This window comes from Dermacentor albipictus, chromosome 1 (genome assembly GCF_038994185.2).
Source record: "Dermacentor albipictus isolate Rhodes 1998 colony chromosome 1, USDA_Dalb.pri_finalv2, whole genome shotgun sequence".
Classification (NCBI taxonomy): domain Eukaryota; kingdom Metazoa; phylum Arthropoda; class Arachnida; order Ixodida; family Ixodidae; genus Dermacentor; species Dermacentor albipictus.
In genome coordinates this window covers 136,256,376-136,828,218 of record NC_091821.1, presented here as the reverse complement: position 1 = coordinate 136,828,218, position 571,843 = coordinate 136,256,376, and the positions used below count along the sequence as shown (strand labels likewise).

Here is a 571,843-nt window from a genome sequence, read left to right as displayed (position 1 = left end):
TTGAGGTTTGCTCTTTTCTTTGTCTCGATGTTTTGATTCTCTGGCTGCGAGATTACCAAGTTGCAGTGCCTTTTCTCTGCTCTCTACTTCTGTTTTAAGAAAAGCTTGCAAACTCTTGATGCTGATCGCGTCATCTTTGCTTGCAGCGGAAAGTCCCTTATGGTATCCGACAACAAGATCGGTTGGCAGCATTCGCAGGAGTGCGGAGGAGAGCAGGGCGCTGTAACTGTCTGTTTTGACTCCGAGCGCCGTGAGGCCAGCGATATTGCGTTGCAGGTGGTCATAGAGTCGACGTAGGCCGATGTGCTCGTTTTCGTTCTGTATAGTTGGCAAGTTGAGTAACTGAGTCAGGTGTTCTTGAATCAGCACGTCTCGTCGACCAAAGCGCTCTTTTAGAAGTTCGATGACAGTGGTGTAATTTGCCCCAGTCACTTGAATGCCAGCAATGGCCGCTGCGGCTTTTCCCGAAAGCACCGATCGCAAGTACAGAAACTTCTCTGCGTTGGAGAGGCCGTCGTTTCCGTGCACCGCTTGCTCGAACTGCTCCCAGAAGGACTGCCACTCCGTGGCGGCGCCACTAAATCGTTGTAACTCGAGCTTCGGCAGTTTCACTTTGCACTTTGCCCCCGCCGGAGGGCCGTCGGTCTGCGCCCGCGTCGCCGCCATTTCTGCTTGTTTTGTTAGCAGGTCTTTTTCTGCTTCTTGGCGGAGTTTTGCCATGTGTGCGACGATACGGTCGTTGTATTCTATGGTCCGCACATAATTTAGCTCTGCGTCTTGGTCTTGTACTAAGGGCTCGATGGCGGCGTCCACCTCGTTTAGCTGTGTTTGGAGGGCGCTAAGCCTCGCAGACAATACATTAAGAGCTCCTTCGTCTGCTTGACTCTCCAAGAATAAGTCAGCTTCAGAAATCAGTTTAGTCACTTGAGTTCTCAATGCACTTCTTTTCAGTTTAAGCCGTTTTAGAGTTCGCTTACCGCGATGGGGCTAGAGTCGTGGTGTCGGTTTCGGTTGGGTGTGGCGTCGTTAGGCCTTGTTGTTGAAGGCGCGCCTCGTCGACCGTTTTCTGCCCAAGGATCGTTGCTGGTTTTTCCCGAGCTCGTTGTGGTGTCGACGTCTGTTGACCTCGTTGCCTCAATGGTAAGTTCGATCGTTTCTCCCGGGTTTCGGCACCAAATATTGAGGAAATTATGGTAGGTCTAAAAAAAAAAAAACCGACTGCTTCGTTTGAGGTGAACAAAACAACTAAACTTTATTTCGATAGGGATGCCCGTCGCCGAGCTAGTTCGGAGGAGTACAGGGTTGCCCGTTGACAAAAAGAATGAGGCTAAAGTTGGCAGTTTCTTCATCAAGGTTTAGCTTTGCGCTTGAACTCCTCCGACGGTGTTCTAACTATACGCGGGCGCGACACGTTGGAACGACGTAGCACGCAAGGCAACTCCTGCTGGGTATAGACTTTTGCATCCGCGATGTGGCAGCGGCGCGTTCGTGATCCCAGAGAACTTCCGGTCAGCCATTTTTGACAGTCCAGTTAGCCAAGAAAAAATAAGTGTTTTGTAGCATAGTATACTGTAGGCACACATCCTTGATGTTTTCAGATACAAAGAACGTGCCCCATGCGTCGAACTCATGCATGCGCTTTTCTTTTTTTGTTGCACTTAACAATACAATTCACTTGTCAGACATTCCAACTTCCCAACAAAACGTGCCAGCTGAAGGGTCCTATAAACTTACAGGATCTTGTAACGTTTTCTTGCGGAGGGCTAAACTGGAAGTCTTCCGGGAACTCTTTTTGTAAGCATGAAAATGGTCTATATAAAAGACGCCTTACTGGAAGCTACCAAACGCCTCACAATACTGGCGTGATGCGAAGCATTGCCAGTGGCGTCACAGGCGTCGCACCCTGATGGTGCACGAGACGAGACGGACGGGAAACCGTTGGCGTTATTCCGCGCCTAGCGAAATAGACAGTTTTAGTTTAGTGTTTGTAACCGAACGTAAAAGCATTACGTACGTAAAGAAATATCGTCGTCCTCACTGCGGCGCATGCTCGGAACGTTATTGGGTTTCTGCGGTTTACCTGAGCTATGATAACGTACGTTATTTGGCGAGTTTAACGACCGTAACGTTTACGGAGGCTAAGAAATAACGTTGTCGCACATGGCGGCACCCATAGCTCCCGCTTCAGCGTGAATTCTGGTGCTGGCTACGCTATCACTCTCGTTGATCGCCAGTAACTATTGTAATGAGCTTTCGCTTTCTCTAAACTCACCTGAAAGGTTAGTTATGAGCGCATAGCGCGTCCATTTTCTGAGATCGTTCGACGATTCTTAAGCCCGTACGCCTAACGAAACGTGTCCACCAAGCAACAGCAAGATGGTTGCTAATGCATCGTCTTGGTTTGGTTGCATTTGGCACGAGGCACCAAACAGCGCCTTGTTTTATAACGCTTTCTTTACGTTTATGTTTCCATAAGGTAAACTAAAAGACTTGAAAGGACACGCACCATAACGTCCCGCAAAGGTGCTTACGTTTAACGTACGTAAAGGGCCGTTTATAGTCCAACGTAACGCCCGCGCGCGCGCATGCTACGTCACGTCGGCGAAAACGACCACCGGCGCAGCCAACGTAACCGGCGGCTTCCGACGCGCCCCGACGGGCCCGGCGCCGGTATGGCTCCTGAGCCATTCGCGCGTTGGAGTACTCTCGCACCACAATGCATTGCGCGCGAAGAAAAAGGCAAAAAAGGCGCCAACACTACTCCGCAGACGGCTTTTGCGGACGGCGTGCGACTTGGCGAACGTTCTGCGCATGCTCCGAAGATAGTAGCCGACGGCGCGCGCGTTGAAGTATAGACAAGAACGGCACCGAGAGCGGCGCTGCTGCGCCGGCGTTGAGAGCGCCGCATGCGGAGCAAAATTCTATTAGCCGGTGGTACCCCTCTCCCATCTCTCGTTCGCGCCGCCTTGATTGCCTCCTGCACTGTGCGTGTTTGGGCACGTTTTGCGCCGCGCGCGGTGTGTGCGCGTGGACATTTCTTTCGAAGGGCGGTGTACAGTCTCTCTCACATTTAGGGGAAAACTCGAAGCGCATTGCATCGCGATGCGGCGAGCGCTTGAGTCAAGCGGCGGCAGCAGCTCGCGCAGATGCTCGAGGGGCGGGATCTTGAACGGCGTCGTCTGCTACGGCGACGCACGCTGGCCGCATTGTCGAGAAACGTTCTACTGTCAGGTGCAGGGCGCTGATCACATCGTTACTGCGTGAAAGGAGCCGGTATTCTTTGCTAAGCGTTGCGCGACGCCCACTGATACGCCTCGAATGTAAGTTCATCGCTGCATGGCAGTCATAGACGACGTACTCATTCCATACATTCTTGACGGCCCGTTTCTGGAAGGCGACTATATATTCTAACGCGATAGGACGCCGATCCACACTGCTCGTGCTGTGCAAGAACTGCTAGAAGAGCGCAGTCACTCTCTTGGAGCGGCCGCCTCAATCCCCGGGCGCCAACATCATTTAAAATGTCTGGGGCTCGTTGAAAGTATCGCTGGCGCAACATCCCCTCTATCAGTCGCCCGAGGATAGGCTTCGATCCACCATCGTCAGTGACTGAGATGTGCAGCGAATGAACACATCCCCAGTGGCGTAGCAACAGGGGGGGGGGGGGGGGCCGTGGGCCCCGGGTGCAAGGGGCCAGTGGGGGGAGGGGGGGTGTCATATACGTCTGAAGACACCCCTCTTTCCGCCGGCTACACCCGGGAGGGGGGGAGCTGACAGAAGACCTATGGGCCCCGGGTGCCAGACAACCTAGCTACGCCACTGCACATCCCTGATCAAGTCATTCTACACTTCACTGCCTTCCAGGATGAGCGCTGTCATCGCTGCCGCTGGGGACATGACGAGATACTAACTGAAGTTCCGAGAGTGACGTGTCCAATTCCCCACCGGCGGGCAGGGTCTGTCTGGTGTAGCGAAAGATTATCGAGAAAAATCACTTCCAGCTCATTGTCTGAACCTAAAACGTTCATTTAATCGTGTCCGTTTGTTTCACCGTGTTCGACTCCCATTGTTGAGGGCTTTGTTTTCCTTTCGAGTCAAACAAAGACTGAGCACGTTGCGCGCACATCTTGCTGCGTTTTGTCGCTGCTCATTACGGTAGCACACACAGTGAAGAAATATACGTGCACACGCTCAGTACTCCGGCCTTTCGAAAGAAGAAATGAACCATGTTGTCAAAAGAAGTTTGTGGAACTCCATTATCGCCAATGAAGGATCAGAGTGTGGCGACGCACAACGTTTAGTAAAGAATATCAGCTCAGTTCCCGCAGTACCGATGAAATCGGTGCATTGCCCCTGACAGTACCACGCTTCCCGAAAATGCGGCCAGCGCGCGCCGCCGTAGCAGACGACGCAGATCACGACACTGCCCCTCAAGCGTGTGCGCCTGCTCGAGCTGCTGCCGCCGCACGACTCCATTGCTTGCCGCATCGCGACGCAATACGTTCCGAGTTTTCCCCTTAGTGTGAAACAAACTGCACACGCTATATTTGCCTTTAAGAAGATCGGTACGCTTGACGATTATTTTTATGGCTGCAATGCGGCGAAACAGCAGCGTCTGCTTAACCATGTAAGGGACGCTGAGCAGGTAATTGGAAACGACATCGTATGTGCCGCCGGAAAAATCGTCAGCACATACGGTGCGGCACATACATACGGCACCTACGAGCTAAAGTCATTTTTGCAGCTTCTCACATTATGTTTGCTACAAATCCGTGTTGTCTCTGATGGCGACAACGGACTTCTATCGACACTGTGCGGAAATAAACAAGATATATCGCTGCATAGCACAAGTACGACATGCGCACACAACTTTAACTAGTACGTCCCCTACAATATGGAATAGAGGCAGCAATGTAGACAGCTTGGTCATTTTTTAACAGTACTCAAGAGACGGAAGTTTAAAGTATTATTAATCATTCCTGCTTCAGCAATGCCGGCGTGACCAAGACGCGGGTGTGTATCGTCCAGTAACCCGATCGATCGGTGCGGTGGTGAAGCGGGAATGAACTCCGGTCATGTTCAATGCATCATGCACATATTCAATTTCTCGGCACGCGTGAACTTCGGCCACTGCTAGCGCATACAACAGACGTGGTTTCCATTCTTAGACAGCGCACACACAAACGAAACACGAGAAAGAAGACAGGACAAGCGCTCGTTTAACTTAAAGTTTTTATATGAATAAAAGGATTATGTACCGAGTAATTATTAATTTCACGTAGGTTACATATAGAAACCGTCATACACTCAGGAGTGATCAATAAACGAGCTCGCTTCGTTTGCCAGATGTTTACTTCGCTCGGCGCATAATCATGTCTGTCGTCTGCTTCTTTCGTACCATTTTCTTGTCAATCGGCAGAATTTCACTGGTGGCATCAACCTTTTCATGTTTACATTGCTGTCGTGACAGTTAACAACACAATAATAATTTCCGGTCATCCGAAGAGGCGCCGTCGCAAACATGAGACGTTTCGCGCGCAGCGCGAACTGAACGCGGGCGCGACCGCGACGGGAAGCGGCGACGGAAACCACCGTTGGAGATGAAATCGTGCCGCCAGGGGAGAAATGAGCGCTGGCGTGTAGGATGAAACTTGGCGTGCGGTCGTCTATAGAGGGCATAGCATCTCGGCTGGCGCAGCGCAACCGACGCAGCGTGACTGACCGCGAACGACGCTCGTAGGGTGCCTCGATGCCTGCCCGCCGCGCCGCCGTTCAGGGTGGTGACAGCCTTTGTACCGCTCCGCGCCGCCGTTCGGCAGACGCGCCGCCATATTGGTTCGACGTTGCTGCCCGCTGCTCGTGTCTCCCGTGCGGTCGACGAGTTGGTGAGGCGGCATTTTCGTGCTCTCGTGAGCAACCGACATTGAAAACATTTTCGCACACGCTCTTGCAGTGTAACAGTATTCTTATCGTCCAAAAACAAGAAAGGGGCTGGCAGATGGAATGGCACACTGTGGTATAAAATTTTTTAAACAGGGTTGAAGTACCTCAGACAGGCTGGCCAACGTTTCGATAGGTGGACCTATCTTCGTCAAAGGCGGCCTCGTCATCCTCGGCGTGTTAGTTTTAAAGGGTTAGTGCAGTGACGTCACGTGCGGGTGTTGTCGCTGGCGGCTGGTTTTAAAGAGAGAGATTACAAGAGGGAACAGGCGCTGTCGTCCGACGTCTGTGAGCCTCATTCTCAAGACGAAGGGACAAGAGCGTGAGAGTGGGCACGCGGAGAGGAAAGAAAAGAAATAGAAGCAGAAAAAAGGGGAAAAAGGAAAAAAAGGAGCGGGGAGCCAGGGCCGTACCAAGACACAACAAAGGGGGGGGGGGTGAAAGAAAAAGAAAGAGAAAAATGAAATCTTTAAGCAATACGGGGGCTTGGGAGCGTGTTGGGGATGCGAAAGGTTAGGAGTAATTCAGGGGGAGTCGTTGGCGGCATGTTTTTGAGGCATTAGAACGGCCGGTCAAGCAATAGGTCGAGTAATTTTGAAATAGTTAAGGTGGCGACGAGGAGTCTGCGGTGCAATGTGTGGGGAGACTGAAAGGCAGCGGCATGGTCTTTCAAGGGGCACTGCCCCACGCGCTTAACGTAGGTGTCGTTACGGCGGCATCCAGAAGGCGATACTCTGGGTTGAGGCGCCGAAAAAGGCATATTGACTTCGGAATGTGTTGTCGAGGGGGTTTCAAAAAAAAAGGACTAAAAAAGGGGGGCAGGGGGAAGGGGGTGGCGAAATCGGTATAGCAAACAGGAGGGTGACGCGTGCAGAGGCGGGCACGGGCACGTGTACATGGAAGGAGGGGATCGTACACTTGGTATAGACGTAAAATCCTGAAAGAGTACATTAAATTGAGTAGTAGGCAGGAAATTTTTTTTCCTTTTTTTTCTTTTCCCTCCTCCCTCCCCTTTTTTCCTCCGAAATGAAAGAGTAGGTGAGGTTAAGAATTAAAGTTGGCTGGTGGCCTAATGTGTTTTGTGTATTGGTTGATGATATGAGAGTTTCAGATTTAAGTTACAGCTTTTAAAGATTCTAAGTTGCCGCGTGCCAAATTAATTCCTGTCGGGTGTAGGCAATTAAACTTGTGTATGAGGTATGATTCCTGTACTTCCTTTCGCGAGGGGAACGGAAATTTGTTTGTAGTATATAGAGCCTTGCTTTGTCAAACATATGTCTATGTTCATTAAAGTGGCTGGCTACTGCTTTGGGTAAATTGTGTTTTGTGTCCGCGCGGTGACCATTGAGTCTTGTATTGATTTGTTGTCCGGTCTCACCTATGTATTGTTTGCTACAAGCGGCGCATTCTAGACAGTAGACTACATTGCTTGATGTGCAGGTGAAAGCCGAAGTTACCTTGTGTGTGTAATTCGACGCTGTACTTTTTACTGTAGTAGTGGATTGAATGTGTTTGCATGTAGAGCACCTGGGGCGACCACAGGGATTGGTTCCCAACTTCTTCTTTTTCTGTAGTTTGGCGTGCACAAGAACATCTTTAAAATTAGTGTTGCGTCTGTGTTACGGCTGGGACTCTGTGATATAAGGCCGTGAACTGCTGTTAAACGCTGCAAACGAAACATGTGCTTCAAAGTTTCGAGGGAGCCTACCAACACGTGAACAGATAAGCGTTGTGTAATTTCTCAAACGGTTTTGTCAAAAAATTTTCCACCGTCCAAACGAAATAATATTGCGACAGTGAAAACTCAATTAACATTCCGACTCGCCAATCGCCTCTCCTTGTAACACCGCAGCGCTCTGCCAACATGACTACTGTGCTTTTTTACAACAGAATATGAGCTCTGTATTTCAGCCCGAAAGCATAATTCCACACATGCCAGAAATTTTCAGCTTCCGATGCGATTGGTGAGAATCCTGCCCTCTGCAACGATAGCTCGGCGGGCGCGCGAGGCGCTTCTTCAAACCAATATGGCGGCGCCGCGGGGCTGTCACCACCCTGAACGGCGGCGCGGCGGGCAGGCATCGAGGCACCCTAGACGCTCGCCCGCGCGCCGATAACGTCGCACTATAAACGTGTCTTAAAGGGAAGCTGAAACGGTTTTCAATTTCCATGAATTGCTGGGATTGGGAAGAACAGACCTGATAATTTACGGTTCCGAAAATTTTTTCTTCGTTTTGTTACTACAAGGGGCGGAAATCGCTTTCTAAATCACCTCCGCGGACACGCCCCCATCGCTTCCCGGAGCGCCGGGTGACGTGGTTGCCAGAGGAGAGAACCGGCGAGAGTGACGTCAGTCGCGGGGACCGAGCTGCCGGACGGGCGTGCTGGCATGTGCTGGCATTCTTTCCGTCCTGCGCTTTACTGAACGACGCTACGCGAGATCTGCCGCCGCCGCCGCTCACGTTTGTTTTCTTTTGCAATTTTCGTAAACTGTTCTGTGCTGCGTCAGTGCCTACAGCCAAGGGCGCCCAACATGCCCTCGTTCTGTGCAGCATTCGGCTGCGCAAACACAGGAGGGCGAGACGATGTGGTGTTTCACAGGTTCTTGAAGGACAAGAAGCTTGCAGCGCCGTGGGTCCGTGCGGTGAGGAGAGATAAGTTCGTGCCGACGAAATCAACTGTGCTGTGCTCGGACCATTTCCGCGAAAGTGAACATCATCGGAGCTTGACAACGATGCGGGCAATCGGTATTCCAGTTAAATCGGCGCGACTGAAGCCCGGTGTTGTTCCGTCTATATTCTCCCACAAGAGAAACACCTCGCCACCTCCAAAAGCGGCCTTCGCCAAGAGCAGAAAGCGTGAGGTAAGGGTTTTAATGTGCACACGGGCAATTTTTTAACAGATGATCACCTTAGTGTCGAACAAACGGCCTACGACGAAGCGAGGTGGAGGCACAGCCGGGAATATGCACGTGTAGTGCTTGGGCTCGTTCTCGGCGTACGACGCTTGTGAATGTCTTCAGGAAGCCGCTTCGGAACAGCTCCCAGGTAGTCAAGGTGGCTTCTCGGTTCTCGAACCACGTCCTGGCAGCGTCTTCCAATGCGAAGAAGACATGTCGCAGTTTGTCTTCGCTGTTCCAGTTGTTAAAAGCAGCGACCCTCTCGTATGCCTCAAGCCAGCTTTCTGCGTCCTCGAACGTTGAACCGCGGAACGTCGGAGGCTCCCTGGGCTGCTGCAGCACGACGGGGGATGCTGGGGCTGCCATTGGGGTGGACTTGGTGGCGATCTTCCTGCACGTCTCAGGTAGGAGTCCGTGCTCTGGGGGCAGTCCTTGCAGCCGGCGGCTAGCTCGCTGGTTTTGGGCGACGTTGGTTTTGTCCTCGGGCTTCGGGCGTGGATCGCGGCTTTGCGGGGGCGTTCGGTACATGAACGCACAAGCACCTCCACCAGATGTCACGTGGTCGTGACGTTGAATAACACAGTAGCAGTACTGTGAACGACAAAACTAACTTTTATTGGGCGAACCTGTGCCCACAAAACAGGCTACACTTATAGCGCAACGATAGCGGCGAACATGCTCGGCGATCGTCGAAAATCTCATCAGCGGGTCAAGCGTGTCGGCTTTTATACAGCAATCATCGAATGTTCCAGATTAAACGTTGGGACCCGCATGCCTTCTAAAATGTTCTACACCATTCGTGTCAAGCGATGAAATCAGATAACACAACGTTCGGCGACAACAGACAGCGGATAGAAGCATCGATAACTTTCCAGAAACTTCGGACACATGCAGGCGCGTCCCGCGCTGTGCGATAACATTTGTTAGGCGACAATACTTGTCGCCCGATAAAGACAAGTACACGTGTCACACGTACGTGCAAAGTGCTTGCCATTTTCATCCTGTTTTGCCTCTCCGCTTTTTCACGGAACACTGTACTACAGCTGTTTGTTCGGCGCTGTTTTGATACGGTGAAATAACTGGCCGGGGGTACGCTTGCTCATTCAGTGATATTTGTTATTCGTGCTACCACGCGGTGCCCGCAAATTTAGCTGTTCAGCATTCGTGTTCAAATCGCACGACATGAGGCGTTACGGTAATATTTTCATGCTTGCGTTAGAGTAGTCGAACTCGGCGTGTAAAGACTTCGTTCCGTAGATTTCGCACTGACAGCCTGCTACCAGCAGCGAAATGCCGCAAAAGCGAGCGTCGGCGCAGCCGCGCCAGTGGCAAGGCGGACGGGCTCAAATAATGAAGTAACGTTGTGAGGTATTGAAGTTATCAGCGTTCGACGTGGTCTAGCCCAATGCAGGCATCGCTCCTTGGCAAAAAAAAGTTTTCTTGCCCTTGTACCTAGGGAACTAGCTATGCATCACGCATGACAAAATTATTTGAAAGTAATTATATAACATTACTCATTACTGTCTTATTACGCTCATTGACTTGAATTACATTACCAATTACCGCCTTAAAAAAGTAATGGTATTACTTTATGATTGCTTCCAAAAAGTTTTCATGCATACAAGAAGCAAAAAGCAAAGTATAAAGGAACGCCAACCTTTCTTCAAGGTAGCATACACTTTCATGCCCTCCCCCCATGCTTCTCCACGACAGCTCACCACATTACCAACGCTCTGACGCCGTACACAGCTTACTGGTGCATATTTAACGCAATTACTAAATTACTTTAGCCATGAAATTACAGACAAAATATTTCACATTACTAAATCACTAGACAACTAATCCATCGCATAAATTACTGAAAAAGTATTTCAATTAGTGTAAGTAATCCAAATGCTGTCATGTATGCTGATATGCTGAAATTCATGACATCCATGCCTTGCACTCTTTCAGATACTAGCAGAGCTCCTTGAGAACCGAGCCCCTGGGGCCGAATCTTATAACGGTTCGGAATACGAACCGTTCACTTCGCCGCTTACGTCACTAGATGTGCCACTCCCAAGCCGGCGGTGGAAGGGGAGTACGCGACCAATAGATGAGAGGGTGCCACCTCTGAAGTGTACGTCATTATATGACGAGCTAATCGAGGAATTGCAGAATGTTTCTGCTTGCTAAATAAATGTAAAATATAAATTAAATATTATACGCCAAGTTTTGAAGTATAAACTTGTGGTGCCGGGCGTTTACGCAATGCAGAAGTAATTTATTAATGTCATTCTTTTTCATTCTCAGCCCACAGGTGGTATCGTAAGCGTAAATGAGTTGGCAGAGCTAGGGTAGCCACCCTAGCAGAGCGTAGCGCTATGTCGTCTGCTACCAGGAGCTCGCACGATGCATGCAACAGGAACACACTGCCAGCACTTCTCAAGTAGCTAGCGCGACAAAGCCGTGAACTGGTTCTTAGGGACACCTTTACTAGCCGACTATATCAATTTTCCTTCTTTTTTCGCCCTTCGTCATCGGCTCAGACATGACTTGCTCTCCGCCGCGCTGCCGCTATCGCTGCGATCTGCCCCACGGCGCGTCGCGTGAAAGAAGCAATGGAACTTAAATCGAACATTACGATACACGGGCCCTGCATTGCCTGCGCGAAGTCAAATCGAAGAGTGTGGTGCTGACGGTGCGCGCTGTGCCGTGAAATTGAGAAACAAAGTATGGCACTCCCGAGCTAGAGAAAAAAGGGCAGCCAAATAAGAGAGCTCCACAATACCTTCCCGTCCTGTCTGTATAGTTTTATCAGACGAACGAAAGAAGCGCTGAACCAGCCTAGGTTGAACCCCTCTGACTGCTCAACGGCGATCTGCGAGCTATTCACACTGGCGATAGCACTGGGAATTCGATCTCACCATGCAAATATCTCCTTGGCACTGACTTTGAAGCTGAGGTCACGGGAAAGCTGACCCAGCCCTTCAACCGGCCAACACAGTAATTGCGAGAGCAGCTTTGTGGACAATGTCGGCAGCAGATATCTAGGCAATTCCGAGGAATGCTTCGCGTCCGACTGAGCTCTGGGAGCTGCAGGCCGGTCGCAATGAACCCCAGCGCGCAATATTCCTCCCTCTGCATGGAATGGCCACTCGTACGCTTGCACCCGAGTCTTCTCCATTTGATAGCGTAGCCTGCAAAAGGTCTACTTAGAAAGCCAGCAAGGGCGGTACAACTCATTATTCGTCACTTCTTCGTAAGCGTATCGTATTTCCAGCCGTGGTCGACACCGAAAGAGCAACGCCAAGCAGACGACGAAGGCAATTAATAGCTTCCGAAGCAACCAACGCACGCGCGCGCGACGCCCGCGTGTCTCCGGGGGCGCGCGACCGGCGCGCGCGGCCAGGGTCACAAGCCAACAGCCAAACCACAGCAACGGAACCCGAAGCGGACTACCCTTTCGCCGGTTCCTACGGCCGGTTCGCTTTGAAGATGATTGACAGATGCGTGACGTATTCGAAAATTGCGATACCGCCCCGCTGCCTCTGACGACCTGTGACGTAATCAAAATTTTGGCCAATCAGGTGAGGCCAAAGGAACGGTTCCCCAACGGAACCGTTATAAGATTCGGCCCCTGATTAACCTGTTCCACTACCATCACCAATCGAAGATTTTGAAGCAGCCAGTGTGACACAGGCAGATAATGAAGAGTTTGAAGCAGCCATTGTGGCACAGGCAGCTGGTGTTGAACAGAGTTGCCCCGAAACTGCAGACAAGAGCCATAGAGAAAGGGATTGAAAAAGAGCGGACACTCGGCAAAAATTGGAAACAGGAAACACGTCACGCAATAGTATTAACATGGACGAATTGGGGCCGCGAGCATCGAAAAAAAGAAGAATGTTAAATCGTTTTGTTTTTTTATTCTTTCCCGGAAAAATTAAAAATATCTGCGTATAAATTAAATTAAACTTTGCGGCTTACTTCCGCTGCCTAGCGACAGGCGAACCGGCGAATGAAGAGCCAGATGTTTGCGTCATTCGTCAGACACGCCGCCGAAGCGAGAGAGACCGGCCGCGGATCTGAGCGTTGGACCATAGTTGGACTGTTCGGGCACTCGTCTGCCTGTTTTTCTATTTTGGGATTTAGCCTGGTTTGGTGGCCTCCCAGCGAATTATCGCGTTCATTCGGAACTTCGACATGGCAGCACTGCACTATTGGACTACGGCATGGTGACAAACTTTGTTCGACAGTCTGCGACGCACTTCAAGCAATTAGGCTTGCTGCCCGGCACCTAGGCTAGACTTGTGATGCAGTTAACGAAAAACAGCGTGGCCGTCGTGAAGCAGTTAATTTGAATTAAAGAATCGTACTGGGAGATGTTTGCGGCGCTTCCTATAAGCCCCAATATTATTTTAACTAATTTCGGTGGTTTTTGGTCACACTAGTCGCACAGGGTACTGTGACGCAGTTTCGCGTGTACTGAATTTTACTGCGACAAGTTTTGGCGCTTTCTCTGACAGCCAACATTATTGAAACTAATTTCATTACTTTTTGGGCTACCTTTCGAGCGCAGTGGGCGCGCCTGGCGCTGCGACTCGGTTAGCGAAAATCAGCTCGGCCGTGGTGCGCGGTTTCGCGCTTTAATTCACTGACAAGTTCATGGCGCTTTTCTTCCTCTGACGCCCAACATTGTAGAAAATTATTTTCGATACTTTTGTTATGAGGCCCGCTCGCCGCGCCTGTTGTGACGCAGCGAGAAGCAGCTCGGCCGTGGTGACAGTTAGTTTGGCGCGTACTGAATCTTACTGCGACAAGTTTGTGGCAATCTCTATGTCCCCGCAACAATTTAAGCCTTCTTTCGGTACCCACGCTTGTCGAAAACGCGACGAGCAATCGTCAAGAGTGATAACATGGGAGTGCGTTGCTTGCGCCTGCAGAACGCACAAGAGATAAGCCAAGGAGCTCAAACGCCAGGAACTAGTAACTCGAAAATTGTGTCTTCTGAACGGCACCCACGCATTTTGTCTTGAGTGCGAGTAGAATGAATTCTGCGAGCGTCCAGCATGCTCTGGTTGAGAGCCTGTGTTGTGGCCACCTCTGTGTATTCGTAGCGTACTATCGCGTCGGTTGTAACCAAGTTCGCGAAACGCGCCGTTGCCCGCGCATTCGTGCTATTAAAGTGCAGGAAATAAGTATTGGGAAGAGGGGAATGCTTGGAATTAAAATGTTTGTGGTATGTACGGTATTGCTTGGGATGAGTCGGGTATTTTGTACGCCGTGTGTGTAAATACGAACTTTGCTTGCAATGCCGCCCACTCGCCACTTTCGCACGCTTCGCCTCTACAGGCATTATTCTTACATGTTAATACCAAAATAACGCTTGTAATTTTTTCAGCTCACGTAGTCTGGTGGAGCTTCCTGCGGAAACTACTGCTGCTTACCTGGTGCCACAACGCTGGATGAATGCACAAAAAGCCCGCGACGAGCATTTACAAAGAATAAAATAAACGTTAATATTCCTCGTTTCACAAGGTGTCTTGCGTCTTTATGAAATTGCACGTGGCACATATTCAATGGAGGCTTGTGAAGATCATTCGCAATTAATTTTACTTAATAAAATGATTTCCAAATAAATATTTATTATATAAAAATATATACATAAATATTTGCTGCAAAAGCAAAAAAAAAAGAAAGAAAAAAGAACGGAGCCAGCGTGACGCGCACCAGCTAGTATTCAAAACGCGCGCGCACAAAACCGAAATCGGAAGTGTGCTTCAGGTTTTAACATCCACGGCTTGGGGCGCTGCAGTCAATCCGGCCGCTGGGCTCTATGGGAGCGTCCGCTCTTGTTGTATTCCTTTCTCTATGCAAGAGCCTTAGAGTTCTGATACAACCAGTAACATCTTGCACGGCGTCACAAGCACACATAAGCACGCGGCCCGTCGCGGCAGCTTCACGTGCATGCTCGCACGAGCAAACTCCACTGGCACGCTGCGAAGCATAGACGGAAACGCGCGCAGTAATCAATTTTGGTGACCGGACTTTGTGCGTAGCTTCCACAGCGTTGCACCTGAGGTATGAAATGGAGTATAGGCTTGCCTAGTGACATTCGACGTACGGTTGCAGTTATCGTGTTTACCACACGGCGGTGCTAAAACTGCCTAATATCTATGTCAACACTAGCATGGAGCACGCATACCGATACTTGATCGAGCCAAAATCGCAAATTCGTCGAACCATAGTATTGATATTGCACATATACTACCTCTGGCCATCTCTGGATGTGTATGATAAGCAACTTCCATGCCTCGCAGCACTGCATGTGCGCGCTTTGAAACGCGGCCCTTATGTTCGCGATCGTGTATCAACACTCAAAAAACCGCGGGACTTGAGGCAAGCAGCGGCAAGGTGCTTGACATCGCGTAATTGCACCCGTGTTTACAATCTAATGAGAAGTTAGTGCTTCGGCATTCTTCCAGCAGCAAGTTCGCAGTGACACTTTCGCATTTTTTCTCCCCGTCATAGGAAGGTGCAGCTACATGAAAAAAAAACATACGTACCAGCTAAGATTTCCAACGCCGGAGAAGGTGCTGTTAGGAATGGCGAGCTGGAAAGCAAGATTGCCACACAGTTACGACAGGGCGACAGGATGCGCATCTCCCCCTCACCGTCGCGGCAGCTAGGAGGCGTTCGAAGAAGCGGCCTTTGTGGTGAAAACCGCTTCCTTCCTCCAGCCCCATCGACATTGTGACGGAACTAGTTCGGTGTGTGAACAATGATTCCGGAGTTCCCCAACACGGAGCTGATTTGACACGCATGGACAAGCTGCCGCGGGAACGACGTATTTTTGTGCTTCTCACGCTTCGGCGTGGCGCAGAACAACGAGCGACCCTCGATCGGCACCGATAATTCCCGGAACGGCAACCCTCCAACGCCGTCGTTTGGGCTTCGGAATGTGTGTGCCTTTGTGTCTGTAAACTGATCTGCAGAGCAGCGGCGAGTTGGTGATGAGTAAACGAACAGTCGCCGCGTCGTATGACCGGCGGATCGAGTGTATAAAAACTGTGGTTGTGCGAATGCTGAGGACACTTCTCTTGAGCAGTCATGTTAGACTGATTCACTTCTCTCATGCAGTCATGTTGGACTGATACTCTTTTTCTCAAGCAGTCATGTTAGACTGATTTAATTTCTGTAAATAAACCCTTTTCCTCGTTCTCGATGAGAAGCAGTTCTTCACTTCATCAACGATCTCAGCGTAAATAAGTTGGACGACGGCATGGGCCAGCTACCTTCGAATTCATGCCGTACTCCAATCTTGGCAAAGGACCACGGACGATGGGATTGAGCCCCCAATCCTGACAACTGGCTGACAGCGGTGGGATGGACTTTGCGACATGGTGCTGTATCTGCGGTGAGTGCTTGGTTTTTGCTTTGACTCTCTAGGCTTCATTTTGTGGTTGTTCTGTTTAGAACAGTAGGGAAGCTAGATTGTTGTGTGTTAGCTAGGTTGTGTTTTCCTAGCTAGATTTAGAGAGCAGAATCAAGGCAGTAAAGCAGCAGTCATGGAGTTAAGGACACTGCTGAGAGACGAGTTGTTGATTGTTGGTGAGGAACTGGGCCTAGATGTACGCAAGGAAATGCTCAAATCGGAATTATTGGAGCTAATTTCCGAAAAGGCCAGTGAGGAAGAAATTGAAATGGGGTTTGAACTTCTGAAAAAGAGAGAACGAGAGAGAAAAGAACAAGAGAGAGAGGAACGCGATAAAGATCGCGAGTTAAGAAAAATGCAACTGGAACTTGAAAGCAAACGTTTGGAGTTGTCTCAAGGAAGTGAAGGCGCTCTGGGACGATCAAGTGAGGCAGAATCGTACCGCATGGACAGGCTATTAAAGCCATTTGAGGTCGGGACCGACATAGGCTTGTTCCTAAGCAATTTTGAAAGGACTTGCGAAAAGATGAACTTCGGCCCGAGTACCTAGCCACAGCGGTTGCTGTCTATGTTGCCGTGTGAGGCGGCGGAAGTAATCGCCAGACTAAGTGTGCAGGATGCATATGATTATGCAAAAGTTAAGGCTAGTCTCCTGAAGAAATACCGCCTTTCAGCCGTAGCTTTTCGGCAAAGGTTTAGGAGCACAGGCAAGAAAGATAGCGAGGGCTATCCGGAGTTTGCATATAGCTTAAAGGCCAACCTAGTCGAGTGGCTTAAAAGCGCGGAAGCGTATGACAGCAGAGACATGATTATTGAATGCATGTGTCTAGAGCAGTTTTACAAAACCATCCCCCAAGCTGTGAAACTGTGGGTGCAAGACAGAGGTAATGTAAACACTGTGGAAAGGGCGGCTGAATTAGCCGAAGAGTACGCAACCCGTAGAAAGTTGAACGCTGAGGAGGGAAACTGGGACGGTCGAAATGGACCGCGGAAACCATTTCCGTTCAAAAAGGGTGCGCAAACTAGACGATCCGAGCCTGTAGACATGGCGGAAAAGCCCGCAGAAAAGAGCGAGGAGAAACTTAACGGAGAAACCGCACAAAAAGAACAGAAAAGAAAATTCGAATCTGTTAGACCAATTCGCTGTTACAAATGCCACAAACTGGAACATATAGCTGTAAACTGCGAGAAGACTAGCGTAGTTTTTTCCTACGTGGAGGAAAAAGATGAGAATATGGAACTTTTAAGTCCATATCTCCACGACCTGCAAGTTAATGGAAAACCATGCCGAGTGCTAAGAGACAGTGCCGCCACGCTGGACATTGTCCATCCGTCTTACGTGATGGTAGATGACTTCACCGAAGTAGTAGACGCGCTTTTGACAGTGTTTGCACGAGTTGGATTTCCAGCCGAAATTCAGGCAGATCAAGGGTCAGTATTCACGAGCGCACTGACTTCCACATTCTTGCAAAAGTGCGGGGTACAGTTAATACACAGTTCTGTCTATCACCCTCAGTCAAACAGTGTAGAGAGGTGGCATTCGGTGCTTAAGCGAGTTTTGCGTGCGCTCTGTTACGAGCACAAGGAGGACTGGGAGAACTGTCTGCCGGCAACTTTGTTTGCTTTGCGAACGGTTCCACATGAGGCGACAGGGTTCTCACCAGCAGAACTAGTGTATGGGAGGACACTCCGGTCTCCACTGATCGAGAATGTTAAGAGAGATGTGGGAGGAAAGAGGGGAGAGTCCAACCGTGGTTGAATACGTGCTAAATTTACTGGAACGGCTAAGCGCAACCCAAGAACTAGTCGGAAAGAACATGGCACTAGCTCAAAAGAACGCCAAATTCTATTACGACAAGAATGCGAGGCTTCGTACGTTTAACGCCGGAGACCAGGTAATGATCCTCAAACCTTCAAGAAAGAACAAGCTTGAAGTTCACTGGGACGGGCCCGTTAAAGTGTTGCACAAACTTTCAGATACTAACTATGCTTTGAGAATGCCCGGTCGCAGGAAGGAAGTGAGGATATATCACTGTAATTTGATGAAGCCGTATGTAGAGCGGAGCGGAGTCGTTAACTATACCGTCAAAGAGCCGGATGGCACTAGTACCAAGTTTGACGAATATAGGGCGACCTCCAACTCTGAAATCGGCCTAGAAGAAGTAGTAGAACACTCGGTAAGCTCGCACGCTCTAAAACCCGAGCAGCTAGATGAGCTAAAAGGGGTGTTAGGGGAATATCTCGACAGATTCAGCGATCGGCCGGGTAGAACCGAACTGATAACGCATGAAATTGAGCTGACCTCTGCCGAACCAGTAAGATCAAAACCTTACAGGGTGTCTCCAAGACAGAGAGAGATTATGGAGGCAGAGATACGGCGCATGCTAGAGTTGGGAGTTATTGAGCCCGCTGAGAGTGACTACACGTCACCGCTAATACTCGTAGAAACCCCTAACAAGGACCCTCGTCCGTGTGTTGACTACAGGAAGTTAAATGCGATCACTAGGGATCAGCTGTACCCGATACCCAACATTGAGGAACGAATTGAAAGAGTTAGCGCTGCTAAATACATTTCAACGATAGATCTCGTGCGGGGGTACTGGCAAGTTCCCCTTTCAGAAAGTGCCAGCCGCTATGCCGCATTCATCTCGCCTGTAGGCACTTTTCGCCCTCTCGCACTCAGCTTCGGGCTGAAGAACGCGCCGTTTAGCTTCTCTAAGTTAATGGATATTGTCCTAAAGGACTTGCAGGAGTTCGCCTTACCTTATCTTGATGATGTGGCCATTTTTTCGGACAGCTGGGATCAACATGTATCGCACCTCAAACAGGTGTTCTCACGGTTGAGGGAAGCCGGCTTAACGATGAAAGCGGAAAAGTGTAGGTTTGGTTGTTCGCAGGTTACTTATCTGGGCCATGTTGTCGGTCAAGGCATGAGACAGCCGGCTGAGCTGAAAATAGCTACGATTGGAGAATTTTCTCAGCCGCGCACGAAAACGGACCTTCGTTCATTTTTGGGACTTGTGGGGTACTATCAACGGTACATTCCGAATTACTCGCAATTGGCAAGTCCATTAACAGACGCCCTCCGAAAGGGAGCACCGAGTAACGTACACTGGGATAAGGACAAAGAGAACGCTTTCCAAAGTTTGAAAACGCTATTGGTTTCTCGCCCTGTGCTTCGCGCGCCAGACTACACAAAGGAATTCATAGTTCAATGCGACGCAAGCGACAGAGGTATGGGCGTGGTACTTAGTCAGGTCGGCGACGATAACGAGGAGCATCCTATCCTCTACGCCAGCCGTAAACTAAATGTAAGAGAGGAAGCCTACAGCGCTTCAGAGAAGGAATGCGCTTGTTTGGTTTGGGCCGCCCAGAAGTTGTCGTGTTACTTGTACGGAGCGAAGTTCATCTTCGAGACCGACCACTGTCCTCTGACGTGGCTCAATCAAATGTCACACAAAAACGGCCGCTTGCTCCGATGGAGCCTCACTCTCCAAGAGTACAACTTCTCCGTTAGATATAAGAAGGGAAAGTTGCATAGCAATGCGGATGGTTTGAGCAGGCTAATTTGAATTCTGCGTTTGGGGGTCCCGCCTAAATTTTAGGGTTACTAGTGTTAATTTTATTAAACGAAGAAGATCCCCTCTCATTTGGCAGGATTCCCTCCATGATTGCTGAATGTGTCAGCAGGAATTTGCTTCGGAAATTGGCATAGCGAAATGCAGCATTTTTTTTTTCTGCACTTATGTTGTTGTTTTTTTTTTTGAAGCCTAGCGAGTCTAAAGTGAGAGCCAATGCACGTCATCTCGGCGCAGAGCCGTGTTGTGGGGTTCATTTTGCAGTTGCCTGTCCTTGTTGGATGTTTTGGGGCGGTGACATCAATGCACAAGTGGTCGCTGCGAGCCACGACATCAATCCCCCCCCCCCCCCTGACCAGCAGCCGTTCTCTTCCTGCCTAGCGGTTGTCAGCGCTAGACAGTCGAGATTTTTCGGGCCATGGAGGCGCTGTTAGGAATGGCAAGCTGGAAAGCAAGATTGCCACACAGTTACGACAGGGCGACAGGATGCGCATCTCCCCCTTACCGTCGCTGCAGCTAGGAGGCGTTCGAAGAAGCGGCCTTTGTGGTGAAAACCGCTTCCTTCCTCCAGCCCCATCGACATTGTGACGGAACTAGTTCGGTGTGTGAACAATGATTCCGGAGTTCCCCAACACGGAGCTGATTTGACACGCATGGACAAGCTGCCGCGGGAACGACGTATTTTTGTGCTTCTCACGCTTCGGCGTGGCGCAGAACAACGAGCGACCCTCGATCGGCACCGATAATTCCCGGAACGGCAACCCTCCAACGCCGTCGTTTGGGCTTCGGAATGTGTGTGCCTTTGTGTCTGTAAACTGATCTGCAGAGCAGCGGCGAGTTGGTGATGAGTAAACGAACAGTCGCCGCGTCGTATGACCGGCGGATCGAGTGTATAAAAACTGTGGTTGTGCGAATGCTGAGGACACTTCTCTTGAGCAGTCATGTTAGACTGATTCACTTCTCTCATGCAGTCATGTTGGACTGATACTCTTTTTCTCAAGCAGTCATGTTAGACTGATTTAATTTCTGTAAATAAACCCTTTTCCTCGTTCTCGATGAGAAGCAGTTCTTCACTTCATCAACGATCTCAGCGTAAATAAGTTGGACGACGGCATGGGCCAGCTACCTTCGAATTCATGCCGTACTCCAATCTTGGCAAAGGACCACGGACGATGGGATTGAGCCCCCAATCCTGACAGTGCACACATCGCTCTCGCTGTTGGCACACTGAACATCGTCGTTGCCGCCGTTGCTGCCGTTGTCGCCATCGTTCTCCGTATCGGCTGTCGGTTCGAACATGTACGGCGAAAATACAAGCTGTCCGAGACAGCGAGAATGTTCCATAATGCTTACAACTCAGCTATGAAGCCAGAACAACCCGCCGTGGTTGCTCAGTGGCTATGGTGTTGGGCTGCTGAGCACGAGGTCGCGGGATCGAATCCCGGCCGCGGCGGCCGCATTTCGATGGGGGCGAAATGCGAAAACATCCGTGTGCTTAGATTTAGGTGCACGTTAAAGAACCCCAGGTGGTCGAAATTTCCGCAGTCCTCCACTACGGCGTGCCTCATAATGAGAAAGTGGTTTTGGCAAGTAAAACCCCATAATTTAATTATGAAGCCAGAACAGGACAGCGTGCTACGCTGGCTACGCTCTGAAACGGCGGCGCCGACCGGCGAGTGCCGCGAATGATGTCACAGCGGCCCCGACCAATGACGGGCAACAGCGGCGTTCGCGCGATGCCGTGAGGCGCTGGTGCGCGTTTTCTTTAAAAAACAGCCGCTTGCGTTTGTTTCCGCCCTTTTTGAACCAGATATTCGTGTTCAGGGGACTCAAAACTGTAGAATGCCGCAGAGAACTCATTTTTTTGCGAAAAGTGTTTCAGCTTCCCTTTGAGGCGACCAACGCTTTTCTAAAACTGTCTATTAGCTCGACGCTCACCACCCGCTCGGCTAACGCCAGCGACACATCAGCTCAGAAGGAACGGAAGTGTGCTTATAGCATGGCGTAGTGTGCGCGCCTACAACGCTTTCGTCAGCAGCGGAAGTCAGAACGCTGTCGTCACCTTGTCCACTGAGCGTAGTTAGGTTCACGGTGCGTGAGCTTCGCTTCGTCAAGATAGAGGCAGCACAAATCCTCTGGACACCGGGGCACGAGTCTCTCACGGGGAACCAGGCGGCGCACGCCGCGGCTCGAGATCATGCACGCCGAGCCATCTCCGACGCGCAGAGAACGCGTACCGACGACTGTGAAGAGGATGAAGAACGCATATCCAAGAAGTACTCGGATATCTTGGCGCACTACAGGAAGCAGAGGCGTCGCTACCCGCCCGCGCATAAGACGATGAGTAGGGACCAAGAGGTAACCTGGAGAAGACTACAGGCTGGAACGTACCCACACGGAACACTGCTGCACGCCATGTACCCGGGCATCTACGGGCGAGACTGCAAGTTCTGCCCGCCGGACACGCCGAACACCTTGCGCCATATGGTGCTGGAGTGCAGAAATAACCGCGAAGTACCACCGTCATCATCGCCACCAAGCGATAACAACCAGGAAGAAGCGGATATGGAGGAAGAATCGAAAGACCAGTGGGAGGCTCTGCTGGTGACGCACGACCTTGACAGCCAGCTGCGGTTGGTGAACAGGGCTCGGGCGGCGGCAGCGAGCCATGGCTACCTGGACTGAGGAGGCCACCCACCTTTGGGCTCAAGAAGCCTGGTCTCAAAATAAAGTTTATTTCTCTCTCTCTCTTCGTCATTTTTGTAGCCGAACGCGCTCCGCACGCGAGCAGCTAGCGCATGCTCCATCAGCGGGACAGCGCGATAACGGCGGCGCGCGGTGCCGACGGCGTCAGTGCGCCTCGACCGTCCGTATAATTGTCGCAATAAGAACTAAAGGAAGAGATAGTATGCAACAGTGCAACAGGCACAAATGTTTCAGTTCCACTTTAACAGAGTCGCCTGTGTACGTACACCGTTTAATCGACAAATTTGCGTTTCGGTGGCCAGGTGTATAGGGCCCGTATATATGAGGTTGCTTGTCCGTGGCCCGATGTTGTGCGCGCGCGGCTTGTAATACACACAGTTTTGTCGCAGAACCGAGTAATTGGAAGCATTGCGCCGATGTAGAAGAGCGACATCATCGAAACAAAACTGCGACATCGTAGCTAAAGACCTTGAAGTGGCCCAGGCCGTTTTTAAAATTTTCCTCGCAGACAGGCAGTAAATGGCGATGCTTGTTGGCGGTGAAAAAGTCCAAGTTAGCAGAGCAAGGTCAACGAAGGTCATAACCGCACGACCTTCCATTATGGGAGTAAACGCGAGCATTTTCAACACCTCCTCTGGGAAGATATGGTACAAGCCTTGAGTACGGTTCTCAGACAATTGCTCCAGACGTTACGTGACGGGACCTGAACCGCAGGCGACACTGTGTAGCCACTGAGAAAGCACCGCAGATAGAATGCCTGGCAGCCGGGGGGGGGGGGGGGCAGTCTTTGCATGCAGCTCATCAGCCTAAGAAGCACACGAGCTCTTCTGCCATACCTGAAGGCGACAGATTTGATTGCCCGGCTGTAGACAAGGTGAGCCTGATCTGTGCGTGTGTTTTACCTGAACTTCTGTCTTCTTGCTATCTCTCTTTCAATCCCACATCACCTTCGCCACGTATAGGGTAAGAAACTGGATAAAGCATGGGTAACCTCCCTGCCTTTCAGTCCCTCCAGCCCCCGCTTTCTATCTCGTAGAACGCTGTCTTGGTGCAAATTATGAACCGGATCCTTTTGTGGCACCCCCATTGCGCAAATCTGAAAAACGGTCTATTATGCGTGTACCCGTCTGGAACAGATATTTACGCCCTATGCTGCACTTCATAGAGCTAACTACTTCTAGGATTTTTACTCTATAGCCTGCTAGTACTTTTTAGTGCGTGCAAGTACAATGTTAACAAACACTGTGGTCGGGCTAGTTGGTATGGCTGCTGTGCTGACGCAACCGGGTTCGAAACCAACGGTCGGACCAACTTGGGTCACTGGGGTACGTGCCATTGCGGTGTGTGCCGGACCAGATGGCGAAAAGGAAGAGAAAACCCTTTAAAATGTCTCCAATGCTGGAAACGAACGTGCGTCATGCATTTTAAGACAATCTTGCGTGAAAATATATTTGCAGGCACGCGCCACCCGAGGACTTAACGGCGGCGCCACTAGTTGCCGCAGCGTGTCCAGAGGGAAGCGCGAAAGGAGCCCGGCTGGCATACACGCCTCACACATGGCGCGTCTCTGCGGTTAGAATAGTGTGTCGCTACGTTGCTTTAATGCTAATCGCATTAACGTCGACAGCCATCCTGAGACGGTTTCTGCAGGAATCTTTTATTAGCTGTAATATTTAGTTAATGTAGATTTCATATACCGGGTGTCTTATTTTAACGTCAACAGATTTTTTTTAAAATCGCGTGTGGCATTAGCATAAATCTACATCTAAGCTGGAATACTCGAAGATGTTACGATACTTAAACTGGAAACAATTGACTAATAAACAAAATTTAACTAGCTTTCAACTAATTAGCTTAGCGTACTTATTCCAACATACGAATCGAAGCTAGTGATTTCGCAAAGCACATCCACTTGGAATGAATTTTGAAACCAGCCCTAGTTTTGAGGTAAGCGTAGTCAAAATTCGCCATAAAAAATGAACGGTTCTTCCACCTACCTTCTTAAAGGGACACTAAAGACAAATAATAAGCGAACTTCGACTATAAAATACCATTCCAGAAACTTCGCAGAGCTTGTTCCGTGGCAAGAAAATACTAAGTTTAAAGGGAAAATTGCCTCTGAAGCATCCACATACCTTTAGCGCAATTCAAATCGCTCGCCCTGGAGCGGGGAGTGATGACGTTGCATAGAGGATCGCCACCATTTACTGCTGTCCGTAAGTAAAACGGTACTCGACAGGCGGCGCTGCGGTTTTTCGCTCAAAACGCAAAAGCGCCGCGTTGGCGGAACCGAGCCAACACAGAGCGTCGGATTCGCCGTTGCAGCTGCGATTGGTCAAGTGGCGTGGACCATTCGGGCATCCCACGATATCGCACGGAAGTGGCATTCTTTGCTACTTGATGTTCGTGTCAGTTTCAGGAGCCAACAACTACCGCAGCACTATAGGCGATAACAAAACTGCTGAAACGCGAGAGCGCGGGCGCCGCTGGTACCGAGCGAAGACGAAACTTTCTGACCGTGCGGCCCGCATGTTGTCAAGGCTAAGGTCAATGGCTTCTTTTTGCTACAAATCGCATCGAACAGGAAAAGTAGCATTTTCTTCTGTCTTATTAGGCAATGCAATTATCTTTTATTACGAGTGCTTGAGTACCAGTGACAAAATTATGAGGAGTGCTTTCGTCAACCTGAATGTCGCGGGGGAGTCGCAAATCACGTGCTGCATTAACCTCAACTCGATTACTAAATCTCTGCTCACGATATTATTGACGCCTTACACCTTTTCGACCACCAATCTATCACTTTAGCTTGACTAATTATTTTTGAGTGTCCTTTTAACAAAACGCCTTGTTATCTATTGACGCTCTAAAGTTACTGGCACACCAATGCACTTCATCGCGAAACTCGAGGACATACACGCCGTGGCGTAGCCAGAAATTTTGTTACGGGGGGGGGGGGGGGCGGTTCACGTGGCAGCTCGGCCTCGTTTTTAAAGAGTTTGTCGAGGGATCAAATACCTGAATGAAAACTGCATTGCCATTGCCAAAGATGCTGCAAATGCATTCTTGAACGCTACGCACTGTCAAGGCAAGTACAATATGTATTTTTTCATTAGGAATATGCTCGTATGTCCCAAACATTGTGCCCAAACTAAGTGATGTCGATGCTTCCATGTTTTTTGTTTATTTAACAAGTAACAAAAGTATCACAAGAACTTTAGAACTGTATCAGTTCGAAACCAACAAAGCAGTGTATGTCGCTGATATGAAAGATGTAAAGGCCATGAAATGAACAAACTGAGGGCAAATATGGTAATGAAACTTTGTCATTCAAGAACCTTGTTGGAATTTTCATACATATGCAACGGCCAGAAAAAAACCTTAATGGCGCCGTCATTTCTTGCAATGTATTACGCAGGAGCAGCTGTCAACGATCTGTATGGTGAGTAATTGCACCGAAATTATAGTCGAAACAGAGAGCACATACAAAAAGCAAGAGTTCTACAAAATATACGAGGGCGAGTCAAATGAAAGTGAACCAATGGGAATATATGACAAACGGGGTATTTTATTTAAAAGTAGCCTCCATTGTCGTTTAGACATTTGTCCCATTGACTAAAGAGTCGCGTGATTCCCGTCTCACAAAATTCCTTCGGTTGCTGCTCCAAAAAGTCTGCAACTGACTCTTTCACGTCATCTTCCGACACGAATCTGGTTCCTTTGAGCTGTTTTTTCGGTTGCCCCAAAATGTGGAAGTCGCAAGGCGACAGGTCTGAGCTGTATGGCGGATGTTGAAGCGTTTCCCACTTAAACTTTACGAGTTTCGTATATACCACATCAGCGACGTGGGGTCGGCCATTGTCGTGGAGAAAGATGATCCCATTACTTTTTTTCCACGTCGTTTGTTCTTGATTGCGCCACGCAGCCGTTCCGGCGTTTCACCATATCGGAAACAATTCATAGTCTCTTCAAGATTTAGCAAATTCTATCAGAAATGGCCCCTGACGATCGAAAAAAAAAAGTCAACAACACCTTTCCGGCGGAAATGACGGCGTTTGCTTTCTTTGGCCGTGGTGAATTCGAATGTTTCCACTGTAAACGTTGCCGTCATTTTTCAGGCTTGTAGTAGTGGCACCACGATTCGTCCCCGATCACAAGTGCAGACAAGAAGTTGTCACCCTCAATGTGATACCGGATCAGATGAGTCAAGGCAGCACCAAACTTCTCCGTCTTCTGGCAGTGGTTTTTTTATATATATATATGGGGTTTTACGTGCCAAAACCACTTTCTGATTATGAGGCACGCCGTAGTGGGGGACTCCGGAAATTTTGACCACCTGGGGTTCTTTAACGTGCACCTAAATCTAAGTACACGGGTGTTTTTGCATTTCGCCCCCATCGAAATGCGGCCGCCGTGGCCGGGATTGGATCCCGCGAGCTCGTGCTCAGCAGCCCAACACCATAGCCACTGAGCAACCACGGCGGGTTCTGGTTCAAAATCTTGGGCATTCATTGCGCACACAAGAGCCGATAACCGAGAGGTTCATGAATAATGGCGTGAACCAAACCGTGACTGATGTTCACACGCTCTGCTAGTTCATCGATGCTTATCCTCCGTTCTTTTCTAATCAGTTCATCAACCTTTGCAATTGCGTTGGGGGTGATTGCACAGTGGCTTTGGCACGGTCTTGGATCGTCTTTGCAACTTTCACGTTCTTCTTTGAACCGTTTGTTCTAACGCATTACAGTGGCCAATGAAATGCAACGTTCAACGTACACGGCGGCCACACGGCGACTGATTTGTTTTTGGGAAACATCTTCAACTGTGAAAAAAACCTCACGACACCACTCTGTTCAACTTTGGGAGCGTCCATTATGTCACGCAACGATGTTCAACCCTGTGTATGAGAGCATTAAATCATTAAATAACATTTATCCTCACACCTGCGTGTCGCTTTTGTAAATGAGAGATGCCTGTGTTCTATACGCGCATGCCTCGCAGATAACGAACAGAACCATTACTGCACGGGGTTGGTTGGCTCACTTTCATTTGACTCGCCCTCGTACATTAGAAATGCGAAGATACAATGGAATGTACAATTGTGAAGATACAGCCTGACAAAGGGCAAAAAATTGTCCCTGGAAACAAAGTTCACTGCACGTATACATAAAATTTCGCAACAAGATATTTAAATATACGTATAGGTCTCCAATAAATCTACGTATCTAAGAAAAAGTAACTGTATATAATGCGTGAAACAAGGCAAATAAACATGTTGCGCAATCATCGACTTACAGAATCCTAGGGCCCGCCCACCCCCTTCCCTCCACTCCCCCCGATATATCGTGCGCGACGGAAGGCGGCGCACTTCCTCCCCGCTCTTGTCCCTTTCGCACACAAGACTGAGCCAACATCGTCGGCTCACCCATGCCATCACCACCCTACCCTTTCACTCGCACATACAGCATGCGGCGCGCGATCACGGTGTTATCGCCCTTGGACTTTATACGGAACATGACGGCGACGGCAAAGGCAGGAATGCGCCTGGAGTGTCCATATATTTACTATCGCAATAATATAATAAGAGTGTCCGGCAACTGAAGCATCCCGTGACCAATTACTTTCCGCAAAAGAAGTAACAAAATCGAATTTTTCACCTTGCGACAATTCGCTGCGCCGCAACAATGTCTTTATTTTCTTTTGTTGGGCGGGAGCACCGAAGTAAAAAAAAAAAAAACGCCAAGAAAAGCATGGCGGCCACAACCGAAAGCCTACATTGGACACCTAATGTGGCTACCGAAGGAATATCGAAGAAAACGTGAGACGCTATAGGTCTACCGAGAACCATACGCATACTGCTCGGTATCCTACACCGGCGAGACAACACTTCCTGGAGAGGTTGCGCTCAAGCAAACGCGTTGCAATCGGTCGAGTCCCCATAGTGGCGGCGGCGAGCGAGCATTGTTTCTTTTTCTTTTCTGCTATAGCCAGAAAGCGTCCGAAACTCTGCCACGCGAAAATCCACTCGGCCAAAGAAAGCCGAACACGCACCGAAGTGCGCCGCGCGGTGGTCGGGGCAACACGGAAAAAAAAAAAAGAAATGCATGCGCTCTGGCTGGCTCTGGCAGCCTGCGGGTAGCGAGAACAAGAAAATTGAAGAAGTTCAATGTGTCCTCGCGAATAAAAGTGAAAGTAGAAAAAAATAAATAAGAACGTAGCTACCTTCGATGGTTTCAGTGTCTTGACATGGATGCTTAGGCGCAGGTGAAAAAAAAAAACATTTTGAAACTTTCTTCTGTGACATGACGGCGCGAATGAAGCACCACAACGCTTCGTCTCATCGGACCTCGCTGCGTGCTTTGTGAACTTGTCTGATGGTGTGTTGATTTGTCTTGTTTCTTTGTATATAATCCGATGTACAACTTTAGAAAAGTTAATACACCTTTGCCGTCAAATGTTTATAATATTACACCCACAAAGTTCCAGAATTGAAAATCTAAAGCACAATTTTGGAAATATCAATGCACCTTTCGTATCAAAAGTTTATGACAACTTTATACTTATAAAGTTTTGGAATTTACATCCATGCACTCCTTAGATTCCGCGGCCGTCGCGAGATGCCGCGACGTGCCCGCTCGCCATCAAAACGCCCTTGAAACTTTGTGCTCGGATGCGGCCCCTTGCGTTATGTGGTTCCCGGTGCATGGGCGTTGTGGTGAAATCCAGCCCGAGTTCGCAATGTTCTCGGTGAAATGTCTTTTCGAGCGTGAAAAACACATTCTAGACAAAATCCAGGATGATTTCCGAAAGCGGGGGTTTGCTTTGATCGGCGATGCATGGACAGCACGAAAAAATTTCGGGGTGGGGGTGTGTGTGTGGTGGGGGGGGGAGCTAAAGCCCCATAAGACCTACTCCCCCCCCCCCCCCAGCTACGCCCCTGATACACGCGTATACCTCGAAACTGGTGCCACCTCAATATTTGTTCCAAGTAGACATGACGTTAACAGTCACCAGCTACATTTTGTAAATTGCAATATCTGTCGAAATTAAGGTAGTTAGTTTTAAAATTAATTAGCAAAAAGCGGTAATTAGTCAAATATTAGCTTTTATTTTTTGTGCATATAATTGCCGCCTCGGAGAGTAATGTCGATCGAAAAGTAGAATTGTGCTTCATATGACGGGCTATTTTTAAAACTTCTTTTAATTATAAAATAAAACAACCCGTATATGTCAGTTCACACTTCATTTCACAATTATAAATGACTAATTTGGTTAAATTTATTCACCTGCAAAATATTATTATTATTTAACCCTTCATCATCATCATCATCATCATCATCATCAGCCTGGTTACGCCCACTGCAGGTCAAAGGCCTCTCCCATATTTCTCCAACAACCCCGGTCATGTACTAATTGTGGCCATGCCGTCCCTGCAAATTTCTTAATCTCATCCGCCCACCTAACTTTCTGCCGTCCCCTGCTGGAGCCGCTATAGATATTTTTCAGTATTTTTACATATGGCTCGTCTACACCCTGATTCCGTAATGCCTCCATGACTGCTGAGGTTTCGACAGAATCAAATGCTTTCTCGTAATCAATGAAGGCTACATATAAGGGTTGGTTGTATTCCGCACATTTCTCTATCACCTGATTGATAGTGTGAATATGATCTATTGTTGAGTAGCCTTTACGGAATCCTGCCTGGTCCTTTGCTTGACAGAAGTCTAAGGTGTTTCTGATTCTATTTGCGATTACCTTAGTAAATAGTTTGTAGGCAACGGACAGTAAGCTGATCGGTCTATAATTTTTCAAGTCTTTGGCGTCCCCTTTCTTATGGATTAGGATTATGTTAGCGTTTTTCCAAGATTCCGGTACGCTCGATGTTATGAGGCATTGCGTATACAGGGTGGCCAGTTTCTCTAGAACAATCTGCCCACCATCCTTCAGTAAATCTGCTGTTACCTGATCCTCCCCAGCTGCCTTCCCCTTCCACCACCCTTTTAATGGCCGATCCCCCATTGTAGGTGGCGCCAACTCAAGAGGGTCAGCCCAACCAGCCAATCAACCAACCAACCAATCAGCCACTCGCTCAATCGCGATGTTTCTTTAAATGAAGACCTGCGAGTGGCGACAGTCTTGAGTTTTCTGAATATATTTTATCTATGTACGATGTCAACCAAAGGACCAGGCAGTATTTCGTAAAGGCTGCTCAACAATAGAGCATATTCACACTATCAATCAAGTGATAGAGAAATGTGCTAAATATAACCAAAATTTATATATAGCTTTCACTGATTACTAGAAAGCGTTTGATTCAGTCGAAACCTATGCAGTCAGGCTTGCATTACGGATTCAAGGTACAGACGAGCCATATGCAAAAATACTGAAAGATATCTATAGCGGCTCCACAGCCACCGTAGTCCTCCATAAAGAAAGCAACAAAATCCCAATAAAGAAGGGCGTCAGGCAGAGAGATACGATCTCTCCAACGCTATTCACAGCGTGTTTACAGGAGGTATTCAGAGACCTGGATTGGGAAGAATTGGGGAAAAGTGTTAACGGAGAATACCTTAGTAACCTGCGATTCGCTGATGATATTGTCTTGTTTAGTAACTCAGGGGACCAATTGCAATGCATGCTCACTGACCTGGACGGGCAAAGCAGAAGGGTAGGTCTAAAATTAATCTGCAGAAAACTAAAGTAATGTTTAACGAACTCGGAAGAGAACAGCAGTTTATGACAGGTAGCGGGGCACTGGAAGAGGTAAGGGAATGTATCTACTTAGGGCAGGTAGTGACCGTGGATCCGGATCATGAGACTGAAATAATCAGAAGAATAAGAATGGGCTGGGGTGCATTTGGCAGGCACTCTGAGATCATGAACAGCAGGTTTTCATTATCTCTCAAGAGAAGAGCGTATAACAGCTGTGTCTTACCAGTACTCACCTATGGCGCAGAAACCTGGATGCTTACGAAAAGGGTTCTAGTTAAATTGAGGACGATGCAACGAGGTATGTGAAGAAGAATGATGGGTTTAATGTTAAGGTGGATAAGAAGAGAGCAGATTGGGTGAGGGAACAAACGCGAGTTAATGACATATTAGTTGAAATCAAGAAAAAGAAATGGGCAGGGCATGTAATAAGGAGGGGAGTTAACCGGTGGCCATTAAGGGTTACGGACTGGATTCCAAGAGAAGGGAAATGTCTAGCAGGGGGCGGCAGAAAGTTAGGTGGGCGGATGAGATTAAGAAGTTTGCAGGGCCAACATGGACACAATTAGCACATGACCGGGGTAGTTGGAGAAGTATGGGGGAGGCCTTTGCCCTACAGTGGGCGTAGTCACGATGATGATTATGATGATGATGATGATAATGATGTACGATGTCCGAATGTTGCTCCATTCCCAACAATTGGTGACGACGGACGCCATTCCCGAACTGCAACTGAATTACAACAGACAAGCCATTTCGCAACCACAGGACGTCACTGCCTCCTCTGCTGAGCAACCACCTTTTGATGTCACCACTGTGAAGCTTCCGGATTTCTGGCCAGCGGATCCTGCTCTGTGGTTCATCATCGAGTGCCTTTTCCAGTGAAAACGTGTCCCTCGCAGAAGGCAAAGTTTGATTGCGTTCTGTGTCGCAATCCATGACGTCCGTGTTGCCATCATTGGCGGTCCCTTTTTCTGGCACTTCAAGCTACAAATTGAGAGAAGAAGGCATAGCCTCTCCAACACAGAAATTCACCTAAGCGTCCAGGGCATCTCATGTACTCACGTAATGTCCTACCTTTACAGCTTTTTCCCATCCGCTCCAGTGTTGCTCACCCTTGGTCAGCAGTACTTGCGGAGTTCCTGTACCTTCTTCAACTGCATTCTCATGACACACCCGTCGCTCATAAAGTGACGCATCACACCGTCAGGAAGGGTCCACCGGTTTTTGTGCGACTCCAGCGGCTGGCTCCAGGCCATGTCAAGATTGCTCGCCAAGAATCTGAGCACATGCTTGAACTTACCTTTGTGCTGCTTTCGTCCAGCTCATGCTCTGCGGCCTCACCTGTTGCTACTCTATTACGCTAGAAAAAGTTACTACGCTAGAATTGTTCGTGAGGGAAAGTTTCAGCCAGTTGTGATCGGCCGTTCACGCCGCGACACCCTCCAGTCACGGCTCGCGCGATTATGGGGAACGGGCTGACGGCCTCGTCAAAGTGGTTATCAAAACGGATGATTTATGACCAGCGCGGAAGTACGTCGTTCAGAAGAGCTTTGAGCAATTAATATGGATACGGCCATCACTTGTCAGCCGCCCAAATTGGCATGAGCACGCCGGGGACGGCGACAGTGTACGATCGGAGTCAGCGTATGCTCCCGCTTTCTCTTTTTGTGCCGAGTGATGTGCGTGCGTTTCCGACAAAGCTCCCTTCGGAGGGAAAGCGTAACCGACCTCCGGATTTGTGGGACCCGATGTCATTGGTCTCCTGACGCCGGATTGGGGCAAGTGATAGAATAATGACGTACGGACGGCGGGAGTGATGTACTGCTACAACTTCATCATGATTTTTTTGTATTACTTTGAATTTTCTTGTAAATATGTAAATATATACGTGTTTGTCAAATGTTTTGAATATCGGGTCCAGCCTCACCTTCACCTACTCCTCCACGAGCAAAGTGAATTCCACGTCTTCGAACCCTCAGTCGCAATAGAGTCTTGATGCTGGATATGTTATAGCGAATGCGGCCTGCCAATGGCAAATAGCAGATAGGAACGAAAGGCTTTGTGAATTCAGCCCCTTTTCTTCAGCCGCGCTTTCTTCGAACATGAGAAACACTTACATCAAGTTGTTCCCCGACTGCGACATTATGATCTAGTCACCAAAGCCACGAAGAGCAAGTTCGGCGTTTAGAGGTAGATTTTCTTGGCCATCACGTCGAGCGTCATGGAACTCGCCCGCTTTCCAGTCGTGTCACTGCAATTGGCGACTTTTCCCGTCCGACAGCAGCCAAGAAACTCCACCGGTTTTCAGAACTGGTGATTTGTTGCCGCAGATTCGCGTCACGCTGCGCGCACCATCTTGCGGCCCCTCCGCTATATATGCGGCCAGATGAGACCCAGTGCCTCCTTACCTTGAAGCGTTGAACCACAGGCCGGCGAAATAAAGGGAACACACTCAGACTCACTCAGAAATTATAATTTTTTTTTGCTTCTAGTTCTAGGTAGCCGGGCTCCGTCGGACTCAGACTCATCAAAATTTTATGCCGGACTTCTCTGCTGGCAGTTTTTACTAGCAGCAGTATCGGTCGTCACTCCAGGAAGCATTTAACTTAATAACAGCACGCGCAAAGCTAGACAACTAGGTGTTCGCACGCTTGAGCCAAGCTAGAGATGCTGATTACATTCGCTACACCCGAAGAAAATAAGCTGTGACACCTCCTGCTTGCTTACGTTAGCCGCAGCCGATGACAGCCGACCAGATGGTAGTTTCAGTTGCAACAAAGTCAACGTGTAGCGTTTATCCAAGAGCGCTCACGTTAAAGGAAACTCGCCCATGTCGTCTAACTTCGGTTCTGTTAAAGGACAGCAAGTGTGCTGTAGAGAGACGCTGTAGAAACTGGTGTATAATTTGACAAAAGATGAGTATCCAAGATGTTGACAGTGGCTCCTGCTTTCACAGTGCCATCGAGCTGAATAGTTTCGACAAAAACGTGCAGTACTTGAGTGCTTGCCACAGAACACGAAAAGAGGCGACGCGAGGGCGGTGCGACTGCCGGCAGCGCAACTGGGCGACCGGGCGATTTTGTACCTGTAGAAATTTGGCGTGCAGTGATCCAGAGGGGCTTAATTCTTCTCGTTTATGTTTCCGGGCTCGTGGCACTCACGCTCACGATCAAGAAGACTTTTGAGTGACTTCTTGTAACACCTCCGAAGATTCATTCGTGCATCGCAGCGCTCCGTGGTTTGCTGTGAAATGCTGAACTTTGTTTCCGTATGGCCAGAGCAAGAGTTCCGAGAGTTACATAACGGTAAATTTACTTGCTATGCAACGCGTCGGCGAAGACATTAGTTGTCACGAGGACAGCAGCGTTCGAAGGAGGACCCAGCAACGCCTTTCTTGCGGGGCGCTCAATTTAGGCAGTCAATGTCTGGAATTTATCACTCTCGTGTTGACGGCGTAATTGCAGACGGGCATAGCAAAGCGGCATTAGCGATCGCTCTTCGTACCGGTAACACAGGACTCCTTACAGGGATCCGTATACTACTCTAGCTGGTTCTCCAACGGGTTGAGTAAGAGAGTTGTTTGGCCATGCGGATTTGCCATAAGCACTTGCGACGGTCCCAAAAAATTTGCCGATGCGACTGCACTGAATTCGGCGCCCCCTCAGGATGTCACTTATACCACTTCTGACACTAAAATGTCACCACGGATGATTAACGCCAGCAGCACGGAATTAATCTACCGTTTCGCCAGCCATTCTACCATTTTTCATACCAGCCTTCCCTGCGTGCATTGTATAGCGATTGTAAACAGGCTGATTAATTCTTTAGAATTTAGATTTTAATTTTTAGATTCTTTCTTTAGAATATTCAAAAATGCCTTTGGCATATAGCATAATTTTTTCCTTGAGCTGGATTATTCGAAGAGGCGGACATCACAATTATCAAAAATACACTAATTAACTTCTTAATTAATTACTTTAGGCACATACTGCAATTTACGAATTGTAGCCGGTAAGCTTGCCAGACGTATCCACTTGAAATGCATTTCCAGAATGACACCAGTATCGAGATATTATTTCCCCAAATTGTGGAACGAAATACATGGGCGCTCCAATTACTTTTGTGCTTCAATGCATAAAAGAGCGTTTTGTTCAACAAGTAAATCAAGCAATAGTGCGTTTTTAGGGCAAGTTTGATGGCGCATATGCCTAAACTGGCGTCATTATGAAAATTCATTACAAGTGGATACTCCTTGCAAACTCGCCGGTTACAATTAGTAAATTGCAATATTTGCCGTAAATTAATTAATTAAGAAGGGGATTACTGCATTTATAATAAGCTGAATATGTGCTTCGATTTCTCGTGCAAGTAATGTCATAATCCAGTAGAAGGACTAGAATTATCTTATCTGCAGCAGGCTAGTTTCAAAATTCCATGAAACTTAAAAATGATCGCCTTGTATATTTAGTTTTTCTGTCAATAAAAAAACTAGTGAACAAGCGCTCGCGTCATCAACCTTCCTTGTGTCCCTGTATAGTTTAGGCAATGTTTCATTATGACAGCTTATCAACTCTTCCAGTTCACGATTATTCTGCCTTCCCCTTTTTGTCTTCTTTCTCCAGCCCCCGTTCGTATTGTTTGTCGTTTTCGTCCTCTGTCTCATGTAACAAAAAACACAGACAGACAGACAGACAGACAGACAGACAGACAGACAGACAGACAGACAGACAGACAGACAGACAGACAGACAGACAGACAGACAGACAGACAGACAGACAGACAGACAGACAGACAGACAGACAGACAGACAGACAGACAGACAGACAGACAGACAGACAGACAGACAGACAGACAGACAGACAGACAGACAGACAGACAGACAGACAGACAGACAGACAGACAGACAGACAGACAGACAGACAGACAGACAGACAGACAGACAGACAGACAGACAGACAGACAGACAGACAGACAGACAGACAGACAGACAGACAGACAGACAGACAGACAGACAGACAGACAGACAGACAGACAGACAGACAGACAGACAGACAGACAGACAGACAGACAGACAGACAGACAGACAGACAGACAGACAGACAGACAGACAGACAGACAGACAGACAGACAGACAGACAGACAGACAGACAGACAGACAGACAGACAGACAGACAGACAGACAGACAGACAGACAGACAGACAGACAGACAGACAGACAGACAGACAGACAGACAGACAGACAGACAGACAGACAGACAGACAGACAGACAGACAGACAGACAGACAGACAGACAGACAGACAGACAGACAGACAGACAGACAGACAGACAGACAGACAGACAGACAGACAGACAGACAGACAGACAGACAGACAGACAGACAGACAGACGGACGGACGGACGGACGGACGGACGGACGGACGGACGGACGGACGGACGGACGGACGGACGGACGGACGGACGGATCACAGCATTATTATGCCGACTATCAACTGGAAGGTCACACAGTGGCCGAAGAAAATGACACAGAAGAGACCTATCTATGCATCGATATATATGCATATCTATGTATGCAAAAGAACGAAGCGCCAATACGTCATTCATGGACACGCGTGAGAACTCGAACAGGTGTTATTTTGTAATTAAAATTTTCCATGAATCGAGTGTTACCTTTAGTATAGCGTTCAGTGCCTTACATGCGTTAAACGCAAGCGCCTTGCTAGACGCGTAGCGTCTAGCACAGCGCTTTAGTTTAAGTACAAAGACCTTTAGTTTAACGTGCAGGAACGCAAACGTAAATAAAACATTACTGGACAGGATATCATCTGGTGGCTCACGTCAAACCTGCCCAAGCCAAGACGAACCATTAGCACACATTCTGCCGTTCGCGCCTTTTCAAGCATACGGACGCCAGAGTCGTCGAACCATCCCACAAACTGGTCATGCTTGCCACTCATAACTTTCGATTTACATGAGTTTACTGAACGCGAAAGCTTAATCCCCAATTTATTGGTGATCAACGATAGTGCACCCACCGCAGGCATTCACACAAAAGCGAGAGCCACAGGTGCCGCTGTCCTTGACAACGATATTTCTTAGCGTATACGTCAACATTACGTACGTTTAACTCAACAGTTAACGTACTGTAACAATGTGTACGCGTCAGTGCAAAAAAAAAAAGAATACGGAGCGTGCGCACGTAGCACAACGCTGTTCTTACGCGTCATAAAGAGTAGGTTTGCTGCAGAACGGTATTATAAGATTGTGTATTAGTGGGGACAATGCTGACTGTACTTGATGTTCTTAGCAGGAAAGCGACGTTCCATTTTTATTTATTTTTTTCTGCGTGTAAACGCGCTGACCATGTGGCCACATTCTGCACTCGCCGTTTCCCATTGATTTATGCTGCTAAGCACGAGATCACGGGATCGAATCCCGGTCACGGCGGCCGCATTTCGATGGGGCGACAACACTCGGGTACTTAGATTTAGATGCACATTAAAGAACCTCAGGTGGTCGAAATTTCTGGAGTCCCCCACTACGGCGTACCTCATAATCAGAAAGTGGTTTTGGCACTTAAAACCCCATAATATTTTTTTATTCATTTATGCCACTGCAGCACATGACCAACTGAAGTCTGATTAGCTAAACCAGTGCGCTGAAAGGTCTCAAGCATTGAAAGATAAGAAGATAGCACCATAAAATGTGCTGATGGCATTGACTTGGAGGTAGTGCTCGAAGCGCAAGTAATGCGTTGATGCTTAATCAACTCTTGTAGCACATATCGTGTGCAGTTAAACCTCGTTTTCCCTACGGTGAAATTTTGGTAACCTCTTGTGACATTGCAAAATTTTTGTTAGTGACGACACTGAAAGCGCCGGATGTAGGAATGGACCTACGTGAGCAAAATACTAATCATGTGAGCTAAGACCCGGCCTCATTCGAGAGAACAGAATCTGGGGCATTCCCACGTGTCGGACGCACGCACAACCAGTATTAACGTTGCGCGTTGCGCCAGTTTATATAAACGTTACTTTGCGCGCAGGAAGCAGGCTCGTAACTATATGTGATGCACTCTTAAGACGGTTGCACCCTTTTGGGTGTACATTTGTCCCACAACAATAATCGTCATCTGCCTTGCTTGCGTTTCCTTTCTTGAAAACTAGGTGTTCGCTACTTTCCTGTCGAGAATGCTGCGTCACACTGATAACGCGCATGCCGTTCGTGACTGGGAAGGACCGGGCTCGCAGCGTTAAAGGAATGAAACGGGGGCAGGACAGATGATGATTATTGTTGTGGGACAAGATAAGCCCCAAAGGGTGTAAATTTTTCAAGAGTGTACACTCTTAGAAAAGTTTACACCCTTTGGGGCGTATCTTGTCCGACAACAATAATCGTCATCTGTCTTGCCCGCGTTTCCTTTCTTTAACGCTGCGAGCCCGGTACTTCCCAGTCACGAACGGCATGCGCGTTATCAGTGTGACGCAGCATTCTCGACAGGAAAGTAGCGAGCGCCGAGTTTCAAGAAAGGAAACGCAAGCAAGGCAGATGACGATTATTGTTGTGTGACAAATATACACCCCAAAGGGTGCAACCATTTTAAGAGTGTATAGGAAAGGTTTGCATCCTTTGGGGTGTATATTTGCCACACAACGATAATCGTCATCTGTCTTGCCCGCATTTCCTTTCTTGAAAATGCCGTGCCCGCTACTTTCCGGTCGGGAAAGCAATGTCATGCTGATAATGCGCATGCCGTTCGTTACTGGAAAGTACCAGGCTCGCAGCGTTAAAGAAAGGAAATGCGGGCAAGACAGATGACGATTATCGTTGTGTGGTAAATATACACCCCAAAGGGTGCAACTGTTTTTAGAGTGTACACTCTTAGAAAAATTTACACCCCTTGGGGCGTATCTTGTCCCACAACAATAATCGTCATCTGTCTCGCCCGCGTTTCCTTTCTTTAACTTAGGTAGGACATTAGGCAGTATATTAGCAAGAGCTTGGTGGCGGACAACCCACCGCCCCGTTCCAAAGGGGACGCTCATAACATCCGTCCGTCCATTTCTATCGTTAGGCTTTGATTCGCTCGAAACGAGAAGCGATCTCGAAAACACCGTGAGGTTATCCATAATACTCTGTCGTCGAAGCGGCCTGAGACTAAGCGAAAGCCGTTTACGCAATCATTTGCTACGAACGAAGTGCAATTTACAAAAGCAGCGCCAAATTCAATTCGAAGCGGGGCAGCCGGGACCGCCGCCATGTTTCACGCCAACTTCGCAAACCACACAAAAACGCTAACGCTAACTCGTTTGCGTTGCGTAAGCCCGCTATACCCGCTATTTCGTTTAGCGTTTAGCGCGTGCGCATTGGCGATCCGCTATTTTTTAGCGTACGCCATGGTATAGCGTACGCTATACTAAAACTGTCTAATGTTTCACGCAAACTCCGCCAACCACGCAAATACGCTAACGCTAAATCTGAGAAATAGCGTGCGTACGCTATACGCTATGGGTCGTTTAGCGTTCTGTGCATGCGCAGTGACGACCCGCTATTTTATAGCCTACGCAATGGTATAGCGTACGCTATACTAAAACTGTCTAAAAGAAACTAGAACGCGCCTCGTACAGGCAAAAACAAAAGAAAAGTAAGCGGCGCGCGCGGCATGGGGGAAAGGGAGTGGGGTGGGTCCGCATAATAGGGAGTTTTAGTGTTGGGGACGCAAGCGGCTTGCGTACGCAAGAACTAGGGGCGACGTTACTGCGCATGCGCAGAACGCTACGTCTACTTGCGTCCTTGGGTTGTTGGAGCGGCCGAAAACATCGCTGCCCCTAAGAGGTCACGTTACCCACGTGACTCTTGCGGTGTAGGAGAACTTACGAGTAGCTAGCGGGTAGATAATCTAATAAATCTTTCGCCAAGTGTCGACAGACGTCGTTTTTATGTGTATTAGAGAGGTTTAGCGTGTCTGGTATTCGGATAAACGCAGTTGGGGTATTGGGGCGGAGCCATGAACGGGAGCGCCCTGCTTGGTGCATCCACCTGGCGGCGCAAAGCTCAAATCGACAAAAGCAGCTAATATTGCTGTAACCAAGTCTATTCTACTTCGCTGCTGGTGTAAATTATCGGCACTGGCTTAATTGTGTTGCTGCCAAAAATTTATACCCGCAGCAAAGTAAAATACACTTGATTACTGCAATATTAGCTGTTTTTGTCTGTTTGAGCTTTGCGCCATCAGGTGGCAGCACCATGCAGGCCGCTCTGGTTCATGGCTCCGCCCCAACGCCCCAGCCTGCGTTTACCCGATTACCGGACGCTGTAAACCTCTCTATTAACTGCTTCTAATAAAAAGAGTTTAATGTACTTTACTTCATATGCTTCATTTCATATTTTATAACATGATAACGCAGCAACGATCAGACGTTGGTGGTGCTGCGAGTGCATGCGACCTCATTGCGGTTTGCGTTTGGGGCCGCTAACCTATAACACGTTTCTGCTTGCGTACGCAAACGCAAGCGCACCCAAGCGCTTGGGGCCCCAACGCCTTGCGTCCCCAGTACTAAAACTCTCTAATAAAAAGAAAAAAGAAACGCTAGGGAGAGGAGGCGCCGCGCGGCTGCTGCTCCTGTTACCACGACAACGTAAACAATCGTGTGCGCCGCCGTTTTGCTAGAGCATCGCCCTCCTGTTAGGGCCGTAACTGAAGGGGACCTTGGCGCTAGCGTCGAAACAATTTCTGCTTGAAAACAGCCAATGGTAGCCATGTGGAGATTCACCCCTGGGGCCGAAAGACGAAACTCGAGATTTGGTTTCAGTTTTTTTTTCAGGAGGGCTCTTCAAATATATTTTCTATATTTACTTCGTAAAACATAGGGAATGGGTTGCTTATTTGTTAAGTCACCGCTTTTAATAGCAGGATTTATTCCTTATACAACAAAGCAACAATCATGCGCATATATTTGTATTACGTAAAAAAATACTATTGTGCCCTGTAGCATGGGCATACTCAGGAATTCTGGATATTGCACCTTCACTATCCTGCGCAACTTCACGGCAATGCACATGCGTAACTCACTGGGCAAAATTTTAAACAATTTTATTTCTATATAACAGCCGAGTATCAAGAAGTTTCAACTGTCTGCGCCAAGATGGCAGTCTTTTATAGCAATATATGCATTTATGGCAGTTAGTCGGTCATTGGTGGTGCGTTAAAGCAGTGGTTTGGTCGGGGATGGCTGGTTATGTCACACGAGAGGAGCAAGTGGTCTTGCACCCTCTCAGTTAAGGGCACATTGACTTGAAATTTAAACCATAAAGCGGTTAATTACAGCTGAAGTTTTAAACGGTAATTGCAGCGCAAGTGTCGTTCAGTCTATTTGTACGCACATGTTTTTTTGAGGAAACAGGGAAGGAGAGGGAGTGTATATGGATGTGCGCACCTTGAGTGTGCGTGCGTGTGTACTTGTATTTGCGTGTGCGCGCGTGTTTGTGTCTCACTATTTGAATATGGGTGCGCACAAATGAGTGTATGCGTGTGCGAGCATACGCGTGTTTTTCTGTGCGTGCGTGCGTACACTTTTGTGCGTGTATGGATGCGTGGGTGCGTGTAAACGTGAATGCGGGTGAGCATGTGTCGTATCTCTGTGTGTGTGCGTTTGTGGGATTGTGCGCGCACGTGCGTGTGTACATATTTGAGCTTGTGTGCACGCGTGAGCGCGTGTAAATGTGAATGCGGGCGAGTATGTGTCGCATCTGCGTGTGTGTGCGTTTGTGTGAGTGTGCGCGAAAGTACGTGCGTTGGTGTGTGCGTGGGTGGTACATTTTTGGGCTTGTGTGTATGCGTGGGCGCGTGTAAATGTGAATGCGGGCGAGTATGTGTCGTTTTTCTGAGTGCGCGCGCGTGTGTGTGTGTGATTGCGTACATTTTTGGGCATGTGTGCATGCGTGGGCGCGTGTAAATGAGAATGCTGGCGAGTATCTGTCGTATCTCTGTGTGCGTGCGTTTGTGTGAGTGTGTGTGAACATGCGTGTGTGCGTGCGTGCCTACATTTTAGGCTTGTGTGCATGCGTTGGCGCGTGTAAATGTGAATGCGAACAAGCCTGTGTCGCGTGTGCATGCGTTTATGTTAGTGTGCGCGAACGTGCGTGCGTTCGTGTGTGTGTGATTGCGCACATTTTTGGGCTTGTGTGCATGCCTGGGCGCCTGTAAATATGAATTCAGGCGAGTATGTGTCGTATCTCTGTGTGCGTGCGTTTGTGTGAGTGTGCGCGAACGTGCGTGCGTGCGTCCCTTTTTTGGCATGTGTGAATTTGTGGGCGTGTGTAATCGCTAATGCGGGTGAGTATCTGTGGTATCTCCGTGTGTGTGCGTTTGTGTGTGTGCGGGAACGAATGTGCGTGCGTGTGCGCGTGCGTGAGCAGATTTTTGGGCATGTGTCCATTCGTGGGTGCGTGTAAATGTGAATGCAGGCGAGTATGCGTCGTATCTCTGTGCGTATGCGCTTGTGTGAGTATGCGCGAACGTGCCTTCGTAGATTTTTGAGTATGTGTCCATGCGTGGGCGCGTGTAAATGTGAATGCGGGCGAGTATGTGTCGTATCTCTATGTGTGTGCGTTTGTGTGTGTGTGTGCGCGAAGGTGCGTGTCTGCGTGCGTGCGTACATTATTTGGCATGTGTGCACGCGTGGGAGCGTGTAAATGTGAATGCGGGCGAGTATGTGTTGTGTCTCTATGTGTGTGCGTTTGTGTGAAGCGCGCGAACGTGCGTGCGCGCGTGTACGTGCGTGCGCAAATATTTGGGCGTATGTGCATGCGTGGGCGCGTGTAAGCGGGAATGCGGGTATGTGCCGTATCTCTGTGGGTGCGTTCGTGTGAGTGTGCGAGAACGTGCGTGCCTGCGTGCGCAAATATTTGGGCATGTATGCATGCGTGCATGGGCCCGTGTAAATGAGAATGCGGGTATGTGTCGGATATCTGTGTGTGTGCGTTTGTGTGAGTGTGCGAGAACGTGCGTGCGTGCGCAAATATTTCGGCATGTGTGCATGGGTGGGCCCGTGTGTATGGGAATGCGAGTGAGTATGTGTCGTATCTCTGTGTGTCGGCGTTTCTGTGAGTGTGCGCGAGGGTGCGTGCGCGCGTGCGTTTGTGGGAGTGAGTGAGCTAGAGAGCGAGCTAGTGAACACGTAATCTTGCATATAATTAGGACATAGAGTTTATTTAAAGCAATATATTTAGATCTACGCGAAAGAACGAATGACATTGCAATTATAGCAATATCTCTTTCTAAAAGCGAAATCAATGCAAAGAAAAAACGCAGTTTCCTCCCACTCTGTAAAGAAGTATGACCAGCGAAGCTGTGCATGTGGGCCCCTTATTAGCGAACAGCACCTCCGCCGCAAATCGGCCCGGCATTCCACTATCTTCGGGTTCAGCCCACGTATCGGGAGTGCTTAAAGCCTGTGTCACCGCTGCCACCGGCCGGTCCGGGACTTAAGCTACTATCTTCGGGATTTTGTTCTAGACGCCGACATGATAATGGAGAAAGTAGCCTTTAAGAGGAAGCTTTAGCTCGGGTGCTCCTATCTAAATACATGTAAAAGGAGAATTCGTTTTTCTCGGCAACCATTGCACGAAATTTGATGAGGTCTATTGCACTTAACAGAAAAACTTAATATGTAGTGACTGTTCGTTTCGAATTTTTTATTTGAGTATTCACGTGTTTATTAAAAATTCGGAAATATTGCAAATTTTCAGAAAACGAAATAGTCAAGTTTACAACTCGGTCTTTCGGCAATGAAAAATAATATTACAATTATCGGCATTGCCTCTAACAGTACATCTAAAGTCGACAAAATAGATATATTACATATAAATCTAAAAAAAAATTTAGTAATATGGAAATACAGCTTTTGCAGAGCCCTTGTATACAACGTAACGAATTCACGTGAGATATAAATCGACATATCGAATATGTCTGCTTTGAATAATCTAAAGGATGCCGTTTACAGAATGATATCTGTTCTTCATGCGGAGCTATTACTTTGTAAACTTCGTGCTTCTACTTTTTTCGCACTTTCGAATTTTTGAAAATTCTTTTAACAATATCCATGCCCTAAATTGAAATTCCACTTCCAACAGTCACTAGAATTTACCTTTCTCTCTCCAATCCCACAACTTTCATTAAATATGGCCCGGGAGCTATTTCAGAAAAGCGTTTCTGCGCTTCACATCTATTTCAATAGTCCGCGTCGGAGTTGGGCCGGAGCTAAAGCTTCCTCTTAGCGGCTTCACTGTAAAAAAAAATAAGAAGAAGAAAAAAAAAACGACCCAGCCGTCAACATCACCGCCCCAGATTTCGTCACCATGGCACCGTCACCATTGGCTCGGCTCCGTGAGCGGCTACCAAGGCGACAACTTTCGTTACCTTCCTTCCATCGGCGGCAGCGCATTCTCTTGATGCCAGCTGTATCGTATGGACGGGACCCAAGAATGAAAAGAACGTTTATTCCGGAAACACACCGGGTATATATGGTCGTCGGCATTCACAGGCACGTGTTGCCGTAATCTTCGTGCTGTCACTCAGTTCAGGCCGATACGTGCGACGCATGCATAGTCCGCACGATAAATCTTTCTCTGTTTAATAGTTGGATAAAGCCGAGATACACAATGCACTTGATTGAAATTGTGGTCGTACTGCAGCCGTCTTGGCTGACGAGTTATCCGCCTAGACCGTCTTGAGATCGGTGTTGTAAGTTGAGTCGGGTTTGCGGGCACTCCAGTTGGGGATGTTACCGGCTGGTCGTCCTCGCTTTCCGGCTCATCGCTGTCGAGGTCATCGTGTCGGAATGGCTCACGCGTTGTAATCAGGTGTCTCCGATTCCGACGAAGTAACAACTTTCGTTACCTTCCTTCCATCGGCGGCAGCGCATTCAGGCGCATTCTCTTGATGCCAGCGACGCGCTAAATCTGCACCATCATTGCGTCATGCATCGTTCATTGCTATATGCACACTAAAACCACTCTATGCTAAAACTGTGAACTGCTTGCCTTCGAAAAAACAGCGTGCATAAAAATCGAAAGCGGACTGGCCACAAGGAACATGCTCACGGGGCCATACTATTGATGACGGCATCCCAAAAGGCTAGGTGCGGTCAGGTTGACTTTACAGGTTTGCAAGGATTGACTGACGGGCTAGATGCTTCATTATCACAGAAAGAACAGCGCTTCAAGTTGTTGGCGCACTGTGCGTGTGGTTCCTCCTTTGTGTCCCGTCTTGAAGCGCTGTTCTTTCTGTGACTTTAACAGATGTCCTTTTTCTGCGTCAGTTACGCTTTATAACACCATTGGAAAGTTTTTGTGCGCATGGCTCTTACAGAAGCATGTTTAATCAAAATTTCTTCACTATAGTCTCGAAGACGGGCTCCAAACTGCTGATTTTCTTTAGCCACGTAAGATTAATTACTGAAAATTTAGTTAACATGGCTTTGTTAGTTACGCACACAACTTCTCAACTTACTCCGCATCCAGAGGTCCAGAGGATGTTGAGAGCCGTGGTCAAAAAGCCGCTACACGGGCTTGACTAGGACCATGACCCAGTACAAATGGCAGACACAGGCGAATACAGCAACATAAGGATGCATTAAAAAAATTGCGCGTAGTAAACCAAGCAATAATCTCATACCTATTATAAGTACAGATCCGAAAGAAACTTAATTAGATGGCATCGTGGTAATGTTAAAAGTAGTCGATGAAGACATATATTCTAATAAATGCAACATCAGCAGTAAAAAGTAGAACATATACAAAAAACACAAATAAGATGGACCGAATCACCCGGTATCAAAAAAAAGATTAGATTTTCGAATTTCGAATTTAGGTTTCTGAGCGTTGGTGGCATCAGGCTCGGTTTCCTGGCATCATATAAGGAATAAAAAAAAAGCTTCCTGGAGGAAAGCATTGAGTACTTTTTTAGTACTTTGTAACATATGGATCAGCATGGATATGTACGTTAGAACGAAAAGTAATGAAATATTAAGATGAAGGTCTCGCTGCATGTATTTTGGCTGTCCAATATTAAGATCTTAAGATTTTCTAACAACTAATGCTGACATGAAATAGGAGCTCCGACACAGTAGCCGTGCTGGAACTTGCCCCTGGACTACAGGGCTACATTGAACCACGAAATGCTGGTTTAACAAATACCAGTAATTGGAAAGTGTTTAGCTCTTGAAATTTTTGTATGTCTGCGCCGCTGTGCAGTCTTGGGGGCCATTTTTACCACGAGCACTACGTTTCTGCTAATATTCAAAGCAACTGTATACTATTTATTTTGTTGGGGGCGTATGCGTTTACACATTTACCTTAACGATTTATTTTTCATAACGTACGTCTTAATTTAGGAGGCTGCATAAGAGAGCAACTTTATATGAAGAGGAGGTCTTCGTAACACAGAAAATTTAAATGGTTATTAGTCGACTTTCACCTCATGGTAAGGAACTTCAATAAAGATATTCTTATGACAATTAAAAGCCTATATCCGCTTGACAACGTTTCATCTGAGTTCCCCCTTTGCAACGGTTACCGACTTGCAGGTGGTCCGTATCGGGGACCCTCGACATATGTCCAACCGTCAAGCAAAGAGTTATTATGAACGTTTCATTTCAGTAAGGCGTGCTACCCTTCTGCCTTTCACTCCCGTTCGCAAACACGCATAAGATGAAAGTGCTGCGTGAAGAACGTCGTTAGTCCAAACCAACGAGCTACCGTAACTCACCTTGCCTATATCGCTGTCATTTAGGCTTAGATAAGAAATGTATATTTTAAATCGACGCACCACGAATCCGAAAAAAGCTGCCTGCGACCAGCCCAGCTAGGTTTCATTCATTTCGTACTTTGCCCTAGCGGCTAATAGTACCTCACGGAGCAGAGCGCTAAGTGTGGAAGTGGCAGAGAAGGTGGTCTATACTGTCTCGTCACCCACCGAAAATTGCATGCCGCGCTGCTGGCTATGCCTAGAAAACTTTATATGCGACGCCCAGCCATTTGCAACACAGCAACATTGTTTTGCGATGGGAGAGTCCAGGTGAGAGACAGGGTGGTTATGAAGATGAAGAAACGGTATTTTGTGCAGCAACTATGGAATGAATGAATGAATGAATGAATGAATGAATGAATGAATGAATGAATGAATGAATGAATGAATGAATGAATGAATGAATGAATGAATGCCTTCATTTATTGAGAAAAGGAGGAGCAATCATCGGTGGAAGCACGTCTCAGCACATTGGGAAAGGGGCGGGGGACAAAGAGGAAGAGCTGGAGTCCGGGTGGCAGGCGAAGTCGCAGTTTAGGGTCGAGAGAATATAAGCGAGAGTTGGTGCAGCCAGTTGAATTCCAGTGTAGATGGGTGATGCGGCGAGTAAATGATTGGAGTCACCGCTCAACGTCCGTCCTTTGCGGCAGTATAAGCAACCGCCGCTCTTCATAATTTGGCAGGCTACTCTCATTGGAGCGCATATAGGCTTGCTGCTGCGTGCGTCGGTCGCCTTAGCTTTATTATAAATTTGCTTTCACCGACTCTTTTTGGTTGAAACTGAAACGCCGGACAAAATGAGACCAAGATTGGCAAGATTGCTTTACTGAAAACCAATTTTGGCAATTACTTATTCATCGGCCATACCTCGCCGTGCATTGCTTAGTGGCAGGGCCTGTGGATTACAACTACGCTAGCTGTCGCGACAAGTTACGACCATACCGTAACGCTTGCGGTTACGGTTGCCATACTCGTGACTCTTACAATTGCGCGAATACTATAAACATGTGTTCACTGCACAAGTTAGACAATAGGCATTTTAAAGCATCGTTTCTCGCCTTACATACGCTCAATGCAGGCACCATTGCAGCATGTTACGGTGCGCGTCCTTTCATGACAGAGACGCGAACGCAAACATAAGAACGCGTTAGAAGACAAGATGCCGGCCGTCTTGGGCCTCGTGCCAAACATATCCAAGCCAACAATATATTAGCAGTCATGCTGTCGTTTCTACGCAAAAACTTCTCGAGTACCAGTCCCAGCCGCCACCTACGGGAGCGAAGCCGCCGGCGGCCATATAGAGGAAAAGGAGCGCGGCTACAGTATACGTGGCCGCCGTATACGCGCGGCGATCCCTGCGCTTGCGGTTCTGCGATGAAAAATGAAGGTGGTGGTGGTGGTGGTGGTGGTGATGTTGAAGCAGGCGGGGTTAGCCTGGCATACAAAGCCGGCAATTGTTCCGCCTGATCCTCCTTCGAGTTGAGATAAGTTAATCCCCTTTAAGAAATATATAAATTTGCCGTTGTGTGATGCTGTTGTCAAAAAACTATTTGTCATGGTGGCGGGTGCCTTGTGCTCTGTGTATAATAAGTTTCGAGAACCATAAACCCTCGTATTTTCCGTTTTCATCATTCAGTACCCTGCCGCGTGCATCGGCAGGGTGATGCCCTTTCGTAGATACGTGGTGTCGGTCCGTATTGGCAGTGACATGATTTCGAAATATGGCATCATGATGCCATTTCTTTAAAAAAATCACTGTTCGCGTAAATGAGCGTTGAAGTCGCTGTTGATGAAGCTGTTGCTGCTTTAAAGTTAGGAATGAGCGTTTTTGGTTCAAACCTAGAGACTACGAAAAAATACAACGGTAGGTCTCATTTTTGTCCGGCGTTTCAGTTTCAACCGAAAAGAGTCGGTGAAAGCAAATTTACAATAAAGCTAAGGCGACCGACGATCTGCACGCCGCCGCCAGCCTACATGCGCTCCAATGAGAATAGCCTGCCAAAGTTAAGGTCATGTGTCAGCTAGCCGCTCAAGTAATCGTTACTTTTTTTGTCGTTTCTGCTTCCGTCGTGCCTGCGTCTTCGACGAAAACGAGAAGTGGGAAGGCAGATAAACAGAAAGTGGCGGGGGCAGGCGGTAGCGTGATGGTTAGCGTGTACCGCTCCCAAATGCAGAATGCTGCGAATTCGTGGGCTCGAATCCCGGTGGTTTGTTTGTGAAGACAGCCATCTGTGCTCTCTGGTGATGGCGAAGCTCAGAATGAAGCGGTAGCTTGGCGACAACGGTCAGCGTAACAGAATAATACAACAGTGACACGAGCATGCGAAAGATCCTTTGAGGTTAAGTAGCATTGAGCTTTTCGAAGGCACGTTAGTTCAAGGGATATGTGTCGGTGCTACACCGCCTCCCTGGATGTTCTCCGTTGAATCTTTTAACGGAAACCTCAAAGTATCCTGAGCGCTGCCATCGCCTCAGAAGTAATAAAAAAAATATGGCCCAAATGCGTCTTATAATAAATTCGTCGTACTTTTTTCAGCAATATTTATTTTTCCGAATACATACAAACATAATAAGAAAATGCACGCGTAGTAAAGGCATTACTTTACCAACTACAGATGTATGCATTGTAATGATGGCCACCATGTGTACCGCTTCGTACACCGCATGTTGGCGTCGATTATTCGTTGCTGCCCTTTAGCGTTCTCGCCTTGTTTGTTTGTTTTTTTCGAGGACTTCGAGCCGCCACCTGAAGGTACCAGAACAAAAAACTGCCGGACCATTCATTAATAAAGTTTCTTCTTCTTCAAAGCAACGATTGTGAAGATGAGCTACGACACAAAAGTGACGAGGGAAGAAGACGTGCAGAAAAATGCCGAGAAGACTGGGATACCCAGCAGCCGCTAACCAAAGAACCAAATCGCACATGGTACCCGTGTTGTGTCGATGTTGCTGCTGACGACAGGCCGTGTCGGCGCTTCTGTACCGGCGCGTTCATGATGGAGATTGCGGCTGTGTGGAAGTGTTTAATACTTTAGTAATAGTATTCAGTACTTATAAGCTTGTTCTAAAGAGGTAAAAATTGAACTTCCATATTTTGGAAGATTTTATTTTCTGCTGTCGGACGCCCTTTAGGCTCGAGAGTATTCCCTTACGGTTTCAAAGGATGAACGCGCATTCCTTGGACTCAAAGCTCCCTTCCAGTAGGGATCCTTTGCTGTGCCTGTGTGACAGTGTGCATTCTCCCTTGAAGTAAAGGATCTTTGGTTCAAAAGGAAGTGCCTCTCAGGCAGAACGCAGAGTCTTCCAGCTCTACTTATTTTGTGAATTTCTTAGACTTTGCTAGTGGACTGCTATTTCCTCCTTGACTGCGATGGAGATGGATTCTCACGCGCGTCCACCGGACTCGGCAGTGCCCGCGGCGGCTGCCTCCAGGAAGCGCAACGGCACCGAGAGCGACACTGACAGCGACGTCACCATGCAGTACTATGTCAGCGGTGAAGATTCTTGTGACGAAGCCTTCGAGCTGGTGCGGAGTCGTAAAGCAAAACGAAGGTTTCTCAGCGCATCCTCGAATTCGAGTGAGTCCACCGTGAGATCTTCGCGCAATACCGAGGAGCTCACCATCCTGTTCACGCCAGTTCTCGCTACTGACAACCTGAGACGCCTCAACAGGCAAGCCGTGTCTTCACATCTAGAGGCACTGGTTCCGAATGAAATCGAAGACATGAGAGTGAATACCCGTAAGAACGTCCTAGCGATTGACGTAGAACACGCGGCTGCGTTGGATTCTTTGCGCAATGTCATGGAACTTGACGGGATGAAAGTCCGCCCTCATATTCCGCTGGGCAAACACATCAGTAGTGGCGTAATTTACGATTTTGATGAGACCATTGTCGACTCCGATCTGTCAATCTTAATCAAGCCGGCTACCGAAAACACCATCATCACAAACGCGTTTCATCTCGGCACGTCACGTTGTGTCAAAATCATATTTAAAGGCGAATCCCTACCTTCGCATGTAAAAGTGGGCCACTTCCGACACGCAGTTCGCCCCTTCATACCGAAACCGCTGCAGTGCTGGAAGTGCATGAAGTTTGGGCATGTGAGTAGTATGTGCAAGAACACTACCGTCTTTTCTCGCTGCACTGGGCCCCACACCACTAACACGTGCGAAGCCAGTGTGCTGAAGTGCACAAACTGCAGCGGCCCTCACGATGCCTCCTCGAAGGAATGCCCTTTAATACGTAAGGAAATGGCAATATTAAGGAAAATGGTTAGAGACCACTCGTCTCACCGAGAAGCAGCAATTTCTATTAGGCGGCGACGATCGCGTCGCCGACGTCGATCACGAACCTCCAAAGCCTCTGCAGAGCGCCAGCCACGTACACTGCCACCCGCTCTTCCGCCCAAGCCAAACGCAGTCAGATCAAAGGACAAAGATGCAACGAACAGCCCTGCTGCTGACGCGTGGCCTGCACTCCCGAGGCTACATGCTCCTACTGAGCGAAACCAGACTTCTACAGCAAGGGACACTTCGACTGTTCCTGATAAACTGACGGACCAAGATCAACAAATTGTTGTCATGATCAGCTCTCTGGTGAGTGCTATTCGTGTTCTTCTGGACAAGATACAGACACCAACAGCTCGAAGTGCGTTGCAAGTGCTGGATGCCATCAATCCGGTTCTAGCGAGCCTTCAGAAGTCCAGTGCTTGAGAACTTCTACAGCGGAACCATGGCTCATCGACAGCAACAGCGATCATTCCGGGATGATGTCAGAAGTGCCTCCATATTCCAATGGAATGCGAGAGGCCTAAGGTCACGTATTTCGGATTTTCGACAGTTCGTGTTTGACTACCACTTTCCTATACTGGTGATCTGTGAACCGAACTTATCAGCTTCCATAAGACTATCAGGGTATGAACCTTTTGTGTCAACAACGTGTGTCCATAGTAGTAAGGTTCTGGTGTACATTCGCAAGGACCTAACGTATCTTTCGCAACCCGTAGCGCCACACGACGTTAATCAATACGTCTGTATTAGTGTGAAAAAGAAGAGGCTGTCTTTTACTATTATTGGCGTCTACCTATCCCCAACAAGCCAGTCTGACAGCAAGAGACTAGAAGATATTATGGCTGCTACTCCCGGTCCTTGGATAATAACAGGGGACTTCAACGCTCACCACCATATATGGGGAAGCCCCAGGATAAATTCGAGGGGCAGGTCACTAATATCATTTGCATCAGGCCACAACCTGTGTCTTCTAAATGACGGAAGTCCGACATTCCTGCGAGGAACAACGTACAGCAGCTGCCTTGACTTGACTTTGGTTTCACGTTGCCTGACTTCGAGCGTGCAGTGGTTCACTGATATCGAAACACATGGCAGTGATCATATTCCGACCTATGTGAGAATTGATGGACTAGACGCCGCATTACCGGATGTATCTCGCCAAATCGACTGGTCAGTCTTTCAAGATCGAGTAGAAGACACCTGCAAGAAACATATCGCACGCAGATTAGAAGACGTGATTGCAGACGCAATGCAAGATTGCACGCGTTGCTTCACACATTCGAAAAAGCGTACAGAGAATGAGATTGAATTGGAAAGGCTTCGTACAATACGACGCCGTGCTGAAAGGAGGTACAGGCGCACAAAGTCAATTCTTGACCTCAGAGAAGCTCGGCGCATGCAAAAGAAGATAAGACGCCGAATGGATAAGCTAGCGAATCAAAGATGGAAATGCTTTTGCGAGTCACTAGACCCCCGCAAGCCATTGTCCCGTGTGTGGCGTACCCTACGAGGTCTTTGCTCAAGACCCCAGCAACGACACCCTTTTAACGCCCTTGCTCTCTATCAAAACCGCCGCGAGATAGACGTTGCAGAGGAATTTTGCGCGAAAATCGCCGGCCGCACAGTTTCAGTCCCTGACATGGCTTTAAGCGACATCCCCGGTCCACGAGATACCAGTATGGAGGCTCCATTCTCTATGGAAGAGTTAGAAGCTGCTATGGCGCTCTGTAGGTGTTCGTCTTCACAAGGGCCCGATGGCATAACATATACTGCTTTGCGCCACCTAGGCCGAGAAGCACGAAGAGAACTCCTCAGCCTTTTTAATAGTTCATGGCAAGATGGTGTCGTCCCACAGGAGTGGAAACGCAGCCGCCTGGTACCTCTACTGAAAGCAGGAAAGTCGCCGCTCGAACTGGCATCGTATCGGCCTATAGCACTTGCTAGCTGCGTCGGGAAACTCATGGAACGCATGATCCTCATGCGTCTCGAATGGTACCTAGAACACCACAAGATTTACCCTGATTCTATGGCGGGAATTCGACGAGGCCGTTCATCGATTGACAGTGTCATTGATTTAGTGTCATCTGTAGAACAGCAAAAATCATGGAAACGATTATCAGTAGCGCTCTTTCTGGACGTGAAAGGCGCTTACGACAACGTTTCCCATCAACCCATTCTAGACGCACTTTTGACAATGGAACTAGGAGGGCGAGTATATCGATGGATCAGAAACTACTTGACACAAAGGTCCTTGTTCGTACGTACGGAAGATGGTCCGACTACCGACCACTACATATGCCGAGGAGTTCCCCAAGGTGGGGTCCTAAGCCCTATTCTTTTCAACGTCGCGCTTCTTGGGCTGGCAGAATCCCTACCGGAAACAGTGAGTGTCTCAATCTACGCCGACGACATCTGCATCTGGTCATCAGCGGTCACTCGTCTGCAGGTTCGCGCAAGGCTGCAGAAAGCAGCAACACAGGCATCTCACTATCTTCAGACACAAGGCCTTACCATCTCAACAGAAAAATGTGCGCTAGTCGCTTTTACAAGAAAACCAATGTCTCGTTATCCAGTATGCATTAATGGCCAGCCTATCTCCTACAAGAGAAATCATCGGTTTTTGGGTGTCATTGTGGACCGGGACCTCTCTTGGAGCCCTCATGTTGCCCAATTGAAGAAGAAGCTCACATCTATTGTTCATGTATTCAAGTTTATCGCCGGGAAAACATGGGGATCGTCTGTGGCCTCCATGCTACAGTTATATCGCGCACTTTTTATCGGATTGCTACGTTATAGTTCTCCCGTGCTTGCTAAAACATGCAAATCAAATCTTCGAGAACTACAGAGCGTACAAGCACAGGCACTACGTGTTTGCCTAGGACTTCCACGGAGCGCCTCAACAGCAGGAACCATTATAATGGCTAGAGACCATCCGATCACAACTTACATTAGCATCGACACGCTTAGGGCCCATGTTCGTCATGTTTCACACATGCAATCAAGCTCTCTTGCCTGCCTGCCAGAACGACGACCACAGGCGTCTTTCTCCAACGAGGTCAGCGTCCATCGTGCCTGTCTATCATCGGGATTCACACCCTCAGCACGTTCAACCTCAGCTTTGTGGTGTTTAGAACAACCTCAAGTGCGTCTCATGGTTCCAGGGATAAGAAAGAAGACCGACCTGCCTACCTTGGCCCTGAAGCAAGCAGCTCTGGATTGTTTGAACACTTTCTACTTTGACCGGGTTCACATATATACGGATGGCTCTTCCACTCAGACCAGCTCCACCGGCGCAGTGGTTATACCATCACGATCAATTAGCGTCCAATACAAGATTTCTCACATGACAACATCGAACGGATCGGAGCTTGTTGCCCTCCAAGGTGCCGTTGATTACATTAACAACCAACCCGCCAATCGGTGGGCAATATTCTGCGATTCGAAGGCGGCCTTGCAATGTCTTCTATCATCTCTTCGTCGCGGGTCGTGTGAACAACTAGTGTCGGAGATACGAGAAATGCACCATCGTATGATAGCGAAAGGACACGACGTCGTGTTTCAGTGGCTGCCTGGCCATTGCGGTATCTTCGGCAACGACCTCGCTGACGAGGCTGCTAGGAAAGCACACGAAGGAGCAACCCTTGTGTCTGTACCTTTATCGCGGACCGACGCAGCCCAACACCTAAGCAAGGTATCACACCGTATGACATTAGAGAAGTGGCACACACCTGAATTCACCCAAGAACGATTGCATTCCCTCGACCCCTCTATGTAACTGCGGCTGTTACCAGGACTTCTGCGAAATGAGGAAACAATGCTGTGCCGCTTACGCTTGGGCGTCGCATTCACCAATGCATATACATTTTTGATTGGAATGACTGATAGCGCCGACTGTAATGCCTGTGGTGCGGAGGAAACTATAGAACATCTCCTGTGCTACTGCCCATCTTTTCAAAACGAAAGACATGACCTCTGCACAGCTCTGAATCAGCTAGATAGAACACCGTTCACCTTGAAGAAGATCTTGGGACCATGGCCTCACATATCGCAGCTACAAAAGGCCACAAAAGCTCTGCTGCGATATTTGAAGGCTACTGGACTGAGTCAGCGTCTGTGATCCGGACTGAGTGACCGAACGATGTCCCCAGTGGACTTTCTCTTCTTTCTTTAATCTTTCCGTCCCCTTTTCCCTTTCCCCAGTGTAGGGTAGCCAACCGGGCTCAGTCCTGGTTAACCTCCCTACCTTTCCTTTATCATTTGCTCTCTGCTTGGTTCAAAAGACTTTGAAAGTGCTCGTGTGATTGGGGTATAAGCGGGCGTGCAAGGTCACACCTAAAGCCGAAAGTAGGTTCAGATCGTATGTAGTAACCCTGTGCTTCCAACTCTCAAGTCTTGCAACTACCCACCTATGGACTTTATTATTATTGAACCTCTTGGGGTGGAAAATGTAATTAAAGGTCTCAAGTTGTCATCAAGTCCTGGTGCTGATTTGGTTAACGCGAAATTCCTGAAAAATACTGTTGTTTATTCGAATGTTCTGCTTTTGAAAATTTTTCAGCAATCCTTAAATACCCATCGGCTACCTGCAGATTGGAAGGTCGGGAAAGTGGTCCCACTTCATAAATCCTGTAGCAAAGATTCGCCCCTCAACTACCGCCCCATTTCCCTCACAAGCATTCCTTGCAAGGTTCTTGAACATATTCTGTACTCACATTTAGCAAAGCACTTACACAATAATTCATTTTTTACAAAAGCACAACATGGTTTCCGAAAAAACTTGTCATGTGAAACCCAACTTCTTTCTTTTACTCAAAGCCTTCATCTTATTCTCGACAAAGGTTCTTTCGCAGACTGTGTTTTCTTTGATTTCGCCAAGGCCTTCGACAAAGTGTGTCATAAATTACTTCTATTTAAACTTAGTAAACTTAATCTTGATCCTCACCTGTTTGCATGGCTTGAACACTTTCTCTTTAATTGGTCACAGTATGTTGTGTTAAAAAATCATATGTCCCCATCTAATCCTGTAGACTCTGGTGTGCCCCAAGGATCAGTTATAGGCCCTCTTCTTTTCTTAATTTACATTAACGATTTACCCAATGACGTTTCTTCTAATATTTACCTTTTCGCAAATGACTGTGTTATCCTCCGTGAAATCTCGGACAAATCTGATCACAAATTCTTACAAGGCGACATAAACGCAATCTCTAACTGGTGTGACGTATGGTTAATGCAACTTAACGTAACTAATAGTAAATGTATGCGTGTAACTCGCAGCAATATTCCTCCACCGAACTATTACCTTAATGATACTCCCCTGGAGGTCGTGACCTCCTATAGATACCTAGGCGTCCACATAACCTCGTCACTTTCCTGGTCATTGCACATCGACAACGTAATTAACAATAATAATCGCATGCTAGGTCATCTTCGCCGAAATTTTTCTTCTGCTCCTACATCATTAAAATTAATCCTATACAAAACGTTTAATATGAGTAAAATGGAGTACGCCTCATCCATCTGGGACCCGCACCTCGAAACCCTTACTCAATCACTTGAACTAATCCAAAACAATGCCGCACGTTTCAATTATAGCAATTACAGCCGTACATCAAGCGTAACTGCCATGAAAAACTCTTTGCTGCTTGCTCCTCTCTCAGCCCGGCGTAAGTGCTTTCGCCTTGCTTTATTTCATAAACTACATTTCCACAATTCGTACCTACGCGATAATCGAATATCGTCTCCTACCTACATTTCCACTCGCATCGACCTTAGCCATAAGGTTGGAATCATTCAGTGTCGTACCAGAACCTGTAACGAATTATTTATTCCTAGGACCTCTCAGGAATGGAACCACCTTCCCGGCGCAGTTGTCGCAATCAAGGACAACTCAAAGCTTCGTTCGGCCTTATCAGACATCATTACTCCCGGATACAACTAACTAATCAAATTTGCTGTTTATTGCTGCTTTGTTTATTTACTTGTGTATGTTTTTTTTACCCACTCCCCTCTGTAATACTTCGGCCTTGAGGGTACAATAAAATAAAATAAATAAAATAAAGAGGAAATACAGTATGCTGCTGTCGACAAAAACAGTGATGAATAAGGAGCGGTATTGTTGAGCACGCTGTAGACCGATAATGTCACCAAAGACAGGACCACGCTCCTATCTCGGTGATCAGCGGAAATGTACATCGACAGCATGTCAACTAGCGTGTAATTGATGCTTCATTAAGGTTGTTGCGTGTTTGTGTTGTGTCTAGCAGGAGCGAGTAGTGTAAGAAATGACACTGGAAACAAAGCGGCGAGCGAGAGAGAAAGAGCAAATGATAAATGAAAGGTAGGGAGGTTAACCAGGTCTGAGCCCGGTTGGCGAGCGAAGTCAACGAAAAGTACTTGAGGATAGCCATATTGAACGTGAGCGCCGTGTTGAAGAAAGCCTACGACTTCAGTTGCTTGAGGGTAGGCTTGAGTGGTAGCATACCGCTGGGCGTATTTATTAACCACAGCGATAGACACATACTTTGTGGATGTAAACAAAGGAAAGGGGCCTAGTGAGTTGGCCGGCCTTTTCGAGCTCTGGCATAGTTTGAAAAATGAATGTGGCGAAGTGTGACGCACAAAATAATATATGCCAACCCAACTTGCCATTCTTCGTTCGCATTTCTCATACAGGGGGGAAGGATGGGACAGGGAAAGGACGACGTGAGAAGATACCGGAACTCTACTACTATAGGCACTACAACAGCTGCGGGTAAACTGAAGGCACGATACTGTACGTTTCTGCTATTTCTAAAATATAAACACCATGCAAATTTGTCAAGTGTACAACTGACGCAGGGCGTTCCTCGACCTTCCTCGACCTGCCAACATTCCTTACCCTCGGTAGTTGCTTAGTTTTTATTGGGTTCGACTGCTAATCACGAGGTCGCGGGATCAAATCCCAGCCACGGCAGCCGTATTTCTATGTGTGTGAAATGCGAAAACACCCGTTTACTTAGGGTTAGGCGCTCGTTAAAGAATCCCAAGTGGTCTTCGTGTGTTCTTCGAACGACAATCGTGCAGCCGCTAGCTACCAGGCGCCCATACACAAGAGAAGGTATGTGAAATAGGAGCTTCTTTCATGACACGTCTGTATGAAACATACATAGTGTGCCTAGATAATTGGTGCGCTTTCCTTGTTTTCCATCATTCCATTAATTTTCACCGCGACACCATGATGTGCTACTTAGTGTCACAATACTCCGGTGTCAGATGCCCCATACACTTATGTTGCCGTCTGTTCGCTCATGCCCAGGAACTGTAGCATCTCCACGCAGCGCTCTTAAAGAATGCGCTTTGTTTCCGTATAACGTCGGGAAGTAAACTTTGCTTTTTCGTTGCGCTCCTTGAACGCGTCATGCACGAGCTGTCAGTATCATCATCTCTTATTGTATCGTTCATCATATTCTGACACCATAAGGAACTTGTCGCAGAGCTCGCTCACAGGCTGCCAACAATCTTGTTCTATTATCTCCCGAGAGGCGCGGTTCGAGAGAAGGTGGTTGACCTAAAGTTTGCTGCGCAGACTCCGTTGTGATAATTCAGTGGGCGGGTACCTCTATTGAGGCAGTGCTTAACAACTCGCCAAGCTGCTATAGTTGCTACAAAGCCTACACAGGGCAGAAGGCACAGCACAGAAGGCGTTGAACGACGTTGTTGCGCTTTTTGAGAAAAAGTGGACTAAGTGAGAAACTTTGAGAAGTGTCGCGCGTCACATGATAATCGTTTACGCGTTTCCTTTTTATTTTCTCTCTTTTCTTGCTTGTGTCTCTTTCTGTCCTGTGTATTTCCGTTAACCCTTTACTCCAGCTCAAGGCAACCAGCGTGTCTACACTGTCTAACCATTCAGCTTTTTCTTTCTCTATCTCTATACAGGACAATTTAACCACAGATCTTCACCTATACTACGTCTCGCCAACTCCGTGCAGTGCAGCGAACGCCAAAGATCGTGTCAGCCAATCGATAACGAGAGCCGGCTGCGCGTTCTGAGAAAGAATGTGGGGGAGCCTCGCTCATTGGCCCGCACCAATGCTTCCGCGAAGTTTCCATTCAGCCGGCGTCGCGCAGAGGGAGATCGGGAGTGGACAGTGGAGGAACCGTTCTTCCGACTCTCTTCTCTGGATCGCTGACGCGGTCTATAGTGTTCTCTTCAATGCGCGGAATCGAGGCGGATGATAGGAATGCCTTACTGTGCGCCTTGAACACACTACCGCAGATATTATGCGTCAAGAATACTAGGTTTCATGTCCAATCTTATCCTGTTTGTTCACCGCAGTCACTTTCGCTTTTCCACCAGCGCAGCGCGTACTCGTAGCTAAAATCCATGAACTGAAACACTTGTTTCAAACAGCAAAAATAGAACGTGTTTTATTGAACAAGAGAAAAACTTAATGAGCTGTAATGTGAAACATTATGTACAGGTGTCCTCCGGTATATCAGATGGTTGATGTGTCGTTCGTTACCTGCAAAAAGAACAAATAACAAAGCATAAATATACAGCAGTAATAAGTAGTAGTAGTTATTATTTTGAAAAACGAATCAAGTTACGTCGATCGTTTTGTTCAAAAGTTATTGAGTGTAAATTCGCTCAAAATATTATATAGACTAATGACACATATGTCCTATTTCCGCACTGATATGTTTGTAATGACGTGTGTCATTTTTCCACTGGCGTGTTCACTACCCACGTAACAGTACGCGACGCTCTTGCCGTGCTATATTTTCACTGTGACAGTTACACAAGAACACGCTTCAATACCTCGAGAAAAGAGCATCTGGTCAGCGCACGCTTGTGAAATGACGCGTGAACCTTCTTCGCGCTTTCCTTCCCTTTTTTGCGTGTGTGTGCGTGTGCAACAGCCAGAAAGAGAGAAATGAATCACACCGTGTGTTCTATTACCGACCACCAGGAAGGTCGAGTAGCAGGAATTACCTGACAGATGTGAATGTTTTCTGATTCACGTGTAATTTAAAAAAAAAAGCTACAGAAATTTTCAGACTTGCCTACTAATAATGCATAAGCATTGTTTTGCTCGGCTGTCACGTCGTTTTTGCTTAGTTTTGCCTATTTGCTTTTCCTAGCTGATGCGCGTCTACCCATGGCAAAGAACGCTTAGGCCCCTTCAATGCAATCGTACCAGTTGAGCCGAAACTCCAGGCATGAGCGCGCCTCGACGGAGCAGAGCGGTCGGAAGGGAACGCCAGCATTATCGCGTGAGGCGCTGCGTGAGGGGAGAGTGCGTCGCCGCGATGTCATTTCGCCCTCGCTGTCGCTCTCGCAAGCCTGCGTTATGCTCGCATTCCTTGTCCGCGCAAGCTCTCGCCTGTGTTCTGACTGCGCCTCGGCAAGGCCCAATGAAAACGCGCCAAGCGTCTTAACGTGCTCACTTTGCCGCGAGGCCTTAATGACTCGAAGGACGCTCAGCAGCGTTCAAATGGACATTGGGACACTCCAAAATCTCAAGTTGGCCCACGCCCAAATTTCGAGTTGGCCCAACTGCACATTTCAGTTGTGCCAAGCCCAAATTTCAAGTAGGCCCACCCCGAAATATAGGTTGGCCCATCCCCAAATGTAAGTTGGCCCACCCCCAAATTTCATTTGGGCCACCCCTCCCCCTCCCCAAATTTAAAGTTGACCCACCCCTAAATTTAATTTGGCCCACCCCCAGATTTCAACTTGGCCCATCCCCAAATTTAAGTAGGCCCACCCCCAAATTTAACTTGGCCTACCCACAGATTTAACTTGGCCTAACCACAAATTTCAAGTTGGCCCACCCCCAAATTTAAGGCGACCCACCCCGAAATTTCAAGTTGGCCCACACCCAAATTTATGTTGGCCCACCTCCAAATTTCAAGTTGACCCAACCCCAAACTTCAGTTGGCTCACCCTTACTATAAGCTTCCCCATGTATTTTCTGAGGAGCACTATGGGTATTTAATTTTTTTTGCTTTAAATTGCTCCTTCTCGCTTACAAGTTTCCAATCATCTACATATAGACTATCATAACGATTAAATGTCTTAACTTTGCAAATTACGCATTTTTGTGCAGATATTGAGGCATTATACTTTTTGCGTGACAGGGTTGGGGAGCTCGCCAAAGAATGCTTACGCATTAAAAAGCAACAATAAATAGTCCTGCTTATGTAAGATCAAGTCCCGGAATCGGGGGCACGAATGACAGCTCACTGAAAACAGATGTGATTTAAATAGGAAAACGCAGTTTTCGCGAATAGCTGCAGTCGCACAGGTAACGAAGATGAAATTGCCACAACAATTTGCGTCTTTAGGTTGAACAGCACACCACGCATTCACAAGCTCGGTATTTTACGGTTGAATTCCCTTTCTGAGAAACATGCGAAGATCGACTTATTATGATCCATAGATCTAACGAAAATTGGGAATATTTTTGTTCACGAAAAGCAATAATTGTGGAAATAAACTTCTATGTAACTTGGCGATTCCAAAGAGCTGTATACTGTAGTTTAGGGTTTTGTCTTATGTCTATCTAAAGCGCCATGTACATCGAGAATGTGTCCGGAAATCACAGTTTTCATAACACCGTGTCAAAATCGAACATAGAAGTGTTCCTACATATAAAGGACTAAGCGTGTCCATGCTCAGAAGTGCCTATGGAAGCAGCGTATCAGCTACTGAGACTGTCAATTAAATTTTGAAGAGGAGTTTTTCTTTCTTCCTTTCTTTCTTTCTTTCTTTCTTTCTTTCTTTTACTTTTTTTTTTCGAATCCTCCCGGACTTTCCTGGCCGTGGCTGTTAGGTGCTGCTCCTGTCTTGCCCAATAGCTCACAGCTAAAAAAATGGTAGGCGACCCTAATCTTTGACTTACGTGTCTCTTAGTGGCACTCGCACCTCGGCGTTGGTGTTCTTTACGTTAACTTTAGGCGAACGCAAGGCACGAACTGAACTCGGAGGCAACTGTTTTCCATTAGTTAGTCCGTTAAGTACCATGCCACCTTATTGTGTGTGACATCATTAGTGAGGTCATTACATCCGCTTTCTACTTCCGGGTTTCCAGGAATTTCGCAAAAGTCGTGCTGACGTGACGGGTCTCTAAAGTCCGCGACTCTGTGCTTTGGAGTGCAGTAATCGGGGATTTCTAATTAATTCTAATTATTCCGGAGGCTACACTAACTCGTAACTATCCTTATATGTACTCTGGTATCATATCGATAATGAAACCCAGGAATTTTGTACTGTATCCTATTATTATTCTATTTTTGTTTTCGAATTTCGTCCCCGGTCGTCTCAGGAGGTGAACCGGAAGTGCTGCACAAGAAACAAGAGTGTCACTGGATGCCTGGGTTACCAAAAATTGAATTACGCACCCCGAGGATGGGACCTCGGTGCCCCAGCACAGCCGCCCGGTAATCGCACTTCTTCCAAAGCCAACCTCGAGATGATCGCGCGTCGCATTGCGCAGCGCGGGTGCGCCAGCTTGCGCCAAAGACGCAGAAACGAAATGGGCACATTTAGAGCATTCGAGTAACCGCTTCACGAAAACTTCGCTTCAGATAGATTCCAAAATGTGTGCGTTGGACCTGCACAATTTCTGTGATAGCAGGTGAACGCGAGTTCAGTGGCTCAATTCAGGGGTAGGTGCGCTCATCCGACCAGTCCGTCGTTGTGAGCAGCCCGTCGCCGATTAGCCAACGGATTGGTAGAACACAGTATAGTCAATGCCATTCTGCGTACTGCACCGAGAATTCCTCATATTGAAGGGTCTATCCAGCCACGTGGTGGTGAAGCGGGCGAACTGAACTAGGTGCTCCAAATTTCACGGTTATAGTGAAGATACAATCAACGCACTTGTGTTTTCACCCTCTAGTTCACAAGATTTGCTTTCCAGTTTATTCGCACGCAGTGTAGCGCTTAGGTTTCCGAACTGGAGGGTGTTCGTGAGACGTTGTATATAGAGAAAGCTGTCTCCATTTCTGCTGGCCATCAATCGTATAAAGCAGGTGCTGTACGGCGTACTGTGCAACCGACTATTACGCGCAATACGCGAGTCCGTAAACCACTCTTTAATTGAGTTTCACATCATTACATTAACAGGAAGAGGAGAAATAGACGGAGAGACAGGGAGGTTAATTGCATTAACAGATCCCCCGTACATTATGACGGGGACGACAAATAAGATAAAAGTAACAAAAGGTTTATATGCAGTCTGTTTGCAGATGAATGAATGAAAGTAGCCAATATGGCCACAGGGCATTCACTGCTCGCAGCGGTGCGCCGATCGTCGTCTTCAACCCCCTGGCAGCTGTTGCTCTCTTTGCCACAACTAAACGGCTCCTAACGATACACTTCTATCATACTTCAAATACTTTTCATTACTTAACATTTCAAAAAGCAGGAAAACTGGCTGCCATCAAAAATTTCGAAAAATAATGCAAGCGATAAGCGTATACGTTCCATGGTATATGCAAGAATAAAAAGAGTTTAGCGCGGTTTACTATTGTCAAGCGTCTTCTTCTGCGACATAAACTAGCATATGCGTGCTCCACATGCGCACACCGTGCCTGTACGAGTTTGCGTCGCAGTCAGTGCTTTATTAGAGCTGAGTTCTTATAGAAAAATTAAATGAGCGCACTAAGCAATAGCTCACTGCGTGGGTGACAGTCTCCATGCATACAAGAAAGATAGGCATGGCAACTACATCGGTTTCACTGGTCGAGTAAGCCTTCACGTCGCAGGGAGATTAGACGCAAGACAATGTAACCCACATAGAGCGACTCACGGATGTATAGCGGACTCTAAACGAGAGCATCATCATTCCATATCGTAAGTGCAGCAATTACGCACTGAGGCGTCGTGACAAGGCATCGTGGTAGATACCTAAAGCACTCTCGCGTACAAATCTTGAAAGGCGAACGAGGAAATGTTATACATAGAACATTAGAAATAACTGCTCTTGGCTTGTGATTACGTGCTAAGCCTTCTTACACGTACGGAAATATCCAAAGTGCTATCATAGGAAATATCCAAAGTGCTATCAGAATGAGCGTCACACATGCGCGAGAGCTACATCTGTCAGCACCAAACAGCGGAAACACGCGCACTTACGCCGAGGAAGTGTAGGGAGGGCCAGCTCCCGTAGTGTCAGTGCCACCCGTGGGCCAAGCTGACGGGCACGCCGACGGGAACGCCGTAGGAGCTATGGGCCAACTTGTAGGTCTTGATGGATCCGCCGCCAAAGCCGCTGCCACCACCGTAGCCGCCGCCGTGGCCCAGAAGGAAGGCACCGCCACCGCCTCCGCCACCTCCGCCACGACCCAGGCCGTGGCCCAGCATCACACTGCCACTGAACACGGGCACACTGACGGCACGGTACAGACCTGGCGAACAAGGAAAGGGAGCCAAACGACGCGCAGTGCCTGTAAGCCTCTCGCCTCGCAGCGAAGTCGCCTCACAGCGTTGGTCGACCATCCGGCCATGCGCGGCCACAGTGCCAACCATAACGCTCATTTGGCCGTATCAAAGACTGAAGGCGGTCCCCTGACAGCGTGTCACGATTGCGTCTCTTCTTTCCCGCTTTTCCTCCACGGCGTGTCATTGAAACTGGGTGTTCTAGGTTAGCATTTTCTATTTCATCCTTTCCACCCTTCGTCTTAGGCTCACACGCGGCTCGGAGGCCGTCACTCCGTCGTTATTCTCGGTATTGGCCACTCAGCGCGACGCATAATAATAATAATAACAATAATAATAAAAAAAGATAATAGAAAATTAAATGGAACCTTTCGAAATACTAATTAAACTTCCCTTCCTGATGGCATTAATGGCCCAGCACCGCTCCTACAGAATGATGCGCATCAGTGAATCTCAAGAAGGTTTCGCGTTCTGAATTAAACTCGCTAGTAGATTAGGGGCCATATTTACGACTCCTTCCCACTCACGAGTAGTTTTCTTTAGCCGGCGCTTTCACTACTGGCAGGAGCCCGTTTTGCTAACCGCTCTTGTGTACCAACGATGCCTTTGTAGGCATGTGCAAATTTGCTTACGCTAAGTTTCTGTTCACGAGTGCACGCACCTCAGCGTAGGTTAAATAAAGGGTTTTTTTTTCTTTATGCAGAAGCGCGCTCAAGCTCCAATGTCGCGCGATACATCAACAGTCGGGGCGACTACGAAGCGGCCGTCACCCGTTCGACTACCACGTGTGCCGCTGTCTTCGGGGATCCGCTTCCACCTCGGATTACGCAGGCCATACTGGCCCGTACCTTTGCCCCCTCCCCCGCCACCGCTGGGGAGTCCGTAGTGTCCGCTAAACCTCAGCAGCTGCTCGAAGACGTTGCCCGCGTAGCCGAGGTAGTGGCCTGCATTGCCCATGCTATGGAGGACGGGCTTGGAGGCCGCGACAGCCACGGCGCCTCCCCCGTAGCCGCCGCCGCCGCCGCCGGCTTCGGTGTGGGCTAGGGCCCACAGCAGGCACAAGGCAGACAGTGCCTGCGGTAGAGAATAGTGGTCGGGCCCTTAAACCAACGGCGAAAGAAGGGAATAGAAACAGAGAGACGTATGCACACACTACAAGTTGCTCGCTTCTAATGCTTTATTCAGACGACGAGCCAGTGGACGTCTCTTGGTCCATAGACCAGGAGCCATATCAGCTCGCGTTTCCGATCTCAGGGGGCCGTTTCAGGTCCGCAGTTCACGCCGTCTAGAAATATAGGCGCCTTTTTTTTCTGGCGGTGGGTCCACGTATTCATTTATTTATTTATTGACTACTGCAGGACATGGAATGTCCAAGCAGGAGAAGCAAGAAATAGAGACGGAATAAAAATATAGACAGAGCTAGAGAGTGGATTCTAAGGTTTCAAGAGAGGGACACCATTAACGTGGAAGCGCATTCGATTCTTCAATTGTTAAAGGAAATACGGAATAAAAAAAAATTGTGGGGTTTTACGTGCCAAAACCACTTTGTGATTATGAGGCACGCCGTAGGGGGGGACTCCGGAAATTTGGACCACCTGGGGTTCTTTAACGTGCACCTAAATCAAAGTACACGGGTGTTTTCGCATTTCGCCCCTATCTACGGAATAAAAGTATAGGGATGAGCGTGACGGGTTTGTCGGGTTGTTACCATGTTTATGGCGTTTTGTTTTTCTTGTTCTTACTTAGAACACTTTATTTTTTAAGAAATGCTACAAAATTTACTCGAACTACGTCAACACAGATCGATTGTATCCCCGGGCTGACATCATTTGACAGAAAAAACCTACTTATTTTGCTAATTACAATAGTTACTTACTTATTTCGCTAATTAAAATAATTACTTAACTTATTGGTATCGTTCGCAAGAGCGCGCTTTACCGTTCGGGGGCTTCCTTGGCTAACTATATGCCCGACAACTCAGTTGGCTAGAATCTTCAGCCACGAACATCATTAGCGTAAGAAATATTTTTTGTGTGTGTGTGTGTGAGTACGGGCCGCGCTCTTTTAATCCAGCGGGTGGATGCGTGCACAGGCTGAACCACGCGTCATCTGTCCGGTTGGACCGGCCCAAGTCATGGCCCACTGTCCGGGTCACCTAGGAGGGCCCGATAACATGTCTCGATTATTTTATTACAATGGCGCTCACTTCGAGATTTCACCCATTTGGACTGGAAGTATCGCACGTTCCTCTGACGAAAAAAATGGGTCGATCCCGAAGGCGGTGCAGTCTAACACAACGTCTCAAAGCGCTCGCTGCCCCGAGGTATAGGAATGCGAGCAACTGGCACGTAAGGAACATGCCAGACGATGCAACGAGCTACTTTGGCACGAGAGAAACATGCGTGCGACCTTGGCCTAGTGCCTCGATCACGGCCTAGTGGCGCTACCTGTCTGGGATGCCCATTAGGTTGTCTTTATTCGTACACACGTTCTTTTTCCTTTTTTTTTTACGTTCACGTTCTGACTTGCAGAAACCTGGAAATAAAGAGAAAAGGAAAGCCATCGTGACTTAGTGGTTAAAGCACTGAGCTGCTGTGTTAGAAGGCAGAGGTTCAACTCCACCATTGATCGCGCATTTATTTTATAACAGTATTGGCGAACTTCACCCGCTTTTGGGTTATCTATAGTAGAAAACTCAAACGTACGCGAATGCGTCACAGTGTGCACGAATTCGCGGGTTTGTAAGATATGCAAAGCATACAGAAACGTCGGTTTGATAAATGAGAGAGTGCAAGGTGACACACGCGCGCACGCCTGTATCGACACGTCAAAGAAACCGCATTATAAGCATGGCATGTACTTAGAGAGTTACGGGTGCCAAGTTCCTGGCCTATAAGTTTGTTATTTAATATTTTTTTTGCACTTGATATTGTAGTAGCCGCAAGCATGTTTCCTTCAACATCTCCATTTGATTTCTAGTTAGGGCATAGGTGGAGCAAGTGCTTGCACTGAAATGCCTCGCGAAGAGCGACGACATTTGTAATTCTCTTGTTCATAGCTTTGTATTTGATACGGCACTGTGCGCCGATGAACTGTGGACAGCACCGACCGGCAGCGACGCACGAAAGAAAAGGGTAAAGTTGTCACCTTTATGAACGTGATCACCTAAATTATCATTGGGTTGGTATAAGGCGTACCAGGGTCGCTTATTTTCACGAGGGGGTTCAAAGTATAACCAATTTAGGCAGCATCTGATATCGTATGAAAGATAGCTGCAGCCTTCTTACCAGTGAGGAGCGCTTAATACGAAAGCCTTTCACGCAGCCGATCATTTTCAAATCACCAGCGACTGTATACACATGTGTACAGTGTGTCCCAGCTAATGTTAGCCAAACTGTTCATCAAAAAAAAAGATTAAAAAAAAACAAAGTGCAAGATACAGTTATAAGACTTACGGTGTTTGGACTCCAGAATTCCGATACCCGAACTCCACTGGTCTTGAAATCGCACCTTGCACCGTGTTTTGGCTTAGAGCTTGGCTAACGTTAGCTGGAACCTAAGATACTGCTCAGCCTCCTGGCCTTCGCGAGGGAGACAAGCGTCACCCACCGTATCTAAGCCTGAGAAGGAGTCGGCTTCACTGTAAAATGTACCCTTTTTCTAATCCCCTTGTTCTCAATAAGTAAGCCAAGTGTCATCCTTATTTGAATAAACGTTCATTCATTTATTCATCATTTTCTTGCTGAGAACCGATAATTTAAACCCAACACACACACACACACACACACACATATATATATATATATATATATATATATATATATATATATATATATATATATATATATATATATATATATATATATATATATATATATATATATATATATATATATATATATATATATACTTTTTGTTTGTGTGGTTTGTTGTGGGGTGTGGTTAATGTGGTTAATGAATAACCTGTGAGAGGGGCTGATCAGTTCTGGCGAGTTAACGCTAGACCTGAATAACTTTCCTAAGTATTCGTAGTGTGTACGCAAAGCCGCCAGCATACTTGCTGCTACAGCTACCCGGTATGACAGTTTAGCTTACAGAATTTACCCTGTTTTTCTCTTTTTTTATGTGGCTTAATGCCCAAAAGCTACACCTAGGCTATGAAAAGAGACGTGAAGAGCATGATGTCCCGGAATTACTTTTATGCAATTAACGTGACATTACCATGGAGCATTTCTTGACCAAGAATTTAAAGAACAGTTCGAATCGCCGTACAATCGCCTCACGAAGTGCAACGTGCCTTCACAATAAAAATACTTTGATGTTAACAGTTGCTAAAGCATAGGTAAGAAAACTTTACATTTACATGGCCATTTCTCACATTTAGTTCGACTGTTGGCGCCCCTGTAATAGTAGCTGTTATGTTACGTCACAAGACAGCATGACTACGCAGAAGCAAATTATCTGAAATGTACTGCTTCGTGCAGAAAATGACGATCAACTGCGTCATTAGCTCATCAGTGCACATAGCTGCGTTACGTTCTCGAGCTGTTCTGATATGCCACCATTCGTCATGATGATGACGCACACGAGGAGGGCGCGGAATTTTGAATGCTCCAAGTTTTCAAACGTACAACGCCCCATTTCCATAAAACTTGCCTCAAGATGTGTGCGATGGGTTTGGCATCACGCAAGTGTTGACGTCATTAAATCTTTAACTAAATTTAACTATTTTTTCAGTCACCTAAGCTGATTATGATTACGCATGATCATTTCTATGGCATGGCACGGGTGTAGCTGCACTCTTTAGTTTGCTGATTTTCCTTGACGGGCCCTTTTTTTCTGTTGTTATGGTTGGGGGAGGGTGGGGGGTTGTTGCAAAGTTTTACAGATCGCACCAAGTACCCGTTTGACTTATGTCGTTGTTACTGTGTTCTCACGAGAGTGCCTCTTTTACGTGCTCCGGCACTCGGGCTCGTACTTAAGAATACATGCTGAATTTCAATTCCTAAGCATTTCCTTTGATGGGATGGTAACAGATATAGGTGAACGTTTGTGGCTAGTTGGTGGGTCATCCTCAATGTATCTACAGCGCAAGGCTAAACGGGGACAGACAAAACAACAGCAGAGGGAAAGGAAAATGCAAGAAAGGGAGAAGGCAGGGATGTTAACCAGAAATGTGTCTGGTTGACTATGCTACACGGGGACGGGAAAGGGGGAATAGAAAGATGAGAACGAGAGCTAGAGGAAGGAAAGACGTGGTGACAAGAAACAGCGTCAAGCAGGTTCTGCTTGAGGTGACACTTCTGCTAAGTGTGTTTACGCGGTCAGTTAGCACTGCAGCGTTGTACGCGTTCTTTCTTGTCTCTGTCCATGTTTAGCCTTGCACTGTAACTGCACTCAGGTTGTAGGTGGCCTAGTTTTTGTGCACGATCCATTCATGTGTGATAAGGTAGCGCATTGCTGGCGGAAATGCTGTTACTCCTACGTAATGTCAAGAACTGGGAAGAACGAGCACAATTTTTCTTTGTTCTTCCTTTGATTCGTTTGTATTCCGTTAAAATAACTAATGCGATGTTTAAAATTTTTTAAACAGGGTTGAAGTACCTCAGACAGGCTGGCCAACGTTTCGATAGGTGGACCTATCTTCGTCAAAGGCGGCCTCGTCATCCTCGGCGTGTTAGTTTTAAAGGGTTAGTGCAGTGACGTCACGTGCGGGTGTTGTCGCTGGCGGCTGGTTTTAAAGAGAGAGATTACAAGAGGGAACAGGCGCTGTCGTCCGACGTCTGTGAGCCTCATTCTCAAGACGAGGGGACAAGAGCGTGAGAGTGGGCACGCGGGGAGGAAAGAAAAGAAATAGAAGCAGAAAAAAGGGGAAAAAAAGGAAAAAAAGGAGGGGGGAGCCAGGGCCGTACCAAGACACCACAAAGGGGGGGGGGGTGAAAGAAAAAGAAAGAGAAAAATGAAATCTTTAAGAAATACGGGGGCTTGGGAGCGTGTTGGGGATGCGAAAGGTTAGGAGGTATTCAGGGGGAGTCGTTGGCGGCATGTTTTTGAGGCATTAGAACGGCCGGTCAAGCAATAGGTCGAGTAATTTTGAAATAGTTAAGGTGGCGACGAGGAGTCTGCGGTGCAATGTGTGGGGTGACTGAAAGGCAGCGGCATGGTCTTTCAAGGGGCACTGCCCCACGCGCTTAACGTAGGTGTCGTTACGGCGGCATCCAGAAGGCGATACTCTGGGTTGAGGCGCCGAAAAAGGCATATTGACTTCGGAATGTGTTGTCGAGGGGGTTTCAAAAAAAAACACTAAAAAAGGGGGGCAGGGGGAAGGGGGCGGGGGCGAAATCGGTATAGCAAACAGGAGGGTGACGCGTGCAGGAGCGGGCGCGGGCAAGTGTACATGGAAGAAGGGGATCGTACAGTTGGTATAGACGTAAAATCCTGAAAGAGTACATTAAATTGAGTAGTAGGCAGGAAATTTTTTTTCTTTTTTTTTCCCCTCCGAAATGAAAGAGTAGGTGAGGTTAAGAATTAAAGTTGGCTGGTGGCCTAATGTGTTTTCTGTATTGGTTGATGATATGAGAGTTTCAGATTTAAGTTACAGCTTTTAAAGATTCTAAGTTGCCGCGTGCCAAATTAATTCCTGTCGGGTTTAGGCAATTAAACTTGTGTATGAGGTATGATTCCGTGTACTTCCTTTCGCGAGGGGAACGGAAATTTGTTTGTAGTATATAGAGCCTTGCTTTGTCAAACATATGTCCATGTTCATTAAAGTGGCTGGCTACTGCTTTGGGTAAATTGTGTTTTGTGTCCGCGCGGTGGCCATTGAGTCTTGTATTGATTTGTTGTCCGGTCTCACCTATGTATTGTTTGCTACAAGAGGCGCATTCTAGACAGTAGACTACATTGCTTGATGTGCAGGTGAAAGCCGAAGTTACCTTGTGTGTGTAATTCGACGCTGTACTTTTTACTGTAGTAGTGGATTGAATGTGTTTGCATGTAGAGCACCTGGGGCGACCACAGGGATTGGTTCCCAACTTCTTCTTTTTCTGTAGTTTGGCGTGCACAAGAACATCTTTAAAATTATTGTTGCGTCTGTAGGCCACTCTGGGAGGGTCGGGAAAAATCTTCTTAAGTTTCTGGTTGCTGGTGAGAATCGGGTAGTATTTACTTAGGATGTTATTCACGTTTGGGAGTGCGTTTGATAATTTAGTAGTAAGAAGAGGCGTTGTTGTTCTTGTGATCTTCGGGCGGGGCTTGAGGACCTCGGCTCGATCAAGTTTGGTTGCAGCGATGTAAGCTGTTTGAAGGTCACTGTTTGGGTGGTTCCTGTTTGATAGCGTTTCTGATGTTTAGGCAGCTGTCAAGCCTCTCGCTACACAAACGGAAGCAGGCGAGTGCCACAAAGAGCTTTAAATGCTTTCGTCTGTTTTCACCACAAGAGAAACTGAACGGCTCACAGAGTTACACTCCCTATTTGTAACTTAGCGTAGAAAGAGAGAAGAAGAAGTGAAACAAATATCAAGAAGGTAAACAAATGGGAATGTTCAGTTTTGGTATCTCGCACGGAGAATGGAAAAATGAAGGGTAAAACAGTAAAGGAAGAAAGATAACACAACGTCACCCACGTGAATACAACACAGCAGCGAGAAGAAGAAAAGCTTAACTGTGCACTTGTTAACATTAGCCATCTGTTCGAAGAAAGCGCAGCATCTTCTGTGCTTGCAATCGACTATAGGACGAGGGGAGTGCTTCGCTATAATGAAGCACTCTTCATTCGCCATCTGATGATCACCCGAATGGATGTCAATCCCATGGTCTGTCGTAGCATTTTATAGTATACTGCTGAACTTTCAAATTCATTCTTAAAAGGTGCTTTACCGAGGCAAGTAGTGGTCAAACGCAATAATATAGATGTACGCACGGCGAAGTCATTGCGTTTGCTCGTTTTATTTTGCGTATACAAGTGTAGACATGTTTATGGTCCTAATGAATATTGGTTGCGAAGAACTGCTCTGAAGAATTATAAGTCCTTCGCAGGACCCACATTGTGGCACTGCGGCAGCATAGTCTTTGCCAGGTAATTGAGCCGCGTAAAAGAGTATATACGAACTAGTTCCTTCTGTATTAATTAACTGGTGTCACAACAATGCCAGAGTCTGTGTTACGCACTTGACGATGATGATAAGGACGGTATTTAGGAACTCGCGCCAGACGTTCTTCGACAATGACAAGCCCGTGTTGCAAGATCGTTATTGTGCACGCGTGGCAAAAAAATTATGCATTTATAGTATTGCATTTCCTGCGGCTTTCTCTCTTTATTCGTCTTCTTTTTCCGGATAAATCAGCTACAAAATTTTGCTGTGGCACTCCCGCGAAATACAATTCACGACCGTGTTCTGATCGCCGGATGCCCTGGATGCTTTTCACTTTACTTCTTTTGTGTACTTATCTGGCAAATGCGCGCCCGTTTCGTTTGATGTCGCATTCAGGGGCGCGATGGGAGATTGTTGTTGGAAACGCGCGTTCAGTTTTGCTTTCAGTTTCGCCTCACGCGATTGGACGCAAACTGAACGCGCGTTTCGAACAAGGACCTCCGATCGCGCCCCGGGCTTCCAAAGCTGCTCACGCGATCTATTCTATGGCAGGGTAAGCGAATCTCTCTGATCGAATTTCGGGACCCTGTAACAATTTTGTAGGGGCCCGAAAAGTGTAAAAATGCAATGTACCCTAAAAAGACGACAGCAAACTTCAACTTCAGTGCTAGGCTGGCACGCCAGTTATGCTCCAGTTGATCTGCTCAGGAGAACGCAAGCAGTGGAAGAGTGCCTGGACTACGGTCTACTGACAAATTCGGGCACGCGACGCGGCGTGAATGGGCTACCACGGCGGCAGCATCGCGGCCCCGGCGTGAATGGCGGCCGATTCGAGGAGAAGCGCCACGGGCAGCCATGGTCCAGCGCGGTGCGGGCCGTCGTCTACACAATAAAGCGCGTCTTGTCGGCAGCGCAATCTCTGGCCGATTGAGGCCGTGATATTCAGTCCGTTCGTGACAGGCTGTTTGCGAACGCCGTTCGGCGCGTTGCATCCCGATAGGCATAGCTCCGCATGACCGGCGATACTCCTCAATAATAGACGCCGCGGTCACGGTATCACTCTAAATGGCACATTTGGACGCCAAGCAGGCGCACCGCGAGCCATCGCTCCGCTGGGCGGCTGACAGGCTGGCGGCGATTGCCTCCACAGCTGCTTCGGAGCGGGACGCAAGGTGTGCGCTCCCACATGCTCCAAAGGGAGAACTCGTTTCGGGTTCCAGCGCGGCATCCATTGCACGGCTCGTTCGAACACCTCGCTGCCAACAGCGAGCAGTAACGAACCAACGCGAAAGGGGGAGAGGATTGGGGAGGGGAGTAGGGTGAGGGAGGCACTACTAAACAGCGAGGAGTGTATCTGCATAAGATTCGCTGGTCCACGAATAACCCAAATTCAAGACCTCGCAAAAGAGGGGAGGAAGCGAAGGCCAGGCTGTAAGGCGACGTTCAACGGCGAGAGGTTCGGAGGGGGGGGGGGGGGGGGGGGGGGGACCCGGCTGTCCAATTCCCGACTTTCCGCTACGCCCCTCTTTCACAGGCGCGCGCGTGGTAGTACGCGATGCAGGAGTCGCTGACCCTGCGTGATTGGCGTTTCGCCGGCCTTCACCTTGGCGATGCCGAAAGAGAACGCGCCACCATCATATTTTTCTATCACCGCGATCCGGCTATACCCCGGCCAATGCGCGTTGGAGAGAGGGTGGCAAACCGGCGCTTTTCTCTGGTGCGCCCGAGGCAGTGGCCGCCGCGTGGAGGTGGTTGTTGCAGCGGGAAGAGGAACAGCATCGAGCACGCGCCGGCCGTCCTTATTCCAAGACCAGAAAAGAAGAACCATGGCGCGCTTTCGTTTTTCGTTTCTCGCTGCAGGCTGCCGCGCATTCCTAACGCTTTGCGGCGGGCAATTTTCGCCGACGACCCCTCGAGGAACCTTTCAAGTCGTCTTGTTTGCTTTTTCCGCCTCCTTCTTTTTGTGCTTTTTGCTTTGCTGCTTTCTTTTGCTTGCTCCGAGATGCCCCTCGCATTGCCTGTTCAGCGGTGGCTGTTATCGCTTTTGCACTTCCTCGGCGACGAGATGCTTTTATAACAAGCCGTATTTTGCTTTTTTTTTTCGGGGAATGAGAATACCGATCTCTCTTTACTGCTCCATATATTGTTTTTTTGTTTCCTTGTTTGCTTCCAAGAGTGGCTCGTGCCCACTATGGTGGATCGGCCAAGAATCGGGTGAGTTAAGAAAATAATTAGTCGAGTCTAAAAAGAGACTCTCTAGATTGTGCCTATAGCTTCTTTCCCTTTGCCAGCTTGTTTATGAGGTAAAAGACACAAAGTGTCGGGACAGAGGGATAGAAGGGAAGGTTTTTTTCGATGCCTTTATTTTCGTCATTGTTTTTGTTTCTTATGAGCATAACCAACAGTCCCATTGCTGGTTTAACTTTACTCACGCTGACTCCTCCTCCCCCAACTTCTTTCCATCGTTCTTTTAAAGCGTGTTCAGCATCTTGTCATTGGAGCTACGCGTAAAATGCTGGCATTATCACAGGTTGTAGCGTCTTTCAGCGTGAACTTTAAATTGACTTTCTTTGGCTGCCTCCATCAAAGATCAATTGTTTAGTTCTTGAAAAGTGCTGTGAGAGCTGCAGACGTTCAGCGTTAGCTACGAAAGCGAAGTAAACTGAAGCCATATAAAAAAACAACCAGTTTTATTAATAAGAAGTGACTGTTGTCTTCCAGCTTCATATTATGAGGCTAATTGTTTGCAAAATAAAGCCTCTTCTTTGTCATTCGAGGCATCAAAGGGTCCTAGGCATAGAGTTTCATAATAGTATAACTAGAGGGAAATCTGGCGCTGCGATCGTTCAACCATCATGGGAATGATGGGAAGTACAGGCTTCGGGTTGGCATTCTGACGACTGGCGAAATTGTCTACAAGTATTTTTTTGGCAGTTTTGGTTTTGCTCCAAGCGCAATTGCTATAACCCGCAGTGGGACGGCGCGACGCAAAGCTCTCTGCCCTCGTTATGTTGCTCAAAGTGGCCATAGCGCGCTGGGCCAGCGGCTGGGACGATGTTTGTGTCGTGGTGTGGTGTCGAAGCCCTGACGAGAAAGCGACGGCATCGTAAGCGTTGAAAGAACATGTTTTGACCGTTTGGACCTTGGTTTAGTGTGTTAGGTTGGCGCATTGCTCATTTATGTGCTCATTGAAAAGGACTTTGAGAACACAAACGTACTTGTGGTAGGAAAGGTTGCTGCCTCCTGGCTGTAGTCTAGTTTCGCAAAATGTGTAAGTACAAAACCACGTCATAACGCTTCGGAAGCGGTACGTCAATATAAAATATGATGAAGCATACTCGTAGGAGGCCACTAGAGTCCTGTGCACTGTAACAGATGTGCTTAAACGTACTTGAAGTTGTTCAGCAATCGTGACAGCCGACGCAGCCTTTCGAAAGAGCGAGAGAGTTCGCAAGTGCCTGTCGTCTGCGAGAAAAGTCTCGCGTTTGCAGCGAGCAGGCATCGTAGCAGACGACACTTGTAGCATTCCTCTCAAGGGCGCAACACTTTCTCACTATACAAAAGCTTAATTTCCATAAATAATTGATGAGTATTTTTATATAAGTAAATGTACGGTTCTTATTGCTGTTGTAAAAATAAATACATAATTATTCTCTGGCGTTAAATCGGGAACAGAATCGCACAAAAATGCATACCCTGGTGTGCCCTGGTGATAAACCATAGTAAACCGTGCTTCCATCTCAAAGTCATACAAAGTTTATGTAACGTATTGTACATTATATAACATACTGCAGAAATAAAATAGGATTTTACGCGATAATATTTAAGTATAGCTTCGTTTATTGCGCCGCAAGCAAACGCCACTAGTCTAAAGATCCAAGTCAATCCGAAGCCTTTACTTCCCATCATTCCCATGTAAGTTGAGGCACGCTCATGAAAGCCCCCGTAGACACTAGCGCCACATTCCCCTCTTCGGCATTTATTTAGAAACTCTATGGTCCTAGGTCACGGACGGCGTACTATAAATTTTGAATCGTGGTGATTCGAATATTTTAGTCTTGATCTTCGAGTAGCCTTAATGCCACACCCGTAGCATTAGGCGTTCTTTACTGAAGCATCCATTTTCCTGAAGATGCGCGCACAAAACTCTGGAATCACTACGTTGCTTGGAGGGCTCGTACGGTTAGTTACGCTCCAAGAAACGTGATCTGAGCACATTTTATCAACTTGTAGACCACGACACAGCCTTACTATCAGCTTAAGTTGAAGCGCGAACAGAAAAGAGCAAGGCTGATAGCAACTACTTTTACATGCAATTACATGGGATGGCGACTTTGAAGCGCTCTGTAGTCGGCGTAGTCTTAAATGTACATTTTGGAGCCTGAATCAAGCAACTATTACAAATGTAAGCATATGTAGAAGCTCAACAATGTATATTAGTAGTTTTGGACTTATTCGCATTTGAATATAAGCTGGTAGAAGGCCAACGCTCCGGACGGCGCGGACGACACGAAACCGAGGAACGAGCTGAGAAAAGCTAACGTTTTAAATGGTAAAAATTAAAAGGACACCCAGGCAGGCAGCTGACCAGTCCAGGCGGCTAACCCTAGCTGCCTGCATGAAACACATGCAACAATTAACCAACGATATATAAAGCAGCGCATGACGAAGTTGAAAATCCCAGGATGGTGCTGGAATTACGTTTATTCATGATAACATATATATTATCTATAGCGCGTACACTGTTTAATCTGCACTGAGCACGTAGCATACGTACACACCCATGCCGTGAATAAAACCTGGCACGCACAATACAAATTCCAATACATATTAGCTCAAAATGTAAACTCTGGAGTGAATTAAGAAGATTAAAAGTTTGGGCAACTGTTATGCTATAAATGTAAGGATTGCACACCAAGAGCCGATGTTCCATTGAGAAGCAGTAAAAAAATCTGTTGAAGATAAGCACGAGAACACGCGCAGTAAAAATAAAAACCAAGAAGTTATGCAGATCCCACGCACTGTGGGAATCAACGTAATGCGAAGCGTTTTGCAGCTAGCTGGCTATCTACCATCGTTTCGGGTTCCGCAAAGTGTTACTGCATGGATGGCTCAACGTGTCCGTGTAACGCAATCGATTATGTGAGCGACGCGAGCGTGCGCGTGGCGACAACGGCAGTGTAACGGAACGACGACGGCGATGACGAATGGGGCATTGCACTGAGGCGACGACACATTACACATTGCAAGCTGTTCATTTACGGTTGATCCCGAAAGGGGTGCATCCTCCCGTGGTGTCAGCGCTGGCTGCCACAGGGGAGGATTGGGAAACTGGTGGCTGCTGTGGGACGTGTCAACGGTCTCAAGGCGTTAGCTTGCATGAGTGAATCAGCCTCTTGGGCTGGGGTATCTTGGTTCAAATCGCAACAAAATAATAATATTTGGGGTTTTACGTGCCAAAACCACTTTCTGATTATGAGGCACGCCGTAGTGGAGGACTCCGGAAATTTTGACCACCTGGGGTTCTTTAACGTGCACCTAAATCTAAACACACGGGTGTTTTCGCATTTCGCCCCCATCGAAATGCGGCCGCCGTGGCCGGGATTCGATCCCGCGACCTCGTGCTCAGCAGCCCAACACCATAGCCACTGAGCAACCACGGCGGGTCAAATCGCAACATCAGACACGTGATCCTATATTGAAGAAGATTCAGACGGGTAGAGGCAGGCACCCGCCTATACAGTGGAGTGCCTAACAAGCAAAGTATGTTTCAAATGAAAGAGCGCCCAGAAATGAATGCGAAGTATTGCGCGAGGACTAATCAAAATGTAAGTATTGCGCAGCAAAACGCTACCATAGGCTGAGACTTGACTTTTTCCCGGTTGGTGACGCTTATAATCCGCTCATTACCGCCGCTCTATGGTAGCAAGGAAAGAAAATACCGCGTGATGCATGATATATCGCAGAATACTAATGTTAAACTTATATGATCGCTGAACCAAGTAACAACAAGACGCACGGTGTCTTTATTGTCTTAATAAATGATAAATTACAGCCCTCAATTCTTTAGCTAGAAAAAGATATTCCACTTGATTTCAAATACTTGTAAATGGAAGTTGTGCACACGACACTTGACAGTGACCATGAACCTCAGGTTTATATTATCTTTAAAGCTAAGCACATGTCAAAATGCCTGTTGGTTCAGGTTGCGCTTCATCTTACCAGGCTATTCGGATACCATTTAAATCATTCGTTTTCTGAATGAACACTTTGGTTATTCTTCTCTCAAACTTAAGTTTCATGTATATTGAAATGTCCTTACGCGGGCAAGCAATGGCACTTGCTCAACTGACCGCTTAAGTTTATTATTATTATTATTATTATTATTATTATTATTATTATTATTATTATTATTATTATTATTATTATTATTATTATTATTACTATTATTATTATTATTCTTAAAACACTCGTGGACTTCGCACCAAATCGCGTGAAGTTTTTTTCCAATGTCATTTCTACTTTTGCTATTTTTTGTTATTGCCGAAATGGTTCTGAAGTGAAGTTTGCCCTTTTGACTTTTTATAACCACGCTACAACGTATTCCGCAGTGACCGGGACTTCAGTGGATCTAAAAAAAAAGGTGGTGGCGCACTTATTGCTGTTGACAGTTCACTGAGACGTGTTCGGCGCAAAGAGAAAGTGTACAGGAGTCGATCTGGCTTGAAGTCAGTCTAGCGCGCTTTGAAAAATTGTGAATTGGAACTTTCTATGTACCGCCGAATATTTCCCCTGTCTTGTTTGATGCGGTCCTCTCTTCTATTGAAATTGTCGTATCTTCCCATAGCAAGCACCGGGTACTTCTTCTTGGTGATCTTAATGCACTTGGAATTGTTTGAAACACACTCAGATATTCTCATTGCAATCACTATGTACACTCTTAAAAAATTTACACCCTTTGGGGCTTATCTTGTCCCACAACGATAATCGTCATCTGTCTTGGCCGCATTTCTTGCTTTTAACGCTGCGAGCCCGGTACTTCCTAGTCACAAACGGCTTGCACGTTATCAGCGTGACACAGCATTCTCGACAGGAAAGTAGCGAGCGCCGAGTTTTCAAGAGAGGAAACACAAGCAAGGCAGTTGGCGATTATCGTTGTGGGACAGATATTCACCCCAAAGGGTGCAATCGTTTTAAGAGTGTAGACCAAAATGCAGCCTGTTGTTGGACTTTCTGTACTTCTGTTCCCTACAGCAGCATAACTTCATCGGTAATTCCTGTGGTAACTCATTAGACCATTGTCCCTCGAATGCTCAAGTTATAGATGTCTCTCGTTCTGGCATTTCCCTTGTGCGTCCCGATAAGTTTCACTCTTCACTAAAGACAACTGCCTCTGTGTCAGACCTGAGGCAGAGCTCCTCCAATGGCATTAATGAGTCCTCTCAATTTGATTTCAAACGTGGTGATTATATTGGTTTATATGATTTCTTGTCCACCACCAATTGATGACCAAGTAGGCAATTTTGCGAAGCTTGTTTTAAGCAGTATTTGCAAATACATACTCCAGTACAGTCATAAACGCTCTAAATTTTGCCACTAGTTCTCATCAGAACTTATAACTGCCCTAAACTATAAAAATCGCGCGCAACGCAAATCCAGAAGTCTTGTGCCTGATGAGTGGACTCTCTGCAAACGCCAAACGCCGCTTACGCCGCAAACGCCGCTTATAGTGGACTCTCTGCAAACGCCACTATAAGCGGGATCACGACTGATATATTGCATTCTTGGAGAGGAGCGCCTCCGATTGGCCAGCGGAATTTTGGTAGTATATCCGCAAGCGCTATGGTAAACGTGGAGAGTGTTTTCGCCTGCTCGACTCCATAGCGGAGTAGATGTCCGAGTAGTCGAGGATTATTTTGCTGCCTATTTCTAATCCTTACGTAAAATTTCAGGTTTCAACGCTAGGGTGAGTCAGCAGCACATGACGGCTCCTAGATCTAGTGCTGTGTTGTTTGATGAAAAAACTCATCAGCGAATGCCTTAAGCGCTTGAAGCTTTCCCTATACTGCGGCCCTGATGGCATTCCCTCCGTAATTCTAAAAGCTTACGGCAGTATGTTTGCCCCAGTATTGACATCTATATTTAATAACTCTTTGAATACTTCCACTTTCCCTCACACGTCTGTAAAACCGATGTCTCAAATTATCGCCCGATTTCTCTTCTCTGTGCCACGTATAATATTTTTGAGCTTGTTTTTCACAACATATTGTCTTTTACTGTGAAGAACTCATTGATTCCGCATCAGCGTGGATTTCTCACCGGCCGCTTCACTATCACAAATCTCGCGAGTTTCATGACACAGATCACCGCGTCGGTACCTGATATGGCGAAAATTGACACCATTTAATGTCACCTCACCAAAGCTTTTGATGTAGTCGTCCACTCACTGCTTCTGATCGAGATCACGCACTTTGGTATCGACTCGTCAGTTGTCTATCTCTTGTACAGTTATCTTCTTGATAGATCATGTTGTTTTAACGTCAATGGCCAAACGTATTGTTTTTACATGGCAAATAGCGGCGTCCCTCGAACATCAGTATTAGGAACACTCCAATTTTATTTTTAACAATGACGTTCTTTCCGCGATTCGGAATTCTTCATTCCTTCTATATGCCGATGACATCAATATTTCTAAGGAAATTCATATTGTTGATGGCTATAGCATCCTGCAGTCTGACGTACTTTCTTATTATAAGCAGCGAAAAGATAATATACTCACATTGAATGCTGTTAAGGCCAAAGTCATGACCTTCACGCGAAAAACGCAAGCATTTCTATTTCTTATTCTGTAGATTCTGTACCATTGTGCAAGGTCTGTGAGATCAATGATCTCGGTGTGCATTTTTATACAACTTTGCACTTTTCAGCTAACACTAAACGCGTTGCAATGCGGGGTATGCGCTCTCTTGGCTCTGTTTGCAGACTATTGAGAGAATGCAATTTTATTACAGCATTCTGGAAGGTTTCTGTCTTCCTAAACTCGAATCCGCGTCTGTCGTCTGGAATGGCATTTGTAGAACCAACAGTGACATTACAGATCGGGCCCAGAAAACGTTTCTGAGCATATATCACCACCGCTTTGCTAACACGGCACTGGTTCTTGTTCTAGCACTGTTGGATTAATGCAGCAAGGCTGTATATGGCTAGCCGATTCGTCCGTCCGTCTGTCGCCTGTACGCCGAAAACTCCTCCGGCGCAACCCCATGCGCGTGTGCGAAAAAAGAAAAGAGAAAGAGAGGCGTGCGATTGGCTACACCAGTAGTGACGTCGTTGCTTTCCGTCGCAGCTTAGGGCGCACAGAGCAGTTTCTCTCCAGCACCGAAATGGGTAGGCCATGCGTCATACGTACTCCTGAGGAACAGGCAACTTTCGATCAGCAACGCCGCGAGCAAAACCGGGAACGAGCTCGTCTACGCCGTGCCGATGCTGCAGCCTGGGCAGAAGAACGCGCTCGCGCAGCTGAGCTGAAGCAGCAACTTCGTACCGAGGGTCCGGCAGCCTACCAAGCTGTCGTTTAATGAACCGTCGAGATTAACTCAGTCATAAACACTGGCACGATGTCGCGGGATCGAGTCCCGGCCATGGCGGCCGCATTTCGATAGGGCGAAATGCGAAAACACCCGTGTACTTAAATTTAGGTGCACGTTAAAGAACCCCAGGTGGTCAAAATTTCCGGAGTCCCCCACTACGGCGTGCCTCATAATCAGAAAGTGGTTTTGGCACGTAAAACCCCATATATTATTATTATTATTCTTGCGGAACAACAGCACCATCTACATCAGTTAACAATATTGTGTTCCATTCGGAACCCTTGACAGTTTTCCAAAATTTTTTAGTATTTTCAGTCAGCAAAGATGGAAGTGTAGTGTAAAAGAAAACGCGTTCAGCTTCTTTGACTGCGTTTTTAAACAGTGAAGAAACCTGCTGATACGCACGCCAGCTATCAGTTGTCTTTCGTTTTTTAGTTTGGCGAAACAGCCGCTTCTTCCTGTTCAAGATACGTTTTAGGGATGCATTAAACCCGGCTGCTCGATGATTACACCGGACAAATCGGAGGGGTATGCATTTTTGTACCAATTCATGAACTTTATTTTTAAAAAGCGACCAGTTCTTTTCAACGCTCTGAGTGTAAAAGTCCGGCATATTTTCTTCTACAAAAGCTTCAAGTTGTGTGTTGATTGATACGTAGTCGGCTTTACTGTAGTCTCGAATGTATTTTTGTTTGCTATTGGGAGGACGGTTGACGCTCAGTCCTCACTACGGCGTGCCTCTAATCAGATCGTGGTTTTGGCACGTAAAGCCCCATAATTTAATTTAATTTTAATAAATACCGGGGCTGCACGTTTCAGCTTCGCTGGTTCACTATCTGTGCGGAGTGCTTGGGCGGTGATTTGTCATTGTCCTTACTTTGCTGCCGACGTAATCGCGCTGACCTTCCGTTTCTTTCCAAACTCCAAGATATTCTCACGTGTCCCGAACTTCTCAGTTGTATCATGTTTCGTATCCCGCGCAAGTTTACCAGAGAACATAGACCTTTCCATGTTCCTGCCTGTCATCACCAACACTCAATCGACCTCAGAATACTGAGTCTTTAAAACGCTTAGTTTCATGATCTCGCTCTTTTTCATAACTCTGTCATTGTTCTTTTCGGAACTTTTCGTTGCTGTGTCATAGTTTCACATAATGTTCAACCACCCTTCTCCACCTTTTTCTTTTATATTCACCTTGCGCCTTGCTGTATGTAAACTGTTCTTTTCAAGATTGTTCTTTCTTCTTCATTGTTTTTTTTTACTTATATTCCCCTGCCGTTTCTTTTTATTTCATATTTTTTATTTTTGCGAGCGCCAGCACCACTAAGACCTCATGGTCATTCCTGCGCACGCTAAATAAATTATTATTATTATTATTATTATTATTATTATTATTATTATTATTATTATTATTATTATTATTATTATTATTATTATTATTATTATTATTATTATATGAGAAATATGCCTTACGGTATCTTCATCCGTGTGATAAGCTGATACTTTTATGAACCCGGCAAACTAGCGCTGTTGCAAAGATCAATGCAATTGGACGGACCCTTTTATCGATTACGACTTGTTCTTTAGGCAAATTATTGCATCAAGTATGGAAGCATACACCTATGTGCTGTTGCTGCTTGATTTCAACTCTTCATCACTTTTGTTCATCATTTAGCCGCTGGCTGCTACGTACTGACTGCTGCAAGAGTTTCATTTATAACATATCCAATGTTACGCAAATAAATAAATAAACCCACTTACTCCGGCTGTCCCAGAGCTATACATGCGCACTTTCAAGGTGACCTTATTAACAACCAGCCCGAGTCAAAGCCTCTTTGCAAGTTTAACTAACATCACAGCAAACTAACCTGCAACAGAAGATATCACCAGTGAGCACCTCAACTTCACCTCCGTATGAGGTAATATCTGCCACGTCTGTGAGCGTGCTGCTGCGCTACCAAACGGCGGGAGGACGTCATTTCGTAGCACTGCACACGGCTTGTACTTGCAGTACAAGATGTGCTTTTTCTTCGGCATGCTGCGCAGCGTATCGTAGGACGAAGCGGCGTTTCTCCACAAGATACGAGCAGCGGGCTACACCAACGAACGCACCCCGCAACGCCGTCAGCACAGGCGGCGAAAAAACGCGACATAGCGCCGCCACTGACCGCCACAAACGAGAGCACGTACTAGGTCTGGCTAGCGTGGCGCTCTTTGGCCGCACCTGGCCCTTGCGCCATTAAAACATCATATATTCATTCACTAGGTCTGGTATTCGTCGATTAAAGTGCGTCACAGCCATTTTCCTCAGCTTCGGAGTCATATAAGTCATATCCCGCCCCCGATGCCGACAACGCCGGCGCTGGCTTTTCCGAGAGGGACGTCAGTCGTGACGGAGGCGCTGGCGCGGGCCATTGAGCGAGCACGGTGAAGACCAATCAGTGCGAGTGCTCTCTCCTTCGACCTCCCGCTCACGCACGCTGCCCTTTCCCTCCCACGAGACACGTGACCCAACCATGAAAGACAGTAGCCAAAGGAAACCATTCGCTGTAACATTCCCTCTGGCATGATGTACGCGTTATGATACCGCCACGTGTCTCCTCCCTACTGTGCCACCTTACCAGGGCGGAAGATGTACTTAGGAGGCTGCGGGATGGGGTGACCCTTGGATCGGCCCGTACTTGTACTTGGAACTGGCAGCACTTTCCACTGAATGCAACCTGCCCAAAGTGTCCCCATCCATTAACAGAAGCAGTTGTTCGCCACTGCTTGTCCAGTGTGATTATGGAGTTGTCCAGCCTTGCAAGCCGAAAACTCCCGTCTCCTTCTGCCTCCGCTACAGTGCCACATTCAGCTAATATATCACAGAACACATACCGCAAGACATTACTTGAATCAATGCATAACGCAGGCCTTACCGCGTCATGGTATAACACGTATCAAACATTATGCTTTATTGCAAGCCACCATATAAATAAAAGAAAGATAAGTAAATAGGCCATATCCGAATCTTCTTGCTGAAATTGATGATCGAGACATGCTGTTGTAAAAATGCCATTTAGGATGATTTCCTTATTTGATACTACAAATGCCAATAAATATTCTGACCCATCGAAGCGATAAGCTATAAGGTGCAAAATTTGCAAAAATTAGAGCTTGTCACTTTACGCACACAAGGAATGGCTCATTGTTGCTTTTTAAATATGTTAATTGTGCATGCCCAAAAAGCTTGTTACACATGTTTTAACACGGACAGTCATATTTGTCAGATAATTTATCACTTTTTCGGATACGAACTACATGATGACAAAACGTTTACTCAGGAATGATGACGCTTGGGCCTGTATACATAATATGGTCACCTACGAATTGCGCATTTTTGCTTAGCACACAACCATGCTGTTATTGCCCTTGGAGGCTCAGAATCGTCCTTTAAAAGACGTTAACAAAGTCCGCCCTCCTGTAGAGAACATGTTCACGGGTTTTGTATTCGGCTGCGAACCAAGAACCCCTGAAGTACACTGTAAAAACTAGCCATCACTTAACTAGTCATGTTTCTTATCATTTTCGTCAAGCCATCGGTGCCATTTTGACAAGACGTTTTTGTCGCCGTCAACAAAGTAAAAAGAAGAGAGCCACGAATAGAACGTGAAAAGAATAACAAAAGAAAGAAATAGCTCGAGACAACACGATTCAATTGGCTGCCGAGTGCAGTACGCTGTGGCGCACAACTTCAAAACGACAATCTGCCGTAATTTTTACTGTTAAACACCGGGAAATGGCGCTGCCAAGATATTTCCCGTCATTTAGTACACTTTTTACCGTGTACCCGCCGCGGTTGCTCAGTGGCTATGGTGTTAGACTGCTGAGCACGAGGTCGCGGGATCGAATCCCGGCCACGGCGGCCGCATTTCGATGGGGGCGAAATGCGAAAACACCCGTGTACTTAGATTTAGGTGCACGTTAAAGAACCCCAGGTGGTCAAAATTTCCGGAGTCCCCCACTACGGCGTGCCTCATAATCAGAAAGTGGTTTTGGCACGTAAAACCCCATATATTATTATTTTTACCGTGTAACCATCACACCATTCGCCGAGAGAAGCCGTGACAACGCACAGTTACTCAGACTATTAATGCGAAAGCATCATATGCCCCATTACGCGAGAATCCGGCGTTTGTAGTCGGCGGCTTGACCGAATGATGGTGCCGAAAATGGCCGACGGGAAAGATTAAAGCCACATCGAATCGAAGTCAGATTTCTCAGGGAGGTACCGGTAAACAAAGTTAAATTAATGCCCTTGAAAAATAAATATCACGTAAATTTCGGTCTGGGCGGGAAACGAGCCCGGGCCTCCGGGATGCGAGACGAGCCCGCTTCCCCGACGCCACGGCGGCTCCGCTGTTCCGGTTGACTAAATGTGTGCCTAGTGCGTGCATCATTGCGCACGTCGCGTCGAAGCCATTTGGCTCAGCGAGGACCCTACCCCACCGCAACAAGCCATCCACCTGGCGGAAGAAGCCGCGAGGAGTCAAGACCTCTTTGCTTGTGTCATAATAGCGGAGGTCCCAGCCCCCCTCCCGTATGCCTGTGTGCCGGTGACGAGGAGTAGGGGGCCTCCTTACCTGACGGAACAATAAAGTTGTTAGGCAGGTTTAGTTGGGCGTCCGCAACCACCCACGTACGCAGCGCCCTAGCTTGTGCGTGCGTAGCGGAGCATGCACGCACGAGATGGCAATAGTTGGCCGGACGTGTAAGTTGAGGCGGGCATTGCTGACTTGCACGCGCAGGAGCCGGTAGTGTACTACTCAGCGCCGCCATTTGCCGCCTTCTGAAACTTTGTAGCCAGTATCAGGGTTCTTTATTCTATGGTATCAGCCGCCAAGAAGTGAAACCACAAGCCGGATTCATATCTTCGGCAAGAGCAATATCAAAAAATGCGCTCTCGTGGACACACGAATACACGCGAGAACGTCCTGCGAAGCCCGCTGAGCCCGCAGCGGACGCTATGCAGCTTTTGAAAAGCTGCGGGCGCACGCAAGATACCGTGTGTGCTCCTGCGTACTGCGCATGCGCACTGACGCCTCCGCAGGTTTGCTGCGTACGCAGAGCTGCTGCGGACATAGAGTTTCTCACCATAGCACCTAGAGGGTAATCTGGCGCCACCGTCTATGGGAGTTTCTTAAGGGGGCACCGTGCCGTCATGGGAATGAAGGTATATGTCTCTGCGAGGCTCGTGTTGGCTGGTGTTGTAAGAGGCTTCGTCTAAAACGTGGATATGGCTACGCAAATAACGCGTTCTCAAAGTAAAATCTTCATAAAATGTTTCCATTCACGCATATTACATCTTTACTCACCCACGATGCATGACCAAGCGAAGAAAAGCAAGAACAGACGACCAACTGTTTCAAAGCGAGCGCGAACCTTGTCGTCTGTCCTCCAACTTTAGCGGCCCGCTGATACTTCTTACGTAACATGTAGTTGTACACGCAATAACAAGTTCTCATAGTTAAACAAACCATGTTTTTGCGTAATAATAAAGCTAAAACAGCTTTTCACGTGCTGTTCTAGTAGAAAATGAATAATTGTGACAGACGAAACTGTACTTGCCAAGCGCGTCTTCAAGATGTCCTGTCTCTCCGAGAACGATGCCAATCCGAATCCACAATATACCGGCATTCCCATGCATACCACAGCGCAGCAGCGCCAGATTTCCCTTTAGGTAATGTAGTGAGAAACTCTATGGCTGCGGACGCCCAACTAAAGCTATTATTATCATTATCATTATCTGGGTGACTAAACCTGGGGCCTAGAACCTGTGTCGTTGGGCATCTGACGGCGCAGCCAATGGGCAGGTCATGAGTATATAAAATGAGTGTATGAAATAAAAAAGCAAAATGTCCAATTGAATGCCGCTGAGCGGTCTTTCGAGTTAGGAACTACTCGCGGGCAAACGAGCGAAACGCTTGGCGCGTTTTCATTTGGCCTTGCGGAGGCGCAGTTAAAACGCAGGCGAGAGCTTACGCGGCCAAGGAACGGGCAGACGAAAACATTGCACCAAAGCGACTATAATGCTTTCGCATTCCCACACGTAAGCAGTCTCGAGTGTCTTTGCCGAATTGTTATCCTCTGTGTGCTTTTTCGTTTGCTGCTACATGTGTGCAGTAATCGGTCATGGAATGTCTGCTGAAACACGAGGAGTTGTCATGCACATATTACATTATTCGTCAAAACTGCAGCTTTCTGTGGACGAAGCCGAGGTCAGAAGAGGTTGCGCACAGCAGAATAGTGCAGTTTTGAGAGTTGATTGAATTGTCAGAAGTTTAATCGGTAAACGCACTGAGATTTGTCATAAGGTCTGAGAACGGCATCTCATAGAAACTACTACTATTACTCTGTTTGCGAGTGACGTGCGCTTACTACCGTATAATGTTATAAAGCCTCTCTTTTTTATTATTGGCTATCAGACAGTCGCTAAAACTCACCGTCTATCTAATCAGGCTCTTTAATAAGGTAGGTGAAATTCCTTGAGAGTTCAAGCGATATCATCGCAATCCGTTATCTCCACGCCTGTGCGTGCCTCACAATCACATCGTGGGTTTGGCAGGTAAACCCCAGAATTAAAAGAAAAAAGAAAATCACCACGCCTGTGCAGAAGGACTTCATTTTACATTAAGCATTTTTCTTTGCACACAAGCTAAATTCACGCCCCGTATTCACAAAAAGATCTTACGCGAGAAGTAATTGTTCTCGAGAGAAAATTCCAGCCAATCCTGATGCTGGCCACCTTATTATCGGAGGTGGTCAGTCAATGGCAAAGAACACTTACCAATGACAAGCTTTGTGAATTCAGCCCCTGATCCTTCATCAAGGGCGCAATCTCACTTGCTAAAAAAAGATTAAATTGCGTAGTTTAACGTCCTCAAACTGCACGGCGGGTTCTGAGGGACATCGCAGTAGAGGGCTCCGGATTAATTTTGACCACCTGTAGTTATTTACCGTGCACATAAATTTATATCACACGAGTGTTTTCGCATCTCCCCCCCCCCCTCCCCCTCCACTGAAATGTGGCGGCCGTGGCCGGGAACCAATCCCTCGACCTTGTGCTGAGAAGCAGAACGCCATTGCCACTGAGTCCCCTCGGCGGGTTTCACAAGAAGAAGGGAAATTGAGGGTTCACTACAGGTGGATAACTTTGATACATAAACACGCGCGTTGGTCTTCACAAACAGTTAATTATTGCTAAATTCAGCTATCAGACATCCGAGAGATGAGAGTCGAAAAGTATTGCTGAGCTGCCTGTTTGCACGATTTAGCTCATCGTATCCCATGATCAATCTTCCTCATCGCGCGCCATCACAAAAACCCGCTCGAACACCGCTAAACCAGCAATGACACACTTTGACAATAATGTCGCGAATGCGTTTCGCTTGTTGTTTTGAGTGCACATTTGTCCTGTCTTTCGTTATTTCTATAACATATATATTTCGTCCGTACGCGCCTGCATAAGGGCAGTGAAGCTATGCAGTTTCGGTAGAATTTCCAGCATATCCCTTGTTGTGAACGCCAACTTTACACCACAGTGATGTTTAGCGCCAGTTAGCTTGACTGCATCCAAAGCCACTATTTTACCTCAAGAGCAAAGCCTGATCTCACTTTCGGCGTAACCGAAGAAAATTATTGTGCAAAAGCGTGAGAGTTTCACATTGGACCGCTGCTTTCAATGCGCGGGCTGTCGTTCAGTGAATGTACCGGCCCAAGATTCAACTCGCGCAGCTATCAGTTAATCGTATATAGTATAAGCTGAAAAGCATCGGTGTTGTTCCCGTAGAGACGGGAAGTTTCGCTTAGATAACGACAGCATAAAAAGCGTTATTAGAGAAACGTGAAGATCAGTATCTCTACACGAGTCCCTTGTGGGATGGTGTTAACGTCCCTTAACTACCTTCCGCTCTGTCTGATTCTAATCCTCTGTGATTTAAATGGAGTGCACTTTGAGCTTCTCACGGTGAGCCGTTCAGCAACCGGACGGCGCCTATTGTACTCGGAGGATTCCTCTAAGTTGGCCAACCATAACTTGCAGTAATTACTTATTATTATTTTAGGAAAGGTACGTGTCTGCCTTTTCTATATTGGCCGCGAGCAACAGATCAAGGAACGTGTCGTAAGTGCCATGTTTCTCTAGCTGCGGCAAATGCTTGACGTTTCGTTTGGCTTTGTCCTGGTACACACACCATCATGCTCAGGATGCCTGAAAAAGCCACACTGAGGCCCATTGCAGTGGGCAACTCCAACCATCGACTGACCGTCGACCACTTAGCAAAGGTGTTGCCGTAATATCTGCACTGTGCGCAGCGGCATGGCTTTTGTTATACTTTTTTTTTCTAGCATGGCTCGAGGCGAACTCTTTCGCATATAATCAAGCAACTGCTTTGTACCACCGGCACTGCGACGCTCAAAGAGTCCTCACGAAGCATTGTTTGCTGGTCGGATAGTTGGCGGGGATTGATAGCGTGGTGGAAGCACAAGACACGCCACATGTAGGAAACAGAAGTAGCCGGGACGTGCGTCCTGTCTGTTCATGACTGAACAGTCATTCGCGTGTCGGTTTGCGTGTGAACACAACCTGTTTGCTTTTTCAACAGGCTAAGCGCACTCTTCAATGCCTTCACACGCGACAATATATATACGAAGACGTCAAAGGCTGGACTAACGGTTCATTTGTTTCATCTCACGCGCCACGGGGAGCGTCCGCCGAAGATGCACGAGCGCGGCCGGAAGGTCCGCTATGCCGGAACGAGCGGCCGGAGGACAGGTTCCCACTCACCACGCCTCTCATGATGGTCTTGGTCGGTGTCAAGCGGTGCGCCGATAAACAACACTGGGCGACGAGTGGCTGACCTTCGGCGAGGGCCTCGAGAACACTTCGAAGGGGACGACGGACTGCACGCGCGCCACACACTGCGCTGCTACTGCTGCTATCGCTTGCGGCGGGACCCGGCAGAAGCGACTGGCACACGGCGGGGGTCGAGCGGCGCTTATATAGCGGGAGGAGGAAGCTCCTCCGGCCGGGAACTGACCTAGAGAAAACTGTAACAGAAAGGGAAAGAGCCGACCCGCCGGCGCGCCGAAATAGAAGGCAGCGAACACACCGGGTGTGCCCGTACGTCACTCCACTCCCGCGTGGGCATGCGTGTACACGCGGGGAAGAAGAGACCGCCGAGCGGTGCCGGTGCGTGTTTGTGTGTACGCGAGGCTTTTGATGTTGCTTCTGCCTCCGGTCGTCATCGTGGCTGCAGCGCGCGTGGCTCTCTCGCTGGGCAGGCGCTTAATTGCCGCGTCAGAAGGAGGAAAGGACACGGCACTGTTCGTCTTCCCAGTCTCTTTCTTGTTGTCGTTCTTCGCCCGTCATTTTGTAAAACATGACTCGCGCGACTCTCTTTCTCTTTCGCGCGTTGCTCGCGGAACAGAGGCGCTCCGCGTAGCTCCACTTCTCGATAAACGGTTATGCCGGAAAGCACGCGTTGCTTTCGACCTCCCCGCTCTCTAACGAAAACGCGAGTGTTTGTTAGCGTCCGGGTTCCGCATTCTTGCCGAGGCGCGAACCTTCTTCGCAAGCATTAAAAAGCTTGCGCACATTCGAAAAGAATCAGGAAGGCATCATTTTCCGCAGAAAAGACGCGAACGGAGTGGGTCGGGCGCCTCGTGATTACTGCGTTATTTTTTTATTATAGTCCTGCATGCTTCGCAAGATCACGCACTTTATATCTCTCTTCTTTCTTATAACCCTATACAGAAGTAACGTCGTTGGAGAGCCCCTTTGAATTTGTGCTGACAACTCATGCGGTGTGCGTGCCATATAGTAACAGACATATTTTGCTATCGACGAATATAAAGCAAAAAATAATTAAATTGATTTATTGACGCGGTTAAGGTTTTCAAGTAACAAGATGGCTATGAGAGACGTCGTACAATGGAAGGCATCGGGTTAATTCTGATACCCAGTTGTGGTTAAATGTGCACTTAACTCTCGGTGCACGAGCGTTTCTACATTTCTTCATCGTCGGAATACGACCGGGACACGCGCCCGCGACGTCGTGCCCCGGCGGGACGCCATAGACACTGAGCCGCTGTGACAGTAAGGAAGTTAAAGTTAGAGGCTGCTATAGAAACCATTATATCGTTAACCTCAGAGAAATTCCGTAACAATGTAGAGAGAGAGAGACAGAAGAAAGGGCAAAGGCAGGGAGGTTAACCAAATGGGAAGATCCGGTTTGCCACCCTACGCTGGGGAGGGAGGGGAGGGGGAGGTAAAGTGATAGCAAAGCAGAGATATAGAAAGAAAGGAGCATAGACATACAGCCACAGTCGGTCACTATCACCGCATACCGTCACCGCACAGCACAGTAGCCCTTGCAGCACAATGTAACTTGCAGTAACAATGTAAGTCTTAAATAAACTACGAGCTTCTGCGCCGCGGGATGGCAAAACTGAGCTCGCGTCAGAAACCATCGTCGATGGTCGATAACTGGGCTCAAATATGAGCAGAGGGGCCGCGGCGCTCATTGATTTGCTCTGTTTTAATTCTTTGCTAATGTCTTACGATTATATCGCTAATAGCGCAACCCGCAAAGCAGTGAAAGACAGGTTGTGCACATATCCCTGTAAAGAATTTCGGAAGATTTGTCCGCAGGCGCCTTTCACGATTTGTAATCGCTGTCAATTCAGCCTGACAGCACCAATCCTGCGCTAATACAGCATGTTTTATTTTCTTAAAGGAATGAGGAGTAGGGCGAAGGGGCTGAAAGTCGTCAGATGTACAAAATAAGAGTTCAAAAAAGTGTACAATTTTAAAGGGCTTGTATTGTATCAGAACAGTGTCTGTCCGGCTAAATGCTGTTCTACCCACGACTGCAGCTCTGGCCTCCAAGCGCACCGAAAAAAAAAAAAGAAGACAAACGCACACACAGCATCCTCGAGCTATCAGATAGTTGTGATTGCGTAAGCCAGGTTATGGAAAGAACACTCAGAGGAAAGAGGCGAAAGTACAGTATTGCTTTCCACTTAGCTAGTCATTGGGCAGTTGGCCTCGACACAACAGCGACGTTAGCCATAACGTACCACAAAGGAGCGGGAAGCAGCACGGGCTACGTGGACAGATTCTGTATAGGGTCAAACGCGCTCATTCGCAGCGATGACATATATGGCAATGATGATGACGATGATGGCATTTCAACATCTCGCGCCGCCAGACAACTGCGTACTTTTGTTACCGAGCGGGGTGCGGCTCGCTTTGAACTACAGCGGCTGCCGTTATGCGCTTCGAAAGCACAGGTTACCTGCCGAACAATTGATTCGCGAACTAAGTCGCTCGAGGCCTCGTTTTTCTCGGCGTGCGATGCAGACAGGAGGGCCGAAGTGTCCTGTTGTCAAAGTAGTGCGCGCACGACAAGAGGAGCCTGCCGGGAAACACGGACGAGCAAATGGAGAAGCGGGTCGAGAGGACTCGAAGGCGGGCGCTGCAACGAGGAGATGACAAGCAAAGCGTGCGTGGCGCCGGCAGAGTCGGTGAGACAGCGGGTGCGCACGCCTCACGGGGTGGTCATTCTTAAGCTTTCCGAAATTTTTTAAAAAATCGCCTGTGGTATATAGATACCATAGTTCTTGTTCTTGGGCTACGCGTACATTGCTTGCGCGAGAAATCGAAACACATGTTGGACTAATTAAGAAAAAACATTAATTACCGCATTAATGAATTACTTTGGGCACATGTTGGAATTTACTCATTGTAGCCGGTGAGTTAAGTAATTTATTTATAGTAATGTATGTCTAATTAATTAATCTAATTATTTAAGTTAATTAATTAATTTTCAGGGTGGCACCAGTTTCGATATATTATATCCTAAAGTGTGGGACGCAATACATGGTCGTTGCAGTGACTTTTGTGCTTCAATGCACACAAGCGCGCTTTGCTAAAAAAAAAAGTAAGTGGACCAACAGTGCATTTTTAAGGCTAGTTTGATGCCGTATACCTCCAAGCTGGTGTCATTCTGGCAATTAATTCTAAGTGGACGCCTTGCAAACTCATCAGCTACAATTTGTAAATTGCAATATGTGCTCTAAAGTAATTACTTAAGAAGATAATTAGGGAATTTTCGAATTAGTTGAAAATGTGTTTCAATTTCTTGTGCGTGTAATGTCTGCCTCTCTGAATAATCTGGCTGCAGGTCTAGGATTTATCTGCAGCAAGCGATTTTTTGAATTTCCGGAAAACTTAAAAATAATCACCCCGACGGGACCCCGTATATGGCAAATACTATTGCTTCGCGGGAAACTTCGTGTAAAATGACTTTAGACATATATTTGGCAAGCTTGATACACAATGGTAAAAACACTTATTTGGAGCGAATGCGAAGCGCAATTACGCGTATCTCTTGTGGCCTATATGAACGTGAAGGCTATCGCTGAATTTCTTCCGAAATGTGCAAAGAAGGGAAGTTCATTTTTTCACTTAAAGAAAATAAAAGTAACCAGTGCGGCGCTTCCGCCTCTTTGCTATTCTTCTATTTATTTTTTTTTATTTTTTACTGCGCGGGAAATGAGCCATGCAGCTTAACTGCCGCATGCCGTTCGACTAACCAGCCCTTAGTAGCCTCCGGGGCAATTTTCGAGATTTGCTCGCGACCAATACGATGGAAAAATAAGTAGCACCAGTGTATACGAATGTACGGAAGAAATAATATGAGATGTTTACCGCGACAATCGTAGTACAAGTGCAGAGGGCTAGGGCAACATGATTATTGCATAAATGCGAAAAGGAAAAGAAAGAGGGAGGCAGAGAAAGAAAGGAACGGGTTCTTCCAGAAAAAAAAAAAAATGCTCCGCCGTTTTTTTTTTTCTCGATGTTCCCGCGTAGGAGGATCGCACAGCTGACCCAAAGGTACCGGCGGGGAGAAAGTAGAAAACGCCAAGATGGAACACATTTGTATCTGCACCAATATAACTGCATCGTAAATGTCCCTACGCATGTAAAATTGATACAGATGTCTGTACGCATGCGCCATAGCCTTATCAGTAGCAGCCACACGAGAGTACTCAAGCTTCACAAAAGAAAAGTACCAGGTCACTTCGTTGTTTAGTTGGAGCTAGGCTGCACAGCCGCAGCTTATACGAGCCACATTCCTCAGGACGCTTGGAGGCTGCAGGATGTCCTAACAGCCACGCCTTCATCGTATTTTCGAAGATGCCTGATCATAAAATTTATTTATTTATTTATTTATTTGTTTGTTTGTTTGTTTGTTTATTCATTTCAGAGAGGGTGAAGAAAAAATTATATGAAGGTCAACCAGACGGACTTCCACTTGGCTATACCCTGTACGGGGAAAATAGGGTGACCAAATTTCGTCCACCAAATCGTTCGACAAAAATTTTCGAAACGAATTTGATGGTTACAGAATAAATATGATGGGGCCGAGTGAAAATTACTGAGGGATTACATCCTGACAAACGAAACACCGAGAAAAATAAAGTCTGTTGAAGTTGGGCGATTTCCACACATTACAGTAGTTCAAAGATAGGCACGTTTTCAAATCTTTTGCGGCACTCCGGAGAAGAAAAGAAAATACGGCGAAAGCAAAGAAAAAAAAGAAAAAAGGAAACGGTGGTAAGTCGAAGTCTGAATTCTCTGGGGCAGTGCACATGACTCCATGATACCTATAGTGGTTTCCTGCGCAACAAGCGAAAATCACGTTTTGACAAGCGTGCTTTGATGCAGACTTGAGCCTGAAAAATTATTAGATTCTTTACGAAGGAACAGAGCAAGGACATTGGACAGAGAAAAAAAGATGTTTGCATAATGAACGGCAATGTCATTGTCTATTCTGCCTGTATAGCCCTCGCCATCGCGCATTTGTCGTGAACGTAATGGTATGGTATGGTATGGTAAAACTTTATTAATTAAAGTCCTGCAGATCGTGAGTCTTCACGAAGCGGGCCGCTCCCACGTGGGAACCGGAAGGCCGAGCCTCTCGGCCGCATCGTGGGCCTGCTGGACAGCCCAGAGTTGGTCAGCCAGAAGAGGGCTGCGGAGAACCGCCTCCCATCTGGCCGAGCTGTTAGCGATGATAGAGCGTGACCGAGCACACCGCCAGAGCATATGGTCTAACGTGGCTATATCTCCACAATCGTGGCAGGTAGCGTTGGTGTAAGTATGCGGATAGATTTTATTTAAGAGCGATGGATTCGGATAGGTATTCGTTTGTAGTAGACGGAGCGTTAATGCTTGAGCTCTATTGAGGCGCGGATGAGGAACAAAGTAGGTTCTACGGCTGAGATAGTAGTGTTTAGTTATCTCGTTGTAGGTGGAGGGCGTGTCCCTGTTCTCTAGTGAGTCGGCTTCCGATTGGTCGAGGGTAGCGCGGTGGGCAAGTTCACGCGCAGACCCGTGAGCCGACTCATTGAGGTTGGGAGGAGCACCCTTTATCTGACCCTGATGTGCCGGAAACCGATGAAGTGGTGCGTGATTGCCTTGCCCCCAAGAAGTCTGAGGGCCTGTTTGGAAATGGTGCCTTTTTCAAATGCTCTGACTGCAGATCTTGAATCACTATAGATGGCATCCCGTGAGCTATCTAGCAGGGCTAGTGCAATAGCCATTTGTTCAGCTATTTCGGAGTCCCTCGTCCGAACCGAGGCAGCATTGGTGATTCCTTGGCGACCATCAACAGTGACGATGGTGAACGCCTGACGTCCCTTACAAGAAGCGGCATCCACAAAGCTGACCTGTCGCTGATCATTGTGTATTTGCCTAAGGAGGTTGGCCGCCCTTGCCCTCCTTCTACCGCGATTATGATCGGGGTGCATGTTCCTAGGTATTGGCGCGACCGTAATGTTCTCACGAATCGACGGAGGAACGTCAGAGAACTCTTCTGCTACTCTATCGGGGTGATATCCGAGTTCCTGCAAGATAGATCTCCCTGCCTTCGTTGTTGTGAGGCGAGATAGCTGTGCGCGCTCCTGGGCCTCTGCGATCTCTTCAAGAGTGTTATGAATGCCAAGCTGCATTAATCGCTCTGTACAAGTGTATACGGGTAACCCGAGAACCCGTTTGGTAATCTTCCTAAGCTGTGCATTCAGTTTATCCCTCTCTGCCCGTTTCCATCGATGCATGGCTGCCACGTATCTAAAGTAGCACAGAACGAAGGCATGCATTAGTCGAATGAGGTTATCCTCCTTGAGTCCATGATGCCGATTTGATACTCTCCTGACTAAACGAACAGCACTTTCAGTTTTAGTAATTAGCTTGCGTATAGTCTTGCCATTTGTACCCCCTGACTCAACGATCATGCCCAAGACCTTGATTGAATCGACTTTGGGTATACGACAACCGGTTTTTGTACATAAGTTAATATCTTTGTCTTCTAACGATGTCCATCCCTTGGGCCTTGGACCGCGTTTTCTGAACGTAATGTCCGCATTAATTCCTGTATTCCATTTCAAGTGATGGAAGAGCGCTGTTTGCCGCGGGCGATTCTTTTTTCTTTATCCATATAGTCTAGAAAGAAAGACGGCTAGCGTAGTAGGAGGTATATTGTAGTAGTGAGTATGTATTTTCACCAGTAAATTTGCATATTTCACGCCCACAAACTGCTTAAACAGGGCACCTCCCATTTCGAACTACAGGCGTGTCCTCTACATCATGTTCATTTGGCCACGGTGGCGAGGATTTATGCCACCCCCTCCTAGAGCGTCCTAAACACACCGCCTCGAACAAGAACTCGATGCCGTTTTATGAGCCAAGGTGGTCTGCAGCCATTAAATGCCACGCATCGCATTAGCCGTGATCGCATTGAGCGTTTATGTGACGAACAGTGATACACAGCAGCGTGTATTCTGCGTGACTCATTCGTGCGGCTTCCAACATCCGCGGACTTTTGTTCGACTGTAACTTCCTGTGGAAAATTCCTTAACTCTTTTTCTTTTTTTTCCAGGTTACTATTAGCAACAATGCATATATATTTTCGCTTTAGCCTTCTTATTTTATAACTAAACAAAATGGGGCAGCCGTCGCAATCATATGGTGACAAAAGGTGTTCTATTTAGTTTCATTTAAATAAATAAATAAATAAATCGATTTCTACACAGAGATCCTATGCTGCGGGCAGGGAAACTGATGCCTAATTTCTCTGTCTCCAATGCGCGCCACAATGAGCCACTGGGGTCCCTGTAGCGTCTACGCTGTGTTCATTGACCCGCAGAAAGCGTGTGACACAGAGCCAAGACATGTCCGGAGGTGCCTCGAAAAAAGAACACCCAGGAGAAGTGTGTCCGGCTGATCAAGGAAACGTACAAGGAAGCAAGTTCACTGGTTCGCACCGGCCTAGAAGATACTGGAAGCTTCGGCGTAGCCGATAGGAAGCGCCGAGATTTGGTGCTTCTTGTTTAACATCGCGCTGAAGGTTCCCATGGAGTATTTTAACGAAGCACCTTCCAACATTCTCTGTGCCGAGTGCATCCTACTCTATGCAAAATTGAAAGAAATTACTGAAGCGGAGTTCGACAACCGGCACAAGTCTTTAGGGGAAAGGGGTTTAAGTAACAACAGAAGCAAAACAGAGTTCATGACCTACAACGCGAACCAAGTGGAATGGACTGATTTACGACACGAACTAGCAACTCTGTGAAGAAATCAAACGATTCTAATGAGAAATGTATTATTCTCAAAGTGAACGTGGCTGAAATGGGGATGCTGAGAGAGCTTTGTCCAGTGACAAGCGAGTACAGAGATCACAACTGTAGTCGAGGAATGGTAGGAGTCTGGGACATTGCAGCGAAGCTTGAATGAGGAAGACAGGGGTTGAGGACGAGTTTTGGAAACAGAGGAAAGCTACATCGGCAAGAAATCAATGACGATTGGCTCCGCTGGCAAAAGCAAACGAGGTTGACCTAAGAAGAGGAAGGTCACAATGAGAAGCTGAGGAAAGAGCAGGAGAGTGGAAGGGCAAAGTAGGGGAAACTCGTAAAAGAACGGTAGCCCCATTAGAAATGGGATATAGCTGACGGAAGAACGAGCTCATGACGGAAATAAACATGAGCGAGTAACCCGTAAAAAAATTGTTGGACGTTCCCATAAGCACTTAAAGTATCCGTGCTATTCATGTTTATTTATTTATTTTTGTTACGTGGCATGTTAGAGCGTCATACGTAATTACTCTTGTTTTTGTGCGTCAGCGATGCGTTAAGGGCGCATGAAGACGCTGCCGGCGCTTCTCGAAGGAGACTGTTTTCGAGCTGCGGGTGTGTGTAGAGTTTGCGGAAAAGTCTGCGCGTGGCCGCGTGGTTCAATGAGCGCACGAAGACATCATCGCTGTATAGAATTGACCCGCTTCTGGCGCTGCTCGGTCAACGTATAGGCTTGGCGCACCATCGATACTCGCCTTCGAAGCCTATAATTGCGGCTGGACATGGCCTACACACCTCGATTCTTACATTACACGCCTTTAGACGCGTGTGTTGAGCTGTCGATCGTCGTACAAGACGCACGTTGCCGTGCGTGCCGTCGCTGCGCCTTAAGAACTGCTGTTTCGGCATAAGATTTTGAACCAGTTTGGAAAGCCCAAGTTTTCGTTTGCTTACATCAGAAGTGAAGACATTTGGTTCAATTGTTCGCAAGGCGTATCCTGCAAATTGGAAAATTTAAGTTGTAACGGTCAAACACCTCAGAAATAATGCTTATTAGAGTTTAACCTCCCAACACTGCCTTGGTGGCATATAAGGAACTGCAGCGGTTGGGTATTATTTTTTTGCCCGCCTGGGTTTTCAAACGCTCGCCTAAACACCAGCGCACATGGCCTTTTAGCATTCTAACGTGCTACAAATACGGCTGCCGCGCAACCAGGATTTAATACTGCAGGTTATCTAGTGCCCAACAGTGAAAGACCTCGAAGACGAAATAAATTAAAATTAAATTGTTGTTCAATTATAACGTCCCGAAACTGCAGAGCGGCTTATGAGGGACGCCGTCGTCTCCGGATTCCTTTTGACCACCTGGGGTGATGTGACATGCATCAGACGAACCCGTGACCTCCTGCTCAGAAGCGCAATGCCATAGCCACGGAGCCACCTCGGCAAGTTCTCGGCGTTCAAACGTGATAAAAAAATTTGTGCAAAATCTCGCTACATAACTCGGGGCACCAATGTGCCAAAGCATCGCCGGCGGACATGTCCCGATTTCGTCTAACAACGACAGGCGCTGAATTGATACAATTTTAGATTGACAAAGGACATGCGATTAACTGTCGAAACCTGGCGCCAGTCCCTCCAGCGAACAGGTCAAACCAGCACGATGCCAGCGTGAGCGGTTGACGAAGAGGAAGGCAGGATTGGTTTCGCCCCCGTGAATCACCCGGCAGAGCTTCGTGTTCGTCATGGTTTGGAGAACCGGAGTAAGGCAGTTCTCATCCATGGGCAGCCTACAAACGTAGTACGTCGCCTCGCTGCCTGGTCGCATCGTTATCATCACGGAAGTTGCTGCATCGCCAGCGGTGCCTTCACCACCGGGCCGTTCCCACTTAAACGGCATCTCACCTGCTGCATGCATGGCGTGCCTGTTTTAACGTGCGCGCTCGTCTGAGCTCAGGCATGCACAGCCCTGCCTGGTGATCCCCTGATGCGAAGCACCAAGGGTCGAAGACACTGGCTTTAACGTGCGCCTCTCGCAGCGTGCGAAGCGGCCGTGCGCGGCGACATGCACAGACCGCGAATTACAGAATGCGGCCGTTATCTCTTCAGAGGAAGCTTTAGCTCGGGCCCCAACACCGGTGCTTCCTATTCAGATACACGTAGAACACAGAAATGCTCTTACGAGATAACCCCTCAGCCTGTAGAAACGAAATTTGTTGCATTTGACAGAGAAAGTTGAATTCGATATACAGTGACAGTATTTTTTTTACACGAATTTGCCGAAAATCGATATGTTCGAAAAAAGTAGGAGCACGTTGTTTACAAATCCCTAACTCGGCACCAGGAACAGATATCGCAGTTGTGTAAGCTGAATCCGTTAAAACACCCAAGCCAACACATTTCATAAAGTAACTTATGTATTACGTAAATTTGTTACATGTTTATAAGGGTTTTTCAAAAGTCCTACTCACATATTAGCGGTGTATTTTAAAGCCAGGTACGATACGTCCATGTTGTCGGCTTAAGTGTACTAAAAGATGCAATTTACAGAATTGTGATGTCGTTTATCAGTGCCGTGTTACGGATTTGTAAAACCTTGTATTGAAGTTACATGTACGATGATTAAGGGCCTCAGGAAGGCTGGCAACGTTTCGATAGGTGGACCTATGTTTGCGAAAGGCTGTGCGTGGTATCAAGTTATAAACTTGATAGTTTTCTATTCTAAAATTTTGCGACTTTCACAAATGCTTGTTAAAAATCACCGACCTTAATAGAAAGTCCGCTTCCAACAGTAACTAAATTTTAAGTTTTTTTTTTTTAGATCTAAACAACCTTCTCAAACTGGGTGCGTTGGTTGCCGAGAAAAACGATTTCTACTTTTCCAGATATTTAGAAGGGAGCCCCTTAGCTAAAGCTTCCTCTTAAGGAGTGCAAATTATAGTATGGTGCTATTTACAGACATCGCTAGAAAATTGACAAAGCAATAAAAATCAGGGAATTGCTTTGTCAATGTTCAAAGCCGAGAATTACCTGAATGATGAAATATTGTCCCAGTTTTTCATAACATTTCATTTAATTTCCTTCTTCTTAACCCTTTCAATGTACGGTTTTTTCATAGGCGGCGCAACACCAACGTCAGGTTTTTCTCTCGGATGTAAAAACGACCACAATTGTTTATTTTTGGTTGTGCAGAAATAAAAAAAATGGCACCGATAAGGGCAAATGCTTTTTTTGTGTGTGTTTGTGGTCTTCACATTCCTATTTGACAAGAAGAATGCCAACAGGAACATGGCTGGGTAGAAAGACGGAAACGTACCGGTACGACAGCGGGTGCTGAAATAGTTAAATGCGTCGGGTGCAGTGACGAATGTGGGCTATAATGGTGGCATGGTGGCGTATTAGCCAATGAATAAGTCTAAAGGAATGTCAAAGGCAATGGATTGTTATAAAATGGCGGTCCCTGAAATTCGATCACCTAAATACGACTCATTTCAATTCTGATTGGCAATTATCGACGACTAACGCCTGAGACGACCGTCCTCGGGACACGGATGTCGCGGTCGCTTGCAAGGAAACGCGTCGCAAAACTGTTGCCTAAATTCAGCCTAAATTCCATACAATACAAAACATACAATACATACAATACAATACATACAATACATACAATACATATAATATACATACAATACAATACATACAATATCCATACAATACAATACCATACAATACATACAATACACATGCAATTCCATACAATATCACATTACTGAGCGTCGGGAGTCTCGGCGCCGTGGCACGCGTGCACCTAGCCTTCAGAGCCAATCTGCATCCACAAGGTTATGCTCAATGACATGCTGACTTCACTTAGAAATTAATTGGGACTGTTCTAAATGCTCCCGCTGATTTCTAGCATCCTATTACTGCACAGAGACTTTTCACGATGCATGTATACAAAGCCTTAGCTCCCTAAACCAGTCTCATTGTCTTTAGAGATGTAGTTTGAAACTCTTATACTACGCGTCCCGATTTCGAACACGACGCGCGCGAGACCGTGACGAAGTTACCGGACACGAAAACTCGTGAACTAGCGTTGGTGACAAATTTGCGAGTGTAAATTTTCACGTTACAAATCGTTACAGTCAATGTGTATATTATTTTTAATGCGAACTGGTTAAGCAGTGTATGCAATTTTCGTTCCTCATGAGCGCCAGTTTTGAAATGGATCCCTTCTCGGTGGGCGTATATATATATATTTATATATATATATATATATATATATATATATATATATATATATATATATATATATATATATATATATATATATATATATATATATATATATCAGGCTTTGAAATATTAAAAAAAAACAGCAGGAAGGGTAGCTTTGCACCTAAAGCCCGTAAGTCTTCTAAACGGACTAAATTTCTCATTTTAATAGGTAACCGGCACTAGTTGTTCTCGATAATGACAATATGTTTTAAATACTGGTGGATCACATGGATTGCGAAACATGGGAGCACATCCATGCCATTCGGTGTTTGCCGCGAGCTAAAGCTTTTCCTTGAGCTGCGGATTATCGCTATGGAAGACACCAGTGGCGTAGCCAGAAATTTCGTTCGGGGGGGGCTCACTTTCCAGCTCGGCCTGCTCCTTATAAAATTAGTCGAGGGATCAATATATATATATATATATATATATATATATATATATATATATATATATATATATATATATATATATATATATATATCTTGCAACAACCTTGTTTACATTTTTGTACACATGCAACGACCAGGGGAAAATCTCAATGACGCTTTCCTTTGTTCGAATGTATTGCGCAGGAGCAGCTGTCACCGGTTGTTCATTGCGAGTAATTGCTCCGAAATTATAGTCGCAACAGAGAGCACATATAAAAAGCAGGAGTTTTGCAACATATACGAGGGCGAGTCAAATGAAAGTGAGCCAATTCGAATATATGACAAACGGGGTACTTTACTTAAACGTAGTCACCATGAGTATTTAAACACTTGTTCTACAAACGAGTCGCGTAATTCCCGTCTCATAAAACTCCTTGGGCTGCTGCCTCAAAAATCTGTAAATGACTACACGTCATCTTTCGACACGAATCTGGTTCTCTTGAGCAGTTTCTTCAAATTTTACCAAATGTGGAAGACGCAAGGCAACAGGTTTGGGCTGCATGAGGGATGTTGCAGCGTTTCCCACTTGAACTCTGCCAGTTTTGTATTAACCACATCAGCGACGTGGGAACGGGCAATGTCGTGAAGCAAGATGTCCCCAATGCTCAATTTTCCACGTCGTTTGTTCTTAATTGCGACACGCAGCCAATCCGATCTTTCACAATATATGAAACGATTGAGAATCTCTCCAGGTTTAGAAAATTCGATCAATAGTGGCCCCTAACGATCTAAAAAGAAGTCAACGCTTTTTGTCAACGCCGTGACCAGGACTCGATCCCGCGACCGCGTGCTCAGCAGCCGAACACCATAGCCACTGAGCAACCACGGCCTTTTCAATTGTGATGGGGGTGATTGCACGGTGGCTTTGGCCCGGCCATGGATCGTCTTTGTAACTTTCACGTGTTTCTTTGAACAGTTTGCTACAACGCTTCTTAGTGGCCAATGAAACGCAGTGTTCAACGCATACGGGAGCCATACGGCGAATAATTTCTTTTTGGGAAACATCTTCATTTGTCGAAAACCTCACGACACCAAGCTGTTCAACTTTTGAATTTTCCATAATGTCACGCAACCATGTTAAACCCCGTGTATGAGAGCATTAAAGAACATTTAACCTCACCTCTGCATGTCACTTGTAAATGAGATGCGTATGTGCTACGCGCATGCCTCGAAAATAATGAACCGAACCATTATTGCGCCGGGCGGGTTGTCTCACTTTCATTTGACTCGCCTTCGTACATTAGAAATGCGAAGATACAATGGAATACACAAATGTGAAGATAAAGCTTGATACAGGGCAAAAAATTGTCACTGGAAACAATGTTCACTGTGCATATGCACAACACCTCGCAACAAGATATTTAAATATACGCATAAGTCACCAATAAATCTACGTACCTAAGAAAAAGTCACTATATATAATGCGTCAAACAAGGCAAATGAGCAGGTTGCGCAACCACAGATTCACAAATATAAGCACTCCCCCCCCCCCCTTCCATCCACTCCCAAAATGTATTGCGTGCGACGGAAGGCGGCGCGCTTCCTCCCCACTTTTCTCCCTTGCGCACACAAGACTCAGCCACCATCGTCGGCTCACCACCTCCCCTTCCCCCCCGCACGCTTTCACTCTGACATAGAGCATGCGGCGCGCGGTCACGATGTTATCGCCTTTGGCCTTTATTTATACGGAACATGAGGGCAACGACAGGAATGCGCCTGGAGTCTTCATAGAGCTGCTATCGCAATAATAGAATAGTATCCGGCAACTGAAGAGTCCCGTCGCCCATTACTTTCCGCAAAAGAAGTAACAAAATCGAACTTTCACCATGCGAAAATTCGCTGCGCCGCAATAATGTCTTCTTTTTTGTGTATGGGCGGGGGGCGGCGAAATAGTATAACGCAAAGGAAAGCATGTTAACTACAATCGAATGCCTACTTTGGGCACCTAGTGGGGCTACCGAACGATTATCGAAGAAAACGTGTGAAGCTTGGTCCACAGAAAACCATACGCGTACTGCTCAGTATCCTACACCGGCGAGACAAAATTTTCCGGAGAGGTTGCGCTCAAGCGAACGCGTTGCAATCCATCGAGTCCCCGCAGTGCTGGCGGCGAGCGACTATGCATTGTTTCTTTTTCTCGTCTGCTAGCCAGAAAGCGTCCCAAACTCTGCCAGGCGAAAATGCAGTCGGCCAGAGAAAAACAAACACGCATCCAAGTGCGCCGCGCGGTTATCGATGCACCACGAGAAAAGCGCATGCGCTCTGGCTGGATCGGCAGCCCGCGGGTTGCGAGAACAACAACAAAAAAAAGGGTGAAAAAGAAAGGAGAAAGAGGCTCAATATATCCTCGCGAATAAAAGTCTAGGTAGAAAAATAAATAAGAACTTAGTTACAATGGTGGCTTTAGTGTCTTGACATGGATGCTTTGGCGCAGGTGAAAAAAAAATGTTTATATTCTTTTCTGTGACCTGATGGCACAAATGAACCACCAGAACGCTTTGCCTCATCGGACCTCAGTGCGTGCTTTGTCAACTTGTCTGATAGTATGTTGATTTGGCTTGTCTCGTTGTATGGCCCGATGTATGATTTTAGAAAAGTTGATGCACCTTTGGCGTCAATTGTTTGCAAAAGGATAGACAGTTGGGCGAGTTGGTACGGTAACATGATTTTGGCTTCTAGCGCGAAGTGAAACACGGACACAAAAATTAGTTGAGAGTTAGCGCTCGTCTTGTCTGCTTCTTTCTCTGTCCGTGTTTCACTTCGCGCTAGAAGCCAAAATCACGTCAATTGTTTACAACAGCATTAAACCCCAAAAGTTCCGGAATCGAAAATCTAAAGCACGACTTTGAAAATGTCAATAAACCTTTCGCATCAAAATGTTATGAGAACTTTACAGCCACAACGTTTCAGAATTGAAATCCAAGCGCTCCGTAGATTCCGCGGCCTCCGCGAGATGCCGAGACGACTCCGCTCGCCTTCAAAACGCCCTTGAAATTTTGTGCCCGGTGGGGCGCCTTGCGTTACGATATGTGACTTCCTATGCATGGGCGTTGCCCCGAAATCCAGCCCGATTTAGCAATGTTCGCGCTAAAATGTCTTTTCGAGCGTGAATTACGGACATTCTTGACAAAATCGAGCATGATTTCTGGCGCCGGGAGTTGTTTTGGTCGGCGGCACATGACAGCACGAAAAAATTTCGGGGGGGGCTGAAGCCCCATAAGCCCCCCCCCCCCTGGCTACGCCCCTGCCCATAAGCCCCCCCCCCCCCCCCCTGGCTACGCCCCTGGAAGACACGTTGAGTTTGCAATTTCCATTTGTAGAACTCAAGCGTTTGGCTGCGAGGCAATATTGCTTTCTCTCGTGTAGCTTGCTGCGTAAATTTCTGCAGGATAGTGAACGAGATGGGTTTTTTTCAAACGTTTGGTAGCAGCAATAGTGTCCTTGCTGAACTTGGTTTGTGGGACGCCTATGGGGGAACCTCTGCACTTAACGCACGAAATCTGAATGTAACGGAAGTATTCATATCGATGAAGGTATGGCAGCGAGCATTCCAGAAAGCGCAGAGATATGCGTGAAAGCGGAATATGGTACTGTATGGCACACCGAGACTCTGGTAGCGATAGTGGGTCAGCGCTTGGATTTCACAAGCCTATACTTCACATACACCACAAGTGGGAGCGAGTGGTCGCTTAAGTGCCCTGACTGTACTTACCGCGTACAAGCAAGAAGCCCCCACTGCACGATCACACCCGGGACAGAATTTGCGAAGCTTTTAGTCCGAGAGGAATATTCGTCATTCGCCAGCTGCTTTCTTTGATAAAAATGTTAATTGCCACCACGCAGCGGCGCGTGTTCTTAACAACTACTACACTGCACGAGCTGCTTTGTGAATACGGGAATTGACCTCTGCCAACGTTTCATCGTTGAACGTGTTTTAAAGAGGCGCGTGTAGGTATTCAGTTGAAGATTACTGACCCTCCAAGACGTTCGTGTCAGCTTGGGAGAGGTTCCGTATTGGTGGGACGTTTTACGAATGTGCAGTATACAATATCCGAAGAAGGGATTCAACGGAATATTTACCAACACTTCACGAGAGCATGCTCCAATACAAACGAATGAGCCGAGCTCGAAGCTTTCCAGTTATAACAGATGGCGATTAATTTGACCTTTTATTTTTACGAAACACAAGCGATAACGAACGAGTGGTGAAAAGCAAAAGAAGGTCGACTGCGGGCACCGCAACGCGGAGGACTGCGGACTCCCGGACTGTTTCGTGGCCAGAGGTGAAAGTAAATGTGTAGATAAATGTCTAAGGCGAAAAGAGAAGGGTGGGAATATTGGACAATATACCAAAGGCCTTTGGGTGTTATATGTCGCAGTACCCGCCAGCGGCATCTGGAAAAATTAGGAGCCGAATTCACAAAGCTTTGAGGTGGTATATATATATATATATATATATTTTATTGGCTGGCTGCCTTCGGCAATAATATGTACAACATTATCATTGGCTGGTGTCTGCTCTTACGAACACTTCTGTCGTAAGCGCATTTTTGTGAATAGGGGCCTAGGTGTGTGTGCAGGTTGCCCTAGCTAAATGTCCGCATGATGTAAGAAACAACGAATGGAAACAACAGGTGCTGTTAGCCGTATAGCCTTCTACTATTACATAGTGACCAGCACTTCTAAAATGGGATAGCCTTTATCGAAGTTATAACATTCCTTTCGTGTTTCTAGTTTTTTCAAGGAATCTACATGCACAAATTTACCAAGTTTTCACTCGTAAGAACTCTTTCACAGTGATTGGTCGCATTCGCTAATTTGCAGTTGTTATCACTATTGGGTGGCCCCAGTCCTTAAGAAGCGCTATACAAACTGCTTTGCGAATACGGGCCTTTGTGGCAATCGGCGTTGTTGAAGCAGCAACGAAATACCGGAAGATTATCTGCGATAATTCATTAGCATGAAGTGAACCACTGACTCAGCTGTCTACACGCGGTGGACACGTCAGCTTGGAGTATCCTTTCCTCGTGAGCCAGAAAGCCGTAAGCAGTCACAAAACAAATTTTAAGCACATTCTAGGTACGGCCACGTTACCCCACACGAGTACAAGTTACTCTAAAGTATCAGTTATCGCATCCGGGAGCATTAGTGAGAATGTGGTCGCCGTGGTATACCAGGTTCCATAGAGAATACAAATTAGAGCATCCGAGTTGAGCGAATGGAACTCACAATAATTTCATGCTTACTAAGAAAAATACAAGAAAACAACGTGCAGAGGTGTACTTGGGTGCACAGAAGCCATTGTTGAGCGTACCAACCTTTCAGAAAGATTACGTAGAAGAAACGTCGCAATAGGTTCAAGTTAAATAACGTAAATCTTAAGAAACTCTGTGTCAGGTACACACGCGTGAGGATGCTGATCATATGCTTTGATAGACTACCTTGATATACAGGGTTATCATTTATAAGTTTCATGCAATTTTTAAAGATTGCCTGTTAAAGTTACCGTAATTCGAGTCGTTGAGTTGGATTGTTCAGAAAGGCGGACATTACTTGCACTAAATATTGAAACATATATTCAATTGATTAATAAAAATGAGTAATTAACTTCATAATTAATCACACTGCGGCACATATTGCAATTTATGAATTGCAACTGGTGAGATTGTCAGGCGTATCTATTTGGAATGAATTTCCAAAATGAAGCCATTTTGAAGATATGCGCAATCAAACTCGCCATAAAAATGCCTTGTTGGTCCACTTATTTTTTTTTTTTAACAAAGCGCACTTTTATGCACTGAAGCGCAAAAGTAACTGGAACGCCCTTGTATTTCGTCTACCACTTTGGAAAACAATATCTGGAAATTGGTGTAATCCTGGAAATGCAGTTCAAGTAGATGCGTCTTGCAATGTCACAACCTACAAATGGTTCATTGCAATGTGTGCCGTAAATTAATTAAGAAGTTCATTAGTCAATTGTTGCTAATTAATTGAACATGTGTTTCGATTTCGTGCACCAGTAATGTCCGTCTGTACGAATAATCCAGCTCAGCCAAAGGAATTACGCTACCTGCCACAGGCGATATTTAAAACTCCGTAGAACTTAAGAATGATCACCCTCTATAGTGAAGGGCCACAAATTGAGTTTTTCTTGCACTAAGCCCGAACACGAGGGATGTGCGAATATTCAAAATTCCTAATGCGAATCGAATATCATTTTGCTATTCGAATCGTATCGAATAGTGAATTCTCGCATGGAATACGATTCGAATATCGTTTTGCTATTCGAATCGTATTCCATGCGAGAATTCACTATTCGAATGTTCACTTCACTTTAATACCTTAAAGATCCCTTAATGTGATACGAATACATCAGTAACAGATGGGAATACATCAGTACTTAATTAGCGTAATACATAATTGAGCACATGGGCAAGGAAGATACGTTAGGTAAGTGTTAAATAAATAAAACACAAATACATAGACCCAAATATAACCAACTACAAGCACACGAGCGATTAAGTACGTTAAACATAAGCTACAGTTTCATTGCGAAAAGTGTGCAGTAGCCCACTCCATAAACGCGGAAGGGCAAGTGATGTCCGCAATTTGGTGGGTCACGCTGTTCCACCCTGCGGTAGCATGGTAAAAGAATGACGCGGAAATGCAGCAGTGCGCACTCCAGGGCGGCCCACTTGGAAAGTGTGCCGTGTAGGATGCGATGTTCGGGCTGCGGGGAGGATGTACGGGAATTGTCGGGTAGCCGTTCTTGTTACGATAGAAGGCTCGATAGGAGCAGTTATGGAAGCCCCGAGGAAGAACGACCCCTTGAAAACGATGGCCGGTTTCGAATGATTGTGCCGCAGAAAAAAACCCGCGGTTGGTGCGCAGAGGCCCCAGTTCCGGAACGAAAGCACGAGGAAGAACTTGTGCTGAATGACTTGCGGTCATTCCGTAGGAGGACTATCGTCTTCAAGCAGCTTACGAATTTGCTCCCTCGGTTTTATTGCAAATTATTGTTTTCTTGTCTCACCTTGTCTGCATCGCTTTTAAAAAAATGTGAGGCGCTGTAGTGCCGCACTTCTCTCCTTCAGCGAACACAGCACTCAAGGTGCAGCTGGTGACGTGCAGTTCAGTTGTTCCTTTACGGTAATGTGATAAGCGCTCCTGATAACTGAAAGTGGTCGTTTGTCATGTACAAGTTCCCCTGTTGACCGGACGTTCAGTTTTTAGTCGTATTGCACGCTTGTGCCAAATAATTTAAATTAGCAAGGCTTCTTTTTTTCAGTTTGTTTTCTTTCCTTTTCGTTTCCTTTCTTTCTTTTCGTTTCTCTTTCTTTCTTTTCTTGCTTTCTCTCTCTCTCTTCTTCTTCTTTTTTTGAGAAACGCACTGAACGGCTATTTTATTTGGGCAGTGGTTTGGGGGAGTTGGTGATACATGGTCAGCTTTGTGTCTCGCCCGTGTCTGCTCTGCAAGTAGAAGATCGCGCAAACTTTATATTTAACTTTCTTCAGAAATGAAATATTATTCGGTATTTGATTCGATATTCGAAGTTAGGTTTTGCTTGTAAGTTTGATTCGATTCGAAAATTTCATTATTCGAACGCCCCTACAAAATATTAGTTTAATGCGGTAGACTAACTTTATTTAGTTTCTAATGACAGAGGTGTCAATAAGAAAGTTACATCGTGGGCTGAAAAACGTTCGAACTAAGTGGTTACATAACTTTTGCGTTGTTCTGAAGGGGTACGTTGCCAGCTTGGTTTAACTGGCGCCATGATGGTAAAACAAAGTTATGGTTAAAAATGAGCATGCTTTAGGCTGCTGCATTTCACTTGTATCGCTCTCTCTCTCGTTACTTATGCCAGGATACGGGGAAAAGTAAGCTAGATGGGGTGCGAGAAAGCGTGTAATATGCATTTCTTTTTTTATTATTTTTTTCTCCTCATTTCAGGGCCTAGCTTGGTTTTGTGTCCTACGAAAGAATTACGTCAAAGCTATATTGCCTCAATTCCTGCCTTTCTGGAATCGCTTTGTGGTATTCAATTGACACCTTTGGTGATCCAGTGTTGAATAAAATTTTCAAAATTACTTAATTAAAGTAGCTGATTAAGAAAATGAAGAAAACATTCACGTGTAAGATAGGCAATATAGTTGGAAAGCAAAAATGGTTCCATTCGCAGTAGAATATTTTGCTATATTGTTGACATTGAGCGAGGCAGTTTCTATACGCGCCGACGTACGTCACATAGATAGATAGATAGATAGATAGATAGATAGATAGATAGATAGATAGATAGATAGATAGATAGATAGATAGATAGATAGATAGATAGATAGATAGATAGATAGATAGATAGATAGATAGATAGATAGATAGATAGATAGATAGATAGATAGATAGATAGATAGATAGATAGATAGATAGATAGATGATTTATTTATTTGTTTCAATTATAGTAATCATTATTATGAATAATAGTCCTAATATTAAAACGTTGGCCGTTTATTGGTCTTCCCGCAACAATAAATAGGCTAGTGATGGGATAACGCATCAGACAAGACTATGTGAAAAAAAAGAGAACAAGAAAAAAAAAGGGAGCGGTCAGACGGAGGGCTTTGATGAACGGAAGATAGCGACGTCCCCTCTGAAAGTTTTTCGCCATGGCCTCACGTAGCACCATCCAGCAGTAAGTGGTAGAAAGATTCATCTGATATTGTTTGACGCGTGGCTGACAGCGTGGTGCCCCATCGGCTCTTGGTAACTCATGTGCGAGTTCCAATGGGTGAGCAGGAGCACCGGACAGCTGCTCAAAACGGCGCACGCAAGGGCTCGTGCCCATCTCAGCGGCACCGGCGAAGGAAAAGCGAATCCTCGCGAGAGCATTCTTCGGGGAGTCCGATTCGAGGCCACAAGAACAAGTCCTGACTCTTCGTTCATGTTTAGAAACAACGGCGTGCTGGATATGAATCAGCTAGTAGCTTGTGCAGACCGAGTTTGCTAACCGAGGAGGAAATTACCACTCACAACATTTTCCTCCATTCATGTGCAGCCAGCATGGTAATCGTAATGAACGATGGTTTCGTTGCTCTTGTGATAAATACATTCATTCTAACACGTGATTAGGTATACTACATTGTCATATGCTTGCAAATGTCTTCCTGTCCGACTTGCAGACATAGATGCCTCGAGTGGGTAAATTCGTCACCTTTATTCTCTTCGCCCTTTTATACTGCTTTCACCACATACTGCGCGTCTTCTATTCAGACTGCTTGAAAGGAAAATGTGCACTTTTCCGCAAATAAATGAACATTAGACTCTCTTCTTCCTGGCAACATCGCGATGCAAACCCGCCTTTCCTTCATCGTAACGCATTCCTCACGCTTCTCAATACATAAGGGAAAAAAGAAGACAGTGTGTATCAGCTTTGCGCTGCCGCCGTTCTGCACGTATATATACATAGATAAAACGGCGGGTGGCGTTGCACTTGCGCCGTTCCTACATACAAGGGCGACGGCAACACCCGGACAACCGGGGGGGGCTTATCGCCACAACCGCCCCGCCGCCGCGGTGACCTCCGCCACCAGCGTCGTGCCATGCTCCGGGTGCTCGACGCGGGTGCAGCTGGTCCGGCGACGCTCCCGGCCCACGCAGGAGAGCGCGTTTGCTGGCCCTCGGGCTGGCGGAACCGCTCGGTGGCAGCGGGGAAGAGGAAGCGAGCGATCGGCGTCGGGGAAGGAGGGAATCCTGTCCCCTGCGCCGGTCGCCCACCGCCGCCGATGGAATTAGGAAAAGTCGGCGGGGAATCTCCGCCGTTCGGAGGAGGAAGTGCGCGCAGGCGCCTTAATTGGCCCGGCTCTCGCTAATTCGCCGTGAACCGCGAGGCGGTTCGCGTCTCCCTTTAGCAACTTCCGAAACAGCAGCCGCTCTTTTTCAGAGCAACGGGCCCATTCGGCGCGGTTTCGGCCGGCACCGGTTTCGAGCTAAATTTGGCCCGCCATTTCTCGCAGCTTCTCTGGGAAGTCCGTCCGGCCTCTGGGCCGCAGCGGACGCAGTGTTACCGGGCGGCCGGCGCGGTGCGCTTCTGCAAGCCCTGGAGCGGAGGGATGCTCCCCCGCGGTTCCCGTTGCCAGACCAAGTAGAGCGAGCCGGGCGGCACGTGTCCCCGGTCACCAATACTCTTCCTCTGCCACGAGCAGGGCGCTGTTCGCCAGCCCCCTCGATATCTTGTCTGTTTGCTTCGCGCACGTGCGCTATAATTGACTGTGATGGAATAAGCTGCACTCGCTAAACGAAGGTCATAAAAATATCCCTGTCTAGAGAACTTCCTGCAATCGCAGTAGTAAGTATTGCTTCTATATTATCCCTTCCATCCATTCGATTGTGGATGCTTACATCGGCCATGCCATTATTAACATCCCGATCTGAATGCAGCCAACTTAAGGACCAAGCACCTGTGTGTGAGACTCAAGCAATTATGTGCCACTCCTGATGTGCATTCTGCACTCGGAGTCTTTGCACGGGAATGGTAGGAACTGCGCCAGACAAAGTGCCTTTCCGCGCAAGCGCACACTATGTATGCGTTTTGGGAGCGGCACATGAAAGTATTTAAGGCTTCCCAAAACTACGTCATCGATTGCGACAGTGGCCATAGCCAGAGACGCTCCTTTGACAGTATACATTGATACAGATGTCCTGAGAGCGCACATCCGACACCTGACTCGGATTCCCTCACACCATCTTGCTTGCTTGCCAGCACAGAGGCCACTTTCAACTTTTGCTAAAACTATTGTAAGACATCAGTCGTACTTGCCATCAGAATTTACGCCCGCTACACGATTGTCAGATCCATTGTGGTGTCTGCACCGGCCGCAAGTTGAACTGACAATTCCAGGAATCAGAAAGAAAGCTGGAGCGCCATTGCAAGCTTTGAAACAAGCAACTATGGAGCACATTCACAACGTGCACAAATTCCGCCAACATGTGTACACAGATGGTTCAGTAAAACTCAACAGCTCTGCTGCTGCAGTCATATTCCCGGCACAATCTGAGGAAATCAAATTAAGAACTTCATGTGTGACCACATCGACGGGTGCAGAACTCGCGGCGCTCCATGCTGCACTTGATTTCATTAAGCAGAAGCCACCGCAACAATGGACAGTCTTTAGTGACTCCAAGGCAGCCCTTCAGTGCATACGAAGCCCAGTGCGCCACGGACCCAATGAACAACTGGCCTCAGAAATTCGGCACATATATCACCAAAGCTATGACAAGGGACACAACATAATCTTTCAGTGGCTTCCAGGACATTGTAACATCAGCGGGAATGACCACGCCGACGAAGCCGCCCGATCTGCCCATGAAAGCGGTCAACGAGTCGTCATTCCGCTTTCGCGAACAGACGCTGCGGCTGAGCTGCGATTGATATACCGTGAGTGTACTTTGCCCCTGTGGGACTCGAATGTTTTCACAATGTGTCGGTTGCGTTCGTTGTCTCCGGACATACGGATGCACCTCCCGCCTGGATTACCCCGACGTGAACAAACCATGCTCTACCGTCTGTGGCTAGGCGTTGCCTTTACAAACGCCTATGCTTTCCTCATAGGAATGGCCAACAGCCCCACGTGCGACACATGTAACATCGACGAGACGCTCGCACACATTATCTGTGTCTGCCCGCGATACAGTGCTGAGAGACAAGTGATGTGCAGAGTACTGGACCAGTTGGACAATCGTCCACTTTCAGAACTAAAAGCTTTAGGCCAATGCTCCGAAAGAACATCCGCGTTGAAGGCCTTACTCGCGCTAGTAAGGTTCTTGCGGTCCACGGGGCTTCACGACAGACTCTAAGAATGCCGCCCCCTACCGCTCTGTAGTGTACGCGCTTTGTTCGTGCTTGTCTCCCTTTCTTTCTATCTCCCCCTTCTACTCTGTTTCTCTTTTTATCCCTCTTAACCCTTCCCCCTGAGCAGGGTAGCCAACCGGAACTACCTCTGGTTAACCTCCCTGCCTTTCTCTGCATTATTTTCTCTCTCTCTCTTGAGGCTTCTACGTGTATGGCCGGCAGACTGCAAATAGATACAGCGAAGCACGTACTGAGCGCGGCAATGCTGGCAATACAGGCAATACTCGTCCGGTACCAGACAAACAAAGTTCTGTATATTGGTAAAAAAAAGGTGCGTTTAAGAAGGCTAAGAAAAGTCAACTTCAAAAGTAAACCTTGAAAATTTCCCCTTAAATTTCAAGGCACTGTACTTGCACAGCCAAATTCCGCGAGACAAAACTCTTAAACAAGAAGAGGCTGTCACGCGAATGCATAGACGCAATGGCCATTCATATCCGAGGCAGTTCCTGCGTCGGCGTTCCTTCGGTGCGTGTATCAGAAAAAAGAGAAAGCCTACTTATACACGCACAGCGCACGGCGGAGATCAGCCGGTGCCGGATCATTTCGGTTGTGCTGGCCCACTTCGAGCTTTTTTTGTTCCTGTTTCCAGTCTGCTGACGATAAGCGTAGAATAATGAACCAACTAGCCTAACTTCGAGTTCTACTTGAGGTGGTCACATAAAAACGTTCGGGCCTAGATAGGAACGAGGAATGCACCAGTACACCGAGCTGTATATTCTTCCACGTTTTATTCACCCTTAGAAAAACAGCGCACGTGAACGCTTAGCATGCGCGCTGTGTCTTCGATAGAGCCGCGCTTTCTCTCGCAAGAACCTCCGGCTCACGCACGTCCATCTGTTCTTTTTTTCCTTTTTTTTATGTGGGGCACTTGCTGTGTAATACGTTCGAGCTCTGCGCTTTCGCACGATGCTTTACTGCCCGCCTGCATACGCAAATGCTTGTGCCGTCCTCTTCATCGTGCATGCGTCGTGTTCATGTCTGCTAATGCACCGTAAATGTGTTACATAGCTCAACGCGTGCAATGTAAAGGAGGTGTTACATAGTGGGGCGAAAAATTTGCTTGTCTAACTGCATTGCTGCTTCTCGGAGAGAAACGGCGTTAACGAGCTGTGTGTAGAAACCGGAGGCAACGAAACATCAGCGGTAAAGACAGCACGGGCTTGAAGTTAGCGCAACATTGCGAGGACACGATTCCTCTATAGCAGGTTTTGACATCATGAGAAGTTGCACAGCAATAAAAAAATAATAATAACTTCCTGAGTGACCAGACATTGCATAGGAGCGAATAGACGAAGCAAAATCTCCACAGCACCACTATTCGTCACGCAAGAGCCTGCTAGTCAGAACTCCTGCTTTACCTAACAGGATTCGTTTCGCAGATAGCATTTGTACTGAAGTAATTTAAAAGTGATGTGCAAAACGTGCTCTTGCTTGCCTAAGTGACCTGGAGTGCTAAGCGACTTCGACTTTTGCTTGCATTCTGTGCAGCTCAACTATAGCATTCTCAACTTCTGCTCACGCTAGCATTTTTGTCTATTGTCTCTGAGAATGCGAGAAACGCCAAGGAAAAGCAGAAGGAGGCACAGGCAGGAATATATACTTCACGAAGCAAGAGAAACTTACCCATTAATATTTTGATTTCCATCACCATCGATCACACAGAGGAAAAATACCTTCAGCTTGTCGGGGAGAAAACATATACACAAATTAACGGTAACACAGAACTAAACAGGGGAGTCAGCAGCATGGTGCGTTCGTACGCGAGGAGAGCAGACGATTAGTTTGAGCAGTTTTAAGAAACAGAAGGCGGTACATTTGCCATATGATGTTCTGGATTCTTTAATGTTATATTTACAGAAAAATGTTTTACGTTAACAGCAAAAGGCAGGCAACAATGAGCGTGATACGCGAGATTATTAGCAGGCAACGTACTGTTCACTTGTCGTTGAAATAACTATCTCTCTGCAGTTGCCCTTCCAAGGCGCCAATTTTTAAGGAATACAAGTTTGTAAGAAGAGGTTTATTTGGAGTGAGTGAGTGAGTGAGTGAGTGAGTGAGTGAGTGAGTGAGTGAGTGAGTGAGTGAGTGAGTGAGTGAGTGAGTGAGTGAGTGAGTGAGTGAGTGAGTGAGTGAGTGAGTGAGTGAGTGAGTGAGTGAGTGAGTGAGTGAGTGAGTGAGTGAGTGAGTGAGTGAGTGAGTGAGTGAGTGAGTGAGTGAGTGAGTGAGTGAGTGAGTGAGTGAGTGAGTGAGTGAGTGAGTGAGTGAGTGAGTGAGTGAGTGAGTGAGTGAGTGAGTGAGTGCTGTGGAATTGTTTATTTACAACAACATATAAATGAATGAGTGAGCACGCGAACTATTGAACGCGTGAGCGATTCTGAGAGCAAAAATGGGAGAGCGCGCGATTCACTAAGCGAGTGAGTCAGTGAGTGATAGGATGTATGAGCGTGTGCGTGAGTAAGTGAGCAAGTGGTTGTTATATAGGCAGTCCAAAGTACTGCAGTTTGGTTTAAAAATTCTTGCTTTTGAAGAAAAACTTGAACCGCCGCCTGAACAACAGTTTTCTCTTGGCTTAACTGTTCTGCGTGCATTCAGAATGATGAATCTTGCCTGTCTTTTCTGGGGCGCAAACCACTGCTTCCTCATGTTTTATCTTTTGTTATCGCTCCAGTTTATCATCTGCGCTGTCCATCATCAGTCAAAGTCGTGGCAGGCGCTATTTCGAGCACGGCCGCCTGCTCAGTCGCTACCGCGAAACAGGTTTTTCTGTCTTCCTCCGAAGTAAACAAAGACATCTGAGAGCTAGCACGGCTTTTCTTTTGTGGGCGCATTCGCAACAATCCCACAGGAGGGACATGGAAATAATTGATGAAAATGAGCACTGTGCCATCGTGTGTGTCCTTTTAGTGTGGTCAACGCGCGTAATAGCAGTGGCAGCGCAAACGCCAAACTGACGAGTCGCACAGTTGGCAAGACGAGTCAGCCAGCACGCGGGAGCTCAATGCATCTGCAAGGGAAACGGAAGACAGCGCCGCACACAGTTGAGACACCGAACGCGCTGCACAAAGCAGTGAAGGAGCTTTCTTTTTTGAACGAACCATGGCATGCACAATGAAACAATAATTGACCTGGCTCTCCAGCTCTATACAGGCATGTGCTATGTTCCTGCTTTCGAGAGTGAAATATGATGGGAAGGAAGCACAAAAGCAAGAACAATGCTTAACATTGTTCTTGCTTTTAACCTTTTTAACATATTTTTTTCATTTTTAATATTTTTAACCATTTTAACATTGCGCCCATAGGCACCGACTACGGGGGGCTTCCGGGGCTTGAGCTACCCCCGGAGTTTTTCGGGGGGGGGGGGATCTCTTCCCCTCCCTCCGGCGATGAGTTTTTGCGGTCTTGTGACGTCGCGTGACAGGCAGTGGAAGTGCGTGCAACCCGAAAAGTTTTGACCAATAGCCAAGGACTAATGGCGAAAAATGTCGAATAACAAATAATTATTTTTGTTTTGTTCAGTCAAATCACGCATAATCATTGTGTACACTTCATATCAGATGGGGAGCTATCGCGGTTTACGTGACGTCGCATGACAGACAGGTGAAGTGGGAGCGGTCCAAAAACGTTTTTGACCAATCGCAGTGGGCTGATTCCAGAATTGGAATAGAAAAGTTTGGAATAGAAAAGTTTGGAATAGTTTTACATTATAGCGCCCCTGCTGTTGGTGCTCCTTCCGTACCATTATCAAGGCGATGCGCTGTCTCTTCGGGTTTGCGGCAGGCAAATCAGTCGCTTTCAAACAGTCTATTTGAGGGCGCTGCTTTATGATGCAGGTGGGAGTGCAGTGACGTGATATTTTTCATATTTCGTGGGGGCTTATTTACCTGTCGGAAAAAAATTATTACGCAATTAGTGCATCGGTGAAAACACCACAGTTAAATGTCATTTGGAGGTGCCTACAAACGCCTCACAGATACTTCGATAACTAGGATAGTACTTCTAGACTTAGACAATTATTTACAATTGCCTAAAAAAATCTCAGTAGCGAAAAAAATTATGACGGCTACTCCACTGTACTAGAAACGATACGCACTAAGTTTTCTTCTAGTAACGCAATTGCTCTTTTTTAAAGACTTAGTGCATGATTGTTGGGACACCCTGTGTAATTCGCTCAATAACCGAAATGAGGCCAAACCGGATTCACTCGAAATCAGAATCAACAGCCGTCATGCGTAGCAGCGCTTATACTCGGACTCAAAGTTTAAAAAACAACAAAAAACAGAGAGAGAGAGAGAGAGAGAGAGAGAGAGAGCCTGCAGTTTCTCCGGAAAGGCGAAACACTATTAGTGATAGCGAAGTATACGACAAATACACGAAGCAAGATTACATCCCCGAGAGACGCCAGGTTCTTGGTGGTAGGAGAAGACTCAGGCTATGAAACTGAATGGTCTCCTACTACGATGTCTTGTAAATACTCATATAAGGCTGTCACTTCAGTGAACAGTTCTTCGGCGTCACACGAAGTTTCTTGAAGTGTAACATATATATATATATATATATATATATATATATATATATATATATATATATATATATATATATATATATATATATATATATATGGGGTTCGGTAGGCTGATCGCCCCCCCCCCCTCCACCCCGGAAAAATGAAAAGTTTCCGTCTATGATGGCGCCGGTTGCCATGTCTTGGGCCAGCCGGTAGGGTAGGGGGAAAAAATGCGCAACAATTCTTGAATCCTCTCAACCGTATTTCACGGCCGTGCACTTTTTTCCCATGCGCTAGAATTAGCAGTGGCGCGCTAACGTTAGCGACACTCCTAACGTTTTCCGCTGAAGGTCGTTTTATCGACAAGCCGCGCACAAGTTACAATCAGCGTTGCCTTGCGGACATGCAGTTCGTCTACGTGGTCAACCGCTGGCAATGAAAGTGGGGAGACAGAACACAGTTTACCTTTGCCTGCAGGGCAGGACGAAAGCGGTTCGTTTGCTTACTTCTCTATTCGAGCCTGGAAACGATCAACGCGATACGCCGCCGCGACTTGTATATGGTCGGAGCGGAGTCTAGAGTGCGAACGAGTTGTATATCCAGTGTGCGGCGCATTTGCTCAGTATAGCGTGTCGTGGGCGTGTGTGGCCGCGCTGCATGCTGTGTCGGACCATTCCTCTCCTCGTGGTCCGTCGCGCAAAGTGCGCCGCTGCCGCGCGCAAGATCGGGGCAAATCGACAAAGGCGCGAATTTTTTGTTGCTTTCCTATGCAGTCGTCTAAAAGAATTTTACTGCGAACAACTCGCATCAGCTGTAGAATGGTCTGAATCTTTCCGTCCGCCCAGCAAGAATTTCGGACGAACCTCACGCTGAATTTAAAATATATATATATATATAATTACACGTTGCTCTGGGGAATCGAACCACCGCTCAAATGGCTTGGAGCCGTACGTGTGCCCTTACCACTACCCCATGCCTATTTTTTTTTCTTTAGTTCATGAAAATATTGCCACATACCTAATGGGCGCGTTCTTCTTATATACATGGTAATTGATTCGCCCATGATAATTGTAAAAAGCCAAGACAGAAAAAAAAGAAGAAATTGTGGCAAACACACACGAGCATCCAGCAACGGAACCATTCAGGAATAGGTTCGAACATGCCAAGAACGCTGCGCACTTGAACAGGATCTTCTGAGAAGACAGACTTCGTCCACGGAGGTATAGCTCAGCGGGTCTATTGATCATACTACTTCTCCACGACGAATGTAGTCCCAGTGCCACAGATAAATCGTAAGAGGCACTATTCATACTCGTTCTCAACGGGAGAAACCGTATACCATACGACGGGATCGGCAGTTTCCCTATTATCGTACGATCCATAAAATGTCCCAAAAGTAAAACTGTAAAACACACTACAGCAAAGAACAAGACAATGTTCTATACTTTTAGATTGGTTGCACAGACAACAGTTCTCATTCCACTGCGTCGTCCTGCGATCTGTCCTGCGTTGTCCTGCGGGCTTCGTAGAACAGTGCGCAGTAAGAAGGAAAATGCTTCGGCGTGGTGGTTGCGAGTACACAGCAAAGTATCAGAAAGAAAAAAAGAAAGAAAGAAAGAAAGAAAGAAAGAAAGGAAGGAAGAAAGGAAACTTCGCACCTGGGCTCTCGTTGCTAGTACTAGCTTCACTGTGGAAAAAATATAACGCTTCCTCCTCGGACCGGAAGAAGAAGAGCCGTAGTCAGGGTCTTCGCCACATTCGCATCGATCAACCGAGGCTGAAATAGCAAAAGCGCGAAAAAACGCAGCCTGGGAGCGGATGCGTCCTCTGCAAATGTTAAGAATATTTTAAATAAGCTCTGATATTTTACGGGCCAAAGCCACAACCTAACTACGAGGCATGCCGTAGTGGGGAACTCCGGATTAATTTTTATCATCTGGTACCTTGGTACCCTGGTAAAGTACGCTTTGAAACCTGTATTTTCAACGAACTCGCGAAAATACGTCTCGTTTTTTTTTTCTTCTTTAAAGCAAGATCTCGAGCTGAGTAGCGCAACGTCCCAGCCGCTGAGCTATACCGCGGCGGTTCCATTCGAATGTGCCAGGCTGGAGATATCCTGCCTGGCATATTTGGCATGCGAAAGAATCACTGGATTGCACAGCATTTTGCTTTATTTCATTGTTGTTTCACCCCAATCAAGTAGTGACCAGGTAAAGTGCGCTACGGTACTGCACGAAAGCGCGAAAGCTTCCATAAAGCTCTGGTTACGGATGTGTTTATCACCGTCGATGTACTCGTTAGAAGGGCGCAAAGTATAAGGTTGCGCTTTCGTTGTTCACTTCGCTCGCGTATCAGTGGCGGTACAAAACACTTGACATCGCGATGGCAGTGTACCTGCGCAAGCATTCCCATCTACATTTTAGCCCGAGGCGTCATTGCGGCCGTGCACAGACTTTCTCCTTGCATGCAGAGTCGCCACCAAACGCGCGCAGCGGAAAAGACGCCAGCTCGAGCGGTTGCAATCGCATAGCACTTAACCAGTCAACACACTGTGCATTTCGTTCGCAAGTGAAGATACAGCACACGCTGTTAACTCCAGACACCTTCGACAAATGCTTGTAGAATCGCAACCGGTGCGCAGATATTCTAATGCGCTTTCGCCGCGTCCGCCTTCCTTTTGCCGCCGCCGTCTCCTCCTCGCCATTCCGCACTTCTGAGTCATTTGTATGCCTCCCGTGAGGTAGGGCTCTCGGCATCTCTTCCGCGATCGTCTGGCACTTCTCTTTTTCTCCCTTGGCTTCCTCATCGTGAGACGCTTAGGTTTCAAGCAGCGCGGCTTGCCTGCGTTGACGGAGAGGTTGCGCGGCACGAGTACAAAAATTATAGCATAAACATTTTTAGGAGAAACGATTCACCTCGGCGGTCTCAGGGGCCGCGTCGCTATATCTCGTTCGGAAAGATTCCAACGAAAGGAGGCGAAGGGGGGTGAAGGGCGTATATGAGCGCCGGCCGCAGCATGATTTGAAGTCCGTATATGTTTTCGGCCGTTTCAAAGGGCCAAGCGCTATGCAACCAAAGGGAGAGAGCCTGCTTGCCATTTCATTATGCTGCGATATAGGCCAACGGGTGCTCCGGTCTCCGCCTGCGCACTGCACTGCATACTGAGCGCAATGAATCGTGATAGTTTTAATCACGGCAATGTGCACTTTGCAAAGTACACATTGATACTTCGGAGAACAAATTGTGGTCTTCGTGACACCTTCCCACTGTGGTGTTGGCACTGATAATAATAAATTATGCCGTCTGGCGAGCACAATAAGAAGCAGAAATGAAAGTAAGGTTGGTTGATCGGCGGGTTTAACATCCCAAGGCAACACAAAAGGCTTAAGACACCCGGCGGTGGACAGCTCCGGAATAACTCCTATTATAGCTGGGCTTCTTTAGCGTGCGCCGAAAGCGCGGTAACCACAATTTTTGCATTCTGTCCGCATCGTAATGTTGCCGCCGCAGCGGGGAGTACTGGCAGAGAGCAATAGCTTCCTCGAAGGACTTTGTGTGTGCTTTGGTACAATATCGCATGGACCACCAATATTATTCCGCCTGTTTTGGAGGACGCTTATCTCGAAACCTTATTGTCCGTTGCTGAGATATGCCCCGATAACCCTTACCCCTTGTTGAAAATTGCCTTGAAAAATATGTGGCAGGCATCCTGCGGCACGGCACTCATCATCAGCATCATTATTCATGGTTCTATTAAATGAAGTGACCACACGAGTCCATCAGTTATGAGCGGCCTTTTCTCCTGCATTGGTCCCTAACCCTTCCCGATCTAGTATCTAAGGACGACGGGTTTGTGCGACCACCTGTGACTATTAATGCAATTTCTGTAAAACCACACGCATCAGCGAACTTGCCGCAATTTACTTCTTCCCTTCCCTCCTCTCTCTCCCTGTGATCTTTGCTTTCCCCTTTCCCATTCCCCGGTGTAGGGTAGCCAACCGGACGTTATTCTGGTTAACCTCCCTGACTTCGTCTTTTCTCTTTCCTCCTCCTTCCTGAATACTTCTCGCTGGCATGCATTGGTATAACATGAGAAACGTGAAGAGGCTTGATAAGACACTAAGGACCGCGCTATACGAGCAGTGGAAGGAAAAATGATAGCTGCAACGTTGAGTGACAGGAAGGCGGCAGTGTGGATCGAGTAACAGGTCGAGTTGGGTAGGTCATGTAGTGCACGGAGCCTATAACCAGCCGGCTATCCGAGAAACAAAATGGGTGACAAGTGAAGGGAAGCGTCGTCGAGGAAAGCAGATGATTAAGTGACGTGATGCGATTGGGAAATTCGCAGGCATAGGAATGGAGTCGGCCCATCCAGGACAGGGGTAATTGTAGATCGGAGCAACAGGCCGTGATAGTGATAGTGGTGAGGATGATTGCAAAAACACCGGTAATTAATTTAGCGTACCTAATTACGTAACTGAAATATAAGATTTGTTGGCAAATGACTGCAATGTTAATGCGTTACTACTCAATATCGTTAATGGCGCCTACCGACGCTACTGCTAACCTCAGGAATTCCACTAAGCGGGCACGCTTAGTGGAACCAAGAGGCGGACAGGATAGCTCGAGGGTACACTTATTACCGAGCATCCAACGTAGGCGACCTCGAGGAGACCGAACCTGTACCCCAAGACTATTCGGCGATACTAAATTACTACAAGGGCTGCAGAAAGCGGTATCCACCACCGCACAACTCCCTTAGCAAACAGGACTCTGTCGCGTGGAGGCAGCTACAAACGGGCTCGTACCCGAACCTAAACGTACTCAGCAAAATCTATCCCACACAATACAATGACAAATGCCCCTGGTGCCACGAAACACCCACGCTGTATCACATAACGTGGGCATGCCAGAAAATAGACGTGGTACCCGTTATACCAAACCCGAGTGCGGAGCAATGGGAGGGAGTGCTCTCCAGCGATCGCCAGGTCGACCAAGAAGGTCTGATTCGGCGAGCACAACTGGCAGCAGCATCCAGCGGAGTCCTGGACTAAGGGCAACCGACCGTTGTGCTAGAAGATGGACGATTCCATCTGAAGACTGCAGAAGACCAGCGAATCTAGAGCTGATAAATTTTTTCACACTGTAAACGCAAATGAGCCGAAAAGGGCATATTAAGGGATGTCACCTCCCTTGAGACAACGTGCCTGAAAACCGTGCTCCCTTACAGTGGTGCAGAAATGTTCAGCGTCCTCCATTTCGCTCCCTCGCAAAATGGGGGTGAAAGAAGGAGAAAGAACCTCAATTCTACATCCTTATTAAGAGGGAGTTTCGAAGATAGAGACCTCCCTTTAGCGTAAACGGAGTTCTCTGTTTCTTATTTTATGCGTTATTTTATTTTAGTATACACATGTGTGAGAAGGAGACGAGAAAGGAGAGATATATTGTCCAAGTGGTTGCTTTTCTTTCTCTTAATTCTGCAAATTTATACATTTCCAGAGTGCAAGCCAGCTTATTTAGGGCGATATAAAAGACGATTTGTTCGTCTCGTTGATCACAATGTCCTGTCGCGCTGCCAGAACCACCGGTCGACCTTACGACCTGACTTCGGAAGCGCGACCATGCAAGACTTCGACGGCTTCGGCCGTAGAATGTCGTCGCTTCTGTTTGTTTTCCCATCAACTAAAAGTGATACTGAAGGCAAAGCCCTCGAAGCGCCACTGTCGTCGGCGCCGGTGACGGCACCTGTTTTGCTCTAGCTTCGTAGTTCTGCGCGTGTGTCTATATGCGTTCTTACGAGAGAATTACGGCGGCCGTCGGAGAGTGTTGCGTGTAATATGTGGAACCTCACAAGAATACCTGCCCCCTGCGCAGCACGGCGGTGATCGGCCACCGCGTAGCCATCGCCTTGTGATCTGTGTACTACAATACACTTTTGTGGTTCGCGCGGCCGTGCTCGGGCATTCCCTACTGCGCCACGATATGAAAGCGGCTAGTGAAACCTCGCCCACAGTCCTCACAAAATCGGAGCGCGTACGGTGTGGACTGCTTTGGAAACGGCGCGTTTCGGATTACCGCTTGCCCAGTTGCCTCATGTTTCACGCGGCCTTATATATTCAGCTGCGGTGGTGAGTACGGCGCGGACCCATTGCGTAATGCACATAATGCTCACACCTTTTATGTTGCGGTGTTGAGACCCGTCGGTCCGCTGAAGAAAACTCAAGGAGCTAGTGCCGCACGAAAAAGAGACATTGTTTTGTTTCTTTCAATTTCTCCCGTTTTACGTGCCGGAACCACGATCTGATTACGAGGCACGCCGCATGCAGTTGGGATCGACTTCGGATTAATATTGATCTCCTGGGGTTCTTTACCGTGCACAGCCACGGCAAGCGGGCGTTCTTGCACGCCACCGCATCGAAATGCGGCCGCCGTGGCCAGGATTTGATCCTGCGACCTCGTGCTTAATACTAAGCACAACGCCAAGGACACATAGCAACCACGGCGGGTCAAAGAGTGTTGTATTTTCGTCATGAGGTGTGTTTGATAACCATTCCCTAAGTGTCGATATAGGTTGTGACAGCGATTTGTGCCACAGCAACATTATTTCTAAGGCGGCAAATTACTGTTATGCAGCATGAACAATGCAAACAGCCAGCCTGTTTCTGTGTTAAATGGAGGCATGCAGTGTGTGCACACAATTATGTTCATTTTATCAGTTTTGTGAAATAAGCTTAAAACTGCATGCATGCATTTTCACTGGGAAATCTGTACCAGCACTTTCTTGTACCAAATTGTCTATGCACAGAAGTTTGTGCATTAGAAATAAATTTCAGGCAGTTACAGCATACAATTTCTTTTTCTTAATTAATAAAGGGAAAATTAGACATCCACCCGTTCATAGCAATTGCTACAAAGGAAGCCCATACGGGTTCCTGAAAAGCCTCAGAGTTGAAGAAAATCGTCCTGGTCCGGGACTCGAACCCGGGACCACCGCCTTTCCGGGGCAGCCGCTCTACCATCTGAGCTAACCAGGCGGCTAGCAGATGGCAGGGCGAAGTCGAATTTGTCGACAACACACGAAGCAAAGACAAGTGTTTGACGTAGTAGTTCAGCAGAACTAAAGTCTGCAGAACATGTCTAAAGTGAGCTCCATCATCAGGGCAGCTAGGGCTCCCAAAAACACAAGTGCCAAAAATCTGGAGGCTCTTGGTATTCACAACACATATGAAGAACATGCCACAGCAGTGGTCACGCCTCAGACAGAACGTCTGAATTCGACAAAACAAGGAAAGGCCCTATTGCAAAAGGTGGCCCTGAGAGCGCAGTATGGCTGGGAAAAAACAGTTTCGCTACCCAGACAAACAAGAGAGAAAATTCTAGTTTCACCAATCCCAAAGAATATGAGCACGGAACACCACCAAAGCAGGAAAGCGCAATCAAAGGCTTTACTAAAGAAGTATGAAAGAAATCCAGACATATACTACACAAATGCGTGTAAAGTGGCAGCAGACAAATTCACAATAGTGGCCTTCAATCGGTTCACAGTGATAACAACCTCCATTCGTAACCCTTCAGCCTGTACCATGGATGCAGCAGCCATAGCACTGGCCTTTCGAGGTGCAGACAGACAGACAGACAAAGAACTTTAATGACAAGGTCCTGAGAAGCTTTGCCCTAGGGCAGAGCTGCGGGCTGCTCTCACGTGGGGACTGTTAGGCCGAGCCTAACGGCCGCATCGTGGGCTCTCTGGACAGCCTAAGTTTGACGTGCATATTCTGAACGTTAAGAGACGGGAAGATAGCGGTATGGATTAGAGAGAAAACGAGGACAGCCGATATTCTAATTGTCATTAAGTAAAATAAGTGGAGCTGGGCAGGCCATGTAGTGGGTAGCCTAAGTTTGATGTGCATATTCTGAGCTCTGGATGGCAGAGCTCCCAAAAGAAACCATCTGCATTGGCTATGGTGTACCTCTAAGGCAGCATGCTGTTCGTTAATGACGGGTACCGTCCCACGCAAAACTCACAGAATTGCACCAGGTGGTAATTTGGTGCCCGGCGCATTCTGGACTCGAGGGAAATGAGAGGGCAGACCGACTGCTCGGGCAATAAGCATCCAAGCACTAGTCGGTCCTTTCAAGGAACCCCCCATTGACCCACGTGACACCTTCGAAAACCAGGCAAAAGAGAGACAAAAATACAGGCGTCCGCACCCCAACCTTATGGGAGAACAGGCCAGGGATTAGTGCTGTGTACAGACTAACACATATCTACGCCTACAAATACTCAGTAAGATACACTCTGCATTCTATGAAAGTATGTGTTCTTGGTGCGGGGAGCTGCCAACTCTTGCCCACGTAACATGAATGTATAAACTACAGTCTCCAAATTCCAATTCGCCCCTTACGACGCAAGTGCCAAGTAACAGACAATGGAATGTTTGGCTTGCTAGTGAAGATGCAGAGAGCCAGAGAGCTCTTCTTGATCAAGCCCAGCAAACCACAGAGACCAGTGGAGCCCTGGACTGAGGGACGCACCGACCGCCCAAACGACTAAAAGAAATAAAGTTTATACTACTACTATTTGCCCTTAGTGCTATCAGCCATCAAGTTTACGTGCAATTACATATGAGCCACATGTCACTTGATTCACTCAGTTTCCATCCAGAAAATGCACTCTTTGTTGGAGGGCATGCATGATTGATTGTGCATTATGCTAATAGTCATTGATTGTAATATCATGCTGGCACATTTGATTCTGGAACTGTAATAAATTTCCAGACATTTTATTGCTTTGTCATAATTTTTGCACCTCGTTAGACACAATCTACTAAACACACAAAAAACTCCCTTCAACCTCGTAAAATTCCCAAAAGGTGCATAATAAACTCCCGACCTACCTGTAAAAGCTCTAATAAAGAGCTAAAATGCACTCCCAAAACATCTGTTTAAAACTCCCTTAATAAAACAGCTCCCTAAAGCTGTAAAAATTAACTCCCAAACATTCTCTTATATATTCCCATAAAAAGCAAAAATTCAACTCTCAAAATTAACCATAATTGCTCCCTTAAGCAAAGCTCCCAAAATATGGGAACAGTTGCTCCCATGTTTACACCTAAGCACTCCTACAAGGAGGCAAAATAATTTCCCAAAGGTCTCCTTCAACACTCCCTTAAGAAGCCAAACGTTTCCGAAAATGTACGTAAGGACTCCCATCGTTTCTCCTATAAATTCCCATAAGCAGCAAAATAAAATACCCATGTCAACTTGTAAAAGCTCCCAAAGCTCCTCATAAAAAGTTCCATAGTGCTGGTGTCCAAAAGAGGAATGAAAAACTCCCAACGTTCCCCATAAAGACTCCTGCAACCGCTCAGGGGTTGGTGTTTAAAGGAGAATTCAAAAACTCCCATAATTCCCCATAAAACCACCAAACACAAGGAGGTGAAAAAAAACTCCGTTCGAAGGGAGGATCTTGTCCTCCCTTAAGGGCTTGAGTTATGCAACGAGGCCAAAACTCCCTAAAAGGGTCAAACCTGTTTACAGTGCACTCGCTCACTCACTCACTCACTCACTCACTCACTCACTCACTCACTCACTCACTCACTCACTCACTCACTCACTCACTCACTCACTCACTCACTCACTCACTCACTCACTCACTCACTCACCCACTCACTCACGAGAACTGGCGCAGTCACCGCTTTTGGTTGATAACATCATCAAAACGGCTTCGAACTAACACGCATCTTTGTTTCCTGATCAAGTCACAAATTAAGTGTGCGGTACGCCACGCCGATTCTACCGCTTGAATTTTTTGTTTTCGTCTAATTTGAGCAAGTGCACCGCCTTTGGTTTGCGTTCGGCAAGCGCGTGAGGGCAGCCTCGTGCTGAGATAATTGCGTATTGTGCTTTGCTTCTCTACTGCACGCGAAGCTTTTTCTTCCCATTTTCAACACATTTGCAGCTCCCGCTCGTCTGAGGTTTCTTTTTCGTCGTCGTTGCCGAGGGAAGTCAATTTGATGCGCAATGTAACTTTCCGCTAAGGCAGGGTTGGTTATTCAAGAATTATCGCGTAAATTATTCGCAGTAAAAAGAACCTTCGGCCTTCAGCAGTAAATCACTACTTCTGTTGCATTCTGAAAGCAAGCTGGCAAGCTAAGGGCCAAACATCTAAGTAGATATAATTCTTTTAGACACAACATCGGAACAGAATAACGTTCACCATCAGCTTCAGAAACTTCAACATCGAAAATGACCACCAAAAGCCCACAGAATTCCACAACCCTATAGGCGTTAATTTCGTAATACTTGCAGAAGAAATTAGAGCAGTTATAGAAGCATGTGGTGCTCGCAAGTATAGCAAAGAAGAAGAAGAGGGCTTCGACGTGAAGAACACTTGGTCATGGCTGACATTCGGATCAGTTTCACGGCCGGTTTCTCGGAGCTAAGCTGTGGGCGCGGAGCCAACGTTGGAATGGAAGCAGCAGCCACCCGGTGGCCGTTTGGTAAGTAGTCAGGCAACAGATGCGCCTCCATTACCGTCACAATTTCTGGTGTCTCTTGCTGGGATGCTGTGCAGATGGCTGCTCTGACAATGGCCACTATAATGGCGCAGGTTGGGGCGCCGTGGGATTTGCCTGGCGCGAGGTGCTTCCCAACGCAAGTGCCTTGGAGGCTGGAGCGGTCTGCTTGCGTGAGGCAACCCCACAGAAGGGGGAGCTCCCTACCATCTACGGGGACGTCGGCCATAGGGAGCGTGGCACATCAGCGAGAAGCACCACCAGCCGAACATACGAGAGCAACCAAGAAGGCCATATGAGCCGGGACTGTCCCACTGCTCACTGTGGAGGACGACGAGGATGCTTCAGGTGTGGCGAGGAAGGCCACATGAGTAGGGATTGAATGCAGACACGTAGGCGCGCCACGCCCAGGTGTGGGCCACTACACTTCGTGTGTGGCGAAATTAGGAGTTTTGTTTGTATTTTGTGGATTTTTAGATCGTTTCATATAAAGAAATTTTAAAATTTCAAGTTTTTTGGTGATTAAGATTATAAATATATTATTCCACCTTCTACTAACTTGTATTCCTTTTGCGCATAAACCTTCGTAGTTTTATCATTCTCGTGTGTAGATGTGCGGTGCATATAATACTTCGCATCGTTCCATGCGACATCAAATGGGTATTTTACATTGCACGACACGCAATCAGAACAAATTAAAGTACTTCGGATCCAAGAAGAAATATTATGCGTGTCAAGCGTCAGAGCCCACAAATGCGGAGTTACAAGAAAGGGTGTGTGTTGTTCGCTGAATTATTGCGCGTTAACAATGGGGCATCGGGCGTCAAGACCAACGCAAAAAAGTAGAAAAATGTGACATCACTTTTTGTTGTCAATGGCACGATATAGGTCAGCGATTAACGCAGTATAATTAATATATCCTGGAAATCGACGCGATTTGGCTTTCCACTAGGCAGTGCATGGTAACTGCATACTCATTCTGATGAACGGTTGAGTGGAGATCATCTGTTCAACAAATCAACATTGCTTTCTTTTAATTAAGACGTATATTTATTGACACTGTTTGTCGCCTTAGTCATGCTTTAATCAAAGCCCCGACCACCCTCCTTGTGGATGTCGCTGAGAGTTGTTTCTAGACCGCTCTCTTCGCGACCCATGTGAATCTATTTTGAATGTCGCGATCGCCAGAAGCAAATGATGGCTCGCGGTGTAAGCTGCGCTTGCTTGCGAAAACCCTGTCCTGCACTTTTTTCCGAGACGCACTGAGGAATAGATACAACTTATACGTAATAAATAAGCACCAGACCTAAGAAAATTCATTACGAAACCAATTTTGTTATAATGAACTAAACATTGCAGTCTTCTAATTAAAATATGTCTCTTTTTACGGTGTTTGTTTTAGCCCGAGTCATCCTTTAAGCAAAGCACTAACCACCCTCTTGGTTGATGTCGATGACAATTGGTTCTGGATCGGTTTTTTTCGCGAGCCACATGAATAAATTTGAATGTTGCGATTGTCAAAATCCAATTATGGCTCGTGGCGGAAGCTGGGCTTTATTGTAAGCACCCTGTCCCGCAGTCTGCAAATGATGATGATGACGATGCTGATGATGATGACCTTGACTTTGGCGCATACCCACTCAGGGGGATTGGCCAAGAGTCGGACAGACTTTACTTATGCGTTCAGGTAATGGATTTAACGATCTATAATTTTGTTGCATGAATTCAAGCGAGGAAAGTTCAAAACCATTCAGTAGACAAATAGCGCTTGGTTCGCAGAGGCAGGGGTCAGCCGCTTCGTTGCCTTTTCATATGTGCGCGTTTGCGCTCTGAATTTTGACGTTGGCTTGCGTGAAGGTAAATGTGCAGCAGAAGTGCAGGATGAAATTCGCACTAAAGATTTCCCTAATTTTTATTGCGAATTTTTGCAGCTGGGCCCCTAATTTACAAGGTAGAAGCTGTAGCTCCACGCATTCTGCAATGTAACAAGTGTTGGCGATTTGGCCACTGCGTTAGAGGCTGCAGATCTGCACCCCGCTGCCGTGCTTGTAGAGACAGCCACAGTTTTATGGTATCTTCGACTGGTCGCCTGTACGCCCCGAAGCAGAGTCGGGTAGATGGGGCGTTTCCCGAGCTCAAAGGTAGAGGACAAGCGCGCAAGCCGAACGTGCGACTTGCTCTCGGAGGAGGAAATTGCCGATAAGAAACCACGTGACTACTGCCAACGTCCGATGATTCGCCTATCCAAAGCTTCCGGCGCTGCCCGAAAAACCGGCGGACGTGCCGGCGGGATGAGCGTTCGTCGAGACGCCAGCATGCAGTGGCCTAGGTTGCCAAGGTTACGGTGGGCCGTCGCCAACAGCAGCGACGCGGCGCTGCGATGACGTTTCAATCTCGATGACTGCTCCGACGACAGGGCTCGGAGCGCCTCAGAGCGCTCCAAGATGGAGGAGAGCAATCGAGAAGAACCAGCCGAACGCAGGGCGCGTACCATCTTTCAACCAGCCGAAGACAACGCCGCTCGCGAGAGCGCTCCAGAGCGCTCAGAAACGACCAGTCGAAGATAGCATTAGTGATTATTCCTCCAAAGAAGAGAAATGTCTCTGTGGTGGTGGTCATTCCGCCAACTACTCGAACTGTCCTGCAAGATCACAGGAAATGCAAACTGTAGATTTAATTGAAAGGAGACGTTGCTCACGCCGTGATGCTGTTGTTGAGGTGCAGGGGAGGTCTAAGGGATATGCAGGAGTGACAGCCCGTCAGCAAATGGTTGCAGACTCAGCCTTTCCGATTCTATTGCGACAGCGGTCGAAAAGGCATTGTCAAAAGCTATGGAACGACTAACATCAAACCTGTCGGAGACTCTAGCTCAAGTGTTGACATCACAAATCATTCAGCTTTTCAGTCCTTTAGTGAGTTCTAATGCTAACTCGCAGATTATTACACAGACCCTAACATCCAATGCTGAACAACTAATGGATCCCTCATCAGTTATTGTACAAGACGCAGACAATGCGAGGCCACCAACTTTAACTCAGCAGACCGACAACGGATGCTTCTCTGGATCAGTGTCGTAAAACAACCAGGATGTAGAAATGGACCTCCCGACTCTTAAACGCACAAGATCACCTAACGATAACTCATCGATCTCTGTCCCGCACTCAAAAACCAAAAAGTTTGTGAAAGATAGTCTTTCCAAGTCAGATTCTAATCCTAACTCTTCCAGCTCTGACCCTCAATCAAAGCCAACAAAGTACGGTAAAGAGAGTCTTTCGAAGAAAAATTTTTAAAAGACAGTATTTTAGAGCAAGCGGTTTCTAAAGCAGGCATTAATTCATCATAGGTTATTTAAAGGTATTACAGCGGGACTGCCGTTCCATTATTTCTGCAGCTACTGCTTTAATATATTTTTGCCCACATCTTTCTCCCGACATTATTCTTTTGCAGGAAACTTGGCTCTACAATGGCCAAGATTTTCATATATTGGACCGTCCATCGAGAGGCGGGGGACTTGTTTTCTTGATAGCAACTAAAATATGCCACAAAGTAAAAATTTCCTACAAGTATATGTCTACGGAGTGTGCGATACTAGCAATAGATGTAACTATTCCTGGTTGTTCCCCATTTTCCTTAGTCAATACATATTTTCCCACAAGCGTGCATGATACTCGTTTCCGCGATACCGTTGTCTACTCTTGTAGGGAAAGAAATTGTGATAACCGGAGACTAATTCGCATCATGTGTCTTGGGGTTTCAAAACGGACTCATGTGGAAAGCGATTATCCGACTGGGCAATTAATCAAAATTTGTTGCTTAAGCACGAAGTCAGCTACGTTTATTCAGGGTCTTTCTAAATCGGCATTAGATCTAACATTTGCCAGTTCAGGAATTTCCGTAACTTCCTGGTCTACTGTCGACTCAGCTTCAAATAGTGACCATCTACCTATTAGGTTTGGCAATGTCTGCCCTGTTATTCCCCTGGAGTCTCCGACGCGTACTTTTGTCAATTACCAGAAATTTCAGAGTATCTTGAAAACGGTCCTCAATTCCCAAAAAACGCTACCGAATGACATCAAAGCCATGAGACTTTGCGCAGTAGTAAAAGTTTCCTTGAAAAAGTCTCAATTTAATGTGAAGATAAGCAAAAGTACTACCTCTCCTTGGTGGAATTCGGATTGCACGCGGGAATATAGAAGACCAAAAGCCGCGTGGAAGAAATTACTTTACAATCAGTGCCCGAGTAACTAGAGTGATTATAAATTCGCAGCTGCTGCGTTCAAGAGAACAGTTTCGAATGCCAAACACGAGTATGACGAAAAACATCATGAATTCCTCTCTAAGCCCAGCAACAAAAAAGCTCTGTTCAGATTCCTTCGATATAGAAAATTCATACCAACACCAGCGAATACTGAATCGATAATAATTTCACCACGCGAGTTATCTGCTTCTTTAGAGTTCATAGGAAAGGGCTTAGCGCAACGCTTAACATCACGTTTACCGAATGAGCCACTAAGGCCTCCCATCGCTTATGACTTGGTGGAAGTCACAGTGTCAGAGCTCTCTAATGTCCTTAGATCTCTGCGTGCCTCAGCTCCAGGTCCTGACGGCATTTCCTATGCCTTGCTAAAAATATTTGAAATGTCTTCTGATGACATTCTTAACGCAGTTAATTATTCTCTGAAAAATGCTTGCATTCCACCAGAATGGAGGACAGCCAAAGTTATTCCGCTGCTTAAAAAACGAGGAACTGGCTACAACCTTGACAACATTAGGCCTATCTCTCTTACGTCAAATATGGCAAAACTAATTGAAAGGGTTTTATATGATCGTATGATGGATCATATATCTGAAAATTCGTTACCGAGCCCAAGTCAAATAGGTTTCCTGCCCGGTCTCTCCATTTGGTGTGCGCATGTAGATTTAAAAGCCCCATCCAACTTGCTCAGCATAGAAAAGAAGTTAGCGCTTTAGTGACGCTTGACGATGCAGCGGTGGCGTAGAGGTAGGACACCCGCCTCGCGTGCAAGAGGTCCGTGGTTCGAATCCCGGTGCCGGCAATCTTCCACCGGAATAAAAAAAAATCCGTGTGTTGATAAAATTGCACAAACAGGCCTAGAGTGTGGCCTGATCCCAGTGACCAGAACCGGTAACGCACTCCCTCACCAGAGCAGGATTGGCCACCCTGGTGCAGTATTTGGCCACAACCTCCTATATGAACACAACAATCAAACCCCAGCCCTCAGTCCCCAGCAGCGGCGAAGCAACTGACCACGGCGGCGGTCAGACCTGCGACGCAGCAGAGGGTGCTAAGAATCACTGGCTCCGGACAGGCCGCCATTTGAATATGAACCTGGCAACGTTTAACGCTAGAACGGTATCTAGTGAGGCGAGTCTAGCAGTGCTATTGGAGGAATTAGAAGGCAGTAAATGGGATATAATAGGGCTTAGTGAAGTTAGGAGGCCAAAAGAAGCATATACAGTGCTAAAAATCGGGCACGTCCTGTGCTACCGGGGCTTAGCGGAGAGAAGAGAACTAGGAGTCGGATTCCTGATTAATAAGAATATAGCTGGTAGCATACAGGAATTCTATAGCATTAACGAAAGGGTGGCAGGTCTTGTTGTGAAACTTAATAAGAGGTACAAAATGAAGATTGTACAGGTCTACGCCCCTACATCCAGTCATGATGACCAGGAAGTCGAAAACTTCTATGAAGACGTGCAATCGGCGATGCGTAGAGTGAAACCTAAACACACTATACTAATGGGCGACTTTAATGCCAAGGTAGGCAAGAAGCAGGCTGGAGACAAGGCAGTGGGGGAATATGGCATAGGCACTAGGAATAGCAGGGGAGAGTTATTAGTACAGTTTGCGGAACAGAATAATATGAGGATAATGAATACCTTCTTCCGCAAGCGGGATAGCCGAAAGTGGACGTGGAGGAGCCCGAACGGCGAGACTAGAAGTGAAATAGACTTCATACTCTGCGCTAACCCCGGCATACAAGATGTGGACGTGCTCGGCAAGGTGCGCTGCAGTGACCACAGGATGGTAAGAACTCGAATTAGCCTAGACCTGAGAAGGGAACGGAAGAAACTGGTACATAAGAAGCCGATTAATGAGTTAGCGGTAAGAGGGAAAATAGAGCAATTCCAGATCAAGCTACGGAACAGGTATTTGTCTTTAACTCAGGAAGAGGACCTTAGTGTTGAAGCAATGAACGACAACCTTGTGGGCATCATTAAGGAATGTGCAATGGAAGTCAGTGGTAACTCCGTTAGGCAGGATACCAGCAAACTATCGCAGGAGACGAAAGATCTGATTAAGAAACGCCAATGCATAAAAGCCTCTAACCCTACAGCTAGAATAGAACTGGCAGAACTTTCGAAGTTAATCAACAAGCGTAAGACAGCTGACATAAGGAAGTATAGTATGGATAGAATTGAACATGCTCTCAGGAACGGGGGAAGCCTAAAAACAGTGAAGAAGAAACTAGGAATTGGCAAGAATCATATGTATGCGTTAAGAGACAAAGCCGGCAATATCATTACTAATATGGATGAGATAGTTCAAGTGGCTGAGGAGTTCTATAGAGATTTATACAGTACCAGTGGCACCCACGACGATAATGGAAGAGAAAATAGTCTAGAGGAATTCGAAATCCCAAAGGTAACGCCGGAAGAAATAAAGACAGCCTTGGGAGATATGCCAAGTGGGAAGGCAACTGGGGAGGATCAGGTAACAGCAAATTTGTTGAAGGATGGTGGACAGATTGTTCTAGAGAAACTGGCCACCCTGTATACGCAATGCCTCATGACCTCGAGCGTACCGGAATCTTGGAAGAACGCTAACATAATCCTAATCCATAAGAAAGGGGACGCCAAAGACTTGAAAAATTATAGACTGATCAGCTTACTGTCCGTTGCCTACAAACTATTTACTAAGGTAATCGCAAATAAAATCAGGAACACCTTAGACTTCTGTCAAGCAAAGGACCAGGCAGGATTCCGTAAAGGCTACTCAACAATAGATCATATTCACACTATCAATCAGGTGATAGAGAAATGTGCGGAATATAACCAACCCTTATATATAGCTTTCATTGATTACGAGAAAGCGTTTGATTTTGTCGAAACCACAGCAGTCATGGATGCATTGCGGAGTCAGGGTGTAGATGAGCCATATGTAAAAATACTGGAAGATATCTATAGCGGCTCCACAGCCACCGTAGTCCTCCACAAAGAAAGCAACAAAATCCCAATAAAGAAAGGCGTCAGACAGGGAGATACGATCTCTCCAATGCTATTCAACGCATGTTCACAGGAGGTATTCAGAGACCTGGAGTGGGAAGAATTGGGGATAAAAGTTGATGGAAAATACCTTAGCAACTTGCGATTCGCTGATCATATAGCCTTGCTTAGTAACTCAGGGGACCGACTGCAATGCATGCTGTCCTGTGCTCTTTGTGTTGCTGGCCACTGCGCACATTACTGCAGCCAGATATCGGCAATTTTATTTGAGCGAGGACAAAAAAGCTCTCATTAGCAAAATCTTCAGATTTTTTACACTTAAATTATTCTTGGAACCGGCAATGGTGCCCTAACCGGAAATTTGAAGTTTCATTTACTAGGCTGCGTTGCCGTATTCCAACACCTAATTTTTACTTGCACAGATGTGTTCTGGCGGTATCCCCTCTATGCTACCTCTGCAATGAACCAGAAACTATAGATCATTTTTTTTATTATCATGCCGGCGGTTTTCTACTCATTGAAAACTATGTCCAAAAATTCCACTTCAAAACTTAGGATTACGTTTAAGCAGCACTGTTATACTATCCCTTGGAGCAACAGTTTTGGGATATAGCCACAGGACCGTTTGCCTAGCCATTTAAAATGTTCTATGTGGCACAAAAAGAATGCCTTGTTAATAGGTTTTAGTTTCAAGAATTGATTTATTTCTACTGCAGTTTAGAAAATTCAAAAAGCAAAAGCACAAATTCATAGTTCAAATCTTACTATTATTATTCATAATTTACCTTACTCAAGTTTAACTAAATGCTTTTTTTTTCAGCATTCCTATCAACGCAAGGAATGTTATAGTATGAATGTGAATAGTATTGATCAATACTTTATCTCATGTATTCATAGTTTATTTTGCATCTTGGATTACTTGTTTCCTTTCTTTTTTCGTGTTATTTATTTATTAACCAATTCATTTTATTTTATTTATTGAATCATATTACCACCCAATTCATGGCGTATCCCCCTCAGTGGGTTTGTGCCATTAACTGAGGCTTCTTCTTCATCATCATCATCATCATCATCATCATCATAATCACCACTTGGTCATGGCTGACGTTCGGATCAGTTTCACGGCCGGTTTCTCGAGACTAAGCTGTGGGCGCGGAGCCAACGTTGGAATGGAAGCAGCAACCGCCCGGCGGCCATTCGGTAAGTAGTCAGGCAACAGATGGGCCTCTCTTACCATCACAATTTCTGGTGTCTCTTGCTCGGATGCTGTGCAGATGGCTGCTCTGACAATGGCCACTATAATGGCGCAGGTTGGGGCGCCGGGGGATTTGCCTGGCGCAAGGAGCTTCCCAGCGGAGGCGCCGTGGAAGCTGGAGCGGTCTGCTTGCGTGAGGCAACCCCACAGAAGGGGGAGCTCCCTACCATCTACGGGGACGTCGGCCATAGGGAGCGTGGCACATCAGCGAGAAGCACCACGGGCCGAACATACGAGTGCAGCCAAGAAGGCCACATGAGCCGAGACTGTCCAACTGCTCGCTGTGGAGGACGACGAGGTTGCCTCAGGTGTGGCGAGGAAGGCCACATGAGTGGAGATTGAATGCAGACACGTAGGCGCGCCACGCCCAGGTGTGGGCCGGTACACTTCCTGTGTGGCGAAATTAGGAGTTTTGTGTGTATTTTGTGGATTTTTAGATCGTTTCATATAAAGACATTTTAAGATTTCTACTTTTTTTGGTGATTAAGATGATAAATATATTCTTCCACCTTCTACTAACTTGTATTCCTTTTGCGCATAAACCTTCGTAGTTTTAACATTCTCGTGCGTAGATGTGCGGTGCATATAATACTTCGCATCGTTCCATGCGACATCAAATGGGTATCAAATGGGTGTACTACACGCAATCAGAACAAATGAAAGTACTTGGGATCCAAGAAGAAATATGCTTGTCAAGCGTCAGAGCCCACAAATGCCGAGTTACAAGAAAGGGTGTGTGTTGTTCGCAGAATTATTGCGCGTTAACAATGGGGCATTGGGCGTCAAGAGCAACGCAAAAAAGTAGAAAAATGTGATGTCACTTTTTGTTGTAAACGGCGCGATATAGGTCTGCGATTAACGCACTATAATTAATATGTCTTGGAAATCCACGCAATTTGGCTTTCCACTAGGCAGTGCATGGTAGCTGCATACTCATTCTGATGAACGGTTGAGTGGAGATCATCTGTTCAACATGAAAATCGATGCATCAAAACACCGACCCTACAGGTGTCGCATCCTATCGCGACCTTCTGCAAAGCACCGCTTCTTTCCGTATGGACGAGAGTATTCGGTTTTTGGGTTTGGCCGCATCGTCGCAAGGGCCGCTCAGCCCGTCGACCAGCGCTGCCGCACGAAGGAAGCGAAAGTGGACACTTCTTCAGCCTCCACTCCTAGTTAGCCTTAACACAACACGTGAAGAGCAATGAAAGCAACCTCGCAAACACTACCTCAAATATTGCGCTTAACAATCGGTAAGCTGGCGCAAACAGAATTCACAGAACACACGGAGGACCAAAACACGAAAACATGGGAGGCGGCATATTGCAGTAGACGAAGTTTGCCAGCGTGCCTGTTCGAACGCTCAAGAGTGTACAACATTGCCACTCATACAACGCACACGCCTTTTATCCAGGACGCACTAAAGAATAGCTACATTTTATAAATGATAAATTGAGCACCTGACCTAAGAGAACTGATTACGAAACACATTTTGTTTGCGTGAATTCAACATTGCTTTCTTTTAATTAAAACGTATTTTTATTGACAGTGTTTGTTCTCGCCTTAGTCATGCTTTAATCAAAGCGCCGACCACCCTCCTTGTGGATGTCGCTGACAGTTGCTTCTAGACCGCTTTCTTTGCGACCCACATGAATCTATCTTGAATGTCGCGATTGCCAGAAGCAAATAATGGCTCGCTGCGTAAGCTGCGCTTGCTTGCAAAAACCCTGTCCTGCACTCTGCAAATGGCGCTTGGGTCGCAGCGCTGCCTTTTTATATGCGTGCGTTTGCGTTCTCAATTTTGGGACCCGCCATGGTTGCTCTGTGGCTATGGTGTTTTGCTTCTCAGCACGAGGTCGCGGGATCGAATCCCGGCCACGAAGGCCGCATTTCGATGGGGGCGAAATGCGAAAACACCCGTGTACGTAGATTTAGGTGAAGGTTAAAGAACCCCAGGTGGTCGGAATTTCTGGAGTCCTCCACTACGGCGTGCCTCATAATCAGAAAGTGGCTTTGGCACGTAAAAACCAAACATTCAATTTTGGGGTTGGTTTGCATGAAGACAAATCTGCTGCACATGTGCAAGACGAAAAACGCAATAAAAACTTCGAAATCGAGCGGTTTGCGAGTATGTGTCTATAGTATCGCAACGGCTACAATTCAGTGTTTACCGTAAGTAGCGTATATGTCTATCTATATCTAGTTTCACGGAATTTCGTAAAATCACCTGTGGCAGGTAGCACAATTCTTGTCCTTGAGTTGGATTATTCGAAAAGGCGGACATTACTAGCATGATAAATCGAAAAAGATTCAACGAATTAACGAAAATTCACTAATTAGCTCAATTACTTTACGGCACATTGCAATTTACGAATTGTATCCAGTGAGATTGCACGACGCATTCTCTTGAATTTAATTTCCAGGACACCAGTTTCGCGATATTATTTCCTAAAGTGTGGGACGAAATACATGAGCGTTCAGTTGCTGTTGTGCTTCTAAGCATAGGAGAATATTTTATTTTAAAAAAAGAAGTACAACAACAGCGCATTTTTACGGTGAATTTCAGGCCGCATATCACCAGGGTGTCAGTCGGGAATGTCATTTCAAGTGGTTACGCCTTGCTAACTCACCGGCTGGAATTCGTGAATTGCCCTCGGTCCTGTAAAGTACTCAAGAATTTTTTAAAAATTAGTTGAGTATGTGCTTCAATTTCTCTTTTAAGTAATGTTCGCCTCTCTGAGTAATCCAGCTGAAGGACTAGAAAAACGTTTGAATTACATTTGAATTGTTTCTTTATGCAACAGGAACTTCTTAAAAATTTCGTAAAACTTGAAAATAATCACCCCATACATTTCCGTACGTGGCGTCGCACTTATGACAACGTGCCTTCTAACCAGTGACAGTGTTTATTAGCATTCTCCAGTAATTTTGAGCTTAACGCTTAATGCGATTACTGGGACTCCTTCTATAGATTGCACATCAGACTCGATGGACGCATCCACATGTCAGGGCTCCAATTGCTGGTCGCAGTAATTCATTGAACTGAATCGGGGAGCCAACGAAGCCCGGCAATATTTTACGAGAACTGGAGCATTCACGGCTTTTGGTTGATATCATCATCAAATCGGCATCGAACTAACACGCATCTTTGTTTCCTGATCAAGTCACAAATTAGGTGGGCGGTACGCCACGGCGATTCTACCGCTTTAATTCATGTTTTCGTCTAATTTGAGCAAGTGCACCGCCTTTGGTTCGCGTTCGCCAAGCGCTTGAGGGCAGCACCTGCCTCGTGCTGAGATATTTGCGTATTGTGCTTTGATTCTCTCCTGCACGCGCAGCTTTTATGCGAAGCATATTACGAGAGCTCAACCCAGCTCCTCAGGCGCGGCGGTGTCGCCTTGAATACCACGTGACACCGTGACGTCACGACAAAGGAGAAGTGGCCGTGGCTCAACTCCTGCAAGATGGGCTGGGTGGGAATCGAACCAGGGTCTCCGGAGTGTGAGACGGAGACGCTACCACTAAGCCACGAGTACGATGCTTCAAAGCGGTACAAAAGCGCCTCTAGTGAACGCGGTGTTGCCTTAGAAACGAGCTGTTTCTAAGGCTCAGGCGTGCGTCGCTTGCTCAGGCGCACATTTCGTTGCCGCGCCGAACGCTGCGTTGCTCGACGCTCACCGCGTCCAATGCGGGGCGTCCAAGGCGAAGCAGAGTAACGCATGAGTTGTTTCTTCGTCTAGCCGAACCAAATATAGCCAAACAACAGCAGTTTACCAAGCTAAACAGTGGTTCAACAACTAAAATAAAGGCTAGTATGCTTCGCATCCTGGGCTTAACCTTACCTAAGCCACAGCCATTTTTTTTATTTCTATTTTTCACACATTTGCAGCTCCCTCTCGTCTCAAGTTTCTTTTTCGTCATCGTTGCTGAGGAAAGTCAATAATCTGATGCGCAATATAACTTTCGGCTAAGAAAGGGTTGGTTATTCAAGAATTATACCGTAAATTATTCGCGGTAAGAAGAACCTTCGGCCTTCAGCAGTAAATCACTACTTCTGTCGCATTCTGAAAGCAAGCTGGGAAGCTAAGTGCCAAAAATCTAAGTAGATATATTTCTTTTAGACACAACATACGAACAGAATAACGTTCACCATCAGCTTCAGAAACTTCAACATCGAAAATGACCACCAAAAGCCCATAAAATTCCACAACCCTAAAGGCGTTAATTTTGTAATACATGCAGGAGAAATTAGAGCAGTTATAGAAGCACGTGGTGCTCGTAAGTATAGCAAAGAAGAAGAAGAGGGCTTCGACGTGGAGAACACTTCGTCATGGCTGACATTCGGATCAGTTTCACGGCCGGTTTTACGGGGCTAAGCTGTGGGCGCGGAGCCAACGTTGGTATGGAAGCAGCAACCGCCCGGCGGCCTTGTGGTAAGTAGTCAGGCAACCAATGGGCCTCCATTACCGTCACAATTTCTGGTGTCTCTTGCTGGGATGCTGTGCAGATGGCTGCTCTGACAATGGCCACTATAATGGCGCAGGTTGGGGCGCCGTGGGATTTGCCTGGCGCAAGGAGCTTCCCAGAGGAGGCGCCTTGGAGGCTGGAGCGGTCTGCTTGCGTGAGGCGAATCCACAGAAGGGGAAGCTCCCTACCTTGAACGGGGACGTCGGCTATAGGGAGCGTGGCACATCAGCGAGAAGCACCACCAGCCGAACAGACGAGTGCAACCAAGAAGGCCACATGAGCCGGGACTGTCCCACTGCTCACTGTGGAGGACGACGAGGATACCTCAAGTGTGGCGAAGAAGGCCACATGAGCGAAAATTGAATGCAGACACGTAGGCGCGACCCGCCCAGGTCTGGGCCGCTGCACTTCGTGTGTGACGAAATTAGGAATTTTGTGTCTATTTTGTGGATTTTTAGATCGTTTCATATAAAGAAATTTTATAATTTCTACTTTTTTGGTTATTGAGATAATAAATATATTTTTCACCAGTCTACTAACTTGTATTCCTTTTGAGCATAAACCTTCGTTGTTTCATCATTCTCGTGTGTAGATGTGCGATGCATATAATACATCGCATCGTTCCATGCGACATCAAATGGGTATTTTACATTGCACGACAAGCAATCGGAACAAATGAAAGTACTTGCGATCCAAGAAGAAATATTATGCTTGTCAAGCACAAGAGCCCAAATGCGGAGTAACAAGAAAGGGTGTGTGTTGTTCGCAGAATTATTGCGCGTTAACAATGGGCCATTGGGCGTCAAGAGCAACGCAAGAAAGTAGAAAAATCTGACGTCACTTTTTGTTGTAAACGGCGCTATATAGGTCTGCGATTAACGCAGTACAATTATTATGTCCTGGAAATCGACGCGATTTGGCTTTCCACTAGGCAGTGCATGGTAATTGCATACTCATTCTGATGAACGGTTGAGTGGAGATCACCTGTTACAGAGGAAAATCGATGCATCCAAACACCGACCCTACAGGTGTCGCATCCTATCGCGACCTTCTACAAAGCACCGCTTCTTTGCATATAGACGAAAGCATTCGGTGTTTGGGTTTGACCGCATCGTCGCAAGGGCCGCCCAGCCCATCTACCAGCGCTGCCACACGAAGGAAGCGAAGGTGTACACTTGTTCAGCCTCCACTCCTAGTTAGCCTTAACACAACACGTGAAGAGCAATGAAAGCTACCTTGAAAACACCACCTCAAATATTGCACTTATCAATCGGTAAATTGGCACAACCAGAATTGACAGAACACATGGAGGATCAGAACACGAATACATGGGAGGCGGCATATTGTAGTTGACGAAGTTTGCGAGCGTAGGCCATTGCGAACACAAGAGTGTTTGTTTGCGTGAAATCAACATTGCTTTCTTTTAATTAAAACGTATTTTTATTGACAGTGTTTGTTCTAGCCTTAGTCATGCTTTAATCAAAACGCTGACCACCCTCCTTGTGGATGTCGCTGACAGTTGTTTCTAGACCGCTCTCTTCGCGACCCATGTGAATCTATTTTGAATGTCGCGATTGCCAGAAGCAAATGATGGCTCGCGGTGTAAGCTGCGCTTGCTTGCAAAAACCCTGTCCTGCACTTTTTTCCAAGACGCACTGAGGAATAGATACAACTTATACGTAATAAATAAGCACCAGACCTAAGAAAATTCATTACGAAACAAATTTTGTTTGAATGAAATAAGCATTGCATTCTCCTAATTAAAGTATGTCTCTTTTTACGGTGTTTGTTCTCGTCCGAGTCATCCTTTAAGCAAAGCACTAACCACCCTCTTGGTTGATGTCGATGACAATTGGTTCTGGATCGGTTTTTTTCGCGAGCCACATGAATAAATTTGAATGTTGCGATTGTCAAAATCCAATTATGGCTCGCGGCGGAAGCTGGGCTTGATTGTAAGCACCCTGTCCCGCAGTCTGCAAATGATGATGATGACGATGCTGATGATGATGACCTTGAGTTTGGCGCATACCCACTCACGGGGATTGGCCAAGGGTCGGGCAGACTTTACTTATGCGTTGAGGTAATGGATTTAGAGATCTATGATTTTGTTGCATGAATTCAAGCGAGGAAAGTTCAAAACCATTCACTAGACAAATGGCGCTTGGTTCGCAGAGGCAGCGGCCAGCCGCTTCGTTGCCTTTTCATATGTGCGCGTTTGCAGGTCGTGCATACCTTGTTAATGGTGTCGAGGAGTTAAGGCAGCACAGCTGAACTCAGGTTCTTGTAGGCCTCATAAGTAATAGAGTCTGGACCAGGTGCTGTCTTGCGACTGGTACCATCTATCGCTGCAAGCAACTCAGGCATGGTGAAAGAGCTTGCAATCCCCTCGGAGTCTGCTGTAGATGGTAACCTGTCGATATGTGTCGGAATGCCTGCCAAGGGAGCACCATTGGCTGTTTGAGGCAACACGTCGTACTGCGGGAAAAACGTCCGGGCTGCTTCTCTGGCGAAATCATCTGGCGACAAGCCAGCAGCGAAGCAGGCTGTGGCTGCCGCGTCTGCAGGGCGGCGGCCACCGTGTTCCATGGCACGGAAGGTCCGCCAGAGAGAAGCATTCGATGTCTTGGATGAAAACCACTCACACCACGTATGCCAGTGTCTCCGCGAGAGGTCGCGTTCATATCTGCGGGCCTTAGCAGTAAGGAAATTCAGTCTTGTACGTGCTTGTGCAGAAGTGGGGTCTCGGGATGCTGCCAGCTCAGCTTGTCTGCGAGCAGCCCACAAGTTGAGCAGGCCGATATCCGGTGCCGGTCGATCGACGTCTACCCAGCTGATGGTTGTAGCTTCATTGAGCGCGCTTTGAATGCGGTCAACAAGTAGTGGTGACGAGTCCACAGAGGTATCTTGGAGAATGGTGCAAAATTTGTCCCAGTTGACCACAGAACACTTGCGGCGCAATCGGCGGGCCTGCGAGGGATGAAGGCCGATGATTTAAGGGTGGTGGTCACTACCCCAGCAGTCGGGCTCGAGCTGCCAAGTGGGAGTGCTGGGACCCGACCACCGCGTAAGATCCGGTGGGTATGTTGTACGTCGAGCTTGAGGCACAGCTCGCGTTGCTGAATCGGGATGGCTCAGTAGTACAAACAACGCATCCGCGAAGGCGTCCCGCACACGCCTACCTCGAGGGCTAGAAGTAGGGTAACCCCAATCTGGGTGAGGGGCGTTGAAATCACCACCAACTAAAATAGGGCACGCTGGGTATTGGCGACGGACATTCACTAGCCAGCCCAGATTAATTCTTTTCATATGCGCCTTTTCATATGCCTTTCCATATGCGCGCGTTTGCGTTCTGAATTTTGTCGTTGGTTTGCGTGAATGTGCAGCACAAGTGCACGATGAAATTCGCAATAAAAATTTCGAAATACAGCCGGTGTGCGGGCATGTGTCTATGTTATCGCACCAAGTATACTTAGGCGTTGACCGTAAGTAGCGTATGTCTAAGAATGTAGTTTTACGGGATTTTTAAAAATCACCTGTGGCAGGTAGCACAATTCTTGTCCTTGAGTTGGATTATTCGAAAAGACGGACATTACTAGCATGATACATCGAAAATCATTCAACGAATTAACGAAAATTCACTAATTAGCTTAATTACTTTACGGCACATTGCAATTTACGAATTGTATCCAGTGAGATTGCACGACGCACTCATTTGAAATTAATTTCCAGGACACCAGTGTCGCGATATTATTTCCTAAAGTGTGGGACGAAATACATGAGCGTTCAGTTACTGTTGTGCTTCTAAGCATAGGGGAATATTTTATTTTAAAAAAGAGGTACAGCAACCGCGCATTTTTACGGTGAATTTCAGGGCGCATATCACCAGGGTGTCAGTCTGGAATTTCATTTCAAGTGGATGCGCCTTGCGAACTCACCGGCTGGAATTCGTAAATTGCCCTCGGTCCTGTAAAGTAATCAAGAATTGACTTTTTTTTTATCTGTTGAATATGTGCTTCGATTTCTCTTGTAAGTAATGTCCGCATCTCTGAATAATCCAGCTAAAGGACTAGAATTATGTTTTAATTACATTTGAATTGTTTCTTTTTGCAAAAGGAACTTCTTAAAAGTTTCGTAAAACTTGAAAATAATCACCCCATACATTTCCGTATGTGGCATCGCATTTATGATAACGCGCCTTCTAACCAGTGACAGTGTCTCTTAGCATTCTCCAGTAATTTCGAGTAATTATTCCTGTGGAGGTGGAGTTACCTCAACGCTTTATGCGATTACTGGGACTCCTCCTCTAGATTGCACATCACACCTGACGGACGCATCCACAAGTCAGGGCTCCAATTGCTGGTCGCGGTAATTCATTGAACTGAATCGGGGAGCAAACGAAGCCCGGCAATATTTTACGAGAACTGGCTATATAGTCTGCGTTGTTGGGAGACTAGTTGCGCCTCTTTCAATTCGTCGAAGGTGTTGTGTAGTCCTAAGGCTAGGATTTTTTCGGTTGAGGTGTTGTGGGGAAGGTGGAGTGCGGTTTTGTAGGCTTTGCGTAGAATCGCGTCCGCCTGTTGTACCTCACTCTTGATGGGATTGCAGTATGGGAGGCTGTATGCCACTCGGCTGACGACCAAGCTTCTGACCAGCTTGAGTGTGTCCTCCTCTCGCATGCCGTGGCGTCTGTGTGAGATGCGCGGGATCATGCGGGCCACTTGTAGGGTGGATGCCTTGAGTAGGGCGAGGGTGTGGGTGCAGCGTTGGTTTGACTGTATCCACATCCCCAGGATTCTGATGAGCGTCTTTTCCGGTATCGGTAAGGACTGTGCGGTTTTGCTTTCCTCTCCAAACTCTCAGGAGCTCGGACTTCTCAGTGGAGCAGGCTAGCCCTCTTGCTCTGACGTAGTCCTCTACGCAGGTCCCTATCTGGCAAGGAGCTCCTGAAGAAACTAGGCTGCGCCGATCAACTTCAAGATATACAGAGGACCGAAACAATTCCGGACGAATATTGCAACACACTAAAAGTAGCACCCATACCCCGGAACATGGATCCCAACCTACACAAAGCACGCAGAGAAGCGAGGGCTGAATACCTACAAAAGACACTAGCACCCCAAGAAACGACGGTATATGTGGACGCAGCCACATACGCCAGAGCAGCGGGGCAGAGCAACAGCAACGCGGTAGCAACGGTGATTGATTCGAACCTACGCGAGATCACCAGCGCATCACTACAAGGCTGTACGATAATCGAGGCTGAAGAAGCGGCCGTCGCTCTAGCGGCAGCGGAGGGATATCGTTCTAAACGGTCTTTAACAATCCTTACAGACTCGCAAACAGCGTGCCGCAACTACCTACGCGGCAGAATAGGGCACGGAGCGCTCCGCATACTCCGCTCCGGATACCACAGAAGACAACGACAAACAAAAGAAGAATCAATTACGCATACGATAGCATGGACGCCGGGACACACGGGAGTGGCAGGGAACCAAGAGGCGGACAGGATAGCTCTAGGGTACACTTATTACCGAGCATCCAACGTAGGCGACCTCGAGGAGACCAAACCTGTACCCCAAGACTATTCGGCGATACTAAATTACTACAAGGGCTGCAGAAAGAGGTATCCACCACCGCACAACTCCCTTAGCAGAGAGGACTCTGTCGCGTGGAGGCAGCTACAAACGGGCTCGTACCCGAACCTAAACGTACTCAGCAAAATTTATCCCACACAATACAATGACAAATGCCCCTGGTGCCACGAAGCACCCACGCTGTATCACATAACGTGGGCATGCCAGAAGATAGACGTGGTACCCGTTATACCAAACCCGAGCAATGGGAGGGAGTGCTCTCCAGCGATCGCCAGGCCGACCAAGAAGGTCTGATTCGGCGAGCACAACTGGCAGCAGCATCCAGCGGAGCCCTGGACTAAGGGCAACTGACCGTTGTGCTAGAAGATGTATGATTCCATCTGAAGACCGCAGAAGACCAGCGAATCTAGAGCTGATAAAGTTTTTCACTCACTCACTCACTCACCTGCTTCAATAACACATTTTGGCGCCGCAGTAGCTCAAGTGGTAATAACGCCATTCAAACTTGCACGCTGGTATGCTTTGACAGTTAATTAGTGAATATCAGATTATTAAGTAGTTGCTTGGTTATAACGAAGCATTTATAGAGGCACGACGCCGCTAATAATGTGTTGAAGAAAAAGACATAATTGCCTCTACTAAAGTGTTTGGTTACGGCGACGACTTTTGCAATAATATGTGTACCCATTCTCTGTGATTCACCCCGTCAACGTCTGCGTCCAGCACGTTTCCGCTTCTGTCCTGCATGCACGTCCCGCGCAGTCGAGCAACGACCCGTGGACCGCGCAAGAAAAAGGACGCACTATTTCCCTGCCTCTGGTGCGGCGTGAAGCTGCGATATAGGCATACATCGCCTGCGCGTCTGTCCTCGCCCTTGACGGCACACTCGCGTCGCGTCGCGCTCCATTTCACCCGCACTGTTTCTCACAGCTGGTCATTTGTGCACATGCGTACATTCGCTCGCCGTCCCTTTCCGACTCTAATAAGCCTTCTCGTGTGTCAGGTCGTTTGCCCGTGCGTGTTTGGCTACGCGTGCCTTAAGTGACCTCCACTATATGTGAGTCGTGCGCTTGGTCTTCGTCTAGACGTCTTATTGAGCGTGCGTGTTTGCGGGAGTTGTAGGAAATTATCTTTTTGTCAACTAGGTTGCGTCACCTAGCTTATGTGAACTAGCGATATGTCAACTAGCTGGTGTTATAGTTGACATTAAGAGAGAAAATGGAGCTGGGAAGGCCCTTTAATGCGTAAGGCAGATAACCGTTGGACCATTAGAGTTACAGAATGGGTGCCAAGTCGAGGACGCCAGAAAATTAGATGAGGTGATGAAATTAGGGAATTCGCAGGCGGAAGTTGGAATCAGCTAGAGCAAGACAATTGTTATTAGAGAACGCTGTGAGAGACCTTCGTCGTGCAGTGGCCCTAAAAATTGGATTATTATTATTATTATTATTATTATTATTATTATTATTATTATTATTATTATTATTATTATTATTATTATTATTATTATTATTATTATTATTATTACGTAGCACAGTCGGCAGGGGCGTTGCCAAGGAAGAGTGTTTCGGTTTCAGATCACCACCTAACATCCGAAAATGATAAACGGTGTGACGCTACTAATTAAGTAGAGCAGGTTACGTTTTTAAATATTTTATTTATACATGCTACAGGCCGCAGTCGGGCCCAAGCAGAAGTGAACAACAAGAAAAGACGTAATACATGAACGGCATGTCAAGCGTATAAAAAATACTTTGTCACAGCGAAAAAAAAAACACGTAAATACAAATTGTGAGTCGGGCAGTCTTGCATAATGAGCATGTTACGTACAAAGTTGATGTTCGCAAGATTGTTAACAAAGGATTCTACCGAAGCAGAGGAAACAGCTACCTCTGGTAGTTTACTCCAGCAGAATGGCGGCTGGAAAGCACCCGTGTACTTAGATTTAGGCGCCCGTTAAAGAAACCCAGGTGGTCCAAATTTCCGGTGTCCCACACTACGGCGTTCCTCGTAATCAGATCGTGGTTTTGGACAATAATTTTAAGAGAACTCCCGTGGAACATGCTTTTGTGTAAATTGTGTGTAGAATTATAAACTCGTTAGGGAGACACCACTAATATTGAATCTGTTTCATTTCCTTCCCTTCAACGCTCGTTGATCGTCAAAGCTAGCAGCACGACGAAGGCGAACGACACGGAACACGGCTGTCGCGCACTACAGCGTAATACATCGCTTGAGTTATGTCGCGCACTTTTGTCTTCATCTTGGCCGCGCTGTTATAAGTTTAAGCATGAACCAGTGTCACCTGCCCCTGTTTTCATTCCATTTCACTTCAATAGATTGAGTTCTTCGATAAAGGGGTGACAGTACATGTCACGTTTGTCAGAGATAAGTGAACGCATTTTTTTTAATTCTTATTTTAAGTGCTTGTGTAAGCGTTTGGTATCATGTGTGACACCGAATACTCCGGTTACTCCTTCTTGCTTAGCCAAAGAGCGCATAAAAGAGTTAGGCCGCCTCAAGCACGCAAACAAAGAATAATAAAAGTAGGATGTAAATAAAAGTCTGATCGCGTTCAAGCATTGTTCACGGAAGGTTCAATTAAGTAAAGACATTGCACGTCCTGTTTTCTTTTCTCTTGTGTTTTCTCACGTAGAACGCGAAGGTGTAGCTTCCATCTTGGCAAGAAATATCTGCGTAAACCTGAATATGATCACCGAGAGCAAAGTAGATATGACTCAGCGCTAACTGTTTCATGGCGATTCCCGGTAGCCCACATTTACGAGGGATACCCGGCACTGGTTGAAACCTCCGCAATGCACAGTATCCATCGGGGATACTCTGTAGTTCTATACTGGCCAGAAATGGTTCTCTGGAACACTGTCTCTGCAATGTTCTATGGTCGAAAGTGCATGTGCACCGCCTCTATGACTTAGTGCAAGAAAGAGCGGGTGATCGGCACGTTGTGTTTCTAGGTGAAAGTAATGGCGGCATGTCTTGACAAATCTCAATGCCCGAAAGGAAGGCTGGCGTGCCTCCGACATATTAAACCGCTCGCCGTTGAACGTGGTACTTTAGGCCATATACGTAGGCTTCTGGCTAGGGAGCGGTCAAGAGTCCTCCCCCAGTAGCGGGACAGACCATAAAAGACTTTGTTGCGAGGTGGCACCTCGGGCGAATTCGCTCAGAATGTGGTGCGCAAAGGAAATTAGAAGCGAAATTCCGAGCGTTTACGCGCGCAAAGCATCCAGAGCGCTATGAACTATCAGGGATTGCCACGAAGTGTTATTTCATTAGATAAGCCTAATAATGAATAACTGTAGGAGCCATTCGAAACTGCCGGCAGATATACAGTGTTGTTGTCCTGCAAGCGCTATATACCATATCTGCCAACCTGTGAAGATTAAAATTGGTAAGATATAGCGGACAGAACATCGGACGAGTGGAGAGGGCTAGCAGACAGGATTTTTTTTTTTTAAGTTTGTTTTGACCACGCGCCTTTTGCGGGAGACGTACGAACTTTATTAATAATGATTTCCGTTAGAACGCAGCACACAAGCAACAGCAACATGGAACAGTAAATACTTACAAGCAATACTTAGTTTTTGAGAACAGTGCCTTTTAGAGCGCAGCTCTTTGGCGTCCGTTCCTGGGTTTCGCGTCGTCGTCGGCGTTGTCGTCGGCCTCGTAACCAGCTCCGCCCCCCTTTCATGCCCCCAGCGCTAGCAGCGACCGACTGATACCGCTGGATGCCGCTGACGCCGCTAGAGAGTCAAGATAACGTGACTGCATAGAACACCGTCGCCGCCATGCAGAAAGAGGAGGAAAGGGTCCCCCCCCCCCCTGTTCTTGTGTGGCGGATAGGGTGCTCTTCAGTTGCCGACGCGCCGGTTATTTCACGTAGGCCCCGGCACGTCGACGAATACGTGACCACCTTCCCACGGCTAGACCTGGTTCTTAGCGCTGCGGAAGCGAGGGTATCATATTGTTTGTGTCGGCATCGGCGGCGTTGTCCCTGAAACCAACTCCGCAGCTGGGGTTGACTCACTATCGGCGTCAGCGGCATCAGTCAGTCGCTGCTATCTCTTCCCTCCTCCCTTTATCGTGTTGTCCGCTTGCTGCGCGCGCTTCTGCCCCCATCGTTTGCCGCTGGGTGTACACGCCGCCCCCCTCCCCCCTCTTCCTGCGAGTCTCCGGTTGTCAAAGCGCCGGCTCGAACTTAATTCCTTTCTTCGCTCCTCCTCCAATGCAACCCCTGTGCGGTGGCAATCAGAGAGCCAGATCGGTGGCGGCGGATCTGTATATGTGCACCGCCCGAGCCGAAATTGCCGCTGCCGTTCGCCCTGTGCGGTGGCAATCAGAGAGCCAGATCGGTGGCGGCGGATCTGTATATGTGCACCGCCCGAGCCGAAATTTCCGCTGCCGTTCGCCACTGCGAAATTATCTGCCAGTTCTTTCTGAGCCATGAGCGAGACGACCGATGGAAGTCCTCCGTCTGCTGCTGCTGCTGCTGCTGCTGCTAAACGAGCTGCCAGAGCAGAGGCCCAGCGCCGTCGCCGTCAGAATCCAGAGGTGCGTGCCGCCGAAGCAGAAGCTTACCGTCGCCGCCATCGAGATGATCCAGGAGTACGCGTCGCCGAAGCAGAGGCTAAGCGCCGCCGTCGAGAGCAACCAGCAGTAAGCGAGGCTGAAGCAGAAGCTCATCGCCGCCGCCGAGAAGACCCTGCCGTTCGCGCCGCCGAAGCGGAGGCTCATCGCCGCCGTCGAGAGCAACCAGCAGTAAGCGAGGCTGAAGCAGAAGCTCATCGCCGCCGCCGAGAAGACCCTGCAGTTCGCGCCGCCGAAGCGGAGGCTCATCGCCGCCGTCGAGAGCAACCAGCAGTAAGCGAGGCTGAAGCAGAAGCTCATCGCCGCCGCCGAGAACGTCTTTGAGAATCAAGCATTGGTGTACCAAGTCGAACATATATCAGTCTATTTCTCCGACCACAAAGCTTCCTTCATGACTGTCAAGAACTGTTAGTGGAGTCTTTGTTAAAGGAATACGTGTGAACAATAAAAAAAAATTCTGTGATAGCGCATACATGTGTTGCTCGATTTCTTTGCCTCAATCTATCGAAAAGGTGAAACAGCTTATTTGCTGCGCTCAAATTTCGCATTAGGAAGTAACGTAATCGTCGGTAATTTTTTTTACGTTGCTGATTTCACCGTAATAACTGCTCTGAATTAACTTGCTCACCGCTAGTATACCCCTCAAGTAGCACCTGCGTTGAATAAATTTTTACACCTTTTTGTGACATTGTAACTAGCACTCTGGCCTGTCTCATCTGTTTTTCTGTTATTTATTTTTTCGCGTTTGAATCGATGTCGCAGCAAAAGCAATAGCTGCCAACCAGCTCTGCTCGGAATAAACTTACTCTACGCTGGTACCCCTCTGGTGTCCTTTCACAATAAGAAAGCTTCAAAGGGCAACATTGCTGGAAAAACATTTTCCTAGTTTGTTTTTCGTAAATTTGATGGATATTCTTAAAATAGTAGAACGAACACGAATTCATGAACTTTGCGAAAAATTCGAGAGAGAGAGAGAGAGAGAGAAAGAGAGAGAGTACAGAGAAAGGCAGGGAGGTTAACCAGAGATAGTTCCGGTTGGCTACCCTGCACGGAGGGAAGGGTTAAGGGAAAAAAACATGAAGAGAGTGGAAGGCGGAGATAGAAAGAAAAGAAGACAAGCACAAACAAAGCACGTACACTACAGAGCGGTAGGAGGCGGCATTCTTAGAGTCTGTCGTGAAGCCCCGTAGACCGCAGGAACCTTAATAACGCGAGTAAGGCCTTCAACGGGGATGTTCTTTGGAGCATTGGCCTAAAGCTTTTAGTTTTGATAGTGGACGATTGTCCAACTGGTCCAGTACTCTGCACATCACTTGTCTCTGGGGACTATATCGCGGGCAGACACAGATAGTATATGCGAGCGTCTCTTCGCTGTTGCATGTGTCGCACGTGGGGCTGTTGGTCATTCCAATGAGGAAAGCATATGAGTTCGTAAAGGCAACGCCTAGCCACAGACGGTAGAGCATGGTTTGTTCACGTCATGGTAACGCAGGCGGGAGGTGCATCCGAAAAATTCGGGAGAGCTTTTAGAACCAGTACAGATCCAATTATAAAGCAGATGTAAAAGAGCTCTTCACTGTTACGCATATTGCGCGGTTTCCATGTACACGTATACCTTTCCTGTATCGCTATCACAACCCTTACTCCGTGCTCTAAGTGGGCCTTTGCAAGGTATATATCTCCTAATAACTAACTTTTTAAAAAAGTGGCCGTTACTGTTTCATTAGTGTAATGTTGATTAAACGGGTCAATGTACAAGACATCGCTGCTCACTCTAATAAACCTTCTGTGGTTTAAGCCGCGTGCGTGAGCAAGCAAAGTTTTAACAGCGGAGCTGTTTAAGCTTTCGTTCCGCCGTGGAGCGTTACCAGAAAACTCAGCCCAGCTGTGCGCCACCTCGCGTTGCCTAGCAACCACCTGCGAGAGCACTGAGACACGGAACCACGGAACCTCCTCGCACCCCAAGCGCGTAGGGCGGAGTCGTGACGTCACATGCGAGTAAATCTCGGGCCGGCACGGCGGCACACCTCTCGCCTCCACTACTCCGCGCTTACGTGCTGCTGCCATGGGAAGACCGAAGAAAGACCGGACGCCCGAAGATGAAGCGGCTTACCGGGAAGAGCCCCGTACTGCCAAGCGAGACGCAATGCGCCGGCGCCGAGCTGATCCGGAAGACCGCGCCGAACCTGCGGCTGAGAAGAGGCGATGTCGAGTCGAGGATCCCGCGAGTTGCAGTCCAGGGAACGCGAGAGTCGGCGCCTGAACGCTCGACGTCACCGAGAAAGCGATCCGGGCATGCGACTGCTCGAAAACTTCCATCGCCAAGCGCGCCGAGACTTGTGGGGCGCGAACGGCCGATTCCAGCGCGAATTTCTGGGCATAGAGTTTAGGCACAGCTGTCACGTCTGTGGCATACGAGGAAGCTCGGCGCGCGCCTCAGCGGGACTACGATCAACGAAGGAGAGCCGATCCTGCCCATCGCGCCGAGGCCGCCGCCGACAAACGCCGTCGCCGAGCCGAGGATCCCGAGTTTCGGACCAGAGACAAGGAACGCTGCCGACTGAACGCTCGGCGCCGCCGGGAATCGGTTCCGTGCCTGCGCGTCATCGAGAGCTTCCAACGCCAAGCCCGCAAATCCATGGGAGGTGCGAACGGCCGCTTTCAGCGCGAATTCCTCGGCATAGAGTTCGGGCACAGCTGCCGCGTCTGTGGCCAGCTCTGGTTCGACGTGAATCTCTCCACGGTGAGCTCGATACGGAACTTTGAACAGAAGAGCTCTGCCTTGCAAGTGCTTCGCGAAGCCTTCCCCGACTCCACCGACTACGAGGACGACCACGATGACGGTCGGACATCGAGGACGAGGACCGGATCGGTGATGATGACGACTGGTACTGAATGACTTTACATAATAAATTGTGATGCACGTACTGTGGCTCGTATGTGTGTGACTTGCTGGAGCTTGTGCGGCTTACCGGCCTGGCCATGTATGACCTCGTAAAAACTTGGCGAAACTTAGCAAATCTTGGCGACAGCTAGTACGAGCATAGTTAAGCCATGCATAACCTTGTAAGGCTTAGCAAAACCTATAGCAATGCTTAGTGTGAACCTAGCCAAGCAATGCATAACCTCAGAAAACTTAGCAAAACCTAGCAACGCTTAGTATAAACCTATACCCGAGCCATGTATAAATTGGCAAAACTTAGCAATACTTAGCATAAGCCGGAACTAGCTCCGCTGAGCCTTGCACCACTAGTGCAAACTGCCCACATTAAAAAAAAAAAACAAGCAGTCAGCAGCCTCGCACGAACGTGTATGCAAGTAAAGTGCTGACCGCAAACGCGCCAGCGCCAGCGCACCGCCACGAGCGACACCCGGACCTTGCGCGAATACAGTCGCCTGGCGCTGATAACGGCGTATACAAACACCTGTGGCTCTCTGATGAGCAGCGGAGCGATGCATATGGTGACGGACGGGCGCTTTGTCGAGAGCTATTACCACAAATCCATAAGTACGTGTTGCTGGGCTAGTCGGTTCATATTGCTCAGTAGACCATAAGACTACGGTGCTTCCCTTGCGTCCTTCCGTATTTGCGCAAAGCGACCGCAATTTCTTATGGTCAACTGAGCAATATTACCACAAAGTAGGCTTAAAAACTGTGTCCAAACGGGCGAGCTTTTTTATCAACATTAATATGTTTCTTTTTTCGGATGCGGAGGAAAAACAGCAGTCGGGCTTTTCACTGGAGCTAAATGGGGCGCTCTGCCATTCCAAAGTTTTATCGTTTTGCTGTTCTTGCAAAACTTCCCTATAAATACGAAGAGCCAAACAACTCGCTGCAACGCCTCAGACGGGCAGCACGCACGCGTTATACAGGAACGTATTCGCCCGCAAATCAGATCGAGTGTATGCACTGGCCGGCTCGTTTCACCCAACACTTTTGACAATTCTCGAGGAAGCTGTGCAGAGCGAGCGCCGGCGCCGGATCTGGCAAGCCTGATGCGCCCCAACGGGAAGCAAGTGGGTGGCGCACCTGCCGCTTTGCTTCTGATCCGGCGAGGCACGTGTGCATGCTCGTCGAACGCGCGCAACGCGTCGCAGGCGCCTTCGTTTCTGGCATTCGTGACGTGCGCGCTCGAGCAGCGTGGACCACGCATCCGCGGCTGAACATCCAGCGCGCGTGCCACGCCGAGCGTGCGAGTCGGGTGGAGTTTTCCCGCCGCAAAACCGATGGCCCAATGCTTTCTCATTTCCCTCATTTCACATATGAGCGGAGTCCAGTGTGTATCTGTCGGTGTGGCGGTATAGTGTATAGTGTATATATATACATCATCATCATCATCATCAGCCTGGTCACGTCCACTGCAGGGCAAAGGCCTCTCCCATATTTCTCCAACAACCCCGGTCATGTACTAATTGTGGCCATGCCGTCCCTGCAAACTTCTTAATCTCATCCGCCCACCTAACTTTCTGCCGTCCCCTGCTACGCTTCCCTTCCCTTGGAATCCAGTCCGTAACCCTTAATGACCATCGGTTATCTTCCCTCCTCATTACATGTCCTGCCCATGCCCATTTCTTTTTCTTGATTTCAACTAAGATGTCATTAACTCGCGTTTGTTCCCTCACCCAATCTGCTCTTTTCTTATCCCTTAACGTTAAACCTATCATTCTTCTTTCCATAGCTCGTTGCGTCGTCCTCAATTTGAGTAGAAACCTTTTTGTAAGCCTCCAGGTTTCTGCCCCGTAGGTGAGTACTGGTAAGACACAGCTATTATACACTTTTCTCTTGAGGGATAATGGCAACCTGCTGTTCATGATCTGAGAATGCCTGCCAAACGCACTCCAGCCCATTCTTATTCTTCTGATTATTTCTGTCTCATGATCCGGATCCGCAGTCACTACCTGCCCTAAGTAGATGTATTCACTTACGATTTCCAGTGCCTTGCTGCCTATTGTAAACTGCTGTTCTCTTCCGAGACTGTTAAACATTACTTTAGTTTTCTGCAGATAAATTTTTAGACCCACTCTTCTGCTTTGCCTCTCCAGGGAAAGCAGAAGATATATATATAGTTATATATATATAACATACATATAGCAGTTATATATATATATATATACATATATATATATATAATTCAATTGGTAAGAGCATCGTACGCATAATGCGAAGACGCGGTATCGCATCCCGCATGCGGCCACTTGTTTTTTCATCTGCATTCATTTACATTGATTTATAATTTCTTTAATCAAATTATTAAGTACATTTTATCTTATGTTGTCCTTGGTGTCTTTGTTTGTTGGTTTCTTATGATATGATTAATAAATATCGGGCCTCTCGGTTAACCCCCTTTTTTTCTCGTTCATATATATATATATATATATATATATATATATATATATATATATATATATATATATATATATATAAATAGGGCGTGGACAGGGTGAGTGAGTGAGTGAGTGAGTGAGTGAGTGAGTGAGTGAGTGAGTGAGTGAGTGAGTGAGTGAGTGAGTGAGTGAGTGAGTGAGTGAGTGAGTGAGTGAGTGAGTGAGTGAGTGAGTGAGTGAGTGAGTGAGTGAGTGAGTGAGTGAGTGAGTGAGTGAAGAAACATGATTGCAGGTCCGGCGAGGACAGAGCCAACGTAATGTCGTTTGCCGTCGCTTGGAGGTACTCAGATTATTTATTCCATTCCACATAATTGCATAATTATTCTTAATGCATTAATCAACTTATCCAGTATGATAATGAAGTGAAAAAGTGTCAATGAGGAAATTGTACAGTAGCATGAAAAAACTCCCCATGCAGCTTTATGTTGCCTAATACGTGCTAGATAAAAGTGCTTTTTCCGAGCGTGAAAGAAGCCCGCGAATACACGCAAAGTACCTCGAACGGATACCAACACCACGAACACGTACAAATTATGTAAGGGCTGTCCTCGCCTATCAAATACCAGCACTAATAAAGAGTGTGACTTCACAAATAAACTTCTACATTCCGCTTTATAAATTCAAGTCGCAAGGAAGATTTTTTTTTAATGAGTGACGGGAACCCTTATTACACAAGTGCATTCTTATTTTTGACGTTGCTGTTTTGAATGTGCATGAAAAGATGTTCGCAGTTGCCATAACGGTATTTGTTCTTATCTTGCATTGTATAATACTTGCATTATTTCAAAACACCCAGCAATGAAAAGTCTTTCTAATTTTTGTTTCGTGAATGTATCACTTTGCCTGCTGTCTGTATGGTCCCCAGGTCCGCTCAAGTTGTCTATGACAATTTTTTGCCCGGAGGACCCCCGACTTTGTATTGAATATAAAGTGACTTGATTTGATTTTGATTTAACAGTTTGCTAAATTCACCGATGTGACATAAAGCATAGGACATTTCACAGGAATTCCCTCAACGGCAGGGCTTTCTGCCGTTTAGGCTCAGTATCGGATTCTCTCGTATTTTTGAAAAGGAAATCCAACCTTGACCTTCGCTGTTCCAACTTCGCCAGAGCCATCATGGCAATTTGCATTTCACGCCCTTAGCTTAAATGAAAACTGTTCTGCATACTCTTGCCCGTCGTGACCTACCTGCATGCTTCCATTCACAGAGAAGCCGGTGACTGGCGCAACCAATTCAAATAGATTCTGGATCAATGAGCAAAGTAGCGTCACACAGTGGTCACTCTCCTTGTTTTAATATTACAGCAGATGTTGGCCACATGATGTCTTGAGAGTAGGCAATCGATGAGCAGACTTCATTGAGCTAAAGCATAAGCCCCACTGTTTAAATCGACAATAAAGAAGGAAAACGTACATTTATATGCCCCTTACGCCCCACGTCCTGCATCAGAAAGAAAGTTCACCGAACAGTGCCCCACACACCCGCCGAACGTGTAGCCGCGCCGTATATAGGCGCTTCCCGAGATTTGTGATCCCGATACAAGATTTTAGAAAAGACAGCAGCCAACGATGAAGATTACGAATGTAAACAGCGCAAGTGGCTGTGCGCTCTAGATGGCAGCTCGAAGGCACGTACGCAAGCGAGGTGTGCTTGCGAAAAGGAAAACAAATTCTCCCGATTTACATCGTCCCAAGAAAAGCAGACTGCTCACACGAACGGCTAGAGAGGATTACACCGCGCGCCTATCTCGAGGTATAAGTTGGCCAAGCCGGTAGCGCTTTTTTTTTTTTCGAGGATGGCAGAACAAAAGCTGTCGCACTTCGCGACACGTAGAAAGGCTTATTTTTTTTTATACGCGATCGGAGCCCTGTTTTTGGTGCACGCGCTGCTGAACGTGTACGAGCAGCACGCGAGCGCCCGCGCGTCGCCCCCGCCCCCCGTGCGCGTTGCGTAATCATTCGCTTAGGTTTTGGCTTACATATTTACGTGGCTTAACTAAAGTAGCAAGACGCTTGGACAAACAGCCTCTAGGTTACAAATTTATCGCCACAAGTTGAGAGCAGAGCATTGCATAACAGGCCTGACAGTCGTCGCCTTTACCACCGTTTTATTCGTCGTCGTCGTCGTTGTTGTTGTTTCTCAAACATGCCACGTACCCACTTCGAGGATGGCAATAATGAAAAGCAAGGTTAGAAACTGAATAGTAGATAACAAATATCAGTGCGTAACTGAGTAATGTCAGGCCAGAGGAATGCTCAATTAAAACAAGCTGTAGAAGTTCATGAGGAGAGGTGCTTGCCAATGGTGGTAGACGATATATCCTACAGAGAAGGTCATTGGAGAAGGCGTCCGACCAGTCACAAAGGAATCTTACGAACGTGAATATTTCACAACTCGACTCCTGGGGCCGTATTCATAAAGCAGTTCTTACGGACAAAAGTCCGTAAGAACTGTTTGTCATGGGCATGAACACCTTCGCTAACGTTATGTCCAGCATCAGGGTTGGCGAGAAGTTCCTCCTGTCAACGATACTAGCGTAAGAGGTCTTTGTGAATACAGACCATGGAGTCTACGTTTCAAAGACATTTGTTCGTAAGGCCTGCTTTTCATTGGCCGGCCCCTTCGATTAATTATAACGATTGGCCAGCGCCTGTTCTCAAAAGCATCTATAGCGTACAAGCTCCTTTTTGAATACGGATCCGTATTCACAAGAAGGTTCATACGCCAGAGTGGTTCGTGAGAACAAATAACGTCCACTAGTGATATATAGCGATCATAACATTAGCTAAGGCAGCCGGCCAATGATAACACTCCCTACGAGCAAAAGGCTTCATGAATTGTTTCCTGAGCTGTTATTTCTTGATGGCAAAAGAGTTGGCTTGTATTTTGAAAACATGCATCAGCTCAAGTATTCGCGCTCAATTTGTTCAGTTTCTTGGATCTACCCTTGCGCTGATAATTGCTCCGTCGAAACGCATCACAGATCACGCACTGGTCCGACCGTTGAGATAGGCACGTACTCAAGGGGGGGCCCGGGGCGGGGGGGCGCCCCCCCCCCAATATTAAGCGGCATACGCCCCCCCACACCCCAGTCCACCCACACCACCACTCCTCACGCACATTCCTAAAGCGCCGACCAATCAATCTACTTGGCGGTCAATATTTTGCTGCCTTTTACAGCGAAAGCAGTGTATGACTAACTTCTGTAGTTTTTTCGGCTTCCGTTAACAGAACAAATCATCATGTTGGCCGATCCTGGTGATAGTGAAAAAAGGGTCCAAGATCAATGGCACAGACCCCTATGGACTCGGGAACCTACAACGCGCCCTTCAGAGTCTTCGGCACGGGCCCACGTATGGGAAGTGCTTAAGGCCTGTTTCACCTTCACCGTGGGTCGGTCCGGCATTGCACTACCTTCGGGATGAACTACATTCGGGATGGACCCACGTATGAAAAACGCTTAACGCCTGCTTCACCTTCGCCGAGGGTGAAGCACTGCACTGCCTTCATTGCATTGCACTACCTTCGGGATCGACCCACGTATGGCGAGCGCTTAACGCCTGCTTCACCTTCGCCGCGGGTGGGCCCGGCGTTGCACTACATTTTGGATTGACCCACATATGCTAGATGCTTAACGCCTGCTTGACTTCCGCCGCGGGTCGGCCCGATATTGCACTATCTTCAGGCCGACCCGCAGCGGAGGTGAAACACTTTGCATTTCGTTTGGAAGCTTTGACTGTCGTCAGCTTTCGCTGCCATTCCATCTTCACAGAGTGGAATGGTTGCCAATTTTTTCACTCCTTTTGGATGGCGGTAATTATCGGCATCTCCTGGGGTGTCGAGACCTGTTTTCTCATCCATTCGGCGCCCGCGTGATGAACTCAAAATGAATTCAGTTGTCACCATATGTTACAGCAGGCAGAGTGTAGTTTATTGTTTTAATTATAATATTTTATTTTATTTATAATGCCCAACACAATTTTTATCTGATCATCTATTCAACGATCAGGCGCATCTCTGTTGCTTCGTTAGTTCAACCTTCCTTATTTAGACTGATCCAGGGGCCAGGAAAGGAGTTCGGTTCATAGTCATCTGGTCTGTATGCTCGTGGAACGAGTGGCGGCCGGAGAAACTGTCAGTTGCGTTTAACTTTTCCTTTGGTTTCATTATTTCCTCAAGTAACGGCTCGCCGCGACACTGGCAGTTCCTCGGAACCATATATCCGCGATGTGGGTTAGATAAGGTGGAAAATAATATATTTCGAAACAGCGTCCCTCATCAGACCCTCCAATGCTCGTTAAACCCATAAGCAATATGACTGTCACCCGTTACCTCGTCTGGTTTTCCCTAATTGTACAGCACCTTTCGTGCAAAATTGGCAACTGGAAACGAGAGTCGTAAGGGGATGAGGAATTAAGCGATCTACTAAGGGAGAAAGCCACGGTAACAGCCAAACAGGGAGGGAAAGCGGAAATTGTTCGTGAAGATATTTGTGGATCAATATCTTCTTATTTAGAATGGAAGTATAGAGAGAACGCCACCGGAAGTGGAGGATAGTTCCGTGTGTTTTAAATGACGCTTCTACAGTTACCAATCGAGCCGCTTGACGTAGCCACTTCCCTGCTGTGCTAATGGGGGTGTTTTTCTAACTTTCCGCGGTGGGCGCAGTACATCTAGAACCACAGCGTCCTGCGCTCTACGCGGTTGTACGGGACTGGGGACCACGCATCTTTACGCAACTTCCCAAATAACAACACATGTCGGTTTTGGCATTTGGAAGAGTAGTAAACGAGGGATCCAAAAGAACTGTGATTGTTCCGCAAATATACATTTATCTACAAGTCTTACAGAGCTAATTCAAGAAACGCTACTATAAATCCTTATTTTGCGTTTTCGCTTGTTAACTTGTTCTTGGGAAGGTTTTTCCTGCGCATCTTTCATGCGCGAGTTCATTTGATGTGGTTCTTTGTTTGCCAAGTAAAGAAGAGGTGTATCTCAAAAGCGTACCTGTGAAATACACGTTATTTCAATTTTATTTTGCATGTTTACGCGTCTTTATGGCGAATAGTGGGCATTATTCACATTTGTACTAGTAAAAGTACCCTCCACCTCATTTGCATAAAAAAATTACCTTGGGTTGCCCCCCCCCCCCCCGAAAAAAAAATCCTGCGTACGTGCCCACATTGAGATATGCATAAAGGAAGATTGATTCCTGCTATTTGCGCTTTATCACCTGCACTGTGTAACGAGTCATATGACCCGACGGTCGCTGACTCGGGAATCGGCAGCTACGTCCTCCGTCGGATGAGCTGTTACACGTAATATTAATTCGTTCGTAAGTTGTAGTGTTCTTTCATTACAGGTCAAGTTTCTCGGCGCATGGAATATCATGCCAAAGCTGTCACGCTGGCTCAGCACCTATGAAATTCTGCTGCTGAGACCTAAGTCGCGGATCCAATTACCGACCGCGATTCCGATGGATCGGAATGCAAGAACATTCGTGCGAAGGGTGGGGGGCATATTGGTGCATGACATAGAAACACAATTGCACATGACATAGAATACATGACACAAAACACATGACATGGAAACACAATAGAATCAAAATTGATCAGTAGGCTTCCACTAAGTCGTTCCTCACAGCCCAGGCGTAGCTTTCAGATACTGAAACAGATCAGAATTCATATACTTGATGAAATTTCTGAACGGGGACTGCATGCGTCACGGCAACCATCGATCACGGTGCTTCGTCGAATCGACCTCGAGGTGCAAATATATAGCGCCCTGTGCTTGAGCACTTTTTGCTGCTGAATTGAAAGCAACCTTTCTTGCTTCTGATCATGCAGATCTTTCCCATGTCTTCACGATAACGAAAACCAATAACTGTGCAGGGGGCGTTTTCGTACAAGTTGCACTGAGCGGACTAGAGCCTCCCTCGTTATCGTACCTTCAGATTCAGGGCCCGGATTCACAATACTTTTCGTTCGTAAGTGCGCCTTGCCATAAACCGACCGCCTTCGCTAACTATAATGGGTTTTTCTGCTTAAGACTTTCAGTAATTTGTAAATATCATCTGTGACAGTTAGCGCAATTGTAATCTTTGAGGTGAATTACCCAAACAGGCGGACATAATCTGGGTGAGAAATTGAAATGCATAACTCAATAATTAACAAAAATTAACTAAATATGTTTTAAGTAATTACTCTACATGCAATTTATAGACTGAAGACTGAGAGTTCGCAAGGTAACTCCAATGGGAACAAATTCTCAGGATGGCACCAGTTTCGATATATTAATTTCCGAACTCTGTGAAGAAATACATTGGTGGTCCAGTTACTTTGTGCTTAAATGCATAAAACGGCGATTTGTTATAAAAGTAAGTGGAACGGCAGTGCATTTTTACAGCAAGTTTGATGGTGCATATTTAGAAATTGATGTCGTCCGCAGAATTGTTTTCAAGTGGATAGGCCTTGCAGTCTCCCGAGCTAAAATTTTATATTGCAATATGTGACGTAGGGTAATTAGTTATAAGCTTTATTAGTGAATTTATGTTAATTGGTCGATTAGGCACTTCGATTTCTTGTGCAAGTAATGTCCGCCGCTTCGAGTAGACAAGCTCAATGACTAGAATTGAGACATCTGCCACTGATAACCTTTAAATATTACTGAAGGTCTCCGCAGAAACGCCGGGTGTGTATAGCATCAGCATTGGCTGAAATTTTCTCTTACAAACAATTCTATTGTAAGTTCTTTTTGTGAATGCGGGCCCAGATTTATTGCTCCTGTGAAGCGTAGAGGAACGTATACGAAAGGTATACCAAAAATGAAATGGTCGGGAACTGTGAAGTACTTCGTGTTACTCCTGGTTGTGGCCGTCTGCGAAATACAAATTTGAAGAAGGAAAAATAATGACAGGGATGTAGTCTCTGTAAAACAAACGAGCCGGTTTCTTGACATTCTGTGGAAGCAAATATTACATTAGTAAATCATGCGAAATCAGTATTGCTTTTTTCAAGGACGCTATCACAAGGGCGCCGTTCAGTGGTTATGAGCCGTTGTGAGACTATGTGCAAAAAAGTAATGTTAGCGTTGTGAAATAGCGCGCACATTCTTTAGCTGCGGTGTAATTTAGCATTCGCCTTTGTGGCTCTTTCACTCGTGTTTCCTTGCATCTTCCTACGATTAACGATTTAAGAACATTGGCTTGCTATGTTCCTGTGTTTAGGCTGCTTGTGATACTGCGCGAATAGACGCCTTCACAAGCTCCATGCCCGCGACTGCATGCCTCGTGTTTGTTGAAAGCTTTCAATATACTATGCAGACGCTTGAATAGCAGAAGAAGAACAAGAGAAAATGCACAGCACATAACTGAAAACGCAGGAAGAAGAACTGGCTACCATGAATGACAATCCAGTAAGGAAGCCTGTGTTTTTAAAATAGATATCTTGTAGTTTATTTATTTGTTCCCGTTACAGAAACAGGAGGAAGTGCTAGAGACTGTTAAGGCGCTGTGATAGTGTAACAGGGTCCCTGAATGCTTGTCGGTGTTCAGACTTGGTTATAGTACACAAGCGACCAAGAGACAATGGACAAGCACTTGTCCTGCGTACTCCTTTCCGTTCTCTCTCTCTCTCTCCCTCGGGGGACCGAAATATAATGGAGACCTCTAGCGCACTCCTTGCGGCGCGCGTGTTATTTATGCTAGATTTACCAAGGCGCTGTTTCGTGCGACCGCGCTCGCAGTCAGTTCACTCACCTTTCACGCCCGCGTTGTTCGCGGGTTATTTGCATCGGCACTTCCCCTAGCCCCCACCTCCACTTGCCGCCTCTTCCTGCCCTTTTCTTTCTCTCCGTCGACCGCCCCTTTCCCAGCCCCCTCTCCGCGTTCTGTGCGCCTATTGTTTGGGCTGGCTCAGATTTGTCTTGTTCAATCGCGCGGAAACAGATTCTAGCGTTGTTTGTCTCTGCGCCACGCTGTATAATAGCGCGGTCTACTTGGCGCCACGGCCGGTAGCGGGACTGCGGCGCGAGTGTCTATGTAAAAGGGAACCGCTCAGCCCTTCCCGCTGGGAAACGTGCGCGGACGCAGTTTTGTTCCTCGTTGGCGAGCCACTTCGCTTCTCCCTACCCGTCCCGCCCTCGCAGTTCACATGTATAGTTTAGATTGGGCCGCTCCGAAAACAGCGGCCGTGGCAATCTCGTCTGCCGCACGACGCTGCCTCCGCCGCGGCGACCGTGAATCCGCTGGCGCCGTTCGTGCGCGGCCTGCGTGCTCGGCGCGCTGACGCCGTCCGTTTCCTCGAGCGTATCGGTGTAGTCGCGCAGCCCCGCCTCCCAGGAAACGCGAGAAAATACCGAGGCTCGGTCGTGCGCGCGGTGCGTTCCTAGTTCCTGCCTTGCGTTTGTTGACAGTCGTCGCGGCCCTCGCAAGGCTTCGCGCCGAGCGGTGCGCGAGCGTGCCCTTGGCCCCTCGGCGACGCTGCCAGACCACGAGCATGCGCGGGCAACAGCGAAGAATAATCGGCTGGGTGTCCGTAGCTGAAGAACTTCCCGTTACACTATCGGCTGTCTCTGCTATATATTTTTTAAAGTTATCATTAGAGTGAAACATACTGGAGGAGATACAAAGCCTTACCAGACATGCGGCAAGATCAGCAAGATCGCCTTGCTGCGTAACTAAAACCGGATGCGGAAACTAAACGCGTCCGAAAAATGTCTCACATTGTCGCCTTATCTGCATTCGTGCCGTATATTAAGGTCGCGTGCTAGTTCACTAAGCCTACCTCTTAATTTGAGCTCGCTGCAAGTACCTGTGCCGCTCTCTGTGTCTCTGTATATTAATTAGAGCATCGCACGAACCCGATTTTCTGGTCCGGGCCCGACGAGTCCTAAGGTGTCATGCGTTGGACCGTCCGCGAGCCCGGCCCGGTGGTTTGAAACTATAGACCTCTACGTAACAAATTGTATGTAATTAATTACTTGTAATCAATCACGCTTTATGATAAATTTGTTTCTTGGTCATTTCAATTTTTAGTAACCAATTGCATGTAACTAGTTACATTTTTGACGAAACGAGCTAAAACTGGTCACGCAGACTTAAATACTTAAATTTGGCGGGAACTACGGTGTTCAAAGAGATCAAAACATGTACGTGGGCTACATCCTTCCAAAAATCAGCGCACTGCAGCTTCGCCTCGGTCACGTGAACATTGCAGATTTGCACACCTCTTTTGGAAGTCAGATTTCAGAGCTTTTCTTTCATAATAAATGTCTCTTTCTCGCTCACCTGGAAGCGCTTTTATAAGTGCTATAAGTTTTCAGTGTCGCTGCCATATATCTTCACAAGAAAACAAGGGAATATTACAGACGAACATTTTGAAAAGCCATTTTAGCGAAGAATATAACAGCGTTTTAACGGCGGGAGAGTACGCATAGAAACAGCCAGGCCAGCTCGTTTTATTTACTGTACTTATGCGATGTTAATAAAAGTACTGAAGAAAGTAATGTTAAAGTAACCAATTACTTTTCAGCAATTTCTCAACCACTTTATTGGGACAGCAATTGGTAACTATAATAAATTACATTTTTTCAAAGAAGTAATAGTAATGATACTCGGTTACTTTCTTTCTTTTCTGTAATGTGTGCAAGTCTTGCAAAAATGGCCCGTACCCGGGCCTGGCCCGGTTTGGCCCGTTGGCCCTCAAGCCTAAACGAAGCATGGTCCAGTTCACGACTATCGTGAAGGCACCAGCCACACGGAGATTCTTTGCTACTGACAGATTTGACTCTGTAAGGTTTCCACTGGATTTGTTGCTGACAAATTAAACAAACAGTAAAAAAGATAGAAAGAAATTACATCCTCCGTTCATTATGCTCGTGTTCTAATGAGTGGTATGCACGAACGCCCGTAATACATTTGTCAAGTGGTTACACAGGAGGAGGAGACAAAGGAGAGGAAAGACAGGGAGGTTAGCCAGTGTAGGTACCGGCTGGCTACCCTGTGCTGGAGAAAGGGGTAAAGGGAATAAAAGGAGAAAGAAGAAGAAAAGGGAAAAAAGAAAAAAGGAAAAAAGGAAAAAGCACTACAGTAGTGCTTACCGCCAGCCGTTTCACCCCCGTTTTGAATCTCGATGAAATATGGCAACGCGCGATGCTCTTCTAATTCTAGCAAATAATAAAATTGACGGGAATGTAAATTTATATACGCTGTTCTGCTGGCTTCCAGAATTTCGTAATACACTACACCGCTATAAGCTGTTCTAGCTATATTATATATAAACAGGTGGCACGCAAGAGCAACGCTCACTTGGAGCAAGAAATTGTCACATGAAACAAGAAAAATTCAATGCGTTATTCGGATTATGGGGGCGTCAGTGTTTCAGTCAACCGTTCCAGCATTTGCGTTTCATAACATGAGTGAGTCAAGGCTGTGTCTACTCTTATTTTAACATACATGTGGAATGACGCAATAGTTCTGCGGAAACCCGCAAGGTGGAAGGGAAGTAACTAATAAAGGGAAAATGGAGACATCCACCCAATCGTAGCAATTGCTACAAAAGAAACCCATATGGGTTCCTCGAAAGAAAAGCCTCGCTGTTATTATTCTACTCGCTTGAACAGAAAATTAAGAACTAAATGGGAACTAGTAACGCGAGTTGCACTGTGCCTTAACACGCAACATAATTTGTGAGAGTATATTCCAGAAGTTATTTGCTGCTACGTAATTGCTGCTACGTTAAGGCATATTATTTCGCTTAAAATGAGCTCAAAACTGGTTTTATTTTTGTGCTCGCATTAAGATGATCACAGGTAAGGAAATGTAAGGTGACGCATTATTCACTGCTGCCAACGGTCCTAATAGCTTTTGTACATGAACAAAACATTGTCGAACGACTCTGTTTTAAGTACGTAGCTTTTGCTCCTGAAAAATGAAACCAGCGGCAACAAAATTTATGTAACTGTTTGCGCTTTTGGTTTCTATGCGAAGAATACTTTTGGCAACCGAGTGCAGACTATTTTTTTTTCTGTTTTTTTTTTTTCGCCTGTGAGCCTTGCACTACTCAAGCAGGTGCCGCATCTCCTCAACGCCATCGCAATGCGAAATATCTGTCTAAAGTATAAACCCCATGCGAGCGATTTTTTGCGCGACAGCGACAAGCGACGCGATGGAGATGGCTGTCGCGTTCTTATTTACGTGATCTTATTTTACATTTCGCGGGCTCTCTTTAAACGCCGAAAAAAAATCACCACGCAGCATGTACGTTGCCGCAAAGAATTAGATCGGTCGTTTCTGAATTCACGCTACAACGCAACGAATCACACTTGGCTCTAAAGTGTATATTAAATTTTTTTGCATAATTCATCTTAGTCAATTAACTAATTAAGTGGAATATAAGAATACTCTAAGGAGCGCCACATGACGGCAAACCATATGCCGTTGGCTTCATTCAGCTGCGGCTGACCACTTTTTAAAAATCTTTGGCACAAGTTACGAGAAAGCACCCTGTATATATGCATATATATATATATATAGTGTCCAGAGACTAGTGATGTGCAGTATACTGCTCACGTCATTAAGGTTCCTGCTGTCTACGGCTAACTTTTTTTAAAATCTTGGCACAAGTTACGAGAAACACCCTGCATATAATACGAAAAAAACAACAACAATAGAAATAAATGATATCGAGTCCCCCTCGCGTACGCCAATGAATTGTAGACCACAGAAGAATTGACAGCTGGGCGATTTGGACGAGTAGACGACAACCTAAGTACGCGCATGCCCAGCTCGACGGTTCCTCGTGGATTTTCTATAGAGCTTATTTTATTTTTCTATTCGAGTTCGTTCGAGAACATGACTTTTCATGGGGCTGAGTCGAAAGGTGTCAACGTGAGACAAGCGACAAGGGCCCCTAACACTCGAGCTACCTGTAACTGTGCCATTTCAAGGACCCGATCGAATCCCTATGCATTTGCGCCTTCCTTAGCATTCGCTCCCGATTATTTGCTCGCCAGGTCACCATTTCCCTCTTGCCATCTTTCGTTGGTGTCCGTATTTTGTACTCGAATTCTAGCTATCTCCTCCACGCTTAAAGACGGAACGTCGCCAGCTGCGCTTGTCGCTCCTCTGCTACCAAAATCGCCCGCTGTGGTTCTGACACGTAAAACCCCGTAATTTATGTATTTTTTTATATCGCGATCTCATCCTACCTCAACAATGGGGCTCTTGCATTGCCCAGGGGGCGCTGCGAAAAAGGTGCTAAAAAGCGCCCTCTGCGCTAAAATGGGTCGTACCAAGCTCGGTCGTCTGCTTCGGAAAGCACGTTTACACTATGGACCCGCCACTTTCGGTTGTGTTGTTTCACGGCCTGCAGCGAATATCGGGCGCCGAAGATTTTTTCAGGGGTGGCACGCTGCGTAAAGGCAAGAAATTATGCAGTGCCGAATACGTGTACGCCGTTCAAGAATTGGGCGGCGAAGTTTTAGCACCGTGTCAATCGCAAGTGAAGCGAGTCGCGTACGAAGTGGAACTTCAGGTAAGGTTTGCACGCTAGCTGCTAGATTCAGGCGCACAAACGCGAGGAAATGCTTGCTATAAATGAATCCACAGCGGCGATAAGCAGACATCATGTGTACGGAACTGCTCGAGCGCACGATCGTACGCGCCGCGACGGCAGCGGTCTTTCGACATGCCGCGAAACGGCGGGCCTCCTGCAATCTTTGTTGACTGCATGCCGCTAAACAAGTAGTTATGCCTGCGTTGTAGTAGCGGCCATCTGTCCTTTAATTTATGCGAAGCATATTACGAGGGCTCAACCCAGCTCCTCAGGCGCGGCGGTGACCATGAAATCACGTGACACCGTGACGTCACGATAGGAGAAGTGGCTTTGGCTCAACTCTTGCAAGACGGGCTGGGTGGGAATCGAACCAGGGTCTCCGGAGTGTGGGACGGAGACGCTACCACTGAGCCACGAGTACAACGCTTCAAAGCGGTACAAAAGCGCCTCTAGTGAATGCGGTGTTGCCTTAGAAACGCGCTGTTTCTAAGGCGTGCGTCTCTTGCTCAGGCGCACATTTCGTTGCCGCGCCGAACGCTGCTTTGCTCGACGCTCACCGCGTCCAATGCGGGGCGCGTAGTCGCTGCCCTGTAGCCCATTGTCTTACACCCCTTGGCGGGTCGACGGGAACGCTGTCGCGTTCCACTCTTGAAGGCGAAGAAGTAATGCATGAGTTGTTTCTTCGTCTAGCCGAACCAAATATAGCCAAGCAACAGCAGTTCACCAGGCTAAACAGTGGTTCAACAACTAAAATAAAGGCTAGTATGCTTCGCATCCTGGGCTTAACCTTACCTAAGCCACAGCCATTTTTTAGTAACTGGTAATAACTGATGCAATGCATATGAGCTCGCACGTACGTGCGAATCGCGCTGCAGCGCGAGCTCGTACGCCGCTCGCTTGATGTAGGTTTTAATGACAGCGCTCGAACATCGATGTGCTGCAATCAATACTGCCTTGCTGCGTTGCCTCAACGTGCTGGCTTGAGATCAAGGATGAGCGCATTTAACTCTCTTAACCTGTGCTGCTCGTAGTGGAGTAGTGAATTGTCATCGAATGAGCCCGACCATTTGTGCTCATTTGCACACGCCTGGTCACTTCACCACTTCGCATCGGTCGAATTGTTAATTGTCGCTGTGGCCGGGTCTCGAATCGTGAATTACCAGCCATGCCTGCTGCTATGTCGGTCTGCTGTCGGGACTGTAGGTGCAAAAGACCGAACATTAGAACGCAAATAATCAAGCAAGCTTCAAGACAGGCGAAGCAGTCAGCATGGCGCGAAGTTTCGCTTACTCAGCGCGACGAACTGCAGCTATGCAGCGCGCCCGACGCTCCACTTCGTGAGGCCTTGAAGGAAAGCGGCAGAATATGATGTTGGGATTCAGGCCTTCTTGTTCATGGCAGCACACGAGGCAGAAGTAATGACGGTGACGCCTTCTCGAGTCTGGGCTAGGTCTCTCCGGATCGGCGCCACCGATTCCGTCTGCTCCCAGCATTGCGTCCCACGGCACACGGAGAGCCCGTTTTCGTTAAACTATAGGCTGCGGCGAGCTCGCAGCGTGGTCGGCATGGTCTGCGAGAAGTGATGAGCCTTTTTGCACTCGCAACAAGGCAGAAAAAAGTGCGAATCGACGCAAAACTCGGCCTAGAAACGTGCTTCGCCACAGCCAGGGCTCAATACGACCCAAGCTGGTACGACCCAGATGTCGTTTCTCGCGCCGCCACCAGGCGCCGCTACTATACCTCAAACTCCAGCGCAAGACGCCCATAGCGAGTGGGAGCGCGCCTTGCGTAATACCCACTACAGTGCACACGCCATGTGTGTGCGCCCTACGCACTCCCCTCCTCACCTTCGGTCCTTCCCTTTCTCTCTTTTTCTCCCTATGCACTCAGCCGCGCCGCCGACTGAGCAGTTTGAGAAGAGTGCAGCAGTGGTTACTGTTTATGGCTTGATATCACTATCCGGACACTCGCGGTAACCATTTTTACACTCCACCTAACTTCGCATATGCAGGTTCTCGGGTAAAAAAAAAAAGGAAATTGCTTGTGAATGAAGGCATGCTGAAACTGATTAGGGTGCACGACTAAGGAAGCTTACTAGAAAACATAGAGCAGCGAATGCCGTCGTCCAGGGATGAATACGGCAGGTAGAGGATAAGCCACAGCCGGAGATACGATTGATTACGTGATATATTGTAGCATTTCGTTGGTTAGGTGAAAAGAAGATCGTAAATAAATTCCTGGGTTAGTGCAAGATCGAGTGCGTGAAGGATCTGTGAGATGCAACTCATTTGCTGCTACGTGCATACGGATTGCGTGAGGAGGGTTGTTTCTGAACTACCTTGCAAGGTTAAAGTAGGGAACAGACGATTTTGTTCTGTTAGTTTCTTTTTGTGTTTCTCCTTTTTTTTCTTTTTTCGCGTACGACGTCTTTTATTTGAGTTAAGATAGGGGGTCGCTCGCTAAAGCCGCATATAATGAAAACACGTAACATTAATATCGCTTATATCGTGCAACCGTGCTACCCTGCTACACGCGAGCCATACTTTAATATCGTTGTGTAGAGAAAAGAATTCATTACTCTATCACGCATGTGTCTCACGCGCAGGTGGCACCGTTGTCGCGCCAAGCATGACGCAATCGTGGCTAAATTTAGCCTCGCGAGTGGCGTTCCTAAAGGCGTCGCTCGACAGTGCGTTTTTCGGTACGAGTGGTGGCGTTTGCGACAGCTCACTCCGCCATGGTGGCTAAGATCCATCGAACCCAAACTGGTGCTCATCAGGAGTTATAACAGTTACATGCATGCTATTTGTTGCAGAAATTAGACGCTTGCTCGGCTCTGGAACGCCTGCATTCGACACGTAGGGTCCATAAATGGCGCGAAGACACTCGGGCAGCCAGATAGAGAGATTCCACTCCTCGCGCCCAACCCCTTAGATCACGTGAGAACGTGTCCGTCTCCGTATGGAGCTCAAGCACGGGACATTGATGTAAACGCAGGAAACCATCTTCGAGTGCGGCGGGCTCGAGCGGCGCACGGCAGTCTCGGGCGCCACCAGGAGAGGGGCGTCGTTTCGGTACCCCAGTTTCCATACACCCTCTGCCAAATAAACACGACGACGAATAGCAAGCGAGCACGACTGCAAAATTGGACCCTAAGGCCCGCACTATATCTGTAACGTAAGTTAAGCATGTAAACCTTCTAATGCGGGAATAAATGTTGTATATTTGGTCAACGTAATTTCTGTACCCTCTAGTGTTCATACAGTCTCCGCAGCGCGCACAAAATGTTTCACGTACATGTACACTGCGGTTGCGTCCCTGATACAGCCTACCAGATTTTTCTCAGTCGGCTGACGCACTATATCGAAGCATCAAGACTGTATACGGGCGGAACACTGCAACTTCGGACGTCGGTGCGCTGTGCCGGTGTGGTATCTTTACGTGGCCACAGCGTCAAGCGAATGAAAATACAGCAAAGAATGCAAACAGTGGCTTCACTGTCGCATTCTCCAGTTCGACAGCGGCGCGCATATCAACCGACGTAACTTTCTGCTCCCTCCATTTAACCATTCGTAGACGATATGCTTCTGCCCGGACTTCTTTCGATTTTACAAATACTCTTCTGCAGTCCTGCTGAACATTTTGCTTGACTTGACTACTTACATTCAGTGTGGCTGGAATTTATGCTCGGATACACGCTACAAGTTTAAAAGAACTGCGTTATTTGGCCCAAGTCGCTTGAGGTATTTAGGTGCGACCTTAGAGTAGAGATAAAAAAGCGAGCTTTCTTCCCCCAACTTTTTTTTCTTACTGCCGTTATTTTGCTGCGGCATTTTATGCACAGGCATTTCTGTTCCCGGGTCAAACATGTTCCAGATCGTATCTTAAATTTTTCTGGGCTGGTTTTCAGTGGTTTTCGAGGGTCAAAAATTGTTGGTTTTAAGGGTTTTAGTAGACTCGACTTACAGGTTTCCTTATTTTTAGTTAGCAACACAAAAGCAAAGATGTCATGTTTATAACGCCCCAGTAATTATTGTATTTCTCTCAATTATACCATGCTCGTCCAAGTCAACCATCACGTATCGATGATCGGAGTCGTTGTCGACAGGTGCCACGCCAATAGACAAAACGACCGCTACTTGGGAGGGGAACCTGCAGGACGAACTCCGAGCAAATTAGGGACACAGAGAAGAGAGCTGCCCCCTCGCCTTGACTGCGACAGAAGTATAAACAGATCTGACTGCCCAATAATAAAAAATCCCGCACTAGTCGAATTACAATTTTGGTAAAGTGACGGTTGGCGCGCAGGCTGAGAAAACAACGGTGGACAAACGGCAACGGTGAGCGGGACGCGCAAAACAAGGAACAAAAAGAAAAGTGGGGTGTGTCGTATACGTGTTCATGTTTCCGGGCGGAAGAATGTCTCCCTAGTGGAAAACTGTGGCGTATATGCGCGAGGAAAGCCCAGTTGCATTTGGCGACTTTCTAGCGCAACGTTCCGTGCTGCACTTCCTTTCACTTATCAAATCACAGCTCCATATAAATGCCCTTATATCGGCTCACCGTTAACAGGCGTGCTCATACATTTTGAGTTCTCAATAGCACACGCCAGCATGTTATTTATACAGAGCGTACGTACGCTTCCTGTCTTGATATACACGGTGACCTTTATAGAGCATGTATGGATCTATACTCCTTCCCGCACTGAATGTTGCCCCCGTACGCCTCCAGGCGGTGGGTGAACATCATTAAAGGCTCACTTCCGCTACAACGACGCAGGTATGCGGACGTTGCTTCGGCGCGTGCGCCGCGAATTACTCGCATCGTCTCCGATATAGAGTGGACTGATCGCACTGGCGGCCCAAGAGGAAGGCAAGGCGAAGAGCAGTGTCCCGCGTGTAAGACACGATTCTGAACAGTATACATCAGCGACGCAGGCGGGGCCCACCAGCGGAGATATTCAGTGCGCACACGCGGGCCACTTATATTTGCGTGACCCGGAGATGACACTAATGTGCCACCCCACGTCGCGACAACCGACGGTGGACGGCGTGCTCGCCTCGGGCCGCCGTCCGCACGCGTATCAACCCTGTTCCACTGACGCCGCCACATCGGGAGCTCCCAGGACGAGGAAGTTGTGCCGCGTTCAAAGGGCCAGCTGCGGCTTCTCAGGATGGCCTATTTATGAGAATGCAAATTGCGTCCGTTCGATCTCGCTGGAAGGCTCATCTGGCGCACGCCCCTGCGTGCGAAGGCGTTTTTGATGCGATACCATGAGCGCTGCTCTCGCGTCGATGCTCCGACGGGAATGAGCTGAGCTCTTGTCCCCAGCATGCTGCGCTTACGAGGCGCCGTGCTTGTGGCCGTCAGGCCGGTCTAGAAGCGACGGGCCGCGAAGACGTGACAGCTGCGGGGTGGGAGAAATTGGCTTTCTTTGTGGACGAGACGTGGTGAAGCGCGAGGACTGCTCCGCTCGTGGATTTGTGCTCGTGTTCGGCGCGTAATAGTCGTCTCTCACGCAAGTGCACGATGCCCCTGGAATACGGTGGCCGTCATAATTACCGACACCGTGGAATCTGATAACTCACTTCAGGGCGGGAAGGACAAGAGACGGGACAGACTTACCAACAGCATTTGGAGGGCATTGTGCTGTCGCAAAGACCTGCCGATGCCTGTTAAGATACAAAAGTCACTCGATGAGGATAAGGTGTACCCCTTGTCTGAATTTAGCCTTAAATTAACAAAGTTGTCCCGTGGATAGCGTGCCAAGAGCACTTTTAAGTTAAACGCGTCTCGCCTAAGTCAGGAATTCGCTCATTGTATAATTCCTCCGCGCATTTGCGTGACTACTGCAGCTTGACATGGAGCTGGTGCCTTTCAACTAGCGTATGTTTCTCGCTCGCGCCTGCGTTCCGCGTCCTTGTGCTCAGAGGCAGTAGAAGGCGAAGACTGTCGTCGTCTTGCATCTTGTAGAAAGGCATGCGCTATTTTTCTCTCTAACGAGATATATATAAACAAGGAAACGCAGGGAGGCTAAGCAAGGACATGCCCTGTTGGCTATACCCTACACGCAGGAAAGGAAAAGAAAGAAGGAAGAAGCAGAGTCAGTGTGCGAGCACACTGGCAGATGAATGTTCGCTCGCGTGTAGTCACAAGCACTCTTATAGCACTGCTGCCTTCAAGAAGCTTGTGCACACGAGTTTTTTTTTACCAAGGTCCCGGAATATTTGCTTTCGAGAATGGTCTGTCGTGTAAGCCACTGAGACTAATACGCAGAGCACAACGTTGAGAGTCGATAGAGAATGCATTGAACTTGCGGCTGCATTGTTAGCCCTCAAATTTCGAAACATTAAGTTTCTGGTTCGCATCGTTTAATAAAACGCTTGGCATTGTTATTTGCCTGATTCATTATGTAGTTAATTGGATAACAGCTAGCGAAACAGCCAGAGCAGTCCCATACCTCTACAGCAGCTCGCCTTTGTAAAGGGGGGGGGGGGGTCGTACACGGTGGTATTTCTATTTTTTTTTTTTCATTTCATAGAGCGCAGCTTTCATGTGCCCATTCTTTTATGTGCGCATGCTTTTATGCGCCTATCCTCGGCGTAACTGAGCGAACGAGCACAGCGAAGGATGAAAAAGCGAACGCGGAGCGCAGCAGGGGATAAAAAACGGCGATAGCGAGGGGACCGCAAGAAGGAAAGCGGAGGAGGAGGGTATGGCGAAGGCGTGAGAAAATAAAGCGTCGTGCCATGCAAGACGGGCTTTGCGGCGACGACCGCTACGAGAAGGCGTCAGAGTAGTGCGCCGTCTTCTGTTCGCCGATGACGCCATCGATAAGGCATGCGGTGAGCGTGTCCACCGATACCGTATATGGAAACAAAGTGCTGCATGAGTGGAGGTCTCTCTGCGGCGCCTGTTGTGAATCGCACCCGCACGTCACCCATGCGCTGCCTCTCGCGATCTCCCGAGTAGCGAGGCAACGTGCCGCACGAGACAGATTGTCCGTGCCAGCCAATATATCGCGAAATGAAGGTACGTATAGAGCTGCGCTCAAATTTCGCATTAGGGAGTATCGTTATCGTCGGTGAATTTTTTTTTACTAACCAGACAGGCAAGTACGCGAAGCGTCATAGTCAGGTGTGAACTAAAATGTTAGATCTCGTTCAGAAATTGCAAAAACAAAGCAACGATAAGCGCAAACTTGTTTACTGTTAGAATTAAAACTCATGTAGCAGTATTGACCGCCTCCTCCGTCCTCCCCCCCAGCCCCCCCCCCCCCCCCCACCAGGCCTGCTCCCACTTATCTCGTCTTCTCCCGCGATCACCTGCTAAGGAGCTGGAAATCACCATCATGGAAGCATACGTGCAGCTTTCCGTACGTGAAGCTGCACCAATACCCAAGAAAACGGAGGGTACGATATCCTCCACGGCAGCTCATGGCAGAGCACCGCATGCGTAACGCGAAAAATGTGGGTTTGGCTCCGACCTGCGGCAAGCTTTTTTCGTGCACGTTTATTTTGTTTTACCTCATCATTCCTACATTCCAATTTACAAGCAAAGTTAATTAATCCATGCTTTCCTTGCCTTCATTGTATGTTGGCTTCACGTGGTTGTAAATAAAAAAAAATCGAGCCCATCGGTTTCTAATAATTGTAGACTCTTAATCATGCCTTGCGCAAGCCAGGAAGTCGGATCAAAAATGTAATCTTAACAGTTTGTTTAGCCTACCTATAAGCCATACGCGGTGCCATTCGTAACCGTCCTGCGGCGTAGGCGGCCCACACGTCTGCTTAGCGGCGCATCTCACAAAAGGGGGGGGAGGGGGTGTAATCGATGTTGCCAGGAGATTTTGGCTCTGGCTTCCAGAGGGACGCCTATAACGACCTCCTGGTTCTGTGTGACTCGGGTCCGAATTGTCCAGGCAATGAGCGGCTTCTGTAATGAACCGCCTTTCTTTTTTAACTATGGGAGGTTATACATACACAAGTGCTATATCATATGCGCCATTGACGTACACCTATTACATTGAGAATTATATCCCAGAAGGCTCACTACAAACACACATAAAGAGAACTCGCGTACATTGAATCAACAGCCACATACGCTAACAACCACACCACGCAGCGCTTCGTCCGAGAATGAAAAAGAACGGGGTTATACAGGAGCGTCGGGACATAGCAAGTTCTCACACATTAGTGTACATGGAATCCTTATACTGCATTCGAGCCTTTACTGATACACCAGCCAGCATTTACCATCTTTCATGACGTTCGTAAAAATGTGTAGGAGTTCTGTCAATTTTTTGGTTGGAGCGTCCTTCGAGCGAATTCACGTGCATGGTGAAAAATACAACTACAGCTTATATACACACACTGTGCACGGGCACCTCAGGGATAATTCAATAACCTTTATAGTTGACATTTTTAGTGTTTCGCTAGTCTGATACACGTTGCCGGCCATACTCAAGCTTGAGTATGGCCATACTCGGCCATACTCAAGCGGCCATACAGTGTACACAAGTTACACGTTGCCGGCCATGTAGTATATATAATACAGAGCTTGAAATCTTTATATGAAGGCATCATATTTGACTTTATCGCAGGAGCTAACAAATATGACTGCTAACGTATATGTTATCGGTCATTTATGTTAACATATATGTTACCAATCGACTCGGATGTCGCGTGGCGATCACATAAGCGCACCAAGCAAAAAAAATGGAGCAGGAAAATCTGGGCACCAGTATTATTTTCGTGCAACCGTATCTGGTGCATCGGAATCGAGGCATTGTTTCCAACACACAGCCTTCGCGAACCGAGCTTGCCACCAGAGCAACCGCGATGGACCGCTATACGCCATTTGCCCGAGCCAGAGAGTGCGGCTCGGGCCGACCGGTTCCGGTATACCGCCCAGACGCGCGCTGGGCGAACATCGCGGAAGGAAGAGAGAACGCGGCGTGGTAGGCGTATATACCGCGGCAACGGTGCGCGTGTCGGACGATAGGCCGGCGGTCGAAAGTGCACCACTTTCGCCGGGTCCATTAGGGCCCTGGGCGCGTGCACAGCGCGGGCGGCTGTCGACGGAGCTCGCTAATCGGGTGCGAGTCACGAGGAAGCCATCCGCACGCACTCGTAGCAAAGGAAAGGCAGCAAAATAGTGTCCCGCCTGCGGTGTGCGTACGGTCCACGCTCGATCCACGTCATATAAATAACGGGGCTTCGGCCACTCGGACCGACGCACGCGCGCGGAAGGGCCGCCGCGGTTTCTGGAATGTTACTCCGAGGGGGTGGAATGGCCACGCCGCACTGCGTTGGCCACCGATCCCGTTGGAGCCGCCCGATGAGGCCGATAAGAACCGGGCGCCGCCGCCTCTCGCTTGGCCTCCGCGAGAGCGTCATCTTCCTACTCGCGCGCGCGACTACTTCTCGAGGTACTTGCGCAGAAGAAAAGAAAAGCAGCCGGGTTTCGCCCTGCTGGAGAGGAAGCAGCCGGTCAGAACGGATACGGGAGGAACTCGCGGCTATTCCTCGCGGGTGTAGTATTTCGTTCGTGGCATAGGTTGCTGGAAAACAAAAAAAAAGTAAGAATGCCCAGCCTGCGCGCGAGTGCCGGTTTAGTGCGGGAAAATGCGGCGCGAAGCATACGCGCGCAGGTGTGCTTCAAGTTTTGACCAATATGTACGCGTGCTGGCATGGAAGGGTTATCAACGGTAAGAGATAAAAGGGATATAAATAGGTTCCACGGAAAGCGAATACGGAAGGACAAGTGTGGGCGACTCCAAGCTTAATTTGCGGGTGACCCTTTTCTGCATTGCTGAGGCCGCTGCATGCCACCCCACTCTACACAATTTTATCCTGCGCATGGGAAGCAGTTTATAGGATGCCGTTATGTACGAAAACAAAATAGCCTACAAGAAACAAATTTATTTGGTTAATTTTGTTCTTTCTCATTAGGCTGCGTATAAATGCGCCGAGAGATGTCTAACCAGCGTTGCTAACTAATATACAGGAAGCTCGCGATTCCAACCTTCGAAAACTGCTAAAAGCAACCGTTGCAGGCTCCCAACACCGATAAAACACCCGCTGAATTCAGGCTGCCATCGGAAATATAGTCGTCTTACGAATTCTATTGCGCTTGGATGGCACAGTACAACTGAAGAAATGATACTGGAAAGAAAGCTGTGCTTTTCTCTTCGTAAGCAAGCATTATAAATCATACACGTAATCAGTTTTTGTAAGCTACTTAAAACTTGCAAATTTAGTCTTGTATAGGGTTATTTGTTTCTCCTGTGATTATTTTTCTAGTGTACAAGTTGTTCATGCCTTGCTGTTTGTGTTATGGGAACGCCTTATGTTTCAGAGTCTGTTTTTTTCCACGCCTGAAATAGCCCTAATGAGGCTGACAGTAATAAAAAAAAATAAATTATGAAATGAAACTGTACATATACTAAAACTGCAGCGATACTTAGACGATTAGCTTGATCGCTGTGCAAAGATGTCTTGTGCGACTATACGAATGCGCAAGTACATTATGTCGTGGTTTAGAAGATATCTTGCTTTTCAGCTACGCCAAATCGCTCCTCTTGCGTCACTTGGGGTTTACAGCTACCAGTATTAAAGCGCGTGCTGCTGTAACCATTATTTCCAGAATGTTTGCCTGTACTTCACTGCGGTCATTCCTCAAGTTAAAGCTGCCTTAGACTGTACCCTGAGTACATTACATTGGCAAGGGAAATTGCACCTAACCTGAACCAGCATAAGTACGTAAACTACTAGAGCAATTGTTCAAGGAATGTATGAACATGTACAGCAAATAATGCGAATAAAGTTAGTATTTTACTATAAACTGACAGTTCCCCCTTTTTGACACTTCCAAACAGCTTGTTCGCAATGTGCGGAACACAAATCTTTTAAAAAATGCATATTTTTTACCGCCGTAAAGAAGCCAACTTCACCTAAAACCGGCCAGCAAATCAGGGACCAAGTTCACAAAGCTTTTCGTTTGTAAGAACTCTTTGCGGGCCTCTTTAGCTGATAATATGTTCGATATCACGATTAGTTGACACCTCTGCTTATAATCAGTTTCAGCTAAAGAACGCTTTTGTGAATACAGGTCCTGCTGTGAGCCAGAGAATATATCTTCCCTCTAAACTACGCGACAAAGAGCTAAGTAGGTGGTCACTATGCTTGGCGTAAGATATGCCTCCCCACTACAAGAGCACCGGGTGAAACTAGTGCTCTGCGCTCCGTTTAGAGACCATCGTAAACCTGAAAGCGTCACTTGCTTGTAAATATGCGCCCTCCAAGCACACGTACACAACGCCTCGTGCTTAAGTGTTTTTCCGATCTCCTTGGTCGATGACGTTCCGTGAATTTATCTCACTCTGTATAAATTTGGTCCCTATTCACTATTCACAGTCAATAGCGTTCCCTTGCGATGGGGTGCGATCCAGTGTCTGTATGATGGCACGGTAAGGTGCCGTATACTGCATATACGATGAAGCACTCTAACCTTCATCGGGCCGTCGTGTAATAAACCTCCCTTGTAATTGGCGGCGGTGCTTCGTCACAGAGAAATACGCGCTTATGTGCAGATTTCGCGTTGACGGCGCTAAAAGGCACCGATTATCGTAGCGCGAGAAACGTTTCCCTCTGCAGTGCACGCGTCATGCATAAATTGTTTCAAAGATGACAATAAGTTATGTTGGATTATTGATTCAATGCTACACGCATTACTTTCGACAGTCATCGAGAGATAGGTTTTTATCGCAAATTTTTTCTTTGCCCATTTTCTTTGCCTCTAATCGTGTCGATGTCGATCTATATGGTCCACTTCCTTTGTCTACGACCGGCAACCGGTGGATTATAGTTGCCGTCGACCACTTAACACGCGATGCAGAGACTGCCGCCCTCCCAGCTGCTGGAGCGCAAGAAATCGCCACCTTTATACGTCGTCGTTTTGTGCTTCTTCATGGAGGTCCTCGTGAACTCCTCAGCGACCGAGGCCGCGCCTTCCTCTCTGAAGTCGTTGAAAAATTGCTTGCTCAGTCGCTATTGTTTATCGCACATGCACCGCCTATCAACGGACACAAATGGTGGGAACCAATGGAGCCGCGCAACGCTTTAATCGCACCCTTGGTGAAATGCTCGCTATGTACACCGCATCCGGCCACTCCAATTGGGACCTAGTTCTTCCCGTTCGTCACCTATGCCTACAACACCGCAACGCAAGTCACTACCGGTTTCTCCCCCTTCTATCTTCTTTATGGCCGTGATCTTTCTCATCCAATCGATACCATTCTGCCCTACCACCCAGACCCATCAGAATGCCTGCCTATCTTGGACGCCGCGAGACAAGCTGGAGAATGTCGTCAGTTGGCCCGCCGCTTCACTTCGGCGAATCAGAATCGCCAAAAATCAAAACACGATGCTCGCAACTCGACTCCAACTTTCCTACTGAAATAATTTCGGCTGAATTAAGGGCAATGAAAGTGGATGCAAAAAAAAAAAAAACAACTTGCCGCAGGTGGGGAACGATCCCACCGTCTTCGCATTACACGTGCGATGCTCTGACCAATTGAGCTACCGCAGCGCCGTTTTCCCATCCATTTCCTTGGGTTTTATGTTTTGCTACTAGAACTAAATTTGGGAGTGTTGGCCTGCGCCACCACTCGCAAACCTTGGCGGCGGATGATCCTTTCTGCCGCAGGCATCACGAGTACGTGATCTTTTTCGGCTAAAACAACTGGTCAATAAACCAACATATGCTACCTGAAGGGCAGTCTGCATCGTACATACATGAAATTCTTATTTCTTTTAATGCTACCTGAAGGCATCAATGTTGCCAGATTCGAAACCCCCGATTTTTATTAATCATATCATGAAAAGCCAGCAAACAAAGGCACCAAGGACAACATAGGAGAAAATGCTTGTACTTACTAATGGAATTAAAGAAATGATAAATTAATGGCAATGAAAGTGAATGAAAAAAGAACTTGCCGCTTTCCACTGTCATTGCCATAAGTTTATCATTTCTTTAATTCAATTAGTGCAAGTAATTTCTCCTATGTTGTCCTTTGTGCTTGGTGCCTTCTGATTATATATATATATATATATATATATATATATATATATATACGTGTGTGTGTTTGTGTGTGTGTGTGCGTGTGTGTGTGTGTGTGTGCGTGCGTGCGTGCGTGCGTGCGTGCGTGCGGTAAGGTGCTCCACGCACCTTACTCCTATATGCGACGTTTCAATGTGCTCACTAAACAGGTTAGTAACATTTATAGCATTTTCGCAATTGCATGAGTAACCGCCGCTATTTTACCTTAAGTAATGATATAACGAAATTCCCAGTTTAGATGCTTCGGTAATCTTTTATTAGGTCTGTAAATGAATATTGAAAGAGACAGCACACATACTTGACTTCAGCGCTATAGGGGTCCTGTTATACTATAGGCATGTCTGGCGCCGCCGTTACCCATGGTTCTCGCCAGTCAATTTCATTCCCATTGATATCAACTTTATAGGCCTAACAACTTACCGCCATTTCAGATAAAGAGCGCAGGCTGCCTCTGTAGAGTGTGAAAACGCGCGCTGTCGGCAAAAGTTACCGTATTTATAAAGCGCAGGGCAGGCCCCGGCGTTGTACATTCGGTGTTTTATTATGATGGCGCCAGAGTCTCTTTCTTGCATGTTACCATAGCGACTTTCACGATTCGCACCATTTCGGTCACCCGTCTTCTGTAAGTGCAGCACAACAGAGAATGATGAACATAGAGCGAGCGGTTGGCCAAAATTTTACTTGAGGCTTTTTCTGGCGGGTAATCGGAACTGCCGGAAACGTGTTAGCGCAAGCCGTCGTGGTTGTATAGCGCTTTTCAACATGCACTTTTTCAGTAACCTTGTTCGTGCACTGGAAAGCGCCATTAGTTCTACCACATAAAACGTAGGGAAATCGGTACGCTGCTCAGAAGGCCACCCTGGATAACAGACCTTGTTCCTCCAGAGCTTTCCTGTTTTAATCAGGTCTTTGTCAGCGATGAGTCCATTTTTTGTTAAAGCTCGTGAGACGGCGTCCGTGGGAAGCCGCCGTCGCAACTGCCTCCCCTCTAAGCATAAATAAACTAATAAACAAATAAATAAAACAATTCATTCTTTAATTAACTAAATAAATATTTAATTAATAAGAAGTGAAAAATTATTGAGCTGTAAGTGAACCGGGCTGGGATATATAAAACTCCAAATATACTGTATCTTTCTGCGACAACCTTTCTTAATTGAACATTAAATTTTCCTGGATGTCATTGTCAGCAGTTCCCAGTTGAAACGAGGGCAATGAAATCCCAAGGAAGCCAACTAAATCTCAGTGAATCCACTGGGAATGAAATCGAAGATCATGATCCGTTCACCACACGCAAAAAAAAAATAGAGAAAAGCTGACAGCCAGCGGTACTATGGAGATAATGTCTTGGCGCCCAATGTACTACCTCGAGCACATTGTCGGACACGATCGCCAAGATACGAACACCGGTGTTATATGTGCCTGCGCGACGCAGACATGGAGAGTGTGTGGTTACGGTGGGGAGCAACATACATATAGTAAACGTGCCCAGGTACAGTTAACGATTGGCGCATATAGTTTCTTCCGTAGCAGGTGTACCTAATGAGAAAGGATTACAGTCCTAGTTGAAACAGTAGTCGAAGTAAAATTGATGTATAGATGAAGGCGTGGAATAATGTATCCGTTGTGATGGCGGATACGATTATACAGGAATGAACAAGGCGAAATTAGCTTCCGCATAAATGAGACAGAAAAAAGAATAAGTAACGGCAAATTAATTAACATAATAGTATTACAGAATAATATAGGGCACAAGCAATACCATGCAGTAAAATCAACGTTCCTTTGAAAATCAGTTTTATGTATTGGTTGAGAAAAACTAAGAATCAAAGTTTAAAATAAAATCAAGATTAGAACAAAAAATTACGTAAGTTAGTAAAAAAATGTTTCCTTTTTTTGCATTCAGCGATAACAGTATTGCGACTGAGATACATTAACATACCGTGGCAAATATATTCAAGCGATAGGGCTGAAAAGAAAGCACTCATTTTAGCGCAGTTAGCGCATATATTTGGTAGTAAAAGATTATTTTATCTCAAAAAACTTGCACGATTCGTATTAAAGAGTTAAGTATCTCAGTGGGAATGTCGTCATTACGATTTCGAAACAGTAATAGATCTGACTTAAGTTTGAACATGCAAATTAGTGGATGCATATCAAGTCTGTGGTAAATGGGAGTGGCAGACGCTATATACAAGGTAGGGGAGACTATTAGAATTATACGTACCCCACGCTCACCCACCGTCAAAGGTGGGAGAGGGTGGGGCACGTGTTGCCCCATGGTGAAACGCAGTAGGTTAGGTTACTGTGAAGGAACGCTTAGTAAATTAATCTCGGAATATATTTCTGCAAATAACAGCTTGTTTGAATGAGTACATGCATACAAGAAATAAAAAAAGCGATATTCCTGATGATTTACACACACACACACACACACACACACACATATATATATATATATATATATATATATATATATATATATATATATATATATATATATATATATATATATATATATATATATATATATATATATATATATATACAAAGTCCGGAGGTACGGGGGAGGTGTCTTGAGGTATAATGAAATAACATAATGGTTGTTTTAGCAGGGTTTTCGTTAAGAAAGGTGCTATTTTCATCGCGTAACAATGTTCGCTAAATTTGCGTTTACTTCGCTAGTGAAATGTTAATATTTTTATCACTACAATGTATAGTCGTGTCGTCGGTGTAAATGATGCAATTAGACTATCTAAAAGATGAGGATAAGTCATTAATATCAAGAGGAATCATAAGAGGGGCCGAAATTGATCTTCAGCAAGTGCACGAAGTAACTTCGCAAGCGACAGCAGTTACGCAGTGATCCCCCAATTCCCCTAGGGCGAAGTGGACCCACCTGCACTTCAGCACACAAGGCAACAATTATTAAAGTTTTATTAAACCACTTGCCTGGTTTCATCGAAGGCACACGCGCCGTGCGCCGTGAACTATGGCTACCGCATGGAATTACTACTCCATGTTTTTGCTTTTCTTATGTATATACACACAAAATGCTTGCCGGCAGTGTTACCCTGGTTTTAAACGAGGTCGTGCGGAGACTCGCAGAGTTTCACTTTCTTAGTCTCCCGAACTCTGATTGTGCCTTGCAGCCCGCGCAGATTTTACCGATTGTGTCAGTCTCGCCAAGCACCAGTGCTCATAGACTATAAAGCATTGAAAAAAGAGAGTTGAAAATAATTAATGTATGCACGACTGGTCGAGCTGGAAATCGAACAATGACCAGCTGATTTTGATACGGACGCCCTGTCCACTATCGGCTGAGAGCTCATCAGCGCCAACATGTATATGCAAGCCGCTGATGGTCGCCACTCAGGCGACGATCCGATGCTTGCAAGTGCGCAGAGTACTTGAACAAAACAAAAAAAGAAGCACTAAAAAAACGCAACCACTCAGGTCAACAACAACAACAATGTAAAGCCGCTCGATGAACGCAGTGTCCATGTCGAGAGAAGAAATCGCTTGGATTCACATCGAGAAGAGAGAGAGAGAGAAATCCAAGAGATGAAATGCAGGGAGGTTGACTAGACGCACGTGCGGTTTGCTACCCTGCACCGCGCCAAAAAGAAAGAAGACAACGATGGGAGGGGCCAGCAAGGAATGGGTCAGCTCAGTGGGCCCCAATCACTCGAACGTATAGGGCACACGTTGAGGTCAGCGGTATACCAACGACCTTGTTATCCAAGCAGGCGAGACAACGTTGTCAACGGCGTTACGCTTCTTCGACGCCTGCACAGTAGCGGCCTCGCATATAACATGCGCCATCTATAGCAGCTCAGTGGTTGCATGGCTTTCTGCTGCCGAACTTCAGTTCACCGATTCGATTCCGAAAATACTCGCAATTATTTCTGTGCAACCCCCCCCCCCCCTTCCCCGCCCACTATGGCGACTCTAAAATCTCAGATGTCGCTTTGGGACAGTAAACTTCTTAAGACGACCGTGCTCGCAACACAGGAACATCGGCAGAAGTCGCCAAGCAGGAAGTAATCAAAATTGAAAGGGCTGAAGCCTTTACGCGAAGTCAAGAAAGCCTAATTACGTGTCAAAAAACTGAAAGCGTTATTCTATAGTAGCGGATACTAGACAGTTCCTTTCTTTTTTTTTGAGCAGATGCATATACACGAAATAATCACACGCAAAACCAAAGTACGCGGTCACGCTTCATTGCGAGACGACTCAGGGAATGAAGGCCTTATTAAGTGAAGCAGCTACTGAAAATGTCAAGTCTGTTGCAGCCAAGGAAAGGAATACTTTCCTGAGCTCGTGTTGCATTTGCCCCATTATAAAGTTTAGGAGTGCCTCAATTTTACAACCTTTTTTTGTCTCCTTTCCTTGTTTTTAAAGAGAAGCTTTCTTTGCCTACTTTCCCGGATTCGGCGTGGCTGATAGCTGCTGCTGTCAGTCCGAATCTCGGCGGACATATTTGCGGATAGACATATGAAGGTGCTGCATCGAAAAATTGTCTGGTACCGGACACAATGGAAACCGACACCGGATATAGTGCGAACCGAGGCGGCCAGGCGTGTCAGGCAATGTACGTAAGAGCGGACGTGAGCTCCAACACAAACACGCCATCGTCGTCATTTCTAGTCATTATGTTGCCGTCATCTTATCGCCTTCATTCCGTTGTAATAATTCACTCTGTCGTCATCACTGCGTTGCCATTTCGTCATCATCATGCCACCGTTGTTAAGCCGTCGTAATAATTCCGTCATCGTCATCACACTGTCACGATGACACAATGACGATGACGTCACACCGTCATCGTTATGCCTTGAATCCGCATGTTAGAGCGCCGAAATGTATGTTGAGATAGGCGTTTTCCGGCGATCATTGAAAGGTATCTGCATAACGCAACAAAACAAAGACACGAGAAGAAACGAAGACGAAGACGAGCGCTAACTATCAACAACGAAAATTTATTTCCGGGATCGGTCATGCTTATATACCCCTAAAAAACCACGTGCACAGCGATACAGATACCTGTGCTATATACAGATAACTTTCAATGATGACCGACCAACAAGCTCACATCGCCACCCTCGTTGGTCTCCCGGCGAAAATGTGCCGAACTTGGTCGCGTGCTTTACGATTGCGAATGGTTGTTAAACAATAACAGCGGTCTTCGCAAACACCAATGAAAGCTTAGCTTAAACTCATTCCCACAAGTGTGAAACCTGTAGTGTTCTCTAGTCAATTTTTTTTGTGTGTGTGAATTTCACTATTAATGGCTCGAATCAATATACTGCATCGTACCTGCTGTTGAGCTTTTGAGGAGCGGTGCTAGCTAACGCCCTCAAGGCCTAAGCTGAAGCCGAAGTTCAGTTCGTGACTGAGGATGGGTTTGCTGTAGCTTACTTCCTATGTTCGTCCATGATACCACGTGCAGTGAGCGGAGGTGCCAGTGTGTGTACAGTGGCCACCGGTGGCACGCTATCTTTTCATCTTGCTTTCTTCCACTTTGTCCAATATGATCAACGACAAAACCGATGCCTTCTTGCAATTAAAATACTCTAACTTAACTCCTACATTCCTCGGGTAGCTTCAGTGACTGTCGGCCTGTTTATGTTTTATGTATAAAGAAAGAGTAGCAGTGGTATTGCAAGCTATCCACCGCTGGCTACACGCCGATAGAAACGTACAGGCGTCCCCCGGCCTGGCACCATCGCCTTTCTTCAGGGTGCGCACACGGGAGAGACCTCGCAAACGCCGCTGCGCCTTCTTCTCTCAGTGTTCGGCAAACCCTATGTCGAACAAACGTGAGCCTGCATGCAAAGGTAGTCTGTGCATATGTGTTTGCGATGCACTGTTCTAGTGGCGAAAGACACTTAAAATGTCGTCGAAATAATATTTCTTTAATTTTGTTCTAAGCGCGGTCTCTCGACAGATTGACGTTACGATATGTCAAAGTGTGAAATATATATATATATATATACATCTTTTGAAAATAAATAAACAGATGTTGCTGCACTGATACTACACCGAGGGGGCTGGCATGCCTTGCGAATAAGCATTCGTACATTGAAGTTCTTGAAAGTCATGCCGATATATTTTTTATTCGTGCATCAGTAAAAGCGACAGTACGAAAAGAATCACGAATACGTCAAAGCATAATGCACAAGTTACTGCAAATATTGCAGATATACACATTCGTAGGTTCGACGACCTAATTCTAGAAAAAAAACTTGTTTTCAACAGAAAATTGGAGATAAACGGCCAATCCTCTCTCTCCTAACACTGTGTTTATTATGTACAAACTTAGACCAATACTGGCGCGAAATGCATTACATGCGTAGCTTAATATGCTATTATTTATTTACCAAGGTATGAGCACTTGTCAACGTTCTTGTAAAATATAAAAAATAAAAGCTTGGGGGGGGGGGGGGAGGGGCGTGTTTAAAATGTGCCAAAAATTGACAATCAGGTTATCTGCGTGTGTAGGCTTTTCGACTGTAACTGTCAGTGTGCCGCATATTTTGAGCCTGTTCTATTATGATGGCTGTTTTGCACACATGACAAGGAGTACAGCTGAAGTGATCTTACAGTAACAATTTCTCTTTTTATATCCATATAAAAAAAACGAACGTTGCGCGGCTATCCGAACGGAGTGAATGGAAGAAACACGTAGTGCGAGTACTTCGACTAATCACTGAAGTTTGACAGAGCACTCTCTCTCTTTTTTCGTTGAGCGTGTAGTTACGACATTGCGTATAGGCACGGTATTATGTGAGTGAATGTACACAGACGACTATAGACAACCCGGTGACTATCTACGAAGGCCGAACACCCAGCGGCTCCGGTGTCGCGATGTGTGCCTTAACCATTCAGCTCCCACGGCTTCTTTTCCGCTTCTCCACTTTGTCGACTATTTATGGAAGTCAGGAGCGACACAAACGGGCAAAAGTATCGGACGCGGAACGAATCGTCTATTTTAAGCTGAAAACATCGCGTGTAACTCGATCAATCGTCGGAGCCCAATGATCGGCGCACACGTTCAGGCGCTTCGCGTTCTCCGGCGGCAACATTACAGGCAAAACCGTGCCTCATCGATTAAGCGAAAGGAGTGCACGCAGAAGCGGCAGTCTGCCTATACAAAGCTATTCGCTACGTCGCAGTGCAAACTTCGAAAACGGGTGGGAAAAAATATATTGTTGCCAGTTTAGTACTTCCGTCGGGAAGCGATGGGCGCCCCTTCTTGCTGTTCCGTTATAGCGCGATTGCAAAACGATGCAGACGACGCGTTGCTAATATTTGCGCCGAACCGTTACCGCGCCCGGTCTGCCAGCCAACGACCATTTAAAACAGCTTCGGGGGCGCGCACACGCGCGCGAGAGGTATGCCGTCCCGGGACCCGCGAAAGCATGCGGCAATAGCCGACGTTTCGCCGAGCTGCGAACGTGCATTCTTCCGTAGGATATACGCCGCGCACTGCCGCGTATTCTTGCGTCGCCGGTCATTTTCTCAATTTCATTCTTATCGAGGAATGCATTTCCTCGGTCGGGGAAGGCACGAAGCCCGGCCACCGCTTACGCCGCCCGTTTGTTTTTTTTTTTTTTTTTTTCTCTCCGACTTCCACTCTCGCTTTCCGCGAAGCGCGCGCGCCTCGGACGCCGCTTGACCCAATTTCGTTCTCTCAACCCAGGAAGGTGAAGACAGGAACCGAAAGTCGCGCGGCAAGGCGCCTCCCGAGTCGGCCGCGCCGCAGTGGCTGGACGCGCGCGCGGGCGACTCCGAACAAAGAGCTGCCCTTGTAAAGCGTCGTCTCTCGCTGCGCCTAACCAGGAAGCTCGGCGATTGCCATCACTGCGGGTCCAGCGGCTTCGTGGCGCGGCAGCCGAGCACGCCGCACCTTATGGCTCCCTCTCGCCGCTGCGCTGAAATGCTAATTAGAAATTAAGAAACGGTCGGCGGTCTTCTCTCCGCCCGCTTTTCTTTCTCTGTTTACTTTCTCACGCCACTCACCGGCGGTGAGCGTCACGCGGGCTCTCGGTTTTACGCGGCGGTCAGAGTCGTTAGTCGGGCGCTCTCGGAGACGACAGCACGGTCAGTGCCTGCCTGTCGCTATGCGTTGAGGCAGGTTTGCCCTCGAGGCGACAAAACTAGGAGTTGCTGCGGGAAATTAAACGCAGAGAAATGCGCTGATGCCACCAACAGAGTAGCAGGGGCCGTTTGCCGCCAACTCTTATCTGCAGTGAAGGGCATCGACGTAGACTAAAAATGCGCGTCAAAATAGCCTCTGTTCCGATATTATCTCAGTGTCCCGTTCTTTCTAGAAAAAAAAAAAGAAGGCGTCTAAACGTGCTTGGACAGATTTTTGTTTTTATCATTATAATTATTATTATTCGCAGTTTCCTTTACGACCATTGCATTTATGTGGTTGAACTAATGATTGATAAACCCTTGGGCCCGCATTTACAGAAAGCTCTTATGCTAGAATTGTTCGTAAAAGAAAATTCCAGCCGATCCTAATTCTGGACATATCGTTAACGAAGGCCGCCGTTCAATGGCAAAGATCACTTCCGAAACAAAAGTTTTCTGAATTTGGCTCTAGCTCTCTTGTGGCATTTTGTCATTTTATTCCTGACGAAACTTTCGTAGTCTTTAGTCTTTCGGTGCTTTCATTTCCACAGTGCGGAAACTAGAGGGTTTTCTTGTACTCATTGCCGTCATACATTGCCTCTGAAGTGTGAAAATTTTTGAAACAAATAATGTGACCAGATCGCTACGTAAATATTAAAATCGCAGAAATGGGATTTACGAGAGGCAACAACATGCTGCTGATATGGATCCATATTCGCGACTTTTGCGGTCAGTATAATGGCAGCAAGCTCTTTTCCATCAGCAGCACAAAGTATCAAGAATGCTTTATTTTTCCTTTTTTTAATGTTTAATATCGAAAAACACAGCAAGCATGTCGAAGAACGAGACGGAAAAGCGATATAAGCCGGTGCTACCAAATCACGGTGGTAACATTTACGTAGCCCATAAATGTCAGCACCACAGCATGGAAAGCCACATACACCATTAAAGTGATCGCTTATTCGCTATAGCGACTCATTATGCGGCCTGTTACGATTGGTGCATTAGATGGGGGACGGATGTCGGCATCATTGCGGCGTTTTCAAAAACGACATCGCACTGAAGCTGCCAGCCGGCGTGAGAAATTGAACTGCTGACGAGGCATATTAACAGGAAGTTGCGTCTTGGATGGGAAGTGGTCGAGGTGCGTTCTGGCTAGAGGAAGTTGCCAGTGCCAGCATTGTTATATCCCTCTTCAGAGGCTTTCAGCACGGAACCGTGGGCGCGGTTTATTTGACGGGGTTTGGCGCGAGTTCGCGACGACGAGGCGTCTCTCACGACTTCGAGAAAATTCCGCAAGAAGGCGTCTCGGCCTTCTGCAAGCAATGCAAGCCTACCACAAGAACATCCAGCTAAATGCCGGCGCCCGAAGGTGCCGGACAACGATCGTTGTGCCAAACCATTCAGCGAGCCAAAGTAAGATTATTGGGAGAGCCGCCACTTGTTTTTGTAAACATGTAAAGTCGTATCATTAAGACAATGAGCATTGCGTTCCAGCTGGGTCCCTAGCTTTCTACATGTGTTCAAGAACGATGGCGCGTGTGTTGTTGCGCTCTCAGCGCGAAGGAGGAGTCAACCGCGCCTTAGGGCCACCCGAATGGACACACACACCACATCACCGGTTTTCGTTCTGCGGAGATCTGATGAGGACGCATGATATTTAAGCGAACACTTTGTGTGTTAGGAGCGTGTTCCGATAATAATGAAGATGAAGGATCTTATTTAACTTTGAGTGCGCCTTGTAGATATGACTGCCCCTAATCCTGTAAATACGTATGTTACCTAACTTCATGCAAAGATGTAACTAAAGGCTTTACTGTTCTTTCAACCTCCCGAACTTAACTACTCACCAGCAATCCGCTCTCGGCATTATACTAAGGATGACGGTGTGTTTCCACTTATTCTTCGTGTGGCGCCTCGGTAGCGTAGTCCAGCTACCCGTTTTTCGTGGCGCATAAGCCCAGCGCTATTTCTAGCATTGCTAAATGTGGCTTCCCACGTGGTCTGTAAATTTACAGCAGCGCGGAACGCATATGCTACGTAGGCGTAGTTAAATGGGGTCTGGCTGCAGAGGTTGGAAGCATTGCACCTCCGGCTGCTTCATTTCACTTCTGTGCCAAAAAAAAGTATATTGAATTAAATAAAGGATAATAAAAAGGAAACTTTAGAAAGCGCAAACGCTAACACATACCAGAGAGAAAAAAAAGAATATGAAACCTCAACAGCTAAGCCAATGTCACTTCATAATATCGGCCCTATTTCAAGCACATGTCCATATTTATATAAATAAAAAGTATTTCACTGCACTGAAAGCTGTTCCTTCAAGTCAGCTAACTGCCCATGGTTCAAGTATTGTCCCAAGGAACAAACATAGGACCCAGAGCACCAAGTCTGAAGCGCAGCTGTTGCCTTTGCTGGGCATACTTTGCTGTAGATGCCGTTCCGCCATTTTTGTTGGCCGCTATAAGCAAGTGCAAAAGGAAAGAGAAAGCGAAACAACAACAATAAAAAGTTAAGGATGAGGCGTCATAGAAAACAAAGAGAGAAACCCCACCACTTTTGGCAAACATCCGCGGGCTGTGTGTCTTTCACTCATTTTTTTTTATTTTTCTCGCTCAGTCTAATCCCGTAAGCCGCTGAATTTCTTCTCAGCTTACCACTAAGTTATAGATAGAAGCTTCAGAATTGGCCGCGCGACTATGTAAAATCCCGACCGCGGGGATCCTTAGCCTCCGTCGCGGGAAGTGTCGGGTCAGCCTTGTATCTGGGGCGAAGCACCCGCTGCACCGACGGTGTCGCTGCGCGCTCGCGCTCGGTTGAGCTCGGCTCGCTCCCGCGGGCGCCTGAGTGAAAGTGCGACGTGATGCCAAGCCGGCACGGGCGCGCGCGCGGTTCGGTGCCGGCAAACTGTCCTCGCGAGACGCTGGCCCATTTCGCCTTGAGGTAGCCGGCTGCAAGTGTTTTCTGCTGCGCACGCCGCTTTCCCTCGCTAGCGTCACCCTCTCCCCGCCAACTCGTCAGTTCTCATGCACAGTGCGTGCGCTTGGGTAAGCGCGCAACACAACCGGGTGAGGTTGCGCTTAACGGCCTCTTTCACCTCGCCCACGTTCGTCTCTCACGCTCTCCATTTTGTACAAGCGTGTCTTTTGGTGTGAAACGGTAATTGCGCTGGGTGATATCGCTGCGGGCGAAACGCCACGAAAAAGCGGCGCTGGCAAACCTTGCGCGCGCTCCGCCCCTCATTGCGTGCCTCAGCGCCTAATACGCTCATACGCTTGCGTGCCTCAGCGCCTAATGAACCGCACTTTACATAGGCAACCTTGTCCTCCCGCTCACGCGTCTCATGTAATGAGTATGTAAAATAAAGTACACAAGAAAAGGGATGTTGACGGAAACGCTTGTTTTTGCTAAGTTTCGGCGTCCGTCTAAACTTGTCTTTTGTTCAGTGTGAAGACATAGCACACGAGCACGTTATTGTAGGAAGCGCACCGTCAAAAAAAAATCGTGTTTGCCGGCTCGCCAGAGCTGGCGACAACGAATTCACTGCCGAATATTTCTAACAGATAATAAACACGTTTCAGATGGTTTGGAGTTACGTATCACTAGTCGTTGCTGAGCTAGTTGATACATTCTTATTACGATGTGTTAGAACGCGGACAAAAGTGACGTTCTTTCCTGTCCTTGTCGGATTTGACTTTAGTTCGTGTCTTAACACATCGTAATTTGTTGAAAGTTGTAAATTATAAACTGCTAAGAGACTTTCAAGTAGCCCGCTAAGCTTGACAATCCCTAGTGAAAGGCATCGTCCTTGAAAATCGGAGTGTGATTATGACAAGCAAAACAAAATAAGAAGACATATGCACCTTCTTTAACGCTGCAGAAAACGCATGCAATGCTCAGTATTAGAGGCTGTTGACGAAGCCACAGGCCGTGGATGGGAGGCCAATATCAATTAGGCGAAATTTTTGGTAGATGACCATCGGAAAAATTGCAACACCGCGCTGCACGCGCGTCAGTACAGCTTCTTGAGGTATCGGAAACGTCTAGATTGTACGAGATCTTATTATTGCACTCTCTTCATCTTGGTAAACCGTTGTATCTGAAAATGTAGTTATCTTATTTTGAAGTCCTTGTAGCCATTTTTTCCGTATTTTCGTGTTCACCAGTGTTGTGTTTTGGAATTTGGCACTCACGAGGGACCCTGTTTACACTAGTCCAGGGGCATTTCTATCTTGTGAACTTTGGGACTGGTCTCACTACACATATATTTATTTTAATTTTATCTGGTAGTATATGCAGCATTTTGCGCGCAGTTATTGTGACCGAGAAGAGAGCAGCCGGCACGGCGACACGCTGAAGCACACGGATCCTCTGTGAAGAGGACACCACAACGTTTCCAACCGTGCGGGGCTGTATGCATAGTAGTGTGCGGTCCAGAGTAATGCTCAGAAAGGAAACGCTAGGGACTGGTCGCTGGCATGCTCGGGGTTGCATGGACCCAACGTCCATGCTACGGTTACATTCAGAGTTAGTTAAATTAAATTATGGGGTTTTACGTGCCAAAACCACTCTCTGGTTATGAGGCACGCCGTAGTGGGGGACTCCGCAAATTTGGACCACCTGGAGTTCTTTAACATGCACCTAAATCTACGTACACGGGTATTTTTGCATTTCACCTCCATTGAAATGCGGCCGCCGTGGCCGGGATTCGATCCCGCGACCTCGCGCTCAGCAGCCCAACACCATAGCCACTAAGCAACCACGGCGGGTAGCGTTGGTTGCCAGTAAGATACTATACCAGCTTCTTCCAATGTCACCGTCGGACAGCCAGTACGAGCGCCTAGAAGCAATGCACAGGAAAGGTATTCGACTATGTCTGGAAGTTCCTCAGCCAGCTTTGAGCCAAACGGGTTGTACGAAGCCGGAGTCACGCACCCCCTCCGGCTTTAGGCGTCACAGGCTCTATCGACTCAGTCGCTGCGACTAAGTGAACCTTCGCTAGGAAAGGCCCTTCTACAACGTATAGGTGCTATGATACGTTCATATTTTTATTCAGGGTTGAACATGCTTTGTACCTTAGGATTGCGCTACTCCAGACAAATGCACAACGTGGACCCACCGTGGGAACTTGAAGATATTACCAGCAGCTTAAGCGCACCAAGCCTTTCGTAAAAAAACTCTGTTCAATCTGGCGAAGCAAAGGCCCTCGTTCAGAAGCACTTGATCAAGACATCCCAGAATCATCTCCAAATATGCACAGATCGGTGTATGAAAGCGGACGCAGACCGCTGCGCTAACCGTGTTCTGTATGCCCTTCCTGAGAATTACTTATTCTGGCCGGCTGGACCGTCTGGTTTCAGTGACGGTTGTCGAGGGCGTGGCAGTAGCTGCTGCTCTACGCAAGCTAAATACTTTGCCTTCCCAGGATGTCGTATTCCCTAGGCACTCGACGCCTTCATTGCAATAACAATGTCACGGTTTACCGTCCAGCAAGCTCCCACGCAATTCACCATCACTCGTGCAAGATCTCAACAATAAAAACTTCGCACGGAAGTTTCAGCGGATCGTCTCTCACATTGGGGCTGCTGGAAATGACGAAGCTGATGCTCTTACACACACAGCACTCTAACATCGCGCTAAAGTTAAAGTACGAAAGAGCAATCAAGTCACAAAATCAGACATCCGTGCTCACTTTGTATCGTTTTGGATTCCACCACATGCGCCCTGCGTAACAAGGCGGTTTCGTCGAGAGGAAGTCTGTATACCGCATCGAATCATGGCAGAATATGCCTATACGCCTGCATGATCATTCAATACCGGACGTATCGATTCCCCGCTTTGTATTTCGTGCTACGAGACAGCAGACATTAAGACATCGAACGCTTTCTGTGGTCGTGTCCAAGCTACCTTGGACAAAAGGACACTGTTCTTGAAAATCTACAGAAAAAACACCTTCCACATGCGGGCCTGCAACACCTTCTGTTTCCAGAATAATCAGCTATAATTCGCAAGGCAGCTTCCCGGTTTCTTATATTTCTAAGAGACAATACGGTCATCCGTTTTTGCAGTTGTAACAACTGCAACCATTAGCGAAAGTACGCTTATCGGTTAGTATTTCTCTTCATTTTTCTTTATGAAACCACGCCTCTGCATCTGGATAACTTTAAACCGGAGGATCTCGAGACCACTTCCAAATCAAGGATACTCTGCATCTATCACTGGCGCAAAAGGTTGTCCATTCGGTGCAAGTGCAGTTCTCTACGACCGTCTGCCTTTCTCCCTCCTATCCTCTCTCTCTTTTAATCCCATCTCCTCCACCCTGCTGGCGCTGAGCCGTGCTCCCGCATGGGTTGCAGAAAATAGTGCTAGCCTTTCCTCCTTCCCCACAAGAACCACTTCTCTTCAAGTTCACAGGCCTCAGTTCCCGTTAGTTGGCTTCCTGTGACTCTTCTCGCGTGCGCGCCGTGTTCACTCTTTCCCTCGTTCTATTTCACCGTTCCCTTACCCCCAGTGTAGGGTAGCAAATCAGACTTTCGTCTGGTTGGCCTCCCCATCTTTCCTCTCCTTGGTTTCTCTCGCTATCTCTCTTTAAGTGATACTGATTTACAGATACACTGCAAGAGACGCTCACGCGGAGCTACTGGCGGCCTCGATTGTCAGGTTATATCTTCCAGTAGCTACAATACACCACCACAACCACATACCCGGAGCGCCCTACAGACGCTTTGGTCCCATACACTTCGGTCGCTCAGAGAAGAATACCACGAATATTTCTTCATATGCTAAGAAATGCATTCTTACTTTCCTAGGACAAGCTTCCTGGGCACTGTCTGCTTACTGTGAAACAATACAACCGTCAGTTTGCTTGTACGAGGGGCATGCCGAAACTAAGTTTCGTCATTTATTTTCACATGGAAACTTTATTGCCAAAAAAAAATGCACCACGGCATAATAAACTATACACCTTTCACTATTTTCCCACATAGCCGCCATTAATTGACATTGAGACATTGAGAAACTTGAGTATGCATTTGCTATATGGAGCCCGCACCGGTCATCCGCAGCAGGTCGCACGCCCGCCTGCCCGAACCACTCATTTTTCCGCCTCGTTCATTCTTCGAGCAGCTAAAGACTGGAACGGCCTTCCTGCTGACATTGTTAGCATCACTTGCCTGTCTTTATTCCTACAGCGTGTGACTGATCACTTTAAATATAACTAATGATGTGCACCAAATGTGGAACTTATGTTAAACCCACCCCTTATGTAATACCCCCTCTGGGGGTTTTTAAGGACAATAAATTGAACTGAACTGAACATTTGTCGTAGCGTGCAATCAGTTCGAAGAAACCACTCTGGTGAAACTCGGTGCCCTCCGATGCAAGGGGTTGTCGCACAGCCTGCTCCACCTCAGCGTTTTGGAAGTGACGTCCCGAGAGTGCGGCTTTCAATGCAGGGAACAGGTCCCCGTTCATACCGGATAACAGCACGCACTTCCATTGGCGACCATGTTGTCAGCACACGTCTGTCATTTGTACTCGAATACGCCGGTTTGCTGCTACTCTCTATTCTTCGGCGCTCTGCGCATGCGTCATTCCTCCTCCTCGGACGCTCCTTCCGTTGTTGTACTAGCAACGGACGTGGATTCCCATGGCGATTGTTTGTTTCACTTGGTGTGCTCCATCAAAAAAATTTTCTCTTTCAACGAAACTTTCGGAACGTCCCTCGTATACCAGCGGCAACAATTAGTGAAAAGCGCGCCTATTTGTTAGTTATTTCATAGTATATATATATATATATATATATATATATATATATATATATATATATATATATATATATATATATATGTATATATATATATATATATATATATATATATATATATATATATGTGTGTGTGTGTGTGTATGTGTGTGTGTGCGTGTGTGTGTGCGTGTGTGCGTGTGTGCGTGCGTGTGTGCGTGCGTGTGTGCGTGCGTGTGTGTGCGTGTGTGCGTGCGTGTGTGCGTGCGTGTGTGTGTGTGTGTGTGTGTGTGTGTGTGTGTGTGTGTGTGTGTGTGTGTGTGTGTGTGTGTGTGTGTGTGTGTGTGTGTGTGTGTGTGTGTGTGTGTGTGTGTGTGTGTGTGTGTGTGTGTGTGTGTGTGTGTGTGTGTGTGTGTAATCAGCCTATCTGATGTCCGCTGCCCGACGAAGGCCTCTCCCTGCGGACTCAAATTACCCCTGTCCAGCGCCAACTGATTCCAACTTGTGCCTGCGAATTTCCTAATATCATCACCCCAGCTAGTTCTCTGCCATCCTCGGCTGCGTTTCCCTTCTCTTGGTACCCATTCTGGAACTCTAATGGTCCACCGGTTATCTGTCCTACGCATTACATGGTCTGCCCAGCTCCATTTTTTTTATGTCAATTACAATATCGGCTATACCCGTTTGCTCTCTGATCCACACCACGCTCATCCTGTCTCTTAACGATAAGTCTAACTTTCTTCGATGTGAATAAAAACAACACGTCCGTAAAAATTGCGCAGCATCTTCCTTTCACGTATACCGGGTGCTTAAACGAAAACTTTAACATTAGCGCCGTCGAAATAAATAGGTTATTTTTACAGTGACACATTATTCGCACCAGTGGACATAAAAAATTGTGCGATAATCATTGCATGAATATCCAGTTACGTAGAATACACAAGTAACCTTTTTATTTATTACTTTAGGGCACGTGTTGTAGTGGCACAATAAAAACGCGTCAATGCTCAAGGTACATTCTCTTGGCGGGAATACAGTGACTAGCATCACTTCCAAAATGTTTGTCCCCAAAGTCCACCGCGAAGTAGACTTGTGTTCCACACAGTTTTGTCTTACAGCACGTAGCTTTCTTGCGAAATAAATGCAACCCGACTGGCTTTTTGACTCCACTTATTTAAATACCAGTGCTGGTGAAATGATGTTGCCCTCGTCATGAAGCCTGAGAGAAGCCTGCGAAGAGAAGCTTCGAAAACCCAGTTTCACGCCTGCTACCCACAGCTGTCGACCCGCAGTTGCAAGGGCTAGCCCTTGCACCTGCTGGTCGACAGCTATGGCTGGCAGCACGTTAAGGAAACGCGATAAGTGTCCGTATTCCGCTGCCCACTTGAGCTGAGCCAAAAAATAATATGGTTGTCGTGCTGTACTTGCAGCATTGCAAGCTAAGCATAATATAAAGAAAATTGGGAAACGGGTTTGACGTCGTTTTCAGCCCCTTTGAAACTGTCTGGTTTGTGCGCGAAAGTAAACAATACCACACATAAGCGTCATGGGTGCAATAAAAAGCACCGAGAAGAGTTTGTTTCACGTATGGAAGGAGTCAATTACTGTATTTCTTTATCCTGCAGGAAAGAATATATTGTACAGACGGGAAGATGCATCAATGATCGTTTACGGGAGCAGTCTAAGAATGTTGACAATCTGTCAGACTGATCAGCAGACTGCTGACCGCACACTGCTTGCTGACTGGCCGCACACTGCTTGCTCTGTGGCTGTAAACACTTGTTTGGCAGATCAAAAGTGATATCCAGAAACACGGATCAAGTGACTAGAGAGTATATCAAGGCGTTCGAAATGAATAGAAACAATAATTCTGTAAGCTGCATACCCATCTGTTTCTCTGTCGCAAGAAGAAATCCTGTTCCTATCGCGGTAGTGGCATGTGGTGGATGATTATGCCGAAAAGTAATCTATGTTGCGATGGTGGGTTTTTTCTTCCTGTTCTACTGTGGTATATATGCATTAACCATGTGCAATGAAGATTCAGTTGTTAGTAACGCCGCCTGTTCGTCGTCTTCGGTTGCACTACGTGCTCTCTTGCGCTTTACCTCCAGTCTTGAAGCCTGAGTTTACATCGCTGGTTCTACCACTCCTGATCACTTTTTCACTGAAACACCTTGAATTCCACACCGTAATTCTAGGGCTTTTTGCTATATGAATGAGATAGGGGGCCGCTGACCAGAGAAATTGGAGAAAATTTCCCCTTGCCTGCTGTAATTTTATATTCGTACTTATACGATTGGGTAAACAGATGTGACTGAAGAATACGCCGACTAAAGATTATCTTTCTGATAATTTCGGGCACAACTTGGGTATTCTCGAGCGGTAGTTGCACTCTTGTGGGCACCTGCAGAACTAATTACGAACCGTTGTGTTTACGCCAGATTTATACGTAACGAATTATATATGATTATTTACGTGTAATCAATTACATCTTCGCAGTTTTACAATCGAACAATTACTTCTTTTTTCTGGGTATCGCTCAAATTCGATTACTTCTTTCCAGTAACTAGTTGCATGCAACCAGTTACTTTATTGACGAGACAAGCTTTAACAGGCAACGCAGTTTTGAACTCTTGTATTTGGCAGGAACCAGAGCAAAACGCCCGCGGTCGTGTCCAGCAGCTGCCCTGCGGATGTGCATGTTCATGTAGGCAAACCCTGGCGCTCAGTACTTGTTTCCGCATCCTGACGCTCCACCAGGTGTCGGCCGACGAATGTAACGAGCGATGACCGCTTCGGGCGTTAATGCCAGGAAATCACCTATACGGAAGAGTTTTGTTCGCTTTTCATTGGCCATACCTGGAGAGCCTTTTCCGAGCCACAGCAACAGTGTCGCGCTGAGGTCCATAGAATGCAAGCATCGCGGCATTGAGTAACACCAATCTTGTGCGCAAGGTGGTCATTCGTTACAACAGCGCCCTTCATCCTATAGCGCGCTCAGAGCGAGTTTCGTGCTGTTTTTCCTAGAGCGATTCCTCAGAGAAAAAACAAGAAAGGAGCGAAGATGACGGAGTATTATGTTGAAAAGCAGTTCTTAGTGAAGATAAACAACGCATGAAAGGCTACAGAGGACGCAGTCAAGGAGCTTGACCGGCTTGTTATATTTACTGTACTTGTACAATGTTAAGAAAAGTGGAGAAAAGTATACCGTAAAAGCGATCAATTACTTTTTAGTAATTTACTCAATTGCTTTCGCAGGCGCTCATTGGTCCCTGCAATCAATTGCATTTTCGAATGTAGTAATTGTTATCGTAATCGGTTACATTGTTTTTCTTTTCTGTAAAGCGTACAAGTGTGGTCTACGCTTTCGCATTGGCCGCTGGGCTGTTGCGTTCTCCTTTTTAAATGTTTCATTATTTTTTTCTAATTCTTATTTTATTATTATTATTATTATTATTGCAATCCCAAAGCGTTTGGAAGCATGAACCTACATAATATGTAGTGCTGCCCGCGCTGTTTTCCTTGTCGCAGAGCGAAAACCCAATTTGACGGCTTCATGTATCGTTATACTTACTGCAGGTATTGACCGCGACTATGTTATATAAACGGACCTGCCGCAGTCGGCGCGAGTTGCGAATATCGATGGCGCGGCAACCCCCGAGAGACCCGTGCGAGCAAGTCCTCTTGACGCGCCCCGTGTTGCGCAAGCTGGGTCATGTGGGCTCGTCAAGGCGTGAATCGCGTCCTGGCGAAACGTGTCACCCGAAAGCGTTCTCACGGGACGCCCGAGTGAGGCGCCCGCGGCGCTGCTGACCCGCTTTCTTCTCTTTGTCTCTCGCGTTTCTCGCCACAGCCGAAGGCGGCCGGTAGCAGCCTTGCCGTGAAGGCCAACGGCCTTGAACACGCCTCCCGGCCGAACGCGAGTCGCCCAGGGCGCATTCGCCGCTGTAGCGAGCCCGCTACGCGCGCTTTGGGCAATCCTGTTGATTTGCAGCCCGACAGACTTTTCCCCCACTACAGCTGGCTCGCGCGTGTGCGCTGGCGGCCACAGATGAAAGCGAAGATCCTGCGCTCGAGTGATTTCCGTTTTCCTGCATACCACGCACCCATAATATCGAGCTATACGGAACCTGTTACGTAATCTTCCATCAAACTGGTGCAACCTATTACGTGAACAGTGATATGCGGCGCCGTGGGGCGCATAACATTCAAGGCATGCTCATGTGCGTGCGCATACGCACGCGACACAGACGTTCTCTCTCTCTCGCATACACAAACGCGCGCTTGAAGATGCAAGCTGTGTATCGTGTATCTGCTGTCGAAGCGTAACTGTCCAAGTCAGGAACGCTTGCACGGGAGAGGGCTGTGACTGAACGCCACCAAGCGGCGGGGTTGCGTCTTAATTTTGAAATACCTGTGATAAGTACACCTGGCACGTGGGAGTTCGTCGCTGCTTCTCGAAAGCCGCCTTCCTCGTTTATAGTTATACCCTTACGAACCGCTGTCACAGAACCGAGGTATGAGTTGTGCCACAATTCTAGAGCGTAATGGCTTCGTCGCTGTACAAAGGCATAGACAAAAAGCTGCAGCGTTGCTTTGAGACTACCTTAGAGTGAACCAATACAGATGAATACTGCTTCTCGATGTGTTGATTGCCTGTACAACAGCTAAGAGTGCTTAGTCAAGTGAAAATGAGGTTGGCATAACTAATGCATTAATTGTTATGTGGCAGCGATTACGCAGCGGGTGTTAAGTGGTGTCAACGCACAGAGAAAAATTATGTGCACTCAACAAAAGTGAGGCATAATGAGAACACTATGTGGTCACTTGCATAGCGTCTCCTATTATACACATGTCTTTGGAGCAAAGTTGAATTGCATTGTGGCCGTAGCAGCCAGTACACTGGGTGTTTCTGCGAAGGGATTAAGTAATTCTTAAAAATCACGTGTGGCAAGTAACACAACTATAATTTTCAGCTGTATTGCTCGCACAGGCGGTCATTATTTGTACGAGAAGTCGAAACGCATAATCGGATAATTTTTTTTAAATTCGCTAATTAAGTGCTTAACTAATTACATTGAGGCACAATTGTAATTTACTAATTTTAGCCAGGGAGATCGCAAGGCGGATACAAGTGGAACAAATTCTCAGTATGACACCGGTTTCGATATATTAATTCCCGAACGTTGCAGAGAAAAACATTGGCGGTCCAATTACTTTCGTGCTATAATGCATAAAACGGTGTTTTATTTAAAAAGTAAGTGGAACGACAGTGAATCTTTACTGCAAGTTTGATGGCGCATGTCTCGAAAATCATGTCAGCCACATAATTATTTTCGAGTGGATGTTCCTTGCAGGTTCACCGGTTACAATTTGTAATTGCAATATGTGCCGTAAGTCAATTAAGAACATACTTAATTACTGAATTTTTGTTAATTGTTCACTTATGCATTTCGATTTCTCGTTCAAGTGATGCCCGCCCCTCCGAGTACACCAGCTCAACGACTAGAATTGTGCCATCTGCCACAGGTGATTCTTAAAAATTGCTTAAAGTCTTCGCAGAAACAGCTGGCATATGTCAACCATGGGCGGTCTAAAAATTGCGTCCCTAGACTGCAACTGGTCACCTGCAGTTTTGATTGCGTTTCATTTTTGGCAGGTTGTACATGACACCTGTAGTCTTCATTCCAGAGGTCCTTGTAGATTTCGGGGATCATCAGTGGATAACTATAAATTTAAATAATGGCCGGTAAGCTCCATCAAGTCGGAATGTCAGGGGCACACATAACAGATGAACCTACGAGCAACGCAAGTATCAACACGACTGACTGCATTCTTCTGATGGACACGAACTGCCTTGAATGCATTCTGCGGAACCGTCGAAGAATACTTTTACGCGAGATCATCCCTCGTACGATAGTGTGCATGGACCTGTAAAGGTGCCTATAACTATTCTGGGCCTTAAATTATGAGAGCTCTTTAAGTAGATGTCAGCCATGAGAAGTTGGTTTATTTCCTAACTTTCCTATAAACTTTCCTAACTTTCCTATTTCCTAAATAATTATTTCCTAACTTGTCCAAGTGGCTTGTATTCCGGCTGTACAGGTGCTTTTTTTGTTTTAGCTGCACCAATTTTTTAAAACATGCCTCGGGCAGGTAACACTATTCTAACCATTGAGCTCAATCACTCGCTTAGGTGAACATTACTTTCACGAGAAATCAAAATGCTTAATTGAATAATTAGCATAACTGCAGTAATGAACTTTTTAAATAATTACGGCACATATTTCAATTTACGAATTGTAGCCGGTGAGTACGTAAGGCGCACCCATTTGAAACGAATTCTCAGGAGGTATTATTTTCCAAAGTGTCCGACGAAATACACCGGCATTTCGGGTTCTTTTGTACTCCAGTGCGTAAAACAGCGCTTTCATAAAAAAAAAAATGGAACACTACGTTTTTACCGCAAGTTTGACGGCGAATATCTAGAAACCGCTGCGGTCCTCATAATTCATTTCGAGTCCATCTGCCTTGCAAACTCACTAGCTACAGTTCGTTGATTGCAATACGTGCTGTAAGTTAACTATCAAAAAGCTTAATTAGCGAATTTTATGAATTAGCCAACTCTGCATTCCACTATTCGTGGATGCAATGTCCGCCTCAACGGGTAATTAGGTCCAATGATTAGAATTGTGCTATCTATCAAAGGCGATCTTTTAAAAACTTGGGGCAGCTAAAAAAACACCATCTAGAAGTTTCCATAAATGCATCGGGTGTGGCCGCAGTGGCATGAAAATAAAAGAGGAAAAATATTACGCCTATAGTGGGATCGGTTTCTTAACCAGCGTGCGGTGAATCAGGTAGCTAAGCCATACTTCTTTTTCAGACAGTTCATTTCTGTCTGTTTTACTCTTAGCACAGTGGTGAACAGGAAATGCAATAGCCTCGGGCGCTAACATGCGCTGGACATCTGACGCAGTCGCCACTTATCTCAGAAAAGAGCGGGCGGAATGCCCGTTTCCAGAAGCCATTAGAATCGGTGAATTCATAAGCAAGGTTGCGCACCGCTGCGTCGCGCCGTCCCGTGCATGCGGACATGTTGGCAAGCAATACACATTGACGCTTACGCCAACCAGAAGGCATCCCGTTGTTTTAAGCGTGCTTTCGAACTAAGGGAAACTTGCATTGATTCGAAAAGATAACTAAAAGAAAAACGCATTCCCATCGCAAGAACACATCAGCTAGCGCGCGTTGCGCTGTAATTTTGACTCGCACGTTCGTGCTCAGATGGTGCTGCCAGTCACAAATATTTCTGATGAACTTACTGTGAAGTGTGCGTATAATCTAAACTGCCTTGATTATGAGATACTTTTTTTGGTAGGTCGGCAGTGTGCGCGTCACAATGTCATCGTCTGACCCACTCCAAAGAATGGCGCGATTAATCCATCGTTCTACTTATGATCCCGAGCGGCATCGCTCTGCCGTTGTATGGTTTCACTTCAAGAATTGTATGAAAGTAAAAAGTACCTCCGCTAGTACACATGGAAATACTCAACTTGTATTCTTTTTTTTTTCTTTCACATTCAGGTCCGGGCTGAAGACTGCCTTTGTCGCTCTATCGGGAAGAAACTCAATTTCGCTGAGACGACATTTGAGGGATGGCAGCACCGTCCTTGTAACGGCATTTCGTTCACGCGTTCCCAGGAAGTTAGGCACATCTGAAATGATCTCGGCTTCTCCACTACCACGCGGAGCACCTTGAGCTGCCTATACTTGAAATGCCCTTAATTAATGCAGAAATTACGGCTAGTTGGTGTTGATCCATTTGCTGTGACATAGTTACTAGCGCGAACAAGACTACGAAAAAAAGGTGGGACAGAATAGTTGAGGTCTAGCGCTCTGTCTGTCCCACCTTTTTTTTTCCGTAGTCTTGCTCGCTCTATAGTAACCATGGCGCTATAACGTAAAACTATTCCAAACTTTTGTATTCTGATTCTGCAATCACCCCTCCGCGATTAATCAAAACCTTTTTGGACCACCCCCACTTAACAGCAGGCTGCCCCATTCCGAAAGGAATAAAAGATGGCTGCCGCCGAGTGCCCAGGCACTGGCGACTCGCACCTACCGGAGACCATGGGCCCTATAACGTAAAACTATTCCAATATGTTTTTATTCCAATCTCCTGACGTCAAATTTGCGTAACCACCGACGCAAGCACCGGGCGGTCACCCGCAGTGTTGTCTGAACAGACCAATCAAACACTCTCCTCGTTCATAGGAGGTCACTTTTGTTTGCTTGAAAAACAAATAACATTGCCTACACTGAGCGGCTTGTCGTACCTAATTGGCTGACAAGAGGCGAGGAGCACGGCCAAGTGGAGAGGGATTCACTGGGGCAGAGTCAGTGCACTGAAAATCGATAACCGGATGAAGAGGGTGGTGCCGGCGTATGCGATTGGTCGGCTTTCCCTTACTTAGCTTGTGGTGGCTGGTCGAAAATCACGGCGGCATGCAACGGAAGCTTAAGAATGACGCTAAAACTGACCCTCAGGAAAGAAGAGTTGGCCGAATGGGGTGGTAAACGTGCGGAAAGTGCTCGAAAACCTTACACGGCCACGCAAGAAGTTTTATTATACGCAAGTACACCCATGCTCACCGGCAGGTGTGAGTAGCCAGCGCCTGAGCGATCGGCGGCAGCCATCTTTTATTCTTTTCGGAACGGGGCAGCCTGCGGCTATTCCGAAGAAAATTCAGTTTTCTTCGGCATATTAATGCATCTTTATCGCGTACACGTCACTTTGACGCGGTGAGTTTGTGCGGTTTTGTGACGTCGCGTGACAGGCAGGTGAAGTGGGTGCAGCCCGAAAACTTTTTACCAATAGCCGAGTGCTAATGGCGAAAAGGGGTCGAATCAGAAATAACTGTTTTTATTTTTTCTGTCAAATCATGCATAATCAGTGTGTACACATCATATCAGATGGGGAACTATCGCGGTTTTCGTGACGTCGCGTGACAGACAGGTGAAGTGGGGGTGGTCGAAAAAAGTTTTTCACCAATCGTGGAGGGCTGATAGCAGAATTGGAATAGAAAAGTTTGGAATAGTCTTACGTTATAGCGCCCCATGCGTTTAATTGCGTATATTAAAGCTTCTTGCGCGGCCATGTAACGTTTTAGAGCATTTCTGGCATGTTTAGGACCTCGTTCTGCCATTTCTTCTTTGCTGAGGATCCGTTTCAGTGTCATTGCCCGCAATGACGGAGAACATCGCGTGCGGCCAATAACTGGGCCGGTATTTTGTAGCGATGCCTTTTCCGATTCTATGCTTTTTCAGGCCTTTCGCGCTTTGCCAGTGGTCAGAGCGACGGTCTGCCCACATTATCAACGGGATCAGGCGGCCGTGTGTGGTAGATGATAAGGATAGCATAGAATAAGGCATAAGGCATCGCTACAAAATAGCGGCCCTGATCTAAATCTAATTATGGCGAAACTAACGTATCGCGGGCCGAAATCAAGCTAGCGAACTCCCGTTCCTCTTAAGAGCGGCCCTCATCGCCGTTCGCCAGAACCACTTGGCCACGGCCCCAAACATCGTGCCGACTGAGCAGCAGGGTTTATATCTATAGTTATTGGTTTGACATTTCGCCCCGTTAGGTCCTTCCCCCAGTGCAGGGCAGCAAACCGGACGTGCATCTGGTTAACCTAACTGCCTTTCCTTGCTTCTCAGAAGGTAGCAATTTTGGGAAAACGTTTTGGTCGTTTCGAGAGGCACTGTAGCGACGAGCTGAAATCAGAGTCTTTAAACTTTGTAAAACGCCTGAAACATCCCTATTCAACATCGCAGTTTCTTCTTGAACCCTTTTTCTTTCCATAGCCCCACGATTTCACGGAACGGTGCTCGCTCATGTGAGATTTTAGGCTAGGCTTATAAAATTTATTTCTTCCGGACAATCTTCTGCGTAATTAGTTAGCCGCGAAAAATGGAAATATTTTATATAAACCACACCTGTGGTGTTCTCGCGGCCGCTAGGCGCACTGGTTGCTAACGCAATATTCATCCAGCAGGAAGCGAAGGAAAGGGCTACCTAACAACACCGTTATTCAAAGCGGATGGAAGCATTAACTGGACAGCAATGAAGAAAAGGAAGAGACGTTCAGAATATTGGTGGGGGAAAAAACAGGGAAGAAATTGATAGAACTAGAGTCGTTACAGGCATAGGTATATCTGTACAATATAGAGATAGGGGTTTTAATGGAGAAAGAAACAATAAAGGAGAGATAGGCAAAATGCAAGACAGCCATAGATGTATATAATAGCTGAGAGAGAGATAAGATAATGCAGAGAAAGGCAGGGAGGTTAACCGGAGGTAGTTCCGGTTGGCTACCCTGCGCAGGGGGAAGGATTAAGGGGGATAAAAAGAGAAACAGTAATAGCTGATAAGCTTAAGCAGGCTAGGGGACTACTTGACGCCGCCCCGTTTTCGAAAATACTGCCAATAGAAATAATCCAATCTTCTTCATAATCATCATCATGAAATACATTCGAGTAAATGTTGCTGAGTCATTCAAGAGCAGTGAATCCAAGGAGCAAACAGGGAGTGGTAGAGAAACGAGACTGATGCAGACAAGGCACTGGTGCTGAACTACCTCGACTGAAAAAACGTAGAACTGTATGGCTACCACAGTGGATGGCAGAACGAAGCGGCTAATCAGTAAACTTGGCCAGAATAAGCACAGTGGTTAGTCAAATAACTTTAGAAAGCATGCAGTGCAAGAAAATCCCAGATAGTTGGCGACAGAGTAGAATGAGCTTGATTTACAACAAAAGAAAAGCTTGACTCAATACTAAATCATACAGACCGATTAGAATATCTTGACTACAATACATGTTAAAAATTTAAGTCGTATAATTCACGATATTAGAAGAACTACATAATGGTTTTATAATAAGCCGGCGCGTGCACGATAAGCTATAAGTAATCACACAGTCTATAGTAATAGCAAGAGCAGAGCATACATATATATACTTTGCCTTCCTGAAAATTAGGGCTGCATACGACAGCGTAAACACGTACATTTTGTGTAAAACTTCGAGGAAAGACGACATAGCGCTACTAAAGCAAATATACGAAAACAATAAAATGCAGAGAGCATGGGAAAGGCCAACTAGCGGCAAGAAGGTTGATATATGCAGCAAGGCTTGCACCAGCGTTGCCCGTAGTCACCCCTGTTCAAGAGTCAAATAAGCTAAGTGCTAATCTCTCGCATAACCGAGGCGATCTTGAGGTGGAGCAGCGCCTTGCAGGTTTGATGAAGCAGATTACATTGTTATGTTAGCGGGTAGTCAAAAAATATATCCAGCTTCTGTCGGATGTTTACAGGGAATATAGGGCGACGGACCTAGGATTTAGATTCAGTGAAGAGAAATCAGGCTCATGGTATTTACTAACGCCAGTGTTATGAGAGGCACATTACAGGGAACGAAATAACGAGGGGTGAATAAGCCAAATACCTAGGAGTACGGATTAAATAGGGAAATAATTATATTAAAAAAACATGAGCAAGTGCTCAAAGCGAGTGGCAAGAGTAATGCTGCTATAATGAAACATTATTTGGCGTGTGGAAACGAGTTATAGTTCCTGCACTTAAATATGGAAATCCAGCGTTTCCTTCAACTTCCCAAGCGAAGTGTAATCTGGGGCGCTATAACGTAAAACCATTACAAACTTTTCTATTCCAGTCCTGCAGTCAGAAGTTTTCGGGCTGCATCCACTTCACCTGCTTGTCATGCGACGTCACAAAACCGCGAAAACTCTCCTCGTCAAAGTGACGTGTATGCCTTAAAGATACAGTAACATGCCGAACAAAACTCAGTTTTCTTCTGAATAGACGCAGGATGCCCCGTTCCGAAAGGAATAAAAGATGGCTGCCGCCGATCGCTCAGGCACTGGCTAGTGGCATCTGCCGAGAAGCATAGATTTATATGCGTATAATATAATTTTTGCGTGTCCGTGTAACGTTTTCGAGCACTTTCGACACGTTTACGTCCTCGTTCTACCAACTCTTCTTTCCTGGGAATCCGTTTTAGCGTCATTCTTAAGGTTCCGTTGCATGCCGCCGCGATTTTCGACCAGCCACCGCCAGCTAAGTAAGGGAAAACGGACCATTCGCAGACGCCGGCACCACCTTCTTCATCCGTTTACCGATTTTCCGTGCAGTGGCTGAGCCCCATCGACTCCCTCTCCACTTGAGCCCGCTCCACGCCTCTTGTCAGTCAATTAGATAAGACAAGCCGCTCAGTGTAGGCAATGTTATTGGTTTTTCAAGCAAACAAAACGTGACTTCCTATGAACGAGGAGAGCGTTTGATTGGTCTGTTCAGACAACCCTGCGGGTGACCCCCCGATGCTTGAGTCGGTGGTTACGCAAGTTTGACGTCAGGAGAATAGAATAAAAACATATTGGAATAGTATTAAATTATAGGGCCTCTGGGCTACAGAATCATCAAAGGGCTGTCGGAAGGCTAGCTACATAGGTGCGCCCGGAAAGACTACAAATGAGGCAGCACAGACAGACATACTACAGGCGCCTTTTGAAGTACTGGAGGCCTAGAGCAAAATCGGCTGCGAAAAACCACTTAGGAATATTAAGGAATATGGATGGACAGCTAAGGTTTTTGAGCTATATTTAAAAGAAAAAATGTGTACACACATAGAAGAAAAACAAAGAGAAAAGCAGGATCCTGGTCAGTAACCAAGACACTGACAAGGAACAGAATGTTAAACGTAAATTTGAAGAGGTAGAAACTGCATACTCGATATGCGCAATGGAGTAGAAGTCAGTGATGGAAATATCTAACAGCAAAAAATAAAGTAAAACAAATAGTTTTTCAGTAATTCAAAGATAGTTCACAACTGTTCGTAGCTAATTCAGCTAGAGTCCTATAACGTAAAACTATTCCAATATGTTTTTATTCCAAATTCCTGACGTCAAATTTGCGTAACCGCCGACGCAAGCATCGGGCGGTCACCCGCAGGGTTGTCTGAACAGACTAATCAAACGCTCTCCTCGTTCGTAGGAGGTACTTTTTGTTTGCTTGAAAAACAAATAACGTTGCCTCCACTGAGCGGCTTGTCTTATTGGCTGACAAGAGGCAGGGAGCGCGCTCAAGTGGATAGGGATTTGATGGGGCCGAGCCACTGCACTGAAAATCGATAACCGGATCAAGAGGTTGGTGCCGGCGTCTGCGGTTGGTCCGCTTTCCCTTACTTAGACTGCGGCGGCTCGTCGAAATTTGTGCGGCATGCAATGGAAGCATAAGAATGACGGTGACACGAATCCTCAGCAAAGAAGAATTGGCAGAACGAGGTCCTAAACGTGCCGAAAGTGCTCGAAAACATTACACGGCCACGAAAAAAGTTTTACTATACGCAATTAAACCAATGCTCTCCGGCAGGTGCGAGTCGCCAGTTTCTGAGCGATCGGCGGCAGCCATCTTTTATTCCTTTCGGAACGGGGCAGCCTGCGTCTATTCAGAAGAAAATTCAGTTTTGTTCGGCATATTAATGCATCTTTATCGCGTACACGTCACTTCGACGCGGTGAGTTTTTGCGGTTTTCTGACGTCGCATGACAGGCAGGTGAAGTGGTTGCAGCCCGAAAACGTATGACCAATAGCCGAGGGCTAATGGCGAACAGGGGTTTAATCAGAAATAACAATTTTTCTTTTGTTCAATCAAATCATGCATAATCAGTGTGTACACGTCATATCAGATCGAGAGCTATTACGGTTTTCGTGACGTCGCGTGATAGACAGGTTAAGTGGGGGTGGTCCAAAATAGTTTTGATCAATTGTGGAGGGGCTGATTGCAGAATTGGAATAGAAAAGTTTGAAATAGTTTTACGTTATAACGCCCCATATGTGCAAACACCTGTTGCAGAAGAAAATTTGCCGAATATGATTACGTATGCGTAGCATGTGGGGATAGCACGCAAACCGTCAGGAATATTTTGGGCCCATATCGCAGAGGTCAATAATGACTTCCTTTCTGAAGCCTGAGGACTTGGGCTTTATAATAATAGCGGGAAGGTTATTGAATCTGCAGTGAATAGTAAAAGACAGCTGGGAGTATTGGCGGCGCAAAAGCAGGCAACATAACAATAGGTTTAGGGGCAATAAAATGTCAATTAAGGTCGAAGGTCTGCTAACAAGCGCTAAATAGCGGCAAAAATAAATAGTTTGGTGTCATGTCCGAATTCCTGGAGTTAGAATGCTTTGTCAACTTATTTTGTGTTCAGCATGAAAGCACTTTCTTGCTTCTTGGTGGTCTTTGGCTACGTATACCTGTCAAATGATCTGGTTGCTCTGTAGTCATTTATTCACACGGAGCCCGCGCTCTTGCTTCAAGCGTGAGCCAGCAAGTAACGGGGAGCTTCAGTTCCGCGTAATGCACGTGTGCTCCGTCATTTTCACGTGTCCTGGTCCGCATGGGTTCACTAGAGGAAGAAGTGACGAAATGTGAAGGACGGATCGGGTCCCCAAAGTCGCCCACGGAAAGAGACCGCACTAACAGGCAAGAATAGCAAGGCAGCAACAGGCGGCTCGATTTCAGCCGTATGTCGCCCACGGGCCGTACGGCTTCCAGCCGTATCCAAAGCCATACGGTCCGTAGCCAAATCCGTAGAACGGGAATGGCGTGTACGAAACGGTCTTCCAATACATGTAGCGAGGCGGCTTGGCACGCGCCGGCCGGCTGTTGCTGCCTCTGCCTCTGCGGACGTTGCCGTTGCTGCTGGCGGTGCCGCCAGCCGCCGTAGTGAACCGGGGCACGTAGACGGGCCTCTTTCTGGCGGGGGCAGGCGGTGGCCTGCGCCGCCTGTCCGGCTGCGGTTCGGCGCCCAGGCTGGGTTTGGCCTGCATGCGCAGCTTGGACACCACCATGTCCGCCCAAATGCCGGTTTCCTCGGAGTCTGGCGGGCTGCCGACGTAGCTGACGCCGAAGTCGTCACCGGGCCTTTTTCTTCCCGGGGCGTGGTTCCGCGGTGCTGAGCTACGTCGGCTCACCCCAGTGACCTCTGATGGGGTGCTCTCCGCCACGTGGAGGACACTCGTAGCGGTGTAACTGGTGCTCCGCAGGTTCCTCGTGACGCTGGCTGGAACCAAGCGGGGTCCCGCGATGACGGGGCCGTAGCTCGCCGCCATTGCCACAGTGGAGTGTAGCACAGCGATCCATGCAGTGGCAGAAAACTGCGCAAAGTGGGACGAATCGCTGCGTTATGTGATTGCTGCATGCACGCGCGATCTGCGTGTTAGAGAAAATGGAAACGCACTGGTCGAACTCTTCTGAATGCACTTAACGTAGTCGGCGCGTGGTGCGTCGATGCGTGTCAGCTTTTTGAGGTCGTTAATAAAAAAGGGTGGGGGGGTTGTCTAACACAGTTCTCGGCTAAAGAAGAGACTTCCTTGATTTAGAAACATAAATGTGCACTGAAACGAATATTTGCTTTCGGTTTTAAGGAAAAGGGAAATCGATGTGCTGAAAAAGGCATCCGCACAAGCTGCCCACGGTGCGGAACATTTCGTGGCAGCTACGAACGGGGATGCTACGCACGTCGGGTGCGTGTGGACGCAAGAGCGCACGCAGCTCCTCGGCCTCACCGATGCAGACTCAAGCAGGAACTGCGGTGCACCGCATTTGTGGCACCGCAGGCGGAGATTTTGAACTGCTACCGCGCACGTAGACTGCCGGCCAACAGCTTTGAAGCGCATCCTCGGGCCACGTGGTTCCAACTTGCGTGCAGGAGCTATACAACTCAGAAAACTCTGCGTTACTTTCTTCAGCAGTCGGGCCTCGTTACACGGCTAGCTGCTCTACAAGTAATAATTGCAGCAACGACATGCGGGACCGTGTTACAAGCACCCAGTAAACTGACGCTGAAAGTGAGCTATGGGTGCAACGTTGATACGAGTATATAGTCGCCACTTGTATATATAGTTTTATCTGTTATTCTTTCTCCCTGCCCTTTACTATAATCCCACTCCTCTCCTCTCTACTCCTCTCTACTCTTAGTGCCAGCTGCCTAAGCCAACAGACTACTACTACTACTACTACTACTACTACTACTACTACTACTACTACTACTACTACTACTACTACTACTACTGCTGCTGCTGCTGCTGCTGCTGCGTTCGCGGTACTCGACTAGACAGCAGCTATGTTTCGTGCTTCTTTTCTTTTTCGCCAATCAGCCGAACAAACCTGCTTCGCTAAGCCGCGCAAACAAATCCCACCAGTGGCGGCTTTCTTATTTATTTTATGATATGCCGCAGATTATGAAGCTATGGGGATGACGAGATACTACGACGAGATGCGGGAAAGGGCGAAGAGGAATATGCGCCGGAGGAGGAAGCGAGGGTGCATGTGGTGTGTATGTGCTCGGCCCACCTATCCCGCGTTTTTCCTGCTTTCCTTAGCGTGCTCGTGTAGGAAAATCACTTTCGCAGTATTTATGCAGCAAAGTGTAGACACGAGCTTGTAACCATGGACATCCACTTCGCCTAGCGGCCAAACACTTCCGATATTCTTTCGTCTCTGCTCAAGACTCCGCGAGCGCTCTGCTACTATGTTATTTTCTCTTTTAGTATGCGCTAAAGCAGTTATCTTCTCATATTCGTCTGCCCACTTCATTTCAGTTGAGGACGTTGTGTAACACATCTGGTGCGTCAAAAGTATAGCGCTAACTAAGGAAGTGAATGTAGAAAGAGAGAAAGAAAAGAAAGGAGAAATGCAGCAAGGTTGACTAGAAAGTGCTCCACTTAGCTACTCTGCGCGGTAGCAAAGGGAGAAGAGGATATAAAGAAAAGGAAATGGAAAGAAATGAATAGAGGAAGTTAAAGCAGACACAGAAATTAGAGGCGGTGGGCATCACTCTCAAAATCTTATGCCATGGGCCTGTATACCGCAGGAAACGGTCTAAGGCACTATCCGCCTTTCAACGCATACGACCTTTCTCACCCCTTTTATAACATATATGGTTCTGACAGAGGGTGACCGTCCAAATGACGTCAAAAATGAACAAGTAAAACAAATGCTCCAGTTAGCCTCTGGCCCCTTAGATTGCTAGCTGGGTTGTCATTGTATTTACCCCATCAGGCCCTTTTGTTTTCCGTTTATTGTGGTATAAAACATATGGACACCCCAGGCGTATTTCTGTCATCGCCGTCGGCATCGCCGTGATGTTCCGTATAAAGTCCAAGGGCGATAACATGGTCACCGCGCGCCGCACGCTGTATGTGCGAGTGAGAGCGTGCGAGGGTGAGCTTACGATCGCGGCTCAATCTCGCGCGCGCATGGGAGGAAAGCTGGCAGGAAGCCCGCTGTTTTCCGTCACTCGCAAGGCACCGAAAAGAGGGAGGGAGGGTGGGGAGATTTTATTTCGGCGGCTGCTGCGTATGGCGCTGACGCGCGCTGACGCGCGCGGTTGCGCGGGCCCTATCTTGAAAGCGATCTGCCATGGGGGACACAGTGCGCCGAGTGCTCATATCTTCGTCTGCGCTGTGTTTTCGCGGCTTATTTCGAGTTGAAGCCAGAGGCAGCAAGAAGGTCAATTCCTTCACTGCTGCTGCCGCCATGCTCCCTCATTCCAGTGTTTTTTACATCCAATTTCCGAGTCATCAAGTTAAATGTGTTCACATTTGCTTGTGTGAACGTGGCACCATGCTTGTTAACTTAGCAAGCGAATCTTTACAATTTTATGCGGATAATAAAACTACTAAACTCACTTCGTATAGCTATCTACTAATTTGCAATCGCAATCGATGCCTCGCCTTTCGGCCGGAACTGTGACTTCTATAGTCACCTTACATACTTCCACGTAAGCCTTGTATGGCCGAGAGACTTCGAGTGAGTGGGGGTGGAGGGGGGGGGGGGCATACTTTCTGAAAGGATAAGAACTGGATATAATTACGTACAAGTGTAGTTATTCAAAACAGGATGATTTGTTTTCACGTTCCGTGTTTTGTGATATTCAGAGGGTGAAGCGGAATGCGTCGTTAGGCTGTGACTACTGTGTGCACGAGTCTAACACGGAAAGCTGCTTGACACCCTACAGAGGAAAGGTTCGCCCCACAAAAGCTTCCGCCACATAGTATTTCCCGATGGATCCATAGTGCTTAGGAGTCAAACGCCTGATGCAGGCCTTCCTCCGACAAGTTTCCAATTCGATGGTCACTCGGTTAACTCTGCTGCGCCAACTTCAGCGATACTCAAGCATAACAATCGCCGAAAAGATGTCACCTATATATCAGCAAACACTACCACTATTAGAACCTACACGAATTTATTTTTAGAGGTTATTGAGGATGTAAAAAAAATTTTAAACGTTAGATATGTGTTTTATTGGAGTGCTCCTATACTGTTTACGCACGAAAGTTCTTATAAACATTTTTACTGTAATTTAGGCTGTTGAGAGAACATAAGCATTAGTGCGCTGGGCATTGAGGCAATAGAAATATTCCTGTGAAAAGAAGTAGCCGTCGCCATCATACCGCAAGAAAGCATCCACATTTACTTTCATTTCACTAATAAAATCGAAACGTTTTAAACAATCATCTACTGAAGATATACTATAGTCACGCCCGGAATTCGGCGACGCCCAGGAGAGGTTGCTCCATACCCTCTATGCACACCATCCTCGGACACTACGAAACTAACCTACCTATCCTCCAGACCTTGGACCATCGGATGAACTGCACTTCCGGCATGCCTTTGTATACAATACTTCCGGGAATTGGGGCCGGTTCTTTGTCGACAGGACGTCAGTCCCAGCAGACATCTATAGAGACAGCGTAGATCTCTAAACCCAACCTCCTTAGTGCTCATTCTCAATTTTTTTTAAATAAGGCTTAAACTTACTTCAGGCAGAAATACAGATGTAAAAAAGAAAGCAATAATCTCTTCGTAGTTGTAACGTCATATTTTGGCACCACATCCTTAAAAACACTGAAGCTAAAGCTAAGTTATGTGTCGCATGTTTCGCTGGCAAAAGTTTCCGCTCGCTGCAAGCAGTGGGGTAAACCAACGCTCAGCTCGGACGGCTGAATGAATCAAATCCTCACTTAATATGACCAATCCGTTAAGAATGGCGGCATGATGCGTAGGAATTTCCCAGTGTTGTGCCACTACCACAAGCCCGGATTCCGAATCTGCAAGATGCGGAATCTATCCTGCGAGCGCCATAATTCTCCCTTCACAAGTCAAGATGCTGCGCCTTCGTGCGGGAGAAGCCTCGGCGGAGCAGCGTGTTTTGACGTATCCGCGTGTGCCCGACGGCCCGGCGCCGCACCTCCCTTGCCTGGAGGTCACCGCGCGCGCGAACTTTGAACCGGGTGGCCAGCGCGGTCGCTGGTTGGACCCCTCGGACGACCGTCGTGTGCTGACTTTGTATTGGGCCGTTTCAGTGACAATGGTGCTCGGGGATTATAAAAGCAGCACCGCGCTGCCTGAGAAACAGGATCTGCCGACCCCACCGGGAGAGAGTATCGCTCCCGACTGGGGTGAGATGTGAAACGCGTTTTCGCCGGACGTCGTCGTGCGAGAACAGTCGCGTTTGTTGTGAGCACTCGGCCCCAGTGCCGACCCGTTCATGTCCTGTATGATAACCTGTATATAATGTATAAAGTCCCTTTTGTTATTCTCATCGACGCCAGGCTCGGAGTCTTCGCTACCAACGCTCTGTCACGAAACGGGTGACGAGCGCTACGGGACCACAAAGCCGTAATCGTGGTGCAGCGGTACAAGTTCGTAACACTGGTGGCACCGGTTGGAAGTTCGTAACACTGGATGGCAGCTACGGGATTGACCGGCATCAGCTACCTCGGCGCGGTGAGTGCCTGAAGTTTACCTCAAACACCAGACTTTCTCTGACACAGGTTATAGTAGCTCAGGGATTGACTTGGTGTTGCATTGTGTTTAACCTTGTGTGTTTCAAGCCTAGTAAGAGTGTTTTGAAAACCAGGGGATGCTGAGAGGGTAAACAGGGCAGTGTGTGAAATACTTGCATATGTCTTACTAGTAGTGTTATAGTAGCGTACGGCAGGTATATTCAAAAAGGGTAAACAGCAGGAGGACAGTGTGAACGATGGAGAAGTACAAGGTGAAGGAACTTCTCGAAATTTGTGAGGAGTTGGGCATTGAGTTGGGCTCAACCAAAAGAAAGAATGCGATCCTTGAGGTCATGAGGACTGGGGACGTAACGGCTGAGGAAGCCGCTGAGGCCTTGGCGGGTATCAATGAACGTCGGGAAAGGGAGGAGAAGGAACGTTGCGAGCAGGAAAGGAGAGAAGCAACGTCGCGAGGAGGAAAAGGAGGAAAGGAGAGAACAGCAACGTCGCGAGGAGGAAAAGCAACGTCGCGAGGAGGAAAAGGAGGAAAGGAGAGAACAGCAACGTCGCGAGGAGGAAAAGGAACTTCGCGAGGAGGAAAAGGAGGAAAGGAGAGAGAGGCAGCGACGTGAGCACGAGCTTAAAATGAAAGAGTTGGAGATCCGAAATAACTCGCCGGCGCCTAGTCTCACTTCTAATGTTCCAAGAATACGCGATCAACTTCCACCCTTTGTCGTCGGAGAGGATATGGCCAAATACCTCGTGAAATTTGAGCACGTGTGTGAACGGAATAGCATTGAGCGATCCCTTTGGGCACAGAATCTGTTAGCGTTGCTTCCTGGGGAGGCATCAGACGTAATAACTTGCTTATCGAAAGAGGCGTTTGAGAGCTACAGTGATGTGAAGGAAGCGCTACTGCGGAAGTACAAATTGTCGCCCGAAGCTTTCCGGCAGAGGTTCCGGTATGCAAAAAAGGGTAAGGAGTCGAATGTTGACTTCGCGTTTCGTCTAAAAGCCGACCTGGTGGAATGGCTGAAGGGCGAAGAGGTTTACGACGACCGCGACAAAATTGTCGAATGCATCGCGTTGGAGCAGTTCTACCGTTGCATTGATGAGGATGTCCGGCTCTGGCTGCAAGATAGGCTAAAGGAGGTTAAGCTAAACAAGGCAGCAGAGTTAGCGGAAGAGTATTACACCCGCCGCAGCTTGCACAGCAAGGCAGTGCGTGTAGAAAAAGCAGATAGAAGAGATGTGTTTTACGGGAAGCCCGACGAACGGAAGGAAATCACGCGTCGCGAGTTTCAGGACGACGAGTCCCTTCCCAAAGAAACTGTAAGGGATGGACAGAATGCATCTCAGAATGATGACGATGGTCCGAAACAGCGAAACGAAATGACGCGTTCTTTTGAAAAACGGAGACCGTTAACCTGCTACAATTGCAAAAAGCAAGGGCACATCGCTGCAAGCTGCCCAGAGAGAATTGCTTTTGCAACGATACGGGAAACTCACAAGAACATACGTCTATTGGAGCCCTATGTGCAGGAAATTAAGGTAAACGGCAAGAAGTGCCGAGCACTGCGGGACTCTGCAGCAACTATGGACGTTGTTCACCCGTCTTTCGTCTCCTCGAGTGATTTTACGGGAGAGTGCGTTAGGATACGGCAAGTGGCCGAGAAGGAGAGTGTCTGTTTACCGATCGCAACGGTTAGCATTGAAGGAGAATTTGGGAAACTTAACACCGAAGCCGCTGTGTCAGCCGCCCTCCCGGAGCAATTTTCCTACCTCTTCTCAAATAGCTCGGAGCAGCTGCTGAGGGATCAGGGCAAATCATTCTTTGCCGACGTGGCGTACATGGCCCCCACGCGATCCAAAGCGCGCCCGCTGTCGAGGGAACTTGACTTAGCGTCGGGAAGCGAAAGGCGGTGCGGCACACGGACCGATCACGGTAACTTGAGTGGCGAGCAGTCACGGGAGAGGCAGAGCTCGGAGGCTGGCCTAGACGAGCGGGTCCTGGAAGTGAGTGGGAGTGACGCGTGCAGTGCTAGCCGCGATATAGACTCGACGCCGCAATTAGGCGACGCGGGCTCCGCACTCGCTCCGGTTTCCGCCAGCCGGCAGGAGCAGGCTGCAGTTGAAAGAAAAAGTCTGATTCGCGAGCAACAGGAAGATTGTTCATTAGCCGATCTGAGGAAGAGCGTCAAACGGGGAGTGGAAAAAAAGGGGGTTTCATTTGGCAAGGAACCTGGCTTATTGTACCGCCGCTACACGGATAAGCAGGGTCGCAAATATAAGCAGCTTCAGATTCCGCGAAAATATCGCCGGGAAAAATGAATGACCTCATTTGCTTCCTCAGAAGTATGTTTTCGGTCCAAAGCGATTTCAAGGGGACCATTCTATTTGTCATTATTATTGCTGATTATTAATTGTTTCTATTTTGTTGTGTTGATGATTTGAAAACTGATTGTTTGAGCCTTGTGTGCTAGATCGTACACCTGCCTCTTGTTGCAGCGGGAGAAAAAAGGGGAAAACAATTTAGTTAGGTTGATTTGAATTATGGCCTTGTCTGGTGTTTGACGGGAGACAGAGGGCACTTGTTCGTGTTGGGTGTTGCCTTTTGCCGGTCGGTTTTGCAAGCTGCAGAACGACCAAGCGGGACCAGTGGCGAGAAGCAAGGTCTTAGGAACGACCCGAGCGGAGCTGGTCAAGGTGCCTTGGCGACGACGTGGTGAGCAGAACTCCTGTCCTGGCGAGTCGGACCTGGGCACGTGATGTTACCTGGCGTCCCGACACTGGACGTGAACTTGGACGAGCCTGACGAACGTGCGCGCCTGGCATCCGAGCCACGTGGAGGCAGCTCGTCTTCCCGGCGCCTTATCTGAGGGCGGGGATGCTGTTGTGCCACTACCACAAGCCCGGATTCCGAATCTGCAAGATGCGGAATCTATCCTGCGAGCGCCATAATTCTCCCTTCACAAGTCAAGATGCTGCGCCTTCGTGCGGGAGAAGCCTCGGCGGAGCAGCGTGTTTTGACGTGTCCGCGTGTGCCCGACGGCCCGGCGCCGCACCTCCCTTGCCTGGAGGTCACCGCGCGCGCGAACTTTGAACCGGGTGGCCAGCGCGGTCGCTGGTTGGACCCCTCGGACGACCGTCGTGTGCTGACTTTGTATTGGGCCGTTTCAGTGACAATGGTGCTCGGGGATTATAAAAGCAGCACCGCGCTGCCTGAGAAACAGGATCTGCCGACCCCACCGGGAGAGAGTATCGCTCCCGACTGGGGTGAGATGTGAAACGCGTTTTCGCCGGACGTCGTCGTGCGAGAACAGTCGCGTTTGTTGTGAGCACTCGGCCCCAGTGCCGACCCGTTCATGTCCTGTATGATAACCTGTATATAATGTATAAAGTCCCTTTTGTTATTCTCATCGACGCCAGGCTCGGAGTCTTCGCTACCAACGCTCTGTCACGAAACGGGTGACGAGCGCTACGGGACCACAAAGTCGTAATCGTGGTGCAGCGGTACAAGTTCGTAACACCAGACAAAGCTCAAGTCAGCCCACAACTCCGCCTTATGAAACTGAAACCAAGTACAGTGGCACAACGAGGCTAGCTTCCGCGCGGAGCCAACGTTTCGACAGGAGGGTTTGTTTTCGTCAAGGTATAGACACCAAGTACGCTTCTCGGAACGTTAGATCAAGGATGAGGCTTTCCTTGTTCGCCCACTGTTTTAAATTCAAGTGTCCAACTTTTTGTACCACCCCTTTCACTTGAAAGCGAGTATGCATTGTCAGCTTCTGTCAAGAATTGTGCTGCTAGAAAGTGGCACGCACGCAGTTTCTTACAGTTATGTATGTAGAAAAGTGGAGCTATGGTGCTGCCGCATGCATGAGAATGTTGGCAAGCGCAGGTTTGGTATTGGCCTCTTCCTCAGTGAGCCAGGACACCTTCAAAGGGCGCCTGATGGTGGCCACTATTATGTCTGTCGCAATGGTTTCTTTCTACTAAAGTACAGCATGCAAATGTGGAAGCTTGATCGAGTTGGCAACTTCTGATATCAATGGTGTCCACAGCTAGCGCATTCACAGCACTGGCAGATCACGAGGAGAGACCCTGGGAGCACTCACCTCCCCACGAGACATGCCCGTACGTCAGCGCCGACAAAACTGAGTGTGAAGTTATTGAATCTCTGAAAGACTTTGAACGCGGCGTATCGATTGTGTTTTCCTGCAAGTGAGCTGAACAACTATAGCCCATAGGTCTAAGGGGACGGGCGGAAGTGATGGGTAGGGCCAGATCGTGCTCATGTTGAAGATGCCTTGGTATTCAGTATAAGAAGAAAAAATAGCGAGCTATAATTATCTGCTGAGCATCTATTTACCTTGTTAATGGAGGGCAGTGGCGAAGCGTATACATGTCGACAGGAAGATAGCAACAAATAATATGTGATAACAGCAATCAATCTCCGCCACCCGTGCCAGTGCGTTGTCTGCCGCAATTCAGTGCTCGCAATTCATGCACACTCAGGAAAATTACGCCCTTGAGGGTGGATTGGATGTCGACACAACCTTTTGCTCAATTACTGTCTCTGAAAATGTCTAAAATGTGTGCATTCCTTGGCAGAACACCCTCAGTGCACCCTTTCATCAATTTCAGGGTATTAAAAGGGTGTTTGGTGCGAAACATACACCTAGCAGAATTGAAAGGTGCTCGGAAACTTCAACGTTCTAAGCAAATAAAAAGTCAAAAGTGTGGATTTCTCAGCAGTTTGCGTCAAGTCATTGTTCGAGCACGTAATCTGGTCACAAAAGGCTATGGATGTCAACCTGCTACTTCATGTACATGGTCCCCAGTGGTGAAGAGGAAAAACAGCATTTTCTTCGATTTCCTACCCTGGCTTTCGCTTTGTGTAAACTGGTTTCATTTAACATGCTGCAACTCAGTGTTATCTTATAGATCAGCTGCCAATCGTGAGCGAATCATAACGCGTCAACCAATTATAGTTCTCCAGGCGCATGTTATTTCTCGTGTAGCAACTGGACCGGGGCAATAGTATGCGCATGAAGTCTTGCGCTGTTTCATGCAGTATCGGTTGGAATGAACATTTGCAGCTGTATGGTATAGGAGATTCGATAGTGAACATTCAATAGTGTGCGGTATAGCCTTATCGGTAATTAATAATAATAAGTTATGGGGTCTTACGTGCCAAAACCACGATCTGAATATGAGGTACGCCGTAGTGGGGGACTACGGATTAATTTTGACCACCTGGGGTTCTTTAGCATGCACCGAAATCTAAGTACACGGGTGCTTTTGCATTTCGCCCCCATCAAAATTCAACCGCCGTGGCCGGGATTTGATCCCGCAACCTTATGCTTAGCAAAGCAACACCAAAGCCTCTAAGCAAACGGCGGTTAGCCTTATTCGTGTATAGTAGATTGCTCCGCATTCGCACGTGGAACAATCTACTATACCGATAAAAACACAGAATTTATTGTGAAGGTGGCGCGCCCCGGTCTTAAAAGTGGAAAGACAAAACTAAGTTGTACTTTTCTCTCCTTCCTGCCTTTTACATCGTACTCCTTTAGCTCCGCTTAAACTGTTCAACCTTGGTGCTGATTCATTGATAAACGGAAACACTGAATAGCGATGCCTCCAGTAACCACGAGTAAGAGCTGTTCCAGCATGGTCAACCGTAACATTATGTTGTAAAAGGTTTCTTCTGCTTTCCACACTTCCATCTGATCAAAACCAAAGTGGCCATGAAATTTCGTCGTTTCTATGCATACATAACTGTGGTACTTCAGAAACCTTCCGGTGGGTTTATGGAAACAAACGCTCTAACACAACGGCGCTAAGTAAACAACGTCAGCGAGCACGTTGTTATAAAGTGAAACTGGTGACTGCTTCAAAGTTCTGATGCTTTTGCGACGCAGTATTAGTATGTGCTACCGACGAAGCAAGTAACTACAAATATTCGTATGTTTCACTGATATTATAAAAATTCAGATGACTTTGTTGCAGACTTAAATCTGAACACGATCCGCAATGCACAACAAAGCGATGCGGTATACCTTGCCATGAAATCCAGCATTATAAGTTATTCAGGATGAAATATTGTACAACAAAAGACGGATACGTTCTGTACACATCTACTCGTGATCACACGTAAATTTTACACAGCGTATGCTACCACAAGAGACGAATTCATTACAATTAACGCAGCTCTCGCAGCACCTAGTTACAAGACTATACGCTCGCGAAAATTAATTGATTAATTAATTAATGCATGTATGCATGCATGAATGAATGAAATTGGAATATAAACAGACGCGTGACAATGTCACAGATGGAGTATGCCAACCTACAAATGCAGCAGCTGCATATTCCGTAGATAAAAGCAAGTTCCCCATTATAACCAACACCACAGCACAGTGCCAGGTGATTGAACATATCGCGGCCTCTCTTGCAGGTACCATCGCTGGTACTCTTAGTGTGAACAGGGGAACCTACTACCCGACACACTAACCCCTTACCCTTATAATTTTCGTCCGCATTTTTCACTGTTTTTTTATACCGGGAATACCACAGCGGTACCACAGCGGTACCACAGCGGTAGAGATGGTCGTGCTGCAGGCGTGAAGTTTGACGGTAAAGTTCTATGGTTGGCGGCAATAATCTTGCTAAACGCTGAACGAGGTCGAGCGGCAGGAAGGGAGGCGAGATAATCGCGCTCGAAAAACTGGACAATCACCCCTTTACAGAAGAAAAAGCTCTGGGACACTGGTCCAGACGGGCTTCGGCACTCAAGGCCTTAAGGGCTTTGCTGAAGTTTTTAAGGACATGCGAATTGTGCGACCGCCTTTGAATGTTGTAGCGCGTAGTTTCGCGTTACTGTGTGAATTTTCTTGTTTCCATTTTTTCCCTCTTCTTCTTCTTTCTCCTTTTATTCCCTTTACCCCTTTCCCCGGCACAGGGTAGCCAGCCGGTATACACTGGCTAACCTCCCTGTCTTTCCTCCCCTTTGTCTCCTCCTCCTCACATTTTTCATTATGCAACCTCCGAATTCAAAATGCGGATAACGTTGAGGTTTGAAGTTTTTCAAAGGGACTTATCAAGTACAATAGTCGGCATAGCAACTTCAAAAAATAAACAGGCCGCAGCGTTCACATAAAATACTGAGGACGCGACGAAACTTACGTATGCAGTATACATTGTGCTTGCGCCACATCTCCCACACGAACTGTTTCTTTCAAATTCTGGTTTGCACTGAGGCAGCCCGAGTTTACTCTTGATTCTGACCACATTTTGACAGGTTCACGCGTCAGGCGCCACGCTCATTTCCAATTAGTGCCGGCCATAGAAAGCCGCGCTTCAATTAGACTTGCTCTCACAAACTGAGAATGCGAGGGACCGACTAAGATCGGTCACCAATGCCTACAGCTGCGCTGACAGGTGCAGATGGTAATTTACAAGGCGTAAACATGTACCCCAAAATATTTTTATGCAAAGAAAACAGAAAACAGTCGTTAATTGACGGGATATTACGTCACAAGGCCACAGTCATGGTAATGGTGGGCGCCATAAAGGGGCGCAACAGGTTATTTTTTATCCTTTGTGAGCTTCTTTATTGCACACCGAAATTTCATTAAGCAACCATTTTGACACTGTTCCCCTATCGGAATGTGGCCGCCACGGTCACGAATCGAACCCACGAGCTTGTGCTCAGCAGCAGAGCGTCGTAGCCATGCACTAAGCCACCGCAACGGATAAAGCAAAAATTTATTAGGGCTTTCAGTACAACTTTAACCTTACAAGTGCCAAGTACGAAGTTCATCATCGAGTGTGAAGAGAGACCGCTGCTCTGTATTAGTCGGTGCTGCCGCGAAATTTTACATGGCCATCATGGCGCTCGTCGTTCTTCAGTTTTCGTTATTTATCTACCATACGTCACTTCTGCTCTTGCACATGACATTTCTGACCGTCAGGCATGCTTTCAGCAACAGGTGCGGCGTCTCTGGGTTCGCACCCTATACCACACCTCCTGACACTCAGCCTGGTGGTACGCAATGCCAAACCCTGCAAATGGCCTCCACAGCGCAAGCAGCCATCAACAGGCCTCGTGATACCCTGCGGCGGCGGACAGCAACTTGGTCCAGTCGCATTCTTTGCTCCGTCACTGACCGATCTCTCACTTCCACCGCCACTGTGGTCACCTGTGGCTTCGACGTGAGCCGGCCCGGAGGTCAAGACGCTTTACTAAATATATCCGAATCCTATTTGACCAATTGTGTGACTGGCTCCATACATATAATATCAAGCGCATGATCACACGAAATGTCACACGAAAAAACTAAGAATCGGCGCACACAAAGTAATATATATATATATATATATATATATATATATATATATATATATATATATATATATATATATATATATATATATATATATATATATATATATATATATATATATATATATGAACGAGAAGAAGGGGAACCAAGGGGCCCGATTTTTATTAATTATATGCACATCATCAACTTCCATTTCCATTAATCTATCATTTCTTCCATTCACTCCTGTACAAGCAAATTCCAGTGCGTTGTCCTTAGTGTCTTTGTTTGTTGGCTTCTAATGATATGAACAATAAAAATCGGGCCCCTCGGTTTCCTTTCTTCTCCTTTATGACATTACGAAGGCCTCGAGTCCGGCAACATTGATGCATTCAGGTAGCATGTGGGGGTTTATTAAACAGTTGCCGTTACCCAAATAGATCACGTACTCTTGGCGCTTGCGGCAAAAATTATGTTCCATATCCATCGGCCAAGGCTTGTGAGTGATGGCGCTGGCTAGCACTCCCAAGGTTAGTTGTAGTAGTAAAACATAAATACCCCAGAACGTGGATGGGAAAACGGCGCCGCAGTAGCTCAATTGGTAAGAGTACCGCACGCGTCATGCTAAGACGTGGGTTCGTATCCCATCTGCAGCCAATTGCTTTTTCATGTACTTTCATTTCCATTAATTTATCATATCTTTAATTCAATTAGTAAGTACAAGTAATGTCCCCCATGTTGACCTTGCTGTCTCTGTTGGCTTCTTATGATTTATATATATATATATATATATATATATATATATATATATATATATATATATATATATATATATATATATATAGAGAGAGAGAGAGAGAGAGAGAGAGAGAGAGAGAGAGAGAAATTGTTGCCACTGTTTTCTATATTTGCTATACGTGAAAAGGGTGAATACCTCATTACGCGGCATCACTCACACCTCTCACTGTAGCTAATATGTCGTCATTATTGCCATCGTTACGTACAGCAGTTTGTCAACGTCCTCGACCACCTCGACCTGGCGTCTTATGACCCACTACACTCACACGTCTTTTTTTTTCTATATTTTGTCTCTTTCTCTATTTCTCCCTCCCCCACCTCTCTCTCTCTCTTCTTTTTTTTTTTATTTTCTTGCGGCGAATTCATTATGAGTCGGTGGTGTCCCGAACTTCCGCGATGCGGCTCGTGTTAAAAAGGTCAGCTGCCGACCAATACCCAACGATCGACTGCTCACGGGCCCTAGCGCCTAGGCACGCTCGCTTAAATTCAGCTGGCCTTGAAAGTGGGCTCAGCATTCGCCCAAGTTCTCATCCCGACTCACGCGGCAGTCGGGAGCAATTTCTGGCAGGAGGTTTACGGCCGACCTTTGTCCATCTACCGGCATGCACCTGGCTGACAACGAGCATTTCGGAGTGGACTCCAGAAACCGAGCGCTTAGTCTACCAGCCGCCCATTTACACGGTGATTGGACAGTCCTCTCCATACGGCCATAGGTGCTTGCGATAAACATGAGGAGAGCTATACCACGTGCTTCAAAAGGAGATACCAGCGTTTTGAAGGCAGTGCAATAGAGGCAGTATTTTTTCGGCAACACAATAATAGCGACTGCGGACGTCAGGAAATGTTCTACCAGGTTATTTTTTTTCTTTCTTTCCTTAGCTGTACCAGTGTTTTTAAAGTTGCTTGTAGCAAATAGCACAATTATAATCCTTGAGCTAAGTTACTCGATCAGGCGGTCATCACGTCTACAAGAAATCAAAATGCTTAATTGAAGAATTAACATAATTGCACTAATTCACTTTTTAATTAGGTAAGTTACGGCACATATTGCACTTAAACGAATCGTAGCTGGTGAGTTCGCAAGGTATATCCACCGGGAACGAATTCTGAGGACTACGCAAGTTTCCAGATCCTAATTTCCAAGGTATCCAACGAAATGCATTGGCGTTACAGTTACTTTTGTGCTTCAATGCACAAAACGGCGTTTTTCTTTTTTAAGAAAGTGGAACAACAGTACATTTTTGCCGCAAGTTTGACGGCGCATATATCAAAGCCGGTACTATCCTCAGAATTTGTTCCAAATCAATATGTCTTCCAAATACACTAGCTGGATACAATTCGTAGATTTAAATATATGCCGTAAAGCAATCAATTTAAAAGCTAGCATAACTATACTATACATAATTAAGCATCTTTATTTCTCGTAGAAGTAATGACTGCTTCATCGAGTAATTTAGCTCAAGAATTAGAATTGTGCTATCTGACGCAGACAATCTTTCTTCTTAATTCAGTGCAGCTAAAGAATACACCCTCTATATTTACTCAACACATAATTAATTAGGACTGATATATCAACTCCTTATTTATTTACGTTAAGGCGCATGTTTTATTATTTCGTATGTACCTTATTCACTGTATTATTTATTCCTTTATGATGCCCGCTCTGCTTGCATGTTGATTCTGTAGCATGTATTAAATAACATAAACAAATAAATGTTTCACTTGCAGAATTGAAGCCGGTCAGTGCTCGATATATGCGCACGTAACAGGAATCAGTTTCAAGATAACTCTCGCCCAACTTGCGCAACAATGGTGTTCTAGTTAATATATTCAAAAAAAAAGAGGAAGCTTCCTTCACGTAATGCGGCGGTAAGCCAAATGGATCACGAATGTATTTTGTGATATCACACATTTACTGGCGTCCACTGCTGCTATAGTAATGCGTTACAAGAAAGAAAGAAAGAAAGAAAGAAAGAAAGAAAGAAAGAAAGACAGAAAGAAAGAAAGAAAGAAAGAAAGAAAGAAAGAAAGAAAGAAAGAAAGAAAGAAAGAAAGAAAGAAAGAAAGAAAGAAAGAAAGAAAGAAAGAAACTGCACTGTCTCTAAACATTCTGGCTCTTCTCATTCGAAACACGTGGTACTGCTAGCTCCTGTGAAGCTGCATAAGTAGTAGCGTGTTTGGCATTAATTGCACACGGTAACTGCACGACAGAAGCGGCACCTCGTATACATTTGGCGGCTTTATGAAGGTAATCGATTCAGTCCTATAAGAGAACTGGCATAAAGCGTCCTAAGACTGCATGTTTTGTGAAGAGGAAGAAAGTGAACTGCCTTAGCTAGCAGCCCATAACATAAATAAAGTTTATACTACTACTACTACTACTTAGCTAGCACTTTGTATACACTCTATCCTACACTGGCACTTACGTGCTAAAGCAAGCTGCTTCCTTATCAGGTACGAAAGCTCCGCGCGCCGCCGATCACCTTCAAGTCTCCGGTGACGTTCTGAGCCGGCGGATACGTTCTACACCGCAATAACAGCGTTCTTGTAACAGCGCGTCACCTGCTTCTTTCCTGCTCTTTGTATCTTTTGGCGTCTGAGTGAATCAATTACGCTGGTCGTTTCTCTCCTTTAGTCTGCTTATGCCTTTCTCTTCGTGCGGCTACGCAACAGTCGTTGCTAACCCACCAACGTTTAGTTTTCTGTATACTTCCTTGACGCGTACGTGCAATGAGCAAAATAAACATTACATTCTCTCGCCGCTTGGCACACTATAAATTTATGGTCATTATTTACAAAGGATCTTTAGGGTCCCTATAGCTCACCCCCTTGCACTCATATACGAAAGTGATGTCACCCTTTAAAGCTTACACACATGCTAGTACAGCTTTATAGGAATATTAATTAGCAAAAGGGGTCGCAAGAGAGAGAGATAAGCAAGACAGGGATGTTAACCAGTCAAGAGTCTGGTTGGCTACCCTACGCCGGGGGAAGGAAGAAGGAGAACAGAGAGCAGAGAGAGATAGAGGGTATAAAGACGTGCGCAGACAGTGGTTGAGTCAAAGCCTCTCGTGCGAAAACCAGACGTTCTGAGAAAGCACAAAAGTGCCGATGATCGGTGGGGACGGTGCTCTAGTACTGCCTGTTCACTCAGAGGACGATAATCTACTTTTCCGAATGCGTTGGACAAAGATTGTCTGTGTGCTTGACATTGACAACAGTGGCACAATAAGTGGTCAGTGTTCTCCTCGCACCCGCAAACATCACATTCATTACTGTCAGCCATTCCAATTAGTGCTGATTAAGCTTTCGTGAAGGCAACTCCCAGACACAACCGACACAGAAGAGATGCTTCGCGTCGGTTCAGTCCGGCCGGAGGTCTGAGCTGCAGTGAAGGGTTTAGTCTGTGTAGTCTTGTGCGCCTTGTATGTGCGGTATTCCACTCTGATAAGGAGATTGTGCGTGCTATAATGCGAAGTTGTCTCGCAGCGTCGGTCCTTGAGAGAGGAATGGGGACGCTGCAGTCTTCTTTGTTTGACGTCCGAGCTGCCTTATCTGCCTCATCATTTCCAATGATACCGCAATGACCTGGTATCCATTGAAAGGAGATATCATGTCCTTTTTCTCTCAAGTGGTGGACAAGTTCCACGATTTCGCACGTGAGCTGATCGTGAGTTCCCTATCGGAGAAACGAGTGCTCGCAAGAGAGAGTTTACACTTTCCGAAGGTGTTACAGTTAGCAAAAGAGGACTTTTACGGGAAGCAGATTTTGCTAGATATGTAGCTCAAAGCAATTTTATAAACATGTGCCATATGCTTGCGACAACAACACATGCTCTGCGCTCCAAGTATATCAGAGGAAGCGGGTATCATGCGGACCCCCCTCGTGGCCTTCATGGACCCCGTGCTTCTTCTGCTATAGAGGACACTGTAAACTAAAGCCCAAACAGGTGTGAGTGTTTTGCCCCCTATAGCGAAGTGCCATTTCAAAGCGGAATTCACTCCCATAAACTGGGTCACAACATTACAGTTGAACGCTGACCATACAGTTTTTGAAGACTACAAAATAGCCATAACTTAACACCATACGCAACTAGAATTTTACAGAAGAACGACCAGCAAACAAGAAGCGCAAGGAAACGTAAAACAAACTGGAACAAACACGGCTCGTCAGTTTTGCTCTTTGGTCACTCTCTCTTTTCATTTTCTTGCTCGTATTCATTTTTGCAACATGCGCCAAGTGGGACAGAGAGAAATGTCGTAGCCGAAGTATACTTTCTACCTCCTTCTCGTCACAGAAACGAAGTTATACGACAACGGAACAGAACCAAGAATACGCCAGTTTACTGCCTTATTTGCCAACAGTTGCTTTTTACGGCGACTTGAATGCGTTGTTGTGGACGTCGTGCCCTGCACGCCGCCTTTACGTGGTATAAGTGCTGTATACCTAGTTAATGTGGTAAAAATCGGATTATTCAAACTGATTTCTCTTCAAGTGCATGCATTGTTAGATCGGCTTCGTTGTTATGACGTGGTGTATAATAGCTTGTACAGTTGGCACTAACTTATATGCATCTTTTTACTCATAAACAAGCACTTCTAAGTCGGAACACATATTGAAGTTATTGCCACTGCCTTGGCGATTTTCGGATATTACACACAACATGGAACATGACAATCGGCAAGACAACAACCAGCAACATAACAGTTATTTCACAAGCCGCCAGAGTACATATAACGTAAAACTATTCCAATATGTTTTTATTCCCATCTCCTGACGTCAAATTTCCTTAACCGCCGACGCAAGCATCAGGCGGTGACCCGCAGGGTTGTCTGAACAGACCAATTAAACGCTCTCCTCGTTTATAGGAGGTCACTTTTGTTTGCTTGAAGAACGAATAACATTGCCTACACTGGGCGGCTTGTTTTATCTAATTGGCTGACAAGAGGCGAGGAGCACGCTAAAGTGGAGAGGGTTTTGGTGGGGCCGAGCCAGTACGCTGAAAATCGATAACCGCATTAAGAGGGTGCTGCCGGAGCCTGCGGTTGGTCCGCTTTCCCTTAATTAGCTTGCGGTGGCAGAGTCGACAGTCGCAGCGGCATGCAACGGAAGCTTAAGAATGACGCTAAAACATATCCCCAGCAAAGAAGAGTTGGCAGAACGAGGTTGTAACCGTGCCGAAAATGCTCGTTAACGTTACATGGCCACGCAAAAGGTTTTATTGTACGCAAATCAAGCCATGCTCTCTGGCAGGTGCGACTAGCCAGTACCCGCGCGATCGGCGGCAGCCATCTTTTATTCCTTTCGGTACGGGGCAGCCTGCGGCTATTCAGAAAGAAATTCAGTTTTGTTCGGCATATTACTGGATCTTTAACGCGCACACGTCACTTTGACGCGGTGAGTTGTCGCGGTTTTGTGACGTCGCGTGTCGGACAGGTGAAGTGGGTCCAGCCTCGAACCTTTTGACCAATAGCAGAGGGTTAACGGCGAAAAGGCATCGAATCAGAAATAAATATTTTTCTTTTGGTCGCTCCAATAATCCATAATCAGGGTGTACGCGTCATATCAGATGGGAAGCTATCGCGGTTTTCGTGACGTCGCGTGACAGACAGCGAAGTGGGGGTGGTACAAAAAAGTTTTTGACCAATCGCGGCGGGCTGATTGTACAATTCGAATAAAAAAGTTTGGAACAGCTTTACGATGTAGCGCCCCAGAAGTAAATAAAACGGGCGGCTGGGCTAGTTGGTTCATGATTCAAGTTTAAGAATAACGCAAAAAATAACACGGACAAGAGGACAGTACAGGCGCCACCAAGAGTGAATACTTTATCAATACCTGGATTATTGCGTGAAACCGATATATAGATCCCCTGACAATCTGTTTTGTGCTTTGAAATTCCAGGGTTTTACGTGTCGAAACCACGATCTCATTTACGAGGCATTAGTGGATTAATTTTGACCACCTGGGGCTCTCAAACATACACCCAATGCACGGTACACGAACTTTTCTTTTTTCATTCCACTCCCATCGGAATGCGGCCACCGCGGCCGTGATCGAACCTGCTATCTCGGGCTCACAGCAGCGCAACGCCAAGGTCACTGAGATACCACGGTAGGTCTTTTGCGTTTTTTGCATGGCGGGAAGTAACACATCAGTGTTAATATATATATATATATATATATATATATATATATATATATATATATATATATATATATATATAACGCCTATATATGGGAGTGCAAGGGTATTTGATTTGAAAAATTTTCCTCTTGGTCTTGCATTCATAAAAACGTAAATTGTCCCACAATGCAGTCATGTATACAACTAAACACCTTGTCGGTGCATAGCCAAACGTTATTGCTCATAAAGTCAGATATCAGCGCAAGGAAACTGGTTGTACAAAGTAATGAACGTAACTAAAGATTCCCCTTTCCTCGTTGTCCACATAAATTTAAATATTACGCGCGAGTTCACACTCTCAAAATAAAGTTCACTGTCAGTGTTCCGACGCAGAATAAGTGAAGGATGAGCCAGTCGCTTCACAAAACCGTTCGTGAATTTCGCCCCAGAGTACGCACTGCGTCGACGATGGCGTTGCACAGGTATCCCGTCTCACTGCAGTTATGAAGAGCAATCGATGTATAAACTTAAATGGGTCTTTAGCGTAGCCTCCCGCACAGCCCGTTCTGCTTTCTGACGGCATTCTAGCACACGTACATGAGGTATACTCAGCCGGGACGGACAGGTGCATAGACCATATTACTTCTTCGAGAAGCGTTCGTTCCGAAATGCCAATGGCGTACAGCTAATAGTCTGCTGGAGAAACAAGTGACCAGCGGCGCCTCTCCGCGTTCATCCAAAGCCTTCCAGATCACAGAGGGTTTGTCCCGTTCGATGAATAACGCGGGCAGGAAGGCCGACAGCCCATACATTTCAGTGGTAGGCGCGAGCGACGGATAGCGCGATCATTTTCGTTTCTTTTCTTCTTTTTTCCAAGTATGGTAATAGAAAAATAAACTTCTTTCTTTGTGGTATGGTTTTCAGTGAGACCGTCGACTTTCTTTGGTGGCACCAGATACAGCGCACAGACCTTCTGTTATGCTGGAGGATGTTGATACAGCCTTATCAGATCGTGAGTGGAGCGGGAAATAGCTCGCATGCTGCTGAGCACTCCGCGCTGGCCGCTGGCCGCTGGTGAGACACAGCAAGGCTCTCGACGGAACGAGCAGTGGATATGGTCACATTAAGCAGCTCTAACGTCGCCAACGCCGCAGGCCATTACACAGGCGTATGCGATATACAAGGTTCATTGCCGTATATGCGGCGGTGATAAAAACAGTTATTCGGCTCTCAACGAACGTTAGACTGCTCGGCGGCCGGCAGCCAGTAGTACGAGATAGAGCGCCTTAATTAATATCGAATCTAATGTTCAAATATAAATTCCAGCTGTGAAAAAAGAAAGCAAGGCGGCAAGAGTCCAGTGCGGTGAACGGGTATCTAATAAAGACAGACTACATTGTAAGACATGAATACCTATGCGAGCCGTATATAATGGGCGCTTGAATGCTAATTAGGCGTTCCCTTTCGCACCGCTCACGATCGCGCGTGCATCATCGCAGCCCGATCACGAAGCGATGCCGACTATTCGTGCCCGCACAGATAATGGCCAGTTGTGTGTACGCATGGCTGCACGACCATGTTCAAAAATATACGCCGCCGTGATCGCTCCGCCACAGCGTGGTTCGGCGCCCTGCCGCAAGCTTGGGCATTTTTTAGTTTTTTGTTCGCGATGAGCACAGCCTCAGCTATAGGTATAGAACTCACTCACGCCAGCTATAGTGCACAATTGGCTTTTAGCGTAGAAAACTACCACAAAAACAAAATTCTAACGGATAAGTAAAATATCTTCGCTGCCTTCTGTTTTTGTTACAACGAAATCCGAGTTCCTTTGTTCAACGCGAAAGCATTAGAAGCCCCATTACGCGAAAATACGGCGGCGTGACCGAAAGATGGTACCCGAAATTGCCGACGCCTCAAAGAGTGAAGTCACGTCATAAAATGCGCGGATTGACGTCACGTTTCGCATGGAAGTTCCTGTGAACAAAGTAAATCAATGCATTTGAAATTAAAATATGGTAAACTTCGGTGGGGGTGCACATCGAACGCGGGCCTCTGGGGCGCGAGACGAGTGTGCTTCCCCGACGCCACAGCGGCTCTACGGTTCCGGATGATTAAAGGTTAATGCATGTGTCATTGCACACGTGATGAACCCACGTTATCGCTATATATATATATATATATATATATATATATATATATATATATATATATATATATATATATATATATAGAAAACGTGTAGTCATGGGAACTTCTCGAGAATTCAGTTTTGATTAGTGTAGTGGCTATCGCCATTAAAAGTGAGTGTATACTTTACGAGCGTTGCGGCCACACTTAATTTTTTTCCAGGGAGCCATCGCCGCAAGTGCAAGTATAGAAAAGGACGCAGCGCTGCGCCCGGTGCCACCGTGCAGCCGAGTACAAAATGGCAGCGTCTTTCTCGCCCGCATCGAGAGAGCCGCGGATTGAGGCCGCAGCATCGAACGACGCTCGCGCCTGTCATCCGGAGGCGTCAGCGAGCTTCTTTTTAATCTCGCTCGCTGGAGACGCTTCTTTATAGTAAATCGAAGGAGACGGGCGCGAAGGTCACGCTTCTATTAATATCGCGCTTCAGTCCGACATCGTGGCGGTTGTCTTGCGCGCCTCGAATAGTTTGCTTTGCGTTTCTCGTTGATGGACTTGAAGGGCGGGCGCTCGCGCGCCAAGATGGGTGATTAATTACAGAGTCTGTCATGTCCCCGCGAAATGCTTCAGTCAGTGCCGCGAAGCGAATCCTCCATTTACCTTCAGAAATACAGCAACAAAAGGGAGACAGTACTGAAAGAAAGACAGTAAGAAAGAAAGAAAGAAAAAAGAAGTCACGTACTCAGCGAGGCCGGAACTAATGCAGTACTGCTATAGTACTGCTTTTAAAACTGATCTACAGTAGAGCAATTTTTGTCCACCGGCCGTTCGAACACACTGCGAATTCAGTTTTTTTCTCATTATTAATATTGTTATGATTTGAATAGACACGCAAAACATCGCCCGTGGCACGTAAAGTAATTCCACCTTTGCGACTGCAGGTAGTACAAACATACAGACGTAACTTTCAGGACAAATATCGATGACCAATTTTCTAATTAACACCTATTCACAAAATAACTTTTCTCCCACCTTTGGGCTCAAGAAGCCTGGTCTCACAATAAAGTTTATTTCTCTCTCTCTCTGTCCTCACTTTAGTTTGTGTTCATGACTGCATGCAGTCATTATGCAAAGTCATTCCCTTTTATTAGATTCTTCTCAGACAATTGTATATGTCGATATATCAACCGTTAATAAGCTGCCATTCAAATCTGATGTTTATGCACTCCGAAAGACCTTTGACTGCGGAATGGGTCAGATGTCCATCGCCCAGATATCGGTTACCAGTTACGGTGCCCACCCTTACAAAAAAATTTATAGAAAGTCTATAGACATTTGTCTATGAAGTCTATAGACTTTCTGCAGACATTTCTTTGGACCAGTCTATAGACTTATGGCCATACACTTTTTATAGACCAGTCTATAAAAAGTCTGGGTCTATAGATTAATGAAAAACGTTTGCAGACAAATGTCTGCAGAATGTCTACAGACAAATGTCTATAGGCTATCTATAGATATACATTTCTTTAGACTAGTCTATAGACAGTCTATAGACTTATGGCCTTACACTTTTTATAGACTTGCCTATAAGATGTCTGCGTCTATAGACACTCTATAGACTGTCTATAGGCTAATGAAGATTCCTGTTTGTAGACAAATGTCTGCAGAATGTCTATAGACAAATGTCTGTAGATAGTCTATAGACATTTGCTTAAAAACATTTGACAGACTTCAGTCCACAAAAATAGAACTGTATACAGCAGTTCTACTTTTGTAGACTGAAATCTATAAAATGTCTAAGCAAATGTCTATAGACTCTATAGACATTTGTCTATAGACATTCCAGACTTCCGTCTACAAAAATAGAACTATATAGTTTTACTTTTGCAGACTGAAGTCTATCAAATTTCAAAAAGCAAATGTCTATAGACTGTCTATAGGCATTTGTCTATAGACATTCTATAGACTTCAGTCAACAAACGTAGAACTGTATAACCCTATACACTTTTGTTTATTGACATTCTGCAGACATTTGTCGAAAAACGTAAGTTTTCATTAATCTATAGAAAGTCTATAGAGCATCTATAGACTGAGACATTTTATGGACAAGCCTACAAAAAGTGTAAGGCCATAAGTCTACAGACTGTCTGCAGACAATTCCTGCAGATAAGCCTATAGCTAATCCGTAGACTTTAGCCTTACACTATTTGTCGATTATTGTCGATACAGGGTGTCCGAGCTAATATTACATTAAGTGAAGCTGTTGAACGAAGAATAACGTAAAAAAGACGGTGCAGTGAGATCCGAATTTACGATATATGAGCTTCAACCGCGACAGATTTGACTTTTAGGTCTTTTTATAATGGTATATCTCGCACTGCGTTATTTTAAATCTTTTATTTGCATTGCCCAGATTGGCTAAAATAACCGGGATCGACACCCTATATAATAGCTATATAAACCATATTTTGCCAACTATGTTTCGATTATGTATAAACACTCGCTGCTGGGTTTGTTAATAATCAGTCTATTGGTAATGTGGTCTGAAAATGTACTGCATCCATAATGCATGTGGGAACATACCCAGGGAACTGTACATAGAACATCACGCATGCGGATGGAAGCAGTCGAAAAATCTCAAATGCATGTAGCCGTGAATCTTTATGCAAGGTTGCATGAGCATTTGTGCATGCACGAGCACATTTAAGAAATATTACAGTTGCATGCAATGCATCCACTTGAACGAAAACTGCTAGCTATCTGCTATCGACAAGTTAGTTTACATTTTTGTTTACATTTGGCGGCAAAAAAAAAAATTGAGTGTACGTTATGCATGTTCACGTATTGCTTCTCATCTGTACTTGTGTAATAATGTCGACAGCTTAATAATGTTCCTGATCCAGCTGCACTCTCAGACGTTGCATAAACAAAACAAAAATTGAAGCAATTCCCCTAGTGCTGAATCATGCAGTGCAAAAAAAGAAAACAAGTGCACCGATATTGAATTAACTCTTTTAATTGCGCGATATATTAATTTTCTTAAAATGCAGGTCTGACGCTATGATCGAAAGAGACATTTTACAGATTTACACACTACTTCCCTTGGCAAGCAAGGCCGCCAGGCCGGCCTTGACTTTCGAGTCATATTTTCCAAGGATGTTGCAAGTGTATGCTGCAAATAAATAGATGCAACAATGCGGGGCAAAAATAACAATTGTGTATTCTTTGTATCTTCATTAAGCAGCATAATATATTTACTCAAACCACTTAAGTCAATACTCAATGTGGTTTAAGTATGACTAATGGCTGCTTGTGAATACAAATCAGTATTATTATGTAATGTTTCATTTTATGGCATGATGAACAATTAAACAGTCCCAACTGCTGTTGCTGCTACAGCAGCAGTATGTTGCTTTTAAGACAAGTTCATATATGACAGATTATTGTAATTATCCCAAACCATTTTTATATCAATTGCTGAGACAAGGTTACCGAGTTGGACTGTTTGTGCAACTTTTGGGGTGGTAGTTAAACATGCCAGTGCAGAGTGCTATGCTCAGAAGAGTGACTAGTGTATTGACAGTATCAAGACAAAGATTGTAATTTATTTTCCTTAATACACATTTAAATTTCCTTCTGATACTCCTAAATCAATGGTTCAGTGGCCATAACTTCAACAGAAGGCAGATAGATTGATTGTATTAATATGGTCACTTAGTTTCTTACAGATGATGAGGCCTCTTGGGCATGCTAACACGGTTGCAAGTTAGGTATACAACATGAGCGCCCGAAGTACCACGCGATCACTTTCTGTGTCATGGCAGTACAGATATGCACCTCCTGGGAAACAAAACTGAAACTATAGTTCGAATGAATGCTATCACAGTAAATTATTTAAGGTGCTCTCAAAGATGAAAATTTTCTCTAGGGTTTCGAGGTCCAGGACTCTTAGTTAACGCAAAAAAAAAACATTTTGAGTAAGAAATGCCATGTCAGTATGCTTGACTTTCAATTTTTTTTTTCAATAAATGGGACCAAGTTGCCTCAACTTTTTATAAGGTGAAACGTTTTAAAAATATATTTAACAGAGAGATTCTCTGGAAACTTTGTATAACATATAACAAGACAGCATACCTATGTGGTCATCTTGAAATTCCCCGATCTTTTTCCAAGCCTTCCCTGGCTGTTTTCATGAACATTTTATGGCTATCTATGACGCCCGCAGCTTGAGTGCAATAAAAAATATTGTGGTTTAATGCTTGCCAAGTGCTGCCAGTCCATAATATTTAGATAAAACGAATAACACGTCAGTCACTTGACATGCAGTATTAGATTCAATTGAATTGAATACCTTGTTTAATAAAGCTGACAAGCTCTTGCGTAAGTTACTAATTCATGGCAGCACGAGCGCAGCACGGAAGACAAGGACACAGAAAGACACACACGGAAAGCAAATGCAACAATGTGAGGGAAAACTATTCAATTAGTTATTTTTATGGTTCATTAGTAGCTTAATATTTCATTTGCTCTCATCACTTATGCCTCTAGTTAACTTGGTTTACCTCTGACTAAAAACTACATGCAAATATGAATCAGTACCCTTATGATGTTTCATTATGTTACAGTATGATGAGCAGGTAGACAACTGTAATGGTCGCCGGTGCCAGTAACGTTATATTTCGTTTTAAAACAGGTTCATGTGACACATAGTGCACTTATCAAAATAAGAAACAAATGCGAGAATACCAAATGATTCCTATAATAATAATTTCTGAAACAAAGATACCCGACTGGACCGCGTGCACATTTTTCGGGTGTTAATGCAATATGCCCGTGCCTAACGAACATACTCAGAATAGTGACTGCAGTTTTGAAGAATCACGTTAAGAATCGCAATTTATTTCCGCTTAGAACAGTCTGCAATGTCTCTTTTCTCACACTCTGAGAAGAATACATTTGCTTCACTTTCAGTAGAATGCACATGAATTGGGTGGATTGATAACGTTACTTATCAGCTAAAACATGTTGATATCTTATGTGTGTTGATAAGGGTAGAACAAGTGCAATGTCCTTTAGATTATTTGAATAATCTGTGCGATCATCTACTAAGACCACCAAATGGATAATCTGGCTCTTTCTTTAATTTGTACAGTGCATGTAGTATACATTCTGTCCACGACAACGGCACTAAATGCAACAGTAATGAAAATCGAGACACTTATTACGTATGACGAGGGCTTCCTACCATGCACGATTGGCAAACTGCGAATCTGCGCCAGCAGCTATAACAGCACGTAAAGTGCATAACGCCGAAGAATGGAAAGGCGCTTAACGCTTTTCAAATAGCCCGAAAGATAACTTCTGCTGCTAAACTGTTTATAAAAGAGACAAAATAAGATCTCCCAACTATCGTCAAACCGAATGTCTTCAGTTTAAAACGCGTAAAGGTGCTTCCCCGAGCGACGAATCTATTGTCTAATTTTTCGGCTAAGTTGCGAAGCTGCGAGTGCCTGAGCTTATCGCAGGTTTTATGCTCCAAAAGCTTTTGCGGTTGCATATACTTAGATTGGGTGAATCTAAATATATGCATGAACATATCCGTGAAGCTAACCACTTCGTGTTATCCGTCTCTTCAAGTCTGGTGTTTTGCTTGCGGTAACTTCCAAAATTATTTAGACTGGTTGCCAGGAGCCTTAAAAATACTACTTTTACCCTATACAAAAACGGCAGCGCACGCACTGCTGATGCATGCCCCGCAAACACGACCTTTCGTCTGAGTACGCTAGCATTTATTCAACTCTAGTGCGAAATTACTCGCACTAACGCAATTTCGAGATATATACGTAAAGCGTGTCACGAGAATTTCACTACACATGCTGCGCAGCATTCATCGCGGCCGGGTCGAGCGCCACGAAATGAGATCTATCGAGCTGGCTGATCAACACACACAATCCGCTTAGTGGCTGCTCAGTATCAAGGTAAAACATGGTTTATTTTCTTTTTTACGCACATTAACCATGACGCTAAAATCAACAAGCGTGAGTGATCGCTTACCGTAAAGCGTTCCATACAGCAGAAGCGAGAACAAGTGCGCGTTATCAAATCATGTCAACGACAAACCGACACTATACCCGAGTCGCCTGCGCTACATGCAGCCGGTTCGCGCTACGAAATGCGCTCACGTAATCATGAGCTATTGATGCAAAACATCTTTGCTAAAACTTACCATTCAGTGTAGTTGACGCGTGATGCCACAAAGAAGACACGCAAACACAGACACCAAGGTTCAGGTAGACACCGCTGCACCAAGCGTTTACGTGACTGGCGCACTCGTTGAGAATTCAAATTGACACGGACAGGTGGCTCACCGCCGTTGCGCAGGCACTCAGGGGACAAGGGTGTGCGCGCTCCGAGAAGTCTGAGCGCCTTTTTCTTGTTCATTTTTTTGTCTCTTTCTTTCTCTGTGCGCGCCATGCGCGCGGAACGGGTTGCTTTTCTGTTCCATTTTTCATTTTTTTTTTGTCATTGAGTAAGGTAATGCGCTGGCACGTTTTATTACGAACGCTATGGCCTATCGTATGGGACTGGAACGCACACTTGGATGGATGCACTGTTTGTAAAAGCCGTCACAGGGCCCGTCAGGTGTTTTTATTATCGCCAGTGACGATGAGTAATACAGTGTATTTCTAGCATAGCTTACAGCGTACCGCCAAATGTGATACCCGCACGTATGTTAGTGCAAATTTTCCGCTCCGATGATAGGTCAAAGCAATCGATACGGCAATGAAGTATACTCGTATGCGTGGCCGCGCAGGCATACTGCCTGCGAAATAATGGGTGGGCTCAGAGAATTTGGCACGTATATTAAGTGAATGAGACACTTTGATGAGTTGATAGTGCAGGATATCAGTCAACGAAAAATCGCCCGATGTTAGTGATGCAGCCGAGATATGAAGACAACGTGAAAAGTATCTGAGAATCGGACGACACACAACGCGCACACCACGTGCGCGACATCGGTTCATCGCACACTCGCAAAGTCCGCGTTGTCAGCTACAAACATTACGAGTGTCTGTGCTGTTAGCTTGCTGGCTGTTTGGAATCCACTAGTAGCTAAAGTTGTCATTCATAACATCTATTATCATAATCGGATCGGCGTTTTGCTTTCTTTATTCTACTGCCGCAAAAGTCATGCTATGACAACTTTGAAGACTGTCTTGGGATTGCCGAGAGCGACTACGTAGATCATATCATGCGTTCAAGAAATGCGGAGGTATACACTATGTGCATACCAAAGTCTACAAATAGGCCCTACAGTAATCTCAGCAGTATACAATTTCAGTGGCTTATATGAAACGTAGCTCCATATTATCCACCGCTACATGCGCTTGGTTACAGCGTACACGGATTGTGCTGAGATTAACGACTTTTGTCTATAGTCAATTAGTGACGGCATGTAAACCTGAAGCAATAAGACTTTTACAGTGTCGGCTGTTTTCTACTTCCTCTCACGCCTTACCACCATCGGTATACGGGTTGTTCGCTCTCGTTAACATGACATTTGGTGGCGTCCCACCCTATGGCCTTCATCGGCGGTGATATAGGAAACCGTGGAGAATAATTCGAATTGCAAATAAGTATATGGGGTGTTTCACTTAGTTTGAGCCACACCTTAAACATACAAATGCTACGCAACTGGAGAGAATCAAGGTAATGTTTGCCGTCGCTTGTAGATACTAAGATTATTTTTGTCGTTCCCCCGGATTAGATAATTAGTTTAATTAATCAGTTTATCAATTGTTATAAGTAGATGAAAAGTCTCAATGATAAAATTGTATAGCAACATGAGAAACTCCCGATACAGCTTTCTGTTGCTCAACACGTGCTCCATAGAAGTGTTTTTCCAAGCGTGAAGAAGCCCGCGATTATATGCAATGTGCCTCGAGCGGCCGGTCGTGCAGCAATATATATATATATATATATATATATATATATATATATATATATATATATATATATATATATATATATATATATATATATATGTGTGTGTGTGTGTGTGTGTGTCTGTGTGTGTGTGAAGAGCTACGTAGAGTAGAAATTGACAAAAAAAATATACATCTTATCAACTTTTCTCTATAGACAATCTATAAACTGGAAACAGACAACAATAATCAATCAACACCTTATCGACTCTCGCCTATAGACAGTCTAATGACCAAGAATTGAAAACAATAAATAGAGACTGCATCGACTTTCATCTATAGGTAGTCTTAGAGGGGAGGTACACAAAAAAGAAACAAACACCATATCAACTTTTTTTCTATAAACTGTCCAAGACTGTGAATAGACAAACAGAAATAGAAACCTTATCGACATTCGTCTATAGAATGTCTATAGACAAATAATAGACAAAAATAAATAGAGACTGTATCGCCTCTCGTCTATATGTAGTATATAGAGTGGAAGTAGACAAAAAAGAAACAAACACTATATCGACATTTTTCTATAGACCGTCTATAGACTGCGAGTAGACAAAAAGAAATAGAAACCTTACCGAATTTCGTTTATAGACAGTCTATAGACTTTGTATCAGCAAAAGACCAAATCTATGGAAAGGCAAAGTCGTCTATAGAAAGTCTATAGACTTTCTATAGACAGTCTAAAGTCACTTTTGTAAGGGGTACAGCCAACCACATTTCTCTCCCCGTTAGCCCATTCACTGTGCTCTTGTTTACTTCCAGCAAATAAAGCAATTCATCATCACAAGCAACATCGGCGACCGTATCAGCTCATCCAGATGTCCCACCTCTCTTTTTGATTAGATCTATAAGCGCAGGCTAGCCAGTGTCTTTGATTTAGCAGGCCGATGGGCGAGCTGCTGTCAGCTTGGAAATGCACTGATTACCTAAAAGTTACTTGAATAATATTTTGCGAGCTTTATAAGGGAAATTCCGGACGAATAAAAAATGGCCGAGAGCGCATATATGACAGAAAGTCATGTGACGCGTGCAGCAGATAACTGGTGGTCTGTTAGTGTTTAGAGTAGCAGAATGGGTGCCACGGGAAGGGAAACACAGTCTTAGACGGCAGATGATTAGGCGATATGATAATATTAAGAAATTTGCCGTCGTAGGATGCAGTCGGCTGACGCAAGACAAGGATAATTGAAGATTATTATAGGAGAGACCTTTGTAATGCTATCGAGGCTGGCATATTTGTAGTGCAGTGGAACTAAAGACAGAATGGTGATCATAACGACGAGCGGCCTGACTCGGCGCAGGGCGCCGGTATATTGCCATATTGCCAGGCCATATTGTCACGTCTCCCGACAATGCGTGCGAATCGTCGAGTATTTTCCGAGTCGAAAGAGATAAGAGCGAGCCTTCGGCCACAAATGTCTTGAGGCGAACTCGCGCTAAATAATATCACAAAATAAGACAGCCTCTAATAATGATAGCCCTAAATCATGAATGTGTACATATGCCGTAGGCCAGTCGTAACTGAAATATCATTACTGAATTGGATAATCGTTGTGTTAATTTGTCGAGGAAGTTGAGTCCAATTTTCCCTATAAATATATGCCGCAACGACGGAATAGCGCTATGCACCACGGACAACTATATCCAAAACTTTGTTCAGAATTTCAAAAGGATGACCTCTCTCCTCTCTCTCTCTCTCTCTCTCTCTCTCTCTATATATATATATATATATATATATATATATATATATATATATATATATATATATATATATATATATATATATATATATATACGATGGCGACATACCTGCAGCCGCCGGGCCACGCTGTAAAATTTTTGTCACGTATGAAGTTAACAAGAGATATCATTATTTATTTTTTTTTACAAGTGGAGGGTTTAATAAGAATTCACGTTTTTTTTGTTGTTGTTTACGCGGCGCTTATTGCTGCATGTAACCCATTTCCAAGCGCACCAACGCACATCCACGAGTGCGAACATGCGCTTCACACACGCACTGTCTCACGCATGCACGCACTGAATCACGAAAAGCGTGTAGCAGAAAATATTGGGTTATTTCACCGAAAGCACGCCCATGGTGTCTCGGTTCTCATTTAGCTTCTATACGCGTGATAACCGGCCTCTAATTGTATAGCACAATGACCACGTTATACTGAACGGCATCGAGTCGGCTCACTGACGTTTCTTTCGAAGCGGATTTCGACGCAAAATTTGTAGGAGATCGTCGCTTATACAGGAAGGTATTTCGCATTTAAAGAAAGAAAAAAAAAAGCAAGGAGACGAGGAGAAATCAACGATCGGAAGAGGGGCAAGAGAGCAGCCTCCGCAATTGGCAATAATTAAGCTTCTTACGTGAAGCCTTACCATGACGAGCTCGAACGCCGTGGCCGGTACTGAGACACGCGATGGAAGCAGCAGCCTTATGCGCGCCGCTGCACCGGCGCCGAATGCCCACCGGCGCCGCGCACGCACGGTCTTCGCCGCAGCTGCGGCGGCCACCGTGGGCGCGGACAGTCGAACGAGCGGCCTCGAAAGCACCAGGAAATCGGCTTAGCCGCCGCCGCTCTAATTGCGATAACGCGCGCAGTCAATAACATACACCGAATTAGGCGCGCATGTGGCGTTCGCTCATGAGCGGACCGTTGTCACCTGCACTGACGGACTGTGGAAACGCTTGGGACCAGGGCTGGCGCTCGCCTGCGTATTTAGGTCAGCGCGTATCGTATGCTCCAAATCTTGTAACGGAATGTAGAAATCGCCGCTGCAGTCCTTCGAATTGGCGCGACGGTCGTAAAAGAGACGAAATTTAATCGCCTTTCGACGCCGGTCGGCATGTTCTGCGCCCCATTTGTATGGAAGCTACGTATACCGCTAAGCATACATCAACCGCTGCGCGGGTAAGTGTCTCTCCAATAATAATGATAATAATAATAATAATAATAATAATAATAATAATAATAATAATAATAATAAAAGGTGTCTATTGAGGTGCCCAGGAACAGCCTCGAAGGCCTTGGTGTTGGCGCACTCGGCAAAACAATGCACAATTAGAACACTGCAAGCTCACTCACACATATACACACGCGCACGCATAAAGAAACTAATAATAATTCCGCGAATACAGATTTTAAGATTTTAACAGAGCTTAATATGTGTACACGAAGAGAATACAAAGCAAACGTCGAGAAACAGAAGAAAAGATTACATAATGACGGAACACACAACAGATATGACTTTTTATTCAGTTATTGAAATACCTCTGCAACTCCTTTCAGGAAAATATTAAAATTACGCATGAAGATATCCAGCCGCTCTTAATGGGCGTTATGTGTCTCTTGCACTCTAGGTAAGGGTCACAAAAATCTGGATGCTGAAAGGTGTGCTGTTTCCTTGTGCCTTTCTGCGGAATGCAAAAACGAACATAGAAAACAAGTGCGAGCAGCAGATTTTTTCATGTATTAATTTGTGAAGAAAAAGAACATACGATTTATTGCGTCTACAGATGAGGGTATAGTTAACGTGAGTGTCTGTGTTAGCTTTATGGATATGGAAGGCTTCTGACATAGTCGATGTTTAAATATAGATGCGTGAACTTGAGATGGAGATGCGTGATGCGTGAAAAATATAGATGGAGTTAACTTCTTTTTGGACATTTTCGAGAAGTTCACAATATGACCTACAAGTGCCGCCCCAAACCACGGAGGCGTACTCAAGAACTGGAAGGCATACGCTCTTATGTAAAGTTACAGATGGCCCACGTTGTTTGAAGTCTCTCGTCACCCGACATACTGTGACGAGCGTTCGAAGTGCACGCTGCCTAACAAAAACAACAACAACAACAACAACAACAATAATAATAATAATAATAATGTTATTATTATTCGCGAAAAACAGACACGTAAGGTTGCCCTCACAACAGGTTAAGCTGGAGTGAAGCTTTGGAAGGTGGTATGGAAGAATTTGTATCAGAGGAGTCATGAACACGTTTCTGCTTTTCCATTTTTTATGTGTTATCTGTTAAATTTGGGCTATTTATAAAGCACAAAATTGAAATAAAAAGTACTCATTTCAGTTCTTTGCTATTTTTATTTTTGATTTTTCATAAATGTATCTTTTCTTTTTGTCATAACTATTAGTCGCAGAGCTTTCAAACTTTGCAGAAATAAGGACAATGGCATGATAGGCAAGTAGAACTAGAACTATGTCGACACGTAAAAGATATATGGGAATTTGTTTTCTTTTTTTCAAAGTGTACAACTGTCACTATGACAAGCTTCTTATTTGTTTTCTAAACTGCCATTAGCTTGTGGATATTTATTCTATAGCTCCAATGTTCTACGAGACACTAATTGACATATTCGCAATATTTAGCTGACATACGGGCAGCAGTGTGACATACGGGCAGCAAGGACGAACCGTACTTGCTGTCCGAAGTAGGTCCTTCACAGACGCAACCTACTGTCCGAAATGCGCGCGCCCCCAAAAACAAACAAAAGAGGAGCGCGCGAGAACTACAGAGACTTTCCTAACGGCTGTAAAATGCACTACATTGAAAAAGAAAGACGCTAAATCGAAACAAGAGCTTCTGTCAAACACAAGTTATTTTTGTGGTATGAAAACTTCGTACGAAATTGAGACTCGACAACAAGGCATGCCCACTTTCCGCTCGACGCGACAACTAAAACGAAGTGTATCAGAAGTGGTTTATAGCCGAGCGTTACATATTTGAAAGCTTTAAAAAATGCGCTATCAAAAGAGTCCAAAATAAAAAAATCGATATTTCGGACCAGGCAAAGTCTCAACCCCACCTTAGCAGTGAAGCCGCAAGGTATTTCCAATCGAATTAGAGTTGCGCACCAATTGTTGTGTAGTTACACGTGCGAAGGCCACAAACGCCGACCTAATTGTGACCACTGAAGAATGTTCCTGCATAGCATGTATACGTAGATTTTTTTTAAATCTATTCTGCTGAGCCTTTCGCGAGATCCGTACATCGGTTCCTCCAGTACAAAACAAGTTGTGTTCGCGGATGTTATGCTTGATGAATCCCGCTGACGGCGCTGCTACACCGCGGCATTAAAGGGACCCTGAAACGATTTTGGCGATTTTCTACAAACGTACTGAGTCGTTAGAGTAGGTTCTTCTGATCATTAATTGATGCATCTAAGTGCTCTGCGTAAAGCGTGTAATTTATTATAAGGTTTTAAAAATACCCATCGCTGCCGATCGCAGCGCACTGCTCGGCGGAATTTTAAGCCGCCCCTACCCATATGATGCAAATAACCCATATTACGTCACATGGGCGAGCTATCTGATTGGCTGACCAGGGCGCGTGGTCGATAATTTTTCCAACTTTATGGTGAACAAATGATGCTCGTAATAGTTGGAATGTTAGTTACTTTGTTTTTGTAAAAAGAAAATAACTTAAAGAGAACACACAAGAATAGTTTTTTAGTACCCTTCAGCACTTCCGGCACACAGCAAGTGTCGTCTGCTTGTGTTACAACGTACTCCATTTTGACGAGAGCTCCGCGGTCAGAGTCAGTCTCAGTCTTTTCGCGAGCACTATGATTTGACTTTGTTGCCTTGTGGACTGCAAACCTAGCGACCTGCAAACCGCGAGGCAAACGCAAGCGCAAGGGGACAGGGTCTGGCCGCTTGACTGTGCCGGGATGAGCCACGAGATGAGCAGAAGGGCAAATGTGAACGGTCTGCACGGTGCAGCCACCTGGTGGCACAGAGCTCAACCATACACAGTAGCAGCAACGAAGTGTATTCTTTGCTGCTGGTGTGTATTTTTCGCAGGAGTGTAATCATCAACACGTTGATTTATAAATGTTTAAAATGCTTTACACTTGGTTAGAGCAATATTAGCGCTTTGTTTGACTGGTTAAGCGCTGCGCCAGCAAGTGTCTGGACCGTGCAGACCGATCAGGCTGCTCACGTACGTCTACGCTAAAGTTCCTTCATCAGCTTGAGTTTATGCCTCCAGTCATTTGCCGAAATGACCAGCTTGCCTGTTTTTAGCGGAGTACCGGACACGTTCGGCGCTACGACAGAATGCTCGCAACGCACGCTGCTTCGATAGCTCTCGGTCGACGGCCAAGCGGCTAGCGAAGAGGTCTCGCGCGGGAGGGGGCGTGCTCCTAAACAACTGGAAGTGAGCGATGTTACGTCGCATCGTGACGCTGAACCAGTGAAGGCGGAGCTTAGCGCCGCTCGCTCGGCGAGCGAGTTGAGGAGGAAAAGCATAGCTAGGGAGGAGGGTAACTTCCAATCGCTTCCAGCTCCATTAATACGTAACGTTTCACTTAAATTGTGGTGCGAATGTTCTACTTAAGCTGTACCCTACGCGCCTACAAAATTTGTCCGAACCGTTTCAGGGGCCCTTTAAGGGAAAAAAAACATTTGCGTGACTGCACCGGAATTTTTAACGCACGTTACCAGCCTCTGAGCGTGACGAATCAGGGAAACCAAGAGCTCAGTTTTTTTTTTCTCTATTATGAAAAGCTAACAGCTTGTCGCTCTAGGAAGTCTTATGTCGCCAAATCATATACGGCGAAACAGCCTATACTAGTTATAGGTAAGCTCGGCTTCCGGCCAAATGGCGTTCTTTAACGAGCACCGACAGAAAACGGCCCGACCTTGTTCACACTTGACCAAAAGTGTCTGCGAAAGTGCATACATGCAGGCTACTGCGTTCAGTTGTCAGGGCGTCGCCCGAGCAGGCATTCTGAAGATCTTGATAGTTAAGATGGCCTGTCCTTTTTTTGTTTCAGAACTCTAGAGCTCTACGCAGCTCCATAATAGAACTAAGCAGCACGATACGACAAGGACAGAAGAACAAAAACCAGATAGACATCCAATATCTTATTTCATTGTGCTTTTTTTTTTCTGCAGTGCCATGCTGCTTGGTACAGTCAAGACGGTAGATGTGGTCGTACATGTGCGCCAACAAACATCCCAAGGGACGTTAAAGTTCGCGTTTTCCGGCCACTGCTTCACGTACATCTCATGTCTGCTACTGTTTACACTGTTAGACCCATGTTTGGGCACTTTTACGGACGACCATTGAGCAGAAAATTATCAAGCACTCTTACACCTGAATAGTTCAGTGTCAGAACAAAAGAAGACCAAAAATTTCCCCGACGATTACGATACTCCCTAATGCGAAATTTGAGCGCAGCTGCATACATGTTTTCTCTACGCGATATATTGGCTGGTGCGGACAATCTGTCTCGAGCGGCACGTTGCAAACGGAGCGAAGTGGGGCGCGACTGCCTCGCTAATCGGAAGATTGCGAGAGGCAGCGCGTGGGTGACGCGTGGGCGCGATACACAGCAGCCGCCGCAGACAACCTCCGCTCACGCAGCGCTTTGTTTCTCCACACAGACGACGCACGCTACTCTGGCGCCATCTCGTAGCCATCATCAAAGCCCCCTCGTGCGCGCCACTACGCTTTTCTTCTCACGCTTTCGCCATACCCTCACCCTCCGCTTTCTTCCTCGCGCTCTCTTCGCTATCACCACTTTTTTTTTAATCCCCCGCTACGCTCCGCGTTCGCTCTCATCTTTCGCTGTGCTCGTTCGCTAGGTTACGAGTTAGGACGCCGACGCTCACCGCAGGAACGGACGCCTAAGAGCTGCGCGCTAAAAAAAGACGCCCTTGAAATTGCAGAAATGTAGTGACAGCGAATTGGGTTGCGACAATTTTTTATAGGTGCAAAAGTGTTTTCGCCGTATCATCCGAAGCAGGGGCAACAAATCTGAGCGCATTACTTCAACAAGTGCGCCATGATTGCCTGTACACCGAGCATGATTGCCTGAAAAACATATTACAAAAAAAAAATTAGGAATGTGCCATATATTTATGAAGAGCGTCCACAGACGGCCACCGGACCGATGGGTGTCTAACTAAATGTATTAACACCCTTCTCAGCTATTTAGTCATCATGTTTAACTTTTCCGGAATTTAAAAAAATATTGTCTGTGGCCAATAGCATCATTCTTGTCCTTGAGCTAGATTATGCAAAGAGGCGGACATTACTAGCGAAATAAATTGAAACACATATTCAATTCATTAAAAAAGTTAGCTATTTAATTTATTAATTAATTAATTTTCGGCATATATTGCAGCATACGAGTTGTAGCCGTTTGCAAGACGTGCACTCTTGAAATGAATCTCCCGGATGGCTGCAGTTTCCAGATATTATTTTCCGAAGTGTGGCACGAAATACATTAGCGTTCCAGTTAGTTTTGTGGTTCAATGCATAAAAGAGTGTTTTGCTAAATGAAACGAAAAAACAGCGCATTTTTGCGGTGGGTTTGATGGCGCATTTCTCCAGACTGGCATCATTCTGGAAATTCAATCGAAGTGGATACGCCTCGCAAACTCACCCACTACAATGAGTAAATTACAATAAGTGGAGTAAATTCATTAATTACGACGTTAATCAGTTCATCTTTAATTAGCCGTATATGTGTTTCGATTTCTCGTAGAAGTAATGTCCGCCTCTCTGTATAAGCCAACTCGAGGAGGTTATCTGCAACAGGCCATATAGTTCTAAAAAAAATCAAAGTTTATTATCCCGTATAGTGTCTCGCGAACTAATTGTTGCGGTGTCAGCCATTTGTTACCTTCGTATCGATTGGTCCTACGTAATTGTTGTGGTGATGTCTTGAACATATTTAGCTAGGAAACACTTGTATCTGATAAGGGCTTAAACAATAATAAATGTTGCCAATATTGCAAGCTTAGACCAGCAACCTGACAAACAAACATTTGACAGGTTTTTTTAATAGGCACTACAATTTTTAGGAGTATAAAAATATGTGCGCTTCCTGATATTTTTTTAAATTTTATTTTGACAAATAGGCGAGTGTTTCTAGCATTAACAGCGGCATCTTATGTTGATGAGTACGTAAAGGGACACCAGAGATAAACATTAGAAGAAAATAAACTTTAATGAAAAGACATGAAGTTAAGCTGAACCTGTCTAGCAGACCACGGCGTGCGCAAACACGCAGTAAAATCGCCGTAAAATCTCACTTGTTAATATAACGAGAAACTCCCGTTGTTCCACTAGGGCACTGAGTGTACCAGGTGTTTATTTTTATGCGGAACGTATTTTTTTTTAAATGAAACTGTCCTATCTATATATGCTCCTGCCGTTATTGCATTTAGGCTACGTGGCTAGGCGGACATTAGCAGGAAGAAAATTTTCATCAGTAGTCTAGCTAATGAATAAAAACATGCCAATTAACTTTTAATTAAGCGCTTTTCGGCACATGTATGACTAGCACCACTTTCAGGACATCCGACCGCAAAACTGCTAAAAAATGCAGCGGCGTTCCAGTTAAAAGCGTCCCGAAGCATTCGAAGTACGCTTTTATGCAACTGTCAGCTGGAACGCCCTATTGCGTAATTCGTAGCACACTTTAAGGTCACATATTTCAAAAGTTGTACTATAGGATTTATGCTAATTTCGCAATTACAACAAGTACCCGAAATTTAATAATTAGGAAGTTAGTTACCGATCGATTTCTTTTCCTTGCTGATAATGTCCTCCTAGCCACGTAGCCTATCATCAAAAACGGCAGAGACTTTGATAGGACAGTGTCTTTAAAGAAAGAAGTGTTCCGTATAAAATAAACCCCTGGTAGATTATTCCTACTCTGTATACTCTTCAAAAACTACAGAAAACACTGCAGTAATTTTGCACTCGCATTTCACGGAACGCGTTAAATTCTCAAATAGGAATGCGCAGGAGTTCAGTGGATTTAGTTACTTACGGACGTATTTTTGCTTACACCGATTCCAAACGCCGCAGGAAGGGGGCCCCATGCATGCCACTCATGCAACCTAGACTGTAAACACTTCGCTCATGTCATAGCATTACACACAAAATAAATAAATAAAATAAATAAATAAGTAAGTAAATAGGGTCGTTATAGAGGGCTGGTATATACGGTGTAGTAACACCTTCTTAGCGCAGAACGACCCTGTTTCTTATACCTTTACGAAGGAGTGTAAGTATTCTGCAGCAACCCTTCTTATATGAGTGTTTCAAAGAAAGCTTCTTGTGTGACGGGAGTGGCTGGGGTTGTTATCACAACTCAAATCACCCGTCAGGGCGTAAACAGCTTTGCTGAGTGAAGAACATAGTCACCACGGCCGGAAATACAGAACCGGTGGCTTCAGCGTTGAAATGTCAACAAAGGTGATTCATAACAGTATTTCACTGTCATCCACGCTCGAGCCATACAAGAAATAAAGAAAAGAAAAAGAGAGGGCGAGCGAGTGTTCTAAGCGATCGCCCTCAGTAAATACAAAATGTTTTATGAAACCACATAACGACAGAAATCGGAATAAAAGCGTTGTAAACAGGTAAAACGACAGAGAGATAATGATTACGACCACTGTGAAAAACTACGAATATAATCTTAGAGCAACAGAAAGCTGAACTAGTTGGTAAGAATTCATTTTGCAAAAAAGAGGTGAGGCGTGCAGAACCACTTCTGTTCTGTCTGCACGCCTTCCTACTCCACTTCTCTACTCTTGTGTCCTGTCTGCACGCCTCACCTCTTTTTTGCAAAATGAATAGAATCCACAAATAAAGTGCTTTTTGTTGTGTAGGTGCACGAATTTTGTTGGCTATTCTATCTTTTATATTGAGAGAAAAAGCACAATCTTACGGGACATCATCCGCGTGCTCTCGCAAACAACTCACCATCGTTTCGAGCAGTGAATCCCGCGAACTTAGCATTTGTCCTCGTTGAAGGAATTGCTTTCAGCATACCGCTATAAAAACGTCACTACGAGAATACAGCGAAAACAATCTTAACGACTCAATGGTACAAAATACCGTATACATCAGAAGGTAATATCCAAGGCGGACCAAACAGTGTAGAACATACAGAAATAACGTAAAATAGAAGCTACATTTAATTGCCATTACGAACAATACGTGGCGCCGTTCGTATAGTTTTGATTACGTACTTACACCGGCTAAGCAAGAGCAAGGCCACAGGGGGGGCGAATGAAAACTGGCGAGTACATGAGTGCCTGTGCGGTGTTGGCACAGGCGCTCATCTCAGCCACGGGCCTGTGTGTAAACTGAATCACGAGTATGAACTGTGGGCAAACCCAACTTGCCGGCACACTCACGCACACGTCAGTACACGCCTGCGGCGACAAACGGTGGCATTGGAGGTATTACACATTTCTAATGTGTTCGAGGTCTGAAGGCAGGTTCGACATCGTACCGTACGTGAGAAACACGTAGTGGTGGAACTGAGTTCACGAAGCTGAATTGAGCTAGGCACAAAGGGCTCCAGCGCGCGCGGCTGACTCCAGCCATGGGAGTAAACCGGCCGCGTACCTTACACCACTTCGCGACACACGTACGTCGCCAACGCCTGCAAGTTCTCGAATGAAAACTGTAGAACTAGCCGATGCGCGGCCACCAAGTTTCTTTCTCTGCGCAGCGCTTCCGCTTTTTTCGTACACGCGGCGCCGAGTGTCAACAGGGGCTCGGCGCGGACTCACCAGCAGGCGGCCGGCGGCGCCCATCGTGTCCGGGCGAGACTATAGTCACCTTGCGACTGGCAGCGCGTTCTGTCGGCCGCCGCCGCCAGCGAGGCGAGTTTGTGGCATTTATACGCGGCCAACACCCAGGCGGTTCTCCTTGGATCAGTGCACTTATCACACACGCCGAAGAGCGCCAGCGTTGGCGGATACGGTGGGGCGCGAGAAAGGGGGAAATTCACCCCGCTGACAAGATCCTGCATCGCTAATGAGCGCGCGCGCACAGTGGGGAGCACAGCCAACCGGGACATCTTCGGCGGCGCCGCGAACTGCACGACGAACGGATTTGCAGCCACACTTCAGACGCGCTCGCGTACATCCACTGGTGTCCGTACTTTTGTAGGCACCATGTAGACAAGCGCGGAAATTAGGCGACGCGCGCCCGTAAATGTGACCGACTTCGAAATCGAAAGTGCAGCGTGCAGCAGCGCGCGGTGCGGCGCCCAGGCAGCGTTGCCAGCTCGAGTGGAGCGAGGAGCGCGAAATTTGCTCATTTCGAGCCGCCGTGCGGCTTCTAAGCGCACGACGTACCGCCGCAGGTGTGTACTGACGTGTGCGTGAGTGTACCGTATTACTGTGGACCCTCGAGCTGCAGTCGGCTATAAGCTGACACGCGCCTAGGTACCGCAATTACTGCATGCGTGAATTTGCCAGGTACCAATTGGAAGAAGTTATGCATTCCATTCACCACCACGTTCGGGTGAAGCTTTGTAGGGGCACAACACAGAAACCAACAGCGTGACACACTTGGATTCAGACAGCCGCTTTGAAACGCGCCGATGGCCATGATGAATGTCGCTATGGATATTTCGCGTGACAATGAGAAAAAAAAATGTGTTACCCTCACACAAGGGCTCTAAACAAAGGCTGCATGTAAATGATAAGCGCGAAAAGACGTCACGGAAAAAAACTTCATTGGGCGTTTCTGGGTGCACATTGACTTTTCTAATACAAACCCGTGCTGCTGACATTGTACGCACAATGTCGAATAAATATTTCATTTGATTCGAACTGATGTCCTAAAACGAATATGTTAAGTACACCAAATGCACCTCAAAAATAGTCTGAATAAGTCGAGATGAATAGAAACTATATGCAGTTCTTCTCATTAACCTATGATATATTTATTTTACATAGGCGGAAAGATTTCATATTCCGTGGGAGGGAGGGGGGGACCAGCTTTTTTCCGAACCCCACCCACATACACATATAAAACCTTTAATAACTGTTGCACTTGAAGAAACTTCGCGTGACCTCGAAGACTTGTTCACTGAAGTGACGGCCTTATACATGAGTATTTACAGGACCTCATAGTAGGAGACAGTTCGATTTCACCGCCCGACTCCCCTCGCGTCACCAAGAGACTGGCGTCTCCCGGATGAGCCATGAAACACGCGGATTCAGTTAAACGCGTTAGGGATATATATGTGTTTTGCGCGCATTAAGTAACACAAATATATATAAATAAAAACAAAACATGTAACGCCTTGTGAAAGCGTTAATATACAAAGATGCAGTCAAGAAATATTTTCCTGACGATAGGTCAGTTGAGAAGACATAACATCTGTAAAAATTACGCAATATATAACAATTTCGGAACACAACGAATTGTTAGCATAAAGCAATGTGACTCCACAAAGCAATAGTTTCATTACTTGTCAAAGCATGCCTTGTGCCATTGGGTCCTTTTATTTCCCGGCGCCGGAATAAAGGACTATAGAGTAAGAAATTATGAACCGAACAAATACACAAGTGTATAAACAAATAAGTCAGTAAATAAGTAAGACACAGCGATATCTCAAAAGCGCGAAAGGACGCGAGAGCAAGTATAGGAACAGCGTGGATTGCGTGCGCCGTCTCCCCGCGCGCCAAGTGTTATCTATAGCCGCTGGTGCTTATACTGAGCGTCAGACGGCTTCTGGTGAAGTACCGATAAGTGACTTGTCCATTGTTGGCTTTGTAGTTGGTGCTCATGGTGTGTTTGTAGCCAGTGCGCAGCGCGACGTCCGCAGCCGCGGTAGAAACGCGCTCGACGCATGTTCCCCCCTCCCCACTTTTTTTTTATTGCGATAGGAATTATATCGACAATCCAGGCAAATTTTCGCTGTCGTCGTCGCGGTGATGTTCCTTGTGAAGTCCAAAAGTGAGCGATCCATACACTGTGGAGCGATCCAAAAGTGAGCGATCCGAAAGTGAGCGATCCGAAAGTGAGCGATCCAAAAGTGAGCGACCCGTACACTGTGGAGGCGAGAAAAAACACTAACTGTGAGCCGAACACGATGGCGGCTTGATGGACATTATCTTCCCCCGCACTCACGTGATCAAACGCGAACTTAGCAACGAGAGCGCGCGCCTTCTCCCCTGTCGTGTCTGGGAATGACTGTGCGCGGCTGACGCCTACGCGGCCCGGGTGCCGTATCTAATTGTTAGCAATCATGGGTGCGTGCAATGATCCAGGGATGCTATGGCTTCATGCACGCTGTCTTCATTCCCGGAATGTCTTTCCGCGCCCCTAGTGTTGCAGATCGCGTAGCCCAAGTTAAGAGAGAGGAGTAATTGGAGATCGCTGACAGAGGCCATCGTGTTGTGGACATAAAAATAGGCATATGATGATGAATCTAATTTTCGGAGTCGCAGTGAATCACGCGGCTATACGAACCGTTCGCCCCTGCTGCCGGTGTTCTTAATAATGTCATCATTGTGACAGCGAGTGCTCGTGGTCATCCAGTGAGACATATACAGGTTTACATGGTCCGTGCATTACACTACGCTGGTTATTTTAATTATTAAGCGAATGTTTACTGCAATTTACATGACCGATATAATTAACGTATAGACCCGTGTGAAGGCCACACTTTTTGTCGCGATTTTGACGAGCTTTACATGCGACCGGTCGATTTAATCTCATTCTTTCAACTGCTAGGATTGAATGTGCCGCAAACCTCGGCTATTGCCTCCTCTAGCCATCTCGTAGGGACGCGCGAAAATTCGCTGTTGTGCGTGATAGGAATAATTGGCGCAACGAACGCGACTGATTCTCGGTTCCACTTTTTTTTTTTTTTTATTGGCTGTCAAGTGGGGGTGCGGCCCTTACATTGATTAAGACGGTAAGACGTTTCCCTCGTGTAATTGTCTTATACTTCGCTATATCGCGTTGCCGTCCCGTTGTTAGGAATGGCCTGCCGAGGTGGCAACATTTTCTCAGCCAGCTGCAGCTGCGAGCGTTGCGAGCTTCCCCGAAGAGAACCATGGAAGCCTACCACGATTGCTGCGGTGACTCGTTTCGTAGGAACCCTGAGGTGGCGCGTCAACAACCCCTCGGCGCCGCTATGACTAAACGCGATCGGCGGATCAACTATTGTCAGTGAAATCGGCAACGCCTTCACGGTTCGACTTATAGTGTACTATAGTTCACTATATAGTTCACTATAGTACACTATAGTTCGACTGAAGCAGGGGGATTTCCTGGAAGGAGATGCCTTGCGGTGCCTTTTCACGGGCCTTTGAAGACGCCAGACAATGGACAGCGGCGGAGGCCACTGTGCGAGGTACGCTCTGGAATTTAGAGGCGCCGGACAAGGGAAAACCGGCGGCCACGGTGCCTGGTCAGCTCGGGGAACCAATGCGCCTTTCAAGACTCAAGATAATGGGCAAGCGGCGGGTCGACTGCGTTGACGTTTGACGCTGCTAATCGGCAGTGAAAACTGTGCGTACGTGTGTGTGTAAACCGTCCCGCAGAGAGGCGGCTTGTTTACGATGGTGTCGAACGTTTTGCCTCACCTAGGGATCTAGGGAACACGAAGTGTTTAAAAACGGCTGTTTGTCGGCTGCTAGGAGTGCTCGTCGTCGTGCTCTGTGCTCGTTAATGGACTCGTGAGCTGTGTGCTCGTTTGCTGTATGCTTCGTCGTACGGGCTCCATACGGAAGTCACGCTAGACTGTGTAAATGTATCCCATGTTTAAAATGTAACTACTGTAAATAAACCCTGCTCGCCTAGTCTTGTCGCCCCAAGTTCCTCCGATCGTCCTACAAGCCCGACACCATATCCAACATCTGGTGGCAGCAGTGGGATTGGCCTACGGCTCCTAGATCGGCCTACGGCTCGTAGATCGGCCTACGACTCGGAGACAGCAACGGCAGCTCACGGACTTTGGCACATGGTGACTGACCAGTATCCCAATCAAGTTGGAGGCGACTTGGGATTGACCACCTCTTGCAACTAACTGGGTACGGCGGAGAAGGACTGGTGATATGGCGCTGCTTCAGTGGGTAAGCGTTTGGTTTTGGCTGTAAGATTTACCAGGTTTCAATTTCTCTGTGTTTGTTGATTTGATTCGCTGGGATCTTTTACTTGTATTCTGATTTGCGTGGGTATCGCAGCAAGTATTGTGTGGCAGCAAAGCCAAAGCTTAAAGTAGCGGTCATGGTCCTAATGTGTTTGACGGGAGCTGACCTGTTGTGGTTGTGTGAAGAGCTCGAGGTAGACGTAGAGGAGGACTTGACGGAAGCAGAAATTCGTAAAATCATTCTCGCAAGTAACAACGATTTGAAATTCATAGAACAAATTGGCAAACAAATTCTAAGTAAAAGACAGGAACGGGAATCGATTAGGCAAGAACGCCAAGAGCGTGAGCAAAAACAGAAGGAGCTTGAAAGGGAAATGGCAGCAGTGAAAAAACAGATACAAGATTTGCAGCAGTTAAACGCACGAAGAGAACAGCGGCTTGAGAAATCTGTAGGCTGGACGCAGCAAAAGTAAGAGGAAATCGACAGCAGATTTGAGTCGAAACCTGAGAGAAGTAGTAGCACCTGCGAGAGTAGCGGCACATTCGTAGGTGAACGGAAAAAGCGAGCAGCTAACGATGCCTTAGTGGCATCAGAGGCCGTTAAAGGCCAGAGTGAGAGCGACGACGTGCTGTGCCAACAGAGCACTGTAGAGACAGCTAGACCAGCTGTGAATGAATTGGCACAGTCACCGCGCGTGTGCGTCGCATCTCATGGTAGCGAGGTCGTTAGCGAGGTACAGGATACTGCGGACCCGACAGACGCGCGCACCCATGTCGAGTCAGATCTGCGTGCCGAAGTGCAGTGCCAGCTGGACGATGCAGTTGAGGGCAGCTCTCAGGATTGCGAGCTGCGTAGCTCAAGAGAAAACAACTGCATTGTTCAGGGATCGGTGCAGCTCTCCGCCAGTCTAGGTAGCCAAGAGAGGGATGATTTAGTTTAAGGATCATTCGGACTGTGCGGGTAAGAGACCGATCCGGGCCGACGAGATGTGTACCGGCCAGCACGAGGCGCCAGAAGGCGACATGAAAGCGAGGTCAAAGAGAGAGCGCCGCAAAAAGAAGCGCGGTAATAATCGGGAAGCCGTAGATAAGGTAGCGCAGCCTAAAAGAGCGAGAGGCGCGAAGACCCAAGGCGCGAGGTGAAGAAAGGTGCGGTCGTCGTTGACGAGATTGGCGCGTCAAACACAATCGAGCCACCGGTCAAAAAGAGACCAAGAAGCATGTTCTGCACGGATGCGGACAAAGGGCACTGGGCAGTTATGTTCCTTGCCGGTCCGTCGTTCTTTTCGAAGTTCAGCGTGTAGTGCGAAGGAGCGCAAGGTGGCAGGACGAAACCAGGTGGTAGGGAGTCGCGACGCGGTCAGTCGAGTTACTAATGAAAGCGTGGCCCCAGGACGCAAATTGGCCAGAAACTGTAACGTATTGAAAGAGCTGATAGTGTATCAGACCTTTTGTTGTTCCTGGGCAGCCAGAATAGCTTTCGAACCGCGACCACCTCGAGTACGGCTCAGAAGTATGGGTCAGTTGTAAACATTTGAAACAGGAGGCCAAGAGAGCTTCCGTAAAAGGAAAGCGTGTTTTTTTTTTAGCAATGAAAAACTTTCGTGATTTGAGACTAGGGTTTCTTTCAATGTGTAAGGTATGAGCTTTGTTTGTGTTTTTGTTTGAGAAGCTCCGAGGTTTGAAAGAGCTGTTTTATGTAAACATTTACTCTCGCGAGGTGTTAGTTAATGAGTAGATAGGCTTTCTTTTTTGTGTGCGTGAATAACCTGTAGGTCAAGGTTATCGTTGAGAGGCCTGTCGTAACGCGCGTATGTATTAGTTAACCTTCTTTTTTATGTATTTTTTTATTTTCTAAGGTTAAGCGCGTAGGTTTTCAGTAAGTGCGTGAGTTGCACTAAGAGTTCGTAGTTCCATTAGCGCATGTCCTGTGCGGACGGAAGGAAGCAGAAAGTTTATGACTGGGTTGCTCGTGTGTGTTAAGGGCAGCCGTATTCTGACTTCTCTAGTACGCCTGCGTAGAACGAGTTATTAGCAGACGCATTTTTTAAGGGTTCTGCGGAGTGCGTAAGTTACGCAAGTTTAGTTGCTCGTTTAAGGTACGTGTCCTGTATAGACTAAAGGAACAAATGTGAGTAAGCATGATGAAATGCTTACGTACGACGCAAGCACGCGTTCTGAATAGAGACCACAAAGCTAGCGCGATTGTGATTACGTACCTGTGGAGTTGGCCAGACGGTTCAGTGACAACCGTACATGAGATAAGTAAGCCACTGCGATAGGGTAAGAACAGACTATTCGTGAAGCTAGGCTGCTTAAGTTATGTTCGGGTATTGGTGGTTGAGAGCCTTCAGTTTAATTCTGCGTAAACCTTTACTCTTGTGCAGCGTGACGGTCAGGTTTGGTCGAACTCAGGGGGAACGTGAACGCTCGCTTTGGCGGCACAAAATTTTGGGGGCAAAATTTGGGGTTCCCAGTTGAGTGGCTTGCATTGAAAATTTGATAGGAAGCCTTGTGGGTTAACAGCTGATTGCGGGCGTTTGCACGCTGAGCGGTATTGTGTTGCCAGGATCGACTCTTCTGTGCCGGTTGTTGTGAGATGGTTGCAGGCATTCCAAGTGCGCAGGGATTGCAGAGAGCAAAGCCATCTTCTTGCTCACCAGCCATTCTCTTCCTGCCCAGCGGTTGTCAGCACTGGCCAGTCGAGATTTTCCGGGCCATGGAGGAGCTGTTAGGAATGGCCGGCCGAGGTGGCAACATTTTCTCAGCCAGCTGCAGCTACGAGCGTTGCGAGGTTCCCCGAGGAGAACCATGGAAGTCTACCACAATTGCTGCGGTGACTCATTTCATAGGGATCCTGAGGTGGCGCGTCAACAACCCTTCGGCGCCGCTACGACTAAAGGCGATCGGCGGATCAACTATTGTCAGTGAAATCGGCAACGCCTTCACGGTTCGACTGAAGCAGGGGGATTTCCTGGAAGGAGATGCCTTGCGGTGCCTTTTCACGGGCCTTTGAAGACGCCAGACAATGGGCAGCGGCGGAGGCCACTGTGCGAGATCCGCTCTGGAATTTAGAGGCGCCGGACAAGGGACAACCGGCGGCCACGGTGCCAGGTCAGCTCGGGGAACCAACGCGCCTTTCAAGACTCAAGATAATGGGCAAGCGGCGGGTCGACTGCGTTGACGTTTGACGCTGCTAATCGGCAGTGAAAACTGTGCGTACGTGTGTGTGTAAACCGTCCCGCAGAGAGGCGGCTTGTTTACGATGGCGTCGAACGTTTTGCCTCACCTAGGGATCTAGGGAACACGAAGTGTTTAAAAACGGCTGTATGTCGGCTGCTAGGAGTGCTCGTCGTCGTGCTCTGTGCTCGTGAATGGACTCGTGAGCTGTGTGCTCGTTTGCTGTATGCTTCGTCGTGCGGGCTCCATTTGGGAGTCACGCTAGACTGTGTAAATGTATCCCATGTTTAAAATGTTTTTACTGTAAATAAACCCTGCTCGCCTAGCCCTGTCACCCCAAGTTCCTCCGATCGTCCTACAAGCCCGACACCAAATCCAACACCGTCGAAACGACAGCCTCTTTTATTCTTTTTTTCTTTTACTGTGAGTCCGAGTATAAGCGCGGCTACGCATAACTGCTATTGATTCTGATTTCGAATGAATCCGGCTTGACATCATTTCGGTTACTGAATGAATTATATATTTATATAGGACCTCCGTATGCAAGTGGCGACGTTTTCATCCCTAATAAATGTTATGAATTATGTTTCATGGGTCGTTAACGTTGCGAACTGGAAAGAGAAGCAATACTGAGACGCGTATCATTCACGTGCATTTCGCACGCCGTTGATTAAAGACTCTGACGAAGGGGTCTGTGAAGCCTGCAGATTTTTTTCAGCGTCAGAAAAACATGCAAAGCAATTTGAAGCGTGGTGAACATACAGCAACACATTCATTCTCAAGGCTATCCATACCATTACAAATAATTTTTAGTTGGCTACCTCCTTCTCCTGAAAAAATATAACAAGCTTTGTCCTCTGTATATATTTAAATAAATTGTGTCTGCGCATGGTGTTCACAGTGGAAATTTTTTTCATATGTTGAAGTGAAAAAATACGGATGAGGTAGCCGCCGCTGGTGCTTCTAATGCGCTTGTCCTCTTATTTTCAGGAATTGCAGAAATAGAGCGAAAGTATAAATTAAAAGCCGTGCAAGTCCGCTCCACCAATGATGCAGTAAGCGTTAAGCAACAATAAAATTTTAAGTGAAAAGGTAATGCAACTTAAAATAAACCTCCAATAATGCGGGCGACAGGACTCTGGTAATTGCATTTGGTGGGAGGGGGGAGGGTAGGCTTCGACATTGCCGGGGGGTGTCGGCGATACCGAACCTTCAGCTCGTAGTCGGCGCCTATGACTTGTTACGCGGAACTTGCAGTATAACTAATTTATCAATAATTCATTTAAAATGGGCTCAACTGACTACTCAGGGGCCACCCTTTAACAAATATGTTTTCACGGGAAATCTGACAATTTCTAATGAACACTTTTGTAAGAGAGAGATGGTGCTTGACGTGAATTGTAGTTTAGTATTAACAGCTTATTATCACAAATGTATATCGTGCCTTCTTAATAAGGGCCACCGAAACTATTTTTCTCCTCGATAAAATCGTTTAGACCATCTCTCACAGAAAGCTTCTTTACAAAAATTTTATGACAGTGCGCGAGAAAAAAGAGCTCCAAGTGGTAAAATTGTGCAAATTACAATCATTTCAAGCCAAGGCATTCTGGCGTTCACCCTCAAGTTTTATCCTCTGCGGCTGTGTATTCTCTGTGACGGTGCCGTGCTCCATGGGTACGACACTCTCCAATGACACCTGTCATTACATCCAATCGGTTTTAATGAGCACGTTACCACATCTATTTCTGATGCATTGTTTCTTGTTGTGTAGCCTCAAAACGAACTGTTTCTTGTTGCTTGTCTTGTATGGCCTCAAAATGAAGTTTAGGGTAAAGGGGCCCTGAGTCAGCCTTCGGGCTTGGTGAAATAACAGTCCGCGGGTATACCATATGCTGCTGTGAACATCTCAGCACTGCTGTCGTACGCGCTGCGTAGAGCTCGCAAGCGGAAGGCGAAGTCACCTTTCTCTCAAACGCTCTCTTTTCAAACAGAAGCCTGCTCCTCACTCTCTTCTAGACGGTTTATTTCGTAATAAAGCGGATTCCCATACGCGGCTGCTATTGGTAGCTGCGGTCGGATACGCAGCGTGGATACTGCGGCCGCCGCGGGGTGCCGCCGCGAGTCCACTGGCTATAAAACCCCTCAATCTCCCAAAGTAGCGCCATTCACTTCTCTCCTCCTCCGCTCGGCGCGGCCTCGACGGTGGCGCCGCCGGCAGTGGGCCTGCCGTAGCAGACGACGGCTAACACGCTACGGGAGGAAATCCGCGGAAAAGTTCGTTCGAGTCCTGCGGAGCAGTTTTTTCAATCTAGATCTTGCTTTGTCAGTCGGTAACTGGCCTTAAGAATGTCGTGTCGGATTTGCGGAAGAAATAGAGAAAAGCACCATTATTCAAGGCGTATTTAAGGCGTAAAGCGCGCGCACGTTGAAAGTTCGTGTTGCTGAAACACGACACAAGCACGCGGTGTGCTCAGACACGCGAGTAATTACCAGAGTTTCAGGTTTTGACAGCGCGAAAGTATGTGCACGTGGTTTCGTAGGTTAATTTACGTACCTGCAGGATGCTTTTGTTCGGCCGGCGCGTGAGAGATTCCGACTGTCTGCGGTCAGCAATGCCTGGCAGCAGGGCCGTTTCTGTTCCGCGCCTTTTACAGATGTACGTAGCTCATGCACAGGTTGTGGTGTCCATGAGCAACGTTTTCACACATAGGCGGTATAGATAATTTTAACAACTTACCAGCATATGAAATCGTTATTTATTTATTACAGTGCAAATGGTTAGAATTTGATAGAAAAGAAAGAAGGAACTTGATGGGACAACTGGAAAGAGGTTCATAAAATAATTATCCCCCTCCCTCATTGGCACCAGCAACACTTTTGCTGAAGTGCTAATTTTATCTCTGTATACTACGTGCGTCTGTATTCTTTTGCGTTGTAAGTTTTCACAAGGAAGCAGTGTTGCGTTAACTGGAACAGTCAAGGCACACAAGACAGAAGAAAAGTTGATTCTTGGGTTTTACATCCCAACACCACGATCTCATAAGGCACGCCATAATGGGGGCTCTGGATTAATTTTTTTTTTGCAGCTGGGGTTCTTTAACGCACCCCCAATGCACTGGACACGGGCCCGTTTTGACACGGGCGTCAAAAGAAGAGGTTGGAGGAGCCGTGTCACTTCACAAAGCCGCGCGTTCTTTGCCACTTGCTCGAAGTCAGCCCGCCCGATCTTGTGAATCCACACTTTTCTTCGTTTTGCGTTGCGCCCGGCGGATGGTAAAACAAAAAGCTTTTTGCCGTCACTGGGTCTGTTGTGGCAACCGTAGGCGCAGCAGCACGGCATCGCAATTAAGCACTCGGCCCTAACACATTGTATAAAACTACCGCGCTCCTTCAAACCGCCTGCCGTACTTCGTCGCGGAGGCCCAAGAATGGGGGTCGCAGGCCCAAGATTGGGGGTCGCAGCGCGCTGGAAAGAAAACATATACAAAAGCGCGGCGCCTGCTCTGCGCCGGAAAGAAAAAAATATACAAAAGCGCGGGGCCCGCTTTTACGTGACACAGCTTGGCCAATGGGGGAGCGGAGGAGGCTGGGGCGACAGGAGGAGTGGAGGAGGAAGCGCCTGGGTGAGCGGGGTGGCGGGAAGATCTAAGAATGGCGCTACTTTTGGAAAATTGAGGGGCTTTAACTGGCTAAGCGTACTGCGGAACTGCGGCTCGCTGAGGACAACCGCGTTTGGCTTACGTTTAGAGCGTCGTGCGTCGTGGGCACCAAAATCGGAAGTCGCGGCGTCTACGTTAACATCCAAAATGAAATTTGAACATCGCGCCACGGTGACATTAATTCCGTTCGATTTATCTGCACTACCTGAACTAGTTCATGTAGTGCCACACTCGACCATTCGTTTTGGCAGTGCGACGTGGCGCCCTCTGAACTACGGCGTTCGTTTTAAACAAGTGCAGGCGTCGTGCAGGGCTAGTTCAGGCAGACCCTGCACCGTGTTGAGAGGTGGTGCCGGTCGTGCACAGGCGCTACAGCCATGGCAGCAGACGACGGCAGCATTTGCGTTGCAATAGGCGGCGTGGCAACGAAGCTGACGCCGATCGTCAATGAAGATGGGAACCGTGTTTGGCGATAGGCGTGTTTGGGAACCGTGTTTGGGAACCATGCGATAGGCGGAAAAGTCTTTTAAATTCAAAATCAAAGTAGCGACTCACGACTTCTTCACAGTACTTAGGAATTCTATTGCGTTGCAACCTAGTTAGCTTCAGCGCTGGAATTGTGACAACATCGTCGAAATCCTCGTCTTCGCTGTCTGAGTCCATCAGCTCAATAACTGTTTGAACGATGGCTGCAGATGATGCGCCGCAATCCATAGCGGTTTCCACCATATATCAACCAGCCTGTACACCCTTCAAAACACTTTCGCCTAATCGCGGGCAGGCTGGATCAATCCATGAATAAAAGTCGACGTGCAGCTGGCGAAGCGCCAAGACCAGCAGAAGGCCTGCACTACCTGCACTTCAGGATTCGTTTCAGTTTGGCGCTAGTGTCGCGCTATGCCTGCACTGCTGAACTGGCGCTGCATGAGTGTGACACTTTTTCTGAACTGCCAGGAACTAGTTCACGCAGTGCAAGGTAAATCGAACGGACCTATTAAGAAGGCGGAGCGTTGTGGACGCGTAATACTCCGCCGTAGCCTTCGCAGTGGAACGCAGGAGAAGGAACGGGAACACAGCGGAGACCATGTTTGATATCCAATAACTCCGCTTCTGCTGAACGCGTGAGTGAGTGAGTGAAAACTTTATTGAGCTCTAGTAATTGTGTTCTTGTGCGGCTGGGGCGGATTCTTCAGGGGAGTCTTCCTCCTTTTGTCTGCTCCGTAGGTCTTCACCCGCTGCTCCGTCCGTCCTCTATCGCAATGGTCGGCTGCCCTCAGTCCAGAGCTCCGCTGGCTTCTGCTGTCCATCGTGCACGTCGCACTAGACCTAGCTGGTCTTCGCAACGGCCGCTTTTCTAAATAAGCGTTTCACTCCTTTCCTCGCACGCATACACTGCAGCTGGAGCACAAGGAAACACCACTGTCTATAATGTGTACATAGTTGATCCAGACATCTACATCTCAGTGCTGTATACAAATGACATTAGAGAGAGAGAGAGAGAAGTAGAAGACAGGAAAGGCAGGGAGGCTAACCAGACGCACGTCCGGTTTGCTACCCTGCACTGGGGGAAGGGGCTATGGGGATGAAGAGAGAGAGAGCACAGTTTCGCGCACAGTGGAAGGTTCGCACCGAGTCTACACACGGTTCCCAAGACCTGTCGACTTGACGTATTTCAAGAGCACTTTCGTGGCTTTCTGTGCCATCGACGCGTATGGCCAAGGTTCAAGGACCTTCATTACGGAAAATGGTCTAGAGTCCAGCTTGTTCAGCGCTGTCCGGAGAAATTCGCGCTCGACGTCGTATTGGGGACAGATACATAGGATGTGTTCAATCGTTTCTGTGGTTCCGCAAAAGTCGCACATGGGCGTATGCCCCATTCCAATGCGGAACGAGTAGGCCTTCGTAAATGCCACCCCGAGCCGCAGAGGCGGCACAATACTGTCGCCTCAGAGCTGGAAATCCTTGATGGCACTTGTAGCTTTAAGGATGGATCCAGTCTATGAAGATGACACATCGCGACGTTGGGAGAAGACCAGTATTTGTGTGTCATAGCTTTAGCCACGATATGAAGCTTTCTTGCAGCGTCGGTTCTTGATAAGGGGATTGGAACTGGTCGGTCATTCAGATCTCGAGGGGCAGACCGGGCGGCTTCGTCGGCAAGGTCATTACCAGCAATGCCGATATGTCCAGGTAGCCACTGGAATATAATTTCATGCCCTTTGGCGATAGCTTGACGGTGATCTTCTCTTATTTCTGCGGCTCATGAGTCCTATGATACATGGCAAAATGCAGACTCTGAAGTGCTGCCTTACAGAGTCGCAAAAATTGACCCATTTCTGAGGTGTCTCTTGCAGGAGATATTTGACAGCAGCACGCAAGGCAGCAAGCTATGCCACCGTTAATGTTATCATTTGGGACAGCTTGAATTTGGCTGTGGTTTTCGTAGCCGGAATGACAACGGCACCTGAAGAGCTGGTAGGTGAGACCGAACCATCAGTATATATGTGTATTCGGTCCCCGTATGTCTCATTGATTATTAGCAGCGTCATCTGTTTCAGAGCTATTGTTGGGTGATTGGCCTTCTTTACACCCGGGATACTTAGGTGCACTTGAGGCTGTTGGAGACGCCACAAGGGTAATGAAGGCCTTTGCTGGTATGTATTCTAATGGAAGACGATCTGTATGGGTGATTGTAACTTCAGAAAACGTTGCACGCGGTCTCTGCGATGGCAAGAACGCCAAGTAATGATCAGGGAAGCGGGAAAGATGACGGATATGCGTCCTGAGACAATCCACAGCAACGTATGTTTGGATGGAATGATCATTGGCGAGCACGATTGTTGCAGCTTTTGATGCACAGTGAGGAAGTCCTAAACACGTGCGCAATGCTTGGCCATGTAAGCTCTCCAATGAGCGAATATTTGACTTGCACGTACTGGACAACACTGGAAGGCTGTAATGTAAATAGCCAAGGAATAGAGCTCTGTACAACTGAAGCATGGAGCGTACAGATGTACCCCATGTTTTCCCGCGCATGAATCTCAGTACCTGAGTAATCGACAACAGTTTTTTTCTTCAGGTACGTGCAATGGGGGCTCCAGGAAAGATTTCAATCGATTATTACACCCAAGAATCGATGGGTCTTTCCATAAGTGATACTGTGTCCATTAATGGGGACTGGGTAGGGTGTCATAGGTTTACGTGTGAATGCAATCAATGCACATTGGTCGGTCGATACACTCAAGTCTTGTGTTTGAAGGTATGCTGATGTCAAAGTTGCTGCCCACTGCAATCGCGCGCGAACCTGAAGGCGAGCTACCGCAGACGTCCAAAGGCAGATGTCATCTGGGTATATCGGGAGGTAGATTGTTTTAGGTAAAACTTCAGCTAGTCCAATGAGTGTCACATTGAACAACGTGGGACTCAATACTCCTCCTTGAGGCACGCCGCAGTAAGCGTAATATTTAGCTGTGAGGCCATCTTCTGTTTTTACAAAAAAAAAACGACCGGCAAGTTATATAGCCGGATAACTTTAGTATCCAAGGAGTTGATGACGGCGTCATGTGCAACGTTGTCATATGCGCCTTTCACGTCGAGAAAGAGCGCAACTGATATGCGCTTACGCATTTTCTCTTGTTGCACAAACGTTGTCAGGTCAATGACGCTATCAATTGAGGAACGACCCCGACGAAAGCCTGCCATGGAAGCTGGGTAGATATTGTAACGCTCGAGATACCATTCTAGACGTGCAAGGACCATCCTTTCCATCACCTTTCCGATGCAGCTGGCCAGAGTGATAGGGCGATATGCCGCCAAATCAAACGGAGATTTTCCCGGCTTTAGCAAAGGTACCAGCCGACTTAACTTCCATTGCCAGGGAACTACCTCTATGCCATGAGTTCTTGAAACTGCTCAGAAGCGCTCTTCTTGCCACTTGTCCAAGGTGTCCCAGGGCAGCATAGGTGACACTGTCAGGGCCTCGAGAGGATGATCATTTCGAAATATCCAGGGCAGCTTCGAGTTCTTCCATGGTAAAGGACACGTCCATTTCTGGTAACCGAACCGCAGGGAGGTCGCTCACATCAACGCTGGTGTTGACAGGCTCGCCAGTGACTCTCGCACAGAATTCCTCCACCACACCAAGCTCAGTTTGGCCAAGATGGAGGGCCAAAGCTGCGAATGGGTGTCGTTGTTGTGGGGATGAACGATGACCGCGGGCTGTCCTCCAGATATGTGAAAGCGGCTTCCGAGGGTCCAGTGACTCACAGAATCTCTTCCATCGCTATCTCTCTAGTTTATCTATGCGACGCTTAATTTCCTTCTGAATGCGTCGTGCGTCTCTTAGATCATAAATTGATTTAGTGCGTCTGTATCATCGCTCTGCACGCCGTCGAATCGCGCGAAGTCTCTCAAGTTCAATGTCGAAATCCGTACGGTTTGACGACATTGATAATAAACACTTGGCAGTTTTTATTGCTAGTGCGATGATGTTGTCGACGCTTCATCCATAAGCGACATGAACATAGTCCAGTCAGTGCTCTTCGAGACACTATGAGAGAAAGACCGAGTGGGTCCATTTATCTTTAGGTAGGTGGGAATGTGATCACTCCCGTGAGTCTCGCTGTCGCAGAACCATTTAACTTGTGACGTGAAGCTCCGTGACACTAAGGCCAAGTCGAGGCAGCTGCTATACATCGGACCGCGCAGATACGTCGGGCTACCATGGTTCATGATGCAGAGGTCACAATGAGAGGCAAGCGACACAACATTCCTTCCCATTGAGTTGATCTTGGTGGTTCCCCAAAGCAAGTGATGCGCAATGAAGTCCCCAGTGATTACCCAGAGGCCATCAGTTTCCTGTAATATATATTGCAGTCTTTCACAGACAAACTGCCTTGATGGGGATTTGTAACAACCAAAAAGAGTGAAAGACATTTTGTTCTTTCTTACGCGGAGGCATACGTATTGGTCGTAGTCATGAGGCTGAACCGTATGCGAAACATAGGTCAAGTCCGTGCGGATGTAACTGAGAACATTGCTTCGTTCCTCGCATGTGGAAGAAGCAAAAACTTCGTAACCAGATAATCTGTAAGGATACGTTCGGTTTGCAAATAACAAGTATAGGAAACCAGTCCTTCAAGACAAATTGGCCCAAATTCGAGATGCGGGTTTTCAAACCTCTGGCATTCCATTGAAAGATGATCGCACTTTTATCTTCAGTGCGAAAAGAAAGGTTTGGGTGAGCCATGGTGCTTATATTAGGCTTGTAAGTACTGGATTCAGTGCGTCCAGTGTTTGCAATGCGCTTTGAACTGTCGGTGTCTGCAGCTTGTTCAGTAGCATGCGAATCGTATTCATTAGTGATCGCACCATCACAACCCCATTGGCCGATCCTGCTGAGTCAATTCACCGGCAAGAGATGCTCGGGGTAGATTACTTCCGCCGGCGTGCAGTGAATCTGCAGGTGGTTGCCGCTTTGGCAACGCAGGCGTCCATATTCGGTGTCCATATTCTTCTTAGTCCCCTTGTCCTTTGCAGGCCTTTCTGATGTGCTTGGCCTGGGTGGCAGTGGAGCAGGTGACAGGGGACGTGGCACACGCGTCACCGACGCAGCTTTCCTTGAAGAACGTCGGCGACGGGAGCGTCGTTTCCTGATTTTAGCGGCGGCTCCTCGATGAGAGGAATGATCTCTTGCCATTTCTTTTAAGATAGCCATTTCTTTCTTAATTTTTGGGCAGTCCTTTGATGAAGCCTCATGAGAACCGTGGCAGTTTGGACATTTCATGACAGTGGCCGCACATTTATTCGCGGCGTGTGGCTCACTCAGCGCAGCAGGGGCACACTGTTTCGTGCTCACAGACGCTGCTCACGTGACCTAGTTTCATGCAGTCGCGGCACTGCAGAGGCTTCGGAATGAAAGGCCGGACAGGATGACGAAAGTGGCCTACCTTAACGTGCGACGGCAGGCAGTTGCCCTTGAACACAATCTTCACGCAACGTGAGTTGCCCAGGCGCAAGACATCAACAATGACGTCATGATCACTCGCTGGCTTAACCAGAATCGGCAAGTCATTGCTGAGGATAGCCAAGTCTACGTCGTTTACGACACCGGTGATAACATCAGAGCCCAGCGGGATGTGATAGCGCACCTGCATGCCATCAAGATCTGTTATCTTGCGTAGGGCGCAAAGAGCACTGTTGCGTATACTCCAGGGTAGCGTATCGTACTGCTGCCGAGTTGTAGCGACGCCTGCCTATTGAAGCTCGACCGACGTTACTATTGGGTAGCGTGGCGTTGTCGGCGGGCTGCAGGCATCCGGTAGACCATGGCGACCGGGCAAGGACAAGACGATATCTAGTGCGAAACTTGCATGGTTTATTCAAAGGTTGTTGAAAGATGAGAACGAAGTGATCTAAAGTACGTTTCGGAGCCCCTTAAATAGGCTCTCTACAATCGTGGGAGGGATCTTGCTTCCATTGACGTCACGTGACCAGCACAGAGTCGGATTGGCGGAAAAAGGGCCCCGCCTCCGGTTATACCACGCCTCTGGTGGTACCGAGCCTCCTGGAATTGTAGACGCTTGTCCGTCTCTTTTGCGCGTTACTGGTTCGTGGAAGTTCTGTATAGTTTGGCTGTTCGAGGAAAGGGTCCTACTAAAGTCGCACACACACACACACACACACACACACACACGCACACACACACACACACACACACACACACACACACAAGAGGCCTGTAAACAGTGCGGGGCTTCCTCCAGACCGGCAGACACTCGAAATGGACATGGCGAATGAGGAAGTCACGCTTCATTTCGACGAGGCCTGGTGGGTGAAGGCCGGGTGAGAGAGAGTCCTTTCTGCACGAGGTGCGGGACGCCAACCGTGGCAGGAGAAGTCACGCCTCATTTCGACGAAGGTCGGGTGAGAGAAAGTCCTTTCTGAGCGAGGTGCGAGACGCCAAACGTGGCAGGAGAAGTCACGCCTCATTTCGACGAAGAATGTAGGGTGAGAGAAAGTCCGGTGAAATTCCTTTCTGTACGTGGTGCCAGACGCCAACCATAACAGCACCCGCATGCAGAACATCAACCGCCAGTACATTTTTGCGGGTGTTCACTCTAATGTACGTGATTTGGTCGGCACCATGGTCTCCAGCTGAATCGAGACAGATTGCCTATCAAGCCGCTTCATGTTACCGTTGGGTATCACAGGCGTATACAAGGTGGTGTTGGTGGCGGGGTATCCACGAGGATACCGCTTTCTCCGCAAGTGGGACCTTATTTCCTCCATTTTTGGACTTTGTGTGTCCAACGCAGCACGTAGCTGAGGCGCTGAGGCTACCGCGGCCGATCGGGCCCGCGGCGTCCCCACCGGAGGATCGTTTGCCGCTCGTGGTCGCGCGGAAGTTGTGAATCATGGCTACTATGGAAGGAGCGACTACACCCGAGGAATCTTCGGTTCCAGGACAATGGTACGCTAGCGAAGGAGGAAGGTACGTGCCGCTAGAGAAGAGCGGGCAGAAAACTGCGAAACAGCGAGCCCGGCAGAGGCAAGCAGGCAGGAAAATGGCGGCCAAGTCGATCGAGCGTTAGCATACGCGCATTCCAGACGGCGCCGAGAAAATTGTTCTCCGACCACGTGGCGGCTTAGTTAAGCTTACAAAATATGGAACAGCATATCTGACTGACGTCATCAAAATGTCGGCGGGGATTAACCCACGCGAAGAGAAGGAAGATATAATAACTCCAAATATGAAGCAGCACTCCGTTCTCGTCATCACTACGAGTGCGGAGAGGAAGCTGAAGTACGCGAGCGTGAAACACCTCATGTTCGACGGAGAACAAGTGGAGACGTTCGCCTACGTGGCCACCCCCGAGCACTGCGGAAAGGGAGTCATCCACGGGGTTCCACTCGGATACTCCATCGAAGAAATTCTGTACCGCCTAGACCGCAAGGATAACCCCGAGATTCGAGGCGTCCGCAGGCTGGGAAAAGATTCACAGTCGATCTTTATCCTCTTCAAGGAGAAAGAAGTGCCAAGGTGGATTTACCTCAACGGGGCACCGCACAGATGCCAGCTGTACCGCGAAAAATACGAAGTGTGTGTCGCCTGTGGCCGACTCGGACATCGCGCTGACGTGTGCCCAGACCCGACGAACGTCAAGTGCCGGGGCTGCGGCCTCGAGAACCCGTCAAGTGACCACAGGTGTGAGCTGAAATGCCAGCTGTGCGGCAAAGGCCACGCCCTAGGAGATCCCAAGTGCCGAGAACTCTTCCGCACTCCCTACGAAGTTAAGAAGCGACAGTGGGAGAAAATGGGACAAGCAACGACGACTGGTGGGGGACATCAGAGTCGACAACGCGAACCCAAAGAGGGAAAAGACTTCAAGTTCCGCGAGGACTCTTTCCCAAAACTGGAAGCAAATCAGAGCAGACCATCGCCGCCGCCCAAAGGACGCTCCGGTTCCCGTGCCAGGAGCCAGTCCAGGGGGCGCTCGAGCTCAAGGGACCCTGCCAACCCATGGAGACGAGGTAGGAGCAAGGAGCATAAGGGTGTGAATTTCGCGGGCAAGGTCTCCCAGGAAAATAATCAGAGGGATAAACGGGACGACGAAATTGAGAAATTAAAGAAAATGGTCGAAAAATTAACGGGGATAGTCGATTCGCAACGGTCCGAAATCCAAAACTTAAAGAAATCACAGAGGCAGGCAACTCCTCCTCCGCAACAACCCATTAGACAGATGACCCCCCCAGTGGCACGTCAACAGCCGCAAGGAGAGGATAAGATGGTCACAGAGGCGTCCCTCCCGCCACCAACGAAACGCAAAATTCAAGACGCCGACCCTATTCAGGCTATAGAAAAAAGGGTCGAAAATTTGGTAAGATTAGAGGCCAAGATGAATGAATTTATGAACCATATCAACATCCAAATTCAAACTGTCCTCGGGGCAGTTCAGAAACAGGCCGAGGAATGCCAAAGGCTAAGGAATGAGATGGTCGCCATGAACGGGTGGCAACAGAATATGGAGCAGATCGTCACGCAACTGCAAAATGGCCAGGCGCGCAAATGAAAATCAAATCTGGCAGTGGAACTGTCGCGGCTTCCGGCGCAAGCGGTCGATTCTGCAACAGTACCTTCCGCTATTAGATGAGACTCCTTTGGCGATTGCCCTCCAGGAAACTGGAGGACCCGCAAAACTGTCAGGTTATCAGGCATTTCATAGTGGCAGGGGGGAGAAATCCTCGGTCACAACACTCGTGAAAAGAAATATCGCGGCCATTGAACACGAATTAGAGTCGAGAGAGATCGAGAACGTGTTTGTCGAAATTCTAACCGGAAAACAGAAGGACCCTAGTTTATTCCTTCTAAATTTATACAGCTCACCCAGGCAAAGGAAGGTGAGGTTCAGGGCTCTGCTTCGCAAGGCGCTCAAAATTTCAAGCAACCAGCCACTGTTGATAGTGGGGGACTTTAATGCACATCACCAGGAATGGGGGTACCCGCACCAAAGCCCGAAAGGCAGACAGCTGTGGGAAGATACGCATGACATAGGGCTCACTCTGCACACGGACCCTGAGAGTCCAACGAGGGTGGGCAATAGCGTTAGTAAGGATACATCTCCAGATCTAACATTCTCGAAAAACATTAAAGATCTAGAATGGCATAATTCGGATCAAAATTTTGGCAGCGACCACTACATAATTGTTTCCATACTGAAAGTGGGCCTTCAAACGCGCAGGGCTCGCGCGCCGGCCGTCGTTGAATGGGATAACTTTAGAGATATCAGGAGAGCGCAGGAACTGGGGCCCATCAGAAACATCGAGGAATGGACGACGGCGCTCAAATCGGACGTTAGAAGGACGACAAAAACGCTCGAAGGGGATAACACCCCGGAGATAGCGGACAGCCGTCTTCTGCATATGTGGGAAGCTAAGCAAAGCATGGAACGTCGTCTCAAAAATCAGAAATGGAACCGCAACCTCAGAAGAAGGATTGCTAGGCACAATAAGGAAATCGAAGATTATACTTTTACATTATGCGAACAAAATTGGGCCAACAAGTGTGACGAAATGGAGGGGAGCATGCACCTCTCCAAGACGTGGAACATCCTCCGGCATTTGTTGGACCCTGCAAGCTCGAAAACTCAATCCGGTATAAGATTGGCAAAAGCAAGGCACGCGTTCGTAGGGAACGATGATTATTTCATGAAGAAATTAATTGAGACGTTCGTGGGGGAAACATCGCGAACTCCACTACCCGACTATGGTGGAGCGCCTAACGAGGCGTTGGACGCCCCCATCACAGAAGCGGAAGTGCGAGCAGAGATTGTAAGACTCAGAACGAAGTCGGCTCCAGGCCCTGACGGGGTAACGAACAAAATGCTCAGAAACTTAGACGATGATTCCATTAGCTATCTAACGAAGTACATGCAGGAATGTTGGGAAAAAGGCGAGCTCCCACAACAGTGGAAGACGGCAAGCATTACTTTAATACCAAAACCCGGGAAGCCTCCGCAATTGGAAAACTTACGGCCAATTTCCTTAACTTCATGCGTGGGGAAACTGATGGAGCACGTCGTCCAGACCAGACTGATGGGCTTCATGGAGCAGGGCGATCTGTGGCCACATGAGATGGTCGGGTTCCGACCTCAATTGTGTACGCAGGACGTCATGCTCCAAATCAAACATGATATAATAGACTCAAGGTCTAAAGATGCAAAAGCAATTCTGGGACTGGACCTCACGAAGGCTTTTGACAACGTAAAGCATGAGGCGGTCCTGGAAGGCCTGAACAAGATTAATGTAGGTACCAGGACATATCGATACATCAGGGACTTCCTGACGGGAAGAACTGCTTGCATGAGGTTCCAAACGCTGGAATCCCCCACAATTGAGCTAGGGAGTAAGGGTACGCCCCAAGGATCAGTGCTGTCTCCCCTACTCTTCAACGTGGCTATGCGAGAACTCCCCGAGCAATTGGCAAAGCTCGAGGGATTAAAATTTAGTATATATGCGGATGATATCACCCTCTGGGTCAACCGGGGAAGTGATTCAGCCGTCGAAAGCCTGCTCCAGGCCGCCACCGACATCATAGTCGATTACGCGGCCGAGAGAGGCCTAGCACGCTCGCCGCAGAAATCAGAATTGTTTATATACAATCCGAAACACTTAAGGTGCAAGGCACCGTCGGAGATCAAAATTAAAGTGGCGGGTAAAGAGGTACCAATAGTAGAGCAAATTAGAATCTTGGGCCTGATTCTCCAGTCACACGGCTACAATGGCGAGACCCTCAAGAGGCTGCAGAATCACGCATTACAGACCCTGAGCCTAATTAGGCGGGTGGCCAGCAAAGGTCGAGGGCTAAAGGAAAAAAATTTATTTAAGCTAATACAGGCGTACGTATTCAGCCGGGTGATCTATGCAACGCCTTATCTCGATTTGAAAGTGGTGGAAAGAGAAAAGATTGATTCTCTAATGAGAAAATGCGTAAAACGAGCGCTGGGACTGCCCATGTGTACATCAACAGAGAGACTGATGGCTCTAGGAGTGCACAACACATGGGCAGAACTGGCGGAAGCGGTGCGAACCTCTCAAATTGAGAGACTTAGCACCACGAAGACAGGAAGAGCCATATTGGCCAAAGTTGGAATAGACCCGGACAGAGGCCCCACCCAAAAGGTGGAAGTAGATAGGGAAATTAGAAAAAATCTGATTATCCCCCCTCTGCCAAAAAACATGCACCCGGAACATAACAAAGACAGGAGGCATAAACGAGCCGAAGCATTAAAAATTAGATTCGGTAATATCTCGGAGCATGAGGTGGCCTATGTAGACGCGGCGGGAGGTAGCAGCAGTTTTACGGTGGCAACGGCCGTCAGCGGCCGGGGTATTCCCGTGACTGCTGTCACTCTGCGCGGGCGCAACATAGAAGTTGCCGAGGAAATTGCGATCGCATTAGCTTGCGCTGGAACGGACGCGAAATTTGTGATCAGTGACAGCAAAACTGCCATACAAAATTTTAGCAAGGGAAGGATCTCGCCCTTAGCGGCCAGAATCCTAGGCCAGAGAAAGCTAGATAGAAAAATTCAAATAATTTGGACTCCGGCGCATGAAGCCGTCCCCGGCAACGAGGCGGCCCACGAGCTGGCTCGAGATCTCTACCGCCGAGCCGCTACGGGGCCCCTCGATGACCGAGGGAGCGGAGAGCGCATGCTAAAATATGGGGAGATCACGCAGCATTATAGATTGGCTCGTAGACTGGTATCCCCGCCAGACCCAAAATTAAACAACAGGCAAGCAGTCGCGTGGAGACGACTACAAACTTATACATATCCGCACCCGGTTATGGCGAACCACATGTTCCCCGAGGCCAGGAGCGATAAATGTAATCTTTGTGGGGCGAGAGGGACCCTCGACCACATAATATGGGAATGTCCGTACTCTCCCGGGGGAACGCACAAAATAGATAGTAGAGACACCTGGGAGACCCTGCTGCGCAGCTCGGACCCTGAGCTCCAGCTCCGGCTCGTCCAACTGGCCGAAGAGGCTGCTGGGACCCAAGACCTCCCAGCCTGCATCTGAGGTGGCGGCACTCGCCCCCTGACCTGTGCGTCGGGGGGTGGGTAGATCACCTTTTTCCGTTGGACATTAAAGTTTATTCTATCTATCTGGTGGCGGGGCTCCGCGTGGGCCCAACAGTTTGTGCACTGGAGGACGAAGAGGTCCTGGCGTTCCTTCGCTTCGCCTTGCGGCTCCGCACAAGTTCGGAGTCTCACATTAAACTTCCATGATTTTAAGTGGACTAAATTTAAAATGCACGGCGTGGATAAAATGCGTTGGGACTCTGTACATAGGGCAGTACACGTGCCATGCATGTCCCATGGGTGGAAAGGACACGTTAACCTCTGCTTCCCCTATTTGCTAGTAGATTCGAGGGTTGTGCATGCGTGCACGAGCTTTTGCTTACGAGTAACCTCTGGTCATAAACACTTGCCCAATAGCTGGAACCTATAAACCATCAAGCGGGTATGCGACGTCATGGGCAGGCCATAATAGAGAAGGTCTTGACAGCCACAGGAGAGAGCGACCTTTCATGCGAGATTAAGGGCCACCTGCAGAATGCAGCAGAATAATATTTGGGTTGTATGTTCACAGAAGCATTGTCTACAGATATGAATGTTTTCTTACCATGTTCAGAACGTGTTGAAGCGACCCCTTCAAGATAGAAATACATTCCTAGCTTTACTTTCATTGGCTGTTTCTGCTTGCTGCTAACACTTTCTTAATGTTTAACAGCAGGAACGTGCAAACTTGCAGTCGTCATAACAAAATGTCACTGCCTGGTATCACCCACGGGTCACTGTGCCACTATGTGATGAGTCATCTGCTGTTTGGTCTTTGCATTGTAAATCTAGCTCAGTTGCGTCCTTGCTTGATACTGGATTGGTCATGAAACAGACGAGCGTGCCGAAATGTGCACATTAAACCAGCTTCTGCTTTCCGAGCATTGATCTCGGCTCTTTATGGCACGTGCACGTTCAGAAGCTTTTATCAATTTGTTACACATCGAGCCAGCATCCTGAATGTCCATCAGCAGTTAAGGCACATTAGTTTGTAATGGAACATGGTAACTCTATTTCATGTGGGGAGGGGGAGTCCTCTACCGGCAACTCGCAGTCGGGGCCTATATACTTGTACTTACTCATTGAATTAAAGAAAGGATAAAGTAATAGAAATGAAAGTGGACGGAAAAACAGCTTGCCGCAGGTGGGGAACGATCCCACGTCTTCGCATATCGTTTACGAAATTTCGCTTACGAATTCATGCATTTCTATAATGTATGTCGATGACCTAGCTGGTACATATGATTTGGAAAAATGAACAGTGCAAAAACCAGGCCAAACAAAAACAAAAGAGCGCCCTATCGCGTGTGTTGTCGGCAGGCCAGACTTGTTGCAGCCCAAGTAACAGTGTAGATCCAAGTTGTTTTTCAGCCAGGTCTTCCATATTATAGACTATATAGTGAGTGGTACGGCCACGGCTACGAACGGAAGGGGCCGGTCGCTATCTTGCACGTCGCCGATCACTCAGTCACGCTTCTGCGTTACGGACATGCTATATTATTCAATATTTTAAAATACAGGAATGAAGCCTTGCGCTAGAACTTCGATAGTACCATATGATGACGTTTCACTCACTTTCGGTGACCTGTCCGACTTGCTTGAATAGATGTTTGGAAGTAACTTGCGATCATGGTATTGTAATCATCGCGCGATATTGTTATTTGATCCCACTCTGGAAATGATGAAGCAGCTAGACAGTTCGAAGCAGCGGCTGTTTCCTGTTTAGAAGCCTTTGTAAAAATTACGGCATCCGTAGTTCGCAGTAAGGGTTCCGATCGAGACATTTGAAAGCGTCGTGTCTCCCGACACCCGTCTATTCTGAAAATTGCCGAGACGTTTTAGATGGGCTCTCCGTAGCGAGCAGCAATTAAGTGTTACAACGGGGTTAAAGACGGGGTAGGCGAGCCCCGGCTAGGCGACTGGCCACGGCCGTCTGTTGTTCAGCGATCGCGCAGTGATGACACGCTTTCCCTGTGGTCACAATTATCCGCCAACTTCGTTCTTACCCGCCGTGGTTGCTCAGTGTTAGGCTGCTGAGCACGAGGTCGCGGGATCGAATCCCGGCCACGGCGGTCGCATTTCGATGGGGGCGAAATGCGAAAACACCCGTGTACTCAGATTTAGGTGCACGTTGAAGAACCCCAGGAGGTCGAAATTCCCCGAGTCCTCCACTACGGCGTGCCTCGATCATAATCAGAAAGTGGTTTTGGCACGTAAAACCCCATAATTATTTTTTTTAACTTCGTTCTTGACGCCTTTTATGCGCCTCCCCCCCCCCCCCCCCTTTCGAATCCATCACACCACTCCCCTTATTAAAATTGTTTTCCGTTAGTCCCTTTCCCGCATACACACTTTTAAACATTCACCGGCTTCTTGAACGGCGCGGCGGCCGCTAACATTCCTATTTCACGTATCTGCCCTCCCCACTGTTTGTTGTGGCGGTTTCTTGAGCTTCCCTGGCCCAGCACCCCAGTCCTTGATATATTTTCCGTGCGCAAATCGGCGTTCTGTAGGTCCTTCGTTCTTGTCCTGTTTTTTTGCCCCGTTTTCATTTTTAACAGCTTGTACAAACTAGCCTAACAGCAAGCTTTTCTCAACTTTATAAACATAATGAAAGTCAGACACAAGGAAGGAAAAAAAGAAAAGGGGGCGGGGGGGGGGGTGTTGCTTATTATGCGTATCCTAGACAAACAAATCGCATTATTTTCGGAATGCTTTTCATCCGCGCAGCGTGGCCGATGATTCGGTCAAGTACCAGAAGTGAGAGAGAGAGAGAGAGAAATAACGTTTATTTGCACCCGCGAAAAGAGCCCCGAAGAGTCGGGAGTCTTCCTGTCTCTTCGGATTGCTCCTCCCTTTTCAGCTGGCTGATGCTCCATGGAGCTCAGCGGTGTCCAGGGCCATGCGGATGACTTCTCTTTGATCATCTTCCTTCGAGCTGGTCATTAAAGTCTCGCAGGATTGTCTATCCCTGTCTGGTTTACTGTATCTAGGACATGTCCATATTATGTGGATCATGTCCGCCTTTGCCCCGCAGTGTTTGCAGTTCATGTTCTCAATGTTATCGTGCCATCTTTTCAGTATGTAGGGGTTGCAGATCACCCCCGCTTGCAGTTGCCTCCATGTTATTTCTTCTTGCTTACTTATAGTTTCTTATGCGCCTCTGGCAGTGTTTTCCTTCCCATTCTATAATAAGCGAGAATTTCGCTGTAAGTGTTTATGCCTTCTTTTTGTAGGGGCTCCCTGGCTGGAGAGGCTGCATTGGTGTACCGGTAAATAAGCTCTCGGGTCAATGCGTGCGCTTTCTCGTTGCCGGGCAAGCCTTCGTGGGCAGGAGCTCCATATAAGGTTTACTAATTCTTCTGGAATTGGTCCTTTCTCCAATATGTTGAGCGCCTCTCTGGAGATTCTCCCTGCGGTATAATTCCTGATGGCTGTTTTGGAATCTGACACTATGATTTTGACCCCTTTTTGAGTCAAAGCTAGGGCTATGGCCACCTCCTCTCCAACCTCCACTCTGTTTTGCGGGGTACTACAGCTCTTTGAGTTCTCACCGTTAGCCTGTGTCGTCACTGAAACAAAACCTGATCTTCTTTCATATTCTGCTGCATCCGTGTAGAAAACCCCTTGCTTTTTATCTAGTGATTTTTGTAGTGCTTTAACCCTGTCTTTCCTCCTATCCTGATGGTGATTGGGATGCATATTCTTCGGGAGTGGTGGTATGCGTATCCATGAGTGGGGCCGCAATGTTCTGCGCATGCGAGGGGGAATCGCCCCCGTGACAACCCCTTCATCCCCACCCACCCATTCCCCTTCGGACCGCCACTAGCACTCGCCATGCTTAAGTTTTCCCTGTAAGTTTTCGCTCTTTCGGAGTCCACCTCCTGAAACTTTCCGTTCCGTGGGTAAGGCGGGGGGTCAGAAAATTTCGGAGGATTTCGACTCCCCAGCCCCTCCCCCACTGGCTACGCCAATGCTGCTGGGTCATTCCCACAGGCATACATATCCATAGTCATATGAAAACATTTACTTGCAAATCACACAATTTTAATGTTAATCTTGGAGGTCATTAGCTCCTTTTTCTTTTTGGACATTCATTATTATTTTAATTCAAGCTGACTGATCAAGCAAAAGATCTCTAGCCTGCGTGCCTTCATTTAATTATATAACTAATATTTTTAATTAAATTCTCTAATCCATTTATGAAAGCAACCCGGCTCTTGGCAGTCCTCCACAAGTAGGTAGCTGCTAACGCCCATGTTTGCATCACCTCATCACTATCATCTTCTATCGCCCTTGACAGAGTACAGCCAACCACAAAAGTTTACGGACCACGGGCTCTCCGAAAATGTTCAATTTCCAAGAAGCCTGTAACAGTAGGCAGTAAAACCAAACATAACAATGTTGTTCACACATACTTGTAGAGGCTGTAAGTGTGAATACTAGGCTGCATTGCGAGGCTATGCAGATATTCAGCTTTTTCCGATTTCATGTTCTGTAAAATTTTGTGGTTGACTGTACATTGGTCTAAATTTCAGCCTTCGCTTTTTCTGCATGCCACTATACAAATAGTTTTTTTAGATCAGGTTTTATGTGCCAAAACTATGATTTGATTATGAGGCACGCCGTAGTGGGAGACTCCAGAATAATTTAGATCACGACTAAGCACATGGGTGTCTTTGGATACAAACGTAGCAGCTAATCGCAGAAAACAATGTGAATCTTCAAGACCCAACCAGATATTTCCATTTTCAAGTCTCTTTCTCGCCAAGCACTTTCGGTTTCCTGAATTTGCAGGTGCAGGTGAAGCTGGCAGTTTAGCATAACACCATAACAGTAATGTGCACAAAAATGGTTGTTTTGGTTTTGTTTACACATCTCAGACTATGAGGAGAATTCCCAGAATCAATTATACAGCACTGCTGCTATAAATTGTGTCCCACCATATACTTCGCAGTATTTCTGCTGCTCTGCAAATTTTTATCTAAAGCGACGTCTCGGCAATATCACATTTTCTGTTCCATTAAATCACTAACACATAGTTCAAATGAAATGAAATTTTATTGCAATATACTACAGGCAGTACAAGGCTGCAGATCATTTTGAAGGTTTGATGTTTAATGTCCAAATTAATTGAGACAAAATCTGCATAAATTTCTGCCAACAAACTTGAGATAGTAAGCCTACTAAATGCTCAACACGACTCCAGAATAAAATGCAAGATCTTGAAATGTCAGAGGGCATCTATCAGGTTAAACAATTCGCACAATAAAAACAGTCACTGTGGAAACATTTTTATTACACAGTAAAAAAGAAAAGCAAACAAGGGACTAGCATTATGTACATAAAAAAAATCACATTCTTTGGGTAATGTGCAGCAAATCCTACACAGCAGAAGCACTTGTGCCAGCCAATGCACTAGCTGCAAAAAACTAGGTAAAAAAGCCAAAAAGTATATAGGAGTAGTAAGCTTTGGAGTGTGCACATTGCGTGTAGAGGAAAGGATGATGTCCTTATGTTGAACAGGTACAGCAGAAATAATTTTTTAAGTTCCCATCTATGCTCCCTGTTAGGAGCACAGTTGCATGAAAGCCAGTCATCGTAATATCCATTGCTGTGTGGGAAAGCAAGTAGCCGTTCTTCTAGAAGCCATACTTGAAGACTACCACAAGAATTTGCAATTTATTTGCTACTACTCTTTTAATAACACACAGCTAGCACTCATTTATCATAAACATATACTTTGCTACTTTGAAAACTGCATTTTAGCAGCATGGGATGTACAAAATGTGCTACACAGCTGCATTTGCATTCCACGGATGAGGTAGTGCCTTTTCCTGCTTGCTTAGGCCTTGCTGTTCAGTGTGTATTCCTGCTAGTTCCGAACAAGCCACACAAATGCCATCACAAAAAATATATTGGACAGATGTTCCAAATCGTTGTTTCTGGGCTAAATTTCAACACAAATGGTGTGTACACCCAAGAGAAATAGGAATGTGCCCAATAGAGATGCAGTGCTAGAGAGAAGCTCTGGTTTGACATAGCATAGGAGTGGTAATGATTTTATGAATAATACAAACACTTAAATACTTTGCAGGAGCAGCTCAAATTAGAAACAGCAAACCAAAAGAGCAGGTGCTGTCAGCAGCATTAAATTGAGCGCAGCATAGTGTTGTGGCTATAGGCTTTCCCGCTTAACAGTAATATTATACATTATATTACGGTGCTCGGCAAATGGCATATGGAAGGAAGACATGCAACTTTGCTCACTATAGGGTCATATACAGGAACGCTAACAGTTCTGCACCCCAATGCCACGCCTTTCCTTCCCGTTCATATATAAATTTAATGCCTCTCCAGACTAGACAATATTCCAACACCAATGTGGAAGAAAAAAAAAAGATGAAAAAAGGACAAAAAAGGGACCTCAAAGACAAGTTATTTGTTTTTACACACTTGGTATAACTTTTCCTCTAAGCATCCACGATGAAGAACAAATGCTATACAGTTATCACATGGGCTTTGCACACCTACTGGCTATAGCAAATCCTCCTTTCAATGGGAACTAAACATAGCTGCTCCACTAAAATTAACTGCCTTGGTGGTGCGAAATTTCTCAATGCCCCACTTATCCAAGTAAAGTCCTTGCTCCAGCATGGTGACAAATAACAAACAATGGCACTAGATTTGTTTCATGAAAAAAGAAATGTGCACCTGTGCTTCCAGCTGCCTTTAAAAACTAGCATCTAAGCTGGGACTGCATGTTATACAATGTTAACTTTGGACAAACTTGGGTGCATACAAGTAAACAATGTGCGCTGACATTTGCTGAACTATCACACCCTTTTAAAGGCAACAGTGTAAACCTTCAACTTGCAGGAGATGGGTTATCAGTAGCAGATAAAAGACAAAAAAAAAAAATCCCCTTTTATCTTTTTAGTATGAAATGCGGACAGTAAATGGCATCTTTGTGCAATTGCTTCGATCACACCGTCCACTTTTGTCCTCAGTCATTCCTTATATACAACGCTGTATATTACAATGCCCTAGAGAAGCTGTACATTTGTCGGCAGCTTAGCAGAGGTGTAAAGCCTTTGTTGACAAGGTCATCTCTTGGAGATGAACAATGTTATGTCTGCTAGGCCAGCAGCATAGCGACATGCTTTAAAAGAGAATGTGCCCACTATCAAACTGGCATTGTACTAAAAGTGGTTGTCCAACATGTAGCACATAAGCTACATATGTTTTGTACAGGCTGAAAAGAAAAATATATGCTATATAACTAGCACTTCCTGTAAGGGTAACTTCCAGCTCACTAACTGCAGAACATAATCTCAAGAATATAACATACATGAAAAGAGACAAGCACTGGCCCATGATGGTTGTTTTGACTCTTTTCAACTGTCCCATTTGTTGAAATTATACATCCTTGAGAGTACAAATAAAAACATGCGACCTTCAACATATATTACAATTTCCAACTTGAAAATCTACAGCTACGTGCAGTAGAATCTCGATAATACAAATCTCGCAGGGCCTCACAACAAACAAAAATTTCCCCTTCATTTCATCAGCATGGAAAGCTCCAAGTTTTCCTCAATCTAGCACTGTTTTTTTCAATGTCGCATTGGTATTTTGATATACAGCAGACTTTCATCAGTTAGACTACAGCTAATTTGATTTTTTGGTTAATTCGATTGAGATTGAAGGTCCTGCTTGGCATCCATACCTCTATATGGGCCAAGAAATCAGTTATTTTTGTAGCATTAGCCCTTATTGGCTAATTCGACTTGACTGACCCCACAGTTATCCAAACTGTGACCCAAATGGCTGCAGCGTCTGCCCTGGCAGCTCTAGAGGACAATGGATACAGCATCACCAGACATGCTATTTCTCGTCGAAAATGCCGGTTTTTGGCCTGCTTTCACAGAGTTTCAAATGCAAGACGGCAGCTCACAATAAATGATAACCATTTTTACCCAATCCAAACATGTAGTTTTTTTCCAAGGGTCTGAAAATTTCTGCTACAATCAAATATGAAACTTAAACCGCAGTCACGGTGTTGGCAACAGCCTGCTTGTCAGGGTCAGAGTCATTAAAGATGGCGACAGAACAAGTTTTCTAGTAGGTTTGTAACGGCAAGACAACAATGTACTGCTTTCATTACAAGAGCTCATTCAAAAGAAAAGTTATTTTAGACGCTAAGCTAGTGGCAACCGAGCCACACCATATGATTTCATTGTATCGGTGTCTTGCATTGCATGACAATCTGGTGAAGTGGTTAGTCTAGGCATGGGCCATGATCCCTTTTGCGATAGTTATGGAGTCATTCAAGAAATTGACAATATCAAATGCAGCGTACTGCATGGAGAATCTGTGGCCTGTAGTGATGAAAAGCTGTGCGAGAGTGATGACAATGAACATTACGTGAAAATATTATTGAATACAAAACTGATCAACAACGAGAAAGTAAGGGATATTCGAAATTATAATGTGAGAAAGATTGAGGAAGCAGCAAAAAATGGATGCAGCAGAAATCAATGAGAAGAAAACTTGGCACAGGACAAGCCAAGATGTATGCACTGAAAGATAAGCAGGGTAATATCATCAGCAACTTAGAAGATATCGTAAAAGCAGCGGAAGAATTCTTTACTGACTTGTACAGATCCAAAGCAGCCAGGCTATCTTCATTCAAGTAGTAATGAACAGAATACAGAGGCTCCTTTTACAACTAGCGATGAAGTTAGAAGGGCTTTGCAAGACATGACCTAGGGAAAAGTGGCAGAAGATGGAATAACAGTCGATTTAATCAAAGATGGAGGAGATATCATGCTGGAAAAGCCTGCAACTCTTTATATGCAATGCCTCATGTCTTTAAGTGTACCAGACAACCGGAAGAATGCTAATATTATACTAATCCACAGGAAGGGAGAGGTTAAAGAATTGAAAAATTATAGGCCCATTAGCTTGCTTTCAGTATTGCATAAAATATTCCTCAAGGTAATTTCCAATAGAATAAGGGCAACATTTGACTTCAGTCAACCAAGAGAACAGGTTGGCTTCAGGAAGGGATATTCTACAATGAATCGCATCAGGGAATTGAGAAATTCGCAGAGTACAATCAGCCTCTCTATATGGCTTTCCTAGATTATAAAAAGGCATTTGATTCAGTAGAGGTACCAGCAGTCACAACAGAGGCATCACGTAATCAATGAGTACAGGAGGCATACACGAGTATCTTGAAAAATAGTATCTACAGAGATTCAGCTACCTTGGTTCTCCACAAGAAAAGTAAAATGTTACTTATCAAGAAGTGGGTCAGGCAAGGAGACACAATCTCTCCAATGCTATTCACTGCATGCTTGGAAGAAGTACTAAACTATTAAACTGGGAAGGCATAGGAGTGAGGATCAATGGCGAATATCTCGGTAACCTTTGGTTTGCAGATGTCATCGTCCTGTTCAACAACACTGGGGTCGAATTACAATTGAAGACCTTAACAGAGAAAGTGAAAGAGTAGGGTTGAACCTTAACATGCTGAAGACGAAGATAATGTTCAATAGCCTGGCAAGGGAACAAGAATTCAGGATTGCCAGTCAGACTCTTAGAGTTTATGAAGGAGTACGTTTGAGTCAATTACTTGCAGAGGACCCTAATCATGAGAAAGAAATTTACAGAAGAATAAAAATGGATTGGAGTGCATACGGCAGGCATTGCCAGATCCTGATTGGAAGCTTACTACTATCATTGAAAAGAAAGGTGTACAATCACTGCATTCTCACAGTGCTAACATATGGGGCGCGAACTTGGACGTTGCGAAAGAAGCTCAAAAACAAGTTAAGGACCGCGCAAAGAGTGATGGAACGAAAAATGTTAAGGTAATGTTAAAAGAGAGGAAGACAGTGGTGTGAATCAGAGATCAAACAGGGATAGCCGACATTCTAATTGACATTAAGAGAAGAAAATGGAGCGGGGCAGGCCATGTAATGTGTAGGACTGATAACCGGTGGACCATTAGAGTTACAGAATGGGTGCCAAGAAAAGGGAAGCGCAGTTGAGGATGGCAGAAATCTAGGTGGGGTAATGAAATTAAGAAATTTGCAGGTGCAAGTTGGAATCGGTTGGCACAGGACAGGGGTAATTGGAGATTGCAAGGAGTCCTTCGTCCTGCAGTAGACATTAAATTAGGCTGATGATGACATTTGCATTCTGTGAAGATAAACACTGCACATTTCATATTTTTATCACTGCCAGAATTGGGGGCATACTACATTTTTTTTAAATATTAAAGTTAGGTGAGTGTTAGATTTGGATGTACATTGTTTCCTACCTTGAACTTCTAAACACTGGGCGTGGATTAGATTCAGAAGTGCATAATTAGATTAGATTCAGAGGTACATAAAGCAGCAGTGCATTTGGGAATTTTCTTCTGCCTAGTTTCACTTGAATTTGTCAACTTGCCAGATTATTAGATCAATTCTGTTGGTCCCATCAAGGTCGAGTTATGGAAGTCGACTGTAGTTGGGCATGTGACATTTGCCAGATGAATGATCTGAGATGTATCGCGGACCACTAAGGGCGCATCATCAAGAGTAGGTCATGCTGCGAAAATTCAGTTTGGCGATTACTGCTTATGCATGCTGTTTCTTCACTCTTCTGCGTAGCAACACAAATGAACCTAAAAAATTCCATATTCCAGCAACTTGGCTTCATTTAACTCAATTACAGTAAAACCTTATTAATTCGACACTTGTTAATTTGGAAAATTGCATAATTCAGACTTGTTCTTTGGTCCCGGCAGGCATCTGCATTATTTAATGCAATGAAACTTGTTAATTCGGACATATACGGCTGTACATTGTTCAATTTGGATAACTCTCGGAGCTCGGCGAGCGCTGAAAATTTGCAACGCAAAAGAGCAAAAATGGCGTTAGCGTCGATTGAATTGAAGCAGCGAAGTTCACACCACTTAAGTCATCAGTGGAAATCGTACGTGAATCACAGCAATGACAGCACGCTTCGTGCCTGTTTGTGCCTTTGAAGCCTTTATTCTTGCATTTACTGCTGCGCAAAGCCGCATGCCTTCATGACTGCGTAGTCGCCATCCATGATCGCGAAAATAGCGGTTGCAGTTTCGACCACAGCAGTTGCAGCATAGTTTAATTTTTACTCAGTGCACAGCTGTGGAGTATGAAGAGCACCACCTACATCGTGATGGGCTGTGATCTGGCGAAGGAATAATCGGGATGCGCGAGCAGTAGTGAAAAGCGTGTCTGAAGACGCGCGCCGTGACCGTACTGTGAACGAAGTTACGAGGCCTTCGGCGTTGCGAGTGCTAATCAGCCACGAGATGACGAGAATGGCAGCTTCCGCACTGCTTTTGTGCAAAATAGAAATGGGATTTGCCAATTTATTTGGTAAATAAAAGTGTGTTAACGTAGTAAACGTTTGTTTTCTTGATACCCTCAATAATTCGACATTCGGTTAATTCGGACTTTTTTTCGGTACCGTGAAACCTTAATTAACGAGGTTTGACCGGGAGCAGTAGTCAGAAAGTTAGAAGTATATGCAGAATTGAGTGTATACAGTCACCTGACAATAACGGACGACGCATCAACTCCCCCAGCTGAAAGAAAATCCTGCAATCCTTAAAAGTACTCTGGACGGACACGTTCAGCCCATTTTCTAGTTCACAACTGCCGATTCCTCTGAAGCTTTTCTGACTGCACAATATTTTGCTTAATGTTTTGAAAGAGTAAACATCTGCTCACACACTGCTCCTTGCAACATGCCATCCGTTAAAAGCTGGAGCTGTTTTCTTACTTTGGCTACTGCATGTTGAGGCTTAGAGCAGTGTGCCTCTGTTGTCAATTGCCTCAGCATGGAGGCACAGGAGGTAACTGTTGCAAATGCACGAGTAAACAGATATATGAGCCAACTTTCTAGCTCACAACTCGTAGCTAATTCAATAGAGCTCATTCATGAAGCTTGAATGCCTGATAGTCAGGCTGTGCAGTGAAAGCATCAATGAGCAGCACCACAATCAAGTAACCAGAAGCCCTTTCCTACACCAATGAAGGGAGGGGCAGACAACGCAGCTTGCCTGCTTAACTGCAAAAACATTTTTCTGTTGTCATGGCCCTCCCGCCATATTACTGCAAGCAGTTGCAGCTTGTGGGTTTTCATCTGGAGTGGCATTGAGAAGTGTTCGTATCGCCCGAGATTTTGAGCATTGCACAAAATGCAGTAAAACCAGGGAAATTTTACAAATTCGTATCACCTTGAAACGGAGATTATATCACCGAGATTCTACTATATTACACTGTACACTTGCTCATACTCAGAAATAGGGCCCTGTTGTATTAATATTGCACATACACATAGACACACACACACACACGCACACGCACACACACACACACACACACAAAAAAAAACTCCAAATAATCTGCCAAGAGGGTTATCCTCAGGTTAGACTTAGCAGGACAGAAACATTGAAAGTATAGGAGTGGCTCTTGGAAAAAAGACTGAACAGGGATATTTAAACATGGCCTCTTACTGTATGCCTGATATGTGGTACACACCACCAGCTTGCCTTTGTTTTTTTAAAATGTTACTAATGGTACATTCCTCAGGGAAGCTCTGAGCTTATAAGAGATAGATGGCAAGCACAAGACTCTGTCTTGGCCACATGCTTCATTCATACAGCTCCTTGTGCCATGCATTTTTTTCCATCTCTATAAACATTCAAAAGTCTCTATCGAACATCGAAAAAAAAAAAAAATGCCGACAGAGGAGGAACTTCAGTTGGCGTTGACCGGTGGCGGCTGTTCTGGGATAAGCGAGGTGAAGAAGGTTGCCACAAAGGTCCAGGCTGTTGTGATGGGCGACACCTCAGGCTCTGGTGGTGGTAGGTTTGGTGCTGCTTCCCCACTGCCATCTTGGTCCATTGCTTCTTCAAGTTGCTCTGGGCCAGCCTGTCCCTGCATTGAGACCCATTTTGCTTAGTCTTGCAAGGACAAATGCACAGTGGAAGACAATAGTAATAAACTACAAATAAACATCACTTTTTGCTTGAAGTGTTTGCTTCTATCTGCTTTGTGAATAGGCCCAACCGTATAATTTTCTTTCCTCAATACACTGTGCAAATACAAACACTTATTGGTGTATTAAGCTCATCATCAATTAAAATGAACTGCTTAGCAGCAACTTTACTTATAGGTGCTAAAATATAAAGCTTTCATTATTACAAATTTATCAATACCAGTTATTCAAAATTAAAATTTAGTCATAGTGTATTATCCCTTTAGGCTCTAGAGGCGTTTCACAGGAAAAGGGGGCGGTGTGAGCAGTCTTGAGAAGCAAAACACACATTAGACTTCCATTAAATCGACTCCGATTAATTTGATCCAGACCAAAGGTCCCAGCCGGCACCCATGCATTTCTATCGGCCTAAGCGTTCGTTATGTCAATCCTAGAGTGGGCATTCACCGGATAATTCTAAATTGACCAGTCTGCACGCACCTGCCTGACCCATGTGGTGACCCCAATAACAACCCTTCAGTGGCAGCGACTGTCTCAGCAGAGATTAGGGGACAAGAATGCTTTGAACACACGTCATCTACTGTCAAAAATGCCTATTTTCTGCCTGCCGTACAAACATTTTCTAAGCAATAACTGTGCCTCACAATGTCTGATCACGGTATTTACTTGATTCTAACTAATTCTAACAGGTGCCTTTAGTTTCTAAAGTGGGCCATAAATTGCCTGCGCAGTGCAATTTAGTACGAAACCAAAACCACTTTTGCGGCATTCATATGCTCATAACATGACTGTATTGCGGCAAAGCCGACTTTAAAAACTATGTGGCAAAGCCAACTTTAGGAAACCGGTTGCCATTCTAAAAAACTGAGTGTGAATTACATTTCTATTTTGGTTAGGATCTTTAAGTCATTTTTATGCTAGTTTTCTACTTTTTAGTTTCTACTTTCTATGTATCTATACACAGAAAGTTGCCGCGCATTTGATTCGGAGGTGTGCTAAACTGGAACAAATCCTGCTAACTAAATCAGCAGTGTGTCTTGACATTTTTTCCGCATCTTGTTTGATTTAACCTGCTGGATAATTCAATCAATTTTGTCGGTGCCATCAGGGTTGAATTAACGGAAGTCGACTGTAGTGCTTGAATAACAGGAAGATATGGTATTGAGTACTATACGAATGCATAACTAAGGATGCGCAAAATATATAAAAATTTTGTAATGTGAATTGTATATGAATACAGTAGCCGACCGATTTTCCGGACCTGGAGGGGACCGAAAAATAGTCAGAATAAAAGAACAGTCCGAAAAATCCGCGAGTTGCAACACTCAACTTTATTCGTGCTAAACTGGACTGAAAAAGTCGTAGATAGTCCCTTGTTTTAAATTCCTGCTTTTTGTAATGACATCTGCTTGCATCTGTACAAGCGTCATGTTCTCGTCATACACACTAGACAACAATATGAGAGCGTTGACGGTTGTGGGCGGCCAAAGGTGTCATCGTCGGAGTCCGAGTCGCTTTGTGGCGGTGTGGTCACCTGGCGCATGATCTCGCCGTCCATAAGCTCCACCCACAATTCTATGTTGTTATTGGTCGTGGCAAACTTGTGAAAAGTAACAGCAGCGGTAAGGTCCATCCCACTGCTGCACAAGTCGGCAATCAGCGGCTCGCCAGTGTTGATCTCTTCAGCGGTGTTGTTTGCCTCTTCGGTCACGGGCTTTTCAGAGTTACAAAATCCAGCATGCCTAAAGCAATTTGCAATCGTAGAAGCCTGAACAGCCTTCCAGGCATCCGCTAGCATGCCGCATGCTGAGAACAGTTAAACAGAGTACGTCTTGAGGTTTTTAATGAACCCTTGGTCTATTGGCTGGAGCATACTCGTTGAATTCGGCAGCAAGAATTCAAGATGAACAGCTTGTAGGTTGTTTATGGTGCCGTGCGCCACGCAGTTGTCTTTGACTATTACCACTTGCCTCTTCTGGGACTCAAACATCCGGTCCAGACGGTGGACATTATCTTTGAACAAGCTTTGTGTAATCCAGGCCTTTGCATTGCTGCTGTACCAGACAGGCAGGTTCTTCGCACCCTTAAAGCAATGCAGGTTTTTCGCCTTGCCTATCACTAGAGGGGGCAGCTTCTCTGTGCCAACCGCAATAGCCCTGACCATGACAGTTACCCTCTCCTTACTATGCTTCCCACCAGTACAGGCCTCATTAGTAAAGGAAAATGAACGGTCCAGCAGCATTTTGAAGAACAGACCTGTCTCGTCACAATTAAAAATGTCTGCAGGAGCATACTCTTATAGCAGAGCCTTTAACTTGCACGTCTTGTAATCCGTTACAGTAGATTGATCCACGGCACCCCTCTCCCCACAAACTTTCTTGAAAGAGACTCCGTGCCTATTCTTAAACCCACGGATCCAGCCATCGGTGAACTTGAAGTCCTCAATGCCAATTTTTAAAGTGAGCATCTCGGCTTTCTGCTTGAGCATGTTGCCAGAAACGGGGAGGTTCTCTGCTAGGACTCCTTCCAATCACAGCTGCAGGGCCTCTTCAGGCTTTGTATCTTGTCCTTTCCGGTCATTTTTTGTAATTTTGCAGTGCAACTGGTCGACTGCAGACAAATCTTTTCTTTGCTTTTCATGTAATCAGACGAGGTCTGTTCGGAGATATTAAACTCCTTCGCGACGTCGACTTGGGTCCATCCTTACTCGAACAGCCTGATGATGGTGGCCTTCGTGTCCAGCGTCATTGTAGAATATTTTCCAAGCTTCCTCGACACATTCAGTGGAGACGGGTGAAAAGCAGGGGCCATGGCGTCGAAAACACGTTGGCGTTGCTCTGAATGAACGGCCGCAACACACTAAAATAGTGATGATATGCTGTACAGCGGCTAGTGATGGCAGGCGATGAATTAAATTGCACTGTACTGGATAAAAGCCGGCGGATCACTGCTAGACGAAAACAAGCGCGACACCACCTACAACACTGAGGTAAAACCGATTCTGATGATGGTTATCGTGAGCATCACCTGGAGTTCATAGGTGGTGTCCAAAACTGGCTGCGCATGACCGGTTTCCAGCTCTCAAAATCGCTTCCGCCGCAGGCTACAGGCAAAAGCATGGCCTTTAAGGTCGATGTTTCTTACAATAGGCGCCACCGTTGCCGCGTGAATTTGGACGCCTCCTATACTTGCTAATAAAATTACTATACCAATCCAAGCCACTTCGCGGACGATCTGAAGCTAGTCAGGTGGCTCAAGATTCAAAATAGCGTCCTCCCTGACCCATAGCGCTGGTTTGTCGCGGCAAATTTTGTCAGGAAAATCGAACTTCTGGCTTGACGTCATTCGAAAAATCAGTCGCGAAAATGCGTTAGCTCTATGGAAACCCTGATAGGACATTTATGAAGTCCGGAATATCCATCAAGTCCGAAGTTTTGTAGTTCGAAAAATCGGTCGGCTAAGGCCTAATCAGTCATGTAAGGCCTTGCTTGTGTAAGACCTGCACCTTCACTTTGGAATGCGGAATTTCGTAAAAAAATTTCGCTAAGCGTAAAATGTATACTTTAATTTCTGCAAGCCACTACTACATGGCACTAGTCCTGTGGACAATGGCGTCACCAGATCTTGTACTTGGCACCAAACCTGACCAAACTGCGATTTTGGTTGCAGACTCCAAAAAAGCAGTGCTAGTTAGGCCTAGCCGGCAGGTGTGGCCGGTGGCAAGCTATTGCAGGAAGTTTGCCCTTGAAACGTTTTTACCAGTAGACCACATTGGCGAATTGGTGCAAGATTACGTGCATGGGCTGGATTGATGGCCATATACATGAAGCGGAGTTTGAGTCTGCGAACGATCGGCCAGCAATTACCTCAAACGCCTACCAAGATTATGTGTGCTTGCTGGATAGAACGGCATAAGCTTGTGTGTGGGCATAAAGCCAATAAAGCCACAAACTGATTTTGCACAGCCCAGCATAAACTAAGAGAGATTTAGAGGTCCAATATTTCAGTACATACAGGCCGATCGGGCGGATTGATGGGTGAGCGGTGGTGTAAACGCAAATGACCAGAATGGTGGCACTGCCTGGTGACACAGAGCTTAAAAAGGACACTAAAGGCAAATGCTGAGCCGACATGTACTGCTTAAATACCATTCCAGAAACCTCGCAACGCTTGTTTCGTGCCAAGAAAAGACTTAGTTTACGATAAAATTGCATCTGAAGGGTCCGAATACCTTTTTCGAAATTCAAATCTCCTGCCACCCAACTGGGGGAGTGGTGACGTTGCATACACCATCCCGACCCTTTGCTGCCCTCGGTGAGCAAAAGGGCACCCGACGCATCGCAGTACCGAGCCAAGACGGGTGGATTCGCCACTGCAGCTGCTTTTTGGTCAAGTGGCATAGACCGTTTGGGCATCCCGAAACACCACATGGAAGTTGAATTCTCTGCTACTTGCAGTTTGTGCGAGTTTCGTGAGCCGGCAAATCCAGTGCAGCACTACGCGATAACTAAACTACTGAAATGCAAAAGCATGGGCAGCGCGGAGTTGAGCAAAAACTAAGCCTTTTGACCGTCTGCATAGTTGTCAAGGGTAATTTCAATGAGTTCTTTTTTCTAAAAATGAAATAGAACTGGATGAGTACCATTTTATTTCATTGTATAATACAAAACAAGGATGTTTTTTGCAACGAGTGGTTGAGTACTAGTGACAGAAATTAACTGAGGAGAGCTTTCATCATCGGGCAAGTACTTGAATGTCCCGGGGGAGTCTCTAACCATGTCCCTGCATTTACCTCAATTTCTCAATCATTAAGGCTCTGTTTGTGATAATATTGACTCCTTAGAGGTTCTCAAGCACTCATCTTTCACTTTAGCTTAAAGGGACACTAAAGCTAAACAATAAATCAGTTTAGACTAATGAAGCATTGTTTGAGAACCCTGCAGGCAGTCATTTCAAAAAAATACTTTGATTACTAGATGAGAAAATGAAGGTCCAAGTATCAGTATTTGAATTTTGCGCCGATACCCCAGCGCCGGTACATCAGCGTGACGTCAAGGATTCCAAAGTATGTTTTCGCATTTGGGCCGCGTTGGCCAAGTAAAGGCTCCCGAAACTTGCCATGTTGAATATTTGGTTCCTTTAGAACACAATGTAGTCAACCTGTACCACTATATATAATTAGTAGGCGCTAGAAGACGCCATCAGAATCCAAGACGTCACAGCCACTAGGTGCGGGAACTCAAGTAGGCGTCGCCACCCGTCTTTCATTCTTGCGCTTTTTCTGGCTTACCATACGTCTTAGCGTAGTAAGAGTGGTGTTTTTGGTGTTGTAGAAAGGTAATTTACTGATGCAGAAGAAATCATTTTTCACTTTAGTGTCCCTTTAACTTAATATTTGCCTTTAGTGTCCCTTTAACCAGACAAACACAGAGCTAATATTGCATGACCAAGTACAGTGAAAGCTCGTTAATTCGAACTTCAATAATTCGAACTTATGGATAATTCGAACTATATGATTTGGTCCTGCCAAGCTCCACAGAAGTCTATGTATAAAAAAGTCCGTTAATTCGAACGCGAGAAGGTTCCCTCACGGATAATTCGAACTACGCTCGCCTGGCACACGGCCAGAGAAACGCGCCTAGTGCCTACACACAAGGCTGTATTGCCTCCGAAACGGAGAGAACGGCGAGAGAAGGCAAAATCGGAAAAAAATCTAACCGACGCGGGGTCAGCCAGAAGGCAGCGGCGGCTGCCGCCTCTACGTTCTACGTAACCTCCGAGACTTCTTGCCCGTTGCGAATCTCGGAGGCTTAGCAAATCTTGTACAGCTGCTAATGTTGTGCGGCGATGGCACGGCAAGCGCCAAAACACAGCGAATCAAGTACGTCGCAGCTGCGCTTGCAATCAAGAACCAACGAATGAGGACCTTCGCCACCTTCACATGTTCAGCGTCTTTGTCTCGGCAGTCTTCATCAGTTGTGCACCTCTGTTTTCAGTTTAGGAGGTATTGGCCATCGCGATTCATTATGATGGTGTTAAGCCTCGGCTAACGTTCGTTTCGCTGGACATCGGTGGTGTGGCACAGTCGGACCCAGAGCTTCGACTTGAAGATGGCGTGTGCCCGCGGCACACGCCATCACTTTCTGACTCGCCAAATTTCTGACATGCCCTACTGCTTCCAAATCGCAGTGTACTGTTGCTCTCCTTCACTTTCGTTAGTTCGAACTTTCGTTAATTCGAACTGAAGCGACTTCCCCTTGCGGTTCGAATTAACGAGCTTTTACTGTATATTCTACTTCATCGCTGGCATAAATTTTTGGCAGCAGCGTAATTGTATTCATGAAAACTATCTTGACACCCGGAGGCAACAGAAAAAAACAAAGAAGACAGTGAGTAAAAAAAATTAATTTACGATAATGGTACACACGCCAGCCACGCAGTGTCTTGCTATCCACTGTTTCCTGGGCACTGGCTGCTGACAAAGGGCAGTTTACTGCTCAACGGCAAGATTTTCCTGACAGTGAAAAAATGGGTCCAAGTAATATTGCTGCCATTGCAGGCAGCCGCCTGCCCTGCTGGTGGGCCTGAACATCACCACCACTGCAGTCAACGCAAACACTGACTACAGCTTTTTTTTTTTTTTTTTAGATAGCACACAGTAGCTGACAGAATAAAGTGATGTCTTAATTTTATCTTTCATGTCAAGTGATGACCACTGTCGAAGGTCTTGTGCAAATGGGAGTTGTGGTATGAGGTAGGGGTGTGCAAATATTCGAAACTTTCAAATAATGAATCGAATAGTCACTATTCGTAAATGTGAATATATTTTGAATACTTTTTGAATATTTCACGTCAACTGCACCCAAATAAACACACAAAAATATGGTAAATTTTCACCCCTGTGAGCATAGTACAGACATAAAACAAGAGAACTTCCCTATTGGAGCAGGCTACGCCACTCAAGTAGCGATAATTTGCACTCATTTAAGAGCCCTGTACATGCGAAGAAACTTGTTTGCTCCTAATTCTCCATTTGTGCTTTTAAGAAAAAACACTTCATAACGTACTATATAATGACAAAAACTTACGAACTTGTATATTGGGATGTGAACATCATATTTTATTGTGATAACAGCTAATTCTTATTTGAAAAATATTTGAAAAGAATTCGATATTCGATTCGATTTGCTTCTGGCACTATTTGATTCATATTCGATTCGGTCTCAAAAATCACTATTCGCACAACCCTAACAATGACCCTTTCACTGCCACTCCCCAAGATAACTCTGGCACTCACCCTTACGCAATGATTGCCACTTCCAAGTACATTCGTATTGTGTTTTCAGTGCACTCCCTGCCTCTCTAGAAGAACCTCGTACAAAAAAAGAACATTGTGTACCTGTTCTTCCATCTATGGAAACACGAAATTTTTAACTTCACCCTTTCAGGGTCGATTTTCTTTATTGCACATTTAAATTCTTCAGAGGGACCTATTTCAAAAACAATTTACTGTAATTTTTCTAGGGTGACCGTAAAGTGAGAAAAAAATATTTTGCGTTGGTATATATGTACTGTTTATTCATAAATAACAACCATAAAGAAGGAAATATACTTAGAAGAATTGAAAATTTCATACATTGTTATACACATACCGTATATAGTACTCGCATAATGATAGCACTTTTTTGTAAAAAAATTTATGCAAATTTAGGGGTGCGATCATTGCGCGAGTTAAATTACCAGCGAAAAGAAAAATTTTCTTTTTTCATCCCGCATTTGCTGCGGGATGACAATGGGTCAACAAGCAGGTGGCTGCCGCTGTCAGTGTGGGACACCAAAACAAAAATGGCGGCCGGAGGAGCAAGCCGAATGCGCTGAATGCGATTATTTTTCTTCTCGTGGGTACATTACGCGCACTGAAACAGTTTCTTCCGTATCAGTAATGAATAATATCGTTAATATCGGCAAGATTGTGACAATAACGTAGCCATGTCCACTTTGAGAGGGCAGAAACAGAGATGGGCGCGCTTAGCTGCCAGTGACAGAAACCCATGGCAGGCATGCTGTGGAAACTGCGGCATTTGTCTTCACTGCTATCCTAATACGGCACGTTTCCGCTAAGGGTGGGCGAATATCTTAGCTGCGTTACAAGCGTCGGCGTATTAATAGGGTACACTGCTAACGTATCAGTGTAAATGTGGCCACTATCGTTGCCGCTCGCGATTTGTTGCGTGCCCACGAGTGCAGATGAGAAGACTCGAAAGGTGCCTTTTATGTTGTTGTTGTTGACCAAAACCATCATGAAGCCTACAAATAATAAAGCCGACGCAAGTTTGGTTGTCACTTTTTTTTTTTCATGGAAGTGCAGAAAGTGATGAAAGGAATGAAATCGGACATCTGCTTAAGAATGTCGGGTGCATGCAGAATGCTTGGTATGTCTTCAAGAGTCGTTCGCGTAGCATTTGACAGATGGTAAGCGCGATCATCATTAGGAGGACTTGGCACACGACATATCGCTGCGACAAGTTCGGGGTGTGATCATTACGTGAGTGCGATCATTAAGAGAGTAAATACGATAGTTCAAGGCTTGGAAAATACGCACACGAGAATATTTCGCAAGTCTCAAATGTCCCTTCTCTTACACAAATATTTACGTCCATAGCGCAATCGAACTGTGTAGGTGAGCGCACTCAAGAAACAGTGTTTGTGTGCCCGTCAAAAAAGCAAAATGTGCGACAAACTTCCGCTAAATATAATCTTATCATCAACCAGAGGCGATTAGTTTTCACGAGTCTCCCCCCACCTCCCCACCAAAAAGGAAACGCGTGCACAGCGGCATCCTTCCCATATGCACACCCCTGTGAGCAATAAGGGGCGAGTAACAGGCGATTGGCGAGTAACAGGCCTTTGGGCGATTGGAAATGAGATAGCCATCAGTTTTGTGAGCGCAAGAAACCAAAACCGCCTGCGGTTTCCCAAACCCAAACCACCGCCCACAGACGCGCACACCACTGCGCGAGCTGTAGTATATAGTCGCGCCGGAGCAAACAAACCATGCAATGAAAACCGAGAGAAGGAAGCTCGAGAAAAAAATTCTTGTATTCCCGCATAATGACAGCACATGCCAGGAAAGAAAAAGTTAGGAAAGTGGCACACTTTTCAAGTGTACAGATGGTGTCGTAAATATATGGCATCGACCATTTTGGACTTGTTCGTGGCGCTGTATAATTAGGTTATTGACCCTGAAAGGGTTAAGATTTCTGATAGCAGGTGGAGCAAATTTTTCAGTGTTCTGTTGGCATGGTTCAGTGACCATGGCTTCAGCAGGGCAGCTATGGTGAACCATGTGTGGCAAGTCCTTCTGCACTTTGACAGATGAAGGGATTTATGATGTGTTGATGAATTCTGATTTGGAAGAAAACAGTGAGGAAGAATCAGCTTCTATAAAGCATGAAAGGTTCATTGAACCAACACACACACACACAAAAAAAAGCAGCAGCGGCCAAGGATCAGAAAGCTAGCCATGTCCATGGCCAGTTTGGTAGCTTTGTTCATCTGGACTATGACAGAGAAATTTATTAACTGTTTAAAAATACTGAAATACAAGAAAGTGTCAATGAAGGAGAACCAGATTTATTGGTTCAGTAAACAACACGTGACAAAAACTCGACAAGGACTGAGGGGTAGACAGAAAAAAAATCTGGAAGTCAAAGGGCTAAGTTTAACTCTGAGACTGTACATGGATGCCGTTGCACTGTGAAATGGCTCAACCGCATCACATGCTTTACAGCCTAGAAACGCAAGAACCAGCTTACTTTCGTTTTGTGTGAATTCATATGATGAGAAGGGAAGGAAACATGTTCTCAAAATGATGCACTTTCCTTTTGCGACCATAAGCAGTTGTTTTTGAAGCACCATATCCTATGGCTTCGAAGCGAAGCGGGCTAGGCCTAGTGGTAACCTTGGCACCTGCTTGCGTCGTTGAACCGAACAGTTGCCGTTAAAAGGTGAGGCGTTGGTTCCTTAAGAGAAAGTGTATTTCTGCATGTTTTGCAAATGACTGGAAAACAGTTGTGTGCCAGTGCACTGCCTCACGCACACATTGCCTCAGTAAAGTGCATTGTACGTGCCTCATCTAGACAAATTTTGCACACAATTTTATCCATTGTAGAAAATAATCCATTATAGCTGGGCCCATTATCAGCGAAATTTTTTTGCAGTAATAATATACGCAGACCAAACTAAGTGAGAAATATGGTCTGTTAAATCCCTAAGTATGCTGTATGTGGATGCGTTATAATGGACGTGGATTGCATTGTGATTATAACCCCAACCAAGGACGTGTGATGCACACGTACTCGCATACAGTTCACCCCGACTATCTCGAACGCATTCACATCAAAATTACCCCTTATATCAAACAATTTCTGAATCCCCAAAAAGTTATAACAAAAATATATATAAAAAATTATGTCTACATTGAACAAAAACAACGGCCACTGCCGATATCAAATTTCAAACAGTGCAAAGCTGTCAACACCCCCTCAGAAAAAGTTGAATAACCTGGCTGCACCTCCATGGCTCTACAGTGAAATCTCGGTACAACGAACTTCAGGGGACCGCGGGAAAATGTTCGTTATTCTGAAAGGTCGTTATAGTGAAAGCCCAAAAATTAGCCATGACAATAGCATTTCAGTAACGCAAACGTCCTACCTTTGAAACGGTACCTCCTTGAACTCGTTTCTCACACAATGCACACGTGATCGTCAGGCAAGGCACATTTATTTGAAATAGTCCGTGATCGTTTTCTGATGGGTGCAGCACAGACTCTGCAGCACGAACGATTCCAGACCGTCCGCATTCTTATGCACGCCTTTGGTCGCTGTGCCGCTTTTGGCTATAAATATGCGGAGTTTTCCCAAGCAGTCCAACGCATCTGTGGCCGACACGGACTCGTCGTGGTCTTCGGGCGCTGCCGTAACGTGCAGCAAGAGTCTTGCTGGTGCTTAAAAATTTTCTCCTTATCTTTGAGAATCGTGGCGATCGTCGACCGCGCCACTCCACGTTCTTTAGCCACGACGGATTGTTTCTTCCCGTCTTCTATCTTGCGAAGAATCTCTACTCTCTCGCCCAAAGAAAACTGCTTTCGCTTCTTCGCCGGCACGCACTTCTAGCACAATAATATAACCAGAAGAAAAACAAGATGGACAGGCCCGATACGGGTGACAGCACGCGAACCACGGAGGAAGGAAACTAAGGAGAGGCCCTACCCCCTCCGCGCGCTAGGAGAAAAATGTGGTGGAAATGACGTGTAGGTTCTCATTTTTTTGCTGCTTTTTTATTTTTTTTTTTGCTGTATGGCCACGCCTTTTGGGCCACAATGGCGGCGTTGTTTGAGCGCTCACACGTGTTGCTCTGGTAGGTTTCGTGCCGTGGCAAAGGCGCTGTGTGGGCGGGTTTGCGTTAGTCACCGTGTCTTGTTGCGCTGTGTTACCTGCACCGTGCTCTGCCGGATGTTGCGCGAGCGCGAGCGCTCCGCGCGCGAAACCGCGCGCAGCGCGGCGTGGTTTCGCGAAAGATGTAAACAAGAGAGGAGGGTGGCACAAAAGGTGGAGCATCGCCATGAGCAACGCCAACTTCCGGCTTCACTTTTGCTTCACAAAGAGTGACGTCAGGGCCTCTCCTTAGTTTCCTTCCTCCGTGACGCGAACTGAGAAAACAAGCAAGAAAAACGTGATGCGTCGTCACCTCCGCAACAGGAAAAAAAGGAAAGGCCCACTTCAGCGGTAATTACAACTTTTTTTTTCTTCTGCCGCACCGTCTCAGGTTTTACGAGCCCATGCTGTCTCGCTCCCCGCCTCTCCACTCACAAAACCTGGTGCGTCGTTGCCTCCACAACGGAGAAGGAAAAAAAAAAAGTCTCCGCCCGCATCTTTCTCCTTCCGCGCCATCTCAGGTTTTTGCGGGAAGCAAGTTGCAAGGCGGCCCGCTCTTCGCGCTGCGTCGTCTGCTAGCTTAGAGCTCCGACTGCCGTGACGGATACACTGAAATCTAAGAATCCTCGCATTTCGGGATATGAGTTCGTAGTACTGAGGTGTTGTTAAGATGACACGGAAATTAAATAACGATCGTTATTCTGAAATGTTCGTTATTCTGAAGTTCGTAGTAGTGAAATATTTTTACATTGAAACTATAAGCAGTCGGCACGGGATTTCTTAAAAGTTCGTTAATCTGAAATGTTCGTTAATGTGGTGTTCGTTGTAACGGGGTTTGACTGTATTACTGTGCCATGGCCAGGCACCCCACTTCTGGCTCACATTTCTGCTTGTGGAGGTTCGTGTCATTGTTTCAGTGTGTTGTTTTCCCACTATGCAAAAAAGAAGTGAGGTGTGTAGACAGGACACAAGAGTAGAGAAGTGGACAACACGAACGCCGGTGTTCGTGTTGTCCACTTCTCTACTCTTGTGTCCTGCATGCACGCCTCACTTCTTTTTTGCATAATAAATCCTTACGAACTAGCTCAGCTGTCTGCCGTTCTAAGCTGTTTTCCCACATTTTACTATATCATAGAAAAAAACTTGACACTGTGGTTGCGTCCCTTCTGAAAAAACTGAAAGGGTTAAAAGTGGAACATGTTGCAGGAATAGTAATATAGGAACACCAAAGTAAGTGATAAGAACGGTCTATTATATGTGAAAGTACGTTGTATATGTAGATCTGTTTATGATGTAATGGGAATGGGCAGTAGAGCTTTTTTTTTTTTTAATTTCTAGAAATATCTTGCTAACTTGGCCAACAAGGATAATCTTTAGAGGATTTGCCCACTTGCCAGCTAAGAAATACTGAAACTATGTAAAACCTACACATTCGAAAACTTGTTCTCTTTTCCATTTTTTCCAAGCTGATTTCTGCATTCAAGTTGTTTTCAAAATGCATGCCTGCCTTTATGTACTCTCAAAATCAACAATGCAGCTACAGAACAAAGCATGCAGCATGAAGTGAAACACCGCGACAGCAGCTTTTATGCCTAACCTGTGGTCTCTCCTGAATCTCGGCAGCAGGATGGTCTGCCTGCTGCTGCTGGTTGGCCTCTCTCGCACGATTCCGGTCGTGCCCACGCTCTGGCTGCTGCGGCTGCCGTGGAGCTGCAAACCAGCCTCCTTGGTACCTGTGGAGGAAATAGTGCAGACTCCTGTCAGGCATTGCAGCATACTGAGCCAACAATTTACCAGACTGTTAAGAACTGTCAAGTGCACCTGGCAAGAACTTCAAAAGCATGTACAAATCAATACTGCAGTTTAACAGAAACTGACAGTACACATCCACCTGAATGAAAAGAAAAAAGAAAGGCAATTCGACAAGAAAATCAAAATAGAAAGTTGTTCGTTTGTACTGTAGTGCACAAGGAACACCAATTTCGTTTACCAATGCAACTTCAGCAAAGGAGAAAAAAGAAAAGAGCGGCAATTTAGCAATAAATGTGAGAGAAATGCACTAGCATTACATTGCACCTCTTTGAAGTCCCAGATCCATGATTTAAACCACATTCACAACACTGCAAAGAGTGTTGTTCAGCTTACTTGAAACACATCCTCTCTCTTCGAGGAGCGAAGTGCACCTGATGGTGGTCCGGATTAGTTGCACTATACAGTCGAACCTCGATATATCGAACAGCGCGGTGATCGCAAAATAGTTCGATATAGCCAGAATTCGATTTATAAAATCACGTAGAAAACGCGTCAAAAACTAGCACAAATCAATCAATGAACCAATCGTGGCGCAATAGATACTCACATGAAGCTTCAAACAAAGTATTTATTTAGTTCGCTGAAAGTACTGAAGCAGCGTAGCCTGCTTCATATTGGCAACCGCGTGTTTGACCACGGCGTCCTCAACATAGTCCAAACGGTCCACAAGAGACAGTCCAGTCCCTTCTATTGCGCCGCAGTAGCGGCGTACAACGGCCAAAGCAGCTACAGCCTCAGTTGCAGTCGGGAGTGGGGCAACATCAGCGCCTGCCGGGTCAGCCTCGGCAGCGTCTTCGTTTGGCCGCTCAGCAGTCACTTCTGCAGCGATCTCCACGTGTGTTAACTCCGCCACTGTTCCGGTGCTGTCGTCACCGCCAACGAAGTCCTCAATGCACATGCTGTGTGGCTCAGCACCGACAAGGCGCTCGAACTGGCTCCAGGTTTCTTCAAGCTGGCATTCTTCCTCTGTGCCATCCAACGTCAAATCTTCGGTTGCTTCCTCGGAAGCTTCTTCAATGCGGGTCACGAAACCCGCATGCCGAAAGCAGTGAACTTCTCGGCACCGAGAACGAACGCAAAGTTCTTGGCCTTCTGCTGTAGCATTGGTCCCGATAAAGGAATATTTCGGCCCCTTACGTCGATAAACCATTTGTCCAGCGCCTTCTCGACGTCTTCAAAGGCAGCTTTGCGCACCCGCCGAGCGCCCGAGTGCTGGTTCTGTTCCGCCTTGGCCTTTATGTCACTCTTATTTTTCAGCAGAGTGCTCAAAGTACCCCTTGGGATGTTGAAAGCTTTGGCGACGCTCGCTTTCTTTTCTCCATTTTCAACGCGCTGTATCACTTCCAATTTCGCAGCAAATGTCAGGGTCGTACGCTTCTTCGCGTTTGCAGCCATCACACCAACCACGACAGGCCTACGCCACACACACAACGACTGGCGTAGCACAAACGGCAGCACCGAGACGCACGTGTTGTTGATGTTGTCAAACTAGCCAACCTGGCCAAGCCACGGCCACGCCAAGCTGCCACGTGCGTACGCCGCTACGTTCAAATGGCGCCCTCGGCGCAACAGATGTGGGCAGCTGTCGTACGCAGCAGTCTGAAACGCCCATCGCGCCGCCGCTATCTTTGAGAGTGTTGCGGGAAAGCTCGCCTCCTGTCAACAGAGCGCACTTGGTCTGGGGCGGCGGAGTTTGATATATAAATTTTACATCCAGCCCCGTTCGAAATAAAAAATTAAAAATGCATGCGATTTTCCACGTGATATATAAAGTGTTCAATATACGCAATAATTCGACATATCCGTGTTCGAGTGAGTGAGTGAGTGAGTGTCAACTTTATTATTAGAAGGGGTAAGGGATAAGGGAGGCTAAGCTACGTAGGCTTCCAGGTTGTGCTTCACGATGGAGTCTTCAGCTCGTGCCAGGACCCGTGTTTGGATGTCTCGGTCGGTGCTGGAGAGAAGAGCCTCCCATTGTTCGTCGGTGGAGGGTGGCGAGACGAGGTCGGCGGGCGGGGGATCTTCCGGGCAGCCCCAGAGGATGTGGTTCAAGGAGGCAACGTCGCCGCACAGGCAGCAGCGTGGATCAATGACACCAGGGTGGATGTGCGAATACACTAGGGGGCACGGAAAGGTGCGGGTCTGGAGGCGACGCCAGGCGATCTCGGACCGCTTGGGAAGACTGCCATGTGGAGGTGGGTAGGCGTACCGTTCGAGGCGATAGTGCTGGGTAATGTCGTGGTAGGTGACCAGGGGCTCCGGCACCGGGACGTCCAACGCGGAGGGGCCCACCGCTCGGTCGACGAATCCTCGAGCGTGTTGGTGAGCCGACTCGTTGCCGGGGTGACCCGAGTGGGCGGGGACCCAGACCAGTTCAATGTGACACGGCTCGTCCTCCAGTAGAAGTGGGCGAAGGAGCTGTAAGGTGGAAGGCGAGACGAGACCTCGGGCGAAATTGGAGATGGCGTGCTTGGAGTCGGAGAGTATGACGCTGGCGTTGGTCGAGGTGGCGGCTAAAGCGATGGCTGCCTCCTCAGCCTCGACGACGTAGGGCGTTCGAACGGTGGCGGCCGTGATTGTCGGCCCCGAGGGTGCCGAGGGTACCGAGGAGGGCGAGACGGAGACGACTGCGAAGGCGTCCCCGGGCGAGGCGTATCTGGCCGCATCCACGTAGGCGATGGCCGGGTGGTCGGCGTACTTGGCGTGAAGCATGGCCGCACGGGCTTGGCGACGGGCGTCGTGGTGTCCCGGGAACATATTCTTGGGTAGCGGCTTGATAGAAAAGGCTGCCCGAAGAGCATGCGGTAGTGAGACCAGGTCTGGCGGGTGAGAAGAGGTGTCATGACCGATGGAAGAGAGGATGTAGCGACCGGTCGGCGAACGATGAAGGCGTTGCACCTGAGCGGTGCGGTGAGCTTCGATCAGTTCGTTATATCGAGGTTTGACTGTATATGATATATGCAGACACACACATACACACTCTTCTAAGCTCTCCCAGGCCCTCTCTATCTCTACCTTGTGACCAGCTTCCCACACTTCACACACATAGACTTTTAACGCTATTGCATTAAGGGCCCAGTGTCCCAGAAAATCCGGTGCCGGTGAATTTCGCACCACGCATACCCAACCGCACAGGCCTTCCATGTGGTGCAAGGAAATTACTGAACTAATTGAATTTCTCAAGGTAAAATACAAGAAAAATCGTAAAGTACGACTTATACACAACGTACAGACATGATAGCGTTGGATTGTAATTTGAATATATGAGAAAACACAATTCTGTTACGCGGAAACTCAAAAACCCCTTATAATGCAATAGCGTTTTCCAGCCACCATTTGAGGTCTTGGTAGAAGCGGTGCGGATGCTTCGGTTCCTTGCACACCATCAAAAAAGAACCAGAAAGCTCACCTTCATGCATAGCATTCGCCGCCAGCGTTTCTTGGTTGGTGAAGATTACAGTTACATAAGCTGCAGTTGCCGGGAAGCGCAAGAAGCACTAGGGTGTCTTTGAATGCTTTCGCGTTCCACTCTTAAAGGCGAAGCTTAAACACCCTCCAAATTTTTTACAGCAAAGCTGTATATTGCAAGGGTTCTGTGTATTTTTCGTGTGGGTCAAGAAAAACTATCATCATCAATCACTAATACAGTGAAACCTCGTTAAACCGTAGTTGGCCGGAGCTCGGAAAAAGTATGTGCTAAACGGTAGCACTGCTTAACTGAAATAGCATGAGATCGCTCACTTATCTGTCAAAAGTGGAACTCGGAGAGCGTGCGATGAAAGGGGGAAAAACACGTGCAGTATTTATTCCCTTCAGGCGACAAAAGTGTTCATTTCATTTCATTTCATTTATTATCACCTTGAAGGCCTGAAGGCATTAGACAAGGGGGGGCAAATCAAACATGTGTAAGAGTGGTTTCTTGCAAAACAATGAAAAAAAGAAAAGAAACACATTGCTGATTTTGTACGACTTTAAACAATCAAAGAAAAAATTCGAATTGAAAGAAGTAACACGGCAATACATTCGCAACAAAAGAAACAAAAGAAAAAGAGTAGGTGGAAGGGTTGACAAGGGTAGACTATTCCAATTGGTTTATGATGGGTTCATGAACGATGTACACTGGGAACAGAAAGTTATTCGAAGTGATTTGTTAGGTATTCACGAAATTTTTTGCGGTCAGTACAGGTAACGAAGTTGTCAGGGAGCGCATTCCAATAAACGATTGCATCAGGAAAGAAGGAAGTGGTCATGGCAGATGAGCGGCTGGGTAAACGTGCTATGGCAGAGCTGTGACTTATGCGAGAGGAAGTTCGTAATGGTGGTTTAAGAAGGTGGTGCCTTGAGCGTGAATTGTAAAAAAAAAGAGTGCAGCAAGCAAAGACATGATATGATGCGGCGAGACTTCAGTGTTGGCAGACCTATTGTTTGCTTCAAAGAAGTGACACTAGTGTATTGAGAATAATGTGAAGTGTTATTTTAGTTTGATGCCTCAGCGGCCTAACAGCGACGACTGCGGCCTCAAACTTACTGAAGCTGCCAGCCAGCTTTTCAGCCAGCCCCCACTTCTCAGCAAACACTCGCATGGCAGATTCCTCGTTGGCGTTGCATATTCTCCGTGCACAAGCACGGTAGCGCTGCAGATGTCGCAGGGCGCCTTTTTTATTGCGGGGTGCTGTTCTCGTCGTGACAATTGCATTCGCGAGGCTGATGTAACGCACAGCTTCGGCCACTGTTGGGCCTGAATTGCCCGTGCTCTCGCTTTGCATGTCGTCCTCATCACTGTTGCTAGGCGACACTTCGGCAATAACAGAGGCAACGATGGCGAAAAGTCGAACCTCGTAGCTGACATCTCTTCACGGTTGCAGCAGCGCTGCCGAGGAACTGCTTCGCATTCCAGATGCCACACACCTTAGTCAACCCTGTCACATGCCAGCGCCGACTTCTTCGTGTCACATTCGATAGCACGAACAATGCCTAATTTTTCTTCTATGCTGAGCACTCAGCGTCTTTTTTATCCGAGCTTCGGCAGGACAAGAGTTCTTGTTTGCACGACGCCACAATGCTCTCTGGCACGGCGCTGAAATGATGATGTGGCTTCACGCGCAAACGCACAGGACTGTGGCCGTTGTTCTGATCCATGGTTCCGATCTCTAAGGCTTGTTGTTCTGCCGGGCTACCAGATGGAGACGACGCATCACCATGTTTGCACGAAAAAAAGTGGAAATACTACGTGTTTACTGATATGTACGCAATAAGCTGGTACTGTTTATGCGGATACAAAACACTTTATGTTCAATGGCGACTGAATTGGGGATTTGACTTTACTACCTTTAAAATGGAACGACTGTTTAAGCGGGTACAGTTTATAGAGGTTTTACTGTACTCCCGTAAGCAAGCAAAATATGCAATGGCTCATAGCCCAGTAAGGCGAGGCTACAAGCACACAGCAAAGTGAAGCAAACAGTGCTTAAATTCTTTCTTATCCCGCATACAATATAGAGAACAGCATGTCGAAAACTGTGAGCCATCATGGCTACTCACTTAGTGTGGGTTAGTTGCGATAGCACTACCCTGTGCTCGTTGTCAGTGACTTCAATGTGGATGTGTCGGGACTGAAAAGGGAGTGGTTTGCGCGTTTCGTGTTGCACATATCGCTTGCGGTGCCACACCGATCTGGCCCAACCAACCACCCAGCGGCGTACATGCATCAATTTGACTATCAAAGAATGTGTCTGCACATATCTCCCGGCACACCCAGGTGTGACATCGAGAAGTTCATGACCACGCACTTTGCATGGGTTAACTGTGATAATACTACCCTGTGATCATCGTTGGAGATGCAGTGAGGATCTGAAGTGGCACAAAAGCTGTTTTCAAGTTTTTGTAGTGGCAGAAAGAGTAAAAAATGGCGCGTTCGCTGGACCAGCGGTATGCAATTAAATTTTGCTTTCAGCTGGGCAAAACCCCTTTCGAGAGGCTTGCCTTGATTAAGGAGGCTTGCAAAGACGATGCCCTGTCAAGGGCCCAGGTTTTCCGGTGGTTCAGTAAGTTCAAGAATGGACGGGAGACCATTGAATACATGGCGCGATCTGCATGCCCTTCAACGAGTGGTTTTGAATGAAAATGTGGCCAAAGTAAAGACTCTCCTGGACTCCGACCGTCGTTTGAGTATCAGATTAATCACCGAAGACCTCAACATGTGCAAAAGAATGGTTCAAAAAGTATTTCTCACAATACGAACATACGGAAGGCTTGTTAAAAATTGGTGCCAAAAGTGTTGAGTGATGGCAAAAACAACGAGTGGATGTTTCCAGTGAGATGTTGGTGCAGCTGGAAATTGAACAGGGCTTTTTAGATGGCGTAATAACATGTGACGAATCATGGGCGTTCCATTACAACCCCGAAACCAAGTGCCAAAGTTCAGAGTGGCACACTGCGAACTCTTCATGACCCAAGAAAGCAAGAATGTTGAAGTCCAAGTTAAAGACAATGTTCTTTGTCTTTTTTTGAGAACAGTGGGGTGGTCCGCGAAGAATTTGTACCTCCGGGACGAACCGTCAATGCTGTGGTCTACAAAGAAGTCCTTGAGCACCTTCTCAAAGATGTCAAACAGAAACGACCGAAGATTGCTGATCACTGGAAGCTTCACCAGGACAACGCTCCAGCCCATACCGCCCTCGTTGTGACTGCTTACGTGAACTGGATAGGGGTTGCAACCTTGCCGCAGCAAGCATGCAGCCCCAATGTGAGCCCGGCAGACTTTTTCCTGTTCCCAAAGCTCAAGAGAAGCCTGAAAGGTCATCATTTTGACAATGTTCCCGCCATTCAACATGCTGTCATACAGTCTTTGAAAGAGGTTACGGCAGCTGACTGCCAGGGAGCCTCTGTAGCATGGGAATCGCATTGGCAGCAGTGTATCGACACCTAACGAGACTATTTAAGAATTTTAATAATATGTACTGATCGGATCAATAAATTCTTTTTACCAGACACAGACTCATTACTTTACGGACAAACCCTGTAAAAGGCATCGCTAGAAATTTGCAGCAACGGACTGTGTACGCTAAAGGCAAGCTTATGTGTGCGTAGCAACCTGTTAACAAACTTGGGCTGTATTCTCAGACAATCACTTCCGAAAATGGCGTATATGCTTGTGTAATGGCTGCACACATGTAAAAGTGGCACCCAGAAATTTGTTAAAAAGATCCCCCCAAAAATATATTTAAAAATTACCCGTGTATAGCCGCACCCTTGACTTTTGAGAAGGTTAGCAGTGTTATTTGTTGTGTGATGCGAGAATTGCGAAGCTTTTTTTTTTTTAATTGGTGGCAAAACAAGGCAGCCGTGCCGCGTTTTCTGCATCTCCAGGTAGCAAAGGCACATCCTCCGAGACACTGCTGTTGCTGGTCTGTCAGGCGTTGCCATTTATTCCAGCCGGCAGGTGACACACTACGAGAATAGCCAATAGCCAGAGCCAGTACAAACAAGTACAGTCGAACACGGATATATCGAACTCGAAGGGGATCGCGAATTAATTCGATATATCAAAAATTCGATATAAAAAATACAGGTCCAGAGACTTTACCTGTGGCGGACGATGACCTACCAATCGGCGCATTCAAGAATGACAACTATTTCCGCACACACGACGCAACGTAATGCTTTATTTGCGTGAAAAAAAATCGCTTATGTTGGTCTGCTTCTTCGCCTTGCAAATGAAATTAAAGACGCCAACCTCGATCTTATCGAGGCTGTTCAGGTGCGAAAGCCCGGTTCCTTCCATGGCGCCGCAACAACGGCGAATCCAGCTGAACGCTGCCGCCACTTCAGCGGCGGAGTACGAGCGTGTAGCCGCGCCCTCGTCTGGACGATCTTCGTCGCCACTTGAGCTGTCAGCCTGGGTCCCTCCGACTGCAGCTACAATATCCTCGTCGGCGAGGCTCACAACAGCCTGAACATTGCTGTCAACGTTCACATAATCGTCAGCAGACACTTCGGCTGGAACGGCAGCCGGGAAAAGGGACGACAACTCGCGAAACACGTCGTCCATGCACTCGTTGTCGCCGTCGCCGTCTTCGCAGGTTTCAGGAAGTTTGGCTGTCACGAGGCCTGCCTTCCGGAAGCAGTTGGCCACAGTATCCTGCTTCACGTCTCTCCAGGCGCCCGTCATCATTTGAATGGCCCCTAGCAGGTCAACCTTAAGCTCGGTGCCCATGCGGAGGTTCACCAAAAGCCTATCAATGAGTCGCCTCCTGTAGCCGAGTTTGAACGACTTAATGATGCCCTGGTCGAGTGGCTGCAACTTTGCTGTCGTGTTCACCGGCAGAAACTTGAGCGCGATGTTTTCGAGCTTGCAGGTGGTGTGATGGGCCGAGCAGTTATCGACGAGGAGGCAAGTGTGACGCTCCGATTTGCCCAGTTCGGCGTCCCACGCTTGCAGCCATTCTGTGAACAGCTGACGCGTCATCCACGCCTTCTTATTGAAGGCGTAGCGAACGGGGAGCTGCTTACAGTTTTTGAAGCAGCGCGGTGCTCTTGCTTTGCCAATCACAAAGGGCTGGAGCTTTTGAGAGCCATCCATGTTAGCAGCGAGCAGAACGCTCACGCGGACTTTGCTCATCTTGCCCCCGTGACACGTGCTGCCCCGGACGTCGAGCGTCTTGCTGGGCAGCATCTGCCAAAACAACCCGGTCTCGTCGGCGTTGAAGATTTCCGCGGATGAAAACTTCGCGCCAATTTCCGGCCATTCCTTCGAAATCCACTGCTGGATATCCTGGCTGATGACGGCTCCGCTTTCCCCAGAAATGGTTTTGCCAACTATCTTATGGGGGTTCTTAAACCTCTGCAGCCACCCTGTGTTGTCGGCGAAGTTGTCATCACCGAGTGCAGCGGCAAACCATTTGGCTTTAGCCATTAGCATTGGGCCATCCACCGGAATGTTCTTAGCCCACACCTCTAAAAACCACGCATAGAGGGCCTTTTCAACTTTCTCGTGGGCAGGAGCGCGCACACGACAAGCTCCCGATGTTCATAACTCCGCCGCTTTCGACTTTATGTCTGCCTTGTTTTTTAACAAGGTGCTTAGAGTGCTCCGAGGAATCCCGAAGTCGTCTGCCACCGTCGCACTTTTCTCGCCCGCCTCAACACGCTGAATGGCTTTCAGCTTTGTCGCAATGTCCAGGTTCTTGCGCTTCTTGACGCTGCTTGTGCTTGCTGCGGCCAGTGCTTCCGCGTCAGCTCACCACGATCCAGTCACACGTGTCGTGAGACGCACGCAAAACAATAATGAACACGGAACACAAGAACGCGCACAAAACACAAGAATTCACGTGCGCAGCCACCGCCAACAAAGCGCTCGCGATGGCCACCTCCGAGGGCGACAGCAACATACGAAAGGCACGAGCTGTGGTTGGCTGAGCAAAATTCGTGAAAAAGCAACAAGAAAAAAAAAAGGCAAAAGGAGGAGGCCACCGCCGCCTTCGTTCCTGGCTACCTTTTCCGAGCCGATCACCATGGTTACGTGGGGGAAGGATGAGAGACATTGGGAGAGAGAAAAATAAAAGCAGTTCCGCAAGCAGGGTGTTGCCGCAAGTCGGAGAGCGTGCGCAGCGGGAGTACCGTCCGAGCCTCCCTCCCTCTCGCTCTCACATTTTCCGAGCCTTTCGGGGGAGGCGCGGAGCACGCGGGTGCAGCGAGTGCCGAGATCGCGCGGCGTTCTATATATCCAATGGCGGGTAAAAATATCGTTTGATATAAACGTACGAATTTCGATACTTTTACACAGAATTTTCAAGGGGATAATTTACGAGTTCGATACAGACAATAATTCGATATATGTGGGTTCGATATATCCGTGTTCGACTGTATACTGTAGTTCAATAAAGGCGAGTACCACCGAAAATATTTATGGAAAAAAAAAATGTCTTTTTTTTTTGTGTAATGGCCGTAGCACCAATTCCTCCTCCCCCCCCATATCTCAGAAAAACACCTGCGGCCATTACACGAATGTATATGGTACTTTCAAATTTGCAATATTTCGTGTAACCAGCCCCGGACACATTGATGGGCACTGTGATAAGATAGCGTGCTTAGCACTGTGCCAAGAATGCCGTTGCTTTCTCGTAGATGCTGATGCATCTTGCACTAGTCATGCGACAGCGTGCTTGGCACCATGCGAATGCCATTGTTCATAGATGCCTATGTGCCTTTTGCTATCCATGCGAAAGATAGTGTGCTTGGCACTGTGCCAAGAATGCAGTTGCTCTGAGACGTCAATACGTCTTGCACTAGTCCCACGAAATCAAAAGTATCCCCGAAAGTGACAATTCAAGAATACGGCACATCTTTTTTTGGCTACTTGTGAAATAAGGTCGTTCATTTTCTGGAGAATACAGTGTTTCGGGCTCCTGATTATTTGGACCTTTTGGCAGTCCCCATTGAGTCCAGAAAGGGGTTTCTCTATTATTCGGTATTTCGGGCAATCTGTCGGCTAGAACAAATTCTTGACATTTATTTCCGGCCACGGAGAGTACATCGGTAGAAAAAAAGCAATAAATAATTTATCAGTACAACTTATTTACTGCACAAATTAATTAGTAAGCTGTTTGTTAAACTATTAACAACTTAAACTTTACTCCAGCATATCGAAAGTGCAACTATGCACTTTGCATTAGGTTTCCCACACCTCAATCAGAATTTTGAGGCATCAAACTTAGCATAGTCGACATGGCACATTAGGCATTACAGGGTAAAGTTTTTCTCGGGTCCTTTAACTAGCACCCTCACATTATAATAAAATAAATACGGTACATGCCAGAAACTGAAGCAAACAAGCACTTACAGGTACATAAGCAGAGCGATGCCAGTGACGACAAGGAACCTTCCGAAGGAGGAGTAGAAGTAGACAATGCTCAGCAGGACAGTTGCCCTGCTCACAGTGTAAACCCAGTCCAGCCAGTCACGTTGAGCCGCTTCCTCTTCCTCCTGAGAAGAGCAGCCAAGTTCCATACCAAGCACTGACTCCTTGCCCTATATACAGGATGTCTACCAAGTAGACATTTCCAAATTCCCCGAGTTTTCCAGGTTTTCCCCGAGTGCTTTTGCACAATTCCCCGAGTGACATAGAACTTTGTTTTACGTCAAAACAGGCTGATACTATGTCACTCAATGCTGTCACTCTCTAGTAAGCATGTTGAAAGACGACTTAATCCAGTTAGAATAGTAAGAAGCATCATTTGTTTTATTAAAAAAAATATCGGAAGAGAGGGGTTAGTAAAATGCACAGCGAATAAAATGTCCTTGAAAAAAAAAATGGCAAAACTCATTGCAAATTAAGTGGAACATTCTCAAATATGAATAAAAAAAGAGATGCATACATAAACAAATGTGTTCAAATACCCACTTCAGTCACGAATTATGATCAACTGTCGATATGTATGTGTGAAACATAGGTGGTGCTTGAGACTCCACTGAAAGCAAATCAAGGTGATAGAATGACTCGTTGAGCATTTTATGATGAGTCATTATAACTACAGAGTAGCTCAATATTTGAATATTGTAAAGCCAGTCATGCTATGTTTCTTCATAAAAAGTATAAAATCCCCCGCTTGAATTACACGCACAAGTTATTAATTGACCTCAAGCATTTCAAGAAAGAGAAAAATATATATATTTCAAGGTTGTTACCGACATGCCCCACATCAAGCGTCACATAAAACATGGTAGTGCTTTCACCAAAGCGATACTCTAATGATATATGTCACTCAGAAGCAAAATGGAAGTAATTTAGGTTACCAGAATGTTCAATTCGCCCTAAGCTTGATGTTTGTGCTCTATTCCTTGCTACCACTGCACAGAAATAGCAAAGATAGGTTGCGTCTACAAATGTAGATGCCACGATTGAAGGGAATATGAGCTATCTTTATCAATTTATAGCAAGCTCATTGGTATGAGGCCCAAACTTTGTCACAAGTGAGATTCTCAACAGTTGGTGTGTCAACCTGAACTGTCTTGACGTACTCTCAGCCTGTGCTGCATTTCACTGCTTTAAAGAGTTTATTTTGGTTTGGATGAGGGACACCTGCATTTCAGCGTCAGCCAACACTGTTTTTTGAGCTCAAGCTCCTTGAAATAAATGGTGGCAGGCTTCCTTTCCTGTTCATTCCTCAATGCGTAGGTCCTTTCTGTTCTCGTCCTACTTCCACTGTGCATTTGTACCATGGACCATTTGAAGTACCCTCTTCGTCAGCTGTACAGTCAACGTCTGATTTTTTGGACTCCCTAGGGGCCGCGAAAGCGTCCGTAAAATCTGGCAGTCCGAAAAAAATGAATGCGTGTCTTTTACTGCCATTAAAGGCTCAAATCACCACAGGCACATTCGAAAAGGCATACCGGCACACTTATTATCAGTGCTCATACTGTGACAGGTGAAGGTGTATAATTAAGGAATAGATACTGTGTCCCGTGACAATTGCCCCTTCCCACGCTTGTTATGCTTCCCCGCGTAACATTTCTGTATTGAGGCGAAGCTGACCTTTGGAAACCGACATTATGGAATGCGTCGTGCGTTCCAAGCTTCGAATCCAATCGCAAGGACCACAAAGACTGAGTCGGTGCCATTACTTACAGCGGCGAATTCTTTCAATGAAAGAAAAACATGGCGGCGAACAGGAAGAAGCTTAATAGCGAACGTTGAAGCAGCTAGGCCTAGTTTACCATGGCTGCGAGGTAATCAAAATGGCGGCAGTGGTGGCTTTGATTAATGCCGTTTTGGACCTGCGGTCAGGGTAAAAAGTCAGGAAAATCGGATGGCGAAGGGCTCTTGCGCCCGAAATTTCAGACGTTCTCATACACTGACTCTATGGGGTACGTGGTAGTGCCGCGGAGCCGTCGGGCGTCCGGAAAGTCTGTCATTGACTGTACACTGGAAACTCCTCGCGCCGACGACACGGCGTCAAAAGACGATTTATTATGATCCCTTTCTGTTACGCAAGCCAGCATTACTGCGACTTTCCTTCTCTTTCAATAAAAATGCAGCTAATTTTCCCTGATAGAAGCACAAATTCTCTGAGTATTTCCAGACTATTAAAAATCCCCAAGAATTCCCAGTTTTCCCGATTGGTAGACGCCCTGATGTATCTACAAACTTTTCTAATTTAATCGTTTTAGAAAAAAATAAAAGGCAGTTACTGTCAAATACCAACTCAGAACCCTATCAATCTGCGTTACCGTGCATACATTACAAAACAAATATGATGCCATACCAAAAGTACACCAAGTATGACAGTCCATTTATGTATTAGACTCGCAGTAATAATGTTATATACAGTCGAAACCATTTATAAGAATATGCGAGTGCCAAAAATATTCCATCGTTACAGTCAAAGCTGCTTAAACAATATTCAAGAGCCAAAAAAATCCCATTGTTATAACTGATAATTGTTATAATTGGGCTGCACAAAAAAGGCAGAGGGGACAAACATCCAAACACTTTAACTAGAAAGAAGCACAGCCGAACCCACTTATAGACATTACCGGTTTTAACAATACTCAGTTGTAACAATGAGCAACTGAGGCACCTTTTGTGTGTGTTCTATGGTAAAAACACACATGCACACTACCCTTGTTCCCCAAGTGAACCGCATTTCGCGTGAGTGTACTTTATGGCGTTTTTCACTGGTCGATCTGGAGCGGCTGCCGAAATCCTCGAGCGAGCGCTCTGGTTTCACAAATCTGAATCGGCCAGCGGAGCGTAAGAACGCTCCGCTGGCCGTCATTTCGATATCCGAGTCCGTCATTTCGATATCACACCCGCAAGGATTGTGCATGGACAACTTACATAGAAGGCTTCGTACGGCACCTGCGTCACCCCGTAATTGCTGTTGTCCGAGCTCTCACTGCTAAACGCGAGTTCTACAGCAGCACCAAACGCAGACATCTTCAAAGCAAAACTATGTTATGCGAACCAACAGGTTACCGATTTTGCTTTAAGACTGAAGTGATGCGAGCTATTTCCGCCCGAATCCGCGACTCGGTGGCGGAGCAAGTCAGAGCGTTCCAGCACGGAGCGAGTTGATCCGAAATGACCAGCGGAAAGCGCGAACCCGCTCCACATCGACCAGTGAAAAACGCCATTAATTTCTGTCATACTTGTTTATCCAATTGCTCTTTCCAAGTGCTTATACAGAACTGATTACATGCCTCTCTGAGCCAGAGCTATGTCGGGCACTAAAGCCATCCACTCTGCACTACTTATGTGAGTTGGCACCATGCCAGCTGTGCCGATGACATCATCTGCAGTGCCACTCACCTATTCTTATCTAGGTCCTCCATCATCCACTGTGACAGTTGCACTGCTGACCTCACTCTTGACGCTGTGCCTACTTTTATCGCTGAGCTTCATACACCCACATCACAAATTTTCAAAGTGGGGGCATATACATTCACGCATAAGCCGTTTACTACAATGTTCCCATGCTGAATTATTGGCCATAAACAATTAAATCTGGCTTCTAGGTGTCCGTGAAAAATCCCAAGTGGCCAAAAGAAAAAAGAAAGAAAGAAGAAAAAAAAAGCGAGCCACGGCATCTTGCATGGCATGCCGTTGCCACATTGTCCTACACATCGCCGGTCTCGCATGCCCCTTTACCGCCTTTCTTCCACACCTCCGATACACGAGTAGATGGGGTCGATGTCGGAGGGTTGGAAGGGCAACAAGAGAGGCATGCAAGGTCAGCGATTCGTAGAGCGATGCGACGAAAGCTGCTGTGTGGGGTCCACAGCAGAAGATGAGTGCAGCGGCTATGTTTTTTTTTTTTTCGTGGATTTTGCGCTCGTTTCCCTTTCGGCATGCACACCCATTAGCCAGACTTAATTATAATAACTGATAATACAACATGGGAGCATTGTAGTAAGTGGTTTATTTCACCACAGAACACATACAACTGATTGCTATGTCAAATATGTATTGTTAAAACTGGTATCATTATGAGTGGGTTTTAGTGTACAACTAATAATTGCTATAACCAAGCTGCATTAAAAAGAGGGAGGACAGACATCGAAAATTTTAACTAGACAGGAAGAAGTACAGTTGAACCCACTTATACCATTACCAGTTTTAACAATACTTGTACGTAACAATAAGCAGTCACAGCCCTGTGAATGTTTATGTTCTATTGTGAAATTAACTGCTTAGTTCAATGTTCTCATGATGCGTTATAGGTTATAACAATTAAATTTGGCTACTGGGTTAACTGGGCTACTCGGTTATAACTAAAAATTTAGCTAACAGGAGTCAGAAAGGACTGCATTATATCTGGTCCTGCACTATCAGTGGTTACGTTTACGTCGTCTGTAAACGCAATTTTCACATGAAATTAATAACCACTAATGCATTACAAAGAAGCAATTTAACAATGTTGGAAAAGCCAGCATCATCAAAAAGCAGCCATGACATTTTGTTTACATGGTGGTACCGGTAGTAAAATTGTAGCATAGCTGATGTGCTGTTGACAGACAGTCTGGTAGCTTGACCTCATAGCACGTGCCATGATGGGTAGAGTAAAAAGAAAATACGAAAAAAAAAACAGTGTTGCTCATGGACTAATTGATTGACTAATGGGCTTTAATGTCCGAATGTTCCAAAGCAACTTTACAGCTATAAGAGACGTTTAGTGGAGAGCTCTGGTTTAATTTTGACACCCTGGGGTTTTCTAACATGCAACCAAATCTGTACATGAGCATGTTTTCACATTTCGCTCCAATCAAAGTACTGTCACCACAGCCGAAAATTGAGCCCATGTCCTTGAGCTTAGCAGAAGAGCGCCATAGTCACTGAATTACTACGGTGGGTGGTGCTGCACGTTGCATGTGGGATGGTGAGCACCACAAGGCACTGTTGACTAACCTCATCCAGCAGTGGGCCACCCTGGGCATTCATGCGTGGTCCTCGGTTGTCTGGGGCAACGCGTGGTGCTGGAGGAGGCGCTGCAGGAGCAGCAGGCGCTGCAGCTTGTGGACTGGGTGGAACTGGAGCATTGGCTTGGGCCACAGGGGCAGGTGCTGCCTGGTGCATGCTATAGCAGAACACACCACCAGTTATGCAAGGAGTTAGGGATAAACCACATTAAAATTTATGATAAAGAATAGCAATCAAATGTATGGCTGGTCTTGCTAAAGAAAGCTCAGCTGTGCTAAAAGAAATGTTCCAAGAAAAAGTGAAGCAAATAACTGCGACGTGGTTTGGCTCTTGGGTGTATTAATTAAATTCTGGGGTTTTATGTACCAAACCACGATCTGATTATGCGGCACGCCTTAGTGGGGGACTCTGGATTAATTTTTTACCACCCGAGTTTATTTAAAAGGGCCCGAAACACTTTCTGAAGTATAGAAAGAAAACACTGCCGATCTGTAGACAAGGCGTTTGTGAACATGTGACCCAAATATTATTCTATTTCATGCAGCAGGGAATTTACAACCTCGTGTCAAAAACAGCAAAAAATAGGTCGCCCTCCTTCGCAATGTCATCAGCAGCTACGTCGCAAGCAGCCAACCAAATGGTATTGGCAAATTTCGTGAATGCGAGAACATTCTCAGTAATACTATTATTGCTAATATTGAGTTAAAAATAAAAAAAATGGGGCATATATGGCAGTGATCTCGAAAAAGCATATCTTCAGCCTTTAGAAGAAAAGTGGTAGGCGCCCCTCATCTTTGACTTAGGTGTCTCTTAATGGCACTCGCACCTCGACGTTGGTGCTCTTTAGGTTAAATTTAGGCACAAACCGAACTCAGAGGCAACTGTTTTCCATTGATTAGCCGGTTAAATATTATGCCACTTTCCACTTTCTTGAGTGTGACGTCATTACTTCCGCTTTTTACTTCTAAGTTTCCAGGAATTTCGCCCAAGTCATGCTCACGTGGCGGGTCTTGTAAAGTCTACAATTCTGTGCTTTGGTGTGTGGTAATCAGTGATTTGTAATTAATTCTAATTACTCCGGAGTCTTCAGTAACTCAACTTTTAACTATCCTTATATATACTCTTATATCATATCTATCATGAAACTCATGAATTTTGTACAGCACTATTTTTTTCTATTTTCTTTCTGATTTATTTTGAATTTCGTCCCTGGTTGTCTCAGTGATTTCTAATTAATTCCAATTATTCCAGACACTTCAGTAACTCAACTTATAGCTAAACTTATGCTCTGATGTCATATCTATAATGAAACCCACGAATATTGTACTGTACTGTTTTTGTTCTAGTATTTTTTTTTTCTGATTTATTTTGAATTTCCTCCCCGGTTGTCTCAGGAGGTGAACCAGAAGTGCTGCACAAGAAACACGAGTGTCACTCGATGCTCATGCCACTAAAAACATGAAGTTATTTCGTCTTTACACTTGAGGTCTACATAAGTCAGTTGTGCGTAGCTGCATCTACTGCGCATGGCCTCGGAGATCACATTGGCATGCTGCGCAGCGTACCGTATTTACACGATTGTAGGTCGACTCGAATGTAAGTCGACCCCCCATATCGCTTGACAGGAAAAAAAAAATAATAGAGCATACCCGAGGGCGCATTCGATAACGAGAATTTATTAGTAGCTGACATGGTCACTGGACTACTCATCTTTACTAGTGCTGCCATCGTCATCGTTGCTGCGGTCCCACAGCACGTCGTGTTCCACCGAAATTTCAAATTTGGCAAACGACCGCACCAGGACATCTTGCAGAACAGCAGCCCACGCCAAATGCACCCAACCACATGCAGCCGTCAGGGAGGCGCTTTTGACAGGTCCGGTTGGCGTAATTTCGCAGTCTTCTGCCGGCAGCCACTCGTTGTTCTCACGGCGAAGCAGAACCTTAAAATTAAGGCGAAGGTCCGGGCTTGTTTCATGACCACGTCGCACTTCAATGGCAGGGAGCGATCAAGCTTAGCCTACAGCTCCGGAAAGCGTCCAGACTTCAGCACGTGGGAAATTTCTCACTTGCGTCACAGGGTAAAAATTTCGCTTCGCTGCAGTCGCCACTCTCACACCACCCGTTTAGAAACATCGAAATTGCGGCCCGCTGCGCAGTGATTTGTTTCTTCAACGTAAAGGATGGCAGCCCTCTTGAACGCTGCTGTGAACGAGTGCCGAACGATTAGTGGGCCTGGAGCACTCATGACGACTGGGGAAGCATAGAAGTAGCACGTAGCCGGCAGTCAAGTGGAACGCGTCAAAAAGTTGGTCAAACCAACTTGAATACCTATGCCTTTAAAAGAGAAACCTGCGAGCGGTGTCTGCTCTTCCATGAACTACCGATACTCCGCGCAAGCGCCGCCGTTCTGAGGGTGCCGCCGCAATTGGGAACAGCGGCGCTTCCATCAACTATCGACACCCCCCCCTCATGAGTGTTGCGTGCACTGTAAGACTCTCAAAAATGTTGAAAAACCCTTCTGAAACGCAAACAAACACGCGGGATAGCGAAAAGATACGGGTAGGGCCATAGAGCAAACATAAAATTGTAACTGCGTTGTAGCTCCCGTTGGTATCGCTTTTTTTGGCGGGGCCATGTTTTGGTTGCGATTGTAAGTCGACCCCCCAACTTCAGACTTTCAAATTTAAAAAAAGGGGTCGACTTACAATCGTGTAAATACGGTAGATACTGCAGCTGACACAGGGTGCCTTGACGAGCCCTTTTGCTGCTGACAACCGCATGCTCTAATTGGTCTCTGTGGGTGACGTAGCTTCAGAGGTGTGGCGACGCATGGCTGCCCGAGCACCCATCTCGCTTCGATAGAGCAACACACATGCCTGAACCAGTAGTAGTGTCATCAAGAAAAACAATTAAAATGAAAATGCCCAACTTTTGGGCAAGGGCTTTCCCCCTTGCCATCCCAACCGTGTAGTTTCCAGTGCTCTAGTGCAGATGAAAGGAGCAAGAAAGCCGCGCATCAGTGCGGCAACTACTTCAAGCTCAGCTTATACTTGAAGGACTAGAAAATTTTTGCGGCAGGAATCATGAGGCAATGTCCTTTGTAGTGAGGCCATTCGACAATTAATTAGAAAAGTATTTCCAAGGCCTCTTTAAAAATGCACCAAAACCTAAGCAAACGAGTGTCTCTGCACTTCAGTCCCATGGAAATGCAACTGCAGTGGCTGAGATCAAACTTGCTACCTGGAGCTCAGCAGGTCAACACCTGTAGCCACTGGGCTACAGCGGCAGGTAGGCTATTGGGTATCTAGAAAATTTTGTTATCAGAAATACCAAACTGACTAGTGCAATAAGTAGCAACCAGTAAAACAAATTAGGGACAACACTTTGCTGTAAAAATTTTATAAAGTCCATGTTAAAGGGGGGCAAGCAATAAATACAGGTAGAGCAGACAAACCAGCTTCTATCAAACCTAGTTCCTGCATTAAATAATGGCCACAAAGGCAAAAAAGAGAAAAATTAACTGTGGAATTGAAATGAAGGATGAGTGTATCAAATGAGGAAAATAGACTGTGGAGTTAGGCTGTAGGCTGTAGTGTGGTTAGCACTGAAAAAAAAGTACTGATCTACATAGTTTCTCACTGCCAGTACTTGTTTGTGCTAGTAGCATTTAAGCCACTATACATATGAAGACTAGGAACTTTTCCTTCTACAGTGGACTCTCTTTAAACAGAACTTCAAGGGATCAGGGAAACTGGTTCCGTTTATCAGGAGTTCCACTTACTGAGAGACATTATGAGAGCACTACATGAATACAAAACCAACCAACCAATTATCAGGATGGCATTCTGCTTAGTGGCAGTTCCGTTTAAATGATCTCCATTTATCGAGATTCCACTGTATATCCACTATATCACATGCCGTTGCATTGCTACGGAAGTGTAAAAGAAAAAGGTGGAAATTTAAAGTGCTGACAGCTGCTAGCTGCTATGATAATGCCTACTGTTAGTTACTTGAACAAACAACTATCTGCCAACAACTACATGCAGAATTTTATTAGCACGTACCTGCCTCAATTGGGCCAAGTGAATTTATTCACCTACAGTCAAATCTCAACGATATTGTTATGCTGCGCGGCAGAGCTAAAGAAAAGGAGATGGAAGAACTGTGCGCAGTGAAAAAAGGTCCAACTGGCTGCAATCTCATCTGTACGCCCCCTCGATCATTTTGTAAATAAATCCACCTCATCCATAACAACTTCGGTGGAGTTGGGGGCGAACCGCTGCGGCCCATTGGAGTTTGCTCTGCTATAGCGAGTGTGGGTGGACAAGACTTTCCAACTGAATTTGTTGTTTTGGAACACACCCCTTACATCATCATCCTTGGGATTGACTTTCTTGGTGAATGTGGTGCAATGTTTGATAGTGGGGCTGGTGAAATTTCTCTTCGAAGTCATGTGATAACACCCACACCAGCAGTATCTGGCGTGGACAAGCCGGGTGTATTTTCTGTGTCTCACGATGTCCTTTTACCAGCTCAGGCTGCGGCATTTGTTTCGATGACTTCCACGGATTGCCCTCCGCATCACTGTCATAGTTTAATTGAGCTGTACTCCCATACTATGTTGAAGCAAAATGTACTGGTTCCACAATCTGCTATAGAATGTGTAGACGGTCGTGCTCACTTGTGGATGGTGAACGCGTCTTTAGAGCAAGTTTTACTGCCGACGGGACTCAAGCTGGTCACCTCTGACTCATAAGTGACTGTCAGTATTGACGGCGTTGACGCTTGCGGCTACTCTATGGAATTTAACTGCATGACGAACAAGTCGCTATCCTCTTCAGAGCAGAAAGAGTTGCAAAAAGTGCTTGTCCGCTATGCGCCAGTATTTGATTTCGCGCAAGATGAGTGTTCAATTTTGCTTCCTGATTCGCAAACGCAACACCGCATAAATACGGGCCAAGCGACTCCTATTTGCCAGAAGCCGTACTGCGTCTCTCCCGCAGAACGAAAGTAATCGCTGAGCAAGTTCAAGAAATGCTGCGGAAAGGCGTTGTCCAGGAGTCTTGCAGTCCCTGGGCAGCTCCAGTGATATTAGTTAAGAAAAAGGACAATTCTTGGAAATTCTGTGTTGAATATCAAAGACTTAACGCAGCCACAACGAAAGACGTACACCCTCTGCCATGCATCGACGATGCTCTCGACTGCCTTCATGCAGCTTTCTACTTCTCCTACGTTGACTTATGATTGGGATACTGGCAAATACCGGAGCACCCGACAAATAAAGAGAAAACTGCCTTTGTGACGCCAGACGGTCTCTTCAAGTTTAATGTCATGCCTTTAGGTTTATGCAATGCACCAGCAAATTTTGAAAAGTTTAAGGACACAGTGCTGCATGGATTGAAATGGGAGATCTGCATGTGCTCCCTCGACGATGCAATAATTTTTGGCAAAACACTTGAGGAGCACAATCAGCGCCTTGCCATCATACTGGACCGCATACAAAACGCTGGACTGGTTATAAACTCAAAGAAATGTCACTTCGGTGAGCGCCAGACTCTCATGCTTGGTTTTCTCGTCGACAAAGATGGTATTCAACCTGACCTTGAAAAGATTGCTGCAGTGCGTGATTTTAGCCAACCGAAGACAGCGAAAGACCTTCGTAGTTTCCTTGGCCTGTGTTCATACTTCCGCCGGTTTATTAAGAACTTTGCCCAACTTGCTCACCCACTCACGTGCCTCCGCCACAAAGACAATCCCTACGTGTGGACTACAGGGTGCGAGGATGCGTTTTGACAGCTGAAGTCTCTACTAACTTCTGGGCCTGTCTTGCGCCATTTCGATCCCGAGGCTATGACTGAGCTGCACACTGATGCTAGCGGTGTGGACGTTGGCGCTATCCTCGTTCAACTTCATCATGGGTGCCAGCATGTCATTGCATACGCAAGTCAGACATTGACAAGAGCGGAGCGAAATTACATTGTCGCCGATTTGGAATGCCTGGCAGTAGTCTTCACCATCCAGAAGTATCAGTCATATTTGTACAGCCACTATTTCAAGATAGTGACGTATCATCATTCCCTATGCTGGCTTGTTAGACTGTGGGATCATTCCGGACGGCTGGCAGCCTTCAAGAATGCACCTTTTCTGTCGGCTACAAGAGCGGTCAGTGTCATACCGATGCCGACTGCTTGTCTCGTCTCCCGTTGCTGCACTCCACCGCTAATGATGATGACTTCGATGACTATCTTGCCAGCATTACCAAGTTTCCTAACCTCAGCACCTTTAAATGTGAACAACGTCGTGATCCTACACTCATACCCCTATTGGAGGCTGCCCGCACGCCAGGTCAGACAACGTCCTTCACGCTGTGTAACGGCCTGCTTTGCAAAAAGAATTACTCTGCCGAAGGCACTTCCTTGCTCCTAGTCATTCCCAAATGCCTGCGTATTGCTATTTTTCGCACCATGCATGATGACATCACATCGGGTCACCTTGGCTTTGCTCGCACGCTTCATCAATTACACCAGCGCTTTTATTGGCCGAAGCTACGGAAGAGCACAAGGAAGTACATGGCAAGTTGTCTAGGTTTTCAATGTCGTATAAGCCGGGGACGCCTCCTGCAGGCTTTTTGCAACCAGTGAAACTTGCTACCTTACGATTTGAAAAAGTTGGTATCGATTTGCTCGGCCCCCTTTCCAAGAGTTCTACTGGTCATCCCTGGATTATTGTGTGCGTCAACTACTTGGTACGTTATAGTGAGACTGCGGCGCTTACATCTGCTACCGCCACCGATGTGTCGTGCTTTCTGCTTCCTTCTATCATCCTGCGTCACAGTGCTCCACGTGTTGTTATAAATGACCGTGGACGGCAATTCACTGCCGACGTTGTTGAAGAACTGCTGCGCCTTTGCGGTCCTACTTATCGCCATTCAACACCATACCACCCATAAACAAATGGCCTCACCAAACGCACGAATCATACGCTTGCCAACATGCTGTCACTGTACGTCTCAGCTGATCACAGGAATTGGGATGTTGTGCTGCCCTTTGTCACATACGCATAGAATACAGCCAAGCACAAAGTAATAGGGTATGAGCCTTTCTATCTGTTGTATGCTCGCAGTCTCCAAACGTTCTTGGGACACAATTTTGCCATTGCCACTGGACGAAGGCACATCCATTCCACAGACATTGTGTCGTGCCAAAGAAGCTCGTCGGCTCGCTCACTTAGGAACACTGCCTTCGCAAGTTTCAACCAAGGCATGCTATGATGCCCGGCATATACATGTCCCTTTCGCTCCTGGCGATCATGAGTTACTGTGGACACCTCAACGAAAGAAAGGCTTGTATCGCAAGTTTGTCTCAATGTATAGCGGTCCATTTGTGATACTGAGCCGATTAAGTGACGTCAACTACGTCATCGCCAAACTGACCACCAATAAACGCCGGTCGCGGAAGACACAAATGGTTCATGCGGCCCGCCTAAAGCCCTACCATCATAGGGTTCCCAAATCAAGAACTACCAATTATGTGGATCACTAGTTCGCTCGACAAGCTTCATCTGCGCTGGAGGAAGATGTTACGCTGCGCGGCAGAGTCAAAGAAGAGGAGATGGAAGAACTGCGCACGGTGTAAAAAAGGCCCGACTACCTGCGATCTCGTCTCTATGCCCCCTCGATCATTTTGTAAATAAATCCACCTCATCCGTAACAATATTAATCTAACAGGGTCATATCAGATATCCTTGTGATCTAAATTATGACCTAGAATAACTATTATATATATATATATATATATATATATATATATATATATATATATATATATATATATATATATATTATAATGTGATGATTCTGCCAGCCAGAGTAGCATTCATCATTAGAATTCTAATCAAAGCGACATTGTCAGGCATGCATAATTTAAGTGTGCAAGAACACTAGGTTTTGTGGCAGTCATGAAGTAAAGGTGATCAGGACAGGAATTAAGTAGGGGTGTACAAATATCAAAATTTTTTAATATGAATACTTGGCTTTGAATATCGAATAACAACACACATGCATTCAATTGTAAGTTTCATTATATTAACATGTTGGAACATTGCAGTTACATTGTCACTAGTAAAAAGTTAAGTTGTGTATTTGGCTTACGCTAACATGGAAAATTGGGTAATTCCCACTAGCTGTCTGTTCTCGCCAACCTGTGCCTTATTTTACATCAAATGCCCATAAACTCAGAGGCATTTGACCAGAGACATTTCAGAGACATCTGCCAGTCGTTGCATTCACTGCCAAGCAATAAGCTCAGATTTGGCGTGGCACCTGCAAAAGAATGCACCCTCGCTGTCTGCAAACCCATACTCATATTCAATTTGAAAACTAGGTACTTGAACATTTGAAATATTCGTCCGAATATATATATACTTTTTTCATTGCACAATGTACAGCATTTACTTTTAGCTGAGAAAGGGCCAGTGTGTGAAAAAGAGGTTAACGTAGTAGTTTATTGTACATATGCGAGAGACTTTCAAATGGTCCAAAAAACAACAGTTTAAAATCACAGCACACACTGCACGCCAGCATGCCAGTACTAGAAATGCCATAGATGTGACACTTACAGATGCATGTACTGGGTGAAGTAGTGTGCATACAGTTGCTGAGCAAGAGCCACCTGCTGAATCAGCTGCTCGGGGCTTGACGCTCCTGCTGGCATTCCCACAGCAAAAGGCATCTGACCATTGGGCACTGCACCAGAGCTGTGAAAAAAGCCAGCCGAGAATGAAGCACCATATGTATCAGATTGGGTAAATGTGCATTTAAAACATTTTGGATCTAAAGATACAGTCAAACCCACTTAGAATAATATTCAAGTGCCACGAAAATTCCATTGTTATAAATGGGTCGCATGAAAAAAAAAAAAAAAGAAAAAGTGAAAAATCAGATTGGGGATGGTGTAGCTGTTTCGAAAAATACTATAATGGTGGGGAGGGAGACCAGTTCTCCTCCCCACCACCTTTCTCCATCAGGCTTCTCATTGTGCTGACTCGTTCAACTGTTTAACTGCTATAACAACTGCAAAGAGGGGGTTATGGGTGGCAAGTGACATACGAGCTCCACCAAGGCATTGCTTTGCTGGCCCCAAAAGGCGGCTTTTAAAAAATGCGGGAAGGCTGCTGCGGCAGCATCTCAGTTTGAGAAATCCAGAAGAAACGCTGGGACGAGATCGCCACAAGCATCTCGCCACATACTTTCCACTGGCTTGCCGAAGAAAACTGCATGCCCGTCAGCCTTGCTTGGTTTACGTGAAGCTTGCCGACATTCTTCTCTAAGGTATCCAGGTGCTCCATGTAGTGAAGCGGAAGGTCCCTTGCGAAAACAAGCCCATGAGGGACTCAATTATCTACAGGACCTCCGGCGGGGACAATGGGGCAGCCTGCCCTACCGCGTCAGCGCTGCCGTCGTGGCCGTCACTGTTGCTATCCATACAAGCATGTTTGCGACGATCGCCTGATTGGTTAGAAGCACTTTGTTTTCAAATCTATAGCAGTGTGCTTTCTTTTCACCGGCAATGTCGTGCATCTTCCAGTTTGGCAGCGAGTAAAACGAGGCTGAGAAACCATGTGGCCAAGAACGACTTCAATGCAATGAACAAAGACAAGCACGAGAGCGACTTCATTCCTTAGCAGAATTGCGCAGAATGAGGTCTCAGCAAGCAATCTGGGAGCAGCACTCTCTGGCAGAGCCGGCAGCGTTGTCAGTGAAGTTGGCAGGGTCCATTCGTGTTTCTGGGGGTGGCGTGGCACAGAGTTAGGGCGCAGCCCATACATGTTGGAGGGGTGGAAGGGCGACTGCAGAGATGCGCGCGGCGGCAGTTGGGGTGGCTGGCGATCGTGCAGCAGCTTGCATTTCATTACCTTTTGGCATGGACACCCAGCAGCCAGATTTTATCATTATAACTGACAATGTGGCATAGTGACATTGTAGTAAGTGGGTTATTTCTCCATATAAAACATACAAAAGTTGACGGTGCGGCAGCTTTTCATTGTTATAACCAATATATTGTTAAAACTGGTATCGCTATAAGTGGATTCGATTGTAGCTACAAGTGACATGAACATACTTAAAATTTACTCTGTTGTACCAGCAATACAGCTCACTGAGTGTAACGTTTGCACTGCATGACAATACCAAAATCATGTCACCACTTTAACTCTAAATACCACTATGGTTTATTCTCTATAAAGCCCTGTGCCCATTTCGTAATTCACATTTGTTTAAGCAATGGCTTGCTGCCATTTTAGCTACTAGGCACTTGTAATGTATGACACTTCTGTTGGGTAAACACAATTTTTGGAGGCCTTAGTATCAAGTTCTTTCTTGTCAATTTGGCACATGGTCACTTTGCCACCACAAACAGGATCCTTTTTCTTGTCTGCCCATACTTTCTAGGCCATCTGTGTTCCAAAGTAATAAGCAATAAAATAGTGTAATACCAGTAAAGATGCAGGGTCTGTTCTTAAAAAGGATGGCTTATTTTGGAAACATATAGATCAAACAGACAAGCCCCTGCTCTAGAAGGTTAGATACCGAAGCAGTGAAACCAAGCAATCATGTAAACCAGAAGTGACATCATATCTACCCTCGGAAGCAAAAGTTTAAGGTACATAGCATCAGCAAAAATAAAAGATTTCTGGTACAGCTGTCCAATGTGGAATTGTGACAGTGCATTGCATTGGTCAAACATGTTAACTTGGGCTCTACCACTTCAGTGCGCATGCCTAGGCTGTGAAAATTTTGTTTAATAGCACCTACCATCTCCAAACGTTTGTTTCCAACTGTACATAAACTTGCCAACTATGTAGCCATAAAGCAGAAAGTAGTCAATAAATATGGTATATACAGTGAGGTCTGGATCCGAGCTAGTTGGTAAGGCAACATCTTTGAAGGGAACAGCACAAAAGATGGGAAAGGCAGGTGGCAAGCAGCAGCATACAAATTACGCCTACCCTGCCAACGGCATGATGAAATCATAACAGCAGCTAAAATGTGAAGTGCTAAAATTTCTAAGCAAAATGCACAGTTGATGTTGTAGGATTTCACTACCTTATGGAAAGACACATATTGCAAATACAGAATGCTGCAACATAAGTTCAAAACTACCAATCAAAAATGAAATTTGCATGGTTGCCTATGGAATGCTTCACTTGTGGGTGCATACCAAGGTGCCAAGTTCCAAAAGCTGTAGCATGAAGTAAAAATGCAATAGCGGTTTCTGTATTGAAAGGAAACATCACCTAGGTATCAGTTAACTATCTGCTAATCTTTTCAAGAAAGGGTTCAATTTTCTTGAAACTGTCCTGATTTTGGTGTTGCATTTGCATGCCCTTTCTTTTCCAAAGATTCGCTGTTGCTTTTGTGCATATGCATATGACAGTGTTTGTAAGGCTGTTAGCAAAATAAAACAGAGATAATGGCAATGTCTATGTCATCTTATTTGCCCTGTGGTCTGCAAACTAGCACTCAACATGCCATTTGTCCAAGCATGACTAAATCCCCGAGACGCAGTGCACCTATCCAGTCCATTGGTGAGCATCTGTGGTGACTTGGCAGTGATTTGCAAAATTGTTTGCCTATGTTGAAAAGAAAATGCATCCTCACAGTTCGGGTTTATCAGGCCTCTGTCAGGAATATGTGCATGATTATTCAGAAAAGCACTCCAAGCATTGACAGCAAAGCTGAAAATTTTATCTGCTTCTCAAAGCTGAATAGATGTCACTGAGCTTAGAACTACAATATATCTTATTATTTATATGGTTAAGGCTGGTTTTCTTTTGCAGACGCCCAAGTATACAAAGAAGAAATAAAAATTAATACAATGAACAATGTGGCATACCAGGAGGAGGAACACATCTTGCTGCACTGCTCATGTACAAAGGCTATCAACGAACAAAGTAACTTGTAAATTTACCTGGCGCTTCTATGCCGAAGCCCATCACTGCCAACAGCTGATGAAGCTGAGGCCACAGACGAAGTCGAAGGCACATTTGATGTTGACCCACCAGCCATGCCCAAATCAGGCTGGCTCATAGCCATCTGGAGAATAAAAGGAAAAAAAAAAGTGTGTTAAAATGCATCTCATGAAGTTTGGGCATTGCAAGGAAAACATGGTGCTGTGTTCATAATTTAGTAAGGATTATGTCCACAAATTATAATATCAATATATGCTGTGAAAACAACTGGGAATTCAAACAAAAGCCTGCCTGCCCTCTTTCCCGGAAGAGCCTGTATCCCCACAAGCACAGATGACCTCACAACTCGTGCTTCCATGTCACACATTGTGCCTACAGTGTACAAATAGTCAACAGCAATTTAAACCACGACACAAAATGTACAGCATTGCCATCGGAAGTGCCTCTTATTGAAAGAAAGGTAGAGTGAGAGAAAAAGATATGCAGACCCAATGCACATGTTGGAATGTATATGAAGAGAAACTTTAGCAAAAAGGTTAAATCAACAGCAATGCATACAATTTTGTTTACTTTCGTCCTATGCAATGTGTAAAGTCACCGCTGACAGCTCGTGAAGCTGAGGCCACAGACAAAGTCGAAGACACATTTGATGTTTAACCACCAGCGATGTCCAAATCATGCTGGCTCATAGCCATCTAGAGAGTAGGGTAGGGAGGAGGATAGCTTGCTTCCTTGCACCATGGCTTTGCAACAATTTTATTTGCTCTCATCTCTGTCAATACTGAAACCATTTCAAACAGTCTTGCGGTAATACACTATTAATGGCACTTAGTATGTATAAATTGAGCAACACAATTAAGCATGTGTAAATATATACGGGGTGATCATTAGGTTTTGTGGCATTTCTAAAAAATCGCTTGTTGCAGATAACATAGTTCTAGTCCTTGAGCTGGATTATTCAGAGAGGGGGACATTACTTTCTCGAGAAATCAAAACATATTCAACTAAGCAAAAAAAAGTCAGAAATTAACTTAATTCATCATTATCATCAGCCCATTTTTGTCCACTGCAGGACGAAGGCCTCTCCCTGTGATCTCCAATTACCCCTGTTCTGTGCCAACCGATTCCAACTTGCACCTGCAAATTTCCTAATTTCATCACCCCACCTAGTTTTCTGCCATCCTCGACTATGCTGCCCTTCTGTTGGCACCCATTCTGTAACAGTCCATCCATTATCCATCCTACATATTACATGGCCTGCCCAGCTCCATTCTTTTCTCTTGATGTCAATTAGGAGAGTGGTTATTCCCGTTTGCTCTCTGATCCACACCGCTTTCTCCGTCTCTTAACATTACCCCTAACATTTTTCATTCCATCGCTCTTTGCACGGCCCTTAACTTGTTTTTGAGCTTCTTTGTCAACCTCCAAGTCTGCACCCCATATCTTAGCACCGGTAGAATGCATTGATTGTACATCTTTCTTTTCAATGATAGTAGTAAGCTCCCAGTCAGGATCTGGCAATGCCTGCCATATGCACCCCAATCCATTTTTATTCTGTAAATTTCCTTCTCATGATCAGGGTCCCCTGTGAGTAATTGATCTACGTACTCCTTCACAGACTGTAGAGGCTAACTGGCAATCCTGAACTCTTGTTCCCTTGCCGGGCTATTAGACATTATCTTTGTCTTCAGCATATTAAGCTTCAACCCTACTCTTTCACTTTCTCTGTTAAGGTCCGGACAGGCCGCCACTGGAAAATGAACCTGACAACATTCAACACACGAACCCTCTCCAGTGAAGCTAGCTTAGCAGGACTCTGAGGAATTCTCAGGCATTGCAGGGAATAATATTGGCCCTATAGTGAGGTTAGAACTGGCGAGGCTTATACAGTGCCAACTAACGGCCATGTCCTCTGCTACAAAGGACATACGGATAAGAGACAATATGAAGTAGGATTTCTAATCCATAAGGACATCGCAGGTAACACTGATTAATTCTAGAGCATTAATGAGGGTAGCAGTAGTAAAAATAAAGCTGAACAGAAGCTATAAAGGTAGCACAAGCCTACACTCTAATGTCCCACCACGGTGACGAAGAAATAGAAGTTTTATGAAGTCGAATTAGGAATAAAGAAAAATGTAAACTCAGTATCTGTAGTCATGGCTGATTTCAATGCAAAAGTGGAGAAAAAGCAGGCTGGTGAACACGCAATTGGCAACTACAGCCGTGATTCTGGGAACACTAGAGGAGAGATGTTGGTAGAAATTGAAGAAAGAAATAAGCTCCAAATAATGAGTACCTTCTTCAGGAAGTGTAGCAACAGGAAGTGGACCTGGAAAAGCCCTAATGGAGAAACAAGATACGAGATGGATTTCATACTCTCAGCCGATCCCAGCATAGTGCAGGATGTAGAAGTGTTAGGTAGGGTAAAGTGCAGTGATCATAGGTTAGTGAGGTCTAGGATTTCCCTGAATACGAAAAGAGAAACAGTAAAATTAGTCAAGAAGAAACAGGCCAACCTAGATGCGGTAAGGGTAAAAGCAGACCGATTCAGGCTGGTGCTTGCAAACAAATATGCAGCTTTGGAACAGAGATAATGAAACCGTCACTAGGCTGGTTTCAGAAGCAGCAATTGAAGTGGGAGGTAAGGCACCAAGGGGGCAAGCAGTAGGTAAGCTCTCCCAAGTAACAAAGGACCTAATTAAGAAACGACAAAGAATGGAAGTGTCCAACTCAAGAGATAAGATAGAATTCGCAGAACTGTCAAAACTAATCAAGGAGAAATTAAGGGATATTCAAAATTATAACGCAAGAAAGACTGAGGAAGCAGTAAAAAATGGATGCAGCTTAAATTAGTGAGAAGAAAACTTGGCATAGGACAAGCCAAGATGTAAGCACTGAAAGATAATCAGGGTACTGTAATATCAGCAATTTAGATATAGTAAAAGCAGCAGAAGAATTCTACACTGACCTGTACAGTACCCAGAGCAGCCACGCTACCTTCTTTCGAAGTAGTAACGAACAGGATACAGAGACAGAAACTCCTTCTACAACTAAAAATTAAATGATGGGGTTTTATGTTCCAAAATCACGATCTGATTATGAGGCGTGCCATAGTAAGGGACTCCGGATTAAGTAGGAGCACCTGGCTTTCTTTAAAGTGCACCTAAATCTAAGCCCACTGGTGTTTTCGCTTTTTGCCCCCCCGTCAAAATGCAGCTGTTGTGGCCGGGATTTGGTCCTGTGACCTCCTGCTTAGCAGCACAACACCATAGCCACTAAGCAACCATGGTGGGTGCCCCTTCTATAACTAACGATGAAGTTAGAAGGGCCTTACAAGACATGACCTGGGGAAAAATGGCAGGAGAAGATAGAATAACAGTCGATTTAATCAAAGATGGAGGAGATATGTTGGAAAAGCTTGCAGCCCTTTACATGCAATACCTCACAATTTTAAGTATATTAGAGAACTGAAAGAATGCCGACATTATACTAATCCACAAGAAGGGAGATGTTAAAGGATTGAAAAATTATAGGCCATTAGCTTGCTTTCAGTATTGTATAAAATATTCCTCAAGATAATTTCCAATAGAATAAGGGCAACATTTGACTTCAGTCAACCAACAGAACAGGCTGGCTTCAGGAAGGGATACTCTACAATGGATCACGTCCATGTCATAAATCGGGTAATTGAGAAATCTGCCGAGTAAAATCAACCTCCCTATATGGCTTTCATAAATTACGAAAAGGCATTTGATTCAGTAGAGATACCAGCAGTAATAGAGGCATTACGTAAACAAGAAGTACAGGAGGCATACATGAATATATTTTGAATTACTATCTACAAAGATGCCACAGCTACCTTGGTTCTGCACAAGTAGAAAGTTACCTATCAAGAAAGGGGTCAGGCAAAGAGACACAATCTCTCCAATGCTATTCACTGCATGCATGGAAGTTGTATACAAGCTATTAAACTGGGAAGGCTTAGGAGTGAGGATCAATGGTGAATATCTCAGCAACATTCGGTTTGCAGGTGACATTGTCCTGTTCAGTAACACTGGGGACAGATTACAACAAATTGAGGAACTTTTTAATTACTTTACAGCATATGTTGCAATTTACAAATCATAACCAGTGAGTAAGCAAGGCGTATCCACTTGCACGAATTTCCAGAATGACGCGTTTGGAGGTATGCACCATCAATCTCGCCGTAAAAATGCACTGTTGTTCCACTTACTTTTTGAACGAAACGCTCTTTTATGCAGTGAAGCACGAAAGCAACTAAAAAGCTCATGTCCCACACTTTCAGAAATAATATCTTGAAACTGGTGTCATCCTGGAGATTTTTGTCAAGTGGATACATCTTGCAAACTCACCAGCTGCAATTCATAAATTAAAATATGTCCGATAACATAATTAAAACTTATTTAGTGGATTTTGTTAATTAGTTGAATATTTGTTTTGATTTTTTGTGCTAGTAATGTCTGCCTCTTCACTTGATCCAACTTAAGGACATGAATTGTGCCATGCGCCACAGGCGTTTTTTAAAAATTCTGGAAAACTAAACAATTATGACGCCCCCCCTCCCACACCCTACCTACCTACCTCCCCACTCACTCACTCACTCACTCACTCACTCACTCACTCACTCACTCACTCACTCACTCACCCACCCATGGATGGATGGATGGATGGATGGATGGATGGATGGATGGATGGATGGATGGATGGATGGATGGATCCATCCATCTATCTATCTATCACGAAAGAGGCTATTTACAGGCTATTTACAATGGAGCCAGACAGCCAGGCCGACACTCCCTCGCGCCAAGGGCACCAAGCAACCCTGGTGCGCCAAGCGACGGGTTGGGGCGAACGAGACTGATGGCGTCGAGGTGAGGGCGAGTGGCTGTAGTGAAGGTTCGGAGCAGGAGCATCAGCGGCAGTGGGTTCATGGCGGGTGGCATAGGGAACAGAAGGTCCAAAGGTGCGAGAATAAGCGGCGGCGTATGTCCGAAGAGGTGGTGGCCATCTGTTGCGGCAGTGACGAGCGACGTGGCTGATTCGACAGCAGTGGAAGCAGATCGGCCTGTTATCAGGGGTACACCATTTGGACGGGCGGCAGCGAGATGTGGCAGAAAAGGACTGCTGGGAACGAGGAGGTCCGCTAGAGAATTGGGGAATGCTGGGTTGAGACGTGGAACACACGGAGTTCAGACCCATGTTCTCAAATTCCTGTCTGACGACAGCCTGAATCATAGCAATGGTAGTCGCTGGCAGATTGGGAGGCATCGTGGAGAAAGCTGGCAAACAGGTGGCCTTGAGTTTGCGGCGAACAATACGGTGGCGTCACAGGTGGCGGTCTACCCTCACATATCGACGTAGCAGCAATGTTGGGTAGCCGCGTGATGTGGTGTGAAATACGGCGGCTTTTAGCTTGTTCAAGGCGACGGCATTCTTTTTTGATGGTGTTGATAGTTGTGATGTTGCCGAAAACAAGCAAATAGAAAGCGTCGTCGGTGATGCCTTTTAGCACATGTACCACTTTATCTGCTTGGGTCATATTATTGTCAGCTTTGTGGCCTAGAGCCAAGACCTCGAGGATGTATGAAACATACGGCTCTGTAGATGACTGAACACGAGACGCAAGAGCCTTTCTCACAGCAACCTTGTGTCCAATGGAGTCGCCGAACAGTTCCCATACCTTTTATTTGAAACTGTCCCAACTGGTTATCTCATCGTCATGCGTTAGGTGCCACACGCGTGGGGTGCCGCTGAGATAAAAGATGACATTGGCGAGCATAATTGTTGGGTCCCACCTGTTATTAGCACTGAGGTGTTCATAGAGCTTGATGCATTCATGAACGTCCTGTCCCTCCAGGCCAGAGAACACACCAGGGTCGCGATGTGGGCAACCGTGACGATTGGAGCAGTCGAACAAGCCGAAGCCGTTGCAGAAGCGGGCTCGTCACTGGGAGGCATAGTGACACGCTCGATGTGCCGACCACTTCGGAGTTCCGTGGCCAAGACGGGGATCACTAACCAGAACCAGAATGTTATGTGTGGAAAGACACAGATGAAAGAGGCTATTTACAGGTTGTTTACACTGGAGCCAGACAGCCAGGCCGACACTCACTCCCGCCAAGGGCACCGACCAACTTCGTCATTGTCGCGGCGGCTTGTCTCTTAAGCATTGCTCGATGATATTGTAATAATATATATACATATATTGAAATACCACGGTCGAGGCGGCGCTTTATTCCACAAAGGAAAGGTGATGTGATGTATTGCGATGATGGTAGTAATGGGCATCGTGAAAGAGCATCGGCATCTTGGTGCTTCTTTCCGAACTTGTACGTGACGTCGAAATCATATGCTTGTAATCAGAGTCCAGACAAGTTTTTGATTGTCGACAACCAACATAGGGCATGGTGGTCGGTCACAACCGTAAAATGTCGACCGTGGAGATAAGGACAAAATTTCTGAAAGGACCAGACAACAGCCAAACACTCTTGTTCGGTTATCGAGTACTTCTTTTCCGCAGAAGTGAGAATGCAGCTTGCATATGCAACAACCTTTTCGCAAAATGCGTGGTTGCGCTGCAGCAGTACGGCGCCAATTTTTTGACCGCTAGCGTCAGTATGCAGTAATGTGGGCGCCTTGTCATCAAAATGACAAAGAACAGGTGGGGATGTTAGTGCGTGCTTGAGTTCTTGGAACGCGGCTTCACAATGATCGTTCCAATCGAAGGAACTGGAACTAGCAAGGAGTTTGTGGAGGGGCGAGGCTATGCTGGCGAAGTTCCGGATAAAACGTCGAAAGTATACGAGGCGAGTCCAATGAAGCTGCGCAGTTCTTTAGCATGAAGTGGGCGCGGAAAGTTGAGCACTGCAGAAATTTTGTCCGGATCGGGCTGGATGCAGTCTTTGCTAACGAGATGACCCAGGACTTTAATCGTTGTGCTAGCGAAACGGCACTCCCTCGTGTTTAGTTAAGTCCGACATTAGAAAGGCACGTGAGCACTTCATCTAAACGTTGCAGATGGTCAGTGAAAGTCGAGGAAAACCCGACGATGTCGTCGAGGTAGCATAGACAAGTTTTCCACTTGAGGCCGCGAAGAACAATGTCGATCATTCTTTAAAAAGAGGCGGGAGCATTGCATAGGCCGAAAGGCATTAGTACGTTAAAACTCATCAAGACCGTCCGGAGCAGAAAAGGCGGTCATTTCTTTGTCTGCTTCGTGCATTGGAATTTGCCAATATCCGGAAAAGTATTGCATGCCTTGCAAAGAATCAAGGGCGTCATCAATACGGGGCATCGGATATACATCCTTACGGGTGATATTGTTTAGCGTGCGATAGTCAACACAAAATCGCATCGATCCATCCTTCTGCAGTAATATGACGGATGATGATGAAGAACTGGCGGAGGGACATATGATGTTTCTTTTCAGCATATGGGCGACATTCTCCTCGATTTTGCGTTCGGCCAAACAGACTCCGTAGGGACGACGGCGTACAATAGTCTGGCCATCGGTGTCGATACAATGGGAGGCAACGGAGGTCTGTCTGAGTGGCAAAGTATTCATGTCAAAGGAGGCCTGATGCTTCATGAGCAACTATAGCAACGCTTCACTCTGAGCAGCAGTAAGGTCAGGACTTATCATGGAAGCAAGGGCAGATAAAGTAGAGTTGCCCTGTTGAGGAAGAGCTTGTGAGGTGGCCAGAGGAAGCAGAGAGACTCGTTGGGTGTCCACATAACAGGTCACTGCAGAGCCTTGAGGTAGGAGGGTTGTCTCAGTGGTCATGTTTAACCCTTTCGCTGTCACGGACGTACCGGTATGTCATCGCGCTTCCCCCCCACAGTGTCACTGATGTACCGGTACGTTCTCTATCGTGCGTTCAAAATTTCGCGCCTGAGCGCAAAGCTGGCGCTCCTGGATTGGCCACGCTATCTGTTGACTCTTTCTACAAGTTCGTATATTCGCCCCGACATGTCTAAGTCCATGTATTGAAGAGTACGGTGCGACTGCTACTCCCCACTTTCTCTTTGCCGAGTGGCGCGGTGGCTCCGCGTTCGCTGGATCATGCGTCGTGCGCGTGTGGTTATGGGTTCAAGGGTTGTTCTGCCTTCTCCGCTGGTTTGAAGGTTTTTATTTTTATTCTGTTGGTGTGTCTGCTACGGAGCGTTAAGTTCAGGCGCACGTGCCGTTGCCTCTCCATAAAGAGTGACTCGATTGCTGCTTTCGCTCTCTCGCCGCACCCTCGCTTCCGACTTGCAGCAGTAAACGTAAAGCCCTTCAAACTTTCTTTAGCCTTTTTCCATCTCCCTCTGTCTTCTTGATCACGCAACGTCCCATTTCTCTTGTGCAGGCGACTGAAAGCACATCCTCCGCCCTGCGCACGGTTACTTTCGGATGGCTGAGCGCGCAGGACCTTCAACTGCTCATTGGAGCGGTGGCTCAATTCCGATTCAGAATACGAGCCGAGCTCGGATTCGGACTCGGACAGAGTCGCATGCGAGGAAGAGGGTTCCGCATCGTCAGATTCGGATGTTGAACGGATTTTTTACTAACAACAGCTGCAGAACACTGAAATGTGCATATTGCATTGACTATGTTATTTGTATACCAATCATAATCAAAAATAAATTGCTATGTTCATTCCCTGTTATGCTCGTTCCCTGAAACCAAGCCGACACTGGGGGTGCGTCACGGTCAGAAAGGTCCGACAGCGAAAGGGTTAAAGCAATGATTAATGCAGAGCTTTCTTTGAACCGCACCAGGCAGGAAGCGAAGACAATCCCATGGGCAAGTCAGTGGCCGTAAGGAGTGATGAACACGTCGCCATTGGTGATGTCCGTAGAAGAGAGTGTTATGATTTGCTCATAGCCGGGAGGCAGTACAGAATCGGCAGCAGCGAGAAATGCAGTCGCGCCTCATCAGCACTCCCGCTACAATGAACTGTCTCGGTCATATGGACTACACATTGACGGCAAGAGATTAAAGCGGACAGTGACAAAAGGAAGTCCTGTACATTGGGCTGAAGGCCGAATGATTGCTCCATCAGCCCCAATCAAGGATGATCCAACATAAGGCGTCTTCACTTTCCGCAGGTGAGAGCACAGGTCCACACGCATAACAGATATAATAGCTCTCATGTCAATCAGAGCTAGCAAACGCACACCCCCCACAGACACCAATAACATGTTCGATGGACATTCAGGAGGACTTGGAGCACTTCGTGGCGATGCAGTTCTCCCTGCAAAAACTGCACTGGTTAGTTTTCCAGTCGCTGGACATAGAGTTGAGAGACCGACTGAAGTGGCGAAACAGAACATCGGAGCGGCGATGGAGAGTGGTGTCTCGAGGCACGTGTGTTGTGGGCGGTGTTGGCCGGAGATGGAGATTGGTGAGCGGGAGGATTAATGTCATAAGTGCGGTAGACGAGAGGAGGTGGCTCATCGCGTTCAAAGGCAGCGTAACCATGATGTTAGTCTTGCTGGTGGCGTCGGCAAAACCAGGAGATGCGTGCTCAAAGGCAGCAGTAATAGCAGATAGGCCTCAACGAATGCCAAGCAGAGTAGTAAGGTGGGTTCGGAGCTCGGGCGACTAAAGGGGCCAGGTGATCGTGAACAGGCGCAGACGGTGTGATTGGAGACGGTGTGGCTGGCATTGCAGCAACCTGGGCGTAAGAAGTCGGTTGTGAGCAAGGAGAAGCGTTGGCATGGTGGGCGTTCTGCAGGGAGGCTAATTCCTCCTTAATACACGCAGGTCAGTAGAAGCAGGTTGGACGTGAGCGCTGCTGCAAGGGGGTGGGCCATGCGCTTGCAATTGCTCATAAATTATGGCTCGAATGACAGATCAGAGCTTAATACTGTTTGCCAGGGGGTTGCCGGAAAAGTCCGGTTGCAAGCGGAGTGATTGCAGGGCATTGAGGCGCTGACAGACGGAGACGACGTCCGACACCGTCAAAGGGTTTTGAGCGGCGAGTGCTTTGAAGGCAGTAAATCCTATACCCTTAAAAAGGAGTTGCATACGGTGAGTTTCTGGCATGACACTGTCGACACAGCGGCAAAGCGCGAGGATGTCCTCAATGTACGAGGTACACAACTCGCCATAATGCTGAACGCGCTCAGACAGCCTCTTTTTCGCAACTTCCGAACAAACCGTAGGTGTGCCAAAAATATGCCGTAGCTGCTCCTTGACAGACGACCAATCACAGAAGTCTCTCTCGTTATTTAGGAACCATGTCTTGGCTACTTGACAGACGTGGAACGGTACGTTTCTTAACCTCTATGTCTCGTTACAGTTGTACTTGCTGACATGATCATAGTTGTCGAGCCAGTCTTCAATGTCCTCACCAGGCAAGCTACAGAAGATTTGAGGATTGCGATACTGGTTGTTGGCAGGGCTGGGAGTGGGGGTGGCTGGCACTTGAACCGAGCTGGCGGACGCTGCGGGCTGGTCTTGCGACATGGCGGCCTCTTGGCGTAAGCTGCATCCCGAACGTAGCTCCAGGCGAGATCTTGAAGAGGATTGAGGTCGAAGAGATCTTAAAGCGCCTCCACCACTTGAAATAACACGGTCGAGACAATGCTTTATTCCAAAAAGAAAAATTGACGCCAACGAAAAAAAAAAAAAAGAACACGAGCTGATGATTGATGATGACTTTGTACAGATGAAGGTGAAGACTGCATAAATGTTTACAATAGATATATAAATATAAATTTTTACAGCCCATTTGTGCATAGCTCATATATCAGCAAACCACATATGCTCGGAAGGCTTCCTGTAAAAGGAAGCCTTCCGAGCATAATACCTTCACGTGCAACCATTCGGACCAATTTTTACCCATTTTAAAAGCAGCTTTCTTGTGTGCCTAATGCTTGCACTTATAAATACCTCAAGAAACATTTTTATTCTGAATGTTTACAGAATGATCATTACTTCTAAGAACTTTACATTTTAAAGTTCACATGCATGCACACAAACAATGAGATAAATCAGCATTATACAGACAATACACGAGAAAAGAGTGCATTTAACTACCTTCTTGAAAACTAGATTACTAAAACATAGTTTCTGTGATGGTACAAACAGTAAATAGAGAAAAATTCATACAAGGGGAATGGGAGAATGTGAACCATCAGGAGAGTCTCTTGCTGGCCTGCAAACCAGGTGAAGGATGTGTGTCTTCCCAAGATCCTGTATTAAAGAACAACAGAATACTTTATGTAGGCAATTGAAGGGAATGGATAAACAGCTCTAATTGAATAAATAATCATTCTGAATCTAACAGAACAACTGCACATTGTACACTGTGCAAGCTGCCAAGGTCAGACATCAATTAAATTAATAATCTATCATTTACTGCCACACAGTATTGCATTGAGCACTATGTATAGGCAGGAATTTTCCCCCTTACAGACAGGTGACAACTATAAAAGTTTCAATATTTAACTTTTAAATAATAATTTTTGCTCAGGTATTGCTACTATGGAGTGCAAGCTGGCCTGTACTTGAGGTGTGCTTGCTCAGAAGGAAAAGCAAGGCTAGCCCTTCAAGACCTTTGACCTCAAAATCAGCCGGAGAATACACTGACGTTCCAAGCAGTTTCATATTCCACTGCTTGGCCAAGGCCTTGTGCGAAAAGTATTCGTGCAATGTAAATGCATTTTGCCACAAGTTTTGATACTGATACCTCAAAACTACTTCTGGTAACAGGAGTCCTACAAAGTGCACACGCCTAAAAGCACTCAGCGGCTTCACTTCTGCAAGTGCAACGTGTGCTAAATTATTAACTCAAAATTTTATTAATAAAATTTAATTAATAACCTAATTCCCAATTACTGCACAAAATCTGATGCTCACACCTAGAGTGAAGTTAAGCTGGCAAAAATTACCCTTTCGTCTCATACCGCCTATTTTAACAATTGGAATTATATGTTCCTGAAACACCTGGTACACTCCAGCATTTGCTATGACATTAAGAGTTATAAAGTGATCAACTAGACAATGAAAACGAAAAAAAAAAGATTAAGATAGGGAAAAAAATACACACACGTGCAAGTAAAAAAACAAGTAGAAGGCAAAATCCACACCACATGCGCACACTAACTGTTAAGCTGCTGAGCAATGATCCTTACTATTAGAACAAAACAACATGGCTGTGCTGTGCAGCCCACTAGAAGTAGTCAACTGTTGTATCATTCAATGTTCAAAACCTAGCTTTCACTTACCATTCGAAACACATCTTTCAAAGCTGTTTCATCTTCTAGCAGCTGTCCTGAATAGATCAGCTTCTGATCTTCTGGCCTCTGGACATGAGAACAGCAATTGCTCATATCATTTTGCATCAACCTTTAGCTAGAAATTTGTTCAATTTGGTCCTTTTGAAAACACCAGATGTGTTTTTCGCATTCACCCTATTTGCCTAGACTTACAATCACTCTACTCTTCGGTTTAGTTGCAACTTCCCATTTGCATGAGCAATACAATGTAGAAACTTAAAACAAAAGAAAGCTGAGCTAGTTGGTAAGGATTCATAATGTAAAGAAGGGGTAAGGCATGCACACACGAACACGGCGTTCGTGTTGTCCACTTCTCGTGTCTGTGTCTGCATTACAATGTAGAGAAATATGATGGGACCGTGCAAAAGTCGGCCACACAACTATTAGCGTCAAGTCACAATCATTTTGCAAATCGTACATGAAACACTTTTTATATCGAACTACAGAGAACTGGGTGCTATTTAAAACAGAAATGCTAAAGACAAACTTTTCTGAGTAGCCTAAAGTGCAGGATAAGGGTTGCTGTTTTACATCTTGTGCAATTTTTTTTGTAAACAGTGCATCACTTGAAAACTAAGTTTGACTTTTATGTTATCAGCGTATGTCAGAAATATAATCCCCCTCCTCACCCATTCAATGAAATTAAGAAATTGAAGAAGTACATAGTCTTGTTCCTCGCAAAATTTCAGTCTCGAAGCCACCTTGAAAGCACAATTTGGCAATGCGGTTAGAAAGGACAGTTTTCCTGGAGGTTGTGTTTAGTGGGGGAAAAAAAATCTTTCAAAACATGCTACATTTCCTGAGCAATGGCAATCAATGAAGGGACTCTTTCTCTTGAACCCCACATCGCTCAGTGACATATACTTCAAGCTTTCTCCTCCTTATTTGTGCCTTAGAGCTGTCAAGAGCTCGACTGAGCTCCCGAGATGCTTGCCTTAGTCACTTTCACTTGCTCAACATGCTTCCTTGTCTGCACACCATTTTCCAGCTCCAGCTTTTCGAGAACTCTTATGATACTGCACGGTACACCCTCATTGAAAACGAGCAAAGCGAAGGCTGCTGCAGTCTCCCCTGTTTTCAAGGTCACAAGCTCTGTCTTCAGGCACCTCTTCCCCATTAACAATTGAATAATTTATCTGTATTGTTGAACATTCTGCAAGGAACTTAGGATTGTATAGAGGCACAGGCTCTTTTGCAATATCTCTGCTGAAGGCTTGATGATGAGGTCTTGGCTCTGGTGGCTTGCCCGCATCAACCAGCATAATGGTGGCAAAATGGACTGGTGCTGGTTTATTTTTTTAAATGCACTTAAATCGAAGGAGAAGTTGCACTGTCCTGCTTTCCTTCTTCGACTTCTTTTTGAATGCCTTTTTAAGATTGAGTCAACCAGGGCTAGGTGTTGACTGTAATCCCTCAATCTTGAGTTTCAGTTTGCTAATCAGTCTAAACTTGCCATGGTCATAAAGATGCCTTTTTTCTAGCATTTTTTATGCGCAATATTTGCACCCTTGACAGAAGGTCTCTTATGGACAAATAGCGCGATGAACTATCTTTTAAATTAGGGCATACATTCTGTGTTCAGTTTTTCTTGTACTTGGCAGCTGCGTCTACAAACCGCGTTCACCGATGCTTTTGATGGCAAGCATTTGACACCATCATGTGAAAGAAGTCAACTTTGTTCTTTTCTATATTGCAGATGACAACTAAACTTGATGAGAGGTTTCCTTATTAGTTGATGAATTCAATCAACATAAATTTATTTTTATTTTTGTATGTGTGTGTGTGTGAAAATCAGGATCCCCCCTTAGACACTGTCATACCAAGCTTAGTAAAGATAACTCTGGCACTGCAGTCACTCAACCACCATGGGAATCATGGGTAGTACATGGAATTTTATAAGATTCCGCATGCAACTTAACTTTCTTTTTTTTACAGAAGTGCTTTACAGTCACAACAAATTAGTTTCATTGCATAATGCTCAGCCAAAATGAATAACGACATACTGTAGTGTGCTTGTTGCCAAATTTAGATGTTTAGCAACACTCCCTTTGAAAAATATATTTTAAAGATTTCTGTCGATTGTGGTGTTATGGCTGTGGCCAATGATGAAGGGTACAGAACAATTGGATGGTGCGAAGAGGCTATTGAAAGTAACTGTTGCTATAAAACAAATTTCCAATGAAAAATTACTTTGATCAACTTCGTTTGCATGGGGCTGTCAATGAGAAAATTTTCAGCACTGGTTCTGCATTACTGCTTCATATGGCAGCATTTTTACCTTGACCTTAAGTCGAGCTAGAGCCTCTTGAGTTTAGCAAGTCATTAGCACCAAACAAGTAGTAGTGGCTCTCATAACACCAAAGAAAAACAAAAGAAACAGCATGTCACAGAGAAGTATAGAAGCACTGAATGCTGGGTAAGCTGAATGCTGGGTGACAAGTATAGTGGGTGGATGAATGGGTGCAACAGCCTGCCCCTCTTTAGCCTACAAAATGCACAGTGTGGAAGGAGTGTGAGCACCATGCATGAGGTTGAAGGGTAACTTTTGCCAATAACTTTTGATATGTAATGCTGGAGGATATTCATGAGTGATGCCCTTTAGTCCATAACTTCCACAATTTTGCTAAATAATGTTTAGGGCCCTCCAAGAACTTTCCTGAACATTGTAACATCCACTATTAAGCTTCTTATTGAAGACCATGTCACTTGTGAAATAACCTACCGTGGAAATCCATCCAAAATTGTGCTGCCCGCTTTATAACTTCTAATTACAGCCGTCAATCTAGCATTACCCAAATTAAACGCAATGCTCCCTTTCCAGACTTGGATTTCTGCCGCTCTGTTGCCCTTCTATAACTCATTCATAAATGATACTATAATAATAATAATAATATTTGGGGTTTTACGTGCCAAAACCACTTTCTGATTATGAGGCACGCCGTAGTGGAGGACTCCGGAAATTTTGACCACCTGGGGAAATGATACTATAAATCATGGTCTAGCCGTGTGTCGCTTGAAATTCCTTCTCGCACATCTACTCGACTTCATAACCATCTGAGTTTCAGGCGCATTTTTGGCCGCACACAGTCATTCAATAACTCTGCATTACCGCGGGCCATTGCACTATGGAATAGCCTTCCAAATAATATTGTTTCATTAAAAGATCCTGCCAAATTTCATGAACTTTCGGACCTTAACATGTTCAGTTGACTATGTTGTTCGACTTTGTTTTGCGTTGTACTCCCTTGAATTTGTATGGCTTTATTCCAATGTTTATCAGTGTTCCTTTTTCTTCCAATGTACAAACTTACTTGTTTCTCCTATTTGTAGTTCCTTTTTTGCCTTAAATATTCGTCATTTTTCTGTAACCCCCTACCCAATGCTCCTCCGAGCCTGTAGGGTAAACTGAATAAATAAATTATCTTTCACTACAAATGGATTTTGACAATGTCTCTTCTTGGTGTCATCACTGGTTAACGAAACTTAATGCCAATAGGTGCAAACTGATGTAAATGCCACCCAATGACAACATTGGCAGGTTCCATAAAAAATTAAAGACTGTTCTTCCTGCTGTTGCTTCGCATAAATACAAAGGTGTTTGCACAGTCATGGCAAACTTGGGGTTATTATGCGACTAATAATGCGAACCAAACGGTATTTCTACTATGGAAATAAGCACCTGTAAGATCTGACTTCAAATATGCCTTGCCAGTCTGGGTTAAACCTATAATAAGGCTTTTGCCTTTACTCAAGGCCATTCCAGATCAATCTGTGCATTTTTTAGTAGTACTACACATGCAGCAACTCAAGACTGCATAAGGGAAAACTTGTGAAACTCGTTAATATGAAATTTCATGCAAGTATGTGAGCATGAATGCTGTTTTCAAGAACGATTTGCTATTAGCATTTGAATTTTGAACAAAATGTCCTCTTCCACATCAACTTGACCTTTCTGATAGGCTGCCATCACAAATAACAAATAAGTGATGCAATGTCACAGTGCAGTGCTTAAGAAGGTCACGCAGAGACTGCTCGCGATATACTATCATCAGAGGTGACAGGATCACAAGTGTTTTGGAAAATAAGATAAAATAAACAATTAAAGCACGGAAGGCGGACTGCAAACAATATTTGGAATTAAAGACAATGCATGCAAGCTCAACACGAAAGCCATGAACAAGCATTTAATACTCATTATTTTAAGAGTGTCGACAGTGCATGTTTTCCACCCGTGTTTAATGAGCCACATACTAATTTCATGGATTTACTTACAGGCTTATTTGGGTAGACTTTGGAGAGGTGCTGCTTGAGCTGCTGCACGGACCAGTCCAAGGAGCAATACACCTGTTGGTCTCCAAATTTTTGGTTAGGCGCCCGAATCACAAGGCAAGTGCTCATATTTTGAGCTGCCATAAATGCACTTCCCCGCAATGCTTGCTTGCCTCCTATAAAAGCACACGCACGCAAACAAATAAATTAAAACGCAAATGTTTCCTTGACGCACTTCTAACTTTCGCGCATGACAAGGACACAGACGATGGCTTACGCTCGTGTTCCTGGTTTCCGAACACAAGCTACGCAAGGGTCGAATTCAACAAACAATTTTGCAAATTCAGAAACCAGGAGAAACGCGTACAATAAGCTTTCGCACAGGTGGTCCACGTAATGCCCTATAAGCACGCGATTGACATCATAACTAGAGCTTTACAATCGACGGAGGACTGAACTTCGCGTACAACATTCAAACGCGCGACACGACCCGAACGCAAAAGAAAAAAAAAAGGGGGGGGGGAGAGAGAGAGAGACGCTTATTCGGTGATGCAAGTGTTGTTCGAGCGCTTATCACTAAGCGCAGTGGCAAGCATCTTGGTAGGCAGACTGTACAACTGCTAGCGTTTTTAAGGCTCCTGTCCTAGCGTTATATCTTTCATCAGGCAGATCTTTTTCCTCGCGAGCTAGCCATCGCCGACGTTCAGGACCCTACGAAGATTACGATACGAAAACGTCGCGCACTATGCAAAAGAAACCTCAGCCACAATTCAGAGCGCATCACTGTCAGTAATCTTCAAACAATTAACGCGTACGACGTAGATACATATCAACGATAGCCTAGAGAACACTACACCACAATAATTCGCGCATAACAGCTCTGGTACTATATGTAAAACGAACTGTGGGTGACCTCGATGACAAAACAGTCGTCAACGATTAAGAATTCAACACAGCTTGAGCGCAACTCAACTAAAAGGATTAGTTTAACAGGCACTAGAGTCTAGCGAGCTCCTTAACGCGTGGCAAGCGCTTGTAGTCAGGAGAAAAGGCAAGAATCAATTATTGACCAAACCTCCGCGGTGATAGTGAATTCCGAACTGTACTTGCCCGTGACCGCGCGCTAAAAAGGAAGTGATCGTGCAAGGTGCACGTACCTTTTGCTGCCTGAATATAAGCGAAGATCACAGTTCAAGAGAATTTTCTTATGCATAAAGTAGCAAAACCACACGCTGCTCAAATAAAATCGTCCCAACCCCCCACAAGTGTTCTGCAAAAGCCGAAGATTTGTCGTTCACTCATTGGTGGGCACCTCGTAACGAGAGTAACGTTTACTCCGTGTACTCTCGCCAGCAATGGTCCCGGTGGCAGCCACCGCCGCCACCCGTGGCGCTGTTGTAGCCGTGGTTTACGGTTTACACAATTTATTCTATGGTTTACGTTTGCATATGGACGGCTGGTTGGCTGTAGAGGCGTTGGATGTTGCTACAAGCGTGATATTTGACCTTTGCATTTGCTCCATATCTTGCGTGCGTTAAACCAAATGATCATTGATGATGCCTTATCTTCGAAGGTCGTGTTGGTACTACGATCACAAAAGCGAAAGTCTTGTGAGTATATTATATAATGTGACACCAAAGCTCATGTTACTTTGCAGCACAACAGAAAATTTTATACATTTTCTGCCCGGATATGCTCTCATCTTTTGTAAAAATAAACACAGCAAGCGAGCTTCACTGCAGATTTGACGGCTTAAAAGAAGTGATGAGTACGTTGAAGGACATAATTGGTGCAAAGAAACCGGCTAGTCAAAGGAGGCGTGTCTACAAAGCTTGATACTTGGTTGCCGACTCTTGCTCGCCTCGTGTGTCATCACCATTATCGTAGACTGTTTACGATGACACCCTGAAATGTACCTAACGTGTGGTTAGTGTTGCACACACTGCATGACTTTTCGTTCGTGGTACAATTCGAGTGTGCTTTTCTACTCAATAGGAAATGTGGCGCTTGAAATAGAGGAATAAAATGTTGCTACGGAGGAATACTACATTTGTGACTTTCATTGAATGCGTTGACCATCTGATAGTGTTTATTTGGGGGCTCCTCCGACACTACGTTAGGAAATGCTGACCAAGCTCTCCGCGTGCTGTGTCTACCAACGTCGATGGCTTGGACAAAGAGCCGTTAGTAAATATTATAAATAATGTTGGTATCGCTCTTAGCTAATGGCTAGACCGCAGATATGCTATCGTACTATATTAACTATGTAGTTCCTTCTTTTTCTTTACTTGAGTGCTATAGTTAATGAGATCATAACCTCGAGCAGCATTGATGTGTTGTATCTTGTAATGTTAAGGTCTGTGCATTCTCGTGTTATATTTCTCCAGTGTTAACAGCAACCGTCAAAATTATAATTATTCTAACCTCGCAGCCATAAAGCAAGTTTAAGATCGCCTGTGCAGATGACAGCTTATTTTTTTTTTCTATTGCCTTGCACTTCCTTATTGTAAGTTTTGTGTGGTTGTGCTTTTAAGTGCCTTCTTGAAAAACACAACACAGCAGGAGTACAGGCAGCATAATTGACTGGAATCAGCTATGTGGTTACAGAGTGGCAGCAGCTGTCATGTGAAACTTCTCTGGCTGTGATAAATGTTTTATGCATCTCTGAGCAAAGAAGCTAGCTTTTGTATAGTGCATAACTGATAAAGCATAGGTATGTGTATATTCTTTGTTAAAGCCTGTTCTACCAACTCATCATTTCGGTAAAGACGCACTTCACAGCTATTTGAATTGCACAGGTACTCATGATTCCCTTCCTTTTTTACGCCCCAGAGCTCCCCTCCCCCACCCATTGCCTGCCCCTCTTTAAGCTCTAAAATGCTGCTGGTGGTACTTGTTTATTTTAAGGGGACATTGATTTACAAGCACTGAACCAACACAATTTCCCTTTATCTGATGCATTTAGCACTCACCTCATTGCATAACACTATAATGTGCTTGTTTATTGCTTTTTAGGGGTGTGCAAATATCCAAAACTTTCAAATAATGAATTGAATATTGTCATACTGAATTTGGTCCTCGAATCGAGTACTCACTATTTGAAAATATGTATATTTCTTAATATGTTACATTGTCAACTGAACACAATCAAACATGAAATTGAAGCAGAAATGCAATATTTTTCATCCCATCCTGAGTGGACATTACTAGACCATGCTGTGTCGCTCATTCAGCCAGATTTTTTCAGTAACTGGATCACTCGCAATAGAATAATTAGACATGGCATTTGGCAATGGATATTGTTTGGTACTATTGGAACACTCTTCACCTTTTTCCACTCGTCAGATTAAATCAGAATATGTTTCATTGCAGCATACTTTATACAGTTGTTGTATATACAATTATACTTTATACAATTGTGGACTGTCTGCCTGTCTGCCGTGATAATTCGAACTAAAGAAAAAGTGCTTGTTTTTTTTTCACTCTGCCATTGCTGCAGATGACACGCATGTCTTGACATGACGGTATACTTAGATAATAATTAGTCCACGAGGTTTGCTTTACATATTGATTATGAATGACAAATTCTCTTTAGAACCCTGTGTTTGCAAACAATCTGCCTAGTTGTTCTTGATGTTTCCTTTGTGCTTTTAATAAAGGATGCTTTATAATGTGCAGTGTAATGACACACTCCATTATTGATGGGAAAACTAGGATGTTAAAGTTGTTTTTTATTATTGGTTAAAAGCCTGTACATTATTTGCAATCTATTAGAAAAATATTCATTGTTCGATTCTGGCACTATTCCATTTGTATTTGATTTGGTTTCAAAAACTGCTATTCACCCCCCCCCCCCCCCCCAACTTGCTGTTCACATGTAAAGGTTTGCTCCCAGCTACAATTTCTTTTTTTTTGTATTTAAGAAAGAAATGCAATTAGCTTCACTGTGTCGCTGTTAATAGTGTACAATTAGCTAGGCAGCATCAACTTATTAGCCTATACAGTTGTATTTAATACTATTACTGGTTGCTTCCTCACCTCCTTCAGCCATCTCACTGACCAGCATCAAGCAAGCATAGAAGCCGAAGCACTGAAGATGGTTGCAGATGCTTCTTTCAAGACGGGCGGCCAGGTTGACGGTATGGCTTTTCTGTGCTATTGAGCATTCTTTGAGTGTGCATAGCCTCCCAATGCTGCAAGATGCTACAATGTTATACACTGACAGCCAGCCATAAGAAAAGTACATTGTACCACTGAGAGTAAAGTCTGGATAACATTTGGCTGCTGCAAAAAGTTTTGTCATTTTTGCAGCCCATACATGTGACCTTAAATTGAAGGCTGCAGTGCATGCTTGCTATGTGGCATAACACAGTGTATCTCCCAATTCCAAGCTTTAAGAGAATTCGGCTTTAAAAAAAGCTATTCTCATGGTATCCAGAATTTGGCTTCTGATGATTCTTGGCCATGTAGCCTATGTGCGACCATAATGTCATAGGTTGCGTGGTGCTAATACAGATCTGAAATTCATGCCGTGTAGAAAATAACCCATATAATTGCTGCATGTCTAAGTGAATGTTTCTTCTATTCAGGCATTGTTGAAGCCCTTGTGGAAAGCTTGGGAGACAAACAAGAGAGCGTCTGCCGTGCAGTCAGTCACTCGCTACAAGTTATTGGCAACCATTGGCCTAATCTTGTCTTGAGTAGCTGCCATGACTACTTGACGAAGGAGTCAAAAGTAAATATCGTCTTTTTTTGTGTATATCGCCTCCAAGCAACTCTGTGCATGTCTGAATGATACAAATGTTTAATTGAATATGATTTCCTGGTGCAGATCTTTGTCCAGAAGTAGAGATAACATGAAAGCAAAGTTGGCAGGACAAGCACGAACTTGCTTTACAAATTCGCTTTTATCCTGCCAACTTCGTCATTGTCTTGTCTCCACTTGGTGATTTCAATGTCTAAGCATGAAATCACTTGCCCCCTAGTATGCCTTGTTGAGCAAATCTTGGTCTTTGATGTGGATATTGCCTCATGGAGTAATGCAGCAAAACTCTCGTTTCTTTTCTAGTTGTCATCCTCTCATAGGAACTTGCTGTTCACTGTGATGCATGAAGTGTGCAAAGATTCTGTTGACAAACTAGACAAGGCACTATTAAACAATGTTTGTAAGACTACAATTGAGGAGATGACACGTACCAAGGTGAGTGGCGGTGCCTTTCTCAACACTTTTCTATTTTGATGGGCAATTTAAGGTTATGGTAGGGCTATTGAATTTCTAAAACCCAAAAGCTTGTTTGTTTCTTTAAATCTAAATTTTTTTTTTGTGTGTGCATTAATGAGATAAGAGAATAGAAACCCCATTTATTGTAATCTGTGGATAATTTGTCAGGGGCTTAGTTCTTGTAACATACAGAGAAAAAAAAAACCTCTTAAATTGCTCTTCTTCTTGCTTCTAGACCTGCACTTAGTGAGAAACAGTGTTTCACTGCCTATGGCTGACCTACACTGTGCTGCAGATGCCACGAAGAAAGCATTGCAGTTATGCTTGTCATGAAAAATAACCACTCATTTGTTTTCGACCAAACTGCCATTAAAGGGACCCGCCATGGTTGCTTAGTGTCTGTGGTGTTGGGCTGCTAAGCACGAGGTCACGGGATCGAATCCCTGCCATGGCGGTTCAATGGGGTCAAAATGTGAAAACACCCGTGTACTTAGATTTAAGTGCACGAACTCCAGTTGGTCCGAATTTCCAGAGACTCCCACTATAGCGGGCCTCGTAATCAGATCGTGGTTTTGGCACGTAAAAGCCCATAATCTAATTCTTAATTTTTTTGCCATTAAGCGGTTAAATATTTAGGTATAATTGCTGATTTGTAGCTAGCTTAAATATGTAGCTTGACCCTGTAGTGTGGTGCAGTGCATTTCTTGCCTCATTTTTCATGGGATTCTTTGTTAAAATGCACTTTCGGTAAAAATGGCAAGAGCATTTAAGAGTATATTCAACTACAGCTTTGAAGGCCATCACTTTTTTTTTTCATATCTAAATGTTGTATGGCGCCAATGTAGCGAAATATAGGGAAATTTCACCAGATATAAGGATTTTAAGCCTTATTTGGGAAATAGGCAATCACATTGAAACGGCAAAACTACTGACGTGATGGCATGTTTTGATAACAATCACCGCAAATGACCTTTGCACCACATCCAAAGCATGACTTTCGACCATATGACAGTGCAGTGCACGCATCGTGCCAAGTAAATGACAGGGTGGAAGGTGGCACAGTACTACTACTACGATTTTGCCGTTAGTACCTTTAGCTGTGCTGTCGATGTTTGTGCGCTCTGAATGAAATTGTTATTCTGTAAACAGCAAAACAAACATATGCTGGAATATTAAACAAAGCAGTACAGGCACATCTGGCCGTAAGCCGACACAAATACTTAGTGCCAAGCATGACAGTGTAGTTGTGGCATTGAACAGTCAACTACACATGCACATCTACTAAAATTTACTGGGAACCGCTGATAGGCAGAGCAACCTTGGACAGAGTCCTAGTGGTCATGTGTTTGGGTGAGTATTGCTGTGGATGAAAGATAAAAATTTGCCACATATTTTGTGCTTCACTACAGATGACATGCAAGTGTGGCAATGTTGCATCAGTACACGGCAGACAAAGAAAATTATTCACATCTTTTACATTGGTGTCTCGAAGGGGTGCACTGTTCGAACAAGGTTCCGTGTAATCTTGGTGCTCTGCAGTAGGTGCAAAACAACTTTGGGCAACAACAAAGTATACACATACTGACGTCTTCTGCTGTATATGTGATTTCGAGTAAGAGGCCCCATTGTTAGCATAACAACTTGCACAGTGACATCATTTCAGCTTGAGTCTCGCCACATTTCACAAAAATCTAGGGCAATTTAGGTAAAACTTCATTTGAGTTGGGGGGAAAACTGGCATTGGTGGTTGGCAGTATTGTATGGCATGTACAAACAACTTGCTTCAATTACCGAAATATACTGGATGCATCTAGATCAAGTACAGCAGACTCTTGTTAAAATAAAACCTGTTAAGCTGAATTTTCGGATTTGAGAAACACTGTAAATATTTGGCTGAATTCTCATAGGCTCAGTGGAAACCAAATCCGCTTAACACAAACTGGAAATTTTTTTAAGCAGGGCCCGTATTCTGAAATGTTCTTCCGCGAAACGATTGCCTTAGCCATGCCTCCACCAACGACGCCCGCTGGGTGGCAATAGGTCCACCAAAATTGTAGGTGGGATCTTGCTCACGTCAATGTCACGTGACATGCACTGAGTCCCACGGTGCTTGGCGGCGGCACCCACTTTCCCAGGACAATGTTTTCCCAATTTTGCCTCCGCTGGTGGCAACCCGTGGGTCCTGGGCATCGTAGGCAGCTGAGCACTTCTCTTTTGTGCGTCGCTGGATTGCAGAAAGGGCGTCTGGTTATGGATGGGCGATTGATCCTTTCTCCCTGTTGACGTCCTTACGTATGAGCCTCCTCTGGCAGCAGCCCGCAGGTCCTGGGTTCACGAAAGGGGTTTTCACGCACACACACAAAGGGGCCTGTGAAGGCTGCGGGGCGTCCGCCAGACCGGCATCCACTCCAGACAACCACAGCAAATTAGGAATCCACTTGTCGTTTCGATGAGGCATGGTGGTAGAGCATACTTTTTGCCCAGGGTGTTACACTCCAACTGTAACATAACCAAGGGAACAGGCTGGCTTCAGGCAAGGATACTCTCCTATGGATCACATCTGTGTTATTAATCAGGTTATCGAGAAATCTGCAGAGTACAATAAGCCTCTCTAAATGGATTTCATAGATTACGAAAAAGCATTTGATGCAGTAGAGATATCAGCAGTCATAGAGACATTGCGTAATTGGGGAGTACAGACCGCTTACATGAATACCCTGGAAAAGTATCTACAGAGATTCCACAGCCACCTTAATTCTACACAAGCAAAGTAGGAAGATACATATAAAGAAAGGGTCAGACAAGGAGACACAATCTCTCCAATGCTATTCACTGCATGCTTGGAAGAAGTATTCAAGCTATTAAACTGAGAAGGTTTAGGAGTAAGGATCGACGGCAAGTACCTCAGCAACCTTCGGTTTGCCTATGACATTGTTCTGTTCAGCAACACTGCGGACGAGTTACAACAAATGACTCAGGACCTTAACAGGGACAGTGTAAGAGTGGGGTTGAAGATTAATATGCAGAAGACAAAGATAATGATAAATAACTGGGCAAGGCAACAGGAGTTCAAGATTGCCACTCAGCCTCTAGCGTCTGTGAAGAAGTATGTTTACCTAGGTCAACTAATCGCAGGGAACCCTGACCATGAGAAATAAATTCACAGAAGAATAAAAATGGGTTGGATCTCATACGGCAGACATTGTGAGCTCCTGACTGGGAGCTTACCGTTATCATTGAAAAGGAAAGTATACAATCAGTACATTTTACCGGTGCTGACACGTGGGGCAGAGACTTGGAGATTGACAAAGAAGCTTGAGAACACGTTAAGGACCACACAAAGAGCAATGTAACGAAGAATGCTAGGCATAACTTTAAGAGACAGAAAGAGAGTTGTTTGGATTAGAGAGCAAACGGGTATAGGTGATATTGTAATAGGCATTAAGAGAAAAAAATGGCGCTTGGCAGGTCATGTAATGTGCAGATTAGATAACCAGTGGACCATTAGGGTTACAGAATGGGTACCAAGAGAAGGGAAGTGCAGTAGAAGATGGCAGAAGACTAGGTGGAGCGACGAAATTAGGAAATTTACGGGTGCTAGTTGGAATCGGTTGGCGCAGGACAATGGTAATTAGAGGTCGCAGGGAGAGGCCTTCGCCCTACAGTGGACATAAAATACGCTGATGATGACAGTGCCAGCAAGCAACAATCACTCAGTTGCTTAAAAGTGCATTTGGCTATAATTTTTCTAATGAATATCTTTTAAATAGTCTTTTGCAGCTGCCTTTAGTTATTGGGGCTTAGAAATTTAGGTGCTCCAGGAATAGCAGATTTTGAATTTTGTGGATCATTTCTTTTTAAGACAAGCTTCTGATAAGACTAATAGATTTTTGCTGTCCCTGTTTTCATGTTCATCAAAGTCTGTTCTAGTTAAAAAGTTAAGTAATTTGTCAGTTCACCACATCTCACCCATTCTTTGACATCATCGAACACTGTCACTGACTATGACATACTCTATATATAATATTACATCAGCTATTACGCTGTGGGTTTTTGCTGTTCTTGATGCTTGAGTAAAAATGTGCATCTATTACACAAGTAACTATATCACTAAAGCTATCCTAGCATACTTGTCCATTGAGCTGCATGTGTTTTATACTTGTTCCCCATGGAATGCTATTGCACTGTGGATTGCTTGCTACAATTGATGCTTGAGTAAAGATTAGACATTGTGCACAAGTGAACATGTGAGGTTTAAGTGGTGTGGCAATGAAGTTGGAGCAAACTTGCAGGTGAAAATGTAGAGATGGCTTAGGTCTTGTCATTGTATTTAACATCCTTTCACCATATGTTCAGCTCTAGTAAAGGCTTTTGACAATGCCAGTTTGTGCTAGCTCATTTGTGACTGCACTTTCTATGCTTTCACTTTTTTGTGCAGGAAGTGGCAACAGACAGTGTTCTCTGTGGGATAGTGATAGCCCTGGGCAGACAGTACCCCCTTGAGACAATGGAGCTGGTCCAGGCCAAATTTCAGCCGGGCTCTCTGCCACACCCGCTTGTTTTGGAGACCCTTGCTGGACTGGCCCTTGCCAACCGTCAGTGTCGTTATGAAAAAAAAACACTCTTCTTTGGCTCTCTGCATTGTATTTGAAATGAGAATAGATTTTCTCCAACATTACTGTTACCCTGTTGGGGAAGCTTAGACTCATAAGATTGGGAGCAAGTGGGCTGGCTTTAATTGTTTGCTTTCCAGTGATTCCTGTAATTTTCATAATTTTGTAAAGAAAGAATATCCAACATGGCGAAAAACCAAACCAAAAAGAACCTTGGAAATCTCAATGCCAACAACTCTATTGCACATTGGCTTAGTGCTGTAAATGAAAAATTTGGAGGACGCTTAAACTTTGTCTTTAAGAGTGGAATGCAATAGCATTCAAAGTTCCCCGACTGCTTCTCACGCATCCCGCCAATTGCAGCATATGTAACCATAATGTTTACTGGGAAACACTGGCTATGAATGCTATGCATGAAGGTGAGCTTTCTGGTAAAAAGCGCAGCCTCTTGCATGGGCCAATCCCGGAGGTAGTGCACAGGTGCGCCAAAAAAATTTCATAATTTTCAGGTTCCTCTTATTGTGTTGCACTTTTAATATTTCATTGTAAGAAGATTTCACATAAAAGGCATGCACTGTCATTGTTTTGTTTCATGACAATTGTTTGTGGGCTTTCATTCTCAAAATTCCATGGAATAACTTTGTCAAGATTGTAAGACAAGGTATGAGCAACTTCAGTGATAGAATGATGTGGCAATATAACTCGCATATACCACATGTCATATAACAAGGCGTGGCATATACATATACCAAAAATAGACTGGAGTTTTTGCTCACGAAGACTCGGACATCGGATTTTTGTGACATGGGGACTTTAATGCTTTTGCATTAAAATGAGTCTCCACAAAGTCTCAAGTGTTCATGCACTGTATCACGCCCAAATTAGGCCTCTGGTCCACATTTGATGTAGCCTGCTACCCAAGTCTTGTTGCACATGTCATAGGTGGCACATAAATAATCTTGGAATATTTTGTCTAGATACTGACAGTTTCTTTGGCTGTTTATACTTCGTTGTTTCTAGCATGTTTTTAGAAAGTTGTAATATTCAATGCTTACTTGTGTGCCAAGTCAAGTCAAAGCTGCCCTTTCAGAAAAAAGTTCTCAGCCACATACAAGTAATAAACCATTTTTACAACATAATTTCAAATTGGAAAAGCACTAACAAAAATCTTGTGAGAAAGCATTTCCTGAAAAATAAACAAAACTTGCTAGTTAAATGGTTGCTGTGCTGTAGTTGAATGAGACAATAAAATAACAGCTTTGTGTTGGGGTGTGGCAGCATGAATTCATTGTTTTTGTCTCCATTAAAGGGACACTAAAGGCAAATACTGAGTCGACATGGACTGTTTAAATACCATTCCAGAAACATCGCAACACTTGTTTCGTGCCAAGAAAAGACTTAGTCTATGAGAAAATTGCATCTGAAGGGCCCGAATACCTTTTTCAAAATTCAAATCTCCTGCCACACAACAGGGGGAGTGGTGATGTTGCATATGCCATCCCCGCCCTTTGCTGCCCTCCGTGAGCAAAACGGTGCCAAATAGACGGTGGTACCGAGCCAAGACAAGTGGATTCACCACAGCAGCTGCTTTTTGGTTGAGTGGCGTAGACCGTTTGGGCATCCCGCAACATCACATGGAAGTTGAATTCTCTGCTACTTGCAGTTTGTGCGAGTTCCGTGAGCCGGAAAAACCAGCGCAGCACTACGTGATAACGAAACTACTGAAACGCGAAAGCATGGGTGGCACGGAGTTGAATGAAAACGAAACCTTTCGACCGCCTGTGTCGTTGTCAAGGGTAATTTTAATGAGTTCCTGTTTTTAAAAATGAAATGGAACTGGATGAGCAGCATTTTATTTTGTCATATAATACAAAACAAGGATTGTTTCTGCAATGAGTGGTTGAGTACTCGTGACGGATTTTAACTAAGGAGTGCTTTCGTCATCGGTCAAGTACTTGGAATGTCCTGGGGGAATCTCTAATCATGTCCTGCATTTACCTTAATTTCTCTATTATTAAGGCTCTGTTCATGATGATATTGACTCCCTAGAGATTCTCGAGCACTAATCTATCACTTTAGCTTGACTTAATATTTTCCTTTAGTGTCCCTTTAAGTAAAACTGGCTACATTAATATGTAGGTAAATGTGGTTCAAGGGCCTCTGGAAACTGTTCAAAAGTGTTTATATTTTTTTTGCCTTGAAATGGGTGGCACAATAGCTTGAAGTGATATTTTGTGTAATGCTATTGCTAGCATGCTAAAAAGCCTTAATTATTATTACTTCATAAAACCAACAAAGGCATTACTGGAGCCATACTAATTAAGGGGCTTTGGAATTATTTTAAGTTTTGCACCATTTTATGATCAAATTCTACATGTAAATTGTGTATTGACACACTTTTTATTCGGTATTATTCTGCTGAAAATGTCTTTGTGCACTCTTAGGTAAATCTGAACAGAGGGCTTAAAGGTGTGATGTTTTTTTATCCAGCATTTGGTATCATGCCCTTCCTGAAAGCCCTACTTGGCACCATGCTGCCAATGTTGAGTGGAGCTCGCACTGAGCAGCTCAGATGGGCTATGGCATTTGGTAAGAAATGAAATTTCTTCCTTACTGATGAACACTATTTTATACATTATAATATGGCACACACATTCTGCAATACAGATGATTTTATCATTGCATGTATACTGCATTGATATATAGGTACTGTGACCTTTGCATTTGTTTTGATAATTTAGGAAATTCCTATGGGCATACCACTGGATTTTTCATGCTAAAATGGTATACTCAGATTGCATGCTGTCTATGTTGCAAAAAAAAAAGAGAGAGAGAAGGGATTTTCAATTGCATAATTTGTGTGGTACAAATGAAAGACACTGACATCTGCATGCCAAGCTCTCCAAGATAGAGGAATTAAGTCAGTCATGTTGATTAGAGTGGCTAAAAGGCCTTCAGGCTGCTGCTTTTTACAACAAATAGCTGTTAATAATTCGTTGCATTTTTAATAGGAGTTTTCAAATGGCAAATATTTCTAGTCAAATGGAATGCATATATTAAAAAAATATAGGCTTTGTATATGAAAACATGTACTGAATATTTTTCTGCTTTTGAGTGACAACAAAAATGCAGAGGAAATGTGGTTAAAAAAAATACTACTTTCAGTACATGCAACAATATTAAAAAGGCTGACTCAACAGCTTTCAAATCAGCAAAAAAGTGAAGGTTCACCACAGTTTCTGTTTGGAAGCAGTCTATTTCTGAACTAGTCTGCTTTCAGCACTGAACGGGGTGAAAAAGACTGCATTTTTCATTTTGCACTGCAGGAGTTCTGAGTAAAGTATACCTTCAGCCCCTAATAATTGCACCATTGCAATTAATTTTATTTATTTACAGAATACTGCAGGCCCAAAAGAGGGCCCAAGCAGGAGGGACAAAAGTACATAAAAATATATCCAAGTAACGCGTACAAATATTAGCATATAACAAGATCATATACCTAGCAACAAAGAGGAGTAACAATAGTAAAAGCAGAAAAATGAAAAGAAAGAAGACATGAACCGTACAAATATTAGCAAATAGCAACGTCAAGTGCGGGGCAGTGAAGCGTAGCAACACAATGATATTTAAAGTTGTTTACGCACTTGAAACACGACCAAATTGTCAAAAGCATGTCACACACGTAGATACACAGAAAAAAAAGCAGGAAAAAAAACATTTTACGAGGCCGTTAATGCAGCCAACGAGACAGGATAATCAAACACTAGAAAAGGGATAAGTGTAGGTATAAATCCACAGTACATTAATGCCAGTGAAGCCAAAGACTTATATGTTCTAAAAAATCAGCATTAGATAACTGTGAAAAAGGTAGGTTGTTCCAATATGTTATGGTTCGTGGAAAGAAATAATATTTGTAAAGGTTAGTTCTGGTGTTATACGGTGTTAAAGAGTCAGCATGATGATGCCGGGTTCGATGTGCTGTTAGAGGTTTTAAATAAGGATCTGGGTTTATAGACGAGATTATTGTAGAGTGAAAACAGAAATATTAGTCATTGTATTTTTCTTCGTAATTGTAGAGTCAATGTTATGCTGCATCATTACACTAGAGGGAGAGTCACTTGTACGATATTTGGAATAAATGAACCTTACAGCTTTACGCTGTATCATTTCGAGAGCATCGATGTTAGTTTTTGTATAGGGATCCCAGACAATGCTGCTGTATTCGAGTTTAGGTCGAATTAGATATGTATAAGCCGTTAACCTAGTTCTCGAAGGTGTATGTTTTAGCTTATGTCTGAGAAAGCAAAGTTTCCTGAATGAAGAGTTACATATGTTAGAGATGTGAGTACTCCAGTTGAGGTTGTTGGCTATTGTGATTCACAAGTACTTGTACTCGCTGACTTCCGCAAGCAGTTCAGAATCTAGTTTGTAGACAAACGGCAGTTTATTAATTTTCTTTTTGGTTATTGACATGTACACTGTTTTACTGCTATTTAATTCCATGCTCCATTGACGGCACCACGAAAGAATGCTTTGGAGATTAGAGTTTAGTACTAATTGATCTTCATGGCAGTTAATTTCATTATACAGTACACAATTGTCCGCAAATAATCTAATTTGAACCGGGAATTTCATTTGTAATGTCATTAATGTATATCAACAATAGTAAAGGGCCCAGTACACTGCCCTAGGGCACTCCAGGTGATACTGGAAGTTCGTTGGATGAGCGTTCATTAATTGAAACAAACTGCAAGCGGTTAGTCAGACTAAGTAGGTTGGGAGGTTAACTGGTTCTAGTTTATTAATAAGTTCGCTATGTGATACGAGATAAAATGCCTTTCTGAAATCTAAAAATATTACATCAATTTGACCGATCCTATCAAGAACACTAGCAAAACTGTGGATAACTGTTGTTAATTGCGGTACAGTATAAAAACCCTTCCGAAAACCGTGTTGGCAAGAAGAAAGTATGTTGTTATTCCCTGTAAACTTATTAATTTCCTTAGCTATGACATGTTCAAGTAGTTTGCAACATGATGAAGTTAGTGATATAGGATGATAACTTGTTACTAGTATGGCATCACCTTTTTTCAGTACAGGTACAACATGTGCAAGAGCCAATCTCTAGGCAGGGTAGCTGAAGACAAGGACACTTGAAATATAATAACTATAAAAGGTGCTAATGCTTCGGCATACGTCCTCAAAAAAACGTTAGGTATGTCATCTCGCCCTGGGGAGGATTTGGTTTTAAGGTTGAGTAGCATTGAAACAACACCTTGTAGTGACACAATATCAGGTGCAGAGTTGCATGGCATACAGTTATGAAGTGTAGTAGTATCAGTGAAAAAACACTGTGGAAGCATTGATTAAAATATTCCACAATAGTGTGATTTTCATTGATGATAAGCCCCTCGTGTACAATATGGCTAATTGTCTTGTTCTTTTCTCTTAGAAAGGCCCAAAATTTTTTCGGTGCGAAGCGAATAAAATTTGGCAGTGCTTGCTGGAAGTACCGAAGCTTAGCATGCCCCAACTTTTGGTTTAAATTATTCTGGATTTCTTAAATTTCGTCATGTGAACCACATCGCCATCTTAAGCGCTTAACTCTTCTTTTAAGGTGTAAGATTTCTCTTGTTATCCAGCGAGTAACTGTAGATGTTCGTTTAGTTTTGCTCGGAATATAATTGTCGAGGCAGTGATTAACAGTTTTTTTTAATGTGTCCCAAAGTACAGTAATATCATGCCCTCGGAAATTGTCAAGGCATATTTCAAGGTAATCTAGAACGCTTTCATCATTGGCTCAAGAGAAGTCTTTAATAGTAATTGTCTTGTTTTTACTGACTTGACATGAGTTCAACGAGCATGTGAAATACACGAGTTCATGGTCAGAAATGCCAGGTTCAACGGAGACAGAAAAATTTTCAATGGATCGACTTACAAAAACAAGATCAAGGACCGTTGGTGACATGCTGTGAATGCGTGTTGGATGTTTGACAACCTGTTGCAAGCTATGACAAAGCATAATATAGCATAGGTAGTTAAAGTGTAAATTAGACTCTGTGAAGGAAAAATAACTGGACCAATTCAACGTCCATTAATTAAACCAAAATGGGAGGGCAATAATTGGTCGAATTATCTACCAGATTGAATTGAAAGTCTAGAAAGTGTCGTAATGCAGAAAATACAAGCATATACAATACAAGCAATAAATACAATAAATATAATAAATACAATAAATACAATAAATACAATAAATACAATACAAGCATCTCGGCACTAAAAGCCCAAATAAACCTACCCTCTCTAGCCTCACGCCGTAGAATAGCCCGTCTTAATCTTTTTCATAAATTCTTTCATTCCTTGCCTTTTGACAACCCGTACATAAAAAGAGCACATCGCATTGCCCGCACCAGTCACTCTAATACAGTATATCCCCCACAAGCTCATACCGTTACTTTTCAGCAATCATTTTTTCTGCGCACAACACGAGACCGGAATGGCCTGCCCGCCGAAGTTGCCACTATCATCGACCCACTTGCATTCAAGCGACTCATCGGAAATATCCCTTTGTAATTTGTAGTATCTCTTTGTCACTAACTCCCCACTCCCTCATGTAATGTCTCAACAGAGACCTTTGAGGAAATGAATAAATAAATATTCCATTATATTACACAGTAGTGAGTAACCTGAAAGAAAAGAAAAAAAACTGGGAAAAGCAGGCTGCACTGTATGCAGTTGAATTCAAGCTCTTCTAGTGAGTTGTAATTTGACCGCCTACCTGTTCAGAGCTCCTAAAATGAAATGGGATGCTTATGTAAGGGAAACCCAGATTCTGACACCATGTACATGTACAATGCAACCTTGTCAGCATGTCACCCTCTCTCACTTAAAAAATAACGCTCAGCACGCAGTCATGATAAATCTTTATTTGACTGGACGCAAGGTTGTGTCCAATCAGATATGCGAATCACAGTAGTTTCTGCTGTACCAAATGTTTTACATACTGCCATAAGATGCAATATGGTTCTCCTACCAAGCCAAGGGACAAAGCAACAAGACATGCGGTAGTAAAGGCATTCGTTCACACCATTTCACACTAAAGGCCCATTTAATTTTTTCTATACAAGCCTGCCAATTCCAAGCCTTCAGTAGCAATTAGTAGCAAGTCACAGCTGAGACAGCAAACTGCAGCTCGAGCTTTATGGTAGAATGCTAGTTAGTCTGCCACACAACAGACCTAGATTAGAATTCAACTGAGGCACTAGTATATTTTACACCATGCATCTAATAAGGTGTGCATAGACATATTTTTGCGTTATAAAAGAAAACTAAATGCTGAGGCTGAAGTAGGTGGAGGGCAGACATTTCTTGTACTGCTTGTTGGCACAAATGACTCTTCCTTTTTTTCCTTCACGTTAGCCTGCTGGGAACGAGCATTTCCCACCATTACTGCACTTGTATCATCACGTGCCATGGTATGAAGTGACTTTTTGCCTGGCAATGGCAGTGCAGGCACATCTACAGAGATCGCCAGAGGTCAATCTAACCTAACGCATGCCATTTATGAATTCTTATAATGGAAGGCACAATCCATAAAAAACTTTATGCTACTTTGGTAGTTTTCATGTGGTAGTTTTTGTCATTAGTAATAGTGTTATAGTATCCTTTTTGCCCTTGTAATGCTGATAACTTGAATAAATATAGGTTCATGTGCACGCACAAATATTGGGCAGTTGTTGCATGCTTTTGCCACCAGAAGCAGTAAGGCTAGATGAGGAACATAACATGGCATGGATTCTTGGAAAGTGAGGAACTGTTGCTAACTTACCCAAAACGGTCAAGCCATAGTCTGTAGACTAGCAGCTGTTGGCAATATTTATTGGTCAAAGAAGCAGGAACAGAAAATGTGGAAGCTGCTGAACTTACATAACTTTAAAAATGTGCAAGTGATTTGCTTTGCCATAATGCTAGCTGTGGCTCAGTGTCGTAGTGGATGTGAGGTAAACACTGTGCATGGCACCTGTACAAAGCTATCGCTGACACCAGCACCTAACACAACATCAAACAGTATTGACATGCCTCATTTTTCTTTGTTACCCTAAAGTGTCGTACAAGCTTACTAAAAGAAAAACTTGCACTCTGATTGTTTAACCCCTTAAGGGCTTACTTTTTTTCAAGCTAATGGTATCGTATTGGATAAATTTTTTTGTGGTGCAAAATGTTTCAGTAACTTGTTTAACATACAAAACTCCGAAAACATTGTATGGCAAAGATAGTTCACGGTAGGTGGCGACCGTCTCATCAGCACTTGATTCATCTCAAGACTCACTGTTGTCTAAAGTGTCGTCACTGTCTTCCTCACTTGAAGAATGAACCACAAAGTCAACATCCTCGTCACTTTTGCTGTCATCATCAGACGGATTGCAATATACTGCACTAAAGCGCCGTATGGATGATGCCATGCTTCTTTGAAATGGGGAAAAAATATTGCGAGAAGAGGGCGAACTCAGCTCTCATGGAACACTTGCTGCCATTTAGTGTAAAAAAAAAATTCAAATAAATACACTGAAAACAAAATCACTAATGCTATCTGTTTACTAAACAGAAAAACTCGCTTTGATAACCTTAGCTTGTCAAAAGCCATTCAGAAAGTGGCCGAATACCCATGACGAGATCAGCTCATCAAAGCCAAAAAATGTCAATTTCTTGTGATGAGCTGAGGTCATCAAAAACATCTAAGGGGTTAACCACCATGGGAATGAGAAGTACAGGCTCTGGATTGGAATGAGTTGACTTAGTGCACTGAACCACAGATTTTATTCTCTGGGTTTGAGAGTTTTTGTTTCCTTGTTTGTCTTCTTGTTTGTTCAGCTCTATTAAGATTTTCTGGTCATTTAGCAGTCGCACACTTGTTATCATGAAGTGAATAACAATGGTAGAACAAGGAATGTTGCTGGAGCCAATGTTTTGACAAGGGGACTTGTCTTCGTCAGGGCTCAAGTTCCCTCGTCGGAATGTTTGCTTCAGTGACATTCCTTGTTATATCACTGTTAATCACTTCAAGCCTCCATCTTCCTCTGAACCTCTCTCATGTTTTGGTTTACTATTGCCATGAAGTTGCACAAAATTTTAAGCTTTCCAGGTTTCTCATGCACTTTCATGCAGCATTAACATAATGATGCACAGGCACTGCCCTTGACTGACCATTATTATGTGAGTAGATGAATAGTGCTTGGAAGAAAAAAAAAAAACCTTGCAGCTTTGCAACTTTCTGGCACATTGCAGTGTAGTGTGCATGATGCATCTAGCCATAGATGTTCATCAAGTATAACAGAAGTTCATGCAATTATAGTTGCATTATTCTCAAAGCCATCAGTTCAACAGAATGGGTGCTTGTATTTCCCTTCACTGCTGTGCTGTTTGAAGCACTACAGTGAATACTTACATGGCTCCAGGTTTCTCTCCAGAAAAGTCTGTACCTGTACCTCTAACAGGGGGATGTCCAAGTCCCTCTGTTAGGAGGTTCAACTGTGGAGAAAGTTGGCTTGCCTTTTTGTTACCTAAGAGCGTGACATACATACTAAACATATATGTACCATGAACGTTGCAGTACAGTGGGCTTACCATATTTTCTCCTTTTCAGCACTTGGAAAGTTCTCTGAAGCAATTGTGGAATACTTGAGCAACATTGAAAAGGCACCTGATCCATCTGTGCAAAAGGCTAGCTTCGCTACTGAAATAATTAGTGCCTTTGACTTTCTCTTAGCCAACTGGCTGCAGGCAAGAGATGCAAAGGTTTGTTGCCACTATCTTTCACATAATTGGAGGTATTTTGTACTTTGTCTATTAAGTATGTTAACATTTAAATGCAGTGCAGTAGTAGACAAGCTAAGCTGGAATGACGGAGCGACGACCAAAAGTACCGGTGGTGCCATGCAGCGACGAAAACATGAACCAACAACAAGATAAACACCGTCACTAGAGTGGCAGTAATATCTTGCATAAGAATTAGGGGTGTGCAAATATTCTAATATTAAATTTCAATTCGAATTGAGAATGTTCGAATAATTGAATTCGTGAATTGCATATCTAATACAGTCGACTCTCGTTACAACATACCCTGATAATCCATAAAAAAGGTCTGTTTTATCCAAAGTTCATAATATCCAAAATGCCTCACTTCCGAAACTTTCATTGCGATGTCTAACTACTTTATTGCAACGAGTGAGTGACGAACGTCCAAAGTAAAAAAAAAAAAAAAAAACAAAACAAAAATCACAGTTTCGCCCGACAGGCGAAGCATCAATTGCGATAGCGAATTAAGCAAGATTAAGCACGGCAGCAGCAGCTAGCGAATTGACCTTTGTGCTGTTTCTCACTTCAGCGCGAACTGAACATCGAAAGCACAGCGCAGATCGTTTTGAAGTTAGGCCCATGCAGGTGCGCACTTTGTCCACATCACAGATCATTTTCAAGATACGGCGGCCAAGCCTTAAGCAGGGTTTCCAGATGGCCCTACCAAAAATAGCCAAATGATCTCAATATGTAGCCCAAAAATAGCCAGACGAAAATTTTTCGTGAGTGAAAAGTAGCCAAAAACATAGCCAAAACGTTTGATTATATTCTGCAGGGGTCTTTTAGATAGTGTAGATGGTGTCCGAATCTCACCGTGTATTTCCGGCTCTAAAATTACTTCCGCCACATGCACCCAGCACAACAGTGGCCTCAAGACCTACATAAAGAATTCTAGTAGGAGTTGCCACTCGGATGTGGATTTGGACACCACATATTGTTACAATGAACCAAAGGATTTATTTTCCTATTTTCTCGTAATATTATTGGTATTTACTGAGTCACATTCTGAGCTTACTTTAGTTCATGCCTCGCTTTACCCAAGGCATTTTTCTATAAGTCGGGCAAAGTATTGCCAGCTCCAACCTCAAGGATCACCTTCAGCTCGTCACGATCGAGTACCCAAGCGGCAGCCAGAGTTTAAGTCATTTTGGAATAGAGATGCCTTTCCTAAGCTTGATTCATAAACTAAACATGTTATTTCTCTCCCGCTCTCTTGTTCTCTATCAGTTTACTCAAAAGCAGCTTGACGGTGAGTGATAATGAGCAGCCGGCACGGAACACATACTCGACAGCTGTAAGCCCCACTGTTTTTCTTACTGAACTACACGTTAACCTGCTGCAGATGGCGCTGAAACCAAAACAAATTGAAGAGAGCTTAGCAATGGAATGACGTTTAAACAGGGAAGCCACGACTTAGCGCCATCCTCACAGTGCCAACATCGCCTAAAAATGCAGTCTTTGAGGTTGCCTACATATCTTTGTAGAAGCAGTGAGCTTTGGGTCTCGGAAGTCCTTCAGACAGAAATAGCCCAAATATAGCTATATAGCCAACTCAGAATTTTCTATGCCAATCCACATGAAAAGTAGCCCAATTTGGCTATTAATATCCTAATCTGGCAACCCTGGCTGTAAGCAGAAGCCGCAGGAGTAGAACCCCTTTCTCTCACCTTCCCTGCCTCCCGCGCCTCTCGCATGAAAAAAGATGGTGCGTTACCGCCCCACCTTCCTTCCTCGCATGCTCTATATTGAGCTGGGATTGTCGGTTGACCCGTGCAAGTCTGTTGTCAGCACGTGTCAACACGGCAAAAGTACATTTTCTGTGCCCGATTTTGAAAAAAAAATTGCCACTAATTTCGTCCACTATAGCCGATAGTGTGTTGTAGCGTGGTCCGTTAAAAGCAAACTTCGTTGCATTAATAAAATAAGTGGAACAAACTAAGGCTGAAATATGGTCCGTTATGTCTGAAAGTCTGTTGTACACAGGTCCGTTGTAACAAGCATAGACTGTATTCGATTTTTTTAATAGTATTGGTACCTTCGGTGAATGACCTGGTCGTTGTTGGTGCCTTGACGTGCACAGCATTCTTGTGGCATGCGATTTCTATCAGTGCAAGGTTTGACCAGGTCGACCGGATCGATCGAAAGGATCAACACTGTGTGAACAAAGGAAACAACAGCAGTGCGTGTGGAAAGCACAGAATCGTTTGAAAATCGGGCCGTTTAGCCACTGGAAGGCACGCTTACCTCGTCAAATACACGAGTTCGCTGTTCACGCATGCATATATTCACGCGGTTTGGAGCTTTCTATCCACATGCGAGCATATAGATGAACTTGGCACGTATGCTCGCAATAGTGGCCAGCTGGTCGACTGCGGACCTGAACACCACTTCAGTGGCTGTCAGTCTAACCCGTACGCATGATTTTGCGAATGATCCCTGATGAGCCACTCGTAAGAACATATTAGCGACAAGCTTTCCACGACGGTTTTCAGACCTTTATTACATCAGCCGGCAGTAAATTTTCATTACGGCCACACCATTGGCCACACTGTCTAACCTGTTAAGCATAATTGGAAATGCATCGTCATGTGTCGGTAACTGCGGTTTCATACCGAATCAAAGCAGATCTATTCACAGCGGTCACACGATCCTCAGAAAACCAACAAACTGCTTCGTCAACTAAAGCAAGTGCACTGGATGATTGTTGAATGTTCACAGCCACCATCTTTGCAAAATACTATACGGTGGGCCTGGGTTCTAAACGCCATTTGTAGGTGCACAGTGGTCTCTTTTTGTAGCTTCGAGCCACCCCTCATAAGGCTAGCTTTGGATTTACATGATGGCCTCGAAAATATAATGTGACAGCGCGCTGACTCCTTGCTACTGACACATTTACACGAATGACAGATGACGCATATGAAAAAAAGAAGGGGGGGGGGGGAGAAGGGGATGTAGCTTGAATCTGCCGTAGGCCTCCCGATTTGAGAACTCTGTACTGTTGGCGCCGACTGTAGTCGATGCGTGCAATGCCAATGACTGCGTGGAGCAGTGCCACCATGCAGTGCCAAGTGATGTGATGTGCATTCCCTGCTTTTGTCCAATAGCTACCTGCCATAAAGATAAAAAAACTCTTATGTTTTCTGGAAGAAAATGGGAGGGCAATACTAGAGCAATAGAAGCAATAATAGCAATAAGCAATAATAGCAATAGAAGATTGCCATTAAGCACAGTAAGAGCCACTATTAAACTGAAAACACCATAGGTATTTGGCACCTTCGCTATTACTTCAGCTTCAGAGGGAAGAAAGCACTTAATTCTATGTGACAGCAAACATTTAGAAAAAAAAATTGTGCGACAGATACTCTATCGATAAAAAAAGTATCTGACGATTACGATAGTCCCTAATGTAAAATTTGAGCACTGACACATGTTTTCATTTCGCATTATATAGAGGCAGAAAATTTGAGATTGAAATCATTGTACCGACTGGCAATGGGCCAGTGCCGTCAGTGCCTTTGCAGAGGGAGGGGCAGTATCACAATGCTGGCATGAGTGGCATCGGAGCCAGCTATTGAAGAAGATGTTGACGAATGCGCAAGCAGTGGCACAAGCGCGTTCGCGTGATTACGCCGAAGGACGCCAACTAGCCAGCTGTTTTAGATGACAACGAATTCATGAGCAGTGGCACGAATGCACAAGCAGCATGTTCGCGCATTTGCGCCAAGGGACGTTGACGCCCAACCCAAGCACGGGCACCTAAGAGCTGTGCTGTAAAATATTTTCCAGACCTTCATATGCAAACTGAGTTGTTATCAGTGCTGGCATACTAATTTTAATAAGAGTAGAGCGTACTATACATCTCGATTCCTAGGTACCTAAGTTACCGATGGCTAGCAAGGTTGTAAAATAACGTGATTAGCTTCCTGAGCATCTACAGCACTGTGTTTTGTGTACAAAATTCGTAAGCTTAAAAGTTTGTGTTAAGTTTTCTTATATTCGATTCAATATTTAGGTTATTTATCTTGATTTGACTTGATATTCGATTGGAAATATAGTATTCAATATTCGCACACCCCCTAGTAATAATATTTCTTGCAATAATAGAAAGCTCTCATGGACAGATCATAAAGATGACACAAGGCACAACAATAATGCAGCCCTCCGGTTGCTGATTATGCTGATGCAGGCACGGCTGTTTGCACTCTCGTGGTATTTCTCACCTCGTTGTTGGTTACATATTTTGAAAATTATCTTACCTTTTTATGCATGAAACAATTTTTTTACGCATTGTGCACAGTTTCTGGTGTGGGAATCCTTATTTCGACAAAAGCGACTGTGTAATTTTGCCATATTGTGATAGACCTTGTTTTATTCTTTTTTTCTTTGTTTCTAGGTTAGAGCTGAGTCAGCTGTGACCCTTGGCTACATGGCACAGCTTCTGAGCAAGTCAAAGCTGGAAGAGCAACTGCCAAAGCTTCTCCCATCTCTGGTTGCGCTCTATCGAAAACAACATGATTGTTTTCCTGTCAGTAAGGTGAGAGTTTCATGCCAGTGGAACGTACAGTTAAACCTCAATATAATGAAGTTGGTAACATTGGCAATTTGCTTCGTTATATATAAATTTCTTTATATTGAAATTTGACCTTTTATGCAAATAAGTACAGTTGCTGATTGGAGAAAGGGGCCGCAGAATTTTCCGAATTATCGGGCAGTTTGAAAAAAGCAAACTTGAATGAGAAAGCAATTAATTTTGATGAATTTGGGAGTCGGTGATGAATGAAACAGTTTAATGCCACGTCGACGGTATCTTCACATCGGCCGTACGAATTAGGCGAAGCCAGCCATGCTTTCGTGTGCACTCCGCTCCTGCAACTGATAGCGTCGCCCACACTGGGGCAACTGGGACGATGCTATCATAAAAAGCGCCAGCAGCGGGTAGTGAATGCTTCGCCTTCCTCTTGCTGCAACGGATCACCGAAACTCGAGATTATGCAATTTCCAATATTAGCGTGGTGCAGAAAGACAACTTACATGATGCCACACCATCTCGCCCAATCTTTTCCCCCGTTGCAGATTACCTCTAAAGCAGGGCGCATGGCTGCGTATGCACTGAGCTGCGTTTACAGCCATGTGCAGCCACGGTGAAGACACGCTTGTTTGTGTTACCACGAGCTTGCCCCTCTCCCCGTTTTTCCGTTTGCTCGCGCTGGAAGGCGGCACTCGTGAAGCCATGATCTTGTCTCACCCTTGCACACTTTCACTTGCACCTATAAGGCATAGTGCACTGGGCAGGATAGGATCTTATCGCACTTAGACTTTATACGAAACATGATGCGGCTCCACTTTGGAGATCGCTCTTGTGGCACAGAGTGTGATTTGAGAGGTGCTTTGCAAACAGCCGCTTGTAATTAGATTATTTGACCATCTGGGTCCCCGGAAGTTTATTTGCGGCGGCAGTGAAAGTCAGTTATATTTAAATCGCGTACAAACACACTTCGTTATATTGAGGTTCTAAATACATGGTGTTCTAGGGACAAGAGGTTATGAAAAGTACAATACTTCTTTATAACGAGGATTTCGTTATATTGAAGTTTGTTATATAGAGGTTTAACTTTACTTTGTGGAAAGAATGTTGCATAGTATTAGTTCCTAAGGTGTTGGTATGGTTCGAAACATTGTAGACAAGGTGTTAAAAATTTTATGTAAGTTAGGGCTGGGCAACTGATAAATAAACCTTCCATTTAATAAGTAATACTTTGTTTGCCATGGGCACTGCGTTACGCAAGATAATTGCAAAAACCGACAATGCTTTTTGCCTCGACCGAAGGGTCACGAACAGACATCGTGGCCTTAAGGAGGACCACCTGCTTCGGCTCATCAACACCTTTGTGCTGTGTCACTTCACCTACACGGTGGCCATGCACAACTGGCTCAGAGCCGAGCAGGAAAAGCTTAATGCCCTCATTAGAAAATTTGTCAAGATTGCCCTCGGGCTGCCCATCAGAACGCATACCGAGGACTTCCTTCGGCTCGGCATACACAATACAATGGAGGAGATAGCCAAGGCTCAGGAACGGGCCCAGCTAACTCGGCTGTCCACCACGCCGGCCGGCAGTCATATCCTCGAGGAGATCAGACTTGCACCCACCAAGAACTTGGCTGAGAACACCCAAATCCCCAGAGAAATAGGGGAGAAGATTGTGGTCGCCCCTTTGCCCCACAACGTTCGTCCCGTTCATGACGCAGGTCATCGCAAGGCAAGAGCATTGAATATATTAAAGCAAATAAACAATGACAAGATCGAGGCAAGCTTCGTGGACGCAGCTGCATACCGAGACGGCAAGGCTTTTGCGGTTTCCATCGTGGACACGTTGGGCAAAGTCATCAGCTGTGCTTACGTCCGGACGACGAACCCAGAGGTGGCCGAGCAAGTGGCCATTGCACTCACCATGCAAGACGGTCGGAGAGACAGGGTGTATATTGATTCGAAAGCCGTCATCAGGGCATTCCAGAAAGGCCGGGTAGCCTGGCAGGTAGTTCAAATTCTGAAAGGCGCCAAACACGGCAACACTTCCATACACTCTATCCTTTGGTTCCCTGCACATGTCGGGGCGATTGGGGGGGTTCCTCTGAACCTCAACGAGTCTGCTCACGAGGCTGCGCGTGGCTTTACCGACCGCGCTGCCCTCGGATCGGGTGACTCTCTCCCCGGACACAGAGACGCTCCTATCACGCATAACGAAATCACTAAATTCTTTTACTTAAAAAAAAGCTTAAAGGGACCTTGAAATGATTTTGACGATTTTGGGCAAACGTGCTGAGTCGTTAGAGTAGGTCCTTCTGATCATTAATTGACACATCTAAGTGCTCCGCTAAAGTGTGTAGTTTATTATAAGGTCTTAAAAATGTACATCGCTGCCAATCGCAGCACACTGCTCGCCGGAATTTTCAGCTGCCCCTACCCATACGACGTAAATCACCCAATTGACGTTATTAGGGCGAGCTATCCGATTGGCTGCTCATGGCGCGTCATCGATAATTTTTCCACCTTTATGGTGAACAAATGATGTTCGTAATAGTTGGAATGTTAGTTCATGTGTTTCTATAAAAAGAAAGTAACAGAAAGAGAATGCACAAGAACAGTTTCTCACTACACTTAAGCACTTCCAGCAGACAGCAAGCATCATCTGCTTGTGTTACAACATGCTCTGTCTTGACGAGAGCTTTGCGGTCAGTATCGGTCTGTCTTTTCGTTTGCACCACGAATCGACTTTGTTGCGTTCCGGGCTGCAAGCATAGTGACTGACACACACACACACACACACACACACACACACACACACACACACACACACACACACACACGCACAAAAGAAGGATTCTTTACTTGCAAAGATGGAATCATTTTCATCTCTGGGGTCAGTTTGTATTTGAAGTGCTGTTAAGATATTTTTATCTAATAATGCAAGGTATTCAAAATTTTTTACACCATAGTACAGCAAGTTTGTTTGTGGGCTTTTGCTGAGCGTTGTGGTTAAGTCTACTTGAAATTTCGTAATGGTGAAAGTGGTGGGACAGTTTGGGTTCCCCTTTTCAGCATCGTCGTAATGCCGTGAAGTGAAATCTTGACTGTGCCCCTCTGCAAGTTTAGGCTTTGTTGCACACATACAGCTCTGAGCTTTGTGCCTGCTTGTGAGTTTAACTCATTCCGTCCAGTAAGTACTGACAAACTTGGTAGGCATGCTTTCTGTAATTAATCTAGTCTCAGGCCCAATCATTTATAAGCTACTCAATGAGCGGCCAACTTCTCGTGAAGGTTTGCTGCCCACCAACAGGAAATTTTTGTCACAGCCCTACTGCCATAGCCTTCTATAGTACAGCTATCGACCGATTTTCCAAACCTCGTGGGAACCGACAAATAGTCTGAAAAATCAAAGAGTCTGAAAAATTCATTCAGCCAAGCAAATAAAATTTATATAAAGCTTAGAGCAGCTTAAAAACTCTAATGATGCCCTGCTTCATATTACACACTTGTAGGCGATCAGATTTGCTTGGACTTGCGCAAGAGTGACGTCGTCTCCGTATACAGTCGCCAGGAGCAAGCCACGTTCCTTCGCACCACTTGGCTCTCGCGGAAGCACAGTAGGTAGTGCTGAGCATACAAATGCGAAGCCGCACGAACACAACGATGCGACATCTCCGGGACACACTTGCACTGTGGACACACCACATACAGAATGGCGACCAAAACTTAAAAAAAAAAGTGATATGACGATAGTGCTGACTGAAAAAAAAAAAAAAACTGTCTCTAGAAGCATTTCGTCAGACAAGTAAGAGCAGGCGCTGCCTCCGAGACCAGAGGATAACGTGCACTCTCTATTGATCATGTGCGTGCACCTCCCAATCTCGGAGGCTATAAAGCGGGCCACTGGAAGCCAAGCCAGCAGAATATCTAACATGGCGGCCTCCAAGATCAGCTAGCGTTGCCCAGAATGAGCGATTGAATCTGGAAAATTGAACTTTGGGACCTAAGTATATAAATAAAATCAGTTGCACAATTGCATTAGTCCTAAGGGAGCCCTAACAGTGCATTTATTAAGTCCAGAATATCCATCAAGTCCAAATTTTTTGAGTCTGAAAAATCCATCTGCAACTGTATATAGAAGGCTGTGTTACTGCCTCAGCTGTTATGCCTAACCAGTGCTGCTTTGCCAGATGTTCGTGACGAGAGTTATGGTTTCGTGCCGATAAACGTGTATCTCAGAAAGCCATGAAACCACCTTACCAATGAAAGTGAGAGGACTGAGGAAATCCTGAAAAGCACAAACTTTCTTAATGGCTGCCATTTTTCTGACATCGCGCGCGTGGATCATATCTGAAAAAAACGCGCTGTGGTTGCTCAGTGGCTATGGTGTTAGGCTGCTGAGCACGAGGTCGCGGGATCGAATCCCGGCCATGGCGGCCGCATTTCGATGGGGGCGAAATGCGAAAACACCCGTGTACTTAGATTTAGGTGCACGTTAAAGAACCCCAGGTAGTCGAAATTTCCGGAGTACCCCACTATGGCGTGCCTCATAATCAGAAAGTGGTTTTGGCACGTAAAACCCCATAATTTAATTTTTTTTTATATCTGAAAAATTAAGTGAGGCATTGTGTGGCGTCGCAAACTTCAGTCGGTATTATAAATTGGTTCGAGCCATCTTCCTCCTCCTCATTCTACCCTTTCCCAAGGGCCTGTTTGCCTCACCTCTGCAGGATTGAAAGACCGTGTAACTGAGCCTAAGTTACAGAGATTGCAGGGCGCAGGATCTATGCATCAGTGTGACACTGCCAGTGTTGCAGGTGATAGCTCCATGCGTGGTGCAAGCACAGATATGCCAACTGCTGCACAATGGTCATCAACATTGCCTGCGTTCGCTAGCCTGACTAAGGGACTGAGGTGCAGTTGCTATGACAATGTTGCTCTTTGGACCACCAATCCTAGTACTCCTTTGTGAAAAAACACACTTGGACTCCTGCCACACTTTCTCTAATGTAATCGGGCTGGCCAGGGCCTCTCCTGAGCTTTCCTTCTTCCATGGAGTAATCAAACAGGCTAAAAAAGTTTAATTGGAGACTGTGAACAAATTTTTCGCCTTTGACTTGTCTTTGCTGTAAGCCGTATGACAGTGCAACTTGCTCACTGAAACTGATGATTGTACAGGTAACCTCGATATAACTTACTTCAATACTAAGAAATTCTCAATATAATAAATTAGTAACTTTTTGTACATAGAACACCATATGTTGTGAATTTCAACATAACGAAGTGTGTTTATATACAATTTCAGTATAATGAGATTTCACTGCTGCCTTGAAGGAATACTGAGGCAGTAAATTGATGCTGCTGTGGATGCAGATGATTAAATGGTTGAATTGCATGTGGCTGCTTGCGAACGCACCACTCAGATCGGGCCATTTTGTGCAAGAAAAATGTTTCAGTGACTGTACTCATTTGCACAAAAAGTCGAATTTCAATAAAACTATATTTTGATATAAGTGCCAATTTTACTGACTTCCTTATATCGAGGTTTAACTGCTTGGTTTCCAATTTATATTCATTCATTTCGAATATGAAAATTCTTCATACTGAAATTCGAACCGAAGAGTACGTCAAATAGCATAATACTCAATTAAATATCCGCACAAGCCTCTAAATATTCTAATGCAGTCAAACCGTGATATAACGAACACAACCATAAAGAAATAAATCTCATATTTGTTTGGTCATGCACTGATTCAATAGAGTATTCTACTACAGCGAAATTGAAAATGAGGGGTTTGACATGATATCAGTTATATATAGTGAAGGAAATTTTCATTTGCACGTGCCTCGAATATATATTCTGGTAACAAAAATGTAAAATATAGTTGCTGACCAATTTCTTAGAGCCTCATTTTTCAAACCTGCATGATTATTTGGGCTTCCCTATGGCACCACCACCCATAGCACCACTATGTAATGACAATAACTGAAATTCCAGATGCTGCACGATGCTTCAGGCATAAACCGCGTATGTGTTGCTGCAAACATGGCGTTCATGAACAAAGTTGCCACCATGTCAAATAGGCACGTGACTGCAACTTTGCTTGCCAACTCCCGATAAAGTGGCTCTGGTTAAGCCTAGCAGCCTAAACAGTGTGGCCAGCAGGGCAGCTGGTTACAAGCCATCATGGGAAGCTCGCCGCCAACACCATATTTGCCTGATTCTAACATACACTTAACTTTCGCGGTCTTAAATTAAGAAAATAAAAGTCCACCTGAATCTCACATGCCACCGATTCATAAAAGAAAAATATAGCACACCTCCCCCCATGTTCATAATCGGGGAAAAGGTAGGTGCGCAGAATTTACTTTCACAAGCAGAAATTTTTGTTTCTTTACATAATGAAAGCAGCATGTCGTCGTTGCCATTTGCTCTTCATTGGCCACAAATACCAAGCACACAGGGGCGGTACTCTAGAGCGATCATTTTTATAGATACTACTACCACTTTTGCGAGACTGCATCAGAAAAGTGTCGAAATAATTGTCTGACAGCATTCCTGGCACTGTGCACAGATAGCGAGCTTGGCACAGTGCCGGAAATGGTGGGGCTGATTACGTTGATGCACCTAGTGCCAAGATGCTCGAAGTCTTGCAAAAGGGATAGTATCTCAGAAATTTATTGGCCAAAGATACTGCTCAAGGTCACAGTCGAGCACAAAACGAACAAACTGCAACCTCCACAAAATTATGCTCTGTTGTCGTTTTGAGATGGTGATGATGCTGTGTCTGATGGCGCTGCTGGTAGGCTGTTGCCAACGCTGCGAGAAACGTTTTGGTTTTAACGCGATAGCGTTAAGGAGCTCGTGTCGCAGAAAAGCCGGTGTCGTCGGCGTCGGTGTCGGCGTCGGTGTCGGCGTTTGCGGCGTTGACCGTGAGCGATAAATCACGGCAGGCGCTTCATAAATAAAAAGCAACTTCCAAGATTGGCCCGGTGGGAATCGAACCAGGGTCTCCGGAGTGTGAGACGGAGACGCTACCACTCAGCCACGAGTTCGATGCTTCCAAGCGGTGCAAACGCGCCTCTAGTGAATGCGGTGTTGCCTTCGAAACGAGCCGTGGAAAGTTATACTGCGGTGTATATCGGTAATTATGAACATGTAACGTACAGAAGTCACAATTACACGAGTTGCGAAGTGCGTTTCCGCTGAATTTCTTCTGCGCTTTCCGCACACGCAGAGCCATCTTGCGGCAAACACAGAAGACCCCCTCCTCTCAATGTACGGCGCTGCCCCGACAGGAGGCGCGCCGCGCGCGCATTGGGACCGCTGCCAGGCGCGTCGCGGGACTCCCTCTCCCCTGACGACGCTTCGCCGTGCTCCCGGTTTAGATAACTATCTATCTCTCTGCCCGTGCCGATCACGACGTTTGGCTGGCGCAGATCGTTTCCCCTCCGAGACACCGAGTTCTTTCGTTCGTTCCGTTCGCTCAGGCGCACGTTTCGTTGCCACGCCGAACGCTGCGTTGCTCGACGCTCACCGCGTGATAGGTGGGCGCTAAGTCCGATGCGGGGCGCATCGTAAGTGATCGCTGTGCCGTAGCGCATTGTCGACCCCTTGGCGGGTCGACGGGAACGCTGTCGCGTCCCACTCTTGAAGGCGAAGCTTAAGCGTCCTCCAATTTTTGTATGCGATTGTAACATGCAGAAAATTTTTGGACCTGTTTTCTTTGAAAAAAGGTGTGCGCTAGATTCGAGTAAATATTGTTCGGGATGTAGAATGGATTTATTTACAGTGAAAAGGGTGGAGAAGACATGGGACGATCCGAAACGGCCGATCACCCGAAGACCTTGTGCCGCTTCTTCTTCATCTTCCACGCTCCTCCGATGCGGCGTTACATTTTCCTCTGGGTCAGACGAACCTCACCGAGCGAGTCAGAGTGTGCGTTGATGGTATGGTTTAAAACGTGCGACGTGCACGACTTGTGTGTTGCGTGAATGGCAGTTATCAGCCCACACTTTAGCGACGACATAGGTCGCTTCACTCAAGCATTTGAGAATGACGAGTGGGCCCGAATACTTGGAGAGAAGCTTTTGGCAAAGTCGCCTTTTCCGAACCGGTGTCCACAGCCACACAAAGTCACCCGTGGTGAATGTGACAGGCAGATGTATGTTGTAGCGAGCCTTAGCATGAACATGCGACGATTGGGTTCTGAGCCGGGCAGGTCGACGTGCTTCTTCGGCATGACACAATATCTGTGTGACAGAAGCATCATTGTTAGGTTAAAAAGGAAGTATAAGTTGAGAAAACTTTGAGGATGGCAAGTGTAGAGGAGAAAGAAAGGTGTGCGTATCCTGCGACTTCATGCTTGGCTGGGTTGAAGGCATACATGATGAACGGTAATACGGCATCCCAATTCTTATGATCCGCTGAGACATAAATTGAAAGCATGTTGACGAGGGTACGATTGGTACGTAGGTTAGACCGTTGGCTTGCGGATGGTAAGGCGTGGAATGACGATACGGAGTTCCATAAAGGTGTAGCAACTCTTCCACGACATCAGCGGTGAAGTGCCACCCGCGATCACTTATCACGACATGAGGAGCTCTGTGGTGGAGGATAATCGAATGCAGAAGAAACCCTGAAACATTGGATGCTGTAGCTGAGAAAAATGCCATTATTTCAGTATAACAAGTTAAATAATCCACGAACACGATTATCCAGTGGCAGCCAGTGGAAGACTTGGAAAAGGACCGAGTAAATCTATACCCACTTTCTCAAAAGGTGAACTCAGTGGTCTAACCAGTTGCAGAGTTCCTGCAGGAGCTGTAGTCGGTTGTTTGTGGTGTTGGCAGACATCACAGCTGGCGACATACTGCTTGGTTGTCTTCCACGATTGAGACCAGTAGAAACGTTGGAGGTGGTGGAGCGTTCGAGCGAATTCAAGGTGACCGGATGTAAGGTCATCGTGCATGGCCCAAAGTACAGCAAACCGTAGGTATTTTGGGACAACGAGCAGCAGTGGAGCACATCGTTTGAATAATTCTTGTTTTAAAGCAAACCGTCGCAAGTCACAAATGGTGTAGCCTGTTCAGATCGGTGGGTCGCATCTATAATCGGCTTTAGTGAAGGGTCACACTGTTGTTCGTTCTTGAGAACAGCAAAGTCAGAAAAGTTTTATGAGATTGTTATTAAGTAGGCATCGAAATCGTCATCATCAGTACCCTTGCTCTGAGAGGGAAGACGAGATAAGCAGTTGGCATCTGTGTGGCATCGACCGCTCTTTTCAGCAAGAGAAAAGTCATATTCTCGAAGACACAAGGCCCACCGAACCAACCGCCCAGCTGGGTCACGTAGTCCAACGAGTCGACAGAAGGAATGATGGTTGGTGACAATCTTGAAATTGTGGCCATACAGGTAAGATTTGAACTTGTGGATGGCAAAAACAACAGCAAGACATTCCAGTTCTGTGACTATATAATTGCTCTCTGCTTTCGTCAAAGTACGATTTGCATACGCAACAATGTGTTGGCATCCATCATGAAACTGGACAAGCATAGCACCACTTGCATCGGTATGCAGTTCAGATGCAAGTGGTGCAAGAACGCCTCCAGATCGAAATGGCGGAGAAGTGGCCCAGAGGTGAGCAATAACTTCAGCTGCTGGAAAGCAATCTCGCACTGAGCGGACCGTATGTAAGGGGTGTCTTTGCGGAGCAGCTCAGTGAGTGGACAAGTAAGCTGGGTGAAGTCTTTAATAAACCTGCAAAAGTAAGTACAAAGGCCCAGGAAATTTCTGAGGTCTTTTACTGTGTTCAACTGCTTAAAGTTGCGAACAGCAGAAATCTTTTGGGGATCTGGCCGTATACCGTCCTTGTCGGCTAGATATCCTAGCACAAGGGCTTGACGCTCACTGAAACGACACTTCTTAGAGTTTAAAACGAGGCCAGCCTCTTCGATGCAGTCTAAAACAGGGCCGAACCGCTTCTTTTACTCGTGGAAAGTTCAGCTGAAAATAATCGCGTCATCTAAATAATACATACAAATCTCCCATTTGAGACGACGGAGGATGGAGTCCATCAATCGCTCGAAGGTTGCTGGGGCATTGCATAAGCCAAACGGCATGACGTTAAACTCAGAGTCCGTCGGGCATAACAAAAGCGGCCTTTTCTATGTCAGACGGGTGCATTGGTATCTGCCAGTACCCGGACTGGAGGTCAACTGACGAAAAGTACGATGCGGAGGGAAGGCAGTCAACAGCATCGTTGATGCGTTGTAAGGGATACACGTCTTTCTTTGTTACGGCAATCAGGCGACGATAGTCGACATAGAAGCTCCACGAGTTGTCTTTCTTTTTCACTAGTATAACAGGAGCTGCTCAAGGACTGCAAGACTCCTGAATAACGCCTTTCTGGAGCATGTCGTCGACCTGTTCGGTGATCACTTTTCTTTCTGTGAGAGATAGGTGATAGGGTTTCTGTCATATCGGAGTCGCTTTCCCTGTGTTGATGCGGTGGTGCATGTGGGATTCCGGCAACATCCGAGAATGCTTGCGTTGAGTAAAATCAAATACTGATGTGTAGCAGGCGAGCACTTGTTGGAGTACATCCTGCTTGGAAGATGACGACGACTTGTTTATCATACGTCGCAAGTGATTTGAATAGTTGGCCAATGGTCGACTGATGTCTGAAGATGCTGCAACTGTTCGTACATCAGTTGTGGCTTGCTCCTTAAATGTTGCCAATTTAAGTCTGACTGGCAGGCTGACAGACTCTGTAGAAGCGTTCACTGTCCACAAGAAAGCGTACCCGTCGATGGCTTGAACAATAGAAAGAGGGACCAACACATTCTTAATCGCGTTATGATCTGGCTCGACAAGAGCATTGTATGATCCCATCTGAACATGTGAAGAACTCATGGGAACAAACATGGCTGTCCAGCCAGGAAGTAGCACATCTTCAGACAGCGAAAACACGGTGGGATCATTGGTCTGCAAATCAGGTATGGCGATTGGCAACATTCTCCTTAGTAAAATCTCTCCAGTCCCACAGTCAAGTGTAGCGCTGCATTCACATAGGAAATCTATGCCTAAAAGAACAACATGAGTTGTGTGGACCAATACAGTGAACTCGGCTGTAAAGCTCTGTCCTCCGATCGCAACCAAAACCATACAAACACCAACAGGGCGCAGCATTTCACCTCCAAGTCCACGAAAAGTTCCTTGGCGATCCCAAGCGAACATAACTTTCCCTCCTCGGGGATCCTTGAAGTGAAGGCTAGGAACAGAAATAGTGGCACCCATATCGACAAGAGCAGTAGTATTTACACCGTCTATACACACACACACAACCTCTTTTTCAGCATAACAACAGACGGAGGAATTGGCGAGTCTAATTGTACCATGACCGATCCTCCATCAAGCCGCACCAGCTAGTTTCCCAGCTGCGGCGGGAAAGGCAACCGACGATGGCGCGGGGATGGCAAACAGCGCAGTCAGATCGGCGGTGGTGTAATGCTGTGCTCGGAGACAGCGGACTCATCATGTGAATGGTACGATCACTGTTGCCGCAGAGGATGAACTCCAAATGGTGTGGGCGCGTCTGCATGCACACAAGCTGTGTACGCCGAAAAATGTGGGGCTCGCTGCGGGCAGCAGTGACAAAAGCACGCAATATGTTCTCGGGAACCGCAGGCATAGCAGATGGGTAGGTCGCAGTTGAAACTAAATGGAGCAGGTACGCGTGGCACCGGGTATGATTCTGCGGGAGCATGTCGTGGCATCTGGTATTCCGCACAAACATGTCGTGGTGGTGGGTAGTACTCTGTAGTGTCACAACGGAGCGGTGAGGACTGGTGGCTACTGAAATTTGCCGGGGGGGACCGAAAGCTTGTGTTATTTATGTGTGGTTCTTCAGAAGGCAGTCGGTGCTCGATGCGATGTTCTCGCAACCAGGATGGTGGCTCGGGAATGCATTTGTCAAACGCACACTGATAACCAGCGTCTACTCCCTGAAGTTGTGCTAGTTCTTCTTTAACCCCTTGACGCACGATCGAGGCAATATCGTTGCAGGCAGCGACGTCCATACTTGCTCTGGGGGTAATCCAGCCAGGTGTCTGCTTCTTCAAAGATCTTGTAAGACTGGGTTGTGCAGGGCGTCTAGTACACCGCACTTCCACCATTTGTTACGGATGTAGAATGGATTTATTTACAGTGAAAAGGGTAGAGAAGACATGAGATGGTCCGAAACAGCCGATCACCCAAAAACCTCTCGCTGCTTCTTCCTTCTGTTCCATGCTCCTCCGATGCGGCGTTACAATATGGTATCTGTATACTTTTAGACCTTATTGGCGATAGTGTCAAATCATATGCACGGTCTAGACTGATGGCCATAGTAGTGGCGTATGGATCCACGTGTGGTCCCCTCTGGGTCCAAAAAGTCTTTTAGTGCTGGCAGCTTTCCTTAGTTGACAATAGTAGGCAAGCCAATGTACTGATTTTACATAGTTGCATCTTCACGACGGTGCAGAGTGTGCATATGTAATTTATCGAGGTTTTCATGCCACCTATCGGCACGGCAAGGTGCCGATGGGGCATCAAAATCTGCAGGAGACTTTCTGGCCCATCGGAGGCACCCTGCTTGTGTTTCTTAGGCGTAGACCTGATTGCAATATTTTTTTGCCTATATCTGTGTGTCTGCTCAAAGCAAATATTGGATATAACGAAGTGCGGCTGTAGTACTTTTCTACAGAAGATGAATAAAAGACCAAGCAGGACTTTAATAGTTTTGCTTTGAAACATATTTTATGTGTCTTGAATTCTTAGTTATCACCATGTAATTGACATTATATTTTTACTTGCTTTTTTACCTTTACTTTTGTCTAGGGGTTGTGTCTGGTTTTGGAAGCTGCCACCGAGTACAAATGCCTTGGACTTGAACAACACCTGGATGTTTTGAACAACTCGCTTTTTGTACAGGTAATTACCTGCTGTCCTTGCCTTTTATTGTATGGCCTGCGTATAAAGCTGAATCTTACTAGAGTGAAATTCATGGGGCACTTGGGAAAAAAAACAATAGAAACAGGCCTTTCACCTTGCAGAATTGCAACCCAAATTTCTAGTGAAGCAGGAGTTCGAGACAGAGGCTGCAATACTTGGTGTGCTACTTGTTATATGGCTTCAGAGTCTCGCTTTTTGGATGAAGAGGCATTTGCAGTTCTTCTGGAAGCTATTCACAGCATTCATGCAATCTTTTTGCCACCTTCATGCACCATGAGCTGTTGTGCCAGCACTGGTGGCTTTGAATGCACAAATGCTTATAATTCATGCTGTAGAATAACACTTCCGAACTCATAAAAGTTGATTGCACTTAAGCTGGCCATGTTTATTATTATTATTATATTTTTTTTCAGTGTAGTAAACAAAAGGCTAGTCATTACCAAATTGGGACTGCTTGTGGATCGTTTTCTTTACTTTCGTGGAGTTGCAAAATAGTTGGTGTGCCACTGATGCACCTTTCTTAGCTTCTGCATTTATCAGATTTGTGCTTATATCCTATTGTTTTCCCCGAGTCAGCAACCTCAGCCAGGTAGCTCTACCAAGTTATGTATACCTATACCTGTGTAACATGGTAATGAAGTTTCCATAGAAGTCTAACCCACCTGTTCTAGAACACATCCTTCTACTCAGCACTGCACTCCTACTCGAGCAATTGCACGGCAGCACCACCCCTTGACAGAAATGGTCACTGCACTTCATCGGCAAACCAAAACATCCTTGAAATCATAATGTCATCTTCAGTCAAGGGGTGGCGCTGTGCTCAACTTAGTGGAGTGGAGGAAGAACTGGAAGAACTGAGTCGAGGATGGTTTGAGAATATGGAAGTGCATGTCCTGTAATATGGCGGCTTATGAGGCACCGCAGGGGCATCTGCATCTGGCAGGGCCTACTGCTTAACAGAAATCACATTGTTTCTGGAAAGGTGTAATTTCATGTACTTGACTTGTTTGTGGGAAGAGTAAGTGTCTTTTTTTTTTCAAGTCGCCCACAAAAGTTGCTAGGGTGCACCAGCCCATATATATATATATGTCCTCGTAGATATACCTAAGGCTAAAAAAAGCCTAATGTCCGTTTAACGTATGTTTAGTGGACCAGTACAAAAGCACTGTAAACATTCAAATTTTTTGTTTCTCACCATGACAGAAAGATAACCGAAAAATAAAAAAATTATATGGTCGGCTGGACAGAATTACATGACCTCGTATGCATGCGAATGAGAAACGACCAATTTATCACTCTCATTACAACGCACCGCATTGCATCAGATTAGAAGCAGTATACGAAATAGGCAGGTGCTACATAAACAGAATTCACACAGTTGCTACAAACACTACAAAAGAAGTGCACAAAAAAAGCCCACTAAAGGAGTGACATATTACGTCAATGAGCACAGATCGACTTACAAAAGTAAATAAGAATGCTTGCCTCAACATCGAGCCACAATGCAGGATGAAAACAACTGCTGACCTATTGGTATTTTTAGCGCTTGTTCTAATGGCAGCCAATATATCGGTGAGCCCCAAGTGTTTTGCATGAATTTTGTGGACACCGAGGTGCCTTCCCATGCCTAATTCCTCAGCTCGCACATGGTGCTTAGCTGGATCTCGGGGAACAGGTGCCCCAGCGGCAACATGGCAGACACGCCTAATGCAACGGTGCTAATTTCCTGCACAAACCATGTTTCTTCTTTTCGGTGTCAAGTCGCCGTGTGAGCATATGTCACTGGAATGTGTCCTTATTGGCCGCGCAAGTAGCAGCCCCCAGGTCTTCTCTCCCGCTGAGCTCTCTTTTGCCGAGTCCTTCATCACTGCGGCAAATGCTCACAGGCCTGCAACGAGTTGGTTACATGGGACCTTTGCTCTCGCGACTTCTCATTCTCGCACTTAGTTGACCACTACTTAGCCCTAGTACAGCATGCACACATACTTAATTGGTCTTGCGGTGAGCTTGTGCCCGTAAGTGCTATGAGTGTTGCATTGTGGTGAAACTCCCTACAACTGGCGCCCAACTTGGTTTTGGCATGGCATCAGAGCAGGCCCCCGCAATGTTCTCGTTCCTGCTTGACTTCCTTGCTACAGTGAAACCTCGTTAAACCATAGTTGGCCGGAGCTCGGAAAAAGTATGTACTAAACGGTAGTACTGTTTAACCGAAATAGCATGAGATCGACCACTTACCTGTCAAAAACGGAACTCAGAGAGAGTGCGATGAAAGGGTAAAAAAAACCTGCAGTATTTATTCACTTCGTGTGACAAAAGTGTTATTTTCATATGATGTTGCGGCGGCCTAGCAGCTACGACAGCGGCCCCAAACTTACTGAAGCTGCGAGCCAGCTTTTCAGCCAGCCCCCTCTTCTCGGCAAACACTCGCATGGCAGATTCTTTGTTGGCGTTACGTATTCTCCGTGAACGCGCGCGATAGCGCTGCAGAAGTTGCGGGGCACTTTTTTCATTGCGGGGTGCTGTTCTCGTCTCGACGATTGCATTCACGAGGCTGACGTAGCACACAGCTTCTGCCACTGTCGGGCCTGTATCGCCTGTGCTGTCGCTTTCTGTGTCGTCCTCATCACTGTCGCTAGCCGACACTTTGGCAACAACAGAGGCAACGATGGCGAAAAGTCGAACCTTATAGCCGACATCCCTTCGCAGTTGCAGCAGCACTGCCGAACAACTTCTTCGCATTCTAAATGCCACACACCGTAGTCAACAGCAGATCCCTGTCGTGTGCCAGCGCCAACTTCTTCGTGTCATGTTTGATAGCATAAATGATGTCTAATTTTTCTTCTATGCTGAGCATCCGGTGTCTTTTTTTATCCGAGCTTCGGCATGACGCGAGTCCTCACATGCATGGTGCCACAACGCTCTCTGGCAAGCCACCGAAATGATGTTATAATGTTGATGTTGCTGTGGCTTCACGCACGAACGCACAGTGCACTTGGAGGCCGTTGTTCCGATCTCTGAGGCTTGTTATTCTGCCGGGGCGCCTGATGGAGACGATGCACCGCTGTGTTTGTGCGATGAAAAGTTGAAACACTGCTTGTTAACTGATACGTACAACAATAAGCTGGTACGGTTTATGCAGATACAAAACACATTATGTTCAATGGCCACTGAGTCAGGGATTTGACTTTACTAGTTTTAAAACGAAACTACTGTTTAAGCGGGTATGGTTTAATTAGGTTTTACTGTACGGACTTATTGTTCTTTGACGTAGACAACGCCGACAGCACGAGGTACATTCACCTTGGTAACCCTCTTTCAGCCATCGGGAGCGCCCTTTGGTGATTTCGACCATTTGGATGTGTACCCTAGTCCTAGCCATGGCAGTTACAAGTTTTCTCAGCGGTTTGAGATGCGCGTAGACCAGGTGCCAGCTAGTTCCTCCGACATACTATGCCTACTCGCTGACCACATTTTGTCCCGAGTGCAGCTGAGTGCTCCACGGGCTGCATTGGAGCCACTCTGCTTAGATTCCAGCATGAATACGCTTGCTGGTCTTCCGTTGTCTTGAGCGCGGTTCATTGTGCCATGTGTCACGTTGGAGCTTCCCCACTCTGCCAGTTCGTTCCTGGGCCTTTCCCTGCCGCAAGCACAGGGCACTGTTTCCCACATCACACCAGAGCCACTCTGCTTAGGTGCTGGCACAAACTCGCTTGCTGGCCTCTCATTGTCCTGAGTGTAGTTGAGTGTCCAGTGTGCCACATTGGAGCCATACTGCTTAGATGCTGACACGATCACACTTGTTGCTTACCAGGGTGTCTACCAACCAGGAAACTGGGAGTTATCAGGGATTTTGAGTAGTCTGGAAAAACTCAGGGAAAACTCAGGGAATTTGTGCCTCTATCAGGGAAAATTAGCTGTAATTTTATTGAAAGGGTTGAAAGCCGTGGCAATGCTTTCTCGAGTAACAGACAGGAATCGTAATGAATCGTCTTTGACGTCCTGTCATCGGCTGGAGGAGTTGCCAGTGTACAGTCAACTGCCAACTTTCCTGATTCCTGATAATTTGTACGGCTTCGCGGCACCACCACGTACCCCATAGAGTCAATGTATTAGAACGTCTGAAATTTCGGACGCAACAACTCTTTGCCGTCCGATTTTCCGGACATTTTGCTGTGACCGCAGGTCCGAAACGGCATTAATCAAAGCCACCACCGCTGCCATTTTAATTACCTTGCCGTGTCGAACAAGCGCTCTCGCGCGCAGATCTGCTGGCAGCCGTAGCCACCACTGCGGCAACGCTAGACCTAGCTGCTTCGGCGTTCGCTATGAAGCTTCTTGCCGTTGGGTGCCGTGTTTTTTATTGAAAGAATTCGCTGCTGTCAGCAATGGCACGAACTCCGCCTTTGTGGTCCTCGCGATTGGCTTAGAAGCTTGGAAAGCATGGTGTGTTGCATAATGCCGGTTCCCAAAAGTCAGCTTCGCCCAACGTTACTAGACTAGCTTCAGTTTTAAAACTCAGCTCCGTTGCGCGGAACCGCCACCAGCCCGCGCCTTCGTGGCGCTGCAGTCGCGCCCGGCTTCACTTCCTCACTAGCCGGCTACGCGGGCGGGCCGGACTAAGCACGCGGTGCAGCGTTGGTGTATCCTGTGGTTCGTTGTTGGCGGCGAATTTCAGCAATTATGTCATCCGTGAAACTGTAGCATTCGCCGAGTTTCTTAAGAATCTCAGCAGACGATGCCGACCTGCTGCGTACCTGGCTGCATAGGCCGCTATTGGAACGATGTCGACAGTTCGGCGCACCACTTTTTCTGTGCTCCCAGCAATGCGACGCTTCGCTCCGCATGTAAGCGATTCCTCGTGCCGATCGGGAACTCACTGCGAAATCAACGGCACACGCTCGTGCCACTGCTCCCGTGTTCGTCGTCGTCTTCCACAGCTGGCTGTGTCGCCGTTCATCTTTCCAGCGTACAAATTCACTTCACTTCTGTCATCGTAATGGGGAGGCCGCGTTTACGGGGGTATGAGCCATTGCTTAAGGGAGTATGAGCCACTAATGGTCTTACGTAACGGAAAGATTTAATCTTGAAGAAATTTAATTTCGAAGAATCACAAGCAGCAAATCGCAGGCGAAGGCTGCTAACCACGCCGCCGAGCAAACTCGAGACATCGAACGCAAGCAACAACTGCGGACATACCGTCAGTGACGTCGTTCTCTCTCGCAGCCGATTGTGTGTGTGTTTTTGTGTGTGTGTCTTGTGTGTACAAAGACCAACCTCATCTTTCTTTTTGTAGCACTTCTTTGGCGTGGTGAGAAGCTTCGGTGGGGATGAAGATCATCCTACAATCACGCACTTTGGCCAGATATTCAGGCTCGTGAGCCTAAACTGCGCGAAACGTTAAGACGACAGGAAGAAACACAGCAGCTTCTGCGCAGCTTCTGTGCTTCGCTGTATGCGTTTCTTCCTTTCGTGCAGTTTACCCTTCTTTCAGTATTAAAGGGAGAACGCCAGCAAGCGGGAAACACGCGCAAACTGCCCGTCCGCACGAGCTCAAGGCTGTGACGAGGCGTCTGCAGTGGAGCCCGATGGAACAGCGTTGCCCTCTGGCAGCTGTCACAGAAGTGGCGACAGCGGCTGTAAGCGCGCGGGCGGGGAGTTTTACAACTGAAGCTAGTCTAGCAACGTTGGCTTCGCCTTCGTACAGAAATGTTACTTGGTGAAGCATATGCAAAAGTATTGCAGTGAAGCGGAACAAGCGTGGGAAGGGGCTATTGCCGCGGGACACAGTATGTATATTCCTTAATAATTATACACGTGTGCACCCGGTATTTCCTGTCACAGTGTGAGCACCGATGTGCCTAATACATGTACCGACAGGCCTTCAGAGCATTTTTGAATGTGCCTGTGGTGGTTTGAGCCCTTAAGGGCAGTGACATGCATTTATTTTTTCCAACTGGCCGATTTCTCGGACATTTTCGCGGCCCCTAAGGAGTTCGAAAAATCGGACGTGGACTGTGCAACTGACCAAGAAGATGCTTCAAATGATCCGTGGAAGAAGGACAATAACAGAAAGGACCTACACATTGAGGAATGAATGAGAAAGCAAACGTGCTGCTGCCATTTTGGAGGAGCTTGAACTCAAGAAACAAAGTGTTGGCTCATGCCGAGATACAGATGTCCCTCATCCAAACCAGAATAAACTCTTTAAAGCAGTGAAACACAGCACTGAGGCTTCGTGCGCGAGCTGAGAGTATGTCAGGACAATTGAGGTTGGCTTACGAGCTGTTGAGAGGGGAATCTCAATTGTGACAAAGTTCGGACCTCATACCACTGAGCTTGCCATCAGTTGATAGTAGCTCATATTCAAAAATATTTACTTCTGTGTGCATATCCTTTTTATTCGTATTTGAGAATGTCCGACTCGATTTGCAATTTTTTCGAACACATTTTATTTGTTGTGCATATTACTAACCCCTCCCTTCTATTTTATTCTTAAATAACATAAACACTACTCCTTAGCATTAAAATTCGATTAAGTAGTTTTTTTTTTCATATGCTTACCAGAGAGGGACAGCATTGGGCAATATGGTTTCAGCCCGCCTTGACATAAAACATAGTTCTGCATCACTCAGGGAATTTCGCAAAGGCACTCAGAGAAAACCTGAAAAACTCAGGGAATTTGGAAATGTCAACTTGGTAAACACCCTGCTTACACTTGTTACTCACTTATTACTTACACTTGGGCATTGTGCATTGTGCCATGTGCTGCATCATAGTCACCCTGCGCTGCCAGTTCATTCGTGGGCCCTTCCCTGCCCCAAACACAGTACAGTGCTCAATACACCAGCCACGCTGCACTGCTGCTAGTGTAAACCTGCTCGTTGGCCTCTTCTTCTCTCGAGCGCTTTTCTCAGACGAATGTGCCATGTTGCAGCCTCCGTGCACTGCCATAGTTGCAAGCACGCTCACTGGCCTCTTTCTGTTCCTAGGGCAGATGTTGATACATCGCTGTTGAGCAACTCTGCCCCACTGTGGGTGCAAAACCACTCGCTGACCACTTTCTGTCCCGACCAACACTGGTAGACTAATGTTGAGCGCGAGCCACCCCACTCAGCCGACAATGTCTCCATGCTCTCTGACTACCACTTGCCTCATGTGCAGCTGAGTAACAATTTTAATTTTTCATGAGCCACCGTGCTATGTCATTGATTTATTCGCCAGTCGTGTGAGACCTCATGTGCCTGTCAGAGTGGCAACCTAGCTCTCCTCTCCGCCGTTTACTGGCCCCTTGGGGTCGGGCATGCATTGTGTGGACCAACTGCCAGTTGGTCCTTCTTTTTGCTCTCTTGAAGTTTGACTGTTACGACGACAGAGTGTCGTTTGTGCTGGAGATAGACCACATGGCGCTGACCTGGCTTAAGTGCTTGCACTAGCCTGCAAGCCGCCTTGTGCACTGGTCAGTGACACTGCAGCGGCACAGCTTTGTTGTCTGCTACCAGAAAGGCAGTTTGAATGTTGTGGCTAATGCCTTTCCCCGAGCCCTTGTTTTGGCATCTGACCCTCTTTTCTGCCACTTGCTTGAGCATTCACACCAGTTAGGTACCAGAGCCTTTGTCTCCATGACTCTGCCGATTCGCACTCAGTTTGAGGCTCCAGCAGTTTATGTGACACCTAGCAGCGAGCACAGGAAACCTTGCACAAAATGCTCCGTCTGTCCGTAGCCGTAGTAATACAAACGGATGCACTTGTAGAATGATTGAGCTGCCGCCCAAGAAACTCCGGACTGCCAAGAAATTTTGCTGCATTTCTCAGTGTTCGTCAGCCAGATGGAAAGATGGGTCTGTTTCCTTAAGGCTCATTTTGCTGGTGCCGGACAGCAGATGCGAAACCAAGCTGGTCGCACAGCGACCAGTCACAAATGGTTGCAGATGGTTGCTTTTCTCGAAAAGCAACTATTTTGGGCCAGTAGCTTGCTGCTTGATTTTTCAGTCACATGACCATACTCGTAAAACTACTAAACCAATCTGCGATGCGCCAAAAGTTCTGTTATAATGTGTTTTCATCTGGCATCCTATTGCATTGTGCCAAATAAAAAGTCCACGCCACCATAGCAGACTGCAGGCCTGTAATTAGTTTCTTGCCTTGTGATGCTGGGGCACAGCAGTTCTACCAACGTGTTGAATGTACGTGGTAGCAATTGCAGGAAGCTAAACAGCAGCAAAAGAAAGCACAAAAATTTCGCACAGATTCCCACGCAAAGCGAACTGGAAATTGCAACTTACTCTCAATTATATTCCGCGTTATGCGCGCCGAGTTTGGGCAGAAAGTGGCTTGTGGGGCCAGTCACTAATTGTCAACAGATTCACAGGTGCATCCACTAGCATCGCTTTTTCTTCCTTCTGCACTGCCACAGCTGACACCATGGCAGAGCACATGAGCACAGTGACGACGTCTTCCTCTTTTCTCAAATAAAAATCTGTGGCTGTTGCCGGAACACTAAACCAGCGAAGTGCACGTGAACTGCGTGGATCCTTAGACTTCTCACTGAGAACGATGATCTCCAGTATTGCGACTTGCAGGTTGCACTCAGCCGGGCTTTGCCGGTGGGAGCATCAACTGTCCTGACGTATATGTCAGGACAGTTGAGGTTGATTTACGAGCTATTGAGAGAGAATCTCAAATGTGACAAAGTTCAGGCCTCATACCACTGAGCTTGCTATCAGTTGATAGAAATAGTTCATATTCAAAAATATTTGCTTCTGTATGCATTTTCTTTTTATTCGTATTTGAGAATGTCTGACTCCAATTGCAATTTTTTTCGAAGACATTTTATTTGCTTTGCATTTTACTACCCCCCCCCCTTTCTATTCTCGTTTTGAATAACATAAACACTACTCCTTAGTATTCAAATTGGATTAAGTCGTTCTTTCAAAATTTTTTTCATATGCTTACTAGAGAGTGACAGCATCGGGCGATATGGTTTCAGCCCGTATTGACACAAAACATAGTTCTTCATCACTCAGGGAATCTTGCAAAGGCACTCAGGTAAAACCTGGAAAACTCAGGGAATTTGGAAATGTCAATTTGGTAGACACCCTGGGTTTGTTCTTGGTGTGAACAGAATGCAAACTGTTGCTTGTACAACATTTGCAGTAAAGTTCTGCGGTGAACTTTAGAGAGTTTGCGTTGAGGTTGTTAGCACCATTATGATAACCTTCAGCGCATCAATGTTGCAACATGTAGTTTCATGTGATAGCCAGTGTGATAATGCAGTTCATGATGCAAATGGCTCCACGGCACTCAATCTTTTTTGGAATGAGACTCTTGTATCGGTTGACGCACAGTGTGGGGCCACCATGTATGGTACATCAGTGAAAATAAAAACAATCAGTGAAAATCAAGTTTCAGGTGCTCCTGAGTAACGTTAGTAAATAATTCTGTTTAAACAAAACACATACGTGCCAGCATGAAAAATAACTATTGGGTGGCATAGCAGTATGCCTTCTTTTTTTGTGGCCTGGACATACTACCATGTCAATGAACCATAGGCAAATCGTAGGCAAACCGTAGGTGGTAGGTGGTCAACTAACTGCAGACAAATTGTTACTCAGCTGGCCTTGGGCCGCGCCACTGGTACAACCTGCGAAAACGCACCTAGGCAGCATTTCTTCTTCTAGCTGATAAGCGGACTTCATTCCCTACCATGCTGGTGAGCGGGCAAATACAGCTATGGTGCAGGGGTGCACCTTAAAGATGTGACAGACCCTTTTGGCCTAGTACACTAGAACCTTGTCAATACGATCCTGTTACGTACGATTTCCTGGCGCCGACGTGATAGCAGCACAAGCCACAGCGAGCTGTATTATGTCACTGTATTACAATATATGTGTACACATTACACCAATTACTTCCAGGATCATTACTTAGTAGGAATATTTAAACAGCTTACGACGAGCTCTGAGGAGGCAGCTTATGCTGTAACTGTGCTAGTACATGTTTTGGGCAGGCCTGCCATTTTTTTTTCATTACTTTTATTGTCATCATATTGTACCACATCTGGTGTACATGTATCAAATAATGTAGACAAGCTTTTCGTTGCCTAACAGGCTTCACAAAACTTATTTCACTTTCTTTTTTTAAATTGTGAGTATTTGTTATTCAATTTAATTAGATAATTTCACTATTTGAATGCCTCTGTAAATTTCTACTGCAGCCATAGGCCAAGAAGCTTATTCCTTCCACCTCCGCACATAGCCTGTGCATGCGCCATGTGGAAAAGTCAGTAGCACTGTGTAGCGTGTTGCCATCATAGGACAAGATAAAGTTTAATGTGCCAAACCAGTTCCCAAACAAGTTCAGAGCTGCAAACCGGTTTGCGAACCATTATAAAATTTAATTTTCCGAGCTGGAATTGAACCAGAATGAAACCAGAGTGTGTTGAACTCAAACCAAAACCAATCTGGTATATATATATATATATATATATATATATATATATATATATATATATATATATATAATTTAATTTTATATTATTATTTATTTAATTTAATTTTCCGAGCTGGAATTGAACCAGAATGAAACCAGAGTGTGTTGAACTCAAACCAAAACCAATCTGGTATATATATATATATATATATATATATATATATATATATATATATATATATATATATATATATATATATATATATATATATATATTTTTTTTTTCGTTTCAGCAATCTGATTCTAATGTCATTGTCTGTACTTTTGTAAATGTTTTCATGAGTGGTGTACTGAAGAAGCTTGCAAAGACATGACAAAAGATCAAGCTAAAGTGATAGATTAGTGCTTGGGAATCTCTAAGGCATCAATAGTATCACGAACAGGGCCTTAGTAATCGAGAAACTGAGGTAAATGCAGGACATCTTCAGAGACTCCCCTGGAACATTCAAGCACTTGCCCGATGACGAAAGCACTCCTCAGTTAAATTCTGTCACTAGTACTCAACCACTCGTTGCAAAAAAACATTATTGTATTGTATTAGAAGACGAAATAAAATGCTTCTTATTCAGTTCTGTATCATTTTTAGAAAAAAGAACTAATTGAAATTACCCTTGACAACGATGCGGGCGGTCAAAATATTTCGTTTTCGCTCGACTCTGCACCACCCACGCTTTCGCGTTTCAGTACTTTCCTGATTGCGTAGTGCCGCACTGGTTTTGCTGGCTCGCGAAACTCGCACAAACTGCAAGTAGCAGACAATTCAACTTCCATATTATGCCGCGGGATGCCCAAACAGTATACGCCAATTCACCAAAAAGCAGCTGCAGTGGTGAATCCCCCGCTCTGCTCTGTCTTGGCTAGGTGCCGCCGTCTGTCAGGCGCCATTTTACTCATTGATAGCAGCAGTGGGTGGTGATGGCGTATGCAGCGTCACCACTCCTCCGGTGGGGTGGCGGGAGATCTGAATTTCGAAAAAGGTATTTGGACCCTTCAGATGCAATTTTCTCGTAAACTAAGTCCTTTCTTGGCCTGAAACAAGCGTTGCAAGGTTTCTGGAATGGTATTTAAACAGTCCACATTAACTTCTTATTTGCCTTTAGTGTCCCTTTAATAAATGGAAAGTGAGACATCCACCCAATCGTAGCGATTGCTACAAAAGAAACCCATATGGGTTCCTCGAAAGAAAAGCCTCGCAGTTGAAGAAAAATTCATCCCAGACCACGACGAATTTTTCGTCAACTGCAAGGCTTTTCTTTTGAGGAACCTGTATGGGTTTCCTTTGTAGCAATTGCTTCGATTCGGTGGTTGTCTCATTTTCCTTTTATTAATTACTACTACTGCTGTCATTCATACGAGATGCAACCTCACAGAATCGCAGACTGTGGATACAGATCACAGAAAATACCCATGATCTTGCTGAATTTACTTTCAATATATGCTATTGCACTTACAGCGCTTGGAAAAAAAGACTGCGCTGCTTGTATAAGCGCAATTGATTATATTTTATCAGCTTATCCTGCAGCGCACTTAATCCAGAAAGGAACCAGCATTGAGTGGACGGGGTGCCACAAAGCTTGCAAATCTTTCTCGCTGCGCTGGCAGAACCACTCAATTTATTGTGCAACTAGGATGAAAAGAAGACATGAAAAATCCCACGTAGTGTGGGAATTGAAGATAAGCAAAGCATTTTGCAGGTAGCTGGCTGTGGCATCAACCCTGTGGTAGCGCATCTCAACCTGCTTCTTGGCTCTCTCAATGACTGCAAGCAAGCGCTCATTGTGGAGCTCGGACATGCTGAGGGTCAGAAAGAATGTTGGCTTGCCTAGCTGCTCGATTATTGCGACCATTTTCCCCTTCCTCTGCACCCAGTAGTACGCCATCCTGAAGCTGCTCAAGTAAACCTCTGAAGAATGCAATGTCCGAGTTGATGCACTTCTCAACGAAGCTGCGGTCTTCCAAAAGTTTATTTGTGAGCATCAGGAGCTGGTTGGCTTGCACGGGGTGGGAAACTTTCTTTTGAATTGCTGTTCATACTGGGGCAGTCACCACCTAGTGTTCTGCCACAGACATGCCCGGGTCTTCTTACGCTTCTGGCTTGGCGCAGTAGGATGCGAGAATCAGAGGTGAGAGTCGGAATACTGAGCCTGAATGACAATGATGACATGACCATGTCGGCGACACGAACATGAGCATATACCTGGCGGCTCAAGTTCGTAGGCACCCGTGGTCCTGCAGCATAGGAGGCTAGATAGGTAAATAGACATTCTCAAAGTGCCAGCAAAGAATGCTTTACATTAAGAAAGGAAGATGTCTAATTTCACTGTGTAGATGGTTCTGTGCTTGTCTGTTATTTGCCAATTGTCTGGAAGGTTGTAGCATTTTAAGGGCGGGTCTCTGTGTTTAGTGTAGTCGACGCTGTTGTGGCAGTAAACGACACAGTAATACTGAGTACCAGGCGTACAGGATGACAAGGTCGCATTTCCCATCATGAAAACATAAACACCAGGACCACGTGTGCCAGCGCTAATAGGCATACAATAGCTCCTATGAGATAGGACATGGCCGTCTTTGCTCAAATCTGTCCACTGGGGAGCAATGAGGGCTGGTATCGTGGGTGGAAACTTGAGCTGGCCATGCCTGTTACGAGGTCTTGCTGCAGTTCAATTTTAATAGGGCCCAAACATATATTTTAATAGATTTTTGGGCCAGAAGTCGGAGTGCTTGTGGTGATATCTTAAAATTGTGTGTTTGACTGAAACAGATTGATCTATAAACCTTGTTTTGCCACATAGCTCTTTGCAAATAAAATACAACATAAATTGCTTTATGGTGGTCACATTGCTGCCAAATTATTTGCACCTGCAGACAAGTTTAACACCAAGTAATGCCAACAAGTCATGACAGTAACAGTTCTGTATCTTTTGTTTTTAGACAGTTCCACAAGGTGAGTCCGTCAGCATTGTGCTGCTCTCATGCTGACATCACATTCAAGTAGTGGTAGCTGCAAGCACAAGGTGGCCAATTGAAATTGTTTGAGGGCATAGATCGAGAGCGCACTCCCCAGTCTTTGAAATAATTTACAGAAAAAAATAGGCTTGCCTTTCTGGCTTATGACTGTATGCCTAGGAGAACATGTGACAGAAATATTTCTGAAAATATAAAGTTTTAGTTGCTCTTCTGAAATGAGTCAGTATAACCTAAAGAAAAATGCCAGGCTGTTACCTTATGTTTAGAAGTGGGCCTTCAATATGTGTAGTTTGTTGTGCAATGTAAGACTCGTGTTAATGACACAAGAGCTGTTATAAAGCACACAAAGGGAAAGAATGTTTTTATGTACATGCGCAGGTTTGCAACCCGCCGGACTACACGGAACCTGCAAGTGTTCGGAACCACAACGAAAGCCTACGATGTTTTACTGTTTTAGGTACAGCTTTCCAATATTTATTCATGACTCGGGGCACCCTGCAAGTTTTGTTTGCAGTCTCGTTGTCATAATATTTTTTTTTTACATTTATGTGCTTTAAACATGGTGATAGACATCTGTAATGCATTTGATCCTGTATACCGTGGTTCCTGATTTCTGATACAAGAGTTAGCCCAACAAGAATGTTGCACTTTGTTCACTGCTTCCTTAGTGGCTGGCTATTTGCAGTCAAGACATTAAGACAGAAGAGAGCAAGAGTTACTTGCTTCCTAATAACAGGCATCCCACAAGGATCTGTGATCTTGCCAACATGATTTAACATTGGCTTTATGCCATTGGCATGGAAGCATAATTAAATTGAGGGATTAGGATTTAGGTACTATATTTGCTGACAATGTGACACCTTAGAGCAACTTAAGCGAAAGAGAACAGAAGAATTGTCTTGACTGAGTCATAATTACCATAGATGACCATGTTCAGAAAATTCGCTTAGAACCAACTCTGTGAAGAAAACAATGCACATGTGAATTGCTAGCAGCTGGTTGCATAATTCACCTGACTTTGTGAACCTACAACAATCACTTGCAGGACAGCTGTTCAGAGAATGCAGCCAGTTGAAGGTACTGTGCATTGTGCTTTTTTAAGGTGGCTGTATAGGACTGTGGTTTAGTCTAACGAGGGCAACTGCCCAGCTATCATACGCCTTACACCCACGCTCACGTGCGTGTGGCTCACGTGTTACATTGTGGAAAGGCTGTGTCAAGGTGCCTTGAGAGGCTGAGTGACTGGCAGAAAAGCTTTCCTGTACAATATTCTGTGGCACCGGAAATGCTGTCACTGCTGTGCCCCTACTCGAAAGTGCTCTGGAACAGATGTTTCAAGAATGCACCTTCTTTGACGACACATCTCACCATGTGCCCTGGTCAGCATCTGAGCATGGGCATAGGACCTTTTTCAGAACTTGCTCCTCACCTACATCACCAAGTCTGGCCTAGATATTGGGATATAGGAGATGAAGGCAAAGCCAGGCCCTGAGGCCAATATTTCTATAAACGTTTATGCCACCACCACTGACGCCTCACAGTACTGTCACTGGAGCTCCTTGCTGCTCAGAGTTGTCATCTTGCAGATGAAGGGGGGAATGGAAGACTTTAGCTACGCAGAAGGGCAGCCACACCAAGACATCACTGCACCAGAATAATGTTGTAGCTACAGCTGTGCGGCCAGGAAATGTCTCGGAGCTAGCACATTTTAGGGCCTTACAAAAAAGCCTGTTCCACATTCTTTCATGTGCAGTGACATGGTGGTAAGTCGGTGCTCAGTAGGGCTGGGCGATTGATTGATTAACCTTCCAATTAATTAAGAGTTCAATCATGATTAATACATTCTTTATTTTGATGAGTTGGGTTGAGGTCACATGAGAAAAAAAACTAAATGTGTCAGCACTGATGTTCCTGCTTTGCTTGCTCACCAGCAATGAAGAGAACCAGAGACTTAACTATGTACAATCTTATGACTAATGTGACACCTGTTTGCGTGTCTCCCAGGAGTTAGAACAAAGCTACACATGCCTAGGGTTCTTCAATCCAGTAGAAAAAGTGGTGAAGGGAATACTATCACTGCTGCTGGACTTTTGATAGCATCTGCACACGTTTGATATGCATGATATATGTCCACTAAAACAAGGTGTCGCTGACATACTAATAATTAAGGCAGCTGTCCATTCGCAAAGCATTGTTTGTTTATTCTTCGAAGCTCATGCTCAAAAATAATGTTAGTTCATGTCCCTAAATCCAAAAGTCTGATTGAAGCCCAGCCCTAGTGCTCAGCCAAGTTGCTATTGCACTTCTATCTTGATGCACATGCGGATTCATTTATGCATTATTGTGGTTAGCTTTTTGTTGTTATTACGACAGATAAAACTTACGGCTTGCCTTCAGTGTGCTGACTTCATTGCTATTGCTTGCCATGTCTGTTGTGGCTTAATGATAGTTTTACAGTCCTGCCACCATTTGTCTCTATACATTGTCTATTCGATTTTGATATGGACATGAGAAGTTCCAAATCCTTTTTTTTAATTCTTTTTGTCCATTTTCTAATTATCACCTTTGCTTGTCTGCATGCCAGTAGTAGTTTTAGGCATGGAAGCATGCTAAGTTTGCTGCATCAAGTGGTCATCACATTGGTTGAAATTTCAAGATCCCTTATATACCATTGTTCTTTGTGCATTGTTTCATGAAGAGCTGTTATACTCTTGGTTAAGAGAATCCCCGCTTTACACAAAGCTGCACTATATGTTAACTAGTATTTGCTGTTCGATTCTCTTGGATTTCATACATGGCCACTTCGGTAGTGGAACAGTGTTAATAATTTCTAACTATTTTTTCTAATTACTATTTTTGCTAACTTTTCTGGTATGTATGCTCTTTCCTCAAGCTACAATGTTTCCTGACAAGCTGACGTCCTTCCTCCTGATGAAAGCAGAGAACAGCAATGATAAAACAAGAATCGGAGCTCTGACAGTGCTGAAACACATAATCAATTGTGCAGGATCCACAGAACAAGGTGACTGTTTGTGTGCGTGTGTGTGCGTGTGTGTATGCATGTTTTTGTTTTCGTACTTTCAGTCAGCGGAAAGCTTCACAGAGGAAGCGCAAGGACAAATATATATGAATTTGCTGTCTTTAAAGGAGCCCTGAACCACCCCTCGGGCTTGGTTAAAAAACAGTCCGTGGATAGCATACGCTGCTGTGAACATCTCAGCCAAATTTTGTATTCGTGTGCAGCGTGTGGATATCGCAAGCGGCCCACAAAGTCACCTTTCTCTTAAACACTCCCTTTTCAACAGAAGCCTGCTCCTCACTCTTTTTCTGGACGCTTTATTTTGTAATATAGCAGATTCCCATATGCGGCTGCTATTGGTGGATAGCTAACATCAGTGAAGAAGGGCGTTTGGATCAGTGCACTTCTTTCTGCTGTTACTGTATGTTTATTAACGCAGTTTTATAAATAGGCTGAAGTAAGCAAAAATCTGCTTTTGAATTTCTATAATAATTACATTATTCCGGAAGAAGCCAACTAACATCTGCTCGCACTTGGCCGTGGCCACTTGCATAGGAATTAAACTTTGGCCACCCTACTTATCAGTGTCGTAGCCATTGGGTCTCGCTATTTTCGACTAGTTTTGAACACCCAACTAGCCTTGAACCACGTGAAACTTAAGGTAAGATCACATGCACGCTTTCCAGCATGTGCTCACTTCTAGCCGCTCCTGGTTAGATGCCTTGGCATACTTTGCTTTGTAATGATTGAGCTATTGATAGTGCTTCAAAATGCGCGATTATGATGTGGCTACTATCCATTGATCAAGCTGGTGCAGGACAAAGCCAGTCCACACCACGTAGCACAGCCAGACAGGAGCACAGCATGCACCCTAGCCCTGTTGTGCACAAAGCAAGTGCTGCAGTTGCACGTAGTTGCGGTCTGCTACGTAGTGTAGTTACGGTGGCCGCCGTAGGGTTCATTGGCTGAGTGCACTGCAGCTTGCTGAGGACAATGGCGTTTGCACATTTGGCTTATGTTTGGCACATTGTAGGTGCCAAAATCAGAAATAGTGGTGCCTGTAAGAACATCCAAAATCAAATTTGAACTGCACGCCACAATGACATTCAGTAGGAGGAGCATTGTAGGCACACTCTATTCTGCCGTAGCTTTCACAGTGCAAGTCAATGAAGAAGGAGCGGAAGCACTGCAAAGAGGGTGTTTGATTGCCAATGATTCCGCACCTGCTAAACGCATTGAAGTAGTGCTTTTTATGGCAAAGTATTTCTGAAATAGTCAAATTTAACTTCAAATGCATTTCTCGACTTCGATAAAAAGTGGTTCAGGGCCCCTTTAAGTTCTTGACAGGACACAGAATAGTGGTGGAGGCAGTGCGGTAGTTCCAGTCTTCATTGGTTCTTGGTACACAGCATCCAGAAAATTATATTTAAGTGTGAAAATTGGGCAAAATCATTTGTTTTGGGGTTATTTTAGCAATTTACTTTGACCCTCATTATGTCACTCATTCTCATATAAAATATTGCAATACTGTCCACTGCAATACTGCCTACTGCATTTGAGCACAAATTTGCTCAAAGGTAACCAATGCCAATATTGGACTAGTGGTAAAATTTTTTTTTCATGTTCCCCTGTACGCTCCTCTGAAATGACTGGTCAACATTCTTTTTTTGAGGTGGTGCAGCTTATTCTTCGAATTGGTGTAACAACACTTAAGATGTAATGTGGTAATTGGTCTATGCAGCTGGAATGAGTTACATCATTTAACCCATGGCACAATTAGGTAACAATTTTCAAATTTTGAAAATTTTTAGATGTATCATCTTTAAATTTCTGGTCCTGCAGATCCTTGATCAAATTTTAGACGCAGCTATTCAAACTATTCTTGAACAGTTAGAGAGCCCGATCTCTCACATTAACGTTCCTATCCTGTTGTCTTTGCCATGTTCTTCAAAGTGTTTCTTCTTTTAAGAACTGGAAATATCTCGGATAATTAACGTTAAGTTTCCGTTCCTAATGATTTCAAAGTTTTCACAGCTACTACTGCAAAAAGCAATTACACTGCAGCCAGTGCCTAAAGCCTGATGAAAGCCCAATAATCAAAGGGAGATTATTTTCCTATTCCGGTGATGCATTTTGGGAAATGGAGGTCACCTGCTTTAGTAAATTTCCAACTGCCTACATTCTAACAAATGTTGCCTTTGAGCGGTTCAAGCCCGCTGCAACGTTAACAAACAGATCAAACTATAATGTGCAGGAAAAGCACAATGTGTAAAGGGGCAGCTGCCACACCTGCATTTTATTGTAGTAACAAGTTCTATGAAGCATTTCTTTTCATGCACTTTACAAGAACAAATACTTAAACCTGATCGAATCAATGAGAAAAACTAGTCACAATCTGTGCATTTAGCCAATAATCAGGCGCATAGGATATGACATTGTTCACAATTATATCTGTTGCTGTAAGCTGCTGCTGCATCATTGTGATGCCATTGGCACTGGGGTCTTGATTCCCTGAACAATTTAAAATATTAAACATGCAAAAATTATTATTACAAATGCTGAAACCATCGCCAAATCCCACTGTGTGTGACCAACAAAAGAAGACAGGGTTCAAGTTACATTCAAAGGCCTCTGTAAGGGTTTATCTTTGCTTGCAGCAGGTAAACCGTAATGAAATTACATAATGAAACAGGTAGGCTTTCCTTACTGCAAGTAGTACTTTCTTTTTTGATCCTTTTCATGTTTAGCATCAACCTGCTCAGACTGGCTCTTCTTGCTTGCTGTGTCTTAGCTAATGGTTGTGTCTACGTGCTGTCTGCCAAAAAAGTAAACGGACCACAGGTTAGGTGGCCGGAGCGGCTGCGGAGCCACATCAGGGCGCTGCTATCTCGCTTCGCACGCTGACGGCGAGAGTGCCCTGAGTGACGCCAGGCTTCGCCCTCACTCTCACGCGGGGCCTCATCACGCTTGATAAATAAATTTCTAGTGCGCCGTTTGGTTGCTCTGGTGCTGACGGTCGTGAGGAAGGGGACCGATCATTGCCGGTAGTCAAGCGCATGGTGCTATACCACAGTAGCGGACGGCAGCCGCACATCATACCGCAGCACTGAGAAGGAACGGACACCCCTTCTGATTGTTGTTTTGCCTATATTCACCTTATCTTTCATATTAATGCATGTCGCCGGTGTCTACCACTGCTCGATTTTAGGCAACATCGCGCAAGTAGCAGCAACAGCGGCTATGGTGACACGCACTTTTTCACGCCGGCGCAATAAGTTACAAGCGCCAAGGTTTACTGCGGGCACTGCTCTTCTGTCGAGATTACTTTTCCGTCATTGTATCCAACAGTGGGTTTTATATTTATATCAGCGACACCTCTGAAAACTGCTTTAATTAGGTACTACAATGCGTAGGCTGTTATGAAACTTCACAAAAATATGGCCAGGAAGAGATAATTGCGAAGATGAATCGGAATAACTAGTCAGTCATGAAAGTTTATTCACGGAAGCATTCCATGGCTTCAAGGGGTCCTCACTGCGGTGGAAAGTTGCTGTCGACCGCGATGACTTGGCTTACTCACCTTGGCATCGAGAGCGCCGCCGCTATATCTTTGGACATCCGTGCAGCACTTCCCACTTTCTAACTCATCGCGCCGGCATGAAAAAACGTATGTCATCGTAGCCGCCGTTGCAGGTACTTGCGCGATGTTGCCTAAAATCGAGCAGTGGTAGACGCCGGCGACATGCACTAATATGAAAGATAAGGTGAATATAAGCAAAACAACAATCAGAATGGGTCTTCGTTCCTTCTCAGTGCCGAGATTTGATGCCCTGCTGCCACCCGCTACTGCACGACAGCACTATGTGCACGACTATACTGGTGATGCACGGTCGCCTTCGTCGCGACCGTCAGCAGCAGAGCAATCGAACGCTGCACTAGAAATTTATCAAGTGTGATGAGGCCCCGCGTGAGAGTGCGGGCGAAGTCTGGCGTCATCTGGGGCACTCTCGTTGTCAGTGCGCCGAGCGAGATAGCAGCACCCCGGTGTGGCCTCGCAGCCGCTTCGGCCACCTAAGCCGTGGTCCATTTACTTTTTTGGCTGACAGTACATCTATTATAGCGGTCGGCATCCGTTATTTCAGCTTCAGTCGATTGAGCCTTTTCATTGAATTTGATCATGTTTTAAAGTCCCAAAAGGTACCATAGTTGTTGAACACTCTGCTTTGAATACTGTTTAACCAATTTTTCATGTTCTGCCGAGGTTGAATTATTGGATGTCAATTGTACCAGGTTTCCTTATTATTTAACCAATTACTTGTAGGGTTGAGCTGGAGTGTGTGTTTTATTTGCTAGCTAATCTTCATCTTTCAGGACTTCTTATTCAGTTTAGCAAAACCAAAAGTAAGTATGTGATGGGCCTGCTGCATTTTTCTGTAACATGGAAATTAGTTGCAATTGGATTTACAGCAGCAATGGTATTCTATAGCCTTTTGGCATTCATTTTCTCTCTTGCCTTTGGTAGTTGTAGGCTATGCTATGGCATAGTGGGGCTAGATGAATTGATTGCATGTGGCTCTCATTGTTTAGAATGCACAAATTGAGCACTGCTTCTGAAAGTGGGCTTTAACTCTTTTCCTGCTGCACTTATTGGGCATTGTTACAACGCTTACAAGTGCTACAAATGTAGTTTTTAAGACCTTCCACGCCATTCACGGGCACACTGCACCATCTGATGTATAGCCGGAGAACTAAAATTTCTTTTCTTGGGGAGTTAGTTTTTTTTACCACTTGGGTGGTGATTTTCGAACAAGCTCCAAAGATGTGCACATGGATCAACTGAAAGCGATAATGGCCGCCTTTGGAAGGAGGCATGCGCACCCCGAGACATCGCAGATCTCGCGATTTCTCTTGTGTCTGTGGCTGATTTTATCAATGGCTTGAGCAGCAGTGAGCCGGAGGATGCTGCCTTTTCATCAGATTCAGATTGTGAGAGTGATGATGATGGAAACCAACCAGGGACTTGAGGATGCACCACTAGTTTGTGCTCCTCCACCAACTGAAGCCATTCAGCTCTAGCCAGCTAACATAGAGACGTACCGAGACTGCAAGAAATGTTATGACAGTGAAACACAGTAGAAAACAAGAGTTTACTGCAAAACTAGCAATGTTTCCCTATGATGCACATTGGGGAGGAATAAAATAAAAGTTTGACAAATATTTTGAACTAAAGCTTTGCGAAGTTCAGTCAATATTTCTTTCTTTAAGATATTGGAGGCAATAATGCATCATACACTTTTGAGGGAGTGACCCACAAGTGTTGCTTGAAAACAACCTTGACGTGTACTACTTCTATGTTCTGTAGCTTTGGTACTCTGACTTTATGCAGCGTGGCAGACAGTTTCATAATAAGTTGACAAGGTGCAGGTAATGGCATTGGCAGGACTTATGAAATGCATAGAGTCGTATGTTGATTCTTTGATTGATTTCAGCCTTTAAACAAGCTAACATGACAGTGTGGGGAGTATCACTTGTATAGTTACCATGTTGTTTTCTTGGTGCATGATCATGTTAAAAAGTTTCTGAATTAGTATGTGTTGCCCATTTAGTGTTAAAAAAAATGAATTTTTGAGATAAAGTTTTTGTTCTCTTGCTTTAGTTATGCATTGGTTATGTTGATAGAAACTAGTCATAATATTATCGTGTTAATTTAGCATTAGTTGCTAGCAGCTCATCATTTAATATCTCCAAGATAAGGATGTTCTCATTGTGTTCTTTTGCATTCCCCTAAAACCATAAAAGCTTAGCCCACCTGTGCGCATAACAAGTGAGTAGTTCTATAGACTGTTTATTTCACGTTTTCTTAGGTTTCACATCCTTTTACATCAGTACAGCCCAAAAATTTGGCCTAGGTTCCATTAGGGTGGCAACTAACGGGTGCTTTTGAAGGGCTTAATGGTTTAATGTGTGGTGGGTAGTGCCTCTTCGAACGTCAAAAAGAGAATTTTTCAACTAAATTTTACTGGTGTAGAGAAGCAGACATGCTGACAAAACATACCTGCAGTTATGCTGTCTCAGGTCATTTGCCATCTAGAGTTCATATGCCTATGCTGCCTAATTATTTTGTGTTGCGTGCAGGCTTACACTTTTTCTTTTGTTTCCCCGATGCAGATCCAAACTTGGATGAAAGGATGCACAGCATAATTTTGGGCCTGCAGTCATCATTCAATGATCCAAGCAACAAGGCAAAACTTTTCTTTATGAGCATTGTTCATTTACAGATGTAACCATAGGCGCTGATTACAGGGGGGCTCTGGTTCCCGAGCCCCCTCCAGAGTTTTCCAGGGGGGGGGGGGCTGAGCCCCACCCCAGGGGATGCCAAGGCCCCCCCCCCCGCCCAAACACATGCACACCTAAAGTGCCATTACCATTGCTTTGACATCCACATCACTTGAGGTTTCTTATCACTTGCCTCGACCCTCTTACTTGACATTTTATTAGGGCTAACTTACTGCATCATTGTTGGCGCGGACATGCATGGCTTTTAATTCATAATTTTGCTTTATTTCGGCAAATCCTGACTATAGGAGGACACGCCCATTAGAAGCACTAGCAGCGGCTGCCTCATCCGTATTTTCTTACTTTAACATTGTTTTAAATTTCCACTGTAAACACAATACACATGCACAGTATATTTAAATATACACACAGGATAAAGTTTATTATATTTTTGAAAGAGATTGAGGTACCCAATTAAAAATTACTTCTAAAGCTATGGATAGCCTGCATATAGAGAATGAATATGCTGCTGTATGTTCACCACGCTCCAAATTGCTTTGCGTGCTTTTTCGACCATGAAAAAAACCTTTAGACTTCAGTGACCCCTTTGGCAGAGTCTTTTGTAAATGGTGTGTGAAATGCATGTGAATGTTGTGTGTCTCAGTATTGCTTCTCTTTCCAGTAAGAAATGCTAACGGCTCCTGAAAAAAAAAACCATTTCTAATAATTTACAACATTTACTAGGGATGGAAACATCGTCAGTTGTATGCAAAGGTCATAAGTATATACAAGGTGTCCCAATTAACTATCGTGTACCGAGATTTAAAAAAAGAGCAATGTGTTACTCGAAGAAAACCTAGTGCATATTATTTACAGTACAGTGAAGTAGCTGCCAGTAACTTCAGGTATTTGTTAATTACCTAAATTAATTAGGTAATTGTAGTTAATTATCTAACTCAAAACATACTATCCTAATTATCCAAGTGCCAATGATGCATTTGAAGGCACAGCCAAGGGATATCTAACTGCGGTATTTTCAGTAACATACTAATTGCATACTAATTTTCTTCTGACTAATAAATAAACCCCGCGAACTATGGAGAACACCATGTGACTGCGCTCCCACCCGAATGATAAAGCAGCACCCTCGAACAAGCTCCCTTTGAATTATCCAGAATGAAATAAATAAATAAATAAAAACATAATGATCAAGCTAGTGCCTTGTCTGCCGCGCCCAGGCAGAAGTAACACATCGAGTTTAGTGCTTGTTGGAAACAAGCTGTGATAGCTGTTGTCTTAGTGTAGATAAAGTGCAGTTTTTTTTTTTGCCACAAAATCTATCATCACAAAAGCGAATTGACAATGTCAGTGCATAGGTTTAAAAGTGCGTTTTGTTTCGTCCCGGTCTCCATGTCTTTCTCTAATGAGCAGAAGGTTAACATGATCCTTGCCTTGGGATCTGCAAATGGCAACAAGAGGAAGGCCGCAAATATATATAGTGGTCCTGGAAGTGTGGCGGTAGACCAAACGTATTGACTATTATCAGAAATTATGAAAACCTGAGACAAACCGACAGCTTCAAGAAACAGTGGCGGAGGACTCCATTTTTGAGTCATAGCCTACGCACGGATGTTCTAGCATTTATGGCCTCAAACCCTCATGCTAGCCTGCGGGACGTGGCCGCCCAGGTACCAATTTCCAAGTCATCAGCTTGGAGGATTCTAAATGACGGCCTTTCACCTGTACCACCTTAACCAGCACCAATGCTTAGAAGATAGGGGCCTATAGAATCGTCTAGATTTCTCGAATTGGGTCCTCACAAAAGCCGATGAGTCACCCGACCTTTGTGCAACATCATGTGCACAGGGGAAACCACTTTTCGCAGAACTGCCTAGGTAAATTTGCATAATGCACACTATTGGAGGGACTCCAATCTACATTGGGTAAAGCGCAGTCGGCGCCAGTTCCAGTGGTCATTCAATGTGGGGTTCAGAATTTACGCCGGTGCTATAATTGGTCCCATCTCCTTCGATCACATACTGACTGGACAGCGTTACGTGAACAAAATCCTTGAAGGAGTAGTGGATGAGTTTCTCAACGGAGTCCCGCTGTCACGTCTTCCGCTTCTGTGGTATCAGCAAGGTGGGGCACCAGCACACAGCAGCAGCTGAGCACGAAACTGGCTGGAGGCAGCTTTTCATGCGCAATAGATTAGAAGGCACGGGCCTGTAAGTTGGCCGGCTAGGTCACCTGACCTATCTCCACTCGATTTCTTTTTTTAGGATTATGTGAGATATCATGCTTACATGATCGAGGCTGATGTCAGATTAGTTTAAGGCAAGGATAACGGATGTCGGCCGTAGAATTCTAGCGTCTGTCATCGAGAAAGCCACTGAAGATGCGATAAAACGGGCACAGTACTGCCTAGCTACAAAAGAGGAAACCTATTCAAACACGTTCTCTATGCTGGTGTTCAATGGAGCTTACGAATTCACAAATATAGTCGAACACGGATATATCGAACTCGAAGGGGATCGCGAATTAATTCGATATATCAAAAATTCGATATAAAAAATACAGGCCCAGAGACTTTACCTGTGGCGGACGATGACCTACCGATCGGCGCATTCAAGAATGACAACTATTTCCGTACACATGACGCTACGTAATGCTTTATTTGCGGGAAAAAAAATCGCTTATGTTGGTCTGCATCTTCGCCTTGCAAATGAAATTAAAGACGCCAACCTCGATCTTATCGAGGCTGTTCAGGTGCAAAAGCCCAGTTCCTTCCATGTCGCCGCAACAGCGGCGAATCAAGCTGAACGCTGCCACCACTTCAGCGGCGGAGTACGAGCGTGTAGCCGCGCCCTCGTCTGGACGATCTTCGTTGCCACTCGAGCTGTCAGCCTGGGTCCCTCCGACTGCAGCTACAATATCCTCGTCGGCGAGGCTCACAACAGCCTGAACATTGCTGTCAACGTTCACATAATCGTGAGCAGACACTTCGGCTGGAACGGCAGCCGGGAAAAGGGACGACAACTCGCGAAACGCGTCGTCCATGCACTCGTTGTCGCCGTCGCCGTCTTCGCAGGTTTCAGGAAGTTTGGCTGTCACGAGGCCTGCCTTCCGGAAGCAGTTGGCCACAGTATCCTGCTTCACGTCTCTCCAGGCGCCCGTCATCATTTGAATGGCCCCCAGCAGGTCAACCTTAAGCTCGGTGCCCATGCGGAGGTTCACCAAAAGCCTATCAATGAGTCGCCTCCTGTAGCCGACTTTGAACGACTTAATGATGCCCTGGTCGAGCGGCTGCAACTTTGCTGTCGTGTTCGCCGGCAGAAACTTGAGCGCGATGTTTTCGAGCTTGCAGGTGGTGTGATGGGCCGAGCAGTTATCGACGAGGAGGCAAGCGTGACGCCCCGATTTGCCCAGTTCGGCGTCCCACGCTTGCAGCCATTCTGTGAACAGCTGACGCGTCATCCACGCCTTCTTATTGAAGGCGTAGCGAACGGGGAACTGCTTACAGTTTTTGAAGCAGCGCGGTGGTGCCCTTGTTTTGCCAATCACAAAGGGCTGGAGCTTTTGAGAGCCATCCATGTTAGCAGCGAGCAGAACGCTCACGCGGACTTTGCTCATCTTGCCCCCGTGACATGTGCTGCCCCGGACGTCGAGCGTCTTGCTGGGCAGCATCTGCCAAAACAACCCGGTCTCGTCGGCGTTGATTTCCACGGATGAAAACTTCGCGCAAATTTCCGGCCATTCCTTCGAAATCCACTGCTGGATATCCTGGCTGATGACGGCTCCGCTTTCCCCAGAAATGGTTTTGCCAACTATCTTATGGCGGTTCTTAAACCTCTGCAGCCACCCTGTGTTGTCGGCGAAGTTGTCATCACCGAGTGCAGCGGCAAACCATTTGGCTTTAGCCATTAGCATTGGGCCATCCACCGGAATGTTCTTAGCCCGCACCTCTAAAAACCATGCATAGAGGGCCTTTTCAACTTTCTCCTGGGCAGGAGCGCGCACACAACAAGCTCCCGACGTTCGTAACTTCGCCGCTTTCGACTTTATGTCCGCCTTGTTTTTTAACAAGGTGCTTAGAGTGCTCCGAGGAATCCCGAAGTCGTCTGCCACCGTCGCACTTTTCTCGCCCGCCTCAACACGCTGAATGGCTTTCAGCTTTGTCGCAATGTCCAGGTTCTTGCGCTTCTTGACGCTGCTTGTGCTTGCTGCGGCCATTGCTTCCGCGTCAACTCACCACGATCCATTCACACGTGTCGTGAGACGCACGCGAAACAATAATGAACACGAAACACAAGAACGCGCACAAAACACAAGAATTCACGTGCGCAGCCACCGCCAACAAAGCGCTCGCGATGGCCCCCTCCGAGGGCGACAGCGACGTACGAAAGGCACGAGCTGTGGTTGGCTGAGCAAAACTCGTGAAAAAGCAACAAGAAAAAAAAAAGGCAAAAGAAGGAGGCCACCGCCGCCTTCGTTCCTGGCTACCTTTTCCGAGCCGATCACTATGGTTACGCGGGGGAAGGATGAGAGACATTGGGAGAGAGAAAAATAAAAGCAGTTCCGCAAGCAGGGTGTTGCCGCAAGTCGGAGAGCGTGCGCAGTGGGAGTACCGTCCGAGCCTCCCTCCCTCTCGCTCTCACATTTTCCGAGCCTTTCGGGGGAGGCGCGGAGCACGCAGGTGCAGCGAGTGCCGAGATCGCGCGGTGTTCTATATATCCAATGGCGGGTAAAAATATTGTTCGATATAAACGTACGAATTTCTATACTTTTACACAGAATTTTCAAGGGGATAATTTACGAGTTCGATACAGACAATAATTCGATATATGTGGGTTCGATATATCCGTGTTCGACTGTAATAATTGAACCCTAATATCTGACTTCTTTTTTTTTTTTTTTTTTGCCAGACATCCTGATTTCCAATTCAGCTCATTTACTTTCTTGAACGCATTGATATTGCCTTTGCTCCACACGTTGGTCGCTTCCCAGTAGGTTTGTTTCGCTTTTATTTTTTGACACGAACCTGTTTTTACAGCATGTTTACGCTTTCATGAAAAATAAAACGGTCACTTTACTGCACAATCTTTTTTTTTTTGCCATAAAATTATTCATGTCGTTGCAGGGAACCATAACAATAGCTGTACTAACAAAAAAATATCTTCAGTGGACTTTTACAGTTTGTATTGGCATAAAAAAAGTACATTGCATATTTGCAACAACATACACATAAAGAAAAAGTTGAGGAAAGCTCGGTTTTCCTGTAATCTGGTTTGCAGGAAAGCCCGGTTTAAAACTGTAACATTTATTTACATGACAGTCAGCAAGGGGGAACACATTGTACAATAGAAAGCTATTTCACTTGCTTGCTGAAAAAGCTTGGTTCTATACCTTGAGCATTAATCAGTAAGTAATAAGAAACGGTGGACTCATTTTGTAGTGTGGTACACAAAAAAAGCAATTGCTCTTGTTTTTGGAACAGAGATGCACTCCACACTTAACATAGTAGCTCATGCAGATTCCTGTGCAGCCAGGAAGCTTGCAGCCCTGCCGTTTCTTGCTCCAAAGAACCCAATGACCAACCCGAGGAAAGAAATGAAAATAATGAGCACTGAGACAAAGCTCCATAGATGAGAAATACCTGATCTAGCCTGACATCCTGAGTTGGAGTTGGAGCTGATGGCCCCCTTTTTTTCTTCTGATCAGAGGCTTGTTCTACTGACTCATTGCTAGGCCTTCCTTGCTTTTTCAGCGCCGTCTTCCCAGCCTTGCAGAGTGATGCAGCCAGGTCCATCTTGAACTCAGCCAATGGAAGTAGCCTTTCACTGTACTGACCACGTTTTTTCATGACGTTCCTCTTGTAAAGCAACCAAGCATTTACAGCTGTCAAGTCAAGGATGGGCAGAAAAACATTAAAATAATATATTTTCGACCTCAGGTAGGGACGGTAAATGGAGATGAGGGAGTTCAAAAGGTCGTCGCCTCCCATGTGCTTGTTGTGGATAGTGATCACTGCAGGGCATAGTATCTCACTCCGCTCTTTTTTTTTTTTGACAATTATACCTTGATGCACTTGTAGCAGGCTGTGTTCCAACAAAGGAGAAGAGCAAAGTCACTGCTCGGGTATCTTGCCACCTTGTACATGACAGCTCAATTCCATCCACAACTGCAACCCTCTCTTCAAAATGTCCTCTTCCTTTCTTTTTCATTTTCTGCTCGCTAGGCAGGCCCACTCCAGGGACCCGGTTTGTCCGCACGGTACCATTGCAGTGTACAGAGTCTTTTTGTAGGTACACCTGCAAACTTGGGCAGCTGAAATACAGTGCAGTCCACTTATAATGATACCACATATAACGATATATCGGTTATAACGATGGGTCAACATGAGAGTGTCATTTTATGCATTAGGTCTATGGGGAAAAAACCATTTATAACGATAGGTTATTCACCACATATCGGATATAACGATCAAAATTTTGCCATCTGGATGGCGTTTTCCGTGCCAAATAATTGAACATTTGCGTTGCTTAGTTCCCTGAAACGAACGATGTCGAGACGAGGTGATGTTTACCTCTGTTAGTTCGTATCTGCCGCCATTACCGCGCGGCGCGTCCCGCCCTGCCCGCGCACCGGAGAGTACTTGAGTAGGCGCAGCGCGCCACAAGATGGTGCTAGCTGCTTCATGCACGTCGGCCACAGTCGCACCGAAAGAGAGAGGAAGAAAAAAAAAGCGACAAGCAAAGCGGCGCGGTGGCGCCCGTCCCGCACTCAGTCTCTCTCTCTACTGATAGCAGGCTGACGCCACCGAAGCAGCGTGCAACCAACGGTACAACCCAGTGGCCCAGTTCGAAGATAGCGTCGACAAAGCTTGACACGAAGATGGATATTTTGCAGGACTCTCGATGCAGCTTCGAGGTGAGCGCCCCTGTGAAGAAGTATGAGCTCGCCCAGTTGACGATATCAACCATCTTGAAAACCGGGAGCACCGCGATTGTGAAGGCAAGAGCTATCAGCGGCCATGCCGATCAGTGGAAAAGGGTAAGAGACCCTTTGTACGCCGATGTTGAAGAGGCGCTTTACCAGTGGTTCATCGCAACCCGTGCGCATAATGTGCCTATTAGTGGGCCAATACTTGCCACCAAAGCGAAAAACTTCGCTTTTCTTCTGGGACGCCCAAATTTTGAGCCTGGGGGAGGCTGGATTCAGCGTTTTAAAGAACGGCACGGAATCGTTTACAGAAACGTGGTGGGGGAAGCAGCATCTTTGGACACACAGGCAAAGCAGCAGTGGCTGCAGACAAAGCTGCCCGGCGTGCTGGAGCGCTATGCGGAGAAGGACATATATAATTGCGACGAAACTGCTCAGTTTTTTCAAATGTTGCCGTCGAAGACTCGCGCTCTTAAAGGAGATCGATGCCGTGGCGAGAAGCACTCGAAACTTAGGGTGACCGTGTTGCTGTGCGTTAGCATGGACAGGAGCCATTGTCTCAAGCCTTTCATGATCGGGCGATCAAAGAAGCCAACGTGCTTTAAGGATCAGCACATCCGGGTCCACTATTGCAGCAGTAAGAAGGCGTGGATAACCCACGACCTGTTTGAAGAATGGCTGCTCGAGTTCGACAGTATAATTGAAAGCGAAGGAAGAAAAGTAGTGTTGCTACTTGACAACTGTAGCGCACACAGCGTTAGCCCAAAGCTAACATCTGTTGAATTGATGTTTCTGCCTCCGAATACTACGGCAGGCCTGCAGCCGTTGGATGCCGGCGTGATCGCCAACTTTAAAGTCCTGTTTTGGGGGTGCATGCTGGAGTGGCTAATTTTAGCCATTGACCGCGCAGCTCCTGGCACGTCGGGTCATGCAGACGGGCCCCCTGACCTGAAGATCAGCCTTTTGAAAGCCGTACGCTTCGTTTATGGTGCAGGGTATGAAGTAAAACAGTCAACCATATACAACTGCGTCAAAAAGGCGGGCTTTGTGCGTCAGGACGAACTTCCCCAACCCACTGAGACCAACACTGTGGAAGCCGCTGACATAACCGAGCTCTGGGAGCTCGTTCCTACTGGTGACACAGGTGGTGCGTCGATGGAGGAGTTTTTGTCTGCAGACAGTGCTGCCTCGTTCTGCGATGAGGTCACCGACGAGGCGATCGCCGAAGATGTGCTGTCTCAACAGACGGCAAAGTTGTGCGACGGTGGCAATGGCAGCAGCGACAGTGACAACGAGATTGATAGTGGCTCCTTGGCCCCGGCCTCGATGTCCACGCAAAGTGCACTGTCGTCAATCGACTCCCTAATTGATTTTATGCATGCTAAAGGATTGCCGCCAGTGTTCGCGCAGCAGCTGGAATCCATGCACACCGCGGTTGTGAAGCTGAAGCTGCCGCAAAAGCAAGTGCAGATTTCGGACTATTTCGGCGCGCCTAACCCTTGACACGGTCATTGGCGCGAGAAATAAAGCTTGTTTTTCACAGCCTACTTTCTACATCATCTATTCTTTAGAGCAAGTAGTGACTTCGAGTTTGGAGCTGCAAAGATATGTTCAGCATTTTTTAATTTTTTTTAATAACTGCAGTCCAGATATGTGATCATCGATTACAATGATCATATTTTTCGTTTTTCTCGATCGTTATAAGTGGACTGCACTGTAGTTGTCAAAATACACTTTGTGGTGTATGCCTCTCGGAATCATTCTACTCAAGCGAACAACAACATTTCCACTCGCTACACAGTCAGGCTCTCCTGAAAGTATTTGCGCCGAGTTCTCCTGTCCGGTATACACCTCCAATTTGTAGGAGAAGCCGCTTACACCAGAGAGCACGAAAACTTTGTAACCCCATTTTTGGTGCTTCTTGGGACAGTACTGCTTGAGAGAGCTTCTACCTTTGAAGGGTATAATCTGTTCATGAATAGACAGATGTTCTTCAAGAGGCACAAGCGACAACTGTTCATTGATGGTATCAATGAGAGGATGCACCTTCGCAAGCTGATCTCTTCCTGCAGCGTCCTTTGGGCTGAGAGTAATATTGTCAATTAAGTGATGTTATGCTTCTGTTTTTCAAAGCGACCCACAGGAAATTTGTCAGCCACTTGGCTAACCCTGGTTTCTGCACTTCAGTACCACCTCGAGTTCCTCATTTGAGTGATTGACATCCACATGCACGTCCCAATAAACATTTCCATCTCTTCTGCAGGGGTACAAAGGGGCTGACTCACTTCTTTCTGGAGCGCATACAAATTGCTCTGATCTGCAATTAGCGAAATCAGCGAGCCGGGGAAGAGAAACTTGAAGTATTGGAATGGTGTCTCTAGTTGTGAAATGTACTCTGGGCGTTTACTTTGCCCGGAGAACTAAACTGCCTGCGGATCTCTCATTAGATTCACCTTTTTCGAAATGATCCTTCTCTTAGCTTGTATAGGGCGGTGGTCAGGTGTTGTGCCATTTGCTGTACCTTCGTCCTCGTCGGAGCATGCACTCGACTCGCTTGTGCTGTCATTTAGCTTTACGAGATCAGGTTGAACATCTGCAGCACAAAGAGACAGCGATATAGAGGGAATAAAATAAGCGGTGAAACAAAGCGAAATGCAGATATAGAAAATAGGGTGCCTCTGTATATTGAAAGAAGACAGAACCACTATGCACGGCGTCTTCGTGTTATAACCAAAAATTTAAAACGCAAAAGTACAGACATCAGGGTGAAGCCGTAACGATGTGAGACAGCAGCGTGCATGTGCACACACCCTGATAAAAAAAATTCGGGCATTCCACCATGCAACACATTGCACACACGATAAATCCAAACAGACTTGCACTCGGGGTCGTCGTCACACCCAGAAAGTTCGCTGTCTTCGCTATCCGACGGAATTGCCCGGCAATAAAAGCGTTTAGGATCCATATCTAGATCGAGAATAAAAAACAAACACAGTGAGTATGTTGTTGCAAATACGCAATGTAGCAACTTTCCATTGCAAGAAACAAACTATTGTGAGAAAATAATGTTTTTTAGCATCTACACGATTAGGAAGATGTATTACACAGCTTAAATTTTTTTTCCCCCACAGTTTATTCCGTTCAGAAAGGCATTTATAACTGGCAAAACTTACCTGTATAGCTACGTGCTGACACGAGCAGCGTCCGCCATGTTTGTTTAGCAATAGTTGCACAGAATAAGCACAGAGGGCAGTAAAAGAAGGCATGTTTTTCAAGCTATTGTTGCAGAAATGCAATACTGTGTACAGGAAGAACCAACTGAACTTAGATTTTGCTTTTATGGCCGTTTATCGGTATGTTGCATATATGCAACAAGGTGCAGTAAAGAGTTAATTTGGCTTTGTCCGAAGCAAGTTTCTGGTGCGAAATATAGCTTTGCGTGCACTCTTTCTATGCAGTGTGAGCAAAGCTGGGATTTTGAAACATTCTAAGCCTATTAAATTGCTTTTCGCATTTCGTTCGTGGTCAGAGCGTTGCTTCAGCCACGTTATCAAGGGGCTTTTGTTAGCAGTGTGATTAGTTGGCCTTGAGAGACGGATAATAAGTGTGACGTAGAAATGAGATCTGCATATCATATTGACCGCAAATAAAGACTGGGACAGAGGGGACAATAGGATATGCAGTAAACACCAACTAGGCCAAAGTGAAGTTCCTCTGTAGAAATGAGAGGAAGGAATCGCTGTGAAGCCGTGAAACTTGCTGTTGGGGCTCCTTCCGTACCATTATCAAGGTGATGCACTGTCTCTTCGGGTTTGTGACAGGCAATGCAGCTGCTTTCAGTCAGCATATTTGAGTGAGGGCGCTGCTTTATGATGCGGGTGGGAGCGCACTCACATGGCATTTTTCATATTTCGTGAGGTTTCTTAGCTAGTCGGGAAAAATGGTATGCGATTAGTACATCGCTGGAAACATCGAAGTTAGATGTCATTTTGGGGTGCCTGCAAATGCCTCACTGACACTTCGAAAATTAGGACAGTACTTCTTGAGTTAGATAATTACTTGCATTTACCGAATTACATCTCAGTAACGAAAAAATTACTGGCAGCTACTCCACTGTACTGGAAACAATATGCACTAGGTTTTCTTCAAGTAACGCAACTGCTTTTTTTTTACTCTTTATGCATGATAGCTAGTGCACCCTGTACAATTTACTCAGTAACCGAAATGAGGTCAAGCCGGATTCACTTGAAATCAGAATCAACAGCAGTCATGCGCAGAAGTGCTTATACTTGGACTCACAGAAAAAGAAAAAAGAGAGAGGCTGCCATTTTGACGGAAGGGCGAAGCAGTATTAGTGATAGCCAAGTATGCGACAATTACACGAAGGAAGATTACACCATAGAGTGGACTCTGGCTGCGAAATTGAATTGTCTCCTACTATGAGGTCTTGTATATACTCGTATAACGCCGTCACTTCAGTGCTGAATTCTTCGAGGTCACACGAAGTTCGTTGAAGTGCAAGAAATATATAGAGGGGTTCGGAAAGCTGGTCGGGCCCCAGCCCCCTCCCCCCTTGGAAAAATGAACTCTCCGCCTATGGATGTAACAAGTTGTTTTGAGATAAGTCGGTGCACTTGAGTAGTGTTTCAGCTAGTGTACAAAGCATACATAATTTAATAGTAAACTACAAAAGCCCACTGTTTTGCTTAATATTACTACAGTCAAACCTCGATATATTGAACAGCATGGTTATTGCAAAATAGATTGATATAGCCGGAATTCTACATATAAACTCATGTAAGAAACCCATAAAGAACTTGTACAAATCAATCAATGAGTCAATCGTGGTGCAGTAAATACTCACTTAAGGCTTTACACAAGGTATTTATTTTTTTGGCTGAAAGTACTGCAGCAGTGTAGCCTGCTTCTTATTGGCAGCCGCATGCTTAACCATGGCGTCGTCATCGTAGTCTAAACGATCCACAAGTGATAGGCCGGTGCCTTCTATTGCATCACAGTAGCGGCGTAGAACGGCCAAAGCAGCTTCAGCCTCAGTTGAAGTTGGAAGCAGGACAACATCAGCGCTTGCGGGATCAACCTCAGCAGCGCCTTCGTTTGGCCACCACTTCCACTGCGATCTCCACGTCAGTCATTCAAAGCATTTTGAAACACTGTCAGTAACAAAGTATTAAGTGGCGTCTGCTATGGCGTCTATGAATGAGCCCAGTGAATGCGTGCTGTTGTGCGCCTTTGTGGAAGCAAACCGCCATTCCTTGTGAGGCACGGCAGATTCAGAGGTTCAGAGCACGGCACCGAGGAGGAGTCAGTGCGGCAAATACAATGCATCATTGATGTTGTTGAACTAGCCAAGCTGCCATTTGCATACGCCACTACGTTCAAATGGCTCCCTCGGTGCAATCGATGTGTGTAGCCATAGTGCGCAGCAGTCGGGAATGCCCGTCACACCACCGCTATCTTCGAGGGTGTTATGGGAAGCTCGCCGCCTGTCAACAAAGGGCACGTAGTCTGGGGTGGGGGAGTTCAATATATCCATTTTATGTCCGACCCCGTTAGAAATAAAAATTAAAGAATACATGCAATTTTTCAAGTGATATATAAAGTGTTCGATATATGCAATAATTTGATATATCCGTGTTTGATATATCAAGGCTTGACTGTATTATATTTTTATTTTATTTACTCTTATTATTCCATATACACTCTTACCACAGTTGCACCCTTTGGGCTATATTTGTCTCACAATAATAATCGTGATCTGCCTTGCCTGCGTTTACTTTCTCAAAGATACTGTGCTCACTACTTTCCTGTCGAAAATGCTATGTCACGCTGATGACGCAGATGCTGTTACTGACTTGGAGGTACCGGGTTTGCAGTGTTAAGCAAAATGCAGGCAAGACAAATGGCGATTATTGTTGTGGAACAAGATAAGCCCCAAAGGGTGTAATTTGTTTTTAAGATTGTACATACCTTCAAATACAAAAGCCTTGTAGAGGGGAGTGGGTTACAAATATTTGAATAGCAATGGCAAAATTATGGCATTATACAATAGGAAGATAAGAAAGAGCAATATGCTACACACAAAAATCTTATCAGAAGGCAAAAAGAACAAGAAAAACATATTCAGGCAGTGATAAAATCACTGTTTGAATATAAGGGCAACATCTCACACTATCTCTCGTACTATTCTACAACTACACTGACCAAGCTATGCAGGAAAGCTGGATTAAAGGAGATGTGAAAGCCATACAGCGAAAATATCGGGGGACGCGTAAGAGTGGCTTATACCGATGAGCCGTTCCGCTTAGAGTCAACTAGCAAGTAGAGTGTACACATTCGTGGTGGCAAAGCGGCTTTTCCATTGCCATCTATACCACCGTGGTGCCTGTGCACCCTTTCTCTACATTCTGAGCTCTCATGTTATCAGCAGTGCTGCAGCAACTAGCAAGGAGCGGGTGTACACTCACGGTGGCACCGAGCTAGCAAGTGAGCCTCTCTGTAGCCAGCTATCGCCATCACAGTGCCTGCACAACCTTTTCCTTCATACTGCGCTTTCATGTTATCAGCGACGAGTGCCACTGCCATGGTGCAGCGAGACCATAAAAATTGTGCACAATGGAAGCAGCAATTGTTACTTTGCACAACCTTCCGCGTGTCAAAGGTCACCTGAACCAAGACACATTATACTTCATCAGTGCTTGTACACAATCTGGCTTGATTGCGATCGAAAACGCGCATTGTGATTCTCGTATTAGACTTCTGCAGAGTTGTGCTATTTCAGCTATGCCTTGTTAGCTTTTATAGAGTAATCGTTTTTATCGAAATACCACTTAAATAGAATTATTTTTTGCCATCCCATTCACTTTGTTATAACGAGGGTTTACTGTAATTTCTCAAAGGCCATACAAAAGTCCAAGTATATTGTCACATTGTTTGTGGCAGGGAAGAATAAGCCACTACCAAAGGCGTGAGGTAAGAACTTCAGCATCCACAAAATACACTGTTTTTTGACAGCTAGTACACTCAAACCTGTTTCTAATGAGCCACAGCAAAAATACAGTGGAACCTCGCTTATGCGTCCCCCTATTTTGCAACAACCCGAATTTTGCACAGACTAGTGCAGTTCTGGTGAACTCGCCACTGAGACAATGCATTAAAAAGCCTGACTATACTACACGAGATTACGCACGCCCCATCTCGTACGACGACCCGCGCGAAACTGCAAACTCAACAGCAGACACATTAGAAGTGCTACCAGCCTCCATCAGCTCCCTCGCAGCGGTCCAACTGGTTTCCAGTCTCCAGCCTGATCTTTTTCTTTCTCTTGCATTCACTTACCTTCTCATTGTTCGTCTCCCTTCCCCCTCTTCGCGCCGTTCAAGCGCCACCCGCCTTTGTTTCTTTGTTGTCGTCTCATTGTGCTTTCTCTTGGCAGTGCATGCTCCCGTCAACGGATGCGCCCATGTCCGTATATGGCCAACAGCATTTTTGGCACTGTGCCAAGCTTGCTATCTTCATACAGTGCCAAACGCACTGTTGGCTGCATACTTCGACGTGTCCATTGCCGAGTCTTGCAAAAGTGAAACTATAGGCTGTATTCTAGACATTCCTCCATTTTCTTTGAGGCGTGAGAAAGGCACGGCGCATACAAAATGGCACTGATGGGGGGCCCAATGGGCTTTCATAACATCATGCAAACTTGGATGTTTTGCCTAAGAAACTGAAATGAAGGCAATGAACCTAATGTTCCTGATAAAGAAAAACAGTTTTCCTCAGTAAAAATAAAGTAGCTAGTTCAAAGCATGAGATTATTCCGTCGAAAATGTCTCTTGCTTCCTTTGTATGCTTCATTTGCTGGGATGCATGTCTCTGAGAAGCAGAATGAGTAACCATATATTTACATCAACCTGCTTGTTTGTGTCATGCAAGGGCTGGCTCTGCCATGTGTTGTTCATTTCACTACTTACTTGAACCACATGATGAAACTATAAGGTGTTGCCACACACAGATATTTTTATAAATTAAAAAGCCGCAGTAGTTATAACCTCTGATGATCTGATAAGTTAATTTTTACTACAATATTGTTACAAGCCATTCCCATACATTGGAGAAGGCACAAGCAAGGGGATGAAGACGAGGATCGAAGAAGCGCTCGTGTAGTTGTTGTTCCGCCGTCTCGGCTTCTCTCTGTATGTACTACCTAAATACATTTTCTCTTTTGTTTTGCCTAGTCTTATCCCCATTACATTTTTGGAGGAGGTGCGGGGTACCAACTCGATGCAAAAGAGCTACGCAGTGGCCGACATCTGGCTCATCCCACAATAACAGAAGAGATGGTTCCCGCCAGAACAGTGGCAATTTCAGCGGTTGTCGTTGCCCAGCCAAGATACCGAAGCACGTTTTGTGGAACTGATGATGTTGACACCGAAGAGTGGTTGGCGATCTACGAGCGTGCAAGTAAGAACAGCCGATGGGATGATACGGTAATGTTGGCCAACATCCTATTTTATCTTCAAGGGATAGCAAGGGTCTGGTTTCAGAATCATGAAGAGGAGATCGGGAACTGGGATACCTGCAAAGAAAAGATGCATGCTCTGTTTGGCAAATCTCTTGGTTGAAATATTGCAGTGAAAAATGAGCTAGCATCATGTGCCGAAACCTCAACAGAATCCTACCTGTCTTACATGCAGGATGTGCTGGCCCTTTGCCACAGAGCGGATGATGGTATGGCCGAGTATGAGAAAGTAGGACACGTCATAAAAGGGATAGTGGATGATGCGTTCAATCTGTTTATCTGCAAGGACTGTGACACGGTGGACGCTATCATTAATAAGTGCAAGTGTTTTGAAAATACCAAAAGTCAACGTATTGCCTATCAGTTCACTTGACTTCCCTACACAGCAGTAAGATCGTCGTGCGAAAACGCATCTGCTTCACAGCTGCTGCTAACCGCAGAACACGTGACTAAGATCATACGGTGTGAACTTAAGGCTATGTCTCCTGCTTCCTTGTGCCCCCATGCCTGTTAGTCCAGCGCTACCATGATACCACTTGTCCAAACCATCGTTCGTCAGGAGCTAGCTATCCAATACTGGCCTGGACTTTGTGCGCCGTCGCTCCCTCCTGCCCAACTGACCGTTTCCTAGGTTCCTATGCCCAAGGGCAGAGGCTACGTCACCGCAATCCGGCCGAGTGGAGGACTGCTGATGACCGACCCATTTGCATTAATTGCCATCAGAATGGTCACATCGCCCGCTATTGCAATAACTGGTAGTCTTGGTGTTACGTGCACTATGCTCCTAACCGTCACCCTGAGGCCAATTCTGGCTGCTTCCAGCCTTACCATGAGTCCTGTGAGGCCAACCGTAATGACGCTCCAACCATATCGTACCGTCGTTCACCATCTCCGCAGGGTCACCAGTCCCATTCGCTGTTGACTTAAGAAGATCCTCACGCCACCCACATTAGCGCTCATCAGAGTCGCTGATGGGGAAACACTTCCTGTCCTTGGTATGGGCTTCGTATGAATAAGCATTGCTGGCTGCTGTACAGCTGCATTACTTGCTGTGCTCGAGTACTGTTCCCATCAACTCATACTAGGCATGGACTTTCTATCTGCCCACTCTGCCCTTATTGATTCTGAAACCGGATTGCTTCATCTTCACCTACCTTGCTATTACGAGGCCCCGACCACCTGTCAACCGTGTTTGGGTTGTGTGGATTACCGTATTTACTCGATTCTAACGCACCCTCGATTGTAACGCACACCCGTTTTCCGTGACCAAAAAAAAAAGGAAAAAAAAACACCCTTGATTGTAACATGCACTCATTTTCCGTGACCTAAAAAAAAAGAAATGTCATTTACAGTACCACGCACCTCATTCTTTCATACAGAAATAAATCTTTCTCTCATTTGTAAAAGCAAAAATTTACTCCCAGTATGCTAAAGTTTTGATAAATAGAAAAAGTCGCAGTTTCGCACGAAAGGCGAAGCATTGATTATGATAGCAAATTTGTAGAAAGCTGTACAAAAAGTAAGGATAGTAGTTTTATTGGTCTTATAACCTATTGAACATCCGCTTACTAACTAAATTAACAAGCATGGCGTCACACGGGCACAAGCAAACATGAACACGTCTCACTCAGTGACCGCGGAAACTCTTTATCAAGATAAAAACACTGGAGTGAGGAAGTGGGGTAGCAGAATCGAGCAAATTGACCTTTGTATGGCCTCTTGCTTCAACGTGAACTAAGCGACGAGAACACAGCGTGGTGCGCCTAAATGTGTAGACTGTCTACATCGCAGATTGCTTCCAAGATAAGGGCTCTGTGGCTGTGCTGTATACAGCAGCTGCCGGAGTAGAGCGCCTCTTCTGTTTGCGCCAGTCCCACACGCAAGTTTCGGGAATTCCAAACGCCCGTGATGCGGCCCGATCTCCATCCGTCTCTGCACACCTGATCACTTTCCTTTTAATTGTGGCATCGCATGTCTACGCAGTCGGCACTTCCATGCTGATAGATCAAACCATTGAGCAAACGCAGGAAACGGGAAGATGGACATTGTACTACTACAGCACATGGAGGAAGCTACGGCAGCTAGGCTCAAAGCGTGTATGAGGCGGTCAGTTGGAAATGTCGACGGCGATATGGTAATGCAGATTTAGGATTGTACTCGATTATAGTGCGCACGCAATTTTTGGGCCCGTTTTATCGGAAAAAAAGTGCATGTTAGGTTTGAGTAAATACAATACGTCCATCTGGCACCTCAATCTGTTTCTTATGTGGGACTAATGTCTCTCCCTTCTATTCCCAATGGCAATTACGTCTTGACTCCCATTGTTGACGTTCTGTTGGCCAGAAACATCGCCGTTCCCTGTACCATTCTCACCATTTCTAATAACCGCACATCCCTTTCCATCTTGAACTTTAGCTGGCGCACGCAACTTATCCCAAATGGCACGACTCTGGCCAATGTCTCTTCTGTTGATGAGTATGCCATTTCTGCAGTAGTTGCCGGCGATCCTTTACTCCCTGCTACATTTTCCACCCCACCTCTAGCCGTACAGCTGATTGTGATATTACTAAGATGATCGTGCCTGACCTCCTTCCAGTACAGGCTGTTGATATCAGGCACATGTTGATGTCTTATCGCGGCATCTTTGACTTTGATGACCGCCCTTTGGGCCAGACATCTGTCGTCACTCACCGTATCCATACTGGAGACGCCAGCCTCATCAGACGATGTCCTTATCGTGTGTCCCATGCTGAACGGCAAGTAATTCAGTGCGAGGTCGAAACAATGCTAGTGAAAAACATCGAACCTTCCTGCAGTCCCTGGGCGTCACCGATCGTGCTAGTAAAGAAGAAAGATGGTAGCTGTTGCTTCTCTTTAGACTACTGTCAATTGAACCAAGTCACGCAAAAGGACGTCTACCCTTTGCAGCAGTGAAAAGTGCAAAAAGTCGATAATTTGTTTTGTTCAACCAATGTTATTCCAAATAAATGAGTCATCAACAAATGGTGGCTCAAAACATAAATGCCAATCCCTGCACGAGAATGATGCAAACGGTATCGGCACAAATTCTGAACAAAAGTTTATCATGGCCTCAAACGACATGGAAAATGCAGTGATACAAACACCTCTTGGCCGCCGTTGCATATGACTGCTCGTTACCATAATTTGCGGGGCTTGTCGCACTAAAAATTATGTTGAAAATCTCTGCAATGGCAACCCACTGCAACGTCATGCAACGTCATATTGACATTTACGAAATGGCCCTTCCTGTGACACTCCTCACGGGCACAGCGGCACTTGAGCTTTGCGGACGCTAAATCCTTTTGTCTTCATCGTGCAAATTGTCCATTGCTTTCCTGGCTTGCTGTTATCTGCCAGCGATGGAAATGCCATGTTGACCACGGACACATGGATTGCGCAGGCATTAAACGCACCGATCATACACGTGCCAGATATCCTTCTGTTCGCGGCAGTAGAATCTATGCTACATCACCACGAGGGAACCAGGATACATGACCTGTAAGCAGCGCCACCATGGATTACCACGACTACAAAAGCGCATGCACCAGGCAACGCCAGCTATGGGCACAGCGGCACTCGAGCTATGCGGACGCTAAATCCTTTCGTCTTCATCGTGCAGGTGAGGAAGGAATATGGAATTTGTATTTGATCAGACAACTGTTTCTTGATCATGCTGCCATGCCTGCAGCAATTTTGTGGGATTATGTCAAACTGTGCAGACATAGTAAAGAAATTATTGCTCCTTGGGGGTGATATTGAAACAAATTCTTGACCTGAGCTAGCCCAAATTGCAAAACAAATTAAGGAAATTGCTAGTGACATAAAAGAGATAAAAGAGAAGCGTCTAAATGACAGATCATAAGCTTGATGCGATATCGGAACTAGAAAAGAAAGTTGAGACTTATCAATGTGAAATACTAAGCGTGAAGCAGGTAATGGAAACTATGCAAAAAAGAATAGATAACCCTGAAAATCAAAGCCATTGGTCTAACCTTGTTGTGTATTGTGTAACCTTAATGTAATGTACTACGTGTATATCGAACTCCTGTTCACTGCCATGATATATCGAACACTGCGCCCTGCCACATCCCTACAAGTGCACTTCTCCTAATGGAGACGTGATCACTTCTCGCGTCTTCGGAAATATTTAATGCCGAGGAACTTGAAACAGAACTGTTTTGGTGGATGCTGTCATAGAACATATTGAATCTGAAGGGCAGTACATGCCACAGAGGAAAAATGAGCAGGGTGGGCTCAATTTAGCTCGCTGCACTTATGAATGGCTTGTACAAACTGCATCTGTTCATTATAGGGCAAAACAGGTCACCACTCTGCTTCAAAAAGGCAAAGGCGTCCCGGTCCGATATGCACTCGAGAGAAACCTTGGATGGTACTAGATCTTTTCACGGACTAGTGCCAGGCATGGGGATGCCAAACTGTAGATGTCTGAGCCGCCAGATTTGTCTTTTTTTAAGCAAGGGCTTTCGGCGAATGGCATTTCAGAATTCTGTAAATGGCTAAAACAAATCCGAGCCCAACCCCAACTTGGATCACATCACATCTGCACTCTGCAGAAAAACCATCGCAGGAACAGCGCGCTGCGCCAGACTCATCTCTCTGCAATTCATGGGCCTGCGCTGAATGTGATTCATTCATGCTCGCACAATTGCATCTGAGTGGGAAGGAGCTCGGATGTTATGCAAGCTGAAAGCCACTTTCTAAACTAACAGCTTGTGTGTAAAGTCACCAGGCACTGACACAACAGCCAGAGGAGAAGGGCTGAGAACGAAGGGACCGCAAGGTGTCGGAGTGCTGAGAAGCACGTAAGAAGAGACACGTGGACTTTTTAGGGTGATTGAGAAGCAAGAATGGACCCGTCATTGTTACTTAGTGGCTATGGTGTTGGGCTGCTAAGCACGAGGTCGCGGGTTCGAATCCCAGCCACGGCGGCCGCATTTCGATGGGGTAAAATGCAAAAATGCCCGTGCACTTAGATTTAGATGCACATAAAGAACCTCACTACGGTGTGCCTCACGATCAGATCATGGTTTTGGCACGTAAAACTCCATGATTTAATTAATATTTTTTTAAGCGAGGACGACCGATTCTGACAGGAAGTCGGTTCTGAGCAGCACATTGTTGGTTATTATAACGGACATGCAGCTGAGCACATTCACGTGCAATTTGCAGTACAGGTGCGTTGACGATGGTGCGGCATGTATCCATACAGGCTAATTTGCTTCCACAGTGCATCTATTTCTACCTTTCACGCACTTTCACGCACACGAAGTGCACTGTGATCTTACATCTGGGCGATGCTGGCTTTTAGGGTTACCATTGTGATCAGTATATCAGATCCATTCCACAGCACGAACTACTTGTGACATTTGTGTGAAAAAAATGTAAGCTTTTGCGTGTTTGGCACAGCCTTGAAGAAGCAGATCACTAAATTCCTGCTTTTCACGATCTCGAAAAACTGACTGGGACATGTGGAGGTCTCGGGTAAGCTTCAGATAGGCATATTTCATATTTCGAATTATCAATATAGTATCAAACTATTTTGCGATCCCCTTCGAGTTTGGTATACCCAGGATCGACGGTAGCATTTCCGCTTTTTCAATTCTCAATATAGAGTTGCAGGTGAGTGCTTGTATTAGTCTTCCTTTTTTGCTTTTTGCAGTCAACTGCTGTTTTTTACTGAACAGGAGCGGTATTTCTGAAACAAAACTCCCCGCAGGGGCGTCCGCGTCAGCGGGCGTTTGGTGTGTTGCGACACCACGTACCCGAGCACACGAGGGTTGGACCCTCCCGCGTGTAGCCGTGCGCGGCTTAGCCGTGTCCGGGGAAAGGGGGATCCTGGAGGTTGAGCCGATGCCGGGTGTTCGGACCTTTAAGGCCCCCCGGCAGAGGCAACACACCTCTTTGGCCTCTGCTTCACGTAGACGGCACCCCCGGACTGACCCACCCGGGGGAAATCGGTAGTCGCCTCTTCCTATCTCTCTCTCCTCAAACCTTCGTCTTTATCTCTCACTTTTTTATCTTTCCTGTCTTCTTTTCTCTTCCATTTACTTCCTTTCTCCACGGCGGCAAGGGTTAACCTTGTGTGGCTATCCTACCTTGGGTACACCATATTTGGTTATAGTGATGGCGTACGACTGGCGTCTGGCAGGCTTGTATACAAGACCTGCCACGTCCCCTCGTTGGGCTCCGTGGTGGGCGGTCGGCGCTGTTGCCGAACAAACAAATTTTCTTATGGCAGCGCAAACTTCTGTTTATGATCGGCGTCTCAAAAGATGCCGCACCGAAGCACCGTTCCTGTTCTCCTTTCGGAGCAACGCCCCGTCATTTCCCAAATACTATGTCGTCCACAGTGAAAATAACATACCAGTAAGAAAGCTATCTCCCTTTCTGGTGGCCAAGTGTCTCAAGGACAAAATCGGAACTACATATAAAGCTTCAAAAATGTCTAGTGGGGACCTACTCCTAGAACTAAGTGACAAAGATCAAGCGCAAAAGCTATCGGAACTTACCACTATTGGCGACGCCACAGTGACAATTTCACCGCATAGAACACTGAACACAAGCCGGGGTGTGATATCAGAGGAAGACTTCATTGGCCTGAGCGATGAGGAACTCCTTGAGGGTTTCCAGGAGCAAAACGTGACAAAGGTACAAAGAATAGTAATCCGTAGAAATGACCAAGAGATCCCAACAAAACATGTCATACTTACATTTGGAACAAGCGAAATGCCTACCTCTCTGGATGCAGGCTATGTAAAAGTAAACGTCAGACCATATATCCCGAATCCCAGACGGTGTTTTAGGTGCCAGATTTGGACATGCTTCACATGCATGCCAAGGACAAACAACTTGCGCTAAATGTAGCTCTAACGACCACCAATCAGAGAATTGCACCGCTTCGCCACATTGTGTTAACTGCAAGGGAGATCACCCAGCTTATTCGCGGTCCTGCCCTTGCTGGAAAAAAGAAAAAGAAGTCATTGCCCTAACTGTAAAAGAAAAAATTTCGTTCTTTGAAGCCCGAAAGCGGCTTTCGTATCTTCCGCGAAGAAGTTATGCCGAAGTGACGCAGGCGGGGGCAGCGTCACAGAGGCCTCCGGAGTCAGTCAGTACTGCTCCACCCTCTTCGACGGCCCTGCAGACACCAGTCCCGCAGGGCCCTAAAATCAAACGAACCCCAAGGCCCGAGGCACGTGTCTCGGCGCCTAACTCTCGGTCCTCCAGCGCCTCAGAGAGAGCGATGGAGGTCGACACAAAAACCCCGGTGTCATTGACACCGAAGGACAAGCGCTCTCTAGAGCGCGGTAAGAGGGACAAAATCCCAGTAACCACTCAAATTAAGAAAGCGATAACCTAAAGGTTATCGCTCATTTGTATTAGCCTTTTTATCCATGTCACCTATAATCCCACCTCTTAGTTTTTCATAGTGCCATTTCTTACCCTTCAATTCCAAGATGCCTTTTATTATCCATTGGAATTGTAGAGGCCTTTTACACAACTTAGGTGACATCAAAGACTTGTTAAGTAACTTCTCTCCTGTGGCCTTGTGCTTACAAGAAACAAACTTAGGCGAAAAGCACAAAAACATTTTAAAAGGATTCACCGTTGTACGGCGCGATCGTACTCAGGCGAACCGGCTTTCGGGTGGCGTAGCTATAGTTCTACGGAACAGCATTGCAGCTAGAGAAGTTACCATTAATACTCACTTGGAAGCCATTGCTATCACGGTTTTAGCACATAAAACCATTACCATTTGTTCAATGTACATTCCACCACATTCCCATTTTACTGTAGGAGATATGGAGTTAGTTTTAAACCAGCTACCCAAACCTTTTTTAATAGCAGGTGATTTTAACGCTCATAACATCTTATGGGGTAGCAAAACAACTGATACCTGGGGACAAACACTTGAAGATTTTATCCTGACTAACGAAATATGCCTTTTAAACACTGGTGCGCCAACCTACTGCTCCCCAAGCACAGGAGCTATGAGCTGTCTTGATCTGGTGCTGTGCACTCCATCTCTGTTGATTGATTTTAAATGGAGTGTTATTAACAATCCATATGGTAGTGATCATATGCCCGGCATTATTAAAAATACATCTCCTTTCCCTACAGTCCCACTAAGACCACCCCGTTGGAAACTCCATCTAGCAGACTGGCCTCTCTTCAGCGAGAAGGCCAGTCTTGACCACATATCAGATCAACAAACAATAGACGAAATGAATGAAAATATTATTGCCTCCATACTTGCTGCAGCAGAACAGATGATCCCGCAGTCCTCCGGCTTCTTAAGGAAAAAACTAAAACCCTGGTGGACGAATGAATGCACTCAAACTAAAAAAGCACAAAACAAAGCATGGGGTATCTTTCGGCGATATCCAACACATGATAACCTCCTGAATTTCAAAAAAGCAAAGGCGAAAGCCAGGTACACGCGTAGGCAAGCCGAAAGACAGTCTTGGCAAACCTATGTATCGTCCATCAATAGCTCAATAACATCCAAAAGAATGTGGGATCAGCTTCGAAAGTTTAGAAGCGAGTATGTTCCTTATACGATCCCCATACTGTCACCTCCAGGTACACAAACGAATTTAAAAGAACAAGCAGATATATTAGGGCAGCATTTCCATAACATATCAAGCTCACTAAACTACTCCACTGAATTTCAAAAGTATAAACAATCAGCAGAAAAACAAAAGCTTCCGACAGCAGGAAGTTCCGAGAAACCATATAATGCCCCCCTAACACTTTCCGAAATTAACAGAGTACTCACTACTGGCAAAAAAACAGCGCCAGGTCCGGACAGAATACATTACACAATGCTCGCACACCTATCTTCAAAAGCAGTTAAGACATTGCTCCGCTTTTTTAACATAATCTGGGAAACAGGAAAAATGCCGAATGCGTGGAAAAAAGCCATTATAATCCCTTTCTTGAAAGCTGGAAAGCATCCTACAACAGCTACAAGCTACCGACCTATAGCACTAACAAGCTGTCTCGCCAAGTCCTATGAATCTATTATAAACATCAGATTGGCATACGTCCTCGAAAATGAGAACCTGCTCGATAATCATCAGTGTGGGTACAAGAAAGGCTGCTCCACAACTAGATGATCTAGTTAGATCATCTAGTTCGGTTGGAACACGAGTTACGTGCGGCCTTTTTACAAAAGCAATATTGTCTCACAGTTTTCTTTGATCTTGAAAAAGCGTATGACACAACATGGAGTTTCGGTATTTTAAGGGATTTGGTGGATTTAGGGATCCGCGGCAGAATGCTTAAATGTCTAGCTGATTTCATGTCCGATCGAACATTCCAGGTGCGGTTAGGAACGGTGCTCTCCAGCGTATTTATTCAGGAAAACGGAGTACCTCAGGGATGCGTATTGAGCACAACATTGTTTGTGGTGAAAATGAACTCGCTCAATAATGTAATTCCATCTTCTATAATGCATTCACTATATGTAGATGATCTTCAAATTGCATGTCGTGCATCGAACATGGCAACCTGCGAACGACAAATTCAAATTACACTAAACAAACTAACGCAGTGGGCATCTGAAAACGGCTTTCGCTTTTCAAGTGAAAAAACGATTAGTGTTGTCTTTACACAAAAAAGAGGCCTACAACCAGATCCCATCCTTAAACTACAGGATGCCACACTACCCGTGAAACAAGAACACAAGTTTCTGGGTGTTCTGTTTGATAAAAAGTTGAACTTTCTCGCACACATCAATAGTATTAAAATCAAAGCGAACAATGCGCTTAACATTCTAAAAATCCTCTCCCGGAAACGGTGGGGCTCTGACCGTAAATGCCTGCTACACATCTACCGCACTTTGGTGCGCAGCATATTGGACTACGGTAGCATTACATATGGTTCAGCCAGACTATCTTACGTCCGACGACTTGACCCAGTCCACAACTTAGGACTACGACTAGCATGCGGTGCTTACAGAACATCACCTATACAGAGCTTACATATTGAATGTAATGAACCTCCTTTACAGCATCGCAGAGCGCTACTAACTTTTTCCTACATACTCAGAATCCGATCCTCACCACAACACATATGCTACAACATCGTCACAAAGTGCAGCTCCCGCTTACATTACACAAATAAACCAAACATGATTAGGCCGCTTATCTTGCGATACGAGGAATACTGTCGGGATTATGACATCCCCCGGGAAGTCCTCCAGGTTGCCAGAAAGCCAGAACAATTACCCCCGTGGTGTGATTTCACAGCGTTATGTGATTGGACACCTACACATCTAAAGAAAAGAGACACAGCACATCAACACATTATACAGGAATTCCGCGCTCTTCAAGACAAGTATATAAACTACATAGAATTTTATACTGATGGCTCTAAAACGGAAAAACACGTGGGTGTAGGAGCCGTAACAGAAAATTGGGAAACAAGCATTCGATTACCTCAGCATGCCTCTGTCTACACAGCCGAAGTGTACGCGATATGGACTGTAGTTCAAAAGATCATTGCTGACAAACTTGAAAACACTGTCATATACACAGATTCATTAAGCGTACTGAAGGCTCTACACATGAAATCCCAAAGTGAACCCTTGTTAGGCGATATTTTAAATGCATTGACGTCAAACAAATATGGCAGGTCAATCAAGTTTTGCTGGGTACAAGCCATGTTGGAATATTGGGTAACGAAGCGGTGGATAGATGCGCATCAATGGCAGCGTACAAAAACATTCGAAATACAGCACTTCCATATAAAGACAGTGTCAATGCGATTCGGAAGGCCTTGACTTCAAAATGGCAACGCGATTGGGACACTTGTGTAAGTAACAAGCTTCATCTAATTAAACCTGTAATTGGCGAGTGGAAATCATGCAGTCACCAGCAACGATTCTACGAGGTGATCTTGTGTCGACTTCGCATTGGACACACACATCTGACGCACAATTTCCTCCTTGGAAAAGAAAACCCGCCAACTTGCGAAAAATGTAATGAAGCTCTTACAGTCATTCACATCTTAATAACATGTCCACACATCGATACACTGAGACGGAAGTTTTTACACAGCCTGTATAATTTGCACATTCCATTACACCCTGCCCTATTACTAGCAGATGACCCCCTAGTGCCATTTCCTAACCTCTTCGACTTTTTAGAAAAAACAGGTTATTTACACCAACTATAATGTCATGCAGGTTTACCTGCCCTAACGTTCCGTTTTATTTTGTCTTGTGACTGGCGCAGCATGGCCTTAGTTGCCTTTGTGCCACTAAACCCAAACTAACTAACTAACTAACTGAAACAAAACTCAAGCTTCAAGAGTGCGTTCTTGAACCTTTTCTGCGGTGATGTGCAGCCAGCTTAACTTGAAACTTCTACTTGTTTAAAAAGATGTCTTGTTGGGCGAGTTGGTCACAATTCATCTTGGGTACCAGGCGCGAACAGACACAAGAAACAAGGAAGGAGACGGGACAGAGCGCCACTTACAACTGTTGTAAGTGGCGCTTACAACTGTAGTTGTAAACAATGGTGCTCTGTCCTGTCTCCTTCCTTGTTTCTTGTGTGTGTTCGCACCTAGTAACCAAGATAAATTCTATTTGCTTCTCTAGCACATGCTGCTGTTGAAAAACAGAAGGCATGTTTGAGCATGCACATTTTTGTTACTGTTATTTGACTTTAGGCACTACAGTGGTTTGTATTGCAATCAATTTGTGTGGATGAGCTCACGGGAAAAAAAAAATGCACGGGTTAAGATGTTGGAATGTAATCCAAAAGCCACTAAATGGGCTTGATGAGGTCCACAGCCGTGATGAGGACGAGGCAGGGGAGAAATGCGGCATACCAAGAATAGATCCCTAATAGCTGACAGTTAAGTTTCTTGCATGCTTGTAACAAATATTGCTAGAACACATATTCAACTTTTGGATATGTTTGCTTGATGCTAGGTAAACTACAACACTAATTGTAGTTTTATGGTGCTTCAATTATGTGAGCAAGTGGATTTGTACATTCATGTTTGTCTTTCGTCCTTGTGAATATGCTTAGAGCTAGGTTCTGATGTTTTTGCTTTCTCATTTAAATTATTTGCAGGCAAAGAAAGTGTTGGCCCAAGTCATTGTCGCTCTGGCGCACCATGGTTACCTTGACGCAAACGGTGGTCACTCCATGGTTGAGTTTCTTGTTCGGCAGTGTGCTCTTCCAGATGATACAGTAAGCTTTATGTGCTCATACCAACATTGGTTACTTTGCATAGCAACCCTTCCTATGTACACACTTGGTCAAAAAAACTTATGGCCGCTATGAACGGCCGGGGAGCGGCTGCTCCCCGCTATCGCGGCGCTGCTACCGTCGGCGCGCACTGCTGATCGCTTGCACCCGGGATAAAGAGGGCGAGGGAAGCATGTATCTTACTCTGAAGCATCCTTTGATTACAGCGCTCGTGAAAAAAACTAGTGTGCCGTTCGTTCTGCTAGCTGCCAGCTCGTCTTGTGGCCACCTCGTGCGAGTGAATGCGGTGGCCTTGGTGAAAGTGCCCAGGTTTCATGCAGCGCATTATAGTATAAAAATTGTCCTAATCCAGGATGTCTACCAACCGCGAAAACTGGGAATTCTCAGGGATTTTGAATAGTCTGGAAAAACTCGGGAAAACTCAGGAAATTTGTGGTTCAATCGGGGAGAATTAGCTGTCATTTTATTGAAAGGGAACGAAAGTCTCCCTACTGCTGGCTCGAGTAAAATAGAGGAATCATAACGAATTGCCTTTGACGCCGTGTCGTCGGCTGGAGGAGTTGCCAGTGTACAGTCAACGACCGATTTTCCGGATGCCCGATTTTTGCGAAATGACCGATAACGTGGATGGCTTCGTGGCACCATCACGTGCCCCATAGAGTCAACGTACAAGAACGTGTGTAATTTCAGACGTAAGAACCCTTCGCTGTCCGATTTTCCGGACTTCTTGCCACGACCGCAGGCCTGAAACACCATTAATCAAAGCTAACACCTCCATTTTGATTATCTCGCCGCTTCGAACCAGCACTCTCGTGCGCAGATCCGCTGGCAGCCGTAGCCACCACCGCGGGAACGCTAGGCTTAGCTGCTTCGACGTTCACTAGTAAGGTTCTTGCCATTCAGAGCCGTGTGTTTCATTGAAAGAATTCACCGCTGTCAGTAAATGCACCGACTCCCCCTCTGTAATCCTCGCCATTGGCTTCGGAGCTTAAAAAGCATGGCGAGTTGAATAATGCCAATTCCCGAAAGGCAGCTTTGCCTCAGTATAGGAATATTACACGGTGAAGTGTACGCGAAGTATTGCGGTGAAGCTTAAGTGTGGAAAGGGGCAATTGTCACGGGACACTGTACGTATTTCATAATTATACACGCGTGCTCCTGCCGTCTCCTGTCGCAGTACGAGCACCAATATGCCTAATAAGTGTACTGGCAGGTCTTCAGAGCTTTTCCTGACATGCCTGTGAGGATTTGAGCCTAAAGGGCAGTAAAAGTCATGCATTTATTTTTTCGACCTGCCCGATTTGATTTTTCGGACGTTTTCGTGGTTTCTAGGAAGTATGAAAAATCGGACGTTGACTGTACAACTGACCAAGAGTATGCTTCAAATGGTCCGTAGGGTGAATGTGCGGCGGAACGACGACGAGAACAGAAATGACCATCCCATTGAGGAATGATCGGGACAGGAACTGTGCTGCCTCTTCCTTGAAGGAGCTTGAGCTCAAAAAGCAAAGTGTCAGCTGACACAAAGATGCAGATGGCCCTCATCCAAACCAAAATAACCTCTTGAAAACAGTGAAACACAAAATGGAGGCATTGTGCATGGGCTAAGAGTATGTGAGGACAGTTGAAGTTGACTTTTCAACTGCTGAGAAAATCTCACTTGTGACAAAGTTCGGGCCTAATACCTATGATCTTGCTAGCATGTGATAGAAATAGCTCATTTTCGAAAATATTTGCTTCTGTATGCATCTCTTTTTATTCACATTTGAAAATGTTTGACTCAATTTATAATAGGCTTTATCATTTTTCTATTTCAAATATATTTTATATGCTGTGAATTTTACTATCCCCTACCTTCAGTTTATATATAAACAAATATATATATATATATATATATATATATTCCTTACTATTCAAACTGGATTAAGGGCCAAACAATGAAATCTTTCTTACCTCAGTAAATAAGCCTTCATTGCGATGAGGCTACCTTATGTCACTCTGAAAGCTTCCTTACTGAGGGGCCCTCGGTGAAGGCTTCCTTAGTGCTTCCTCAGCATAAGGTAGCTCCAGCGCTACCTTCATGCGTCCTTACGCCGCTCCTGGCCCTGAACGAGTGCTTCACCTCACTGCTTAACCACGTGACCTTTGCTTGCGCATGCACGCAGTCGCCCACCTGCGGAGAAGCGCGAACAAGGTACGTCTTGCCAGGCACGTTCGTTTCAGTCACGTGTGCGGCATGAAAGCGTTGCTAGGTATTGCACGACGCCGGTGTGCCAGCGTTGATGGAGCACATCAAGTTTTGCACTGTAATGCGCTACTTTTTTAAAGTTTAGTAAACAAAACTAGAAGAAAGCGTCCACGCTGCTCTATATTAGCTCTTCAATTTAAAGATTGTGCGACGATACAACATTTTTTATTGAATAATGGTGTTCGTGTAAAGCTTTTGAGAGATAATCTCGAACCCAGGCATGCGGCAACCGCTCCTTATGTGAGGACGGGTGAAGGGAGCTTTCAGAGTATGCTTGCTTCCTCCATCGGTCCTTCACTGTAAGGAGGCCTCACGTAAGGTTAGGAAGCGCTCGAAGGAAAGGAATGTTTCATTGTTTGGGCCGAAGTTGTTATTTTCTTTATTTTTTAAAGTGCTTATTTGAGCGTAACAGCATCAGGTGATGTGGTGTCAGCCTGTCTTGACATAAAATAAAGTTCAGTGTTGCTCAAGGAAAACCTGGAAAACTCGGGGGAATTTGAAAATGTCAACTTGGTAGACACCCTGTAATCATCAAAATTTCCTATTACAATCTTATCCTACACATTCAAAGGCGGGAGTCTTTGCATTATGCTTTTAGATATACATTTTCGCTGTAGTATTTCTCAGTGCAATGAAAACAAAACAAAAAATATAAACCTGACATCTCTGAGTGCTATCTAGCGTTGTGCCAGGTTACATTGTAATATACGGGCAATTCACTCATCGTTCATTTAAAAAGGACCAGAAGCAGTAATTTCGTCTACAAAGGCTCTCTTCAGAAAGGGCCTGTAACCACCGTTACAATATTTCAAATATGTAGACTGTACTTCTCCACTTAGAAACGACCACACGATTGCATTCGACGTTCAAGTTCTTTAAATAAACCCACAGTGAGATTATGAAAACTTTTTGGAACTAGAAGACGTTTACCCTGCCTGAGTAGCCAATTGAGTTAAACCCAATTCCTCAGCATTTTGGAAAGTGCCCAGATACCCGGCCTTTTATGTCTTTGTGCATACTGCCTCATTGTCGTTAGGGCCCACTTTTAAGCACGCATGAGGCCAGTGCAAGTTAATCCCATTTCCATTGGGTGCCATGCGTTTGAATCGCGTAGACCATGATTATAACTTTCTCGCATAGTGAAGGTGTCACTCCAGCGGTGCTGTCGCTGTCATGGGTTCACTGGAAGAGGTATTCTTGAATATAGCATACTAGGTGTCGTTTGTCTCCACGAGAAAGGGCTTCACAGGTAGTTTGTAAAAAATATGTGTTATACCTAGCATCCTTTAAACCAAAGTAGAGACCTTGGCTAGTTTACAGTCAAACACAAGGGCAAGCTGCAATTGTTTGGGGCAATCATGTACAAACCACACTTAATGCCTTGAAGGCATGCTCCCCCCTGTGATTTAGTTGAGAGATGCAGGTGACACTGAAGCTTATGCTTTCTTGATTAATTTGCTACTTGTGAAATTCATGATGACAAATACAAGTTGCCATTGTGGCACATTATTTAATATAGCATTCAGCTGCTGAAGTCAGATCTTAGCTATGATCCTTGCAAAGTGCCCGTGTTCGTGCATGTACAGGACTATTCATAGCGTTGTCCTTTTAATTTGGTCCAGGAAAAAATTAACTGATGATTACAATACTTGGAATTGCGAAATTTGAATGTATCATGTTTGACAGCGGCCGCCAGAGACATCCGCCCACTCATCGAGCATACGCTGCAAATGGCATGATAGCCGGTTGGGTGGCTTCCACTTCGCCACCGCTGCGTTTGCGCCTCACTAGTTTTTCACAAGTGCTTTATCAAAGGGTGCTTGAGAGTAGGAACATGCTTCGTTCGTCCTCTTTATCCTTGGTGCAAGTGAGCGGCGGCGAGCGCCAACGGTGGCACCGCCGTGATAGTGGAGCGCAGCTGCTTCGTGGTCGTTCATAGCGGCCTTAAGTTTTTTTACCAAGACTGTACGTGGCAGTGCTTATGTATCCTGACTGAAACGAGCGGCTGTTTCCAAGCTTGTAATGTACCTTATTTTTGTTTTCTTCCAAGGCCAAGCGTCCCACTGACTTTGACTATGTGAGCAATGAGGCCCTGCGTACAATGTGCGAAAATGTTTTACAGCTTCTAACAACCACCGTGGATGACATTGACAAGGTAAATTAATTTTATCTGCCTAAACGCCGAGTTGCTCATATTTTGTTGTTCTACTGTGTTTATTTGCTTTTTTATTTCAGATTATGTGGCCTTCCTTATTTGAGTACTTGTTGTGTGAAGAGTTGACCCCGGCTGTAGGAATTATTTGCAAGTGCCTTGCTAATTTTGCTTCGAAGAAGCGGGATGCAGGTTACCCTATCGAGATCAACTATGAGAAACATAGTGAGCAAGTTTTATTTGCTTTTCAAGTTCACAAAGTTTAACCTGCAATGGGATAATGCAACTCTCTTTCGGTTCTACCCTTCATCATTCCTCACTGGATTTCACATTGCTGTGATGCCGCAATTGCTAGTATTGGTCACTTTATGCATTAGTGAATAAGAAAGAAATAGAATCAAAGGGAAAAAAATACGATGTCATCTAGCCCATGCTTTCTCTTCTTATTTTGGACTCTCCCTTTTTCTCAGGTTCAACACTTCGACCTATGCTTGTTCTTCAGAATTATCCACCATGGCAGTTAAGACCTTACTGCACCCTGCTGCTATCCAGGGTGCTCCACTGTGGCATATTTCATAGCTTCATCATTCAAAATCATTGAAACTTCTATCCTCAGTTAAAATTTACATCGTAAAGTCTTTAGAAAGAGTAAAAATTTTCATTACTAGTGTTGGTGCTCAAAACATTTAGTGCACTGGTTCTTGTGGCATCCTAACAGGTAATGTTGCAAATGTCTAAAATTTACTTTAAACTGCATTAATTCCTGAGAGTTCTTAGAGCTATGTCTCCTGGCGGACATTCCAGATGATTTCTTATTGTAAAAAAAACTAGGTGTGTATGTTTATCCCATTGCCAAGAAAGCTTATATATCTGCCCAAGTTGGCAACATTTTCTTAAAGGGTTAACAGTGCACATGGGCAGTGATAAAGAGAAGAACAATAGGACATATAGAGCTGATTAGTACTGTGTCCTGTTGTTCGTCCCTCTGTCACCGTCCATGTGCACTGTTAACAAATCCTTTAAAATGCTTTACCAACTAGCCCACTAAGCCATCCTTGTGAGCATTTTCTTGTTTTTGTGGAAACTGGGTGTATTCTTTTTCTTCTCTGCTGTGCAGCAAATGTACCCAAGCCACAAGCCTTGCTGGCACGATTGCTGGTTGTTCTGGGCTCTCCTTTGATGCACCATAACCGAGGAGTCCATGTCCTACGCCTGTTGCGTTGTTTGCCTGCACTCGTACACCGTAACCTTGTAGCCCTCTGGGACACTGTTCTACCTCAGATGACTTCTCAGTTGCAGTGTAAGTAGCTCTGTTTTGGTTGAAAGTTACACCACTGGTATACAGGAGAATTGGGCAGGGCTGATGGATAACTGATCATTTTTTTTAAATTTCATTTCTTTGAAAAAAAAAATGCAACTTATTAGCATAGAAAATGAACTCTTAGCTTGCATTTCATTATTTCCCCAGACTTGAGCACCAGTGACATGGAATTCGAGGATGGCATTGCCCCTTGTCTTTCGATTTAATATAATTTTCTGGCATGTCAAATCTCTGCCCTCAGTAACAGTTACTTTATATTCCGAAACTTGGTTGGCGCAGGACAGGGGTAATTGGAAATCGCAGGGAGAGGCCTGCGTCCTGCAGTAGACATAAAACAGGCTGATGATGATTATGATGATGATGATGATGACACGTGACTTTATGAAACCTCTTGACACTGAGTGAAGTACATGGTACTGAAACGAAGACATATGCTTGGCATTAGTGGTAGCTGAGTCATTCTGCTCTGCTGAGACCACCAGTCAGAAAGATGAGTAGGCGGAGTGGCCAGGGTAAAAGCTCCGCACTGGAAAGCAACTGTGGCTGGAGTAGCTTCAATGGATGGTGTTGCAAACAGCACAAACCTGTTTTGCATGCTTCTTCACATCACAGGCAAGCTCTTTAGCATTATTCAGGAGTTTCCAGGAGTTATTCCCGGGGCACTGTATTTCTCAGTGTTTTCCGGAAGTACTGGAATGTAAAGTCACTTGGCTTCACTAAATGTGTCCAGGAGTTGGGGGCTCAAAACTGTTCTTCGCACTAATCGAGTTCAGGAAATCGGAGGCTCCATAGTCGTGCAATTTATTTCTTAAGGTGGCAACAAAATCCTCATTTTATTGCAAAATCTTTATGGTTTTCTTCAATTTGTAAGACGTGAGTAGTGCCAGGTCTAACTACTGACTGCATTTTGTGACCCTTGTGTCCAGGTGCACTTGACAACCCAGAAAATGGTCTGGACAGAGAGGCTTGGCGAGAGCAGATATTGGACCTGACCCAAAGATGTTTTGTGGAAGTGGACAAAGAAGAATGGACTCTGTCATTGGGAAAGGCTATGCAGGCCCAACTTAGCCTGTATGGTGCATACCCGGATGACAAGGTCAGTGTAGAAAGTATGAGATATTCAAAATGTGCCTATACATTCCAAACATGCCCAAGTTACTTCTTCCATCATTTATGTGATTTCTCTCGCATAATGCAAGTAGTTATTTGCAAGGAAAGTTAGCATATACAGTTGAACCCGATTATATTGAACTCTGATATATCGAACTATTGCCTATATTGAACTGTGGTAACATCCCCTTGGAAATCCCTTGTAAAAGTATAGCACTGTACTAAGCGCATGTCAAACTGCTGTTCACTGCCAAATTCGATATATTGAACGCTGCAACACCTTAGGCCCTTGCAAGTGTGCTTCTCCTAACGGTACCGTCATCACTTCTTGCTTTATCGTAAATATTCATGCCGACAAAATGGCACTGTTTTGGCAGATGCTGTCAAACGAATTATTCAATCTGAAGGGAATGAGCAAAAATGAGCGGGGTGTGTATCTCAAAGTGTGGATGGCTCGTGCAGTAAGTGCTTTATTTGCACTCTATAATGGCAAACTTGCGTTAGTGAACTTCACCATTACACAGCTGTGTATTGAGGTGAAGCATACTAATAGCGGAAAGATTGTTGTGCAGTGAATGTTACTACCTGCAGCCGTTCGTTATTGGAAAGGGGATTGCCCCGATGCTTCAAAAATGCAAAAGGCCTCCCAGTCCTGTATGGATGCAGAATCCCCCCAAGAATGCATGGATGGCACTCTATCTTTTCACTTAGTGGCTCAGGGCATAGGATGCTGAACTGGAGATGTCTCCACCGCCGAGTCTGTTTTGTAAATTTTCCGCTAATGGCATTTTCGGGTTCCGCAAGTGACCGAAACGAAACTCATCCCAACTCCCCCTTTGTCTGATTTTTACATTACAGCGTGAATTTAACAACCACCACGCACCACATCTGTCCTTTGCGAAAAGACTATCACGGAGTGGTACACAAGACTCTGCGATTTGTTGACTCACAATCCATGCTGAACATGTTTCATTCATATTTGTAGGGACACATCAGTGGGAATGGACTCGAGTGTTCTGCAGGTGCTAAAAGCTACTTTCGAATCAAACAGCATCCGCCTGGCAGACTCATTGCCAATGTATGATGATCGGTCGTTTAAAGAGCGTATTGTAACACACATATGGCAGGACACATTCATGTGCACTTCGCAGTACAAAAGCGCTGATCACTGTGTCCATTTCTACCTTATCCCGAATAAAACTGCACAACCAGCACTTCGCTATGCACAAGGGGCACTGTGGTCTCTCAGTCGGGCAATGCGGGCCTTTAGGGTGAGCGTTACAAGTTTATCAATAAATATTTCGCAGTGCAGTTGACTTAAAATATTCATCTGCAAAAAAAAAAGAAAGAAATCAAACTTTTGTGTGTTCATGTGGCCTTGCAAAAACAAATACACTTTTCATCATCCTGGGAAACTGTCCAAGATGTGGGGAATTTTCAGATAAACTTCAGATAGGCATATTTTATATTTCAAGTTATCTATATGTCAAATTATTTCGCAATCGCCTTCAAGTTATCTATATCTGGTATCGACTGTAGCACTTGAAAATAGCACGAAGCTACTATGGAACCCAATACATGATTCTCACCCGTCGTGGTTGCTTAGTGGTTTTGGTTTAGGGCTGCTAAGCACGAGGTCGGGACGGCCGCATTTGTTTGGGGGTGAAATGCGAAAATACCCCTATACTTAGATTTAGGCGCACGTTTAGGTGCAGGTGGTCCAAATTTTTCCAAGGCCCCTACTATGGTGGGCCTCATAATGACATTTTACGTTTTGGCACATAAAACCCTATAATTTAATTTTTATACAGGATTCCCAGAATGAAAGCATTGCAGCTGATAAATTTGTTATGGTCCAGGGATTGCCACTGTTTTTTCAGGAGAGTTGCTCTACCAGTTGAGCAAAGTCTAGCAGATAGTAATGCGTTGGTGAATTAATCAACAGCTAAATCTGCAGGAATTTTGAATAAGCAAATTGGTTGGAAATTTCCAGGCTGGAGGAAGTTTGATGAAAGAGAAAAATGGCATCTACTAGAATGTAGAATAGAGCTGCAAAATTGCAAAGTAGAATGTTGCCTTTGTAGCCTGATGCTGCTTTCAGGTGAATGCAAATTTTCTCTTTTATCCAAGTGGATTAAGGGTCGATTAAGGGTTAGAGCGATACCCTTTATTTACACTGTTAAGCTTCTGGGTCAAGCATAATTATTTCATTGCTATCAGCCTGTGGGGCAAATTTTATTCTTAAGTGGGTAGGTGGGTCCTAGGCCAAGAATTTTTAAGGTCTTTATCTTTCGAAGTGTAGTGCTAAAACCTGCACATATATGTAATGTTATGTGCTTATTTGGAATATAAGGTCCACTTCGTTTGTCTTCTTTGGTTTAAATTTTATGCAAGCTTCCTTGAATTATCTTCTGCAAGGATTTGCAATATATATGTTCCTTAGATTTCACTAAATAAGGTATCAGTGGCTTCTGTATGATTCAAGGAATGCAATAAGACCAACCTTATAGTTCTGCCCTACCTAGAACACGAGTTGCGAGGTATTGTATTTGAAACTCTAAAAAGTTTTTTTTTTTGTGACTAACTTTGAAGTCTTGCAGCTCATGTTCAGCAATAAGGTTAGTCGTATTGCATTTCTTGAGTTACGCAGAAGCCATTGGTATCCCATTTAGTGAAATTTAAGTAACTGATATTTTGCAAATGTTTGCAAAAAATTACTTAAAGGATGCTCACATAAAATTAGAACCAGAGGAGATAAACAGAAATGGACTGAATATTCAAAATAAACACATAACTTTACATATATGTATAACTTTTCAGCACCATATCTCGAAGAATAAAATCTTTCTTTTTTTTTTCTAAGATCCATCTTCCCCCTTAAATTGGTTAAAAAGTTATTGTTACAAGCATTGTCACTATGCTTGCTAGTAATAACTGTTGTTTAGAGCTTATATGATGACTTGATTTACTCAGCTTTCTTTATTTATTCAGCTGTTTGGATTACTTTTGTGTTGCTTTCCTCCTTATTATGGTAACAATTTTATGGGCAGTAGTGCTTATGTGTAGGTTCATGAGACGTTTTCGCTTGGACCCCTGAGGTTAGCACTACTAAATTAATTTTGGGCCATAAAACAACATAAAATGAAGAGTATGGACTTGAACATATCTTCTTCACTATGTTGGATAGCTGTCAATCCAGTAATTATGGTCTGAAGCCTCAGTCTTAATTCTGGAAGGGCAACATGATGATTAATTACATTACTTTTAGTGTAAGCAGTCCAAAATGTGCACCAAGTGCTGTGTGGTTTTGGACATGAAGCAGGAGTCTTGTTACACCATGGAAGCTATGGAGGTGGTGGTTACATGGTACCACACACAACCTGCACTGCGATCATTCTACCAAATAGAGTGCGCTGAGCACTCGATGGAACAAGAGGAGAAGTAGGCTAGAGAACTAGCCTTAGCCCCGGGTTGAACATGCCGAAGTCTAGAATAAAGAATGGAAGGGGCACTTTTGCAGTGTGTGACCAGCTTTTGGCAACTGGCCATTATCTGGCCTACCTTGGGCTGACTGGCACGTGCATGAATGGTTTGTGATACTTCGTGACCACCACTTCCAATTTTCATGGTGTAATCAGCCTTCTGCTTCATGCCTGAAGCTGTGCTGCATTTGGCACATTTTTTGAACTGGTTGCATTAAATATTATGTAATTATCTGTGGCACTCTTGAGAAGTTCAGGCTTCATACCACAATTATGGAGTTGACAGCCACCTAAACAGAGGAAAAAGGCAAAATACAAGATGTCCACGTTGGTACCGTATTTACTCGAATCTAATGCACACTTTTTTCAGCTAAAATGGGTCCAAAAATAATGTGTGCGTTAGAACCGAGTACGGCCCTAAATCTGCATTATCCCGGCATTTCAATATGGCTGCCTCAAATGGCACTTCGAGCCTAGCTGCCGTAGCTTCCTCCATGTGCTGTAGTACTTGTACTTAGGTTAGTCCACCATCCGTCTTCCCATTTTGTGCGTTTGCTCTATTAGCATGGAAGTGCCGACAGCAAAGACACACTGAGTATTCATCACGATGCCGCAATTAAAAGGAAAGTGATCACGTATGCGGAGACGGACGGAAATCGGGCCGCATCAGGGGAGTTCTGAGTTCCAAAAGTCTTGTACAGGATTGGCGTAAACAGGAGAGGTGTTCTACACCGCTGGCTGCCGAGTACGGCGCGGCCGCGCAACCTCTATCTTAAAAGCGATTTCTGAAGTCTACAAATCTAGGCGCACCTCACTGTGTTCTCGTCACTTAGTTCACATTGAAACGAGAGGCTGCACAAATGTCAATTTGGTTGCTCGTGCTACCGCACTTCCCCACTCCAGCTCTTCAATAAAAGGTTTCTGTGGTCATTGAGTGAAATGTGTTCATGTTTGTTTGTGCGCGCCTGACACCACGCTTGTTGATTTAGTTAGTAAGCGAATGTTTAAAAGTTTGTACGGCCGATAAAGCTGCTATTCTTACTTTTCGTATAGCTGTCTACTAATTCGCTATCGTGATCGATTCTTGGGTGAAGCTGCACTTTTTTATTTATCGCACCTTTAGTGTATTGGGAGTAAATCTTTGTTTTTTTTCCAAATGAGAGAAAGTTGTATTTCTTTATGAAAGAATGAGGTGCGTGGTACTGTAAAGGGCTTTTCCTTTTTTATGTCATGGCAAACGGGCACATGTTACAATCGAGTGCGTTTTTTTTTTTCTTTTGTCATGAAAAACGGGTGTGCGTTACAATCGAGGGCACGTTAGAATCGAGTAAATACAGTAATGTATTGGTTGTAATAATAAGAAGCTGCTGCACCGTCAACTTCTGTATGTTTTCTGTGGTGAAATAATCCGCTTAATACAATGCCCTCATGCCACATTATCGGCTATAATGATGAAGTCTGGCTGCTGGGTGTCCGTGCTGAAATGTAATGGAATGTGAAATCCTTGAAAAGAAAAAGTAAAAACAGAAATTCGAGCTGCTGCACCCTCCCCACTGCCCCAATGGCCAGCGGGCGCTCATACAATAAAACCTGTTTTCCAGCCTTCTCCACATCACCAGCCTCACGCACCTCTTTCCCGTTGCCCTCCTACCCCTCCAAACACGAATCTACGAGTGGTTTCTCGGTGCCTGTGCCTTGAACATGCCCATCACCGGGCCAATTCTCGTCACAAAGGCTAAGCAGTTTGCTATACTCATCAACAATGTGGACTTCCAGTCAGGTGGCAGCTGGGCACAGCACTTCAAAGAGAGGCACGGCATTGTTTACAAAGCCATCACTGGTGAGGGAGCTTTGTTTGCCATGGAGATGAAGCAAAAGTGGGTGGAGGAAACGCTGCTCTGCATCCTAAACAATTATGTTGACACCAACATATATAATGGCAATGAAACAGGACTGTTCTTCCGGATGTTGCCGTCCAAGACGCGTGCACCCAAAGGAGACACATGTAAGGGCGACAAGAACAGCAAGCTGCACCTCACTGCATTTTTGTGCACCAATAGGGATGGGAGTGTCATTGGGAAATAAAAAAATCCTCGCTGCTTCCGCAGTACTGCCAGGATACCGGTACGGTACCATCACAACTGCAGGGCATGGATTATGTAAAAACTTTTTTTGCAAGTGGCTCTTGGAGTTTGATCAATGTATTGTGTGATCTAAAAGGAAGATGGTGCTCATCCTAGATAATTGTAGTGCCCACCACTACTTGGCTAAGCTCAAGCATGGAAATTTTTTCTTGCCACCAAACATGATAGCAGACTTACAACCCATGGCGTCGGTGTGATGGCCAATTTTAGGTCATGTATCATTGCTGCATCCTGGACAAGTTAGTCTTGTTGATGGACATGGCCACATGGACATGCAGGAAGCAGCCTGACTTGAAGATCAATCTATTGATGGCGGTGCAGTTTATCTTTGGTGCCTGGTTCGAAGTAAGTCCTTCTACGGTGCAGAACTGCTTTAGGAAAGCATGCTTTATCTGAGGCTGCAGTGATTTATATAAAGCCTGCAAAGCTCCCACTGACGAAGTGATGCCTGAACTTTTGTCTGCAGTCGATGAGGATGCTTCAGGAGTTGAAGAGTATCTAATGCGGATGACGCACTAGAAACATCCGAACTTTTAACCGATGAGGTGACCTTCGCAAACATGCTTGCATCGGATAGCGACGATGACAGTGACGGCGACGATGACAGCAATGATGCGATAGGGCAGGCTGCCTCAACATTGTCCTCACAGGAGGCCCTGCAGATGATTCAGTCCTTCCAGGGCTTTGTTTTACCTTCTTGCATTTCTTAAAAGGCCCCTTTTGGGGCTACCAACAACGCCATGCCTCAGCGGAACACGCGTCACTTGTCGTTTGTGACCCCTCCTTGCAGTTGCTATAGCAGTGCCATTCTTGAACGCTGACAGCCTTGGCTTGTTACATGCGATTGGAGTGTGCAGGAACCAGAGTTAAACAGTTAAATGAGTCAACGCAATCAGCAGCCAGGAGGAAGGTGAAGAGCAGGGGCACTGGCCTCCCCCCATTACAGTTTTTTCCACAACAGCTCTGCTATCCCCCTATTTCACTTTTTTTCATGCAACCCTGTTATAACAATTGTCAGGCATAACAATGGAATTTTTGTCACACTTGAATATTCTTATAAGTAGGTTCGACTGTAAGTGTATACCATATTTCCTTGAATCTAGGCTGTCCCAGATTCTAAACCGACCCCCGAAAGTCCGAAGCCAGAAAAAAATAATAAAAAATAATAAACTTACCTCGAATGTAGCCTGAACAAAAAAGGGAGGACAATAGTCACGAAATAAAAACAGCATTTATCGAATATGAACATGCCGAGCTTGTTCTGCATCGCTGTCTTCCATATCGCTGTCATCTCATTGCGGCAGGCGCACGCAAAAAGCGTCTCCCATTGCCCCCTCCAACGACGAACATTTTTCTCATTGATGCCGAAGTCCCACCTGGCTTGAACGTTTGATGATGCCTCTGCGGCTATCACAACTATTCGTTTGAAAGTGGCAGCATAGTGGCACCGCCTGTTAGGTGCCGTTACGATAACGCCACGTTGCGTGTTGATGCAACACAGGTAAAAATGGCAACATTGCTCATGTACTTCAGTTGGCTACTGGCGCAGCTAGTAGCGGCTGCAATTTTGACTTTTCTAGATGGCGCTAGCTATGCACCATATTTATCAGTCTCATTTAAAAACTGGCGAATTTTTTAAAATTCTTGAATCTAAGCCGACCCTACAGTTTGGTCTATGATTATTTGAAAGAAACTATTGGCCTAGTTTAAAGTTAATACGGTATATACTGTATATGCAGATGCTTATTTTGCATAGTGATGAAAGTGTGAGCACACGTGAACGGCACTGATTGCGAGACATTTCGTTATGGCGACAGGCAAGCCTTGCTTGCCGATGTGAACATTGATTGCCGCGAGTCTCTTCTTGGTCGCCATTTGCAATCACACCTCAGGTGAGAATGAACCCTTAGAAATCCAGCAAAACAAACTAGTGTTACTCCTCGCTGTGCAAGCACAGGTTGAAAATTGCATTTGCTCCCGTGAGGACTGCCTAGGTGATGGCAGTTGGCGAAGAAAAGTGAACTGCTGGTTTTCTGAAGGAGTGATGGGAACAACATTCTTTTTATCTTGAATGAATAAAGAACTTGAAACAGCAAAAAGTTGAAAGGGGCTTTTAGACTACAAATTGTCATTTCTGGCACTGTGTGCATTATATAGCTTAAGCTGTTGCAGAGGGCATGCTGTATGTACAGTACTCCCAGAATGAAATGTGTCAATTTAGGGCTAACTAATATGCATACCTTTGTTTACACCATCTCGAGTTTGTGTTACATTAACATAGTTTGGCTCTTACACTTAATCAGAGTTCCTACCACCTTTTCTGACTCTATGCATAGTGACGTGACACCGCACTCTTGAGTATTTTCACTTATTTGGTCTTCTGGGTTAAAGTTTACCTGTTGTGTTTGATTTCATGAGTGTAGTACATGTCTGTATATGTGTGGGTGTGTACTGCTGAGATGCTTTCTCAGGGGACTGATTTCTTTTGCATTTGTCTCATGCATAATTTTCACCTTGATCTATATCTTCATTCATGATTTTTCTGCAGTGCATGCTGCTACAGTTGCTTGGAGCAGTCATGAAAAAAGTGAGCAGCAAGCAGTTTATAAATGGAGCTCTGGATAAAATATTTGAGCATATCAACCATTTACACCCACGGGAAAGAGAGGTAAATAAAGCATTTTTCAAGGTATTGCACTACAAAGTATGTAAACAGGGATATGTGCCTTGCCCAAAGTTACGTTAAACGGACTCCCTGAACCACCCCTCGGGCTTGGTGAAATAACATAGTCCGCGGGTAGCGTATGCTGCAGTGTACATCTCGGCCAGGTTTTCCTGTCGTACACGGTGCATGGAGTTCGCAAGGGGATCGTGAAGTCACTTTTCTCTGAAACGCTCTCTTTTCAACAGAAGCCTGCTCCTCATTCTCTTCTAGATGCTTTATTTCGTAATAAAATGGATTCCCATATGCAGCTGCTATTGGTAGCTGCCGTCTGCTACGTGGCGTAGATACAGCACCCGCTACGGTGTGCCACCACGAGTCCACTGGCAAAGCGCACTGCTGCTTGCTGAGGACAACTGCATTTGGCTTATGTTTAGCACGTCGTAGGCACCAAAATTAGAAGTTGTAGCATCTAAGTTAGCATCCAACATGAAATTTGAACTGCACGCCACGGTAACATTTAGAAGGTGGAGTTTTGTGGGCACACCCCACTCTGCCATAGCTTTTGCAGTACAAGGCATTAAAAAAGGAAAGGGAGTACAGTGTAGGCTGTGTTTGATTGCCATTAACTCCACTTCTGCTGAACACATTGAAGTACTTTTTGTGGCAAATCATAAGAAGCCAGCAAACACTGACACCAAGGACAACATAGGGGAAATTACTTGTGCTTCATAAATGAAATAAAGAAATGATAAATTAATGGAAATTAAAGTGGATGAAAAAACAACTTGCCATTAGTGGGAACCGAACCCACAACCTTTGCATTTAGTGAAGGTTGTGGGTTCAGGCCCCTTGGTTAACCCCCTTTCTTCTCGTTTATTACATAACGAGGGTCTCGAATCTGGCAACATTGATGCCTTCAGGTAGAGTGTGTGGGTTTATTGATCAGTTGCCTTCACCCAAAAAGATCACGTTCTCGTGACGCCTGCAGCAAAAAGGACGTTCCACATCCACTGCCAAGGTCTGTGAGTGGTGGCGCTGGCTAACACTCCCAGGGTTCTACTAGGACACATAAATACCTAAAAAACTGGATGGGGAAACGGCGCTGCGGTAGCTCAATTGGTAGAGCATCGCACGCAAAATGCGAAGGTTGTGGGTTCGGTTCCTACCTGCGGCAAGTTGTTTTTTCATCCACTTTAATTCCCATTAATTTATCGTTTCTTTATTTCATTTATTAAACACAAGTAATTTCCCCTATGTGGTCCTTGGTGTCAGTGTTCGTTGGCTTCTTATGATATGACTAATAAAAATCAAACCCTTCGGTTAACCCCCTTTCTTCTACTTTTTTGCGGCAAGGTATTTCTGAAATAGCCTTTTTTCACTTTAAATGCCTTTCTACACTTCAATAAAAAGTGGATCAGGGCCCCCTTAAGAAATTTAATGCTACTCTTCTAACATGTTATTAGTGCTCTGTAATGCACATCTGTCATGTTTATCTCTTTAGCTGTGTCTTTGTGGGATAATAGTTAGATGAGATCTTACTAGATTGGGATGCTTCATAGTTGGGCAGGACCTCACTTATTCATGTGTTTTGTATGCTGCAGGTAATTAGGGGTGTAAGGCTGTGTAGGGCTGTGTGTGTAGGGCTGTAGGGCTGTGTAGGGGTGTGAGTATATTAAAGATTTCAAATAATAATAGAATAGTCTTGGCTACTAAATTCAAAAATTTCCTATTGAATATTGTTGAACACGTGTTCCTGTTTTAAGGTAATGGATAAAAAGATTTATTGGAATCTCAAGAGAGAAAGTCTGATGTTAGCGTAGTCTGTTCCAAATATTCTGGTGCAGGAGCTACACTTGTTGCAAAGAGGCACCAACTCCTGAGCAAACGTACAGGGTAGATAATTTGCATGCAATAATTTTCTTCATTCTGTAGGAATAAGCCTACCAATCTGTTGTCTTGATTTAGTAAAAGCAGTTTATTATTCCATCAGTCTGGCCATGTTTGCATCCCATTAAAACAATGTGTGGCACTGTAGTATCACACTTTTCTTCAGCAACACAGCACCCTATATGTGTATCTGGTTGATGTGCTGTGGTTTCCTTTTCATTGTCATAGTGCACCAGATAACTGAGAGCAGCTGTTACAGAAGTTCCTCGGTTGACTTGATGTCCAGTTGTGAACGACATTACTTAAATGTATCAAATAATGTTAATAAACTTTTTTTAATTACCAAACAAACTCTGCAAGAACTAAATGTTTCACTTTGTTTAGAAATAAAATATTTAGTATTCGATTGAATAATTGAAGCTTGTTTTTCTATAATATTTGTGTCCACTATAATGTGGAAAGTTCACTGTTATAACACCCCTAGTATTTTAGTATTAGTGGGGTTTTTAATACTTTGACAGTAATTTCTTCACATGATGTTTGATTTTACACTTTCGCTTTTTTCAGGGTTGTGCTCTTGCAGTAGGTATGTGTGCAGCAACCCACTTGGATGCTGTGGTAGTGAAGTTAGAGCAAGTAGCAAAAGATGACCTTCGTAAAAACTCAGGGTTTCTTAGCTTTCTGAAGGTGAGGAGAATACCTTTGTTGCTTTTGTTCTTACTCTAAATGCAATATGCTGTGCTTCAACAGAAATGCTCCTTGGCCTAGTTGGTATTTGCTGAAAGACATATTTGCTGTAAAGAAGACGCACACAAAAAGGTAGACACATTGACGATGACACAGATGACTAATGTGTCTTCCTTTTTGTGTGTGTCCTCCTTGTGGCAAATATGCCTTTCAACAATATGCTGTGAGGATATAAAGTTTCATATAAGCTGTTATGAAGATATAAGTATTCCCAGCGGTTAACTGGGAATACTTGTGCTCACATAACCATGCGTGCCAGTGAGTAGGTTTACCTTTTTTGTGAAAACCAAATGAGACTGTAAAGGTGTTGGTGGGAACAAGCTTGCACATGTTGTTGAACAGTGTAAAAAGTGGCATAGTCTGCTCCGCATCAGTTGGAAAAGGGTTACTTAACTGCACACCCATGATAGTCTGAAAAAGTACATCATGGGCTCTTTCTTTTTAAACGACATGAACAGTGGTGGCACTTTCAACTATATTACCGTATTTTCCGGTGTATAAGTCGCATTATTTTTCTTGAAATTTTTCGTCGGTGCGTCTTATAAAATGGTATGACTTATATACAATTTCTTTTTTATTCTTTACAAAAAACTGTCATCAAAACCGGATTGGATGCTATGGTCACAAAGCTCGCTGGGTTGACCTCCTCTGGAAGTTGCTACGGGTTGTGTGCGCGCTATGGAAGTACCAGGTTCTTCTAATAATCAAGTTTCCAAGCGCCCTCCGAGAAGGACGGAGCAGTAACATAAGCGGCAGTAGGTTGACCGCGAGTCAACCAACTTTGAAGTCGTCACATCTGCAGTTAGCTTTCAAAATAGGGCGCGCGCCGCTGTGCAAACTACGCAGTTGCTACCAGAGTACAAGCCGCCACCACCCACTCCCTCCCACGCTGCCTTCCCGCTTTCCTCCCTTGTGTGCAATTCGGCTCACAGTCGCATGCTCTCACAATGTTATCACCCTTGTACGGAACATTGTGTTGACCACAATGGTATAAATGCGCCTGGAATGTCCATATCATAGCTATCGCAATTATATAGGAATCGCACTGATACACTTGCGCGTTACCCGCGTTCACAAAGTGAAACGTCACTGTATTTTTTTTACTCGCTTACCGAATGAACCGGTGTGACTTGTATACACTTTTTTTTTTATTCACAGTTCCGCTCGAAAGGCGAAGCACCGTTTGCGGTAGCAAATTAGTAGATAGCTGTACGAAGTAAGGATAGTAGTTTTATCGGCTGTGTAAACTTGTAAACATTTGCTTACTAACTAAATTAACAATGATAGAATGTGTAAGCGTGACTCAGTGAGGATGTAGAAAGAAACAGACACACAGAGACAGCGCTGTCTTTGCGTGTCTGCTTCTTTCTACATCCTTGTTTAGTCGCGCTTACACATTCTATCATGGATTCAAACCAACTAGCCCGTCAAAATGTTTTAACTAAATTGGCCAGCATGGTGTCACGCGCGCATAGGTAAACACGAACACATCTCGCTCGATGAGCGCGGAAACTTGCTGTGAAAATCCTGTAGTGAAGAATCGCGGCAGCAGCAAGCGAATTGACCTTCATGTATGTCTCACTTCAGTGCCAACGAAATGTCCAAAGCACAGCGCATATGAAACTACCGGCACTATGCGTACTCTGCAAAAATTGCATATTGCTCTGAAGGTGAGGCCTGCGCGTCCACGCACTTTAGCCACGACGCAGATGGCTTTCAAGGCACACGAGCATCAGCAACGTGTTCCTATGGCATCCGCCAAAGCGTCTACTACGGCATCCGCGATTCGCGTGGCCAACACCATAGTAGACGCCGCGGTTGTCTCCTTTCTGTACGGAGCAACCGGTGAGGCACTATAGTAGCCACTAGAGAAGAATGCCTCTCCTCCCTCGCCTCACTCCCCTGCCTCGCGCACCACAGGAGGAGGCACGCATCCAGACCATATTTCTCATTTGCGCATGCAAGATTGAAGTGTGTTCGCCAACTCATTCTTCCACGCGTTCATTCATACGGAACCTCACAGCAATGGCGACGGCAGAAATGTGCCTGGAGTGTCCACATAACTGCTATCACAATAAAACTGCCGTTTGGAGGAGGGTTCAGCTTATACAAAAGTGCGACTTATAGACCCGGAAATACGGTATTCACAGAGAGGTTTTTCTTGTAGCTGGATTTCCTACCCTCTATATAGTACAGAACAATGGTGCCTCCTGCATCATCATTGTGTAATCTCTGGCCAAAATACCAAAATTTTGCATGTGTAACCCACATTGAAAATTCCAGAAAATTTAACAGTAAAGTCAGAGTGGGGGTTATATGCAAATTTCACCCTGAGGTGTGGCTGCATGGCAGTGCATGTGGCACTGACGTGAAGCCACACCTCAAGGCAAAGTTGCTAGTCATTTAAGGTTTTGTTGTCTCCTAGGACTCCCCCCCCCCCCCCCCTGTGTGTTAAAGCTCCCTCCCCTCTTTCATGGTCGCCCATTCTCCTCCTCTTTTTGGATTGCCATTTTGCATTTTGTCTGAGTTAGCCAGTGGGTAAATAGTGCATGTGGCACTGGCAAACCAGAACTCGGATTACGAGAGCTGCACTTGATGGCAGTCCTTTACAGCATAGCAAAAGATTATCAGCATCGTTGAAGAGGTTGGGAACAGAGCCACTGCCTCGAGATATGACGTGGAAGAATTGTGCATTATCGAGACTGTTTTTACAAAGATTTGAGCGTTTCTGTGTGATTATTTCTGCTGGTTATACACACAAATTTTTTATTCTTTCTGGGCTGTTGTAATTGTGAATTCAGGTTATACGAGGGGCCAGTTGTACAAGAAAAAATATGCTGTTACGAGCTGTGCAGTCATAAAATGCTTTGTAATAAAAATCTAATTATAACAAATGAAACAAAATTCAGTTTAAGTTCCTATAGAAATGCATCCGTCTGTGTTACACGACATTGTTACACCATGAGCAGTCGTGCACCCATCCAACTCATTTTGCTAAAGCGCTTTACACATATTATTAAAACTTGCAGCCCAGGTAAAATCAGACATGTTTCAAGATGTATGCAGTATGCTTTAGTTGCCATTATTTTCATTAGTGCATTTGCTTTTTGAAGCACTGTCTTGGTGTGCACAGTTGTGCACACTGTTCTTGTAAGGGTTGCAGTCAAACCCGGACATATCGAACCTGGGTATATAGAATTATTTTTGTATGAAACAGCTGTAACATCTTCTCAGAAATCCCATGCAAACGTATACAGCACTGTACTACAGGTATATCAAACTCCCATTTACTGCCACATTTGCTTTATATATTGAAGTCCTGTTCATTGTACCAAGCTGCGCCTTTGCTAGTGCACTTCTAACGAGATCGTGATCACTTCTTGCATCATTGGAAATATTCACGCTGACGAAACGGCACAGTTTTGACAGATGCTCTCAAGGCATTAAATATGAAAGGCAGTACAGTACATGCCATGGAGAAAAAAATGAGCAAGGTGTGTGCCTCAAAGGATGAAGGGTTCATGCAGCATGAGTCTTATTTGCACTCCGTAATTCCAGAGTTGCTGTAGCAATCTGCACCGCATTACAGCTGTGTAATGTGGTGAAACATACTGATAGTGCAAACCATCGTGATGTGAAGCATGCTACCTGCGGCCGTTCGTTGTCGGAAAAAAGATCTCCGTACGGCTTCTCGAATGCAAAAGGCCTCCTGGTCCAATACATGCGCTCCACAAGAAATGGGTGGCACTCAAATCTTCATTGGGTGGCTCCGGGCATGAGATCGGTAAATTCCCGCTATTCATGTTCTTGGTAGACTGTCTGGACATGTGGAGTTATCAGATAAGCTTCAGATAGGCATTTTTTATATTTTGAATTATCAATATATCAAACTATTTTGTGATCCCCTTCAAGTTCAATATATCCAGGTTCGACTAAATAAAATGTATTGTCCGAAGTGAAACCACACTTGTTTTTGATTGGGAGGAAACGTAGCAGATAAATACTGATGCAAGTTTAAAATATCACATTATTTTATTGAGAAGGAACTCGGTCAGTGTAAAGGCCAGGTCATGTCTTGTGTAGTTTATAAAGTACAATTTCTGATTATTTTATCGTAACGTGCTTACAGACAGCATTTTGTTGCTCTGCATTTTCAAAAACAAAAGATGTCTCTCCTGTTGCACTTTACTTTTGACACAGGATATAACTGGTGACAGTTATCATGAGAAGCTTTTGGCGACAGTTGTCCTGAGTTATGGCCATGTTTCTCTACGAGCTCCAGCATCCATCTTGACTACCAGAATTGAAACACCCATTTTGAGAAGTGCTGCCAAATTCTACCAGGCATCGAAGGTATGATAGAACTTAGTATCAGTGTTGTTGAAGCAATTCTTTCTGTTAATTTTATTAACACAGCTTGATAGCCCAGATTTTAAACTTGTTTATTTGTTTGGATAGATAATTTTTGTTTATTCTTGGCACTAAGTATTATAAATGCTTTAGTAAAGCTGTGAACTCATCATTTGTTATGAGGGCTTTCGCTGATACAGTTGACTTCCATTAATTCAACCCTGACGGCACCAACCAGATTGATCTAATTATCTGGCGGGTTGGATTAAATAAGATGGAGAGAAAAAACTGCAATACACACCACTAATATATTTGGCAGTATTTGCCCGATTCCAACACACCCCCGAATCAAACACACACCCAATGTCTGTGTCCATAGTAGTAAACTGATCTTAAATGACATTACAGCTCCTAAACAAAGCAGAAACTTAATGTGCTCCCGATTTTTTAGCAAGAAAAGTTGCTGCACAATGGCAGCCAGTTTCTTAGCTTTGCCACACATATTTTTAAAGTCAGCTTTGCAGTAATACATTTGTTATATATGAGCAAAGCATACAAACGTAGCAAAGGCACTTTTAGTTTCCTGTCTGATTGCACTGCGCAGGCAATTTTTGGCCCAATATGCTTTTAAATGCTGTGACCAAACATTGTGAACTACGGTTATCGCTTGAAATGTTCCTAGGGCAGGCCAAAAATAGGCATATTCAGCGGGAGATGACGCATATTCAGTGCATTCACTGTCCCCTAAGCTCCGCCGAGACATGCTGCCACTACAGGGGTTGCTATTGGGGTCACCATAGGGGTCACGTGCGTGCATGCTACCTCCAGTGAAGGCCAATTTTTAGGGTCAAAATAACGAAAGTTTGGGCCCATAGAAGTGCAGAGGTGCCGGCCAGGACATTCTATCGGGATTGAATTAACTGTAGTCAAATTAACGGAAGTCTATTGTACTGTGTAAGTAGTGGCCATATACTGTGTCACAATATCGCACGCTGTTGTTTCTTTTCCATTTTAGGTTAACACAGTAAGTTGGTTACAGTGGCCTATTTAATTTTGATGTATTGCTTATTGTGAGCATGCCGTGCTTATTCATTGCATGTTTGCACAAAATTTGACCACTTTGCACTTGTCTTGGAATCCTTGGACTTTATTGACTTGTGCACTTTAGTGCCTCGGAATGCAAAATATTGGTTGCTGATTGCATTACAGGACCCCTCAGTGCGACATGCAATGCTCCGCACTGTGAAGATGATTGCAGATGCAGTTCACCCAGACAGACTTCAGGAGCAGTATGTCTTCTACTCCAGGGGCGAGCTGGTTAATGAGATGCAACAATTGCTCAAGGCTGAGAATCCAGTCCTTGTCACATCCTCAACAAGGGCTCTGGTTATCATGGCTCTGGCTAGCCTTGTGTATCCTCTGGTTGACTATCGACCTGCTGAAACTAATACCTCTGTCAGATGGGCAAATTTAGTGTCACTTCAAACAAGTGTACTTCACTGTTAGTGTCATTCACAGGTTATCAGATGGAAAGGTTTAGTGGCATTTACTGCAAAATGCACTTGGCTACGAGTGCGATTGTCGAACTTGCTTGGTTGCGTCAAAGTTATAGTCTTAATGGTGGTGCTCTAAATAAAAATAAAATAATACTCGGTGAAAAGTCATCGCTGATCCTGAAACCAGTTTCTTTATTTATAATGTTCTAAGCATCCCTGCTTATGAAAACACATTATTTCTTTGCCAACTAAATCCGTATAGTTTTTTGGGTGCTTTTACTTCGCCACTGTCAGGACTTCCAAATGTGCAGCACATCACTTGGGTGTTGGATGCAATGTCGTCTGGTCTTCACTTGTGACAATTGATTGTGTTAATGTTATTTAGCTTATACAGTCGGTGACTGATAATTCAGACAGCTCTGCAGCACCGCCACTGGCCCCTAGACTTAACATATAAGGATGACTGATGTTTCGAACACGTTACAAGCGAGCTTTGCGGTAATTCAGACTTAGACTATGCGAACGTCTGCTAATTTGGCCACCGAAATGAGCAGCAATAGCGATATTTTGGTTTTGATACGTCGCCAAGCATGGTTGTCGGACATGTTGCTGGCACCTCCTTAAAGGGACACTAAAGGCTAATACTAGGTCGACGTGGACTGTTTAATTACCGTTCCAGAAACCTTGCAACGCTTGTTTCGTGCCAAGAAGAAACTTAGTTTACGAGAAAATTGCATCTGAAAGATCCGAAGACTGTTCTCGAAATTCAAATCTCCTGCCACCTAACCGGGGGAGTGGTGACGTTGCATACGCCATCGCCACCCTTTGCTGCCGTCGGTGAGTAAAACAGCACCCAACGGACGGTGGTACAGAGCCAAGACAGATAAAGTCAAAGCGGTGGATTTGCCGCTGCAGCTGCTTTCTGGCCAAGTGGCATAGACAGTTCGTGCACATGCACATATAGTTTAACCATCTGACCACTGGCGCCCGCAGTAGTTTCCATTGTATTGCCTCTGACTTTCATCATGAGCAGTGAAGTTTCATTTCATTAAAATTGTGGAACAATACACTTTATTACATTGAGGAAATACATGTCGTTCTGTGGACATGTAGTTGTAAAAGCTGAATGCTTAATTACACCAAGGATTTCATTATACCACTGATGTTCGTTATAGTGACATTAACGGTAGTGCATTATGTCCCAATGACTAAAGCTGTGCTGGAACAAACACTGCACCTCGCAACTTTTAATCTCAAGTATTGTTATGATTGAGAGATGTGTAAATTTGAAGCTATTGCATGAGGCCATCTTATTTTTTTTTGCGGATACCCGATGTGTACAGTTCTCTAAGAGGCTAATAATTGCATGGAAGCATTGACCGATATGACGATCAGTGCCATGTTATGGAGTACAGCTATTAAAATAGTGCCAACAGACACGTGTGCCCAGAGTATACTCTTGCCCGAGCATCGTGTGCAAGGCTATCTTAAGCTTCACGTAGCCCCTGCTTCTTATTTGCTTCCAATGCAAACAAAAATGTGCACATGTGCTCCTGTGTGCACAATGGTTAGAATAAGCTCAGTACCCTCTGCTGTGACTTAGTGGCTGTGGTGTTGCTCCTCTGAGTACTAGGTCGTAAGTCCAGTTCGTGGCTGCGATGGCCACATTCTGACGGGGGCAGAATGCAAAAACACTTGTGTACCATGCTTTGGATGCAGGTTAAAGAGCCCTAGGTGGTCAAAATTAATTCAGGGCTCTCCTGTATGTCATCATCTATAGCCCACTGTGTAGTTATTGGTTGTTATGCCCCACAATCTTATTAAACTCTTTAGTTACATAGCTCAATAAGACACATTATTAACCTTACTGCAGATCAATGTGGTGGTCTATGATTGATGAAATACTTCTTGGAGCATTCGAGCGTATTACTGTATTCTTGTCATCTGCTTATTACTGTCATCTTAAGTGTTACATTCACTGTCACCTGCCTTTTATTGCCCTGCATAGGAGGATGATGTATGGAAGCAAAGAACAAGGAGCAAGGATAGCAGAAAGAATAGTATAGGAGTAGGGGAAAAGAACTATTTACAAAACTATGTGCAGGCTATTTACAAAATGATGTGCAGAATAATATTCTGAGTGTGTTTAAAGAGACACTAAAAAGTAAAATTATTTGAGCTGTTATAGTAAATTACCCTTTCACCATGCAAAAAAAAGCCCCCTCGTTCTGCGAGATGACACTCGGTACGTCAGAAAAGAGGCAAGAGCAAAAGACTGATGGTTACGCCGCTTTGAAATTCCTGCACCAGCTTCCCATGAAGTCACGGATGTTGACAGTTTGCTCGGGCCTAGTTAAATTTTTATTGCTAAAAATGGACTGCATTGTTTTCTAAAAGAGCCAAAGAATGAATTAGGGCAGGGTTAAGGACATTTACTAAACTACAACAACCAAAATGCAAAAATATGCTTTGCAATTCTTGACGTTGCAGTGACGCACTGGCCATAGGGTTTGTGCATGAAATTCAAAAGTGAAACTTTGACCATCATTTTCTTGTCAAATAAACTACCTAATCTTGTGAAATCAACGAAAGTAGAGTTCAAGAATACTTTTATCAGTTTAAACTAATTCAGTGTTTCTCTTTAGTATCCCTTTAATGTCATAAATTTATGCCTTAAATGCTTTGTTGATAGCTACCATCACTCTTTTGAGGGTCGTTTACACTATTTCCAAATTTTTCACAAAAAGGAAATTTTTTTTCTCAAGACTTTCCTGAAATTTGACATCCCTAGCGATATGTGTAACTTCATCATTTTCTTATATGAGTAGCATGTATTTTTTACCGCGACTTGCGACATTAATTTTGTTTCACAGTATTGATTTAACAACGTAAATGCATGCAACGCAGCGCAATGGCACTGCAGGATGGTAGAACTTCAGCAACAACCTTGGGATGAACCTATGGTCCCACTCGGAACGTTTCCTTCAAAAAGTTCCAGTTTGGCCTGAGTTCCATGATGAGAAAAAAAAATTATCTGTCTGGTTGCATTTCAGCTGTTCAGCTCTGGTTTTCATTTCAGTTTTTGTTTGGTTCGACACCCTCGTTAGGCGCATATGGGGTAACAGAAAATTTCATGGTTCAGTTCTCGCTTCCTTTAGGTTATGTTCAAAGTTTAATTCTTTTTTCACAATAGCTCATCAGACAGTTGTGCCCACCGAGCCATTTTTTATGCATTATTTTTTGGAGCTGTGCACTCACATAATGCTACAAATACAGTCTTGCTCTATTTGTGTTTGAGTCTGCAATGCACTTGTTCTTCATTCCCGCTTAGTCAAAGCTGGAAGGCATTGTGCGCTTGGTAGACTGCTTCTCTAAAATGTTGTTCTCTGTATTTGTTCTGTGTATTTGATGCAGCCAGTGTTGTAGAACAGCATTTGCAGTTGTGTAGTCCATTTCAGCATTAACAAAGTAGTGAACCAGGTAATTTTCACTGAAAACACCAGTATAGTCTTGATGTGAAAAATTATCCACATACATACAAAAAAAAAAGAAAATTGTGTTGATTTCTAAACTGAAAAAAAAAGTATGCCAAATTTTTGAAAAATAACTAAGAATACTGATTAGCCATAATTATAAGGGACAAGACATTAGCATTTTTACAATGCTCTGCTTACTCCTTTTAAGATATAGATTTTTTCCCATAAATTTACTGTGTAACATGAGACACTGAGCTAAATTTAGGTGCATAATTAGGAGCTGAATGTGCTCCTTCTTCTGGCTACTCTGGCATCAGCCCCTTAACATGGTCGATCTGTGCAGGGCTGTTGATAGATGGCATCGAGTTTTGTGTGAGGTCTATTGGCTCACTGTAGTCCACTTTATCCCTAGGCCAAATTTTTAGTGTTTGCTTTATGTCCAGCTGCTTTTCTCGCTTGTTAAAAAATGTGTGTGGTAAAGCAGGGATTACATTACCTATGTAATTATGTATGTATAAACTCTTAAGGCCAAAATATTTCTTGACTGACATATCTACCAGCAAGTTGGACCCACCTCTGCCACCAAGTGAAATATCGACTCTTGTGACAATGGCTGTTTCACGAGTCTATCCGCTGCCACTGCGAAGTCCTCCCATTGCGTTTGATGATGCAGCAAGTGGCGATCAACCACATAACCATTCAGAGTTAGTGGCAGGCAGCCTTAGTGCACTGGATAAATTCCTTGCAGAGTTATTGTCCAAGGACCGTACTCCTGATAATCTTCAGCTTATCATCAGGGTGAGTGATTGCGAGGAAGTAAATTAAAATCTTGCAAAGAAAATTCATTTGTTCTGAGTGCTTTGACATGCACTTACTGATACTTTGATCAGCAGTGTGCAACATCTACATGACACATTAAAAATATTTCTGGTTTAACTTGTAGAATGTGGTACTACATGCATTTGCATGTTAAGTGCTGTGAGATTAGTATACAACTTCAGCTAGCCTAGTGCTGTAGAACATTGTAGCATGTTTAGTTTATATTTTCTTATGCTTAAGGAACATTGTTACAACCATATAAAGAAGCCAAGGAAAACATAGTGGAGAGTGTTGTAGTTTTAATGTAAGTGTAGAAATGATATGCTAAAGAGAAATTAAAGTGGATGAAAAAAACTTGCTGCCAGTGGGAGCTGAACCCATAACCTCCGCATTACATGTGCATTGCACTGCCAATTTGGCTATGGCGGCGGCTGGTCCCACGTTCACAACCCACAGACTCCGCAGCGCACACATAATGCAGAGGTTGTGGGTACAGCTACTGCTGGCACCAAGTTGTTGTTTTGTCCTCTCATTTCCATTAGCTTATAATTTCTACTCTTCAATTAAAACTACAAATAACTTCCCCGATCCTTTCCTTGGCTACATTATGTGTTGGCTTCATATGGTTGTGATTAAAAAAAATTGGATCCCTCAGTTTCCTTTCTTCTAAGAAAGGTGACGCTTTATACAATCACATATGTAAATTAGCTATGTTTGTAGGTGCCACGAGAAGTACTTGCAGTGTGGACATTTCTTGAAGAGTTAAACAAATAGTACTTTATCAGCGGTAGAGTGGATTTACACATTCAGCAATTAACAAATAGAGTACCATGTTACACAAGTAAGCTGCCAGTCACACTGCAGTTAATGCTAGTTTGAATATTTCAGGATTTACAGTGAGCAACCTGTCATAGAGAACAATATTCTTAACTTCCCCTTGAAATGGCAATTGCAGCAGCTACCTGCCAGTGCCTACCAAGTTTTTTAATGTAGCTTGTCATGATATTGTATGAAATGAGAAGTACGAACTCGAGCATTTGCCTGAAAGAGGGGCCCAGTCTGTAGCACAACATAAGCAAAACTGAAGGGGAAGGTATGGATTGTGATGTGTGCGGCGTATGTTGCTTCCAATTATTTTGGGGGGCAGGTGACAACCTATCTTTTCAATTTCTTTGACTTTTTTTATGCTATTCTCTCATAGGAGCATGTCATTCAGGCTACACGTGTGAAATGTTAACCGTGTGGTTGCACTGCTGAGCTGCATATTGTTTTCTATATGTCTAGGATCGTTTAAAAAAATGAGAAGATACAATGATTAATCTCTCTTCTTCAAAATCTTACTAAAAATGTCTCAGTTGAAGTGAATTGAAGAAATTAACATGTACAGTTCTTTCAATACAATAGTAAAAAATGTTACCATGAAATGTAGTCTTACAATCCTGTCTCACTGGTTTGGTCTTGCCTTACTAGTTGTGGACAAAAATTGTGCGCTAACCGCTAATCTTAGAACACCATGATTACTTTTTTTCTCCATGCTTGAAGTTTCCTCTAGCAGGCATTATTTGAATATTTCCTAAAATATTTTGCTCCTTGGTGAAAATTTTTTGTCAGTGTGGTGCATTGGTAATTTGTGACCTGTGTCAAGCAAACCTTGTCACGGCTCTTGTCAGTGTTATGCTATATTTTTGTCAACTAGTAAATTAGTTTTGTCATGACTGCTAAGTTCTTCACTACAGCAATATCAAATTTAGTCAATTGGAATGCATATCATAGTAATGTTTATGCACACTGATTGGGCTCATACACAATGTTTCAAGACTTATGTAATGAACTGCAAGTTGCATTTTCACAGGTGCTGGTTCCTTGGCTCAACTCTAAACAGGAGTTTGAGAGAGAGCGCTGCTTGAACTCCATTTGGGAGCTTATGATGCTTTACAGCAGTCATATTGAGTCTGGGGTAAGTTGTGCAAAACTGACAGATGAAAATACCAGTCTCTTATGATCTAGCTTCTTGCTTCACTGGCAAAGTACCCGTTGCGGCAGCTTAGCGACTATGATGTTGCGCTGCTAAGCACGAGGTTGCGGGATAAAATCCTGGCCACAGCGACCACAATTCGCTAGGGTCGAAATGCAAAAACACCCATGTCCCATGCATTGGGGGCACGTTAAAGATACCCTGGTGGTCAAAATTAATCAGGAGTCCCCACTATGGTGTGCCTCATAATCAACTCATGCTTTTGGCATGTAAAACTCCAGAATTAATTTCATTGGCGAGTAGTGGAAAATTTAGATGAGGCTATTTAGAGCATCATCTTGTATATTTAAGTGCACTCAGGACCACCAGGTTGGTCCTTTCCTTGCACACCACTCTGTATTGTTCATTCTGCACAGGATAAGCCTGCATTTGAGGGTTCTTCACTGGCACTTCTCTGAAAACAGAGTCCACCTTACCCTCTCCTTGTCTCTCTCTCGTGCCCTGTGCCAGTATGTATAGAGTGCGGTGCAAGGGAAAGGCAAATGCATTGGTGCAGGGAGATTACTCAAGACACTGTTTTCAGCAGCATGGTCCATGATGTGGCCTGTGTCCACTGCACCAGACTGATTGGTACACACATCAGGAGTTTGCAATATATTGTTACCACCACCTCCAATGGTCTTGACATAATGTGGCTAGAAGCTACTCTGCACTTTGTGCACATTTTCAATTAGTCACATATAAAGATAATTTTTATTTGTTGCATGCTGGGCGGTGTTGACTCTTATGCTGCGATTGCCAGGTCAACAGTTATCTGTAGAGAATAAAAATTTGAATAAAGACAAAATATATATTTTACTAGTATTTATTTAAAGTGTGTTTTACCTCTGAAAGTGAAAGTGGAAACATTCAAGTCACTGATGAAAACAATAATGGTAGTCAATGAAACACAACTAATTTAGCACATTAATTTCATTTTATGACATTTGGCAGCCAGGAGCCATCTAAACACACTGAAGGTTAAGACAATGTGCACATGGCCTTCACTTGGTTCTTTATCAGTCTCTTGGTTCAAGTTGGGGGTCTTAAACTCAACTTGAGCACTGGGCTGCACGGTGGCATTTTGTGGGAGAGGAGAGTTTATCAAGGCTTAAGCATTTTGCAAAGGGGCCTGGGTTGGTAGGGACAGGTTCGTAACTAGAAGGCCTATATGGGCTACAAAAAAGGCTTAATGGGGTCACATAGATTTATGGGCTTGGAGTTGAAAGTGTCGGGTTTAGATAAAACTTTGCAGGAACTTTGCAGATACATCAAGAGAAAAGAAGCGTTTTATTATTGCTTTCTTTATGGCTGGTTAATTATGCATTTAATAATTTTAAGAAAATCTTTTCTGTTGCCTAGGTTTTTCGGATGTTCAGCTGTTTTGGCTTTGTCCTCGGTGCTCTTGTGCCTCGTTGCACTGACTCCAGCATCTCCATTCGCAACACAGCTGTGACCTGTATTCACCTGTCTCTTGAAATTAACAACAAGAGTCAAAGTATGTTGATTTCAGAAATATTCTTAGCAGGCATATTCCATTGATTTAATTTTAACATTGCCATCATTACTATATATTGACACACTGATGCCTTTGTAGCCATCCTTGCCCATGATGTCATATTTCGATCATGCTCCTTTCTTGGAGTGGCAGGATGGGCCCACAATGTTTGCAGTACTGTACCTTTGAATGAATGGAGCTTTTTAAAACTGTAGCCCTGCCCACAAAAATTCTCAGTGCAGAATTCATGAAAGAAAACTTATAGTCGATACATCCACACAGGAATGGAAAAGTGTGTAATCTACATGTCCCCTTAAGAACACAGTACTGCACTAATAAAATTTAAGGTGAATGCTGAAGCTGCAAGGATATGCCACTTTGTTGTGACTTCCGAGCTCTGAATTTTTTTGTGGTTTGATGTACCAATCATCAGATCAGACTCAATCTTCATTTGTCCCGGCTTGCCTAGTTCTCGAGTGCAGCAGACCATAATGCATTATAAAATGTGGAAAACTAATTACATATAAAAAGTTAAATGGTTTGATATGTCTGAAAAAAAAATGTTTGTATGTTCGTATGCAAGCATTTCAGAAAACTGCTGTGTAATATTTACTAATGTGTTGCTGTATTGGTTTCCCTTTTCTATTCTTTCATTTCATGACGTATGTAGGCCTTTCGTCAAAGGAGGACACAGATTTACATGGTGTTGATGATCTTCAGGCAAACATTCAGAAGGCGGACCCTGAGTCCTTTCACATAATTTCCAAAGAGTTAGCAAAGGCAAGTTTGTTTTATGAAACTTTTACAAGGACTGAAGTAGATTTTTTTTTGTAATATGAATACTGAAGGGGTGTAAACAAAAAAGAAATAGTTCCGACATATACTGGATGTTCCGTAGTAGGTATTAAACACTGCAGCAGAGATGAAGATATATTTTGACAGATGTTGATGTTGGAAGAAATGTGACAAAAAGAGATGGATGAAATAGTAAAATTTATAAACTTTTTAATTGACAGCTATAGAAAGCATGTTGTAATAGCAGCAATTAAAGCCAATCAGTGTACAGAGCATGCCCAATTGCTATAAATCCTGATATTGGCACCATTTTAGAGTTGTGGATGGCCAAATACATTGCTGTTCCAATTAGCATTTTTAATTCGAATAGCATTCTTTGCCTACTTCAGCCATTTTGGGCCTATCTATCTATCTAGCCTCCTACGCTGAACAAGTTGCCCAAGTTGCATACTTGCTTGGGACACTAGGTATGTGCTCCTGGCCATGATGCCATCGTGCTTATTTCATCATTGCCGTTCCAACTTGATCGTCTCGCCATTGTTGTCACTTCATTTTCGTCATCTGGTTGCCATTATAATGTCATCGTCCCATCATAGTCACCATACAGTCATATTATTGTCCTCATGTTGTTGTCATGCCGTCGTCGTCATGCCTTCTACCCTGACCCAGGGACTCAAGTTGTCAAATAGCTTGGGCCACCAGGTATGGGCTTTGGGTCATGATGCCATCATGGTCATTGCTTTGTCATCCGATTCTCATCATGCATTGTCATCGTGCCATTGTTGTTGTACACTCATCGTGCATTCCTTCTCACACCACCATTGTGATGCCGTCATGGTCATACAATCGTCATAATTCCAACTTCATGATCTGACTCTCGTCATGCTGTCATTGTCACGCCATTTACGTCGACCCAGTGGCCCAAGTTTTCAAAGTTTCAGCCACTAGGTCATGTCATAATGTCAGTGGTCATGATGTCATTGCAACAGTCACTACATTGTCGGCATTACAGCATTCTCTTCCAGCTTTCGTCATGCCATCATTGTCATGTCATTGTCAGCATACAGTCATCTTGCATTCGATGCCACACCACTGTCACGATGCTGTCGGAGTCATTCCGTAATGGTCACTCCAGCTTCTTCAGCTGACTCTCGTCATGCTGTCGTCACACCGTCATTGTCGCATAGGCTTCATGGTTCTGTAATCATGGCACCATCAGCATAAAATAATTGTCGTTTCATTATCCTCATGCCATTGTCATGCCATGTTGTCATTGTGTTATCGTCATACAGTAGTCGTTATGCATTCATTGTTGTTACATCAGGGGTTATTACATCATCGTCATTGTAACTTCGACACCTGATTGTCATCGTGCTATCGCTGTGAGCCATCATCGTCGCTCAGTCATCATCATACCGTTATCATCATGCCATCATTGTCAGGCTGTCATTTCACCATCGTCATCACTTCAATAACATCATTCCATTGTTATCAAGTCGTTGTCACACTTCCTTTGTCGATCCATCAATATCATTCCTTGTTCGTCATTCTACCGTAATTATGTTGTCGCCATTCAGTTGTGATTATTGCGATTGTTTTGATGCCATCATCTTCATTGTGTCATGGTCAGACAGATGCTATCATGCATATGTTTTCCTACTGTCATCGTGTTGCTGTGGTTGTGCCATTGTCATCATTTCAGCTTCGTCATCTGGTTGCCGTTATACCGTCATCATCCCATCATAGTCGCCATGCAGTCATCTCATTGTTCTCATGTTGTCATCTTCACACTGCTGTCATTACACCATCTTATAATTTAAGAATTGACATCTAATTGTTGTCATGCCATTGTCGTTATACCACCTTTGTCATTCTGGTGATATCATTCCTTGACTGTCATTCCATCGTCACTGCGTAGGCATCGCACCATCGTCCTTATGACAGCATGTTCATGGGCAGTCTTGGCAAGCACTGCCAAAGCAAAGTGAAGCGATATCAGCAGTGATGGAACAGCTGTGCCAATCGTGCCAAACTGCACTGAGAGTAGTCCTCTGCGCCATCCTGGGCGAAAGCGGCATTTTAGTAGAAAATTGCGCCAAACCTGTGCCAAAGCATGCAAACGAGCAAAACCCTCCTTCCGTCGATGTCTTACATCTAGCAAAACTGAAATAAAAATCAACAGCATGCTATCATCATCATCGTAGAAGGAAACGAGCCCATCGGAGTCATCTGGTTTGTAATTTCCGCATTTTTCTCTGATGGACGTGCAGTGTAGTGCTGCTGTACGGTCATACTGGCACTTTATTTCGGTGTTCATCAGACCCATGTGGTACCGCGGAGTTTGCCGAAGGAGGATGTCAGATTTTAGGATTAAAGGTTAGCTTTCTCGATGTTTATGGGTGATAGCAGGGTTTTGTAAAGAAGCCACTGTTATCAGAATTGTACGTGGTGCATAGTTTAGAGTGGCATTAGCAAGCACATTTCAGCTTCCATATGTTTGAGTTAGTGAATAGATTTTGATTTATAAGACTACCACCAGTTTTACTGCTGGCATGGATATGGGCCAGTAATTAATGCAGAAAGTTGGGCTAGTTGGTGTTAATGCAGTTGCTGTGAGATAGTTAATAGTGCGAACAAGACAAATGGAAAAAAGGGTGAGACAAGACAGAGCGGTGGACTTCAGCTGACAAGCTTTAATCAGAAAAACATGCAAAGAGGCCACCGTATGCTCAAATAAACACGCAGACAGACGCATAAACAAATGTGCCACGTTGGAGACAACCAAATGTGCAACAAAGCTGATAAGTGCCCACAACAAGCCATTACATAGCATTCACCAGGTTCTTCTCAAGGTACAACACTTCTTTATCAGTGAGTGCCAGTGATGTAGCGCTTACACATTCCTGAGAAGCTTTCACATTCACCACCAGCGACATTAACAGAGTGTACAAAGCTCTTATTGACAGCAGTCTTGTCTTGTCGCAGACATGTTTTCATGAAAAGGCATGTGCTGCTGTCAATATGAACTTTGTGCACTTGGTTAATGTCGTGAGGAGGGTCAAGAAAAAGGCCTTGACATTATGCCAGGATATGTATCTTGATGGCCTCAGGATGCGCATGCTAGCCACGAAGAGGGACACTCTGACAATGTTTTTTTTTTTTTTTTCCTAGTACGTATAAAGTAGACGTCCCTCTCAGAGCAATAGAAACTGAAAGAGAGTCTTGGCAAGGGGAAATGACAAAATTTATTCAGAAACACCTTGAAAGGTTGCATGTCAATAGCCTGTTCGTGTTTCTCAACTCTAATGAACTCGTTAACTACCTTTCGGTGCATGAAAACACTGGGGAACCGTTGTTCGCCTTCTCAGTTGACATGGAAGAGCATATTTTACTCCCTCCCCCAGGCTGAGCTTTTAATTTCCGTCGGAGAGAGCATATCTAAAAGTGTGGTCCCTTTGACTTTCAAAATGCCGCTAGCCTTTCTGTTGACAATTTCATTGAGATGCCAAGATTTTATCTTATACCCTTGTTGTTTTCGACCAGGACACATTTGTCCAAAAAGATAGTGTTTGCATCAGTTCGGGCACAGCCCCTCTTTTAATTGATTTGTTTTTATCTGTTGTTGACAATCATATTTTCTCGTTACTTGACGATACTTTTGTAGCTAAAATTCTCTGGCATGTCGATGACTTTCTTGTTGTGCTGAAAGGTTTGAAGTCGGAGGGGAGCAGCTACGCTGTTAAAAACGTTCTGGGTGTTTTTGAAAAAGTGTGCAGTTGGACTTAAGTTCACACATGAGTTGCCAGTAGATGGTCGCCTACAATTCTTAAATATCCGTGTCATTCTAAGTGATAGTTCCCTTTGTTGGATGTACTCTCTTAGGAGTAAGAAGCCCTTGCTTGACTACCGTTCAGTGCACTCCAAGTTCGTTAAGAGGCATAACTACTAACTGCCTGAGAGCTGCTCTGGTTAAATCTTTGGTGCACCAGGTTTCCTGCAGTGTTCAGCAACAATCGAGCCGTTTACATAGCACTGGGCATCCCGATGACACCTTGGTGTCAGTCACTGAGAGCCTCATAAAAGATGTAAAAGCTGACCCGGCAGCCACTCAGTGCAATAATGCCCGTCCCAGTGGGCGCTCTGTGGCCGTGCCATACATAGACTAGGTGTCCTACCGCCTGAAAATGGTAGTGGATAAGTGCGGTATGGATGTTTTTTCAGCACCACTAAAGTTCACAAGAATGTGCAGGCTGGTAAACAATGCCGTGAGTCAAGGAACATGCACTAAGGAGCATGTCACCTGATTTGTTAACTGCCATGGGGGGGTGGTTTACAAGATTCCACTTTTCTCTGGAAAGTGCTATATTGGACAAATAGGCAGGTGCCTGAATGACTGGCTTAGGGAGCACCAGAACGCTGTAAATGCTCTAGCAGGCACTGGCCACTTGGCTGACCACTGCCATTGATGTAATCATAAAGGCTGCCTGTGTTTTCATAACACACAAGTGCTCAGATGGCTCGCCAGGCAGTTAGATAGGGAAATATTTTAGACATATTGCATTTCAAAAGCAGTTGATGAACGTGTAAGCGCTCCATCACTGGCATTCACTCACGTGTTGTACCTTGAGAAGAACCTGGTAAATGCTATGTAATGGCTTGTTGTGGGCGCTTATTGGCTTTGTTGCGCATTTGGTTCTCTCCAACATGGCACATTCGTTTATGCATCTGTCTACACATTTATTTGAGCATACAGTGGCCTCTTTCCATGTTTTTCTGAATAAAGCTTGTCAGTTGAAGTCTAGTGCTCTGTCCTGTTCCATCCTTTTTTCCATTTGTCTTGTTCACGCTGTTATCTATGTCACAGCAACTGCATGTGGGCCAGGTTAATTTTGGCATTATGTATGAGCTCGCGGCTTGAACACATGGGGGCCATTGTGAAAGAAAACGGAAAAAGAGAACCGTGCGAGTATTTGTTGCTGGCCAAAGTGCATTCTACAGTCATGTTTTATATGTGTTCTTGAAGTTATTTCCCATGACCAGATATGGAGACCCATTTTTGCAACATCATTTTGCACTTGCGACTTAGATATGTGTGCGTCCCGAAGTTTTTGACCTGTTGGGGTAGCCTATACAATGGCTACCCCAACAGGTAGCCATTGTTTAGGCATCTCCATTGTATAGGTATGTCGAGCTCAGCAGTGCATTGTTGCACTGCTGAGCTCGAGATCGTGGGTTTGCATGCAGCTGCGGTGGCTGCTTATTCATGAGGGAGGGATGCAAGGCCGCTTTTAATGCAAAAATTGCACGGGTGCAAAAGTAAGATTTGTTTGTACAACTATATTACGTTGTGCCATGCTTTATTGAATCAAATGAAGGAAAGTGAGAACCTACAACACTGTTTATTATTTTAGATAGCCGCAGGTTTACAAGGACTGAAGTCTAATGTGGTACTTGGCAAGAGCCACCACTTTGATGGGTGTCGCCACATTTGGTGATGCAAACTTGTTGTTTCGAGTTTGAGTTGCTGCCCTATGTTGGCAAAATAGCGTCGCCACTGCAAACACAAAATCCTCCTCGTGTCTTGCGCATGTGCAGTGGCGCTGACGCTACTTCTTTGTTCAAAAACTTTCTAATGTCCATGGCATGACATGAATGTATTGCATGATGTTATGTTCAGTTCAGGCGCGCATACTCGAACGGTCTTGCTGGAAGCCTTTGCTCACAAGCCTTGACTGTCGCACTGTGCATCATCCTCAGTTACTAAACCCTACGTGTGTTGACAATCTGTCTGTGGCACTGTCTGTGGTGCCTTATCCATACCGTATCGGAGAGTCGGCGAAACTGGCCGCAGCCCTCTTTGTGCATCGTGGTGTGGAGGAGCGTAGTGTCCTTTCACGACCATGCTCACAAAATACCGTATTTACTCGAACCTAATGCACACCTTTTTTCTGATAAAACAGGTCCAAAAATTGCATGCGCTTTAGAATTGAGTACGACCCTAAATCTGCGTTACCATATCGCCATCGCTTCTAGCCTAGCTGCCGTAGCTTCCTCCATGTGCATACCTCCATGTACGTTAACCAGGCGTTGGTGTAACCTAGTCTACCGCCTGTCTTCCTGTTTTCTGCGTTTATTCAATCAGCATGGACGCGCCGTCTGCGAAGACATGCCGAGTCCACCATCATGCCGCATTTAAAAGGAAAGTTATGTGTGCGGAGACGGACAGAAATCAAGCCGCATCACGGGTGTTCGGAGTTCCTGAAACTTGTGTGCAGGATTGGCGCAAGCAGAAGGAGAATATTTTCGCCAGCAAAGCAACAAGGAAGGGTTTCAGTGGACCAAAGCAGGGCCGCTTCGCCGAAATAGAAGAGCTTCTCGGGGAATACGTGCAAGAGCAGCGAGTGGCACAGCGGCCTGTGACGACCGATCTGCTCAAAGTATGGCCGATGCAGTTAGCCCTACAGAAAGGGCTGATGCGGAGTGACTTCAAAGTGAGCAGGTGCTGGCTGTCAAATTTTATGAAAAGAAAAGGCTTTTCTCTTCAAAGGCGGGCAGGGACATGCCAAAAATTGTCCGAGGAATATGAAGAGAAATTACACAGTTTTCAGCAGTATGTTTTGAAGTTGCGCCATAGAAACGGCTACCACTTCGGACAGATTGGAAATGCCAATCAGATGCCGCTCTACTTTCACATGCATGCCACCACAACCGTTGAAAAGAAGGGGGCAAAGCAAGTGCGTGTTTTGTCTTCCAGCCATGAAAAAACTAGTCACCGCAATGTTTTGTTGCACTGCGGATGGGCACAAGCTGCCCCCGTATCTTATCTTCAGCCGAAAGATGCTCCCGAAAGGAATCGTGTTTCCGAGTGGCGTGATTGTGTGCGCAAATGAAAAAGGTTGGATGACCATGGACTTGGTCGCTGACTGGATTGATAACGTTGGCGGAGGAGACCCGGCGGCAGTTTGGGTCTGCGTGGGATGCTTGTGCTCGACGCATTCAGCTGCCACCTTGACCAGCGCATCAAGGACAAGCTGGCTGCATGCAACACTGACCTTGTCGTGATACTAGGCGGCATGACATCGCAGCTCTAGCCGCTCGATGTTTGTTTGAACAAGCCAGTGAAAGATAGAATTCAGGTGCTCTACGCCGAATGGCTTGTCAGTGGTTGCCACGAATTCATGCCTGCCAATAAAATGAAGCGTGCCTTGCTGCAGGACTTTGCTGGATGGGTGAAAGATGCATAGTGCACGATCCCGTCTGCCATAGTCAACAAGGCCTTTAAAAAGTGCAGGATTTCGAATGCCATCAATGGCACCGAGGATGAAATGCTTTGGTCTGTTGATAGCGATAAGGAGTTGTCTGATAGCGACGACGAGTGATATATTTATTGCCCCACGCGACTCATACCGGCGCAGTGAAAAATCTTGGCGGCAAGGTACGCCGCTTCCATTTGTGTTTTTATTGATCTCAACTTTCGTTTATTGAGAATAAATCTGTTTTTTTTTTTTTTTTCAAATGAGAGAAAATAGTATTTCTATATAAAAACACGAGACGCGTGGTATTGTAATCTTTTTTTTTTTTTTTTGGTCATGGAAGACAGGTGCGCCTTACAATCAAGGTTGTCATTTTGGGGGGGGGGCACAGAAAACGGGTACGCGTTACGATCAAGGGTGTGTTAGAATCGAGTAAATATGGTAAGCCTCGCACCAACCCATCTCCACAAGATATCGACTATACCAGTTAAAATTTCCATGGTGTATGGTAAGCATACGTGCATTTGACCCTGCGCCAAAAGTACTTGCTGCTGCACCAAGTCGGCTTTTAGCCTGCGCCAGGACTTGGACCCAAATGTGAAATCGTCGTTCCACCACTGTATTGAAGTATGTGGCATATAGCTGAAGTAACCAAAGTGTCAGAATTACCACTGAACATGTTAAATAAATGCGAGTTCTGAATTAGGGAATAGCGTCTGTCTCCACACTGCTTGAATGCTATTCGCGTTACCATCAGCAGTCATCGTGAGATTTCTGCTATAATGTTTTTTCTTCTGAACTGTGGGGAATGCAGTGTGTGTGTCTCAAAACATCGAACCTTTCTGTTGATCCTACTGAAACCCATTACTAGCCTTTGGCTATAAATCCAAACAATTCATGAAAATTCACTCTACGCATTTTATCAAATAAAATTGAGTTGAATTGAACAAGAAAAAACCACCGAGACAGAGTGCAATCACTGATTTCTGCCTGTAAGCATAGTACCCATGATTTTGGGGAATAAAACGTCTCTTCTGCACCCTGTTTAGTTCATTTTGAGTTCATGTCCAATTATTATGAACTGCTAATATATCGAACACATTTTGTGCCATGGTGGTGTTCATTGTATTTGGGCTTGACTGTGTAAAATTTTGATTTCAATCATATTAAATGTAATTTTGTTTTCTGCACCTGTACTAACTTTCTCTTTGGACAAGGACTTTTTAAGGTGCTTACCTTTCATTTATTTCTTGAAATGGTCAGCCTTGATCGTATTGTTGTTGCTATTTGCTGCACGCAGACATTGGCCAAGAAGGTGCCATCGATTCAGCTCCTTTCATTAGCCGAGACGCTCCTTCAAGGTCTCAAGGATCCAGTGTCAAGTAGTTCCTCTGGTGCAGCCCATGTGCTTTCTGGCCTGCTGCAGCTGCGTGGTGCTGAGCTGCGAGCTGAAGTATGCATTTTCTGTTTAAGTATGTTGCTCAAACTGAGAATTAGATTTGAAATTCATGGAGTGCTACACTAGATAACACTGGAACCTGCCATAATGGCTTAGCGGCTATGGTGTTGCACTGCTAACCACGAGATCGTGGGATCAAACCCCAGCCGTGGCAGCCGTATTTTGATGCGGGCGAAATGCAAAAAAACTCGTGTCTCGGCCATTGGGGGTACGTTAAAGATCCCCTGGTGGTCAAAATTAATCCAGGGTCCCCCACTATGGCGTGCCTCACAATCAAATTGTGGTTTTGGCGTGTAAAACCTGAGAATTCAATTCAGGCAACAGTGGATAACATTTGAAAAATGCACTCGATTGCTTGCTCAGTTTATCTTTCTTTTCTCTCTCTTTCTCTTGCCCTCATGTTTAATTTATTTAGTTGACGAAACAGGTTACATTAATGTTAATGAATTGTACCTACAGTGTCATATTCTTTAGTTTTATGTACAGTGTTTCTTCTGTCTCACCTCCGATAAACATCACATAGTGACAATGCATTAATTGGCTCTTAAATCCACTTAACCCTTTCAGACACCATGTACATAATTGTGTAAGTTGTGAACTTCCACCTTTTCCTCCAAGTGTGTTACAGATGCTGCCAGTTTAGGGATTCCAGTAGAATTATCCACTCATCTTCTTGCAACTGTAGAGTTTACTGTGCCACATATAAAACCAACATGGAAAATATTCATCATGGCAGCACGTGGCTGATGTTACCAGATAAGCCATCTAATATTTTGCTGTGTTTTCGGCATTGTCTATGGCTTTCAAAGAATTTTTCGTTGATATAATGATCATGTGATTGTCTCAAAATAGAATAAAAAACCGACACTCACAAGGTGTCCTCTCAGTTTCGTAATTTGTGTATGGTGACAAACGTGTACAAAGCGTCTTAGTGGACGCGTTCAGAATGCTGTACATAAAGCAGTCCGCAGCACAGAGCAGTGCTCAACTCTGCTAGCTAGTGAACTCGTATACCTGTGCCGAGTTTGTTGCACTTCCTTCTTCCTTGTTTTATGAGAAGAAACTCGACAATGTGAACAAGCATGTGCGGACAGGAAAGCATCTGCTTACCTCGCTGTGACAGAGCACTGGGAAAGTATAAAATGGCAATAGTGCGTAGTGTGCGAATGTAGGAAAAAAGGACAGAGAAGAATAGCGAGTGCTCTGTCCTTTTTCCTACATTCGTGTGCTACACACTGCTGCCTTTATGTACTACAACAAACTCACCCAAGCTTCTACTCTAATAAACGATAAAATTTCATAATTCCCACAAGCTTCAGATTTCTAAATCAAACAAAATTACAGTACTGCATCTTCTACTAGCTATCTGTCACTGTTTTCTCTGGTTGTAAGTTCAATTCCTGGTTTCGCTGACCACATTCCAATGTAGGTAGGATTAGGCTGTAGGCGTTTCCCTGGTCTGATATGGGAAGCAGAGACATGCCCAGGTGTAGAGGAGCAATCACTGAGGCCACTGTCCTTGCTTGCCGTTTAGTCTCTGTGGCCCTTTAGCGCTGCATGTGGCAAGACAAGTGGGGCTAAAGCCTAGATGTGGTGAGAAGCCTTCATACAGATGGCTGTACGCTGCACTTGAATGCATGTGTGTGAAGGCTGTGCAGGGTGGATAGAGGTGCGGCTGTCAAGTTGCATCAATTGCCTGCTAGTTGTATGCTCTCAGTTGCTACTTCACTGATAACGCAATTCCGCTGCCACCGTTGCGGTTCCTACGAAGTGGTACTGTCAAATAACAGTGAACGTCGGTGGTGCATCGGGCATTCAATTCTGGTGTACAATGTGTGGTGAATGGGTGCGTAGTCCTTGTGCATTTGTCTTTGGACACCAGGCACGTGCACTAAATATTGGCCGTACATAATCTGCAAATAAACTTTCCATGGGTTTCTTGCATTTCTGCGGTTTGCAGGACGATAAACATTGAGAACTCTCGTGGTTTGTGTGTTTCATTGATTCTTGCAATGATTCCTTCATGTGTGTCTCGTGAAAATCTGAGGAGGACCTCCATGCAGGTATTTTCAGGACTCTATCTCAGATGATAATTGTCGTGTGCTGATACAGACATCTCTCAAATGTAGCATAAGGAGTCTATGAATTTTTTTATTATTACCTCATACTCAGTGAAATTTTCTAACATTACAGGTGGCCCACCTTGTTGAGAGCTTGCACCAACAGCTCTCGCATGTCCATTCTCTCCAGACGCAGTCTGAGGCACTTGAAGTGGTCCGAACTTTGGCACGACACCACTCGAACCTCGTTGTGAATGCCCTCCTGACCTATCCGTTACCTTATGACAAGTATGTCGTGTGTCTTTGCTCAGCAAGTTAAAGTAAACCCTTGTTAGAACTAAGTTGCTTTATTTGAATTACTACTGTATTCAAAATTTTTTAGGATACTATTCATTGCGCATGCATTTTAGACAGGTTTACTTGAAATGTAATGACAGCAATCTGATTTAAAGGGCCCCTCACCAGGCCTGGTCATTTTGAGCTGACAAGCGCAGTGCATATATTGCGCGATAACAATCGTGTCTGCAAAGTATTACATCGCTTCACGCCGCGGAAGGACCTGAAATTTCAATCTGATCACCGTTTCCTTCTTCACTCGCGACCGCCGCGCTCCAAGCTGGACGGTGACGTAATAGTGCCCCTGTGCCTACGTAATTGTGTCTGCAGTGCGGCGTTGCTTGTAGTGACACGTGACTTTGAGAATTATTCAAGACAACATCTGGTATCTGTGCGATCTGCTGCTTGAATTGACGAATTGAAGTTTAGAGAAATAATAAAACACAAACGGAATGTCTGCATGTTGTTTTTGTTTTACTTCGCACCAAAGCACGAGAGATGTACTTCTGCTTCGTCTGCTTGTTCCCACAGTCGTGTGGTCGCGTGCGCAGGTACCGAAACTATGCCATTTTCTACCGTGTTCCACCGCATGATCACACTCCGTGATCCACTTGTTGTGTCTCAGTATTCGTGTAGCACTGAATCATACTGCTAGTCATGTTTCCTTGTGCACAGCGTGCAAAATCGTGCACTCCGCGAACGAGACAACAGCTCGCGCGCTGTGCGGTCAGCGGAAATGCGTAGCCCAGGGGGAAAAAAAAAAGCGAGTAGAAAAAAAAATGAAGGCGGGGCCTGTGATTTACGCATCACACGATCCTCGAGGTCTAGTATGGGAGAACACAGGGAAGGAATTTCGCTTGTGAAGGCTAGACTGGGCAAGTGGAGAGAGCATCTTGCTTAGCAGTGGAGCCCGCCTGCTGAAATCATGGGTTCGTGGCACTGAAATATTTACATCTCGGCTATTAATGAGTCGATTTGAAAAATTTTTGCAGCAGAATCCTCCCTAAACGACATGTAATAACTTCCAGTGTATAAAAAAAATTTGCTATGGTGCCTTGTGAGGGGCCCTTTAATACAAAGAGCCAATGCGGGAAGGGGTTAGAATTCCTCTTTTTTTTTTTTTAATTCCCTATGCTTGTGCCAATGTTGTACCTACTGCCACATATAGACTGGGACAGGTTTAAAAACTGCATAAATGCTAGGACAAAGTAACCCTCTTCACGAGTAGCCTTGCCAAATGCATTGGATGCACTTGCAGTTTTAAGTAGAGCCTACGTTACAGGTCATCTTGATATTTTCTGTAATTTGGTTGGGCCTGTACATATGTGACCCAGGCATGGCACTGCCAATGCCCTCACTAAAGTCTGTGATGCTGCAGCAAAGCTGCAGTGTTGGTAACATGTATATGTTAAAGAAGTGGCACTGAATGGTACACAGGGACCAAAGGAGTGAGCTAGTTGTAGCGTATTGATTCAACCCAGAGCTGAAATCACACCCTCAGTTTTTTACAGCTGCATGGAAATTGCATGACACACCGATGCAATTTTTCTTTTTGCATCCCTTTTTTTATTTTCTGTAATTTCCTTCAGTATGCATTTCAGTTTGCTCTATTGCAATATTGTGTTCTTAGGCAGGTGTGCGAGTGTTGGTCAGCACTGGCCCAAGACGCTGCCATGGGTTCGAGTATTGTGAACCACCTGCTGGAAATGCTGGACAACCAGGGAGCTACAGAATTTCATCCAGACCCCAAAAGCCAAAGAGGCACCATCAGAGTGGCCGTTAGGGATGTGCTTGCGGTGGGTGCTTTTCGATTGAGGCAGCTAAGAAAGCATGTTGCAAGCTAGTATACAGTCCCTGAAAGTAAAGAAAAGCAGTTTTATTGATACCTTAAACTTCATCTTAGTGTCTTCATCTTAGTGTCTTGCCATGTAAATGGCAAGAAAAGTGGGGCAGAGGTGGGTGGGGGATGCTAGTCCTTGTCTTATGCCTATCTTCAACTTTTCTCAAAAGTCTGTGATCATGAGTCAGCCAGCTCTAGTTGTCTGCCTTGCATTTGTGCTTCAGTACATCTTTCCAGAAGCTACATAATTCTCCTTATTCATCAGGTCACAAAACTACTGTGTTAAGATTTGGTCAGGACAGCTAAACTGTGAAAGCAGAACTTACTACAAGAGAGAACTGCTAGAGAAATGTAGGCCTGTGCCATTGTGGTACCTGTTAGCAACAACACTTGAGTGCATAAAATATTTGCAGCTCTGTCCTGCGATAAGTACTGGTATTATTGGCCAATTATGCACATCAGCTGGGGTATTATTTCCTAAAGAGTTAATTAAATGAACATAGGGGGTAATGCTTATCATTATAACTTCATTGCTTCATGAGCTGATTATTCTAACCTCGATATAACGAACTTCAATATAATGAAATCCTTGTTATAGCAGAAGTATTTAACTTTTCATAACTTCTTGTTTATAGAAACACCATGTATTTAGAACCTCAATATAACGAACTGTTTATGTGATTTCAATATAACTAAATTTCACTGCCACCACAAAGGAATGCTGCGACAATAAATTTAAACTTCCGCAGATGCAGATGGTCAAATGATTGAATTACAAGAGGCTGCTTGCAAATGCACCTCAAATCGCATGCCGCACGACAGCCACCACCGAAGTGGAGCCGCATCATGTTCTGTATGAAGTCCAAGTGCGATAAGATGCTATTGTGCCCCGTTCACTTTGTGCCAGGGTGAGACAAGAAAGATGGTGGTTTAACGAGTGCCGCCTTTCTGCGCGTGCAAAGGGAGAGAGGCAGAGAGGAGCGAGCTCGCGGTAATGTGATCAAGCGCGCGTGAGGGGCAGGGGAGGGATGGAGTTGGCACGCCTCTCAGCAATGGCTGTGCATGGCTGTAAGTGCAACTGAGAGCATACCCAGCCACACACCCTGCTTTAGAGGTAATCTGCCACCTGTGCGAAGAGTGGGCCTCCCGAGATGCGTGGCATCATATGTATAAGCTGTCTTACAGCGCGTTTAGTATTCGAGGTTGCATAATCTCGAGTTTCAGTGAGCTGTTGGAGTGAGAGGCAGACTAAGCATTCGCTCCCCACTGCCGGCGCTTTTCCTGATAGCATCATCCCAGTGCGTGCGACGCTATCAGCTGCGGGGGCAGAGTGCACACGAAAGCGTGACTGGCTTCACTTAATTCATACCATTGAAAAGATATTGTTGATATACTTGGCATGAAACCGTACCATTTGTCGCCAACTCCCAAATTTATCAAAATGAATTGTTTTCTCAAATATGCTTTTTTCGATTGCTCGATAATTCGAAAAATTCTGTGGCCCCTTTCTGTGCAAGAAAAATCAATCGGCAACTGTACTTATTTGAAAAGCATATTTAGCGCCAGCGAAAAAGGACAGAAAGGAGACGGCACTACAATGCGTTGGGAGTATAAACCTAGGGATAATAAATATTAGCCCCTATTGCCATAGCGGTCTGCCCACTCGAGGCTCGTCAAGAGGAGTATTACCAACTTGTGCTTTGGAAATGCATAAAAGAAATCTTGCCACCATGTTATTTATTTATTTCGGAATACTGTCAATCACTTGTTGGGATTTTTACAGGAGAGGGCAAAACATACAAATACAGGTTCAGGGCTAATATATATATATATATTGTTTAAGAGTCAAAAATAAAGGCAAAACATGCAATACACATGACAATAATAAATAAAATTGATGATTGCACTTTAATACAATAATTACACTGAGAGGAACACTGTAATATAAGATAATGAACAAGGTTATGCTGAGAGGAATGTAAGCACAGCTCTCAGCGAGGGTAATAAATTTGTGTATGGTGTGCTTGGCCGTGACTGATGGACGCAGGCGATTCCAATCTCGAACAACTTGTGGAAAAAAAGAATATCAGAAAGTATTACTGTGACAGAAATATTCTTCAAGGGTGAGTGCATGCTTGTGACGTGTTAGTCTTGTAGTGTTTGTACGAACAAAAACTGTGGGAGACAACTTTAATGCATTATTAAGCAGTAAATGCAAAAACTTTAGACGGTGTAATTTAGCATGGCTGGACAACGTGTGAAGCCCAGCCGTGCATAAAAGATCTGTGGGTGAATGCATGCACCCATAGCAGTTGAAGATAAAGCAAACGGCTTTCCTTTGAACCATTTCGAGTGTTTTAACATGTTTTTAGTGTGAGGGAACCAAGCTATGTTAGCGTATTCTAAGACCGGACGGATAAAGGTGATGTAAGCTAGAAGTTTTGTATCAGATGTAGAATGACGAAGGGCCCTTCAAAGATCTATGCGAGTCTTATGGATCAGTCGGGAAGGTTATCAGCAGCAGGGTTTCTGGAGTCATTGCAGGTTTCAGTTGTAGAGGGGCTGCTAAAAAGATGCGGGTCAGACAACACAACTCGGGACGCGGCAAATCAGCAGACGAAACACAGAAGGAAGGTAGCGGTAGTGCCCTATCACCATATTACGGCACATAGTCTTAAGAAAATGGCTAGCCGGGTGGACACAAAAGTGGCTTTTTCAGCGTCAGAAAAACTCTCGAAAATATGTCGGTTAATTAAGGACCCGTACCATTAGCCAGCTGTCGAATGCTCTACGAATCATCGTAAAGCACCAATGGGTTGCATAGAAGCTGTTGTTTATGAGCTTCCGCTGTTCTGTGGGAAAAAAATACATTGGAGAGACAGGAAGGTGTCTTAATGACCAGTTACGAGAACATAGTCTAAACGTGAGAAATAAGCAATACAGTCTTTTGTCAAGTCACTGTCATGAATGCGGCTGTGCGCCGGTGTATAGGTCCTGTCGGGTTCTTGCGAAGCACAAAGATAAAGATGTGTGAGAGATTATTGAGCCTCAGGGATATCTGTCGGAATAGTGATATGTGTGTTAGTGCCCCTTCGGTCAACTTGTTAGATAAGAAGACAGCTTTTTTGGATGGTTAAAATTTGGATGAGGTGGCGCCACTGTGCATGGTGGGCGTTTCTTGAAAATCAAGTTGTTGAATTTAGCGCATTGTGGTGTCATCTCCCTTCTGTCCTTGTTTGCTGGCACTAAATATGCTTTCCAAGTCAGTTTACCGATACGCCCAACAAATGGCAATGCTGTACTTATTTGCGTAAAAGGTCGAATTTCAATAGAATGAAATTTCGTTATAAAGAAACAAATTGCTGATTTTATGATCTTCATTATATTGAGGTTTAACTGTATAACAAAGTTGCATCTGACATGAAAATGTCTTTGTTATAGTTGATATTTGTTACAAGCATAATGCTAATATCGGTGAAAAAAATTTGCTATCATATCTTTGCGAAAACAATGCTCAATGCCTCTGACAGGCCAGTAAACGGTCTCCTGCACATTTTCAGCCCGTAAGCAGGGAGGCGATCACATATCATTGTTCGAAACACGCATTCAGTTTGCATCCAATTTCATCTCACACGATTGACCTAGGCCATGCCGACGGGTGCGGCTGACGATGTCGGCATGACCTAGGCCAGTCGTGTGAGGTGAAACTGAATGCGTGTTTTGAACAACAATCTCCGATCGTGCCCTAGCTTGCCATACCAATAGGTGGCAAAATAATGATCACACACACACAATTTGCATTGTCGCTAGCATGAAATACTGCGATTGGTGTGATCTCATGGGATCTGCACATTGGCTTGCCAACTGCGGTCCAACTAAGCTAAGCCACTGGCCAAACTGTGCAAACGCATCCGGTATGTGTTATTTCAAGTTGCTCTTGCTGAGTGCAGTCGCTGACCAATATTGTGGAGGTGGGAGGGAGCTGCACAAGTGCCGGAACTCTGCTACTACTGCCATAATTCTAGTCCGTTAGTGCAGTGTAACGTTCAACCGCTGATGAAGTCTGTGGGTATGATCATATTGATATAAAGCTTCCTGCAGCAGCTTATCACCAGCCACTCCGCCAGCCATTGGTAAATTTATTTCACAGTGGTACTGCCTAGGCCGCTAGGCCTAACCAGTGCTGCTTTGTTGGGAGTCTGCAACCAAAGTTGTGGTTTGGTGTCAAGCTGACGTGATGACAACTTTGTTCGTGTCCACCATGTTCGCAGCATCATGCATGTCAGAAAAATCGAGTGGCATGTCCTATGGCGCGCATAAAATCGATTGCCTTTATATATTAGGTTTAACCCGCCGTGGTTGCTCAGTGGCTATGGTGTTGGGCTGCTGAGCACGAGGTCGCGGGATCGAATCCCGGCCACGGCGGCCGCATTTCGATGGGGGCGAAATGTGAAAACACCCGTGTGCTTAGATTTAGGTGCACGTTAAAGAACCCCAGGTGGTCAAAATTTCCGGAGTCCTCCACTACGGCGTGCCTCATAATCAGAAAGTGGTTTTGGCACGTAAAACCCCAAATATTATTATTATTATTATATTAGGTTTAAGTGGAGGCATTGCAGTGAAGTGCAGTGAAGCTCAATAAGCATGCAGGTCTGAAAAATTGGACGTCTGAAAAAAAAAAAAAAACAAGCCGAAGTCTCGCTCGAAAGGCAAGCACCAATTGCGATAGCAAATAAGTAGATAGCTATACGAAGTAAGGATAGTAGTTTTATTGGTGGTATAAACTTCTAAACATTTGCTTACTAACTAAATTAACAATGATAGAATGTGTAAGCACGGCTGAAAGAAGACATAGAAAAAAACAGACACACAGAGACAGCGCTGTCTCTGTGTGTCTGTGCTGTCTATCATGGATTGAAACCAACTAGCCCTGCAACGTGTTCTAACTAAATTAACAAGCACGGTGTCATGCACACACAGGTAAACATGAACACATCTCACTCAATGAGCGTAGGAGCTCACTGTAAAAATGTTGGAATGAGGAATCGCGGCAGCTGCAGTGATCGAATTGAGCTTCGAACACCTCTCGTTTTAACGCAAACGAAACATTGAAAGCGCAGCTCATATGAAGCTACCAGCATTACGTGCACTCTGCAAACATCGCAGATTGCTTTGAAGATGAAGCCCACACGGGCGCATACTTTGGCCACATTGCAGATTGCTTTCAAAATATGGCGTCCGCATGGCCATGGCGTAAGCAGCAGCTGCCAGAGAAGAAACCGCCCCACCCTCCCTTGCCTCACCCCCATGCCTCATTCCCATGCCTCATGCGCGACAGGAGAGGGTGTGCTTCGGGCCCGCCTTCCTCGCTTGCACACGCGGGATTGAGCCGCGTTTATCGGCTCACCCTCGCACGCTTTCACTCGTACATACAGCATACAGCATGCGGCGACGATTTTATCGCCCTTGAACTTTATACAAAGCCTCACGGCGACGCTGACGGTGGAAATGCGCCTGCAGTGTCCATGTAATTGCTACAGCAATAAAAATTGTCACCCACTGTACCTGACATTTTTGCTACCAGAACGCACGCTTCTAGCCACGTGCAAAGAAACATTTGTTTCGCTAAGCCGATGCCGTGTCAGATCCTACATTTTCGGTTTCATCACACCAGGGGAATACTCCATTGAAATGGTAAAAAAGAACCCCAGGTGGTCAGCTGGGGTTCTTTATTTTTTTTGTATAACTTCTAAACCAAGGGTCCCGGTGCAGTCTCTGACTTTGGGACCCTTGTCTGTATACCATATTTTGTAACAAGTTGTTATGAACGAATAATAAACTGAAACTGAAACTGAAAAAAAAAAAAATAAAGCATGACCAACCAAAATTTAGATTTGCTTTGCTCTAGCCAATAATTCATTCTGTATTCATGTTCACTATGTCGAGGTTCAACTGTATGTTGCTGTAGTGGAATCCTGTTAATATGTTCCTCGTTGTTGCATTTTCCCCACTGGCACATCTCGTTTTCTGTGTCTTTACCACAATTGACTCCTATGTATTATGTTCCCATTTATACGTCGCCATTCTGTAATGTTCCCACATCTTACGTTGTATTTAAATGTGGTGATCACGTAAATTTAACAGTGCAGAGGGAAATTGAGAAGTATGAAATGCCGGAAGTATGCGATCGTCAGTCCCAGTAAACGCGTGACGACGCAGGTGCAATTCTTTTCGGCTTTCTAAAGTTAACTTTGCCGCAAAATAGGCATGTTATGCGGTGAAGCATACTAAGAGTGGGAAGGGGCTATCATCAAGAGACATAGTATGTGCTTCTTAATTTTACACCCACGCAAGAGCTGTCTCTGATATTGCTGTGGCAATTCGGGGCCTTCCTCACTGTTACATTTTTCTGCGGTCCATTGAAAAATATATCAACAGAGTTCTGTTGTATATGGCTCAGACATTTGCCATATTTTTGCGAAGTCACGCAGGGTACTCGTAAGCCGTCAGTTTGTTGTCTGGAGGCATTTTGCTTTCTATATACTGTTTTTGCTACTGTGTGGTGGTGATATAGAGTCAAATTTAGGGCCTGCTACTGCACAGTTTGAACGATTACTCAAAGGTCAGAACACAATATCGAAAAAGCTGTCATCAATTGAGAAGTAGTGCTCCGCTGAAATAGAACTGAAGGCTCATATTGTGTCATTAGAGGAAACAATCGTGTGTGGATGATATTCCTTCTACACTGGCTAATGTTGAGGCACAGCAGCATAAGAATCAGGCAACATTGTCGGCTTTTGGTTCAAAAATTGACGACATTGAGAATCATCAAAGGCGGGATAATCTACTTTTTTATGGTCTTGAAGATAGGAACACTCGTGAAAATGCAACTAAGTCAAGTGAACTTGCCTCAAATCTGTACCGTACGAAATTGGAACTTAATGCTGTTAGAATTGAGCGTGCTCACAGGATAGGAACCTATCTTGCAGATTAAGCATGCCAAATTATACTGAAGTTTTCCTCCTTCGAAGAATGCCAACAAGTGTCAACTAATGCACGTAAGTTAAAGGGCACGAACTATAGCATTTCAGACAATTTTTCACACGTGGTGAGGGATAAAAGAAGCTATTTATGGTATTTTGTGAAACAGAATAGGCAGGAGGTTTAAAAGCAGTACTAAAGTTTGATACCCTGTACATGGACAAAAACGCTATCAGATTGATGGTGTTACCAACAAAGTGAAGCAGATGTAACCATCACTAATTACTGAGTTTAAGGAAATGCTCAATGTTTTGGTGATAAACTGCAGGAGCATGAGAAATGAACTCGATTCTTTCCATATCCTTGTTAGGTCAGTTGAGCCAACAATGTAGTTATTGGCACCAAGTCATGGTTGGACTCTAGCACCTTAAATTCTGAAGTTTTCCCAGATGGCTATCATTGTTTCAAACGTGATTGAGGAGCAAGAGGGGTAGGAGTATATTATTCTTGTTAGCTCAAGCTTATTGTGTGTGCTGCTGGAATGTTCTACAGCTTATTTTGAGTCTGTTTTTTTGCAAAGTGAGGCTATCTAATGGAAAAAGCTTAGTTATTGGATCATATTACCGTCCTCCCGGATCATCATACGACCATTTTGTTCAGCTGTCTGCTTTCCTTGACACGCTTGAAAACAATATCGTAATACTAGTACTAGGGGGAGATTTTAATTTTCTGGATATAGACTGGTCGTGTGATGACCCTGTAACGTTGGTCAGTGGCCGTGTGCGTTCTGCATTTTTGGATATTGTCTGTGATTTTATTATTCAACAGTACATTTGTGATGCATCATGGAACGATGGCACAGGTCATGTACTTGATTTGCTCTTATGTAATGTTCCAAACATTATAATGAATGTAAAAGGGCTTCCCAGTTTAAGTGACCATCGTTTTTTAGTGCTGATATAAACGTTTAATATGTGTTTGTGCCGAAAAAGGAACCCAGAAAGATTTACGTGTATAAGAGGGCTGATTTTGTTCCTATAATTCCTGCGTTAAGTCATATTTTCCTACCTTTGATGCATTAGTTGATGAATTGAGTATTGAACAGTTGTGGAAGCTGTTTAAATACAAGCTTTTTTAATTGCACAATACTTTTGTTCCTACTCATGTTATCTTACCTAATGGTCAGAGGATAATCCTTTGTTTAATAATCAGTTGCGCACACTAATACGAAAAATTGGGAGAGTTTATCTCAAGTTTGGGAGAGCGAAGTCCAAGAAAACTTTGTTAGAGCTGAAATGTTTGAAAACAAAGTTTTCAGGGTCTTACGGAGAAGGCCAAGCTTGCTTATTTTGAAAACCTTGGTATAAAGTTGCTCCTTGATTCCAAAGAGTTCTGGAGATTGGTTAGGTGTAATGGTAAAGAAAACAATTCCACCCTGCCTTAAAGAGCTCCGAAACCGTAATTGATGATTATGAAGACAAAGTGAAACTTTTTAGCAATTTTTTCTAGTCAGTGTATAGACCAAAGTGTTCTCACACTGCTAATGTAATCTTCCAAATGGACATTAATCAAATACCTAAGGTTATATTTGGCGTAGAAGGTTTGCGTAAATTCCTGCAGGAGATGAAGCCGATGACCGCTTGTGGCCCTGATGATATTCCGGCAGTGATTCTTAAATACTATTCTGGAATATTGTGTTTTTACTTTTCTTGGTTATTTACAAAGTGTTTATCTGGGTCTTGTTTACCGCGTGATTGGAAGCTGGCACGGGTTGTACTCATTGACAAAGGCGGATCGAGAACTGCCGTTGAGAACTACAGACCGGTGTCCTTAACAAGTATTATTTATTTATTTATTTATTTATTTATTTACAATACTGCCAGTCTCATATCAAGACCATACAACAGCAGGTGGGCATATGATTATACATACATTTCATGGTTTACATACCGAATGGTAAGAACATGAAAACATGTAAATCGAAATACATAAAACAGGTTCAATGCACAATTTTACAACACTAATAATATGAATAACAAGAGAAACTCACAGAAATAGTACACTTCAGGTTACATACATGTAAGAATTAATACAGTGTTATAAAAACAAAGCAAGAAACAAAGGGGGTAAATGTTTAGCTACAGTTTAAAAAAAATGGGGGTTCTGACAATTATATATGCATAAGATCTATTATTTCCTAATTAATTATTTCGTTTTCTAATAACTTAACAAAATCAGACTGCGATACTGTGTTAGTTACAGATGCATCTAGGTTATTCCACTCGCGGACAACACGGGGGAAAAAGGAAGACTGAAAAGTATCGTTATTACAAAGGAACTCGTTTAGTGTATATGCATGATTATGACGAAGTACGCGGGATTTAGAAAAGGTAGAGGCATTTATTTTTAGTAGGCTGTGTAATATTTGATGCAGAAATTTGAGACGAGCTCGTTTTGCTCGTACAGCCAAAGTTGCAAGCCCTGACTGTCTTAGAAGAAGAGTAGGGGAATCACTGCGCCGGTATTTTCGGTGGATAAACCTAATTGCCTTTCTCTGGATTCTTTCCAGTTTAGATATGTTTGTTTTAGTGTGCAGGAACCATACGACATTAGCATAGTCAAGGACAGGTCTCACAAATGTAATGTAAGTTAAAAGTTTGACGTTAGTTGGTGCCAACCGCAGGCACCTTTTGAGAAAGAAGAGTTTCCGTAATGCACAAGAAGTAATGTTGTTAATATGTGTTGTCCAGTTAAGGTCGGATGTTATTGTTAAACCAAGATATTTATGCTGCTGAACTCTAGTTACGAGGCTGCCGTTAAGTGTGTAGTGGAAAAACGATGGGTGCTTTTTTCTCGTTACTGTCATGCAAACCGTTTTGTTTGTATTAATAGTCATTTGCCAGTTATCACACCATTCGGCTATTTTTGCTAGTGCGTTATTGAGCTGAACTTGATCTTGGTGATTGTGTATTTCTCTGTATATTATGCAGTCGTCTGCAAACAGTTTGATTTTACAATCAATGTTATTTGTAATGTCATTGATAAAAAGTAAAAATAAGAGCGGACCTATTACTGAGCCCTGTGGTACCCCTGATGTGACAGGCACCGGAGCAGATGGGGTGTTTTCGATGACGACAAATTGGGATCGGTGAGATAAAAAGTTTTTTATCCATGCAGTAATAGGTCCATTGCCAATCGCAGCTGTAATTTTGGCAGTTAGTTTAGTATGGCACACACAATCAAATGCTTTACTGAAATCTAGTAAAAGTAGGTCAGTTTGATTATGATTATTAATACTTAAAGCAAGATCGTGTACGACCTCTGTTAGCTGGGTGACTGTTGATAAGCCTCTTCTAAAACCGTGTTGAACATCTACTAGAATATGTTCTTCGAAATATGCGGTTAAGTGTTTGAGAATAATGTGTTCAAAAATTTTACATGATGTGCTGGTAAGCGAAATTGGTCTGTAGTTAGATGGCAGGTTAGTATCGCCTGACTTATGAATGGGTACAATTTTGGCAATTTTCCAGTCTTCAGGTAGCTCTGACGTCGAAAGTGACTTGCGGTAAATAAGGCCAAGATATTTACTATTATATTCAGCATATCTTTTCAAGAACTCGTTGGGGATGTTATCTGGACCATTTGATTTCTTCACGTCTAACTCAAGTAACTGCTTAAATATTCCGGAGTCATTTATTGTTAATGTGTAAATAGTGTGAAATGATGACGGTGGCAAATATGGAATTGCGTTGTTATCTTTAGTGAAGACTGACTGAAAGTGTTGGTTAAATTTATCAGCGAGTGCCAGTTTTTCCTCGCGTGGACGAAGTATCACACGTAATGTAATGGAACACGTAATTTAGACTTCAGTCATGTTGCATTTAGTTAAACACAATATTCTAAGCTCTAGTCAGCATGGTTCTTGACAAGGTTTTTCATGTCCTACACAGAATTCTTTCATGATCTGGCCTCGGCAATAGACAGAACCAAAATTATAGACTGCATATTTAAACATTTCAAAAAAGCCTTCGATGTGGTTGCACATGATCTTCTAATCTCAAAACTTAGGACCTACAAATTGGAAAACAGTGTCGGAGCTTGGATTGCAGACTATTTCGCACAATACAGCAGTCTGTGGTGTTCAATGGTTTTTCTTCTGTATATATTCCAGTAACCTCGGGTGTTCCTCAGGGATCAGTTTTGGGTCCCCTTTTATTTTTACTCTTTAATAATGATATTAAAACTGACCTTCCGTCTTCATTTAGAATGTTTGCAGATGACTGTGTCATAGATAACTCAAGTGACACTTCATCGTTGCAGACTGATTTAGACATCATAGGAACATAGTGCAATATGTGGGAAATGTCCCTAAATGTTGAGAAATGCGTTCACGTCACCTTTTCAAGGAAGCATGCATTTCATTCATGTATGCCTTGAGTAATATGGCATTAAAAAAAAGGTTGACGAGTACAAATATTTAGGAATTTTAATGAAGCCTGATTTAACATGGAACAAGCACATTACGCATATTAAGAATAGGGCAATAGGTTCATTGATATTCCTGCCCTGTAATTTCAGTCAGTTTCAGACAGTAATTGTATTTCACTTATGTTCGTAGTTTACTTGATTACGGTTTTATCTGTTCGGATCCATAGATGGCTGATCTCATGGAACACCTTGAAAGAGTGCAGAATAAGGCAGCTAGGTTTGTTCTTAATAAATATAGTAGAAAATTAAGTATGACAGAAAGTAAAATTAAATTATCGTGGCAAGCATTAAAAGACTGTCGTAAAAAATTGCAGGTTGAAATTTTTTCGCACTGTTTATTATTCAAAAACAGGGATTGAGAGAGAAAGATATATTAAGTCGCCTACTTATATGTCGATGAGACGCCACCATGCACTGAAAGTCCGCGAGTTCCCTTTCAGGGGTGACGTCTTTAGGTATTCTTTTGCTTGATCTATAAGAGAATAGAATGCTCTTTCTCTTGACATTGTTAATAGTGAAAACAGTGATGCATTTTATCACACTTTATGTATGTGATCACTTGTTTATTCCTTCACACTGTAATCCCCCCTGCTGTAATGCCCGTATTACATTAAATAAATAAATAAATAAACAAATATGGAGCATATCTTTTTCTTCCATCATTGTGTGTAGTATTGCTTTATCTCATGTATCTGCAGTTTTTCTTTGGCGCATGAGATACTAGTTGCTGTCAGCTTGTAATGAATATGTGTTTAAATTTGTGCAGGTGACATCTTTAGTCTTGCAGCATAGCTTACTTTCCTGTTTATCCTTATGAGCACTTGTGCTGTGAATTTTTGGTGGTTTGTGCAAGCTTTGGAGTATTATTTTGACTGATACTGCAAGGAGCAGGCATATACAAGCTGCTTATTCTCTCGCTTTATTTTACTTGCAGGCCATCTGTGCCCTGCAGGAGATGTTCAACACTGCTGAGATGGAGTCCTGTGCTAAGGAGGCATTTGGCCATGTTTTCTCAGCCCTCCTGTTGGCCGCAGCCAGCTATGTTGGCGTCAATGCAGTGAGCTTTGTTACAACAAACACTGCTAGCAAGCAGGAGCCCGGAGCCAGCCCTAAGCTGCTTCCACTACGGTGCTGAAACCCTTGCTCTTCTTATTGAAAGCAGTATCGAAGAAATATGTGTTGCTTGCCTAGTTTTTTTCACTGTGACATTTAAAAAATAATAATACAGATACAGAAAAAAAGACCACATGATTTATGTTCCCAGTAGTGGTGCATTCATCCCATGCTGCTTTTCTTCTGTTCTTCAATCTGAAGCAGCACTGCAATGCTGCATTTCTACATGAGTATGGCTGTATGAATATAGCAATACAAAAGATAGAAGAAAGTCACACTTTTGGCCAAAGTGCAAAACCGTATGGTGATAGCCTGAACATTTCTGAAGACAGCTGTGAATTTTTTCCTTTCCATGGTTTCATTTTGAGACTCAATAGATTATGGCAAGCTGGTGATCCTACATCTTAGCACATAAGCTGCACACAATCATACAACCACAGGTTGTGGGACACAGTCTAATTGTGTGGGCAGACCTACTGCCTTCATCAATTTTAATGGTTACTGCACATGTATAATGTGCATTTAAAATGGGCAGGTGCAGCACGTAACCCTTAACCATGCACCCTAATGACTATGGAGGGATTGTTTTTAATGTGTGAGGTGTATGCAGTTAAACCTCAATATAACAAAGTTCAATATAACAAAGTTCTCAGTATAACGAATTATTTAACTTTCATAATATTGTGTCCGTAGAACACCATGTATTTAGAACCTCAGTATAACTAAGTGTGTGTATATGGGATTTGAATGTCATGAAATTTCACTGCCACTGCAAAAGAATGCTAAGACATTAAAGGGAAACTTCCGTGAATGCAGATGGTGAAATGATTGAATTTCAAGCGAGCGCTTGCAAAGCACCTCTCGAATTGCACGCTGCATGACAAGAGCGACCGCCAAAGTGGAGCAGCATTATGCTCCGTATAAATTTGTCCAAGTGCGATAAGATCCTATTGTGCACCGCGCACTGTATGCTTTAGGTGCGAGTGAAAGTGTGCAAGGGTGAGACAAGAAAGATGGGGGCTTCATGAGTGCTGCCTTCCCATGTGAGCAAAGAGAAAGAAGTGTAAGGGAGCGAGCTCACGGTAACGCGATCAAGTGCGCGCGAGAGGGCGGCGGGGAGGGGGGGGGGCAGAGTGAGAGGTAAGTTGGCGCACGTCTCAATATTTGGGTCGCGTCTTGGCTGTGACTGCATATGGCTGTAAGCGTGACAGAGCGCATACGCAACCGTGCACCCTGTGCTTTAGGGTAATCTGCTGCGTGTGCAAAGAGTGGGCATGCCAAGATGGCGTGGCACCATGTAAGCTGTCTTACTGTGCGTTTAGTATCATAGGTTGCGTAATCCCGAGTTTCGGTGACCCATTGGAGTGAGAGGCAGCCGAAGCATTCGCTTCCCGCTGCCGGCACTTTTCCTGATAGTGTCTCTCAGTGCAGGCGGCGCCATCAGCTGTGGGGGCAGAGTGCATGCAAAATCATGGCTGGTTTAGCTTTAATTCACACCGGCAAAAAGATATTGTCGATATACGTGCCGTGATACCGTATCATTAATCGCTGACTCCCAGGTTTATAAAAATGAATTGTTTTCTCATTCAACTTTGCTTTTTTCGATTGCCGGATAAATATGAAAATTCTGCAGCCCCTTTTCGTGCAAGAAAAATCGATCGGTGACTGTACTTATCTACATGAAAGGTCGATTTTCAATAGAACGAAATTTCGATGTAACAAAGTAATTTGCCAATTTCACCAACTTCGTTATATCGAGGTTTAATTGTATATCAGTGCACAGCTCACCAGTAGCAGTAGTTCTTAAGTAGGCACTTCTATGTAGACATCAGTGCAAACCTATATGTACTGAAATTATATTAAGACAGACACCACTGACTACTCTAAGCGCACATAAGCAAGTCAAAAGCAATAACAGTGATAACTGCTATGGGCTCTTGTCTTGCATTTAAGTAGCTATCCCTGTTGTATAGCAGTTCAATTCCATGTAGTCCTGCATTTTGACAAGGTGTTGGGTCTCCATACTCATCTCAACCTTTTCATTGTTGCTGCTTTTTATTGCAAAAAGCAGTAAACATTGTGACAATACAGTGTTCCAGTTACATGTCATTTATTGTCAGATTTCATCCTAGTGGTTCAAGGACTGAAAGCATCTCACATACTGCCATGTTTACAGATGTGCTCTTCAGGCATTTGAGGCCTTCCTAAGGCGGGCAGGTCAGGAAGAAATTGTGGCCAGTATGGAAAAGGATGGCCACTGGGACAGCATGGAGCAAGATGAAGTTTTTCCAGATTCTATTACTGTGTTGGCTGGGTGAGTTATCCTTAAAGTTTGCAGGTGTTTTCTTCTCACAAAAGTATATTTTAGGTGTGTGCAAATACTCAGATATTCTTTTTTGAACCGAATAGTGAATGGTCGAATAATTCGATTCGTGAATTAAATATTGAATATTCGATTTTTGAATATTGGTACTTTTGGTGAATGTCCCAGCCGTGGTCGGTGCCTTGGCATGTTCAAGCATTCGCACACTGTGCAATCTTTATTGGTACAAAGTTCGACCAGGTTGACAATACCGATCGAAACAATTAACGCTACGTGACCAGAGGGAACAAAAGCAGTGCATGTGGAAAGCACGGAAGAATGTGTAGATGGGGCTGATTAGCCACTGGAAGGCACGCTGATTACATTGAATACGCGAGTTCACTGTTCATGCATGCAAATTCACACGGTTTGGTGCTTTCTACCCCCATGCGAGCACATAGACGAACTTGGCACGCATGCTCGTCGTAGTTGCCAGCTGGTCAGCCGTGGACCTGAACACCAATTTAACAGCCATCAGTTTAACCCTTATGGGTTATCTTGTGAACAGTCACTGATACTACCTTTAGGAGCATATTAGTGACAAGCTTTATACTACTACGGTTTGCAGCCCATTATCACATTGGCACAGCCACACCATTGGCCACGCTGTTTAGCCCATTAGGCCTAATCGGAACTGCGTTGTTCGGTGTCGGCGACTCAAATTATGGTTACCAAATCAATGCAGATCTAGTCACAGCAGGCGCACGACCCTCAGAAAGCCTACAAACCACCTCACCAATGAAAGCGAAAGCATAGGATCACTTGTATGTTCATGGCCGACATCTTTGCAAAATACTGTACAGTGGCTCCTCGTTCCAAATGCCATTTGTAGGTGCACAACGGTCTCTTTTCGTAGCTTCGAGTGACCCGTCACTGGATTTACACGGTGAGCTTGAAAATATTGTGCGACAGCACGCTGACCCTTGGCTGCAGACGCATTTACAAATACAGCAGATGGACGCGGACGAAAATAAGAAAAAAAAATATGCAAAAGAAAGAGCCCCTCCAGGTGTCATTGCCAGAGTGCTGTCACCTACATCATTTGAGGGTTCTTTTGCGTTGCCTCTACCTTTTCACTTAACATTTTATTGTGGTTAAAAGCTTATCGCATCATTGTTGGCATGAACGTGCACAACTTTCATTTCATGCTTTCATTTATTTCTGCGAATCCTGACAATAGGAGGACAAGTGCATTAGAAGCACCAGCGACAGCTACCTCATTCGAATTTTCTCACTTCAATATTTTTTAAACTTTACACTGTAAACACCTTGCACAGACACAATATATTTAAATATATACACAGGACAAAGTTTATTATATTTTTTAAAGAGAAGGAGGTTGTCAGCTAACAATTATTTCTAATAGCCTATGCCTAAGAAAGAATATGTTGCTGTATGTTGACCTCATTTCAACTTGCTTTGTTCGTTTTTTTTTACCGTGAAAAAAAAAATCGGCAGACTTCAGTCACCCCTTCGGCAGTCTTTTATCAATGGTGCATCTCAACAGTGATATACGTCTCAACATTGCTTCTCTTTCCAGTAAGCAATATTGACGACTCATTAAAAAAAAAACTTTTCTAATAATTTACAAGGTTTATAAGAGATGGAAACATCACCGCTTGCATGCAGCCGCTCATAAAGTAGCCAGATTCACTCAAAATTCGAATCAGTAGCAGTCATACGCAACAGTACTTATACTCGAACTCAGGTAAAGAATAGGGAAAAAAAAGACGAAAAAGAAAAAGAGGCTGCAGTTTCGCCGGAAAGGTGAAGCAGTAGATTAGTGATAGCAAAGTACAAGACAATTACACGAAGGAAGATTACACCACTGAGAGATACCATATTCTTGGTGTTGTTAGAGGACTCCAGGCTGTGAAATGGAACTGTCTCCTACCATGAGATCTTGTAAATACTCATATAAGGCCGTCAATACATATACAGTAGAACCTCATTGATACATTCCCATTACGTTTGTTTTCCCGGTGCCAACATTAGTAATCGAGAACATAAAAAATTACACAATAAAGTTACGTAGATTTTTTTCCGGTTCATACGTTCCCAGAAAACAAGATTTTTCAAAACCAACATTCAGTACATCTCCAAACTGCGATCATGTGATATATTTTCTGGCTGCTAGACCCAGTTCTTCCCAGTTCCTTCCTGAGATCACCTTTAGCTGTCATTGGTGCAACTCGAGATCGGCAGAAATCTTGTGGAATGATACCCCGGCGTTCTTCTTGCACTTGATGTGCACATAGGCTCACAGCAGTACCGCATGACGAACACTGTCCATACATAAAACGAAAGCAAACCAAACTTCAGGGCATCATCCTGCACACGTCGTCACCACCGAACAAACGATTACTTTGCTTATCACACGCGAATGAGTCCCGCAAGCCTGTACACGGCTTGTGTGTCAGCCGGCAGTGCCACGAGTGGCAAGTGCTGGCAAATGAGAAAGAGCATGATTGAGCAGGAGGGGCTCTTTTCACAGGCATAGTTAATAAAGGAGGCATTGCTTTGATTAATGCTGTTTTGTACCACCGTTCATGGCAAAAAGTCGGGGAAAAATCTGATAATGAAGGGTTTTCGTTTCTGAAATTTCAGCTTTTGTTATAGATTGATTCCATGGGGTAAGCGGTGGTGCCACAAAGGCGTCAAAATTATCGGTCATGTCCGAAAAATTAGGCATCCTAAAAATCGGTCATTGACTGTTTTGCTCATTCTAGTTAATAAATGAAAAATGTATGTCTGTGATCTCAAAGAGACAAAAAAAAATGATTCATCTTTGCACTGCCTGTCTAAATGCAACAACTGCACATTGCTGCATCTGCTGCACATGGCCTCCTAAATGTGTAGTGTAGATACTGCAGCCACCATGAGGTGCCGCCACAAACCATCTCGCTTTCATCCTTTGGGTGCAACCAGCTTGGCGTTGCTCTCACGCACCCCTTTGCTGTCTCCCCTGTGTAGCTTCCAGAGCACTAGTAGAAATGAAATTAGAAAGAAAGCCACTGATCGGTCTGATAGCCACATCAAACTTTGCTTGACCTTGAACAATTCGAAAAATTTTTGCAGCAGGAAATTCGTAAGGTGACGTAATTTAATGGTGATGTCATTCTATAATTAGTTAATTAGATATAAAAGTGCTTCAGGGACTCTTTAAAGGGCAGCACTGGTGATTTTTCGATATCCACTGACCTCAATAATATCTTGAATGTACATACTCTATTACACTCTAATTATCTTGCCAAACAATATAACTGCAGGTCATTTAGATTTCATGAAAATGAATTTTGAAGATTGGTTGTATGTTCCCGACTCATTCCCACAAATGTATGACATTTTACTGGCCACCATGTGTTTGTGATGTCAGACACTACACTGCCACTTCACCCAGAAATGACAAGCCAGCTCCTTTTTCTACAAGACAACAGCCGACAATCATCGTTTTGAGACATAATAAACCGGTACTTCTCTTCGTCTTGCTGTAGCTCAATGCATTACACTTGGGCACATCAACTGCCTCGCGCGGCAGCAGCAGGTCAAAAGCAAACAGCGATCCTTCAGCGCTCATATCTTTGCTGAAATCCCCACTGTCTAGTTTAGAAAAGCTCCCCATGTTGTCGGAAGACATCGGCTTCACTTTTTTGGCATTAGCACCATGCATACTGTGTGTTTAGCATGCGTTCTGCATATTTACATTACAGTAGTGTAGGGCTTGACGTCGTCTACCCATCGTAACATCACGCGAAGCAGCTACCTGTTTCGGTTTCAGTACTTCGATATTTATTGGATAATTAAAATTATTGATGAATTTATAAGCAAATTGAATCATCCTGCCAGTGACAGGACTGTCAATGCTATTTGAAACTAACAATAATAATCCTAATACAGTAAAAAAAAAATGGCGGAGTTACCCTTTAACCGCTTAGGTGTTTTGGACGAGAATAACTTGTGAGTGCGATCTTGATTAATTTTGCTTTAAACAAGCTCAGCTCATCACTGACAATAATCTCACTTTTAAAACAATTTGGGCGAACTCAGCAAGTGAACTTAGTTTTTCTTTCTACTACACAAACTGCTGCAATGCCAGTGTTTGAAATCTGGTGTTATTTCGCTATTTTTTGTTTTACTGCATAGTTGGCAGCACTTTTACGGTGCCGCAAAGGCTGCGGTAATTCAGTCTTCTATCTGGCTACCATCTATGTTGTAGATGGCAGCCATTTCATTAACGCTGGTGCGGTGCATTTATTGCAGTATTTGTTTTCTAGTACATCGATGGCAACACTCTGTTAGCACTCAAAGACCGTATTTTTGGAATCTTGCATTTTTTACACCTTTTGGCAGATTTGAACCGATGGCGTCAGCCACTGAAAGCTTGCACACGAGTCGTATGTCCAAAAGAAATCCACTGCTTGACTCTCAGTGAATGTAGGAGGGAAAGTGATTCACTAGTTTTGTTCTTCAAGCGAAGAGGATGATGATAGTCTTCTCATTACTTCTTCTACTGAAAGTGATGATTCGGAAAGCGAAAATGACATTGACTTGGCCCGACAGTGGTTCAGCGTGGATGCTGACAGCCCCTTCCCCCCCCTCCATGTTCAGAGGAGGGCTGTCTTGTAAGAATGCATGGAAAACTCTCTTCAGTGAAGAAGCTTGCTTTGCGGAATAGTAGTTGATTTTGGAGCGGTGTAAAATAAAACATTTTTTCTTGTTTCCAACTGTATCGTTCATGGCAGTGACAAGTACAAATATATTAAAACCTTGTTCATTCGGATTTCACGGAACAGAATAAAATGTCTGAATTAACTGAATGTTGAATTATCGAGGGTATCAGAAAAACAATAAGCAAATGCTTACTACATCAACATGCTTTTATTTACTGAATGAATCGGCCAATCCTGTTTCTATTTTTTCCCAAAAGCAGTGCAGAAGCTGCAATTCTCATCATCTCATGACTGATTAGTGCTCGCAGCAGCGAAGGCCTCGAGACTTCCTTCACAGCGTCGCTGCGGTGCGCATCTTTATTTGAGACATGCTTTTCACTACCGCGTGCACATCCCGATTATATTTTTACCAGTGTCGCCAGGTCACTGCCCATCGCGATGTAGATGATACTCTTTATCCTCAACAGCTTTGCACTGAGTAAAAACGAATCTGTTTGCCGCAACCTCTGCAGATGAAACCGCGGCTGCTGTCGACGCAATCATTTTTTTATTATTTATAAATACTGCAATCTTAAACAAGATCTTAGCAGCGTGGTACACAAGTAAGTTCACGAAACAATTTAAATACAAAAATGGGGAATTGCACTCAAAAATTCTTCAAACAAGCGCTTCACCCAAGCGCTTCACACAAGTGCAAAAAACAGGCGCAAAAAACACAGGCGCAAAAACAAGCGCTTCAACGTTACATCAGCTATCTTTCCCAATCATACAGTAAAACAGTGCTATCACAGATAATCTCAGCAAGTGCAAAAAAAAAGTGAAAGATATGTTTCGAAAAGTGATAATGAGTCCTGTGTTACAGTTGCTGTCATCATGGATGGCATGCTTGCAATTCTGGAGGTATGCAGCCGACGCACGCTCTGAGTCACAACGGAACTTACGTCTGCTTTTGGTAGACGCTGTGGGGATGCGCGACCTTCGCGCCTCCCCTGATGTTTTTCCCGCATAGCGCGTCTCCTGTACTCGCGCTTCGCCGCGTGACCTGCGTGGCGCCCACGCGGTTGATGTGGTTGAAGCGCAGTGCGAGAGATGGCGCGAGTGTTGCGCTGCTAACGCCGCGAGGTTACTTGGGCGCCGAAAGGAAGGCGCTTGCTCTCTTTGGGTTCGGGAAGCGAGCGGGACGGACGTGCCGTGCCGCGCGCCGACCGATGCTTCGGCGAGACCGTCTCGCGTGGCCGCCTTCGAACGCGCCACGATTCGCGTGACTATACACGCGAACGACGAGGCGTTGGGATCCAGCATGGGGCGAACATATTCGCTCGCTTGCGGTCACGGTAAGTCGGACTTCTAGATTTGTCGCGCGCCCATCGGCATGTTTTGTGGATAGCAACTCGGCTAGCAGGCATTGGTGTATGAAAGGGCAATAAATGCCCTTGTGATTGTTTGCACTACTGTGTTGTCGTTCCTTTGTCCCAAGAGTACGGTGGGAGAATCCCCACATCAGACCCCACAACGCGGACATTGTTTTCTGCAAAACCACAAGATATGCATGCAAATGGTGCTTTTGGCAGAACGCGCACGTGGATTTCTACCAAACGACGTGCTAAGCACGCCCATGCTGCTCTTTGGACGAAGCAGTGGTCGCTATCGACGCGGTCATAAGATGCATGGGAACTACACAGTTATGAAGGCATGCGGCCAACACGTGTATACCGAGTCGAAATTACTGTTAGTGGCAGCTGCTGTGGACGAAACAGCTGCCGTTATCGACGCAGTCATGGATGGCGACTACACAGCCATGAAGGCATGTGGCCGATGCGGTGCTATGCGCAGCGGTAAACACAAGAATGAAGGCTTCAAAGGCATAAAGATGCACAAAGCGTTCTGGCATTGCTGTGATTTGCATACGATTTTCACTAATGACTATGGTGATGCGAGCTCCGCCGCTTTGTTTTGCTGGGCGCCGTTTTCCGATCTTTTTTCTCACACATTTGCAGCGCTCCGCACTTGCGAAGCTCTGAGAGTTGTACGAATTAAGTGATGTGCTGCCAAACACGTCCGAATGAACCAGAATTTCATTGCATTACGTAATGCATACACCTGCCGGGACCAAAGGACAAGTCCAAATTATCTGATTTTCCGAATTAACAAGGGTCGAATTAACGAGGTTTTACTGTATCCTATAGTGAAAAGGTAAAATGAGGTTCTCACTGTTAAAATGTGGAGCATATTGGTTAAATGAGCTTTAGAAGGGTTTTCGATAGAGGGAAGTTAGAAAATAAGCCGTTAATAAATTGAAACAAAAGCAAAAGAAGGTCACTTTAAGTCAAAATAATAAAACGTGGGGTTAAGCAGTAGGCGTCTTCTGAACAGTGACTGATCTTTTCTTGTTTCACAGACTTCTGTGCCAGCAGTGCCCTTGGCAGGTGGCAGGCGTGGTATCGGGCTTGCAGAACAGGCTTGGTGGCAGCCCATTGGAGACCCAGCGTCTGGCCGTGCTGGCACTGTTTGCTGAGCTGCTGAGCCAGCCTTTCGAGGGTGCACCCCTGCTGGCCGAGCCGCTCATGAACCACCTGCTGGGCTCCTTGGCTGACCCGAGCCTGGCTGTGCGCCGTCTCTGCCTGCGCAGTCTTGCCCACTTAGGCCGTGCTGAAGGGCATCTGGTAAGCCCACGTATGTTCTTAAATGCTTGCGGTCAATACTGCCATGAACATCTACGCACCTGTCAATACCATAGGTGCGATCATGTGACCTGGTTCCCAGTTGTTTCAGTGTGAAATGTTCATGCTGCATGATTAGAGACAGAATCTGGGCAGACGTTGAAATGTGCAATGCGAGCCAGTATTGTGGATTGCATTTGTAGAAATACAAAATTGAAACAATGGATATGTAATCCAAGCAATTTATTTATTCTTGAAATGGTCTGAAGCTTTAACTTGTTTGACATCTGCACAAGTTGTACATATGGCACTTTGCAGTGGGTGAAATAAGCGCTTAGATCTGCTGTAAATGTGCTGTCTAGCCATGGCGTGCACCAGTCTCCATGGCACAAGTGAGGCCAGCACAAATCTTTGCAAAAGCATATGCCACACATTTTTAAGTGCATTATTTGCTTGCCTGCTTGAAATGGCCGACGTATATATATATATATATATATATATATATATATATATATATATATACGTCGGCCATTTCAAGCAGGCAAGCAAATAATGCACTTAAAAATGTGTGGCATATGCTTTTGCAAAGATTTGTGCTGGCCTCACTTGTGCCATGGAGACTGGTGCACGCCATGGCTAGACAGCACATTTACAGCAGATCTAAGCGCTTATTTCACCCACTGCAAAGTGCCATATGTACAACTTGTGCAGATGTCAAACAAGTTAAAGCTTCAGACCATTTCAAGAATAAATAAATTGCTTGGATTACATATCCATTGTTTCAATTTTGTTTCATTGTTTCAATATATATATATATATAGTAGGGGGAAACTTGCTTCTGATAGCAGACACTTATAAAGCATGTCTTCAGTCTGATGCTATATACATTACATATTATTACGTATTGCATTTACACGATTCTACCGCGCACTTTTTACTAAAATACACTAAAACCTCATTCATGCGTTTTGGAAAAAAAAAATAGAGAGAAAACGTACTAACCAAAAAAAACTTACGCTCTGAAGTGACTAAAAAATTTGAGAGACTGAACTGTAGTTGATATCCACGTAATACAAAACGTTGCGCGAATTGTTGCACATGAGGCACGAGACGCGTATCGAGCTGGTGGGGCTTCAGCAGCTCGAGGCACGTTTTGTTTTTGTATTGTGTAGTGTCTTAAAGGGACAGACAACAACCGCTCAGAACATATGAATCGAGATAAACCCTCTGATGGAATGATTCCCTAGCATAGTGGCTAAAACGAGCCATGTTTTTTTCATGAAATGTGAATTTATGTTTTGAATTCATCACTAAAAGTAACGAAAAATGATCTTCGGCGCCCCATGTGGCAAAAACTTGAAGCTGCATAAGGTCCATCACGTGACCTTCTACTGGTGGACGCGGTTACTGGGCTTTTAATTAATAATGAGATGCAGTATACTTCTTACTGTTACAAGTTTTTCCTGACTTACAATGTGCAGATGAGCCTTTGTTTGTAGTGAGCAGAAAACTGACACTGCCGTCGTTTTCAGTGAGTTGGCTTGGCTCGTCTATCGACAGAACGACGACAACGGAGGCCAGTTAACCATGATAGGTGTGTACTTAGGGGAAAATATGATACAAATATAACAAATGTCTGTACAACAGCGTGAACTTATTGCACCAGCTTATTTTTTTTCAAAAGTGATTGAAACGGTCAAAATGCAGGTGGTGAACCAGTTACACTCACTCCTGTGAAAGCAGAACGATGGGTGGCTTTCACAATTTGCGAGACCGGCTGTCAACATCGCTCACACTTCTTAGCATTGCTGGAGGAGGAACTCTTACTTTTTTAGAGACATCTCAGATCGAAAAATTCTGCTTACTAAATACTTACGCACTTTTGGAAGTAACCGCTGCAGATGTAAACACTACCGAGGGTGAGCTTTGCATTGTGTCCTAAAAAACTAGGTCCTTAAAAATCGGTTGTCAGTCCCAACGAAATCAAGCTGGTGAGCAACGCCAGATGCCGCCAAAGCGAAATGTGACGCTCACATCATGCTGCCTGCAGCAGGAAATGATGAAGCATTTGGATTATCACCTACTAAGAGTGGGCAAAATGCTACCGACGGCACTAGCCCACCTCCCCACTCGCTGTAAAACGGATTGGTGAAGTTGTTTATCACAATAGTTTTGGCAGCGATAGCTGTGAATGAGGCGTACGATGAACTGGGAGGAGATTTGCTGGTACCGGAATGAAAAACTGAGTACGTGCCAGCATTCTCACGCGAGACGGGCGGAGGAGTATTGCGTGGAAGCTGATGCGGTGGGCGGTTACTGTTCTCAGTCGTGCACGCCTCGAGCCTTTTCTTGTTTACATGGGATCTAGCGGCCGGAAAACGTATCCGATCGCAGTCTGCAGCAAGGAACGACGGTGCATTTGGGTTATCACCTATTAAAAGCGTACGCTTCCAACGACTCCATGCGCTCTGAAACAGATAGGCGAAGAGGCTTAATTATCGCAATATGGTTGGTGGCAATAGCTGTGAATCCAGCGCACGGCGACCCTGGAGATGATTTGCTGGTACCAGAATAAAAAAGTGAGCGTGCGTCGGTGTTTTAACATAAGAAGGGCGGGCGAGTATTGCGGTGAAGCTGCCGAAGCAGGCGACTACTGCTCTTGATAGCGCACGCCTTGTGCATTTTCTTGTTTACATGGTATCTAGCGGCCGGAAAATGTATCATACGATCATAGTTTTGCCAACATATTGTACATTGGTACCGCAAGATCGTGTTTTCCTGGAACATATAAACCGATAAAATATAAGGATAGCTCGATTCGGTAATTTTTTGTGTACTCGGTTGCGAATGTTGTCGCCGGGAAATCGTACGTAATGGGATCGTATCAATGAGGTTCTTTTGTAATGGTGCTGGAAATTGCCTGTGCATTACAATCAAATACGAAACTGAAACTGCATTTGAAGCGTTGGCAACACCTTACCGTCAGAGCCGACAGATGCAGAGTCATCACCATTATGAAATGGGGGCAAAGTACGTTTTCTTGAAGGTTGCTGTGGGTTTATTTTATGCTAGACTACAATCACTTTTGGAGATACTATCGCATTCGCAAAGTTTTGTGCCACTTGACACCAGATGCACCAGTGTATGCGGCCACCAGTTTCCGGTGCTGTCCTAAGCTCGCTATCTGCACAGAGTGCCAGGAATGCTGTCAGACGCATATTTCAACAAGTCCAATGCTGAGTCACATAAAACCTCATGGAAGTGATAGTAGTAGTGTCTCTAGAAGTGATTGCTCAAGAGTACAGTAAAACCTTGTTAATTCAGATTTCATTGGACTGAAAAAAAAAAAATGCCAGAATTAACCAAGTGTGAAATTGTCAGGAATATCAAGATAACAATAAACAAATGCTTACTGTATCAACATGCTTTCATTAACTGAAAGAATCGGCAAATCCGGTTTCTACTTTGCACAAAAGCAGTGCAGAAGCTGCAATTCTCGTAATCCCATGACTGATTAGCGTTCACAGCAGCCAAGGCCTTGTGACTTCCTTCGCAGTGTGGCCGTTGCATGTGCCTCATGTGAGACACGTTTTACACTATTGCAAGCACATCCCGAATATTTTTTCACCATTGAGCTGCTCACTAACAGATCACCTATCCATTGTGCCAGCGTTCTTTATGTTCGACAGCTTCTGTTGTGCTTTTGACATTGTGCGCACAGCATTTATTAATTCTTTTATTTATTTCATTACCTTCAGTGCCTGAAGGTGTTACAAAATGAAACTAGTGTTTGCCACAACCGTTGCGGACAAAACGTGGTCATATTGAAGCTGTTATGGACGGCGACCACACAGTTCTGAAGGGGCATGCACTGAATCAGAAAGAAAATATTGTTTTCTGCATCCGCTATGTACAAAATTGTAGTCGCTATTGATGTTATCATGGATGGTGAATACGCAATTAGGAAGGCACGTGGCCAGTGCAGTGTTATGCGCGAGGGTTGGTTACACAAGGATCATCATCATCATCATCATCATAATCATCAGCCTGTTTTATGTTCACAGCAGGACGAAGGCGTCTCCCTGTGATCTCCAATTACTCCTGTCCTTCGCCAACCAATTCCAACTAGCGCCCACGAATTCCCTAATTTCCTCTCTCCACCTAGTCTTCTGCCATCCGCTACTGCGTTTCCCTTCTCTTGGTATTCATTCTGTAACCCTAATGGATCAATGGTTATCTAACCGACGCATTACATGACCTGCCCAGCTCCATTTTTTTTCTCTTGGTGTCAATTAGAATATCGTCTGTACCCGTTTGCTCTCTGATCCAAACTGCTCTTTTTCTGTCTCTTAATGTTATGCCTAGCAACCTTCATTCCATCATTCTCTACGTGGTCCTTAACTTGTTCTCAAGCTTCTTTGTGAGTCTCCAAGTCTCAGCCCCATATGTCAGCACTGGAAAAATGCACTGATTGTACACCTTCCTTTTCAATGATAATGGTAAGTTTCCAGTCAGGAGCTTGTTAGATCGAATCTCGGCCATGGCGGCCGCATTTCGATGGGGGCGAAATGCGAAAACACCCGTGTACACAGATTTAGGTGCGTGTTAACGAACTCCAGGTGGTCCAAATTTCCGGAGCCCCCACTGTGGCATGCCTCCTAATTAAAGTGTTTTTGGCACGTAAAACCCCATAATTTAATTTTTTTTTTACAGTCAGGAGCTGACAATGTCTGCCGTGTGCTATCCAACCCATTTTTATTCTTCTGTGAATTTTCTTCATGTGATCAGGGTTTCCTGTGATTAATTGACCCAGGTAAGTACTCCTTCACAGACTGTAGAGGCTGACTGGCGATCCTGAACTCTTGTTCCTTTGCCCCGCTATTCATCATTATCTTTGTCTTCTGCATATTAATCTTCAACCCTACTCTCATGCTCTCTGTGTTAAGGTCCTCTATCGTTTGTTGCAACTCGTCTGCATTGTTGTTAAATAGAACAATGTCATCGGCAAATCGAAGGTTGCTGAGATATTCGCCGTCGATCCTTGCTTCTAAGCCTTCCTAGTTTATTAGCTTGAATACTTCTTCCAAGCACGCAGTGGATAGCATTGGAAAGATTGTGTCTCCTTGTCTGACCCCGTTCTTTATAGGTATCTTCCTGCTTTTCTTGTGTAGAATTAAGCTGGCTTTGGTATCTCTGTAGTTATTTTCCAGGGTATATACATAAACGGTCTGTACTCCTTGATTACGCAATGCCTCTCTGACTGCTGGTATCTCTACTGCATCAAATGATTTTTCGTAATCTATGACAGCCATATAGAGAGGCTTATTGTACTCTGCGGATTTCTCGATAACCTGATTTATGACATGGATGTGATCCATTGTAGAGTATCCCTTCCTGAAGCCAGCCTGTTCCCTTGGTTGACTAAAGTCCAGTGTTGTCCTTATTCTATTGGATATTATTGTGGTAAATATTTTATGTAATACTGGGAGTAAGCTAATGGGCCTATAATTTTTCAATTCTTTAATGTCGCCCTTTTTTTGGATTAGTATAATGTTTGCATTCTTCCAGTTTTCTTGGACCCTTGCAGTCGATAGACACTTTGTATAAAGAGCTGCCAGTTTTCCAAGCGGTATGTCTCCCCCTCTTTGATTAAAGCAACTGTTATTCCATCTTCTCTGCCACTCTTCCTCGTTTCATGTCTTGCAAGGCCCTTCTGACCTCATCGCTAGTTATAGGAGGAGTTTCTGTATCCTGTTCATTACTGTTCATTACTGTTTATAATAGAAGTATCCTGACTCCTCTGGGTACTGTACAGGTCAAGTAGAATTCTTCCGCTGCTTTTACTATACGTTGGAGATTGCTGATGATATTACCCTGCTTATCTTTCAGTGCATACATCTTGTCTTGTCCTATGCCAAGTTTCCTTCTCACTGATTTCAGGCTGCGTCCGCTTTTTACGGCTTATTCAGTCTTTCTCACGTTATAGTTTTGAATATCACTTATTTTCGCCTTGTTGATCAGTTTTGGCAGTTCCGCAAACAGTTCCGTAAACAGTTCCGCAAACAGTTCCGCAAACAGTTCCGCAAATCTCTTGAGTTGGACACTTTCATGCTTTGTTGTTTCTTTATTAGGTCCTTTGTTACTTGGGAGAGCTTGCCTACTGGTTGCCTTAGTACCTTGCCTCCCACTTCAATTGCTGCCTCTGAAACCAGCCTAGTTACGGTTTCATTCATTAGCTCTGTGTCATTATCATCTCAAGAATAAAGAACACTAGAACACAAGAATAAAGGCACAAATAAGTGTTCTGCCATTCCTGTCCACATACGATTTCTGCTGGTGACTATGGCGATGCAGACTCTACCGCTTTGTTTTGGTTGGACACTAGCACTGCTTTTGCTCTTTTGCGTCACATACTTATGCGCAGCTCCATGCTTGCCTAGTTCTAAGCGTGATCTGAATGAACCAGTGTGCAGCCAAGTACGTCTGAATTAACGAGTGTTTTGAGTCCATTAATTAATGTACTATATGCCCACCAGGACCAGAGGACGGGTCCAAATGACCAGATTTTCCAAATTAACAAAGGTCAAATTAGCGAGGTTTTGCTTACCACCTTGTGTACTTGGTATTTGTAGCCAATGAAACAGAAATGGTGACGACAATGTACCGCTTTCATCATGAAAGCTCATTTAATAGTTCCCCTTTTGTGAAAGGTAAATTCTCCACATCTTGCTTTTTCTGGTCATGAACCTGGCAACTTGCTGAATTTTTCTGTTATAAATCAGGTGCATGTTTCATTCAGGTGCATCTTATTTCAGGTGCATCTTTATTTTCATACTTCAAGCCTGCAAAAATTGCACGCACATTAGATACTGTGGTGCACTAGAATGAAGTAATTATGGTATAAATTTTTTTGAAAACTTCTTTATCCTGATTTCATACCTTTTTTACTAGCAGGAGGTTCACCTTGTACATTAAAACTAGAACTTTTATTCTGTGGGCATAGTGTGTGTGTCTGTGCAGGAGTTGAAGCTTGAAGATAGATCCACTGTGGTGACCTAGTGGCTATGGCATTATGCTGCTAAGCACGCACAAGGTCCTGGGATAAAATGCGAAAATGTTTGTGTGCCGTGCATTGGGTATTATATTAAAGATATCCAGGGGGTCAAAATTAATCCAGAGTCCCCCACTACGGCATGCCTCAAAATCAGATCGTGGTTTTGTCATGTTAAACCCCGGAATTTATTCATTAATATTTTTTTTATGCCTTGGAGATACTTGGAATCACTGTAACCGTACAAGTTCTTGATGCTCGTTTACTCAAAAACATGGGGTGTACACCTTGCTTTAGATACTCTCTGCCCTTTTATCTTACTTAAAGCACAGAGGAAAAATAACAGTCACATTCATTTATCATAATAAATGTATGTCACACCTGGAAGTCTGCAACAGTAGTTATGAAATTTGGCTTATTACTTTTAGTTTATTTCATATTGCAGTGGTTGGTCATTTCTAAATTGTTATTTTACCTTACCTGTCAAAAATGGAACTCGGAGAGATTGCGATGCAAGGGGGAAAAAACATGCAGTATTTATTCACTTTGTGTGACAAAAGTGTTATTTTCGTTTGATGCCACCACAGCCTAGCAGTGACGACAGTGGCCTCAAACTTACTGAAGCTGCGAGCCAGCTTTTCAGCCAGCCCCCTTTTCTTGGCAAACACTCACATGGCAGATTCCTCATTGGCGTTGCATGTTCTCCATGCATGCGGGCGGTAGCGCTGCAGAAGTCGCAGGGCGCCTTCTTCATTGCGCAGTGCTGTTCTCGTTACGACAGTTGCATTCATGAGGCTAACATAATGCGCAGCTTCTGCCACTGTCGGGCCTGAATCAGCCGTGCTGTTGCTTTCCGTGTCGTCCTCATCACTGTCGCTAGTCGAAACTTCGGCAACGATGGCAAAAAGTCGAACCTTGTAGCCGACATCTCTTCTCAGTCGCAGCAGTGCTGCCGAGCAACTTCTTTGCATTCCAAATGCCACACACCGTAGTCAACTGTAGATCCCTGTCGCGTGCCAGCGCCGACTTCTTCGTGTCACGTTCGATAGCACGAACGATGTCTAATTTTTCTTCTATGCTCAGCACTTGCCGCATTTTTTTATCCGAGCTTTGGCATGAAGTGAGTCTGCACGACACCACAAGGCTCTTTGGCACGCCGCCAAAATGATGTTGATTTTGATGTGGCTTCACGCACAAACGCACAGGGTGCTTGGAGGCCGTTCTGATCTCTGAAGCTTGTTCTGCCGGGCCGCCTGATGGAGACGACGCACCGTAGCGTTTGCGCGACAAAAAGTGGACGCACTACGTGTTAACCGATACATATGCAATTAGCCCCGAGAACGAACTACAGGGGCGCTGCGAGCGCCGCTTGCGTGACATCAGGGCAAGGACTCGCCCCTGTCGTCTGCTACAGTTCGGGCGTTGTCCGGGCGCTTCCTGCGGTGTTTTCATTTGTTCGCTCTTGTTCTCTCTGCTTGTTATTTATAGTGGTCGTCTCAAATATATTTTTACGACGTCTTCCTTTGCGAACATTTATTCAAAGAGCTAATTTCTTAGACGATAATGCAGCTCTCAAAGGCAACGCTACAGTGCCAGCCGAAGGAACACAGACCAGCCCATTGCGGGTTTTTCATGCACGGATGGACAATCACAAAAACATAGCATATAGGAATCCAGTTATGATACCATACCTGCCGCGGTGCAACAAGTATGTCACAAATGCTGGCTATATATGACTTCTACAACATTTACGTTGATTTTAATCCGCTAGAATAGGTTTGCTCACGACGAGTAGTTCATGGTATAATATCGAATTTTTGCATTTCTTCACAGAAACGCTCGGCAGTAACACGGGTACTTAACTAATACTGGAGTTTAGATTCTACAAGCACCACTTGCTTCTTTAACTGCTTGTCAACATAAGACGGTTCTTCACGTGTTTACTTTAAGCGGCAGAAATTCGAAGTAAAGTTAATGAAAGCTTACAGCTATTTACAGAATACAAATATGAATGTACCATTATATATTCCCTTTTCCGTGCTACTTGTTCAACTCCCTTGAGGAATATACATGACGAATCTGTTTGGCGAACTGACACAGGCTGCTCGGCCCAATTTCTTTAGTGAAGTATGCCTGTTGGACCGCATGGCTGCAGCCAGAAAGAAGTCGAAGCGTCAATTACAAGTAGTATGGGACATATTGAAGATATCGGAATTCCCCCCCCCTCCCCCCCGGTGGAGGGTCAGAAATCAATGAAAGTATATGCAAGGCTTGTGGTGCTTTCTTTATGAATGTTTGCGATTGGATTGGAGCAAACTTTATTTAACCTGCAGTTAGGCAAGGTTCTCTTTTATGTACCGACGAAGCGAATAGTTATCTGTTCGTATAATTAAAGAACACGGGATCGAGACATGGTGAGACAGAAGGTGCTTGAATTTTCCTTTTCTAGGCAATCTAAAAGCTGCGCTGTAGTAGCTCAGGAATACTTTAGCCATTCCAGTTGCCGCTGTAAAAAAACGTTTTTTGGTTTCAATTCGAAGTTGTAGTGAACTGATGGGTTTCGCGAACATAGCGTGCCTCGCCATACGGACAGTCGATTGCTACCGTTACGTGATCAGGTGTGTGCCATATTGTCGATAAAGGCTACTGAGGGCCACTATGAAACATTTCACCACCTTCAATTGATTGGCTCTTGTTCTTAACAACGAAACTTTTCTCTCAGGTGATTTCTACTATGATGTTTGTGAATTAACTATGTAAATACTCTACATGACGCGCCGTCGTGTTAGCAGCCATGAGCAATTTGTTTTTTGGAGGCCTGTTTCAGAGGAGGATGAAAATAGCAGCAAACTTTTTCATGAGAAATGCGCGCCTATTTTTTGCTCATTAATAAATGGCCATACTTGAATAGAACAACACACAAGAGTAATAAGAATCATGACGACAGCTTCGCTGGGCAGTGTCTTTCTAACATAGGATAACATGCTGATGCCAATTACCAAGATTTTTCTTCCATGTAAAATGCAATGTCTCTCATAGCTAAATACTAAGGAAATGTTAAGTGTTTAGCGAGGCATCATACACAACTTCGCGTGTTGAATTTGCAGGCATTCTTTTTATGCAAAATTTACCGATAGACACGGCGCATGTATGCAAATGCAAAACCACTAGACCCCTTTAACACTTCATAGATTGCAATATCCAAACCGCAAAGTTTCTCAACTCACGCGCTCTTGAAGAAGAAACTGTGGTTAAGGCATGGCAGCTGAAAGAATCCGGCGTATCCTTCAATACGCATGGCTCGAGCCACCCATACCCCAAACATAAACGAAGGGAACGAGCGCGCGCGGCAGCCGAGTGAGCCGGAGCGAGCGGCGTCCTGGCCGTGACGTCACTCGCGAGAGGGCGCCGCTCCTAATTCTCTCCGCTAATAAGCTGGTACGGTTCATGCGGATACAAAACACATTATGTTCAGTGGCCGCTGAGTCGGGGATTTGACTTTACTACTTTTAAAACTAAACTACCGTTTAAGCGGGTATGGTTTAACGAGGTTTTACTGTACAGTAAAACCTCGTTAATTCGAAGTCATCGGGACCGCAAAAAATCTTTGAAATAAGTGGGTTTTCGAATTAACCGAACACACGAAAAAATGCAACCCAGGCAAAAATTTTGCTGCAGGAACACGCTACCTTTACTCAACAATCTTTGGATTGTTGAGTAAAAGTGTTGAGTTGATTGCGGTAAAGTAATCAGAGATGCTGGTTTGCCGTGTCGTGTAGTTCAAGGCTCCAAGGGTCATGTTTTCTAGTTGGCCAACTACGTGCAGCATTTGAGAATTTCCACCGTGGCACTCAACACAACTGCGGATAACGTTCAGTGATCCAATAACTTCCCCGAAAGTGGGTGCTCGGGAGGGCTCGTTAACGTCGTCGTCGTCACTGTCATCGCACATGGTCGCATCAGCGGTAGCTTCACTCTCCAAGTCTGAGTAGCACGTTTGTTGATCATTTTCAAAGTTGAAATACTTGGCGGAGCCGACTGCACCGGATTCGCAATCCTCTGCGCTGAGTGCATTGATGCAATCGCAACACTCTGCTCCTTCTTCATCAAGTCCGCATGAATAGTCAGCATCAGCACCGACGGTGCTTTCCTTCAAGAAGCCAGCGTGTTCAAAACACCGCATGATCAAAGTGGTTTCCACTTGCTTCCATGCCTACACAATAAGACATATGGCCCCAAGGAGGTCGATGGAGTACTCCTTGCCGCTGTCGTAGCAAAGAAGCATGCGCTTGAGCAGGTGGTGCCGGTAAATCTTCCTCGTGGGGGGAATGACACCTTGGTCCATTGGCTTTGCGATTGACGTGGTGTTCGGAGGAAGAAATACCATCCTGATAGCTTTCAGGTGTGGGATGTCACCATGCGCCGGGCAATTATCAGCAACGAAGAGTACATTCCTGCCTGTGGCCGCGAACTTGCGATCAGGCTGCGAAACGTAATCTTCAAATATTGCACCTATGACCCAGGCTTTCTTGTTGTGCCGGTAGATAAGCTCATCCCTTTGCGGCAGCCGTGCATTTTTAAAGCAGCAAGGCTTCCCACTCTTTCCAACTACGACTAGCGGCAGCTTGTGTTTACCGCACATGTTCGTGCCGAACAGAACGGTAATTCTTTTTTTGCCCTGCTTTCGACCCTTGACCGCGGTGTCCTTCGCTGCAAACATTTTTGTGGGCAGCATCTTGTAAAAAAAGGCTGTCTCGTCAAGGTTGTACACATCGTCTGCATCGTACTCACTAAGCAGCGGACCCAATTTGTGTTTCTTCCAGTCGTTGATGACGCTCTTGTTTGCGCTGCCGCTCTCTCCACAGGCAGCTGCGAAGGTCAAATTATTGCGCTCTTTAAGACGGCTGACCCATTCGTTGCTACACTTGAACTCTTCATGCCCAAGTTGTAGAGCCAAGTCGTTGGCCTTCTCCTACAGTAGCGTTCCATTGACGGGAAGGTAGGCTGCGTTTGCTTTCTGCAGCCAGCAAAGTAAAGCTGATTCCACATGTTGGTACGTGGGAGCCTGTACTCGCGACCGCTTCAAAGAATATGTCTTGCTGTAGGCCTCCAGTACTTTCGACTTGTTTTCAATATTGTGGACAATGTTGAGGGCACTCTGTGCCTTTCAGCCAACTCAGTCTTGGAACACGTGTTCTTACCCGCTTGTTGGATCAAGCAGAACTTCTGCTGCAGCATTAAAGTCTTCAGAAAAGTCTTCATGTCTCCAGGTTCAGAAAAAAAAAAAAGAAGGAACACCACACTAGCTGCAACACCCCTAATTACTGCGCACAAAAAAACGGCGCAGACCGGCGTTGCGCGCACACACGACGCCGCAGGCGCGGAGACAGAGTGGGTGAACGGCAGCCAGTGGCAGTGGCACAGAATACGCGCTGATGCTGTGACCGCTGTAACTGTGAGGAGCGTGTGGAGTGGGGGACGAGAGCATGTGACAAAAAGCGGTATGCCCGCTGCGTTGCAGTGAAGCACATCTCCTCCTCTGCAGGCGCGCCTTTCAGCGGTGCGCAAGGCATACCGTGGACTGATTTTCGTGCTAGCAGTACTACGGGTCAGGCGCTTCGTCTATAAATAATCATGATTGCTATGTGGCGGTGTCTTGTGGCTTCGAATGGCCGTCGTTTCGTTGGGTTTGCGGTGAAATGTGGATCGGGAATTGCCACATAGCACCCCAAATCTTTTAGTTAACCGGGTTGGCCTAGGCTGCCAGTTAAAATTATCCGGTCAAATCTACATTGGAAAATATGGGATCACAGAAAACCTTCGAATTATCCGGGATATCGAATTAACCTAGTTCGAATTAATGAGGTTTTACTGTAGTTATGACAAATACTAATGCATTGACAGAGAATGTAGACGGTGACCAAAAGATAAGTACTAATAGTTGTTGGTACTCTAAAATGCCCAAGCTTCATTAAAGGTTAAAGGAGATGCTGGTTGAATAATCACTTTTTTTTATATTCATTGAGGTTTCTCTTGCAAGATTAAGTTCTGAAATCTCATACTATATTAGGATCCTTTGTTTTCAGGCTTTAGGTTTTTTTTAATATTCTCCGGGGTAAAAATAGGCCATCATTTTTAAAGAGACAAACTGAAGAGAAATCGAGATATCGTGATCTGGCAGCTCAATGTTAGGATTTTCCTGAAGATTTACCAACGATTAACATGCACAATGGTGTCTTTTTCGACCCAAACATACTTAAACCAGTGAGATCACTCACAGGAGCCTGTAATGACAAAGAGAGCTGCTCGCAAGTGATGTGACGAACTCATTTGAGCAAATGTCCTCTCAGTGGCACAGCTACCCCTTGCAGTGTACAGCAACGTCAGTGCTAGGCTCATTTCCTGGTGCACTACTGCTGTTTACAGGCATGTGACATGCAAGAAATGCAATGTGATGGACCATTGTCATGTTCATTTAAACGTGATTGCCAAAAAAAGTAAGAAGGTTTTGCTTCGGTCGCTCGAGGCCGGTAGGCACTGAATATGTTATATATGCTGGTTTTCACTTGAGCGTTTAGTGAAAAGAAAGCATATGCAATTAAACCTCTCTACAACAAATTTCAGTACAACAAAGCATTTAACCTTTTATAACTTCTTGGCCATAGAACACCATGTATTTAGAACCTCAGTATAATGAAGTGTGTTATATCTTCGGCCCATTTTATGTAAATCCATCGCAACTGTACTTCTTTACATAAAAGGTCAAATTTAAATATAATGAAATTTCAATATAAAGAAGCAAATCACCGGTTTTTACTTACTTTGTTTGTATTGAGCTTTAATTCTATAATATTTATATATAAACAATATTAATAATATTATAGTTTATATCAACCACTTGCTCAAACAATATGGGCAGTGTTCATTAGTTTTGTGGCACCTGCATTTTTAATATCCTTTATGGAAAACAACTTCGAGGAGAAATCCGGTTTAACCAAATTTTGATGAATTTTGCTGCCAGTGCAAAAATCGGGAATTATTGGGTTTTACCTGAAATTGAAGGGCTCTGACAATATGTAAAAGAATTAAGGCAAAGTTTAGACCAGAAAGCAATAGAAAATGCATCTCATCAAAGGGGTAGTGGCAGGAACACCACAGCTTAGTGAGCGCAAGTGTTTTCATATGTCCAGTCACAAAAATGGATGTAGTTAGCAGTTCAACACTGTTGTGAAATGTAGACTAAGCCACATTCTGAAAGGCAGAGAAGCTTTATGCCTGATCTGGAAGTAGCTTAAGTACATTTGACTTCTGTTAGGGACCCTGGAACGATTTTGACAATTTTGTTCAAATGTTCCAAGTTGTTAGAGTAGGTCCTTCTGATGATTAATTGACGCATCTAAGTGCTCCGCATAAAGCATATAATTTATTATAAAGTACATCGCTTCCGATTGCAGCACACTGCTCGGCAGAATTTTCAGCCGCCCCTACCCATATGACTTTAATCACCCAATTGACGTCAGTAGGGCAAGCTATCCGATTGGCTGCCCAGGGCGCATCATCGATAATTTTTCCAGCTTTATGGTGAACAAATGATGTTCGTAATAGTTGGAGTGTTAGTTTGTTTCTATGAAAAGAAAGTAACAGAATAATGTCTCACTACACTTAAAAGCACTTCTGGCACACAGCAAGCATCGTCTGCTTGTGTTACAATGTGCTCCATTTTGACGAGAGCTCTGCGGTCACAGTTGGTCTCAGTCTTTTCGCGAGGACTATGATTCAACTTTGTTACGTTGTGGACTGCAAACGTAGCGACTGGCAATATGTCAAGCTGCGACATCATGTCCCTTTGTAAGGCAGCAGATGAGCTGACTGGCTGCAGCGCATCAGACTGCTGCTATCTGATCGGTGCCAGGATTTGCGCGTTTTCGGCCGTCACTTTACACCGGAAGGATACTACCGCAATAGCTTTTCGCGAGTCCGGTATTAGGGTAAATGGAAGCGCAAGGGGACAGGGCCCGGCCATATGACTGTATCGTTTCACGGGATGAGCAGGAGCGCAAATGTGAACGGTCTGCACGGTGCAGCCACCTGGTGGCACAGAGCTCAACCACACACAGTAGCAGTAACGAAATGTATTCTTCTTTGCTGCTGGTGTAAATTTTTCGCAGGAGTGTAATCGTTAACACATTGCTTTTGTAAATGTTTAAAATGTTTAAAATGTTTTACACTTGGTTAGAGCAATATTAGCACTTTGTTTGGCTGGTTAAGCTCTGCACCAACAGGTGGCTGGACCGTGCAGGCCAATCAAGCCGCTCACGTATGTATACACTTAAGTTCCTTCATCAGCTTCAGTTTATGCCTCCAGCCATCCGTCAAAACGCCTAGATCGCCTGTGGTTACGGAGTACCAGACACGTTCGGCGCTGCGACAGAATGTTCGCAACGCATGCTGCTTCGATAGCTCTCGCTTGGGGTTGAATGCCAAGCAGCTGGCGGAGAGTTTGGAGAGGCTTTGCGCACTTGCTCCTAGAGAACCGGAAGTCGACGACACAATGTGCCATCATGACGCAGAGCCAGTGCAGGCGGAGCTTAGCCCCGATCACTCAGCGAACGAATTGAGGAGAAAATGCATGACTATAGAGGAGGGTAACTTGTAATCGTCTGTAGCTCTCTTAACATGAGACGTTTCACACATATCCTACAAAATTTGTCCGAACCGTTTCAGGGGCCCTTTAAGTCCATCCTGAAATCGTCCAAATTATCTGGCAGGTTGAATTAAACAAGAAGCAGAAAAAACTCCGAAGCAGATAGCTGATTCACTTGGTAGTATTTGCCTGTTTCTAACACACCTCCGCACCCACTTTTTAAGCCTTTAAAGTAGAAAACTAATGTAGAAATGACATTAGAGCTTCTAAACAGTGTGGAAATCTAACGTGCACCTGATTTTATAGCAAGAAAAGTCTATTGTAAGGTTTCACCTCAGACCTCATGCATGCAGCAGCAAAATATTTTGTTTGCCTGCGGGTGTCTAAATGGCTGGCAGGTTTTTGGAGGATGAGGAGGAGGTGTTAGCTCAAAAAGTAAGGGCAAAGGTCGACTCACGAGCCCTGCAACAACTTCACATATGTGTGGACATGCACAGTTTTCTGTTTCTGCTAGGGATGGAAACTGGAAGGCTAAAGGGATAGTGAAGTGATAGTTTGAGCAGCAGGGAGTGCAGGAAAAGGTGTATTCACTTACTGTAGCCAGTTGCCACTATTGAATCCAGCAGTTAATTCCCTTCAAAGGGAACATTGCATACGTACACAAGCCATCTACATCTGCCTGTTCTCTCTCTCCTTCCATCTCTTTGTAATCTACATCCTCAACTTCACATTGTTCAGGCACTGCATTATTATGAAGTTCCTCACCTTGGAAGGAAGGACTCATTTGTTCATGAGATACAGGCAATACCTTCTCAGCTGAAATGCACATGTTGCTGTTTATGTTCTTGAGGGAGGGGCAAGGATGTTCTTGTTAAGTGAAGTCGGAATAATCCCTCTCCTAATCCATTTTCAAAGTCTCCTGTATTGCAGCATGCACAGGTGTTTATGCTGCGAGTTGTTTTCTTCCCCTTGCTTATCTTGGCATGGTCTTGGAGACCAGCACTTACACCATGCTTTTTATGAGAGAGGTCTCTCCTAAATTTTTAGGTTGTTACTGAATATCATATAGTAGAAGTCCTTTGTGGTTTTTCTTGGTCTACTAAACACCCACTAGGAATAGCTCATGATGTGAGCTAGGAACTTCACCATCCTCTAGTGGTTTGTTATTGGTTAAGACTCTGCTGTCTTCTAGTCATCCCAGTAAATTACTATGCCCATTTTATTATTATTATTATTCCAAATGAAATCCAAATGTACTGGGCTTAGTGAATGGCAACATGGTATTAGCCAAAAATTTTCAGCTTCTGATTATAATTGCTAGCCACATGAACAGCTCTGGGCAAATGCAGGCTCGCAGTAGCCAGATGTTGGGGTTTTTTTTGTATGTTATCTTTACCTTAATTTATTCATGTGCTCATTTATTTTCTCTGCTTTTGGCATTTTAACCTGGAAGCATGGATTAGGGGAACTGCAGACAGTAGGGGTAAGTTGTTTCGCAGTGCCCATGGCTTGGCAACCATGTTTCCACCTATAGCACGCTTGCCACCCTGTGCATTCCAGCAATATTTTGCTTTCTGTTCTGACAGCAGCTGCAAGCATCAAATGTATTACACAAGTTTTTTATCATTTACTGCTATTCAGCAATGTTTTTGTTTTTATACACTTAGAATACATATTTGGGACAAAAATATATCATATATATATTTTTGTCCCAATATACAACTGGGACAAAAAAATTTTACTCCCTCATGGTACCTGCTCAGCTTCCACTCAGTTTCTGCTGTCTTATGTAGTTCTACCTTTTTGAATCAATATCCAGTGCACTTTGTTGCTGTGGGCTGTCAGTGTCCTAGCAGGCAACCTTATATCCTAATTAATTGCATTGTGTATATGCTCAAAAAGAGTTCCAGGTGCATCATCTGTCACTGGCAATACCAATAGTGACCTTGGCCTTTCTTTTGCTATTTGTAATGTTCATACTAAGTGGCCTCCATGCTGACAATTTCAAGTTGTTTGGAGTGTTTTTACTAGAGCATCAATGAAGCCTGAGCCCACTTTTTTGTTTTGAACTATAAAAATATAGAAGTACAGGCAGTTGGCAGGTTTGTTTGCTTTCATTTTGTTTTCACAGCATGTACACTGTGTATGCATGATGGTGTATACAAACTGCAACAGCACTTATATTTTTTGGAGCAGTGCTAGTGTAACATGTGTATTTTTGTTGCCAGTGATTTTGTAGTTTTTGTGCACTATTGATAATATCATATGTGAAATTTTCCAAAATGATATTTGTTTCATGTGTTCCTTGTAGCTTCATTAACTTTTGTGATAATTTACACAGCATTTTTTTGTATGTAATTGCATTTCTGTGAAGTCTGAGAAGGCTTCAAGTGCACATCAGTGGCACAGGAAGATACAGTGATGTTGCATAACGTATTGTCTACTAGATTAACATTTCATGTTACATCTATGCATTCTTGACTATGTTGTAATGTGTCCACATGGGGAATACATTGACGCTGCCATAGTGGCATGTTCTGTACACTAATGAGGACATGTTTAAAAGTTGTGTTGACGCTTTTCTGGTTTGCCTATTCTCTGCTGTCGGAGGATGTGTTTGTTTAGTATATATGTGCATGAAAAATGTCTGCTGCCATAGACTTCCTTTAAGACGAACATGAAGGGACGAAAAGTGATGTGCAACCAATTTTAGGGACCCCTCCCCTTTCTGTGGCACATTAAAAGTCTAGACCTACAGAAATTACTTCGAACACTGAAAAATTCAATTTAGTATTTTTTTAGTGCACTTTCCAGACTCCTTGATCTTATTTGTAGAGATGTGGGACAATGACTGCTAAAAGCAATGGCTCCAGTGCATTGCAAAAGCTAATAGAAAAAAAGTGCAATTTTGGCCGTAAAGAAATTAAATTTTGTTAAACTAATTTGAATACAACCTTAGCACCTGTTTCAGGGTGTCTACCAACCGGGAAAACCGGGAATTCTCAGGGATTTTGAATAGTCTGGAAATACTCAGGTAATTTGTGCTTCTATCAGGGAAAATTAGCTATAATTTTATTGAAAGGGAACGAAAGTCGCGCTAATGCTGGCTTCGAGCAACAAAGAGGGGTGGTAACGAATAGTCTTTGACGCCATGTCGTTGGCTGGAGGAGTTGCTAGTGTACTGTCAATGACAGATTTTCCGGGCGCCCAATTTTTCGGACATGCCCTATAATTCGGACGGCTTCGCGGCACCACCACCCCATAGAGTCAATGTATAGAAACGTTTGAAATTTCGGATGCAAGAACCCTTTGCCGTCCGATTTTCCAGACTTCTTGCTGTGATCGCAAGTCCAAAATGGCATTAATCAAAGCCACCACCACCGCCATTTTGATTATCTTGCCGCCTCGGACCGGCGCTCTCGCACACAGATCTGCTGGCAGCCGTAGCCAACACCGTGGCAACACTAGGCCTAGCTGCTTCGACATTCGCTATTAGCCTTCTTGCCATTCAGTGGTATGGTTTTCATTGAAATAATTCGCCGTTGTCAGCAATGGCACTGACTCCGCCTTTGTAATCCTCAGGATTGGCTTCGAAGCTCTGCAAGCACGACACGTTGCATAATTTTGGTTCCCAAAAGTCAGCTTTGCCTCAATACAGAAATGTTACGCGGTGAAGCATACGCGAACGTATTGCGGTGAAGCATAACAAACGTGGGAAGGGACGATTGTCACTGGACACAGTATGTATTTCTTAATTATACACGCATGAACACGCGGTCTCCTGTCACATTGCGAGCACCAATATGCTTAATAAGTGTACTGGCAGTCCTTCAGAGCTTTTTTCAGATGTGCCTGTGGCAATTTTAGCCCCTTGGGGGCAGTAAAAGGCATGGATACATTTTTTTTGATTTCCCGATTTTTCGGACATTTTCGCGGTTCCTAGGGAGTACAAAAAATCGGACATTGACTGTCCAAGAGGATGCTTCATATGGTTCGTGAGGTGAAAGCGCAGTGGAAGGAGGGCGAGAATAGAAAGAACCATTGCATTGAGGGATGAATGAAGAAGAGGAGGAGGAGAATGACGTTCCATGAGAGTTCACAGAGTAAGCGAGTGACTAGCGATAATACGTCTTTGCTACAAGCTATTGCAAAGTACAGAACATCTACATTGCAAGGCTAGTGCGCAGCAAGAACAAATCTGTCGCAACTAAGCACACCTGCAAGCAGCAGTTAGGCAGGAAAGAAACAATCAGATAGTGACCACACTGAGGAACTTTTCTTAGTTGGAAATGGGACAAGCCACTGCTTCAAAGTTTTTGCCAAATAAATAACGAAGAGCAAAACACCCTGATCCTGATTAATTCATAAGCAGAAAGTTTGAACAGCTTGGAATACATTTCTAGCACTGCTTAGTAACGTATACGCTGCTCCTGCCGTTTGGATAAGGCGTTAATGAGCTCCAAAGGCACTTACATGCTCTTTGGAGCTGTGGCCAAAGCTTCATGTTGTTCACCCAGTCATCGTCTACATTATCCACTGAAATAGAGGTTTGCTTAGCCACACCGGGGTGTCTTGCATATTCGTTTTAAACACGGAATCAATGGAAGCAGCTGAGGCAAGCAATGGATGCATCACCATGTGATCAAACATTTCGGTGCCCACAGGATCGCTGCAAAAGGGTCTATATAATGCCATCATATTAAAGAATGCATCGAAGTATTGAGGGCTATAACAGCTGTGTCATTTGTGAAGCTGGTTCTTGTGTCTCTTGTGCAGTGTCCTCACCTGCAGAGGCACCCATAGAGGGCTTCCTCAATTATTGTTTCTATAGGTCAGCCCCACAGCTTCCATGTCATTGCCAATGCTGGCATTGCTATTTATATGTGCAGAAACACAATTTGCTTTTTGTGTAGCCACCTCCTCGAAGTCTGCCAATCTGAACCTCTCACTCAGCAGAGTAGCAGCTGTCAGTGGCAGCTGCCCAAGTTCCGCCAACTCTCAGGTTTATGTAAAAAAACAACCAAATGATGTGACATTGTTCCTTAGTTTCAGAATTTTGACTTAATTGGCTTCATCTTATCCACCTTGAGGTACCAATTGATTCTGTCTTTTAAATATTTACTTTCACTGCATTTCTTGCCTCTTGAGAATCATAAAAAGTCTATTGCTGTAGAAAGGATTCAGAATTTTCAGTTCTTCAAAGGGTTTCCTCTAGTTTACAGAATGTGGACTCCATGCGAGAACATTCTACAGGAACATCGGAGATGAAAACATCGATGATTTCATGTCTAGTATACATGAAAAGCACTCATCCAGTGACTTGGAAAATGTGCATGAAAAACAATGAAAAAAGGGAACCCGCTAGATGACGGTATACTGGCATTGAGAACAAACACTCTGGCATCTGCCCTCAAACTCATTTTGTTAAAGCGCTTTACGTAAAACATGTTAATCACACTTGCGGCACAGTTCCAATTAGAAGTGTTTCAATATATTGGCAACATGTCTTAAGTATCAATATTTTGCCACACAGAGCCTGAGGAGTTAACAGGAGTCTACTGTATTCCCGCAGAAATTTTTGAAAAGGGCTTAGTAAGGGAATATAAAGAGCACAGTGTTTACTTTTCCTATTCCTCAACATGTTTCCCGTCAGCTCGGATGGTGTTGGTAGTAATGCCCTGCCTATTGCTCCTTTCTTTCTTTTTCTTACTTTCATGGAGAACTTCTGGTAGCTTTTCAAGGTTGGCATATGACAAAGCGGCCGGAGCGGTGACAGGATGGATAGAATGTGTGGACAGCCACTCAATGGCTTCCCAATATGAGTGTTTAAAGGATGTCATGCAGTTGTGCAACATGATAGGTGGAATGTAATAAAAGGGCTTTGAAAGCAGCAGGAGAGAGACAGTGAGCTTTTATGCAAGATTGTTAGCTCCATACTGCTTGCAGTGGAATAATATTTGGCTAGCATGTTCATGACAGCATTTTCTACAGATCATGAACGTTTTCTTATTGTGTTCAAGAAGTGTTGCAATGCCCCTTTAACTTCTCTCTATGAGCAAATTGGTAAACTTTTTTGCTTTGTGCCTGTGGAAAACTAAGCAGAGACCTCCAAGCAATCAGAATATCAGAAAATTCAGATCAAAATGTTTGTCTTAAAGGGAGTCTACTGAAAGTCTGTTTGCTTAAAGCTTTTGAGCAGCGATCAGCATATGCGATCATGGTGTGTCATTATTTGAAATTATGTTGTGGAAGCTTGTAGTTTACTTTCTGCCTGGGATATTTTGTGCATGCATGCCTTTAAGCACCTGCAAAGCAAATGTTCTGGCTTCTTTGCCAAGCATGGCAAAAATTAAACTCTGGATGCACAAAATATACTTCATTGTCACCATGTTGACATGTTTTGTGAAGCCTAGTTGAAAAAAAAAAAGCACCTTGCTTTATGTTGGCATAGAACTGATTTTGTAGTAAGCAACTGGTATTCTGACATAATCTTAAGAATATAAGGCTTGTTGCAGCATCTCAGAATTGCACCTTATATGCAAGTTTCGGGTGTTGTGCAGGTTCATCGTTACTCTAGCACTGTCTTATCCGCCATGATCAGTGGTCTTGATGACAAGGATGATACAGAGCAGAAGATCATGCTGGAAGCAATCAACGGACTTGCGACACTTCTGTGCCATCCAGATCAACAGGATGCTGGAAGCTTCATTACAACTGTGGCTCTCCGGCTGCGCCCTATGTTTGAAAAGGTGGCTTAGAGTTTTGTGTTTTCTATTTACCCTGTAAGCTGCCAGTGTTTACCAAGTTTGTTGCTTAAATGTCATGTTGCAATTGACCCTTTTCCACTCATTGCCTTCCACATAAGCCATCTGCAAGTGCACACTGCCATGCAGAAAGCTTTGGAAAGATGCACTACATCACATGGCCTCTGACATGCTGAGCCAAGCCTCACTGGGCCTCTTGCAAGGCTCTTGCAAGGCAGAGTGGGTAACGCACAACTGCCATGCTAGGCTGACTGGGTAGCACTTCACCATGCTAAGTCATGGGAGCAAAGGTCCCACTTTCAACTTATAGTGGACTTGTGGAGCATCTTTGGTATCTGCTGTGGCAAGGAAGTAACCGCCATGGTTGCTCAGTGGCTATGGTGTTGGGCTGCTGAGCACGAGGTCGCGGGATCAAATACCAGCCACGGCAGCCGCATTTCGATGGGGGGTGAAATGCAAAAACACCCGTGTACTTAGATTTAGGTGCACGTTAAAGAACCCCAGGTGGTCAAAATTTCCGGAGCCCTCCACTACGGTGTGCCTCATAATGAGAAAGTGGTTTTGGCACGTAACACCCCATAATTTAAATTTTAAAATTTGTGGCAAGGAAGGGAGCACTGAGCAGTTTTGAGCTCAGCAACATGTCGCCAGGGTGGTGATCGTGGAGAGGCCATTCAGGGCATGTTTCTGTGACTTGAGCTTACATGTAACATGGGTCTGAAGCCTCGGTAGTAAGGAACACGGTTTGCATGGGACAGGCAGCTCTAGTACACTGCAGTGCCTGCCATGGTCTTGCTAGGGTGGCAGTTTCCAGATATAGAGCTTAGCAAATGGTTGGCAACGCATGTAAGCAGGGAATGACATGCAACAAGGCACCTCGATCCTCACACATGCATTAAAGCTTCATACTAAGATTACTAGAAAAATATAGGGTGCTATAGGTGGTGCCCAAACCCATGCCACAAAGGGACGCGCCCTCTGGATTTAGAATGTGGATCTTAAAGGCTATGGTTTTGCTCATTGAATGTGGTGGAAGCAATTTCGGGAGCCAGAAATGTGTCATAGATGTCAGGGTTTGGACACCACCTATTGTTTGCATGCACTGCCGGTATGTGACTATCCATCCAGCATAATGAGAAATGCATGAATTTGCCTAAACTTCTTCTAGCTTCAGACAACCTTGCGGATTCTTATATGAAGTATTTTAAGTTCGTTTTGTTATTGAAAAATTTTTGTAGAGCTAACATTGTTTTCAGAAGTCTACTAACAAAAATAATCGTTTTGAGGGTAAAAAATAATTATGCATGGCAAAACATCATCTAGGTTAGTGGCATGTATGCTCAAGTGTTTTGATTTATTTATGCACTTAAACTTACACACTGAAATGAATTAAATATGACGGCAAAATGTTTACCAGCTTTAAACAAACAGTTAGAGTTTAGCATGTTACACATTTGAATCAAAAAGATCATTGAACAATGCTGCAGCATACTTAGTCAACAAATTCATGACAAATCATAGAAAAGATTGTTTTTTGCGAACCATGATTTTCATGGGGACCGAACTATTGCTGCACCAAATTTCTCTGTAGTAATTTTAGCATGAAACTCCATGGTATGTAAGAACTCACTTGCCAGGTACCAAAGGAAGAGCTATCCAAACCAGATGAAGTGTACATACGATTCACACCCCTCTGGTATTGAGAGACTCCGGGCAACTATAGGCAGTGCCAACTCAGATTCCAACCTCCACACCCTTCCTTATCTTGAGAGAACGGGGTGGCTGTAAGGCAAATCGAGTACAACACTTTCCCCATTCTCCACCCCGCATCCTATTTCCTGTGCTGCCCAAGCTTTGGGGGCTCTCCTACATTATTTCACATATCACTGGAGTGCTGCAGCATTATGTAGCTTGCTCCTGGACAAAACCTGCAGCGACCTCATCCCAATCCTGAGCAGCTGGGAGGCTATGCTACGAAATGTAAACCCATAAGTTTAGCAGGCACTAATCTGGCGGACTTGCGACATCACCACGGCCATTCGAGCTTGGGAATTGTAGAATGGAGCCATGACCACAAAAGAGTTTTCTTTCTCTCCCTCTGTGGTATACGACACAGACTAGAAATTTTGTGCAAGGCAGGACTGATACAGAAGTCCATGGTTCCTGCACCTAACTTGTTTTCCTATCGGTCACAAACCCATATCCTCAGTCCAGTGTACCACATTTACCTGTGCACGATATAGTTCTCACACTTGCTTCTAATAGCTGTCACACTTGCTAAATTCTGTGACTCATTTCTTAAATGGTCAACAAGCGGATGGTACACTTAAAATAAATAAGAACAAAGGAAGAAATACAAAGCAATATAAGAGTTGTCACATTACGTAGCATGGCTGCACGAGAGCACATATGTACAGCCAGTTTACACCATAGACGCAGGACTGGAATGGGCAAATGTATTGCATTTAACTGCTTCACGAAAGCTTCGCTTAACATAGATTCCAAAACGTGTTTTGGATCTGCATAATTTTAATTTTGTACGTATTTTGTATAATACAGATTATTTTAAGTGCACACATCATTGTCCTTTTCCTTCTGGAGCTCTAGGGAGTAAGTGCCAACCAGTTTAGCGTCTGATTTTGCTTCAACCACTAAAACAAGTTATAACAAATTCTGCTGGACAATTCCTGAGCTGCCGTGATGGCGTAGTGGCTTTGAAAGCATTGCACTGCTAAGCCCGAGGGCGAAGGATCAAATCTTGGCCATAGCAGCCCTATTTCGATGGGGGCAAAAGGCAGAAACGTTTCTGTACTGTGCATTGGGTGCATGAAACCCCAGGCAGTCAGAATTATTCCAGAGTCACCTACTACGACATTCCTCATAATCATATTTTGGTTTGGGAACCCTAGAATTTTTTAATTCCTGAAGTGAGCAATATATTCAATTATACTTATAAAGCATAACAGCTAACACAGGCGTTTGTTTCTTAAACATTTATTTGCAACAAATAGGAAAATTTCTTCACCAAAATTTGTTAATACAAAAATTATCTTAAGATGATAAACGCTTTTAATTGAAAAAAAAGACAGTATTTAAGTGCTATATTTGGCTGTACTTATTTTTTTTTCATTGGTGCTGAGGCTTTGGTGCATCGGTCATGTAAGGGTAGTGTTCTGGAATTTCACATCATTACAGCTCCTCCATTCAATAACTTCATCCAGAAGTTTTAATGTGCACTCTTTGCTTGCAGCAGTCAGTGTAGACTGCAGTAAGTCTGAATTGTTTTAAGCTTGATCATTTTAAGTGCTAGAACATATTTTCTTGGGGTCTGAATGGCTTTTTGTGCAGTCAGGAATGTGTGTATTTAGTACAGTAATGATTGTTTTGGATATGTTCTTGGGAGTCCAAAGGGCTTTTTGTGCATTCAAGGATGTGTCTATTTAGTACAGTAATGATTATTTTGGATATTAAAATGCAGATGGACACATTTTTTTTGTTACATGAATGTCTCAGGAAAAAGGTGAAGTGCGTGCAGCAGCGTTCAAGCTGTTCGGAGACCTGGCCCGCTTTGCAGAGGGAGAATTCCGAGATGCATTTGTGGAACAGGCCATCAGCAACGTGATCACGCTGCTTGTGCACTTGAACGAAGGTGACAAGCAGGTTGTAAAGGTCAGTGCTTATTACCAACCATTCTACCATTTGACACCACATAAATTTTAAGCTTGTTAGAACTGCACAGCTGAAGCCATTGCGGTGCAGCACTAGCACATTAAAATGGGTGGGATGCAATAGCAAAAACCTGATAACACTTAGGTTTGGAGGTGTTTGTTCTGCATAATCAAAGAAAATACAGTGCAATATGACTACAGCACTGCAGTGTGTGTTCGTTAGTTCTTGCTGCTTTTATTGCCATTTAATCACTGCAGTCCCCCAGCATATTGAACTCTAGGCACTGCTTATTTTTCTTAGATATAAAATTATTGCATACATAACGGAAAACCAGAGCAAGAAAGTTAACATTGGTGTCTCTTCTTGCAGGCATGCAAGGCAACTTTGAAGAAGCTGGGGCCACTGCTAGGTTCTGAGGAAGTGAACAACATGTTTCAGAGGCATTTGCCTGATGGCTCCCACCTACACTACTCAGAGTTCATTAGTGACCTCACAAAAGTCATGGTACGTTTTGGTTACTTTTCTCTTACTGATGTAACTTTTTATGTTATGCATACACAGATAGAACTAAAAGGACTTTGCAGTGCTGTTCATAATTTCCTCCATTTTAGTCCTTTTTCATCTTTTTTCATCTTGTGTGTGTGTGTTCCAGATGTGTATGTAATGTCAGGATGTGCACAAGCATATAATCACTGAATATTAGAGCTCCCGTTACAAAGTTTTGTGAAAGAGACAGCAGAACACGTACACAGGCAGATAAATAAGGAGTAAGATGCAGCATGCCTGGACATAGCTAGCCGAGCGCGGCCAGTGTGTTTTGTGTGAAGCACTGAGTCTGATTGAGCACATCTACAGTAGCGAAAAAAAAAAACACAAAAAAAGATAGACTGAAGGAAATAAGTACAGAAACGGTTATACTAGTGAGAGGTATGGCCATGGCATTGGTGGGGAATTATTTAACCCATGCCGAAATATATGAGGCAACGTGTTCATGCAGCAGTGCTAATTTTGTTGCATTCAATGCCTGAAACTGCAGTAGACGCCAAATTCAGTAATAAAGTAACAAAGACAGCAACAGCAAAGAAATTCTTTGTAGTGCATAAAGAATAAAAATAAATGCCAAATTACAAGCAGAAATAAATGCCAAATTATAGGCAAAGATAGGAGTGTGCCCTTCAGAATTATTTTGCATTCGCTCTACAAAAGGTGTGTTAAGGAATAGTACAGAGTGGCAACAAAAAGCGGAAAAGGGAGTGGGGGAAGGAGGAGAGGGTGACACACCACGCAGCTACCCTGGGTGCTGGAAAACTTAGTGATGCCTCTGGTCAGAAGGCTTTTTCATAATGAACTTTTCCGTTTTGGGCTGTTACAGCCTGTTTTTATTTGGTTCAGTTCAAAAGTTTGTTACTTTAACTTAATCTGGGTGTTCTGATTGATTCTGTTGATAGTGTACAGTTACATGCTTGCTTTAGTGGGATATAACAGGTTGTTCTTGATCTGGGTTGCTTGATCTTGTTTGGTGATCATCATAACGGTCATTAAAACATTTTAGAATGTAAGTGAGAAGGCAGGTAAACAGTTCGTGCATTGAAAACTTGAGCCCCAGCATGGGCTAATTCTTCCTTAACCTCTTGTAGCCAGAATTTTATCACTCGAAGAAAAACATTTGATTTTCAGTTAGAAGTACTTGTATGCAAAGTTAGAGCATCCAAAATTGAGGTCACACCATTTCTTATCCTGGTGTAAGATTTGTAGACTTGTTAAAGAAAACTGAAACGGACATCTAGTATAAAACAGTGCCTTTATATTTGCATGTTTTCAAACTAAACAAACTCGGATTTCTCAGGTGAACCGTCTTGTATCTTAAGGCAATCTGTGATGCATTCGGTGTTGCAGAGATGGCACCTACAATTTATGCACCTGAATGGATGCAACCGCGTGAGTTTCGAGGGAGCGTTCACCTTCGTTGGAAACATCACATGCAAAATGTTGTTTTTCGAGCTGGAGATGGTGGCACGCTGGCGAGTTTTTTATGGGTGGTTACACATGTCATATCACGACTTTTCTTGCTTAAGCATCACATTTTAATTTATCAGCTCAGATTTAGTATATAGAAGAGGTTAAAACCATATGAGTGAATGAGTGTGAAGTTGCTCTAACACTTTGAGGATCTTGACGACCTCAGCTCACCACAAGCGATGGTCACCTTTTCGTTTACGACAAGCCCACTTCAGCATAGGTATGATACCACCTTTTGAATGGCTTGTTGTGTGCAGAGGAAATGGTGATTTTAGAGTGCAGCTCTTAGGCGCTTGTTCCTGTGGTGAGCGTAGGCATCATCCCTCGGTGTCCTTGTAACCGAGCGAACAAGCACAGCAAAAGTAGGAAAGAGCTAATGCGCAGTGCGGATGAAAGATGGCAATAGCGAAGAGAGTGCGAGGGGGAAAGTGGAGGAGGGGAGTGCAGCAGAACCATGAGGCGGTAAGCAGTGGAGGAGAATATGGCAAAAGGCGAGAGAAGAAAAGAGTAATGCCACGGGCATGACGGGCTTTGTGGCAACAATGGCTACAAGATGGTGCCAGAGTAGCACGCACTGTCTGTACGGAAAGAAAGCGCTAAATGAGTGGAGGTCTGTCTGCGGCGGCTGCTGTGAATCACATCCACGCATCACGATTAGTGAGGCAGTCGCATCACACTTCACTCTGTTTGCAATGTGCCGCATGAGACATCATTCACACCAGCCAATACATCGCGAAATGAAAACACGTATACAACTGCGCTGAAATTCAGCATTGGGGAGAATCGTAATTGTCGGTGAACTTTTCTTTCATAATATATAGATGGTGCTAGACACTCTGTCATGACTTTATTGAATTAGATATTCTGCACCATTTTAGTTATATTAATGTGTTCTAACACGTATTTTTAGCATATTGTAAAAAAAAATTTGCCTATATAGTACAGTTGATAAATAAAAAAAAATAGCTCTTAAGATGTTAAGAGGTGATTGTTTTCACATTGAAGAAATAAGCACACAACCACTGCTTCACAATTCTGTGCATGCATTCACTCTTAAGAATGTCATCGATGTCATTTGCTGCATCAGAAGAGGTTTATTTGCAGAGGATGACCTTACAGTATGTTACAATAGCTCATCAACTACTTACTAAACAGCTCTATGACAAAGGTATAAATTTTTATTGAAGAATTTTGGTCTTACTCAGTTTACATATAATTCAAAGAGCTGTTATGAAAAGACATTTCTGACTTCTCGCTTTTTATTTTTTTTCATTAAATGAAGGTCTGGTTGCTTTAAGCGTAGAAAAAATACTGGAAAGCAACATAGTATCTTAAATGACACTCGTTCATACAGTCCAGTTTTTATTTTGGTGCCCAGGAGGTAGTATAGGATGACGTCATGATGTATTGACTTGCTTCATTCTGTGATTGGTGCAGCTGCCTCATGCAAGTGTAGCCAGATGAAACAAGCAATGTAATCCTACCTAGCCTTAATGCTGCATGACCTTGGCAGATTTTGCTCAGTGTCATGACATTATGATGATGTTGGTGATGCCAGGTCTAGCATTTCGATACCGGACGTTTACCCACTTTCATACTTGCTAAGTGTCTTCTTTTTAAGTCTTAGAAGTGTGTGGTCGTGCTTGACCTACTTCGAAAATATGTGTCGGCACTTCTTTTTAAACTCTGCAATGCCCAAGCACAGTTCCACATCAAGGAAAGTTACAACTACTTGTTCTTTATTTCTGACCTTAAAAAGTACATGTTGGCAAAAAAAAACAATGAAATGTTTTTTTTTTTACTTGTAACTTAGTACAGTAATATTTAGTAATTGGTTTACTGAACTATCCACAGTTGAAAAGTTTATCCAGCATATAAAAAACTGTACTAGAAGCTAAGTGTTAAGGTTTTTGTACCCAAATTAAAATTTTGAGGTATCAAGACAGCATAGCATATATGTGATACATTGGTCATTACAGGGTTAAGTAGTGATAGTGCAATGCAGACCATGCAATCTGCTAGGTCCATGATAGTATTGCTCACTGTGCTCACTGTGTGTAACATTGTTTGTGATTCAGAATGCACTTCCACTTGCTTCATTATTTCTTTTTTTATGTTGTAGGTTATTGATCTTGAACAACACATGTCCACATTTGTGACCTTATGCCTTGGTCACATGAAGAGCCTTAACCCAACAATTCAGTGCAATGCTGTGTTGCTCTTAGGTCAGTATATTTACTCTCAAGATTTCGTCCTTAAGTTTTTCTTTGGACCAAAGTATCTCTGGGATGTTTGCTTACCTTACTGGTGGCAGCAGTTAAAAGCTTGAAACTTGGTCTGCTGTGTCCGTTCATCTGTCTGTTCATTCATCCATCCATCTATTCTTTCTTTACATTAGACAAATGATAGTGGCTGTAGTCATCATTGTCGAATTGTTGTCACTAGGCCTCTTAGTCATACTCAGCTTCCCCCTCACCCTAGGGGGGAAAAATCTTAACCTATTATCGCCGCTGTATTGCTTGCTCTACAGACAATCCGAGCCACAGCAAAGGGACTTATAATATATTTATATGTACAGTCGACTCCGGTTAATACGAAGTTCACGGGGACCACAAAAAACTTCGAATTAAACGAACTTCCAATTAAGCACAAAACACAAAAAACAGCACTTTATTTGTGGTGAAATCGAGTATTTTCTCTAAGAAAAATAGTCGGCCATCTTGCTTTGCTTCTTCTTGCCAAATCGCGCTGCTGAAAGCAAGTTCTGCAGGCTGTAGATGTGGCGGAACGCTTCTTCCGCATTACCTTCAGCGGCAAAGAAGCGCTCCGCGAGAGCAAGGCCCGCAGCTACATCGGCAGCCTTAGGTTGCAGCTCGCCTTCAACGTCATCGTCGCTTTCCTCGGTCGCTTCCTGGGGCCAAATAATCTCTACAATTTCGCTATCCGTCAGCGCACCGCACGTTTCGACCACCTTGTCTACGGCGACGTAATCTTCAAAATTGACGTCCCCGAGAGCATCACCAAAATCAGTGCTGTCAAGCTCGCTTGTTGACGCTTCCTCCGCTGAAATTTCAGAGGCATCCCCGAAGAAGCTGCCACAAAACCGCAAGCCCTGAAGCAGTGTGCGATTGTTTCTTGCTTCACACGATCCCATGCTCGCGCCAACATGTGGATGGCACTAAGCAGGCTCACCTCGTACTTTGTGGAGCTATCCATATACAAAATCATGCGCTCGAGGAGGTGCCGCCTGTACAGGACTTTAACATTCTTGATGATGCCTTGGTCCATTGGCTGCAAAACAGCCGTTGTGCTTGCAGGCAAAAATGCGAGGCGTATTGCACTCAAGGCTGGCACATTCACGTGAGCACTGCAGTGATCGACAAGGAACAACACCTTGCGGTTCGAAGCAGCAAACTTGCGGTCCAATTTGCTTATGCAGCTCTTGAAGATTTCGGCCGTCATCCACGCTTTTTTGTTTGCCTCATAGTCCACAGGCAGCGTCTTCACGCCTTTAAAACATCTCGGCTTCGCAGCTTTCCCGATCACAAGTAACCGACATCGTTCCGTGCCAGTCATGTTTGCCGCGATCAGCACCGACACTCTCTCCTTGCTGGGTTTGCCCCCAGCACAGTCGTCGTCCTTGAATGTCAGGGTCTTCTCTGGTAGAAGCCGATAGAAGAGTGCAGTCTCATCTGCATTGAAGATGTCTTCCGGTCTGTATTCGGCGAGATATTTACGCAGCTTTCCGTCCTTCCACGTGGCCCTTGTTTCCTGGTTAACGGACGCCTTTTCACCACACATGCTCTTGAAAACCAGGTCATGGCGATCTTTAAAGCGCGTCAGCCATCCATCTGACGAAACGAAGTCATCGATCCCCAACATTGCTGCAAGCGTTCGGGCTTTCATCGCAACAATGTCTCCGCTGAGAGGAAGTTTGTTGCTCCTGGCCTCCCTAATCCAAACCAGCAGAGCCTTCTCCAACTTTGGGTAAGCGCCGGTGCGCATTCGCTTCCGAGAAGTCTTGAACTTGTCGTTCTCAAATGCATCCATTATTGTGCACTTGTTCTTGATGTAGTTTGAGAGCGTGTTCGGCTTGATCCCGTACTTCCGCTCTATGTCTTGTTTGACGGCACCTCCCTTCTCAACTTCCTTCAAAACCTCGACTTTCGTTGCCAGGTCAAGCTTGCGATAAGAGCCACGGTTTGCCATGGCTATAAACTGCGCGACTAGGTACAGTCAATTCCGAATCACCCGTGGAACAACCTAGGCTACGAGCTTCCCGCACAAAGGCGCTCGACCAACACACGCCTCGACATACGCTGCGCACGCTGCAAGACTAATCTCGCACAATCTCACCACTGCCAGTATGCAGCGCTGCGTGCACCTATGGCACCTGCGTGGCCTCTGCGATCAGCTCCGGTCACGTGCGGCAGCCGCGCGTGGCCTCTGGTGGGAGCCGCTTCGCCTCCCGCCGGAGTTGATCGCGGAGGCCACGGCAGCCGTAGCAATGAATAATCGCGCCGCTCCAAGAAGGATGGCGTTGCGGGCGGCTGCGGTGGCGATGACACCAACGCGGAGCATGGAACTGTTGCAACACTTGAAAAATGGCACATTCTACCAAAGAATGACGGTCACCTCGAGGATCCCGGCTGAAAATTAACTTCCAGTTAAACAATATTACTGGATGAGGACTTCGAATTATCGAGCGATTTCTTCTATAGGATTACATGCAAAACTGACGGGACCAGCACTTCACTTCTAATAAACCGAAAATTCCAATTAAGCGGCTTCGAATTATCGGGAGTCGACTGTATAATATTGATTGCCTTGAAGCTACCTCTAAAACACACAGACCTGCTAATAGAAGAGTACATGTTAATCCATGGTTTTATTATTTCAACGCATTAGGTGTTACGTATAAACATCGGCAAAAAGCCTTGAGCACTGAAAGCACTTTACCCACCATCACCACTGTGATCCAAATCCATGTCCCTGCAGCAGTGTGTTTCAGAGCAGGATGCACTAACCTTTATACTATCACATAATGCTTGTGCTTGAGGGTTGAAATTGAGTGTGAGGGTGGACTAAACATTCTTGCTAGCTGAGGGTGAGTGAGGGTGGGAGGGAAATCATATACCGAGGACGAAGGAGGGCATGGAAATCTTACAGGGTGAGGATGACAGTGAAAAAAAGAATAAAGCTTGTGTGGTGAGGCGCTAATAAAAAAAAATTGGGGTATTTGCTTATGTCTGATTCTGATTATAACCCCAACCAAGGATGTTCGTATGTTTAGAACAATGCCTTTTAACATACAGCGATGCATGCAGGCATCGTCGTAACACCCATCACGAATTGTGTATTGTCCGCTGAAACTGTGCCCCGGTCCCATTCAGGCACGTATCGCGGTTACAGATTGTCCATCTCTCTATGATGAAATGTGCAATATGCATCGAAAGATGCACAATCCGGTCCTGGCATGCGATGTGCTGTACTGAGGGGCCAGATAGGCAGGCAGCGTTTGCATTTGTATAGTGAGGTCATGTGAACATGCATTTCTGATGGGGATTGACCCATTGGACCTATACTCCCTAGAAAAGCATTTGCTGTTAAACTCTTTTGTGCAATCTCCCCTGTTGCCTATCGGTGCGCTAAGTTGTGTCCTCGCTGTTCAGGCTTGTGTCCATACACATTGAGAAGATGGCTTTTCTGCAAAGCTTAGTCTTCCGGTGGCAGAATTTACCTTGTGTGCTAAATTCCACCATGATGGAGCGTGTAGTATAGCAGAAAATCGGCCTGCATTGGCAGATTAGGTAAGAACAGATGCAAAGAATCCTGTCTGCTTCTGTACGGCCAATAGTATGTTTGTTTTGAGTATTTGCACCACATACATTATGACAAAAATTATAAATACCTGGATTTCGAATTGGATACGAATATTAAAAACATATTTGACCGGTATTCCAAAATTTCTAGTATAACACATCCCTACTTGATAGTGAATAACAACTGTTCTTAACCCGTACTTGTAAGCCGTGGACGAATATCTGAATATATTGAATATCAGGTTCTGTGCAGCTTGCATAAAAAAAATATTCAATTTTTATTCTAAATTATATTCAGTTCTTGAGGACTGCTTCTTTAAAGCTAGGTGCAATAGTAGAAAAACCTGGCATGTTCTACTTGAAACTTTTGTCTGCTTGCAAAAATATGACTTCCCTTTCTAAAAAAGCCATGAAAACAGTTTGCTTACCGGGTCGTTAAATAGTTTTGGCCCATTTGGAGTTCTTACGCCCTGGTCTCCAAGTCTGCATTTCGAATTCTTGTTTTATTTGCACTGAGCTTGTTCAGTAAATTTCATTTTCCGTGTGCTCAAATCATACCACCCTACTATTTTCCTGCTTTTTACCCATTATTTATTGAATTTGCATGCTTGGTTCCTGAAACATGTTTTAACTTAGGTCCAATACACGAATTCGGTGTACACAGGCCTCAATTTTTCATTTACAATCATTGTTTGTTCTAAGTAAGGAGAAGTGATCACACTATAGTGTATTGCATCAGCATTGTTTGTCACATACTACTTGATCATTTAGGAAGCTGAAAAACCAGTGCTTTCTTTGGTACCACATGTTATTCTGCTTGATGAACCTATTGTCTTGTACTTTTCAAGGCTGTATGCTGGGAAACGCACGACCTGAGCTCCGTAAGGACCTTCCATGTGAACGTGCATGTTCGGCACTCGTCTTGCTGCTTAAGGCTGAGCTGCCTGAACAGCGCTGCAGAGCTGCTGAAGCTCTGAGCCTTCTCCATGGTTGCTGAAGAAGTCCGGGCTGCCTCTCATCTAGATGCTATGGCCTCCTGCCATTGAAAGCAAACGCATCTGTGCCTGAAGGGCTTTTTCTACATGTTATGCTCTTAGTCTTTGCGTCTTCCCCACTGAAGCCTCGATCATAACTGCCATGTCACAGGCATTGTAAAGAGCATTGGGTGGGGCCTGCTCTATGCCATTCCTTGTTGGTCGCTGTTGCTCTTGACGATCACAGATAGGTTTCCTTGTTTTTATTCTGCAGCATGCTGTAAAGGCATGCAATGTTATATTTTTCCATATATAATGCATCACGCTATTATGCAGAATGACATATGCAGAGTGATAGATGCATACTATGTACGGTTGTATCTTGATTATATTATAGTGTAAGGTTGTACATTTGATGTTAGGTCTCTATACAGGAGACCGCCACATGATTTTTTTTTAAATTTTTCTAGCCTATATAAGAGTATGTGATATAGCAGTGTGGTATTGTTTATTCCAGAGGATTGTATGCGGGTGTGCTGAGGGCTTACCCAATTATTTTTCTTATATTTCAGCTTCGGTTTCACTGCATATTTTTCTAGTGCCCATGGTAGCGAAGCAATAATACGTATACCATGTTCAATTGCAAGCATTCCCCACTCAGTTCATTTTGTGCATCAAGTTGTTTAGTCCGAGTGTTGACTATACACCTTATTGTGCACATGTGCACCATTATTAGCAGCAGGCATTTGGTTAAACTTGGTGGTACTTTACTTTAAATAGTGGGTACACTTCAGTCAAAGTGGAGATACTACATTTAGAATCTTTTTTTCTTTTTAGTACAGGTAATCTTTTATTTAGTTAACTGGCTTCCTGATAGTTGAGTTGTCCATGGAGGGTTGTGTGCTAGTGAAGGTCAAGAAGTCAGGATAGTTGGAAGGCATTGCAACATGGGCATTGTTAATTTTCGAAGGGTAATGTTCATATGCAAAATCCACATGAGAGGCAAAGGTTATCGTTCATCTTCACTGCAGTACAACACAGTTATATCGTGTAAGCAGTAATGCGCCAAGTATAGCTGCTTTATTTTCAGCATTTATTTTCCACATAAGGAGACTGTACGAGATGGGAGCACTATTTTTATTCATGTTAAACATTGTATTAGATTACATAGACACAGTAGTTCAGGTAGTTGAAGTCTATATACAGATATAGAGAATTCTAGTATTCTCCTATTCTGGTAGGTATGAATGTGTGTAATATACTGAAATGCACAGTGTACTTTGAGGTGAAAGCAGGCTATCATGCCTGTCATTGGGTGTGAAGATGTGATGCCACATTCTGCAAGCAGTTTTACTGAACCATCCACCTACATATGATTTGCTCATGTATGGCAGCCATATGTAAGCATGCAAGTGGCTCACAATGTGAATCACATGCGGGGTACAGCCCTTGTACTGTGCACTGGATTCTGCAGTGTGCCACCAAAGTTGCAGCTGGTACAACTGGTGGTTGGAAGAGAGAATGCAGTGATCTTATCACCTTAATGGCCTTTTTCTTTGGTGGCTTTATTTTCTTTCTTACGTTTGTTCTTGGTGGTGGTGGTTTGCTGTCTAATGCCCTCAACATTTGTGGCATCACTTGCATGGAGACATTGTATGCTGCTGCTAGCCATGATGTGTGCTCTGTGGTGTAAAAGAAGAGCCACAAGGCTTCACTGTTGCACTAGTGAATGCACTAGTAAATTCACTAGTGAATGTGGCACACATGATGATCCGTACTCTGCTGCAAGTAATCTCAGCTTGAATGTGAGTATGTGGTTGCAGTCTTGTGAATTCCTTCCCTGTAGCACATATAGGGATAAGGCCAGGACTATGCCTCATGCACTCAGCATGTTTTACAATCCTGCTTGAAATTCCCAGGCAGTGATGTGGATATTCCATGTCGCAGCAGTGAAAACGTATTTGTATTTCAGGCACCAGTAACTGCTGTGACCAGTAATTGTGCAAAACTCATGCATGTATGCTCTAACGTGTGTGCACGTAAGCACACACAAGATGGACATCTGTGCTGACTTTGAAAGACTTTGCACACGTACCCTATAGCTGACATTCTAGTGCAGCCAGCTGGTCATGCCAAGCACAGGCTTGCTAAGCAACTGAAGTTATTAGCTGCTGACCAGAGGTAAAATTTTGAATGTATCCACTGACACCTCTATCATGTGTACTTCACTGCTCATAGCAATGTTATCAGCAGAATTAGTACTGTTCATTTAGTTTTGTTGAAGAGCAATTGAGTATAGGAATAGCTCTGTGAAGAAATGTCGCTTTATGTACGGCGCCTGCGAAGCTATTCACTGTGAAGCACCTGTGACAGAAATGAGTGAATCCATCCTACTTTGGAATGGGAGATCTACAGTAAAAGTCACCATGACACTGTGCTTTCTATACTAATGACTCCCACGGCAAATACAATCTGTAATGAGGTGCCAGCTGCATGTGCAAGCTGCAGCCATTTTCAAAGAGAAGACTCGACCTTTAGGCACTTATTTTATGTGCGTAATTAGTGTGATCATTATTAGTTTACATTATATGGTACTACATTATTGGTTACGGTGAACATATTGAAGGTCACTAACAGTTTCTTGGCAATTCTTTGTGTTCTTTTTATCATATCATGTAAACTTGTGCACACAGCTGATTTTCTTTACACGACTGGAAGAATGTGCTGCATTTGTATGTGGTGTCTCAAGTGAAGGCATCATGTGCACTTCCTTTCTGTTGCATTATAGCCCCTTCCTGAATATTTGGAAAGCGTTCCGAACTGTAGTGGTTGGTGAAAGGCCTTCTTGGAACATCCAGATGTCAATATGGCCCTTACTTTATCTCTCTAAATTTTCCTAGCATAAGACAGTCATACAGCCTGTATTTTGTTTGCCAAGTTATGCAAATGAGTAGTACTCTTTCAGTAATTTACTGCCGCACATGGCTAATTTCTTAGGGTTTAGAAAATTTGGCATCAACACAGAATGCTGGTGGTCTTGACCAACTCCTCGGCCACATGTTATGCAAGCTTTGTTGGCGCGTTACACCACTTGGACTGGTCTTTATTTTGCTGTTATTGATAAAGTTTGTTCCAGCTGCTTCCAAGAAACAAAATTGATGCTGCTTCCTATGTCATGTGAGCACGTGGCTGGCACTTGAGAGGCACTTTATCTGCAGCACAAACCCATTGGTCAATGCACTGTGCAAGAACTCGAAACTCAGTTGCTGTATGTGTTCATATGCAGTGGCTAAAAGTGTGTGAGTATTTGAAAATTTCGAATACCAGTCAAATATTTTCATTTTGATATTCATATTAATATGAATTAGAAAATTTTCAAACATTCGATGCAGCGCGAATATTCAAACCAATTTGAGTATAATTTCTGGCAGTGCAGGGCTAAATGCAAATGTGTGCCCATTTTCATGCTACTTGGCACACTCCTGTCTGGTGGAATTTAGCTTATGAGGTAAGCCCAGTGAACGGTCAACTTAGCCCTGCAGGAAAGCCAACATCTCGCAGGCAATGGGCATGGGTTTTGAAACAGCGAAGGTGCAACTTAACATGGGTAAAATAAACAAGCTTTTACTCTTAATTACACTTTAGTCAACTTTTTCTTATTGGTAATGTAAATGCAATGTTCTAATGTGCAGTAAAAAAATGTTCTAATAAATGCATGTGCATATCATTATTCGTTATTTGAAGTAAACTATTAGTTAAGAACAAAAACTGCAAGAAGGGGCCTTTCTTGTCCCATTTCTTGTACTGTTCTTAACATAATGTACAAACTAGCCCAATGGCGCACTCGTGAAGCTAACAACATGCAATTCGTGTTAATTTTTTTTTACATTTCACACCCGTAATAGCAACCAAATGCACAGAGACTGCTACCATGGCCAACTGCCTCGGAACTAGCCAAAGAGAAAAATTCATACGCATCACAGGCATGCATGTTTGTTTTAACGGTGGGTCACACTGCATCTACACATGCAGAGGCACCATGAGCTGAAGCAGGATATGCACAGTGGCTGGTCGCTACCACTGCTGTGCCATGGCTTCACTTTGAGCAGCTTGGTGCAAGAAGATATGCATGTTTTAAGTCTTTTCTCTTTTTTTTTGTAAAACATTGCATTCCATCATTTCTTGCCATATGTTGCACATATTTGAGTAAAGACCACCGTAATTGGGGTGTCAAATTTTGCCATGGAAATGTTATATATTTTTAACTACATTTCGATCGTATCTGCACAATAATTACCACAGATGAATTCAGTGAACTTGCTGGTAAAAATAAAAGCTGTCGCTCGTCTCAGATGTTTTGCTTTGCATTATGCTTCTCTTGCTCTTCCACCTACTCATTGCATTTTATATCTTTGGAGGTGCTTGACAAGAGGTTTAAAAAAAAAATAAGACTCATCTCATACCGACGTGTAGAACCCATTACTGTACACCGGACACGTGCACTTTCTTTCTGCTTCTCCTCCCCCACTACTATTTACATCTAGTCTATATTTGACTCAATTCCTGCTATTAGTGTGGTCAATAAACACACACACACACACACACACACACACACACACACACACACACACACACACACACACACACACACACACACACACACACACACACACACACACACACACACACACACACACACACACACACACACACACACACACACACACACACACACACACACACACACACACACACACACACACACACACACACACACACACACACACACACACACACACACACACACACACACACACACACACACACACACACACACACACACACACACACACACACACACACACACACACACACACACACACACACACACACACACACACACACACACACACACACACACACACACACACACACACACACACACACACACACACACACACACACACACACACACACACACACACACACACACACACACACACACACACACACACACACACACACACACACACACACACACACACACACACACACACACACACACACACACACACACACATATATATATATATATAGCATTGGTAATGTTTTAGTACATCGCTTGCAGCGCTATTGCCAATTCTAAGTCAACAGTGTTACTTGAGATGTAATGAAGGAGGCAGCTGGGACTTTCATTGAATTTTCTGCTGTTACCATACATAAAAGGGTGTAAGCATCTCCTGGTTATCTCAAGAGTTTTACAGATGGATGCAGGTTACTGCTTAGGGGTTAAGAAAGAGCAGGAATTGAAATGGAAAGCTTTGCACTCATCCAGAACTGTAAAACACTTGCGGTGTCACTTTTCTCATTCGGAGGTCAAAAAGTATGTCACTGTAGGTAGATGCGCATCTTTGGTCAAATGAAGGTTGATGTGCAGAGGGGGATGGGGGGAAGAAAAAAAAGCAGTGTAGCATTGCAACAACAACGCAAGTAGAACCTCGTACAGGTGCAGTTTAGCATGACAATAATCTAGAAATGTTTGTTGCTGGCAGCCCATATAGTCACAACCAAGATCCTTCTATATTTGAAGTTAGTGCCATTCCTTCTTTCCAGCTTCTTTCCTTCGCTGGCACCTTCACCCCTTGCCATCACTTTCATTGTTTATTGCCATGAAGGAAGTTCCAGATGTCGACTCAATTCGTGTGAGAGGAGTGTTGTGAGGGTGAAGTGCTTGTATGAGGAGGCAGTAAATGGCAACACCGAAATGTAGGTATGGCACTTACTTCACCGTATATAGGGACCCTACTCAACCACAGAAATAATGAGCCTTTAGTGGATGGATCGAGAAGGTTCTGGTGTTGCGAGCGGCCTTATTGTTATTGCTATCAGAAATATCTGGAAGGCAAATCGAAAATGTTTTTATGATGCGCCTTTGGGTGTGTTTATTGTCCTACTTTTCCTAGAAGTGTTCCTGAGAATAAACCTTGCAGTAGTCTGCCAAGTTTATGCACATTGCCATCAATATGTAATAGCTGGGTTGTTTGGCCAATTGAAATCCTGAAAACCTGCTAGTAGCTCCACTTTGTAGGAGGGTGAAACTGGCAAGTAAAATGCCTTTTCATCTGTGTCACATGGAAGCGATTTCATCACACCGCTCATGTGTGCTGGCTGAGTCTACAACGATCTCATCTTCTTTTTCAGTGTTGGACACGCCATATATGTGTTCTGCAGGGAGAAATGCACGCTCACTACTACTTTGAATATTAATACAGTGCCGACGATGCAGTCACCTTCTATATGTGTGCCAAAGGAGACAAATGCGCACAGAGTTTGGGCCATGCTTTGCATTGTTGGTGTTTATAACTTGTTTGATTTTTGCATGTACAAGGGAGTTGAATGAACTTTTGTTATGTACCGTATTTTCGCGATTCTAAGCACCCCCCCTCTATTTTCGCGGAAGAATTGGGAAAAAAGTTTGCGTGCGAATCTAAGCACCCCCCTATTTGTCAGGAATCGCGCGTATCTAAGGCCGCAGGGCGCTTGCTCACTCTGTCATCGAGCCGGAGCCATCGGAGTTCCGAGGTGGCACGGCGTCCGCAGCGCGAGTACGCCATACAGCCTGACTGTATACGGATGTATGGCAAAAGCTACATAAAGCGTCCCCATCAACCATAGCAAAGAGGATTTCGGAGGCTTGGAAGCGGTTCCAAGTGGACGTTGTGGTCAAATCATTTAAGAACTGTTCGATCACAAACCACTTCGACGGAACAGAAGACGACCTGCTGTGGGATACCGAGAGCGGCGGTTCAAGCGGTGTGATGAACTCGATTGGCAGTGATAGTAACTGAGCATCCGACACAAGCGGTGGGTTCACTGTGTGCACCAGTTTTTCTTTTGAATGTTTGCAAAATAAAATGTTATTTCTCGCACCCGTGTCGTCATGATGTCACAGTGAAAAGGGAGGAGGAGGGGGTCATTTTAGATTTTTCGAATCTAAGCACCCCCCCTCACTTTGGGCATCGCGATCGTGAAAAAAAGGGGGTGCTTAGAATCGAGTAAATACGGTATATTTGCATACAATTGCATTTTCAAATTGGGAACTGTAGTTTCATTCCATAACACTTACTTTTTTTTACTTGTGCTTTTGTTGAAAGATGAAACATTTTAGTTGCATATTTAGTCTGAAGCAGCATGTGCAGCACTGTGCCCATTATATACGAGCTTTCTATTTGTGGTTTCGCAGCTTATGGCAAGTGATGTTCTTCATGCTATGCTTATGGGTTGAATAAAAGTTGTTTTCATCGATGGGCCTTTCTTATGAAGACTTTCAAGACCTCTAATCCACCTTAGCACAGTCCCCAAGCCCTTCAGTGTTTTTGTGCAAACTTGATCAACAATGCACCATAACCTGCTACATATGCTCAAATATATACAGCAAGATGCCAAATAAGCAGCAGCCATGCCAAACCCCAGGGGGTTAGGCAAAGAAAGCTTCACTTTAAAAGCTTTAACAAAAAGGTATAACACTGCTGGAGGGTTCCCATTTACAATTGCAGGTGTGTAATCCTGGGGACTATGCGTGAGCACAGCCCCCCTGTTCTGCTGTCACCTTTAAACCACAGCTAGGTGCTGCATAACGCATGTGCAGGTGGTACCTGGAAGAGGCACAGCATTATTTCCAAACCATAGTGTTAAAGCCGATTGGTTTTTGTGAGTGCTTGTCATTTCACAGGTCTGTTTAGAAGTGCACTTGTTGACGGGAAATAAAATGATAGCTAAAAACCATGAAGCTATAGTGTGAATTTCATACTACTCTATTTGCGGCAGGCTGTGTGTGCAAATTGCAAACAAGCGATGTGGGGTGTGGTTTCCATGTATAGGAAACTGGACATGCAGCTAGCAGCAGAGGTAGAGAGAGAGTACACAGAAATACGCAACTAACACTATACGCTCATTCAGCAAGTCATTCCGGTGAGAAGTGTTAATTAAAATTAAATTGTAGGATAACTGCAAGTTGGCCTAGTTGGAACAGATTCATCTTAAAACTTTTTGTGCGCAAACAAACAGGGACGAAGAATAGGGGCAACACAAGGACGAGCGCTTTCTAACAACTGGTTTTATTTTTGAAGAACTACCTGCTTAAATACCCACAGATTTGCGCGATCTAGTCAACAGAGCATGCCTATAGCGCATATGATACCCGCGGATCTGCGCGATCAAGTCAAAAGGGCAACGTCAATATTACATATAACACTTGTGATAAAAAGACGTGGACAAAAGCCACCCGGTCATACTAAAAAACAGCAAGGTGCATAAAACAACCACTTACAATAAAATGTGTTAAAGATGTGATGATAGAAGCGAATTTTCTTTAACAATGAAACAGGAGGATGGCTGATGCATTTTTCTTTTTGTTTTTCAATCCAGTGTGCTTCCACGATTTCCCTAGCGGTTTGATTCCTATGCCTGTACAAAATGTCTGTGCTAGTAAGACAGGGGGAGCAATCATGTTCTTGGCAATGCATTGCCAAATTTGTAACACATTTTATTGTAAGTGGTTGTTTTATGCACCTTGCTGTTTCTTTAGTATGACCGGGTGGCTTTTGTCCACGTCTTTTTATCACAAGTATTATATGTAATATTGACGTTGCTCTTTTGACTTGATCGCGCAGATCCGCGGGTATCATTTGCGCTATAGGCGTGCTCTGTTGACTAGATCGCGCAGATCTGTGGGTATTTAAGCAGGTAGTTCTTCAAAAATAAAACCAGTTGTTAGAAAGCGCTCGTCCTTGTGTTGCCCCTATTCTTCGTCCCTGTTCGTTTGCGTTTGCGCACAAAAAGTTTTAAGATAAATTGTAGGGTTTTGTGTGCCAGAACCACAATCTGATTATGAGGCACGCTGCAGTGGGGTCTCCAGAAATTTGGACCACCTGGGGTTCTCTAGCGTGCACCTAAATCTAAGCATATGGGTGTTTTCGCATTTTACCCCCATCGAGATGTGGCCACCATGGCCGGGAGAAATTCAGTCCCACGATCTCATGCTTAGCAGCCCAACACCATAGCTGCTAAGCAACTACGGCAGGTGCATCGAGAAGTGTAGTCGAGGAGCAGATTCATCATCAAGACGACAAGGGGGTAGTGTGTGAGTACAGGCCCTTAGCAGCGAACTTTCTGCACATCACACACATGTGCAGTGTTGCTACAACTTCTGATTTATTAGTAGGTCTAGTGATTTCTTCAAATGTTTAGTGGTTCAGTGATAAAAAGCTTCAGATTCTACTGTTTTTGGGCATCTTCATGAAAAACAGTAGCTAAATCTTCTTTTTCAATTTTTTTTTACTTATCCAATTGAGCTGCTAAAGCATGGTCAACATATATTGCACATGAGTAGCTAGTGATATGTGCCTTTCCTGTTGCATTTTTTGGCTTAAGCATAGTCCAAAATACATTGAACACTTGGGACTTCAGGTAGCAGATGTCACCTGAGACCTTTCCCATATCTGGCTTGAAGGTTGGAACAAGGTGTTTTTTAATAGTTACGGTGTTCGAGATCCCTGGTGCACAGTGTGGTTTTGCAAACCATGTACCACGGCAAGAATTTTGGAGGTCGTATCATGTTACTGCTTTGCAGATGGCACATTGTATAGCAATAAGCACTGGATTCATGCCGATATAAACTCTTTTAAAATACTGTACTTTATTTGTCAGCATGATAATCTGCTGGTTTTTCAAGCAAAAATCTTTTTTATGAACTGTGGCAGCACCACGTGTGAAGTTTCTGGTGCCGCAGAGAAATGCACGGCTCTGTAAATGTGGCACGTCGTCTGGATGCAAAGCAGAAAAAAATGCTGTTGGCCTGCGGTTCACCGTTCAGTCACACGATACCGCAAAAAAAAAAAAAAAATCAATGTTTTTTTTAATTTCTTTTTTAGCCGATGTTTATGGGAAGATTGTGGTGTGAGGCTATGTAAATACGTATTGCACTGCCTCCAGTGTGGGCCCGTGCACACTGTAAAAGCGAGCTTGTTTCAGCACGTTGGAGCGGTGTCCTTGACAGTTGCAGCTGTGGGTGACAGTTCAGGGTATGGCTGGTATAGGGTGTTCAGGGGGCATAAAGTGTCTTCAAGGCGCTCTGGTTTTGAGCATGTAGAGGGCCTGAGAGACAGTTGATGCAAATAAATGCAGGGGGAAAAAAGACATTCTACCGTCAGTAGCATGAGTTGGTGAATATATACATAGTTTCTTGGAGTCGCATCTGTGAGCTCAGTGTCGTGGGTCATCAGGCCAGTTCTTCCTGGCTGCCTTAAGAACAGCTTTCGAAGTGCTATCACCAGGTGGAGACGTTGCACCTTATCCAGATAGAGATGTAACTTTTGGACTACGAACTTCCTTGATCTCCACCTAACTGTGGAATCTCAAGTGAAAGCTCCACTGGCATATTTAGTCGGGTGTAGATCGTCGCTTCCCGTAGAGTCCAACATGAGAGTTGTATCTTTGAGAGTTTTAAGAGTTGAAACATGAGAGTTTTTTTTCCTTTTGTTTTCTTTTCCTTCTTATGTTGCAGTGCCTTTGTTTCCCAGGCATTTGTGCCACGAAGGTTATAGCTGACAATTTCCTGTAAAGCTACTGAAGGACTGTATCCCACTGAATCTAGAGCTCTGACTTAAGTTTGCTTTTAACAGCCTGTGGAACAAGATCTTATCATTCAAGTTGAATGATCACCCTTTCACATTACGGTCGTAGTAGTACCCTTGAGCTCGCTCCTCGCTTTCACATCTTTCTTAGCCAGTTTCTGGGCATTGTTCAAATGTTCCAGCAGGTTCAAAACGTATGACTGGAGTCCTTGCTTTCCCCTTCCCATGCTGCTCTTAATGAGCTTGAGCAGTGGTGACCCAGCTGGGATGCCTATCATAAGTGAGCTCAACTGGAGTGAATCCTGTCGTCTTGTGCAACGCCGTCTGCCGTGTGAACACAGCTGGCAGGCAAGCGTCCCGCTTTTTATTGCTCATAACATAGAGCATGAAGAACATGTTTCAAAGTGGAAATAGGTGGACGTTACCAGCACGAAAAATTGAAACACTTGTTCAACGAATGATTGTAGAAAAATGCACTAATTAACTTAGTAATTGATTACATTAAGGAACATAGGTTGCAATATACAAATTGTAGCCGGTGAGATTGTCAGGCAGAATGACACCAGTTTAGAGATATGCACCATGAAACTTGCCATAAAAGTATACTGTCGCAATGGCCCACTTACTTTTTTTAACAAAATGCTTTCTTTATGGCACACAAAAGTATTTGGGACACCGATGTATTTCAGCTCACACTTTGGAAAATATCTTGAAACTGGTGTAATCCTGGAAATTCATTTCGAGTGGATGCAGCATTGTTTTACAAACTGACAAGCTACAATTAGTGAATTGCAATGTGCCGTAATGTAATTAGGAAATTAGTCAATGTTAGCTATGTAGAATATATGTTTCGATTTTGCATGCTAGTAATGTCTGCCTCTTCGAATAATCCAGCTCAACGACAAGAATTATGCTATATGCCATAAGCGATTTTTAAAAACTCCATAGAAGTTGAAAATGATCACAGTGTGTAGTGAATACACTTCCTTGGTTGATTTGTATTTCCCATGAGAAACCAACGCAAGTGGAAACTGACAAATTGACAACATTCGCGCAAGTTGCTTGTTTCATCGGTACATGCTGTTAATTTTGTCATTGTGCACCCACAAAATACAGAAAATAAAGGAGCTAAAGAAAGTCCCAGTTTAAATGTTATTTTTATGTATACATCTTGAAAACCTCCGGTAACTGCATGTACTCTCGTCACATTATCAGTGGTCTAAAAAACTTAATGATCACACGTTCTTTTAGAGTATCTTTTAGGCCATTACCTTAATTTGCATGAGAACTCACTGCGAATAATAGCAATTTATATCAGAATTGACAAGCCATTTGTACTATAAAAAAATAACACTGAACAAAAAAAATCAGTTTCGCCTGCCAGGCAATGCATTGATTGCATTGCAAATTATTATATAGACAGCTATACAAAGTGTCCGTATAAGTGCTATATTGCAATAAAAAAGTTCCCCCACAGTAAATTTAAGCTTGCATTCTCAAGCCAGATGCTTTATAACCACTAGAGCATTGCAGCTTTTTTGTTTTAATTAAGGAGATTAGCGTTCCTAGCCTACTTGAGCCACATTTGTTTCCATACATCTAGTGTCTTGATGCTACTTTCTCAAAAACAATAAGACCTTTAGCAGCAGTGCTAGCAGCATTGAACCCGCGTCACACGGGTTTCTCAAATACAGCAGCCCAACGCTTTAGCGCTGGGCCACGAATGACGACAGGTAATGAGTGAACAATTATGTGAAACGTAAACATACGTCGTCTCATAAGCAACTCGAAAGCCCACAACCCTCACAATGGAATATACCGGACGATGTTCACTGATTTTGACTTTTTTATCTGACCATTGGGTGTACACACACTTGCCCATTCTTGGCCAATTCTCCAGAATGGGTATGTACTAATGTAACAGAAGACGTATAGAATCCCTAAATGCATTTGATATTGCTGCGATTAGTATTTTTAGCCCGGCGTTTTAGCTCTGCGTTACGTTTGTCCGCGGGCAGTGAGGGTTTAATACTCGGCGTTCGCACGCACCGGCGCACCACCAGGGCAATCTCCGACAGGGATTTCGCAGTCGTGCCGCGAGATGGCGCAGCGTCACCATAGGGAATCGCGACAAAGGAGCTGGACTGCAGTGCACTGCTTATACATGACGTCACCATGACGCGTTTCGGCACGCACCGGCGCACCACCAATGATAGGTGTATACTAGAATGAGGTGGACTGGGCCATAGCCTCCTATTAAATATAGGACGCTATGGCTGGGCCGGACGGCGCTCCCCCGCTGAGGCAGAGCTGGGCAAAGATGCTTTGCAATTGTATCATGATACGATACAAGATACTCGGGGAACAAGTATTTGAGATACAGATACAAGATACTACTGCAATTATTGTATCCAATACGATACTTTTAATTTCTTATCATATATATGTACAGTCGCGGACAGAATAAAATGGACCACGGGATCTCCGAAAACGTTCAATTCCCGAGCAGCCTGTAGCAGTAACCAGTAAAACTGCCCACGACAACGTTGTTAGCATATTCTAGTCGAGGTCCAAAATGCAAATACCAGATTGCGTTGTAAGGTTGCGGAGATATTGAGCTTTTTTTTAGATTTCATGGTCCATAATATTCTGTCCGCGACTGTACATATAATGTAGGAGCAAACGCGTATGCACGATGATGTTTTCTTGGAAATTTCTTAATGCCGACCAACCTTGTTGCATTTAAATGAAATGTCTGTTAGTATCTCAAAATTTTTGTCTTTCTTGCTCAAACTATTGGCGGCGAGGAGTTATGGAGTCGCCATCTATCGGAAGCGCCTCGCTGGCGTAGTATGAGGGATCACGCGGCGCGCTCCTCATAGGTTTTGCTGTCAGCGCTCATGGAAAACACCACGCGGGAGCTATCCCGGACATTTCTGTAAGTACTTTCGAAACGAGAAAACGTTTTTACTCTCTAAATAATAATCTTGGGCAAACTGAAAGCACAGAAGCGTTTACAGACGCCATCTCTTTACCGAATACGTACAGTGAATTAACGCCACTGTGCGCGGTCGCCGCGATGGAGTCTCCCGAACCGGCTTCTTGCGTGAAAGGTAGGTAAACGCTGAGAGCAAACTATGTGAAATATGTTCTTATAGTGTTTGTATAACTAAATGGAGCGTAATAGAATGAAGCCTCAATGGAGCGATCGCACGTGATTCGCAGCGATCGACTGCGCGTCTGCACGTATGTCCGCGCACTGTTTCGCTTTCGCCGCGTGCGCGTTTTCGCACCGTGCCATGAGCTTTAGGCCGCAGAATATGAGCGTTTGGCAATATATACAAGCAACCATTGTTGCGTACGGGCGCTATCAGAGCTGTTCAAAAATAATTTCATTGTAGAGACTTTCAAATCGCGACGATTCAATCTTTTTTTTTTAAATTCCTGGGCGTTTCAATATTATTTCTCGAGTTGCGTCGCACTATATGTTTATCGATGTTCTCAGCGTGCGATTTCTCGCTGCTTCTCTTTTTGTAATCCAGTGCATTATTTCATAACACAAACATGACCATATGCCATGCTTTTTTTTAATGTGCTTCTTACCGCTCCCTTTCCACTCCAGGGAACTTTCCAGTATGTATAGCATCGACAAGTTCATAGACCAAACCGTCATGACATTATTCGGGCAGCGGACTCGGGCGAGCGTCTCAGTGCACGTTTTTCGAACATCGCAGACCCGGCGCCGTAGCACAAATCTTCGCGTCTGTGCTTGCTGCATACCCGAGTTGTAGCCGACGCATTGTTTACCGGTTTTATGTTTCGCAAGCCAAGCTAACGCAGCTTCTTGTCTTGCGCCTACGTATGAATTAAGGCTGACACCGGGCTCCGTTGCGTACGTCCGGCACTGCGGCACCGAACAGTAGCCTACCATGTTGCGCGGCTTCAAAGGCAGCCACTACCTATTGTAGTGCTTTCAATCGTCGTAAAGGAGACACTCGAAGCGGGAAAATCTCGCCCCTAAATGAGGACCGCAGCGTACGAGGGAACTCAAACTCTCATTTCCAGCTCGCTTCGGCGCTCCCGAAGCAGCCGACGCGGCCGCTATGTCCACGTGATCCCTCATAGCACGTCACGCCAACGGTGGCGTCAGCGTTTCCTGTGGTGGAGCTCGAGGCCAATAAGATTTTAATTCCGAAACAATTTATTGGGGTTGCTTTAGCTGCTTAACATGAAAGCTCTTTACACACTGCGCTGTCAGCAGTTTTTGCTTGTCGCTTTTGTAATTTATGGAGTCGCTGCTCTGCTTGCCGACAAGATATGTAGCGGGTCGCCATCTAATTACAAGAACTTCAATTAGAAGCCTCTACACGATGGTGCAAATGCCACTGTGCACTATTGTGATCGATTTATCCACGGAGGATTTATCGGACAGGCGTACAGCAGCAACGGCGCTGGCCGAAAGATAAAATAATGTCGCTGCCTTTAGTTTTATTCAGGTTGCTATACTCTTTGGGCATACAAGATGACCAAAGATTATCTGAGATAGTATGTGAGATAGATGTATATTTAATACTGCCCAGCACTGCGCTGAGGCGCCGCGCGTGCTCGAAGTGTGCGAGGGCGCTGCGAGCGAACTGGATTGCGGCGGAGACGCGCTCCGCGGCATATTCAACGTGTTTTCGCTGCGGAGATCACCATTTCTTGTACGAAGCTGAATGCTCAGCTGGTCCACGGGGATCCATCCCCTTCTCATACCTCATACCTAGGGTTGATAAGATTAGGGTTCTGGGGATGATTATTGAGTCGAACGGCGCCAACACGCTGACGATCCAGAAGATTATTGCCAAGACAGAAAATGCGGTACGCCTAGTGAAGAGGGTGGCCAACAGGCAGACGGGGTTCAAGGAGGACAGTCTCATTAGACTTATGCACGCATTTGTATTGTGTCACTTCACTTATGTGGCGGCCATGCACAAGTGGAAACCATCGGAGAAGGAGAAGCTTGACACGCAGATTAGGAAGATCACGAAGGAAGTGTTGGGTGTGCCAATGTGCACCAGCACCGACCGACTTCTCCAGCTGGGAATTCATAATACCTTGGATGAGATAGCTGAGGCTTAGGAGAGGACGCAGATGGTGCGTCTCTCTACGACTAGCACGGGTCGGCAGATTCTGAGAGAGTTAGGGGTTTCTCAGGAGAAGATTTCGCAGCTCCATGTCGGTATTCCCGTGAAGGTCCGTAATCGGTATCATGTCAAGCCTATTCCCAGGAACATGCATCCGGAGCGAAATGTTGGTAAAAGAAAGGCAAGGGGAGCTTGCCTACTGAGACTCATTCGGGATGAGAATCAGAAGGTTGGCTTCGTCGATGCTTCTTTCAACGAGGAGAGAAAGGTGTTTACCATAGTTGTCGTGGACAATGAGGGCAGTCTCGTTAACGCTGCTACCGTTCGGACTGATAGGCCAGAGGTCGCAGAGCAAGCGGCTATTGCGCTCGTCTTGGTTGACAGGCGCAGGCCTTTTGTATATAGCGATTCAAAGTCGGCCGTTAGGGCCTTTGAGAAGGGCTCGGTGGCTAAGGTTGCTTTTAAAATTATGCAGACATGTGAGATCTCTCAACACTACTTATGTTGGCTCCCTGCTCACCTTGGGATGATCGAGGGAGCCCCTCCGAATCTCAATGAGTCCGCTCATGAGGCAGCGCGAGATCTTACCCTCCGCTCTGCCCCGCGCAACGGCGTGGCGGTACTCCCCGAGAATAGAGACTCCCCTTCCACATACAATGAAATCACGAAGTATTACCTTCTTCATCGCAGGGATTACAGTTTGCCGCATCCTAAACTAAACAGGGCTCAGGCACTTACATTACGCTTACTACAGACTGGTACTTATCCTTGCCCACGGAGACTGAACATGTTTTATCCAGAGACGTATACAGAGCCTTATTGCCAAGATTGTGGTGCTTTAGCCACGCTCGAACACATGCTCTGGTCTTGCGAAAGAATTGAAGACTCGGCGATCAAGGATGCGTCCAGGTGGGAGGCTGCACTTTGCAGCCCGGACCTGGATGAACAATTCTGGGCTGTCCAGCAGGCTCACGATGTGGCCTGCGATGTGTGAGCGTGGCTTTAGCCACGCTCGAACACATGCTCTGGTCTTGCGAAAGAATTGAAGACTCGGCGATCAAGGATGCGTCCAGGTGGGAGGCTGCACTTTGCAGCCCGGACCTGGATGAACAATTCTGGGCTGTCCAGCAGGCTCACGATGTGGCCGTGAGGCTTGGCCTTCCGGTCCCGACGTGGGAGCGGCCCGCTTAGTGATGAATTATCACTACTTGCAGGACCAAATAAAGTTTTCCTTCCTTCCTTCCTTCCTTCCTTCCTTCGCTGCGGACGCCAAGGCAGGTTGCACATATATTGTACGCTCTTAAAATAGTGCATTGTTTAAACTGCAGATTTATGTTTAAACGATTTTGCCAAACATACGTGATTGAGGCATAGATTATACAACACGACGTTTTCAATTTTGCTGAAGTGTGTCGTGTGCGAGCGAGCGCGCGTTCGTTGCGCGGACGCCCTGCTTTTGTTGTAAAGAGCTTGTACAGCACATTTTTATTTTTGATTTCTTTTTTTTTGCTTTCGTGTGTCCATGGCTCTTGTCGGCTGTTATCAATTGTGATTTCAGTCCAGTGAACTGCTTTCTTTAACACAGCTTTCTAAAAGTAACACGTAATTTTGTCACAGCAGCCACCTATCTGCAACATATGAAGCTACATAAGAAAATTTCATCGTGTTGTTTCATGCCCGTTTCTTGTTGGTGGAATATTAAAGAGCACGAACAATAATCGAAGAAAACACTATTGTAGCGAAACAAATAAGATTTATTAAGTGCGTCGCGCGAAGAAGAGAAGCTGGTGTCTAAACTTCTTGGTAAATCAAATGGTACATAAATATATTCACCACACCAGGCACGTACCCAGGATTTTTTTTCGGGGGGAGGGGCACCACCTCCATCATCATTATCATCATCATCATACTGTTTTATGTCCACTGCAGAACGAAGGCCTCTCCCTGAGATCTCCATTTACCCCTGTCCTGCGCCAACCGATTCCAACTAGCGCCCGCGAATTTCCTAATTTCATCGCTCCACTTGGTGTTTTGTCGTCCTCGATTGCGTTTTCCTTCTCTTGGCACCCATTCTGTAACCCTAATGGTCCAACGGTTATCTAACCGCCGCATTACATATGACCTGCCCAGCTACATTTTTTCCTCTTGATATCAATTAGAATATCGTCTATACCCGTTCGCTCTCTGATCCAAACCGCTCTCTTTCTCTCTCTTAACGTTATGCCTAGCAATCTTCGTTCGATCGCTCTTTACGCGGTCCTTAACTCATTCTCAAGTCTCTGCCCTATATGTCAGCACTGGCAAAATGCACTGATTGCACACCTTACTTTTCAATAATAATAGTAAGCTTCCAGTCATGAGCTGGCAATGTCTGCCGTATGCGATCCAACCTATTTTTATTCTTCTGTGAATTTCCTTCTCATGATCAGGGTTCCCTGTGATTAATTGACCTAGGTAAACGTACTCCTTCACAGTCTCTAGTGGCCGACTGGCGATCCTGATCTCTTGTTCCTTTGCCCGGCTATTTATCATTATCGTCATCTTCTGCATATTAATATTCAACCCCACTCTTACACTCTCCCTGTTAAGGTCTCCAATCATTTGTTGTAACTCGTCTACATTGTTGTTGAATAGAACAATGTCATCGGCAAACCGAAGGTTGCAGAGATATTTGCCGTCGATCTTTACTCCTAAGCCTTCCCAGTTTAATAGCTTGAATTCTTCTAAGCACGCAGTGAATAGCTTTGGAGAAATTGTGTCTCCCTGTCTGACCCATTTCCCTATAGGTATCTCCCTGCTTTTCTTGTGTAGAATTAAGGTAGCTGTAGAACCTCTGTATATATTCTTACGCGAAGGACGAGCCAGTAAGACGAGAAACTATTTACAGATTATATTTACAACAACGGTTGCAGCGCTGACCGGTTAGATTAACAGCGCGAGCCCAGTTCATTCTTCCTCCTCTTTTCTGGAGTGATGGTGCCCACGCACCTCGTTCAAACAAACAAATACCACACGCATGTAGCAATATTTTTCAAGCTTTTTACGTAAGCGTTCTGTAGTCCTTGATTACTTAGTGCCTCTAGACCGCTGGTATCTCTACTGAATCAAATGCATTTTCGTGATCTATATAAACCACATAGAGAGGCATATTGTACTCTGCAGATTTCGCGATAACCTGATTGATGACATGGATGTGATCCATTGTAAGGTATCTCTTCCTGAAGTCAGCCTGTTCCCTTGGTTGACAAAATCCAGTGTTGCCCTTATTCTATTGGAGATTATTTTGGTAAATATCTTATATAATACTGGGAGCAAGCTAATGGTTCTGTAATTTTTCAATTCTTTAACGTCTCCTTTTTCGTGGATTAGTATAATGTCTGCATTCTTCCAGTTTTCTGGGACCCTTGCAGTCGATATACACTTCGTATAAGGAGCCGCCAGTTTTCCAAGCATTATGTCTCCTCCATCTTTGATTAAATGGACTGTTATTCCACCTTCTCCTCCCGCTCTTCATCGTTTCATGCCTTGCAGGGCCCTTCTGATCTCATCGCTAGTTATAGGAGAGTTTCTGTATCCTGTTCATTACTGTTTCTAAGTGAGGTATCGCGACTCCTCTGGGTACTGTATACAGGTCAGCTTAGAATTCTTCCGCTGCTTTTACTGTATCTTCGAGATTGCTTATGATATTATCCCTCTTATCCTTTAGTGCATACATCATGGTTTGTCCTATGCCAGGTTTCCTTTTTACTGATTTCAGGCTGCGTTCATTTTTTTACGGCTTCTTCAGTCTTTCTCATGTTATAGTTTCGAATATCAGTTATTTTCGCCTTGTGGATCAAATTTGACAGTTCCGCGAATTGCGTAACGCTGTGCGGCCGCCAGTCCCATACAACCACGTAGAGCGCAGGACTCTGCGATTATAGACGTACTGCGCTCACCGAGAAAGGTTAGAAAAACACCCACATAAGCACAGCAGAGAAGTGGCTACGTGAGGCGGTTCGACCGATAACTGTAGAAGCGTCATTCAAAGCAAGTAATTATTCTCCACTTCCGGCGGCGTTTTCTCTACTTCCTTTTTAAATAAAAGATGTTGATCCATAAATATTTTCATAAACAACGGTTAACATTTTTATTATTCGCTTTTGCTTGCAGTTTGGTTGTTGCGTTGGCTCTCGATCTCCCTTAGTAGGTCGCTTAATTTCTGAACTCCTTGCGATTTTTGTTTCCAGTTTCCAATTTTGCACGAAAAGTGCTATACAATTAAGGAAAAACAGACGAGGTAACGGGCGACAGTCATCTTGCTTATGGGTTTAAGGGTTATTGCAGGGTTTCATGATGGACGCTCTTTCACATCATTTTAGTTCCCACCTTATCTAACCCATATCACGTGTATATGGTTCCGGGTATCTGCGAGCGTCGCGGCGAGCCGTAACTCAAGGAAATAATGAAGCAAAGGGAAAAGTTAAACGCAATTGGCGTTTTCTCCGGCCGCAACTCGTTCCATGAGAGTACAGACCAGCTGAGTAACAGCCGCATCCCTCTCCTGGTTCCAGGATCAGCCTAAACAAAGAAGGTTGAACTAACAAAAGCAACAGCTATGCGCGTGGCGGTTGAATAGATGGTGACAACTGAACGCATCTCGAGTTAATCGCGCTGGTGTGGAATCTATGAGAAAACTGTCCTTCACATTACAAGAGATGCCGATAACTACCGCCATCTAAAAGGAGTGAAAAAGGCAGCATAAGGCTGACCGATGAACAGCTGCCAAGTCTCAACATTAATCTGGCGGCGCGTTAGGAATTTGTGAGGAGTGGTGGCGTGGGTGGGGAGGGGGGGGGGGGGGGCGGATATGCCACTTGATTTCGGGGGGGGGGGGGGGCCGGGCCCCCCCGGGGCCCCCCCCCCCTGGGTACGTGCCTGCACCACACACATATATCATAATCATCATCATCGTTATCATAATAATATTTTATGTCCACTGCAGGACGAAGGCCTCTCCCTGCGATCTCCAATTAGCCCTATCTTACGCCGACCGATTCCAACAAGCGCCCCCGAATTTCCTGATTTCATCGCTCCACGTTGTCTTCTGCCGTCCTCGACTGCGTTTTCCTTCTCTTGGTATTCATTCTGTAACCCTAATGGTCCAACGGTTGTCTAACCTGCGCATTACATGACCTGCCCAGCTCCATTTTTTTTATCTTAATGTCAATTAGAATATCGGCTATACCCGTTTGCTCTCTCATCCAAACCACTCTATTTCTGTCTCTTAACGCTATGCATAGCATTCTTCGTTCCATTGCTCCTTGCGCGGTCCTTAACTTGTTCTCAAGCTTCTTTGTCAGTCTGCCCCATATGTCAGCGCCGGTAAAATGCACTGATTGTACACCTTCCTTTTCAATGATAACGGCAAGGTTCCAGTCAGGAGCTCACGATGTCTGCCGTATGCGATCCAACCCATTTTTATTCTTCTGTGAATTTCCTTCTCATGGTCCGGGTTCCCCGTGATTAGTTGACCTAGGTAAACGTACTCCTCCACAGACTCTAGAGGCTGACCTGCGATCTTGAAAGCTTGTTCCCTTGCCAGGTTATTTATCATTATCTTTGTCTTCTGCATATTAATCTTCAGTCCCACTCTTACACTTTCCCTGTTAAGGTCCTCAATCATTTGTTGTAACTCGTCTGCATTGTTGCTGAATAGAACAATGTCATCGGCAAACCGAAGGTTTTTGAGGTATTCGCCGTCGATCTTTACTCCTAAGCCTTCCCAGTTTAATAGCTTGAATACTTCTTCTAAGCACACAGTGAATAGCATTGGAGAGATTGTGTCTCCTTGTCTGACTCTTTTCTTTATAGGTATCTTCCTACTTGTGTAGAATTATGGTGGCTGTGGAATCTCTGTAGATATTTTCGAGGGTATTTACGTAAGCGGTCTGTACTCCTTGATTACGCAATGTCTTTATGACTGCTGGTATCTCTAGTAAATCAAATGCTTTTTCGTAATCCATGAAAGCCATATAGAGAGGTGTATTGTACTCTGCGGATTTCTCGATAACCTGGTTAATGACATGGATGTGATCTATTGTAGAGTAACCTTTCCTGAAGCCATCCTGCTCCCTTGGTTGACTAAATTCCAGTGTTTTCCTTATTCTGTTGCTGATTATTTTGGTAAATATTATATATATTACTGAGAGTAAGCTAATGGGCCTATAATTTTTAGTTCTATACCGTCGCCCTTTTGTGGATTAGTATAATGTTTGCATTCTTCCAGTTTTCTGGGACCCTTGCAGTCGATAGACACTTCGTATAGAGAGCCGTCAGTTTTCCTAGCATTATGTCTCCTCCATCTTTAATTAAATCCACTGTTATTCCATCCTCTCCTGCCGCTATCCCCCGTTTCATGCCTTGCAAGGCCTTTCTGACCTCATCTCTAGTTATAGGAGGAGTTTCTGTATACTGTTCATTATTGTTTTTAATAGAGCGTTTTTGAGTCGTCTGGGTACTGTAAAGGTCAGTATATAATTCTTCCGCTGCTTTTACTATATCCTCCAGATTGCTGATGACATTACTCTGCTTATCTTTTAGCGCATACATCTTGGTTTGTCCTATGCCAAGTTTCCTTCTCACTGATATCAGGCTGCGTCCATATTTTACGGCTTCTTCAGTCTTTCTCACGTTATAGTTTCGATTATCACTTATTTTCGCCTTGTTTATCAGTTTTGGGAATTCCGCGAATACTATCTTATGTCTTGAGTTAGACACTTTCATTTTTTGTCGTTTCTTTATTAGGTCCTTTGTTACTTGGGAGAGCTTGCCTACTGGTTGCCTTGGTGCCTTGTCTCCCACTTCAATCGCTGCCTCTGAAGCCAGCCTCGTTACAGTTTCATTCATTACCTCTATGTCATCATCATCATCTCTTTGTTCTAAGGCTGTATATTTGTTTGCAAGTACCAGCCTAAATTTGTCTGCTTTTACCCTTACTACCTCTAAGTTTACCTGTTTTTTTCTTGACCAATTTTACTCTTTCTCTGTTTAAATTCAGGTGGATCCTGGCCCTGACTAACCTATGATCACTACATTTTACCCTACCTATTACTTGAACATCCTGCACTATGCTGGGATCGGCAGAAAATATGAAATCAATTTCATTTCTTGTTTCACCATTAGGGCTTTTCCAGGTCCATTTTCTGTTGCTACGTTTCCTGAAAAAAGTGTTAATTATTATCAGCTTATTCCTTTCTGCGAATTCTACCAGCATCTCGCCTCTACCGTTTCTAGAATCGACACCGCAGTTGCCAATTGCCTGTTCACCCCCCTGCTTTTTTCCCTATTTTTGCATTGAAGTCCCCCATTACGACTGTATACCGCGTTTGCACTTTTCTCATCGCTAATTCAACATCTTCATAAAACTGATCTACTTCCTCGTCGTCGTGACTGGACGTTGGAGCGTAGGTTTGTACTACCTTTAATCTATACCTTTTATTGAGTTTGATTACGACTACTGCTACCCTCTCGTTGATGCTGTAAAATTCGTCAACGTTGCCCGCTATGTCTTTATGGATGAGGAATCCCACCCCGTATTGCTTCTTATCCGGGAGACCTCTATAGCACAGGACATGGCCGTTATTCAGCAATGTGTAGGCCTCACCAGGTCTTCCAATCTCACTAAGGCCGATAATATCCCAAACAATGTCCGATAGTTCTTCGAAGAGTCCTGCTAAGCTTGCCTCACTCGAGAGGGTTCGGGTGTTAAACGTTGCAAGGGTCAGTTTCCATTGGCGGCCTGTCCGGACCCAGATATTCTTAGCACCCTCTGCTGAGTTGCAAGTCTGACCGCCGCCTTGGTCAACTGCTCCGCAGCCACTGGGGACTGAGGGCCATTTCTTTGAGGAGATCATTTCATTAGGGAAGTTGTGGTCGAATACTGCACCAGGGAGGCCAATTCCTGTTCTGGTGAGGGAGTGTCTTTGTTCAAGTTTAGTGGGCCTTCCTAATTTGGTTGTACCTTGATTAGTATAGCCCCACTCGCTCTCGGCATCTTTCGCCGGTGTCAGGCGCCACTCCAAGCCTGCAGATGTAGGCTTGGAGTTGCACCAATAACCTTTCCTATTATTTCTTCACCTGACTTCTTACAAATGGACCCTATTATGGACCCGATAGGACACCCTAAATGGATCCTAAATGGACCCGATAGGGCACCCATCGAAGCGATGGCTCTACCCTAGCACCAAACTGGGTTCGATTGATGGTAGCGCGTGAAGTTCGCAAGCTAGGAGAAGTGACTGCGGTTATCGTTTTCTCTCAACTATACTGTGTTATGAAGACTGATTCATTAGCCGCCGCTGATTCCGAATTCGATTGTCGATTTCATGGCTCGTAGGCCTAACACGGCTTAGCTTGGCTGGTGAAGGCACGTAAAGTTGGTTACTCAAAAGTAAGCGCAACTAATTGCTTGCTGCTAATAGAATAACCTCTAAATTGTAATTAAACACGAAAACATGAAATTCAAAATTACTCTTATCATGAAATGGCATATTTTATTTAAATATTTCTAATAGCTTTTTTTTTTTTGACGCCGCAGTGGCGCTGTCAGCGGAAGACGCTATCCGCAAATGCAAAGCCCTATTCTAGACCTCTTCAATCCTGCGTACCCCAACGCTAACACTCGCAAAACTCTTTGGGGCCCCTATTCTAAAATTCTCTATAAACTCACAAATTAGACTTTACGCTGGTGATTGTGTATTATATAGACAAATATCTAAACCTTCTGATGCAGTCACTCTTCAGTGTGACCTAGCCAACATCTCCACTTGGTGTCATACCTGGTCTATGAAACTAAATATTGGCAAGTGCAAAGCAATGAATAACGCGTACGCCTCACCAGTCTTCATGCGCTTACTTCCTATGTCCGTTAACTTCTGTCTCTGATTATAGGTACCTTGGCGTATACATTACCGCCAACCTTTCGTGGAAGACGCGCGTTGAACATATCGCTATAGTAATGGTTACCGAACAATTGGTTTCTATCGCCGTAAATTTTCCTGGCTTCTGTGTCCATAAAACTACTTCTATATAAGACTCTTGTGCGCCCGAAAGAAGAGTACCCGTCTTCTGTTTCGGATTCCTACACCGAATTACTCATACAAGTCCTCGAATCCATGCAAAATTGCAGCGTTCGTTTTATACTTTCTAATTATTCTCGTTCAGCCAGTGTAACGCTTACATAAAAAACACATGAGATATTTTTTACCTTTCCTTACGCCGTCGTATTTCTCGTTTATGCCTCTTTCACAAAATATGTTTCACCAATGAAACTCTAAAGCAACCACTTTTTATTACTACCACTTACTTTTCATCCCGCATGCACCACTGGTTCAAAGTTGGTGTGCCAAGCTGCAGGACTGATCTTCATTTTGATTCATTTGTTCCGAAAACTAGCGCGGACTGGAACCACCTTCCGGCCTCCATCGTGTCCATCACAGTACCCGAAGCCTTCAAGTGTGCTGTATATGATCATCTTCGTTAATCTGCCTTCTACACATGTATTCTTGTCTATTACCCACTCCTCTCTGTAAAGCCGAACGGCCCTGGGAGTAAATAAATGAAATCAAATGGAATCTTAGCAAGCCATGAGCGCCTTAGAAAAGCGTTCCAGGATTTACCTAAGAGTCCCATATCGTTGTAATATAAACTTTAGATACATGTTAGCAAATACAAAAGTAAACCCGCTGTGCATGGTCAACACAGCAGCCTGTGCTCTGTACCCAGAACCAGTTCGCCATTGTTCGCCCTTAGGCTCATCATACCAAACTTCCATTTGTCCCTGCCCATGCCATTTTTGGTCCGTTCTTTTCTCCCCCCCCTCTCTCTCTCTCTTGACGCTAGCTGCGCCACACCAGGCTACAGCGAGTGCACTGTAACCAGGACCCGGCCTCTATTTCTCTTCTCCCCCATTGAGGGTGAGTGGAGAGTGAGCTACGCGTGCATTAAAACGCTGTTACGGAAAGCAGTTGTTGCCCCTTGACGAAGACAAGTCCCTTTGTCAAAACGTTAGCTTAAGCGACATTCCTTGTCCGATTACTGCGCATCATTTCTAATGTATCGAAGTACCTTAACATGCTCTTGGTGAGTATCGTATCGAATACAATAATCCGCTTGTATCTTTTATCTGTATCGCTAATACTTATCGTCTCAGTATCCTGTATCTTATCATGATACATTTGCGAAGTATCTTTGCCCGGCCCAGGTGCGCGCACAGTTGATAGCAGAATAAAAGAATTTGTGAAATAGCAACAAACTATCAATGCGACGATGGAAGGAAGGGGATGATAGGTGAGAATAGGCTTTTTTAGTGGCGAAACGCTGAGCTAGGAAGAGTATGATGAATTAATGAATCTGGCAGCATGATTATGAACGGATTGAAGTGTATCGGCTGGGTAGGAGTAATATGGATCATATGCTGCGAATGCGTATTCTATTTTCTATCCTACCAGTGCCTTGCATGCAAGCAGTTTTAGATGTTGCGGTGTGTGTTGCAAATGGCGCTTCAAGAAGCCAAGAGATCGGTGAGCAGATGAAATAATTCTAGTAATGTGCATGCGGCAGGACATGTCTGATGATAGGGTGACACCAAGGTATTTAAAGGAAGGCACATAGTCCATATGTATGTTAGGCATTGTGTAAGAAAAAAACAAGTGGATTTGGATGGCGGGTAAACAAGATGATTTTACATTTACTAGGGTTAAGTGTCATGTGCTATTTATTTCACCAATCCTGCACGACATTTAAAATCGAAGTGAAGAAAATATGAGTAGTAGATGTTAGTGACTCTTACGGTATATAACGCAGTCATCAGTAAACACGCGAATGTGGCTAGGGACAAGCAAGTGTAAATAATTAATATAGAGAATGAAAAGAAGGGGACCGAGTGCGAAGCTTTGTGGAACACCAGAGGTAACTGGGGAATGCCAGAGCAGTGACCGTTCATAGGTACAGACTGTGAGTACTGGGTAAAAATTATTTTAGCCACTTAAGGATGTCAGGGTGCAAGTCAAGTTGGTGAAGTTTTAGAAATAGACGTTGGTGGGGCACTTTATGGAGGCTAGGCTTTAGCATAGTCCAATAAGATGACATCATTCTGGACGTTAGGGCCGATGTAAAGGTGTGTGTCGGGGATTAGCAATAGTAAAATCATCGATTAATCAAGAAATTAAATGGAAACCAGTAGCGATTTACACTATGCTTTAATGCACAGATAGTGGATGAATATTCCGTAATATGCATGCTGCCACTTTATTTCATTACTCTAAGAAGACGTTTAAATTGTGATATTTTTTTTGCTTTTTTCCGTTAAAATGATCGTGTACAAGGCAATGCAAAGGGTGGAATCTACGTCAATGACTGCTGCCGAAAATCTACATATTTATATGCAACAACAAAATATTATTAATGACTCGGTCCGGCATGTCGTCTCTTCTTGAAAAGTCCAGCAAGTTGTAGCGAAGTCTTTTCCATTGATTCCTCTTGTGGCTTGTATACAGGAAGAATATACTTTGGGTAAATTTTAACAGTTTAGATTTCTTTTTGCAGAGAGTCTCCCATCATTCAAACAGTTTCCAGTCTCTTCAACGCCAATTCTTCAAGAGAGCCCTCGGGCTGCCCGTCCGAACGCATACAGAGGACCTGCTTCGGCTCGGCGTACACAACACCATGGAGGAGATAGCCGAGGCTCAAGAAAGGGCCCAGCTAACTCGGCTGTCCACCACGACGGCCGGCAGGCGTATCCTCGAGGAGCTCGGACTCGCACCAACCAAGAACTTGGCTGAAGACACCCAAATCCCCAGAGAACTAGGGGAGAAGATCGTGGTCGCCCCTTTGCCCCGCAACCTTCATCCCGTTCACAACGCAGGTCGTCGCAAGGCAAGAGCATTGAATATGCTAAAGCAAATAAACAGGGACAAAATCACAGCAAGCTTCGTGGACGCAGCTGCATACCGTGACGGCAAGGCTTTTGCAGTTTCCGTCGTTGACACACTGGGTAAAGTTATCAACTGTGCTTCCGTCAGGACGACGAACCCAGAGGTGGCCGAGCAAGTGGCCATTGCACTCGCCATGCAAGACGGTCGGAGAGACAGGGTGTATAGCGATTCGAAAGCCGCCATCAGGGCATTCCAGAAAGGCCGGGTAGCCCGGCAGGTAGTTCAAATTCTGAAAGGCGCCAAACACGGCAACACCTCCATGCACTCGATTTTTTGGTTCCCCTGCACAAGTGGGGGCGATTGAGGGGGTTCCTCTGAACCTCAACGAGTCTGCCCACCAGGCTGCGCGTGGCTTTACCGACCGCGCTGCCCTCGGGTCGGGTGACTCTCTCCCCGGACACCGAGACGCTCCTCTCACACACAACGAAATAACTAAATTCTTCTACTTAGAGAGAAGGGTTTTCCCCCCGCCTCACTCCAAGTTAAGCAGGCCGCAGGCGGTCACACTAAGACTTCTGCAAACGAACTCGTACCCAAATCCGGCGACCCTTAATAGCATATATCCAGAGGTTTATACCAATTGTTCTTGCGTGGCCTGTGGTGAGGTAGCTACGTTGCCTCATATGCTCTGGGAGTGCGGGTCGCTGGGCCCGAAGTTCACCAAGGAAGAGTGGGACGCCCTCCTGCGAAGTCCCGTCTTTGAGGATCAAATCCTGGCCGTCCAGCGCGCCCGCGATCGGGCCGGCAGACTAGATCTGTCAGTCCCATCGTGGGATTAGCCAGGTGCGCGTTTTATCGCGCTTTGCTGGACCAAATAAAAGTTTATTCACTCACTCACTCACTCACTCTTCAACGCCAATGCCATGCACATATCTGTATAACTCTATCTATAACTCTATAACTATAGTATATATGTATATATGTATATATATACATTATATATACACACACATATATATATATATATATATATATATATATATATATATATACATATATACATATATACATATATATATGTATATATATGCAACGCTGTAAAACGCTGTATATATATATATATACAGCGTTTCGCCATATATATATATATATATATGTATATATATATATATATATATATATATATATATATATATATATATATATATATATATATATGTATATATAATGTATATATATATATATATGTATATATAATGTATATATGTATATATATGTATATATAATGTATATATGTATATATATGTATATATATGTATATATGTATATATATGTATATATATATATATGTATATATATGTATATATATGTATATATGTATATATATGTATATATATATATATGTATATATATATATATATGTATATATATGTATATATATGTATATATGTATATATATATGTATATATATATGTACATATGTATACATATGTACATATATACATACATATATATATGTATATATATGTACATATGTACATGTACATACATATACATATGTACATATACATACATATATATATATATATATATATATATATATATATATATATATATATATATATATATATATGTACATATATATATATATATATATATATATATATATATATATATATATATATATATATATATATATATATATATATGTACATATATATATATATATATATATATATATATATATATATATATATATATATATATATATATATATATATATATATATATATATACATATACATATATACATATATATATATATATATATATATACATATATATATATATATATATATATATATATATATATATATATATATATATATATATATATATATATATAT

The 571,843-nt window shown here is 45.2% G+C and overlaps 7 protein-coding genes, 2 long non-coding RNA genes, 2 other non-coding genes and 1 pseudogene across 13 annotated transcripts; 5 read left to right on the top strand and 7 right to left on the bottom strand.

Moving 5' to 3' along the window:
- Positions 1-59,720: 59,720 nt before the first annotated feature.
- On the bottom strand, positions 59,721-91,490 carry LOC135911765 (uncharacterized). The gene is made up of 4 exons (XM_065444108.1): positions 91,275-91,490; positions 65,616-65,841; positions 64,465-64,736; positions 59,721-59,845 (listed from the first exon to the last, which is right to left on the bottom strand). Exons 1-3 carry the CDS (start codon positions 91,284-91,286, stop codon positions 64,501-64,503), a joined length of 474 nt encoding a protein of 157 aa, XP_065300180.1. The 5' UTR covers positions 91,287-91,490; the 3' UTR covers positions 59,721-59,845; positions 64,465-64,500.
- Positions 91,491-130,633: 39,143 nt separating this feature from the next.
- LOC135911764 (uncharacterized) lies at positions 130,634-131,133 on the top strand. The gene is made up of 2 exons (XM_070537342.1): positions 130,634-130,736; positions 130,811-131,133. The coding sequence occupies exons 1-2, from the start codon at positions 130,634-130,636 to the stop codon at positions 131,131-131,133; spliced, it is 426 nt and encodes a 141-aa protein (XP_070393443.1).
- Positions 131,134-139,081: 7,948 nt separating this feature from the next.
- On the top strand, positions 139,082-139,769 carry LOC135911763 (uncharacterized). The gene is made up of 2 exons (XR_010567442.1): positions 139,082-139,199; positions 139,310-139,769. It is a non-coding gene; the product is annotated as an uncharacterized lncRNA (long non-coding RNA).
- Positions 139,770-143,555: 3,786 nt separating this feature from the next.
- LOC135911762 (uncharacterized) lies at positions 143,556-144,212 on the top strand. Its single transcript, XR_010567441.2, has 2 exons — positions 143,556-143,687; positions 143,798-144,212. It is a non-coding gene; the product is annotated as an uncharacterized lncRNA (long non-coding RNA).
- Positions 144,213-184,383: 40,171 nt separating this feature from the next.
- Positions 184,384-184,457, bottom strand: TRNAT-UGU (transfer RNA threonine (anticodon UGU)). Its single transcript has one exon. It is a non-coding gene; the product is annotated as a tRNA-Thr (tRNA).
- Positions 184,458-213,527: 29,070 nt separating this feature from the next.
- LOC135911793 (uncharacterized) lies at positions 213,528-257,809 on the bottom strand. 2 transcript variants are annotated; one of them, XM_065444134.1, is made up of 2 exons: positions 244,350-244,526; positions 213,528-216,112 (listed from the first exon to the last, which is right to left on the bottom strand). In XM_065444134.1, the coding sequence occupies exons 1-2, from the start codon at positions 244,350-244,352 to the stop codon at positions 215,474-215,476; spliced, it is 642 nt and encodes a 213-aa protein (XP_065300206.1). In that variant the 5' UTR covers positions 244,353-244,526; the 3' UTR covers positions 213,528-215,473. The 2 variants fall into 2 exon arrangements, with proteins under 2 accessions (XP_065300206.1, XP_065300205.1); XM_065444133.1 differs by lacking the exon at positions 244,350-244,526 and adding an exon at positions 257,674-257,809 and having other exon boundaries at positions 214,551-216,112.
- A 36,328-nt stretch (positions 257,810-294,137) lies between these two features.
- Positions 294,138-353,342, bottom strand: Herp (Homocysteine-induced endoplasmic reticulum protein). Its single transcript, XM_065444131.1, has 10 exons — positions 353,272-353,342; positions 352,200-352,372; positions 347,877-347,954; positions 346,759-346,842; positions 335,636-335,760; positions 332,286-332,423; positions 323,656-323,824; positions 318,592-318,734; positions 307,537-307,672; positions 294,138-294,443 (listed from the first exon to the last, which is right to left on the bottom strand). Exons 2-10 carry the CDS (start codon positions 352,338-352,340, stop codon positions 294,264-294,266), a joined length of 1,194 nt encoding a protein of 397 aa, XP_065300203.1. The 5' UTR covers positions 352,341-352,372; positions 353,272-353,342; the 3' UTR covers positions 294,138-294,263.
- Positions 295,845-296,992, bottom strand: LOC139054918 (tigger transposable element-derived protein 4-like; annotated as a pseudogene).
- Positions 308,264-315,966, bottom strand: LOC135911792 (uncharacterized). Its single transcript, XM_065444132.2, has 2 exons — positions 315,876-315,966; positions 308,264-308,804 (listed from the first exon to the last, which is right to left on the bottom strand). Exons 1-2 carry the CDS (start codon positions 315,964-315,966, stop codon positions 308,320-308,322), a joined length of 576 nt encoding a protein of 191 aa, XP_065300204.1. The 3' UTR covers positions 308,264-308,319.
- Positions 353,343-353,357: 15 nt separating the features above from the next.
- On the top strand, positions 353,358-546,612 carry c11.1 (maestro heat like repeat family protein c11.1). 2 transcript variants are annotated; one of them, XM_065444128.2, is made up of 37 exons: positions 353,358-353,806; positions 356,244-356,335; positions 356,786-356,931; positions 357,265-357,396; positions 361,856-362,012; positions 364,521-364,619; positions 371,674-371,825; positions 376,279-376,419; positions 389,291-389,383; positions 403,238-403,316; positions 405,753-405,881; positions 410,250-410,279; positions 412,047-412,120; positions 439,755-439,874; positions 444,191-444,295; positions 444,376-444,517; positions 445,410-445,592; positions 446,540-446,709; positions 454,898-455,017; positions 457,469-457,588; positions 461,849-462,001; positions 463,208-463,410; positions 467,531-467,768; positions 469,642-469,746; positions 471,166-471,301; positions 471,972-472,081; positions 480,650-480,802; positions 483,002-483,156; positions 484,835-485,000; positions 497,448-497,641; positions 499,803-499,940; positions 507,057-507,321; positions 529,574-529,762; positions 533,291-533,446; positions 533,816-533,950; positions 537,588-537,690; positions 542,136-546,612. In XM_065444128.2, the coding sequence occupies exons 2-37, from the start codon at positions 356,293-356,295 to the stop codon at positions 542,282-542,284; spliced, it is 4,983 nt and encodes a 1,660-aa protein (XP_065300200.1). In that variant the 5' UTR covers positions 353,358-353,806; positions 356,244-356,292; the 3' UTR covers positions 542,285-546,612. The 2 variants fall into 2 exon arrangements, with proteins under 2 accessions (XP_065300200.1, XP_065300201.1); XM_065444129.2 differs by lacking the exon at positions 410,250-410,279.
- On the bottom strand, positions 413,971-418,158 carry LOC135911761 (uncharacterized). The gene is made up of 4 exons (XM_065444107.1): positions 417,812-418,158; positions 417,618-417,753; positions 414,900-415,115; positions 413,971-414,045 (listed from the first exon to the last, which is right to left on the bottom strand). Exons 1-4 carry the CDS (start codon positions 418,156-418,158, stop codon positions 413,971-413,973), a joined length of 774 nt encoding a protein of 257 aa, XP_065300179.1.
- TRNAL-CAA (transfer RNA leucine (anticodon CAA)) lies at positions 456,116-456,188 on the top strand. The gene has a single exon. It is a non-coding gene; the product is annotated as a tRNA-Leu (tRNA).
- Positions 546,613-571,843: the final 25,231 nt, after the last annotated feature.

What these genes read in the sequence shown, in the direction of transcription:
- LOC135911765 (XM_065444108.1), bottom strand. An exon ending in TGGCGGGGGAGGGGGCAAAG is followed by an intron (nt 64,737 to 65,615) that starts GTACGGGCCAGT and finishes CTTGTTCGCCAG; the next exon opens with GTCTGTACCGTGCCGTCAGT.
- LOC135911793 (XM_065444133.1), bottom strand. Translation starts at nt 257,697, where the DNA reads ATGGGCGCCGCCGGCCGCCTGCTG. An exon ending in GCGCCGCCGGCCGCCTGCTG is followed by an intron (nt 216,113 to 257,673) that starts GTGAGTCCGCGC and finishes CACTTTGCGCAG; the next exon opens with TTTTCTGCCACTGCATGGAT.
- c11.1 (XM_065444128.2), top strand. Translation starts at nt 356,293, where the DNA reads ATGGTTGCAGATGCTTCTTTCAAGACGGGCGGCCAGGTTGACG. An exon ending in TGCAGGCAAGAGATGCAAAG is followed by an intron (nt 371,826 to 376,278) that starts GTTTGTTGCCAC and finishes CTTTGTTTCTAG; the next exon opens with GTTAGAGCTGAGTCAGCTGT. An exon ending in CCGTGGATGACATTGACAAG is followed by an intron (nt 444,296 to 444,375) that starts GTAAATTAATTT and finishes TTTTTATTTCAG; the next exon opens with ATTATGTGGCCTTCCTTATT.
- LOC135911761 (XM_065444107.1), bottom strand. Translation starts at nt 418,158, where the DNA reads ATGGGAGGCGACGACCTTTTGAACTCCCTCATCTCCATTTACCGTCCC. An exon ending in CAGGATGTCAGGCTAGATCA is followed by an intron (nt 417,754 to 417,811) that starts GGTATTTCTCAT and finishes TTTCTTTCCTCG; the next exon opens with GGTTGGTCATTGGGTTCTTT. An exon ending in ACAGCCTCGATAAGATCGAG is followed by an intron (nt 414,046 to 414,899) that starts GTTGGCGTCTTT and finishes AAATTTACCTAG; the next exon opens with GCAGTTCTGCGAAAAGTGGT.
- LOC135911764 (XM_070537342.1), top strand. Translation starts at nt 130,634, where the DNA reads ATGGCTGACATTCGGATCAGTTTCACGGCCGGTTTCTCGGAGCTAAGC. An exon ending in AGCCACCCGGTGGCCGTTTG is followed by an intron (nt 130,737 to 130,810) that starts GTAAGTAGTCAG and finishes GATGCTGTGCAG; the next exon opens with ATGGCTGCTCTGACAATGGC.
- Herp (XM_065444131.1), bottom strand. Translation starts at nt 352,340, where the DNA reads ATGGCAGCTCAAAATATGAGCACTTGCCTTGTGATTCGGGCGCCTAAC. An exon ending in CTTCGGCATAGAAGCGCCAG is followed by an intron (nt 332,424 to 335,635) that starts GTAAATTTACAA and finishes CTTTTTTCACAG; the next exon opens with CTCTGGTGCAGTGCCCAATG. An exon ending in AGATTCAGGAGAGACCACAG is followed by an intron (nt 294,444 to 307,536) that starts GTTAGGCATAAA and finishes GTCTCAATGCAG; the next exon opens with GGACAGGCTGGCCCAGAGCA.
- LOC135911792 (XM_065444132.2), bottom strand. Translation starts at nt 315,966, where the DNA reads ATGGGCACCGAGCTTAAGGTTGACCTGCTAGGGGCCATTCAAATGATG. An exon ending in GCAGGATACTGTGGCCAACT is followed by an intron (nt 308,805 to 315,875) that starts GCTTCCGGAAGG and finishes GGTGCCGAGAAG; the next exon opens with TTCACTGCTTTCGGCATGCG.